Source organism: Podarcis pityusensis (assembly GCF_964106645.2).
Source record: "Podarcis pityusensis genome assembly, chromosome: 9".
In the NCBI taxonomy this organism is placed as follows: domain Eukaryota; kingdom Metazoa; phylum Chordata; class Lepidosauria; order Squamata; family Lacertidae; genus Podarcis; species Podarcis pityusensis.
The window spans coordinates 49,432,852-49,906,859 of NC_138034.1; the positions used below are offsets into that span (position 1 = coordinate 49,432,852).

Genomic DNA, 474,008 nt, shown 5'->3' on the forward strand with positions numbered 1-474,008 from the left:
AGAAAGTGAGGAGGAATTAAAGAACCTTTTAATGAGGGTGAAAGAGGAGAGCACAAAATATGGTCTGAAGCTCAACATAAAAAAAACACAAAGATCATGGCCACTGGGCCCATGACCTCCTGGCAAATAGAAGGGGAAGAAATGGAGGCAGTGAGAGATTTTACTTTCTTGGGCTCCATGATCACTGCAGATGGTGACAGCAGTCACGAAATTAAAAGACGCCTGCTCCTTGGGAGAAAGGCGATGGCAAACCTAGACAGCATCTTAAAAAGCAGAGACATCACCTTGCCAACAAAGGTCCGTATAGTGAAAGCCATGGTTTTCCCAGTAGTGATGTATGGAAGTGAGAGCTGGACCATAAAGAAGGCTGATCGCCGAAGAATTGATGCTTTTGAATTTTCGTGCTGGAGGAGACTCTTGAGAGTCCCATGTGAGGAGAACTTGAGCTTACAGGGTTAAACAGCTCAGTGTGTACGCCCTGCCTACTGTTGGGAGGGAACTTCTACGTCAGTTCCGAGAGACTCAAGTCTTTGTTCTTTTCTCTCTACTTTCGCTTTTGAGGAGAGAGGACGTGTTTTCGCGATGCTGTTCGCTGTGATAGATAATGGATAGTCTGCTGTAAATAAAACTGCTTTCAGCTGCTAAGATCCTGAGTGGACTTTATTTAAGCACACTGAAGAAGGCACTGGAGTTTTTTTGCAGTCTTCCTCTTGCCGCTGTTGAACTCTGCTATGCTCAGAAGTATCGGAATGTGGTCTTTGGAATGCAGAGGCCTGCGATGGGGGAAGCGTGCCGGACGCTTATCTGAGCAATAAATCAATTCTCTGACATCCCATGGACTGCAAGAAGATCAAACGTATCCATTCTTAAGGAAATCAGCCCTGAGTGCTCACTGGAAGGACAGATCGTGAAGCTGAGGCTCCAATACTTTGGCCACCTCATGAAAAGAGAAGACTCCCTGGAAAAGACCCTGATGTTGGGAAAGATTTAGGGCACAAGAAGAAGGGGACGACAGAGGACAAGATGGTTGGACAGTGTTCTCGAAGCTTCAAACGTGAGTCTGACCAAACTGCGGGAGGCAGTGGAAGACAGGAGTGCCTGGCGTGCTCTGGTCCATGGGATCACGAAGAGTCGGACATGACTAAACGACTAAACAACAACAACAATCTGATGTAGGGCTGCCATATTTCAAAAAGTGAAAATCCAGATGCAAAAAATTTATAAGCTTTTTTTGGCAAAGTTTCAGCAAATTCCGTGCATATGGTAATCCCATGATGGGAGATGGGCTTGATGAAGTTATCTTTCCCTCCCCTTGGTGATATCAGTAGCATATTGGGTCCTCTGCCTTCCCTTGAAACACTTCCTTTTCAAGAGCATGAGAGAATTTTGAGGCCAGGAGGACAAGGCAACTCCTGCCACATTATCTCAACCTTGATGGCCAGTTTAGTGAAGACACAAGGAAGCTGTAAGGCCAAATGAGAGAAGTTGGCCATTTGATGAAAGAGTACAAAGGGTACACAAGGGAAAGAAGATACCACCAGCACTACCACCACCACATATTTCTATTCCACTCTTCTCACAATAAGGACAGATTACAAAAGGAGGGGAGGGAGAACCAATAACGCATTACAAAACTGTATCTTTTGTTCTAATGGCCACATCAGGACATTCTGCTCTGCTGGAGGCAGAATCTAACTGGGGAGAGAGAAATAAACATGCTGTTCTGATCACAGCTATCCATTAATGGAAAAACTAAAATGTGAAGAGGGGGAAAAAGAAAGAATGCCAGAAATCACATGCCTGTATGTTGCAGCTTTTAGCTGAGCCCTAAAAGAAATAACTATATTATTAGAGGACATACATTACTATCTGAATGAGTGCTTGTAGGGGTACACCTTTAGAAGAAGGGATCATATTTCCTAGTACTCAAGTATCCTTTTCTAGTTCAGTTGTGTTGTAAGGAGTTCTACAGGATGACAAACCTGCACCATCAGTGCTCCAAGGAGCTCTTCTTCTTCTTTGGTGATCACTCATAGCTGAGTAAGATTGTCTTCCATAAACATGGTTTTAACAATGAGTCTGTAAGTGACTGTGGAGGCCAATTCTGGATCCACACATTCTTCCACAGTGGGGACACTGGTTTCCGGACAGGAGTTGATCATGGTGTGGATTTGCCAAGCGTGCCTTCCTCTTAGCACGTTTCTCCCTTGCGTCCTGAGTTTGAGTGTCTTCAAAACCCATGACACCTTTGGTAAAGGCTGTTCTCCAACTGGAGCGCTCGCAGGCCAGTGTTTCCCAGTTGTCAATGTGTATACTACATTTTTTTAGATTTCCCTTGAGACAGTCTTTAAACCTCTTTTGTTGACCACCAGCATTCCACTTTCCATTTTTAAGTTCAGAATAGAGTAGTTGCTTTGGAAGACAATCATCAGGCATCCGCACAACATGACCAATCCAACAAAGTTGATGTTGAAGAATCATTACTTAAACACTGGTGATCTTTGCTTCTTCCAGTACACTGATATTAGTTCGCCTGTCTTCCCAAGTGATGTGTAAAATTTTTCGGAGACACCGTTGATGGAATCTTTCGAGGAGTTGGAGATGGCGTTTATAAGTGGTCCATGTTTCACAAGCATATAGTAAGGTTGGTAGTACAATAGCTTTGTAAACAAGCATTTTTAAGTTTCCCTGAGAATGTCCCGGTCCACTCTGCACTTCAATCGAGAGAAAGCCACACTTGCAGAGCTCAGGCAATGCTGGATTTCGGCATCAGTGTTGGCCCTTGTGAAAAGATAACTGCCTAGGTAGGAGAAGTGATCGACATTTTCCAACGTTACACCATTGAGTTGGATTTGTGGCACAGGCAGAGTTAAATTGTGGTATTTCTAGACAGGAGCAAGAAACCAGAACCTGGCTTTGGCACAGAAGGAGATCTATACTTTTGCCTGGGCTATTCCTCACCGTGAAGCATGAGGGGCTGAATCCGTATTGTGTTACACACTGGAGTTGCTATGATTTATGGGATTTACTTACCTAAAAGACTGACTATCACCCATTAATCTACAAGGAGTGAAATATAAATATTCTGGCATGATTCTGTATTTTGACAAGCTACATCTGAGCAAAGAACACTGTTGTACTAAAAGAGCTGCAGTTACAGAAAATATCAAAATGACTACTGGACTCCCTAAGAGAGTGTTTTCCTCCAGAAAATAATGATAGCGGGGGGAGGGATGATGATGACTAAAAGGGTATTTATGAGGGCCAAGATTGCTCTCTTACAAATCGACTTTATTGCTTTTTTTACTTTTTCATTATTTTTTTGCAAAGCTGAACTCTTGAATAGTCACTCCCAAGCAACTTGGGCCCAATGTAAGATACCATCTTAACTTTATTACAGTCCCTTATATAAGCATTCTTAGATCAGTAATAGCCTAGGACTGTTGTATAACTAGTACCTTGGTTACTTAGTGTTGACATGGTCTGTTTATATATGTGGGCCAAATTTATCCTTCATCTTTTGCTTTCTTTGCTCTCTGTTGCCCAAAATAACTGGAGTGTGTGTGTGTGTTTTGCTTTTAAAGGATTTTTATTCTTTACAGTGAAAATAGAAATGCCAAACCAGACAAGATATTAGAGAGCCATGACTGAATCTCCCATATCTTTAAATAACTTTTGAACAATATTTGCTGGTGTGTTTGTGTGTGCAAATTGGATCAGCAGTATGGCACCAGGAACAGGGTATTCAGACGCTCTCTGCACACAGTTTTTTTGATGTAAATTGCCTTCCAGAGCTAATAATTGCTGCACCAGAGAAAACACATGGATGTGACTGTTGGTAGGAGGTGTTGATGAGCTCCCCAGTTCTCTCCCCAGTTCCCTGTAGGAACAATGGGCTTATGGTAGTACAGTGGTACCTCGGGTTAAGTACTTAATTCATTCCGGAGGTCCATTCTTAACCTGCAACTGTTCTTAACCTGAAGCACCACTTTAGCTAATGGGGCCTCCTGCTGCCGCTGCGCCACCGGACCACGATTTCTGTTCTCATCCTGAAGCAAAGTTCTTAACCTGAAGCACTATTTTTGGGTTAGCGGAGTCTGTAACCTGTAGCGTATGTAACCTGAAGCATATGTAACCTGAGGTACCACTGTAGTCGTAGTCACGGTAGTGGGGCTTTTTTTCATCTGGAACTCACCGGAACTCAGTTCCGGCACCTCTCAGGTGAGCACCATTGCCATTATAAGAGAACAAGGGAGGCATTCGTGGTGAGTTCTGGCACCTATTTATATAGAAAAATTGCACTGAGTAGTAGTAATAGGAAATGACTGTAGTTTAGTGGTTAAGGGTCTGCTTTGTAAGCATATGGTACCCAATTCAATCCCTAGCATCTCTAGATAGGGTTGGGAATTTTCCTATCTGGAACCCTGAAAGCTATTGTGCCAGTGCAGACATTAGTGTGCTAGATAGGCCAATAAATCTGACTCAGTATAAGTCAGCTGCCTACATGCCTACAAATATTTTTACATTGCATAAATAAATAAAAATAAGCAAAGTAAAAAACATTTTGCTACAGATCAATGAGAACAAAGAAGAATATTTACATTTAAAATACTGAAAACTCATTGTTTGGAAACTGCATATTTCAACCCCTTTTTTGACAGGGAGCCACTTTCAGTGCAATGTTGATTTTTAAAGATTTTTTATTTAGGGATAAAGCTGTTAGTTTATATCATGGATTTTGTTAAACTTTTCCTGGGTGGCCATACTTTATATGGTTATCTTCAAGCAGAAATGATTCACTTTTTTTCTTACATAGTTCTGGAGGCTTTAACTTCCCCCTTTCCCAATAATCACCAGCTAGTCTCTTCAGGAATTTAATAACATATTTTTCTGAAGTGTGTGTGTGTGTGTTTTAAGATATTTAGATTCTCTGGTAATGGCAAGGAACAGCTGCATAAGCTGCATAGTTATACTTTAAATCACTTATCCAGGAACTGCATATTTTTCTGTTGCTACAAGTAAATGTCTGCCTCTCTTATCCACAAGCACCACCTTAATATAGAGAAGCCCATCTCTTTGGTCACAGATGTTTAAAAGGGGTGTCCTCACTACCACAGTAGTGCTTTCAATGCACATTCAACACTTTCAATATTAAGCTAAACAGCAGTTTTCCTATCCAACTCTATGCCTGACCATCTGTATAGGAAGGAGAGACGGTAAGCCAATACGCTGTCAGATGCAGGCTGGCCATCTTCATTTCAAGACTAGCAACAAGATGAACAGATTAGGGGTAGAGTTGCACATTGACAATGGCAACAGTCCTCTATTTTTCTACTTGCCCTGTGACATTGAATCCTTAAATGTTACAATTGCTGTACTTTGGAACTGATTTTCTCTATTTTGAAGTTGAAAGCAAAAATGATTGGTGTGGCGTTTGCCTCCTAGGATGGGTCATAAGGAAAGGGTTAAAATGGGTGTGATGTGATTGGCCAGTGAGAATGCAAGGGGGGAGTAAAAGTTAGAGTGGGAGGTTCCGAAAGTGAGTTGAGGTTTGGGAGTTGAGAGTTGAGGTTTGGGAGTTGAAGAAGGAAGAGGGAGGAATAGGCAGTGTGTTGGTCGATATGTATTGTGAGAGAGTGAGAGGAATTGTTAGGTTGAGTCAGAAAGATAGTTGGAATAATCAGTTTGGAGTTGTTAGGAACTAAGATTAAGAAACTGACAAGAGAAAAATAAACTGAAACCATACGCTTGTTCCTGCATTTAAAAATAAACTTGATTATTTGTTAATGTTAACAACTGTCTGGACTCCGTGTGTCCCCGTGAGAAGCGGGGTGGTGGCAGCGAAGTAAGCAATCATAGTGGTGGCACAGGGTCAATAGACTGTCAAACGTCCGGGGGCCCTGTGCGATCGCCACAATGGGACAGTATATTAAACAAGAGTTGATGGATTTTGACAGATTTGGAGCTCAATCCAATGAGAATTACTCCTGTTGTACAGGATTCATCAAAAAGACTGTGTTCATGAAGTGTTAAATGATGGCTTGGGGAGACCTAGATTCACTAGGATGTGGGAAATTTGTCAATGTCAGTTTCTCTCATTTGCCAACACTTGGTTTGGTTTTCATCATTTCAAAATCAGCTTGCAACTTTTTTATTTTTTTATTTTTAATCCTCAATGAAATTCATCACCATTTTAGTGTGAATTTACCTTAACATGCATGTTTTTGTGTCTGCAATTTTTCCTAATCAGCATATTTTTTGCAAAACCTTTCCCCCTATTTCTCCCCCATGGATATACCATATTTACTCGAATCTAACGCTCACCTTTTTTGGCCAAATTATGTTGTGAAAATTAAGGTGCACATTAGATTCGCTGGCACATTTACATTTACATTACAAAAGCAAATACTTTTTTGGGTTTCAAGGTTCTGAAAATTGAGGTGCGCATTAGACTCGAGTAAATACAGTATACATCTATACGCACACTTTACCTGGACAGAGAAAAGAAATTAGTTCTTCATGCAGCACATTACCTCACTAGCACAGGACGCAGTGATGGCCACCGGCTTGTATGGCTTTAAAAGAGGATTAGAAAAATTAATGGAGGACAAGGCTATGTCTTGCCTCAACGGTCAGAAGAATTATGCCTCTGAATGGCAGCTGCTGGGAACTACAGCTGGGCAGAGTGCTGTTGCACTCATGTCCTGCTTGCAGGCTTACCATAAACATCTGGTTGGCGGCTGTGAGGACGGACTAGATGCTGGACTAGATGGGCCATTGGCCTCATCCAGCAGGCTCATTTTACGTTCTTAGCAAGAGACACATTAAAGCTGACCCCCAAGAATAGCTAGCTTATTAAGGTAAACGAAAATCGGCCTGTTGAGTCAATCTGAAAGTAACCCAAGCCAGTGCTATACCCTGGACTGGAATTTATGCTCCCACCTGCTATCCATCCACAAAATTATGCTAACTGCCTTTGACTTATAGTAACTATCAAGAGTTCTGTTTAGGCTCAAGCGTATTCCTTCATCTTTGCCTTTCAAATCTGATTAGAAATATGATACCACGGCTTTCTGATGTTTCCTGGCTTGCGTTTTTGCACGGGGACTTTTTAAACTGGTGGAATCCAATTCATTTTTTATTTTTAAAACGCGTCACCATAGATGCCCTATAACACTGGAGCAAGGAACAGGGTCACGCTGAGTAGCCCTGCCCCAACGTTGCATGCTTGCCCTCCCCAACTTCTGTGTTTACAGCAGCATGAATATGTGCAGGGAAGAGTGCCTTCCACATATCGTTGTATGTGAAGGTTTCTCTGGTATCTAAAACCCCAAACCCGGGAGAACATTGGCCTGTGCAATTATATGTGTGATGACCCTCTCCCTACAGATGTTCATGCTGTATGCATGGACATAAGTGGTAGGGCTCCTTGCTGTACACCTATGTTGTACACCATAGCTAAAAACACCCAAGTACGGCCGTATTGTATGGCTTTTTTTGATAGTTGCACTTATGGGACAGGAACCAGTGTAGCATAATGTGCTCAGTAGAGAGAACTTGACACGCAGCATTGCTCATTGTTTTCCCTGCAGCAATTCCCTTTGTGAGAGATGATGCCATTCTGTGTGGAAAAAGTGGTCCACCGCATCAGCAAGCAGTGAGTGCTGCAAGGAAAACAAGAAGTACAAGAGTATCACGTAGTTGAACCATGCCCATAATTTCCAGTCATCACTGATCAGGGCTGGCTCCATGATTTTGAGTGTTTGGCACCTGGCTGGGTGGAAGTTCTAGTTGCAGGGCATTATGGTGTTTTTTTAAAAAAACAACAACACATGGCTGTTATCGCAAAAAAGCAGCCCCTATTTATCATGGTGGAGGCCACAGGGGTCTTTTTTTTACCCACAGTGCACAGGAACCAGAACTTCCAGTGCACTGCATTTTGTGGAAATAAAGATGGCAACCACAGCTGATAAAGAGTTTGGAGTGGGGGTGGGCTTAGGCAGCTGTGACCTCTGCTTGATGGTATCACCAGTGGGGTGGCATAGAATCGAGCATTTGCCGAAGCATGCTGTATGGTGGTACTAGAGCTGTGGCTGATCTTTTGAGTTATCCAACCTGCATCATCTCTTAAGAAAACTTTTAAAATGTGGGCTAAGCCAGGAGGTTGTGAACACGGAACTTAATGCATGTCCGACATATACACATTGAAGGAAAAAAAGAGAGGAAACACAACACCCAGGGCACAAGTGTGCAAATAATTAGTATATGCTAAGCTATATGTATGAAGGAACGCGGGTGGCACTGTGGGTTAAACCACAGAGCCTAGGACTTACTGATCAGAAGGTTGGCGGTTCGAATCCCCGTGAAGGGGTGAGCTCCCATTACTCGGTCCCTGTTCCTGCCAACCTAGCACTTCAAAAGTACGTCAAAGTGCAAGTAGATAAATAGGTACCGCTCCGGCGGGAAGGTAAATGGCGTTTCCGTGCGCTGCTCTGGTTCGCCCGGAAGCTGTATGCTGGCTCCCTCGGCCAATAAAGTGAAATGAGTGCCGCAACCCCAGAGTCGGCCATGACTGGACCTAATGGTGAGGGGTCCCTTTACCTTTACCTTAAGCTATATGTATAGATGCAATAAATTACTATAATTGAAGTATACTATAATAAAATATTATAAATACTAATAGACTGCAATAGAAATAAAACATGTCTCACCCAGTGGTGGCTGCTGCCCACTGGGCCTTGGTGGTCTGCTAAGGTCTCCCAAGGGTGTGGCCAATAACAGGTCATGAGGGTGTGGCCAAGTTGTTCTCTGCGTGCTCCTTGATCACAGATACTGAGCCATTGCAGTGCTGCAAGCAGCGAGCCCCTAACCAGACAGAAAAGTATCTTATGGTTCAAAAGAGGTCTTTTCTGCTGGGACAAACAAGTCTTGGAACAGAAATCTCCTTTAAATAAACAACTGTCTTGTAAAACAGGACACACAGCCATACTCATTTGCACATTGCAAGCTGTTTCCTCCTTCACAGGAGACAACAGTATAAATGACACAAGCTGGAAAGTGCCAGGGTGCTCAGTGGAATTTGAACATCCAATTCAAGCATCTCTTTTTTAAAATAACAACGAGACCTTTCAACATTCCTGAATATTTGTAACACTTTAGGGGAAGTTTGAAGCTTTCACTTTCAGCTAGCCCCTGTGGATGCAGGGCTGGTTGCCTCTTGAACAGGCTTTTGTTTTCAACGCCCTCACTTTATTTCATCACTGGATTGGAGCAATGTTGGCTAACTCAGGTGTCCTGGTGAGGGGGTTTGTTTTCCCCTTCTTTATCTTTTCCAGTTAACATAGCTTTAATTAGTGAAGTGACAACTGCTGCAAATAGGATTGTCGTGGTCCACAACAGCAGTGTTTCTGTCAGTGATTGTGCAACTGTTATTACACACCAGCATTTTGGGGCATGCTAGCAATTTGGGTACATAAACCTCAAAGTCCTGCTGACATCCGTGCGAACTGAATATGAGTGGTAGCATGCAGGATTTCAACCCTTGTTGTTGTTTTTTTATGTACCCAGTTCTGGCCAAGCTATACCATAATCTCACTTTTTATTGGGAGAAAAATGTGGGGAGACTTGCCTCTTTAAAATACAATCCCCTTCAAATGTTTCTTGCTTAGTTAGGAGTTGCACAAGGCCACAAACTCAAATAATTTCAGTGGACGATAGACAGAGTGAACAAAAATACCCAAAGCTCTAGTCAATAATTAATTTTAGAAATGGGTCATATTTCTGAACTGAGCAAGGACTTGAGAGGGGAAGCAGTACCACCTCAACTTAGGCACAACCAAAGGACTTATTAAACCTTCCCAGCTCCCAGGAACGAACAACAGAGGCTTTGGCACCATTTTGCCACTTGTTGCATTTGCCTGTATTTTGACTAATGCTTGGGAACCAGCATTTGCAGTGAATAATGAGGTAGAGCTCTTGCAAAGCCTTTCTGGATCTAGCGAGTGGGAATAATAAAGGAAGAGATCTGCCCAAATTCCTCTGCTGCTGTTCACGCTGACTTTGATCTATCTTGTGACATACATTTGCTTTCTTGGAGGGATGGTGTTATTTTGATTAATATTTAAATCTGGATGGATTTCCTTCCCTGTCCCATTAGGCATTAGGTGATGTTTTATTGACCTGAGCTTTCTTCTGTGTTCAAAGGGAAATAGGCCTTTCTAAGGCCACTGCCCTGCAGTCTGTTTTATCATTTATGCTTCTGCAGCCTTCAGCGGTTCTCATGAAGCCAAATAAAATGAAGTGCTGACTGCAGTTTCCCAGCTCCCCCTCCCTCTCCAGTGTTACATAACATCTCACTATTCCTGACAGACATAAAAATGAGAGATGACAGCACAGTCTCTCCATGTTGGGCTAGCCCTCCCTCAACTTACTGACTGAAAACCAAGGTCATCTTACAGAGCATAATCAAAGTTAACTATGTCCAGCGACAGTTTTGGGGAAGGATATTCCAGAACTATGGGACTCATAAGGGCACACAGTACAGTGGTACCTCAGGTTACATACGCTTCAGGTTACATTTGCTTCAGGTTACAGACTCCACTAACCCAGAAATAGTGCTTCAGGTTAAGAACTTTGCTTCAGGATGAGAAGAGAAATCGCGCAGCAGCGGGAGGCCCCATTAGCTAAAGTGGTGCTTCAGGTTAAGAACAGTTTCAGGTTAAGTACGGACCTCCGGAACGAATTAAGTACTTAACCCGAGGTACCACTGTACTCCCAAACTCCACAAATGTACTTACTTATGAGGGTGGTAGAATCACCAACTCATTTTTGGGATGGCTATTCCAAAACTATGGATCTCACAGGTGCACATAGCACCTCACATCTTCACAAATTTATTTATGGGGGTGATGGAGCCACCAGCTTGTAGAAACTGCCCACCAGTATTATCTTCCTTAGCTTCTCAAGTATCAGAAAATTGCAGCAATCATCTTCCCCTTATTGGCATGTGAGGTTCCACTTTCCAGGAGGTCACCTATAAAGCCTACCCTCGGGAAGAGGAGGAAACTGAAGAAACAGTTCCTTTCTTATCATTATCATTTAATTTGTATGTCATATTTCCATACTTAACGCCATGCTCAAGGCAGCATTACAACATGAAAATATTTAAATAATTGCAAATGTTACAAAAGTAGTCACACACAACAAATAAAGCACATTGAAAAGTACACAACCATAATGGAACAATGTGTGTGTGTACACACATACACACACAACAATCCCACCTAAACAATACCCCAACCCAAGGGTCAGTTCAGCAGTCTCAGCTTCTGTAGTCGGAGTCAGTCAGTCAGGGTCAGTCCTCCCAAGCCAGGTGGGAAAAGGCCAGCAAGGCAGGGAGCAGGTCTTCCAGACCTCACAGCCAAGACTTTAAAGGGGGATTGGGCCTATTCAGGAAGAATAGGTCCATCAACGGCTCCTCATCTTAATGTCCGTATACTATACTCCAGGATCAATGGCAGAGTGAATATAAGTCACTAGGCAACAACAAGAGAGGGTCATTGTTTTTATGTTCTTCTTATGGGCTTCCTATTGGTATCCATTTGGTCCTTATGGGAAACAGAATGCTACACCCCATAAGACTCTGGTCTCATCCAGCACAGCTCTTCCTATGATCTTTCAGACACTCAATTAATGCACATGGAGAGAAGGGTGGGAAGGTGGCAGTCTCCACTGCTGACCTGCTACATGCATCCATTCAGAAAGTTTGGAAAGAAACAAGAATTTGAACCTACATGGATGTTTAACATTTTTCTACCATGGTGGCTATATTGAAATCTTAATAGGCTTTTTATATCCAATGATACCCATTCCTTGTAGTATAAAGTAATGATATGCATGTGAATGAATGCATATTAAAATATAAACAGAACATGGTATTTATATCACACTTTACTTTCCTGCTGAAAGCACTTCACATACATTATGTATTCTTTACAACCACTACCCTGAAGGGTATAGCTATCCTCCATCTTGTGATAACTTATGAGACAAATATGATTTTCCTCAAGCCATTTGGTAGATTTACATATGAGCTGAGATGAAAACGTGAACTTCCAGTTTATAGCTCTTGACAACAGCACTGATTCATCTCAACAATTTTCAACAACCAATGACAAATCATCCCATTGGCACAATATTGTAAAAATAAAATTGGAGGCATTTAGAAGCATCCTACAGAACTGTTTCATACTCACTGACACATTTGGTTCGGATTTGGAAAGGATTTTGGTTGGACTGCCAAGCGCTTTGTACAAACAATCATTTTGGGGGATTATTCGCTCCACTAGTGCTATATTTGGACTGGAAAGTGATCCTGGGTGAGGATGGAGAGCCACTGGGAAGCAACAGGACGGTCTCAAACAGATGACAGTATGTGCAAGGAAGGAGCAACTTAAAAGTATCTGGGCAAATTTCCACATTGACTCAACTAACACTTTTTCCCATGACATCACATTCAAAACAATCTCCATATTACAGACCATATGCTGATTAAAGAGAAACCCCCGCGTTGCAGAAGCATAGAAGAGCTTACGAAAGACTGAGTGTACCCCAGCTGCATGACTGACAAACTACGGATGTTAATGCAAACAATAAAAAATCCCAAAGTATGCAGAAGAAGGAGCTGTCTCTGACATCTCAGCAAGATGATGCGAATCAAGAGGTAAGATTAAACACTAAACTGATATGTGTAGGAAGAATCGCTACATGGCAAATGGAATGAACAAAAATAAACAATTTACAAGAAAAGTAGGAAGAGGTCAGAATGGGTGATGCAATTAGCAAACAGGATTATGTTTATGAAGGCATTTGAGTTCCTCATGTAAATAACTAGAAGATGAAGCCATAGTGCTTCGCCCAGTTCAGAAGGTCACAAAAAAGTCTTAAGGAGGATAAACGCAGGAAAAATAAATGATACTGTTTTTGCAAAGAAATCTTCTTTCTTTCTTTCTTTTCCTCTTTAGAAATAAGAAAATCGAATTTAGTTTAGCAGGACTGCATAAGTTTTAATAGTTCACTGTAACAGCCAGCAGCTGACATAGTAATAACAGCATTATGCCTTAAGAGGAGCTGCAGAAGCAGGGAAGTAGACTCTGTACAATTGTCCATTGATGTAGGCCATTATAAGTAAATATGTGGTAGAAATCATTGTCCGTTTATTAATTGGATTCTTAAATATGTTGCTATGAATTGTGTATTTGTCCACGATCCACCCAAAGTTCCATGGGGATGATTTTTCACCCACTCATAAGTTCCCAGGACGGGTTACAGCAATTTATAAATACAATATTAAAATCAGTTTAAAACTACAGTCAAGAGAATAGGGATAGATAGACAAACAGACAGACAGATAATGTCAAAGGCCAGGGTAAAGTATCGACTGTGTGCAAAACACTGACTGTTGCCATCCCTTATTCCAGACACCAGCCCAAGACCTTTCAGAACAGCAGCAGGCAGCTATACCAACCAGCTAATTCCCTGGTCCTGGCATGTGCCCACTTTCTGTGGCATGCAGATCTCCAGGTGTCCCTTATGACTGGGAAAGATGATGGGCAGAGGACAGAAAGACCGAGACAATAAGAAGTGATGGAATCCATTTCATCAGGAGATTTAAATGTCCCTGTGGCAAACCAAGCATAGCCTAAGACACTTGACTTTAGCTGGACTATACCCATAGCCATGAGACTAGAAGCTGCCTTTATGCTGGAAGGGATATTACTTTATGAGAGGGATATTTTCATCTTGATTTTAAATCCACATCTCTGTTATTATGCCTCCTCTGACTTGGCTAAACCCAAGGCCTTGTAGCTATCTTGCAGGAAGTTTTCATCTTCTGCCATCATCTTCTGCCTCCAAAAGTGGTCCCAATAGGTTTGGACTGATGCATTCTCTTTCTTGCCATTAGATTGGCAGATGGTAATGGGATCTGCTGCAGCAATGGCCACTTACTCGACTTCAGGGTGAGCGGCGGTTACGGCTCGCCACAGCACCTCCACAGTGCCACTGTGAGCCGTGCCATTTTCTCTGTGGTAGTTGCTGCTTCCCCAGCCGCTGTGGAGGCTCTCTGGTCCCCACCAGGCCCTATATTCCATCCAGCCATTCCACAGTGGTTGGCAGTCTTCATTCAGGTCCACTCCCTGGCTATTGCCTGCACAAAACAGGAGAATTCCCATCTATTTTTCCAAGAGTTTCCTATTGCTGTGATAGGGGTTAGCTGGCAGAGTAGGAGAGAGATTGGGGGTTGGGGTGTTACTATTTGATCTTTGTATGGAAATCCCAAATAATATACTTGGAAAGACCCTGTAAAATCTTCTATTTTGCTTTGTTTCTACCTTTGTTTTCTTTATGAGTCACAACAACTAGTTTCATATCTCTGCTCCTTCTTGAATTTGCAGTGGTGCAAAGTTGGACATGCTTGTTCCTCTTAAAAATAGTAACCTCTCCACAAGGCTTGGGAATATAAGCTTATCTTGCTCACAGGGAGGCCAACGGAACATTGCCTATTAAAATTGCTAGTCTCAGGTGGAGCATTTAAATATAGTTCTGGCACAACAATAGGAAAAAATTAGATCAAAGTTTTGCGTATCCTCAGAACCAATGAGATCCCATTTAGTCTGCTAGCATAATTTGATAATCAGAAAGATAGTTTTGGTAGTAATCCCATTACAGAAATCTAATATAAATACCGCTAAGAAGTTCTCTCATGTTCAGCTGAAGTCCAGGATGACCACTGTTAAAATAATATGTAGCTGGGCTAGCTGTTTCCAAATCAAAAGCAAAGACAGGTGAGTCATCTTCAACTTTCTGTTAAAGCCTGCTTATATTTTTCACATTTAGCTGTTCAGAGCATGTCTGTTAACTCCTGGTTCTTTCTCAGAATGCTTTACAAATCCTAGAAATATTTGTGCATAAATGATTTATCTTTCAAATACAGATTTTTCATAAACAATGAATTTGTGAAAACACCTTTGAAGGGTCTCACATTTGCTCTGCTCATTAAGATAAGAACAAAACACATAAGATTCAAATCTGTTGGGTCCTTTTGCACACAATTAGCTGTGCGCAGCTGTTCCATTAGTGCCACTCTCCACACACAGGTGGGCTATCAGTTTGCAGGAATGGGCGGTTGTGAGGAGGGAGTCAGCAGCAGAAAACGTCCTCAGGCAATAGGAGGCAGAAGATGAATGGATTGTGCCCACAGACTACAAGTAGAATTGTGAGATATTAAAGTTGCTGATAATAACTTTGATGTAGAACAAATAATTCATATTTCTTTTGTACCGTAACATCTTGTGACATTTTAGTCCCAACTGTGAAGCCTACGCTTTTCGCATACTTTAAGGTGGTTGATGGAAATAAGAGTGAGGGAAATGAAGTCACTGAACTTTAACTTTAGGCCAATTTTAAAGTCCCTTGGTTGTAATCCAGTGTACGCTTCATGGGAAATAAGTCCCATTGAACATAGTTGGAGTAATCATATTGTACATGGTGGCATAGTACATAGTACATAGTTCTATCATTCATGGTACATAGTTCTATCATTTGTACGAACAGCCTTCTAAGGATAAAAGTAAAGCTAGCTATAATGTTCTGGTATTTCTTTGTTAAGAGAGGCAGACAGTGGAGAGGGAGGAAACCTACACGACCCAACTAGGTATTGCTGACCTTTAAAATCATAAATTACTTGCTTTTGTAAAGTGTGTTATGTTGTCGTTTAAGAAACTGCCCGCCTTTCCACTCCTGGAATTAGGGACAGTAGAAGTATTTTGGAAAAACATATCTCTTTTAAAATAATTATCAGGCAGTTTTAACATGCAGTTTTGAAGCTGGGAATGAATCAGTAAAACAAGGAACAACAAGAAACTGATATTGGGAATACCCATAGAGATAATGTCAGTAAGTACTGGGTGCTTCCCACTGTACTTCCATATTTCTCATTACCATTTCTGAACTTTGGACTTCTGAAACTCCTATATTGCAAAGAGCTTTGATGCAAGATGAATCCAAATGCCTCACCTCTACAATAGGTTAAATAAATAAACAGCTGCTGTACCTACTTGTTCATTCAAAGCAACTCTCATACAAGCTTCTGACCTGCTTGGAAGTAGGTAGGGCTTCTGAGGATTTTTGCTAGGCATTCAGCAGTGGAATAGCACACAGAAATGCGGCTTTGCTTGGCACAAAGATGCAATAATGAGGAAAAGGTTTGCCTTTTGGATGTTTGCTTGTCAGGAAACTGCTGAAAGTACAGTAGCCTTGCCAAGACAAAAGAAACATCTACAGCACTGGCAGCCCTAATTGTATTGTATTCGGACACAACCTTTAGACTCTTCTTTCCCAAGGCTTGTGTTTTAGAGCCCTGCTTGGACCCTGTATAGAGCCCTGTTAAACCAACCATGTTTGCTAGCAACCCCTGTGTAAGTTTAATCCTGTAGCCAAAGTTCAGCACAGAGAGCACAGATGATGTTAACACAGCAGTCTTGTGTGTAGAATACTGTAATACCTTCCTAAATCCCAGGTAGACAACCTACAGACAGCCTTGAGGACAACGTTGAACAGAGATTACTGAGGTGGCCTTGGCTTCCCACAATAAATAGACAGAAAGGAAAAGGAATGTGGTAGAGAGCAATATTTGTTTCTTTTCTGCTAGCACACCTGTTAACAGAAAAGGCAAGGCAATAAATGAAAAGATGCAAACTGTCATCCTCATAAGAGTATCTCCAGAATATGTGTGTGAGAGTAAATAAATATTTTAAGAAATGTTCTTTTCATGACTAGGGAATGCCCTCGTAACAGCATTCTCAAACATAGCCATGATGCAGAAGGCAGTGCATGCCTTCCTTAGGCTTAAATTAATGTCTTGTTTGTCGTGTTAAAGAAAATTGATGGAGTTGAGCAGATGCATTAGATGCCCAGCATCTCCAGACTCTTGTCTTTATGGCATGAGTATTATGCTATTTCTGTGTTCCTAATGATTTAACAATCATGATAAGCAGCAAAGGTTGCCAGACAACTGATTTTTACTGGAGTTGATTCCTGACCACTTTCAGTCAATGCATAATCCAAATGTCTGGGCAAAACTGGAAAATGCATTTTTTTCTGGGCATTGTTAAACCACTACAAAGAAGGAGGATGGTTGCCATGAAACAGTACAGATTGAAATTTCTCCATCAAAAGAATTAATTGAAATATAGCCTTCAGTTATCAAAACACTGCCCATGCATGAATGATCCTCCAAGCCCATGGCTCCAAGGCTAGATAAACTGTAGACAAATGCCATAACCACATGCTCTTGCCTCACATCTTGATTTATTTCCCTGGTTTGTTAATCAACATTCAGACCACATCTGCATTGTACTTCTAAAGCTGCATTATATCCATTTAATAGGCATGCCTTCCCCCAAAGAATTATGGGAGCTGTGGTTTGTTAAGGGTGCTGAGAATTGTTAGGAGACCCCTATTCCCATCCCAGAGCTATAAGCTTCACATTCCCTGCGAAGAGGGACTGATTGCTAAGCACTCTGAAAATTGCAGCTCTGGGAGGGTAGTAAGAGCCTCCCAACAAGTCTAAACACCTATAACAAACTGCAACTCCGAGCAGGGCCAGCACAGCCATTAGGTGGGGTGAGGCCTCTGCCTCAGGTGGCAGAAGCCCGAAATCAGCACTGTGCCTGCCCCACTACTGGCAGAGAAGCTTCATTGATTTTGGGCAAATTGCACTGATCTTGCTGGAAATTGGCACAATCATACTGGAAATTGGCACTGATGCCTGCGCCACTTCTCTGCCAGTGGTGGAGGTGATGGGGCGAGCAGCACAGGCGGAGGTATTGCCAGCAGGTCAGGGTGGCACTCTCTGTTTTGCCTTAAACTGTGAAATGGGACATGCTACCCCTGACTCCCAGAATTATTTGGTGGAAGCCCTGAGTGTTGAAATCACGCATGGCCAAACTTGGCCCTCCAGATGTTTTGAGACTACAATTCCCATCATCCCTGACTACTGGTCCTGCTAGCTAGGGATGATGGGAATTGTAGTTCCAAAACATCTGGAGGGCTAAGTTTGGCCATGCCTGGTTTAAAGTTGTATCTTGGGGCTTAAGATGTATTGTATGATTGTGGCCTCATTCTCTGCTGCGCCAGAGAGCAGAACTAAAACCAATGGGTGAAGACTGCAAATAAGCTGTTTTAGGATAAACATTAGGAGAAAATTCTGAAGGCTATGAGCTGTTCAACAGTGGAACAGACTGCCTCCGTAGTTGGTGGGCTCTCATCCTCTGGGGATATTTAAGCAGAGGCTGGATGGGTATCTGTTAGGGGCTGCTGTAGTTGCCTCGTGGTCACATCCTGTATGGTATGTGGCTAGCTTGTCCCATTAATGCAAGGATTTCTGCTTGTTTAATGGAACTTCACTTTTCCCCCTGTGCACCTCCTACATCTTTTCCAAGGGTATCCCACAAAGCAGAATGTTAGAAAGGAACAGGTAATCTGATCATAACCAGTTTGGCCTTCATTCACACATGGAAGGCACCATTTGATGCTGTAGTCATTAAGTAACAAACTGGCATATGTGAGCCAGGACTTCCTCTGGATAATGTATTTAAAGACTGCGGCCTGCAGATGCAAATCTAGCCTATTAAAATTTGCTAAAGTTATGTAATTGACCTCAAGGGCGTTGTTCTTGTTATTCGTGGTAGGCAATTATCTCCCTAAGAGTCCCTTTCTGCAAATTCCTTCTTCCAGATGGTACTGTATGAAATGCAAACTTATTGCATGGACTTAAAAAGCTGTGTGTTGCAATTAATTATCTTTTCCAGAATCTGTGTTATTTACAAGTTGCTAATGAAACCTGCTGTTCTTCCTCATTCAAAAATAATTTCGGACTGCTTCTGTTTACATATAATGCAATGAAGGAGTTAGTTTTTAGCATTGCATTTCTTTTTTGCTTTTGAAGGGTAAAGATAGACAAATCACCTAACAAACCCTGTCAGTTAAAACCTTGTGCAAGGGGGGCTTTACACAGTGTGGCTTTCTCCTCTCCCCCCCCCCAAAAAAAATATTGGCTTGAGCATGGTTGGGGAAAAGCCCAGGACAGCAAGTGGGGGCGGATTATTACATCTAGCAAACTGTCAGAACTTTTGTAATACCACAGTGTCGAATTCCACCCTGTGATTCTAACTTAAGTTGGTTTTTGTTATGTACTGAAGTTCTCACCCTGGACCAGCAGGGGGATACTGTAGATAGTTATGCAAATGAAGGATTGAAAATGACGTTCAGTGATTGGATAGTTTTAGAAAGTTGCAACAGTAACGTTGTACTGGAGCTCTATAGAAGCAGGCTGACTGAGCCCTTCAGCTCAGTTCTGTTCTGGCCTCTGAATAAACAAGAGCTGTTTGAAGAATCACTGTGTTGTCTGATATATTCGCCCACAACTTAACACTTTTCATCATCTAAAGACATGAGAGCAAGAAGTGGGTGGTGGAGCATGTATTTCTATAGAAGTTCTGTAGGCAGTTATATCCAGAAAAAGTGGTCTTTCTTAAAGGCAGCCTTCCTCAAACTGGTGCCCTGCAGGACTACAACCCCAAAGGTTGGACTGAAGAAGTTCTCAACACATTCTTCTTGTGATGTCAGCAATGAAGTAATAACTATGTGACTTAGATAGGGCATTAAAAAACCCCTCCCAAAGTTAAACTCTCTTAATTCCATCCATCTCCCCATAAGAGGAATGTCAAATGCATTCTGTTGAAATCATTGGGAGTTAAATCAGTTCTACCTTAGCTGGCTTGTGCCCATGTTTCTCATGTTCCATGAGCACAGCAGTCTGTGGTATTTACCTTATGCACTAATATTGTTAGTGCAGCATGCATTTTAGTAATCTCAGTATGGTTCAATCTGAGCAGCAATGCACCTGCTTATTGAAACCTCTGCTTATTGCTTTTCATTTCACTTTTTAAATCACCACCATGGCCTGTCAGGAGAAACCATTTTCTATTCAATTTTCATATAATGTAAGGAGAGGAGAAAGTACAATTGTATGCAGTGGACTAGACTTAACAGCAGGAACTTCTCTGCCCAGCCCATCACCTTTTCCAGATGATTTAGTATGCCACTTCAATATCATTTTCTTCTTATTTTACAACTCTTTCCCTCTGCCCCTACAAAATGCTTTCCTTTTTCCAGCACTAGACCTTAACGTCTGAGGTTTTAAAGGAGAAGACAGGCTTCCCCAGCAAAGCTGTTGACCTCATAGCAAGACTCTCGCATCATTACACTATGGTTATAAGTGGCTATGCCAACATACTTTATTACAGCATATTTACTGAAGCAGAAGAGGGGCTACATAGCCAGCTAAGTAGGAGCAGGGAAATCAGTCTGAAATAATTGCATCTGTACACAGCCTGAGTCAGCTTCTAGTTATGAGGAAGTCTCTCAAAATTTAGGCCTTGTTTACCCATTTCATTTTTCTTCCACTTGTATTAAATAGAATAATTCCCCTAATGAGCACAGCCCTTCCTAATTAGCAATTACCAAACCCATTTCCAATAAAATCCGAGTGGTTGGTTATGGGATGCACAGCTCATGGGGTTTGTATGGAAGTGCCTATGAGCCCAGCCTGATACCCTTGGGTTGTCTAGCCACATGTTTTTCTCTCACACACCGTCTGTTGTCACAAATAGGTACTAATGGGGATAGTTCTGTTTACTGCCTCATCAGAAAGCCTCAAGCTTTAAAAATATGTGGAGTACAAGAGAAAAGATTGTTGTTAACAGGCAATCTTGGTTAGTGATTTCAGGGCAGAATAGAAAATTGTAGTGGACCTGAACATTCTACTTTACTGAATCAGAACAATACAGTACAGTATTCCAAATATGAGAACTAAATTGTGAGTAAATGTGATCTTTGGTCTTCCCAGTTAAAAAGTGAACAAACTCTTTTTCATTGAGCCTTGAAGCATTCGATTAATTTTTCTCTGTTCATCTTTCCGTGCTGGGTTGCGTTCCATGGTTGTATTTAGGGCCAAAAGGAAAGTGTTAAGATCTAGTTCCTCTTATATTTCCAGGCAAATAGAAAACAGGCACCATCATAAATTATGCTGTAACTGTTCTTCTGCTATTTTTTTTAGCCTGCAACAGAATCTTGTGGTTCTTATCAAGATGAAGTGTCTGAAACTACATTTGGATAGCTTTTTAAAATGTAGGAGTTATTAAAAAATAATAATCAAAAATCCCCCAAAGAATGTAGCCTTTTTATACAACTGTCTGACCACACACTCTTGAATCTCAATAATGGCTAGACAAAAAGGAAACCATGCTAGTTCATGCATCTGTGGTGTGCAGAAAATGTACGAATCTGCTATGCATTATTAAGGAATGCATATTTTGGAATGTCCATGTGGACTAAAAGACCAGGACCCACTTCTGAGGTGTGATAATAGAGTCTTAATCATTGGCAATTCAAGCTGTACACATGAAGGTCAGTGCCATACATGGTCACAAGAACATGGCTGGAATGTACCACCCTGCTTTCATTTCCATGCCTAAGGGGCCAAATGTGGTAGAAAATATAATATTCAGAGGAACACATTAGAATAAACCTATCCTGTTAAGTCATGGCTTTTGGGTGAAGCATGGCTGAGCTTTAGCCCAATATTCTGAGTGCTGGGGGGGGGGGAATTCCTGAGCACATATTTTCTCTTATCTTCTGTGGGTGCCATGAACTATAAACTCTGGGCAAATGTGTAGCCAAAAGCATAAAGAAGCCAAAAAGACAGGCAGAGAGAGAGGGGCTTGTCCAGCAGCTGCAATCCCCTCACCTCACACATTAACTGAACATGTGAGGGGATGCTGTTACAAGCTCTTCTGTCATCTCCAACCTTAGTTGCATGCAAGTGCTTAATTGTGAAAACTATAGATAAGTTTTATCTGCTACATAATGCATGCAATTAAACTCTGCAAATCAATGGCATTTGTCCTGATCTTGATACATTTGCAGGAAGGAGCCTGGCACAGTCATGTCGTCCACCCAAGCATCTAGGCAACACTTATCGGTCAAATTAGGCTGAAATTGATTTCGATCTCTAGATTCAGATCAGAGAGTGGTATTCTGAGAGCCGGCGTGGGTGGGAGTAGATGAGAAATGAAGGGTTTGACATTTGACAAGTTTTAAAATTTTATTTTGGTTTCAGTTGTGTGTTTAAATTACTGTAACCAGCTTCGAGCCTCTGGGACTCGTGGGATAAACATCCAAATGACTGAATAGCATTCTAAGGAGTCTTCTTAGGGGATCTTTATCTGTTTACAGTTTGGCTGTAACATAAGTGTTTGCAGTTTGTCGTGTACTGAAATGAGTGGGCTGTGACGGAGCTCCCAGGATCACTATAGAGATTTGTGATATTTACTTCTCACACTATAGCAGAAGCAGAGAAAGAACACATTTTCCTTTCATTGTGTGGGATAAACCCACTCTTAGGCTTGCCAGATTTAAGTGTCGAGCTCAACAATACTGTGAGCAATATTTCAATTTCATTGTTCTGCATGGGACAATGACAATAAAGATATCGTATATCGTATATCGTGAGCCCAGGCAATATAGGTAAATGGATACTGTCAGGTTTACGATCGGCTAATACATGCCAGATTCAGATCAATTTCAGATTGTAGGTTTAAGGTGTAATGTTGGATTGTTCTTTGATAGGCAGAGGGCTAGATTCTGTGACTTCAAAGTACATGAACAGCACAAACCGGGATAATTCTACAATGATGCCAAGGGGGGGGGTTACATCTTGGGGAGGGGGAGGGGTGCAGAACCAAAACACCACATGCCAGAATAAAACTTTGACTCTCTTCTAAGTCAAGCGGCATATGGTTATTGAAAGGGCTATGAAGTGATTCTGGAAGCTTCCATGTATTATATAAATGAAGCTGTTTACATTTGGACTGAACCAGAAATTCCCTCAGTGACCTCTAGCAAGTGTCTTGTCCTTACTGTTTCTCAATCAACACAGATGGAAAACTCCACAGAGAAAAACCCCACATTTCAATGAGAACCAGATGCCATTAAAAAGTTCAGATTTTTCTGAGAAATACATTCCAGAATATACTCCTAATGGAAGCAGAGGGGGGGAGCAACTTCCAAGTGGGATTTAAATATGATTTTACAGTTTCATGCATTTAAATCTGGTGATAATGTTTTGATTTCTAAAGACAGTTGATTAGAATATCAGTTTGGCTTAGTGGTTTCAATATAGCTAGAGATTAATATAGCTGATCTCTCTCACACACACACACTTGTGATTCTTAATAATTTTTAGAATTCAGGGTATATGGATCTTCTTGCCATAATAACACGGGAATCCCCAATGTGATCCTTTCCCATTACCACCAGCAGCAGCCTTTGTGTCCCCAAATTTCAGTGGCGCCCTGTGCAATGCTAAAATTGTGCACCAAAAATTCCTCTCCTGCGGACTCCACCCACATCAGCTTCTCACGATGGGCTTTATTAAAGCAAAAGGGCTAGTTGAACAGCGTCTGAAGGACTTAGAGCAACAGAACAATCTGGCCATTATAAAGAAACTCTGTTCTTGGTATGCCTCCCCCCCCCCCCCCCAGTTTGATTTCCTGGCACCATATTTGTATAAATTAACTATCCCAAAATACAGACATGCCTTCACACTGGCCAGATTGGATGTGATGCCCTCTGCCGTACTTGAGCGCAGATGCCAAAAGATTCCAACTGGGAAACGACTGCCCCTGTGGAGATGGCAATCTGGAAACAGTGGCTCATGTTCTCCTGTCCTGTCCCCTTTATAAAGACCTGAGGAATGAGATCATCACCCCACTCCTACTCACCATCCCAGGCCACCCATCTGCAGTTATATTGTTCTTTCTGTTATCAGATCAAAGTGATCAGACAACAGCAAAGGTTGCTAGGTTTATCGAGGGTGCAATGAGATTAAGGGCCACTATCTTGATCATTTGATTGTCCTTTTTATTCATTGTTGTCTTTTTAATTGTATATATTGCTTGTTTTATGTTGCTATGGCCGTTGGCTAAGGCAAATAAAGTTTATCTATCTATCTACAGCACTGTTGTGGTGCCGCCAGCAGCTCAGTGTCTAGTTTTATCCAAAAACTGCCTCTGCTGCCAACCTTTTTCATAGATTGCTTTTAAAACCTCCTAGTAGTATGACAGGTTTAGGTACACTATTGACACCTACACTGGAGACAGAATTAACTGTTAAATAAGGTTGTTTATTAAAATATTTTGTACTGAAATACAAGACTGTCTGGACCAAATAATTTAACACTTTCTTTGTGCTTTCTCTATATTTGAAGTTAAAATCAAAGCACAGATAAATGCAGCTGTATGAAAGGCATTTGCAGTGACTGCTAAATAACCTCTGCAAATGATGAGAAGATGTAAACAGTTGTCCATCTGCATCTCCCCGCTCCCCCTTTTTGCACTAAAAAAAGCAAGCTTCTGGATAATGGATGGCTTTCCACAGATTCTCTCTGAGTGGGAAAAACCTTACAGATTTAATATTTCAGACAAGAGTCTTTGTGTAGAAAATCTGTGATAAAATGCAGCTGTTTAGCTAAAATATTTACAGTGTGTCATCCATCCCCCCCCCAAAAGACTGCAAACTACATATGTCATCCTGTGCATGTTTACTCAGAAGCTAGTCCCATTGTATTCAATGGGTTGGCTCATCAGGAAGTGACCTTTGGATTGGAGCTTTAATCAACTTAATTGGTTCATGGATCAACAAATCTTTAATCACAACAGACTGAAAACCCTCTCCACTTTATTGGTGGTACCAAGATTGGAGGGTACACAACCATGTAGACATCCTTGCTTCTTCTGCTGTGTGTCATGCAGAATGGAAAAAAATAAAATTAAAGATGGCTTTTCTTTCTAATTCATATCTATCCAAAGCTAGCAGGGACAAACACAAAATTAATGATGTCTACTGATACGAACGGGAAATACCAACGCTGTATCACCTATGTAGAATCAAATACATGTACGGGTGGACTGCTCCAGTCTACTTTGAATGGGGGCAAGGTGGAAGCAGGTTAACAGTTAAATGATGCTCAAATGTGGACATCATTTAAACATTCACGATGCTTTGTACAAGTAATAAGAGCACTGAATCACAATGCATACATTGCCTTAGAGATCTGTGCAATGGACCTGTTTGCTAGGCCTGCGTTACCATCCTTGCTCTTCTACTGATGGGAGACAGAGGGACAGTGGGTTGTTTTGAGTTGTGGCCATCTGGCAAGAACATTCATGAGCCGAGATTTCAAATGGGGACAATTTCAACTGGCTCCACACCAGTTCTTAGAAAACAAGTGAGTGACTCAGGGAAAACTGTACTAAGCATTTAGAGGTGTCTTGGGGAAACAATGTTATTCTTTCAAAATATGCTTTTTGTCCCACTAAAAATAATGAGATGCCTTGCTTTGGATAAAATAATTAACTTTATGCATTTGTTCCAGACGGGGAATTTGCCATTTTGGCATAATAAAATAGCTTTTGGCATTGGCCTGAGCATTTCCTGTCTTTGGATAGAGAGGCAGGGGAGATGATTTCAAGGGAGGTTATAGTCTTTTAAATTCAGTGAGATTCAGTCAAGATTGCACTTGGCCTTGTGCATTTGGCCTTTATCTGGTTTTATGAAGGTATCATATTTTATTCAGCTCCATATCACTGAAATAGGATTATGCAAGCATAAAAGGAACAGGAAGCCCTTTCTTATTTCTAATGTACCTGGTAGAAAGAACAAAAAGATGAAAGTAATAACAGCTAATGCAATTTTCTCTTTCAGCCTTAATGCAAATGCTCTTTTAGATGTTGCTTATCATACACAGGCAGTGAAAGAGTACAGAAAGCAGGGTGCACAGCTGTTCTCTTCAGTTCCTCTGTTATGACATGCTCTTATGCTCAGATCACAAGACAATCGATGTGAAGGCACTTTTAATTATCCCTCCTCCAGCCATGTGAATGTGGAAGAGGAGTGAAGCGTGCTATGATACACTGAATGTGCAACACCAAAGACTAAATTAATAGGAACTTCGGCAGTTGTCAACCATTATATCTAAATGAGAACCCTCATTTTTAGTGGCACTATGTGCCTCATTACAAAATGCTAGGGACAAAAGAACAAGAGAGGACTATATCATTTTCCACACTGATCTTTTTAGGGGTGTGTGGCTACCTGCTCTCAGAAAAAAAATGTTGGATGACTAGCTGGAGCCTTAGTCTTAACAACAACAACAACAACAACAACAATAATTTATTTTTTTGTACCCCGCCCATCTGACTGGGTTGCTCCAGCCACTCTGGGTGGCTTCCACCAGGGTATACAAAAACACCACCACCAGAACAACAGAATAAAATACCACATATTAAAAACTTCCTGATACAGGGCTTCCTTCAGATGTCTACAGAAGGTTGTAAAATTTTTTGTGTCTTTGACATCTGATGGGAGGGTGTTCCATCGGGCGGGTGCAACTACCAAGAAGGTCCACTGCCTGGTTCCCTGTAATTTTACTTGTCACAATGAGGGAACTACCAGAAGACCCTGGGAGCTAGACCTGGACTGAACAATGGGGACAGACATGCTTCTTCAGGTATACAGGGTCTTTAAGGCATTCCTATTTTCTAAAGAGCATAGTGAGTAAATATCAATGAAATGGGGCTAAATTCACTGCTAGCTTAACTCTCAGTTGAAATAAATTCTCTTATTTATTTATTTATTTATTTATTTGCCATCTGTTCGTTTAAATTTTATCCAGCATTATTCCTAGAGATCCAGATGAATGACATTATTTTATATTAAGCATGGTCTGATAGTCTACTGCACATAACCTGATGTATTATGTGCAGCTTGTTGGGTGCACATAGTGCAGGTCTAACCTAGAGAAATTCCTCTCCCCTAAAGCAAGTGATCATATATATGAAGGATCCTCAACAGTAAGATATACTCTTCACATGACAGATAGTAACCAATACACTTTATTTAGAACAAACTCAAACACACATTAGGCATGAGAAAAGCTTGACAGAAATCTTATGTTCTCAGCAGCCTCAAGGCCTGGACTGGAAATCCTCCAGACTCTGGTGAATTGGAACACATAAAATGCAGACTGGATTTCCTCCACATTACAGATTTGATCCGTGATTTTTTTAACACTTCCAAATATGAAGATTCTACAACATCTCTAGGCACTTATTCTCTTTACTTAGTGACTTTTCCTTTGGCTTTAACATGTCTAAGAGCTTATCCACACTTCCTCTTGTCCCACTGCTTCCCCCTTGGGGAAAACTGCTCTTTAGCACTCAGTTGGAGCAAACAACAATTCAGGTTTCCCCCAGATTGCCGTTTCTTCTGATCTATCACTAAATAGTGGGTTTTCCCTTGAAAAGGAATGGGGCAAGGGGAAACCGCTCTGAGCCATGCTTTCTAGGCACTGCACACACGGAAGTGTGAGTGCACAAAGTTGACCTGATGACTTGTTCTCTCCTGGAAGTTTAGGGTCTATAATTGCACAGGAGCCTACTCAAGTCCAGCAAGCTTCCCACTTTAGATATTCAGCCCCCAACATGGATGCTGCTGCTGCAGGAATGGCAATGGGGACATTCAGAAGGGAGAAAGGACAGTTAACTCTCCCACACTCTCCCCTTCACATGATGGTAATAACATTGCTTTCTGCACATGCCTGCAAACGTGTTTGCCATCATCACACAATACAATTTTAGGTGTTGGCTTAGATTTATCATGTGACATTTATTGTTGTTGTTTAGTCATTTAGTTGTGTCCGACTCTTTGTGACCCCATGGACCAGAGCACGCCAGGCACTCCTGTCTTCCACGGCCTCCCGCAGTTTGGTCAAACTCATGTTGGTAGCTTCGAGAACACTGTCCAACCATCTCGTCCTCTGTCGTCCCCTTCTCCTTGTTCCCTCAATCTTTCCCAACATTAGGGTCTTTTCCAGGGAGTCTTCTCTTCTCATGAGGTGGCCAAAGTATTGGAGCCTCAGCTTCACAATCTGTCCTTCCAGTGAGCACTCAGGGCTGATTTCCTTAAGAATGGATAGGTTTGATCTTCTTGCAGTCCATGGGACTCTCAAGAGTCTCCTCCTGCAGCATAATTCAAAAGCATCAATTCTTCGGCGATCAGCCTTCTTTATGGTCCAGCTCTCACTTCCATACATCACTACTGGGAAAACCATGGTTTTAACTATACGGACCTTTGTTGGCAAGGTGATGTCTCTGCTTTTTAAGATGCTGTCTAGGTTTGTCATCGCCTTTCTCCCAAGGAGCAGGCGTCTTTTAATTTCGTGATGGCTGTCACCATCTGCAGTGATCATGGAGCCCAAGAAAGTAAAATCTCTCACTGCCTCCATTTCTTCCCCTTCTATTTGCCAGGAGGTGATGGGCCCAGTGGCCATGATCTTCATTTTTTTGATGTTGAGCTTCAGACCATATTTTGCGCTCTCCTCTTTCACCCTCATTAAAAGGTTCTTTAATTCTTCCTCACCTTCTGCCATCAAGGTTGTGCCATCTGCTTATCTGAGGTTGTTGATATTTCTTCCGGCAATCTTAATTCTGGCTTGGGATTCATCCAGCCCAGCCCTTCGCATGATGAATTCTGCATATAAGTTAAATAAGCAGGGAGACAATATACAGCCTTGCCGTACTCCTTTCCCAATTTTGAACCAATCAGTTGTTCCATATCCAGTTCTAACTGTAGCTTCTTGTCCCACATAGAGATTTCTCAGGAGACAGATGAGGTGATCAGGCACTCCCATTTCTTTAAGAACTTGCCATAGTGACATTTATATATATGTGCAGAATCTGTAACAGGGAATGGTAGTGAGTTCTGTCCAACTGGATGTTACCATTAATGTACACTGCACAAGAAGGAAGTAAGGTAGATTTCTTTGTTGGCTACACCTTTTTATGATTAAATGGGCCCCGACTCAGCCTGATAAACATAACAAATCTTCTCCTGCTAAGAAAACATTCACTTAGAAGGCTGTAAAAATGCAAGGTTGTTAGTTCTCCTTGTTTAATGTCATTGTTTCTTTGAAACTACATGAGAACATATTTTGTTGATAGGTTATAAACAAGAGCAAAATAGCTCCATTTAGACTGGAGCTATTAGATTTATAACAGCTGTAAAGCATTAAAGCACATCTCAATGATTCCAAGGAGCATTTATTTTGCAGATGGTAGGAAGATGAACTTCAGGACCAAGATCTTGGCACCCACAGTCATTGTGAAGGGTATATAAAGCAGTGATGGAAGTTTTTGGCTTTTTTGCCATACATCTGAATAATTTAATTAAGTAATGCTACTGAGATTTGGGACATCAGTAAAGGGTGGTATTTAGCTTTTATATGTGTGCCATTATTTCAGTATCCCAGACTAAGAATGTAGTGATGAAATAATACCTTGTGGATATACTTACTCACTATAATATATTCACTGAGCTATTAATCACAGACTTCAACTTCTGTCTTCTTTTATTTATAATAATTTGTTGCAGCTGGCATTGCTATAGCTCATGAACAATAGGATATATTAGCAATGATTAACTCCTGTGTGGCCATTCAGTAGCAAGTTGGTCAGCTCAGGTAATGAACAATTTCACTGGAAGAATTAATCCTTGTCAAACTGTATGTGTGGGACTTTTCAATCTTGATTGAATTGGGTTTGGAACAACAACTGGGCTTGTCCAGGCATTCCTGTGCAGCACCCATTCATTTTAATGGGGTTTCTGCATGTAAACCTCACTTCATTGTGTCCTGGGTCATCTTTGTGTATCTTCCACTCTGGTTAATGACACCAAAATTCTGCCATTGGTGACTTCAACTTCTGCATCCCAGGAGACAATGATACGACATGTACAGTGAGTTAAGTAGATTACAATTATCCTTCTCTTCAAACCACTCATTGCCAAACTGTGCCACTGACTCCTAATCCTTGCTGCAAATTGGCCTTCCACAGCCTCCTCTAGCCCTCTTTGCCTGGGACTTTCTCCCTTCCCCAGCCTCATCCCCTCTTCCGAGGCCACAACACTCACCAGCTCTGTTTCACGCCCTCCTTGGAAGTTTATTTTGCCTGGCTGGAATGTGTATTTGCACACTGATAATGCTTCCTACATGCCTAGATAGAGGATAGACAGGGGTGTGTGGGTACATGTAAAGTTAGTCTACTGTACAAAGGTAAATTTCACATTCATTGCCCTGCCCACTGTTGCCACTGGCATGTGACCTCTTCAAGACTGTCCAGAAGTGAATGTTGCCCTCAGGCTGAAAGAGATTCCTAACCCTTGATACAGGCCCTCATATTGTGTCTATATGCATTCTTCTCCTTGATTAATAATTTCAGGAAGGAAATAGTCACAACAGTGAATAATTTGCACGGGGGGGGGGGTATCATTTTGAGAGGAGAAATATATTTCAGAAGATGTAATATTGTATTAGTTTCATTAATTTTTAGGGGTTGATTATACCCCATCACTGGGGGCAGGCGAATGGAATTCCCAGAGCAGCTTACAAAATTTCAAAACACAATAAAACAAGTAAAAAGCATACAAAAAAATTGCCAAAACTGAGAAATTCGCTTCCCTGCAACCACATGCCAAAGCTCTGGTGTCAGTGGATCCTGGAAGAGGGCCACAGATGAAGATTTTAGCACAACAACAGACACATGTAGAGATAGGCCTTTAAGGATCTCCTATGTAAATAGTTTGGCTCTTATGCTGAGGCCCCTTAAGAGACTAACCAGTCTATGATGGCAGGAATTCCAAAATTATTCTGTTCTGTTTATAGAATTAACCAAAGTAAATTAAGATAAATGGTGTATTTGGATTAAAGATAAAGGCTTCATATTGTCTGAGGGCAAGTGTATTGATGGAAGAATGAGCATACCATGTAGACTCATAGACGCCCTGAAACAAGGGGCTAATTCATTCTAAGAACATGAGGGAACCAGGCTCAAAAGATGTGGGAAAGAGGTATCTGTTGTGCTGTCCTGGGCAAGGAAAATAAGTGCAGCTTTTGGGATATAGAGCGGAATCTCAGTTTTCACTTGGCTCAAGGGGTGTGTGTGAGAGTTTAAGAAATTCTACTACATTCTAAACAGTTCTAGACTCCACCCTCTTGCTTTCTCAAGTGATTTCTTTCTGGAGTTGCTCCTATCTAGTCAGCTGCTAACATTCAAAAGAACTGTCTTTGGTGTTCTCATGTCATCAGGCAAGTAGAGGTGATAATGATGGATACCCTGAAGTTTTGAGTTTTCGGGTTGTTTAAAAAAAGAGTTGTACATACCTCATGAGTTGTACATTTTGATTGCTTTAATTAGCCGACAATGTTGCATTTTGTCAAATGTCTTAAATGTTTGACTTCTGGGTTTGTGGCGTTCGGGAGCCTATTTGTTTGACAACTAAGCCTTTCAAGAACCAAAATATCTCTCTCTCTCGCTGTTTGTGTGTGTGTGTGGGTGGGTGGGTGTAAAAACATTTATACATACAGCCATACAATAAAAGCCATATACAAAATTGAAATCAGCTATTATGGAAAACTGTGTTCTTAATTACCTGTATAAGCCTGAAGGGATCAAAGAGTTTTCAGCAGGCGCATAAAAGTTGAAACAGAAGGTGCCTTTGAAGCCGTGTTACGTAAATCACAAAAAATAGATTGGAACATTATTGATATGTAGAATGGGTTTGTATCCTGCCACTTCCAGTGACTGTCTCTCAGAACTGCTGACAAGTACTTTTTATTTAAAAAATAAAAATCGTAAAATACCCATACTGTCTATATAAGAACAACATAAAGCACAGCACAAACTACTGCCAGCAAAACAAAAATAGTCAGGTTAAAATGATTTATTGAACCAAAAATATAAAAAGCCTGAGTAAAATTGGAAAAGGTATTTGCCTCCCCCCCTCACTGAAGTTGGTGCCAGAGAGTGCATTCCAAAGTTTGGGGCCACCACCAAGAAAGCATTGTTTTGGGTTGCCGCCCACCCACCTCAACTCTGATGCCCAGAACAGGGCCCCTGAGGCAGATCTGTGTAGTGAAGCAGGTTTTTGATGACACAGGTGGTAATTTTGTGTGCCATGTCCAGTACTTTTTTTATGGGGGTATGAGGGTACTCAAGAGTATGCAGTACCAGCACCTTTCTTTCTGGAAGAAAAGCACCGGCAATATCCATTTCACACTTCTTTGCAATCCATTAGTAATTGTGCAGGGCAACAGCGAAAGCTCATAGTGCTGAATAAAAGCACCATTAACTTTTCATAAATTCACTGGTGTGCATTGTGATGAAGGAAATATTAGCTGATATGGCTGATCAATATCTCTAGATTGCAATCTTGCCTGAATTCAGTGTAGCTTGGGTTGGGTGTCTAGCTGAAAGAAGAACTGCAGCCTTACTACAAGAGAAAAAAAATCTTTTCTTTTAAAAATACTTCTGTCTTTATGATCACTTGTCTATATACTGTGTTACACTGTTGTTCTAGGAATTTCTACCTGTGGAGCACATGAAAGGAATTTTTTTTTGGGGGGGAGGGGGGAGATTGCAAAACATCCCACTTAATTTTTTAAAAAAACCTGCCCTATACCTGTTGAATTTGTCTGCAAATTCAACATATTAAATTCATCGTTGAGACTAGTGAAAGACTGCAGCTCTGTGATAGAATGTCTACCTTGCATGCAGAAGGTCTCAGGTTCAATCTGTAGCATCGCCAGGTAAGACTGGGAAATACTTCAGCCTGAAACCCTGGAATGTTTCTGCCTGTCGGTTCAGACATTACTGAGGTAGATGGTGTGACTCTGCATAAGACAGCTTTTTATGATCCTAAGACTATAGAAAGGAAGCATTTTAAAGTATGATAATGAGTCTATTATCAACTTCTAACTTAAAAAGTATTTATACACTTCTTAACAAAGGAGTGTTCTGGGTTTCAGTTAGCGAAATGTATGAAAAAAGCAATCAGTTAATAACTTAAGTTATGACAGATTGAGTAAAAAAAGTGGGCAGTGTAATTTTCCTGTATTTACCAGATGGCCATGTTCCTGATGCTGGCAGATAGGTTGGATTTTCTCTCTCTTTTTCAAATCCTCTATTTATATAGTTCCAAACAAAACACACAAAGTTGATAATTCAATAGGAATGTGAATTTATGTTCAGAAACGGAACCAAAGAGCATCATACCAGTTTGCTAACCCCAGAATTAGTTTTGCCCTCCCAAATAGGTGTGTGTAGTGCAACATGCCTACTCAGAAGTAAGACTCATTTAGTTCAGTAGGACTACCTACATTCCACCAAAATGTATATAGGATTGCAGCCAAAGTTGCTCTAGGGGATCTTCCAGGGCAGGTTGGCAGGGTAAATGTTTTAAATGCAAACTACTGTGAAGAACATCCAAGAAGCAGCACTGGAGAGCCAAAGAAAGAAACATGGGATGCAAGGTGAAAGGAACATGGAAGGAATATGATTTTACCCCCATAAGAGTAGGCAGCTTTGTACATTTATTATTGCTCCTCTTTCCTGCAGAATTTTTCCAGGAACATGTTGATAATAGGTGCTGGATTATCATCTTTTACTAAATCGATTGCTTGCCAATAATCAGTTGATGTTCCCCGAAGAATGGGAGCTTGTAACTGGAAATTCACTTGTGCTACCACCCCCAGCTTTTGGAACGTACTGCTCTTCAATTAGCGGGAGGGACAACTTTCAAAGATTGCTTAGCAATTTGCTCAGTTTTTTGGGGGGCACACCCCAGAATTCATTGGCCACAACCAAGTGGTGGTTAAGAGGTTTCTGGGTATATTCAAGGAAGTACAATAAATTACTGCAGGAGACTGAACCCATATTAAATAACATCTATCTTCCTACCTACAGCTATGCAACTTTGGCTCATATTATCTTTTCATCCTGCCTTACAGCAGATTTCAATAGTAAATCACATAATGATTACAGCATAAAGAGAGTTCTTAAAGTTGTAGAAAATGTGCCTTACATCAAACCACTTTGTGACACATTTCAGACTGCAGCACTGGAAGAAAATGATGATGACACATTTCGTCAATGTTTAGTCCCATCTGCTAGTCCTCCTACTCTACTTCACAAAACTGTAGCAATTTCATATGCCCCACGGATAGACCACTGTCACGAATCTCACAGAACTACCCATCGTGATCTAAGTTATTTGAAGGATATGACGCAGGGGTAGGCAACCTAAGGCCCATGGGCCACAAGTGGCCCACGGAGTCGTTTAACTAGCCCACAAGCTGCCCCCAAATCAAGCCACCCACTCGGAGAGTCCCTGCATGCTGTGCTAAAGTGGCGCAGCACGGCACGGGTACTTGTTTCCGTGGTGCCAGAAATCGCAACTTTGCAGATGCCGGAAATTGTGGTCGCATGAGCTCATGCATGTGAGCGATCTGGCCCATGGAGGGATCTCCCCTGGAGTGAACCGGCCCAGGCAAGGTAAACCTTGCCGACCCCTGATATATTGTAAAAGAAAGATGCCTTTATAGACTAATAGTCCCTTCTCCCTCTCTTTTATTTGTACAGTATTGTTGAACATAGTAGTTGAGGCGAACTCACTTCCGCTCACTGCATGAATTGAAGACTTTGTTAAAGTAGATAATTAAAGTAGTGAAATAAATAAAGTAGATAGATAGATACAGTGGTACCTCAGGTTAAGAATGTAATTTGTTCTGGAGGTCCATTCTTAACCTGAAACTGTTCTTAACCTGAGGTACCACTTTAGCTAATGGGGCCTGCCGCTGCGCCACCGCCACACGATTTGTTCTCATCCTGAAGCAAAGTTCTTAACCCAAGGTACTATTTCTGGGTTAGGGGAGTCTGTAACCTGAAGCATCTGTAACCTGAAGCGTCTGTAACCCGAGGTACCACTGTAGATGGATAGATGATGGATGTCTCCCAGATCTAGTTACAGATGGGTAGCCGTGTTGGTCTGCCATAGTCGAAATAAAAAAATTCCTTCCTGTAGCACCTTAAAGACCAACTAAGTTAGTTCTTGGTATAAGCTTTCGTGTGCATGCACACTTCTTCAGATACACAGATCTAGTTACATAGTTAGCCCAACACACACATGAGAAAACATGCTCAAGCTACTGCATGAGTGGGCTTCTCCAATCAAGTCACAGTAACATTTTTCATTGAAGTCAAAGGGGAACACCTTTCATCAGATCTCCTGTGGGTACAAGGTTCCATACTAGGTCATGCAGGGCAGTACCAGGGACAGCTCCCAGTGCAAATTCCAGGAAGCAATGAACGTTGCTTCCTGATTTTTCTGAGCTAGTTGAATAGTGATGCAACTCCTGCTGGTTCCCCTAGCTCTCCCCAAGACTTTAAAGTGGCAAAACTCTGACTTGGAGATTGGCCCTTAAATGTCTCCTGCTGCACCCTCTGACTTCTTTGTCAGCAGCTTTTAGGGGTGTGATTCCGTTTTATACATCATAAACTACTGTTCCTTTGTAACTTCTGCACATGTCATGGAGTACATCTGACTGCACCTTATCTAAGACTACAATTCCTTAAGGTTATTATAATGAATCACCACATTTAGATTCTTTAAGATGTAACGGGACATGGAACTCAGAATCTGACTGTGCAATTGAGTCTTCACATTAGAATAAGGTATTGAGAGAAATTCCTAAACCATCACAGGATCTGTACTGACTGGTGCAAAATTCTTGCATGTATCTATTGCTTCCTCCACAGCTCTTTTTAAAGCTATTTTCCCCCTCTACTAGTTCAAATTGATTTCACTCAGATATTATGAGAAAAAATTGATCAGAAGTGGCTAAGGAAATTAACTGATTTCACCTTAAAAACCCCTTTTTGGAATTAATTTGGAATTAGCAAATGTAACAACTGGCACAGATCCTTATCTCCCCATCTCTCCCAATTGACATTTTGCTTTGAAGCACCAATGGTCTGGACTTCGAAGTGCAGTGTTGGGCTGTTTGACAGCCCTTTTGCAAACACCCCAACACTGGTCTTTAAACCTCCAGTTTTGAGGCCCACACTGCTCTTTGAATCCTCTGAAAACCCATAGTTTAGAGAGCAGCACAGAGATGTTTATAAAAGGGCTTTCAAATAGCCCTACACTAAACTTCGGCTGTGTGCAGTCAAACCAAGCAGAATTTAGCCACCACCCATTGATTATTAAACATATACAGTAAACAGTCTTAAGTCTGGAAGATACATGACTGCTGCTTCTGATCAATCACCAGCAGGCTTTAAGCAATGTTCAAGAGCAATGCCCGCCTGAACAATGTTTCCTTTTATTTGTACTGACATTTCAGAGTACAAATTCTCCTTCATAATGTAACTTAAACCATATATTTTTAATGCAATATGATTGTGTGTAATCATAATGCCCCAACTTTGACATAAAAAACATAGCAAGCATTCTTCTTTTTCATGACTTTCTACAGTCCACATAGCTCGTAACAGCCTCAGCCCTCTGCTTTTAATTACAGAATGGTCTGCATGTTCTTCTTTTGGCACAAATTATAATCTGTTTTATGTCATAATTTAGCTTGTATAAACCACTGTGCATTTTCAACTTATTTTTGTTACTTTAAAATAAACCAAGCACACTGTACATATTATTATTATTTTTGGACAAGGTGTCTGGTTTTCTCACTGTTTACATTAAATAATCTAATGTGCTTTTTATTTTATTTTAATCCAGTGCTTTTTTAAAAAAAATAAAATATAAGGGAAATGTCTTCACTTTTTAAAAACTCATCATTTTCCAAGAAACAAGGAGGATCCTTAAACCCCTGCTGACATCTTTGTATTTCATTACACAAACAAACACTTTAGTCTGTGGTGGTATGTTCAGTGTTAAGAATGGTTGCCCTGGGTCATAGAGCTTTAAAATATAGAGTGAACAGCATGGAACTCATCTTCCAATGTTAGGTTTAGCCCTCAAGCCAACTGGGGCTGGGAGTGATATTCTTTCCTTGTACTTATCACAGAGCCCTGAGAAGAATTTCTGCCACTAGTTTGTGGTGATGATCTCCTGACAACTCAGCAGAGAGAGGCCTACTCTGAGTGCACAATAATCATGGGGCACTTGAGTCTAACAAGCTGTATTGGAAGGACCTTTGCCAGTTGCCAGAATCACAGCCAGCCAGTTGTAAAGTATGTCTCACGGTTGAAGTCCAACCTTGCAGCTGCTACATTTCATTTTCACGAAGTTCATTTCACAAGCTGTGAGGTTAGCTAGCCAGACAGGGTTGGAGAGCAAACAACTACAAGAAGTCAGCTGTTTAATTAAGTTGAATTGCTCCAATTAATCAGAGGCACTTTCCCCGAGCAATCAAAAACTTTGTAAGCAAGGTGGTATTCTATAACGTACACAGTAGGATGTGCTTAGCTATAATAACACACTAGAATGATCAAGCAGCAGTTGATCAAGTGGCACAAGGGTGCCTCGGATGTCACTGCTGGAAGGACTGTTTGGCTAGCTTTCCCTGGCACTGACATGGGCTACTAACATCAACAAAGGCAGGCAGCCAGGAACTGCTGACTTGCATGTTACTAACCAAAGAGCCCCCTGCCTCCATTGCCACCCCCCTGTGGTACCAGTAAGGGTAGGGTTTTCTCAATCATTCTGCAGCAGTGCACTAATGGTTTCTACTAGTGGAGCCCTGTCATTGGCTGCTGGATCATTTACCTTAAAGGCTGCATTTGCATGTCACAGTAAGCCATGGCTAGTGGCTGATTAGGAAAATGCAGAGTATTCCTCCTTGCTAGTAAATGGAAGCAACAGTGATCCTTGGGTTTTGTTGCAATGGCATTAGAACAGGAATGAAATGTTAAACTTACAGGTAAAGAAGATAAGATGGTCTTCTTTTTTGAAAAAAAAATGCAAATTGAAAAGGAGAAGGCAATAAAATTTGCTCAGGAAGCAGAAGAATCTGTAAAAATTGCAAACAGGGACAAACTCCATTCAAGCTTCATCCATGATTTGTTGTACTACAAACAAACCACGATCAGCAAGTCAATGCTTGTTCTTGACTTACAAATCATGGTTTGTTTGAGTGAAACAAACCATAATTCCAGATTGGGGCAGAATGCCATGCCATGAAACATGATTTGTTGTTTCTGTCTACTAGTGGAAAGAAGCAAATTGAGAGGTATGTATGTATGTGTTCACAGTAAGCTATTGACTGTGGCTTAATGTGATGTGTAAAAGCAAAGTAAAAGAAGGCAGATTTCTTTTCTGAGGGTGGGGTACTAGAATGAATTGCTTTGCACAGTTAAAAAGAGGACACAGTAATAAATAAATCAAAATATTTCTTTTTTATAGTTTAATTTATAAGTCTCTGGGGCCAGGGTTTACATTTTTTATAGAAACATGTTCTAGTTTTAATAGTAAATGTCGGAACTGAGGAGCCTTTTGCCTTCAGCTATAAAGCAAAAGAATTTGTGCTTTTTTTGTAGGTACAGTACAAACTGATCTCAGAGTCTACAGCCATTCCACAATAGGATGAATGAACTCAAGGACATGCTTTCTTAGGGGGTCTCATAAAGGGCAGTTTTCCATGCTGTTAACATCTTACTTTAGCACAGGAAGGGATCCTTTGGCTTTAATACAGGCACGGAACAGTGTTTTTTGTCTGTCAAGTATAGATCATCATGCAAGAGTGATAAAAATGGCATGCACAGAAATTAGTTCCTTTTTAAAAGCTGGTTTGCCTTGTTTTCCTTTGCACATAATCCTAGTAGCATCTGCCTTGCTCATGTTTCCACAGTGGACCTCAGTGCTTGAACAATCTTGCCACCCCCAAAACTAGATCAATGTAGCCCAGAAAAGGTATGGCATGAAGATCCAAGTGTGCCCTAGCTCTTACCCAGGGAAGGGCTACAGCTCAGTTGTAGTGCAAATTATTTTCATGCAAAAAGATCCATGTTCAGTCCCTGGCATATCCAGGTAGGGCTGGAAAAAACCTTTGTCCGCAGCCCTGGGGACTCACTGTGAAACATTGTATAGATAATACTGTGCTACATGGGCCATGCTGTGAATTGGTATTAGGACAGTCAGCTTCCTATGCTTCACCTCTTCAATGAAGGTCAAGATTTCGCATAATAAAACCAGGGCATGGAGCATAAACAGTGGTGGATCGTGGGATGTATGTGACCTCTTCTCTCACAAATATCTGCAGTAGATTGTATGGAAAAACTGTTGCTCTGGAGGATTAGTGTGTGGCTACTGGAGTGTTGATGTCTCAGTATATGGGAATTTTTATTAGCTGCTGAGAACCTATACTTGTCCTGATGTTTATGGCTGCTGATGATTTTGGAAATAATCCCTATTGGGAATCTGACTGGAAATGCACTAAACTGACCCTCCATAGTGGTTTTGGGGAGCTACAGGGGGTGTGCTGAGTAGGAGATGGGGGGCGCCCTATAGGCTTCCACTAGCACACAGAGTCCGTTGAACCTTGGGTTTTTTAAAATGCTTTTGTCCCAAACTGACTTAATGCAGGATGGATTTTTTGTTCACAGATAAGAGTAGTCTTGTAAAAATTTAATGGTGATGCGGTCAGGAATTAAAGGTTTGCGTTCAACAAATCAATAACATTCTGATGGCTTTATCTATGGTTTGATAATCCTGACCAAACATAGGTCTCTGTCTATACCAGGGATGGCCAATATTATACCCTCCAGATGTTGTTACAGTAGAACTACCATCATCGCTGGCCTTGCTAGTTGGAGTCAGTGTGAGATGAAATTCACAGCATCTGAAAGCCGCCACAATGGCTTCCCCTGATATATATTGTGTATCACTGACTGTCACTTAGTTTAAGGTCGAAATAAGCCTGATATGTAAAATATTGTAAGCAGATATTTTACCCCTGTAAAACCTCTGTAGGGTTTATCATACCAGTATTTTCCATTCTTGGAAATGTCAGGCTATTAGAGCTGGTTTTCTTCATTTATGGTGGAGCTGCACAAAATATTGGAAGACCATTTTGGAAGCAATTCAGCTGATTTTTGGCTATACTGTACAAGAACTCAACACATTGACACTTTAAACAGTCAAGGCTTCCTCCAAATAATCCTGGGAACTGCAGTTTGCTAAGAGGGTGTTAGGAGAACCCTATTCCTCTCACAAAGCCACAATTCCCAGCAACCAATACCTCTTACCAGAGAACTCTGGGAACTGTAGCTCTGGGATGGGAATAGGGGTTTCCTAACACCTCTCAGTAATGCCCTTAGCAAACTACAAGTCCCAGGATTCTTTGGGAGAAGAATCCTAGCATGATTTATACTGGCATGATTCTGCTTCAAATGTATAGCACAGATGGGACTTTGCCAACCAACCTAGTCCCCTCTAACCATGCTGACTGGAGCTGATGGAAGCTGTAGTCCAAACTATCTGAAGGGTTTGGGTTGGCAAAGGCTATTATAAGGTTCCCCCCTCCTTCTCTTGAATATACACGCATTTATTGCACATGTGCATTTAGTTCCCCTTGTCATGAGGTTTCTCTATTATGGAAGAGCAACTTCTCTGTTAGTGCTAGCGCTTGTTTGCATCTTTCATTTTTGTCCTTTGGTGGTACAACTATTATGTCTGCTTCTTTACCAAGTTTGTTTTTGCTCCTGCTTACCTGATCTGGATAAACCTCTGAAAGTTGGTTTCCTACAGAGGGAAAAGTAATAGTGGCCCAGGCGACCTAGTTAAAAATCTGCTTATACAAAAAAACACCACCCATGTTGAGAATGAACGGTAGGGGGGAACAGCAAACAAAGGCATTGCTAGTCCCCAGGCAAAAATCAAGGCCCCAAAGTCCAATGAACTTAGAACATTGCAGGCTGCTTCTGCCAAGCATGGGACTCTGAACAGAGCAAGCTACTTCCTTCCAGCACTCAGCACAGCCAGTTCCAAGCTATACCCTTTATTCCCAGCCTCTCTGTCTGATTTCTATGTAAACCGTATTCATTCCATATGGCTGCCCAGTAGTCCCTAGGAGGCTTCCTTGCATCGGAGAAATTGGCACACGATCAACTTAAATTTCCCCAGCACTACTTCTTCACAATCAGTGGGTCATGATTCTGTGATCTAGTGAATCCCTTTTTTGTTGTGAGAGCTTGAGTGAGCACAGAGGGCCCATTCACCAGCAAGGGATTCACATTCACTGGAACAGAGGAGGCTGCTCTGGGTATGCTCAAAGACGATTCCCCATTCAGCTCAATTAGGCACGCTCCCTTGGACTGGGCACATCTTGTATGCGCATCAGGGCACACACAGAAAGCTCTGGATCAGGTGTGCATTGTTCTAGCCTAGGAAGCTGCCACAGCAGGTTTAATTGCCAATCTAGCTCAGTACCATCTTCTCTGAGGCTACTTCCACCCAGCCATTTACTGTGGAATAGCAACGCCTGCTTTGGTTTGCCCACTTTTTACGAAGCAACTTTATGGTGTCATGAACAAGCCACCTGCCAGCTTTTTTTCAAAGCTCAGAAAATCTGACTTTTAGAAATTCGGTGGAATTGTGCTGCTATTCTGGCTGCTTATGTCCTGTACAGATGGCTGTTTCTTAGACTGCTCTAGCCTTTTCCCTCTCTGTGGTCTGTCTCTCCACTCTAGCTTTCAGCCTTGTTACTTTAGCCCTTTCCTTTCCAAATAGTGTGCTTTTATATCTGTCCGCCGCCCCTGCCCCCAATGCAGCAGGGGGAGTTCGTGATTGGGAGTACAACAGAGTATTTAGCCCCTTTCCCTGCATGCAATGGCCCCAATGAATACTGTCCTCCTCCCAAATATTTGAAGCTGAGGAAAGGGAGACTGCCCATGTAGATACTGAGGGTTAGAAGTTTGAAAGCATGAGGTGCTTTCAGGTTAAAGCAGAACAGCAATGATGTGGTTCTACTAAATCATGCATGTCTGGAATAATAATAATAATAATAATAATAATAATAATAATAATAATAATAATAATTTATACCCCGCCCATCTGGCTGAGTTTCCCCAGTCACTCTGGGCAGCTCCCAATCGAGTTAAAAACAATACAGCATTAAATATTAAAAACTTCCTGAAACAGGGCTGCCTTCAGATGTCTTTTAAAAATAGGATAGCTGCTTAGTTCCTTGACATCTGATGGGAGTGCATTCCACAGGGCTGCACCACTACCAAGAAGGCCATCTGTCTGGTTTCCTGTAACCTCACTTCTCGCAATGAGGGAATCGCCAGAAGGCCCTTGGCACTGGATCTCAGTGTCTGGGCTGAACGATGGGGGTGGAGACGCTCCTTCAGGTATACAGGACCGAGGCTGTTTAGGGCTTTAAAGGTAAGCACCAACACTTTGAATTGTGCTTGGAAATGTACTGGGAGCCAATGCAGATCTCTCAGGGCTGGTGTTATGTGGTCTTGGTGGCCACTCCCAGTCCCCAGTCTAGCTGTCGCATTCTGGATTAATCACAGTTTCCGGGTCACCTTCAAGGTAGCCCCACATAGAGTGCATTGCAATAGTCCCAGCAAGAGATAACTAGAGCATGCACCACTCTGGCAAGACAGTCCACGGGCAGGTAGGGTTTCAGCCTGTGTACCAGATGGAGCTGGTGGGCAGCTGCCCTGGACGCAGAATTAACCTGTGCCTCCATGGACAGCTGTGAGTCCAAAATGACTCCAAGGCTGCGCACCTGGTCCTTCAGGGGCACAGTTACCCCATTCAAGACCAGGGAGTCCCCCACAACCACCCGCCCCTGTCCCCCCAAAACAGTACTTCTGTCTTGTCAGGATTCAACCTCAATCTGTCCTGCAGGGTTTCTGACAAAAGTCTTTCCCTGCTACCTGATCCTTTTATCTGGAGATGCCAGAGTCTGCACCCAGGACAGTATTCATGCAAAACATGAGCTTTACTCCAGAGCTTTCATACTTTGTCTGCATTTCCTTTTTACTTGCAGATAACTTTCTTTCCTCCCTTCTTCCCAAATCAGTAGGCCTTGCTTCCCCCAGATAATCTAGTAAAACCACCTGAAACTCTACCATGTGGCAACCACCACTGGAGAGTTTAATGCCACTTTGTTTATTATTGACAAACACTTCCTTCTACATTTCTAATACTTACTGGCAGGTGACAAGATGCCACTTCACAGAGTCACTAATTTCCTACCACTTCAGATTTGTTTGATAGCCAGAAGAGAAACAGCCAGTGTTGCTCCTTCAGTTTGTCATTTCCAGTGTAGTAAATGCTTTTTCAGCTTGTTGTTTCTGGTGAATCTCTTGTCCACAGTCCCGACATGCAGTATTTAGTGCAGGAAGCTAATCAAAACAATTTGTGCAGTCCTTTAAATCTTCAGCATCAAAAGACAGTTGCAGTAAGAGCTTTGCAAAAGGGTGCAAATCAAATCTGAAAGCAAGTTCTTGATGACAAAAAAGGGAGGAATGATGGGGAAAAGGTGCACAATTTCACTGAGATCTCTGATGAAACTGGAGAACCATGATACAATATATGATCCAGAAAGGTGGTATGTTAACTGGGATCATCAAAAAAAGATTTGTGGCTGACATATAGTGGAGGATTTAATGCTAATCTTGTTGGCAATATATTCAAAAAGCTATCTGCATCTAGTCATTGCATAGATCAGGTCACCTGCCACGACTTTTGTTTTTCTGACTGCACTCACCAGCCCAGCTCCAGCTGGAAAGCATGACCATGTATAATTGCAACCACTCTTGCAATGCTTACTACAAAAGCTGAAGTGACCCATTGGCGTACTAATGTTTAGCATGCTGCTTGTCAAATGCCAGCTGTAGTGTTGGCCTGATTTTAGCTAATTGCCTACAGCCGTGGGTACTCAGGATTGTCAGTCTGGCCAGCCTCAGCTTTCATATCCAACCCTATATCTCCCTGATTCTAGTAGCTGTGACCAAAGAGCCCCAGCTCCAGTCACCATGCATCCTAGCTATTGACTGATTTATCAGCCTATTGGCCATTTACAAAATAAAAACAATAAAATCAATCTGATAAGAGTAGTGTCACAGGAAGCACATATTTTTCCTGATCTAACACTCAGTCCAAAACATCTGCTCAGGATTTTTCAACCTTGGGTCCCCAGATTTTGTTGGACTACAACTCCCACCATCTCTAGCTAGCAGGCCCAGTGATCAGAGATGATGTGAGTCCAACAACATCTAGGGACCCAAGGTAGAGAACGGCAGATCACGGGCCACCAGGTCAGAGAAGGCTGCACTCGAGTCTCAGACTCACTCCATCGCATCTTTTCAGAGTCTACCGCATGCGCTTTGATCTGGAAATTCCTCCACGGGGAACTAGGGGAATGAACAACCTGCCTTCATGCCTTGGGGCCAGAGAACCACCACAAGCTGCTTTCTGTCCACAGCTATAGCAACTCAGCAAAGCATAGCGAGCAGCACTACTCCAGCTCTGATTTTCATTGGCATCTGAACCAAGTTCTGTCTCATTCCACAGCACCCCATCTATGAAGTCTATAGGACTTTAAGTGATGTGGGAAAGAACAAAACGTAAGAAGGAATTATGATTAGAATTAGATTTAAAACATACTAACATTTCCGCTCTTCTCTCTCTTTTTAATTAATTAGCCTCCAGCAAAGATTCCCATTCCCATTCCCAGATATAATCCTTGCTATACAATGAAGATGCTAGACCCATGTCTGTGGTGAGAGAATTCCCATTTGGGCTCACTTTGGGGACTGTCACAGAGAATGCTTTCTCCCAGGACACCATATGGGCTCATGCCAAAGGATCTACTAAATATTTCATCCTGGGATGAGCCATTATTAAGAGTCTATTTTAAAACTAGATACAGAGGAAAGGACCAAACAAATCCCTCTTTGAAAACTATCCCATAGTTTAGGTGCCACAACTGGAAAGGCCCTCTCTCCTGTTTGCACCAACTGCACTCCTCTTGGCAAAGGGACAAGGATTGCTTCAGAACCCCAGATCTCAGGCAGGTTCAGAAAGGAGAATCCTGAGATATATTGGTCCAGTTGGGTGCCTGAAAGGTCCATGCTAACTCCTTGCATTGCGTTTGGAAACAAATTGAAATACAATGAATATGACATGACATTGGCTTAATTTGGTCAGTCTTGCTAACCCCAGAAACAAGCTTGGCTGCTCCACTCTAACCCAATGGAAGTTTCCAGACATTCATCAAGTCCCTTATAGACTGTAGTGCTCTTCCCATACTGTGTCCTACCTTTATATTTCCTTATTTCCTGCTTTGTAGACTTCCTTGCGATGGCTGCTTCTTTGCTGTTCTCATATCTCTCTAGAAGCTTTCTTTTAAAACTTTATTTTTGTTTTCCATTTAGGTTTTGCAGTGATTTAGAGGCATCGCAAGCATTACAGCCATTACAGAGGAAGCATTTTTCTACATTTCTCCTCAGAAGTGTTTTCGGTGCCTGCACTGCTGCCAACTCAGTTTCTAAAGTAAGTGTTTGGTTGCAGTTTTCCTCTCTCCTGTAAGACACATTTTGCCATTTAAATTATTATGTGAAGCTGATCCGCCTAAGTTTTGTGCAAGCAAATCAGGATGAATATCAACAAGTTGTCTGATAGTGTAAGCAGTCCTATCCTGAAGAATGGACTGCATCGTGTTGCAGGGTATGAGATGGGAACTTGAGGCCCTCCAGATTTGGTTAGGTTACAGCTCCCATCATCTGTCATGCTGGCTGAGCTGGAGTCCTGCAACATCCATAGGACTAAAGTTTGACTAAAGAAAGTGGAATAACTAGATATGGAGCTCAGTCTGTATTAGGAACAAAATGGTCAGAAAACATGTGGTTTTATTTATTTGTTGCATTTAAAGGTAAAGGGACTCCTGACCATTAGGTCCAGTCGTGGCCGACTCTGAGGCTGCGCTTTATTGGCCCATGTAATATTGGTTAGGCTGAGAGGCAGTGATTGGCCCAAGGTCACACAATGAGTTTCATGGCTGAGTAGGGATTTGAACCCTGGTCTCCCAAGCCCTAGTCCAATACTCTTCCCACTAAACTACACTGGTTACAAGGTCCATATTGGCAGAGGAAAATCTTTCCTCCCAACTACCTCCTTTCGGTGCTCAGCATAATTGGTGATGCATATAGAAGACAAAATCCATTTTGGCGCTTCCAGTTCTTAAATCCTTTTCATTCAATATAAATCAGAGAGGATCAAGTGTTTTCAGGAAGCCTGCAGCAAGCGGCATGCTGTAGTCTCCAGTTCATTGCCCAAAGGCTTCGTAAGCCTGTGATGGTCGATATCTTTGAACTACAAACACAGCTGCTAAGCAACTTCCCTCTTGCTTTGTTCTTCTATGGACTCTGCCCCCTTTGAGCTTTGGTTTATGGGCCCGTGTTCCACTTGCCATATAAATAATGCTATTATTGGTAGCTTCCTGTTTTAAATAATTCAGTAAGCAATTAATCTAACTAATATTCAGCCCCGATCGTCCAGAAAAGGTTCTTCACAAGTCCCTTTGGTGTTCCTCTTACATTTCTGGGTGGCACCATTAGGGCAATGTTTCATACATAATGGCTTGCAGCTAACTTGGCTTAAGGAACAAAGGGCGCTTGCACTGAAAACCTTTACAGCACGAGCCATTCTGGGATAAATGGGAGCTGCGCACCAGCACTAGCACTGCTCTGTGTTTCTTTCCTTAAGACTTATACAAGAAACAGTGGGTTGGAGCCCAACTTTCCAGCATTCCTCTTGTTTCTCAAAAAGAACAGGCTTCTTGTTGGGGTAGACCACAACCACACCATAACATTTAAAGCACCACGATACCACTTGAAACAGTCATAGCTCTTCCTCCAAAGAATTATGGGAGTTGTAGTTTATTAAGATTCGGAGAACTTATTTCCCTTGCAGAGCAGCACTTTCTAGAGCGGTTTAACAATCAAATCTCTCGTCACAGGAAACTCTGGCAACTGTACCTTTGTGAGGGGAATAAGGCTTTCCTAACAACTCTCAACACCCTTAATAAACTACACTTCCAGAGCTTACTGCTTCCCCTCTGTGTTCAAGAATTTAAATAATCCAAACCATTCACCAGAGCCAGTCCAGCTGCTGGACCCAGCTGTGACCCATAAGATGCATTAAGTACACAGGATTGCAGGGTCCTACAGAATAACTCACTTTTTTAAAAAAATGATGCGGGATAGAAACTTGATGAAGCCTCTGCCGATACCCCAGGTACATTGTTCCTAGTGATTAAAATTATAGTGTACTTTGGGCAAAGAATACATTACCCCAAACTTAGTGGAATCACAGAGCTATATGGGACCTCAGAGCTCTCCTAGTCTAACCCAAGCCAATGCAAGAAATTCACATGTTTGGCTTTTGGTCTCTATGAATCCCTAGGTTATGGTTCACCTAAGAGCATGAGCACAGGCAAGTCCAGGATCCTGTTCTCACAGTGGCCAACCAGGTCCCCTTGGGAAGCCTGCAAATAGGACTTGAGAGCAACAGCCCTCTAGCTTCCAGCGGTTTCCAGCAACTGTAATCAGAAGCATCCTTCCTCTGACATCTTTCACACATTCAGCCTATCCTTCATGTTTGAGTTAACTACTCTGCACAACTGCAACACATATGGTAGAGACTGATTTCGACTTCATAAACGGGCCACTTCCTTCTCTCTCTCTGGCTATAGCTTCTCTGCCCAGCTAGGAGTGAAGGAAACAGAATGTAGAGCCAGTGTGGAGGAAACCACTCATCACTCTGTGGCTGCTGAATACAGCCTTTCAGACTTCCTAGGCTAAGTCAACAAAGCCAGGTCTTTAGTAGTATGGTGTGATGGTACCTGAAAGGAATATGAAAGGATTGCCCCAAACTGCTAGGTCATTCTGACACTGAGCAATGCTTGCAGCTAAATCCAAATGTTCACCCTCACATTGGTGGCCCCCTTCTTTCCACCCATGTCTTAAACATCTGTGCAACCACCAGCCACTCCATGCTACAAACAGCAGATCATTCATAATCACAACATGCTGCCTGCATTTGTTCAAAATGTGGGCTCTTCTATTTCAAAACAGCTTCGTTAGTCTTTCCTTTAATCCTGTCAGTACCAATGTTCTGCTTAGATAATCTGAACATTTGTTTGCTTTTGTGATATGGAGCCAAGATGTATGTTTTTTCTTTTCTTTGCACATTCCCTTCTTGGCTGCATCCACCCCATACATTTAAACCACACAGGGTCCTGGGAACTGCAGTACACACCTCACAGAGCTACAATTCCCAGGCACTCTTAACCAATTACAGTTCCCAGAATTGTCAGAGGTGTGCGCTGTAAATGTATGGGATGTTACGTAGCCTTAAACTTGGCTTTTCTTCCTTGTGTTTGCAGAGTTACGCTGATTACAGTTTCAGTAACCTTCCATGTGTATTTGAAGAGATTTCCCATTCATTCAAATTAGTCTTTGGGAAAACAAAAGACCCTCCAAGGGACGCAGGAGTAACTGGGGCATCCCTCCAATTCAGAGAAAAGTAGTAGTTGTGGGGGAAACCACAGAGATGGAGTAGAGCCTTCCTGTCCTGATTCTGGGTCTCCCAAAAAGCATCTGCTTGATCCCTGTGGGAAACAGGATGTTGGATGGGCCTTTGGGTTTGATCTAGCAGGGCTCTTGGTATGTTCTTATTATCCACAGTGCTTTCCTTCCCAAGATGCAGAACACACAGTGCGTGCATACGCAGTCTCTGCCTCACACACAGAGCTCATTTTACCATCGGTCTTTTACATAAACAATAATTGTGTAAGAATAAGTAGGATACCATCAGGATTTTGCCTGGACTAATGTACAAGGTTCAAAAGGGGGGAATGGATGTACACTCAAGTCAACCATCTGAATAACTTCCAAGTGTAAATGTAGAAACTACATGAAGCATGCTTTGTCACAGACTGCATACACATCATACTTAAGCCACACTGCTCTTCCTAAAGAATCCTAAGAACTGTAGTTTTATCTCTCACAGAGCTACAACTCCCAGCACCCTTTACAAACTACAGTTCCCAAGATTCTTTGGGGGAAGTTGGGTGCATACAGCCTCAGGCTTCAGCTGCATGTAAAGCCAAAGGAACCTGCAAAGGTCAGAGGTGGAGGTGGCTATGCCCCCACTTTCCTTTTACGTGCATTCACTGTTAAGTGCTTTCATCCTTCATATTTAAAGCACATTCAGGTAAACACATTTATGCTAACATTAAGAGATGTGCTTCCGAATGGCAGATTCAGCCAAATGGAAGCAGTAAAATGTGGGCTGATTGCCAGTAAATAAGCACAGATTCCTGTTCATCAACACTGATGTATAACCATTTTTAAACTAGTGGTCTACATCTTCTTGCCATGTGGCAAAGAGACTCCAGCTACACCCCTTTTGTTGCCTGGGTGTCTTACAAGATCCAGTAATGTGATAAGGTTTTTCTCACCACACAGCAAGATCACTGGCTTAATTGTACCAACACTAAGTCACTATTTGGCCAGCTGCCCTCTGTATTCACCGCACGGCTGGGCTGACTCAGAGTATGCAGCAAAACAATTGTGTCAAGGCTGGCATCGTAAACAGGAACATAAAGTAGCTGGACAGCAAAGTGAAAATGGGTTGGGATAAACTATCGGGAAAGAATGATGGAACAGACGTTTAATTTCCATTAATGATTAAACTTACATTACTGCCAACAGAGGAGTGAGCTCTGGCAAAATAAGGAACGTGTTTTCTTTTTAATGCCCGCATCTCCTTGAAGTGTAGAATCTAGCACTCTGCTTTGGGGACATTTTCATACAAGAGATTTTTTTGCAGCTTGCCCAGTGTACAACAGCTGTGCCAATGACTGAGAGCCAAGCAAACAATGCGTTTTTCATTATTTTTCTCTCACACTTATAGACTTCAAACTTGACCACAAACTATGTTACAGGGACTCACTTGCGTTCTGGGGGCACTTTCATACAAGACGCTCAATAGTAAGAAGCCACTGTGCCCCCTATTTTATCCTTCTGTCATTTGAAGGGGCACTGCCTGGGTTCAGACCTTCCACACCTACCCCTTCCGTTTCCTGCCCGATGCATTCACACGTGCACACCGCAAGTCAACAAGCGCTCTAGGCGAGCGGCCTATACGGAAAAGCAAAGGCTCTCCGTGCCTGCCTGCACGTGCCATCAGGGGCTGTAGGAGGAAACGTTTGAACCTTCTTTTCTGATCTCCCTGGAAGAGTGACACGCGATCGCGGGAGGCGAAAATGAAGGTCTTGAGGAGAAGGGGCAGAGAGAGAGACAGACTCGCCCTGCAGCATTCAGCGCGGGCTTTTGCGGGCAGCGACAGCCGGAGGAGGAGGAGGAATCCCTCCTTGGGGAGCTGCGGCAGGCGCGGCGCAAGAGGTGGAACCGGCCGCCTGGCACGTCGGGGGCTGGATCGCCGCGGGGGAGGAGGCGTGGCGCTGGCTCGGGTCCGGGTACCGCGGGAAGGCACCTGGGAGCCCTGGGACCAGGAGATAGGCAGGGCTCCCGGGGGCGGGGCAGGGTGGAGACCTCGCGGCTCCGGCGCCGGGATCCGAGCGCGCCTCGGGGATCGCGCCTTTCCAGGACTAGAGGAGAGCCCGGGAGGGCGCGGAGGGGGCGGGCTGCGGGGTCAAGAGGTGAAATCCGCAGCAAGCCGTAAGGAGAGGAGCGGCCGGGCAGGCATTGCGATCGCCTCGCTGCCGTCAGCGGACGATCTCGCCATGGAGGGCAGCTGCCACCCGCGGCTGCTGCAACAGCAGAGCAAGGAGGAAGCGGTGGAAGCCTGGCTGGATGACCACGGGGACTTCACCCGCTCTTACTTCGTCCGGAAAGGGACAAGGTAAGAGCCACGCTGCGAGGGGGACGCCGTCGCGCCAGCAGCGCGGGGTAGGTGGGTCGAGATCTCCCCTCCCCTTTCGCAGGAGCGAAGCCTCGCTGCAAAGCTGGAAGCAACAAACAAACAGGCGCTCTGTGTTGCTGCCCGAACCCTTCCCCGTGCAAATAATTCTCCTGGGTTTCTCTGCGGTGCAATCTGTGCCGTCGCTTGGCAGGCTGTTTCCCAGCTCCAGTTAAGATCTCTCCCCCATCCCTCTTTTTGGCTCGACAGATGGAGCCGTGACCATTCCCTTCAGCGCCTTGTTAGAGCTACGTTCACATAGGGCAGCAGCAATGCTCCTGTCCGGAGACTGAAATAATGCACGCTGCAGGTAACATTCAGGCGTCTGTTGAGAGCGTTTCCGAAGAATGACCCCCGCTAGCAGAGCCACGAAAGAGTTGGGTACAACTTTTGCTAGATGCACGCGAGACTAGATCCCTGCGCGTAAGGCCGAGCTCCCCAGCGCGCAGACCACGAGGGCTGCGCGTTGGGCTTGCTGCTGTGGGGCTAACTTCCGAGTCAAAGTGCATAGGAGCGGCCTGCTGAACGCAGTTCCATGGCTTCACAGCTCCAGTGAAAAATGTTTAGGATGCCGCTCTTTCGGAGTAAACACACCCTGCAGAGCTAGGATGCAGTTCTCGTGCGCTCTTTCTTGGGAAGTCTGGAATAAGCCGCATTCAGCTTTCAATAAAGAAGCACAGGACACGCCTGTCAGTCCACTTTTGCAGCCAACAGGATCTGCAGATCCCTTAAGACGGTGTGTTCGCACATCGGCTTCCAGTTCCAGTGAGGGTTACCGGCTATTTACTTTAAGACCTACCCGGTTGTTTGTTTTTTAACTGGTTCCTTAATAACATCCCCATATAATGCAAAGGACTTTCTTTATTTTAGGACATCCCAGTTACGTGGGATCCTAGTGAAGATTCCAGTGGGTTGCAATCTTCCCTTGGCCCCCCCTTTTTTGGGACAATTTGACAACTGTAAAAGCGAATGGGATTATTTTTTTCTTGTTTGCAAACTCCAGCCATCCACGGGCTGGCGAAAAGCTTTAGAATTCATTGATAGGGAGACATTTATTTGAGTATACTGAAGGTATTGGATGAGAGGATTGTGCTTCAGTTTCACAACCACGAGACAGTAAGGGAGAGTGAGTAGAGCCTGTGAATTGTCATGTAGGTAGGACCTAAGGTCTGGGATGGGGGAACCAGATGTTACTAGACTACAGTTCCCATTATCCATGACCATCCAAATCAAAGGTTATATGCAGCTTTCATGTTTTGAGAATGAAATCCACTTTGTGGTGGTTGTTGTTTAGTCGTTTAGTCATGTCCGACTCTTCATGACCCCATGGACCAGAGCACGCCAGGCACTCCTGTCTTCCACTGCCTCCCGCAGTTTAGTCAAACTCATGCTGGTAGCTTCGAGAACACTGTCCAACCATCTTGTCCTCTGTCGTCCCCTTCTCCTTGTGCCCTCTATCTTTCCCAACATCAGGGTCTTTTCCAGGGAGTCTTCTCTTCTCATGAGGTGGTCAAAGTATTGGAGCCTCAGCTTCAGGATCTGTCCTTCCAGTGAGCACTCAGGGCTGATTTCCTTAAGAATGGATAGATTTGATCTTCTTGCAGTCCATGGAACTCTCAAGAGTCTCCTCCAGCACCATAATTCAAAAGCATTGATTCTTCGGTGATCAGCCTTCTTTATGGTCCAGCTCCCACTTCCGCTTACTTCCTTATGTTTAATACCCTTATGTTTCAACACAAGGTGGCCTAGATGTTGTTTCCTGGCTGCCACTCACCCAAGTACCAGTAACCCTGGGAAGCTGGAGTAGCTTCCGCAGAGTAGCATTCCCAAGTGCCTGCAGACCACACAGGCTTTCCTTGGGGGCTTGGCCACGGAAGCCAAGGTCTTTCTGCTGGGCTAAAATGGGCTTAGATGTGGGGAGGCGGGTTCGTGAGGGCGCAAACCGTGGTGTTTGGCGGAGGCTGGGGAAGCGGTGCCTCCTCGCTTTGCTGCCAAGCGATGGCTGCGATGAGGCGATCCATGGCGAGAAGTTGGTAGCGCAACTCTGCAGAGAAGCCCCTGTCGGCGAACGAGGCGTGGCTCCCGCTCCCCGCCAGGGGGCAGCACTGCGCTACACGCCGCTGTAGTGACTGCCCAGCCAGGACAAGAAGTTTTCCCTGGGAATTTATTCTCCGCGAGGGTGGGTTTTATTTTGCCTTTTTTCTCTCTCCCTTCCCCTTTTTGATGCATGGGGGAAGGACGGGCGGGATGCTGTTCCGCCAAGATTTACTGCCGAGATAGATCAAAGCCGCGCGCCTGGATTCCCTCCTGGCTCCTTTTCTTGTTTGACATGCTGCCTTTCGGAGACAAAACGAGGTATATTTCCTCCCCTTCCCCTGGAGCGCCGAGGACCCGCTGCTCGGCCCGCGGGATCGCGGCTATTTTTAGCAGCGGAGTCAGGTTTCCATTTTGAAGGGTTATAAACAAAAGAGCGGACGGGACGATGCGCAGAGAGAGAGAGAGGTTTCCAGAGCTCCCCGGTGGAGAGGCAGGCGAGCAAGGGAAAAGTCTCCCGGCCTCCCTGCGCTGTCCTTTGGGGCGCCTCGGGGATCGCCTCTTGCATCGAGCTCGCCCTGCGCCCCGCTCTCTCCAGGGCTGCTCTCCAGGGCTTCGCCATCTGCTGCTGCTCCGCCGGCTTCCCGGATCCCTTAAGCGGCGAGGGATGGGCTTTGCCTGACTTGGCCGCGGCGGTGCCTCTCCGCCTGGGATGGTGCGGTAAGGCAAAGAGGCTCCCATCAATTATTGACTCGCAGGTTGCTCGGGTCACTGCCTCCCATCTGCGTCTGGCAAGCTCCTCTTCCTGCTGTTTGCCTTTTCTTTTCATTTTTTTAAGGTTCCCTCAACAGGCAGGCTCTTCTCCTCTATGCCCCCATCAGAGATTTCGAGCCCAAATAAGTAAATAAATCAGAATAGGACTTTAACCTGGGAGCGCGAGGCTGTGATGCTAGCAGAGGTGTCATTGCGCCTGATCTGCAGCGCTTTTACTTGTTTGGAAGTAAGTTACTGCGCTCCTCCTGCGCGCGGTTGGAAGATTTCTTGAAGCCCGCAGCATTTTGGGGAGGGGGAGGGAATGCAGCCTCTTATTCACGCCGCTGATACTTCAGCGGAAGTTACTTCCGTGTAATGTGTTGGGGGTTTATCGCCGCCTGCAAAGGGGAAGTGTGGAAATGGGGTGAAACTGCAGTGGAATAACGCTGATGCTTTGTGGTAAGAACTTTAGACAGGAATGCTCTAATAGATTAAACCCCAAACATAGCAGCTGTGTAATATTTGGCACAGGCTTTCAGAATCCTTACGTGCAGTTTTATGTAGTTATAGGCATAATGCATCTAATGTGTTCCAGGTCATGGGGTCAAGTGATCCCCTTCTGTCTTCCATTCACTTTGGTACATCATGCCACTAATGATACTGGCAACCGTTCTTAAATGCACCCATATATATAGTGAATATGTACTGTGTGAGGCTTACCACATTTGGATGTTCATAAATTCTGCTCTTTATGGTACAGGATATAGTATAATTATTGCGTGCATAATCATTGGAGCAGCATGCTCTGATTTGCGTATCAATCTGTTAAGGTTCTGTTGATTAATAATCGGGAGCTGATTTTGGTTAGTGAAGCTGAGAGGAAAATGCACAGATACACATATTTTAGACTGTTTCGGTTGTGGTGTGTACCTATTACAGGAAATGGAAAAATAATGGTTTTTCTTACTTAACTGTTGGGGGAAAGAAATGGTTAAGTTTTAAATTATCTCCCAATTTGTCAAAATGACATTGATACCTGACCTTTCAGTAATGTGCTAATTTACTTTAATTCTGTTAGTTGATTAATTGACTGAAAGGCAGACAATCAACTAAAACAGCATTAAACTATGCTTTGGTGTATTTTATATGCGGCTGTCTTTATTAGCTGCATTATCTATTGATAGGCATAGACATATTTAATGCATATGTGATCCCAATTATGTATAGTTTAATTGTTCATATTACAGTATTACACGTTTTGCAGCCTAGTGGGATCTCTGTCTAGATATGTATAATGCTAGCATATTATAGGACACCTTTTCTTAATGTCAGACAGGGACCTTTTAAGCTACCCTTGAGAAATACCAGTTTTTCAAGCTAAGATACTTCCTTTATAGGCTGATTATATCAATGTTACCTTTGAAGTAAGTCCTTCAGATTTGATCGTGACTTAATCTGTGCAATCCTATAAATTTGTACCAGAAGCAAGCCCTACCGCATTTAGCATGGCATACCTCTTAGTAAGTGTGTTTAGATTTGTAGCCTTAGAAACTGAAAGTTGTTCCGAATTGATAAAAAATTGTGTTGGCTTGTTGTTTTTAGCCCATGAAGATGGATGAATGGCCATTTTTAAATGCTGGGAATTGTTTTGTGTTGGTCGTAAAGATACATTATTGCTAAAGCTTAAGTAAAATGCTATACCGTATTCCTAACATGATCACAGTCTCCTGTTTTTAACTTTAGGGCTTGTTTGGAAACACCCTGTAAGGCTCTACTGTGAGTTCAGAATTGTTAACAAAAATTGTGTATGTTAAATTTGGTGGAAATCAGTCTTCAAAACTTATTTTATAAACTTACAGCTGGGAAATGTGGAAGGTGGTTCATCTTTTGTATATCTGTTTGAAAGTTAACTGTTTGAAAATAAAAGGGTGTGTTTCCATCTTAAATAATCTTCCAAAAAGATACCTATTTGTGCATTTTATAATGTTGCATACTGAAGTCATGATAATACCATGGGGGAGGCAGTTTGAAAGTTGTGGTCAATGCATCCGATTAAGTCCAAGGTCAAACGCTGCTGGCAAGGTATTCAGATATGTCCAGCGAATGTTCAGCAGCTAGTATAAACATGCTAGATTTTTGCAGCAATTCTGAATTCCATGTTGATTAGCTGGACAGATTGATGGCTTATGGGAGGCAGAGCCTGTCCTTTTCTTCTGATAGCAACATGCTTTCTTATAAATGACAACAGCTTGGTGAGGAGAGTTGTGAGAAGTTAGGAATGTAAATTTTTTAACAACAAATGGGACCTGTGAAAAAAGTGTTGTGACTTGGAATGCTCCTGTTCAAGATACAATACTCCATTCCATTCCCCAACCCTCCTAGTTTTCAGGCATTTTTTAACCCCTGACGGCACTGTGGGTTAAACCACAGAGCCTAGGACTTGCCGATCAGAAGGTCGGCGGTTCGAATCCCCGCCACAGGGTGAGCTCCTGTTGTTCGATCCCTGCTCCTGACAACCTAGCAGTTTGAAAACTCGTCAAAGTGCAAGTAGATAAATAGGTACCGCTCTGGCGGGAAGCTAAACGGCATTTCCGTGCACTGTTCTGGTTCGCCAGAAGCGGCTTAGTCATGCTGGCCACATGACCCGGAAGCTGTACGCCAGCTCCCTCGGCCAATAAAGCAAGATGAGTGCTGCAACTCCAGAGTCGGCCACAACTGGACCTAATGGTCAGGGGTCCCTTTACCTTTACCTTTTACCATCAACATTCTGTGTCCACTGAGCATGCTCAGTTTTTGTTGGACTGTTTTAGGGGTTTCCTCCCACCTTTGTTTCCCCACCACTGCCAAAGGATTGTGTACTACTGCAAGATTTGGGGCTCACCTGAGAATTCAGATACCTTTCTTGTGTGTGAATGCTATTGTTTTTTGACCCTTATTCAGAGAACTGATTGAACCAATTTTACCAAAGAGTTTCATTTTTTCAATTGACCTACAGGTACTTACAAAAAGAGTTCCTTCCATTGCTTACACAACTATGGATTTACAAGTATGGGTCGTCAAATCGGCAGGTGGTCTAGGGGAAAGGAACATTCAGAAGTGATGGTTTCCAAGATTTGCTCATCAGGCGGGCAGGACATTGGAACTCAGACTTGGGGAAAGGCTGCCGTATTGGGGCGTTTCAGTTTAGAGAAAGAAAAGCAAGCAAGGGGAGTAGGGGGTACATGAAAGAGATGCGTGGCCTGCTGTATTGCAGGGGTTTGGACTAGATGATCATCAGGGTCCCTTCCAACTCTACAATTCTATGATACTATGATTCTGGGATGCATGGTATGGGGAAGGTGGATAGGGAGAATTCCTTCCTCCCTCTCTCTCTCGTAACACTAGAGCTCAGAGCCATCCAGCAAAGCTGAATGTTGGAAGATTCAGGGCAGATGAAAGAAAATGCTGCTTCACACAGCACATAGCTAGAACTATGGGTAGCGATCAAGGAGGACGGCATTAAAATAGGTTGGACAAATTCATAAATGGTCAATTGCTACTAATCACAATAGCTATGTTCTTCTTCTGCTTCTGCTCTTGGAAGCATTCTGCCTCCGAATTGCTGTTTCTGGGGCTCACAGGTGGGGAGATTGCTGTTCCGCTCAGGTCCTGCTTGCGGGCTTTCCATGGGGCATCTGTGTGAACAGAACACTGAACAAAATGGGACAGTGGCCTCATCCAGCAGGACCCTTCCAATGTTCTGTTCCTGGGACACATTTTTTTATTTACGTCCTGTTTAGCACGTCTCCTAAAACCTATGTTATTTGTCCCGCTATCTGCTGTGGCTGAAACTGCCTGTTATATAATTTCAATGGAAGGGAAACATCAAAGAATAATGCAGTAAACCATGCAATTATTTACGTAACATTTGCAGACTAAAATATCCACAGCATACTGCTCATATTTGCTTGTGTGATTTCAGTGGCGTACATTTAGGCTTGGTTACAGTCACATGAATGATTGTGAAGACGGAGTCAGGGATAGACGCTCCAAACTACTAACATAGTAATGGTGATTTGTTTATGGGTAAATAAAAAATGCATGAAACCCAGTCCAATCTGGGTTTACTCAACAGTATGTTCCACTGTGTTCATAGGGCTTACTTCCACGTAATGGGTACAACCTCTGTGTTCTTGAGTTCTCAACCTTGGCATGTGCCAGCCTCATTTGTATAGAAAAGCGTCTGCAATCATTTTTGAAACAGTTTTGTCGAGAGTTCGTGTATTCTGATCCCATCCATATTATTCATAGGTAGGCTTAATTATATTCATTGGGGCTTTTCTCCCAAGTGTGTAGATAGGAGTGCAGCTTTGAATTTATAATATCAGAATCCCCACAGTGTACTCTTCAAATGGCATCTTCAGCATCAGAGGGACATCGCCTTCATGTTTTGTTTTAACTTTCTATGTTTCTGCTCACGGTTGTCACTTGCAGTTCATGTTTATCTTGTAATACATTAACTTATTTCACCCTAAGAGAACTAAGAGAGGGCTCCGGCATTGTATTTATAACTGGGCCTACTGAAGTTTAGGCTATATAAACAATTTGGGTGTGATTCTTTCCAGGCTATACATGTGCGGAGTAGGTTGTGTGTTCACAGTAATTTTAAAAAGCCTGCTTGACTGGGGGCGGGGGGGGCGGGTCAGCAGAGGTTTGGGATCACAGCCCCTCCTTCTTTAGTGAACAGACAGTTGTTTGGACTTGGGCTTAAAGTGCAGTGTACATAAGCAGTTCCACACACACAGAACATGGGGAGGATCAAGGCCGATACTTTAAAAAGTATTCAGTGAGCTTTTGGAGGAATTACTTTGTATAAAGATACTCCTTAAAGCAATTATCTTGGAAACCCATTTTATTTTTTCCTTTTTAAAAGGCCATACAACATACGTGAATTAACAGGACTTCATAAGAATCCATGAGATCACACCAGGAGCAGGGCTTGCTTTGGAAACTGGATCTCTGTTCCTGAATGTTTAGCATTCCTCAGTACAAGCTATAAGGCGGGGACTGTTCTTTGGCATGATGACAAGGCAGTTCTTTTACTGAAAGCCCACGAAAATATGCAGGATGCACAGTAGTACAGCTCTGGACCCCCACAGTTCATAGATCTTGCTCAGAAGAAGTTCTTGGTCATTTTGATACAGCGTAGCCCAGGGGTAGGCAACCTAAGGCCCATGGGCCAGATGCGGCCCAATCACCTTCTAAATCCAGCCTGCGGACAGTCCAGGAATCAGCGTGTTTTTACATGAGTAGAATGTGTGCTTTTATTTAAGATGCATCTCTGGGTTATTTGTGGGGCATAGGAATTTGTTCATATTTTTTTTCAAAATATAGTCCGACCCACAACTTGGTCTGAGGGACGGTGGACTGGCCCACAGCTGAAAAAGGTTGCTTACCCCTGGCATAGCCTTTGCCTATCTGGTACCTTCCATATCTTTTGAACTATAGTTCCCAGCCCCAGCCAGCATGGCTGTGTTGGCTGGAGCTGGTGAGAGTTGTAATTCAAAACAGATGATGGGTACTAGGTTGGCAAAGGCTGATCTAGCAGTATGTTCTGGATCTGGGTTTTTAGCATTTTCAGCCAGCAAAAAACTGCCAGCAAAAGTATTGGCTTACCCTTCTTTACCTATAAATTGGAATACTAGGATCTTTCTTAAAGACATCCCTTAAAGATTGCTCAGTGAGATGATGAATGAAAACCATCTCATTTTAATAACAGTTTCATTAGTCATTCAGTATTCCTCACCTTAGGTCCTAAAATAGATGTTCAGCACTGTGTGGAAGTGTAAGGAGGCCACGAATAACTGTACATATTCATTTCTGCAGCAAAAACAGCGCGTCCCTTCCAATAGATAAGCGTCCCTAATATGCTGCTGGAGCTGAAAATATGCTGCTGTTTTCTTCAAGGGTCTGGATTCACTTGGGACTGAGAAGGGAGTGCAATTTCGAAAACCCTTATCTGGGAGGGTACAAACATTCCCTCTGATGCACATGCCCTTGTCTCTGGGTCTGTCATTCTTCTCTGGCTGCCAATCACTTTATTTCAGCTTGCATCTCAGACAGCAGTTGATTCTATTTTCCTGATGTTTCTTTACATGAGGCAGGTGGTTTTAGGGTTTCTCAACAGGTGTAGCTGCACTGGGTATCACACTGCATGGGGCACCACAACTATGCTATAGAATGAAGCACAATTTTAGTGTTGCACAGGGTGCCCCTAATATTTGAGAGCCCAAAGTCCGCCATTGTACTTGATAATTTCTGCATTTTATTTGCTCTTTCACACAACAAAACAGCCACCTCTGCAAATCTAGCAGAATATAATGGAATCTGGCACCCATTTGTTTGTTAATTGTTTTTACAAAAGAATCTGTTTGCAACTGTGTTAAACCAGAAAAATGCAGGAGTAAAACTGACAAAATTTAGGCAGTGTAGCATCATACAGTTTTTCTGCACTTTTCATGGGTGAATCATGTGGGGGAACAGAAGTGCGTAAATGCTGGGGGAGTAGCAACATGTCCAGTGATGTTTATTGTGTCACACCTGGTGTAAAAGAAATTTAGCGGAACATGCAAATGTACAGTATATGTAAAAAAACCCCCATGGTTCCATGTTGTAACAGGTACTGTGGTGTTAAAGGAGTGTTCAAAATTGGGATAGAAGTGCTAGTATTGTTGTTGTTGTTTAGTCGTTTAGTCGTATCCGACTCTTCATGACCCCATGGACCAGAGCACGCCAGGCACTCCTGTCTTCCACTGCCTCCCGCAGTTTGGTCAAACTCATGCTGGTAGCTTCGAGAACACTGTCCAACCATCTCGTCCTCTGTCATCCCCTTCTCCTTGTGTCCTCCATCTTTCCCAACGTAAGGGTCTTTTCCAGGGAGTCTTCTCTTCTCATGAGGTGGCCAAAGTATTGGAGCCTCAGCTTCAGGATCTGTCCTTCCAGTGAGCACTCAGGGCTGATTTCCTTCAGAATGGAGAGGTTTAATCTTTTTGCAGTCCATAGGACTCTCAAGTGTCTCCTCCAGCATCATAATTCAAAAGCATCAATTCTTCAGCGATCAGCCTTCTTTATGGTCCAGCTCTCACTTCCATACATCACTAGTGGGAAAACCATAGCTTTAACTATACGGACCTTTGTTGGCAAGGTGATGTCTCTGCTTTTTAAGATGCTGTCTAGGTTTGTCATTGCTTTTCTCCCAAGGAGCAGGCGTCTTTTAATTTCGTGGCTGCTGTCACCATCTGCAGTGATCATGGAGCCCAAGAAAGTAAGATCTCTCACTGCCTCCATTTCTTCAAAGTAACACAGCCCCGTGTCTGAATGCAGCCTTAGTCTCATTATGAATGAATGTGCTCTATTCACTTGTGTCTGATTTGGATCTGAAGAGCTGTGTGAACAATTGGCGGAAGATATCTGGATATTACTGCCCATCCCTGCAGGAAGGAGAAAATATCTGTAGAAATAGACAGTGCTTTTTTTCTTTAAAAAAATGAAAATGTTTAGGGGTACTCTCATAATGACTCAAGAAAAATCACCATTTTATAGTTCAAATCGGGGGGAAATAAATACAGTAAATGGACAAAAGTACAAAGATTCACAAAATGTTTAGGGGTATGCGTCCCCCTGTGTCCCCCCAGAAAAAAGCACTGGAAATAGGGATGCAGTTTTGCAGTCTTTGAGGGCAAATCCAAATTGAATTCACGCTAGGAGCAGGAATACTGCATATCACATTTTATATTTAGTTAATTGGCACAAAATGTGCCTTTATAGGATCAACACTCTGTATCTGGAATATCACATATATTTGGCATTTCACCCATATTCAAACACGAAATTGGTTCAGCTTTTGGTTGTTGACCATCAGTTACCTTACAACTCAGTTTGCATTCTATGGAAATTACTTTTTCCATTAATTGAAAAAGTTTATTAAGGGCGGGGTAGAATAGACATGCTAATGAATTATCACTTTTGTTTCTTTTGATCAGATTTAGGAATGAGAAATATAGATTTTAGCAAGAAGCAGTGGTTAGTCCTGAATCTGAAGTGCAGGAGTTTGTTATAACTTGAGTCCTAAATTCCAGCAGATTTCATATAGTTTCTGTCTGTCTGTCTGTCTGTCTGTCTGTCTCTCTCTCTCTCACACATACACACACCCCTCCACTGCATCACTGCCACGAAGATGTGTCCCTGTCGGAATTCAATCCCTTTTGTGCCAGAAAGTGTGGTATTCTTTCTCTCAGTACTGAAGATTGTAGCTGGTTTCTATTATGCTAGTCCTGTTATTAATAACTCCCAGCTATGCAGAATCACAAGTTTATCTTTTCCGAAATGTTAGATTAGCATTTTTTGAAAAATGAGATTTGAAATTGCAAAATACTTACTGTATGTACAGTGCAATCCAATGTTTTGGGAGTGTTCCAGTGGTTACAGAGAGCTATGGTGATGGTGCAAGCAGGAGGCCAGTAGATTGATGGCATTTAAAATTGTTTTTAGCTTTGCGCCCTTTGTCACACTGCCATGTTTACAAGTTCTCAGAAACGGTGAGGACTACGAACTTACAAAATTTGCGGATCATAGTAGGATTCCCTAAGATGTTGCTTCTAGGAAGGTCTGATTTTACTAATTTTTGTTTGCACTTGAAAATGCCATTTTAAGATCTCAGTATAAGCAGTTTCAAGAAAACAAATCCTACCCAGAAGTGTCTTCTGGAAGCCCCATCTCACATGACAAATGGCTGTATGTCATAATTGACAGTGGTTTCCTTTTGTATGTTCATGAGCTTTTGTCACATGTAACAAGCAGGTCAAGGAATCACAAAATGCCCTAAACAGAAATTTAATTTTGTGTCAGGTACCTGTAAGATTCCCTGAGAATGGTTTGAAAATATATACAGCTACATTTGTGTTCCTCCCCTCTACTAAGGAGCTGAGAGTTCACGACAACCCTCTGAGGTAGGCTAGGCAGAGAGACAGTGACTTGCCCAAGATGAGATAGAGCTGAAGGGGGATTTGAATTCCTTTTAAAAACAAATTTCAAGACCAGTGCTCCATCCTCTGCATCTTATATCCAAGCATGTGCATCCACAGTTTATAAAACAAGCAAGAAGCTAAACCCATCTCATAGAAGTGGTCATTTTCTTTGCAGGCTATGAAATAACATTTTGGGTTTTGGCTCTGTTCTGCCATCTCCAGAGCTCTAATCAATCTCTGTACCAAGTGCTCTAGCAGGCAGTGACCCATAATTACAATAGATTGGCTCTGTAATATAATAACGTGCCTCTGCCTGCTGTAAACCTTGGATCTGAGATAAAATGCACATGATGAATGGTGTGTGTTTAAAAAAAAAAATATCCTTGGAAGATATAAAAAGGGGAATCCTGCGCTGACCAACTTCTTCCTTGTGCTATGTGAGACTGATGATTATGCAATGGGCACATATGTGATTTTGTTGATAGGTTTCAGAGCAAGTTCCTGTTCTTGCTTTGACTGTTGGCAAAATGTCCTGTGATTTCTCATAAGTCGTAATCAACAGCATATTTTATTCCTGCAAAGTAAGGGCCATGGACTGAACTCTAGGGCATGAAAACCATATACAGTTGTTAGTTGGCTTGTTTGAGTGTGTGCCATTTGAGATTAGTTTATGCTAGGAATTAGTTCAGCCTTCCAAACCTGGTACCTTCCAGATGTTTTTGACTACAATTCCCATCAGCCCCAGTGAGTATGGCTGTGGTCCAAATATATCTGGAGGACATCAGGTATAGGTGACAAATTGTACCTTTTGAGTAGCTATAGTTACCCTTAGAGAAGAAAGAAAAGGGGAAGGGCATTTAACGGTGCTTGAAAGAATCTGCCATAAGAGTTCATTGCCTCTTCTGAGCAAGGTTTTCGTATATTTTGTCTGTTACTCAGATAGTAACTTGGTGCATATCAACCTCAGTGCTTACAGGTGCAATCCAGCAGAGATGGTTCATGTATTCAGTGGGGCTTTCTTGTTGCTTGCTATGGAAAGGAGACGGGAGGGCCAGACTCTGCCCATGCATTCAGGAATCTTGTTCCCACCAAATAGGTGGCAAATGTAATCATTTCCATCTGTGGGCTCCTGGTTTGCAGATATGGTGGAGCCAATCACTTTTTTAACATTGGCTTTCTGGTCAAAGACTGCAATCCTAACCCCACATAACGGGCTGGGAGTAAGTCCTATTGAGTTCAATGAGATGTTTCTGAGCAGATGTGGTTAGCAGTGCCATTTCCCCCATTAGAGACAAATTAAGAGTTCTTCACATGTTAATCCATGAAGAGTGAATGGATGTTGGAGGGTGAGCAGGATTGCACGCAGTGTCCCCGCCTTCAACTGCCATGCATTAACCTGAACAACTGAACACAGCTCACATATAACCAGCTTGTATGAACATAGATTCCATTTATACATTGGGGCTCGCTTCCACACACTCATTCCACATGCAATGTGTTAATAGACTAGAATGATGATCAATCTACTTCCGGTGAACAGAAATGCAAAATATTTTTCTCCATCATTCTTTTTCCCCCCGAAAAGGTATTTTTTGCATCCCTATTCAGCTGAAAAAGGCTGCAAGAGCAGTTTACAGATACAGTTGCAGACTATATTGGGTTACTGGAATTGTTCTCAATATGTTTAAATTGTTTTATTTTTCATGTGTTTGCTACAGTGGATTCCCTTGAGAGAAAGGGTAGGATATACATTTAACAAATAATACACAAATACCGTGCTTTTCCACGTATAACACATGGGGGGACTCAAAATTAAGAAAATGGGGGGGAGAGATTCCCCAAAGTTGTTGAGCTTTTTTGGGGGGGCAAGAGTTGTTGAGCTTTTTAAAGGTAAAAATGCAAAAACAAAAACAAAAAACCGCTCACCCGCCGCTTGCATGCATCACCAGACCAACCTATCCTCTGTCCCATTGTTGAAGAAAGCAGGAAATCGACCGCCCAACCACCGCAGCGACAGCCAATCAACAACAGCCCTTGCAGCAGCCACCAATAACAATATCCAACTCGCGGCAGCAACCTATCCCACGGCCCCACAATGCACTACCCATGTATAGGACGACCCCTAATTTTGAACATGATTTTGGAATTAAAAAATAGTTTTATACATGGAAAATTAAGGTAATACGATAATCCCAGCTTTTAGGCTTACAACCGACTGGTTGTCAGGTGTTTGGGAATTACCGCACAATGGACTTTGATAGGTGTCATTTACCTGATGACACTATGGCATCTGATGATCAACAGGAGATAAGGTCCTGGCCTGTTGGGCTAAAAATGTTCCCTGAGCTAAAAAGACACCAAAGGAAATGTGATAGGGAGGGAGGGAGAAAGAAGAAAGCAGATTTAGGCACCGGTTCTTAGGTCACATCCACCATACATCCTTATTTAAAGCATCCCTTAACAGTCATGGGTTCCCCGAAAGAATCCTGGGAACTGTAGTTTGTTAAAGGTGCTGAGAGTTGTTAGGAGCCCCTCAAGAGGTACAGTTCCCAGGAACTGTAACAAACTATAGCTCCCAGGATTCCTTAGATGGAGCCATGGTTCCCAAGGTGTTAGAGTTATTGTAGTGGAATGGAAAGACTTCAAAGAGAGAAGGAGCCAAAAGCTGCTAGTTTTTCAGCTGAGTCGATGGAGAGGCCATGCAGTCCCATCTCTCCCTCTAGAGGGTACAGGGTTGTTGGTGTAATGCCCCCCCCCCCCAGATTTTGTTGCCTGCTCCTGCGAGAGGGAGGAGCCTGATGAATCTGGTGGTGGAGCGCAGCCAACGGAGAGGCCCTTTCTGAAATATTCCAGTCGGACAACCTTTAAGTCTTGTTTTGCTCCTTTTGGTATTTTGAGCATGGGATCAGAAGGCAACAAAAATAGCAGCGTAAACATATCTGTATGTTTTGTTTGCAGCCTTGACCTTCAATATCTCTGGTTTTACTGTGCTCTCCACATTAACAATGAGAAATCCCTTATAGGGCGAAGCCACAACTCTTGCATTCTAGATAGTTGGAAGCTAAGTTGAGTTGTTAGGGCGCCAGTAATAACAGTTTCGCACGAGGGTACTTTTTTGGTATTCTCACTCTAACAAACTGATCACACTGTTTGCCTTATTTAAAAACAACACCAGCAGCGGGCGAGAATCACATTGTTTGACAATCCTGTAAAAGGAGGCATTTCTGCGTGAACGCTGCCTCTGACTCCGATCTGATTAAAGCAGTCTCCCTGTCTGCCTCCTATGTTCTCAGTGTTGTTTTAAATTAATTTATTTACTTCCTCTTTGGAGTGCCTCTGTAGACATTATCAGACACAATCTTCTGCATAATGCAAGCTTCTGCAGTGTAGCAAGTCAGTCTTGACATTCTCATGTTTCTTGGGCTATAGAGGCTCTCTGGAAGAAGGCAGTGAACAAAGACCAGAAGTCCTCCAGATTACTAGCGTTATACATTTAGCTCCTTAGATTGTGAGCAAAATATGGAAAGCCCAGAGCCTGAACCAAGGTATCTGGTTGCAACAGTAGCGCAGTTGATGCTTCCACACCATGCTTCTAATTAACAAGGCTCCTCCAAAGACTCCTGAGAGCCCTCCTTAATCAACAATTCCCAGCGATTTACAGTTCCCAGGATTCTTTGGGGGTGTGTGCATTAAATATGCTTTAAATTTACAGTGTGGATGTAATGTGTGTCTCTAAAACATGACTGGCCGAGTGGTGTGCTATGTTGCATTGTGTTGCTGTAATGATCATCGCATTACCTCCTGATCCTGCAAGGCTCTGGTACAACTTGTTTGAGGATTCAGAACAAAACAAAAGCAAACACTGTGGCCGTGTTGGCATGTAACGCTAAACCATGGTTTAGGGTTGCACACTTGAGCAAGAAGGAGCCGCCACAGGTCTTGGGTTCACATGCTCCCACTCCCCCCTGGTCTTCCTCCAGAGTTTATGTTCAGCCATGATGACTGATATCTACATAACTACAAGTCAGGTTATTTTATTGCTGAAACTAAACTCTTCCAGGGTCCTCCTTTTGAAGTCCAAGGCTCCTTCCCGTTCATGCACATAGCAGCAAGTTGTGCTTTAGCTTTTTGTATGACTGTGACCATTGGCTACTGACGAGGCACAGGAAGTTCAATTTTATTCCTTCATTCCGCTTAGCCAAGCTGCCATATTCCTAATTCTTAACAGGCATCGAATAGCTGTAAGCATTGCTATGAGAAAGCCAGGCTGAGCTGCTTCAAGAAAGGAAAAGCACGCTGAGATAAAAGGATCCCCTTTACCTCTTAACATATGCTAATTTAAAAGGCAGAGCTAGCTAATGGCATTAATATAAAAACTCCCAGCAGGTGAGCACCCGAGGTTCCAGTACCAGGCAACATCTGCATTCATTCTTCTGTCTTAGTTATTTCAAGAGATATTTATTTTTAATGTTTGATATTTTATTATGTTTTTATATGTGCTGGAAACCACCCTGAGTGGTTGAGGAAACCCAGCCAGATGGGCGTGATATGAATTTATTTATTTGTTTGTTTGTTTATTTGTTTATTTAAAGTTAGAAGAGAGTTTAATTTTTTTAAAAACTCAAAGGCTGTGCGTAGGGGATTCCTGTGTACAGCAGAGCACATTATCCTGAGAACGTTGATGTACAATTTTATTTTATATGCCTAAATAGGGAGACGAAACAATATCACTTCTAAACCACTTAATATTAAAACAATATCACCTTGTAAACCACTTAATATTAAAACATCTCCAAGTGGTCTACAGCAAAAACTTAAAATGTATACTAAAAACCATCGCCATAAACCACCAGAAACAAAACGATCAAGGATCACAACGATACAGCACTATAAATACAAAAAATAAATAAAAATAAAAATACTGCATCCTGCTGTAGCGGTCAGGGAAAGTTTGGGAAAGTAGTAACCCATGAGCCTTCCTCTATGGTTAGGGTGAAGAACATTCCAAAGGACAAGGGCAACAGTGGAAAATACCCCTTTACAGATCTCCACTATACAATGGAGTGTAATGTGTGGTACCACTAACTGGAACTTCCTAGATGACCACAGTGATCTTAGTAGGTCTGTATAGGGTCAGGCAGGCAGTGGCTGCATTATTGCTTCATGGGCAGTGGAACAAAGCATCTCTAGTGAACATCATGCCCCTCATAATTGCTTGCAAAAAACTGGCGCAAGTGAACAAATCCTTGGTCCCTGAAAGCCTCAGTATCATGCAACACTATTCCCTCCACATTAAGTCTTTTAGTTTCCATGGAAGCTTCATTCTAACTATAATCTGGAAAGTTGGCAGTCATTGCTCCACCATCTGTAAAGGATAAAAGTTCTGTAAAAAAATTGGGCCTTGTAACGTTCCTGAGTTACTACGAGCAATTGTTCAGAAGCAGAGAAACTGAATTATACAGCAACAATTAGCTGTACTTTGTTTTGAGGATTATGGCAAGTGAAAGAATTAGCTTTAATGACAGTACCTGGTGTACATAACCCACATATAAAAACACAGTTTTTATATCTACAAATTTTTTTCTCCCTGTTTAATTGACTTCTGATTCTACACTCCACTGGCATTGGCTCTCCAGAGCTTCAGGCAACATTTGCAGCCTTAACTTGAGATGCTGAGACTGGAACCCAGGAACAAACATGCAGCCGTACCACAGAGCATCACAAAAGTTGTATTGTTTCTTGAAACTGAAGGCAACAGTCAGTGTATGAGCATAGTGTAGCCTGCTGACAGCTCAGAAGCTGAGTGTGAAGAAGGCACAGAGCATAATTTGCAGTAGTTAAAGGGCAGGATTTCAGAGGTCATCTCCACAACTAGCAGAAGCAAAGCAAATGTATGTAAAAGAAATCAGCACACACTTAATTTGAGTAATTTACATAGATTGGAGAATTGACGTAGAACTGGTGTTGCTTCAGCATTTTAAGCTTTTTAGTGTTTGCTTTTTAAACATGTCAGATTTACATTTGTCTGTCTTGCATGTTGGCCATTATTTTCTTTCTAAATCTGCAATCCTTCAGAGTTCTGAGCCATTAGGAATAGGAAGGGTAAGTATTGTGGAACTTCTGATGCTGGCTTTTGATGAGGGAATGCATCCTTTTTATGAGACGCAAGATGTTAAGTGCTCAAGTCAGCCTCTGTGTTGGCTTGAAACGGAGAACATTCAGCAAAGGACAAGCATGTGGCTGTACAACGTGTACATCTTTTTTTAAAAAATGCCATGTTTAGAAGGCATGGGTAGTAGACTACTCTTTGGGGATCTGCCTTCCTTAAACATTTATTCCTTTTTTTTATGGAAGTCATTATTTATTGCACTTCTCTTCTTTTGCAGAGAGATGGTCAATGCATGGTTTTCTGAGAGAGTTCATCCCATACCAGTGTGCAAAGAGGGGGCCAAGCAGCACGGTGACGCCTGTTCTTGTCCCAGCCACCAGGCCGCACGGGCAGAGAGCACTAATCCCACACCCCCAACCAGGAAGATCTCTGCTTCTGAGTTTGACAGGCCCCTTAGGCCTATTGTTGTCAAGGATTGTGTTGGAACCGTGAGTTTCTTGTCGGACTCCGAAAAGAAGGAGCAGATGCCTCTCCAACCTCGGACGCTTGGGAGCGATGCAGGGGATCAGTGCTCAAGGCTCTTAGAATTGGTGAAGGACATTTCTAGTCACTTGGATGTCACAGCCCTTTGCCACAAAATTTTCTTGCATATTCATGAACTCATTGCCGCCGATCGCTACTCCCTCTTTTTGGTGTGTGAAGACAGTTCCAATGAGAAGTTTCTCATCAGCAGGCTCTTTGACGTTGCCGAAGGTTCCACCTTGGAAGAAGCTTCAAACAATGGCATCCGTCTGGAGTGGAACAAAGGGATAGTGGGACATGTGGCAGCTTTGGGGCAGCCTTTGAACATCAAAGATGCCTATGAGGTAAACAAAGAATAATTGTGCGGTGGGTGCATTTTATCCAGAGAGACCACTCATCTACAGTCAAACCTCTTCTTACGTCCGCCTCTGCTATCGTCCATTTCAGCCAATGTCCGTGGCAAACCTGGAAGTAACTGGTGGGTTTGCCGCTGTTCACGCATGTGCAAGAGCAGCGATCGCCATTCACGCATGCGCAAGAGTAGTGATTGCCATTCGCGCATGCGCACAACAGCTCCTCTCCCAGCGACCCATTTTGACTTCTGGATGGGCCTCTGGAATGGATTGTGGTCGTGAGTAGAGGTTCCACTGTAGCTGAATATTTGCCACACCAAAGATGTCCCATCTTTCCTCCAGAGAGCTCAACCATGGTGTACACGATTCTCCCCTCACCCTCCATTTTACCATCACAACAAAGCTGTGAGGTTGGTTAAGTTTGGAGATGGTGACTGGCCCAAGGCCACTCAGTGACCTTCAATGCTGAGCAGGGATTAGGTCTCCAAGGTCCTAGCTCAACACTCTAACCACTACACACTACTGGCTCTCATTATGGATTTAGAAAATTCTGTGCGAATGTACATGGTGAGGAACGCAACAGTTGGTCTTCTGGTTAGAGAAGGTAATGGAAAGCACATGACATCAGCATGTTACTGAACTGTTAATAGTGTTATAACACAGTTTATGATGCTAGGTGGCTTGGGCCTAATATGCCAAAGCGGTTGCCTTCCCTTAAAATGCCTCACTGCAATCTCTTAAGGTCAATTTAGACCATTGTCTACAATTTGCTCTCTGTAAGAACATAGGAAGCTGCCCATCAAACTCAATATTTCCCAAACTCTGATCTCCAGCTGTTTTTGGACTACAACTCCCACCTAGCTGGCAAGACCAGTGGTCAGGGACATTGGGAATTGTAGTCTGAAAAACAACTGGAGACCCAAGCTTGGGAAACGCTGGTCTACATTGAGTGGTAGAGGCTCTGCAGGGTTGTGGACAGAGTTCACCCCAAGCCTTACCTGGAGATGCCACTGGAGACTGAATCTGGGACTTTCTGCATGCATAGTGGATGCTCTGAGCTGTTGCCCTTTTCCATGCATTACGGATTCAGGGGTTCTTAGTGTCTGTCTCCACAACTGTGGAGCTGGGGATTTGCCAGAATGGACAGGCAACTAGTCACTGGAATTAAGTTAGCCCAAACACTTTTGCTAGTTCTTGGTATATTTTATTTGTGTTGTCATGATTAGTCAACTCTAATGCATTTATAACTGGGATTATTATTTTTCTGGCTGGGCTGTAGGGAGGGGACCTGTGGACCTGTGGATATTACCATCCTATAGCTGGCAGGCATGATATTTTGATTCTGGATATGTTTTGACTTGGATATCTGACATAAACTTTTAGCATGCCCTAGAAATGGAAATAATGTAATTTGCTATACAATTTTTGAGGCTTTAAACTTGAGCAATTCTAGTAACATCTGGTAATGTGAACTTTGCACATATGTCTATGCTCTGAGGTATGTATGGAACTGAGTACAGTCTGAGTAAGAATGGCAAAACTAAACTTTTAACATTCTTTCCTGAAATAGAAGAGCTTAGTCTTTTTCATCACTATGGCTAATTTAGCCATAATTGCACTTTCCTCAGTTTTCTCACTTTTTCCAGGGAGAGAGAGAAAAAAAATCAAAAATTGGTTGTGCTTTGGGTAAACAGCATGTTATGGAATATATTCAATCTGAGGGTGGGAGTGGAGGAGATTCTACAAATTTTTGTAAGCTTGCTAAAACTCTTTGTGACATTTGGGGTTCTTTATCTGCAAATGGTGATGATCCACACAGTGCTTCAGTCATTATTTTATGGAATGGAAATGTCAGGAAAAATAACTTGGGGATGAGTGGGGGACAGAATCTTTTTTGGTAGTGACTCCAAACTTGTAGAATTCGCTACCCTGAGATGTTCACCAGACTCCTTTCTTCACTGTTTCTAAATGATCCCCGAATATATTTTTATTTCATCAGGACTTCTCTGTTATGAGATAAATGGGATTTATACTATTTAAATTTTTTATATTACCTTATTCCCCCCTATTTTAAGTTAACAGAGTGGGGTCTTTTTAAGCTTATATTGTTTATTTTATATTGTCCCCAGACAAAAAGTGAGCAGTAAGACAAAAACCAAACCATGACTATAGCTTGCAGTTAGTTTGGAGTGAAACAAACCATGAACCCGGGTTTAGACATAATACACAGCCAAACCATGACTTAGCTCCAGGTAGTATGGCACAGCAGGACCACAGAAGAGTGAAGTAGCTGTGATTTTATAAGTGCCTGCACACTTGCATGTTCACACTTAGCTATGGTTTGGCTTAGTGTTACGTTCAAACCAGGCCATTGTTTTAAAGTGACTGTGTGCTGCCCTGGGAAAGCTTTGCCCTGCAGTGTTCATGTGCCTTAGAAATTGGTTAACAAGTAAATAATTGAACACTGCTGACAAGAGGAACAGTGAAACAGAACCTATTACAGTGGTACCTCGGGTTACAGGCCCTCCAGGTTACAGACGCTTCAGGTTACAGACTCGGCTAACCCAGAAATAGTACCTCAGGTTAAGAACTCTTCTTCAGGATGAGAACAGAAATTGTGTGGCATGGTGACAGCGGGAGGCCCCATTAACTAAAGTGGTGCTTCGGGTTAAGAACAGTTTCAGGTTAAGAATGGACCTCCAGAACGAATTAAGTTCTTAACCCGGGGTACACATTTTGCAATGTTGTCTCTCTGTTCACTATGCATTTGGACACCTCTTAAGATATCTAAACCAAACTTTGCATGATGATTTCTGGGATCAAGGAGCAGGTTTTCCTCTGTGTTTCAATACAGTTGGATGCCATTTTGAATCAAGATGGCAGACAGGACCTTTCAAAACTGCACTGAAATTTAACCACCTATTACAAACTTGCATTATTTTTTTGGGTTTCTTAGAATTCCCAAGTATCCTATTGGCATATAAACTTAGGAAATAGGTATGGTTTCTGAAAAAATGTGTACATAGTTATCTATTTTCTTCTTTTGACAGGATCCCCGATTTAATGCAGAAGTGGACCAACTCACGGGCTACAGGACGCAGAGCATCCTCTGTATGCCAATAAAGAACCATAGAGAAGAGGTAAGGTCATGCATCTGGCTCTTCTTTGGTTGTAACATTTCCAGCTCCACTAATTCGTTTAACCGTTTTCAGCTTTCAGGCTCTGTCCCAAAGCACAACATGGTTTGTTCTTGGTTTTGCCTTTTTATTATTTAAAGTCTGTCTGCATGTGATTCCACAGAGTTCAGTTTGGACCTGCTCTGTTAACTATGCAGAATTGGTAGACAGCCAGTTTCTTCCCCTCCCCGTGTTGTCATTTAACCAGTAACATTAGCCATTTTGGGCAAAGTCGGCGAATTTTCATTTTCTTCTTGCAAATATGAAACTCCTATTTTCTTGTAAGTTTTATTTTTCACCTTTGTTCAACTGAACCTGCGTTATGAGGAAGTATTGTGTATGTAGAAAATGTATTACTAGAAAGGTCTAAAATACAATGAGCTACGTAAAATCAGGCTTACAGTCTAAAGCATGGGAAACAAAGTAGGGGAAAATGGGACAGAATTTCTTTTTTTGAAAAAAGAAAATTTGTGAAAAAGAGAAACTGCAGAATTAAAAAAGGATGTCTTGCTTTCAGTGTTTGCCCATCAGAGCTATATTGTTTTAAAAAATCCCATTTATTATGATGTCAAATCTAAGGACTCATCTATACTTCCTCCAGGCTTAGAAGGCACAGCACCAAGAGATTTTATGCTTGTCTCATGTTTCCTAAGGAATTCACTTTTTCCAGAAAAACCCACTCTCTACCATTGAATTGGAGAAAACATCAATCCATGGAAAACCTGTTTGGTGTTTGCTCTGTTTTAGCAATAAAGAGCAGGTTTTCCTAGGGGAAAGCAGTGGGACAAGTGGAAGTGTGGATAAGCTCTAAGCATGACATGGGAAATGTTCATTGAAAGGTGGTATAAAAATATTGTGAAAGTAGTGTACCTCCTCCCAAGGTTAAAACATTATGAAAGCCCTGCCTTTGGACTCGTAATCCAGTCTTGCTGAAATTGGTTCCAGCCTCAGATAAAGATTAGCTGGTGCCCGCCAAGTAATAATCATATAAACTGGACCGTAAAGAAGGCTGATCGCCGAAGAATTGATGCTTTTGAATTATGGTGCTGGAGGAGACTCTTGAGAGTCCCATGGACTGCAAGAAGATCAACCTATCCATTCTGAAGGAAATCAGGCCTGAGTGCTCACTGGAAGGACAGATCGTGAAGCTGAGACTCATGAGAAGAGAAGCCACCTCATGAGAAGAGAAGACTCCCTGGAAAAGACCCTGATGTTGGGAAAGATTGAGGGCACAAGGAGAAGGGGACGACAGAGGATGAGATGGTTGAACAGTGTTCTCGAAGCTACCAGCATGAGTTTGACCAAACTGCGGGAGGCAGTGGAAGACAGGAGTGCCTGGTGTGCTCTGGTCCATGGGGTCATGAAGAGTCGGACACGACTAAACAACGACAACAACAATAGTTAAGTGATTCTCCTATTCCTGTGTAGTCAAGATGAACAGGGAAGATGCATCAGCGTCCTTGGGACAACCTGGGGATTACAGAATAGAAAAAGTCTGCTACTTGGGCAGGTGGGGGAGACACAACACTGCTCAAGGAGAACCTCATGTACTTGCTGCGCTTGGAATGCTGACTGTTGTGCGGGGGTGGGGACGGGGGCAAAAGAAACAGAAAACCAAGCAGGATAGGATGTGCAAAAGACGAGATATATTTGCCTAATATGTGCCTCTGATAATCTGAATGGGTAGGTGAAAATTTAGAATTTATGGCTATAAGTGAAATAGAAATGCAATGCATCTCACCATAAGCAGGAAGACGGTGGCCAGGTGACTAGTCTTCCTGCTCAGCGGGCAATTTTAAAGCCCTTGCTCTCCCCTTCCTCTGGTTCTTTCCCTTTAAAATGGACTTGGGCCCCAAAGCCTTTCAAAAAGAGGGTTCCAGTTACAGATAGGTAGCCGTGTTGGTCTGCCATAGTCAAAATAAAAAAAATCCTTCCAGTAGCACCTTTAAGACCAACTAAGTTAGTTCTTGGTATGAGCTTTCGTGTGCAAGCACACTTCTTCAAGAGGGTTGTCATCTGTAAAGTAAGAGGGTTGTCATCTGTAAAGTAAGATCCAGGACGATCCTAGAAGGAAATGGGCCCATCCTCGAAGGAGTCACAGCTGGAACACTGAACAGGAGAACTCTTCGCTGCAATGTTTTGCTGCAGCGCTGCTTGCTGCTATAGATTTTTGTGGAGCCTTTGCTTCCTCTGCCCTTCACTCAATGACCAGCTTGCTTTATGTTTCGAGAATACATATGACAGTAAACTGGCCTCAAGCTGGTCTTTTGTTATAGTGTCCCAGGGCTTATTTTGACTGTATGGAGTTTCTCTTGTCACATAACTTTGGGTTCAAAGGCTAATTTTTGGACCTGAGTTTTTTCAGTTCTTGTTTCCCAGCAGCATTTCAGCTTTTTCCAAAATATACTTACAGTTTCTCGTGTTATATTAACTCATGTTAATCCCAAACGTCATGTTACTTTAAACTTGTTATTCTTTGAGCTGTGGCTAATTTAAACATTAGCTTCATCTCCTTGATCATTTTGGCCATCCGCTGGGATGAGAGGGTTGTTGGTTTTTCGTCTGAATATTCATATCTTTTCTTTCAGACAAGATTTGAGTTTGCGGAAATCTTTTTTCAGCCCTCCAGAGTCTACTTTGGGTTTCATCATCCTCAGTAATTTATTGTCATATGCAAACCTGGCTGCCTCATGGCCTAACCCTGACTTCAGTTTATGGGTGGGCAAATCTGTCAATCCCCCAGAATATAATGCATTTTATATGCTATTTTCACTAGCATATGTATTTTTATGCATTTCTGTACACATTCTGAAAGATAGCTGTGTTTTGATTTACATATTGGACGGAGAAGTTTGAATTAGGTAGTTTCTCATTGAAATACAAATAAAACTAAATTTTCCCCACATCTCTACTTCATTTCCTTTATATCATGAACATTCAGCAAAATAGTTAATAGGTACACCACTAGAATGTCACAAAGATTGTTAACAACACAATCCTATACATGCTTTTGTGGAAATAATTTCCTGTTCAGGATTCAGCCTCCTTATGTGTAAGCAAACACATGAGGAGAAACAGGGACATAATGTCAGGCCCTGCCCCCTCAGGGATGTCATCTACACAGTTTAAATCCTCCCACATATTTGGGGGCAAATGTTTCCAGCAGAGAGTATCTTGGGGTCATGGAGACATAAATAGGGCTTAAATTTCCCTGTGTCCAGTGGAATTTACTCCCCAATAAGTGTGTTTAGCATTTCAACTTAAACTACACTAACATTGCAGGGATGCTTCTCCAATATGCAGGGAAGCATACTGGGGCAGATCTTCAGGACTGTAGTTTTACTTGAAAGTAAGGAAGTAGGTTTACTTGAAACTCATTCACCTAGCAGTAAATAAAGGACTTCCTTCTTTCCTGTCTGCCCATTGCACCATTTTCTGAAGTGTATAGGCTACCACTGCTTGTTGACCTTGCTGTCGGCGCAAGTGCTTGTTTCGACTTGGCAGACTCTGAACCCTGGCCGTAAGTCAACCGACAACCAAGCCGACCACTGCATGTGGGGATGTCTGGCGTCGGAGGTCTGGTGCACAAAGTCCACGGTTTGCTCATGACATGCTTTCTTTAGACAAGCCGGCCAAAACAAAACAAGAATGTGTCAGGAGTTTGGCTCGCAAGCCTCCATTAATCATAAGCTCCAAGGGGCCTTGGGTGTGTTGCTACCATCTAGTCAGCCATCTTTGATCAACGAAGAAATGAAATGCCGTGTTCTTAGATCAAGACACTGCAGGGCTAACAGATTTGTTTAAGGAATTTTTCAGCTTGCCGTTGGTAGCTCCCGAAATGAAATACAATGACTTTGGATAGGTTTACCCTCGTAAACGAAAGCACGACCCCAGCTGAAGCGAAGCATCCCCTTCCCATTACTGATAGATGAAGAAATTGGCGAAGGTTAAAATGAGGGGGAAAGGGAGGGGGCGAAGTGCTACACTCACTTCTAGTCATTTTGAACTGGAGGGACAGAGTTTTGGAATGTTTCCTGGGGAAAGCTGGTTTCTCTTCCCACCCCACCACAACCCTTTCTTTCCTTTTAAACTCTCTTAGCAGAAGGTTTTCATCACTCTCGCCATAATGCCTTACTGACACATTTCTGGAATGAGGCTTGATCCACGGAATCAGACCCTAAATTGCCATCTGCTTTTAGCTGCTTTCCCTACTTTTTGAAAGCCATTAACAACATAAAAACACACTGGCTCCTCGTTCCAAAGAATACGCCCAGAAAACAGACACAGCCATTATCATGAAGATCTATCTAACAGATAAAAGAAGCTGCTTTGGCTCTGAATGTTCACCAATAACAAGCCGGCTTTGCTTTCTGCAAAGCTACTGAAGCCGGGCCTCAGGCACGTGTCAGCCGTGGTACATCACTCCCACCAGTGACATTTCATTGGCTCAGCCATCTGTGCATGTTCTGGGCAGGATGTGCCCCATGCCCTGTGTGTGGATGTCGATTAACACTTTGGGCAGGCAGAAAGGCAGGAGCAGCTCCCAGCCCTCCATTTTGAAAACCAAACTGAAAGCAAGGGTGTGACTTTGGCCACATTAATGTCATAAATTCAAAACACTGTGATGCTATGCACTGTGAAGCCATGGCTTCCCCCAAAGAATTATGGGTGCTGTAGTTTAAGTGTGTTAGGACACCCCTATTCCCCTCACAAAACTACACTTCTTAGAGTTCTCTGTGAAGAGGGATTGATTGTTAATTCACTTTGAGAACTGTAGTTCTCAAAGTGGAAAAGGGATCTCCTAGCTACTCTCGGCAGCCTTAACAAATTACAGCTCCTATAATTAATTCGGGGGAAGCTACGGCTGTTTAAAGTGGCATCATAGTATTTTAAATGTATGGTGTGAATGTGGCCTTGTCTCATGGTGTACTCTCCTCTTGATTGCCACAAGCAGAGCATGGGGTTGAGTAACATGCCTGTAATATACACTGGAAGCCACATTGGGAAAGATGGAGGAGTTATTTTTGTTGTGCCTCACTTTATTCGGTGACAAGAATTTTTGAGGTGTTCTTGTGATAGTCCTACAAACGCAGCTAATCATAGTAACAATGAATGCACCAAATGGACTCACTTTTGCTAGTCATTAGCACCCTGTTTTGCTAGTTTTTATTGTTCTTATTATCTCCATCGCTGTCCTTCTGAGGCCAGTCAGCATTCATAGAGCAACTTACAAAAGAATTACAAAAACAGCACAGGATAAGTATTCCAATCAAGGTTTAAAAACTTTAAAAGCCTGATAAAATAAAGAAAGTTTTTGTCTAGTACGGAAATGATGGCGAACCTCCCTGGAGGGGACAGTCCATAGGTTGGGCAACGGTACCTAAAAGGTTCTCCTGGGTTGCTAATCACCCTGCTTCTGATGGGGGGCGGTCACCCAATGAAGAACCCCAAATATAGATCTCAGCACACAGGAGGAGTCTTGATACGGGAGAAGATGGTCCAAGGAATACCATGTGGGGCTTTAAAGTTAAGCTCAAGAGCTTTGAACTGAGCTCAGAATCAAACAGAGATGCAATGCAGCTGTTTCAAAACAACTGTGATGTGATCCCACCTCCTGGTCCTTGTCAGCAGTTTTGTAGCCCCACTGCAGACTAACTGGACCTTCCGGACCATCTTCAAAGGCAGCCCCATGTAGACTGCATTGCAGTGATCAAAGATTACTCTCTGAATGCTAAAAATCTATGATAGCCCCCAAAGTAAAAACACAGCCTCAAGGAACAGCAGGAGCCTGCATGCAACTAATAGAAAAGTAACGTGCATTTATAATACAAGAAAGTGGGCACGTGGAAAATGTGATGGTAGTGCATCTATTTTTATACTTATATTTTAGTTTGAGAATCACCAGAAACTATATACTTAGAAATAGACTCGCATCCTTCTTTCCATGAAAGGGGAAGGCATGAGAAATGTCATTGTTTTGTGGCTTTTTGTGTGTGTGTGTGTGTATACTTATTCTTGCAGGAGGAAAGCTAAGACAAGAAGCTGCAGGAAACCTCAGAGATGCCCATTAGATGTTGGGGCCAGTGAAGTAAAGAAGATGATTTGGGTTGAGTACACACCATAAATTTGAAGCACATGGCTGCCCCCAAAGCACCATGGGAACTGTAGTTTCCCCCTCATAGCCACAATTCCCAGCAGCCTTAACAAACTATAGTTGTAGGATTCTTTGCAGGGAGTCCTGTGCATACATGTGCTTTAAATGTTTAGTGCGCATGCCCTCAGCCCTTCTCTTCAGAGCACATTTCTGGGAAGTCTATCTCACAGACTTTGAATGGAAAGAATACCTGCAGCTTAAGAGCAGAAGAAAGCAGTTTTAGAGCTGAGTCTACTTTAAATCACAGAAGAAAAAGAGCTGCTCAGGGAGAAATTTAAACTGTAAAGTTCAGATCTGCGGGGGTGGGGGGATGTTTTCGTTAAAGGAAAATGATTGGAAGAAATGGGGAGGGGATCACCATCCTTCAGCAGGAACATGATGACCCTTCTTGAATTTGACAGTGTCTTCTGAACCAATAGTATTGGGCGGGATTCCTAATTTATCCAGAAAACTTCCTGACAAACATAACGCCAGGTTGTTTCAATATTCCTAAAGTGTTTGCAGCAGGCAGGAAGGAAAAAAACGGCAATTCTGTTGGAACAGATGTAATAACAAGGTTCCTCCCCCTCTGAATAGATTCATCATGTAGGGATGGTGAACCTGTGGCTTCCAGAGGTTGTTGGACTTCAACAACCATCAGCCTTAGCTAGTCTGGGCACTTGTCAGGGGTGATGGTTCTGGGAGTCCCACAACATCTAGAGGGCACATGTTCCCCGTTCATGATGCAAGGGGTCAGGAATGTGAGTAGAAGAAATCAAGGCTGTGGAAGTCTAGTGAGAAGGTGTTGCGGGAGGGTGCAGGCAGATGATTTAGAGGGCAAGAACATCAGAGAAGAGCCTAGGCTGTGACTATGAGGTCACATCCATTCCATACTTTTAAAGTGTTCCTATACCACTTTAAGGGACGCGGGTGGTGCTGTGGGTTAAACCACAGAGCCTAGGACTTGCCGATCAGGTTGGCGGTTCGAGTCCCTGCGATGGGGTGAGCTCCCGTTGCTCGGTCCCTGCTCCTGCCAATCTAGCAGTTCGAAAGCACGTCAAAGTGCAAGTAGATAAATAGGTACCGCTCCGGTGGGAAAGTAAACGGCGTTTCCATGTGCTGCTCTGGTTCGCCAAAAGCGGCTTAGTCATGCTGGCCACATGACCCGGAAGCTGTGCGCCGGCTCTCTTGGCCTATAGAGCGAGATGAGCGCTGCAACCCCAGAGTCGGCCACGACTGGACCTAATGGTCAGGGGTCCCTCTACCTTTACCTATACCACTTTAACAGTAAGAACCTTCTTCCAAAGAATCCTGGGAAATGGAGTTTGTTAAGGGTGTTGGGTATTGTAGCTCTCTGAGCAGTCTCCCAACAACTCTCAACTTCCTTAAGAAAGTGCAGTTCCCAGGATTCTTTGGGGGGCAGCCATGACTGTTAAAGTGGCATTAGGACACTTTAAATGTGTGGTGTGGCTGTGACTGATAATGCAGGCAAATAGGCAGGTGGAAAGGAGCAGCTGAACAAGGGATGCCCAAGTGGGGTTGGATGGTTTGAGGGGGAGAAGTAGGAAATATGTTTATCAATTCAGTGGAAGGGGGAGGGGAATGGGCTGAGGGAATGATTGAGTGTGACTGAGTATCCTTGATTTGGGCAAAGAGCAGGAGCAGCTTACTGAATAAAACATAGATTTACATGTTTGCCACATTCTGTAGGACAAATGGGAAAAGAACCCCACGAACGGCTTGAAAATGTAGTGGTTTACTGGAGTGGTCTAATGATAAAGGGAGCCACCAGTTTTAAAGGCCAGCATAGGTAGAACGGCTAACTGGTATCAATTGTTTAGTTTTCTGGCTGAGAAGGAAGTTCATCTCCATAGGGGTAAAAACAGCCGGAGTATGCCTAAATAAATAAATATATCATGCAATCCACATCTAAAATAATTATAATGCAATCCGCAGCTGAATGTGAACAGGGCCCCTTTGCTCTAAAAGAGACAAATATATATTTCCGGACCCTCTGTGCATTCTTTGGTTTAGTGGATAATTTTTCTTTAGTGTTGTCTTTACTGAATCTTATAATCATCACAGGAAGCTTTAAAAAAAGTGTTTAGCTTAGGAATAACAATGAAAAAAAAGCAACGGCACATTCTCCCTTTGGGGTTTGAAGTAGCTTTCAGAGAATTAAATCTAAGATCTGAATGTACAAGAATGCAGCGAGAAGCATCCAGATAAAATAAAACGCTGAACGCAGCTAGCGATGCTACAGAAATGCCTGTGGCCTAGGGAGAAAAGCCTGCAGGGAACCAGGAAGGGCAAAGTCGTTTTTAAGGCTAAAAGTCAGCATGTCTATTTTAGGCCAAAAGAATCAAAAACAATAGTGTGCATTAAATTCCACGGCAGTTGATATGACCGTAGAAGCTTTTCCTTTTCACACAAATGAAACATCCGAAATGGAGCAGCGATAAACATTGTGCTCCGGAAGATTAGAAAGACAACTAGCTGTCATGGGAGGCTTCTAGCAAGGGTAGCCAACGTTGTGCCCTCCACATGGTTGGCCAACAGCTGCCACCATGCCTGACCATTGGCCATGCTGTTGGAGGCTGACTGGAGTCCAGCAACATCTGGAAGCCACTATGTTGGCCCCTCCTGGTGTGGAGGATGCACCAGTCAGGAAACTACGGCAATAAGTTTACTGTCTCATTCCAACAAGAGCAAAACGGGAAAGTCCTGGCTGCACCCAGGTTCAACCAAGTCCAGTGCCACCTAGTGGCTAAACTGTATAACAACACTGTCCGCACAACAGACAGCGGCAAAGTGTTAGCAGAAGGGAACTGCAGTTGTATTGGCAATGAAAAGACATGCTTAGAGAGAGCAGCAACAGGGGGGAAATGAGGGTAAAATACAATTAAGGCTGCCAAATCACAGGCGTTACAGCTTTGACTTTAAGTCTTCCCCATGAGTATGTGATACAGTGTGCAATTCAACCAGTGTGGTATAGTGGTTAAGAGCAGTGGACTCGTAATCTGGTGAACTGGATTCGCGTCCCCGCTCCTCCACATGCAGCTGCTGGGTGACCTTGGGCTAGTCACATTTCTCTGAAGTCTCTCAGCCCCACTCACCTCACAGAGTGTTTGTTGTGGGGGAGGAAGGGAAAGGAGATTGTGAGCCGCTTTGAGACTCCTTCGGGTAGTGATAAAGCGGGATATCAAATCCAAACTCTTCTTCTTCTTCAAACCAAGGTGGGATTTCTGCCTAAAGTGTGTAAAGTTATACCAACCCATATTGTGATGGGCTTGCCATTATTATTTCCCTTTTAAAATAAAAATAAAAATTATTGGGTGTTTTTTTCTCCCCCAAAGGGAACATGAGAACATAACTCCCTTTAACAAACATTTTCTGCCTCCTCCAAGTCACATAATTCTATGGGACAATGTTATTCCAAAGTTTCAGATGTGAGTCCGGTGGATACTCAACAGAACATCATTTCCCCATATGAATCTCTGAGAATGGCACAGACTGTATCACTTGCTCAACATTCAAAATGGGTTGCTGGATTGGCTTTCGTCCTGTACAGTGGTACCTCAGGTTACATATGCTTCAGGTTACATACGCTTCAGGTTACAGACTCCGCTAACCCAGAAATAGTACCTCGGGTTAAGAACTTTGCTTCAGGATGAGAACAGAAATCGTGCTCCGGCGGCGCAGCGGCAGCAGGAGGCCCCATTAGCTGAAGTGGTCTTCAGGTTAAGAACATTTTCAGGTTAAGAACAGACCTCCGGAACGAATTAAGTACTTAACCCGAGGTACCACTGTATATCCGTTAGTCATTGCTTAGATTAAGCTGAATTTGCATGAATAGGTTTCCCTATCCAAGAATGACCGGCCGGCCAGAGAATCAGTATTTGGTGGAATTAAGTACCAGGCTGCTGAGGCGAAGACATCAGAGTCTGGATCTGGTCTGCAGAACTCATGTCTATTTCTGTGTGCAAAGAAGCTTAAATCTGTTTACAGTTTCAAACTTCTATGTATATTTCAGCTATTTCTAAACTCCTACTCTAACACGGAGAGCCCAGGACTTTGTTGAAATACATACACTGTGTTTGTTAATTGTGTAAACCTCGGCCTGCCCCGCTCACCCCTGTAGGCTTGAAGAAATTCTCTCGAGTTGCATGTGTCATTTATTAATTGCCTGTCTTTAGGAAACTAGAGGCTGAATACATATCAGACATTTAAAGCAAGTTTTCCCCCACCCACCCAAGAATTCTTGGAACTGTAGCATGCAAAGGGTGTTGGGAATTGCAGCTGTTACTGGTAAACTACAGTTCCCAAGCTTCTTTGGAGCCATGGACAGGATGTGCTGTAAATGTTATTTAAATGCCCAGTGTGTGCACAGCGTTTATCATGGACCAGGCTTATTAGTGCAAGGCAAATACTTGGCATTTACTTGGAGTTGCACCAGTTCAAATGAGTTCAGAATCTGTTCTGGCTGGCTATAGAAAATAATTTCCTTTCATGGCCCAGCCAATCAAGGATGTTAACATTCCTTTAAACTAAAATAATGCCGAGGCTTATCACCCAAGAGAGTCCTCAGCATGTGCCTGTTTCTTTCCATTTTTCACAATCCCACATATAACAAGTCTAGGGTCCTGCAGCTGGATCCAAAGAATAAAGGCGCCCGCATATGGTTCACATGCTTTCCATAGTAAAAGAGAAACCTGCAGGGCTAATAAGAAGCAGCTGAATGGTCTTTTTAGGCTATATTAACACAGTCCTTTTTTTTACTGTTTCCTCACAGCTCTTTAAGAACCACAAGCTTCCCTTTCATGGCAGGAAGCTGTTTACACAGGGCGAAAGTGTTCTCCTTTTGGATTCTTCAGCGCCTGCGATACCATTGAAATGGATTCAGCTTTCTGTGGTTCAAAGCTAATAAAAATAAAAAGGCCAGTGTTGTGAGGCAACACCTGCATGTCAGCTGTGCACCTGTGGACTGGTGTCAGAGCACACTGGGAAGCTTAGAGAGTTTACTCACATTCTCAGTGTGAGCTGCCATGTGCTTAATACTGAAATCTCTTCGCTCTGGAATCCTTACACAAGGGCCGGTGGTGACTGGACAATAGTAGACAAAACAGCATGCATTGAAGAGTACAATAAATAACCCTCCTTAAAGCATGCTGTAGCATTTGTGGCACTGACAGGGAGAATTAACGTGGCAAAGAGCCTGGGCTATTAGGTTTGGACCTGGAAAAAACCAGATGCAAATCCCTCCTTACTGGTGGACAGCCAATATGCTGTCTCTTAGCCTAACTTACCTCATAGAATTCCTGTGAGGCACTTATAGCACAATCCTGTACATGTATTCCCATAGAGTTCAATAGGGCTTATTCCCCAGAAAGTGGGTACAGTGGTACCTCGGGTTAAGTACTTAATTCATTCCGGAGGTCCGTACTTAACCTGAAAATGTTCTTAACCTGAAGCACCACTTTAGCTAATGGGGCCTCCTGTTGCTGCTGCGCCGCTGGAGCACGGTTTCTGTTCTCAACCTGAAGCAAAGTTCTTAACCCGAGGTAATATTTCTGGGTTAGTGGAGTCTGTAACCTGAAGCGTATGTAACCTGAAGCGTATGTAATCAGAGGTACCACTGTATAGGATTTCATCCTAAAACACTGCTCTGAGGTGGTGTAGATAAGGGCAGGAGAAGAATGAACCAAGGGCCATGACTAAGACTGTTTCACTATCCCTCTTGATTTATCTTCTGCGCCAAGTCAAGCAGAAATGCATCAGGTGCAGCCACTAGTTGGATTTCAGCTTCTTGTGAAACTGCTTAGAGACACAGAACCGGGGGCGAAAGGCAAGCATATTTTGGGTGGAGTTGTTGAGGCAGCCACTTACACGTTGAACTTGTTGAGAAGAATTGATTCCATTAGCATGCAGACCTTCACCAAGAGAGAATTTAGTATGCGATGTCATCCTCCTGGGGGATTGCCGAGCTGCCTAAAAGCAGGCCTATTTACGAAAGCCATGGTTGCAGTAGATGTTGGTGAGAGCTGGAGATTTGCTTGCCTTGGGGGATGATCCAGAGAAAATGGATGAAACTGCCAGTGTAAGGGGGAGCTGTGAGGCACTTAGTTAGGAATTTATAGTAACATGAGTTTTGTGGGTGGCTGTGGGGTGTTCTTTTCGGTGAAACTGCCATGTTATCTGTTCCTTGTGGTATCTGTTGTATGCAGATAAAAAAGAACTTGACTCAGGGCGATCTGGACTGTCTGTTCTTTGAGGTATGATATTTTAAAATAAGGACACTTCCGTTAAATTAAAAGATGCCTTGGGAATTGGAGAGCAGCTGTGTGATGGTATAAGATGTCTAAAATGATGGCAGCCTTTGTACGTCGATTTTGTGTGTGTGTTTGGCTATAGTGTGGGGCGGGTGAGAGGTTTGCATTACTGTTGCCCAGACTTTTTTATGTTTTGTTTTGGAAGACTTCTTTAAAGTGTGGGACTTGTATGATGATGCCAAGAGTAGTTTACCATTAACTTTAAAAGAGCAAAGTTGGATTTTATGCAGTGCGCCTGACAATACAACCTTTATTTAAAACAAGCATTTTGAGACCATGCTTGCTAATGGCTAACTTCGCAGCACAATGATCCCACTTGTGTTGCTAGTAGCTTGGAGAGCTTGGTGTGAGAGTGAGTGAAGAAGCCTATAAATCACCATCTAACCCACTGAGATATTGAAAGTGTTTTTCCACCCAGTCTTGCAACTTGGCTATAAGAACTTTGGTGCTTAGTGGGTGAGCACACTTTTCCATATGTGTGCTTTGCAAAAGATCTTCTGTTGAGGTCTGCATTAATAGCCAGAGGCATCATTTCCTGTTTCGTATCCCTTCCAAACAGCGGTGGTCACAAATAATTCTATTTCTGGTGGACTCCAGGCAGCAGCCCCTTGCTACCAATGTGCTAAAGCTGCTAAACTGAATTATAGCCTTCTTTATCTTGTACATCTTTGGTTTCCTGAGGGTGCAAAAAGCTCACGAGAGGCAACAGATAAACAAATAAAACTTTCCTCTCTCCTACTGGGATGTGGTTAGAAGATCTGAGTTGCTGGGGTGGGAATTCCAGATATTGAGAGCCTCCAGACAGGCCTCAGTGGGAAGTGAAAGCTTGCTCAAGGTTCTGGGTTACTCTCAGACCTTTTTTTCTTTATATATTTAAAAAAAAAAACCACTTTAAAACCAAGCTCCCCCACCCTTCCCCTCTATTTTGTGCAGTGGTGTAGCTGGACTGGACTTTTGTGCTGAACTCCAGGGCTCCAAATGGCCTCCCAGAGGGTGCCATATGATGGTACCAGTGACAAACAGGTCTGGAATCAGCACCTGGGCTGGGATCAGCATGCCAAAGCCCCCTGGGGTTGATGCAGGTCATAATAGCTTCCTCCTTCCCCTCTCCCCACATTTTAGGTTGGGTTAGTTTTAATATGTACAGCCCGTTTTTCTATTAAAACAACACTCAAAAGTGGCTTACAACGTAACGCAGCAAAAATACAATGTGAAATGCAGTAGGTAAAGCTACATATTCAATATCAAGAGTGATAATTTATTCCAGCTGCTGATCAACTTGTGTCCTCAGCAGAGCAGACCTCTCCCCAAAATACCACCCCAAATTACTGTCATCCCCCACCCCCAACATCTACTCAAAGGAATCCACCCCAAGATACCAGCCCTTCCCATCTGTAGTCTTGCTTGGGCCACTTTGGACCTTGCCTGGCCTGACCGTCAGTCTGGTTCCCCTCCATCCTACACCCTATCAGCATCCTCTCCTCCAGCATCTCACGCGTCAACATTTCTTAGTTTGGGCACAGCTGGCCAGGCACATATCTGGTTACGGGTGATCATTTATTATTATTTTTACTTTTAAATGGATGTATTACCCCTTTTCTACAACAAAAGGGTGCTTATTTCTAAGTTAAATGCATTTTCCATCAGAGAAGTAGAAGCAAACCCCATATTGTTCTCATTGGCAAGATGGTGCCATGACATAAGTTACTTTAAACCTGCTACTTGGTCATTCCAGAATGGTAGCAGACAATGTATTTCCATATAACATGTCATGGTGTATTGTTTCTATCTGTTATTCCCCATCTCTTCCAAATACAGATTTGCCTTATATTTTCTCTATCTTCATGTTAGTATGGTATATCTACACTAAAATTAATTCAAAATATTAATTAAAACTGCAAAACTGCACATGCTTAGAGTATTGGGGGGGAAACAACCGAGGTCAACAAATTTTTTTGTTATATTGCTCTAACACACTATGAATATTAATGGGGGGAGAGAAAAGTTTGTTTTGCAGCTTGCAACTGAAGTAGTACAGACAACCTCTAAGGGGCGGGGTGGGGAAGTAAGAGCATAAGTTGAAGAGTAAATGTTTATTACTTGTCCAGTAATGTTGTTTGGAATGATGAGTTTAACTCTGTTCCAGTTTGTAGTGCACTCTTGGGGTATGCATGGAAGGTTTGTATGAAGGATTTTGGTTAGCCTTAAATGTTGGTTCAATTCATCTACTTAATTAAGGAATGTGTTCCTAGGTTCATTTCCCACAGTCTGGTCTTGTTCTTACTCATGGTGGTATTATTTGGTCAGTTTTAGGAGAGAATAAAAATCTTACTTATGTAAGATGATGCTCCATCAGCCTAAATTATGCATGTTTAGATTTTTCTCACTTTGCTGAATGTTTTTCACAATTTCTCCAGGACAAGAAAGCATAGATATATCTGCAGATAACTATCTGGAATTGGTGCTATATTTTACATGCATTTCTTACCTGACTTTCAATCTGGTGAGCCCAATACTGCACCACCATCGCACCAGTGTCCCAATCTGGGAAGGTAGCAAATCTAGAAGGAAGGAAGGAAGGAAGGAAGGAAAAGAGAAAGAAAGAAAGAAAGAGAAAGAAAGAAAGAAAGAAAGAAAGAAAGAAAGAAAGAAAGAAAGAATAAGAAAACTCTGATCCCAAACCTGCACTGCCTTGTTGCTATACTCATTTGTAAGAAAGGCTTTGGGAGTAAACCCTATGGAAAAATCAGTACCCATTGCCTTTCTTTGGGAGAAGAAAAGGCTAAGGAGTAAACCCTACACAAATCTGGAGTGGAGTCCCTAAGACGGTTGGGTGGTGCCTTGTACATCTATTTCCAGCAACTCCTGCAGCCAAGCTGGTTCCAAATGTATTGATCTGCTTTCCTTTGGACCACACCAGCAAGGTCGAGGGGTGTGTGTGTGTGTCTTGTTGTCTGGGCAGCCCAGGACCTCCATCCACACTGTCCAGGCTTGCACCCCAGAGTGGTCACTTTGGTGCTGCTAATGCAGCAAAAACAATGTGGGAGTCAGCAGTTGCGAGTTACCGGTCTCTGCATCCACAGCAGGCGCTGTGATTCTACAGAAGTTTGACTTCACCCCCGGAGGCGCACTCCATTGTCTTTCGAGACAGATGGATGCCGCCAACAACAACAGATATCCCTTCCTCCTCACCACCACCCTTCCTCTTCAGAAATTGTTTTCTTCTGTGCCAAACTTTGAAAGGAGGTTAAAAGAGGCAGGAAAATAAGTGAGGTGGGATTGGTCTAATGGTTGCAGAGCTATTTCCCTTTGGAAGAAAGCACTTCAGATTCTGCGTGCAGATAAACCTTTTTTAAAAAAGCATCTTGCTATTTTCACTTGCTCTGGATGACAAGTGATACATCAAAAGTTGCTCATCTGACTCAATTACCTCTCTGCAGGAGGTCCCAAGAAGATCAGATACAAGTGTATTAATGGAGCACTCCCTTTGAAACTTTCCATTAATGCTCATGGAATTGTGGCTGTTAACATCAGGAAGCTCTGGAATCCAGCAGAGCTATTGTATGTACACAAAAAGCAGCTAGGCATTTCAAGTCACTTGAAATTAAACAGTTACTTAGAAACTCCAAAGACAACACACTCAGAGAGAAAAAGCACGCTTTCTCCATCTGAACTAAATGAACTTAAGGAGCTTTGAACATGAACTCCTCTTTTCACCATCTGAATCAAGGAGAATACGCTACGTATGTCACTGGCAAGCTGTAGGCAAGCCCTTAACTTGTGAGGATGTGGTATGCAAAAAGAATAGCATTGCTTTTATTGTAAATTCTGCCTCTTTGTCTGTGTCTTATTTTATTTATTCTATGTTATATCATATCATATTGTGTCTATTATTAGTCTATTATTATCATTATATATTCTATTAGAACTTTGTATTAATTTTATGTAAAGTGCCTTGCATAATTTTGTTTAAAGGTTTGATATAAATAAATAATAACATTTAAAACCAGGTTCTAGGGAATCTGAAGCTTGGAGGAGCCACAATGTTTAATGCCTGTTGCGCAGCCCCACCCCACCCCCAAAGATTGCCTACAAGCTGGAAAAGATCCTTCCATCTACATAGTAGGGTCGTGCATCCTGAACAGAATGTGGCCTATTCAACATTTAACCAGAACAAGTTCAGATGCAGGGCAGGTTCAGATGCAGGGCATCACTGAAGATGCAGAGATGAGCAGAAAAGTAAATTCTTTATTCAGGAAAACAGTATACAAGCAAGAGGTCTCAGGCAGAATAATGGAGCATCTATCCCCTCCTTCTTTGCTTCATCAGCTGAGTCTGAGCTGCTTTCCGCACCTGGCTCCTCTTGCTCACTAAAGCCTGTTGCTTCTTCAACATCCAACCTTTCCTACCCTCCCATCCCCCTCTGATCTGTCCATGTCTCACCACCACTCCTCTGGCTCTCAGGCTTCCCTAGGGGGGATCCCAGGCTGGTGCCTCCCACCACTCCTCCTCATCCAGCCAGTTCTTGACATCAGGCAGCCCCTGGTTCACTGGGGTGTGGCCCACCTGGAGTGATCCGGGGCTGTCAAAAAGGGGCTGTCACTTGGTAGGGGCAGGAGCAGAAAACAGTGAAGGCTGAGATTCCTGCCTTCCTTGTTTTCTTCTCTACCACCCTCATCTCATTGCCATTGACAACATGTGGTACATAGCGTTGGATTTGGAGAATTAAAATACATTTTGGGGTCTTCTTGCCATCTGTTTTGTCAAAGTTTCTGACATGGAGAAATCATAGTACCAATCAAGTTGAGATGTTAAATACACATTTTCATTTAAAACGTACATTTATTTAAAAAGAAGAAGAAGAAGAAGTTAGTACATAGCAGCTACTTGATATCTAATGTTCACTTCTACATGACTTGCAGTCAAAACCCTATGGAATTAACTAATATTTCTATATTTTATTTTCATCAGGTGGTTGGTGTGGCACAAGCAATCAACAAGAAGTCTGGTGGTGGAGGAATATTCACTGAGCAAGATGAGAAGGTATAAATGATTAGCTTCTCTTCACTTTCCATGACAGCAAAGCTACTTCAAGTGCCTCCACCATCTGAGGTGGGGCGGGCAGCTTCTAGGGAAAGGGCCAGCTAGGTGGTGGCACCCTGCCTGTGGAGTGCTTCCCCCAGGGAGGCTCACCTGGTGCCTGCTTTAGTGTCATTTAAGCACCATGCTGAAAAGAGTTGGTTTTGGAAAATTCTGCTAGCCATTAGTACCACCTGGATTCTTTTGACTTACCTGCTGTCAGACTAAGTGGCTCCTAGTTTATTCTGAATTTTGTAATTTGGTTGTCTTTTTATTTTTGCACATTTCTTTGCTATTAAGGATGAAAAGCAGTACATAAATGTTTTTCTTTAAAACAGTTTTCTTGTAATATTAATATTCTGTAAGCTACTTGGAAACTTGTTAGAAAGCGGAGAATCACCTAATGAAACAATAAATAAATAGAGTAACATGAACTAATTAATATTTCTTTCTATGACCATGTGAACAGCACAAAAGTAAACCACTTTTCTACTGACAACAGTGTGGGAGTAAATTAATGCAGTTTGGAAGCATTCAGACATTTGGAAATTATATTCAAAAGAAGTACACCACTCATATATATTCTAATGTGAGTGGTCTATACATTAAAACAAAATAAATAAGCATTCTGTGTAACAGAGCTTAGAAATTCAACAATTTCATTCAAATATAGACTCATAGAAGTTGTTGGTATACACAGATAATTTAATTTCCTCTCTGTTTACATGAGTTTATTCTGGATTGTTTAGTCTGCTTGAATATAGTACTAGAGCCTCAGAGTATTGGGATTCATCCAATGAAGACAAAAGTCAGTGTTTCTTCACATGTTGCATAGTTAAAACTCTAGAATACGCTTCCCCAAAATGTAGTGATGGCCGTCAGCCCAGATAATGTTAAAGGGGGATAAGACAAATTCATGAAGGATAAAGGCTGTCAGTAGCTTTATTATACATCCTGGATCAGAGGCAGCATGCCTCTGAAAACCCATTGCTTGGAAACAACAGCAGGAGTACAGGCGGCGACCATTTTGCACATGTCCAATTGATGCACGACCGCCGCCACGTAGGTCCTTTTGGACCGGGAAGAGAGCTGAATGGGGGCGTAACAGAGCAAATTATGTCCACTCCACTGATGTGCATGGGGCAAGGAACAGAACTCCCCCCAAAATGGCTGCTTCCCGTTATGCTATTGCTCTCATGTCCTGCTTGTGGGCTTCCCAGAAGCATCTGGTTGGTTGGTCAGTGTGAGGAAACAAGATGCTAAGCTAGATAGGCCTTCGTCTAATCCAGGAGTAGTCAACTTTTTATACCTACCTAATGCATCCTTCTTGATGGTAAAATTTCCTTGTTCCGTAGAACCCCCTACCACCCATCTAGAATCCTGAAATGCCCACTAGTGAGCACTAGGGACCAGGTTGACAACCCCTGCTCTAATCCATCAGGGCTCTTTTTATGTTCTTAATAGAAATCACTCATTTATGAGCTTCTTATTCTTCTTATTTATTGAATTTGTATTCATTTGTAAATCTCAGGGCAGTTTCTATGATGAACTATGATTGTACCATCATTATATCTATTCACTGTTAAATCCTCCAATACTTCCCCAATCCAACTCCCCCAGATGCAGTTGGACTACAACTTCCATCATCCCAAGTGCTGGCTGGAGCTGTTGGAAGTTGTAGTCCATAATATTGAGAGAGGACCAGTTTGGGAAAAGTTGCTCTATGCTACTAGCTGACAAACATTGGCAATAGCAGGATAAGAATTCATTCATCCTGTCTAAATGGAATGTGTGACGAACATCTGCAGGACATCAGAAGTAATATATTTCCTAAACAAAAATGGCTCACAAGTTTGCTATGTAAGCAAAATTTGATTCCTACTTTTAAAACACATAATTAATGTATGATAGGTGGCTATACCATGTGTTCAGTATTTAAGGCTGACGTAACTTTTGGTGTGTGTGGTTCCCCAGAACTACTTATTATGGAATACTTTTATCATGAGAAAATAGAGATAAATATTGCATGGGTTGTGCTCAAGAATGCACTTATTCATGAATAAATACCTTGATGTCACTGATACTTCTTAAGTAAGCTGTGGTTAGAAGCGAGACACATGTTTCCAAAACAAATGCAGAACTCCTGGCAACTGCTGACTAGCAGAACAATTTTATGTATAATTGTCAAAAAATCTGAGACACTCTTTGATAGCATCTGTAGATTGTTTTTATTATTGCTCAGGGAAGGAGACTCTTTATTTTATTTGCTTTGGACCAAGTTGATGAGGGTCTCTGTAAGACATTGTGCACTTAATATTGCAAATAAGACATTCCATTGTCCAACTCTGGTTTTGTGTTTGCAAGAATTGACCACAAATCTTTACCACTGGGGATATGGTCACAGGTAGAATTGGGTATTTTCGGACAGTATATAAACAACACTCATTGCTACTAAAGCAGGTTTCTTGGGAACAGAAAATAACAACTCTTCATGCCATATCCAAGTAATTGGAGTGCTGTTAGAAACAAGAAAACACAAGAGCATTTCAAAATGTAAATAACTGTTTGGGGAATCTGATATATAGGCCTGTACATGTTGTCCCTTCTTTGGGATTGTTGGCAGATACTGAAGACAAATGGCAAAGAGCAGAGAAGTAATCTCACACTGGTTAGGATTGCCAATGTGTTTTATGCAAATGGTAAGAGTCAATATAAACCAATAGAGAGGAAAGCACCTAGAGCAAGCGAGACAATTTTCTGTCCAATTTGAAACCTCCCCTCTCTGCTTTTGTGTTAGTAGAATTTAGCCCAATACTTTCTGGTCCTTATCTGTATTGTGCTTTTACAGCGATTAGTTGACTATCTCCCAGCCATCTCAATGCTCAGCCCACCAATTCAATTAACTTAGTATTATCTGGTTTTTAGGATTTTGCTGCATACCTGGCTTTTTGTGGAATTGTTCTTCACAATGCTCAGCTGTATGAGACGTCCCTGCTGGAAAACAGACGCAACCAGGTGAGCCTAAAAACTCATTATCCCATAATGTATGGCTTGGAGTTGTGGGCAGAATCAGTGTGGGAGCCTGTCCATGTGGCCTTGATTTGGCTCGCATAGTCTTGGGCTTTCCAAGGCCTCTATTTGCTTTATATCCCATCTTTTCTTCCATAGAGCACAAGGTGGCATACATGGGTCTCCAGCTCCCCATTCAATCCCCACAACAACCCTGTGTGTTAGGTTGGGCTGAAAGGTAGTGACTGGCCTAAGGTGAACTTCATGGCTTCATGGGGATTTGATCCCTGGTCTCCCAGGTCCGTGTCTGACACTGACCACTCTACCAAACTGGCTCCCTGCTACTTCAGATAGCTGGGGACATTAGGATTGAACCTGGGATTTTGTGCATGCAGAGCATGTGCTCCCCCCACTGAGCCACAGGCCTTATATGAACATGTAGATTGTACCTAGCATACAAATACCTCGATGGGCAGTGGTGAGATGTAACTAAAGAAACAGAGAGTTGAGAGGTTTCAAATGCTTGGAGGGAAAGTAGAAAAGAAAGGAAGGTAAATTCAGAGCATCTGCCCACCCCCCCAATTTTCCTGACGTTGGAGTGAGTTGGAGCCTGAACAAGCCCTGATCCTGCGTCTTCTGTAAACTCACTCAGACTCTGAGGCTCCTCCACATGTATTAATAGGGTGTTTACTGTATCTGCTGAATCAGAGTTGGTCTCTCTCAGTATGTTTCTAAGGGTGTGTCCTCTAGCCATGTGCTTTGTTGGAGGGTTATTTATATTCCACCACTGTTTACGGAGGGAAGTATCTAGGCCCACCTCTGGCAGTGCGGAAAAAAAATCAGTATGAATAAAATAGGCAGACAGTGCTCCTAAGCTTGCCAGTGGGATGGGATTTCAAAATTGCTTGGAAAAGGGGTGTAAACGTCTCAGCCCAGCCCCGCTCCATAATGCGACACTGCATGGTTGATGTTTTTTCAAACAGGGTCCTAGTTTGCCAAATTGAGAATTCCACTCCACATACACACCCACCCACGGCAAAGCTTACAGTGGGGCATTGTGGGAGAAATCAAGGTTGTGTTGACACGATGAGCCAAAACATCCAAAGACACGAGTCCCCACTGGGTTAAGAATGTACCCGACCCAAAATTTCTATTGCAGAAGATGGATGAATGATGTCTCTGTCTTGAGTAGACAGGAAGTAGAAAGCATGGGTAGCCAAGTAGCTAATTTGAAAACTTTTTTAATGTTAAATATTTGTCGGTTTAACCAAAGGATATCACCAAAAGAAAAGGCAGGGGAAACTGTAAAAGAAGTAAAAAAAAAAAATCTGTGGGATGAAACATTTCCTCAGTTATGCTCCATTATTATTATGTGGTTCTGTTATGGCTTGGGTTCTGCTATGATTGTCTTCCAGCAAGGTTCCTGATAAGGGGTTTTGTGTGAATGAAAAATGCTTATGATTCTTCAATTTAAAAATATATAAAAATAGATGATCGGCATCATGTGTTGTTTGGTCCTGAGACTTTCATCTCCATGGAAAGAAGGGGGGGGGTGGAATCTCACTGCATAATTATTAAATTTGTATCTGCCTTGCTTTCCATCAAAAATGTGCCAACATTAATATATCTTTCTTTTCTTTTTCCTTGTAGGTTCTCCTTGATCTTGCCAGCTTAATATTTGAAGAGCAGCAATCTTTAGAAGTGATTTTGAAGAAGATAGCTGCCACCATAATCACCTTTATGCAGGTGCAGAAGTGCACCATTTTCATAGTGGACGAAGACAGCTCGGTAAGTACAGAACCTGACTGCTTTTTGAGGAAAGAAGATTCTCAGGCATCCCTTAGATGCCTTAGAGCCAGCACTCTGCTTCCCATAATCAACACTGGAAGCCCATCTTTTGCAATTGCGTTCAGTGACCATATACATACAAGGAACAACAATGGACTAGACCCCTGGATTGCAGCCGCTGAAAGAGCAGAGTGCAGTGGTTGTTGTGCACCCTGCACTGATGTCCTGCCTTGCATTTTTAAATTTTTTGATCTGTCTCTCATAGTGACTGAGAACAAAAATAACAACAACAATAGTATACATACAATAAATCGCTAAAACATAAAATCAGCACAACATATTTAAAGAAGGAACAGATTAAAAGGCCTGCAAACATAAAAAGGGTGTTTGCTTAATGCTGAAATGGCATCAAGGGTGCAGGCGCCTGAAGAGAGCATTCCATGGTTGGGGTGCCACCTAGCTCATCTCACCTGCTGAGGACACCTGGAGAAGGGACTCAGAAGATGCTCTTTGGGTGTAGAGAAGAGCATATGGTCCCAGATTACAACCCATGAAGAAATTTAAGGCAGTCACATAAGAAAATGGCTATATTATCTTCAGTATTTGAGACAGTATGCCTCTGAATATCAGTTGCTGGAAGCCTGTTGCCTTCCCATAGACATCTGGTTGGCCACTGTGAGAACAGAATGCTGGACTAGATGAGCCTTTGGTCTGATCCAACTGGGCTTTTATGCTCTTATGCCTAGCAACACGGTACCATGAGACAGAAGCAACTTGCTGCTGTCCTTGAATAAATTAATTAATTGAGTTCTATGAAATTCCATTTATACATACTAACTAAGCTGAAACTCTGTTCTCATTTTTAGGATCCATTTTCCAGCGTTTTTCACATGGAATCTGAGGAATTAGAAAATTCAAGCGAGACTCACAAAAGGTAAAAATGGATCTCAAATTACCATTGCCTCAGATGCATGGGCAAGACAGAAAATGCAGTGCTTTCTGCTTTCATACCGCCAGAAACATTAGCTGCACAAAGCTGCAGATATGAAATAATGCACAAGGATACACCTCTTGTGCATTCTGCTAATTTAAGAGGAGCTTGTGCAGAAGAGATCCCCTGAGGGTTGCACTCCTCTTTGCTCAGAGATTCAGCACTACCAGACAGAACGGCTGTACATGTTCAGTACACTTTTCTTTTTAAAAGCTCCTTTGTTGCTTTACAAAAGGGACTGGAAATTAGTGGTTCGATTCTACTTCTGGTGGGCGCATAGACAAAGTCCACAATGAGGAGAGTGGGACAGAGGAGATATGAAAGAGGATACTTGCCTTCATGAGTGAGCAAGAGGAGAAGAGATGTCAAGATGTCAAGATGAAGATGGTTCATCATTTTGTTGGCTTATCTTCCCCTCTTAGGGCTGCAGTGTATTTGCCATGCAAGTTCCCCACCATTGGTTGCATGATATAGTGCTAAACTAGATGCAGAGATGGTGAATTGCAAACAACATGTAGAAGGGATTTCCTGCAACAGTCACTCCCAAAACAGTTATTTAGACCAGGGTTGGCTAACCTGTGGCCCTCTAGAAGTTGTTGGACTACAACGTGTATGATCCCTGACTACTGACCATGCTGGCTGGGGCAAACACGAATTGGAGTTCAACATTTAGAGGGCTTTAAGTTACTCAGCCAGCCCTGGTGAAAGCTCATGCTGATGCTGCTGGTGCTCAGACTGTGCTTGGACTAATGGGGATTGTCTGTGTGCCACTTCTGAGGGTCAGGTGGGTCAAATCTACACATTGAGTGTCCTCATAATGTCAGCCTGGAAGCAATACAACAGGCATGTCTAACAGGTAGATCGCAGGAGTGTCCGAGGTAGATCATGGCATGAAGTTTAATGATCGCCTTTGGCCAAACCTCCCCCCCCAAAAAACCTCAACAACTTTGGCCAACCCTCCCCTAGAAAACCTCAACAGCTTCTGGCATTCTGGCAGAGTGACAGTGGGTAGATCACAGCCAGTCTTTTTATACTGTGAGTAGATCGCAGTCTCTTGGGAGTTGGACGTGCCTGCAATACAAGAAACAACAGACATATGGAAAGACACAAGGAACATTTTGAAAGTTTAATTCAACTCAGCCTTTATTAAAAGCTTTTATCCAACCCATGTGGTCAAAATGTTGACCTATTTTCACTACTGAAATTGATTTAATTCTGCTGATGTTCATGGGACTTGGGCTGCTATTCCAAGCATCCTTCCCTTGGCAATTTCATTCAAAATCAATGGGCCTGTCACTTAATTCTGTAGATTAGAACGAAGATGTGTGCCAGCTAGATTGAGTTGTATGTGACATAGAAATTCATCTTACAGAGAGGGTTACAGACCACAGCTTTCTAGAAGGGCATAATATCCAAGTCATCACATTTGCCTAATAAAATACATGCAGAGCTCTTAACTAGGAATCTTGGCACAGAGTCTTTGCAGATGCTGCACTAAACAAGGTGGTCCAAGCGGAAAACAGCCCCTAACGCCAGGCTTTTGAAGAACAAGGCATAGTCTCTGGCAAGTTTGTTCGGAGATGTTTTGAAACTGTTTGTAAACAGGTTTTCAAATGTATCTACTTAACCACAAAGGACCCCCAAAAGCTTCACTTCTAGAGCACATGGGGCTCTTTCCACTCACCCACTGTACAGCATTAGGCATGGCTCTTTAGATTGCATGAATTTAAAACAGAAGGTGATCAGGTCATTTCAAAAGTCTTCTGAGTATGTACAGAAAAAGACTGAGTCTTCAGCAAAGAGAGTGGCAACAGTGGGAGGGGAGGGAATATAATATAATTACTACTTGGGAAATATTTATTTTGTGTCTGATTGGAAGAAGGAAATGTTATATCACAGTACAGCAAATGCAATGCAAGACATGTGCCTTCAGCTCTGAAAAGCATCTTTTAACACGAACTTTCAAAAGTGTTGAGAACATTCATAAGGGTTCCATCTGCTCTGTGTTATTTGTGAAGCAAATTTGTTTTTGTTTTACAAACATGCCAAAATTCCAAGTGCAAATGATTAAATCTGATTTTAGAAACACCTCTCTCTTCTTGCATGCTTTTCATTCTTCAACATTAGTTCCCTTATATTTTTTACCTTTGATGTACATTATGTTTGATGTTTTTCTATTTTTTACAAAACCTTTAGCACCTTACTACTCATTATCTTTCCATTGCATTCCTTTGAACATCCTTCATTGTTTGCTCAAGACCTGCCATCCACTGTCCATTCTGTAGCTCTTCTTTTTCTTTTGAAACACAGACTACATGGGTAATCTCTTTTTGACATTGCTGTTAGCATAGAGCAGCCTTCCCTAAAGTAGTTTTTTTACTCTAGCTTCCAGCAGCCCCAACGAGCCTGGCCAGTAGTCAAAGGTGACAGAAGCTGTAGTCTAGCAACACCTTGAGGGCAGACATCTTGTGGAAGTCTAGGGAAGTATTAGAGAATTAAATGGTGAATGGTTGTAATAGGTGAATGGATGTAATGATAGCCCCAGAATAGTTTGGAGAAGCAGATATATGGAGAGCTCCAGTTGCTATTATCTGGATGTGTGATTCCCAGGTACAACAATAAAAAAAAAAAAATCTGCCCTGAGGGGAAAAGCAGTTTATCTAAGGCATGTATGCATTGCTTTGCTAGTGCCATTTATTGTGTATAAGTTTTGAGCTTTTTAGTGGACATGCAGTTCCACTATGAATTTGCACTGTGTATTTAATAAATTAAATATAATGAAAATAAGCCATTCTAAAATAAAATGTAGCCAATATTGGCTTTTAATTCAGTTGTCAATATGAAAAAATGAAAAAGCAGAAGAGGTTTAAGCAGCACATCTGAAAGCAGCTGCTCCCTCACACTCTGCTCATGTGCACTTTGTTTACATGGTTCGGTTCGGGTTAACAATAGGCTTTTCTTGAACTAAAGCCCAAGAGCCACAGTCTTTAGGGTCAATGGAAAGACAATACCTGGATCCTTTGGCAGGGAGATTTATTTGAAGTACAGTATTCAGAGATGGATTAACAGTGGGACTGAAAGACAAATAAAAACCCCCAGATAAATCCAGCTCTGGTTGGATGCCTTTTTATTGACAATCCAGCATGTTACTTAAGCAAATTACTGGAAAAAGGCACGTTGAGAGTGTGCTGGAGAAAGCGTTATGCCTACAAAAAAATCTCAGATTTCAAGTGTGGTATTTGAGTGTCCAAAGCTGCCTTGGGAACTTAACTTCATCTCTAGTGTACAAAAGCATGCATTAAACTTGCTTTGTTGAACATTAACGTTGATCATTAGATGCCATGATTGACAAAGTCCCTAGTGAGGTTTTCAATGCCCCATCAACTGAGTTTCAGTTTTTGCAGGTTGATGACATTGATGGGGTGCTTGTATGTGCCCAACAATGTGCCCTTCAGATCCTTTCCCTATGTGGCTGATTAAAGCTGTTGTGGGGGAGGGATGATTGGGTGGGTTCAGGTTGTGGTGAACAAATCTCTGTGGGCAGGGAGGTGCTGGCCACCTGAAAGAGGCAATAGTATGGCCACTTCTGAAAAAACCCATACTGGACCCAATAGTATTTAACAACTACCACCCTGTTGCAAATACCCTCTTTTGGGGCATAGTACATGAGAGGGTCATGGTCAAGCAGCTACTGGTGTTCCTGGAGGAAACTGATTATTCAAAGCCATTCCAATCTGGTTCAGACCTGAATTTACAAACAAGTGGTACATAAATTATATGAAAAAAAATAAAACAATTCGGAGTTTTTGAGCAAGGTGTCATCAGTATTCTGATGATACCTAAGTCTGGTTCTCTGTAACATCTGGTTGGCCTAGTGTCTGAATGCAGTGGTAGGCTAAAAAAGGTAAAGATACCCCTGACTGTTAGGTCCAGTTACGGACGACTCTGGGGTGGCGGCGCTCATCTCGCTCTATAGGCTGAGGGAGCCAGCGTTTGTTTGCAGACAGCTTCCAGGTCATGTGGCCAGACCGAACAATGGGAGCTCACCCCATCGTGGGGATTCGAAGCGCCAACCTTCTGATAGGCAAGCTCTAGGCTCTGTGGTTTAGACTACAGAGCCACCTACATCCCTTAGTGGTAGGCTAGATATGGCCTAAAAAAACTAAGCCTGAATTCTTCCAATGCGGAGGGTCTGTGGGTGACTGGTTCCTAAGTCTGGGAAGTGGGTAAGCTGCCTGCCCTGGATGCATTCACACTCTCCTTGAAGAAGCATGTGTGCAGTTGGGGGATGCTCCTGGATCCAGCTCTGTCACTGGAGGTTCAGGTGTCTTTGGTGACTAGGAGTGCCTTTTACTGACTTCACTTGATAAGACAGCTGTGGCCACTCCTGAACTGCGATAGCTTGACCACAATTGTCCATGCATTGGTAACCTCACAGTTGGATTACTGCAATGCACTCTATGTAGGGCTTCCCTTGGGGTTTGTCTGGAAGCTGCCGCTAGTGCAGAATGTGACAGCTAGGTTGCTTGTGGGGGCAAACTACTGCCAGAATGGAACATCTTGCTTGCTTGCACTGGCTGCCATCTGTTACCAGGCCAGCTCCAATGTGTTGGTACTAACATATAAGGCCATATACAGCTCAGAACCAGATTACTTGAGAAACTGCCTTATTCCTTATATACCCTGCAGTCTGTGAGAGTTCATTCTGCAGTAACTGGAAGCAGGGCTTTTAGTACTGTGCTGCTCCTGTTCTGTGGAGTAACACCCTTGTTGAAATAATGACAGGCACCCACTTTCCGGAAACAAACGAAGACATTTTTGTTCCAACACATTTTCCCAGCTGGATAAATGGATCTTTGCCAGTAGTATCTATTTTGTATTGTTTTAGTTTTGCTTCAAACGTATCAGTTGGGTTTTTTTGTTGTTTTTGGCTGTTTTTATTGTACATCGCCTTGAGATGATTATGTAGATGTTGACCAATAACTGAATAATAACAACGAGGAGGGGGGTGCAGAAAAATTACTCTGTTTCTTCTTGCTCCAACAGAAACTATGATACAAACCAAATTAATTATATGTATGCTCAATACGTGAAGAATACCATGGAGCCTCTTAACATTTCAGATATTCGCCAAGATAAAAGATTTCCTTGGACAGTAAGTAAATGTAAATCTAGATTTTGACCTTACCAGTGGAAAATGCAGGGCTTTTTGTACATGCAGTTCAATTATGGAAGATCTTGTGCGATGCCCCTCTAGGGTTATTCTTGCATTAAGAGGCCTTGAATAGTTTCAAGAGGCATAATCACATTAGCCCTCAACACCTGCTTCACTTCCCACTCTGGAGATGTCTACGTCTTTCATGGGACCATACCTGTCTAGCCTGATGGCAATTGCTCTCTGTCTGGCCCATTTTCTACCATTTTGTACCTGGTCCATGAAGGCAAAGTTCTGATATGATTTCAGTTATAAAGACTACTGCTCACTAATGAGTTCAGGACAGATCAGTTATGCACTGATTTGCTGTGTGGTGGATCATGGACTAGACTTTTTGATAGCTATCCTTTGAATTGTTTAATGAATTGTTGTTTTTCAATAGATTGGAATTCTGTGTTTTTGCCTTACAATTAATTGTTTATTGCATTGCACTGATTAGTACTGTGTTGTGGATTTGTTGTTTTTGCTGCCCCCCCCCATTACTGTTACATTTTAACAGTTTTCATGTAAACTGCCTCAAATATTTTATGTGGAATGTCAGGATATGAGAGAACCAATGTGGTTAGGGTGTGGGATCACTACCTGGGAAGGTAAAGGTAAAGGGACCCCTGACCATTAGGTCCAGTTGTGACCGACTCTGGGGTTGTGGTGCTCATCTCGCTTTATTGGCCGAGGGAGCCAGCATACAGCTTCAGGGTCGTGTGGCCAGTATGACTAAGCCACTTCTAGCGAACCAGAGCAGTGCATGGAAACGCCGTTTACCTTCCCGCCGGAGCGGTGCCTATTTATCTACTTGCACTTTGACGTGCTTTCGAACTGCTAGGTGGGCAGGAGCTGGGACTGAGCAACGGGAGCTTACTCCATCGTGGGGATTCGAGTCCTACGTTCTGTGGTTTAACCCACAGCACCACCCGCGTCCCAAGTACCTGGGAAACCCAGGTTCAAATCCCCACATCCCCACTCCCCTTTGTAAGTCACTGGGTGACCTTGGGCCAATCACTATCTCTCAACTTAATGCAGCTCATCGATAAAATGGTGGTGGAAAGAACCACATGCATCACCATGAATAGCATGAGAATGTTAGTATATAAATGTAGGGAAGAGACAGGTGTAATTGACACTGGCAACTATTGACTAGTTTTGGTTTATCTTCTGTATCCTCCCCTTTCACTTTTACTGGGCTCTACAAATCTTTACAGCTGTTGGTCTCCCAAAACTGAGAGAGGCCCTACCCTTACCAGTTAGCCATTTGAATATCTAGGGCTCTGTGTTTTGATTTTGATTTTTTTTTTAAAGCATTAGCAATTTTCTACTTAGAATCTATTTGTGTAGATTATGCTGTTTAAAAAACCAACAGTATGTTACCTTGTGAAGGGGATAATTATAGGCCAGGTTTCCACCAGCTCCAGATGTTTTGGATTAAATACCCCTTCATCCCTGACCACTTACTCTGCTGGCTGGGCCTGGTATAAGTTGTAGTCCAAAACCTCTGAGGGACACCATTCTGGAGATGACTATTTTAGGGTCTGTTGCTGTTTTTAAAGTTAGTTGCAAAATTGGTAAGTATTCTCATACAGTTCTTCTGAAAATTGTAATGTTGTGAATATTTGGGCATAAAGGTATCTATTATATAAGTACAGTTTATTACTGCAGAGAAAGCCTGACAGCAGCTGTCAAAAGTGCAAACGTGTTCGAATACTAAATCATGGAGGAAATCTCAATGAAAATTTCACAGTTGTGTTGATTTAGAATGTTGCTACTACTGTAATTTCCCCAACCAAAATCTGAGAGAAGTATGATCCGGCATGTTCATAAATGATCATGCTTGTACAATTTAAATATTACATGATTAATCTATAACATTGGTGTCGACTGATAAAGTCAGTAAGGTTTGTTTCTTTTATTAACAGAATGAAAATGCAGATAGTAAAAACCAGAATATAGAAAGTTTGCTATGCACGCCAATTAAAAACGGAAAGAAGAATAAAGTAATAGGTACAATATTTTTATTTTTTGTCTTTCATTTCATTCACTCTGCATGATGTTTTGTGAGACTTGTGGTTCAGCAGGAGATAAAATATCCTCTTGGAAGTCAATGATAGTTAACTTTCTAAGATGGATGCTAAATTCTTCTTTGCCCCTAAATTGTCCCTAAATTCACTTATACTTCATAAAATGAATGCATGTCATGGTAGAATATTTGTACCCTGATCTGGAACACTTGTTCTTGGAAATAAGTTCTATTATATTATTCAATGCACTTTACTCCCAGATAAGATGCTTTGCATGAGAGTGTTTGTGACAACGCATGTGTTTCCATGATTTCTGTAAGATAGCAAAACGAAAAAGCACTGGGTTGTATCTTCTGGCCTTGTTTGCAAAGCTCTTCCTTTTTCAAATTGCAGTAAGTATTTCCTAAAAGGGATTTGGCCTTTAATATATTTGGACGGACCTTCCACTGCATCATGGAAAAGTTTTGGAAAACATTCTATTTAGAGAACGTTTCTTGAAAATATATAGTGAAGCATTCCTACTGTAATTCTCACACTCCATTACTCACAGAAGTTTTAAATGTCATTGGTTGGAGCCATATGGGGAAGGGATCTTGTGTTTAAGGAAGTGCTGTTTTATGCTTCATGTTGCATGAGAAAAATAAAGCAAACCCAGAGATATATAATTCCACTTGCTCAAGAGCTTACATTACCTTCAGCATAAGAGAAACTACTACTGTGTATCGTGCTTTTTATTTATTTATTTATTTTATTGCATTTATATCTTACCCTTCATCAAGTTCATGACCCAAGGGCTGGTAACATAAGATTCTCAATAAAATTGCAGCCAACAAAAAACAGCTTAATTAAAATAACTCACACCTGTTGTTAAAATACAACAGCAGACAACACGAAGGTATACCAAGTTCCACTTCTTGCAAATCCACGCGGAACTGGTGTATTTCTAGACAATATTGGTGACAGGCAGAATTCCACAATCAAGATGCCACCACATAGGCAGTCCTTTCTCAGGTTCCTGCATAATGAGCTTACATAAGAAGAAGGGCCTCTCCTACAGATCTCAGTGTGCAGGCAGGCTGATATATGAAGAGGCACTCCTTCACATATCTGGGTCCTCAGTCATTGAGGGCTTTATAGGTCAAGAGCAACACACTGAATTTGGCAAGGTAGCATGTAATAAGCAGCCAGTGCAAACTCTTCAGAATTGGTGTCATATGTGCTCACCCCATACAACCTCTTGGGGTCCCGGCAACGTCATTCTATACGAGCTGCAGCTTCTGGGCTGTGTTCAAAGGTGGCCCCACAAAGAGACCACTGTGATGAGGTTATCACAGTCTAGAAATGGACATAGCTGGTTTTGTGTGGTTATCAGTGATGATCTGGGCAGTTGGGGGGGGGGTCACATTTGAATCTTAAAAGCTTCCTGAAAGTGGAGAGTTAAATTAGGAATTATTCAGTGACTTGTGCTGGATCATTATAAAATGACCTGACGTTAGTTTCCTTCAGTTTCAGCTGCACCCTTATCTGTACAGGGAAAGCCTAACTCTTGTTGTCTATGCTTTGGTAACCTCTAGGTTAGATCACTGCAACATGTTATGTGTGGAGCTGCCTCTGAAGACGATTCAGGAACTTCAGCTGGTTCAGGGTCCAGGTTGCTCACTGGTGCAAGATGGTTTGAGGATAGAACACCAATTCTGGCCCAACTAGTCTGCAATCTGGGCCCAATTCAAAGTGTGGGTGTTGACCTATAAAGCCTTAAATGGCTCAGGATTGCAATACTTCAAGGACCAACTCTCCCCATATGAACGAACCTGGACCCTGCAATCATCATTTGAGGCCCTTCTTTGTGTGCCTCCTCCATGAGAGGGCTGGAGAGTGGCAAAACAAGAATGGGCCTTTTCTGCGGTGACTCCCCACTTGTGGAATGTTCTCTCTAGGGAGGCTCACCTGGAGCCTTCATTACATATCTTTAGTTGTCAGGGAAAACATTTCTTTTCTCCTGTGATGCTCTGATGAAGGGGTGTGGGTGTGGGTGTAAGCAAGCAAGCAAGCTGTTTGAATGGTTGAATTCCTTGTGAGGCTGAATCTACAGCAGAGATCGAAAACCTACAGTCACCCAGAAGTTGATTGGCTACAACTCCCATAATCTCTTATCATTGACCATATTGGCTGGGGGTAGATGGCAGTTGGAGTCAAACAGCTTCTGGAGGGCCAAAGCTTCCCCAGCTGTTATCAACATTTCCCTGCATTGGTCATCAGCACAGATTATTCTCTTGTAGAACCTCCCAGCTAGGCTGCTCTTTGGGCAAAGGGGTTATATCTGAACCATTATTAAGAAACAAAGCCTTGAGACCTACTCGAATGCAGCATGTGGTCTGAGGACTCATGAACCCCCTATGTTGTCTTTGTAGTTAATTTGATAAACAATCTGGTCCTTTTTCTCGTAAGAAAGGGCAAGCTCTGTCTGTGTACCAGTAACCTGACATTCATTACAGTTCTCTTGGCATGCTTACAAAAATCTAATTAGTTTGTAAAGGACGAGTTGTCTTTAGGGATTACATCAAACTCAAGGACTATTAATAATAGAAGTTAAGAGGAAAATTGAGATGAAAACTTGGGGAGGATAGAAAGGAATATATGCGGTTCCAGGGATGGGGAAGAACAAGCCCCGTCACCTTGCTACCACCAGTGCCAGTTCCCCATGAGACCAGAATCCATTCCTTCAGTCCCCAGTGGGTTTTGTTGACTGTGCTGCACTTCTGTGAAAAACCTACTGAATATTCTGGATCTAAATCTGCATTCGTGGAACTCAAAATCTGAGTTCAGAATATGTAAGGACCGGTGGGTGAAGGGTAGGACACACAGCCTCAGTTCACATAATCAAATCTGGCTTCATAAAACCAGGATATTGATTAGCTTCAGACACTTTCACACAGCCCCTTTGTCCATTGTGTGGGGAAACAAATAAACCACAGTAAATCACAGTTTCCCTTTTTGCACAAGCTGGAAACCACGGTTAATGGCTTCCATAAGCCAAGATTTGGAAGCCAACTTTACAACATTTCAAACTTGACTTCTGAGTACTGGCTTGCTCATAGTTCCTGGTTCTCATGTAATGGGAGGCCGAGGTTAACTGCAGCTTTCTCATTTGTTTCCCTTCTCATATGAAAGGAGATGTGAAACAGGAGCTGTTTGGGGGTGGATAAAGTTCATGTGTCGCCTGATTATATGGATGCAACCATATTTTCTGGGTTAATAATAGTAATAATAATAATAATGTTGAAACACTGGACTAGAAAGTTAAAATTGCCAGACCTCTGTTTCTATGGATAAAGAAAGCTTGTTAGTTTTCCTTTCTATCAATTGAAATATGGTTAATTTTTGCACATATATATAAAGATTAGTTAACATTTCCTTTTTCTAAATGATCTAGGAGTCTGTCAACTTGCAAATAAGATGGAAGAAAATTCAGGCAAAATAAAGGCTTTCAACAGAAATGACGAGCAGTTTCTGGAAGCTTTTGTCATCTTCTGCGGCTTGGGTATCCAGAACACACAGATGTATGAAACTGTGGAAAGAGCTATGGCAAAGCAGATGGTGACATTAGAGGTGAGGCTCAATCAAGGCAGCCTTTATGTAACTCACAGCTGCTTCTTTACTCAAACTCCCTTGCCGAGTTTAAGGCAAGCCAAACTTGGCTCAGTACTCAGTGCAGGGTCGCTCTCCTTTTAACTTAATGTTTGCTTCTGCATTTCCACGTGCTTGTTGATTTAAAGCAGAGTCCCGTGCCCAGCGGAAGGATGAGGAGTACGTGCTGCATACTCTAAATTGCTTTATTTATAGTTCAAAGCTGTTATATTACAGAAAGACATCTTGCCTCTGCCGGAGCAGAAAAATGCATCCTCTCTCCTCAACAGCTCGGAGAGAATCACAAAGTGAAAAACAGGAAACCAGTGTACGTCACATCCAGTCTCCCTTTCCCGTGAGAAACTCCAACAGTACAGACTGTGGAATGTAAACACCTGTCTCGTGACAAGCCCTTTCGCTGCACAGTGAAGGAAAGCAGAAACCAACATCCTCCCCCTTTCTGTGAACATCACTGGGCAGCGTGTTTGTACAATATCAGTACAAACCCAACTTCTGCACATAGGTACAGTGTTGATCCCTTGATACAATCTTGGACAATACATCAGCAGGAATTTCATTACCTGGCATATAGGACACCGTTACGAGTCCCTTCTGAATACATTCCCTAGCATGCTGCAACTTTAATTGCAAGTGCTTCGTGCTTTGCTTACAACCTTCAGACTTCAGCAAAGCCAAACATGCTTTGTTGTCCTGGTAAACCTGGATTGGACATTTGACAGGAATTTTCATATCTTTGCACAATTGTACTAACCATTCACAATCCTTAAGTGAATACGATAGTGCATTCAGTTCGGCTTCACAAGTACTTAAGCTAACTGTTGTTTGCTTCTTGCATGACCAATCAAACAGACTCTGATTGTACATGTAGCAAACTCCAGACGTACTTTTCCTGTCTGTAGTGTCACTTCCAAAACTTGCATCTGCAAATATCTCAAGACCACCAGACTTCTGATTGTTAAATCTCAGTCTGTAATGCATAGTGCCTTTCAAATACCGCGCTATGCGTTTCAGAGCTTTCCAATCCTTGACACTAGGATTGTTGACTTGTCTGCTTAGCAAATTACAGCTAACAGCAATGTCTGGTCTTGAACATCTGGCAATGAAGTTTAGCTTGCCTAGCACACTTCTGTACAGTGTAGTGTCAGAAAATGCTTCTTCAGTGTCATCTACCTGATAACCTGTTGTCATCGGTGTGTCTACAGGGTTAGCATCCATCAGATTTAGTTTGCTTAACACATCAGCAATTTTCCGTGACTGGTGTACTAGAATGTTACCATCTTGATCTCTCTCTATTTCCAGAGATAGGTAGTTGTTTACCTCACCAAGATCTTTCATGTCAAAGTGCTCTTTCAGTTGAGCTAGGGCGTTATTGTACATTGCGACATCTTTCCAAAAGAATAATAAATCATCAACATAAAACAAACAGTACAGTTTCTTTTGCCCCTCCTCTTTGACAAATACACATGGATCAGCTTTCCCTTGCTGAAAACCTAGAGAAAACAATACTTCAGTGAGTTTTGTGTGCCAACACCGTGCACTTTGTTTGAGACCATAAAGGGATTTCTTCAGAGCACAAACAAATCCCTGTTTTACCTGTACGCCATCAGGTGGAAGCATATAAAGTGATTCATCCAGAGATCCGTACAGAAAAGCTGTGTTAATATCATGGTGACTAATGTGTAGATTTTCCTCTGCAGCTAGCTTGAGCATAAGCCTAATGCTTTCATATCTCACTGTGGGTGAATAGGTCTCGTGATAGTCTTCACCTGGTACCTGTGCAAAACCTCTGGCTACCAATCTGGCTTTGTGTCTGACTATCTTGCCATTTTGATCTGTCTTCGCTTTGAAGACCCATTTGCTTCCAAGCAGTTTCATTCCTGGAACTACTGGAACTAGCTCCCATGTTTTGTTCCTTTCTAAGGAATCAAGCTCAGCCTTCATGGCATTTAACCATGGCTCAGCTTCCTTTGAATCCAAACCCTGGATGTCTTGGAAACTTGAAGGTTCAAATACCTTCTTGGAGCTTTTAACAGCTGTTACTGCTATCGTAGCAAACTCATCAGCAAATCTCTTTGGAGGTCTGCCTTTTGTGGCTCTCTGTGACCTACGAATTAGCCTTAAGTCTTCAACACTCTCCTCTTCCTTCTTAGGAGAAAAACGACCTACTGTGAACAATGGTTCCTCCAATTCTTGATCAGAGCTTTCAGAGGGTCGCATAGAGGCTTTCGCACTCTTGAAATCCTCTGAATCACCCGATTCAGTTTCAGATTCAGACCCAGAACTTTCATTAGTGGGTGTGGGTTGTTGTGGTTGCTCTTGACTATCCTCAGTCTCATCACCGTCATCAGGATAACATTGGAAAATTCCCACATTCTCCCCCCACTTTGCATTGTACTCAACACTTCTCGTGAGCTTAATTGTCTTAGAGTCAGTCATCATTATTCTGTAAGACCCTTTCTGATAACCTAGAAAGATACCATGCAATCCACGCTTGTCTAACTTGGAATTTTGTGGTGAGTGAACCCACATGTCAGAACCAAAAATCTTCATGTGTTTGATGTATGGCTTCTTGCCAAACATCTTCTCATAGGGGGTACAACCAATCGCTGAAGATAACCTGCGATTGTAACTGTAAACAAAACACGAGAGAGATTCGGCCCAATAACTCTCTGGAAGATTGGCATCATGCAGCAAGGTTTTTAACCCTTGAAGCAATGTCTGATTTGCCCGTTCCGCAAGTCCATTCTGCCATGGCGAGCGAGGACTAGACAAATCGTGTTGAATTCCTTTATCAGTCAGAAAAGCTTCAAACTGCTGAGAAGTGAATTCCCCCCCGCGATCAGTGAAAAGAGTCTTTATCTTCTTACCGTGCACATTTTCCAACCAAGCACAGAATTCCTTGAACCTAGGAAAAGCCTCTGATTTGTGCTTGAGATTGTACACAAAAATATATCTAGAAAATGCATCAATGAGAACCATGAAGTATCTATTTCCACCCAAAGAGGGCGCTAGTGGTCCAACCAAATCAGCATGAACAACCTGGTATGGTTCTGTAGCTTGCCTACTAGACACCTTACCTTTCGCAGCCATTTTCACCTTGTTTGCTGCGCATGCTTTGCACTTCATGTGGTACCTGCAGGGTTTAATAGTCATACCTTCAACCAAGGCAGGCATTTTAGATACTGCCTCAAAATGCAAATGACCAAATTTTCGGTGAAAATCATGAATACATTCTGCATGCAAACTTTTGTTAGAACCTGCAATGCAACAAGTGTCATCCTTTTCAACATCATCATAATACAAAACAAACAAACGATCAACATATTCAGCATGCAATACATAATCATTTTTCTTTGTGATGATGCACTTCTTGTTCTTGAAGGAAACGTCAATGTTCCGCTCATTCAGCTGTCCAACGCTGAGCAGATTATGTTTGGCGTCTGGCACGTAAAGCACATTCTGTATCGATAAGTCCAAACTGTGAAGAACAACAGTTCCGTAGCCTTTACTGGGAATAGTGTGGTCATCCGCCTGGTGAATCGCACCTTCCTGCGGTGTAAAAGACACAAACAGTCTCTTATCGTTGCACATGTGGTGGGTCGCCGCTGAATCAACAACGAAGAAAGATCTAGACATCTTCTGGACCTCTGCAACCTTTGGAGTGAAGCGTGAAACCATAGCCTTGTGCTGCGTTGTCCTAGACACCGGACCTTTGCCTTTGCCTCGGCCTTTTCCGCGCGATGAGCTTTCGCTGCGCTGCTCTGTCTTGGCCCTGGGATATCTGCATTCCCTCTTCATATGGCCTAGACGTCCACACGAGTAGCATTTCACTGCCTTCAAAGCTTTGGCGCCATCTGGTGGTTCCACTGCACTATGGGATGACGTCTGTGAAGACTCCCCCTTGCCCATGCAGCTAGCACCCCGGCGATCTGCTTCATTTAAAATCACGGCAGTTACATAGTCCACTGTTAGCTGAGCAGTTGGCTGCACAGCAATCTGGGTTGCAACAGACTCCCAACCTGAACCCAAAGATTGTAGTATCATGAAAGAATACACAGCCTCTGGAAAGTTGAGTCCTCTCTGTTGCAGCTCATGTCTCAGATTTTGCATCTCCATCAGATGTAAACGCACATCTCCACCTTCAGCAAGAGCCATATTATGCAGCTTGTTAAAGTAAAACATAGTGGACCCAGCTTCTGTCCTTAAGTGAGCTTCTCTCAAAGCGTCCCAAATTTCTCTGGCTGAGGTCTTATCACGCAATAGACAGAGCTCTTCTGGGGATACTATCAATGTAAGAGTTCCCCTTGCTTTGGAATCCTTAGCTTCCCATGCATCTGTAACTGGAGCTGGGGGGGGTTTCTGTAATCACCTCAAACAAACCCTCTTTCCGCAGAATTGCCTCTGCATACAGAACCCAGTCCGCGTAATTTTTCTTGTTGAGCTTAGGAATCCCACAAGCATCCTGAAGGGCCATCATGACTCTGGCATTAGCCTTCAGCGTCATATATGCTGCTTTAAATCTTGCTGCGTCACTGCTGCAGCTGCCTTATTCCAAAAGCGCACTTAAAAGTTACTTTCGATTTCCCCAGCATAGTAACTTGTGCCTGGGAGCCTTTTGCCTATTCCCAGCAAAACGGCTTTAAAAGTTCAAAGTCCAGCCATAAAGCCATTAACTAGAAGCTGGCAGGCTGCCCGGAGCAGTAGCACATACCTCATCAATCACCTTTACGCGCAGAGCAGATTCTGTTCCGATCTGTCCCTCTGCATTCCGATGCTTTGCCGGCACTCCGATTCGACTTCTGGAGCCCATAACCACGTGTTGATTTAAAGCAGAGTCCCGTGCCCAGCGGAAGGATGAGGAGTACGTGCTGCATACTCTAAATTGCTTTATTTATAGTTCAAAGCTGTTATATTACAGAAAGACATCTTGCCTCTGCCGGAGCAGAAAAATGCATCCTCTCTCCTCAACAGCTCGGAGAGAATCACAAAGTGAAAAACAGGAAACCAGTGTACGTCACATCCAGTCTCCCTTTCCCGTGAGAAACTCCAACAGTACAGACTGTGGAATGTAAACACCTGTCTCGTGACAAGCCCTTTCGCTGCACAGTGAAGGAAAGCAGAAACCAACAGTGCTTGCATGACACGTGGCAGATGATTGCATATTAAGTGCTAACCTGGGATTTAGCAGTGGACACAAACATAGCCTTCCGTGAACATATTGCATGCTGGTAACTGACGTTGATGGTTTATCATATTGCATAGAAAAAGGACATGGCTATGGGCACTAGGACGTCCTCTTCTTCTTCTCTGAGGTTTTCTTTGATGACTTTGGCTGAGCCCTTCAAACAAACCAATAGTTGGAGCAACAGCAAGATTACTGTAGGCTTCCTCTAACTTCATCAAACCATATCAAATATGAACGTCATCTAGTCCTAGCCTTTGAATTGGTTACTGTTAGTTTTAATTGCCGTGGCATGAAAGGAGAGCCCAGTAGCAGATCCAGGTTCACAGTTATCTTCTTCCAAAGTAACCTAGGAAGTCAGATGTTGTAGACTTTGGATCCACTTGCATCCACAGAGTAAACAGAGTCTCTGCAATATTTCTAAAATGCAGATTCTGCCATCAATTCCGTTCTGAAGGGAAAGCTCTCATGCAAATCTTTGTTTAGGTGCACTGCTTGCATTAACTTGTAGCAGCGCTCTCTTGATTAAAGCGCTTCGTGCAAATTAGTCTGGACAGCTATGTGTGTTGCACATTACAAACCCAGGTAACATAACCTTTTAAGGGAGAAAGAAAGATTCTCATGGGCAAATTGCTATAGGCTGAGGTTATAATTCTAATTGCACATGAGTTAAACATGAGTCCAAAGCAAACACTAAGGTTCTTCTCTCCTTCCCTCACACTCCTGAATAATAAGTTTGAATTTGTTCATTAAATGAAAAATATTTTCTCCTAGGCTGACAAAACTTCTGCCAAGATTTTCCTGAAACAGAATTTCTTTTATGCCTGTGTTACAAACCCGTTGGCGGGGGAGCGGATTTATTATGACAACCTTGTCGAGTTTATAATTATAGCCATGTTGTAAGCTATTTGTCTTTCATATAGGGGCAGGGAAGCTTTTCAAATCTCTCCCCTCCCCTTTTATAAAAGAAAAGAGTTCTTTGCTCACTTAAGGCCAACAACCTGATATTTTTTTTTCATGCCTTGCTGCCCTCAGGAGTCCTCCATGCTGGGCAGAACTGGTAAACCGCTCATACCAGGCTCCATCCTGCATGGATGTGCCAGGAAACAAAGTACGAAAGCTATTTATGTTAAAGTTCAGAAGGGATGAATCCTAACCCCCTGATCTGTACTCCTAGAAATGGATATGGATTGGGCAGAGGTGTTCCTCAGCCTAGCTCTGCTGGTAGGCAACTCTGCTGCCATAGAAGCATTCTCCATAAATTCTGGCACTTAGGCAGCTACTGCACTAGGCTGCATACTGTGGTAGCTAGTGGTAGGCAGCATAAGACAGTGGATTCTGGCAGTGGATTCAGTGGCTCCTCTCCTGTGCTGGTCATCCTGGATCCAGGTGGATTAGTGCTGCCTGGTGCTCAGAGGCCAAAACTTCCTTTCCTTTTTAACTGGTGGTGTTCCCAAATATGCCAGCGAACATCTCTGCCACCATGAAAGCCATCTACCAAAAAGCACTGGCACTTGGGCAGCTACTGCAGTAGCCGGCATACAGTAGCCAGCGATAGCCAGCGTAAGCCCCCGAATGAAGAGGAAGAGTAGGACTGGCAATGGATCCACTGGATCCTAAGCTATCTGCATGAATGTTACTAGGGGAGCAATCCCAACCTCTTGATTTACACTCCTGGAGGAGGGTTAGGCTTGAGCAGAGCCTCTGTTTGGCTCTGGTGGCAGGCAGTTCTACTGCCATGCATCTGCCGGAAGCACTGGCAATTGGGACAGCTACTGCAGTAGTTGGCGTACTGCGTAGCCAGCATAAGCCCCCCAAACAGGGGGAAGAGGAGAACAGGCAAGGGATTCAGTAGATCCTAAGACCACATATTGCCAGCTGAGAATCCCAGTTCTCTCAGTTGTACCAGCCTGGAGTTGCTGCAGCAAACAAAGGAGAGAAAAACTGCCTCCCTCTGGCCCTTCTGTCTTGGCCAGTGGAAGCGGTAGGGTTTCACATGCGGAATTAGCTCTGCCGCTCTGTTCAATCCTGCTGCTCCTGACCAGGAGGCAGGTTTCTTCTTCCCAGCAATGTTAAGAGTTTGGGTGTTTTAGCAATAGAAATTTAGGAAACCTGGCTGCATAATTCGTGGAGGCCGAAAATACAACCATTTCCCAATTCCTGCTAATAGTGAAGCATTATTTAAATTTTCAGACTGCTTTAACTTGCTTTAAAATCCTGCTTATGAAGGAACCTAGTTGGTAGAGATGTCATGCTAAATCATAGATGAGACAAGCAGTGGAAGGGAGGGAGCAGAAGGATGGTACGTTCCCAAAGCTGGCTCTCAGACCTCCAATCATGGTTTGCTGGGTTCCAGCAGATATCTGCACTGCAGTAATCCTCTGCAGTAATTCAGAGGCCCCCAGGAATGTGTACACAGTAGCCCATTACTTTGCTTTTATTGGTAAATCACTAATGGAAATCGCAAATCACTATATTAACGCTGCCAGTTTAGCTATTGCTGGGAGATTTTGCAGAGCATTCTGGATGCCAGAGGAAAGAGTGTTTTGAGAATTTAAATAGCTAATTTATTAGTATAGATTTTTGCTTGCTTTTTATTAGTGTATGTGTGCATTTGTTGTTTAGTCGTGTCCGATTCTTCGTGACCCCATGGACCAGAGCATGCCAGGCACTCCTGTCTTCCACTGCCTTTGTCCATGGAGTTTTCTTGGCAGGGATGCTGGAGTGGGTTGCCGGTTCCTGCTCCGGGTGTGTGTGTGCATATGTACCTATATATAGAGCATTTTATATGTGCTTCATTTCTTTTTCCTAAAGGTCCTTTCTTATCATGCTTCAGCTGCTGAAGAAGAAACAAGGGAACTTCAGGTAACAGCGGTAATGTCATTTTCCATTCTATTATATATGTGGTGATGATATGGGATTGCAAAGGCTGGTAGAACTTCAGGATCCAGAATCATGAAGGCTATTAGAAGACAGAAATGTGTCATTTTCTACCACCTTGGCCTATAGCATGAGATATGCAGATCTTCTAGAGGGATGGTAAAAGAGAAAGCTAGAATTAAGCTCCAGTTCTGCTTGGGAGCTGGCAAAACACATCTCATCTTTCTGCCCTTTCTAGGTTTAGCTAGGAGTGGCTGAATTTCAGGCTAGCCTGTTTTCTCATTTTTGAAATCTTAAAATCAGTCCTCCACATTTCCACATTGGTTTGTGATTTATTCATTTTTTAATGCCATCAAATTGATCTTCCCTTTAGTGCAAATTTCTCCTAATAAGCACACATTCGTACACAGTTTTGCCAATTATACACGTTTCCCAAGCAATTTCTACTAATGTAATGTATTTTTGTATGCTATTTCCAGTAATATTAATTGTTTTCTGCATATGTTGCCCCAGAAATTTTATAAACTTTGCTTGGCTGGAGAACTGCATTGCCAAATTTGAATAATTTTTGAAGGGTAGCTGTGTTTTCAGTTCTCGTTTCAAAAAGTGTGGATTAGATAGGTTCACCTTTAAATGTGACCTGAAATGAATTAATACTTCCTACCCCAGTCTTCTGCACTAGTGTCTAAGCCTCAAACACAGCAAGATTGCTGCTTATGCCACACTCCTTCTATTAATCAGCACCAGTTTGTGGATGAAAATCTGGCTGTAGAAACATTTGGCAAGAATTTTCTTGGGAGTACAAAATAGTCGTACCTTTGAGTTTCATGTTAGAATATCTAATTCATGCTTACAGGTCTATCAAATTGTTGTTCACTTCTGTAGGATAAACATTTTCCAACTGAAATGTGATATTTCCAAAGGAGCACTGTAAATCAGTGGCAGGGCCAGAAACACAGGCCTGGTCTGTTTATTTCCCACTCTGCTGCTTTGTTCACGGTGGAGCCATCGACTGGGCAAAGGATCTGCCTTGAATTCCATGAGAAATAATTCTATTAATCTGACATTAACTTGGACTCCGACTCTGCCTTTAGTCTACTGCATAGCAACTGCATGTGGGAGAGATGCAAAGTGTTACATAACCAAATGTCTTCGGTTCATGCGCAATCATTAAAACCAGTCTTGCTGCTTTTATGGGCATTTTTAGGTGTAGAGATTACAGTGTCTGGATTATTATTTTTTATCTTAAATTCCGCACAAATGGACACAGTTTCAATGCTAGCTTATTGTGATCTTTATGAGACAAACATAAGCCAGAAGCCAGATATTTTATTTTTTTTACCAGCAAGCCATTTCATAGCCTAAATAAGAAAAAGAAACCCACAAAATTATGGATCTTTTCCTGCAAAATGGCTTTACAGTACATTGGGAGGAGCAGGGTAGAGCCATAGATATGTTCTCCAGACCAGTGGCGTAGCGTGGGTTGTCAGCACCCGGGGCAAGGCAAGTAATTTGCGCCCCCTAACCCTAAGTGAGCCAGGTAGGGGCAGAGAGCTGTGAGTGTGAGCGCCCCCCCATGTTGCGCCCAGTGCGGCCGCCCCCCCCGTACCCCCCACACTACGCCACTGCTCCAGACACCCACATTGCTTCAGCTTACCTGGGGCAAGGTGGTTGTGAGGTTCACATGCACACCAGCAGAGCCAGTCCAGCAGCCCCAAGGCACCCAGACCTCAATGATGCTCTGCCCTGATCATTAGTAAAGCAAGATTTCTTCCACAGAACTATAAACAGGTTTGTTTTTTTGACAGTTTAAATTGTAATTTTCTAAACCAAACTGTATTTGTGTTTGCAAAGGTGGTTTTTTCCCTCATATATATGTGTGTGCATGTGTGTGTGTGTGTGTGAATATCTATATATATATAGATATATATGCACGCACACACACATATACATACACACACACACACACACACACACAAAATATACAATATATATACTACACACAAAAGCCTGTGTTTCTACCTACTGTTGTCTGGCCAAGGTATTTGGAAGTCATGTAGTTATCAAGTTCACAAAGTTCATTTCTCAGCTGAAAACAAGAGATTCTAGCACAAGGTTTTCCCATGCTAGTGCTTGGTTATATTGGGTAACAAATATTTGCTTTTTAGGCACATCAGGACTTTGACTCAGACCGTAGATTTTCAACTAGCGTGTTTCAGATGTATACCTTAAGCTCAGATTTAGTAACAAACATTAGTCATCCAGTTTATAAAAAGAACAGCAGTGTGTTTGCTTTTTTACCAAGGCTTCCATGCATACAAACAAGATAGCGTGCCCTCCCCTTCTGAAACATATACTTTCCTGCAGTTAGAATTATACGTGTGTTGAGTGTTGCACTGAATATAGGAACTTCATATTTTGCTCTGTAGGATCAAATTATGATACAGTAAAATTTACTCTTATACACCTTTTTTCAGTCCAGAAGTGTGCACAACGTATGAATACTTATATATATGTTCATAAGCATTAAGAAGCGATAAAGGATATAAAGATTGCTCACCTCAGATGCTGCCAGTCCTAATTATTTCCCCTCTGTTATCAAAGGCTTTTGCAGGCCTTGCTCATATCGAGTTGTGTAAGTGGAAGGCTGCTCATTCAGTGGGATTGTACCTAGCCACGGCCCCTGTGAAAAACAACTCTAAAAGCTCAGCAACTGTGAGCTGTTTTTGTCTTAAAAACAAATTTCTGGGCACAGCATGTGCTCAGAGGCAGCCTGCTTGCTTTCTAATTCTCAGAATACCAGAGTGTATTCTGGAATCCTCCTGCACCTGCTATATACTAAGCCTGTGTTCCAGCAACACTTTATTCTATCTCTCTAATGTTCCTTACCTCTTAATTTTCACGTTTTATGTGATCTTTCACCCAATGGTCACTTTGGCCATGCAGGCTGCGGCAGATGGAAGGTCACAAATTTCCCATTCCTGCTTTAACTAGAGACTTTTGCTTCTGAACATGTTGCTCTTCTCTTACTAAGGTTGCGCCAGAGGGAAATGGCTTATTATTGTACAGAACAGAACTACAGATAATTGGAACATGGTGCAACATTTTGCAAACTGGTGTTGGGGATGTCATCAGTGTCTTGGGCAATGGACAACAACCCTGCATTTTATTGCACGTGGAGGATTACAGCCTCATATTGTCCTTTATTTATTATTATTATTATTACTACTACTACTACTACTACTACTACTACTACTACTATCGTATTGAAAGAAGCTTTAATTCCATGTTACTTTATTGTTCTCTCCATTTTCCTCTTCTGTTTCATTTCAGGCTGCTGTTGTGCCATCTGCGCAATCTCTCAAGCTCACCGACTTCTACTTCAGTGACTTTGAGCTGTCAGATATGGAAACCTCCCTGTGTACAATTCGGATGTTCACTGATCTTAACCTTGTGCAGAATTTCCAAATGAAACATGAGGTGAGAACCTTGTGGTGCATGGAGCATGGCCATTTATGGATCACACATTTTCTACATCATAACATTCTTCAATGTAAACATGCACGCAAAAGATTGGGTATATAATTTGAATAATAAGTTTTAAAGCATCTGTTGGAAAATATCATCATGACTAAGGTGGCATTGGTCCAGTTTTCAGTAGATTGGTCTTACATCCCCACATTTGGTGACAGCAGTTGAGTAGGAATATTTGCTCTTAATCATACCTTAAGTTCACCAGAATAGCTGCATACAACTGCTTGTACCTGTGTGCTATAGATGCCTTTCTGTTGATGAATTCCTATTCCTTTCTGTTGACGGATTCCTATCTGTTGATAGGTGATGACACCATGACCAAATGCAAAATATGTTTATCTTTCCGAAGATTACACAGATAAATGCAGAGACTGAGCAGTACAGGTTATACCTGCGAAACATGGTTTTACAACCTGTTCCAAAACTCTAGGAATTTTAACTGCATTCAGTCTTGAACAAAGTGTTTATTATTTGTTTGGTTCTGTAATAGCTTGCCCTTCCTCCCAAAGGAGCCCAGGGCAGCAAACACATCTGTGATGATGAATACAATTAAAAATAAAATGAAAACATATATAAAAACTATTGAAAGCCTCTAAGCACAGTAAAACTCTTAAAACAAATTTAAAAACAGATGGAACCTAACCATGTATCTCGAGAGGCCTTCAGCAAGCTGCAATAGAGTGTCTTCAATACAACCTTCAAGTTATCAACCATGTAAAATGTCTTCCACAAGGGTTGAAAATAGATCGCTGCTTGCTGCACCACTGCTGCTTAAGAATGGTTCTCATGGTAATTAGAACCATGTAAGGAATCAGAGACTTTCAGCACCTGGCTAGCCCAGTCTTGCCTGTCCTCACCACCATTTTCATCCTTGGGTAACAACGTATGTTTTAAAAGACTTTTGATTTTACTTTGCAACTCCCTTCAGAGAGCCCCGGAGTTCAAGTGATGAAATATGTTCCCAAGACAACAAAAATTGTATAATCCTCTCTCCACCCCCACCCTGCTTCTCTTGTTCTTTTGGGTTAAAATATATCTGTTTCCAATTCAGTTCTATCAAGCCTGTAAGGAAGCCAGATGGGAAATGTGCTGGAGTGCTGATAAATGAAATTTTGTGCTTTTGTCAGTGAAAACAGTGGAATATACTGTACCTTTAAATGAATTTTGTGTGTGGGGTTGTTTTTTTTTAAGGTCCTTTGCAGATGGATTTTGAGTGTGAGGAAAAATTACCGGAAAAACGTTGCGTATCATAATTGGAGGCATGCTTTCAACACTGCCCAGTGCATGTTTGCTGCTTTGAAGTCAGGGAAAATCCAGGTATGCTTGGATTTATTTGCATGGAATATATATATATGTATATAAATATAAATTGCAACAAGTATATATTATGCTCATAAATCCTATTCCTTTCTACCAAAATTAGTGTGTCAGTCTTGGGCCCCATATGCATTCAAATAATCCACATTCAGGTTTTGCTTCCAGCAGGGCTCTTCTCATGTAAAGGAAATGGGGTCTCTCTCTCTCTGTGTGTGTGTGTGTGTAATTGTATTGTGTTGTTATGTTATTATTATTGGAGAGTTCCCAGAAGGTGCGGGAAACCCTGGATAGCTCAGTTGGTAAGACCATGGTGCTGATAACACCAAGGTTGCAGGTTTGATCCCTGTATGGACCAGCTGCATGTTCCTTCATTGCAGGGGGTTGGACTAGATGATCCTCAGGGTCCCTTCCAACTCTACAGTTCTATGATTCTAGGGTACACGTATAATGCATTGCCAAATCCAGGGTCTTTTAGCAAACGTAGAAATATATTCTCCTGCATTTCATGTTGCCTTCAGAGCAAGCTGACGGACGTTGAGGTGCTTTCTCTACTGATCGCAGCACTGAGCCATGACCTGGACCACAGAGGTGTGAACAACTCTTACATACAGAGGTGAGTAAAGGGGGGTTTAAAAGAGAGGAGATTGGGTTTTTAAAGGGTTGTTTATTTGAAGCATTTTTTATCATGTTCTTCAGCCAAAAAAAAGTCTCCGAGAGCAGTTTACAAATGACATTGATAGTACAGTCCTTGCCCCCACATGCAATCTTACAATCTTAAAGACATGACACTAAAGGAAAAGCAAGGAGGAGGGAGGAGGAAGAATGAAAAATTGGTCACTACTTCTAGGTTCCAGTGTTTTTCCAGCTGGAATATAGGCAGCGCAGTGGTTTCCCCGTAGTTTGTGTACATAACTGCTGCATTTGGAACTTTCTCTCAAAAGATGTTGTATGGTGGTAGGAATAATGTCCCATATTTAACTAACCTGGCCCACTAGTGGAAGCCAGTTGCAAAGGCTCTTGCTAGTACAATGGTGGTGTCTTCACTCTTCCTGCCACACACCTCCCCCAAATCCACTCTGGTAGGTCAGGAGAATCCTCAAAACAGTGTGCAGGATAGGAGAGGGGGGACTGGTCTGTCTGGCAAGCAGACATGCTTGCTCTGATGGAACAGTCAGAAAAGAGAAACATTGAATTCTTTCACAAACTTCCATTCAAATTAGTTCCTAGAATGTAGGTGAAATTCAGCTCTTTGTTCTGTTCTCTCTTTCCCATTTCTATTCTCTTTTCACAAACATCCAGCAACCTACAGATTTGCAGTGGCTTGAACCAGTTGGCTATTTTTTACTTTATTTGTTTAAGAATGTTTCCTGGGGGGGGGGGGGAGACCTCTGGAGATGCATCATCCCCATTCCAAAAAACGTCCTGGGAAAGTGTTGCTGACAATGAAGCCTGATGTTCATGAACACCACAAAACAAGAGAGCATTACGTTTCCATAACATTCCCTTTTCAGACTAAAAATGGTTCTAGGGGTTTTTTTTTTAATCCCTCAGGCTAGTGAAGGATAGATTAAAATGGGGATTAATGTTGTTCTTTGTGTGTAGTTGGAAGCAGGGAGACTTGGGACACTTGACTTGAGATTATTTTCTTGGAAGTGGGTTGTGCTTTTCTTATAATAAAATAACCAGAAAGCTGTTAAGCAAAAGTTATATGAAATGCACTTCCCCTCCAATATCTGTTAGGAGCATGGGAAACTGCCTTATACCATGCCCAATCATTGGTCCATCTCACTCAGTATTGTCCTCACTGATTGGCGGAAGCTGTCCAGGGTTTCAAATAGGGTGTCTTTTCCAGCCCTATCTCAATATGCAGGGCGACTGAAGCTGGAACCCTCTGCATGCAAAGCAGAGGCTTTACCACTGAACTACAACCTTCCCAAAGGTCCAGACTCCAATGCAGTGGAGATTCATGCTGGTGGGTGGGGAGAATGATTTTTGCTAATGCTACCTTTACTCTTGGGGACGCGGATGGCGCTGTGGGTTAAACCACAGAGCATAGGACTTGCCGATCAGAAGGTCGGCGGTTCGAATCCCTGCGACGGGGTGAGCTCCGTTGTTTGTCCCAGCTCCTGCCAACCTAGCAGTTTGAAAGCACGTCAAAGTGCAAGTAGATAAATAGGTATCGCTTCAGCGGGAAGGTAAACAGCATTTCTGTGCACTGCTCTGGTTCGCCAGAAGCGGCTTAGTCATGCTGGCCACATGACCGGCTCCCTCGGCCAGTAAAGCGAGATGAGCGCCGCAACCCCAGAGTCGGCCACGACTGGACCTAATGGTCAGGGATCCCTTTACCTTTACCCTACAGGCTCCAGTGCCACTTCCCACACAGTTTCCCCCCACCCCAATCATCTGGAGAAGATTTTTTAGGGCTGTGGAAACCCAGTCCACATGTTCACTTGAATGCATGTAGGCAAGAAATGGGAAGCAAGAGCACAAATGCGGTACCCACTCTCAGTATACCTGCGCATAGCAGCTCCACTCGAGGGAGAGGGCTGTGACTCAGTGGCAGAGTACCTGATCTGCATGGACAAGTTTCCAGGTTCAATCCCCATTATTATTGGAGAGTTCCCAGAAGGTGCGGGAAACCCTGGATAGCTCAGTTGGTAAGACCATGGTTCAATATCCAGGAAGGGATAGGAAAGTCCACTACCTGAAACCACTGCCAGCCAAGGCTGAGCTAGATGGACCAATGGTCTGATAGGTGCCTTCCTATGTTCAGGCCTTGCTGCATTGAGAAAGATGGTCTGAAGGGAGGTTCTAAGCGTGCTTATTCTAAGCACGCACACCTGAACAAAGCTACTGGGAAGGGAGAATCAGTGAAGACTGCCTTATCTGCTTCTCCCCAGATGCCCCTGCTGGATTGCAGCCATAAAGCTTCCCTTCCCCTCTTCCCCCAGAAAGTATATATAGGAAACATACGAAGAACTGTGCTTATTGCAACAGGTCCATCGAACCCAACATTCTTTTTACAGGAAGGGACAGGCAGATGCCCCATAGAAGCTCCCAATAAGGGTGTGGTTGATACATAGCCATGTGTCAGCCATAGCATGTAAGGGAACGGCCTCTTAGATAACAAGGGAACCTCCATGTGTTATCGTAGCTAATCCATTTTTGGTAGGTATGTCCTCTGTGGGAATAACATTTCAGTGGCTGTCACAATCACATTTTGTAGCAATGAATTCTGCATATTGCTTGTTGGACCCAAGACTCCCGGCAGAGGGACAGGGTCCTCGCAGTCTCAAATTTCTGAGGACAGACAAAATTTGTGGACCTCATGAGTGAGTAGGTTTTTGTATTCTTTCAAAAACCTGCAAACCTGTTTGACCACTGCAGACCAGTCATGGGAGTGGGGAATAAATATATATCTCCCATAGACCTTTCCAAAACCCTATTCTACCTTCATAAAAAATACTATCTTTGCCCAGTCACTGTCGCATGTGCCAGTTAAATATGATGTGTGCCCTCTGCCTCCCTTTTCAGAAGTGAACACCCCCTTGCCCAGCTGTATTGCCACTCAATCATGGAGCATCACCATTTTGATCAGTGCCTGATGATCCTGAATACCCCGGTAAATGATTTTCTTGTCATGTGTGCACTGGAGGGAAACCTTGCCCAATTCACTTTTATTTTTAGTTTTGGATGGGTTCCCAGCATTATGCATTCTTAAGTATTTTTTATTCCTTTTTGGGACAAGAACAAAAAGGCAGCCCTTCTAAGAGCCACCAAGCTTTTCTCGATAAGCTTATATAAGCGCCATTGCTCATGTCAGTTTCAGTACCTATTGCCTTGGCATCAAAGCAAAAGGGGTATTTCATGCTCATTAATCTAGTTAATATTTCTGTGGAGCGAGCACTGCTGTTATAGCATCAAGTTCTGTTGGAAGGTGCACAGAGTAATTCCAAGAGGGATGCCCATCAGATAATGCTTCCTCCAGTGGTACATACCCACGGGATGTTACTTCCTCCAATGGTCTTCAAAAAGTATTGCAAAACCAAAAAAACTCTTGAAGTTTAAACTTAGCCTGTGCATCACCTGAACAAATAAGCAATTATCTTTTAACTGGCAGTGTAAATCCTGCTCTTCAAGGTATTTTATGTATATTTTCTTAGATGTGTAAAGTATATCCTAAATCTGAAGCAAAAGAGCACTGCTAACTGCCTCAGCCAGTGGTCTGCATTACACACTGTTCATTTATTTCATATTATTATTATTATTATTATTATTATTATTATTATTACTACTACTACTACTACTACTACTACTACTCCTTCTGCTACTACCCTGCCCAATAGGCCACTGAATGTCAACTAGTATCTAGCAACACTTTGTAGGCTGCCAAGGGATCAGATTGGCTGTTCTTTTTCATTTTAGGTGTGTGTTGTTTCTTGTAGATAAGAAACAAGTTTTTTTGTTTTTTGTTTGCAAAGCCAAGAAAATAGACAGATTTCTGAATGAAGAAACCATGTTTTCTTCTTAGAGTCTAATGGGGATCTCCTTCCATGTCACTTTTCCAGGGTAAGTTTGAAGGCACATGAGGCCTTCAGATACTGAAGCTGAGGTGGTCTGGCTCTGGTCAGCTGCCTGTATGGGACATCTTATGGAAGCCACATGTATGCTACTTTGGGTTCCATGATGGGAAGAAAAGTGGGGTATAAATCTTAGAAAAGCAATTAATTAATTAAAACCCTGTTGAGGTGGAGTTTTGGAGGGAGGGTAACCTTTCCATGTGCTACCTTGCTCGCAAGAAAATATAACAGTGTGTCAAATCTACAGAACAAAAGAGAACAGGGCCCAGTTCTCATTGGTGCAAGACTTTTTAATGCACCTCTATGTGTTTCAGAGTGGAGCAACTTGGGGGGGTTGGGGAAGTTTGCCATTTTTTAAAATCTGGACAACAAAATTGTGGAGACTGACAAATTAGTGAAATGTTCTATGTGTAATCACAAGCATTGGTTTGTTGTTGTTTCTTTTTGTGTGTGTGAAGGGTAACCAGATTCTCAGCGGCCTTTCTGTTGAGGAATACAAGGCTACCGTGAAAATGATCAAACAAGCTATTCTGGCCACAGATCTTGCACTGTACATTAAGTAAGTTGCTCTAGCGTTATTGCAAGCAGCTGCTGTTCTTGGAAAAGTCACAGTTCACCTGTGGAACATTTTCTTTCTCTGTTTCTTTCCTTTAGATTACCCTTTTAATGTAAAAGCGTAGAATGTCTTTCTTTTAAGGTCGTTTATAAACAATAATTATCTTATAATGCTTTCAGGAGAAGAGGAGAGTTTTTTGACCTTCTGAGAAAGAAACAGTTTAACCTGGAAGACCCTTATCAAAAGGAGCTATTTTTGTAAGTGAGCAAATATAGTATCCAGCTTCTGTATGATTTTGTTGTGTTAGCCTAGGCCAGCTATCATAGAACTTTAGTTTCATTGAATGTTTGGGTTGGGCTACAAGAGAACAGAAAGAACTTTCTTGATGAATGGTGGTGAGCAACTGGTTTCTAATGGTTATGTAAACCTTCCATGCAATTTCCAAACAGGGTAAAACAGCCTTGACAGAATACCATATTGTTCCTTTGCAATGCAGGCATTGTCCTGAAGCACTGAACTGTTAAAAGTCAGTACTCCTAAGGTTATTTATTCTGCATAAGAGAGGTCAGGCTAAAGTTGTAGTAGCTCTGCCTGCAATAATGGAGTCATCACCAGTGTCATGTAACCCTGCCTTGATGGGACTGCATGTAAAAGGAGGAAACAATTCTGCATGTGACCAAATCATGTGACATCTTTGCCACTTGCTCAGCTCACCTGATCAGAGTACAGTGAGTTCTGTAAACTTTTCAACTTGTTTTGCTGCTTGTTAATACTCAAGTGAATTGAAGAGCATAGCCATTTATGGCCAAGCTGAATAAAAATTTGTCCAGTCTGCACCTGGCCACATGCAGAGGTTGTGTGAAATGCATAGATTTAGTTTCAAAACATTGATACAGTGGTACCTCGGGTTACAGATGCTTCAGGTTACAGACGCTTCAGGTTACAGACTCCGCTAAGCCAGAAATAGTACCTCAGGTTAAGAACTTTGCTTCAGGATGAGAACAGAAATCACACGGCGGTGACATGGCAGCAGCCATTAGCTAAAGTGGTACCTCAGGTTAAGAACAGTTTCAGGTTAAGAACGGACCTCCAGAACGAATTAAGTTCTTAACCCGAGGTACCACTATACTCCATAAAACTCCTTAAGGCCTTTGCATTCTCAGTGAGACAGGGATTTAAAACAGCTCATCGTCAGCAGCACTGGGGTTATTTAGGAACTGGAAAGTGATTGGAATATCCTGTTCTAGTGATAAAGCCAAAACAAAGATTGGATTTTGGGTTGGCAATCCTAGTCTAGAATTACATCGGGGGGGGGGGGAAGTATCTAATCATATATATTAATAGTTACCTCAGGTGTTGAATTATGAATGGTATGTAAAAAAAATCTTTAAAATCCCAAGAGGGAGACATCAGCATGTTTGTGGGAACCTCAAGGTTTGCAGAAGTAGAAAAATCTAACCCCCCCACCAAACCAGCATAGGGCAATGGTGACTGGACAAGTTCAGTGGCCACAGAATGCTAAGTGTCTGTTGGCAAGGAGGAGGAATGGAATGGAGTATCTGATAAAAGGCTGGTTGGCTGGCTGGAACACTGAACAGGAACACTCCATATTACATTTTTAATAATAATAGTAATTCAAAGTCCTATTTGTTACTAGCTGATTTTAATTACTTGCAACAATGTTATGGTTCCTTTGCCATTTATTAAAAACAGATTGGGCTTTGTTTTAGCGTTTATTTTACATGATTTTGCATACCATACCCACTTTTATTCTGCTGCCAAGATGCAATGCTTTTTATAATGCATAAAATCTTGGCTTCATGGTTTCTACAGGGCAATGCTGATGACTGCGTGTGATTTGTCAGCAATAACAAAGCCGTGGCCTGTTCAGCAACGGGTAAGTAACTGCCAAAGGCCTGTCCAAATCTACAAAAAGGCAGCCCACAGTTTCCTTGAGCATTTGGTCCCACCAAACTTCCTCCCGTTTTAACGCATTGCCTCTTGTATCAACTTAAAACAAAACAAAGATGAAATTTGTAATACCAAGGAAGATCAGCAGCCTCTTGTTTCTTGCACAAATATTGATTGCCAGTGATTGAAAGCTTCAAAAGAAGGATTACTATGGGAAACCTGGCAAAGGAGTGATACCATACAAACAGACATTGCAAAAGAGATTGCAAAAGAATCCTTGGAAAACTGGCATCCTTTGGGGGACGGGTATTGAATTCTGCATAAACCAGATGAGAATGTTAAGCAAGAAGTTCTAAATATTTCATTGATTTTATTTGTTTGCTTATGAGTAGCAGAGCAATCTGAACCCCCTCACGCTGAACTGAACTCCCTCTTGCCAGCTGCCACCAACAGAGTGCCAACGTCCCCCTTATGTGTTGGAGGCCCTCTGACAGTATCCCGCTGGCAACACCCCTGCCTGCGAGGGACATTGGAAAGAGGGCTTGATCCCAAGCTAGGCTTACTGTCAGTGTGTGATGGCATCAGAGTTGACTCACCCATTAGGCAGGGTGAATCAGTTGCCTTAGGTGATGGAAGTTCAAGAAGCGAGGCCCTGCCCACCCCACTGCTGCCTCCGCAGCCAGAATGCCCCCTATCTCTGAGTTTGGGTGAGAAGGGCGTGTTTCGGCAGTCGTGGAAGTGGTGGGGTAGACAGGAGGCAATACATTCCCCTTTCATTTCAGGTGGTGAAATGGGCTGAGCTGCCAATCACTCTTCTAGCATGGAGCTGGTGTAGAGATCAGGTTAAATTATTCTTGCCTTCCCTTCCACGGTTGGCAAGTGGTGAGGGTTTTGGTTGCACCCTTAGTTATTGTATAAATTGTTATTTGAACTTCTTTGGATATAAATGTATTTTTGATTTCTGGACACTGTTGATGTCTTTCTTGGCCATTTCTGACAGAATAATTGCATACTTGTTGCATCTGCTTATATATTAGTATTATAAAATATTGTTGAAACACACTCTGAGATCTTTGTCTTTTAACTTGCAGATAGCTGAACTTGTAGCTACAGAATTCTTTGACCAAGGTGATAAGGAGAGAAAAGAACTCAATATAGAACCAACAGTAAGTAGAAGAACCATCTTTAAACAACATGGTTGTTGTTTTTTTACCGAAAATTCAGTTTAGATGGTGTTTTCACACATGAAGTATCAAAATTTACACCTCCTCTAGCATCTGAAAATCATATTCACTTAGGCCTGTATCCAATGAACTAATCTCATTAGTACAAGACTTCAGCCTGTGCAACCCACCCCCCACCAACATGCTAATTGGGGGAAAAACTTTTGGGGAACACACATGGGGAGTCGACATGGGGGGGGGGGGAAGTCCTTGCACTAACAGGATGACTTTTTGGGATACAACCCCTGTATTGTATACCAATTATAGCTGAGTAGTTAATGTTTTTGGCAAAGAAGTAGACATTTTCTGCTAATAGTATGGGAAGTAGCATTAATGGAGAAGCAAAGTATTTTGCAGCTATTTCCATCTACATACTTACAGTTGCATCAGCTTTCTCTCTGTCTAGAGGTCTGTTCATGAGACCTGGAAGTGGTCATTTCAAGCTCAGAGGCCTCACTTTCAGTGTTATTCTGAACTGTTGTATCCTCACCAGAAACTTAGGAGGCAGATTGTTGCAATTCCCATTTTACAGATAGAAGAACTGAAGCTGAGAGAAAGTAACTTTCCTAAGGCTACTTAGGGAAAGTTGGACTGAGATGGGATTTGAACCCAGGACAACCTCTTTGAGGCCAGCACTGACTATAATGATGGCTTATTAGCATGCCTTGTGATGTATGTATGCATGTATGTTTGTTTGTTTGTTGAATTTTTATATATCTATGCAGTGTACAAATTACAAAACATTGCTGAATTGAGCCACATTTTGGCAAGTGTACTTGCTTCATTCAAAGTGAACTTCGTTTGATTTTTCAGGATTTAATGAACCGTGAAAAGAAAAACAAAATCCCCAGCATGCAAGTTGGATTCATTGATGCCATCTGCTTGCAGCTCTATGAGGTACCATATATGGAGCGGCCTGTACAATGAGAGTGTTTGCGTCTGTGTCATCTGCCAACGTTGTCTTCAAAACTGCGCTTTCTCTTCAAAAGCATTCTATGCAGATCTGGCTGTGGGAAGTGGGGTTGCACAATCAAGTTTCACATCCTTTAATGGGATTTCTTTGGCTTTCCTACAAAGGAAATACAGCCGAGCAGGGACCCTTACACCATAAAATAATCAAGCAAGATCTCTGAAATATTGTAGTGGGATTTCTCTCTATTTACTGCTCATGGGTCTGTTCGTATGATTTTGCCTGAAGTGGGTGGGTATCCAAAATGTGACCAAAGAACCTTATGTTCTTTTATTTCAGGGATGATGAATCTTTGGTCCTCCAGGTGATATTGGGAGTACAACTCCCATCATGCATGACCATTGGCTATGCTGGCCGATGGGAGCTGGAGTCCAGCAACCCACTAGTGACACAGGTTCCCAGATCTGTGGATATATCCTTGAAAGGTGCAGTTCCTGTGTAGGAATGATGTGGCACTAATGCAGGCCATGGGATAAGCCTGGCTTGCTTCCTGCAGACCGTTTGAGGCAGCCTTGTGGCATGCAGAGAGGGGGAATCTGCCTTCCTCCAGATCCACTGCCATTTGCGGACTGCACCTCTCAGCCAGGAGCATGCTGGGAAGCTGCTTCTTGGATGTTTGCTGTGTGTTCAGTTCCCAGTATATTCTGTGAAACTGCTAAACTCTAAGGTAGAGAAGTCCCCTTCCCCTTTCTTAGGTTTTGATGGGTCCAATTTGCTTTTCCATTTGCAGGCGATGACACACGTCTCAGAAGCGTGCTATCCTTTGCTGGAAGGCTGCAGAAAGAACAGGCAGAAATGGCAGGCATTAGCCGAACAGCAAGAAACAAACCTGATCAATGGAGAAAGCAATCAGCCCAAACGGAACTGAGAGAGCACTTCATTAGGAATGCTGGTTTACAAAGAAGCTATTTATATATAGTGATTTGGAGATACTTAAATGTTTTGCTAGACACTGTACGAAATAGGTGTATAATTTGCCACTGCTGTATTTTAAAAGAACAAGGAGACATATATTTTTGCACAGCATTTGGAAGCGTAACATAAACGTTTTTGTGTATGATGTATCATAGTTGTATATTTCCAATATTCCATTTATTTGAGGGAGAACGAGGTCTGCACTTAGCAGGTCCAGTTTGCTCTTCTCAGCTTTATAAGACGGTACAGAAGAGGAGAGTTTCTAGGACTGCTGTTCTCAGTTGTACATAGTTGTTTAGTTTCAGTCAATGGCCAGTACTTTAAAACGATTACCATATTTAGCACCTTTTTCATCCTTTTGTGTTGTCTGTTTCTGTAAGTGTAAATAATGAGAGCGCAGTTTTGCCTTTGGGAGCCTGAGAAACATGGAGGAGCTTAGTGGTCAGTGTTCACTATGGGAGCTGCTGAATCCAATATCTCTTTATTCCAAAGAAAGTCAGGGCTGAAGCACAGTATCTTGAGAGAATATATTGCTCCTGTGCCTTTTCCTGCTGTGAGAGTGCTTCACCTTAAATGAACTTGAGCTGTTAATTACCCAGCAGTCCCAGGCTGCTGGTAAAGATCTATAGATGGAACTGCCTGACATTTCTTAAAGCATGGTAGCTCAAAAGTGCAGTTGTCTGAAGAAGACATCAAAGTCAAGAGAAATGGGGAATGGAGACAGACGGAAGAGGGACTGTGTAGACACTGCGGCTACTTTCAATGAGATGGGATCATCCCACAGCAAACTAGCTTCAATGCCATCCTGCCTACTGAAATCGTGGAATGGGGAATGGCCTGAAGCTGGCAGCAATGTGAGTGAGTGAAGAAAACTAGGCCTGGTCCAGAACTTGAGAATTGCTCTGGATATTGTAAAACTGAATCAAATTAAAGAGATCAGAGCTGAGAAATAGCCAAGGCTACTTAAAAACAACTGCTCATAATTGCAAAGAGGTTTTTATGAGTGAATTTTGGAAAGAAGAATGCTTTTGGTTTTTCATAAGACTTGGAACAAGCATAACCGCAGAGTATTGAAGCAGAAAGCAGAAATGGAAACAGCTGAGAATACTTTAGGGAGCTTACAATGATAACTTTAAAGAAGTCAACGAGTATTAGTTCGACGTAGACAAAACAAATCTTAAAATACCATCTCACTGCCTGCAACCAATAATGTTACCATGTCAAAAATGAGATTTTTGTCTGGTAGTGTTTATTTGTGGATACAACTTTAGCCGTACCCAGATGTTTGTAAAGATGATTTTCACATGTGTAATACTTTTTTAGGACAAACTAGCAGCAAGCAAGCACACCTATCAAATATGTTGCATTGATTTTTGCGCAGTTATCTGAAAAGTTGCACTTTTGGGATTGGGGTTTGTCACGGAGGGTACAACTGCCATCATAGCTCTCAAAGTAGGAACAAGGCTTTCTGCCAAAGGATCCAGAACATTCCTCAACATCCAAATGATTAGGAGCTGCTTTTACCTCTATTTTAGGAATAGCTGGGAGAGTCACTAACCTGTGTGATGTTTGACTGCAATCTAAAAATGCAGGCCCAAAACCACTTCCATCTGTCCCATGAATGGGACTGTTGGCCTCACAATTGGGGCTTTCAAATGCAGTCAAAAGAGGTCAAGAAATCTGACAATGGAAACAGGTTTCTCCATTGTTAGTGGCATTGTTTTGCCACTTCTTTTTTTATGAACTGGGAGATACTCTTCAGTTGTGTGGTATTCATGGTAATTTTGGGACATGGAGCATGTGTATATGCTCACACAGGTACAAAAATGTGCCACTTACTGAAGCTGTAATGTTTGTTCATTAAAAGTATTATCTGGCCGACTTCATATATTTTCCATATCCAAGATTTAAAGGCCTGCTGCATGTTCAGAAGAATCATGTGTTCCAGTCCTTCTGTAATTGTGCCACTTTTCTATAGGATATATTATGTGGCCGACCATATATAAAAAACCCAACTCCCTGCGTATAGACAACTGGCACATCAGGAGGGAGAGTAGGCCTGAAATGTTCTCCTTGACATGCTAGATTTTCCATGTGCAGGGGTTTTTTTTTTATGGGAGTGCATTCAAACATTCAGCCTCGAACACTCCAGGAAGGGCTGAATTTTCTGCTTTGTCTCATGCTGTTTCTGTACATTTGGATTGTACATAAGGCAGGTTCAACTACTCCACCAAAACAGTTGTCATTTAAGGCAGTAACCTTAGGATCTGAAGTACCAGCAAAGCAGACTCAACATCCTTATTCAACATTATCCCCAGAGGATCAATCAATTGCAATCTTTTGACCACTGTGTATAGCTTGTGCGTATAAGGAGATGAAGACCACATTCAGGCTCCTTTCCTCAAGACTAGATCCTCCACACATCATCATGGAGATCAATCTGTTTTTCCAGAGCACTATAAGTACAGGACAGACGCAAGCAGGATACATTGTTCCAAAGTGGGCTGCATTGTTGATTAGACATATTGAAAAATTCGCTTTGCCTGGTCATCCCAAGGCCAGGAGCAGAAATCACACAAGCAAATAAGTGGTATTCCCTGTCTCTGTTTTCTTAGTCTGCAAATGTCACATTAATAATTATATTATTTTCTGTGTTGTTTTTGACATTTATATACCATTGCAGTGTGTTGAAATTAATTACATAATTAATCATGTAGGTTTTGGCCCTGGCAGATAGCAAGATGAATATCTTAGGTTTTAGTGGAAGGCAGACTGAAGTGGAATGGAAACAGCACTGATTGTAATGAGCCCAGGATGGGATGGAAATTTCTGTTTCCTTCCATCACTTCTGTCGAAAGCGCCAGATTACTCAGGTCAAGCAAAACACACTTGGCAACTCAGTGTGAAGATGATAAGAAAAACAGGAGCAACCTATATGGCAGAGATCTTACCAATGGCTGTAGCATCATAGAATTGTATATGCGTTGGTAAGCTGGCAGAAAGAAACCTATGTGGAGTATTGTGTTTTTTAAAAAGCATTACTCTAAAATAATTTGTAGTAATTTGGTATATAAACCAACAGTCATATGAATGCAACCACGCAAACAATAAAATATCACGATAGGCTCACCAATACAATATCCCTAATGATGCAAACAGCACCCATCAATATAAAGGCCTAATTTCCATGCGTGTGGACTTTTAGTAGTTCACCTGAATCTTTTCTTACTGAGAATCACATAGAGAGGGGGGAAAGCTTGATAGAGCTGGATGACTGAATATCTAGCAGCAAATTGTAGGTTTATTGCTGGCAGGGATCTGAACCCAATTCACTTTTGCGCAGGGTAGAGTTAATAATTTCAGTTGGGCTGTGTGTATGCAGCCATGTGCAATAAAAACAAACAAACCTGAAATGTTAGTTTAAGTGTGGGTGGTCAAGACGTGCCTTTCTGCAAATTAGCAAGTTGGCTGAAGTAGGCGAGTGTGTTGCAGCATTTAGTGGATGCAACGTTTTATAGCTATGAGTTGGTTCAGCAAAAGACTTCCTTTCTGCTTTGTTTCGATAACCACTGAAGTTCAGCAAAAGACTTCCTTTCTGCTTTGTTTCGATAACCACTGAAAAAATGATATGCATGCTCACACATGCACAGACGATAAAAATAGGAAGAAACCACATGCTTGACCTTTTTAATAACTGCCTGTTTGTACTGTTGATGATCAATATAATCTCATCAGCCCTGAGTGCCCAGGAGCACTTTGAAGTTAAGTAGGTCGCCCCATGCTGCTGGCAGATCAGGGCAGAGAGAGGACGGCTGAATAGCAGTGTACATTTCCCCAGAGTGGAAGATTTTAATATTGCCTGATGGCTTTATTTGACATAGTAGTCAATGCTTTTATATTCAAGCTTAGTTACTCTTTGTTCCATATGTTACACATGTCCCTTCTGAACTACTATGTCAAATACAGTCCTCTAAAATGGGTCTGTCTCTCTCTCTCTCTCTGATAGATTTGCATGGAGAATTCCCTGTACAGTGGTACCTTAGAAGTCGAACGGAATCCGTTCTGGAAGTCCGTTTGACTTCTAAAACTTTCGGAAACCAAGGCACAGCTTCCGATTGGCTGCAGGAAGCTTCTGCAGCCAATCGGAAGCCACAGAAGTCTTGTCAGATGTTCAGGTTCCAAAGAACGTTCAAAAACCGGAACAATCACTTCTGGTTTTCGATCGTTTGGGAGCCAAAACGTTCGACTCCCAAGGCACTTGAAAACCAAGGTACAACAGTACAGTGGTACCTCAGGATGCGAATGGGATCCCTTCTAGAGCCCCATTCACATCCTGAAGCGAACGCAACCTGCGACTGCATGGGTCGCGATTCACCGCTTCCGCACATGCACATGACGTCATTTTGACTATCTGTGCATGCGCGGGCGGCGAAACCCAGAAGTAACCCGTTCTGTTACTTCCGGGTCGCCACAGAGCGCAACCCGAAAGCGCTCAACCTGAAGCAACTTCAGCCCGAGGTATAACTGTACTAAATAGTTATGAAAATAATTTGCTATACATACCTACTCAGAAGTTAGCCTCATTGAATTCAATAGGACTTATCCTCAGGTAATAACAATACTTTTATTATTTGTATCCTGCCCATCTGTCTGAGTGGCCCCAGCCGCTCTGGGTGACTTCTAGCTGATAAAAAACATAATAAAGCTATAGAGATTAAAAACTACCCTATACAGGGCTGCCTTCAGATGTCTCCTAAAAATTATATAGTTATTGTATAGTTATTTATCTCCTTGACATCTGATAGGAGGGCATTTCACAGGGCGGGTGCCACTACCGAGAAGGCCCTCTGCCTGGTTCCCTGTAACCTCACTTCTGGCAGTGAGGGAACAACCAGAAGGCCCTCAGAGCTGGACCTCTGTGTCCAGGCTGCACAATGGGGGTGGAGACATTTCTTCAGATATATGAGGCCAATGCCATTTAAGTAAGTGTGTATTGGTTTTTATTCTTAACTGGGTAATCCTGGACACATGTTGGCACTTAGTTTATATAATCAGAGTGGTTAAAGAACAGTAAGTGGATATTTTCCTATCTACAACAGCTCTTCATGGAAATAAATTCCCACAGTGCTGATATAAGCATTGCTTTTCATCTAGTTAACAATCTCAGTAATCCTAATGATCACTAACATGGATTAGGTACTACACCACTGTTTAAATATTGTTCTGAAGAGTGGTAAGAGGGCTTTGATCTCCCTGATCCTGTGTTCAACAACATTGTTCAGGCTTTGCAGGGTAACAATTCCCAATTTAGTTATTCTGTGAGTGTTCCTCACAGTTATGGAAAACAGTTTATATGTAACCACAGATGATGCAGAATGGAAATATTGACTTTAGAGGCCCATTGAAGCATGCCCGTAGTATTTGCTCTTGTGCATAGCATCAGAGCCCATGTATATGTTGTTATAAGTGGATCTTAAATCTATTTCTGGTTCTGAAAAGCTGCCATTGATTCAGGAATAATTTGTCCCCAGGACAAATGGTGAAGAAAAACTAAAGTAATTTAATTACATGTTGGTCTCAAAATTCTATAGAATCTCCTCGCTCTATGTACTGTAGGCTTATTTTTTAAATGACTTGCAAAGAAAGCAGAAATCACTTGGAAATGTAATATGTTCATACCTAAGAAATACGTTGATTTTTTTCAGAACTCAACTCAAAGGCAAAATTGGCATTCTGTAAGTTTCTGTTGACAGGGAGGAACTGATTGCACCTCTAGATTTGTGAGGTGTAAATATGTATATGAAACTGTGGGTAGGGATGATCCCAAAGACAATACCCAATGTTCTGGGTATGTTCCAGACAGGCACTAGTGTTTCATTGTGAACATAACCATTTGCTTATGGGTGTTTACTGCCAAAACTTTCCTTAAAAGAGGTCTATTGCAGATGACTTGTATGAGTACCATGGCTTAAAAATAATTGTTAGAAAGCAATTCAGCTGAATAGCTGGATCCAATTAACTGAATACAATGAGCTGTTTTATTTGATGATATAAGGTTTGTCACATTTCTTGCTTGTACATAAGGTCTTACGATTCCCATTACAAACTCTGGACCAAATCCTTGACTGCAGTAAAATTCACCCAACTGTTTTGATATAGTCACTCTGCCCTTCCACTCCTCCAGTGGAATTGTAAACGAAGTTAGAATTTAACTTCTCTGTAGATACACAGGACACAGACCATGTAAGTGTTTCTTAAGAATGTAGTGAAAACACTGTACATAGTTTTGAAATATATTACTTTTATAGTTTAACTCTGTAGAAATTCCTAACACGTTGTCACTCGGTGTGTTGATAATCTTCTGCCTTTTTGAAACATTTGAACAAATATATATAGTTTCTGAGCACAGTATTTTTGTACTAGGCCAAGTCATGGATTATGTATTTGGTGTTTTCTTTTAAAGTCATATTTAACTCTGGAGGGGTCCTGGGTCCTTGGTTCTGTTATCTTAGAGTCACAAACACTCTTTATTTAAACCAGTTAAGAGACTTATCCCTTCCCCACCCCCACCCCCTAAAAATGTACTATACAGTCTGGAAGAGAAAATACATATTTAAGTAACTTACTCTCCAACTGCTACTCCAGTAACTTTTTGCTTTTTATTGTACCATTTTCCATGCTTTCTACAATAAATGCAAGAAGAGAACTGTTTCACTTGGATCATTGTAAACACTCAAAAAGCAACTTCCATTTATTGGCCATCTTTCATCTAATGGAACACAGTTGACCTAGAATGTGTCCTACTTATCGTCTGGTTTATCTTTGGGTATGTAAGATCCTAGATAAGTAGAGGTTCAGACAACTAGTACAGAGGGTATTTCAAATTCCTAGCAAGGAGAGAGTATCTTCATTTTTTTGGAAACTGGAGTACCAAGTTTTAAATGGCAGGTATTTGACTATACTGAAGGTTACACTGATTATTGCTGAATAGTGGGTAATCTTGGTACAGTACTTTGTTTCACAATAGTCTCTTGTTAAATGAGAAATGCTTGCAGGGTGTTTCTTAAAAGTTGGTGACCACGAGAGGGCACTAAAGCTGCATCTACAAGTACAAAGCTCATTTACAGATGACATCTGCAAGATTTGCAATTATATCTTACATTACAAGTTTATGAGTAGAAATCTAGACAAGCAAATTCAAATTCCATGCCCACCAAAACAAAACAAAAATCGAACGCATATATAAAACAAAATTAAGTGACTTAACGAGACAGAGAAAAATGCTCTACTTTAAAATTTGTTGAGTTGCAGGAGCATCAATAAGTAGAGGGTGGCACTGTGGGTTAAACCACAGAGCCTAGGGCTTGCTGATCAGAAGGTCGGCGGTTCGAATCCCCACAACGGGGTGAGTTCCCGTTGCTCGGTCCCTGCTCCTGCCAACCTAGCAGTTCGAAAGCACGTCAAAGTGTAAGTAGATAAATAGGTACCGCTCCAGCAGGAAGGTAAACGGCGTTTCCATGTGTTGCTCTGGTTCGCCAGAAGTGGCTTAGTCATGCTAGCCACATGACCCAGAAGCTGTATGCCGGCTCCCTCGACCAACAAAGCGAGATGAGCACCGCAACCCCAGAGTCGTTCGTGACTGGACCTAATGGTCAGGGGTCCCGTTACCTTTACCTTTTACCCTGCACTTTCCTCAGAGCTCTAGTCCCCCCACCCCACAACTCAAATCAAGCTCAGGGAAAGAAAGGGTTTTTGCATGTTTGCAGCAGCTATGGACAGAGGTGATTGGCTGAAACTGGTTATGTCACTGACCTATGAAAAACAGGGATGATAGGCCTAAATATTCCTGATCTAACGATGGGGAAACTCTCTGTCTGACCCATGAGATTCTTCCTCAGGCCACCCACTTTGCCAGCCCTGCTTTCCACCATCAAATGTGTTTGTCTGACTGGAACTTCCATCAAAACCTTTTTCCTAGGGTTTCAATTTGCTTCCAGTGCCCTTTCTTGTTACCACCTCCCAGTTATGTAACACTTCATTGCAGGTCCCACTTGCAGATGATAAATAAATTCAGATATAATAAAGTACAGAATTCATGAACGTGGCAGTAAAACGAAGATGATATTGGTTAAAGCCAAGATAACCTTCCTATTGCCACACTTACAAAGAGGCACTTCCATGAGCATTCACCTCTGGCAACCCTGAAAATGAATCTAATCTTAACACCACAGAAGAAATGAATAAAACCTGTCTCGACCAATCCCAGGTTTCCCCAATGCACTTCCTTTACTCCCCTTTGTTTTTGTACTCTTTTCCTTTCTTCGCCCCCACTGCAATGAATAGCAGTGCCCAAACAACAGGGGGAGTCACCCCCTGACCTTTTGTGATGCCCCTTTTCCTACTTTCTTAGAAGGCCAGGAGTCTTACCAGAACAGTTAGACCCTGTGACCCCATTTACCACACCCTAACAACCTCCTAGCTGCCCTACCAGGTCTTGTGGGCAGCAGCCACCACTGCCCATGACAGGCTGTGAGTTGGCCTCTCTATGACACACAGTAATGTAGTGGCAAATTCAAAATGGCAGGGTCCCTTCGTGATAGTCACAATACAATTGAATTGTGCATATGTCCCCTGTGTTGCCTTTCAGCCAGATCTATTTTCTGTGTCCACACACACACACACACACACATACACGGGCAAATGATTTGGAGTGCTCCAATATCTTCTTTCAGAGCAACTTAAGTTGTGTTTTCCATGAAGTTCCATGCACATAACCAAACTTGCACATCTTTCTCTTGAAATTGAAGCACCTTGCATTTTCTCTGTTCCTAATTGCCTATACAGTGGCTAAAAAGCTCCCCTTTCATGATAACTGGGCGGCTTTAAGATTTGTTATCCTACATCCTGCAGTAAGATTTGATATCCTACATCCTGCAGTAACAAAAACGTCTTCACTCCCTATGAAAGCTGATGAGAAAAAAGGATTTTATTATAAGGCTTGTTTAGCAAAACGTTCTGATTCAAGTGATAAGGGCATATCCTCCATGAGCTAAATCACATAGCTAAATCACTTCATAGAACAGTCCAAATATGCATTTAATGTCTTGTGCCAAAAGACAGCATCATGCGTTGTTTTCTTTTTAATGATCAAATGTAGACTCCCAAAGATTGATCAGTGGTGATTCTGAAGCTGTCATCTTGCCAATCAATCTAGATAATTATGAAAAAGTATATATTTATGAAGATAACAATGTTCAGTGAGCGGTAAATATCAGGCATGTCTAGACCACAAATTTGTATCAGTTTCATGCCATTTTAAAGGCTTGTATCCAAAGAATCTCAAGAAACATAGTATGGTGGATGTGATTTGCTACTTTAAAAGCAACTACTTATGGAGAGATGCTACCATCATGAGGTGTTATCCTACACACCAACAGAGAACTAAGTTTGCTAAGGCTGTGAACGCACTATAAAGCCTCTCTAAAGCACACAACTTGCACACATTCAGCTTTACGAATGTGGCAAAAAAAATAAACCTAAAATAGAAAGCGATCAGGGTTGTGGGGAAAATGACTTGGTCAATCTCACCTGCCATGGAGTCCAGTGTGTTTTGACTATACATGATTTTGGCTTTAGGTGCAAGGTACGACTGTAGTCAGGTTCTTGGTTCACTCCGCAACGTGTAAACGCTACCTGCACTGGGTCATTAAATCGGCTCCATTCAATTAATTAGTACACCTTGTTTAGGTGTGAAGAACCTTTCTCCAGGCACCAGCCATTTCCAACAATCCATGGGTCCAAAATGCAAATCATCCGACTACAAAGAAATAGATCTCAGTCCAGCTCACCATTTCCTCTATTCTTCATTGTCTGCATTATTCTGCTCCTTCTTCTTCTTCTGACCTTTCTTCTTCTGACCTTTCTTCTTCTTATTCTCGTCTCTCTTCTGCTCTTTGCTCTGCTGACTTTGGTCTTCATTCAATATTTTCTGAAAATGCAGTGTTAATGTGTGTTTATACACACCCACACACCACTTTCAAGATCTTCAGATCATTCTGACGCTGTCCCTCAAGTTCAGCAACATGTTATTCTAGTTTATGTTTATTGCTTTGAGAGGTATATGTCCAAAAGACAGTTTTAGCACAGGGATTCCATGACCTTTTATAAGCTCTGTGCTAAATATCCACATACCATTTTTTAAAGCATTGGAGAGAACTATTTGCGCCGGCAAAGATTGCTTTGAACATGGTGGGTACAGAATTTTCTCAATAGAGAAATAAATATTGCAGGGTCCAACAAGGGGGCTTGCATTTACTTTTTGAGCATGACAAGGTGGTGAAGGGTCTTCCTTAACCCCCAAAACATTGAGGGTAAAGCCTACACTCTCTCACAGATTACCCTTAATGCTTTGGATATTAAGGAAGACTCTATGCCCACTCCACCCAGCCAGCTCATTAAGCTGAAATGATAATGGAAGAGGCTTGTTTTCTCCTGCTCCAGAATAAGACCCGAAACAATGGATTCAAGTTACAAGAAAAGAGATTCCCATGCAACATCAGGAATAACTTTATGATAGTAAGAACTGCAAGATAGTGGAATGGACTCCTTTGGAAGGCGATGGCCTCCCCTTCTTAGAGGTTTTTAAGCAGAGGTTGGGTGGTCATATGTCATGGGTGCTTTAGAGGACATTCCTGCATGGCAGGGGATTAGATGGCTGTCAGGGTCCCTCCCAAATCTATGCTTCTATGATAGGGTTGCCATACGGCTGGAATTTCCTGGACATAGAAGGAAAACGGTAGTTGGAAACAGCATCCAAGTGGAAATCGCTGAAATGTCTGGGAAAATGCAAACATATGGCAAGCCATGTCGGAAGTCTAGATTTTGCCAAATTTCCTTAACAATAGCTCAAAAAGTCAATTTTAAGATTTTGCACAACTACTTTGGGCAAAACTAAAAAAAAAAAAAAAAAAAAAGCTCAAAGCTCAACAACTTTTGTGTCTGACTTTTTACTTTTCAGCAACCCTATATTCTATGATAAATAGAATTGCCCTGTTCTCCCTTCCCTAGGTCCATGAATTAGCTTTCTTTTATATACTGGGAAAGCTCATTTGCTCCTCACGATTGTATGGGAGAATATACAGTGGTACCTCCGGTTAAGTACTTAATTCGTTCCGGAGGTCCGTACTTAACCTGAAACTGTTCTTAAACTGAAGCACTACTTTAGCTAATGGGGCCTCCTGCTGCTGCCGCACCGCCGGAGCACGATTTATGTTCTCAACCTGAAGTAAAGTTCTTAACCCGAAGTACTATTTCTGGGTTAGCGGAGTCTGTAACCTGAAGCGTATGTAACCTGAGGTACCACTGTAAAGGCAAAACGTAGGAAAGTGATGGTCAGACATATAAGAGTATTGTTGCTCCCTGGACAATATGACAAGTGAATAAGGGCAAGGATCAGAATGACTCTTTCCTTAGAGTGCAGAAAGAATGTATTTGCTGTGGCCACCGGAATTCATGACAATCTCTTCCCTTTCGCATGCCCGCTAACATTGAATCTACACTTTGGGCTTCTCATGAGATGCATTTGGGTACCTTAATATCTTTAGACAGATACTCACATTTTTGTCTTTATCATCTTGCCCAGTTTTCTGTAAAGCAAAGCAAAGGGTTACTTCTAAACACCAGCATTTCAAAGAAAAACAGAGAGCACTGCAGCAGAACAGGTCATGGGTGGAATTCAACACCATGCTCTTCCAATCATTCTGTATCTGCAAGCATTTCTTTCAACTTGCCAAGTGGAATATTCCCCCTTTCCTCTGTCTGCACACTGTTCTGGGAGATATCCCAACCCCCCAAAGCCAATTTCAGAGGATGTGTGGGGCACAGGAGAGAAGCCTTGTTGTACAAGTGGGAGTCGTTGTGCAAGGGTGAATCTAACTCAAAGTGCATAGTGTTGTAAACAAAATCTGCCCTTTTTCCCTTATGGGGTATCCAAGAGTCCTTACGTGGGTTCCCTATTGGTAGGAGAAAATAACAGAGGCCAACCAGAGAATATTGAGAAGCAATGCAGCTAGTAAGCCTGATCTTTATTGATCTGTTGCAACAGGGTGCTGCCCTCATACGCAGGAGGACGGAGGAGGACCCAGAACAAAGGTGTGCCTGCCCTTATATAGACATTTTAAATTCCCTGCCCTGGAGTTCAAGACCACCCCTTCATACATCATACATACATCACAGAAGGGGTGTAACCCAAGACCACCCCCCACAAACATCATACCTACATCACAGAAAAGGCGGTCTACAACAGAAATTTGAGTGTTGTTTTTCCTGTCTGCCAGGTTATCTGATAATGCCTTATCTGATTGCCTTTCCTGGTAGCCTGCCCATTCCTTTGAAATGGTGATTACTAAATTCCTGTAACAAGTAAGGTTTTTTTCACCTCCTCCCTCCTTGCAGAGAAACATTTGGTCAGCTTGGGAGTTAAAATGGTTTCAGGACTGTCTTCCTGTGCTGCTTCAGACATGTGGTTTATGTACGTGTTTGCTTGGTACATTTATGAACATTTATTATATATCTAAGACCTTAAAATTCTTATTACAATAGCAGAAGGATACTTTACAGCGCTGAACTCTGAACCATTTTAAGATACCTTGCCCTGTCTAGGTGGAGGCAAAACAACATTCCCACCCACCCAATTTTATGGAATTGGTATAAGGAGAGGAAAATCACATTAAAATGAAATCTAGGAGGATGCCAGAAATCTCAAAGGAGCTGGGTTTGTCATTTAGATCCCTCCAGGGTTCTGCAAAATCCAATATTTTGTTAAGGAAAATCAGTTCTGTAATGAAAGACAATGGCATGGAATAAATAACTGAAAGCAGGGGAGGGCTAATGAGACTTACCACTCCAATATTGAAATTTATACCTGCCTGGAAGAAGAGAGACAAGGGTTAATGTATATATGTTTCTTTGGCTGGCCTACATTTCATGAGACAAAAATGATCTTCCAATCTGGGTTATTAGATGTATGATTCTTTGTATGACAGCAGCTGTTACATTTCTTTCACTCCATTCCACTCTTTCTCTGCATCACCCCCTAGGATGATGTTTACAATCCCTAGGAACTGTTTCTAATAAGTGTATGTTAATGCTGGGTAGCGATACAGTGGTACCTCGCAAGACGAATGCCTCTCAAGACGAAAAACTCGCAAGACGAAAGAGTTTTTGCTTTTTTGAGTTGCTTCGCGAGACGAATTTCCCTATGGGCTTGCTTCGCAAGATGGAAACGTCTTGCAAGTTTGTTTCCTTTTTCTTAAAACCGTTACAGTAATACAGGGTGCACTGCTTGAAGAGGTGCAGTTGCGACTTGACTTCGGGGAACAACTCATAGCACGCGGTGTCGTAGCCTTTTTTGAGGTTTTTGAAGATTTTTTTTGAAAAAACTGAAACCGTGCTTCGCAAGACGAAAAAACTCGCAGAACGAATTAATTTCGTCTTGCGAGGCACCACTGTATTAAGCTGCCTTATTACCATTGCTCTGTAGCTCAGTGTCAGGGCTGCCAACTCCAAATAGTAGCTTCTTTCTAGGATCTTAGGTAGGGATGGCCAAATCTGTCAGTAGGTCTGTTTCTTGTTTTTTCTAATCAAATCAGTTTTTCTAATCTAATCAGTTCACCACATTTCTGTATCAGTATGCGATTATTATTTCTTAAAAAAGAATCCTAATGGAAATCTATCAGCATTTGAGTGCACCTTTTTTCTAATAGACATACTTTAATGCAATATTTTTGCAATAAATTTTTCCTAATATAATGCATTGGGTTTTTGTTTTTTAAAAAAATGAATACTCTTTTTTGATACACTTTCCCTTAAAGTTCACATTTTTTTTTGTTCGGAGAACGTTGTTGCAAAATTTAAAAATGTGTTTTGGTTCTTTTATTACTTTGGAAAATTTCCCCCTCTCTCTATCTTAAGCATTGAACCTTTTACAGGCCTGCTACAAGATTTCCTTTTAACTGGGGCTACCAACGAATGTAATCTTCTTCTTCTTCATCATCATCATCTATACATACATCACATTCCCCAACACATAACTCACCATAAGTAGAAGTCTCAAGCAAATGGACCCTTGGACTGGCTGAAATCCTGGAATTTCACATCCTTTATTCACTTCTACAATCTATAGTTAAAACCGTAATTGAAATGATTCAGAATAATGTAACAAATATTTCAGATTTCCCATTTATCCCCATTTACTAGAAATTTAGCATCATGGCACAACTTGCTACATCTTCCCAGGGAGGGAGGTATTCTTTTATGCCAATCGTTCTTTTATGCCAAAGTATTCTCTTTGCAGTTGTCCAAGCTGACATGGCTTTATTCCAAGTAGAACAGCCACACATTGTTAAAAAGGAGGAAATGCACCAGCCAAAAAAGAAGACAAAGGGGGACACAGATTTTCATAAAATTTGTGCATCCTCATTTATATGTGTAAATCCAAATTTAGTAATACTTGCTGTAATTTAAAGAGAAACGTGAGGTTTCCAGGACCTAGCTGTTGATGGCAACTTAAAGACTTCTGTCCCGTATTAGGGTTCTTTAACTTTAAACCAAGTTTCAGCTGGACAAAGTGACGACTGTCCTCTGGTAGCCCTTCAAACAGGGAATGGTCCTCTGTAAAGTAGGGCACACGGCTGCCCTAATTCCAAGATGGCCTGTGGGTGAGCTGATTACTTTGGTGTCATCTGGCTGAAATAAATTTGAGTCAGGATGAAAATTAACCTGAATGCTTTTGGGGTGGGGTGAGGGGGAGGAGACCGGCCTATTTATATTCCACGACAATTGTGGTCAGCAATGGTGAGTATCACATTGCAGAAATGAATTGACACCCATTTCCTCCCTGGAAACATCAGTTGTCATTTCTTCTAACTTCTAAGGTGGCACTCAGCTAAGTTAAACTCAGAAATGAATGGACCTGAGCCAGCTCAGCCCAGTGGTTCCATCAACCAAAGCATTGCTTAGATCCCCTAATCTCTTCCAGCGGTTTGAGACCCGCGGGTGCTGCCTGGCTTTGAAAAAAGAAAAAAAGAAAAAGAAATTAATGGGCCTAACTTGGTTGTATTCATTAATTCCAATGGGTCTACTCTGAGTAAAAGTTGAATACAATCCCTATGTTCAGAGTTCGTTTTTCCTGGTGCATTGACTGTGATCTAAGATTTCAGAAGCTGATGTTCTCGCCATATTTTAAACTTTATAGTAACAATTTCATGGGGCCAGCCCCCACCTTTTAACTGCTGCTTATTTTTTAAAAGGCTGAAGCAAAAAGAAAACAGGGCCTTCCATATATTACAGCAGAAATAATTACATTTTAAAAATATGTCTTGATGCACTACTATCAAAACTGAAACAAATAATAACTACTATAAATGTAAGTTGTGGATCTTACTGCACTCCAGATTTCTCATTATAATGGCAGGATACAGTTCAGCCTATTCAGCCTTAACTAGATGGACACATCTGTGGCCCTATAATGCATGTAAATGCATACTTTGGTTAACAGGATAGCAAAATTGTATCCAGGTAACTACTTCCACTTTTTGTTCTTTTTTCTTGGTCTTCCTAGATGTTTGTTTTGTTTTTTTAAAAGAAAAAAAAAAAGAAAAAGTGATTATTTTGCTTCCACAGTGGAATTTTAAGTACAAGAAGAACATAAAAAGTTCATGGAAAACCACAGGCCATATTCTTATAACAGAAATCAAGTTCAGGAAAATGTCTCCCATTTGTGGACAAACTATGCCAGAACACACCTAGATCATTCACACACACCTAGAACTGTCCTAGTCAACCCTTTGAAACAGGGTTGGAAGCTCCCATAACAATAATCCTGTAAGTTCCCATCTAAAGTCACCCATCAGCCTAACCTTTTTCGTTACTGGAACTGCCTTGGACATCCCCAGTGCCAGAAAACAGATGAAAAGCACACCAGCCAGGAATGGCAGCCTCATTGTGTCCAGATCTAGCCTCTTCACAGCAGGTTTTGGGTTATCGAGAATGCACTGTTAGGTTACCCAGTTCTGATTTCTATTTGTCTTTATATCCTATACAGAGCCACACAGGCTGGAAAGGCAGCCCAACAGATCCTTCTCTTATGATAGCCCTCCTCTTTCCCTGTCCTATATGACTGTCTTGCCCCCCGCCCACCTCAGTTCCTCGTGGCTTTCAAAGTTCTCCGTCTTTCATTCTTCTCCTTATCTCTCCTGGCATTCACGATGCCTTAAGCAATACCATTTAGGAAAAGGACTCTTGCATACATGGCTGTCTAAAAGTCTGTCAAAGGTCTCTGAACTCAGTTGCGCAAGAGGCAAGAAGTCCTGAGGTGGGCCTCAAGTGTATTAAAATGGCTGATCAAGAGTGGCGGTTGGGGACTTGAATGAAAGATCTTCCATAAGCACCGAAGTTCTTCCATGAGCTTCGACAAGGCCCCTGGCAACTCCTAGGCGCGTCCCATATTACCCATGGCACCATGGATTGTAGATAGATACAAATAAGCACGTGTTGATGACAGGAATGCCATATTGACTTCATGGACCTCGTGCACCCACTGTTCCACATACAACGCATGTCTTCTCCTCAGAAAGAGCCATGGCATATCCCCCATCAGAGCTGCTTCACCGCCTCACATGTGGGTCACAGCCTTCCTACAGGAACCGGGGCATTCTTCTGAAACCAAAGTTTTCACACAGCAAATGCAGAACCCTGCAGCTAATAATACTTCTTTAAAATCTGAATAAGTGTAACGAAAGCATTTCACAAGGGAGGGAAACACGGAGCCACATGGGCAAGGATAGTCACTACAATAGCCAGGTCTCAAGCAGCAACGCTAAGAGTTATCCTCATTGCTCAGATCCGTATGAGCAGCAGCAGATGTGTATTTTATTCCCAATCCTCCGTAATGCAGATTCTACCATCTGCGTTTCCTGATGGCAACAATAATTTTGAAAGTCTTCTAGCGTGCCTGCTTCACCAAGAATGCTAATAAGTTGTTAGAATGAATGAAGTTGTTAGAATGAAACTTCTTTATTTGCTGTTGTTTTTTGAGGAAGCTTTGAAATGTAATCTATTACCCCCATTAAAAAAGGACAGTTTAGATTAGCCTTTGCCAACCTGGTATCCTCCAGATGTTCTGGACTAAAACTCCCATGGCTGATGGGAGTTGTAGTCTGGAGGACACCAGGTTGGCAAAAGCTGGTTTAGATGGCAGGTTGTTTGGAGCAGCAATTTTTAAAACAAACAGATCTTTTAGTCTACTACAGTAAAATATTTTGTTACCCTATCTAGTTAACAGCTGTTGGTGGGATGATTGGTAAGGCCACAACAACTTCTTTTAAACTCTCATTTCTTTTCATTTCATCATTACCAACAGATATAGAGTGGTAGGAAACAAAAAGAGAATGATGATGTTTTAGAAGGACTTGTGTGAATTTACTCGACAGGGCTGATATTAAATTGAATTGTACATACAGTACTAGAATGGGAAATTCTGGACTTATGGCAACACCAGTATTCAGAAGATCTTGGGCAAGTACGCTTGGCAGTTAATAACAGAAGTATTTTGGGTGTCATCCTAGGTACACTCACTTGGGAAAAAGTTCAATTGAAATCAGTGGGGTTTACTTTTGAGTAGATGCACACAGCACCGGGTTGCCGAGTGGATCTTCTGTATGGTCAGAAAGACAAGCAAAGAGTGGAAAAAGAGCTTTGCTAGATTTTATAAGGTAATTTTTTAAGAGCCTCGTGAATAAGACAGGAGTTTATGATATGAGAAAGAATGTTCTGAATGCTGTCATAAATGTGTATTCAAGACCTAAATTTATTACTCAGTTAGACATTGGCTTGGATCCTGAGATAAGTTAACAAGGAAGTTGGTGGAAGGAGAGTTTCCCATCCCTTACTCCCCAAGCAACTACATGAAGGGCCACGGGGCACCTCTTTAATAATTTGGGGTGGCGTGTGAGAGGCTGCTGGGAAGGAAGGAATCATTCCAAAATTGGAGACGCCTCCAATCTCCCCTGCTCCCAGTATGGACTTAAAGATTTCTTCCAGTTTATTTTTCCATGCATTCTTTTAAAAATCTTGACCTTTTTAATGGGTTGTTAGGTCCTGCAATATTTATGCATAAAAATGTCACTTTAGTATTTTTTGGGGTTAATATATAAACATGAAACCATTCTATCCCAAAATTAGCATTTTTAGATCTTGTATCTGTTTCCCATGTATTTTATGCTGTAAGTCACTTGGGCACACCTTTCATATGTGCGAAGAATAAATATAATATATAATAATAAAACCAAAAGAACCATCAGAAAAGAACAAAAGAAGTGAAGATAACAGGAGATATCCTATCTAGAAATAGTACAATTTAATCTGATGGATTTTATACATATATCAAATTCCTCTTCTTGGAAATCTTGTACCCATGTCTTCTTCCTTCAACATACCTGCTTCAACCTCATCAGAATGTCAACAATTCCATACATTTCTTAGATTCAGTAGATCTTTTGGTCGGTGTTTTGCTTTTAAGCTTAATAGTAACTTAAAAGGGAAACAGCATGTATATTCTTTCAGATTCTATATTGCCACCTTTTGAAATTAATCGAATACAGCACTCTTTCAGCCCCTAATATTGAAATTTAGAACATATTAATGAGCTCTCCAACAAAATATGGCAGTCGAGAGTGCTCATAGAATCATAGAATCATAGAGTTGGAAGAGACCACAAGGGCCATCGAGTCCAACCCCCTGCCAAGCAGGAAACACCATCAGAGCGCTCCTGACATATGGTTGTCAAGCCTCTGCTTCAAGACCTCCAAAGAAGGAGACTCCACCACACTCCTTGGCAGCAAATTCCACTGTCGAACAGCTCTTACTGTCAGGAAGTTCTTCCTAATGTTTAGGTGGAATCTTCTTTCTTGTAGTTTGGATCCATTGCTCCGTGTCCGCTTCTCTGGAGCAGCAGAAAACAACCTTTCTCCCTCCTCTATGTGACATCCTTTTATATATTTGAACATGGCTATCATATCACCCCTTAACCTCCTCTTCTCCAGGCTAAACATGCCCAGCTCCCTTAGCCGTTCCTCATAAGGCATCGTTTCCAGGCCTTTGACCATTTTGGTTGCCCTCCTCTGGACACGTTCCAGTTTGTCAGTGTCCTTCTTGAACTGTGGTGCCCAGAACTGGACACAGTACTCCAGGTGAGGTCCAGGTGCTCTTCTTCTTTGTTCCGAGTCCCCTTTTTCAAACATAAATTCTTGCCCTATGCCACCATACTTGTGTTTTTAAACTGCTTACAGTTTTATGTTCAGGCTGCAACTGCTGTTCCAAACCATTTCTCATTTCCACAAAAGCCCCACAGGAAGCTGGGATCCAGCATTGACTGTAAGTATGTGGAAATGGCTACGTCAGAAAGAAGCAGACCTGAACATCTGTGATATAAAAAGTTATGGGGTTTTAGCAGGAAACTATGAGACATGCACTGATTGCAGTCAGAGCAATATTACCGGTCCATAACATTTAAAGGTTTACGTCGGGAGCACAAATGTTCACGAATGCCCAATAAAATGGACATCTGGAAAGTCCCTCAGTCAACATCTCATGGCCATTGAGCATGCTCAGTCCATGTTGAACAAAAAATGACAGATTCATCAATCCTTATCCCAGGATTAACACATTACAGTTGAGTAACCTGAATGCTTATCATAGCATCAGTCACTGAAGCCAGGCTGTCTCTGATTTTGCTTTGCTATTTGCAGGGGAGTAAAGACCTATTTATTTTTGTTCCACCAGTTCTGTTTGTGCTATTCTTTTTCCTCTGATGTATTTATTTATTTACTGTAATTGCTAATTATAGTTTTAAATTGTTAAATTGTTATTGTTTTTAAATCGTGTCTTCATTGTTACTGTGAAACACTTTGAGAATCATCATGACTGAAATGTGGCACACCAGTATTGTAAATAAAAACGTATAGATAAGTAAATGTTCACAGCTTTCTTCATAAGGCTACAGGGTCTAAGTCTCTCAATAATGCTGCCCATATGCAAACTTTGCACTAGATGAAATGAACTGTGTAAACTACTCTCTCTGGAAAAATACATTTTATACTGTGGACCAGAAGAGGGTGTTAGAGTTATAACTACCAGGAAAAGAGAGGCGTTATTATTCACTACAGTGAGGGAGCTGGCAAGTAAGTAGATCTCAAAAAAACCAAGTGATTGTTTTCTTCCACGTATAAAGTGGCATTAAAGAATTGTAACCCAATGATTTTTCATACATGGACGGACAGAACTTCCAATAATAAATGTTCTCCTAATTGTGCAATTCGATGCCTAATTCCTTGTGATTAAGTCCCACTGAACTCAGTAATTTTCTGAGTAAATAATAAATAATAAAAAGTGCTGTAAAACGTGTACAGTAATTTTCATTATCATTGCCTAGGGGCTCCTGTTAAGGTCTCTGTTATTGGTTTTATTGCACCAACTATTTAAAATGTTCTGTTTTAATCTGTGGAGTTTCAAATTTTGGTGATTTTCTTTTTATTTAAAAGGGCATAGGATGTGCCTGGGAAGAGAGGGGAGGGGAGGGGAAGGCAGGGGGCTAATGACAGTGGTTTTTGGTAGGTGGCAGGCAGTATGGGGGGTGCAGAACAGGTAAGGGACACACAGCACAGGCACTTGGTGACTGTGCCGTGCGCCAGCCCCTCCTGCAGCCTGTGGAATTGTGGCTGTCCTATCAGCCAACCCTCAAGTCTGTGGCTACTGTTGCTGAATAACAGGTCGGCTCGGAGTAAGACCTCCCTCATCCATGATCTGAATAGGAATGAGGAGACCTGGTCTGTATCATTATCACTGAGACTTAGGTGGGTGAACAGGGTGGAGTTGGGACTCAGCTATACAGCTGCAAATACAATGTATTAAGTGTGTTTTAAGTGCATTATACAAATGTGGCACTAGATGATGATGGTGAGTGAATTCAATATATTTTTCAAAACGCTTTTTAAAAAAGCATTTTCATAGCGTTTTTTATATGTGTCTAGAGTCCACCTCATTCAGCTGTGCCCACCTGGGTACTTAGTGCAGCATCAGGGCAGGTTTGATGGTCAAAGAGGAGGAGATGCTGTGGTCTCTAGAAATTCTGTCTTTTCTCCAGGCGCGCGCTCTCTCTCTCTCTCTCTCTCTCGTGTGTGTGTGTGTGTGACATTGGGCATTTGGGTTGGATATGGGACCCTGCTGGCTTACTGCTCAGTGGTCTCCATGCCTGAGCTGGTCTCAGAGGCGGTGTTGGGGACTGCTAGACTGCTTGCTGGTTTTGTGGGACTTTCATGCCAGCGAGACTGGCTCTGGGATAGTTCAGGATTTCATGGTTGCCATGACGATGGGGCTGTTCCAACATGTCATTGGCCTAATGCATGTGGAAGGCCACATTCTGGACCTTCTTTCTCTCAACTAGGCAGGAAAAGAAGGATCTGAAAGTGGGGGGGGGGGTATTGATATTAGCCCCTTTTCATGGTCAGATCACTTCCTGTTGAGATTTAGGCCCCAGCACTTTTCCCCCTCTGCAGCAGAGGGGGACCTATTAGGGTGGCCTGGTCTCAGAAGCTAATGGATCTTACTGGTTTCCTGGCGACTCTGTAGGATTTTCCAGCTGAGATGAGTGGTACTCCTGTCAAAGCCCTGGCTGACCTGTGGAACATCTTAAATGACTTGGGCCACATGAGCGCCTCTGAGCTCCCTCTCCCGCTTTGTGGTGTCTAATGGGCTCCCTGGTATTCTCCAGAGCTTAGGGCGAGGAAACTAATGACTTAAAACCAGGTACACATTCAAACTGAGCTTCTTCAGTTGAGGCACAGGTTTAGTCATGCCAGCCCAGGTCTCTTTTTCTGCAGCAACTGATAATGCTGTCAGACCTTGAAAGAGAACCTGACCTCTGATCTTTGTAATTCTGCTCAATTCTTGTGAGGCAACTTTATCCTATATGCTCTTCATTATCAGTGATGGGTTGATTAGATGTTTTTGTTAGTTAATGATTTCTTCCAATGGGCCTAAATTAGCAGGCACCAGCTGGCACTGTAGGAAAACCTTTCACCAGGAAAAGATTCTTGGGCAATTGAGGTCACGCAACAACTTATCCCAACAGACTTGCTCTCAATAGATGCCTTTAGATAGAATTCATTGACCTCAGACAAAAAAATGCCCTGGGAGCTAAAACGTATAGTCAAGAGAACCACATGGAACATCTCCTATGGGGCTGAAACATTTCAGATTGAAGATTGAGAGACATGGGTCTCAGTGGTCCCCTCTGTGCATGGGCACCCCACCCAGAAAAGAAAACATACCAGAGGAAATGGTTGTAGCCTGATTTTCTAAAAGAGGTGCTAGTTTCTTAAGTAAAGCTTGTTTCTATGTGCAGAGCATGCAGACATGTGTTTTCTCACTTCCCCTCTTTGTGGTTGTTGTTGTTTAGTCGTCTTAGTCATGTTTGACTCTCCATGACCCCATGAACCAGAGCATGCCTTGGAAACTCTCACTTTCTTCTCAAAGCTTCTCCTTTTTTATGTCCATGGAGTTTTCCTGGCAAAATACTGGAGTGGTTTGCCAGTTCCTTCTCCAGGTGGATCACATTTAGTCTAAACTCTCAGCTATGACCGGTCCGTCTTGGGTGGCCTTGCGCGGCATAGCTTAGGGCTTCTCTGAGTTATTCAAGCCCCTTTGCCATGACAAGGCAGTGATCCATGAAGGGGCTCTTTGTGGTAGAGTCCAATAAAAGCTTCCCCATATGATTCTCCTGACTGCTTCAGCTCCAAGTGGCAGCATTTACAAGGTCCCCCATGCAGTTGTAAACCACTCACTCCCTATGCACCTTTCCAACCACAATGGTACTTTTCTGGTCCCCTGCTATTGCCAATTCTGCTGTGTGTGCGCTGTATACCCATGTTTAAATGAAGCCATGTTGATCAGAGGGAGGGGATGCAGGAAGGCGAAGGAAAGGCTGACAAACTCAAGGGGCAATGAAGCAGTTGGTCACGCACAGACATCAGCTTACACCTCTCCATTCTGGGCACCTTGGTGTGTATCTAGTTCATCCCTGTCTTTGATCTCCAGCAGCAGAAGCAAGGCATGGGCATTGAGGGTCAACTCCAGTTGGCTGGAGTGTGGTGCTGATAATGCCAAGGTTGCAGGTTCAATCCCTTGTATGGGACAGCTGCATATTCCTGCATTGCAGGGGGTTGGACTAGATGATCACCAAGGTCCCTTCCAACTCTACGATTCTATGATCGCACACTTTGGATTTCTTTTGGGGGGGGCACCCACCTGATACTAAGATCCCCAGGCTGAGTAACTTGCAAACAACAAATCCTCTGTCTCTGCACAATCTCTTCTCCTGGCTTCTCATTTTGCCGCTTACAGAACTGAATGGAGGAGTTCCTATTGGGAGCCATTTGTGAAATTATCGTCTGATATATTGCATGGTTGAAAATCATTGTTGATAACAAGAATGTCACAGTTCAGGTGCCAAGACCTGTTTCTTAACTGCAGCAATGAAATCGATAGGATGTGCCAAGAGTATGACTGATCCTCATTTAGCTAGCTGGCTAAAACATAGGGAAGTGCTTATCTTATCTCTCAGAATATCGTTTGAGAATTGCAGCTGAAATGTACCTGACAAAGTCCAGCCTGGCATCCTGCCTGCTAAATGGTTCCAGTCAACATTCATCCAATCAACTTAATATAGCAACTCCCTCCCCTGACTAGTAGAGTAATTTTGATCTCACAGATGGGATAGAAATATGAATGGGAATAGTGGGGCTCTTGGCTGCAAATATACACTTATAGCTCCAACTTCCCCAGTGGTGCTGTATCCAAAATTTCAGCTGCAAATTATATACACACTATTCTTTTAAAGCACGTTCAAAGCACAGTTTTCTCCTCAAAACATTCTGGACACTGTAGTTTGTCAAGGGTATTGGGAATTTGAACTCTGTGAGGGATAAACTACAGTGCCCAGATTGCTTTGAGGAGGGGAAATATGCTTTGAATGTGGTTTAAGGGCACAGAATAGGCCTTCACCGTGTTGGCGCCCCACTTCTGGAATGCTGTCCCAAGGAAGGCACCATTATTACTTAACTTTTCTACTCTGCTCCTACTTCCCCCACAATCACCTTGCCTCCAAAGTGGATATTCATCACTGGTGATAGTTGTTACACCAACCAAAGCATCACAAAGCAGTGTGCAAGCTCCAGAACTCTTCATCAAGCTGAACAGTAAACAGAGTAATGGGTGGGTGGGGAGAAGAATCTTTTTTGGCTGATGTTGTAGCCAAACAATATTAAGATGAATGGGAAATGAGACAGTAAATATTCAAATAAAGCTCTTTATGTGCTGTGCAGGTATTAGGTTCCACCTGCTGGGAACAAAAAGCAGAACAATGACTAACTCCTCATTTCTGAAAATGTAACAAAATTGTTTAACCATTTAACCACCTGACAAAATGTTATGGAGAACTCAGAAGCTTGCCACACCAATTTTGTATATTTTGGTTGCTTTAATATTTTGGTATTGTCCTAAAACAAACTTTGGAATTCTACTCATATGTGATGCTTCTTCAAAAATTTAATCCAAGGGCTTCTTCAAATATTTAATCCAAGCACCCAGCCTACAGACAAGTGGAGTGGGACTTTTTTTAATTAAAAAAAATATAATCATCAATATTTGTTAAGTGTTTTAAATCAGTGGGCATTTAGAGAGTGCTGGAGAGGAGGAAAGCGTTAAGAAAGTATGTGTGGGACTTCAAACGTAGTCTAGAACTGACTGAAGCCAAAAGTAGGTTGCTGAAGAGCTATTATCATGCATGTTTGAATTGCTGGCAGCACACATTTCAAGTTCCTGATAGGTTCACAGAGATGTAAGAGTTGTTGTTCCTCAGAAAGTCAGTGTTGACTTTTTACTAGGCTTAGAGTGCTATACAGTGGTACCTCGGGTTAAGAACTTAACTCATTCTGGAGGTCCGTTCTTAACCTGAAACTGTTCTTAACCTGAGGTACCACGTTAGCTAATGGGGCCTCCTGCTGCCGCTGCGCTGCCAGAGCATGATTTCTGTTCTCATCCTGAAGCAAAGTTCTTAACCTGGGGTACTATTTCTGGGTTAGTGGAGTCTGTAACCTGAAGCGTCTGTAACCTGAAGCGTCTGTAACCCGAGGTACCACTGTACTTGCTACTCATGTGTAAGCTTCACTGAGTTTAGTGGGGCTGTATATAGAGTTGAGAGTACAGGATTCTCACCCCTGTTTAAAATACTTCGCCACCAATTTAGAAAATGCACATGCTAAGATGTTGTTCTCAAACGAGTCCTGTGTCGAACAGGCATGTCAACGCTCTCTCTTTTTTGCACTATGGAGACACAGACATCCTCAGCAGGAGAGGTAATTTAGTACAGTCTGATCTTGTTTGCCTTGGCTGACCTGCCAAATTCAAACCAATTAGCTGCCCTATACTTAGATTCTCAGAATTTGAATTGGCAAAGCACCTAAGGCAAAATGGACAACAATGGTCAGGGTCCAGATTGAATGCTCTGCACTTGTCTTTCCCGCCCTTATTATACAGAGTGGAACAGCTTCCAAACACCACCTGGGGTTGGTTGCAACAAGGCAGTAGGAAGAAGCTTTGTGCTCTCTTTCCTTGGGTCAATATTTAATTTCTCTCAGCAGTAAGACACCGCAAAGAGGATTGATAAAAGATTGCTAGTTCAAATAAGGACTTTCAATTAAACTAAACCCGCACCCTGATTCCTTTTCTCTCTGTGTTTTCTCTCTCTCTTTAAATCAACAGTCACAGTTTAATATGTTATTCAAAGCTGTACCTCAAAGAACTGTGGACTTGGGAACACTTACTCACTTCAGCTGGGTTTTCACAGGCACCCTTTGCAACAGGGTAAATAATCAGTTTTAGAAGCTAAATCTTATAGGGCCATGTGACTAAATTGCACTTTAGTCAGCCACACCAGTGTGTGAATTGCTTTCAAGATAAGTGAAGGCATAAATCCCCCCCAGGGAACTAAGGAATACCTCAGGTTGAGCAGAAATCACCTCTGTGTTAAGCTCCCCTCTTACAGCAGATAAGCATGGCATTTGATGGCACCTGGAAGGTGGAGAAGAGTGAAAACTATGAGAAGTTCATGGAGGCGATGGGTAAGATCTGGATCCCCTTTGCCTCCTATGACAATGTTTGTTATCACTGCTGTTTGAAAGCTTGGTGGAGATGCTGCCCTTCTTTTCATGGTCTCCTTAGCCAATGATGTTCTGTTGCATTGTCTGCTACCTACTAAATCTCAGCTCTTCTATCCTTTAGAGGGAGCTTCCTGGAAAAAAATATAGCTTGCCAGTAAATGAATCTTGCACAACCATTAGGGTTGCCTCTCCTCTTCCTCCTCCTATTCGTCCAACACGGGAGATGTAGTGATGTTGAAATGTTTTGCTAGGTTTTTTCCCTGCCTGCAGAGGGAAAAAATATATTTAGCACTGCTGGCATGTTGCAATAAAGAATTCACTGGTCTTTATTTTTTCCCCTGCGCTTTTCTTGAAGCAGCTCAGCGTGGTGTGCGTAATTTATGCCCTTGCCACCACTGTTTTATCTTCACAAGCACCCCTGTGAGGTGGGATGGCTGATAAAGCACATTTGAAACACGTTCTTTCCTTCAGAGAGTTCTGGGCAATGTAGTTTATCCCTCAGTCACAATTCCCAGTATCCCTTAACAAACTACAGTGCCTATAAATATGTGTATATATACATTGGTGGGGAAGAATGTGCTTCCTATGTGCTTTAAAGTTATAGTGTGTATGCAGCCAGTCACCCGGTGAGCTTCATGGCTAAGCAGATATTTCAGCTCAGATTTTCAAGCTCTTCGTTTCACACACACACTAGCTCTTATCTTAGAAAGTTTACCTTTCCTCTTAATCGTGCTTGCAAAACTCAAGGCAATGATTTCCTGCTCTCATACTTTTCTAAGACTTAACATTTGGAATATGCCATATGCTCACTATACAGCATTTGCAGCCCTCAAGCTACTGTTGGGAGTCCATTTTTTTTAAAAAAATAAATTTATATACCGCCCCATATCCACAGGTCTCAGGGCAGTTCACAGGATTAAATCTCATCAACCCCAGCCCTCTTCAGCCCACACATTCGCCACATAGGCCAGCCACGTAAATGCAGCTTTCTTCAGTTGACTCTCACCCTCTCCCCAAAAAACTTTCCTGCCCAATATTTGGTGCTTCCAAGTAAGGGCTTAATACTGCAAATGCGTCATTGAGATATTCCAAATGGGTGGTTGATAGGAAAGAAATTCAATTCAGTTCACATTTGGTGGCAAACTTATCTAATCTACACTTTCTGAAACACTGTATTTTACTCTGCAAACCACCTTGAAATCTTGCGATGAAGGGCAGTATATAAATCTAAATCTAAATAATAATAATAATAATAATAATAATAATAATACCCCCATTAAAAAAGAAGTCACGTTTTTCTTAATTTTGCAATGCAATCCTCTAGTCAAGTAATGTGTGTGCAAAAGTGCACACGCTAGGGTAAAGTGTGCATATAAAAATGAATATGTTAGTGAAAATAGCAAAGAAAAATGCTTTATAGTAGGGAAAGTTGCTTTGCAAACATGACCAATAATTGCATACCCAAAACGTTGGTGAATGTTTGTGAAGGTAGCTTTTAATAGTTGCAAACTGATTTAAAAATGCGGAGAACTGAAGACTGGAAAAATGAAAAACAAATTATTTGGGACAGGTTCTCTTAGCGCATTTTCCAGGGAAAGGGAAAATCCAGATTAAATGAGAACAAATGCAGGTTTTGATACTGACTATATCAGGTACACACTGCAAAAAACTTGCATGCATGAGGAATGTATATTCCACAACGAACATCTGGAAGCAGCCCTACATAGCTGTTTCACGTTGAGCAGCATCAACTTATGCCACCCCCAAGGTGTTTTGCAATGATACCTTCCTTCCCCCTGGCTCAGAAGAATATATAGAGCTACATATATCAATTTCTGAATGGATTTACACTAATGAAGGCTCTTTCTTTTCAAAGAGAGCAGAATAGAAGGAGAGAAAATTATCTACGTACTCGGGGTCATTGAGGTAACAAACATTAAAGAGAAATGTCAAGGACCCAGCATTAGTTTGTCCGATGTGCTTTCCAAGCCTTTGTCTATGGCATATTGCAGATCACATATGGTTCACACACTGCCTTAAAAGCCAATAGCATGGGGATATGCAGAAAGGATATCTAGATTGCGTGTGTTAGCACTGAACACCATAGAAAACTATTTCAGAGGTCAAAAAGAAGACTTGCTCAGTGCTAGCCTTCTATTACTGTAGTCAATGTGCTTCCTTTTTTTTTTTTAAGAACATTCCTACTGGGTGTTTAACTTGCTACCCTCTTCGCTTCTCAGGTATTAATTTAGTAAAGAGAAAACTAGGGGCCCACGACAACCTGAAGATCATTATTCAACAAGACGGAAACAAATTCACCATCAAAGAATCCAGCAATTTCCGCACAATAGAGATAGTATTCAACCTGAAAGAGAATTTTGACTACAGCTTGGCTGACGGAACAGAACTCCACGTAAGACACCTGTTCTCCTGTGGTGGTTTTTGTTCCTGTGGGGCGAGTCTGCAGAGAGCAGTACACACCTGATTTGGTTTGGGGTTGTTTCTAGGAACGTTTAAGCTGAACCATATTTTAAAATGTCCATGTCTTTCTTTATGGTGTAGGGCAATTGGGACCTGAAAGGCAGCCAACTTGTAGGCACATTCAACCGGAAAGATAACGGGAAGGAACTTAAGGCACTGAGAGAAATCGAAGGAGATGAAATGATTCAGGTAAGTTCAGCAGGAATAGCTAACAGATCTTCTTAAGTTTTATTTTCCTTTGCTAACAATAACAAAAATCATTTAGGTTCTTGACAAGGAACAAAGGAGATGTTCTTAAATTTTGACCCTAAGCCAATTTACTTGAAAGTACAATTTACTTTCTGTTTAAAGGAAACAGGAAGAAGATACCTGTTTTTCCTCGGTGAATTGAAAAGGTTAGGATTACAACCTTAGGGAGACATTTCTTCTTGGCCGTAAAAGTTCAGAACTTGGGATACCTCAACCTGTTGTTTTTTTTTAAAAAAGTATTATAACAAGTGGGAGCTGCCACAGTGCTCCTGTTCAGCGTGTCAGCCAGCCACTCACTCGATCAGACTTCTGCATATCACCCCCAAATTCTTATTTTTCTGTGTCTTCACAATAAGCTTACTTATTGGGATGATTCTGGTAATTCTGGAAACCTTTGGGTTTCCCCAAACCTACTGATACTGCCCCCTTGTGTTTCCAGTGCCATTTTGGCTAACCAACTTCTACTTTCTAAAATAATGCCTAAATGGAAGCACAACCATCCTTTGAAATTCTCACTTCTCTAAATTTTGTAGGGCCTTTCTCTAGCCAAGTAATGTCTATGAAACAACAGCTACTAGCATAAAAATGCATATATTTCTGAAAATGCCATACAAAAATGCATTACTAGCCAGTTGAGGGAGAGGGGAGTCCACCCATTTGCTGTCTTGCACAGGTTCACTTCCTTTGTTCCCCTTAATGGCCCTCTAAATATGCATTGGGTGTGCTTAAATATAGGGTGTGGATCTGCTCAGTAACTGACAACATTTTTCTCTCCTCTCCTTCCTCTTCACTCCAATAAGTAACATTCTGATTCTCTCTCTTTTGTACTATTTCAGACTTACGTCTATGAAGGAGTTACAGCAAAGAGAATCTTCAAGAGAGGTTGAACAGCCCAGAATTGAAATCTGAAATAAAACTGTACTTTATTTATGGCAACTGTAATTTCCCCACCGAGCACAAGAGTAATGGAGTTCTGATATGCTTGCCAACATACTATAACTGAAATGCAACTAATGTATGTTTATCTATAATACCCATGTCTGTTTAGATAAATCAGTCTTAGCAATACCATTTATCTACCTTTTATAAATAATGATGGTGGTGTTGGTGGAAATAAACATTACTTCTACTCTGCTTTTTGGAAGCCGCATTTGTCTTTCATTATTGCACATGAATGTTGTTTTCTTTTTTTAAAAAAACCAATTAGATCACTCCATTTACATAATGCAAACAATATGAGGGCACAACCCAGCACTTACCTAAGTCCGTTTACTTGATCTGTCCACCCCATTCCCTTGATGAACAGATTTACAAGTGATATTAATATTACCAGTTTAAAAGCAGTTTAAAAGATTTTAAAATAATTAAAAATTATTAGTAAAAGAGGTGAAAACATCAGCACCTATGTGTCTGGATAGGCTTGCCTAAGCAAAAAAATGTTTTAACCAGGCACCGAAAAGAGGACAGCAAAGGCAGCCGCTACACTAAAGTATCAATTTCTTACAACCACAGAGCAAATAATATTGCAGATCACCTATTCAGTACTTGGATTTTCCCTTTGACACTTCTGCCCCTGACGGAAAGAATGAAAAGAAAAGTCTATTGAAACAGGACAAAAACGTTTTCCGACTCTTCTTCTTCCTTTGACTATCTCTATGTCCTCTATGACGCAGTCACGCACGAGGCAATGAGATAGGAAACTTATAGAGTCGCACCTCACAAGCACATCCTGTCTGCAGGTGAGCCCCTACGTCCGCTCGCTCCCGCTTTAACCTTATGGGCGAAAAGTATAGAAAGCTTCCGCGAGGTGATTCTGCGGCTCCAAGGGCCGGATTTCCGTGTTCCGCCGGAAGTCTCTGTCCGGGTGCGCGCGTGTCTCTCTCTACTTTTCCGCCGTTGAATCTCTACGGGCGCAGGCTGCGGACGTGAGCCGGGCGTCGTCTTGCCGGCCGGACCTTCTTCCCGCGTGGGCGAGCCGCGTCCTCACTCCGCCGCGCCCTGACCGGCTTGCTCACTTTCCGGCGCAGGGGCGATGGAGCTGGCGAACGGAGTGGAGCTGCGAGAGCGGCGCCCGGCGGAGCGGGAGCCGGGGCTGGCGGGGGCCGCAGGGGCTGGGTCCCGCGGGCCGCCTCTCTCGGGGACGTCCTACTGGCTGGACTTGTGGCTCATGGCCGCCTTCAACCTGGCGCTCTTCGTCTTCGTCTACCTGCTGCCGTGACGGTAAGAGAAAGGAGACCCTCCCCTCCCCCAAAACCCTGCATTTCGCATCAAAACTTTTCCTCCAAGAGGCTCGAGGCGACTTGCGTCTCCCCGCTGCCCTCCAACGTATCCTCAACAACAGCCCTGCGAGGTAGGATAGGCTGGCCCGAGGGCGAGGTGGGGATTCGAACTCGGGTCCTCCCTAGTCGAAGGCTCCCTGCTACGCCAAATGGCCTGAGGGTCCTTTTTCTAGGGCTCTTCCTCAGGCTGGAGGTTAAAACAAAGAGGAGAAGGGGAGCTTGATGCTTAAAGGCAAAGCTTTCCGGTGTAGGAGGAGCGTAGGAGGAGACAGCAAGCTCCTTGATCGGGTTCTGCTAGCCTAGCAAGGGTGTGCAGGTAACAGACGGTGCTGGGAGGAGGAAATACTTACCTGTGACAAAAGAGGGAGACAGATGTCCAAGGGGGGGAATAGGGGTGAGCTCGTGTTTTTAAGTTCCTTCTCCAAAATGCCACCCGGCCGTGGTCATAAGGGTTGTGAAAGTTACCTGGGTGAGAGGCAGCTTGCCTGTGGTTGACCCCCTGTTTCAGTTGGGAATTATTGGCATGCTTCAAATAGCTTTAAAACTCTTTTGGTTGCTAGATTCTTTAGGCAAGAATTTGGACTCTTAGAAAATAAGAAATCTTCGCGGTGCTGCTACCTTTTACAGTCATACCTCATGTTGCGTTTGCTACAGGTTGAGCGCTTTCAGGTTGCGTCCCGCAGCAGCCCAGAAGTAACGGAACTGGTTATTTCTGGGTTTTGCCGCTCTTGCGTGTGCAGACGCTCAAAATGACGTCATGCGCAGAAGCGGCGAATCGCGACCCGCGCAGACGCAGGTTGCATTCAGCTCATGTCTCCAGAGACAATGGAGTGTGCCTCCAGAGGGTGAAGTTGAACCTCTGCATTAGCAGCACCAAAGTGACCTTCCCAGGGTGCAAGCCTAGGAGGTGGGCTGTATGGAGGTCCTGGGCTGCCCAGATGGCAAGACTCCTTGATCTCATTGATATGATCCAAAGGAAATCAGAGCAACATGTTTGGCACCAGCTTGGCCATCCAACTGCTTTAAGGGACTCCATTCTGGATTTGAGTAGGTTTACTTCCCCAGCCTTTTCTTCTCCCCAAGATCTCCTGCAAAGTAGCAGAAGTTTAGGATAGGTTTTCCTTCTTTCGAAGTTGAGCCCATCTCCCTCTACAACTCCTGCCGAAACCACTTTCTAGTTCAGGGGTCAGCAACCATTTTCAGCCGTGGGCCGGTCCACTGTCCCTCAGACCATGTAGTGGGCCGGACTATATTTTGAAGAAAAAATGCCCCACAAATAACCCAGAGATGCACTTCAAATAAAAGCACACATTCTATTCATGTAAAAACACCAGGCAGGCCCCACAAATAACCCAGAGTTGCATTTAAATAAAAGGACACATTCTATTCATGTAAAAACACACTGATTCCCAGACCGTCTGCGGGCTGGATTGAGAAGGCGATTGGGCCACATCTGGCCCACGGGCCTTAGGTTGCCTACCCCTGTTCTAGTATAACCAGCCAGTTGAAGCAGTTTCCCAGGGTGTGGCCACTGTTGCATAATAGGTGCCATAGGTGAGAGCTGAGTGCAGTGTGGGGACCAAAAGTGGACATACTACCGCTGAAGGAGCACAGTGTGTCCCCCACCAGCGGTACTACCTCTCCCCGAACACCCCATACACCCCACCTTTATACATAGAGTCAAAAATCAAGATATTAGTTTATTCTAATAACCCTTTACCAGAACAATATAAAGCAAAGCATTAAAACAGTTGGAAACAAATTACACTCACAACTAGAGTGAGGCCTAAATTGCAACGTAACCATTCCTTTGGTGTGTATGTATAATCGGTTTAAAAAGTGGAAGAGGGGGAGCTGAAAATATATAAAATGCTGGTTGGGACCATAAGATTCACACATTTTGGCCAATTACAGCTCAAGAGAATTCAAAATGACTGGATAAGATCCATAATATTTTGCTTAAAAATTTTTGGGAGCGTCATTGAAAAGATGTGGAGAATGTCTTACCCTTTAGGTTTTGCTTAAAAATAGAAGTGTCCATAGAGGCGTCATCTGTCTTCTACGTGTTATTCACCAAAATTTTATGACTATAGGAAAGTTATTAACCACTAGTGGGAAGTGCCCAGGAATTTTCAGAATCCAGAAAATATTGAGATTTTTAAATGGATAGTGTCATTTGTGAATTTTGCTCCGTCATGCTGAAGATCAGGTGAAATAATGCTGAAGTCACATTTTGGTCAGCCTCCTTGACTCAAAATGGAACCTGGCATCCAGACGTTTGTGAGGGCCCCCTCCCCCATTTGGGGGGGCTCTCATGCCAGCCTTAGGGACAATACCTCAAGAGGCAGCCAAACCCATAGAAAACAAACAGATCATTTCCCAAAATACATAGCAGATGATGGTTGTTGGTAATGAATAGCTTTCACTATTATAAGGCAGCCCACTCGTGTATCTAACTAGGTGACAGCAAGCAACTCTCCAGGGTTTTATGCAGGAGTCTTTTTCCAGCCCTATCTGGAGATACCAAGGATTGAACCTAGAACCTTCTTCAAGTTGAGCATGTCCTTTACCACTGAACTCCCTGTTAGTTTCTGTTTTGCCATTGAGCAGCTGCGTGGAGTCACAGGACTCTGTTTACATTCCTGGGATTCCATACTATTGGAAGTCTCACAGGAGAGGAGACGGGATGTGACGTTTGTGGTTTCCTGTTTCCTTGTTCAGTTGCTCTCTGCTTTCATAGAGAGAGGATGTCTTTTCTGTCTGCGTAGCTTAGAAATACAACTCTTTGCAATGTAGCCATAAATCTCATCACTTCCGCATGCTGCTGGAAACTCTGCTTAATGGAATGTGCCTGAGGCCTCATCAAAGGCTCAGGTCGTTAATTATTCGTCGGAGGCGATTCTGAAGGCTCGGCCGGAGGAAAATGAGGCTTTATCAGCTTGGCCAAGTGGAAATTCCAATTATAAGGCAGCCCACTCATCTATCTAATTAGGTGACAGCAAGCAACTCTCCAGGGTTTTATGCAAGAGTCTTTTTCCAGCCCTGTCTGGAGATACCAAGGCTTGAACCTGGAACCTTCTTCAAGTAGAGCATGTCCTTTATCACTGAACTCCCGCCCCCTTTTTTTTGCAGTTGTGTAAAAAAAAAAAGAAAAAGAAAGAAAGTCCAAAGTCTGTACTACTCAAACGTTCTCACAAGGTGAGAAAGCAGCTTGGCAAATGCAACATTTTTGATGTGAAATATAAGTGAAGAGGGGGAAAGAAAGAAAGATAACTCAAATCCAGAGTGGGTACTTTTTATTATTCCAGCGTGTTGCTATCATGCCTGCATCGACAAGTCCAAAAAACATAAAAGTTGAAGTGCAAAATTTTCTCAAACATTTTAACTGTTCGTAAAACCTAGTTATTATCTTCCTCAAGGACAGCTTGGTTGTTGCAATACATATGTAGAGGCCAAATATTGTTTCTATTGTATCGGTTGGACATGGTTGTCCGGCATGCTGTCAGTTGGACTGGGCTCAACATCAACATGGGAGGTGATACCCAACTTTGTCCAGCATCACATTAGTATCGTCCTATAATTGATGCTGCTGTGGTGTCCTATCAGTGGATGCTAAAGGTGTAAGAATAGCCTGAAAGCACGCACGACCATTTAGAGATACATTACTATGGTTGGAGGAGTTTCACATATGTGTTCTATTAAGTACTGCAGTCAAACATTTTACTGATGCTGAGATTAGATTGGATCTGGAGCTTTTGCAATAAATGCAATAATGGAATACTGACAATGCAATAGAGTCGACTTGGTAAGTGATTTTGCTGGTTGTGGCAAATGTACAGGCATGTCCAGAATTTCATGTAATGTTGTCAAGACCTGGAGAAACGGCATACAATGGAACTCTTGCAACATCTTGAAGTTGTTGTTTTTTAATACGTCACCTGTGATTTTGAGAACACAGAGGTAGTCAAAACACGTGCAGCAGAATTGTATCAACTGCCACCTTGCCAAAACTAACTTCAGCAGTTTATTAATGTGCCAATTACCAAACCTGGGCTTGGAAAAACTGCTTGTTCCCATTTGTACGTGTTCACATCAGTGTTAAGAAACCCCACAGGCGCCAGTCACATTATGTGACCGGTCCAATTGTGCCCATGTGGAAATCTCTGGATGCCAAGTTGGCAACTGACATCTCTATCTAGCTGACTCCTGTGCCTTTCTTAAGCAGATAAACAGAGCAGCTCATTTATTGCATTTATATCCCACCTTGTTCTCCAAGGAGTACATGGTTCACCCCCCAACTCAGTTAATCCCTACAACGATCTGTGAGGTATGGTTAAGGCAGGCATGGCCAAACTTGGCCCTCCAGCTGTTTTGGGATTACAACTCCCATTATCCCTGACCACTGGTCCTGTTAGCTAGGGATGATGGGAGTTGTAGTCCCAAAACAGCTGGAGGGCCAAGTTTGGCCATGCCTGGGCTAAGATGCTGTGACTGGCTCAAGGTCGCCCAGTGAGCTTCAGGACTGAGCTTTGATTTGAACTTTGAACTGCCAGGTCCTAGACCGACACTCTAACCACTATACCACACCAGATTCCTAGAGTTCTTCGGTTATTGGACCCCTATATAAATTTATTAGGTAAATGAATATGGGGAAAGCAGAATGTCACTTAGAGAAGGATCTGAAGTATTTTCCTTGAAGCTTCAATTTGCTTTCTTCTGCATTGTTTTATTTGATGTTTTAATGTGTTGCATTGGGGTTTGTTCTTTAAAATCTAAAGTGGTATAGAAATGAAATGAATAATAAGAATTTTCATGGGGTGGAAATGCCACCTAGACACCCCATTGTGCAGACCATAAACTAGGTTTAAGGTGCCGTTTGGCATTAACTTATACAGTGGTACCTCGGGTTAAGTACTTAATTCGTTCCGGAGGTCTGTTCTTAACCTGAAGTACCACTTTAGCTAATGGGGCCTCCTGCTGCCGCCACACCGCCGGAGCACGGTGTTGAGAATTTCTGTTCTCATCCTGAAGCAAAGTTCTTAACCCAAGGTACTATTTCGGGGTTAGCGGAGTCTGTAACCTGAAGCGTATGTAACCCGAGGTACCACTGTATACCTGTGTTTCTAACACTAATTCAGTCTTGATGGTTATGGATGGAAAACAATACAGTCGTACCTTGGAAGTCGAACGGAATCTGTTTCGGAAGTCCGTTCAACTTCCATAACTTCCAGAAACCTAAGAACCGATTTAAGGGGTGTGCATGGTGAGAAAATCTTTATGCTGGTTGAACTTTCACCTTAGTGCTACATGGACTGCAACCTATGGTGGGTGTGGGTGTTTTTTGTGTGATTAAAAATGCTTTTATGTCCTGCTGGCAGGCTTCGCAGAGGCATCTGCTTAGCTACAGTGGGAAACAGGGTTCTGGCCTGCTTAGATCTTTGGTCTGGTCCATTGGGTCTGCTTACATATTCAGTTTGTAGCGGGCACACTGACATACTATGTCCTAACTTCAGTTTTCTTCATCCAGCAGGACAACCTGATTCCATGGTAGAAAAGCTGTTGTTGCCATTCCTCCAGCAGCATGTCTGTTCGGAACAGAGAGACGTTTGGGAAACTGTTACAGACTGTTCTCTCGAGAAGTGATGCCTGCGACAACTGCATTTGAACTGTTAGCACTCTTTGTTGAGCCTGCCAGACGTGTGGTTTGACCTTCTACTTTTCAACCTGAAATGGATGGAAGTTGTGCCTTATGACAAATGTTACGCTGCTGTTGATGGTTTTCCACTATATTAAAATGGTTCATTTTATCTATGCATTCACACTTTAAAGAGTAATTTGGAATAGATTGGAAGGCAGATATAACTGTTGATGTGCAGAAGAGTTTAAAAGTCTGTTCTGCAGATGGTTAAGGGTAAGCAGATATCCCTTTTATTGGGCATTATGGCCAATTCCAACAGCCAAACTGAATTAGATAGGACAGCTGTGTTTGTCCTTTGCAGTGACTGGCCTGTGTGGGTTCAGAGTTTCAGAATATAACATGTGCATGCCTGAAGGTAAGCACAGTGCCTTCCTAGCCTCTTATCACACACATTGAGCAGTTTCTCTTTAAAAACACTTTGTTCTCAGCGTTCCCTAAGAGCTGTCACATGGAAGAGGGAGCACTCTTGTTTTCTCCTGCTCTGGAGGGTAGGTCTCGAACCAATGGCTTCAAGTTGCAAGGAAACGAGATTCCGACTGAACATTCAGAAAAACTTTCTGACAGTAAGAGCTGTTCAGCAGTGGAACAGACTCCCACAAGAGGTGGTGGTGCTGGACTCTGCTTCCTTAGAGGTTTTTAAACAGAGGTTGGATGGCCATCTGTCATGGATACATTAGCTGAGATTCTTGCATTACAGGGGGGTTGGACTAGATGACCCTTGGGTCCCCTCCCAACTCCTAAGATTCTATGATTCTATGCTATGAAAGGAGTGGTTGAGAAGGAGGAAAAAACCATTCAAAAATGGAGGGGTGGGCAGGGAATGAAGGTGTGTCTTCATTGCCATACAATATGAACAGGGTATGAACTAACATTGCTGCCACCAATGTGGGCCCCAGTATCACTGTGCATGGTAGTTACAGTATATGCTTATACAGTCAAATCCATTCTGCAAGTCCGTTTGGCTTCCAAAAATAGTTCGCAAACCAGAACAGTCACTTCCAAGTTTGCAGCGTTCAGGAGCCAAAATGTTTGGGAACTAAGCTATTCCAAAACTAAGGTACGACTGTACGCATTGAAAATCTGAAACTAGAGCACATAAGAACAAAGATCAATCACTTTTATGCTAGTCTGGTTATAGTCCCACAGCTCTTGTTCCACTTAAGTGTGTACAGAGCTGCAGCCTTAACAAAGAGGAGACCACACTAAATGAGTTTGGACTTAAGCCTGAACTTGACCCATGTCAAATATGTTTCACATCAGGGAATTAATTTCATTTCAGCCTTTGTACAGCACAGGCAGCTGCACCCTTCCAGATTTTGTTAAATTCCCAATTCCCAGCAGCAGCTGGAGGACCACAGGTTAGCCACCTGTTTGCAGGAACACAAGTCTCACAAAACCCTGCAAGGTTAAAACTTAGATGCAATGAAAAATGCAATAGAGCAGAAGGAAGTCACGAAAACCGATTTTCTACCAGCTAGCTTGCTCATTTGACACAAAGGTTAACAATCCCAGTGTGAGAAGTCTTTCAGTGCTAAGCAACATTATATCCCTTTTCTTGAAAATAACATTTATCAACAGTAAAACACAAACCTCGCTAGGAACAAACACACATACAAGTGAAGTAGATAAACACTCTGTAGGGTAACTCCATTTTTATCTGACAGTTGAATGGGCAGAAAAATGCAATTTTGGATTAAAATTTTCTAGACAATGAAAATATTTTTACAAGACATGTTAAATGCATTTAACATTACAAAAGTCATACAAATCTATAATCTGAAGGGAACAATTATAAAAATAGGCACCCTGGAGAAGTCAAAAATCAATGTATGCACATTTGCTAGCAAATATTCATCTACTAAGAGTGCACGGTCAGTTAAAATTGACCATCTGTTATGACAGAAGCATTATCTGGTAGCCACAGATCTGTACAAAAGTTTGTCTACAAAGACTGAAAACGAAGAAACATCTAAGTTTCTTTAAAGGACATGTACACTTCAGAAAGTATGACACTACTCAACTTTCTTACAAACAGAATACATTTGTTGACTGTGCCCACAAGGACGTTAGAAACAAATTTACAAATTAACATTTCTCATTTGTAAAGTGACACTTTGCTATGCACATTTTTAAAATGTAGTAACGCTCTTACAGTAGGTCATTCACATTTGTTAGTCTTTACATAAATACTGCAAATTCAAATACATTTCAGTAAGAGCTTTCAACTGTACACTTAAGATTCCAGTACTTGTCACAATGCCACTTCTGCCCATGAAGGCTTTACAACAACATTGCATGTTATTTGTGTACAAGGAATGAGAGAGAAAAGTTTATTTACTTATTTTAAAAACCCTCAAGTACTGGATTAGAAACAGGAACTTTACACGACTGCTTTTAGATGAAATTCCTTCTGTCCTAAATGAAGGGAAAAGGTTTGGTTTCACTTGCAGTTCTATGTGTTGTAAGTGCGTGTTATATGTACAAGCTTGCAGCAGCACTACTGATAGAAGCAGCAGAGGAGGCAAGAAGATGTGGAGCAACTGCTGAAGGATATTTGGTCTGGTGCATACATACTGGTAAGCAACAAATCTTAGGTTATGTTTATGGTTAAGACACTTAACGTAAACGTAAGAGGTCTGTTCAGACATTACATGGCCTCCAAATCTAGACTGGGCATGACTGAAGATCCCAGATTCAAATAAATGTGAAATCTCACAATGCAGACATTACTTTATGCCAACAATGATGAAGCATGCAAGTCCTCAAACAAAGCAATGTCTTGAATAGACCCAAAGTCTTGGGCAGCTATGCTATGATTGTCACAATTTGGTTAAAAGCACAAACATATTCTGGATTTAATCCCAAGTACAGTGCAAGCATTATGGAGTGTTTGAAAAATATATTAACTATCACTACGATTAAAGCTAAAAGGCATTTACATTTTCTCTCCCAGCAATCATCTTGAAGGCCTTATTTATTCAAAACACTTATAAAAAGTGAATTAAAGGGTTTTATCCAGTAAAGCTGTCCTGTCCATGCAAGGACTTATGCTTAAGCATCTTGAGACAGTTGAGGAACCCCCAGAACATATTTAGGGGGCAGCTGAGAGTGGGAGGGGAAGCTCCATAATACAAGTGGAAGTCCTTTCACAAACAGGATCACTTTGCAGGATGCAACCCACAGTCTCTTGCCATAACATTTCCCCTCCTCAAAGATCTGACTGATTCCATGATAGCTCCTGAGGAATATTTTGTTTTGTGCCCCTGCTTGTAGTTTTAAATAAAATGTTTGGAAAGCCAAACAGTATTTTCCATACATGCAGAGATATATAAATAATGTTTTCCAGAGCAAGTTTCAATATAAAAATATATTTATACAATTCATGATATGAAAATCTTTCCTGCAGCACAAAGACAGTCCCAACCAACCCCTAGTACATCCAACTGCTATGCAGAATTTGCAATATTTAAAGTAGGCTGTGTGGAACACCAGCTATTGCTATTTGAAATTCTAGCTACTATTTTATATATTAAAATAAACTCAAAGTCACTTATTAAGGCATCATTTCAAATACTAAACATTTGATGGACTGACTTTGTTACAAGATATCCAGGGCAACGGAAATAATTCACTCAAGGAATTCAACATACTTTCTGCACAATTTTTCAGATTATATGTACCATTCTGTGCATAGTTCTGATATCAGGATATCCTCCAGCATTTGTAAGATTGCAGTCTAAACTAAAATAGTTTTAAAGTGAGCCTACAACAGCAAAAAAAAATCTTACCAATGTGGCAAGGCGACAGTAGTATTAGAACTACTGTAACTTTTTAGTTAACAGTACCTGAATATAAAGGGAAAGTCAAGACAACACTCCCATTAAATGCACTTTTCACAATCTTGCAAGGGGTTCCAGGTAAGATTCTTAGGTCGGGCCACTACTTTATAAAGCATCTGCAAAAATACTTATTCTCTGTTTGCTCAGAACTCCTTAACAAGGGTCTGTCTCCATAGAAAAGCTCATCTCCTTACACTGATAACCACCTATAGACAAGGTGCCACATACGGCCTGCAAAGGTTCTTATCCTGGAAATGATCAATCTACAGGCAGGTAGCTAAATATTGATATCACAAAGCTATGTAGGCCTGGGGGAAAAGGTCAGATGCAGCACGCAACCCATATATTGTCTACCCCTGAACTAACAAAATTCCCTTGGTTTATGTACACTAAGGACAGACCAGTGGCAGAGCTTCATGCTCCGGCACTGGGGGGCGTAAAGCAGGCGGGGGTAGGGCGCGCGTCCTGGGGGCGTGGTGTGCCACCCGTAGGGGTGGCGCCCAGCGCGGGCGGGGGGGCAGCCGCAATGGCACCCCGCCAGGATCGTGCTGCCAGGGGTGGTACACTCTGCCCGCACACTTCTTCCTCCGTCAGTGGGACAGAATCAATATGCCATATTGAGGTAGTACAGTTCCCAAAGGTCTATCACTTCAGTTTTAACATGAGCTGGTCTGAAAGTGGCTCCATGGCAAAATAAACTTCCCATACAAACACACAAATCATTCCTTATTGTGAAAACTTTACATAACCAGGGAGCAAAATATTCCAATTGAAACCCAAGGTGACAGAAACCCCTAGGAGACTGTACTTCTTTGTTACTGCATGTATCCTTTGGCGAAGTTTGTAAGTATAAACACCAAATAAATAATACAACACTGTAGCCATAATTCATTAAGCCAGAATAGTAACCGTCATGGGATGGACTTCCCTACCCACAACCCACCATTCCAAAACCACGAAAGGCTATTCTACATTAGAGATCTTGAACAATTATGCATAAGCATTTCCTGCCTGGAGAAGGGCCTTGGCTCAGTGACAGAGCACATGCTTTGCATGCAAAAGGTCCCAGGTTCAATCCCCAGGTAGGGCTGGGAGAAATTCCTGTCTAAAGCCATAGTGAGCCCCTGGCAGTCAGTGCAGACACTACTGAGCTAGATGGACCAATGATCTGACTTGGTGTAAGGCAGCATCCTATCTTTCTATGACTGATAAAATGGTGGTTGGTGATTAAAAGATGCATGATTTACATTATGTAATATAAAGGAAGTGCCCTGAAATAGAGATGAGTAACTAATATTAAACACTTGTGAGATCGGAACCCGAAGGAGGTATTTCATGATGACTTCTACTAGTTAGTATGAAAATATGTTCTAAACCAAGTCATGTTAAAAAGGTGCAGCATTCATTAGTTGCAAAAAGCAAACTATTCCTATTTATCAAATGAATGCCAGTTTCAAGGGGATTTCTTGTAGATTCTAATTTTAAAAGTGTAACAATGCTGGCTGAATAATTCTGCATTAGCCTATAATGAGTGCAAATCTTGTTAAAGCACGAAAGTAACAGGTCCAAAAGTCTTTGTATCTCTCTTAAACACGCATGCATGTGCAAAACCATCATTCAATAGCTGTAACTTCTAAATGAAGTATAAGTGAGGTACAGAAACCTAAACATTGCAACATGTTGGGGTGCCAAGCATTTATGCTCAATGGTTGCATATTCTACCTATTGCAATATATATTTCCAATGCTGGGTTTATGTCTCTGATCAGTTGTAGGATAATTTGATTCGGAATTACTGTGGTATGAAGTGTTCATCTGTATTCCACTTGGTGGCAAAGGTGTCTCTTTGTTTAACACGCCAGTGTCTGCAAAATACAGCTTGGGTCTCTGGTGGTATTTCATCCTGTATGTATCAGTCATACAGTTGTCAACTGAAAAGTAAGTAGTAAGAGATACAATATCATTAGCATTTGCATCCAGGGAGCTAGCACCTTGTCCTGTGAGGCAAGCTCCCTTATGTATAGGATTATTGGATACAGCCTGCAGATCGTTTACTGATAAACTTGATGGAAAATTCATCTTGGAAGACTCATTCCCATGAAATGATTTAAGTCTTTCTTCATGTGTAAATGGACTTGCTTCAGGCACAGTCTTTGAAGTTACTCTTGCAACATGCCTTTCAGCATTGGAAGGATTTGTGCCCGGTACTTCTGTTGGTTTTAAATCCACAGCAGATTCATATTCTAATCCATGCAAACCAGTGAGAGCATATTTCTTTGGTGGTAAAGGAGGAGGAAGATTTTGGTAAATCGCTTCTTGCGTGTCATCATCAGTCCTACTACTATACAAATGAAGTTTACGTTCAGCAGGTGCAGCAGATTCAGTATAGGAAGGTTTGGATATATTCTGTTGTAAGAAAAATGCAAGCGCTGGCCTGGGTCTAACTGTCCTTGTATGAGGCAACTGCAAATGGGAAGAGAAAGACTCACTGTTCTGAACCTTTTCAGACATGGTTAAGTTCTCGCCATTGTAAGAAGCTGAATTATCAGCACTGTGTACTGCTATGTTTGTTTCATCAAGTATCTCTTCAGTAGGCCACTGTGCAGAGCTTTGCTCACGTAGTGCATTGTTCTTCATTTCTCTCTCAGAGTGGTCTTTTAAAGCCGTCTGTAGTGTTAACGAAGGAAAAAGCTTCTTATTGCCATCAGGTATGTCAGTCCTAGAAAACAAAGCATTAAAGAATGAAAACCACCAAACGCTTAAAACTGCAACCCAATTCTAGTTAAGTCAACAAAAGAAGTTTCATGTTATTTCAATTATTCTGGTTGAGCTGCATATTTTGAAGGTTAGGCTAAGCCAGTTTCAACACTACCCAGCATTCAGAATGGACTGCTGATTAAGAGGCAGGACTATATAGTTATCAGTATGGTTGATTCTTTATGGCTGAGTCATTAGGGCAGAGTGTGTATTTAAGAAACCCTAGCCCAATTCAGCCCTCTTTCTTATCAAACATATGAAAAATTGTCACAACACACTACATCTCAGGAGAATACTGTAGAGTAAGGGCAAATCTTGTCCTACACTACTGATGGTGAGTGGCCTGATCCTCCCCAACAGGGAAGCTGTGGAGAGCACAGTATTTTGCATTATACGGTCTTCACACCACCACATAATGACCACAGACATTTTGCTAATTTTCAAATAATTCAACATCCAGTTGTTTTTCAAGATCTCAGGAAAAAAGTAAACAATTTTTATTGCACTGTTTTCTATGCATCTGAAGTGACCAACACCAGTTAACAGCTACAGGTATCATATGAAGATAACAAAATTCAAGTTAAAACACAGAAATAAAAAGGATTAACAAAACACCTTCCTCCAACGCTCATCAGAACAATACTGATTTTACCTGGCATCACAAAGAAAGGACGCCACAATTTCTCAGGAAGGCAGTTCCAAACCCTGGGAATCACAAAGCTTATCTGGGTTGCCACCTACTACATCTTAAAGCAGGCACACAGAGCAAAGCTTAAACTAATTATCACAGCATATTACTAGATTGGCATTAGAAAAGGAAAGAGATCTTAAAGGCAGTTCCACATAGTATCCCTTACACTAATTTAACCTACACATTTACAAAAGAACAATGGTGCAAGATTGTCTTTAAGATTTTCAAACAGGGATGGTTATTCCAGTTGTTGTTGGATTGCAACTATTATCATCTCTGACTTGACATCTGAAGGTCATGACATCTGAAGGAGTGACAGGGCCCTTAAAACAGTCTCGCATTGTTCTTTATGCTCTGAAATCTCAAAAATTTAATTTCAAGGCAATATTCAGGGATTAGTCTAAGCCTTCAACAACTGGCCAAAATAACTAACAAACCTGAAAACCCAATAGTTTGCTATACAATGGCTGTGTTGGCACTGCAATGCTAAGCCATCCTGTGCACACAGCCCAAGTACTCCCACTTCACCTTCTTTCAGATGTGTGGGTAAGCAAACCATGACAACTAGGTTACTGGGATGTCCAAATCCCGGACTGTGGTTTGTTTTGCCTTAACAAACCATGACTGCAAGGTTAACAAGCCATGGTTTAGGCTGACATAGTCATTGTGAGGGGTGGCGTGAAGTCGGAGTGCTTGGACTGTGTACACAAGCATGTAGCTCATGCACAGTATGACTTACCAAAGCACATTTTATGATTTGGTGCTACATGAGAACACTGCCAATTTGTAGAAATGAGGATCTTGGATATCAGCAAAAATTCTTTTAAAAATATGAAAGTTCTAAATCCAAATTTAAAACATTTTTTACAAAATAATAAACTTTTTTTTCTACAATAGCTGCTTTAGACTACATAATTGCATAGTTAAAGGTTACCTTTGCATATGATGAGATGTTGAAGGTAGGTTATGAGATCTATAGTTCATATGAGTATTAACCTGGTCTTTCTTCAAGGCTGCAAAACAGTGTTGTTGTTTACCTTAAGCACATTATGATGTATTTTTTTTTAATATGCACAGGAAATATCAGCAATACCAGTAATGAGCAAAACATCTTGTGAACTTAAGATTTGCCATGGTAAACGTAAATAAAGCATGAGGTATGCCTAGGATTCTTTTTAAGTACAAGGAGAATCAGCCAAATGTAATACCTTAATGCCCCCCTTCTACCATAATGCCTGAAAAGGACGGCAGTCTAATATTTCAGCTGGAGATATTAAAGCAGGAGCTTGCAGTTGCCATCAATGCATAAAAATTCTATCATCTGTAACTGGACATCTGCCCTTGGATATCGGTGCACTGTATACTTTCAGGCAGCAGGCCAACACATGATTTGAATATATGTTTTATAGAAGTACATAATTTTCTTGCTGATCATTTGCTTTTTTCTGCTTTTTAACCGTTGTTTTTATTTTGAGCATTAGCTACCCTCAGGACAAGGTTTGGTTTGAAGGTGTGGGATACAAATACTTTTATAAATAAATCTGCAATACCCTGAGAAATTTACAAGATATAAAACTTACCAATAGAATATAGAAGCCATACTGACAACCTTATTTTAAGATTTGATGTATTCACAAGTTAACAGAGAGAGGCATGTTACCAGTTTTTTTGGGCAGTCAAGCATAATGCTGTACCGGTACCAAAGATAGATACACCTGAACAAATTATTAAGGTGCCAAATACAATTAAGTCATCCTGAAGCATAATGTTTTGAAAACATTTTCTACATATATTTCCATGTGAATATATTTAAGCTTCCAATAATGCACTGCTGACAAATTCGCTACAAACATAAATGGTTAAGTTGTCCATGCAAAATCTTTTGAAGTTTCAGAGTTACTTTACTAGATTGCTCTTTGTTACCATGCAGTTGCCTGTACTGTACGTAAGATGGCAGCAAATGCTTACAAGAGAGGACTCCTATATAATATCACTATGGCAAGTGTTCAATCAAAGCTGCTCACTGACACCCAGAGGCTTGTGCCTTCAGAATTCCAGCTAATTTAAAAATAGATGTGTTATTTTTCTCTTCTGCTGACATGAAGATCCATGCATGGTTAAAACCAGAGACAGTCCGGTAGGAATTTTGGCTCTAGGTTCTAGTCAAACTAAATATGGCAGATGTTAGGCTCACATAGCAGAGGTTTCACCATTATCAATGAAGCACAAATAGTTTAACAGTAATAGAAGGAATTCTGACTTTTGTAATTATAGAACTTATTTGGAGAATTGTTACATAGCAGGAACACTTTTAAAGCTTTCTTGGACTGGGTCAAATAAGCTGCCTCTCCATCAAAGTAGTGAGCTCTCTTTTCAGAAAACAGTTCCGAATACAAATGACTAAGGTGGACAGTGATATAAGAAATTAGGGAGCAACAAAGCACAATGTGATGAGGTAGAAACTTAATTTTTTAGTGTTAGATAAATTTGTTTTATAAACTTAGAAACCTTTAAGAGTTGAATACACTTAAACTGAGAACAACTGAGTTCTTACCATCTGAAGAGTTTTTGTTCAGCTGGGAGGTAGACTGCAAGATACACCCAGAATATCTGATTAACTGGTCACTGTGAAAAAAGATTAAGTAAAAACCGTAAGATTCAGATTCTTCCAAGATTTCATTAAACCTAAAGTATCAAACAATATTTCACAGAAATATTTACTGATATTTACAACATCAGAAGTTCAAAATTCAAAATGGAACTCCACTGTACAAGATGACTTATTTGGAAATATCTTTTAATCCAAATTTCTCCCTCTCTCCCACCTTCCAATCTTGCAAGAGATTATATTTTGTCACACTATTTGTCCACCTTTCAATAGCATATGCACAGCCAATGCAGAAGCACCATTATAATGTGCCTGACCAAGCAGAAGGTATATTGGAAAATACAAGCACAGAACTTTACAAGGTCACAGACTTCTTATTCTGCATACATACCCTTCTGCCATATTCTGCCTCAGCTTTAATGGAAAAATAAATCTATTTTTGCTTGTGCATCTTTCAAGTATTTGCCAGCGCAAGTAGCTCAATCAATGTCAAATATGAATTACTACAAATACAATGCAGTAAGGACAGATGAGTTCTCATTCTCACAAATGTAGATAACAATATCTGTGCTGAGTAGCAGCTTAATGAAACTGTACTTAAACACTAAATTCCCTTTCCAGCCTGCAAATCTTAAAGGCAGACCCAAGGTTTGAGTAGCAGTCCAAAGTTTTGAGTTGCTTCAGAGAAGCTCTGTTTTGTCTCAGACAATGTCCAAATCACTCCAAAGCAGTCTGCTTTGGTTATGGATTCAGGCTTCATCCAAACTGGATCCCCACTCCTAATTACACATACTTTCACAAGACAACTTTCATGTTTATTACCTGCAGGAAACAGATTCCTTAACTGTGGTAGTATCTACTGGGCTGGTTCCTTCAATGACAGGTGAATCCAGATTAGCAGATGCATTGCTTATATGATCACTGCTTTCATAACCAGATTCAGTCCTTTGTATCTGCCAACTATCAGTATGAGTTTTCCTCTCTGTAAATCCTACACTTTTTTCTGCATTTCCTTTCCCTTCTGAATCCAACGAACTCCGGCTCCCTTTCTGTTTTGCTTCATCTTCATAGATAGTCATCAAGCCTTTTTGACTTCGAGTTTCTTTCGGCCAGTTGTTTGAACTCTGCTCCTTTTCATGTTTAGGTTTATTGCTTGCATTTAATTTGGGCTTTGAACTGTGTTCTTTTTTCTCAGATTCACTAAAGATGCTATCCACATTTAGTGTCTCCCTCATTGGCTTCCAACCTCTGCTTCGACTTTTGCTGCTACTGATGCTTCCCTTGTCTTTGGAGTCTTGGCTACTGTCTGTATCGTAACCAGTGGTGCTATCAGTCTTTACACGGCTCATCTTCTCTCCATCAGAAAAGCCATCTGTTTTGTTTGAGCCCAACACTTGTGCAGTGGGTCTGATTTGGTTATGTACTTTTTCATGTCTGTAAGGTCCTTTTCCCTGACTGCCATACACACGTTCATTAGAATGCTGCTTAAATCCATTCCCAGAAGGTGGCGATCCTGGCTTAAAATTGGTGCGGACCTCTCCAGATAGATCTATGGGGGGAAAACACCACAACATCACATTTTAAATATTCTATCGCATTAAAGCAACCTCTTTTAAGCTTTAAGGGCAATTTATTATTCTTGTTAATACAATCAAATTTCAGAAAAAATAATAAATAGCACTTTTAAGACAGGGGGTTCTTTAATCATAGTAGGTGAAAGTTAGTCATTGGAAGTGCTCTCCTCGAAGTAGGTTCTGTTACCTCTCTGTTTTCCAGATTCTCTCTTTGATCCTCTGTCAGTGTCTTTTCGTAGGGAGGATGAGAAGCTTTTCATCTCAGCTACCTTCTGAGCGCACTCTCTGGAAAGATCCTTTGCCTTTTCCCTATGTTCACTATGCCCTAATTTAGCTGAAAAAATAGAAATGAATATGCATTAAAGGTTCACAGTCATAGAAACAACCAAAAGGCCAAATAGTCCACCCCCTGCCATCAGACAAAACCATCTATCTCAGAGCCACCAGACCAATATGGCAGATTTCAGCATGCTACCAGCAGACCAGCCAAGCACTAGAAGTATAAATAGCTGCAGATGCTGCATATATGTAAACCAAAACATTCTACGGGGAGGCCCTAATGGTCAGAAATTTCAAAACAGCCAAAATGATATATCTGAAATAATGTAATGTTACATTACTGTTCAGTTCAAATGTGCTACCCACTAAAACTATTACACATTCAATTCAACAATACCAGTGCATAATAAACACTGTAAGTAAGCATTACTATAATGTTTAAGATATATACCTGATCCTCTGACACCACCAGACTGAACATGGTTTCGACTAAAAGTTGAGTCATCTGGCTGATATTTTTTAGTGCTCTTCTGAGTAACTGTTTCTCCAAACCCATTCTCTTTCGGACGATCTGACTTAGAAAAAGTAGACTTTTCAAATCCTAGGGAAAGGAATGTTAAACTATGTTAATATATTTGAGGCTAAAAAACTCCAACAATCATCTCTAGCACTAGAATTAAGGCCTAAGCTCTGTATGTGTCATCAAGCATGTGTTTAAGTGAGCATACGTAAACCTGACTGCCTTTTCTCACTGGAGTACCACACAGGTTTTCTGCTGAAAATCACCTTCTACCTGATGCTATTTGCTCCTGACAATGCTGTTTACGGTAAGCAACACTTTCAGTCAGAAATTGTTCCCATGAGGGAACTATTTTCAGCAATGCCCACCCCTCAGGCAGAATGATTCCTTGGTCTGATTTGGAGGTATTTTCTGGATCACACCATGCACCTGCTTTCTCTTCAAATGAAAAGCAGTCAAATTAAATGGCAGCTTGTTGAAATATGTCATTAATGTCACTGGTAGTTAAGCCCTTACTTTTCTTACCAGACTTGTTTGAAGTCCATGCAGTACAGTGGAAAAAAATGTCAGCATAAATGTGATAACATTCAAACAGTTCTATAGCTAGATGCTGAATGTAGAAAATCAAAAAACCCTACAATACTAATTGAACTCCCCACACTGAAAAACTAAAATACCTAATATTTCAAACTATATTTCCAAAGGACCTCCTTCCTATGCTACCTTACTCCAACAGAAACACTGCAACTGTTCTAAGCCCATTCCTCCTTAATATGGGTGGTAGGTCCATTATATTGCCTCAGCTGAAATATTAATAGTACCCAGACCCTTCAATCTCCTCCACACCCACCGCCCCCAGCTTCCCTGACACATTAAGAACTTATCTAACTACTTTCACCACAGGGATACTAATTTCCATGATGTTTCCCACTCTCAGATTGTATCATGAGAACCATCAAGTAGTCAGTTTCACTGCACAGCAACTGACATTAAACATAGATCATTAGGAATGGGAAACTCAGCATATACAATGGCTAGTTCATACTACCCAAGACTAGAGTAGAGGACTGGCTGCTTCCTTCTTTCCAGCTACTAACTCAGGACACACCAATAGATCATGTATATGTAGACTGTGTACACAGTTAAGCACTTAGTAAATTATTTTTTAATAATATGAAGAAAGAGCCAAGTGTATTACCAAGTTCTTCTCCATTTCCTGCACAGGCTTTATAATGAGACCAGTGAATTGTCTGCCTTGGTGCATCTTCTGTTGATACAGGTGTACCATCTGGATTTGCATAAAACAGCAGCAATGGCTGATAGTGACACCGAATGCATTTGGACACCACATCTTTCCATTTTGTTCCAACCTAAAAAGTTATGTTTTCATGAGATATATAAGTAATTTAATTTAGTTAAGTAATAGTTGTAATTCAATGATGATAAAATAGATATAATCTATATTCAATTGACTCTTAACTTCTCAGAGAGATTATTCTGACTTCTTAAGAGAAAAGAGCTACTTTCATGTCAGTGTTTGATCTCTTTTCTAACAGTGAAAACTTAGTGGAGTAACAAATTTCCTTTCATTTAAGTGCCACCTTGTCAGAAAGTATGTGTGCTTTAGAAGAATTCAGGTAATTTGTTTGACATCAAGGCTGTCAGAACTACATATAAGTATTGCATTTTACTTTTGAACACATCTAGACAGTTATGTAGAAAGATCACCAAATCAGAACAGCTAAACGTACCTCTTTCACATTAGCATCATCAAACAGCACCCATTTGCAACTCTTGGTATGAAAGGCAAAGGCACAATAATGTTTGCTTGCGTAGCAAATCATCCCCACGAGATAAAGCTCACTATTTTTGGCATTTTCATCTGTAACTCTATAGAACAGCTGCAAAAATGATTCATCAGTCAAAAAGTGTGGCAGAGCTAAAAAGCATGAAAACTATGTAACAAAGCTGAAAAATTGGATATATATAAAAACAGTATAAAAACAAACTGTAGACAAAATAATTGATGTCAAGAATTGGTCATTATATGATAATTAGTCACCTTTCCCAGCACTGTAATTTACTACACATAACTGTGTATGTAGTTGCTATTGATGACATGTTCCTAATTACAGCATGACTGGACCACAACAGGGCAAACTCCTTCAGGCAATCTCAAAAATGATTCAGTCAATTTTTTTGCTCTGAATCAGGATTTCCCATCTCCTTAAACTGCTCTAAAATTTGTTTGTGTCCTACAATCTTTAGTCAGAGAACTGAAAAAGATTAAGAATTGTTGGGTTTTTTATTGAATTGTTACTGTTTTTAAAAAGTTATTTATACTAGTTTAGCTATACTATAACCCACTGCACTAAAGTTTTGGTTTGTTTTGTAGAGGTATAAATACCTTAAATTTTAAAAACTTGTTTACTTGTACACATCTATAAGTAAGCATGCACCATCTTGTAAGGTGGCATCTTTGTCAACAGAAATGACTATTTGTCCACACAATACAATATTGTCAATACAACACAAAATTTACAAATAGATGTAGCATTACATGTAATGAAAAGTATTAGGGACTTAACAAAGATATGCTGTCCATTTAATTTGGAGTGCCTTATTAATCAAAATATTTTAAGTCTATTGACAATTAATCGGCCAATGCCCTGATTGTGGAATCCACTTGGCACTTCCTTTCGGTGCCAGGTGAGCACCAGGTGAGCACATTATTTTCCAGGGCTTTTAAGTAAGCTTGTTCCCTGATGAAATTAAACATTATTGTTTGCTTTATCTTTTGTTAGTTGATGACCAAGGAGATCAGGTACCACTGTTAAACACACTATCTGTGAAATACCCTCCCCGGACAGGCTTACCAAGAGTCAACTATGATGTTATTTTGACACTAGGCAAACATACTGTGCTACATTCAGCTAACTATTATTCAGAGTAGACCCACCAAAATTAATGGATCTAAGTTAAGTTTTGTCTACTCTGAGTAAAAGTTAGTTGCATACAACCTTTTTTATATGCCTGGCCATGTCATAGTGTAATGTAAGCTAGTCCTGATTAAAGTTTTGATTGTTCTGCTGGATTTATAGAACCTTTATAATTGCTGTTTCTGCAGCTTTATTTTACAGGATTTCATACATTTATTTTACTGCATGCCACCTGGAGACCTTACTAACCACCACCAATGAATTTTTCAAAATAAATGTATTAAAAAATTGTAATAGAATAGTGGGTGGAAACTCTAAAACAGTTTAAAGCAACATAAATTCTGTAGCTGTACTGCAGCATTTTATGGTAACTGAAAAGAAGACATTTCAAATATTAAGGTATTTTTTAAAAGAGACTTTTCCTCCTTTCATCTTGCAATCCTATGCACATTTACCTAAGATAACGTCTCACTGAACTCAGTGGGGCTTCTGAGTAGATATGCATAGGATGGCACTATGAGACAGGAATGAATGAGCACCTCTTTGGCACACAAAGCTCTCAAAAGAACACAGAAGTTTTTAAATGGTGAGGATGACCCAAAACAATTATATTAAATGCTGTTGCTCAAATACCCCTGGAAGATAAAGTTGTGTTGCCAAATTCCGGATGACATCTTCTGTAAGGTCAGAATGTTCTGAATCCCAGACTAAGCCAATTGTGACAATTTCAGGACAATTCATGAGAACACGTCGGATTTTTATTTTTTGGCCACAGTTACTCTAGAAAAAGGAGAAAATATAAAAACTAATTAGTTTAAATCCTCAGGGTTTATCTATTTCTCATTGAATTCAGAATAAATGTTACAATATATGTCTCACAATTACTTAACAGCATGTTACTTTAGCAACTTATTATTTAGATCTAAAATAAACACCAAACTAATCATAATTATGCCCTATTCAGCTGAGTTTCTTACTACTACTTTCTACAATAAATTTCAGAAGTCAGAGAGATAGATTACTGTTATTTAGTCCTCAGATCACTGCTCTTTGACAGACTTGGATATTTCTGCAACACATCCAGATACTGACAGAATGAGGGGGGAAGTAATTGAAGGCAAAATATTATTTTTGTTTAGTAAGTCATGCCACTTAAGGGACAGGCTACACCACTGTGTTTTATAAAGCATTATATTTTACTCTGACTTCTTAAGCCCTTTACTACCACATAATTTACATCTGAAAGGTCTAAATCACAACAGTTATTTTCAGGTCAAATGATCTGAAATGACCATTCCTATACTTCTAAGTTTGAGTGTATGCAGAGTAATAAATTTTATGAATATATATTAATTTAGCCGTGTACACAACTGTATGCACTCTAAACAATAAGCACACTGTCCTGCCCCATATATAGAACCCAATAAGGTACACCAATTTTAAAAAATAGATGCCCAAAGCGACTTGCTTCATTTGAGAGCCAGAGGAAAATAAGCAGTGGTCCTCATTCACACATCCAAGAGGCAGTTTTCTATCTTCCTGAGGACCTTGTCCATGCCCTACTTGCCTCCTACACTCAAGCCTTCTTTAGATATTTATAGACACATGGCAGTAACCCCATGAAAGAGAAGAGCATGGCAGTATGTGCTCATGGTGACCAATCTCAAAAACTGTCTGTGGATTAAGAGCATGTGTGCAGCTGAGTGGCCTACTGAATGCATGTGGGGTGTCCCTGTGAGCTGGAACTCCAAGCAGGCTATGTGTGTTTGGTACAGTGAGCTGCTGCAGACATGCCCCCAACCCAAAGAGAACCTTTGGGAAGAATCTGCACAAGTGGAGGGCAAATGTGTGCGTTCCCATTCTCCTCCTTCATGGGATTATCAGCACATGTTTTTTAACATCTAAAGAAGGCTTCAGAATGTGGTAATCCAAGGCAGTTTTACAATATTAGTCTAAATTAAAAATAAATCAATGAGAAAGAAACAGACCAAATTCCCTTTCCAGTTATGGAATGTTCAGCTTCATCACTTTTATGAATATAGCTCAAACAGAAACATTTTTTGTTTACTCACAGGACAGCTCCTGAAGTCATCAGTAGTATTTGCAGTCTGAAGCAGTTCGGCAAACATTTCAGGCTTGAGCCGCTCATGTCTTTCCAACATTCTATCAACTTCATTGCTGTGGAGAAGAAGCAGTAAATTTTAAACTTAGCATATAATACTATAGTAGCAAAAAGCTATTTTCCGCTATTTGGCCCATGTACTATACAACAAATATGGGTGTTTTAGAATTTTAAAATCTTAATCTATGCAGAGAATGAAGAATCAGACAGAGGTACTATGTCTGAAAAGGAATAAGGGAATTATATAACCATTACTATTTTGCACCCTAATTTCTTTTGAAGGATTTCAAAAATCAATAATATTTGAGAAATGCATTCCAGAGTAATACCAGAGTAAGACAACTCAAATACACTGCAGGTTATGGACACATTAATAAATAGTTTAAATCCGTATGTTATGCATTCAGTATTGGTATGCATCACTGTAAACCAGCCATTTTATTTCTGGAAGGGGCCATTTATGACATAGTCTAAAAACTCATAAATGTGATGAAGTGTATGGATAAAAGATTATGCTTTAAAAACATAATCATATGTTTTGTAATATTCCCCTGGTTAAAAATATTTTGATAGCTTCTTGCCTCCATTCTACATAGAAGCAGAACTACAGCCTAAACTGACTGGAAGTTACTCTACCTGGTAGGGCAAGAGCCAGGACTGAAATTGAACATTTGGTCCCAAGAGAGGGGGTTCCTTTGTTGCCTGCTCACCAAGTGCTAAAACCGTCCAGGGCACTCACCTCCCGATCCTGCTTTACTCAGCAAGGTGTGAGACTGGGTGAGAGAAAGGCAAATAAACTGTCCCTAGTGTTAATTTAAAAGAAGGGGGGGGGGACCTAGCAGGAGTTAAGTAAGAACTTCTTTCTTCAGAGGCAGGAAACAGTCGTGTCTTTAAGTAGCTCCTGCCATGGAACATATGTCAATTCCAATCTTGCTTCCTGTCTTCCCAGTGGGATTCAATTCCTATCAGTCCAAATTGATGCCCTGCTCTTGAGGGTGAAAGACAAGAGCTGATTCAATGGCCTGGTTCCTACAGAACACTGAGCCATAGTTTAGGGCTACATGAACTTCCCTGCAGAAGTCTTGTGGTCAAGCATGCTGCTTCCCCTCTCCTCCTCTAGCAAGTGCCAGAAGGAAGAGATCAAAAGCATCTGCTACCTGATTTAAACTTATAATCTGTTGCTATGTCCAAACTAGGTTAAGAACTATGTTTTATTAGAATGAGCCAGAATCAGATAGATGGTGTGAAATGTTACTGCAGAGGATGTAAGATATGTTGAATATGTGTATTTTCAAACATGACCCAATTCCACTACTTCCTCAAATGTCATTGAATCCTTAACTCTTGCAGAACAGTCTTCTCTCTTGTTTCTCTGTTTTATTGTGTTACGATGTATTTAGGATATTTCAAATAAATAAATAAACCAGTGATTTAACTTTTGGTACAACACAGGAAAAAGGACAATACAGCCTGTAACCATAACAGTGTCCTAGGAAGGCTAGCTACATACGTGTTTGATCCTCATGTAACAGGTGTTATGGAAATCTGTACAAAAAATGTGTATCCCTGGGAGTTAGTGAATTTTTAAAGCATTATTCAGTTTATCAACAAGGTATTGAACACACCCACCTCCATTCTATTCTCCACTATTCCTTGGAATTCCCAGTTCTCATACTATGAGAATCTGGAAATAAAAAGAACAAAATGGAAGAGGTCTGGGGAAGAATAAAGAGAAAACAAGGTCTCTTACCATAGAGCTGTTGTTGAAATGTAACGCACAAATTCTGTGAAAGGCAAAGGATCTGAAGATGCCCCACAACTGCGACATACACACTACAAATAAAAAAAGTTTTAATTTTGTAACTATGGAAACTTTAAGAGCACTAAATTCAACAACAAACACAAAACTTACCTGTTCATATAATGTCATAGCAAACTTCTGATGGGAAATGCAGGATTTAGACGTACACATATCTGTTTCACTGCTTGGCACTATGTGATAGTGAATTCTCTCAAGGATGTTTTCCTAAACAAAGGAATGCATTGATTCATTTAATAGATTTATATCCTGCTTTCCCACCATTTAGACTCCCTATAATGCTATGCCAGACTCCCATGCTGAAGGTCCAGTTCCCTCCCAGTCACCCTCATACCACATGATGGTGAAGCAAAGCACAAGGCACATTGTTTCTTCACTTGTTATGAATTACAGTTCCACTTAACTCCAGGTAATGGACAGTAAACAATGTCTCCAACAATAATTGTATTAAATATATACCATAATTATTCTTCTCAAATCCGCCTTTTTAAAAAAGGCTATAGAACTTTAGTGTCCAAAATATTTAGATTCCTTTTAATTTATTCTCATCCTAAACCCCCGTGACACCAAAAACCTAAAGGTTAAGATGCTTCAGTGAGAGATGTGAATATGGCTCTTGTATCCAAACTAACCACATCACTGCCACAAAGTATCAAAGACAAATTTTAAAGAAAAGCATAATATCAAGCTCTTACAAAACATTCTGCTGCATCATCCATGAAACCAAGTTGAAATCGCTGTTCATCTTTAAAGCTTTCAGCCAAGGCATGCCTCATATTATTTGATGGGAGCGCTTTTTCTCGACTGTGCTGGAACTGTGCAAATATAGTCTGAAAGTCAACAGTACCATTAATTAATACTTCTAAATAGCCAGTTTTTAAATAGGCTAGCATACTCCAATGGTTTCTTCATCTAGGAGACAATTCAGTGAAGTCTGATGTATTGAACACAGTGCAATACCAAATACTTCTTCTTCTAGTAGAGAAAAAACTTACTACCTGCCCTCTCTATTGGGCCATGTTTCCCATTTTCTGTACAACTACACCTTGAAGAAAATAAATGGGATTTGCAATGAGACATTGCCCTAGGGCGGTAGAAACCCTTGCACTGGTGAAGGGAATGTAAGCACCCTCTGAATCAGAAACTATCAATCTAATCTAACAACCTGCTTCCCTCTATGTCTAATCAGTAATCTCCAGAAAACCCAAACGCAGTGCATGAGGACATTAACCCAATTCCACAGTTGCTCCCCAGCAGCTGGTATACTGAGCATGCAAGTTCCATGCAACAATGACAAGTGGGACCGGCAACACAATATTTCAGTATATCCTCAAAGAAGCGTTCATGCTCGGATTTCTAGCACTCCCTGCTCTCCCTCTCAAGGATATGTTATTAGGGATTTAAAGAGACTCCTCTGTCCCCTCTTTCCCAGTTTTCTAATCCATATTCCATTGCTGTAATTACAACAGTATACAAAATACTTAAGTGGCAGCAATTATAGCTGTTAACAAATGCTCCTTTACAAAAACAAGTTTTGAATCATGTTTCCCTTGAATAAGAATTTCAAAATCTCTTTATGAACTGGATACTGTGATTCTAAACTTACCTTTAAAGCACAGAATATGCAGGCATCACCCTGACAAACATGTCCTGATAGACCTCTTAAACTTCGCCGAAATATGTCAAGTTGCCATAAAACCTGAGGAGGCAGAAAATAAAAGCTTCAATTTCTTCAATAACATATTTGTCCACATATATAGTTGAAGGCCTACAATAAACTGATCTTTCATTACAGTACTGATACACTATGACAACATGGAGTACTAGACCCCAGATCCTGCGATCGTCATCTGAGTCCCTTCTTTATCTGCTTCCTCTGTGGGAGGTTCAGAGGGTTGCAACACAAGAATGGGCCTTTTCTGCGGTGACTCCCCTCTTGTGGAATGCTCTCCCCAGGGAATTTCACCTGGCACCTTCATTACATATCTTTAGCCATAAGGCAAAACATTGCTCTTCTCCCAGGTCTTTGGCTAATTAAACAATCTATGGCCTTTTAAACTGTGGGAAGTATGGTATTGTTTTTGTTTGTTATTATAGTATGTATTTTTGTAAACCAGCCTGTGATCTTTGTATGATAGACAGTAAAATGAATGAATGATGGTTCAGAGCAGGGATGGGGAGAACCTGTAGTCCTCCAGATGTTGCTGGACTACAATTCCCATCATTCATGACCACTGATCATGCTGCCAAGGGATGCTGGGAGTTGTAGGCTCATCATGTCTGGTTTAGAAATAGGATCCTTTTAGTTGTGCCATTAGATTCACTGGAAAAAAATTAAGTTATGCATATGCAAATTCAAACTACTACATGTTAGAAGGGAGAATAATTGGAAGATCAAAAACTAAGAAGTATTAGAATTTTCACTGAAATACTGTAGCTACTTTCCCCCATGATAGCTGAAAGGTTATCACACACAGAGCTGTTTTCAGTGGCTGAGATGACCAGCTTTGGTTCAATTTAAACAGTGGTTTGTCTCTAATACAACAATTCTAACTGCTGAAAACATCAAATCAAGCTTTGTCTGCACATGTAATTCTCTCCATGAACAAATCCCAAATCCTTCTATCCTATCTTACTCTTTTTGAACAAATACTAGAAAGAAGGGATACAATGTCAAAGTGCAAAGACATTCAAAGTAGGACTATGAAGAAAACCTAATGCCAGCATGGCCCTATTTAAATGCATATATAGCAGTGCATATTCACTCCAAACACATCAGTTACAAGTTATCCTTTAACTTCATTTAATGTGCATTCTAAAATGCTTTCAATTTACTTCTGATGGTAATTTATCTTCACATATTCTTGACTCTTTTGTAACTGTGTGTGTGGCATTAATAGGTTAGTAAAAGAAACCTATTAAAGGCTTCTCAAAGGAATTATTTTCTTCCTACTTAAGCAAAGCTTGATAACACCCATGTTGAAATGCTGATCAATTAAAGGGAAAGTTTTCCAATTATGAGTGATGTATTCAAGTCTGCAGTCCTACTTTGATTAAGTGGTACCTCTTGGCCAAGGAAGATAACCACTACTTCATCAACCTCTGAAAACACAGTGTCAAATTTGTTTAAATACATGTGGGTAAGCTCCCGTTGCTCTGTCCCCAGCTTCTGCCAACCAAGCAGTTCGAAACCACACCAGTGCAAGTACACAAATAGGTACCGCTGTGGTGGGAAGGTAAACGGCATTTCCATGTCTTCTACCAAAAATGATTAAATGACATACATTGATAATATGTGCATACTAAAGCAAAATGTAATTTAGCACAACTAAGATAAAATTCAGTTGCAGCTTAACATGTATTTTCTATGGAATACAAATGACCACAATATTATGAAGTTCTACAAATTCAGCATAAGTAGAATAAGAGCCTATTCATACAAACACGCAGCAATTATCAGACATGCTAGCCACCATACAAGGGAAAATGGCAGCCCTTTCTGGAAAATACACCAGCTCAATAATGGGAAGCCACTGTGGTCATTTGCTAGCCTTGTGGGTGTTTTTTTTTTAAAGTTTCAAATTACATGAAAGTTATTTGTTGGCCTGAATTGCTTAGCAAATATATTGGGAGACTCAAGGTTAGGAACAGTTAGATTAGCATATATATGCTTCATAGAAACATTGGTTTCAAGAGTCTATAAATTATATACAGTAGACTTCAATTTGCTGCTGGCTGTTGGGTTCTTGTGGACTCACCTCCTCACCACAGTCACTATTGCCAATTCACTTGCATCCCCTCCTTCTGGAACCAAACTGTACAAAAGGCAAGGCAAGGCAAGGAAAATGGAGGCTGTTGCTCCTTCTCATTCTTGTCACCATGTACAATCTTGAAAGATACATAGTGAATGGCGGCGGGGGTGGGGAGAATGCATTTTAAATATATTAATAGCCAGCTTTCAATATAACTTATGAAGCTTGTAGGCTTAATCTGATTGGACACTACGTGAAATACGATGCTGGACTAAATAGGTCTTTGAGCTGTGTTTTATTGCATTAAATATGAGGAGTTCCTTACCTGTACAGCACTATTAAGAAAGCAACTGTTTTGTCCTGGTTCATTTAGCAAGCCCTTGGTAGGCGCCAAAGACATCACACTTCCAGGCTGATATACTTTTCCAAGGTTTCCTCCAGGTTTCCTCAAGAACTTTACCCATGCCATTATTTAGGAAACAGTGTTTATAAAATAAGTCTGAAGGATTCCAAGCAAAGCAAACCTAGTCCTGGCAATTGCCTTTAAGTTACGGCATTGTGTTCAGAAGTCCAAGTCTTCAGATTGCATTAAGTCAATATCGCATCTGCTCTTTTTATTTTAAAAAATAAAGATAAAATAAAATGTGAAAAATTTTGTTCTGATGAGTAGATCATGTAATATTATGATAAGCCATACAAATACTTATGGACAATCTTTATAGCATTTCACCTTTTCTTCTTCTTTAATATTAGTGCAAATGACTCTTTGGAAGATAATTTTTAAATACTATGGCAGCTTTATATTGAAAAAAACCAGGAATTCTTAGCTAGTTTTAGCTATAATCAGTCTTTTTGCAGGTTGGTTCTTTCTCTTCGTTTTAAGAAATAAATCACATTTCTTCCTGTGGTTTGCAAAAGTAGTTCCACCGTGTATCTGTCTTCTTTCAAAATCTGTAAGGAGAAAGGGAGAGGGAATCTGAAATTAGCAAAAGAGTTGAAGTACACAGCTGACAGCAGCAAAGACAGAACATAGATGGATACACAGGGCTTCTCTCTATTCCAGCTATTTAGTTGGGATGAAGAGATGGGTTGTAAGAGCTGAAGAGAGAGATGGTAAGTGGATTTAATAACTTCAATTTCCAAGACCATTTCACCATTTGGAATGAGTGATCCCAGGAATCTGTCAGAAGAACATACAGATGATGCAACATGCATTTCACCTAAACATTTGCCAATGGAACCTTGGTATAAAGCATCTACCAAGTATAATACATCTACCAACTGATTAAAAAACTTCCTAAAATCATCACCTCACATTTAACTACTGTCAACCACTACAAAAAAAGAGTGTTAGCTAATCAAGGCATTTCTTAAGCTGACCATGTTGAACTCAATCATAGAAAAGTAGAATTGGAAGGGTCATCTACTCCAACCCCCTGCAGTGTAGGAATCATTCACCCAACATGGGTCTCAATGTGGGGAATGTAGTTATGATAATGGAACAGAAAGCTTTCTTTCTATGGACCCTTGAATTTACTTATCTTAAGATCCAGCTGTTAGCTTTCCTTTCCAATTCTAGGCTTCTATATATTGATAGCATAACATATGAAGTCCTTGGGGCACAAATACCTGTTGGCAGCCAACTCAATGTGCTTTTGGATGAAACTCATTACCTAGACTCATTTAGCATCTATATCAGAGATGGAGAATCTGTGGCCCTCAAAATATTGCTGGATTACAACTTCCAACATCTCTGACCACTTGCCATGCTGGCTGGGATTGATGGGAGCTGGAGTCCAATATCTAGAGGACCACAGGTTCCCATCTCTGATGTATATGAAGCCACTGACTGGGTGGTGGCATTAGGAGAATTTGAGTGAGGCACCATCAATAAGATAATAATATTCAGCTCTACTTCTCTTGCCAATGAATCAGGTGAGACTGACCAATGTTTGGACTTGGTATTGGGCTGGATGAGGATCAAGAAACTGAGGCTAAATCCCTGTAAGTCTGGTGCCACATGCACCAGGGTTCTTGTGTTCAGACTCTGGGAGTGCAGACTGTTCTAGATGAAGCTGTACTCAACAAAGCAGATGTACTGCGTAGCAATGTCCCTTGATCAAGCTCTGTCATTTGAGGCCCACGTGGCCTTTTTCCAGCTTTAGCTGGTTCAGCAGCTATGACTGCTCTTGGATGGGGATGGTCTGCCCATGATCATCCATGCTCTTGAAATATCCCGACTGGATTACTATTAATATTATTCTGACAGTTACTCAGTGCTGCTCAGTTAGCTGTCTTTTTAGAGCTACAATACAATCAAAAGGATACACAGGTAATGAGTAAATCCAGAAGACAAAATAAAAACATTAGATAGTTGACTTCTGAGAAAAGATATTTGTAGTACTGAATGAGTGTAACTACAGATAAAGACTTTACAAAAAGAGAATAACATTACTTTGAACCAAGCCAACATTTTATGTATTTTTCTACCAGTTGTACAGAACTCTTTGTACTCAATGGTATCATTTAAACTGCACTTCTTGTAGCAACTTGTTATTTCAGTTCCAGAGGTACTAGCACTAAATTTTAACAGCTAAGGTATGCTCAAAACAAGAGCCTATATACATTTCCACATAAATTGGAATACATCTACATACCCAAAATGTCAGATGAATGAAACATCCGAAGCAACTTGGTAGAAGCCCAGCATTACAATATATTTCCAAACACTAAATCCACCTTATGTGAGTAACACATTAGGTTTATCTCCCTATCCAACCTTTTACACATTTTCTGAACCACTCCACATTTTTTGTGCTTCTAGACCCAGGTTCAAACAACAGACTGACAATTTTTCTTTGTGTGTGAGGTTATTGAAATAATATGTTTATGGTATTAACCAAAATTAGAGAAAACAAACATGAAAATATTCATTTAATCATTTGATGCTAGGCACTGTGGGTGGTCTAAAAACAAAACACTGTCTGTTCTCAGACAACCAATAATTATTACAAAAATGCTGACAAATGTATGCAGGCTAGTCTCAAAAGAACTTTCTTTTTGGCTGACTTAAAATACTGTTAGGAGTGGTAGCAAATACGAGATACCTTTATCAACACAAAGCTGTAAGGAATATTAACCCATGTGCAACATTCAGCAGAGGTCCAGAATAATTTGTCCTATGAACAGAAACTGCAAGTGGCTTTTTAACACCCAGAATCCCCACGTCAAAAAGGGTATCAGAGCTGTGAAAGTTGGCAACTCCAATGATCAAGGGGCTAAGATACTTTCCCTAACAACCGAAAGGCTAGGGCTTTTTAGTTCAGAAGAGGGAACATCATGATAGAAGTTAAGAATGTTGTAGAGAAAGCAAAGAAATGCTTCTCCTTTTCTCATACTATTGACACTCAGGCAAATTAAATATGCTAGATTCACAATAGTCAAAAGGAAGTAGTACTTCACACATGATGCATAAACTTATGGAATTTCCTGCCACAAAATATAAATGATAGTCACATGCTTAGACACATTAATGGAAGGTTTGTTTATCAACAGTTTGTTTATCAACCATAAATATCCATGATCAGTGGCCACACACCTTGGCTGTGGGAGAACTGTTGTTATCATGCCCTTTTTGTGCACTTTCAGGAAACTCCAGGGTGACCACTTTGGAAAATAGGATGCCAGACTAGACAGGCCTTTGGTCTGATCCAGTACAGGTCTTATGTACTTAGCTAACAGTGGCAGGCCATTTGTAATACCTGCTGATTTAAACAGAGTTCCTGACATCATCCCCACTGTATCAGCCATTACCACTGCTATTCTTCCATGATAAAGCAGCCACAACATGCAGCATTGTCTGGCTCACTTCTCCCAGCAAGAACAATAAAAAGTACAGCAACTTCCATTTAATGAAGTTAAAATATGACCATATTTAATAAATATATTTATTGACATAGTGCGCTTTTTAGTTTGAAGGAGAGCTATCTCCTCCCCAAAACCCTTTAGATTTCATAGGACCTAGGATAAGACAGGGCCCTTCCTGTTGAACCTCCAGCATCTACTGAATATGTTCTTATTCCAGCAGGTATTTTAAGTAATTTCTGATTTTATAGTTTAACTGATTTAATATTTATTGTATTCAGTCTGATCCACAAAGCTCGGAGACAATTGTGATTTTAAATAAACACATACTCAGAAATTGCTTCTGACCCCCAAGAATTTACCTTTAGTGGAACTCTACTCTTGTTTCAACCTTGGGGGGGGGGGGCTATGATTTTAGTTCTTCCTCCTTCTAGATAAACAGTCCCTTATGCAAATGGAACGAGCTCCCCCCCACCACAGAAAATATACTTTTTTGAGTGGTGCACATTGTTTAAATATTCAGTTTTGCACAACTGTGCTAAACTAGTGCTAGTGCATCCCTCTTGCAACTAATGATCTAGAGTTATTTCGTTTTATAGCTGAAGGTCCTATGTTATACCTAAAAGGCAAAAAAATTAAAATATTTTTACCCATTTTAAAATTTCAACCCTCTACTCTCCAGAAAGCCAGTTGAAATAAAAACAAGTTCTACACTGCTTCCTTAATATGCTCATATTTCCATTCTGAGAAGTTTCCTTGGAAAGAGTATTTCATAGTTTCATATTGCAAAATGGTATACTTTAACACTATAAGCCCACTCCCCTAGCACAGGCATAAGCAAACTCGGCCCTCTATATGTTTTGGGACTACAACTCTCATCATCCCTAGCTAACAGGACCAGTGGTCAGGGATGATGGGAGTTGTAGTCCCAAAACATCTGGAGGGCCGAGTTTGCCTATGCATGCTCTAGCAAACTAAATCTTAGAAGACTTAGAAAGAACTTCTATGTCTCGAGACTTGTGAATTTAACATCAAGATTCCAGTAATAATCTTTTCATACAATGCGCAGGGGTGGAACCATGTCCTGAATACATGAAGTCAGTTTTCAGGAAGGTGGAAATATTTACAAAAATAAATAAACAGGAAAGTTTTGAAAACATCAAATAACTATGGCTTGAGAGTTTCCACTTCTTACTCTGCAAGGCATTTGACAGATTACTGAAACAATGCCTGAAGCTGATGTTTTGAATCTAGTTTGAAACGCTTCCAAGATTTATAGCCGTTTAACATTACTGGCAAATACTGCAATCTGATCTGCTTTATTCAGTTCAAAGTATGAATTATATTCACTTAAGACAATTGCTACAATATTTTTTTACTATTTGATTTTTCAATGGGTTTCTTCAGAAATGCTGTCTCCCTCAGCCTGCAAGCAAAGACGAGTGCCGCACCCCACAGTCGAATTTGACTGGACTTAACCGTCCAGGGGTCCTTTACCTTTATTACCTTTACTGCATTAAAAGAATCAACACATTGGGTATTGAAGCTCGGAGGAGCAAATACTACTGTGCTCAATTGGACCTGTTTTCAGAAAGGTACTTCTGTTCACTCAAGGGTGAAGGGCTCCAATTTCTGTTAATTCTCCCCACCCCCACTGCAGCCACCTGTGCTGCACTACTTGCTTCTATGAAGCGTGGCTTTGGGCAAGAAATATATCCCACCCAACAAACAAGCTAATACTGTACTATCCATTCAATGCATACTGCAATTATTTATTCATCCAATTATTACCAAAGTTCCCTGGGTGGCTCTTTCACAAAAGCATGAATATGGTATCTGAAAAACTTCACAGAAAACAAAGTATCAGTTCTACCGCTCAGTGAAGAAAACTGTAAATACCTAATAGTTATGTCACCCTTTCATTTCATAAGCACTACAGCAAGCCACACATAAACTGCCTATAAACTTCAAGAGCAGTTTCCTTACTTAATGCCAATCACTGAGCATGTGTGTAACATCCAGGTTAAAAATTAACACTTATGTTAACACTTTTGAAGCTAGCCACATTAACAAAATGAAGTTTCATTGATTTAGCATGTTCGTGAACATAAATACTCAGAATTAGGGTATCCCAAGATTTTTATGCAAACCAGAAAAATATTTTTTAAAAAGAATATAGCATGTCATTTGCGGGTCTTTTTCATGCAAGAAGATCAACAAACTCAAATTAGAGAAGACACAGGATTAAAACAGCGCCAAAAATCTGCTGGAAACTGACTAACACATACCCAAGAATGGGAAATCAGATACTGTACTGGATACTATGCAGATCCTATTCACACAGGTTTCAATGATCTGGAAAGGTTAAATTTAGCAAAACCTTGTCTGATGCAACGGCAGTCAAAACAATGGCCCAGTGCGTGGGCCAGTCTCTCAACCCCGGACCATTCCTCGCCCTAAACACGCTTTGCAGTCACAAGCATTCTGATTACTTGCCTCTTCATTCGATGTAATAATATTTGCTGAAATTAACCATGGAGGGGGCTTTTGGGAGGAGAGGAGAGGGGGGGAAAAGTCAGAAACCGTACTGCACGCTGTGGGTGAGCGGCAGCATGTAAACACTTAAGGAAGGCTCCGGATTAAAGAGCAAGGTATGGGCGGAGAGTTGTCATAAGCCCAGCCATTTCAACAGCCAATAAACAGATACGGAGCAGCGACGGCTGGAGCAGAAAGCGTGAAGTAGTAAACAAGGAGGAAGAGAGTTTTATTATTATTTTTTAAAGGGTTAAAAAAAAAGAACGGCTCGAAGGGCTCGACAAACAGAAGGAAAAATATACAGCGGGGAGGAGAGGAACAGGTTCTTCTTGTTGTTTTAAAGGCGATGGTGGACGAGAAAGAAAGGCTTTTCACCAAGGAGACCCTACCCTCAACTCTCCCACCCACCCCGCGAAGGGCCCTGGAAGGATGCGTGAGAATGCGAGGGGTGGCAGCAGCAGAGGCGTGTCGTGTTTGGGGGGGTTCCCCCCCCCCGCATAAGAAGCCGACCAGCTCGACCACCAGACATGCTGGGCCAAATCCGAGGGGGCAGCAACGAGCTGGCCCGTGAGGGGGCAAACTCAGCTCACACCCGCCGCCGCCTCAGGCACCTGCCGCCGGAGGAAAAACTTTCCGTGCCAGGAAGTTCCAGGCTGGAGGGAGGAGGGTGAGGGTGTGTGTGGACGTGGAAGGGAGAGAAGCTGGCCAAGGGCCCCGCTCCCTACCGCCCCCCCCCCAGTTCTCAACCGACCGGCTTTTCGAAAGGCCAGCCGTTGGCCACCTCGCTTCCCTTCCCCTCCTCCTCCCCAGTCGTGCCTCTTCGGCCGGCGCTCGTCGCTCGCTCGCTCTCCCCGCGTCTGAGGCGCCACTTCCCCCTCATGGGAGCCCCCCACACCCCACTCCACGGCCACCTCAGCAGCACCGCCGCGTCCCCTGAGGGACCTCACCTCCTCCGGTGCGACGCCGCCGCCACGCCAGTCGCTTCTCCCCATCCCGAGCGCGGGCTCCTCCGTCCGGCAGGCGAGCAGACTATGCTGCAGGCAGGGCTCCTTCCCCCGCCCACCACCGCCACCAGTACCAGGCGGTGGCCCCGCCCCCTCGCTCCCTCTTCGCTCCCCCCCTCCCCGCTGAGTAACTTTCTTCTTTCCCGCTTGGAGCGGCGACGCTAGAGCGCCCTCGCTGAGAGAGGGGCGGGGGGGGGAGAGAGAGAGGAACAGAACCTGAGGAGGCGGGAGGAGGAAAGAGAAGCGGCGGGGCGGGAGTTCTCGCGGGAGGCGCGCTCGCGCACGGCCAGGCCGGGCGCGCGCCGCAGTAGCAGCAGCAGCTGACTGGCGTGGGCGGGGCAAGTAGTCGGGGCAGTCTGGAGCGAGTTCCTGCTCATTCCGATGACTTCAGACGCTGAGGGAGAAGTGGGAAAGGGGAGGGGGAGAGAGAGAGAGAGCGAGCGCGCGGGGGAAATGCTGGCTTCCGATTGGGCAAAGGAAAGGGAGGCCGTAGGGAAACGAAGGCTAGGAGTGATTGGAAGTGCGAGGGCGTGACGTCACCCCAGGAGCATCCAACCCAAGCTCAGGGTTTTGCCCACTCCCCCTCCTTTAATCAATCAATCAATCAATCAATCAACCCCAGAGCCTGGGACGGCGGTGGCGAGGGAGGTTGGACGCGCGCGGGATTCCGGTTCAGTTCATCCTGCGGGCTGCGCGACCCAGAGTGCTGATGAAGGATGCCGGGAAGAAGCCGAAGGTAGAGCTGTCAGCAAGCTGCGGAACTGAAACTGGCAGCCTGCTGGATCATTATTTACCCACACTTCACTCTTAAGGTCTCAGCATCCTGTTTTCACAGTGGCCAACCAGGTGCCTGTACAAACCCTGCAAGCTGGACCTGAGCTGAACAGAACAGCACTCTGTGCCCACTCACAGTTCCCGATAACTAGTATTGAGGCACATAATTTCCCTGATAGTGGAGGTATAACATAGCCATGGTGACAAGTGCCCATTGATAAGGGGCAGGGCATTTGCCATCAAGCAGCTCCGCTTTTCTTTCTTGCAGAAATCTAATGGATGGAACAACACTGAAAACATGCAAATAACCCCATAAAAGACCCTGATGTTGGGAAAGATTGAGGGCACAAGGAGAAGGGGACGACAGAGGACGTGATGGTTGGACAGTGTTCTCAAAGCTACCAGCATGAGTTTGACTAAACTGTGGGAGGCAGTGGAAGACAGGAGTGCCTGGCGTGCTCTGGTCCATGGGGTCATGAAGAGTCAGACACGACTAAATGACTAAACAAAAACATACCCTTATTATTTTTATTCCGTCACACACACCGCGTTCATATCCTACTCTAGGGCTGGCAGCAGAGGCTGGTATTGGTGAGTAGCTTAGGCACCAGTACTTTGGAAAGGTCCGCTGGTACCCACCCCTGACAAGCTGCCACCACCACTGTCAGGGGGATCCCCAGAGAAGTGTGAATCCTGCTTGGATGTTGTGACAAGACATGTCACAGTGGCAGCAGTAGCTCCTAACACCCATGCAGGGAAGCAGGCAACTGTCCAAAGAAGTGGCTTTTCTGTCTGCAGTCAGTAGCAATAGGAAATAGGCTGGGCACTGCTGCTTAGAAGGAGTGAGCAGGCAAGGTGAGACTGATCTTTGGGCAAGTGATGGAGGTTAAGAGCAGCCATTGCCTCCACTTCATCACCATCTCCCTCTGGGCAGCACAGAGGACGGGGCTTTGCTTCTAGCATTTCTACTGTCAGGTATCCTCAAGGAGCAGCTTCATAGGGTCCCTCTGGGAAGGCTAGGTCTGTTTCACCCAGTTCCAGTGGCCATGCCATCTAGCACAATGCTCCTCAACCTTGGGTCTCCAGGTGTTGGACTAGAATTCCCATCATGTCCAGCCAGCTTGCCCAGTGGTCGGGGATGATGGGAACTGCAGTCTAACAACATTTGGAGACCCATTATTGAAGAACACTCAGACAGAAAAAGTGAAGGTAGCACCAGATGCTTCTTGCCTGCTCAGGTCAGCAAGCTGTGGAGGTAGTTGCAAGGAGCAGTAGCTGCTGATTTGGTCATCTCCCTCTGGGCGGTGTGTTGGGAGGATTAGACCTCTCCAGGGAAGCTAGGAGAAGTGTCCACCAGGGGATTATTGCTGAGAGCTTCCCAAACCATGGAACCTGCTTTGCCTTGTCTTGTGCTTGGTCCCCTCTTCTTACCTTACCTAGTATCCCTTTGTCTTCCCCTGCCTAGCATATTTACCATCTCTCTTCCACTTGTCTCCCTATGTGCTCTCCATCTCCCCTCCTTTTCTTGTCCTTTTCTGTGACGCTGGGAGCAAGTCCGCCCAGGAGAGTCATTTTCCATGAATCCTGGCCCCTGGTTGAGGTTTGTGTAACTCAGTGATGAAGAAAATATATGCTCATCTTCATATCCTGCTGCAACAACATGGAATGTTCATAAGCATTACAGTGGCTAAGGGAATGAAACTGTGAGCTGTTCATGTGAAAAAGATCATAGGCCCAAGGGGAAGGAAGTGTTGTGGAAGAGATCCAAGGAGAGGAGGATTCCAGGCATAAGGAACCCAGACATGGAGTTCATTGAGGGAGTGCAGAGTAGCCTAGGGCTATGAGTCAGAAACCGGAGGGAAGAGTAAGTAGAGGAGACAGTGGCCACTGAAAAGACAGGCAAGCAAATTAACCTAGGTATTGAAAGGAGAGATTAATAAGAATGGGAAATCTTGGGGCTTAAGAAAGGTGAGGAAATGTATTCTGTTGCCTGAAGTATGATGTGGGATGGGGGCGGGGGATGGGGATGGGACAGAAGGGTTGAAAAAGCATGGAGGAGGACTATGAACCAATGGCTGATGCAAGCAGTCATGACTGATGTGAGACTGGGCCACGAGACAGGGAATTGAGGGAAAGGAATGGCCAGCATGAATCTGGAAAAAGGAGAGACAAAGGTCTGATGCAAGATTTCACAAAGGGCTTAAGAACTGGAGGGACTAAATATTATTGGAAGGAAGGACATGGACAAACAAGGAAGGTATGGAGGCTCAGGAACTGTGGGGCCATATCATTGCCATGAAAACTCTTGTTATGTTTGGGTTTTCCTGACATTGGAAAGAGATGACATTGTGCAGTACTACACTTGATCTTAGCCAAAAGGCCGAGAAGCGATTGGAATTTGTTGGGAGCAATGTGATGGCGATGGCAGAAACTTCAGATTGGGTGGGGCGATTAGGCAGTCACAATTTTGTTGTTTTACTACACTGCTTTGACCTTTCAGCAATAGCAGAAAACAAGTTTATTCCGTGTTCCATTTTGTCACTGTTCTCATCATCATGTGGACAAAGCATGTGGGCAAGTTGCATGGAGAAGCTGCATGGCAGTTGTATGGGTCATATTTGGGGAACAGTCTCTTCTGCAGCTGTTAAAATGCCCTCTCTCACTTCTGGATTCCTAGATCCACTTTGAGGCTTGTTGGTTCATTTGAATTTGTAGCCTGCCGTTCACTATAAGGTCTCAGGGCAGGTTATGGACATCTCCAGAACACAATTTAAGTACCGGTAATTAAAAATAAGTTCAAAACAGTATTTTAAAAGAGTTTATAAAACAGAAGTGGGTACTCCATATCACTAAGCTGTATCCAAAGGTTTGGGCAAAAAGGTGCATCTTGACCTGTCAATGGAATTGTACAGTGACAGGGCCAGGTGCATCTTGGACAATAGAGCTGTTCATTCACTGAGGGCCACCACCAAAAAGGCCCTTGCTTATGCTGCCGCCCTTTAAACCTCAGAGGTTGGTGATAGTACCAGGAGGACCCCACCTACAGATCTTTACAACTGGGCAGGTCTATGTGGTAGGACAGGGTCTTTCAGATATCTGGGTTAGACTCAATACTCATGTTGTTCCTGCAGTTTTTTTCTAGCGTATACTGCTACCACGCTACCACAAGTAGCTCCAGACCACATGGGAGGAGTTCGCAATGTTGTTATTCTGCATTTCGGCATCATCCTTTGGGCTACTGGCATGGGCTCCTCCTGAGTGGTCCTGGGTTTCTTGTGCTACCTGCAAGCACAGTAGGGAGCAGCACTGCTGTGATTTCACACTCCTACTACAACATAAATAGTGTGCCTTAGATCAGACTACAGCTCCCATCATCTCTCACCACTGGGCATACTGGCTGGGCTGATGGAGTCCAACAACATCTAGGAGGCCACAAGTTCCCAATCTCTGCTTTAAATGGATAAATGACTCCTGGCTGACGTAGCTTGCAAGAAAAAGGCTAGATAAAAAAAACATGTTTGAAAAATAGATATGTTGAAAAGGGTTAGACAGAAGTGTGGGGAAATAGAGATTAGTAGTGTGAGGCACCTTTAATGCCTAAAATGTAACTTTCCTCAAGATATCAGATTAGAAAAGCATAATTTTGTAAAAATAAGAACAAGGTTTGAGAAGCAATACAAAGGACAGTGTGCATCTTATAACCATACCTACCTACATTCTTAGATTTTAAAATTAATGACAGATTTTATTTTGAATGGAAGGTCATTTTTTAAAATGAATTTACATTTTATTCAATCCAGCCATTGGGAATTGTTTAGTTGTACTACTCACCAGACAGTTTTCTTAAATTCAGTGGAAGAATATGCGCTTAATTTTTTAAAATTTCTGATTTCCTGTTGTTTTCTCTTTGAGATGCCTAATAATGTTGCAGATAAATTGACTATGCAATCTATGTTGGTTCAGTTCTAACTTAGTTGGCCTAAGCAGAATAGCATCTTCACGAAGACATGAACTCTCCAAGGCAATGTTTTCTGGCCTTTTCATTTTTTCTTGCTTGGTAGCCAATATCCTAAGAGAAATAGCTGGAGCATGTCAGCAAATTTGTAAGGATGACGCAAGCAACGAAAAGATCAGTTACTTACCCTTTAACACTGATTATGTTTTGTTAGGAACACACTTTTCATAATACAGTGTCCAGTTCTAGCATTGCTATGTCATGTGGTAAGATTATTGCAGTTTTCACAGTAGGGAACATTAGGAAGTTTACAAACAAGTGCTCCCTAAATTGTGGGAGGCTTATTTGTGTCACTGAATTAGAAACTGGATTACCGAGGAAATGAGACGGCTTTTTACAAGGCACATACAACTCTATTCCCACCTTTGTTCTTGTTTGTATTAATTCGTGTCTGCCTTCCCCTCTGTTGCTCCAAGCCCAGTATTAACATTAGTCATGATAAATAAAAGAAAGGCACCCTGTTTCATTGGATAGCGAATAGATTTTTTTGCTCTGGCAGGTATGTGCTAGGGATTTTCACAGAACTTACAAAAGAGAACAAATTTGCTTGAGGCAAGTTAAGGGTGAAGGCAATGTGGTTGAAATAAACAAAGCAGCAGCAGCAGCAGCAAGGTTTATTACGTGACTTCTCTGGCTACTGGGAAATGCACAGGAAGGAAAAACCCCAAGAGCGACTGTTTAAAGTATTTACAAGTGTGCCTGAAGCTAAGCTTGTAAGAACTGGAGGATACACACGGGGGGGGGGGGGAGTGTTCTGAAGAAATGTACAAAGTGAGCTGGGAGGCAAAATTTCAGGCTCTGTCATGATGGGTCATACAGCAAGATGATGGCACCCAGTCAGAAAAGATAGAAAAAGAATAAAATCAATAATAGGCACAATACAGCGTGGAATTTATTAAATGGATAGGAAACTCAGCATCTTTCAGCCTGAGGAAGGTTCCAAGTTAGAGGAGAAAATCAGTTCAGAAGACTGGTTCAGGCATAATAACCTTGGACTTATAAACCATGGCTGATCATCAACCCAAGAACAAGCTATATATAGTACCCCTGCGTATTCTTTTCTCCCCCTGACCCCCTCCCCCTGAGGGGGTGAGATCTGAGACCATGACTTGTTTAAATCACATTTTTCTATTACATCCAAGCCAGGAAACTGCTTGAGTCCCAGCTTATGAACCAGGATATGAATCTGGGATTTGATCTTTGTTTCATATCCTGAGTACAGTACTAAAAAGGGATTGAGCCACAGTTTCCCAATTTAGATTTAAAGGTCAACCATGGTTTAAACAAGCCACCGTCTCAGCACCAACACTTCAGGTAGCCTGTAGAAATTTGATATAACTAGGGTAAACTGCCTATAAACTGCTTTTCTTGTGAACTGCTTAGAGGTTTAATTACAATCAAGCAGTACATAAATTTTGCTAAATAAATAAAATCTAAGTCATGGGCATTAATCTGATTCATCTGCAACTAAAAATAGAATCCTAGACTTGTGTACCCAGAAATAAAGTCCTTCTTTCTTCAGGGGAGCTTACTTGCAGGTAAGTTGGTACAGGATTACAGCCTAAAATCCTTATTTAGAATTAAGGCTTTATAAGTCATGTAGAAAGCTCCCTCTATTATTGCTTCCTCAGGCCTCAGCCCTAAATGATGACTGATTTTTGTGAGCCACTCAGATATTTTTTTAACTAAAGGCCAGAATATAAATGCCATAAATAAATAACTTCAATTTCTCCTGTGTTGTGAATGATTTTTTGTCTGTGGTAGAGCAAACAACTGGGCTTTTTCTGGGGGCAAAATCTGGGTTTCTGAATGGGACAGATTTAGGAAGTAGCCCATTAAGGAGTGGACAATCCCAAATATCTCATTGACACAACTTCTCCCTTTTAGAGGAGGAAGTGCCAATGTCTCTCTGCTTTTGTTACTCCCATATTCGGACTATGTCCTATTAAGGCATATTTGAATGACATAAAGCACACATTGTATGGAAAGCATTTTTTGTTTATTTTCATAACCACAAATCATAGATTGTAAATAATTGGGACATGAGAAAAGTGCACCCATAATTAGGATTACACTGGTTTACATGTTTAATATGGAAAACTCCAGCGAATAACACATTATGCAAGGATTACATAGTATCAGTCCTGCCTTTTCACCCACCTGTGGGAAACTGCATTACCATAGATTAGGAATGGTATTGATAGCCACCTTTTTGTGCAATTATCCAGGTAATATTTTGCTTCTTTTGCTTGGAGGGTAAGAGGATCCAGTTCCCATTAAATTAAGGTCCCCTTGCATTGGGTAACATCCACACCATATACAGTATTTAAAGCATGTGGCTTTCCCCAGAGAATCCTGGGAACTAATTGGTTAAGGGTGCTGTGAATTGTAACTCTATGAGAAGTAAACTATAGTTCCCAGGATTCCTTCAGGGAAGCCATGGGCTTTAAATGCGCTTAAAGTGTATGGCATGAGTGACTTTCGGAGGGCTTGCTAATACAATGGCTGCCTATTCCCTGTTGATCCACGTTCAAAGTTTTGTTGTTGACATTTAAAACCCCTAAACAACTTGGGATCAGGATACCTAGTAAACCATCTCCCCTGCTAGAAAGCAATCTAATCATTAAGATATTCCAAGGAAATCCACCAGCAGATTATCACAGGTGACAACACAGAAGCAAGCCTTGGTGGACAGCACCCATCTACTAAAATGCCCTCCCATGAGTAATTCGTGAAGCAGAGGCAGTAATGACCCCCCTCTCTATATATATATGTTTACCCTGGCTTTCTGGACGCTTGATTTTTGTTTTATTTTGTACCCTGTGCTATTTGTGATGTGCAGCTACATTTTGTCTTTATCTGCTTTAAGGAAATGTTATCGAATGTTGCTGTTTATTTATACATTTCTTACATTTCTATCCCACCCTTCCTTCCAAAGGACCTGGGTGGCGGGGGGCAAACATCAGAAAGTTGAAACAATGCAATGATGATGATGATGATTAAATTAAGTAGTGTAAAACTTTCTAAGTAAATAAATAGGCCCATGGAATCTCTGTGAGTCTTACTTCTGGGTAAACACGCACAGGATTGAACTCCATAGTCAGTTCAGTTCACTCTTGAAAACTCCACAAACGAGCTTGTTTGCCAGCATGCAGTTGCATCACGGATAGCATGTGTACAATATCAAAGACATGAGAAACTCAGTGCGAGAGCAGGATTAGGATGGTCATAGTCCTGCCTTAAAGAGGGCGGTGAAGGTGACCTATATGAGGAAGACGGTCTGGTCCCAAATGTGATTTGAAAATAATCCTAAGAAGGGAGACTAGGGAAGCCTGGAAGTTGCCCTTCGAAGAAGAAGAAGAAGAAGAAGAAGAAGAAGAAGAAGAAGAAGAAGTTTATTTATACCCTGCCCATCTAGCTGGGTTTCCTGGGGAACAGACTGGACACACACACAGCTCACCTGGCCACAGTCTTGTTCAGCTCTATGGTGAGATGCATTTCTTTTTAAGTTATAGCAATTATTTTGTATCTATGCATATACATTAACTCATGCAAATTACATACAAATTGGTGCCATCCTTCAGTCTCTTTTTTGTTGGTGATGCATTTCCTCTATTTTGGCGAAAAATAACTGGCCACCTGAAGCATTATCTAGGCACTGCTTTATTATTATTATTATTATTATTATTATTATTAGCCGCCCATCCTACTGGGTTGACCCAGCCACACTGAACAATCTAGAATATGTTTGCGATGATTGTGGTTTAAACCAAGATGTGGCGAAAAAATATCCCAATCATGGTGAATGCTAGAAGGAAATGAGTCGTTTGCATGCAACTGAAGCAAAAAGCAAATCAGGAACCAGGCTGGAGTACAGTTGGAGGCGTCTTGGTCCAGAGAAGCAGAAGCAAGGGACAAATCAAGGCTAGAGGACATGTAGGAGGCCTGAGCAGCAAGTAGGAGCGAGTGGCTTGTTGCCTAGAGAAGGGATCGAAGGATGAGCTGGGAACCAACAGAGAGGCTCTGCTCCTCCCTTTGCAATCAGGAGTTGTTATGAGCTAATAGTGCTGGGACTCTCCTCCCATCTGTGGACATGTTTTCATTCCCCAATGGCTTAAGAGCTCTTACAAATTGGTGCCTTCTTTATTTTCCAGAGCAGTGTTGGTTCCTGGTTCTCCTTCACAATAAAATTAGAAGTTGAATTTACAGACCATATTTTGTAGCGCAAAGGTTCAAATGTGACCTGTGCATGCATCCTCTGTAAAAGCAGGGGAAAAGGCGCATCCCATTCATTACTTTTATGGTGTATTCTCATTTGTTATCCATTGATTCAACATTCTTCCTCCTTCACAAGTTTCACATTCTCTGTTTCACACGTTTCACGTAGGTGACCACGTCATTCACCTGATGAAGTGGGCTCCTGACCATGAGCAAGCTTACATCACAGTAAAGTTGCTCGCCTTTCAGGTGCCGCAAGACTTTGTTGTTACTCTTATTATGTCACCTCTATTGCATCTGGTCCTTATTTCACTATTGACGCAGCAGCATGCATCACTATCACAGCAAAACTGGTTTTGAAAACACAAGTCTACTAAAGCATTTCATTTACTTAATCAATGCTTAACTTACAGATGATGTCATTTTTATAAGGCCTGTCACATGTAGATATTACTTGTGCAACTGCATAACTCTGCCAACTGCTGGGGATCCCAGCCATGTGCAGATCCATACACAAATAAGATCTGCATGATGCTATGATGCAAACGACGTCTTTCCTGACACATGGGACCTCAGCGTCTGCAAGCATCTGCAAGAGTATAATGTGAGCATCAACCTGAAGGCTGATGGCAAATTTTGTTTTAAAGTGCACTTTCAAAATTGATCTTACGTACACAAAAAGTTATTAAAGCTGCAAACATTCACAATTGGCTTAATCAAATTAAACTTATATTAAAATGCAACTTTACAATGATTTGGAAACAACATGCAAAGGTTTTATTGTCTCTAATATACATTTTTAAAAGATTCAATTGCCGTATTTTTTGCTCTATAAGACTCACTTTTTCCCTCCTAAAAAGTAAGGAGAAATGTGTGTGCGTCTTATGAAGTGAATGCAGGCTGTGCAGCTATCACAGAAGCCAGAACTGCAAGAGGGATTGCTGCTTTCACTGCGCAGCGATCCCTCTTGCTGTTCTGGCTTCTGAGATTCATAATATTTTTTTTCTTGTTTTCCTTCTCCAAAAACTAGGTGCATCTTGTAGTCTGGTGCGTCTTATAGAGCGAAAAATACTGTAACTATTCCTTCATGCAAAATATGTTACTTTCTGAATAAGGAATTAGCATTGTTCTTTGATATATATTCCCTTATTTTACTTTAAACATGATCTAGTGCTTTTTTGGTAAAATTTCAGTCCATTCTTGTATCATTCACAGCAACATTTTATGCTAATCCTATGCTGTTAAACTGCTGTATGTATCGGTCAAACAAACATATGCGTTTACACTGGGAGAGTTTCTCAAGCATTTAATCTTCTATTTTGTTTTATTTACACATATTGTTTTTACTCCTGTTTATATAGACACACCTTGTTCAGAATAACACTCAGTAATAAATTGATTTTCACAGAGGATGGCAGAAGACCACATTTCCTTCATAGAATCAATAGCCAAATATTTTTCTTTAACAGTTCTGCCAGTATCTCTGTAAGCAAGTCTGCCCAAAACAGAATTGACAAATAAACTAGTAACATGAAAGTATAATTTTTATCACTTCCCCTTTTAATAGGAAAATGCAACAGTGTAAAATCAAGCCAGATAATAAACAGAAAGAGCAAAGAGGAGCTAGAGAAATAAAAGAGAGAGAGGCAAAACTAGTTTTTCAAAGGTAATGGGCAAGTTATTTTATTTGTGTTAGTAGAACAAACTTAACTTCAGAAACTGTTAACAGCATCAGATGGTATTACATTTTAGCTGCATAAGAAAATGATGTAGCACATGTTGAAAGATCAGAGTATCACCAGACTGATTCTGATGTGTGTGGAGTGCTCCACTCTCTCTTCACAGATCATCTGTTTCTGGAACGCCATTTACCTCTGTAGGGTGTATAGTTATCATTATGGGAATATTCTCAGAGGTCCATCCTTTAGGAGTCCTGTTGAAAGACCGCCTGGTAGAAAGAGGATTGGCAAGGACCATAAATCGTGGATCATTTAGCAGGAGGAAGTTGAAATCTGGTACCTTGAACTTAACCAGTTTCGATGCTCTCTCAAAACCACCAAAAGGAGTGGCAACTCTGGATGACGGGGACAAGAGTAAAGGAAAGGTGAATCAAAACATATACTCACTCTGCTTTGAACCTACAATTAAAAGGGGTATTTCAGAACATTCATATGGTTTTTCTTTTGAAGCACTTGTTACTGGTTTCCTCCGTAGTACTTTTTAGTTGGTAGGTAGGTGTTATCTCACTAATCCTCATGGCAACCTTTTGAAGTAGGGCACTAGCATCCCCATTTTACACCTGGGGTGGAACTGTGGTAGAAGGAGTGCGAGCAGACCAAGGTGATGCAGATATCTCATCAAGTCTAGCAACACAGGAACAAACCACTTCATTGAGAGAAGGCAGCAAGAGTTCAGTGTGTATCAGACAATAAACCACTGCAAGAACTGTAGCTGTAAGGGATTTACTATTCCGTTCTCTCTAATAATGATGATTTGAATGGAAATAAGCATGCTACCTTACAGAAAAACCTTGAACAATTCAGCTGAATTGCTTTAGAGAAGTTAATACTGTAGTTGAAACTCATTGGTGCAAAGGTGTGTGTAACTACAGTGGTACCTTGGGTTAAGTACTTCATTCGTTCCGGAGGTCCGTTCTTAACCTGAAACTGTTCTTAACCTGAAGCACCACTTTAGCTAATGGGGCCTCCCGCTGCTGCCATGCCGCCAGAGCACGATTTCTGTTCTCATCCTGAAGCAAAGTTCTTAACCCAAGGTACTATTTCTGGGTTAGCGGAGTCTGTAACCTGAAGCATATGTAACCTGAGGTACCACTGTAATCTCTTACTAGAAATGGTCAGAGACAACAGTCCTAGTCTAGATGGAGCAATGCTTTGACTCATTTTAAGACAGCTTCATATGTAAGTTCTATTTCATAACATATTGTCATTGTTTCCTAATGGCATTGCCAAAAATATACACATGAGCTGTCTGGTTCCTCGTAACCTTCAGTCTTGGATATTACAGGCAGATTTCTGAAAGGTCAGGAAATAGCTTTCTAATGTTAAAAGAAGTACCTTCTTAAAAACAAAATGTGTTACAACTAGATCAAATGTTCAGAATACACGTTTTCTGGATAGGGATCAACATAAAGAAGAGCAGAGTAATTAATTAGTTAAAGTTCAAGAGTAAATCTTCTGAAGCAATCATTTGGATGATGTCAAGGAGTTGTAATGCCCTACATTTTATGAAAGCAAAACATGTAATTTGAATCTGACTCATTGTATACAATCAAAACCCAGCATAATAAAGCTTGTTGATTGTAATAGAGAAGTGCAGTCTTTTACACAGCAAAAAATTAGCCTGAGCTTAGGTTCATTTCCCAGTTTTGTGACTTGCGAAAGCAGGTGACCATACATATGCAATGCAGTTACACAACAACCAGGAATGATTAATCACATATAATTGTAGGTTAGAACACAAACATTGTTGTGTGTTTCATGAAATGCAGTTCAGTTCCTGTGTTTCAAATCTAGCCCAGAGAGCCCCAGTGTTGGTCTTTGTGAACTGATAAAACATTTGAAGGAGGTGGTATCCAGTTTTAACTTTTTTCTTCTAATAGAAACATGGGAAGCTGGCTGATACAGTGGTACCTCAGATTAAGTACTTAATTCGTTCCGGAGGTCCGCACTTAACCTGAAACTGTTCTTAACCTGAAGCACCACTTTAGCTAATGGGGCCTCCTGCTGCTGCTGCACCGTTGGAGCACGATTTCTGTTCTCATCCTGAAGCAAAGTGCTTAACCTGAAGCACTATTTCTGGGTTAACAGAGTCTGTAACCTGAAGTGTATGTAACCTGAAGCACATGTAACCCGAGGTACCACTGTACTGGATTAGATCATGGATCCATTTAGCTCAGCGATGTCGACAATGACTGGCAGTGGGTCTCCAAGATTTCAGACAGGGATCTCTCCCAGCCTTGCATAGAGATGGTAGAGATTGAACCTGGAAGCTTTCACATGCAAAGCACATGCTCTACCACTGAACTACAGCCCTTCCTCAACACCACTATGAAATATACTCAGAGTCGCAAAGTGATTTCATGCTCTTTATTCAGCTCATAGTGGTGAGGAGGAATGAATAAATGTCCCCTCACAGTATCTGCTTTATATACATTATTTACACAATGGGCTGCACATGATTGGCTAATTCTGGAATTCTACTGTAAGCCAATCAGGTTGTGGATTCACTTCTATCTGGAGCAGGATTGGGTGGTTCCTGCCAACCAATCATACTGCTGCATTGTTCTAGGACCAATCAGACTGCTGCATTCTGAATCCTATTGTTCTAGGACCAATCAGACTGCTGCCTTTTGGATCCTATTGTTCTAGGACCAATCAGACTGCTACAGTTTGGATCCTATTCAACTCAGTACATAACACCCCTCCCCTCTAAGTTCCAGTCCTGCCCGGGAGGTCGCATTCATAGTCCTCAAGGTATGCCGGCGGCCTACGTGTGCGTTGTGGCCTGGGGTGTTCCCTGGTCCGGGCTCCGGGTTCTGGCTCGTGTTCCAAGGATGCTGGCTGTGATGCGGCTGTTTGGTCTGGTGCAACCGGCTCGCTCAGTCGTGGTTCTGGTTCCGGTGTCCTTTCGGCCTCACGGGTCCTCTCTGTATTTACTGATTCTGCCTCTCCTGCTGGCCCCTCCTGCTCTATGGGCCTCACTGCCCCGCTGTTCCCTTGGGACTCCTCTGACCTGTCCTCCTCCTGGTTTTCTCCCGGGAATCGTCGCCGTATCTGGTCGCAGTGGCGGCGCCAGCATTGCCCCCCATCCGTTAGCACCTCGTACGACACGGGGCCAGTGACCCTGGTGATTGTGGCGGGTACCCATGCTGGGCCTGCCCCAAAATTCTTTGCGTACACTGGGTCCTGGGCCTCGAAGGTCCGGGGGTTCCTGCCTTCCCCCACCACTACCTCATCCTGAGCTCTATCGGGGTGAAGGCGGTCCAATCTGATTGCAAGGCGCCGACCCATTAGTAGTTCAGCGGGGCTCCGGCCAGTCGTTGAGCTGGGGGTGCTGTGCTGTGCTAGAAGGAATGTGGCAAGGCGGTACTCCCAGTCCCCTTGCGTCATGCGGCGAAGGGTGTCCTTGGTGGTCCGCACCATGCGTTCTGCTTGGCCATTGGTGGCAGGGTGGAACGGCGCCGAACGGATGTGGCGGATGGCGTTCTGCGCTGTGAAGGTTTGGAATTCTCCTGACGTAAATGCAGTCCCGTTGTCTGAGACGAGAGTGTCAGGGAGCCCGTGGGTTGCAAACAGCCTGCGTAGTACCCGGATGGCTGCGGACGTGGAAGTGGACGGTACCAGTGCGACTTCCAGCCATTTGGTGTAGGAGTCCACCACTATGAAGAATGTTTTCCCCTGAAAGGGGCCAGCGAAATCCACATGCAGGCGTGACCATGGTGCTCGGGCGGACTCCCAGGACTGGACTGGGGCCCTTGGGGGATCTGGGCGGGATTCTTGGCAGGCCTGGCAGTGTTTGACCCAGGCCTCTATCTCTCCATCGATCCCCGGCCACCACACATAACTCCTGGCAAGGGCCTTCATTCTTACTACCCCTGGATGTGTCTCGTGTAGGGCTGTGAGGACCCTTTTGCAGAGGGGCTGGGGAACAACGACTCTGCTTCCCCATAACAGGCACCCCTTGTGGGCCGACAGTTCATGTTTGCGGGTTGTGTAGCCGGCGAATTCTGGCCCGGGGCTGCTGCTGGGCCATCCCCTCCACACCCAGTCCAGGACCCGGGAGATGACCCTATCTTTCTTGGAATGGTGTGCAACTTCTTGTGCCTGAATGGGGCGGTCGGGAAGCAGCTCCAGGCTCATAACCTCTTGTGCAGGTGCTGGGTCAGGGCCTGTTTCCGGTAGTGGTAGCCTGCTGAGGGCGTCCGCATGGCCCATCGCCTTCCCAGGTCGGTGAATCAGTGCATACTGGTAGCTGGCAAGGAAAATTGACCACCTGAGGACGCGAGGAGACAGCACTTGGGGGTCTGCTTTTCGGGGGCAAACAAGCCAAGCAACGGCTTGTGGTCAGTCACCACGGTGAAGGGCCGCCCGTACAAGAAATCATGGAATTTTTTTACTCCCTTTACGATTGCCAGACCCTCCTTGTCGATTTGCGAGTAGTTCCGCTCGGTTGTGTTGAGTGTCTGGGAAAAGTACGCCACCGGTACCTCTCTTCCATCCGGGAGTTGGTGCCCCAGGACAGCTCCAATGCCATAGGGTGAGGCGTCGCATGCTAGCACCACCGGCAGCCTCTCGTCGAAGTGTGCCAAGACCGAGTTTGAGACAAGCAAGTCCTTGACTGCCTGGAATGCGGCCTCCTGGCGCTGGCCCCACACCCAAGGGGCCCGCTTGTCCAGGAGTCTGTGTAGGGGCTCCGCTACCGCCGCCTTGTGGGGAAGGAAGGAATGGTAAAAGTTCAATAGTCCCAAGAAGGCCTGAAGTTCAGTCTTGCTCTTGGGCGCTGGGGCATCACAAATGGCCCGTACCTTGTCCCCAGTCGGGTGGACCCCTTCTGCGTCCACCATAAATCCCAGAAAGTCCACCTGAGGCACTCCTAGTAGACATTTTTCCCGCTTCACCTTGAGACCCGCCGTCTGGAAACGGTGCAGAACGGTGCGGAGGCGGTCCTCAAACTCCTCTGGTGTGGGGCCGGCAATCAACACATCATCGAAGAAGGGGGTGACGCCAGGAATCCCTTTAAGGAGAGAGTCCATTATATTCTGGAATATGCCTGGTGCCACGCTGACACCGAATTGCAGCCGCTTTACCCTGAACGCTCCTCTGTGCGTCACAATCGTCTGTGCCTCTGCTGTGGCCTCATCTACTGGCAGCTGTTGATATGCTTGGGCCAAGTCCAGCTTGCCAAAAATTTTCGACCCAGCCAGGGTGGCAAGGACATGGCTGACCACTGGCACTGGGTATGCGTGGGCCGTGAGGGCCTTGTTTATGGTACATTTGTAGTCTGCGCAGATGCGGACCGAACCATTAGGCTTGACGGGTGTGACGATTGGGGTTTCCCAGGGAGCATTAGGCACCGGCTCCAGCACTCCTTGCTCTACGAGTCGGTCCAATTCCTCGTCTATACGGGGTTTCAAGGCGAACGGGACCCGGCGGGCCTTGAGCCTGACCGGTCGTACTGCGGGGTCAAGCTGTAGCGCAATGGGGGGGCCCGTATACTGTCCCAATTTCCCATCGAAAACCCCTGGAAATTCCTTGCATATGGCGTCCACGTCCACTTGTAAGCTAGTGTGGTTCACCCCGGTGACAGCTAGCCCCAGTGGTCCAAACCATGCCAATCCCAGTAAGCTAATGTAGGGGCCCTTGACCACAAGCAAGTCCAGTCGCCGCGTCCGCCCTCGGTATTGCACCCTGAAGGTCCCCACCCCCATTGTGGGGACCTTACGTTTCTGGAAGTCCCGGAGGGTGAATGGGGCCGGCCTGAGTTTGGGACCCCCAGTGGGACACAGTTTCCTTAAGGTCCTTGCCGAGATTATGGATAGAGTTGAACCCGTGTCAAGCTCCATGCGGCATGGGGCCCCCTCTATCTGTACCTCTACATAAATTTTCTCTACGTTGGGGTGGGGCAACTGGTATACCTGGAAGTCCGTGAGCTCCGTCGAGTTGCCTTGGTGCGTTGGGCCCCGGGACCTGGGGCTCTTGGATTGGTCATCTGATGCCTGGTGTCGGGTGGGCCGAGCCCGACACACCCGGGCGATGTGTCCCGATTTTCTGCACTGCCTGCACTCTGCGTTGCGGAAACGGCAGGTCCTCCTCTCGTGACTCTCCCCGCAGCTTGCGCAGTTCCCTCCTTCTCGTCGAGGCAGCTGTGGTCTGTGCGCTGCTTGAGTGCGCTGCTGTACTCGGTGCACCTCCTCCCTGTCGGATCCTGAGTCGTCGGTGAGGTCTTCATGGTGGACCCTCGGTTGGGATGGCAGGCTCGGCCGTGCCTCTTGGGTCGACCTCTCGGCAGCTTCTGTTGCCAGGGCCTCCTCCAGAGCGACCTGGAACGTTAGGTCCTTCTTAGCGTAGAGGCGCCGTTGCAGCTTCTCATCCTTCAGGCCACCGACGAGGCGGTCACGAAGCATGTTCTCCAGCTCTGAGAAGTTGCAGAACCGGGCGGCTTGGCGGAGAGAGGTCACAAACCCAGTTATGGTTTCCCCAGGGGCTTGCCGCTTTGCGTAGAAGGCATTTCGACGAGCCACCACTGAGGGCTGCGGCGAAAAGTGCCCCTTCAGCTGTTCCATTATTGTTTTGTATGGAACAGTAGCGACGTCTTCAGGCGCAAGGAGAGCCCGGGCGATTTCAAACGTCTCCTCTCCGCAGACGCTGAAGAATATCGCCCTCTTCTTGGCGTCTTCTTCGTCGGTGACCCCTTTGGCTTCTAGGAGGAAGGTGAAACGGGAGGCGTACGCTTCCCAGTCTCCAGATGCTGGGTTGAATGGCGAGAAGCTGCTGTTGGCTGCCATTCTGAGTTCCTTGTGCCCCGGAGCTGAAGCCTGGATACACGGTGCGAGGCAGCGGTGCGGCAGTTGGCGGTGCTGCGGTGCTGTGTGTGGCAGTCAGCTCAGCGGGATCCCACCTTCGTCGCCAGTGAAATATACTCAGAGTCGCAAAGTGATTTCATGCTCTTTATTCAGCTCATAGTGGTGAGGAGGAATGAATAAATGTCCCCTCACAGTATCTGCTTTATATACATTATTTACACAATGGGCTGCACATGATTGGCTAATTCTGGAATTCTACTGTAAGCCAATCAGGTTGTGGATTCACTTCTATCTGGAGCAGGATTGGGTGGTTCCTGCCAACCAATCATACTGCTGCATTGTTCTAGGACCAATCAGACTGCTGCATTCTGAATCCTATTGTTCTAGGACCAATCAGACTGCTGCCTTTTGGATCCTATTGTTCTAGGACCAATCAGACTGCTACAGTTTGGATCCTATTCAACTCAGTACATAACACACTATATTTCTTGTACCTTATTTCTGCCCCCCCCCCATCATTTTCCCCCTTCTTGGTATGGTCAACAACAGTGTCTAGCGGTTCTTGCAAAAAGCAATGGCTACCAAACAATCAGTGTGGGAAAAGCAACTTTACATTGCAATAGAAGAAAAGGATGCAGATTTGGATAAATTACTATTGTGGAATCAGTGGCTTAAAAGCTTGTGGCACATATGTAGTACATGGCAACCTGCTGGAGATGGTTTTGCAGCTTGAGGAGTTGGGCTGCTGCGTTCAGTGCAGTAACACAGAACGACATCCAGATGGACTGGATTCCTTCTAGTGCTTTGAAAACAATCCATTTCAGGAGGGGAACTTTGCTTCACTGACAAGGGAGGGAGGCATAACCGGTCAAGCCTGCTTCTTGTTACATCCAGGCATTCTGTGGTGCCTCACTTCTCACCAAGAGTTCTTCTTTTGGATAGTTTTCCTTCTTGGGAAAAATGATAATAAAGGTGGAGGAAATTTCCTCCCCAATTCATTGCATAATTAAAAACAATGAGTCAAAAGAGTTTTGAGGTGCCTTAAGTCAAGGATAACACAGGTTTCCTATTAGGGAAAAGGCAGGGTAGTAGTAGTAGTAGTAGTAGTAATAATAATAAATAATAATAATGGCCAACATGATGCCTGTTCCCTCTGTCTGGGCCAAACTAGGCATCTATTAATTGTGTGAATGTCATTAACAAGTATTTTTGTTGTTATGTAAATAGCAGCAGTGGAGACAGGTGGGCAGCCTTCAGTCCATGGGGATGAAGAGTTTAACCCTTATCTTTTCCTGCCGCAGTCTCAACATCTTGTCTCTGATGCTGCTGTTTGGATTTCAAGGGAAGCTCCCACTGGCACCAGTGGGGGTTTCCCTTGACATACAAATATCAGAAAAGTAACTTTTGTCAGAACCATAGCACAGAGAGCGCTGAACTTGCCCGCCACATTCCACACAGTTCTGAGGTGATCAAGCTCTGCCAAAATTACTGCTGATGTAACAAAGGTGTGTACTAATTGTATTCTCATCATTAATGTAACATCTTTTTTCTCTCTCAGAGAGGATGGGTCAAATTCAGTGTCCATATGCTGGAACACTTGTCCCACAAATATCCACTTGAATTTTTATTTCTTTTTGCTGCCAAGTGAATAATCTTCTCACTTCTTGTTTTGTTTTGTTTGTTTTGTTTTGTAAGTTGTTTCCAGGCCTTTGAGTTGCTTGGTCTGCAATCCTATACCCACCTAAGTGGAAGTCCCATTGAATTCAGTAAGACATTTCTAAACAAACATTTAGGATTACATAGTTTATTTACTTTTTTCTGCTGATGCTGCTTATCGGGTTTAGATAATCTTGACCTTATTTCAGCAACTGCTTTGTATGTTTTGACTGCTTTATAGTTTTAGTGTGTTTTATGCTGCCTTTTATGGCTTTTGTTGTTTGAGGTGCTGTGCATTGGTTTGGGTCCTATTGTGGCAGAGACTGTGACTCATACGTTTTTTCAAAAATAAATAAATGAAGTAATAATAAATAACATTTTCCTCCTAGGTCTCTTGGATCCTTTTAGCTGTCTTCTGAATCCATTCCAGGTTTGTTATGAATTCTCACAGCTGGATGTGAACACTACACCAATATGGTAGTGCCTGATAACTGAGGGGATGTTGCAGCTGAATTCAGTCTTTTTATCTGAGCCCATTCTATTAAAGTCAATAATAGCAGCTGATTAGAAACACACATTGCTTTCCTGGTGTAAAGCTTTTTTTTTTTTTTTTAACAGGTTCAGAAGTGGGAGTTGGCCTTCACAGTTCGATGATCAGGAATGAGTCTGTGTCTGATGTGAAAAACCCAGAATTACAATTCCTGGAAATATTTCTTCCTGCAGTGACACAATGCCAGCAGAAGGGCCTGACTCACTGAAAGAGTGGTGTCACTATTATATCACTGGGGTCTCTTGAAGGTGATGTCATTTTCTGCATTTTCCCCGAAACAGTAATCAGATTAATTACTTATAATGACTGGAGAGTATAGAGCCTAAAAATAGGCATTTGGTTGTTGGACTCTTATATTCAGCCGAGTAGAAATCCGACAGAAAGAAATATATGCGAGGAGTTGTGGGTTTTTGCTTTTGTTTAAAATACTTGCCCTGTTCTCACCCCACCCCAATCATTGCTTTCAGTTTCCCACAATTTCAGCTGGGTTGCCTTAACTGTATGCTTGGTATGTTCCCCTCACTGCCCCAAATTTGCTCTGAGTGTCTTTTTGGGCTTCTTTACTCCCACCATTTCCATGATTTCAAAGTAGGCTCTTGCACAGAAAGACTCAGGTTATCAGTAAAATAATATCAGAGGAGTTGGGGTCTTGAGAACAACTAGGCTTATTGACGTATTAGCCTGAATATAAGCTGCACCCGAACATAAGCTGCACCTTTAAAATTGGAGAGGGGGGAGAAAAAAGACCCCGATATAAGCTGCTTAATTCCTTGCTGCTCCTAACTGCATGCTGGCCGGGGGCGGGGAGGAGGCATGCTGTGTTGCTGGCGGCCTTTCCCCTTCCTCACTCTCTTCCTTCCCGGCCTTGGGGGAGAGGACGGGGGACTACATGTGGGGTGGGTGCTACTTCGCCACGCTCCTGTTGCAGTTTGCCCCCGCGCTCCTGGCTACATACTGTAAGGTCACGAATATAAGCTGCACTTTAACTTTCCACAGTTGGAATTTGGGGGGAAAGTGTGGCTTATATTCAGGCCAAATCTTAGTGGCTTCAGTGAGGCCATCTGTGGTCAGGTTCGCAGCCTTGCAGCACAACACAGTCGAGTTACACACTTTTCACTCCAGCTTGGACCCTATGGGAGATAGACGGGCATGCTCAACATTAGCTGTACTGTACCCTTTGCCTTTAAGTGTCACAGGACACTCAGCTGTAGCAAACCATGGTTTGTTCTTGTGAGAGTGTGTCAGGGTAAGCCTCAGGCTTGCTTGCTCCCCACTGCGCTTCTTTGTTTGTGTGGGGAAGGGGGGTACGTGAGCTCAAGGTTCACCCCCAGCCTGGTCTTGTAACAACAACAAGCCGTATCGTTTTGTTACATCTGAATGGGGCCTTTGTCTTGATTCATAGCTTATGCAATTATGAGATCACTTCCATCAGCATCTGTTGCATCATTTTATGAAGAGACCATATCCTCGGGAGGAACAGCCAGTACCATGTTTTGCCATATATGGCATCTTCCTCTCCCCCTTCCTCATCCTACTGCATGGCTCCAAGGTGGCAAGAAACAGCTACCCAACTTTACGCTACCCATGTGTACGCTACCCCCACTGCATAGCCTTCTGAATGAGGGTGGATCTTGGCAGTCTATGAGAGAAGTTGGTGGCAGCTGCAGGAGGAATCAGAGGCTCCCTGTTGATAATGGCGGACCAGATTGTGGTTATCTCTATGCCAGGTACAGTGTGGTAGGGCTCCAGTTGCCAGCCACCTCACTCCTTACTTTGAGACATTTGCTTCCTTTGATTCTGCAGAATGGAAATACTAGTCTTGACCAGCTGCTAAAGGCATGCAGTGCCTGCTTCCTGTTTTCTGTAGCAATGGACTGCTACCTTTTGGCTTTCTGAAAGGATTTTTTGTGTTGTGTTAGTCACTTGGAATTAAATGCAAGCTATTCATTAAAGGGAAAAAAACACACACACCACACGCACTGTTTCAATAAATGAAATTACTGTATCAAGTTTGAATAAGCATGCGCCACAGCCTGGGTGTTTTGTAAAAATGTTCCCAAAATACTTCCAGTCAATGTCAACACGTCTAGAGCTTCTGCTAAAAGCCAAAGGACACCATTTGAAACGTAAACATTTTCTTTCTCTGTTTATCTCTTGCCGTTAGTACACTCGGCTCTTTGTATGCAATACTGTACCTAGATTTTATTTTCACAAGAATTTCACCAGCTTTTTGCTGGTTTTTAAAAGTCTGAAAATGTGGTTGTTTTTTTTTAAAAAAAGGTATAAACAAGCGCAGAAATTCAGCTTCTTGTTGACTAAAGATTATCTAGTGACGTTGTGAGCTCTCAGACTCCTTAAGGGACAGAGAGGAACATGTGTGGCAACTGCGCCTGCCTCAGATCTTTGTGGGATTAGATCCCAACTCCCAAACCACAATTTGCATATCTATAAACCAAGAGATAGAGGGAGGATATAATGCTTATAAAAATATGTGTGCCAATATCTTAACCGGTCTTACTCATTGGCCTCATGGCAGACAAAATGGTGGTTGTGGCACCTCTAGTGTAGGGGAATCTCAGCATGTGATACAGCCTATTCTGTTTATTCTAAGTCTGATAATGCACACATACGTGTTAGTTCCTGAATTTAGTGCAATCCTGGATCAAAGGGTGAGGGGCTTGATACATTAATGGAATTAAATATACAGAAGAAAAGTTTTCAGTTCTCCCAGAAGCTTCTCTGGAGGCTTAGGGCCCCCCCTTGAACTATGTGTGATGGGTGCAGTGTGAGGGGGGAGGCAAACTTTCTTCCTGCAAACTTTCTTCCATTCTTTTGTCTTAGGCTCCAAGCCACAGTTTCCACACAAATCCATCTCTTATAAAACTTGGCATTTTTGTATTTATTTATTGGTCAAAATTACCTGTTAAAGCTCTTAAAGTCAGGCAGCTCTGGCTTTGCTTCAGGCTTAAACAGTTTGGGGTATAAGGCCTCCAACAGCTCTGGGTCATTGCTGATGGCTTCAATCCAAGGTGATTGATAGTACTTTGGCACAGATGTGGTGTTGAACCTCTCAGGAGGAATTGTCTTCAGTGGTCCAGAATATCCTTCAAGAGGAAAATTATACACCGTGTTTGGATTTTGCAGTAGCAACCTCCCAACTGTCTCACGCAACATTCCAACTCATTCTCACCATGTCCCCCTGGCACCGCATAAGAGGTTCTACATTAATTGTCACTTAAAGATAATTTGATTAAGATTGTGGTTTCAGCCACACTCCTCAATGCTACTCTTCTAAATTCTGTTGTAAACAATGGATTAACTCTGGCAAGAAAAGTCTAAGGATTTAATAGAATTTCAGCTGTGGCAGTATTAGACAAATATATCTTGGGTGATGGAGAGAAAGGTAGAAGACTGTGAGTGGAAAACTCTCATCTCATGTGCTCAAACTTTTTTTTATACAACACTGGCATATTTAACACATATTCAAAATACACTGTAAAACCTGGAGATTTACCTGCAGTGATCTCGCTTTGTAACACACAGGGGCAAAGCAAACTACAAAACACATCAAGTAATCAGTTTAAGTTTTTTTAAAAGCTTTAAAAAGCCCACTCAAATGGCTTTTAATTGATGTCTTTTATGGGCCATGCTGTTGTTTTATTGCTGCGGCTCTGGAAAAGACTGGATTATATTTTATTGTACTGTTGGTTGGTGTAGCTTCTGGGATTTAAAAAGTTTTTATTATAATATGTTTGTATTTTTATGGTTGTATTTTGTTCTCCACTTTGGGTGGACTTGTTAGGGACACGTGGCTTACAGATATTTACATAAGGAAATAAATAAGTGTATGTACAGACACATGCAACTAGTGTGGCCAAACTGTTGTGGAACCGCATTCAAATCACATTGCTCAGATGTAAAATCTGCCCTGTAAGATCCAGACCAGGAGAAACAGGTTTGGCTAGTTTCCAGCAGAAACCAGCTACAGTTTGCACATAGCTGATTGGCTGGCTCCTGTGATGTCATGAAGCCACTGGCTCTTCATGTCCCAGAGCAGTTTTTAAAGTTTTTTTAAAAAACAACTTGAGGGTTTTTTGAGGGTTTTAAAATAATAATAAGGTGCGAAACAAATGTCTAATCATATCAACTTGGAAGATATTTGAAAAATAAAATTTAAAAGACAGGCAGCCTGCCTGAAGCATAGGGAAAGAAATGGAGAGAGAGAGGAAATCATTGTGGGATTCAGAAGAAAATAAGTGTGCAGTATGTGATGAGTAGCCGATATTCCTGCATAGTGGGGGGTGGGGGTGGACTAGATGTCCCTTGGGTCCCTTCCAGCTCTAAGATTCTATAAGTAAAGACAACTAGGGAAGGAAGCCAAGACAACATTTTTTAAAAAAATGCACTGACACCTTTTTATCTACATATCCTTGCAAGGCATGCATGCATCTATAAGAGAGGGGAAAGCCCATTTCAACATGAGCCGATCAAATTTTCAAAACGTTTATGATGACATGTAGCCTCCAGCTATTTAAGCATGTGTTTGGCCAGTTAACATTAAGCTTCCAAGAGGGCATGTAATTGGTACAATGTACACATCATAACAGCAGGTTCTTATGTGTGCTTTCTTGTGTGTAAGTTTCACTGTGCACAGTTTACTTTCAGGGAAGTTTGTGTAGGATTCCAGCCTTAATTAAACAAATCTATACATAAATATGGTGCTGAATCCATTATGCGGCAGTCGCACAAGTGGCGAAAAGGCTGTGATCAGTTTACAAATTATGCCCCAATAAATCTCTCTGTTCTTGTTTTGAAAAGGGCAGACAAAGAAAAGACTTCTTTGTCGCTCAGTGCCTCTAGATAAAGGAAACACGTGTCCTTGCTACTGTATAAAATGTTCTTGCTACAAGAGAGCCAAATTTTCCTCCTATTTACTCTTGTATAAGGGTTTTCTTTCAAACATTCTTTCACGCTAAATATTGTATAATTGGTCAAGTCTGCATCCGCTGAAAGATTTCCCCTAACAACCAAAACAGACAGATAGATTTGCAGAGCTTTGTTGTGCATAAGATAACTCTGTTTGTGTGACCTCCCCTGACCTTTTTAATAAGATCTATTCATTTATGATTGGTTTCAAATAAAGAAGCTACACATTTAGTAGATCCAGGCCGAAGAACTTTGTGCCAACATTCTACAGATAGTAACTCAAAGATATAATCTCACTGAATTGGGGGCCTTCACAGGTTTTAGCACAATAAATGCAGAAGAATAAACCAAACCTCCTGCTTCAAGCTTGAACTTTTGTACCAGAGCATTTATATTTCCATAACAAGTGCTGTAGATTGTATAGAGGTAAATCCTATTCTAACCTCAACCAGTAACTGCTGCTATTATGATGGCAACATGGAACATGATTTATTTTAATGCCATTTATTTTATGAATTGCTTTTCATGTATCAATTGCTTTTCATTTCAAGGTGATTTAAAATCATACAGTAAAAAGGGCTGAAAAGAATTGCAGATACAAATGACTTATTTTGCACTCTGGACTATGAATGAAAGGGTTGGGGAGAATAACCCTCATGCAAGACCAAAAAAAATCAACCTTGATTCACATGGGACTACTTCATATTGTGCTGCTGATATGCCATCAAGTTTAATGGCAGATTTATGTGTTGCAAAACAGTGAAGGTAGAGTTATCATGTGGTAACTTTTGTACCTTTTTGGCTTGGCCATCTCACAGAGGTCATAGGGGACTCATCTATGCTTCCACTAAAGATACCACACAGTAGGTCTCCTCTATGGAAGAATTTTGATTGTTTTTACTTTGCCCGGAAAATAAGAGGTTTGTCTGGCTGGGATATTCCACAGTGGCTTACCTGGGGCAAGGGTTTCGGGGTTCGGTGGACTCCGTGGATCAGGGGTATTAGGAGGTGTTGTTGGCGCATGCTCTTGAGCTGCCTCCATGCTGCTAGCATCCAACTGAATGCACTGTATGACCTCGCTGCGCTGCATTTGAATGATAAGAAATAGCACAGCTATCAGGTTCATAACAGAGACGCCAAAGAACTGCTGAAAACAGTGTCCTGGTTCCTTGGCGTTTCTTAACTGGCAAACTGATACACTAAATGCTTTGTTCAAGCATCTTCTTTTTTCCTGACCACTTTTTTTTTTTTTTTGGCCTTCGTATCCTGCTGTCTGAGCACCACATACTCACAAGCACCCCGTTGAACTGCTGAAGTGTTATTCTTGCTTTAGACTTGTGGGATGAAGATGCCACAGAGATTAATTGGCTTTCTAAAGCTGGAATAGAAAGTATCTGGCAAGTTGGGAATGATAGGCCTCTTGTGCTCTAGGGAAACAAGTTATCTCTTAAAATATCCTTTTTCCTGAAGCAAAGGCTGTCAGATGGTGCCCTAATTTTAAAATGATGTACTCACTGCCCCCAACAAAACAAACAGACCTTATTCCAGAAACTTCACTACTTCAAGTGCCCTGATTCAGTTTGGATCCAGGTACAAAATGGGGGAGGGGAAGGGGTTATAACCTTCCTTCCTTGACACCATGACCCTGATTCATACACACACACACTCCACCCCACAAAGTTGCTATTAACTTTGGAGGGGGAAGTATTCTCGAATGGCCCCTTCTCCCCAAGTGCAGCAGTCCTGACCCAAATTGCCCTTCCTTGTTTGTCTTAGCAAAAGAAAAAAATACGTTGGGAGATGCGTTAGCACATTTCCTGCAACACCTTTGTGATGTCAGAGAGTTCTCTAAGAAGGCCTTGAATTTAATAAAACATCTAGTCACAAAGCTGTCTAATAGCTCCAGCAATTGAGAGGGCTCTGATGGTTTCTGCCAAGTAGGACTCACACATAGAACAAATGACGTTTCTGAGTGATGAAAGAAAATTGGGGATAAGTAACTGCTGTAATATTTAGGATGGAAATATCCCTCCAAGATGGAATTTGCCTGTTGGCTTGATTGGCAGCTTCCCCTCTCTCCCCACGCAGCTGAAATTCCCCATCTGTTAAAGAATTCTATCTTCCTTTGTGTTTAGTCATGCTTACCTCACTTGGACACCTAAATATTGGCTTTATCCCTAAGCAGTATCCATAAAGAATTCCCGCAATGACACCTCAATTTGTAATCATAATAATAACCTTAGTGCAGGCCACTTCACAAAGATTAATGACAGGCTGGAGTGAGCCATTCTTTCTGCTGGGTCATTAGTTCCATGGCTCCATCCGAAGCCTTAATCATTGTTTCTTTAACATAGAATTAGAGCGCTCTAAAAAGTCAGAACCTTATTTTAGCCATGACATTGAAATGAAAAGGTTTGTAAGTATAGGCTGCCTTTGAGGACAATTTTCTGTAGGTATGGGGGGGGGGGGGAGAGAGAAATACAAACAAGGCTTTAAAACAAGAGTCCTCGACTGAGAAATTCAAACAGATTTTGTCCACCCATAGGAGCCTTGACATAGCACAAGATTTACAATGCAGTTGTTTCCATGTTTACTCAAAATAGTGTGTTTTAATGTAATTTACCCCCTAGTTACCCAGCAGGGCAACATCTGCACCATACATTTAAAGCCTTTGTCTTTAACACTTTAACAGTCATGGCTTCCTCAAAGGGATCTGGGAACTGTAGTTTGTGAAGAGTTGATTGTTAAACCACAATGGGAACTGTAGCTCTGTGAGGGAAACAGGAGTGTCCTATTTTTATTTTTTTAAAAAAATATTTATATACCATAGCATCATAGAAATGTGGTCTGAATAGCCCTAGAGGTTCATCTAGTGCAGCCCCTTTCAATGCATCTACTGCAAAGGAAACCATTAAAAAAATCGTAACAACTCTCAGCACCCTTAGCAAACTACAGTTCCCATTTCTTTGTGGGGAAGCCATGGTGACTGAATGTCGCATAATACTTGTACTGCTTTAAATGTATGGTATGGATGTGGCTTAAGTATACTGTGGATTCCAGCTTTAGAATCCCTAGGCTAGTGCATGTAGTTATGATATGGGTTTTGGAGGTAAAACAATAAGGACTGGGGGGGGGGGGAAATATAGCAGTTTATGCATAGAGTGTTAAGCTAGTTTTCTAAAATAGCTTCCACCTAAAAAAGGCAGCAAAGCAACCCCTTTGTCTCTCTGGAATGCAGAGATGTTTTTACTGGCGTTTGTTTGAACTGACCTGAATAACTTGGTGCTTTGCCACTTGTGAGTGATGATCGTTTCCCATATATCTGGCAACGAGAACTGTAAGCTACACCACGTCAGTGCATTTCAACTGACAGCAAAAGATTGAGCCCATCTTCTCGAGTCCTGGTATCGTGTCCTTTCCAGTTCTTAGATTGCCTCTGTAGCCCCCTAAGTCTAAGGGTGCATTCAGACATGGGGAAACATTGTGCTTGCTTCCCTCGTTATGATATTAGCACTTTTGTCCCATTTTCTAAGGTTCTTTTCACAATACAATACCCATTGTGTTGTGGAATTGTGGCTTTTGGACAGATAAACCAGCGTGTCAGTTTTACTTCTTGTTTCAATTGATACTGTACGGACCCTGTTTAATACCCTTATACTGTCTAGATTTGATCATTATAATGCTCTCTGGCATAAGATAATAATCTTCAGTCACTTTCCTTTCCTCCTATTTTAGGTTCCACAACACATTTAGTTTGTCTTGTACCCTAAGTTTACCCATTCTTCTCTTCTTCTTTCTGCTCTTCCATTTTCTTATAAGACCCAATCTAATCTTCCTTTAGTAGTTTATAAATATCTCAAAACTCCTGCTTCTTATCTTTCTGATTGCATAGCTCTAGTCCTCATTCTTTATGTCCTAGTAGTACTTTGCTTCTTGTCAACCGCAAAATCTTATCTCTTATTTGTACCCCTTTCCTCTTTTTGTTCCTTATCTCTGGAATGCCCTGCCTCCTGATGTCAGAACACCTCCATCATTTTTTTTCCATTTTAAACTACACCTGAATATTTGTTGTTTTCTCTGGTTTTTGCTTATTATCTCATTTCAGTTCCGGTTCCTTTCCTATTATACCCCTTCCTTTCACAATCTTACTTTGCCTTTTGGACTGCAAACTGGGTGCAGGACCTGGCTGCAATCTAATTTTTTTGTATGAGGCTTTGCTTGGTAGCCTTTCAACAATAATAAAAATTTGTCATATTTTTGACGTATCCATTGCTATTTCTTCCTATCTGTATGGTTCCTATCTCTTGCCCTTGCTTCTATATTATTATTATTATTATTATTATTATTATTATTATTATTATTTTAATTTATACCCTGCCTTCTTCCCAAAGGACCAAGGGCAGCATATGCTTGTTTATTTTTTTGTGATTTAGTGTTCTCACCTTTTATTCTAGTCTACTTCCTTCTGCCCTTTGCTATCAGAGTTTCTGGGCTCTTAACTGTTCTCTGCTACCTCTTATCCTGTCTTTCCATGCTGAAATCAGATTGCTTTATCCCTTGTCTGCAGTGGCTTATGATAGTAGTATCTTGTTTTACATCTAATATTCAGGACTGTAGTACTTCTAGCTATTAAACAGAATGAACGGCAGACAGACCTTTTTAAGCCCCTTGAGATTCTTGTTCTTGCCCCTTGAGATTCACTTTGATGAGTTACTAATTGTGCAGGCCAGACATGCACAAAAAAGTGATAGAGTGTAAAATACTCACATTTCTTGGCTTGCTGGATAAAAAGTGAAGATTTTCATATGTGTATTTGTCAGATCTCCGTTGGCGCATCTTGAATAGCCGTGCTCCTCTGTTACTTAACAATGACAACTCTTCCAACATGATGTCCCTGGGGATACTGACCTTTTTTCCAAGGTCTATTCCAGGTGATTCTGCAAAATAATATAAGTACACATTTCTTAGAAAAATTCTTCCAGGTAATTGGTATGATTCAGCTAAAGTTAAGCTCTAGTAAATTCTGTTGATTTCAGTGGGAGGGAGGGTTCAACAGAGGCAAAGCAAAGCTGGGTGTGATCCCTTAAGCAAGAGACCATCAGCGGACTTTTTCACCCATAGACATCATGAGAACGTGCAAAGGGTTTTTACTTGCCACAGAAACCCAATGGGGATTTGGGAGAGAAAAGGCTGTTACTTCCATACAGCAACTCTCACTTCATAAATTCATGAAACCAACATATGTAGTCTAGATTAAACCAAAGATTCATGTTGATAGGATGCATGGGATGCTAGGATACACAGCCCACACATGCAAACCATGAGGGGAAAATGGCAGGGACTGAGTCACTCAGTGGTCTCTGGGCTCCAGAAAAGTATCAGTGGTGCACTGATGACAACTGGACACCTTCGTGTGGCATTGGTCCATAGAATCTCCATGTTCAGAGGCAGGATAATAGAATTGTAGCGTGGGAAGGGACCCTGAGGGTCATCTAGTCCAACCACCTGCAATGCAGGTATTTCAACTAAATAATACATGACAGGTGGCCATCCAACCTCTGCTTAAAAACCACCAAAGAAACTGTCCACCACCTCTCGTGGAAGTTTGTTACATGGTCAAACAGCTCTTACTATAGAATAATATAGATCTCACTGAATTCCAGTTACCACAAAGCAACAGTTAGGGTGGGGAGCTATTGCCTTCATGCTATGACAATAATAAAGATTTGGATTGGATTGACTTGTGGGTTTTCTGGAGTCATTTGGGTGGCCAATGAGGAGCACTCAATGGATTTTTTGTTTATCTGAATATCTCAGTCCACTGCTGACATTAATTGTGTCCACTGATATGTATGAGTCCTCAAAGCACTTAACTTTGACTGGATGATACTTGAACTGGGACATCCAGTTTCTACACTGTTATGGGAGGCCCAGAAGGCCTTGGCAGGTTGCAAGCGGGTGTCTCTGAGGGTACCCACTGGTGCCATATTGGGGACGCCAGATCTAGAAAATATGGACTGAGTTTTCCCACCTCCCAGTCAAAGAATGCAATCAGAGCTCTATCGGAGAAAAGCTCTTTTATGTACCACCTCTCAGCTACATAAAACTATGGGACCAGGGTCTCTGCCATTTTATTTTATAGGAGGAAATACTATTTTTCCACAGACAAATCCTCTTTATTTTTAAATTTCTGTCTCATGAATCTTGAATTATCCCCAAATGTTTTTCCCTGGCCAGCCAGCCAGTTGGTATTTTCCACAGGAAAGTGGGAGAAACTCAAAATGAATCTTCCAGAAAGTAAGTGTGGTTTTAGTCTGGCAGTCCTCTTTCAAATGTAAATAGCGATGAACAAAAACTCAGAAAATGTGTTTTGAGTTGGGTAAGTTCAGACCTCAAAAACAACAGCAGGACATCCTGTGTAGCATGAAGAAGGTTAATAAGCTGTGTTAATTAATGTGGTGTTATGAAACTTGCAGGGAGCAATTCTCAGAGTGCTGAAACAACAATGAAGGGTAATGTATTGTCTCTGCTGCCTAACAGTGCAAAAGCTCAACATTTAACTACATTCTGTATGCAGGGTGCAAGTGAGTGACTTTTGCTTCCCTTGCAGACCATACAGCATATGTTGCTCTCTAGATGGACTGATTTATTTATTTATTTATAGCCTTTATATCCCACCTTTTTCTCCAAGGATCTTAAAGTGGTGTACACAGTTCTCCCCTCATTTACCGTATTTTTCTGTGTATAAGACTAGGTTTCCCCCCCTAAAAAAAATAATGTCAAAAATTAGGGGGTGTCATACACAGATACATCTTCCCCCCATTTTCTTAAATCTGAGTCCCCCAAAATAGGGGGAAATCTTATACATGGGAGCGTCTTATAGACGGGAAAATACAGTAATCCCCAGATCAGCTTTCAGGCAAGTGAAACCAGAACCAGAGCCAATCTCCTTACCCATCCTGACTGCCTAACAGTTGACCAGTATTGTAAGAGCTAAGAATGCTGATCACAGATTTAGAAATAAGTTCAGAGAAGTCAGTAGCTCATAAAACATTTTACTAGCTTGTCTGCCTATACATACCAACACAAGTCATTTGTGGCATATCCACAGTCCTCCCTCATTCCTCAAATGACTGATTTCTCATAGAAAGAAATTTCCCTGCCTGACCACCTGGAGAAAATTCTTACTTGTCACTGACAAAGAGCTGGGTGATAAGATGGCATATGGAACTGGGAAAATGCATGTGCAAGTGTTGTTACATCAACAGCAATCCCTGACTTTCTGGGTTGGAGTTGGTGATTGAAGCCACTATGAATAAGAACCAAGCATTCATTCAAACAGCTTGACTATAGTTGGAAAACTAAATTGAACCATCTTATTTGTTAAAAAATGCTGCAGTCCTATGTGTGTTTATTTGTCAGTATATCCCACTGAACTCAGTAGGATTTACTTCCGTGTAGATGTGCACAGGGTTGAGGACAAGAGATTTCAAAAGAACTGGTAGCAGTCAGTTGCAGATTTGTTTTTCTTTAAGAATCTGTGCTTATGCTAGCCTTAAGCATAAGAATTTACATTTACACTTTCAAAATAACTAACAAATAAAATCCTACAGCAAAATTCCCCAAGGTTATTTGTAACATCATAGCATAAGATTACAGCCAATAAAGCATTGGCACATTAGAATTCATCTGCTAAACCAGGAGAGATACATACATGAGAGATATGTATACTTCTGGATAATATTCTCTTTCTGTACCATAATCAACTTATTCCAACTGAAAATCAAAAATACTTTCAGATTTCAAAATGGCATTTTGATTTAGGTCTGGGCTCACTGCTTTAGGCTGTAATCCTAAACACACTTACTAGGGATTAAAGTGCCTACTGAACTTTGTGGTTGTGTACCCTGGAATAAACATGCTTGAGATTGCACTGCACAACTTCTCTTGTCTTAATAAAACAGGGTTTGCTGGCTTTTGCAGACTGACCTCTTGTACATCGCTTGCTAGTGAATGTTATATATTTGAACTTGATTAATCCCTCAAACACATGCTTCTCTCAGCCTTTCTGCTCCAGAACTTTCATTAGTCATCTCATGTTTCAAGTGAGGATTTAAACCACTTTGTGTGTCTAGGCAGCTTCCCAGAAATGTTAAGTGTAAGATTAATTTGAGCCTTCTGTCAATTAAAACATAATTCTGCAGTCTGTTTCAATTAAGCTGTGCATAGATCTTGTCTGATGTTAGCTAAGTGCAAAGAGGATGAGGAGAAGAAAAGAAAAGAAAAGAAAAGAAAAGGTGGAGACAAGAGGAAGCCAATCTCATATAGGAAATTCACATGAAAACCCAAAATACAAGGACTCCTACCGACTTCTATCAGCCATGGAGCAGTAGACCCAGTCAAATCAATGGACTTGTTCAATTTAATTGGCAGTTCTAGGCACACATACCTGGGACTTACTCCCAGGTAAGAATGGGTGGATTTGTCCATTTTCGTTTCTCTACATTTCTAATTTTTCCAATAGAAACTTCAGCCCTCTACATTTCCACAACATTTTGTGGGTGGTGGGGGGCAGGGATGTTATGTCGTCATGGAAATTTATCAGCATTTTATTTTGAATTTATTCTAAAATACACATTTTTCTATGCAATTTTCCTTAGTATTTTAATTTTTGCATTTATATACAGTAATACATTTTATGTGATTTTTCTTTTTACTATTGTACACATTTTTATGCACACTTTACCCTAGTATATGCATTTTTATTTTTATTTTACACATTACTTCGCTGGGGAATTGCATTACAAAATTCAGAGAAGTGAAGATTTTGAAGGTTAGTTGTGTTCCGGTTCCCATATTGTTCTGGAAGGTGTAAATTAAGGAAGTTCATCTTTAAAAGCAAACTGCATCAAATTTCTTCCCCATCCCTACTCCCAGGAAAGTCCTTTTGAACTCAAACAGGCTCATTTCTGAGTAGACTTATACAGAATTGTACAGTTAATTAAGCAATTCTTCTGGTCTAATGCAGTTTACACTGCCATAAACGTCACACTATGTTGATGTTGTTTATGAACACAAATTTTTATGATGGGGGAAAGATGAAGTTTATGGTGGGAAATGCAGATTCTTCCAGAGAGGGGATGAATTTATCTTTCTCTGGAGAGATTACAGCACTTCCTATGTGAAACAAAATGATTTAGTGGATATAAAGGAAATAATACAACAAAAAGGAAATAATATAAAGGAAAAAGCCAGTCAACAGATACCAGAAAATGTGGCTTTCTGGGCTTATTATAATATTTTACATCTGGCTCCTAAACACAACGCATGGATTTACTGAAACACATTGGACAGGGTGATTTGATTGGTGAAATTACTTAATTAAAAAAAGAAAGTTTCACATTAAAAATGTTTAAGATGTCCTTTTCCCTGTTATTTTTTTAAAAATCATGTTTTCTCCATTATTAAATAATAAAACCAAATTTCCACCATTATTATTATTATTATTATTATTATTATTATTAAACCTGCTCATCAGATTAAAGGGACAGAACTAGGGTATTATTTATGGTTGAATTATAGCTCAGTCAGTAGAGCATGAGGCTCTGAATCTCAAAGTTGTGGGTTTGGGCCCCCATGTTGGGCAAAAAAGTTCCTGCATTGCAGAGGTTTGGACTAGATGAACTCTCATAGTCCCTTCCAACCCTACAATTCTATGATTATGTGATCTGAAGAAATTTCAACGTGTTCTGCCTTTCATTACAAAATTATGGCTTGTATCGCTTCCTTTCACTGATGACTCCTTCCACTAGAGAAAGGGAAGCTTTTGAATTTGGACCTATGTGTTTTGCAGCACCAGAGAGCAACAACGCTTTAAAAGTATCCCCCACCCCATGTAGAAATAGATGTGTTGTCATAGCCTTTCTGAAAATAAAATTCTTATGTGAGCTAATAAGGGGCTGTAATAACTCTTAGGCACTATGATCCCTTTTCAAGTTTAGTATTTAATAATTAAAATAATTAACACCGTGTAACTAGCTGCACATGCATTTGCTGTGGTCACAGCAAACCTCTTGATGGCCTAATTGTTTTGATCCATGGATGCATGAAATGGCCGACTGTCCATAGGCATAGCTGTCAACTTTCCCCCCTTTTTAAGGGAAATTCCCTTATTCTGAATAGGATTCCTCACAAGAAAAGGGAACAGTTGACAGCTATGTCCATAGGATGCCAGGTTAAATGGTGGCAGCCCTAGTATGAGGGAGAAAAATTATGCAATGGGAGTCTCTATGAAGTATGTGTCTATCTGCCTTCAGTTTGCAGATTCAAAGGTAACTTCAGAGCTGTGTTTTACAATTTCTGGATTCATGTCATTACTAGTTTTAGGTTCTGTTTCCAGTCCACAGACAGTGCAAGCGAGGATCTGAGCATATGGTATTCAAATGGCCACTTTCCCTTGTGCATATCCTATCTGGGCTGAATGGAAATACATTCAGAAATGGGGCCATATGGCACTGCCCTAACATACGATGAAACCAGGAAATAAATTAACCACAGAACACTTGAAGTCTTTGGAAAACTTTTGCAAAATCCATCTCCCTGCCAGCTTACACTGGTATGAGGGAAGGAACAATCTGAAAACAGACCTTGAGATAGAAACAGGCCTTGGCTGAGTCTCCTGAAAAGGCAGGTCACTGGATTTTCTCCTGCTCTCTAACAGGGCTTATGATATCACAAACAAGCCAGTGGGGGAATGCCTAGTCAAGCAGATTTTTGTAATATTAACTTCAAAATGCAGCATTCTTGACCATTTCAGGAAACACTTTTTTCACATTTAGCTGACATGTGATTATTAAAGTTTACGATCACACATCATCTTACTCCAAAAAACTAATAGTGACATTTCTAATAATAATAATAATAATAATAAAATTAAAAAAAAAATCAGGGTGTACTAGAAGAACTGGGAGCCATAGAGCTATGGGTGTATATGCCCTGGTTTCTAATAGAGAAACGTCAGACAGCAAACCCATCCAACAAAATGACAGACAAGTGACATTTCTGGAAGAGGCAGGGGAAAATCTTATCTAGCCACTAGATAAGAACAGCCTGGTTTTGCATGTGAGTGAATATGTGTGCATAAACTGACTGAAGAATGTTTGGGTGTTTAGATGTGAGATTCAGCATTTGGGGTTGGTGAAGAGAAGAGGGTGATATGATCTGGGGGCCTACCCTCAGTAGTGGTCTTCAGATGAAGGCTGTTTAGTTCCACTGGTTTGGTCATCTCTATAGTAAGCCATATTTCCTACTGCTTCTTGTGGAAATGTAGATCAGTCAAACAAGCCTGTCAGAATTCTCCTCCAAAGATGGCAAAAAACCCTAATGCAAAACATTTCTTAACAGAGATTAGTTGGGAACTGCGCCTTGAATGGTTGGATAAGACTACAGACAGCTTTGAGTGGGTGGAGGCGGAAATTGAAACACAGCGTATATTACAAATATCCTTGTGGGGGGTTTTTGTTGTTGCAATTTTTGAAAATACAAAAGACAGCTCTAAAACTGAGGAGAGATACATCTTCCCTGCGTGAATAGTTCTGTAATAGGGAATCCAGACATATTAACCCCCCTCCCCAAATAATATTCCGAAAGTCAATCCCAGGCAGAATGTACATCAGCTGTTAGATTACTTCATTCCTCCACAACAGTTGTTCATCTGAAAATAGCTTTCAAATGAAAAGAGGCAACTACAAAAGGATTAGTTACCATAGGCAGCATGATAGCCCCATGAGATTATTTATGGCAGCACACCCAGAGGCAAAGCCGTAAGAAAGTTAATGCTATAAGATTAAAAAGAAAGGTTAGAGAGTGACAAGGGACATACAGTCATAACAGGGATTTAACGCTATACCATTTCTCTGGATTTCTTTCATGATGGCGGATGCTTGCTGCCTCCTCTCTTTGACCATGTCAGAATGTGAGAGCATTGTAATAGTCCGGTGCGATTTTCTTACTAGAAGGAGAAGGGAAAGAGACATTTTGATGCTATTCAGTAATGGCCTCAGGAGCTGAATAATATTCTGCGTTTTTCACTTCAGCTATCAGGAACTGTTTCTTGCACACAGAGGAAAGGATGCATGTTGTGCTAACACTGCATATGAAGCCCCAATGAGTCAACTGTTTCTTGAATGTACAAAGTGAACTATGTGACACAGTGACACGGGCCTTCTTACCTCTTCGCATGCCTGCTTATCTTCACAAGGATGGGCAAGCCTCCTTCAGCTTCCATATTGTATATACAGTGGTACCTTGGGTTAAGTACTTAATTTGTTTCAGAGGTCCGTTCTTAACCTGAAACTGTTCTTAACCTGAAACACCACTTTAGCTAATGGGGCCTCCTGCTGCCGGAGCACGATTTCTGTTCTCACTCTGAAGCAAAGTTCTTAACCCGAGGTACTATTTCTGGGTTAACGGAGTCTGTAACCTGAAGCGTATGTAACCTGAGGTACCACTGTATAGTTATATACCCATCCATGAATGACTTCAGTGTTATTTTCCTACCTGCAGCCTCTGAAACACCACATCTTTTACAAACCCTCCAAAAATTGATGAAATAGTCAAATCTTTGAGCTAGCGCATGTTATTCAGCAACCATCTAGAGAAATAAGCATTGCAAAACAAGTGCAAGAAATTGTATGTTGTCCATTTACTGTTCGTAAGTTTAGAAGTGGCCGGCTCATAGGACAACCAATGTCAGATTATTTCAGGAAACAATACACTTACCTTATTGTTCTGGAGAACAGTGATCCTGATGCTTGGGGTGAAGTTTATGGAGTTTGTGATGAATGGGGATGACCTATCCGGTCCCGAGTGATTTCTATGCTTGTTCTTGGGTCTGCATGATGCCTTGTACCAAGACAAACTGGGGACTGACCCTCTCCAAAAAGATTGGCATCTAACTGACATAAAGTAACTATTTATAGAAGCAAACACTCCAGCCACTCATATCTTCCTGGCGAAAGAAGAGAACAGAAAGGATTCTGCCGCACGCACCACAACAGTGTGTGTATCTCTTCCACAGCTTGTTGAAATATTTGATAGAACACTTCTTCATAGTTGTACAGCTTGTCCCACCATCACGTTTGAGAATGATAATCTCCACATTATAATTTAGAAGAAAGATATTTTTAAAATACGGTCAATTAAATATATGGATGGCAAAGACTATATTTGATGGGACTGGAATGGACTAATCCTTTGCTGAAAGATAAAACCATGCTTGTATACTTCCTAATAGCTGAAGTTAGTGTTGAACAAAGACTGCACATAAGATTCTGCAGAGTTGTCTGCACTGAAAAAACAATTTTCACTTTGGGTGGGGGGTGAGGATAAAGTCCTATATCACAGTCGCATGATTTTTAATGCAGATTGCTAGAAATGACAGTCCTAAATTTCCATTTTACACACTGCTTCTGTCCATGCTCAGGCTAAAGGAACACATGATTATTTGCATACAGCTAGTTTTACCATGTTAAAGTGGTTATGCTTGCTTTTTCGTAGCTATTGTTGCTTGATAAGACAGCATACTCCATACTTGACATCTCATAGTGAGTTGTTCCAGAGGAATGAAATGGGAAGTAGTTTCTCAGATATCCCAAGCAAGCTGTACCCAGTTATCATGCAGCTATAGTTCTGGAGATGAACAAATCAGCCTCTGTCTGTCTTTATTCTTTAAAAACGGTCAGTTCTAGAGTGATAGCTTAATGACTGAAAGCCTATCCTACTGATAAACACAAAACAATTATATAACGAAATCTACTTAGTGTTCCTCTACACTTTCCTAGAGCAACTGACCTGTGAAGTACCCTCTCGTGTTGAATAAAGATGAAATGCTTTTAGACATCACACGATTGACCCTTGGCCTTTACCTTCAGATAGATCACCAGTTAATGCCTTACCACTGAAAGCTTCTTATACCATTACTCCAGTGTCTACTTCAGCTTTTGGTGTGTATAATTCCATATAATTCCAAGTTGTTGTGTTGACCGATAAAGCTCTGAAGCCCTTAAAGGCAGCTTGCATCCTTGTATTTTGATTCAGCCCTTTAAGCTTAACAAAGAACTCACTTTAATTGTATAATTCGTGTGTTGAATTTGATCAGCAACGTCACATGAAGGTCACACACACACCATCCATTTAGAGCATATTTAAAGGACATATCCTCCCCACCAAATAACCCTGGGAACTGTAGTTTGCCCCTCACAAAGCCATGATTCCCTGTACTCTTAATGAACTACAGTTCCCAGGATTTTGAGGGCTTTGAAATTATGGTCTTCTTGAGGACTGCCCCTCGACTATGGTCTCTTAACTGATATTCTTTACAAGGTGATAATTACCCTGGGGGTGGTGTTGAGGAAATTTACAGTAGGCAGCTTTGGTGTTATTTGAGCTTATTTTGAGTATATGTTTGTTATATTACACTGGGCTTTTTTAAAACAATAGAACTCTCACTATACTCTATTGAGGGAATGGGTTAAGAATTTTTAAAAATCTGTTTTGACCATCTGTACCTCTTGTTATCAAGGTCTTAATGGTCCCTTTCCCAGAAAAATTCCTTAGACAAATTTTATTATGTTTAATGTAGAACTATACAATTAGTAGAGCAAATAAATTATATGCTGTATAATAGACGTTCAATTCTTAGCTGTTGTGGGATACTCCAGGGGTCTTCCTCCTAGTAAGCCCTTCTTTGGAATGCTGCATCCAAAGTGGTGTAATGTTTATTAAACAGCTGGAATTTTAAAATAGGGAGGGAAATCATTAGCAATTGTTCTAGCTGCAAAAAGGAAACCAGTAATTAACTCATTGATTAATGTATGGCCACTTCAGGAATGCCAATGCCATAAGAGTGAACAGGAAGAAACTAATTTAATGGGCAGAAGCCAAAATAGATAAGCAGGAAACTATGAATTAAGTGACCAATTGAAGAGAGAAAAGCCGCAACAGCTCTTTAAGAGGACACACTTGACAAGCAAGTGTTACAATTGCTTTTTATGGAAGCGGGTGGTATTGTGGTCTAAACCACTGAGCCTCTTGGGTTTGCTGATTGGAATGTCAGCGGTTCGAATCCCCGTGACGGGGTGAGCTCCCTTTACTCTGTCCCAGCTCCTGCCAACCTAGCAGTTCGAAAGCACGCCAGTGCAAGTAGATAAATAGGTACCGCTGCAGTGGGAAGGTAAACAGCATTTCCGTGCGCTCTGGCTTCCATCACAGTGTTGCACCAGAAGCGGTTTAGTCATGCTGGCCACACGACCCGGAAAGCTATCTGTGGACAAATGTGGCACCATCAGCCTGAAGCGAGATGAACGCCACAATCCCATAGTCACCGTTGACTGGAGTCCTTTACCTTACCTTTTACCTTACCTTTACAATTGCCTTTTGAAATTAATTTTTAAAAATATTTTTTTACCACAAATCAGGTGTGAAAAAGGATGGGAGCAACTCAGACACAGCAGATTGCAATAGTTTGTTAGGAATGACCTCCAGGTTCTCCATAAAACCTGAGAGAATGAGTTACCGGTATGTACATTCCAAAGAAAACAGTTAGTGTAGAAACAATCTACAACTCTCTGGAGTGTGTTCATTTTTGAACATCTCAGGTCAGCTATGTGTTATTTTTGAGACTCCTAGTGGAGTCTGGAACACAACAAATGGTTCTTCAAATATCTCTTGTGTCAACCGGATAATGTCCAAAACATTTTTAGCAATGGGCAACATCTCCATGACTGCACCATTTTATAAATGTTTTTAAAGGATTAATTTTTTTCTTCCCCCCTTTAGGAAATAACAATATACCACTTCTCTCCAATGAGGAGTGCGTTCTTCCTCCTCCAAACAGATTATTTGCCATGACTGCAACAGCATCCCCCCGCTGCAGCAAAGATACACTTGATTCATTTTGTGAGGTCAGGATAATGCACTTACTAATGCTGGCAGGGTTACTGCTACTGAACTAAAATCTATTTTTTCCGGTCATCTGAAAAGACCATAAGAAGCCATCTGCTGCTATGACTCAGCAGTAATGCCGCTGCCTTTTCGTAGAACAGTGCAGCACCTGATAAGAGGATGAAATTAAGCTAGCGCAAAAGAAAAAGTTGCTGTATAAGACAAAATATTCTGTCCATGCAGCTAAACACAAGGACCAATTGGAAAGTGCAATGCAGCCTTATAACATAAAAAAGAATTTGATTCCAAAGTGTACAATACTGGTTGTTCTTTATTTTAAATAAAATGTGGTATTTTTTTAAAAAAAATGTAAGAGAATCTTTCTTTTCTTAAGCAAGCAGACCAGTTTTTGCAAGATCTGTTTCACAAAGCCAAATTATTTACATGAAGTTTGATATTTTAGCCAGCCAGCTATGATAAATGATGCAATTTATCTTTGCGCAGTCATTTGGCATTAAATATCAGAGCTGTTCAAATCAAAGAAAGGAAGAAAATGACCTAAGTGATTTTGAATAAGCACACCATGAATGACAGGGCAGGTTCACACCATACATTAAAAACATACAGTATTCTATGCACGTTCAAACCACGTGAATTCTCTCAAAGTGCAGGGCAGCACTTCCCCTACACAGCCCCTGACTAGACACAATGTCACATAGATATGCCAGCAGAGTTCTCCTGAGCAAGGCTTGAAGATCTCTGGGGGCTCACAGAGCCAAGTTCAAAAGAAGTGAGTTTTACAAGTGATACAAAGAAGCAATAGATTCATATCTGGTCATATAAAACTATCTCGCCTGGCTCACCAGTCTGCACAACTTACTGAGATGCAACATTATCTTCCCGATTACCTGTGGAACCATCAGCAGGCCTTCAGATCACCAACCTTGACATTAGCTTGTGTCAAGCTAATATGGTATCATCCACATATTGGACTGCAGTTTCCATAATCCCTGACCATTGGCCATGCTGGCTGGAGCTGGTGGGAGTTGCCTCTGGAAACAGTATTGACTATCTCTGACTTGTGCTGTCATAAAAGCCACCTGACATTGCAATGCTTTGGTACAGAATTTTGGTCCTCATTTTTTTTCAAGCAGTAGCACAGACCTACTTTCTTCATCTGAATTTTCAGTTGTGAATGTTGTGGATATCTTTGTTTTTCCCCCTATAAAAGCAACATCTGACTACTGCAGCTCCTTCAAGACATTTGTTCCAGTTTCATCACTGCTAAGAAGTTGGTAGTGTAGATTTGTTGGGTATCCCTGTGTTGGCTTGGGCTAGACACTTCCTACTGCCACACTGCTTCATGCGATACTATTGGACCTAGATCTTCAACTGCATAAAAAGTGGGTGCCCAAAGCCATATTTTAAAAGGTGCAACATGAAGGAAACAAACACATATTTTTGCAAATGCAGTGATTTGCTCAATATGACCCCATTTCATGAACTTCAATGGAGGAACAAAAGGGCCTTGGTGGAGTAGAATATTTGCGTTGCAGATGGGGAGCTATTTTTTGAATGCTCTCCTATATAAAAAAACAAGCAGGTGATCACTACAATTAAATCAGACTAGTCTTTTCAGGGAGAAAAGTGCTATCCCAACCCTCTCTTTGCTGTATTTGTTTTCTTATTGCAGTGACTTTTTTTATTAGGATAAGGAACCATTCACAAGTATTACGCTAGCTGTGTGCAGTCTTAAGTGGTACAGTCCATTCTACCACCTCATTCTTCAGCAGGTGTCTATATGAGGTAAAAAAATCAACATCTAGCAGAGTTGAGAAAATGTTTTGATTAGGTTTTATTGGAATCATAAAAACTACAGCAGAAAGTCTGAAGGCCTTTCACCAGAGATTATTTAATGATAACCATTTATACGTCAAGTCTGCTGGTGAACGTTCTGTACTCAAGCTTTATGCTGCTCCAGTCTTAAGTTTTAGCAATTCACTTAAAGGCCTGGTTCACGTGGCACACTAAACCAGGGGTTATGTCCCTGGCAGGCCAGGGTTTCTTCATTGGACTAGCACAGTCTCTCACAGCTCACAGCTCTGGTGGCAGATGCAGGAGATTTCAGGTGAAGGCTTCCCCTAGTCTCCAGATGTTTCAGCTGCCACTCTGCAGCTGAATATCCTTGCCTGGATGTTAGTTCCTCACAGGCTAGGGTTTCTTCTCACAACACAGTAAGCCAAACCATGGTTTACTGGACTTTACTAACGTGGGGACTCTTGGAAAGGAGCTTGCATCCCCTTTACTCCTCCACTGCCCCCTTTGCTACTGTGCCATGGTAAGCTAAGGTCTGGCTTAGCATTCCATTCAGACCAGGACTTATGGTTCAAGTCTCTCCTCACTAACAATGAGCTGTAGCCATGGTCTTGCTGAGCACTATGAAAGAGACAAGGGAGAAGGGATTGCTTCATCTTTCTCTTGCTGGTTGCTTTTTGTAAAAAACAAACATACTCTCAAATTCTTTCCCACTTCTGCCAGTGTTCCAGACTCACGTTTAACTCCCAAACATACTGTGGAATGATAAAAGCAGGTAGGGCAGAGAGTTCAGGCAGGAGAAGGGTTAAGTGCTTCTTTCTCTGCTGTCCCTTCTCTGAGGCAAATCCCCTCTTTTTGAGAAAAGAGGCCATCATGATCTGGTTAGACATGGCTGCTGCAGTGAAACACCGCCCCCCCCTTCCCAAAGCTACCATTCTTTGCCACAGCAGAACACAACCATAAACCAACTGGATTACAGTGAAAGGAAATATTTTTGAACGAATGGCAGACATTTGGTTACCCAGAGGCCAGGGCAATACTGACCTCAGTTCTTCCTCTAGCAGTTATGGGCTGAGTGAGCCAATGCTTTCCATGTTTGTTCTTATTCCTCATGGGATCGTTCATTTTAATCACGCAGTTTCCTCTAGTTTGCACAGCTGACCAGAACGGAAGAGCAAACTCAAAGATGGAGCTGGAGCGGCGGGGTGGAACCAAGTCATATAATCCAGTTTTCTCCATTAATGCAATTTCCAGATTTATTTTTCAGCCATGTCATAGGAACACGTTCAGCTTTCACAGCAGAATATAAATACATTTTAAACCCCTGGATGCATCTGCTCAGCAAGACTTTAAGCTTGTCCTTTAGTTCTTTCATAACTCATGGGAGGAGGGAACCTTTGAGGGTGACTTTTATTTTTTAATTTTTTTGCCTCATTAGGATTTGTCTCTTTTTTGTGGCACTAAGCACAATGTTCAGATTGCAGGGCAAATTAGGCAGCGTCTCAGCAAACACATGTTCCCAATCCAAAATGATGACATTTTTATGGTTTCTATCAGCAGAAGGAGGAGTCCTTAACTCTTTTCTCCCCACCACATTTTCACTGTCTCCCTCTCTGCCCGTGGAGAATCCTAGATAGGGCCGGTCCTACTCTTAGACAAAACTGCCTCAGACAGCAGATCCTGGTGTGCGTGGAGAAGATCAATTACTGGCAAGTTGTTAGAGGACAGAGCTGTGTGTGTCACATGGTCTGCTGATTGCCCCTTAAGCTAGCCTATTGCCCTAAGGCAGGGGTCAGCAAACTTTTTCAGCAGGGGGCTGGTCCACTGTCCCTCAGACCTTGTGGAGGGCCGGACTATATTTTTTGGAGGGAAATGAATGAATTCCTATGCCCCACAAATAAAAGCACACATTCTACTCATGTAAAAACACCAGGCGGGCCCCACAAATAACCCAGAGATGCATTTTAAATAAAAAGACACATTCTACTCATGTTAAAACACGTTGATTCCTAGACCATCCGTGGGCTGGATTTAGAAGGCGATTGGGCTGGATCCGGCCCTTGGGCCTTAGTTTGCCTACCCATGCCCGAAGGGGTAGTGGAGAATGGTGTCCTGTCCCCAGTGTTATGGTAAGATTCAATATCTTTTATACATGGAATGGGAGGATGGGCACCATCTTTCCCTCTGCCCCAGGCACCAAAAATGTCTTGGTTTGGCCTTGATCCCAGACATGTGCTTCCCTTAACAAGCATGCATCTGGAAGTACCCGCGAGTGATTTGTGACAGAAACCTGGCAGTGCAGGGAAGTGTTATGCAGTCTCAGCCGCATCTCTGCATCAGATCACCACACCTCCCACCTCAGTTTCTTTTCCCTAAGAGAAGCGGCTGTCAGCGTTCTGTTACATGCATTTCCATGTACTGGGCAGTTCTCATCCATTGTTTAAACAAATCCACTTAGACACAAAATAGACGGTTTTGAAAGAATTTTAAAACACAAATTCTGTAAGGAGTCGTAAGTGAAATTTATGTTTCATCTGACAACAAAAAATGCCTATGTATGTAGTTCTTGCCAGTGCATCCTCTCAGCAGCGTACTATTAAATTTAAGACACCAAAAACGAAAATGTTCCTATGCCTGCTGCCCACACCAACTCCACTACTGGCATGCCTTCATTGCCCCAAAGCCACATATTGCATTCATAAAAAGAAAAGAAACTATGTTCTGTAGAGAGACCCGAAGAATGTTGTAGGCCACGTATTAAGAAATGAGCTGTCAGCCTGTAAAGTGAAATTATTTTGCCCCAGTAGCTGCTCTGTTTCTGATTATTTTAATTTTTTAGAATTGCCCTTGGATATTTTTTTAAAATAATATTTATTACTTTTCCAACAATTTATACACACAAAAAAAACAAAAAGAAAAAAAAATACAATATCATACAAGAACACTACATAACACATTAAACTAACAGAACAAAACAAAAACAATTTAAAAAACATCGAACAATTTCCATATCTTATCTTTCATTCACTTATTTCAGTGACCTCCTCACACCTCCCTTTTTTTATTCCACTTCTGTTGATTGTTTCAGCAATTCCTTTCCATCTTCCTCTGCTTTCTATCCTTTAATTATCTTAACAGATTCTAACCTTATTCTTCCCTTTAATACTCTATTAATCTATTTGTACTTAATTCCTTATAACATTTCTACTAAAGCCATATAACTTCATTCCAACATTTTTCTAACATTCATTAATTTTACAATATTTCTGTAAATAGTCTTTAAACTTTTTCCAGTCTTCTTCCACCGACTCTTCTCCCTGGTCTCGGATTCTGCCAGTCATTTCCGCCAATTCCATATAGTCCATCAACTTCATCTGCCATTCTTCCCGGGTGGGTAAATCTTGTGTCTTCCAATACTTCGCGATGAGTATTCTTGCTGCTGTTGTTGCATACATAAAAAAAGTTCTATCCTTCTTTGGCACCAATTGGCTGACCATGCCCAGGAGAAAGGCCTCTGGTTTCTTCAGAAAGGTATATTTAAATACCTTTTTCATTTCATTATAGATCATCTCCCAGAATGTCTTAATCTTTGGGCATGTCCACCAAAGGTGAAAAAATGTACCTTCAGTCTCATTACATTTCAGAATTGCCCTTGGATTAGAGCAAAGTATATATGTGTTATGAGTCAGGGCATAGCTTTATTTTTTTAATTAATCAATATAAATATATATTAATTCAAAAAAACTCATTCTTGCATGGTATAGCTACCCTCAACAGTCATGCCTACATTGCTCATATTTATCAGCCCCTGAGTCTTGGTGGGTTGATTCAAAGAGAGGCTAATGCATACATATTTCAGTATTCAAACCAATAATAATTAGGTAATAAAAAGACAATTCTAATAGGGTAAGCAGCCATACCCGTACCTGCTTCATTGTAGCACGTTGAAGATGAAGGTGTCAGTTACAGAGGCTTTCACAGTTTTTTCCATCTCCTTTTTGTTCTCAGATCTCTTAAATCATTTTCTTTAACAATTACTTTGGCTGTTAGAATATCTGCAAGCTTTCCTGGCACAAATTTAGCATGACCTAGATGTATTAAGTTTGGTTTTCTCAACATGAAAGGCACTAAGATTTTCATTTTCCTCTTTAAAGGGATTCAAAGTGGATAGACTGGCACCACTGTTTTCGTTTTCCTTGCAGGAGCTTACAAGAACAGTCTTTTCAAAACAAACTTCTCATTGTTATTGGGCAATGGTAGGATGTCAAAGTTAAATGGAGCTGTGTCACTTAAGGACTGTTGGTTTTTATGGTCCAGTAGAAAAAATCCTGGGCAGATTTTGGATGCCTGGAATAACAGAATCATAGAGCTGTAGAGCTGGAAGGGACTCCAAGAGCCATCTGGTTCAGCCCCCAGCAATGCAGGAATCTGTTTAAAAACTTTCAGTGAAGGAGAGTAGTCTATTCCACGGTCAAACAGCTCTTACCATCAGAAAAGTGAGCTTTTTTTTTTTTTTTGCTTTTTTTTTTTTTAGGAAGACCCCAAAATCCAGATGTATGGCAGCCCTATCCTAATGTTTAGTTGGAATGCATCTTGATCCATCTTCCATGTGACAGCCCTTCAGATATGTGGAGATTGGATGCAATAGATTGCCTTGGGTAAATCAATATGCGGCTTTCAGTGATCTGCCTCATGCCAGGGTAAACGTGACAGATATTCAGGCTACTTCAGTGCTGTATAAGACTGTATATAACACATAAAACAGGAATCTTACCTTATCTGTACTCCAATGTTTGTTTAGTCTCACTTGCACTAACTCCAGGGAAACAGGTTCCACAACTTTTCCTTTAACCCGATCATGCTTATGGTCATGGTGATTTGCTAATCTCAGTCTGCCACCCTGATAGCGTGGCTCTGTTCAAGGCTGGTTGCCCTTTCCCTTCATGCATGCCAATAAGACCATTTACTCTTCTTGGCAACCTTTTGGTAATTGTCAATATTCCCATTTCTATTGCAGTCAACAGTTATTGACATTTTACCATAGGCTCCATATACATAAATGTCGAGATCCTTCTTATCTTTGTTACTGCCATATTATTTACACACTATTTTGCATTTCTGCATTTGGATTTACCTCCTTTTAAAATGTGCCCCTTAATATAAAAATGTTGTGCACGCTACTCTTAAATTTCATTGCTTTTGGTGTGGTATGCTAATTCCCACCTTGTCTTTCATTATTCTTTCCCCTCTCACTTTTTGAGTAATCAGAATATTTTATTAATACGTATTTTCCCATATTTCTTCTGTGTATTATATTTGTTTGCTTTATTTGTACCATTAATAAATGTTGTAATATAAGAATTTCCTGGTTTTGGGATTTTTGATCCATTGAATATCCTGGCAAAGAGTGTTAATCTTCACAAAAACATACAAGGAATCACAGGGCAATTAAGGACATGTGTGCATTATTAGCTAGCCCTTGCTGTACTCATAATGTCCTGCAATCACAACATGCTTAGGTGATGGAGTGTTGCTTGGTACTTAAAAGACTCAGGGTACAAGCTCATGATGCACATTTGCATACGATTTACACATGCTAATTTATAATGTACAGATGCAAATTTAGGCCTCTGAGCAAATTAGAATGGTACATAGCTGGGGTTTCACTAGCATTGTGAAGAAGAAGAAGAAGAAGAAGAAGAAGAAGAGTTTGGATTTGATACCCCGCCTTTCACTCCCCTTCAGGAGTCTCAAAGCAGCTAACATTCTCCTTTCCCTTCCTCCCCGACAACAAACACTCTGTGAGGTGAGTGGGGCTGAGAGACTTCAAAGAAGTGTGACTGGCCCAAGGTCACCCAGCAGCTGCATGTGGAGGAGCGGGGAAGCGAACCCGGTTCCCCAGATTACGAGACTACCGCTCTTAACCACTACACCACACTGACTCTGTGTCATACTGCATGGAGAGAGAGAGCCACCCTGTTTGCAAAGTAAACTTTTACTGGTTTTACAATTTTTCCTACCGTAATGCATTTTTGTATGTTATTTTCTTGAACACGTGCATTTCTTTGTGCACTCTGGAACATTGTATGCATTTTTATACACATTGCTTGGTTGGAGAACAGCTTTGAAACTCAGCAAAGTGCAAATTTGGAAGGATAGCTGTGTTATGGTTCTTGTATCACTTTGGAAAGCATGCGTTAGGAAAGTTTGCCATTAAATGCGAACACAATAAAATGTCTCACCCATCCCTACCCCTGAGTCACCACCTAACAACAGCACTCTTAGATCATATCACTGGGTCACTCTCGACAAAATGAATTGTGTTGTTACCTGTTACAAATGTGTCTGAGCTTGCTTTGAACTTTAAAAAAATACGTTTGGAACCTAAATTTTACAGAATTTCCATGTTGCATTTAGGACTCTGTGCCACCAATGGAAGTGAAATAATTACTGTATAACAAAAAGGCCCAAATATGAGGGTTTTGTGACTTCCCTTGGCTGTCACATAGTATGGCCCAGCTGCATCCAATGGTGACCACTAATGAAAAGCACTTGCATAAGATGTGGCAGTCAGTTTTTGCCAGTCCTGCTATCCACTGCAGCCCTCCCTTATACAGCTTGAATTGGATAGCCTTCTGCAATGGCATTTGATATGCTCCTTAGGGCTCCTATAGATTGGCAAAAATTGTGTGCCTTTGCTTGTGCGAGCACTTAACTTTTCCGCTCACATAAACACACCATTGGGTATGAACCTAGGTTTTGAAATTAGTATGCTTAATGCTCTATTTAACATTGCGCTTCTGTCACACTATCCCCAGTAAAAATAAAGGAAGGTAGCTCTGAAGGAGTCAAATACCTGTTTAATATGCACCAGCTTTAGATATTCGGTTTTCTTGTAGCATTTTTTTGTTGCGAAGAAATATTTCCGTTTCATGTTAGTTTTTCCGTTCCCTCATTCCCCGAGGGATGCATAAGTTCAAAGTAAAGTTTCTCAGATTCAACATGTTCTGCCAAGACTTCGTGCTTCTCTTTGGCAGGAACAGCCAAATAACTCAGCTTGCAGTGACTGTGTATGCAAACTCTCTTCTGAGGTGCTGTGGAAGTTAAAGGTCACAGGGAGAGATTGTGTGAGAGACATGCTATTGTATTGAGGGCACCACAGACTGTAGGTTGTTATGAAACCCTTGGAGAGTTTGTTGAGGAGGAAATGGGATGAAACAGGTATGTGGAGGATGAAACTAGAATCATGAGAGAAGTATGCTTACATGTCGTATTTCTTTTGGGATATTTACAGGTATTGAAAAATCTGCCTCTTAAGAAGAGCCATGCTGAATCAGACCAAAGTCCTATCTGCTCCAGCGTTCTGTTCTCACAGTGGCAAGCTGCAAGGAGGGATTTTTGCCCAGCTCAGGGCTGATTGATCTCACCTTCGCTTGGCCCTTAAATATATTTATGAAAAAATGCATAATTATCAATGGTTAATTAATGAGTAACTCCATTGCCAGCTGAACGAAACAGACATGCTTCTACTTTATTAATCTTCCAACTCCCTCCTCTCATTATATAATTTTGGAAGGGCAATTTGGGAGCAAAAACACTTCTATTGTTCAAACAGATATTGTTTAGCTCTACTCCCTTTTACTTGGCAAAGGAAGTTCCTGTACTCTTTTATATTCCAGTGTCCCCAACATGGACAAGGTACACATTGCACCAGCAAGAAGCGAGCAATAAATGCCTTCCTCCTTTTAGAAACAGCCACATAGTTGTTGGGTGTGTGGTTTTTAGAAAAACACATGCATTAATCATCCTGGCTTCTCCACCGCCCCCTTTCCCTTGTGAATAATTTACTCTGTACTCTTCCCAAGTGAGAAAACACTTTATGGAAAGCAAATACAATGGTCGGTCCAGGGAGGGACAATTTGAAGAATAGGAATGGTGAGGTTGGGTTGGTGTGGGAAGATGAAAACAAAGTGTATTTGTGTGTGCATCCTGGGCTGCAGTACTGCAAGAATGAGTAAACCATATGCATTTCAAGACAGAGGCTGAAAAAGAAGATCCAGTTCTCATTAAACTAAGGTCCCCTTGTATCATGTAATACCCACAGCATACATTTAAACCATATCCCCCCCCCTAAGAATCATGGGAACTGTTGTTTGTGAAGGATGCTGGGAACTGCAGCTCTGAAAGGGGTAGATGACAGTTCACAGGAATTCTTTTGGGGGGAGAAATATGCTTTAAATGCATGGTGTTTACACAGCCTTATTTTCCAGCTGGTGCCTGTGAACAATTTCTCTTATAATTGCACTATAGGCAAAGAAGTGAGCAGCATGTTGACCATACCATTAACTTGTGCCTCTTACCACACTGAACAAATGACAGTTCCCAGAATTCTTTGGGGGAACTCATGACTCATATGAGTGCTTTGAATGTATGGTGTGCCTGTGACCTTGGTTACTTATAAGCTGCCTTGGAAGGATTTTATTTCAAAAGGCGGGGTATAAATAATGGTAATAAATAGTATATAATTAATTTCCCAGCCAAAAACTGAATATGGATAGAATACCCAGCCTGTCTTCTGTGAGCAGCTCTCTCTCACACCCCTTTCCCCTTCATTTGCTGCAAAAGTCAAATTAATACACCTAATACAGCAGCTGAAACAATAATCATCTATAATGCCACACCAGAAGACCCTTTCCTGAAAGGTAAAACATAACATATCTGCTTAGCTTTTTGTTACTGGCTGTAAACATAATAGATCTGTGAATTCATTTCCTTCCACTTTTGTATGAGCTGCAAACGGAAAAGTAGGTACTTGGGGAATTTAGATGAGCCCTGTAATGAACAGCCCTTTCACAATCACACACTTTCTGGGGCAACGGGGCCAGCACTGATAATATTCTCCCAGCAACACTCAGATTCCTCTGGATGGAACGTCTTCTAGGTTTGGCTCTGATACAATTACTGAAGAAAACGTATCCAGGTAGGTGCCTCGTTTGTAACAAGAGATAAAGAAAAAGAAAAGAAAGAAAGAGGGAGAGAAAGAAAGAGCAGTAATATGCCAAGCATCACATTATCTCTTCCATTGCTTCTTTCTCTGTATAGAAAAATAAAGTGAACCAACAGCTTTCTGCTAGTGTCTGAGGTGCATTTTCCTGAATGGCTAGTGGCTTAACACACCCTAATGCAATTTGTTCCATAAATTCATTTCTGCTTTCTATTTTTCCAGATTTTTTGTGGTATGGAATATGGCCCTTCTCCCTTCTCCCTTCTTAATCTGCTTATTTTTTGTGTTTGTTTCTCTCCCCCACCCCTTTTTCCTCCATAGAAAAGACCTGGTGAAATCAGTTTAGAGAGACTTCACTATTCACAGCCATGTCCTTTTTAGATGATTAACAGAAAACAACCCTCCAACTAGCACATGCTTTCCACTTTACATCAATCCAGGCATGCCACAAATATCTTCCATACCAAACTGCAGTTCTCTACAGTTGTGGAATTAAACCAGCTTCAAGAACTTTGAAGTTCATGCCAGTTATTAGAGTGTGCAGTTTCATAAAAACCTGAGACTATCCTGTGTCAAAAATGCATAAGGCAATAGTATTTGTTCCTAAGTCATTTTGAACTGGTCACATGGTGAAGTAGCCCTTTGAACTAGTGCCGTCACAAAGTTCTGATCTTGCACTGGATCTGGCATCTGCACTACGGATTTAGGAGGTATACTTTCAACACCACAGCTGCACCAGTGCAACTGCACTGTACAAGGAATTCCATGTTTTGATACTGAGCAGCAACAGGCCATGGGATGTAATGGACTTTGGACTGATAATGTTAGTCAAACTATGGTGTACCAATTGTTTAATCAACATATTTATTTATAACATTTCAATGCTGCTTTTTGTTAGATGGCCTAAAGATGGAGGAGAAATGTTTCCTCTGGAAGAGAGAATATAGCTTTCTACCCAGCAACAGAAGTTTGGGTCAACTCCCTTTCCTTACCGATGGGCAGAAAACCATTTGAATTGGTGCCAGTTCATCATCAAGCAAGGACAGTGCCCCAAATTACATAGGATCCACATGAAGTGCAGAATGTCAAATTGACATTTCAACAAAGGCTTGCTTGTACATTTATAGCCTTAAAATATGATGATTATGTCTACTCACACAAAGAGGCTTTGGGTCATGCAGGGAAAAAAGGACATACATTACGACATGGCTTGTTATGAGATTAGCTGTGCAGCTATATTTACTGTGCAATTAGAAATGAAATGAAAACATTGAGATAGCATCAGAGTCATTATCTGGACTGGAAATGAAATGTAATTAAGCTGACATACATTTGCGGCAGGAATATGGGGCACATTCTTATCTGCCATTAGCTGTGGTGTTCTCTTCAGCTTGCTATCTTCTTTCTCATTAGCCACGTCATGGACTTCTTTCTCTCTTCTCTTGCACATCGACATAAAAGCTGTCAGTCAGATAGATTTTGTTCCAACTAGTGTAAGGGTAAGTCCTTCATCAATCTATTCAAGGGTTATATGATGCAAATGGGGCCTGTAACAAAATGGTTCACTGCGGTGTGCTCCTGTAGACCAGCCTTTGCCAACCTGGTGCCCTCTGGATGTTGTGGAACATCATCCCCTGCCAGCACGGCACAAGTGGAGTTCTGGTCCAACAACATCTAAGGGGCACCAGGTTGGTAAAGGATAATGTTAAGAGTAAAGTCATCCATGCCATTTTCCAGTAGACTTCATACCGTTCCCCCACAAGTAGCTATGGATGAACTTGTCAGTTTCACTTCTCCCCCCTTTCTATTTTTTCTAGCCTTGAATTCTCCACATTTCTCAAGCAATTTGCAATTTAAAAAGCCTAACCTCATGAAAATTCATCATCAGCTCAGTGCAAATTTCTCCAAATAAACACATTTGTATGCAAATTTTGTCTAATGTAAACATTTTTTTTTTTTTTTTGCAAAGCAACTTCCTCTAGTAAAAAGCATTTTTTGCTAATATACCAGTTTTTGCATGGTACTTTCACCAATATTTGTGGGTTTTTTTGCACACATTGCTTGTCTGGAGAATTGCATTGCAAAATTTGGAGAAGTGCAAGTTTCAATGGATGTTCACATACTGTTCAGGAAATTTAGGAGGTTTGCTTCTAAATGTAAACTGAACAAAATCTCTCCCCCCCATCCCGGGCCACATCTTGATTTTCTGTTTCTCTCCCCTCAGATAAATTCAGGTGAAACTGGGATTTGACTGGAGATGGTTGAAAGAGCCCTGGTCAGATTTGGTCTACACGGCACAATCTGGGGCTGTCAAAGGGGGAGGGCAAACATTCTGATGGTGAAGATAACAGGGGAGAAGAGACCTATGCATCTCTGTCTCCTAACTGCATGTTTAATTAGGGCCCCTCCCAATGCTACAATTCTATGGTTTTTAATCCTAATTAAGCACTTTGCAATCCACCCATCCCGATCAGTTCAGGGCTTGGATCTGGGCTGGCAACTTCCCTGAGACCTACAGACGATGGGCAGTATACAAATTTGATGATGATGATGATGATGATGATGATGAAGCATCCCTGGTCAGATTGCGACCACTTCCAAGCATTGGCTTGGGCCCCAAATTGGAACCACCGGACTGTGGGTGGCTCTAATATATACTGGGCAACTAGAAATCTGTTAGATGTTGACAGTGAGGGAGAAGAGCTTTGAATCGACCCATTTGTGACCATGTGGTGGTGACAGTTTTGATATTTCTTCTCCCATTTTCACGAAGCCACTGACCATTTTCCATTTAGTCAGAGGAAATGTGACCTCTGCACCTGATCATTCTCTCCATATGCCCATGGATGGACTGCTGTGGTTTACAGAACATATGAACATGCCTGTTGAGTTAACAAATACTTTGAGCAGTTTTTTTCCATATCTGAAGTTGACTCTCTGCTGGCACGCTGCTCTATTTTGCTGTTAAGAAAGACTCATTAGGAATGGGTGTGCTTTGCATTCTTTTCCTACTCCCACATATTCTTAGGCCACTCCTTGCCTAAAGCATGTACTATTTTAGTTTATTTCTTGCGTAATTATTTAGGTTTCTGCTCTGAAAGTACAGGGTGCGTCACAGGGTATTTAAAAACCAAAACACAAAAGCAAACCCCAAAATATACCGTACTCAATCGGTCATCTTGGAGGACTCAAGACAGGATTAAATTCTCTGATGCAATCCTGCTCACTAAAAGCCATTGCAAAATGTAATAGATTGGAAGTGAGTTTTGTTGCTAACTCTGTTTTGTTTTTGCTCTTTCAATATTCTGGCCTTAATGGCATTCATTATGCTGCCAAGCGATAAAGATAGGACAGTCTGCAGATAAGAAGCAGTGGAGTTCTGGTGCCAATGCTGAGCTAATTGGGAAAGATTTGGGGTAGAGAAAGGTGGTGGTGAGGTTGGGGCCACTGCCAACCCAGAGCTTGCTCCCCACAGCTTCACCACCACCTTGCCCCACTGTATCCTGGCCCCAATGAGGGATACCACTGTAGCATCATACCCTCCAACACCCTGGCAGCAAAATTTGGGACACTACCATCTGTGACACCAATTTTCTGTTTTTTCTTGAAAAAAAGGCAGCCATTTTGGACATTGTGATTTCACGTGCTTTTGAACTGTGATTCCACACACACAACCCCACACTTTTCGGGTATGGCGCCTAACAATGCACATTTTGGGGTGTCACATGAGATTGCAGTCCCGGGGCTTTTTGCGGTGTGAAATCACACGTGATCACTATGTCCAAAATGGCCGCCTTTCTCTTGCAAGAAAAAATTCGGACGTCCTGGTTTTTCCGGAACACTTGTGGGGTATGCAGTAGGGTGATGCAACATGCTTCAGGTGGCTTAGATTAAGGCAGGAATCAGTCTCTGAATGGTGCAGCAAGACTTTTTTTGTGTGTTGGTCCTGGTGGTGTGGAGGGCATTGGGGAAATTTAGGCAGCAAAAGGTCTTGGCCTAGCACAGTGTGGCCTAGCATCTAAGCATGGGGCTGACTAGATAGGGTGAAGTTTCTGCTCCTTTATAAGCTCTCAGCCTGATGTAAATAATTTCAAATGCTCCCAGCTTCTTTGAAGCTCCAGTTCTCTTGAAGCTCCAAGCTCCAGTGCAAGGCTTTCCAGAAAGACAAATAATTAAGGTAGTCTGTACACATTTGAATAAACTGTAGAAATCTGACATTTTCAGTTGCAAGAATGCCAGTTGTTCAGACCAGACTACTAGGTCATGGACCTGTATGGGTTGAAGGTGCACACAAGCAACAGTAGGTGTGCATTGCTGTTTGAGATACTGCTTTCCATACCCACATCCTAGCACTGGGCTGGCCCAACACATTTTGCTGCCTGAGGCAGAGCACAAGATGGAGTCGCCTGCCAATTTCATATCTACAGCACATGAGGACACCGGCAGGCCACTTGGAACACACCCACCCCTCTCTTCCAACACCTTGTTGCTGCTTCCCATGACCTCTCCTCCAGCACCTGCTGCCTAAAGCAGCTACCTCACTCTGCCTAATGATAGGGCTGGCCTTAAACCGCCAGAAGGTACATTTTCGATTTGTGACAGCACGTTCAGTGTGTCAAGTGATCTGAGGCTCTCATTGACAGGTTGCTGAAGAGGAAACAATTTGTTCCTAGTTCTTGCCTAAACTTATGACTGTGAATTCTGATTCACAGTCACAAGTGTTCTGTGGAATATGTTAGACATGCCTGGATCACCTCCTGCAAAATAACTACTAGCTAAGGAAATCTCCCAGCAGTCTTGCAGCTAGGTCAAGCGATTGCCCAATGCCACACAATGCACCAGTGTCAGAGAAGCCATAGTTCCTGACTCATTGTCGCAGGATCAGTTGATGCTTGCCTCTTTACATGTTGTTAAAGATAAAGGTAAGGGATACGGGTGGCGCTGTGGGTTAAACCACAGAGCCTAGGACTTGCCGATCAGAAGGTTGGTGGTTCGAATCCCCGTGACGGGGTGAGCTCCCGTTGCTCGATCCCTGCTCCTGCCAACCTAGCAGTTCGAAAGCACGTCAAAGTGCAAATAGATAAATAGGTACCGCTCCGGCGGGAAGGTAAACGGCGTTTCCATGTGCTGCTCTGGTTCACCAGAAGCAGCTTAGTCATGCTGGCCACATGACCCGGAAGCTGTACACCGGCTCCCTCGGCCAATAAAGCGAGATGAGCACTGCAACCCCAGAGTCAGCCACAACTGGACCTAATGGTCAGGGGTCCCTTTACCGACTCTGGGGTTGCGGCGCTTCTCAAATAGCTTGTTTTAACATATTCAAAGAGCAACTATAAGAACCTCACCCCCACATTATTAAAATTTACAGCACTAAAGAGCCAAACCACAAACCTCTGTCTAGAGGAGGCTGTTGTGGCCACAGCAGGGATTTCTTCATTTAACTGCCTATATACCATATATTTAAGGCACACCGTTTCCTCCTAAGAATACTGGGAACTGTAATTTGTTTTGTTTATTTATTTTTTAAATTTTCTTTTCTCTCATTACAAATATAACATACAGCTTACATAACATCTCTCCCTCCCCCCTTTTCGACTTCCCTCAACTTCCATTTCTGGTTTGTTAACTTCATTAGTATACTCTACTATTTTCTACTAATATCATATTTTTTCTTTTATTACATTATCTATTCCCTATCCATAAAGTTGTGGATGTTTATTTAAATCCTACCATCAGGCCAATATTCTTTCTTTGTTCCTGCAAATATAATATAAAAGGTTCCCACTCTTTTTCAAAATCCCTATTGTCCGGGAACTTTAATTTGTTAAGAGTGCTGGGAATTGCAGCTATGCAAGGGAAAATGTTGCTTGGTCCCTGCTCCTGCCAACCTAGCAGTTCAAAAGCACGTCAAAGTGCAAGTAGATAAATAGATACCGCTCCAGCGGGAAGATAAACGGCGTTTCCATGCGCTGCTCTGGTTCACCAGAAGCGGCTTAGTCATGCTGGCCACATGACCCGGAAGCTGTACGCCAGCTCCCTTGGCCAATAAAGCGAGATGAGCGCCGCAACCCCAGAGTCGTCCACGACTGGACCTAATGGTCAGTGGGGGAAACTAGAGTTCCTAGGAATATTTTGGGGAAAGGGTGTCTCTCAAATGGATGGTGTGCACACAGCCTTAGACCTGCACTCTGAAAAGTTTCCCAGTAAAAACTCACAAAATTCACTTTGTTTGTTGACATCACTTCTGTGGGCCTCACTACTTTTGTTTTAGTCCTCTAAACACTTTTTAAAAGCATCATTCATTATGGAAAATGAGGCTAGAACAAGAGCTTTAAAGGGAACATATGAATATGCGCATCCCTCTAGATTTTCAGGGACACAATCCCTCAATCAAGCACAGCATCTATTTACTGGCAGTGCATAGCACAACAGCGGAGGTAGCACTCTGTCCCCAAGTTATACTTTTTCCAATAGTCTCCTAGTCTGTAAACAATTTAAACTGTCTCTCTTCCTCACTTCCCAAAGTGGTATAATGATTTTGCTGCAATGTGTGCAGAGGAGTGGGAATATATTGTGGGTGTAATGACCCAGCCAGTAGATTGTCAGGTATCAAAAATGAGTTGGAGGAAATCAAAGACAGGGGGCGGGGGGAGTTGGTGTCATGGGGGAAGAGAGGAAGGATGTGAAAAAGGGGGCAGGCAGTTTTATCAACAACAACAACAACAACAACAACAACAACAATCTTTATTACGGTCCAGAGACCCAACAAATCGTTACAAAGCAATGCACAATTCATACAGCCTACCTCCAGGTTAAACAAGCATTTTGTTCAGAATATAGGGATCATTGGTTCTTGCAACCACCGATAAAAACTTTGCCACTGCTAATGTTCTAGCATTTGTCCGGTCTTCCAATAGGAACCTGACATAGTGAACCTCTGATTTTCCCAGGAAAGGTACCAGCAAGGGTATTATCAGTTCAGCCCTGGCTTGTTGATATTTTGCATAGTGCAACAAAATATGTTTTATGGAATTGATGTCTTGAGCACACAAGCAAAGTCTGTCCTGGTAGGGAACTCCTCTCAACCTGCCATCCAACACTGCAGAAGGAAAGAAGTTTTATCCAATCCTTCATCCATATATTATGCCTGCTGTGCATATATCTCCAGTGGCCACATCAAAGCAGATAAATATGAGAGCTGACACAATTGCGCCTGAATTTGATGTGAGTACAATTGTGCCCTCTTTAGTAGGGACTTTTTAAAACAGTACATACCGGTATGTTAAATGCACCAAATGATCCGTGGGCTTTTGCTACTAGGTCTCTCTGCCCTCTAATGGGCAGAACTAGAATTGCACCACTTTTCTGGCCTGCTGCTTGTTAAATTACTTCTGCATCACACTTTCTCAAGTAGTGTTCTGCATCCATTACAAAATATATTAAAATCCTGTTTGGCACATATAAATATAAATATCGAATGCTCATAAGATTTACAAACACAGTGCCATTTCTGTATAAATTTGGATAAAATAAAATGTGCTTTTGCTCCTATCCAGTTGCCACTGACGTAGGAAAAATAGCTAAAGAAGCTGAAAACCAAGACCAAATAAACCAAATGAAGACAACCTAAGAGATATATGAACCTTTTCCTCAATTTTGCTTTTTAATCTGCTCTCCTTTTAATTTGCTTCTGCTGTTATTCCCCTCTTTCTAATCCCTTCTTTTCTTCCTGTCTAATAAAGCATTTTTCTTTCCTCCCTGCACTGCCTATTAACCCTATTTCCTGAATTTACCCTATCTCTATTTTTGTAATTGTATCCAAGTATTTTTTATAATTGTATCCAAGCATTTCTTTGTAATTATATCCAGGTAATTCTAAATTGTATCTAGGTATTTTTCTTGTAATTGTGTCTTTACTACTTGTAAATGTAAATCCCTACTGTGACCCTTATGCAACTGTTACATTTGGGGTCTTTGCAATGGAAATTGACTCCTTTGTATCCTTGTGCCTTATCAGTGTTTGTTCAACTTCTCAATGATTGTAACTACTTTCAGGAAAATAAGAATTGGAACCCATGTATTCAAATTGCATCGCTTTATTGTAACCATGAAAGTATAAACATTATTTTTAGCCTCAACCTAATCACTTCCACTCAGCTCCCCTTCCTTCTTCTGTAAAGTGCCAGATGACCAGATCAATTTCCTTTGACCCTGCAGGAAGAGGAATTCAACTGTTAGATAAAACTCTCATCCCTATTGTTATTCTAGAAAACCAGTTGCCATCTCTCCCTGGATTTCTAGGTATTACCTTACTCATGTAGATAGGATTTGGACCCCTATCTTTCATCCTTGTATCTTTCATCCAAACCTCCCTTTTGCACCCTGCACACATGTACCTCCCCCTTACCTTGTAAACTGACGAACAAGACCACCTGCAATTTCGATTGTATAAATTTCTGGACTTACCTTTCGGCAGGGTTCCGCATACCTTTGGTTACCTTTGCGTAGGGAACCCGGTTGCAACAGAATAAAAAGCCTCTTCCTTCTTTCTCTCCTTGGTTGGACATTACCCGTCTTCTCCAACCACAGCGGACCCCTTTGGGCCCCCGAACCAAATTCTAAGTTTTTTGCATCACCATCAAGAGATCCATATTTGTACTGGCTTCTCTATTTGTACATCAGTCTTGGGCTGTACTGTACCAGGAGTGCGTCTGCACCTGAGTCTCTCAAGGTCCCCATATATGGAAGCAGTTCCTGGATCAAAGCAGTTGACTTCAACCGTGTGTCGAGATCTCAGGGAATGTCTTTTTAGGGGGTGAAATTTAAATTTTTGCGAATTTATTCAATGAGTGGTCTTAAAAATACATTGTGGGGTGTGAGGAATTTAATTTGGCTATAAGTTTTGTGATTGGACCACATTTAGCTTGGTCAATCTACATTTGATTAAAACACACATAAACTGCTCTTGGAAAACCAAAGAATTTTAATTTTACCTTCTGAAAATGTCAGGTAATGTTATATAAATTTTTGTTTCTCTGCATAAGATATATACTACGAAGCATACAACATTAGAAAGTAATGACATCAGTTAAGAAGAAATGCAAATGACAAGTTTAGCTCCCCTCTTTTTTAGAATTTGAAACCTGAAAAATTCAACACGCCCTATAAGTCACCTAATTTTAGTTTTATGTCAAATCTTTAGTTTTCACATAGCAAAGCTTATTTTTACAACCTAGAAAATTGCTTTGCTTGCAGAATGACAACTTGATCTACTAAATTCCACATTCGAAGCCATCTACTGTGATTGAAAGTGTACCCGACCACAGAGAAAACCAGCATCCCTGCAAATGACACTGTCATTCTGGATTTTAGGTTACATTTAAAACAAAACTTGTGATCCACGGGTCATGATACCAGAAGCATTGTGCATCGTAATTTATATGGTTAAATTATTGGGCCTACAGATATTGCTTCCATCTTTTATCTGTCCCTTGAGACAAAGTGCATTAGAAATGCTTTGGGGATGAGCACATTGGCTTTCTTTCAAATACGATGTTTTCCAGCAAACACAGAGTGATCTGCTCTGATTATACTAAAGCTGGCTATTAATATCAGGAAATAACAGATTAAATCTAAAAGGGATTAGCATCTTATTAACTACATTAAAAACTATACAATTTTTATTGGTTTTGACAGTCCTGTGTGTTTATTGATGGAAGTGAAAGTATGTTACCCTGTGCATTATTGATTAAATTACACTATTTTCTTTTATTTCAGGCCATTTGTATTAATCTTGCTCATGTATGAAGACTGACATGGACTAAGACCACTCTTCTTCTTTCTTTCCTCCCCCCCCCCACTCCTAACTAAAGAAAACTAGGGTACATAAAAAACAAACAAACCCAGCTCAAATAAAGCAATGTTCTGTGGATATTTTGCTGTCTGCAAAACCAAGAAATGTAATTTCCCACTTCACTGGTAATTTACTGTGTGTCTATGCAATCAGCAATGACCAGAAATATGCACCTAGATTATATTAATTAAAGATACGGTAGTTTGCCATATGCAGGACAAGCTTGGATAAGAGAGAATTCTGGTATGTGAATTCCTGTTCAGCTCATTGACATGCAGGCCTAAATTATCTACCTGTAGAGACCTCTTTGGAATTCAGGGGACATTTTTACATGCTTCTGAAAATTTTGGCAGGAGCAGCATGAGTGGGAGTGTAGCAAAGTGATTTTAGCCTGGTGCACCAGTACTCTGAATGCTCACTTTTAAATCATAGCTTAGTTTAATGATGGTTTACAAAGCCACTGTCTACAATGAGCGGCAGCAGGTCTCCAGAATTCCAGGCAGAGGACTAAGGTGGCAGGGATTGAACTGGGGTCCTTCTGCATGCGAAACGTGTGTTCTGCCACTGAGGCATCACCATTTCATAGATGACACGTAGGCATTAAAAATGGAAGCCTGTGTATCTGTGTCAGGGGCTGGTCTGGATCGGAAGATTGGGGAATGCAATTGCAGGAAGATCAGTTCCTAACAGAAGAGGAGGGGAAATATTCACACACACCCCTACTTCCAGTGTTTCCAGAAGCAGAGAGACAGGCAGACACAGAAGCTGCACAGTTGAGAGAGGAGCTACCCAGCTATGAGATAGTAGCTAAGCAACCAGAAGGGAGGGAGCAGCTGGGCGATGCATCAGTTGAGAGTGGGGGAGAACCCCCTCCCTCCCCCTGAACTCAGAGGTCTGAGTGTGTCAGAGAACAAAGGAAACATGGGGGGGGGGGGGAGAGGAACTTCTCACTGGCGCACATCTTGCTGCGGAAGTGGGGAGGAATCAGAGTAGGCAACTGATATCCTTGCGGAGGGTTGCCTGTTTGTGTTTGTAACAGAATGCTGGAATAAAAGGACTATAAATCTACCAAATGCTCATTAATTCTGATTGGTGAGCCACTGGAAGGGAGAGGGAACTCCCATACGTGACAATCTGTGAAGAACAGCTATCCCAACTGTGTATCTATATATCACATGTACACAGTGGAGGGAAATACCAGGGAGTGCAGCCACTAGTGTGATGAGGCTTTCTTACCCCTTTGACATTCCATGGGGCCTTTGGAATGTGTGCAAAGACTGCACATGAAACAATTCTGCAAAAAGTCAGGTGGTGGTTTCAAAAGTGACCCTTAAAACGTTGGCGGGGGAGCAGAAAATAAAAGATGAAAAAGGACTTAATAGTGCTGCAGAAATTGCAATGCTATGTGTTCTCTGTAGTCTGTAGATGAAACCTGTTGTATTGGACATATTACCAGGGAACTTGTGGATATAGGGCGGTATACAAATTTAATAAACAACAGTAATAAAAAGATTTATTTAAGTTTGCAGAACTGGTGTGGTGGTGGTCAGACAGTGTGGCACAGACTGAGGAAGTAAGGTTTTTTTATGAGTCAGATTATGTCTGGGCACACACAAATGGGGAGAAAATAAAGTTAAGTCTTTCATCTGATTGGTAAAATCATTTTTTATTAGATGATACCATTTTACAAGTCTCTCATGCATTCTAACAAAAGTATCATTCCCTGGCAACCTAACAGCTGGTGAAAGTGAAAAAAAACACCTTAAGAATACAAATCTTACCTGTTATGCAAAGGCAGTGGTAATAGGTACTAGCTTGCACTGAAGCAAAACAAAATAATCACAAAAGTAAGATAATCTTTCTTCTAGTATAAACATGGAAAATTCACTTTCAGTCACATATTCAGAGTCTCTGGCATCTTTTATGCAGAAATCTCTGTGATGTAAGAATCTGTTGGAATGTCAGTAACAGCTACTTAATACTGCCAGAGTATTTTCTTCCTTCAGCAGATAGGATCTGTTCCTTTACACACAGGCACAGAAAAAAAAGTAAAGTACTTGAGTGAATGTTCAGAACTCACACAAAACTTGCACATACCTATTTCAATAAAAGAAGTGGGGCTGGAGGAAAGTGTACAGTGCAAGCAAAGCAAATGAATGTGATTTTTCTTACCGCCCATGGTTTGTTAGGGGAAAACAAACCAGGAGTCGGTTTCAGATGTAATGCTAAACCAAACTGTGCACTGCACAACACAAGCTACTTCAGTCCTTCTGATGTTCCACAGTTGTTTCAGTAATAAATGGGATCCTAAGAGTAAGTTCTAGAAAGCTGAGCTTCTATTTACCCATTCAGCAATGCAACAAATGTGCATCAGTTTCCAGCATTTTAAGCAATACCTGTCCAAACTTCCAAAGATTTTCTTTATATTAAGCCTCCTCTGAAACCTTTACTTTCATAGTCTATGACAGTCAAAATTCTTATCAGCCCGTAGTGATTTCAGGGCCACACACATTGGCGTAATGCAGTTGATCACTATATGTATGGTCAGTGAATCACACTGCAAAAATGAGAAGTACACCACCAGTGTTGCCACAAATCACTAAACCCATCGAGTTTTTAAGTGGCATTCATGCCCCATCTGAGTTTGTACTCCCTTTTCTGCTGTCTCATCTGATCTCCTGAAACTTTGCTTTTTGCCCCATCAGTTTAATCTTACAAAGCACAATATCTCTTCTTCCACTGCGGTTTTCTAAACAAAATAATGGCATTTAAGAGAAGCTGAGTTGAATAGATCATAGTGAAGCATGTGGCCATTCCTCGCCAAGTTAGTTACGATAAACCTTGCAAAATCTGAACTCCTAAATCATAAGGCATCCCCTCTGCACATTAATAACATTTTCTTCAAACACCCAAGCAGACATCCCTGCATGTCGAGTGAAATGGCAAATCCAGATTAGGTTTTTCAGAGCAGAATTTAAATTCACTCTCCTTCTATTGTAAAGCACAGCAGTAGGAAGCCGCTTAAGATTTTCGTTTGTAGGCTTAGCATACATTTTTGGAACATCATCTGAATCAATGCACATTTTTAAATATTTACCCTTCTTTTCCATGTCTTACTTTTTTCATGTGTCATGTACTGGAGATAGATGGGATTTAAATTTTCAGAAGAGAGAGAGAAAAAAGAACCATGCAGAAAGAACAAGAAGGTGGCAATTCTGCTAAAGCCAAATGGACTCGATTAGGAACTCGGTGTAAAAATCACACCTGCAATGAATTAGAAAGAGTAATCAGTCATCAATATGAAATAGACAAATTCTTCTTATGGAGCATTACATGTGTGAGTGCAATTTTATACATGTCTACTTGAAGCAAGTCCCATTGGAGTCCCAGAGGAGTTTGCTTAGGTTTACAACCCTAGAGGGATCTAATCACCCATGTTAATGTATCCAGAGAAAGTTAAGCATGCTCAAATTCTACTGAATTCAATGAGACATTAATACCCTTGACTTTCTCTGGTTTGTTTTCATTGAGAAACAACTGGGGTGGAGGAGAAGACACACGGTCCATACCAAACCTCACCCACAACTGAACCTAACTTAAGATGATGTTATCTAGTCCAGCATCATATGGGTATCCTATAAACACGACAATATCACTGCCCTGCTTATGTCCACCTAGTGACTTTGTGCCTGCCTAGTCTGCTGTCCAGGTGCTGCTAACTGCTGAGAGACAACCTCAAAGCACTTGTTTCCCCTTCTTAGGGGTTCTTTGGCTTTAAAACCGAACTTGGACCAGGCAGCCCTTCAAACTAAGGGCTGCCCTTTGTGAAACAGGACATGCAGCCACTTTGTTCATGTATAGTTTAATTCTCTTTTTAAAACCCTCTAAGTTGGTGGTCATCACCAAATCCTCTGGTAGATAATGCCACAGTGTGAACAAGGCCAAAAGAAAAACAGGCTCTTTATAATGCCCTGTTAGTCTGGTTTGACTCAAGAGAAAAAAATTCAAGGGAGGATTTCATGTCATGACCTTGTCTGTCGGCACAACTAGCTTAATGTCTTTGGATATGGTTAATTCTTAAAACCTTTGGACCACGGGAAGCAAAACTCCCATTGAATTCAGTGAGCATGTCGCTTGAAGCCTAAAACCAGAGTGGCTAGAGTCACCCTCACCATGATAGGCAGGGCTAAGGGTTTGTAACATTCCATGTAAGTTCTATCATGTGCTACCTAGCCATACACAATCCCCTGGTTATCTTACAACTTCCCTGTGGTCAGATGTGTCATGATGGGTGCATTGAGGATAATCCTCAGGGTTACAGTTCTCAGGATTCTCAGGGAGCAGAGAATATCCCAGACAGAAAGACGCACGTCCTCTTTACAGTCCTTCTTGTGATGGGAAAATTATTTGAAGGGGCCTCAAGTATCCATGCTCTGATCAGATATGATTTCATGCTTTTATCCGTGCCATATTAGGTTTCGTACAAATATTCAGAAAGAAAACATACATGGTTGTTTTTTCAATACTGAGAAAGGGCAGGGTGTGTGTGTAGCTGCATTTGGCTACATTTATGTTTGGGGGAAGCTAATTAATCATGGTCCAGATAGAAAGGCAAAGCATTTCAATACAGAAACCTGATCCCTTGGGACATATTCTGGCCCCCAATAAGCCAGCACATGAGTCTCAAATCCACAATGTGGAGTTTCATATTGCCTTTTGCCCCAGGCAATAAAATGTCTTGGACTGGCCTTAACTTTGGTTAAGCCAGGGACAGCCAATGTGATACTTTCCAGATGATGTGAACCAAAACCTCCATTGCCTTTAAACAGCATGGCCAATCGTGAGGGATCATGGGAGTTGAAGTTGAACAACACCTGGAGGCCGCCAGGTTGGATATTGTTGAATTGAATTAATGCATGTCTCTATACAGGTTCCCTTAAACTAGGCTCAAACCACTGAACACTTATCAGAAATCTACTTCTATACAAAACTGACTTTCTACATTGTTGATCTATAACAGCCTTTCCCAACCTATTGCATTCCAGATGTTTTAAAAGCTTGTCCAAAATGCCTAGAGGCAACTGGTTGGAGGAAAGCTGCACTATATCTATGTTTTGATATCTTGATAAATCAAAAGTTCCATGACAAATACTCATCTACTAGTGACACAAGAGAATGTGAGCCACTGAAGGGCTGGTAAGGTTCACATGTCACAAACATATGCAATTTCTGAAGTCCCAAAGGAGACATGTGCCTCCAAATCACTCTGAACAAAATCTAAAGCATTACTTCCCACTTACCTTATCTACCCTGTGATTTTGAGGTCATCCTTATCCCTGTGGTGTTCAAATGCTAGGAATAATTTCTTCATGCACCAGACTTTGCCACACGTCTTCAAACAGATGGTCTTGTGAGACCAGCTTACCAAATTTAGCCATGAAACTCACAGGGTTGCTATTCTAAAGATTGGAGGGTTGGGGGATCTATGTGTGTATGCCTGTCTGTCGGTCTGCACATGCACATACTAGGCTATGCACAAGTATGCACATGTTGGCAAAAATACCACACAAAGTTGCATTAGATTTCAGAAATCTGCTTTGCAAAATACATATAGTAAGCAAAAGTGAATACCAAAATGTGTATATAAGGAGAATTATGTACTAAATGCTAGTGGATTTTCAATGTGGTGGGTTTTTCTGCAGTGGGGGGGAGGTTGATATGGCGGAGAACTGAATTTAAGAGTGGAAAAATGAGAAACGGAGAGACATTGAAACTGACAGATTTGCTCATCCCTATTGACAACTGTGCATATATCACAGGGTCTGTTTCAGATCTGAAGAGAATTCTGGGGTACTATTTGTGGCATTGCACACGGCTGAATATGACTGCAGATTTGAAGCACATGCACAATGACATTTCAAGGGATCCTGGCGTACACATTTTGGGTTGTGCTGGGCAATCTCTTGGGACTGCACAGTATAATGGATCAGCTCTCTTAACAACCCACTCCAAAATGGACAGCATCAGAGTTGTCGCATGGCCATTTTAGAACAATTGCTCGGTCAGCCTCTATACCATGTAATAAGATGTTTTTAGAGTGGAGAAATAGGAAACAGAGAGAAATCAAGATGGACACCCACCCCTACCTCTTCCTTTTGCAACACACTTATCTGCTTTCAAATCCTGCATGGCTTTGCACTTCATACCCTATGATTCTTTTCAATTGCTATTTTTGCTAATACTCAGCTTGTATATCTGATAAATGGTTTATTCAGTGTCAATCCTGCTGTTTATTTCACTATAAACTTTGCCCCAGCTGGTGGTGGGGAAGAGGGAGTGACTTTGTAATTGCCACAGGAGCAACCAATCCACATTCTGCAAGCCAGCTTTGGCTGGAAACAGGCGTTTGGTTATTTTAAGAAGGTGGCACAGCTATCGAAAATGCAATGAGCCACAACAGGCTCACTGTCCACAACATGTATGCCTGTAGAGAGACTATTAAATAGTTCTAGAGATCTGGCAGAATACAGAACATTCTGTTTCTTTTCCTTCACCCACCCCATCAAAAACAACCACAACAAAAAACCACCAAACCATTGCCACACTTCTTCAGGCCATCTTATTCCTTTGCCATCTAGTTTGCTAGACTTCGAATGTCTGTGAAAAGTAGTATCACATCTTATTCACCTCTCTGCATTTCAAGCTGAATAACCTTCAAAGAAGGCTATTCCCCAGCATAGCTGCCAATTTTGAACTGGTAAACAGGATGAGGAAGTTTATCAGGATGAATTGCAGGTTTTCAATATTTTGGAGTAGCATCAGACAGCAAGCAGTGTTGCTCTAAGGCAGAGGTGGGGAACCTGCGGTCTTCTAGATGTTGTCTGATTCCAACTTCAATCAGGCCAAAGCAGCATGATGAAGGATGACGGCAGCTGTACTCACCCCTTCTGGAGTCCACTTTCAGAACAGGGGTTGGGGGTGATGATTAAAAATTGTGATTTCCCAGCTTTTTGTTTTTTTAAACATGCCAGTAACATACAGCTTCTGGAACTGTTTGCCTGAGCTTTAACAGGTTTCTTACTCAGGGGAACCTCCCTCCTGTCTCCAGTTTTCAACCTGATTGCCCCGTCATAAAAAAACACACCCTTAGAGGAGCAATTTCCACCCTCCCTCAAAATGCTAAAGTCTGTCCTTGCAACTATCTTCCGGAAATTTGTCACAGTTCATCCCTTTAGAAAGGTCTACTGTACCTGCAATTTGCATGCAAATATGGTTTTGATATTTATAAGTAGGAGCAGAGCTCAACAACAAGTTGTGCATGAATTTAGGAGGCTGCCATATACCATTAGACTATTTGTTCACTTGGTTCAGCATTGTCAACTCTGATTGGCTGGACTACAACTCCTCTTATCCCTGACCATTGGCCATGCTGACGGGAGCTGGAGCCCAACAATATCAAGAGGCTATCCCTCACCTAGGAAATCTTTACTTGCTCCCTTCCCTAATCCATGATTTGCTAGGGAAAACCCCATTTGACTTAGTCAAAACTCCAACCCCTGTGAAACTGTTTTAAGTCAGTGGGGACATTTACACTGAACAGAGACCAGGGAGTTTCTTTAAAACCACAGGCTGGTCTGCAAATAAGAGGTGGACATTTAACCAGCCACAAGCAAGTTAAGATGGAAAACAGACAGACAGCTTTTCAAAAGACCCAAGGATGTGTTCTTGATAAAGGCTCATTGGTTAATTTACAAACATTCAAATCCCACAATTGTTGCACTCTTCCCAGCTGAAGCTTTCACCGTTGAATTTCATTCTTCCACCAATTTGATTGACATGCACCCAAAGACAAAGAAAAGCTTTGAAGCTGGGATCAAAAGCTGTCGTGCTACTGAGAGCCTTATGGATCCACAGCATGGATGCTGTGCTACTTTTTAGGTCACACTTGATCTCTTTTGTCAATATCTTATCAGGCCAGCAAACACCTGTCCCACACACTTCTTCACATTTTCAATTCACCTTCGAATCTAAGACTTGTAGAACTTCAAGAACAGAAGCTAAAACAGGGCCTTCCGCTTTTCATGTTTGGCGCCTCCATCCCTTTGGAAGTGGATTATAGTTGGAGTCAGCTAGTGACAGGTAGTAATCAGACCTGGAATCCATGGAGACCATGTCAGGATCTGTCTGGGCACGTTGGCCATAGTATGCATACTGTAGACGAGAGCTGCAGGGGGCAGTGGAGCTCGGAGCAGACACTGTGCTCTTTGCAGGGAAAAATGCCGCTGACTGGCTCCTTCCAAACGAAGCTAATTTTGCATGGGCACTCAGAGCAGGATGCTCGTAAGCCACTTTTTGTTTCCACTCATCCGGCGGCGCAGGCAGTGTTTTCCGGCGAGCAGCAGACACAACATTTGCAGCGATCGACTCTTGAATGGTCTGTGGGCCGAAGGCATCATCCACCAGCCCAAGAGGGGACTTGGCGGCTGCTTCCCAAGGAGTCAGCCTCTTCCCAGGCTTATCAGCTGCAGGAGGTGGTTTGCTAAAATAATCAGGAGCGGGTTGAAACACCACAGGAGAGACAGGGGACATGGATCGTGAAGTGGCTGAAGGTGGCCATCCAGGGAGTGATAAAGACCGTTCTCCGCCTCTTTCCTAGAAACAACAAAAGCTTAAATATAATGACAATCACTCAATAGCAATGACAGAGATTTCCAAATGAAACAACAGATGGTTGTTTTTGTTTAGTGATCTACTATTGTAATACTGTGCTACTGTATACAGTAAGTAAGTAGCCCCCAATTTTATAAAAAAAGAACAAAGTACGAGCAATAGTATTAGAAAAGAAAAAGATGGAATTTGCTGGAAAATTGTAGGAAAAAGAAATCCTCCAAGTTTCATTACCATTGCCATCTGAGATTTCAGCTATCTTTTCTTAGATCAGGGGTAGACAACCTAAGGCCCAGGGGCCGGATACAGCCCAATCCAATTGCCTTCTCAATCCGGCCTGGAGACGGTCCGGGAATCAGCGTATTTTTACCTGAGTAGAATGTGTCCTTTTATTTAAAATGCATCTCTGGATTATTTGTGGGGCATAGCAATTCATTCATTATTATTTTTTTCAAAATATAGTCCAGCCCCCCACATGGTCTGAGGGACAGTGGACCAGCTCATGGCTGAAAAAGGTTGCTGACCCCTGTCTTAGATATATTGATAAAACATTTTTTTCTCAAGGGAATTTTGAGAATTGTATTGCACACAAGAAAGTTCTAGGAACATAGGAGATCAATTAGCAGCAATCACCAGCCCAACCTGTTTGCAGGCCTGCAGTAGGTGATCAGGTCTGGAGAGGGATTGCGACACAGCAGGTTCATGGCCAGGAATACCAGAGCAAACAGTTAAGGGGGTGATCAAATCAAGCACATCTATGGTGGACTTCATGGAAAGGAACAGAATCAAGGAGAAAGATATGAAAGGGCAAACAGTGAGAAGAAATCATAGTTCTCAAAGAGTCAAGGAAGACAAATACAAGGAAACAGAATTTTGTGTGACTTTTCAGTTCCTTGGGTGGAATGATCCTTGACCAGACTAGCCAAACTCAATCCACATGTGATACATTCAGGTAGCTTGTGCAGGCCACAGAAGTCAGTCCCAACCCTAAGCTTTTAAGCTTCTCGCTTTTGATTGACATATTTGACAGTGAGGGAGAGAGGATGAATTAGATAGCATTAGAGAGATAACTGTCAAGAAATTAACTCATTGAGCAGTATAGGGATGAGGCAACTGTCTCAATCCAGATTTTGTTGGACTACAGTTCCCATCATTCTTGTCCACCGATCATGCCAACAGGGGCTGATTTGAGGTGAAGTCCAACAACATCTGGAGGGCCACAGGTTCCCCATCTGTTATTTCTTCTTAACTTAAAATCTCAAGCATGCTCTTCTATGAAGGACAGTTCCAACCCACCAACCATTGCTGCTGCGTACCCCTTGTTCCTTTCAGGGAGCCTGTGCTGGCAGTTCCTGAGGGTGGCCCTTATTTGGAATTGAAAGAGAAAATGTGAGCGGATGACCTGTGTACCCTTCAGAGTACTGTACCTCCTCTGTCAACCTGTGCTACTATGTTTTAGCTATTTAGTATCAAATATTATATTCAAGAGAATGATTATGCTTGTCACTCATTCTAACAGCCTTATATCCCTCTCCCTCCCAATGATTACGTTCAATATGGCTAGGAAGGCCAAAATTAAAATCAAAGCATCTGACTGAACCTAATTGCAAATGTTTGTATCCCACCATTATGATACTCTACTTAACCCTGCTCCTTTAAAATAAAAATAAAGCTTTGCCCTGATAATTTCAGAACACTCTGACCCATTTATAGGAGCAATCCATTCATAGTTCACAAATCCTAATCTGCTTAGGTAATGAGCGCTTTCATTCATAAATCCAGTGCACCGCCACCGCAATCTTCTTTCATATACAACATGCCCTTACTCTACAAACACAGCCTATTAGGCTATTCAGCTGTACAAAGAGGACTTGTTAGGCTGCACAAAGACAAAAGGTTTTGGGACACATGGGTGGAATGCGATGAAAATTGAAACAAATATTTCCTAAATTTGTGAGTTATACTACCATATGTACATACTGGTGGCCTCAGGTCTGTTCAAACCACTGGCATTTACTTCCAGGTACCGTATTGGCCTGAATATAAGCCACACACGCAAATAAGCCGCACTTTTAAAATTCAAGGCGTGGTGGAGAAAAAAAAGACAATACCCAAATATAAGCTGCTCCCTTAAAATTCCGCAGGCACTCACACCCATAAATGGCTAACACAGAAGAAAATCCTACAGCAGTATCGTAAAAGCCAATTTCTGTAAGGTTGCAAATTTAAGCTGCGCTTTAACTTTTCACAGTTGGAATTTGGGGGTGGGGGGAGTGCGGCATAAATTTGGGCCAATACGATATGTAGCTTGGATCCAAAGGTGCTGTTGCATAAACAGAAGGCATTGCTTTTCATGTGAAATTGCAACAGTTTTAGGGGGGATGTAGGGGCACAATGGGGGAAGAAGTGGGTGAGGAAGTTACACTGTGCAGCTAAAAGCTGTTGTGCCAAACTGTCTAGTTGAATACTGCCCAACATGAATATTCTGAGTATGGAAGTAAATTGCAGATAGTTTATGGTCTGCATTTGTGCTATCTTCCCACCACTATTTGGAGGGAATGAGTAATGCAAACAGGTCTTCTAAATAATTGTGCCTTTACATAGAACATCCGCTTTACACCAAGTGTTTTCTGCATAGTGGAGAAGAGAAGAAATGGGCTTTCTCATGTAATGGCTGTATCAGTCTTGGCAACCTTAGAAACTGGAAGGTTTCTAGCTACCTACTACACACATCCTAAATAACCATACCCTTTATCTAGAAAAGTCAATGCAGGAAGTTAACTGCCATCTGCATTTTGACCTACAACATTACACAGTCATAGCTTTGTGTTGGTGCAATGCTTCTGCTGAAACATAATGCAAGGTTACTGTGTCACACTGACCTTGTGCTACATTCCTCCTGTTACACTGACACAAAACTACGATTGTGCAACGTTCTAAGTACTTCGCTCTCCACAACTTGGCATTTCAAGCAATGTGGTTTTGCTTCCTCAGGAAGGTTTTCCTTCCTCTTTCCTTCTGACTGTCTAGTCAGGTTACATCATTCTCTTCTTCCTACTTTGTTGCTGGGGTTTGTGGCTTTCCTTTTTCCTTTGTATTTGCTTATTTCTTAAATAGACTTCTACAGCTCGTTCTGACTTCCTAGAATGCAACAGCCAAACAGTGTTGTTCAGTCTCACATACTCAGGCAAGTTTTTTTTTTTTTTTTTTTAAGAAACACCCCAAATTTGCATGGCCATTCTACCTGCCACTGAACACACGCACAAGAAGACAACATTTTCCATTCACGTTACACTAAAATAGTGTTGGGAATAGTTCAACCCATCACAGAAGCCTTACCCATCATGGTTAATTTCCTAAAAGTAGAAAAGCTGAAAACCTGGGCTATAGACAAATGTCCCTGCATTTCCCTGTTGCCGAGCCCATCTGTCCCAAGGAGTAAATGAAGTAAAAAGAAGTTGAAACACCATATCCTATCATAATAAATACTATCAATCCTTACAATCTGGAGATATAGATGGATTAGATAGAATAAAGATCCTCAAAAAGTCCTTACCTACCAAGGATAATAGGGACGCGGGTGGTGCTGTGGGTTAAACCACAGAGCCTAGGACTTGTCGATCAGAAGGTCGGCGGTTCGAATCCCCGTGATGGGATGAGCTCCCGTTGTTCAGTCCCTGCTCCTGCCAACCTAGCAGTTTGAAAGCACATCAAAGTGCAAGTAGATAAATAGGTAGCGCTCCAGCGGGAAGGTAAGCGGCGTTTCCGTGTGCTGCTCTGGTTCGCCAGAAGCAGCTTAGTCATGCTGGCCACATGACCTGGAAGCTGTAAGCCGGCTCCCTCGGCCAATAAAGCGAGATGAGCGCCGCAACCCCAGAGTCGGTCACAACTGGACCTAATGGTCAGGTGTTCCTTTACCTTTACCTTTTACCAAGGACAATAACTATTTTCTTATACTTGTCCCCAGTAAATCCTTGCCCTTATTTTGCCTCTGTCTTTTGAGGATGCTTTAAAACACCACCACCTTTCCTTCTACAATGTTAGTAAACCAAGCATCAAAAAGAAGCAGACACGATCTGTTTACTAACATACCCTGCTTTGGAAGTCCTGTGAGCTATTCTAAATCTTGCTTGCAGTCACATACCAAGATTCATATCTTCATTGCTGACCTGGTTCTTCATAACTGTGGAAATTTCTCTGAACGGAGACTGTCTAGATGAAGCAGTGTTGTTTTAAATGGGTAGAGGAGCAACTCTAGTAATTGGAGTTATTGGAATGAGGTGTCATCCAAGGATCAGAGGCAAGAGAAGAGTGAGTGAATACCCACAGTGAGGTACGCCAACTTTTCAACTCATTTTTGTAGCTCTGCCTTTAACAGCAACATGTCCTGCAGCAATTAGTAGATGATAACATTCTTCTCCATGCCAGGACAAGTCAACAGCTAAAGGCAATGCGACAAAGTTAAAAAGTTGACAGCATTATCTACAGGATGCAGAGATGCACTTCAGTGCTTTGAAACAGTAGGAAGGAGGTGAGCAAATGGTTCATGATGTGAATATTATCAGTGTTTGCCCCCCTTTTTATCTGACAGTACACCCAAATATATGAACAGTCTGCTTCCTTGCTTTGACTACTTTGTGGTCTCAATCGGATGTAGCATTAAATTAAACTATGGTTTAGCATTATGTGAATAGGTCTTGGGGTTTTCAGCTTCTCTTTCCCTACTCCACTATATTCACAGGGAGAAAACTGGAAGCTTTCACTTCCATTTTTAACTAACCACAATTTATCATTATGTACAAACCTGGACAAATCTTAGGAAAACAAGTCAACTTCAAACCATGGTTTACAATCCAGGCTTGTTTCTCTAAACCATAGTTATGCACAGTTTGGGGATTTGGATGTGACAATAAATTGCAGATAAATCAAAATGGAAGTAGAAGTTTCTAATCTCCTCATATCTATGCCCAAAGATGACTGGGTAGTGATGAAGACACAACACCACGGCCCATTCACGTAACAGTAAACCACACTGTACTGCACTCATTGCCAGCTTAAAGTGATTGCTTTGATTTTGTCTGTCGTTTGGTTCCTACAAGTTTTTGAGTTGTCATAATGAATACACTTCGTGCTAAGTCAGTACAGCTCACTTCAGTTTCACATCTCCTTAAAAAACAACAATGAATAGCTTATTTCATGTACTAAGAAGGCATTCACTACTGCCACCTTCTGGATATCAACAGTAAAATCACACATGGTTGATTACTAGAGCACGATACTAAGGACATTTATTAACAGGTGCAGTGTATGAGCCTGTCATTACTTCAGAGTTTGGCTAAAAATCAATTGGCCATTTAAGTCTGTTAATACTTGCATGCAGAACTGTATAATTACAGTCATACCTCGTGTTGTGTTAGGTTCATGTTGCGTCTTTTCAGCTTGCAAACGCTTGCGAATGCGGCAAACCCGGAAGTGTATACTTCTGGGTTTCGCCGCGTGTGCGTGCGCAGAAGCGTTCTGCGTGCCTCGCACATGCACAGAAGTGCTTGCGCAGAAGGGCCGCTCTAGTTGCAGACTTTGGGGGGGGGGGCGAATAGCACCCCAGAATGGATTGTGTCCACAACTAGAGGTACCACTGTATTAAGCTTATATATAAATGTGTACAATATGCAATTATAAATTAAACTACAACAGGGAAATAATACAATATATTCTGGGACACCAAACACTCAGAATTCACAGAACCTGCAACATCAGAGTCAGAACCGGTCCTGGCACTTGCCAGGTTCACATGTAATGCTAAACCATAGTTTATGTCCATACACCTAAGGTTTCTGAGCTCCCACCTTCTTTCTCAGCTGTGAGGAAATCATAAGTGTTTTTCCAGCTTTATTTCTATAGTGGGAAAATGTTGGTTTCATAAACTCATTAGTAACAATGAATGGCGGGAATTGTAAGTATAATATTAGGGAAGCTTGGCTGTTTCAAAGTTGCAACTGATGTTCCTCAGGGGGTTATCCCTAGCAGGTATGTGAATTAGATGCACAGTCTTCTGGGATGCTAAATTGTATTTGTCAGCAGTTTTCAGTACCTCTTCCAGCGGGAAGGTAAAAGGCGTTTCCGTGTGCTGCTCGGGTTTGCCAGAAGTGGTTTAGTCATGCTGGCCACATGACCCAGAAGCTGGACGCCGACTCCCTCGGCCAATAAAGCAAGATGAGTGCCGCAACCCCAGAGTCATTCGCAACTGGACCTAATGGTCAGGGGTCCCTTTACCTTTACCTTTATTCTGACAAACATTGGGCAGCATACCATGGTTTTAGCATCATGTGTGAACCCAGCCACAGAACAAATACTCATAAATACATGCATATATTCATCAATATTTTCCAAATCCAACAATTCATCTTCCAGAGTCTAAAGCCTGTCCTCTCAAAACACACACATACAGTTCCATCCTTTCCCAATGACATTTAAAATTTATTTTTAACGCAATGCTCCACCGACCACACTTACTGCCAGCTCTCTGCAGAATTCAAATCCCTACCTGACTTTTGAAAAATAAATTCAGCACCACACTGAATTTAATGGGGTTCAGTTATTTTTAATGCAGGAAGTAGGCTTTTGAGGGATGTAAAAACCTAGCTAGCTAGCTTCCCCGCCCCCACCTTTGCATTTCTCCACACTACTGTGGAGCCCTCATAAGCAATGTTATTTTAAGGCTTCTTTCTTCACTGCATGGTCCTAGACATTTACAGACCATGTAGTGAATATGTTATGGCACTATGCAGCGAATCTGACTTGACTATTTCACCTCACTTTTGCCCATGTACACCAACATTCTTCAATATTTTCATGACAACTTTATAATGAGCAATTTTCATCCCTGAATTGTAGCTTTAAAAAGTAAAGAAGGTAAAGGAGCCCTGGACAGTTAAGTCCAGTCAAACGCGACTGTGGGGTTGTGGTGCTCATCTAGCTTCAGGCCAAGGGAGCTGGTGTTTTTCTGCAGACCGCTTCTGGCGCAACAGAACACCATGACGGAAGCTAGAGTGCATGGAAACACCATTTACCTTCCCGCCACAGTGGTACCTATTTATCTACTCACACTGGTGTGCTTTTGAACTGCTAAGTTGGCAGAAGCTGGGACCAAGCAACAGGAGCTCACTCCGTCATGCGGATTCGAACTACCGACCTTCCGATCGGCAAGGCCAAGAGGCTCAGTGGTTTAGACCACAACGCCATCCACTCCCTTAAAAAAACACTTATTACAAACTTTCAAACACATATGACAAACTTGCATCCAATGAATCAGTCCATTGTGTAAAATAAATACATGCACCTGTAGGCCCTAGAGGGTCTGTGGTGGTGTTCATTGGATAGAAGATGGAACAGCTCCTAAGAATAATCACATCTTATCTCAGCCCTTGAATTACAGTGCTACTTTAGTCATAAATTATCTTAGTGCCTCATCTATCTCACATTACTGTTGAGAATCAATGAAGACTTCAATGCACTTTGAATAATAACTACAGTATAGTGCTCTGTAAATAATAATGGAAACATTCCATAGGCTTGGTGACACATCCTGACCTACTAACTACGTGCATAACTCATCAACGCCAGTAGGGACTACAGAATGGAATCCTGTGCAAAGGAACACTAAACTTGGAAACAGAAGTTCATTGGGGGGCAGAGGGGGGCATTGTTATGTAGGCATGTAATTTCCCCCTACTGTCCTCTAAGCTATTTACAGAGGGAGGGGGGCTGTTAAGAGTGACACTGGCAGCTCTTATTGCATCCAGTGAATCATAGGAAGACCTTGGGATTCTGGAGCTGTTGTCAGACTATAACATTCATGGTTCCTCTGTGTGCATTTCAAATGCTATATTGGGCCACAATTGTTTTTTCCCAGCTCAAGGAAGCAAACTTCTTTTATGGAAAGTTGTTGTCACATATGCCTCTTGAGTAAATAACAACTCCACCCCTGTGAATTTGGGGCTGGGGTAAGAGGTAACATCATACATGTTTGCACACTGCCAGGTTATGAATTCATATTAGAGGCTGTATAAACGAAGCATGAAATGCTACATTGGGGTTTGTTCTGCTATACAAAGTAAAGTTAGATAGTTGATTGGCAAAGTCCTCAAACACTGTAGAAGGAAAAAAAATATTGAATCCTGGGAGTCCCTAACCCAAAGCCAAGATCTGTTGGTATGAGCAAGTTATGATCCAGCACATCTCTAGCTCAGCCTACTGATTCCTGGTGCAGCCATGCTGAGATGGCATAAGCCCCACATCTTAGCTCAGCTAGAGACAGCATGGCATAACTCCTTCATTCTGGCTCAACCAGTGTTCAGCCAGCTGAGCTGAGAATGGTGGATCTTACACCACTGTAATTGCTAAAAAGCAGGTATTCCAGGGGAGTGATATGTTGGGATTGAGTGGGGGTTGGATTTACCACTGGATCCTAACTCCATTCATCTTAGTCACATGACCAGATAAGCCAGAGTAACATACTCTGGTAAAATGGATAGCATAAGTCAAACTCTATTTTAAAGCTTAGCTCTCCCTCTCTCAGGCTTAGGACAGCTGAACCAGCGGGATCTCTGCTTCTGAACAAAGTCTGTAGTACCACACTGGCTTAATTTAACTTCCGTCAGCTTCCTAATACTTAAGATTGCTCTGTAAAGCAGAAGCCGTCAATATGGTGTCTTCCAAAAGTTGTTGGATTGCATTGCAATTTGGAGTTGACTATCATTGGCCTAAAGGGGAAAAAATACATTGTTGCAGATATCTGCTTAAGATCAACAAGCCTTTCTGCTTATCTATACTGATAACAGTAGGATCAGAGACTGACTTTGATAATATGGCACCCTGAGTGAGAACAAAATTTTGCCACCCCCCTCCAAATATTTATTTTCACAATAGCTCTTTCCTTTGTTATTTATTATTATTTTGCGCCCCATAGCTTGGCACCTTGTGCAGAGTTGGTAGGATCATCTGTCCCTAGAGTTATGCCACTGCAAGAAAAATATTGAAACACATGAAGGAAAATGATCTTCCAATGTTGCTACCAGAATCAGCCCCATTGTCTCATACCCTGGCACTCACACCTTTTCAGAACTTACAGGGAGATTCCTCACTGAAAGGCTGGAGCAGCTGAGCATCCCTGTAATCTGGAGCGCGCGCTCAGGCAAAGGGCTGGATACCGTGTGTAAGCCAGGCTTGCTCTTACAGGGCTCTGCTTCCCCACTTCTGCAAGGGGCCCTGATTCTGTTCTTTCTTGCTTAGAGATTGTCACTCGTGCATCTTCAAGAACAGTCTTCTTGGTGGAGACTTTCCCAAACAACATGAGCATGTCTCTCTCACCAGGCAGAGGAGCTACCTCTTTGGAACCTATTGCACTTGCAAAGGCAGCATGATTCCTCATTTATAGCCATTTAAACTCACCAAGTACTTGTTTTATAACTGGCTTTATTTTGTCTTCACCATTGCTAGAAATCTTGTCAGCTATATTTGTGCATTTGTAATTTTGCAAGGTATGGGACCTGGCAGCTACATCAACAATTTTTTGCATGGTCTGTGATATTTTAAATATATATTTGCTGCTATTGGGGGGGGGATCTTCTGGCTGTTCCCTCACTGCAAGAAGTGAAATTCTCCTTGTGGAAAGCCCTCCCATCAGATGTCAAGAAGATAAAGAAGTAGACAACATTTAGAAGACATTTGAAGGCAGCCCTGTATAGGGAAAGTTTTAATGTTTGATGTTTTATTATGTTTTTATATGTGCTGGAAGCCGTCCATAGTGGCTGGGAAAACCCAGCCAGATGGGAGGGGTATAAATAATAAAATTATCATTATCATTATGTTATATATGACTTGCATGTTAATTGAATTGTTTGGTTTTTGTTATAATCTTCACTAGGACTTTGGATTGACTTGTTATAGCATGTGGGTTTTGTTATATTATTTTGTCATTTCTATGAGTTGTGATTGTGAGCCACAATTTGAAAAAGTTTATGTACAAATTAAAAATCAAAACAGAATAGAGTAAGATGTGCATCAAGTGCTTTGTGGAAGGAAAGGATACTGTGCCTTCTTATCCTGAAGACAATGTACTAACACCATGTTCTAACACCATGATAAAAAACCCCAACAGAATATCAAAGCTCAAACCTGGCAACAAAAACCCAATTCTGTACTAGTACATTTAGCAAAATCCATAAAAAATTGAAGAATGAGCTATATAAAGAGGCAATGAATCCATGCTTCCAGGATTAGGGTGCCACAGGATAGATGCCACAATAAAAATTAGCATGCTCCACACTCTCACACTGACAGACTGTAGAGCAAAGATCAAGGAGACACACATGGAAGGAAGTGTTCCATAAGGGGTCTGTGGCTTGGCTTTTGAAAAATAGGGGGTCCTCGGTAATAGGTAATAGGTAATTGGGAACCACTGATCCAGAAAAATGGAGCATCACCTATGCCTTCATGAGAGCAACACAAATTTGGGCTCAAAGCCTGTCACTGTACTTCCAGAGAAGCTACCTTTGTTAAATGCTTTGAAGACCTGAGCTTACTGGAGTCTCAGAAGGCATATACATTCCATGTCCTGGGTCACTGGTGCACATAGAGTTCTTGAAACCTGCAAGTATCTCAGCCCTGGTCTAAAGTGGCCTCCACAACATTGTAAATTTCCTGTATGTGAACTCTGTCAGTGTTATGGGCATTGTGAGGTTGGCCACTGAATGGTGTCATGAAGGCTTACTACAAAACACTTGGGTCTCTTGGGATGAGGGGCTTCAAGGGGACCACACTGTAGAGGCACCTCACTAGCAAATTCCATCTGACTCATTGTCTAAGCTGGATTTCACTAGAATATTAATGAGTGGAAAAAGCAAAGACCCTGCTTTCAAAGACATGAACTCACTTCTCAGGGAAGAGCCATTAGCAGTGCCCAACCTTTTGTATTACCAGTGAAAGAGTGCTCCCACTCTGCCCCAAATAGAATTGTCCATTACATGGGCAAACATGTTTTCCACATCTTACATTTACAAGATAACATGATGGGGGCGGGGTTGGGACACCTGCAGGTCAGGTGAGGGTACATAATCCTTAATCACCTGCTGCTTTCCCTTTGCTGTTGCTCTTCCCTGATCATGTCCCCCAGCTGAGCTTCTTTCTTGTTTCTGAAACCTGGCTGGGAGCAAAAGCAGGGAAAGCAATTGGGGCAAAGGAGGCACTGCAGTGGGGGAAAGGGTGGGCAGTGAAGGATTAAGTACACACGGCTTCTCCCCTACAGATTCCTCTTCACCATGTACATTCATGTAATTCAGCAAACATGGGACAGGGAAGCTGCCTTTGCCTGAATGACATGAAACTCCCGCCTGGTGAGTTGCCTTAACCAACCTCATTGTGGCTTTTATTAGAAGGGGATGACGCATAGGGCACATGTGTGTAGGTTTACTATGGAAGTTGGAATCCAGAGAACATTAGCTTCTGTCTGTAGAAAAACACATTTCTAACCCACCAACAAAAGCTTAGTAACTGGCAATTTCGGAAAACTTTAAATACCTTCCACAGCTCTCCATAGTTGTCTATCCCCTGCCTGTTTCATACCGCTGCAGCCTCTGCCTAAGCAATCTTTGCCACAAAATTCCAAAGAATTTGAAAACACGAGTGCTTGAAAAAACATTGCATTCCCTTGACAGATAATTCAGATTTCTGGGTGTGTGCTGTGCAGCCATGAGTGTAGACTGATCTTCACATCTGCTCACATCTTTCTTTCTGAGTCTTCCAATAAGAATGCCAGTTAATGCTTCTTTGGGTTGTGGTTGGGTGTGAGGCAAATCACTCTGCTTAAACTGGACTGAGAGTCACCATCCACTGATGTCACTCAGACGACTCAGCAGCTGGGCATGGCTTTCAGTCATTCCTGCCCTAGGCCATATTTGAACAAGAGGTGAGAGGCGCTGTATTCTATTACCAGTCCCCTTTGCAACCCATTCCCTGTGGAGTTAAAAATGAAAAGCATCTAAAACTTTAGTCTCAACTCAGGAAGAGGGCAGGCTTTCCCCGTGTCATTGCAATAGTTAGGTGCAGCAATAAAATTCTCAGAAATATCCTTTCAGAGCAAACATGGGAATAGCACATTGCATTAATCTATGAGCCCTCTTCCTAAAAAGCCAAATTGGGCGGCTATTTTGATAGGCGCATTTTTTTAATCCAGTAACTGCAAGTCTAATGTTCTCATTCAGGATACTGTTTTGTGGATTCAAACACCTAACACATTTATTTGTCTCTGATTCAAACAAATATTTTTAATTAGTCAACACATATTTACTCTTGTGGGTGCCCAGAGGGTGGATCATGTTTGTGAAATGCTTCAGCACATATCCAAATTGCAACTCACTGTGTCTTAGTTCAAACTTAGATTTTGAAGCAGTCACAAGTCTACTCACCACTGAAAAGGCAACTCATGTTGACTCAACACATTTAAAATAGTTGGGGAAACCAGACTGGAATAATTTATTCCTGTACAAACTTCTAGCAGAATGGTTATAGGACCCTGGGCCTCTCAACCCAATTTATAATCCAGTTCTGACAGATATGATGAGGTCTACTCACCTTACCCGAAGCAGGATTCCCAAAAGGCAGACCCTGAGAAGCAGACAGCAACTTTGAAATGCCAAAATGTGGCCAACAGTAGCCACCCTTTGAGGGCCTGACCAGAGAAGAATGATAGCACATTTCTCAGATCGTCTCAAATTCACGGGGCAGCAGCATTGATTATTTTCTCTATTCACAATTTAGGAAAGTGAGCAACAAGCAGAAGGGAGAAGGAAGGCATAAGAGACGAAAACTGTAGGGGCTGTGCAATGAAGTTTTAATTTAATCTTCCCCTTCATGAGATGGTTCAGTATGAGCCTGGTGAGGGATTAGAGAAAGACATCACCAGGCTTCTCTCACTTTCCTCCCTCTGATAGTTACAGCAAAGACCAACATATATGTCTGCAGAGTCATTAGCTGTAGAATCACCCTCATAACCATCTTGGCACCAATTCTGCACAACAAATTTATGACACTTCAGTTCTAGTGATGTCCTACTCAATTCACACCCTATTCAGATTTAAGCGCTTGGATTTAATTGAGTTGTTGATCAGACTGAATTCATTCCACCAGAAACTGAATGGCATTTTGAGCAATTTTGGCAGAAGGAAGGAGAGAAAGGAAAAGAAGGAAAGAAGGACCTTGAAACTCTTTTTCAACTGCAGATAAAAACATGTGAAATCAAAGAAAAAGCAAAAAATACAGATAAAGAAGAAAGGAACAATTTTAATGGTAGAGGAAAAAATACAGCAGATTGTAATTGGAAAATGAACAGAAAGAAGATCCCAAGAGGATTAAAATATTGGTACCGCATAATCTTAAATATGTTGTGTTGCAAAAGAATCCTTTGTGTACATATTTCTATGTAACATGGGCTGTTTAATTAAAATTGATACAGCCACATTTGACTTCCAGTATAGACTACTTCAGCTAACAAAGCCTACCCTAAATATGTTGAGCTTTGGACAAGAACCCCACTGTAGTCAAAAGGACTTCTTATGACTAAATATGTTCTAGCTAGTCAAAAAGAGTTATTCCATTTGCTCTATGGACTTTGGATAAGTCCTACATGTTAGGGAATGCTCCTTTTATGTGTGAAGTATGAAATATATGCCTCAAATGTTTCCTAAGTGTGGCACATTTCACACTTTTTCATTTTTGGATGGTGATTGGTCTACTTATATAGTACATGGCTGTTCTTTCAATATTATAGTCAAAATGCCTTCCACATGACTGCAGAAAAGCTGTTCTCAATTGCCTGCCCACCGAACGTAATCACATGGGGCGGTATCCATCAGCACAAAAGTTTCCATCTACACAATGGAACTGGCTCCCTCTCCCATCTCCTGTGTGCCCCCATTCCCCCTCCAAAGCTGCTCCAGAAGTTTGGAAGAAACCTCAGAGCAGATTTAGGGGTTCCATAGAAGGCAAACATAAAGAAGAGAGGGAGGGGAAGTTCTGTTGTGCGCTCCAATATCCTTGTGCTAATGGAACTACTTTAATGTATATCACCAAGGGAGGTGGTAGCAACAAGGGAGGCTTGTTCACTGTGTGACCTAGTCTGTTCACACAGATAGGTATGGCTTCCTTACATAAATTTCTGTAATTGTGACATCAAGCCACAATAGTGGAAACTGGAACCAAGAAACTACCCATTGGTATATCCCCACAGCCCTGAAGGCAGCGCATGGTGTTCTCTATGGAATGCATCTTCAAAGGCAGTCAAGACATATTAAATTAAAGTAATTTTGACTGCTTGCAACATTATTTTAGTGGTATAGGAAGTGTTGCAGCATGTGCCCTTCACGCATTGCTGAAACCTTGGAAATTCAAGTAGTAGCTGTTTGTGTGAATTGGACTGTAGGCACAGCTCTGTTTCAGAGGGATTCAGTGATGTGAAGGTGAGCATCAATTTCAGCACTAGACAATGGGGCAACTTCTCCCATGAACACCACCAGCCTTGGCAATGCACCATTCAGGCAATGCAAATGGGAATGAAATGGCATTATGGCCAAAGTAGGTTTTTGAGGGCCTCCAGAACTTAGTATGCTACAATGGAGAGGGACTGTAACTCTGTAGATCACATGATTTGCATGTAGAAGGTCCCAAGTTCAATCCCTGGCATCTCCTGGTAAAAGGAGTAGATAACAAGAAATGGGGGTGGGGGACTCTGCTTTAGACTCCAAAGAGCAAGTGCTAGTCAGACTAGATAACACTGGGCTATATGGGCCACACAGAAGCTTTGTATGTTCATTTATATAAATTCAAACAATTTTCAGACCAGACTTGGTTGGATCTGTTAATCAGCAGTCAGTACATTCACATGAACTGTTCCTACTCAGGCACTTTCCCATTATGGCTGTATGTCCAAAATCCATCTAAATAATTTCACCAAACCTAAATTAATTATTGTCATTCATTTTGTGGTATTGGTTTAGCTAGAAGAGTGGGGAAAGTCTATCCCTTAACCTCTTTTTTAATCACCTCAGTGTGTGCACTCAAACGGTATTCAATGGAATTCAGTCTCAAGCATTACTGGAGATGTCAAATATTGTTCTTTTGTATCACAACCATAAATAAAATTGACAGAACCTAACCCTGGATATTCAACCCAGCAAACATGGTGTGGTAACAGTGTCTTGATCCTCCTGGTCCACAGTGTATTATTACTCGAGAGTAGGGTGAAAGCACAAGAGCAGAGTGAAAAGAAACACCAGTGGAAGAAGCAGGACTGGAAAGCCCAAGGTGAAAACAAGAATGTGCCTCAGCGATCTGCAGAAATATGAGGTCAGGAATCATGGCATGTCATTAGACAAGTATTTATAAGGCACATACTGCTCTGGTTGCAAAACTGGTATTCAAGGACGTGTCCCTTCAGTTTATAGTCACTATGCTTTCACGTGAACATATTGCACCACTTCCACAGCTGTAGGACCCAGCTCATCCTCCTGGCTCCTGTAATTTTCTACTTGTCAAAAACAGAACAAAATGCTAGGCCTGAGGAGGTCAACATTTCCCCCCAAAATGGGAAAACTTTGAATAGCCTCTCCAGCCTATGGCTTTCTTCTTCCAAATCTAGTAATATTATTTACCCTTAACCAGGGGAAGGGGGAAATTGAAGAGGTAATTCATGATTGCGGATCACCAGTTTACTCTCTAATGACCCAAGCCTGCAATTGAACCTCCAGTGAATGAAACTGACCAGTGCTGATTTGTATAAATCATTTCCCTGTAGTTATGGGGTCACGGGATCAGGTGTAACACAGCCACGTTATTATAGTGCTTATGTGAGCTAAGCCGTCACGGATCCGTCGTGGTGGTGTGTCGCCTTAAGCTGAGAATCAAAGAAATGCTGCTCGCGAATACACCACTTTGCATGCCCAGTGGCTATACAAAAAGGAATTCATTCATTCCCCCCCCCCACCATATGGTTGCTGTGATAGTAGGAACGGGGCTCTGAAGATGCCTCATAATAGGGATTAAACTGCAGAGTTGGGCCAAGACTCTATACCTATTTTTATACACAACATTCATAAGAGACATAACATTTGAAGGCACTTTTCAGAAATAAATCTAATATCATTGTTATTTTGATTGTGCTCAGACCCTTTGGCCGCCAGTCTCCCCCACCCCCCACCCCAAAAACCTTCTGTGAAACCTATGTTCTAACAGATGAATTACAGGAACAGGGTTCCCTGTGTATTTGTGTACTGAAGCACTAACACCTAGCGTCCTGCTTACTTAATATGAAGTGGCACATGCCCATCTTAGGACACTGTGCATGCATAGCCATGAAAGAGGACTGCATACATAAATGTGTGTCATTGCAAATTAATATTCATTTTGATTCATTTAAAAATCGTTCACTGTGCCATCCTATGCATGTTTACTCAGAAAAAATGCCTCACCATTTTCAGTGGGACTTACTCCTAGGTAAGTATGCATAGGATTTCAGCCTGAAGCCTTTTTTTTTTTTTTTTTTGGACCCAGATTTCATGTGATATATCTGAAAAAAAATATTAAGTAAGCCAAGGATCACTTGAGTGCCAGATTACCACCGCAAACAATTCATTGCGAGCTGAGTGGATACTGAGTTGTATCTATGCTTTACTCTTCAATGGCTGAGGGTTTCCACACCTGTGCTGAGACACCAACTTTCTTGGCTGAGAACTTTGGCCTGGGAGCAGTAAACATAGAGGATGCTGCTGGTTCTTGCTTCGAAAAAGATGGGTAGCCTGTCGACGCACAGGACTCAATGACAGGGCTAGAGGCATTCGACTGGAAGAAAGGTTGTGAAGTGTAGGCTGGTACAGAGTACACTGAAGATTCCCGGACATTAGAAGGAGAACCAGCGTTGAGCGATCTTGAAGGTAGAGCTTGCTTTGAGGCAGACGCTGAGTCAAACTTCGCAGGCTGCTTAGGAAGTGCACTTTCCTTATTATCAGAGGGAGGTTGGAAAGTAAATAAGGATGAATTAAGCTGGTATGGTTGGTGCTTCATAACTTCCAAAGAACTAAGTGCTTTCTTAGGCTTTTTCTTGGTAGTTTTGGCAGCAGCAGGGGACTTTGACTGTGGCTTGGTAGCAGCAAGAGGATAAGATGGAGTGTAGATGGGGTTATAGCCCACAGGTGGTGGTGCTCGAACATTCGAAGAATATTTCCAAGATGCTGGTAAAGACGGAGTTGGTGATCCGGCCCGCGCCATATTGGCCTGCACGGTTTCTGAGTCTACCACATATTTTTCCATCCGCGACTGCCTTTTGGCAAAGAGCTGGGCTCCTTTCCCACTCAAAGCTGGGGGCATCTCAAAAGCTGGCCCTACCCCTCCAGCAAGCACAGCATTTCCTACTGGGGTGGTGGGTGTTGTTTTGGGTGTATAATTTTGGTGTGGCGCTGCTGTTTGAGGCCCTTTAAAAGGACTGGCTAGCTTAAGAGTACTTGGGGGCTGTGGAGGGGAATAAGCAGGTTGGGGAGGAGGGTAAGCAGGTTGTGCTATGTTGACAGGTTGGGGAGGGGGATAAGCAGGTTGTACTATGTTGACAGTTTGGGGAGGGGGGTAAGCAGGTTGTGCTGTTTTGACAGGTGCTGGAGCTGCCATTTCAGGTGAGTTTGGAGCTGGAAAGATAGGAGGCTGAGTAACAGCCACAGCTGGAGGTGACCAGACTGGTGAAGCAGGCGTTGCGGCAGTGGGAGAAACCTTTAACGAGGGTTTGGGAGCAACTGGAGGTGGGACCTTTTGCTTGGCTGCCTGGATTTGCATGAAATTGCAGGCCTCTGCTCCCAAGCTGAGGTAGTCTTCTTCAGGCCCCGATTCAAAGCCTGCAGCACCACCTTTTTTGCCTTCTGTATTCTGTACAAGGGACAGAAGGGCAGGGTTAGGGCTCAGCTTGGGGGTGTCTTTGAAAGTAAACATTGGCTTTGCGGTGCTTCTTCTCTTTGCCTCTTGCAATATTCCAGTTCTTTTGGCAGGCACCGCGATCCTTTCATCCCTGGATGCGATCTGTTCTGTTGACTCTGTTGGAGACCAGATCGCCGGCTGCGCTGGACTGGCGGCAACTGGAGACAAAACAGTTCTGTATAAGGTTTCAGGGGGTGGGCTGACCGAAGTGTAAGGCGGTGGTGCAGGGAGATCTGACAGAGGGCTCGTCATGCTTCTGGTGGGAGAAAACGGAGCCGCTGCTCTGTTTTGTACACCAGGGAAAGGCTTGGCTGTTCTGTTGGAAGCAGCAGTTTTAAGGGCTTCTGAGGATGGGTACATCAGGTTTGCTTCGGGAGTGATCCCGATGCCATTTTGCTGAATTGCTGCACCATGACTGTGGCTCACTTCTATGTAGCTTTTGCTGACATGGCTTTTCACCCTGGAAGATTCTTCCTGTTTTGCCTGATATGAGGAGGAGCTCATTTTGTAGGTGCTCTCGCTTGTCGTGGCTGCCTGGTGTTCCTCAGAGGAGCTGTGCCCTGCCTGCATCCTCATTGCCTCTTGCTCAGCCGTGATCTGGTCCAACCGTTGACGCCTTTTGGCAAACATGACTGCCCCCTTGCCCTTGCTTTCTGGAAGCAGCTGAGACATCTCGTCCCCACTTTTTGGTTTCTTTTCAACCTCAAGCAGTCCAGTATCCCAGTCAAATGTCACAATCCGGTCTTCTTTGTCAATGTCGGAGAAGAAATCTTCATCGATTTCCGACTCGCTTGTGCCTAGCAAGGTAATTTCAAAAGCGTTCTCTTTCTCACCTTCTTCACCTTCGTCTTCTTCTCCCTCGTCCTCGTAACGCTCTAGCTCCCCAGTCCCGTAGCTGACCAACGTATATTTCCTAGCTCTTTGGCGACGCTTCTTGAACATCAACACCCCCTTGGAATTGGGATTTGGAGCTGCTGTCAGCAAGAGGGCAATGCTCTTACATTTAGACTTGGCTTCTTTCACCTGCTTCTCTGACTGACTCTCGCTCCGTCTGAGCCCTGCAGAAAAGGATTAAAGAACACATCTCAGGCAACAGCGTAACATGAGAGCCATTTTAACCATAAGCTGCACAATAGCTATTTGGGGTGCAAGAGTGCAGTCCTAATCTTTCTTTCTCTAGAGCTGGAATCTTCCCCCTTATGTAAAGATGCATAGGAAAGGCATTAAGATTAATCTTTTCCCACAGTTCCAGCCATGATAAAAATTCCATAGCAATCATTCCTCCCTGGCTGACATTCTTTGCACAATTTTTTTTCTTATGGATTTGCTAGCTCCACTTTCAAGAGCTTTTGATGTCACATATTTGCTGGGGTCTGTGTACATATATATAAGCCAGTATAATATAGAAGATAAATCAGAAGTGTCAGATAGACGTACACATACTATGGATGCTGAGTTAGGCACACATGCTCCTGGAAAAGTTTGAAGAATATGTTTATTAACTTAAAACAAGATCAATTCCTCTGAAATAGTTAAATGGTTTAACTTGTTCAGAGATCTCCCTCTCCCCACATGTCTGAAAGTTATGGTTTAAGGAATAGGAGTTTGAATCAAACCAGGAATATTTTATATATACACACACACAGTCCTACTGTATTTCTCTATCCTGAGCGGCATAGAAAACCATGGTTGCAATGTAGTAGGCTTTTATAAGCAGATTATATGATAAGGCATGGATAGCCTTCTGTTCAAAGGAGAGGAGAGTAAAAGAAAAAGAAAAGGATCCCACTGGAGGTGTCTAAGCTATCATGCCCAAAGTAGCTATTGGGAACTCTCCCAACAGTGCCATATCTGGTCCTACGGAAGGCAGCCCAATTTTGCTGCTGAATTACAGGGCAAGACAAATCACAAGTTCTTCTACAAACAGAAAAAGACAATACTTGAGGTGTGATAATCCAGGATTTATAGCCACAGGAAAATAAGTTTTATTCCCTGTACCCTGAAAACCATTTTGAATGTGAATCATTGTAACCATGGTATTGAATCATGCTATTCAGAATTGGATTTTTTTAAACAATATGAAATAAATACTTTAATTAAATGTAACCAGACTGTTAATAGGGAAAGTACTTCCTCTGGGGAATGAAAAAAATAAAGCAGACTCCGTAAGCAGACCTAAATCAGTGGTATTAATTTACATTTATTTTTATTTTTTTTAAGACATGTTATAACTCTACTTTAATAACTAATTTCTGTTAATGTCTCTAGTTTTTATTAAAAAAGAAGCTCTGGAGGATATAAACTTTTCACCTTGAATGAACTGCTATTGAATGCTCACATTTTGCTATCCTGAGATAAACGACATTTCCTTCTATTCATATTTCATCTCATATTTCATTTTTTACACATGTAGGTCTGCGCCTAAGTGTAAGGATTGCAATGCAAAAAATGCTTCCACCAGTATCACGGGAATCCTATGCACGCTTATTTGAGAGTAAGCCCCATCAATCAGAGGAGGACATACTTCTGAATAAATAGGCATAGGGTTGGGTTGCCCACTTCCAGAGGCATGTATTGGGCAAAAAGGGGAAAGAGACAGTTGTATAAGACATGAGATCTTAAACATCGGCAGGCACATGCTACATGATAAGCAGGCTGTAGTGTGAGTACTAAAGCATAGAACAGAATTCCCAACCTGGTGCCTTCCAAATGTTTTAGACCATAAATCCCATTATCCCTGACATTTTACATCACTGCCTAGGAATGGTGGGAGAGAAGAGTCCAGCAACCTCAGGAGAGTACTTGGTTGGGGAAGATTGGCATAGATTAGAATATATTGATCTTATAATATGGAGCCCTATTGCTTTACAGGCTAGCTTATCTTTCAATGTCGGATATACTACCCCATTTTCCTTTTGATGCATCACAAACAGCATCAATTTTAACACAACAATGTTACATAATATTTTAGGCTGTAGATAGCCTAATCCAGGGAACATGGTTTTCATGGAGACTTCCATAGTAGATACTTGTTGGGACCCAAAGAGCCCTGGAACTAGAGATGCACACCCCAGAAGACTTTAGATTTGGGTGTTATCAAACAGAAATCTCCCATATCTCATGGTAAAACACATTTGAAGCTGTTTCTAAAGCAGTTTATGATATGACATGAGTGTGGGAGCCTACTATTCAAAGAGCGGGGGAGACAAAAATCATATTGGGTGCACGTTAGCCCTTGTGTATATGGTACCTAAGCCTATAGTGACTCTTTTGATACCAGCCTATGTTTATGTGTTTAGAAATGAATGTATTTTCTTCTTTAAGAAAGGAAATACGACTCCCTGATTTGTATTCGTTGCAATGGTACTTGAAGCATGCAAAACATTCCTATCTTGAATGGCTTAATTATGGGTATTTAGTCAAACCCCTTTCTAACTAAACCGATGGTGTAATCTGACAAGCACAACCCCACAGTTGCTGCTGGCTTCACTGCCAAAATGCAAAGCATGCATGCTGTTCTTTTATACTCTGTTAAATATGACATAAATATGTGGATTACAGCTGGGCACTTTAAGCATAAGCAACAGCTTAATTTACACACTGATGCAAACGGCTATAATTCTAAAAATATGCTTGCAGGGGAATTCGTAATGGGTTATCATGCTCAGCCTGTGCAAGACAGCTCAATGCTACAGTATAGCATCAAGCCTTTGTCATTTTGCAATGAAAAATCCCTTGACGGAATTCTTGAAATAGTCCACAATGAATGCACAACTGCCAGGAACAGAACTGAATCAATAAATGGATGCTTTGAGAAAAGCTGCATCTGAGTTAGTCTTTTTTAGCTGTCGTACTATTGGTCAACTAGTTTACTTCCAATTAAAGACCTTGTGTAGATTTTGCACTGACCTCTAGGTATGGGAGGCAGAAGGAATAGTAAGTTCACTTTACAGTGTAGAGAAGCCTTGCAAAACTGAAAGGGATCATATAACTGGCCAAAAATACACATGCTGGTGTCTGTCAAAGCGACTTTCTGCAAGCATCATCAAGCTTCACTACTTCACTACTTTTCCTTTTTAAAAAAAAATCCTTCTCGATTTTTAATAGAAGTAGCATCGTAAGTATGCCAATTCTAGACAAAACACAGCCTTTCTTTGTACATGGTGAAACCTACAAGCAAGAAACGGTATGCCTGACAACATTTCTCTCTTCTGGGACAATCTCTGTCAAATTGCCTTTTACGTCTTTGTTAAGAAGCCCCACAGGCTGTCTGTACCAGCAAGTATTTTTAGCAGTAGAAAGTTAGCAGTCCTAGATAATGTTTCAAAGCGAGCTTTCTAGTCAGTGCTATGAAGAACATTCAATTCCTACTGATTTTTTTTAAAATTATTACTACAGGGCTTACAAAAACTACATATCAAAACAACAGAAACTGAATGGCATTTAGAAAAGTGAGGGGGGATATTAAGAAACCCCCTTTTAAAGTTTATATTAATCCTAAGCACATGGAGGCAATTGTACTTTGAAATGTTCTACGTTGCAAAATGCAAGTCTCAAGCAAAGCCACCCTCTAAGCGATAACATACTCACTGGCGTGCCTTGCCCTGTGTTTGTGAGGTCTGCTATGTTCCCTTTCAGAGTGCTGGTCGTCTTCTCCCTGCTCCGTGCCTTCTGACGAGATGCCGAAGGAGACTACAGAAGGAGGTGCTTCTGACTGCCCTCCTTCCACTTGAGAATCCACACACCCCTTTTCGGCCAGAGACCCAAACTCTTCCTTTGCCCTGTCAGAGCAGTCTAGGATCACCTCTACCTTGGTGAGAGACGGCTCCTTTGTCTCAGCTCTGAGGGCTGCTTTGACCTCTTTGCCGCCAGCAGCCTGGAATGTTCTGCTTGACCACTGGACAGCGTGGTCTTTTTCAGCCGTGGGACCTGCAGTCAGCCAGCTAGTCCCATCTTGCGGTAGGCTGGCTCCCGCTTCTGAGGACTTGTGCTGTTCAGCTCCTAGGACAGTCAGGCTGGGAACACTGCTGCCTTTGTGTTTGCCATGCAAGAGGGACAACTGGAGCTCAACTGTTGGTCCTGGCTTTTTCCCGGTGAGAGCAGGCACCTCTATGAAGTGTGTTTTAGGGGCTTCTATCACTTTGGGAGGGATTTTGTGAGAAGGGGTGATATCTCTTTCGGCATCGCTTTGCTGCTCTTTCTGGAGTGTTTCATGGGTTGCCCCTATGATCTGCAGTTGTTGGTGAGGTCTGGGGGCTGCTGTTCTGATTTGCAGGGTAGTGCTCTCTTTATATTCCTCATTTTTAATGTCACTGCCATTTTCTGTTTCAGGACTGAAGGACTCATTTACTCCACTGGAAGATCTGCGGAGACACAAATTGCAAATCTGAGTTGTAAATCTAATTGTGTATCAAGCTACTTTTTAAAAAGTTCACATCGTCAATACAGTGCATTGCACAAGTAGTCAATGTGTTGCCCTCCAGACTTTTGGAGTACAACTACCATCAGCCCCAGCTAGCATGCTCAATGGTCAGGGATGATGGGAGTTGTAGTCCAACAACAGCACACCACAGCTATCCCTGGTGTATGCAGTGTTGGACTTAAGCTGGGGAGAACCAAGAGTTTACAAATGAATCTCAGAATGGAGTTTGGCCAAGCAAGAAATCCTCTGGATCCCAAGTCAACCCTGCTGCTGTTGTGTGATGTCAACAAGCATCATTCAGGCCTTTTCACTGCACCAGTCTAGGAGCTGGCAAAGCAAACAATCAGTTTCAACCTTCTGCCCGGGCCAGCATCAGTGGCAGGGCTGTGGATGTGGCACTGGGTATCCTGCTTCATTAAGTTCCACTGCTGCCAGCCATATGTGAGGTGGTTTCCTAGTTCCTTCCTAGTTAGTATCTAAATCTGTCACATAATTTGCTTTGTAGGACAAAACTAGTAAAGTTTTTGGGTTTTTTTTTACTAACAGTAAGAAACGTAGACACCTGAACAAGTGTTGACATTGATGCCAATGCATCTTTCTATCCTGGTCTTCCAGTATATTGATGAGCCTCAAACATATTTCCATGTATTTCCATGTATTATGAAGGAGAACATGTTAAAGATGGCATTCTTTTCACTAGATCAAACCATAGCTTAGTGTGCATGTTCAAATGTGCAGATTATTGGAGAGGGTTGTGGCTGCCACACAACTCCTGTGGTTCTGCTGCCATACTAACTGGGAATAAGCCATAGTTTGGCTTCGTGTATCATCAACACCCACGCTCATGGTTTGTCTCACTCTGGACATACAGTGAGCTGTCACCAAGGTTTGTTCTTCATTTAGCGTATATGCCACACAACTGAGTGGAACTATTCTAAAGAACATGGTTGGAGGATTTTAGCCTTTAGCACTGAAACTGGAGATGGGGTGAGTCTTTGAGGGAAGACCAAGCTCTGCCCTGCTACCCTAAGATTTTGCTCCAATTTCCCTGAGAAAAGTACCTTTACCTTTGAGGAATGATGGCATAATACATGGGGGAAAGCTGACTTCAAAACAAGACAGGCTTCACAAGGTCTGTCCTTAATTGCAAATGGCAATCCCCTTGGTCCCCAGCAGGATCAGGCCACATGTGACTTCCAGCTAAGGGAATGCTTTGTGGTATCAAGGTTCGCTGTCTGCCATTGGATACCCTATCCCTTCTCAAAGGCGAGATCTTTTACTGTGAGAATGTGGGGAAAATTGGCAATGAATGTGTGAACCAATCCTTTGGGTTTTTGAGCATTCAAAGCCCAGTTGATTTTTAGGGCAAGCCCAATGTGTCCCACATTTTAAACAAGCTTTTCAAAAGCATCTAAAAATGACTTTTTTCTCTTTTCTTGGCTCCTAGAAGCCAGATTCTACAATATGAAAGTCATAGTATTGTCATCAGAGAACTATTCACCCCTTTGTTACTGCCTAGAGGCAGCAATGGACTATATATGAAAAGGCAAAACAGAGGTGCTCCTGGTCAGGAGAGATGACAAGTCATTTTTTGTTTCTGGGATGGTGAGAGTCTAATTAATGATTCCCTCTAATTCTTCTATTAGTTAAATAATATTGTACTTCACAGAATGGCTGTTTAATGGGAAGTTACTCACAAATTCCACAGGCAGGATCAATAAGAAGCAGTAAAATGTATTGAATTTGTGAGTAGTACATTTCTATTTGAAGTCATTGGGGGCTTTTGCTGAATGGAACTTACTTGTGGGTCTTATTGATAACCCACTTGGCCATTGGGAAAGGGCACTGCTAGTTAATATAGCTGTTAATATCAATGCCACCTCTTTGGGACAAAGGGTGAAATATAAAGTTAACAAATAAAAACATACAGTATTGTGCCATATGAAGATCTCTCTTTTAATTCTGCTTCCAGCAAATTGCAGAGTGGTGTCTCAGTAGCACTAAAGGGGTCTAATATGGACCCAAGACTGTCACATCTTAAAGGAAAGGGGGGAAATGTAAGTCCTTGGTTCTCTCAGACCCCACAACCATACAGTGGTACCTCAGGTTACATACGCTTCAGATTACATACGCTTCAGGTTACAGACTCCGCTAACCCAGAAATAGTGCTTCAGGTTAAGAACTTTGCTTCAGGATGAGAACAGAAATCGTGCTCCGGTGGTGCAGCGGCAGCAGGAGGCCACATTAGCTAAAGTGGTGCTTCAGGTTAAGAACAGTTTCAGGTTAAGAATGGACCTCCGGAACGAATTAAGTACTTAACCCGAGGTACCACTGTACATCCAAGTGATATACCATGAATTTTCTATCTGGCTTTGAGGAAGCAAAAGTTCAGTATACTCAATAAAAAGCATGAATAAATTATGCAGGATCTGGCACTGTTGGCTGAAGATTTTAGGGGAAACTGGTAAATTAAAAGACATGCTTAAAAATCCATCTGTTCTGGCAAATCTCAGTCCCACTCTGTCTCTGTCTTGCACATCTGTATCAGTTGCTGGAAACAGTACCTGGACACAGGGCTGGTCCATAATATCTATCAAACCATGGACGGAGCTCCCAAAAGGTCAAGCATCTTAATTTATGCAGCCCTGTGGATGTAGCTGGTTTCCATCATGTTGTGTTATTTGGACAATCAATTGTGGTGCTTAATAAACTATGAATCTGTAAACATTTCCTTGTAGGAAGGAAGACTGGGAGTGAGCCAGATAAATGTTAGCCTTTATTGGTAGCTTAGTGTGTCTGGATTTCTGTTTATGTGAGGACAGGAGGGAGGGAGGGAATGAGGGAGGGAGGGAATGAGGGAGAGACAGAAACAGAGCCACAAAGAATTCCCCCCTTAAAAGGCTCTCTGCCTATGGATATACTTGAATTCTTTATACACCATCTCCTGTCCCCAACAGTACATGTTTGCCATTTGCTGTGCAGGATTAAACATCTTTCTTTAAAGTCTGATGATGATTACAACTAACCAAGTTGCACTTCTGTTGTGGGGAGACTGACCACAAGATACAAAGCGCATTGTTCCCTCTAGGACTTAAATTTCAGTATTTGTATCTGGTCTGTGGGATTTAATCTTCACTCTTATTGGGCAAATGCATTTTCTATTATATAAATGATAAGTGGTACAACTCCTATCACACCACTGTATGAACTTCAACAGGCTGATGCTGTTTAAAAGTGAACACTACTCTGATCCCTCTGAAAGTTTAGATAATTTTATGTTATGACTGTCAGAATGATCCTATACCTACTTCCATGGGAATTAATCCTTAGTAAATTGTTCAGGGTCAATGGCTCAGTTTTCCAATGAAATAATTTAATTATCCATGTAATTAATTTGCACTTTCTTGATGCAATTAGGAAGTGCAAAGAACCAGGCATTGTGAAAATAAGTGTTCTTAAAATGGTATATTAAAAATTGTGTAAAGTGGCACAGAAAGTGCAAAGTTGGTTCCTAAAATCCCCATGGGACTATAACATGGACCTTATCAGTATAAGTAGCCAAGCTGAGTTTCGTTTACCTCTTGATAAGCATCTGGAGAGTGTCAGCCAAGCCTTCCATCAGGGCGATAACTTCAGAATAGGTCAAGTTGTCACAAGGGTTGCCATTGATAGATATCACCTCATCCCCTTCACACAGCCCAGCCTTGGATGCTTTGCTTTTACTGCGAATCTGAAACAAATAAAAAGTAAAGCATCTATTCAGATAGTGGCAGGAAAAAAGTTCATTTCATTCGTATGGAGCAACAAATTGCCATAAGAAAGCTGTATTTATCCATTGTTTTGATTCATGAAAGACTGCAATGATTGCTGTAATTTATCAAATTCTTCTACATTTCATCTACTTACATTTTCATTTTCTCTCTCTCTCTTATTGCTGACCACATATCACCAGCTCATGCCCCTTGATTTCAATCAAATTGGGTGCCCCGGAAGGCTAGAATATGCAGATGACCAGAGTGATGGTTTGTAGAATGAAAAAAGGACACTCACTAAAACTCCTCTGCCACCTCAGAAGCAGGCTAGCTGCAACAAAAAACCCTTGATAATTTTCTTGATTGATAGAGAATGGTTGAAAAACATAATAAAGTAGGTTGGACAGATGTATCAGAACAAAAACAAAAACCAGGCACCTTAGAATGTATTTCTACAGTGGGATGTGGCTAGCTTCTTCCACTTTCAAAATGCCAATGATGTACCACTTGAATACTCAATCATTTCCCTTGCTCTTTTACAGGGTCATTCACATTTCAATGGTTATTTTTATAACTCAGCATTTATTTTGTTCCGTGGTTTTTTAAATATTGAAAACCTGCTCTAGAGAATAGGAGTAGACTCAATCCGGCTAATGGATTGAGGTTGAATCCTGAAAAGATAGAAGTACTGTTTTGGGGGACAGGAGGCAGGCAGGTGTGGAGGACTGCCTGGTCCCGAATGGGGTAACTGTGCCCCTCAAGGACCAGGTGCGCAGCCTTGGAGTCATTTTGGACTCACAGCTGTCCATGGAGGCACAGGTAAATTCTGTGTCCAGGGCAGCTGTCCACCAGCTCCATCTGGTACACAGGCTGAGACCCTATCTACCTGCAGACTGTCTCGCCAGAGTGGTGCATGCTCTAGTTATTTCCCGCTTGGACTACTGCAATGTGCTCTACGTGGGATTACCTTTGAAGGTGACTTGGAAACTACAACTAATCCAGAATGTGGCAGCTAGACTGGTGACTGGGAGTGGCTGCTGAGACCATATAACACTTGTCCTGAAACACCTACATTGGCTCCCAGTACGTTTCTAAGTACAATTCAAAGTGTTGGTGCTGATCTTTAAGGCCCTAAATGACCTTGGCCCAGTATACCTGAAGGAACATCTCCATCCCCATCATTCAGCCTGGACACTGAGGTCCAGCTCCGAGGTCCTTCTGGCGGTTCCCTCACTGCGAGAAGTGAGGGCCTTCTTGGTAGTGGTGCCAGCTCTGTGGAATGCCCTCCCATCAGATGTCAAGGAAATAAACAACTATCTTACTTTTAGAAGACATCTGTATTAGGATATTTTTAATGTTTGGTGTTTTACAATTTTTATATGTGCTGTAAGCTGCCCAGAGTGGCTGGGGAAACTCAGCCAGATATGTGGGATATAAATAATAAAATTATTATTATTATTATTATTATTATTATTATTATTACTACTACTACTACTACTACTTGACACATCACAAGGATCCAGGCAGTCAGTGCTACATACAGCTGTCTTCAGCTGCAAACAGGAAGAATGAAATTCCATTGAACTCAGTTCTTAAGACAGGAATCTGTTGCATCTGCTTCTACAGCCGGTTTAGATCCTCCAAGTCTCTCTGTTTTCCAGGGACAGTCTGAGAGTCACAGGTTTCTGATTTGATCCCAGAAATGTCCCACTTTTCTTTAGGACGTCCTGATTTTCATCAGAAAATTATTGGAAGGTATGGAATAGGATGTCCCTATTTTCATCAGAAAAAAGTTGGATGGTATGCAAGTTTACTGCTGAAATTGCTGAAGTCTTGATACACTATCACAGAGTTTCTTTTTCTGCATATCTATAATCTAGATTTGAAACGAGAATAAGTGAATGGAATAGATGCAAAGCAATGGGAAGCAGACTCAACAGTGCCTCAACAGAACACAGATACATGAACATTACAGCTCCTTGCACAGTGGTTTGAGCTGGTAACTCACTGGTTGGGCACCTGTGGCCTGGGGTTGTAATTAGGCCTGCAAGGACCCAGGGGCTGGCCCACCAGGCTATTTTGGATGAACCATGCCCACTTTTCACACGCCTAACGATGTGGCTGCAAAAAAGGAAGAACCAGGAACCTACTCCTGCACACTAACAGAAAGAAGGCATCAAATTAAAAAAAGTGCTCAATTTTGGTTGCAAGAAAAGAATTGGGAGCACACTCTTGAGTTTTCCTTTGCAAGCATGGCTTGAATTCAAACCAGGGCTGAAAATGATGAATCTTGAAACTTCGGTGACATAATGTCACATGACGACAAGTGACAGACAGATGGGTGGCCCCTGACAGTTGTCAAAGTGGCCCATGGAGGGGTTGCCACTTCTGGATTTAGCCCTCTGACTGGATCCAATTCCTCACACTTGCTGTAGGCTAGCTACTCCCCATCTGAGTTGTCTCTGAGTTGTCCATCTCATGGTTTGAGATGGTCCTGGAAGTCACCTGCTGCCAGCCACCAACCACTCAGCTGAGACAGGGTTTGTTTTCTATACACTAAGTTGCACATGTGCTGCTCCTATGCAAAAACCTATCTCAGAAAAAAAACTTGCATAACAAAAGTAACAACATGAAAAATCATAATCATCCCCATAATTAAAAAAACGTGGTTGCAGTGGGCTTAGATGGTCAAGGGAATCAATATTTAAACTGATTCACATAAACTGGCCAGTCACATTCTCTTTTTTGGTTTGGTCGACTCATGGAGCAGAATGAAGTATTATGAGGTGGCAGGATGACCAGAATTGTTTCAGGTTGCAAGCTGGTGGGGAGGGGCACATTTTGAAAATTATTCCCTATGTAGAAAGCTCGTCACATATAGCACATGCTTAATACTAGGAACCGTGGCATCATGGTATTCAGTTGGATTAAGTAAATAGAAAGCTCTGTCAAAACATTTTCCTTCTAAACAAAAATCTGAAGTGACTATCCTAGAGGATTTTTTCAATAAAATGGATTTGGAATTGAAGCATGGTGACTTTAGGGTGCACCTGTTAGTAGATCCCAAGTCAAGTCCATACCTGGAGAGGACTGATAATTTTTGGTGACTTTTTCCACTTGGATTATGCCGGAGCCTTACTTCTATATGTGAATTTGTAAGAAACAAAATTACAAAATGCGTAATTTATAATTGTGCAAGTTGATTGAGATATTCCTTAGTCTGAAAACTATTTCAAACAGATCAGTTCTATGCAGGGATGAATGAACACAACGGAAAAATGAGTCCTCATTTTTATCCTCAGATGTGAAGTGTGGCCCTTGTGTTTTTAGTCCAAACACAACTGTTCCATGAATTAAAGCAAGTCTGCATTCCTTGGATTATCTCAAATTGCATGGGTAGAAGAAACAGGTCTGGGATATCTATGACTCAAGTCACGTAAAGCACCAGAGGCCATAAATAGAATCTTACATTGTTGGAACTGGCAGCTAATACTTGGAAGTACTAGCAAGACAAATTGTTAGTATTTTATGAGTTCCAGGACTAACATAAGATATCTACTTTCTGTTATGGTTCGCATGGACTATGAAATAATATAATATTCTGAGATGTGCAGTGACATTAACCAGGTGGGCATCTAAGAACTCAATTATATTAGCCAATGCAACAGCAAATAAGGACATCTCTGCAAAGAGAAGGGGAAATGGGCTCAGAAGTGCCCAGCAGTACACCCAAGCACTCTTGTTTATAGAATTCTTGGCACTGCACAGATCTATGGATAAAAGAGATGCCTGAAATGGGGAATGGCAAGGATGAAACATGCTAATGAAGCTGAGTTCATATTCTCTGTTGAATAGAATGCTAGTCTTGTGCCCTTTCCAGTAAATGGCTTTTATTATTAGCAATCAGTGAATATCTGGATCTAATCCATGACAACAAAGCACTACAGTACGGTACATCACAATCTTCAAATATGCTTTTGGTGTCAGAGAACAGGGCAGGAGAACCAAAAAGCCAGATGCCAATTCAAAGTGGATCAATAATCTCTGCATCATTTGACCTCCTCAAATAAGGTTCCTGCCAGAGGTCTTGTATATATTTGCTGTCTCTGCTCTAACAAATGCATCTTCCTTATGGTGAATTTTGTGGCATTACATTAAAGCTTCTTACAACTTCTTATTGGATACAAACAATAATTCCTAGTGCACCCTCACTCAGAGCAGAGTATACTTGGCTCAACATTTTCCCTTAATGCTTCTCATTTGGGCCTGTCATCTGAAGAAACTAACTGACAGAATGTTTTGAAGATAACCATCAGTAGGGTAATCCTAGGCATAGCCGTGGACATCTTCACTGTTGAGAATACTTGGCACTCATTTGAACAATATCAAAGCACACCCTCCATAGCCTAATTGCTCCTTGTAGAGATGATAAACATTTACAAATATGGTGTGGTATGCTGTGCACATCTTTCCCTTGAAGGAATATATAAACACCCTTGCAAGTTTGGAAGAACCCCGGTCTCGAACCTTTGGGATGCCCCTCTAACAATTAAATGCCTTGTTTTTGCTTGCAATACAGAATCAAGGGCTTTCCCATTATTATTATTATTATTATTATTATTATTATTTTCAGTAACCCTTGGTGCTAATATTTGGTAGCGTATGGGAGCCTGCATTCTTACAACAAAGAACAATGCATATTCCAGGGAAATATTTGGTTGCTGAAAATAAAAGTTGTCAGTGATGTCAAGGGAAAATACAGGAGTTTCCAATTTCAATCTGGCTGAAGCTGTTAGTCATTATTGGTGGAAGTTGGGTTTTAAATATAGAGGAAACAAACTATCTAGTCACCATTAGGGCATTTAATCCACTGCTCCTGCCACACAGGAGGTTAATGAAGACTGTCTTTAGCTTCTTTGACTCTAAGATACAGTAGTTGTTAAAACTGCTTGGTTTAAATATGCCATCCGTTCTCCAACAGCAGAAATCCATTCTGGCCTTCTGCAGTCATTTTCTACAGCCTTGAACTACCTTATGTTGAATATGTCTAGACAACAGCTGCCTTACTGGAACATTCAAAAGTCTCCCTTTCCTTCCCCCTGGTGCAGAGCATTGCTCCTGTTGAAAGATGTGTTCCATAATATACAGCTCTCCCTCTAAGGTAAGTTCAATAGTGTGCCACCTGCTGGTTGAAACTGCACACAGGAAGAAAACACAATCAAAACGCAAATCTGAATTTTTCATAGTATCAAGTTGACACTATGAGAAATTCAGATTTGCATTTTGATTGTGTTAAAAGCATGTTTCCTGAATTTAGTGATTTAGTAATATAGGTCCACATGCACCCCAAACCTGAACTTAAATTGGAGGGCTTAACCTTACTGACCCCAACACTATATTACAAATCACTGAATATAAACTGATAGCTGCAAAAGTTTAAAACAGACATAGCAGAAGAAGAACTGCAGAATTCACTCCATGCCAGCCAGAGCGATTTCTGGAGTCTGCTTTTGGATTATTCCAAATGTGATTTCTCTCCACTGATTCCAATGTCATTTCTGGGCACAATTTAAAGCACGAGTTCTTACATAGAAAGCCCTTATTTGTTTAGGGTGAGGTAGCTGAATGGCTGCCTTCTCCCATATGCTTCTGCTGACACACTGCACTCAACATCAGATACTTTGTCCCAACATCCTTGAAGGCTTCCTTGATTTCATGCCTTTCATGTTTTTTTTCGTTTTGACACCCAAGTTGTGGAACTCCCTTGTTTTGCCCAGTTTTCAGCTGGTTTTGAATTTTTCTCTCTCCGCTGTGGAATAAGCTAGTTTTATTCTCCTCTAGATTTCATTGCATTTCAATTGTAGAAACAGAATGGCTGGTGTTCTGTACAAGGTACCCTGACTAGTTTGGAGAAAACAAAGGCAAGAGAACAGAGTTGAGCAGCATGAAACAGATACTGGCTAAAGAAAAAGAGAATCTGGATCCCACAGTGAACCACAGGCTTGGAGCATCTTGAAAAGAGGAGCATGGAACAGTATTCTGGACACACCCCAAAAGCTGGGCTTGGGGATGCAAGAGAGGTTTAGCTGTAGGGAAGGAGCTTATCAGCAAGCACTAACCTAAGTTTTTAAGGTGGTCTCCTTAATGTCTGCGATGTACATAGGTGACATTAAACAAAAAAGGCTACAGGTTGTGAGATTTCATAAGTTGTCATGAGTTATTACAAGTTTCCCATACCAGAGTGGGGACACAGACACACATATGTCTCAACCAATCAGATAATGTTTCAGTGGGTGTGGAGCATATGCCCATTAGAGCTGCAGATATGCATAAAGTTCACATTTTTTGTATTTTTGGCAGCAAGCCTTTGTAAGAAAGGTATGAGGGTGAAGCTAGTGGAGAGGTCTTTAACATTGTTGCGTGTGACTGTTTTGGGTATGAGTGCTTGGTTGGTATCAGGGACGAGGGAGAAATCTGATTTAGTTTGCATTTAGGGTAAACATTCCCAAACAATGTGTTAATCCTTTGAAATTTTCACTTTTCTGAATTTTGCCATGCACTTCTAGTAATGCTAAAAAAATGCATATTCTATGGTAAAGTTTACATTAAAATGCATGTATTAGTGAAAATAACAAACAAAATGCATTGTTGTAAGGGAAATCTCTTTGCAAAAATGTTAGCCAACATTGAATAAAAAATGTATATGTTATACATATATATTTAAGGAGAAATTGCACTATAATGTGAATTAATTTTCATGATTAATTTAAAAACAAACAAACAGCAAAAAGACCTGGAAATGTGGGGGGTTGACATTAAGATTAAGATTAAGATTAAGATGTTGTTGTTGTTGCTGCTGCTGTTAAAACAACTGGGAGACAGGAAACCCTAGTGGTTCTGCCAGCCAGTTCTGATCTTTCTTCTGCCCCCCCCCCCCGGAGAGTTTGTTCTGTACTGAAGTCCACCAATTTTCCTGTGCTCCAGAATAAGCTCTCCTCCCCAGTCATGCTATATACTGCATATGAAGTTTGTCTCCTCCACACATCCACCCAGTCCAAAACACTGACATCAGTGGAGCTTGTTTAGATACACAGATTTCAAATATAGAGTCGAATAAATGCCACCTTTGAGGGTACATTTCAGTTTCGTTACCCACAATAAATGAATGGCTGCAAGAGACGGACCATTCCACCACATAGAGCAAAGGCCCCTCTTGCTGTCTGCATCCAAATAACCAGTTGAGTTCAGTGGAAGGAAAAGCTTGCTTGGGTTTCCAAAGCAGTACCTAAAGGGGCTAGTCTTATCATTGTGCTAATGGACTGCCTTTCCCTCCTCCACCCCCTGGCCAAAGTCCAAGGTGAGCAACCGAAGCAGGGGTGAGGTAACGCTCACCAAAATGTTAACCTGGCAAGCTGACGACACAGCACATTTTCAAAGAGTGAGCCCCGTGCATCACATTGGAGCTCCACGTTCCATCAGAGAATATTGTGCAAGTCTCCATTTCCCCCGGCAACACAGCATTTTGTCTGAGCTCTCAAACTTCTCGTCTTACGGAACTGGCTCTTATGTCACTTTCCCTGCTAATGCTTGTTTTAGCTTAAAGTATGTGTGGCTGGGGAAAGAATAAGGCAGGGAGATGGAACCTCCAGATATTGTTGGACTACAACTCCCATTATCCCTGACTGTGAGTCTATGGGAGGGTGAAAGAGGAGTAGCACTCTTTACTTCCATGGAGATGGGAAATGTAGTAAGAGAAGAGATGCTGTTGAAAGCTGGGAGGAATGATGCTATGAAGGAGATATGTAACTCCCCTCCAATCTGTGCATGTTAATTATGGTAATTCTTGATAACTGGGATCTTTTTCACCTTGCTTGCTACCATTTTTATTTCATTTTAATCTCTTAAATCAGGTTAGTTTATTTGTATGGCTTTGTGCAATGTTGTATGAATTGGTTTTGTGAAAAATGTATTTACTTATTGACGCTTTGATTATTTGCATAGGCTCTTACATTCTTTTGATGTTTATTTGATGTGTTGTGAGTCATGCTGGGCACAGTCTTGTGGGAAAATGTCAAATGAATGAATGAATGAATGAACCATACTAACTGGGAGCTAGAGTTCAAAAAACAGCTAGAGAAGCACAGTTCCTCCATCCCTGGAATAACAGAAAGGGGCAAATAATTGTTTAGAGTGGTATCAATACCTATTCTCTTCCATGTGCACTGAAGTTCCTTTACTTCTTACTGGCACCAGAATCTGTCATCTGCTTTGCCTTTAATTCCTCCTGAAATCCTGTTGCTGTTTTTAACTGACACAGTAGTGCAAGACTGCTTCCAACTTTGCAGATGGGATTCAGAGAATCATAGAGTTGGGAGAGGCCCTAAGGGTCATCTAGTCTAACTCTCTGCAGTGCAGGAATCCTGCCCACAGATGTCCCTGGATGGCCTTCTGGTTAACAGCCAGATGCATGGATCCATTGCATCACAGATGGATTCAGCAGCATGCTGGCAAACTCAGGGTGCAGTTATTATTATCATTATTATCGATTAAATTTGTACACCACCCTTCCACACAGTTCAGTTAAAGTGGATCTGACATTCTTGTGCGACAAGCCTGCTTCCAAAGAAACAAAACTAAGAGAGGGCTTTTTCTTCAGTAAATAATGAGGAAATGCACTGGAAAGTTTGGGATAACCTATGACCTCCCCACAAGCAAATCAGAATGAAAGCTCAATAAGCAGCAGATGGTGTAAAATCTCCCCACATTTTTTCTGCAAACAAATCAGAACTGAATGCTCATTAAAAATGTCTTCTGGAAGTGACTTAAGTTTTCAGCCATTTTCTCCCAGCTTTTCTGTCCACACAGATCTTAAGGATGCAATAACAAGAAGCAACATCAAAATATGACCTGGCAGCCGGAATAGAACCAGGGAATGTTTATAGATTCCAGTGAACATCTTTTCAAAGGAGGAAAATGATGTCCTTGTATGTCTGCTAGAGGGCTTCTTGCTCCATACACCTTATGCAAAGTTTGTGGTGTCTGTTTCCACCTAATCACAGTTTTCTTGTCTATCCCCAAGTAAGGATGTACTTCACTACACAGCAAATGACATCCGCATCCCGTTCGCTCCCATCTGTGCTTAGAATAAAGTTTTACTTTCTCTCCAGATTTTCCTGATAGAGAACAATGCCCATTACAAGTCATCTTTGGCCATAACCCTAGCAAAAGCAAGCCTCATAGCAGCTACAGCAGCTAATTGCCCTTTTATTGCCTGTATCTGTTTCTTCCAACTGGTCTAGTTTATTGCTTTCCTGCACTCGATGACATAAATAAATGAGGAAGGCATGTGTGACTCTGCCCAGCAGGAATACTGGAAGCAGCACGAAAAGAATCAGGGGTGTTTTATAGGCCTCTTTTCCACCCAGCATGCAATTATCACTCTCGGTGATGTCACTGGGTAATATTGAAATGTAATATATTTTTTGCTACTTGACTCATTGCTTGGGCAGCCTACCAGTCAACACCAACAGCCACAAAGCATATAGAAGGGCAGCTTCTCCTCAGCCCTGAAAGTAAGGCAACTGTAGCTGGAGTTAAAACGATGCTCAAATTACCAAGGGTGACGGGAGGGATAGGTCTTTGGCTCCTTACCTTTTGTGACAGTTCCTTTAGATTCTGTTTTTAGAAGGCTGCATGGTAGGCAGGATTCAAACAGAATTGCAGAGGGTAATGGCTAGAGTTTTGGGGTCCCTTTAAGGGCCTCCCATTACTTTCCTCTCATCATCTGAATGCTTAGTTTAAAACAAAACAAAAAAACTGGTTAGATTTACAATTGTGCTATTAAATTCACTGAGAATACTCTAGACCAGGGGTCTGCAACCTTTAAGACAAAAAGAGCCACTTGGACCCGTTTCCGAAGAAAAAAAAACTGGGAGCCGCAAAATTCGTCATTATAAAAATAACTTTTTTGTCACTTTTTTATTATTTCTTTGTTTGACCCCTCAGAATTACTCCTCCTCATATAAATAAACGTTAAATTAACAAGTTACCTTTTTGTGTGTGTGTGTTCTTCACTCCCCTTCAAAACAGTGACCAGCGTACATGCCCCTTACAATGTAGCGGGCGGGCGGGCGGGAAGGTGACGTCGGGACGGTGCGTGACTAATGCACGCACCGCCCCCATGCGACGTCACAGCCAGTACAGCGCCCGCCACAGTGGGGAGAAAGAAAAACTAATCATACTTGGTTTGCATGCTGTGTGGGGTAGGGTGGGTCTCCTGTCAAGAACAGTCCTGCTTCTCCTTTGGAATGCTGGTTTACATGAAGCTACTCTGCTTTGGTCTCAAGGACTATCCCCTATAAAAGGAAGCTGGAGAGGCTGCTGGCATGTTGCTCAACCACTCTGGTTAGAGCTCATTGGTCAGTGCTTTCTTTGGCTGCCTTTGTCTTGCTCTGCCTTGTGTCTCCCTGGATCTCACCTGCTTTGATTGCTCTCAGTTTGTTTGCCCTGACTTGTACATGGCTGGCCACAGGCTTGAAACCAGCATGCACAGATTTTCACGTGGTTTTCTTATAGCTATTACATTCCCAACCGTTGAATGAATTTTGACTCCCTTTGACTCCCCTGTGCTATTATAGAGGTGCTTGTGCTGCAGTTTATAAAGCCACCTTTGCAACCTGCAGGAAGATTTTGTATTCTACACCAGCACTGAGTTGCAACAGCAGGGCACTGAGTTTGATAATACCAGCATCCTGCGTCACTGCACTGTGTTCGGAGGCATGCAGCCTGATCCTAAACATGTTTGGGTTTAGGCACAAGTGTTCCAAGCATATCCTTTAAAATCAGTTGCACCTTCCCCACCAACCACCAGATAATATGGGTGACACCCTAAGACAAGACGTAAGTCTCCAAAAGTGTAACTTGAGCTGCATCAAACCAAGTGCATTCTATATCTTATTATTCCTACAAAAAAAATTAAAAAAATAAAAAATCCTTCTGCTTGCAGTGTCCCATTTTCATAGAGCTTGGTGGGTCAGTTCATGTATTTTACAGTGCTGCCAGACAATTAAAGGGCTGTTGGATCCATTTTCCAAAATGTTGGCTCAAAATATAACAGTTTCCATATTGCCTGGCACCTCAAAGTCAAAGAGAACACTATTTTTAGAGGGACGTTCCATTCAACCATCTATATAAGGCTGTGCTGGAGAGGTTGCTGCTTTTGTATAATACATCAAAGTGGCAGTTATTCCAAGAAGAAGAAAAGGACTGATTCTGTTCTCAGGAAAATTAATGTAGATTAGAAGAAATGCTACTGATACCAGTGTGAAATAAGCACAAATGAGATCATTGCACTCTCAGTGCTTTAATATCTACATGCTACATGTTCTTTCTCTCAAATGCACACATCCCATCCTCCCCATCATTTTCCCATCCTCTGCCAAGGTATGACTTCTCTGAAACAGCAACTATTTCATTTTAATAAATGTGAGAAAGAGATTGGGACAGAACAAAATAATTACTTCTAATACAAGCATACCAGCCACTTGTACCCGGTGATGTAGTGGTAAATGTTGAAGTTCAGGAGCTTTTCATGAAGCTCCCATGGCCATTATCTCCAAATAGAGTCCATAGCCAAACCCTTGAGGATAGCTCAGAAATGCAGGCAGCTGTGCTGATCCAACAGCCTCCAAGTTTTTGCACTGACTTGGTGCAAAGGAAGGAGAAGAGGGTTTCTCAGAAGAAGGGCTTATCATCAGTAGCAGCAATTGCACATCAATTCATCCTAAGACATTTTTGTTTTGCTGATGTTGCTGTGAGTGGCAGCATCAGCAAATGTGTGGGCAACCTGACCACCATTTTGTATTATTATTACACAAAAATCATTAATTGCCTTCTAAACCACTGTCTCAAGGCAATTTACAAACAGTTAAAAACAGAAAAAACAGCAAATACATTTGAAGAAAAAGACTAAAACCCTAACAAGTTTTACTTTCATGTTAAATGACCCATTTATTCAACTGGAAAAGCCAGTCAGAAGAAAAATGTCTTCAACTTTTTCCAGAAAGTACAAGCAGTGGATGCCTATTGTATCTCAACAGGACTTCTGTTCCACAGAACCAGTGGCAGACCTTGTGGTCTCAAATTTCAGTGATGCCAAAATTTGGTGCCCACCACAGAGCCTAGGACTTGCCAATCAGAAGGTTGGTGGTTCGAATCCCCGCAATGGGGTGAGCTCCCGTTGCTCGGTCCCTTCTCCTGCCAACCTAGCAGTTCGAAAGCACATCAAAGTGCAAGTAGATAAATAGGTACCGCTCTGATGGGAAGGTAAACAGCATTTCTGTGTGCTGCTCTTGTTTGCCAGAAGCGGCTTAGTCATGCTGGCCACATGACTTGGAAGCTGTCTGCGGACAAATGCCAGCTCCCTCGGCCAATAAAGCGAGATGAGCGCCGCAACCCCAGAGTCAGTCACGACTCGATCTAATGGTCAGGGGTCCCTTTACCTTTACTAGCTCTTTCCTTTCAGTGCACTTCATAGTTGCGACACCCCCTGCAGCGCACCCAAGGCTCCGTTCCCAGTGCAACTGAACCGTTTGAGCTCCCCGAAAAACGCCTCTGACAGAACAGGGGCAGCCCCACTAAAAGCCCCACTCCAACTAATCTTCTAGAATGCTGTTCGCCTATGTTCAGTCCAGCACATTGCAGGGTAGATGTGGTAGCTACCGCAAAAAAAGACAGCGAAAACTATCTGGAGGAAATTCTGCAAAATGCCTTCTGAGCAATTTTGGCTCAGCTCTAGTACCTATGTAAAAACTTCACAAGAGGAAGGGGCATGCTAAGCACTAGCAGCTGCTACTGCTGCAAAACACAATGTTCACACAGCAGACTTTCAGAAGGCCACTGTGGCCTTCAACTGTCAGGGTTAGATGAGATATCAAGGCTAAATTAAGGACACCAAGTCCATGCCTCGCACAGAAGTTATATCAGGAGCTGCTTCAGGGTTGCTGAGAGTGGGAAAAGGAACAATTTGAGGCCCAGTGGCATTATTGGGGCTGCTGAAAGTTACCAGCCTGAAGGAGTCAGAAAAACATGAGTTTTTGGGTTCAAAGCCTTGATATTAAATACAACTGAATCTGTACTTAGCTAGATTAAACATTTTCCCTATTTATTTTATTCTCACTGAACCAGAAGCGCCATGTTTTGCAAAGATGTGTGACCTGAATTCAACATCATATTTGAATATCTACTGGTGTGTTACTAACAGCATATATGTAATATTTTTATCATTCCATCTCTATTAGTAGATATTATTCTGCTGGGCATGTTGGAACCGATAGTTGGAACAGATGTGAAGTATATTCTGCCATAATAAGAAAATAAGCTTAGGAATCATTCATAATATATGGATACATAATGAAACTGAGAGGCTTTTAAAACCTCAGAATTACTTTTGAATCCCAGGACCTAGTAGATCCATCCAACTCCTGAGCACACCTCCAGAGAAATCATCACCCCCTGGGACTGAATGTGCCTTTTCCAACCATCACAAGCAGGAGGTGCTATAGCCGGAGAGGTAGAGCATTCCAGAGTGTGAGAATGAAGGTTCATCTACTTCCTGGGCACAGCTCCAGAGAAACTATCACCACCATAACTGCTCCTTGACCAGCCAGTTCAAATCTTCAGCAACTCTTTAACAAATACACATAAGAGGTGGCTGCCTGCAGGAAACACTGTCCTTTGGACTGGTTGGTTATGATGCATTAGTAGGGATTGTTTTCTATTTACAATGTCAGTTTTATTTTACTTGGCCTCTCCCAAGGATAAGCTTTATGACAAGGATATAATGTCCATCTTTAAAAATCATCATCATCGTCATCCCACATGAAGAGAACTATCAACTTTTAAAACAACTGCTATGTGCTTCTCTGAGAGTAGGATGAACGGATAGCCAGATCCAATGTTATTTTTTTCCTAATTAATATCAATAGCTTCAATAGGTAGAGGTTTTTAAATGAAAATATGGTCAGCCTGCATGATTCAGCTGAGTTTTGGTCTTGCGTTATGGAGAGTAAGGCTACAATCCTGTACAACACTTGCCAGGAAGACAGTCTCAGCGAATACAATAGGACTTAATTCTGAGTAGATACACAAATGATTGCATGGTAGGGGTCATTTTATGGCCATTGGCTTTTACAGCTTCAGCTGTAAAATGGAAATAATAATGAGCTAACTTATAGACTGGAAATGGAAATAATAATGAGCTAACTTATAGACTGCTGAGTGATCCCAAGCATCAAAGGCTAGAAAGCATTGTACAAATCATATATAGAAAGAGCAAATGGCTACCAGTCACTTATAGGCCTGTCAGCTGCCCTTGCATGTGTTGTGTGAATGGGGAGAAAATTGTGTGGAACTGAAATTCTGACAGTAAAACTGTGATCTCACAGAAAATTCACACTCACCACTGATGCTGTTGAAAGTCCATTCATCCTAGTGGAAGATCATAACTAAACTTGCTATTGCTCAAGCATATATGGCCAGATATGCCTGAACTGGGAAGCTCATTTGTTTTGGAAAGTTGGAAAGGGATATCATAAATGGCTTTTTTAAAGTCATGTGATTTGAAGATATAATGTCCCCCTCTCCAGGTTTTGTGCAAGTAGACTAAGGTTACCAGACGTCCCCGTTTCCTGGGGACAGCCTCCAGATTTACAAATCACTCCCCATACAAAATCCATTGAAGTTGAAAAGTGTCCCTGGATTCATTGAAAAAAAATCTGGTAACCTTAATTAGTAGACAGAATGTGAACAGTTTGCAATTCAGTTTACTAGCTAGGGGTGGGAAAGAGAGAAGAGCCTGTAAGGTTAATGCAGCCTTCAGCACCACACTGCATACAAGTTCGCAAGCATACAAGGCAAGGCAGAGAAATGCTTGGAATTACATTCATTCAGTTCTGGAAAAAAAACAACAACCTCAAAATAAGACAATGCTGCCCTCTCGTGGCAAAGTCACCAGATTCAAATTCAATAGACTTTCTGCTGCCTGGCATGAAGAAGCCTTGGAGTCTGGGAGGTTATTATGCCCTGAGCACTATGGAGATTCTTCAGAGTCCCCCCTGCAAACATTGTGATCACACTGCTTCTTGGTCCACTGGAATGTCACAGGAACACTGGAAGCTGCGCTATGCTGACTCAGGCCATTGGTCCCTCCAGCTCAGGGGATCTCTCCCAGCCTTAACTGAAGATGCTGGGGACTGAACGCAGGAACTTCTACTGTACGTGCAAAACAGATGCTCTACCACTGAGCTACAGACCTTCCCCATGCCCACGACTGGACACTAGGCTCAGTTACTATCAGAGGCTGCCACAAGCATAATAGACTTTGTTGTTCAGTACAGAGACCTATTCTACCCCCACCTCCCTAACTTGGCTTTGGAATCCAGACATTAACTTATAAAGGAAGTACCCCTTCTTAAAAGCAGTCATCTGGTTTCAACAATAATTTCAACAGACCCTTGATGATTGAGCAGACAGAGGTTAAATCAGCAGAACAAAAATTATCCTAAATTGTTGAAAGCAGCTGCAGATAGTTATACAAGAAACTGAATTTAATTAAGGATCAGAATTGGGAACAATTTATAAATATGCGGATCGTTATTTTCAGTTGATGGGGAGCCAAGCGACTCTGTTCTTATAGAAAACATGCTAATGTGGACTAACCTCAGGTGATTGCAGGAAGCCCCCCAGCAATGTTATAACAGCAATGTTATGCAAAAGGTTAGCTGCCCATTTTTAGACAACTGAATACTCTTGCAATGAGTCATTCAGATATCTCTTCAGCTGCAGTTACACAAAGGATAGGTGATACCACAAATTTTATGAATCTCTGTGAAATGTAATGATTTCCTACACATGAAATAATGTAGCTGGATTGGATTGCTCAATATACAGACCTAGTCTATCTCCACCTCCCTAACTTGGCTTTGGAATGTAGATTTAAGCTTTATGACAAGGATATAATGTCCATCTTGTGCACAGGGCTTAGAACAGAATACCAGCATAGGACTTCTGGTTTTTTAAAAATAAATAAATAGCTGGTGTGGAATTCAGTTCGCTATTAGAATGGTCATTTACACATCACCAGAAAAAAGAGGAGAAAAGAGAGCATAAATTTGCACCATTTTTGCATATGTTCATTTATAAATATAGATGCAAATTTGGGGGAAATATTTTAATTAGAAATACATCTCACCATAGTGGAGAAGAAGACTACAACCAAGTGACCAGTGTTCTTCTCAGTCTGATGCCCAGGTGCTCAACTGTTCTTGGGCAACTTCAAGGCCCCTTTCTTATGGTTCATTATGCTTAAAATAAACTAGACTTGGATTGGACAGCCCTTCAAAGAGAGAATACCTTAAAACAGAGGCCGGTCCTATCATATCACTTTGAATAGATGTCCTCTGCAAAGTAGGATATGCGATCACACTAGTCATTGAGGGGGTGGGGAATAAAATAAAAGCAATGTAGACATTGGGTAGTTTAGTTTCTCTTATATTTTCCTCAAAGGCCAACCTTCTCAACCAGCAGTTCCATATTTTCTGTAGTCTTCTCCTTCCCTGACAAGTATTTGTAGAAGCTTTTACAACTTTAACTTTGGTGGTGCATGGATTTCACACTCTTGCGTTGGATCCTGCACATCTCTTTGAAACAGTGCCCAGACAGAGCACCCCAGTCCCCTGATTCAACAAGTTGCAGGAACATGCCTTGCCCTCTCTGCTCTGCCAGTCTGGAACTGCTGCAGGAAAAAACTGTAATTTTGCTCCTTGCCTTTCTGTCCTGGCTGACATGAGCAGCCACACTCCAGATATGGCAGCGACTCCAGTGCTCCATTAAGTTCTGCTGGTGCCCACCAGGGGGTTGGGTTGTCCACTTTTGCTGTCTGAAGTGGTGCCAAAGTGCCCTCCCTAACTCTGTTCTCCTGCCAAGGGTCAACTCTTCAACAAATCTTGCTCTACCACGCACCAATTCCTGCCTTCATCTCCTCCTCCTCACTGTGCTGTTTGAAGAGGGTCACTTTCCCTTACATGGTGGCAGCAGTTGTGTCTCTTTACACAGCTGTGTCTCTTACATAGCTGAGGGATGTCTAGAATGAAGCCTGTGACAGCACTATGCCTGAAGGCTCCTCCTCCTGCTATCTCCCTTTCCTGTTGGAAACATGGGCAAACTCAGTATTGTTGCATGCCACTCCAATCTGTGCAAGATCCCAGAAGTTCCAGCTGCTTACCCAGGGTACGGTTTCCTTGGAATCAGGGACAGTGAAGACTGTGTTTTTATGATATATGGTTTATTTACACATATATACAACCTTATGGAGTTTGACCAAACTGCGGGAGGCAGTGGAAGACAGGAGTGTCTGGCATGCTCTGGTCCATGGAGTCACGAAGAGTCGGACACGACTAAACGACTAAACAACAATAATATGCAACCTTAGCCTATGATGGAGGGGCTCACAGCATTAGCACCCCAAGAAGGTCTTGCCTCTTCCATAGCCACAGGCTTGGATCCCAGCAGAAATCAGGCATGGCTCTGGCTCTCAGCTGCCCAACTTGCTTCCTCTCAGCTGCCCAACTTGCTTCTAGGACACACACCTCAACTCTGGCTTCTAACTATCAGACAATGTGGGGGGCACCCATTTGCTCCCTGGCACAGAGCCACTTCCTTTGTTTCCTCAATGACTTATACTTAGGGGGAATTACCAAGAAGCTGACCTGGCTATCCCAGCAATTGAATCCTCCATTAGATTTTAACCTTTGCTGGATCCAAGAATTAGAAGGGACTCGGGCATATAGCCTACCCCGCTCCCCAACTCACAACAGGATTTTACACAGGGTTGCTTCTTCCCCATATTGTAAAGTTTCCAATCCTCTGCTTTGTGGGTAAATTCCATTCAAGATGAAAGATAGTAAGGCCCGATCACATATTTAGGTTTTCAGCCTGTGTGACCATTCCTGGCCTGAAGGGAGCATCTTTAAGGAAGGTTCATTGTCCATGCCCATCCAGTTTTTGGCCTATTGCCTGCCTGTGTTTCTAATTAAATGCTTGTTTTCATGGTGATATGAACATCTTTTTCCTTAGAACTGGAATGAAGCCACTGACATAGGTCATTGGAGAGCTCCCAAGGATTTTGTTTTTAAATCATGTTTTCTGGCAAAACTCTACAGGCCCTTTTGATCAGCTTTTCTTCAAAGAGTATTCATGTGGCTTACTATCTCTGTGTTTTACAGAAACACAAGGGCAGCGTTTACATGTTGGACCCCAAATCAGCCTAACACAATGGATATTGGAGCCTGTTTTGTAATGGGTAAAATAAGTTTTTCCTTAGAACGCAATAAGGAACTGCATGGAGGGGGCTTTTACAGGTTATTTTTCCAGAAGAGTTGTCCATCTCTATTCACTGACAGAAATGCAGTTCCTCTTGGTTTATTGTTTGGCAAATGCCAGCTTTTGTCAGACACTACAAAGTAACAAAGAATATTCGCATATAAACATTTTTGCATAATAATAATAATAATAATAGAACAACAACAGTGAGAGCTGGACCATAAAGAAGGCTGATCGCCGAAGAATTGATGCTTTTGAATTATGGTGCTGGAGGAGACTCTTGAGAGTCCCATGGACTGCAAGAAGATCAAATGCATCCATTCTTAAGGAAATCAGCCCTGAGTGCTCACTGGAAGGACAGATCGTGAAGCTGAGGCTCCAATACTTTGGCCACCTCATGAGAAGAGAAAAGACTCCCTGGGAAAGACCCTGATGTTGGGAAAGATGGAGGGCACAAGGAGAAGGGGACGACAGAGGACGAGGTGGTTGGACAGTGTTTCCAAAGCCACCAACATGAGTTTGACCAAACTGCAGGAGGCAGTGGAAGACAGGAGTGCCTGGCTTGCTCTGGTCCATGGGGTCATGAGGAGTCAGACACGACTAAACGACTAAACAACAACATAAAGAACAACAACAACAGTAGTAGTAGTAGTAGTATTTTATTACCGGTAGTTATACCCCAGCCATCTATCTGGATTTCCCCAGCCAACATGTGAAGGTATGTGTCATAAGTTTTGAAACTTTCACTAAACAGGAATGAGATATGTGCTCACAGCCTCTTCCACCTCCATGTGTATGTAGTTTTGTGGAGTTGTGACTCTCCTGACTTCAGTTGGTTGCTGCCATTTATGGCCAATACATTTTTTTTTTTATTTTGCAGAAACTATATTAGCATCTTTTTCATAATCCCTCCATTCTCTTAGCAACTCATTTTTCCTGATTTGAGACCCACTTTGGGAACAAATGGAAGATATTTATCCTGTTACTTCATAGAAAGTAGCTCTCGAATGGTATCAGAGAACCTGTGCAGAAAATAAAAGACCTGATTTCAGAATCTTAGTTCAAAGTTTGCATAATATAAACATCTTAAAGTGCAGCATATGATATTCATTTCTTATTGTGAAAGTATAAGTTATCTTTAAATATGTCTCACAGCAAGGTATTTCCAGGGGATTAATAATTCACTTTAAGTAGTGTCCGCTGTTTTCCCCTCAGCCAACAATTTGCCTTGGTTACTCATTAAAAGCTTCAGGAAGTTGTTGGATTTCAGTCACTAGTGCTTGAATAACTGTGCCAGCACTGTTTGAAGTCAATTTTATATGGTTTCCTCAACAGCTTAATGGATTTGAGTAACAACAAGATGGCATTATGGCAGAGCTGACAGAGAAGCAACAAAATATGCTTTAATGAGGCCAACCTGTGCCCAATACATTTAATAACCACATGGAAATTGTGTCTTGGGGTGTTAATTAGATGAGGAAAGGGTGGCATTAGGAATCACAAAAATCTATCATTCATTATACGTAGAGCTCTGGTAACTTTGGTGATGAGAAGCAGGAGGAACGAGCCCTTTATTCACCTAAAACAGGCATAGGCAAACTCAGCCCTTCAGATGTTTTGGAACTACAACTCCCATCATCCCTAGCTAACAGGACCAGTGGTCAGGGATGATGAGGATTGTAGTCCCAAAACATCTGGAGGGCCAAGTTTGGCCATGCCTGACCTAAAAGGATCACTCTGTGCAAGCAGATTTTCTCCAGAACATTCCTAAGGATGCATTGCTAAGATGTCTCTTCCATGAACTCCAACAGGTACTTGACCTTGGTAGAGACACCCAACAGCAACTCCTACTCCATACTGGTGACTCCTGCACCAAAAAAGCAAGTCAAGGGAGCAACTATGCTACAAAGCAGAACTTCTGCAGCTAACTGAACCCCTTCACCATATGCAAACGTTGTGTCTTGTCTGAACTGCCTTTGTCAGTAGCTAGGACAAGTGTGGAGACTGCTGATGTGCTCAGGCCCAGCTTCCCATAGGCATCTGGTTGGGCCCCCTGAAAAAAAAAGATGCTACCAGCATGTATGAAGTGGTCAGTTGTGGGAAAAGCAGGAGAGGGAGGGATTAATGGGAGGGATGATGAGGCTGGCCTATTGGGGGGAAACTAGGCAGGGGATTGGTCAAATTGTTTGCCAGGGAATGAGTGGGCCAAAAGGATTGGCTGACCTGTGTAAGAGCCAGGCAATTGATCCATGCAGCGCTTCTCTTTATTGACTTGCTGTTTCTGAGGATGGGGGAACTGTGGTGAAAACCGCAAGTGCAGACAAACCTTCAGCATTAACATGAACCACAAATCTACTTTTCTAGAATGTCACTAGGTGCATGCTTGTTGAACACAGTATAAACAAACACAAGCAGTTTTTATGAAAGAATACCCAAAGGTCATCAGTGAAATATCTCCCTGGTAATTTTAAATGAAAGCTCCTTTCATGCCACAGGGGCCTTTTCTGTTAACAAAAAAATTGCTAGATTTATCGCTGGTTATTTCTCTGTGACAATGTGTCCAGGTCAGATAATGTTTCACTTGGCAGTTCAACAATAACAGGCCTTCCTAAATTGATATTGTTAACCGTTTTCTCTGAAATCAACAGATTCTGTGTGTTCATTGTTCTTGGCAGCAGGGGGCACTGAACTCTCTGAAGAGGGGAAAAATATGATTCGCTGGAGGAAATTATACTGCTATGCTGGAATGATAGCAAAAGTGTAGTTAAGGCTTGACTTGAATTTCACATTTGACAGGCAAAATATTATTTTACAGGTTTTCATTATACTAAATACACTCCCCAAGTTTCCCATATAAGTTGAATAGCTACTTTAATTATCACTATTCAAATACCACTTTAAAAGCTAAAGCATATATGCCTGGAAATGAGAAAGTACTTTTTGTATTAATGCCTGGGTTTCTTGTTGAAATAGAAAAAAATATTTTCAGTTATTTGAGTTAAGGAGGTATTGGAGATATTGACGACAACAGTCGTCATCACCATCATTCTTCTATTTCTGATGTACCAGTAGTAAGCGCTGATGCTTGTGTAGTCTAATATTCAAGAGGGAGATATCAGCAGGCTTGGAGGAATGCTCCACTTTGCAGAAGTATAACAAAATATTCATGAGGGAAAGCCTTCATGGGGGGGAACCCACCCAAAACAGTCCAATAAGGCCTGAATATCGTAAGTGGCCATGGAATGATGACTGACTGTGGTGACTGGAACAGGGAGTGCTGGGGATTATTTGAAATGAGATATCTCTCTCTCTCTCTCTCTCTCTCTCTCTCTCAATTCACAAGATGCCAACACCCCTCTCCCAATGCTTTTGGGAGCCAGGAAAAAAAGAATGAACAAAGACAGTAAAGAAGAAAGGAAGGAGAATGGAAAGGATGAGGAAATGAGGGAGAAAGAAAAAGAGAGGAGACAAGGGGGAGTGACAGACTACCCAAAAGCTACTTGGGGATGAGATCATCTGCATTCCCCATAGATGGGTACTGAGACTGCTATCTCCAAGCATAACTGAACTGTGTCCCCTACCCTAGTTATAATTGTGGTAACTAGGATTTGCGCTCTGTATCAAAATAATACCCCCCTGAAAAATATGTATAAGGTACTGTTTATAATTCCTATTTTGATATACAGCGGTACCTCTAGTTACGAACTTAATTCGTTCCAGAGGTCCCTTCTTAACCTGAAATTGTTCTTAACTAGAGGTGTGATTTTGCTAATGGGGCCTCTTGCTGCTGCTGCACCGCTGGCACACGATTTCCATTCTCATCCTGGGGCAAAGTTCTCAACTCGAGGTAACTCTTCCAGGTTAGCGGAGTTTGTAACCTGAAGCGTTTGTAACCTGAGGCGTTTGTAACTCGAGGTACCACTGTACTAGGGTTAATGGCAGCTCTTTGCAAAATTGTGGCTCAAAAACTACATAGTTGTTGCTTGTATTAATTTATACCAGTCTTGAACTAGATCCAGGACACAAACTTAATTATGTATATATCTGACTGTTCTTCAGTTTGTTGGAAGCCTTTTGCCTCTTCACAGACCTATTTCAGTTTGTGAAGCCTCACTGTCTGTTGAGGCTTGCTAAGGCCTTTATTCAGTCTGGAAGTCTCCCTGATCTTTTGCCTCATGAAGAGCCCATATCGAACTAAACCTTGCACAAGTCTAGTCAAGTGGATATGAGTCTTCTACAAGGATCAGATCTCTAGGATAATTGATAAACTTGCAGAAGAAGGTTGATGCCTTCTGGTAACCTCAACCTTACCAACAGCACACATTGAATAGGATTCAAAAAACTGTCAGAGAAACAAAGGAGTCTGAAGAAAACTCTGAGCCAGAGAATATACCTCAAGAGAAAACATAGCTCTTCCTAGCAGAACCAGATGGAGTGACTATTGAAGTTGCCTGCAATGCCCACAATGTAAAGCCATCCCGGGGCATTATGGGACTTGTAATGGCAGGACACTTTTTCAAAGGGCAGGCATCATTGCTGATTCCCACTGGAGCAATCCTGGCAACTGCTCAAGCATGCCAGGAGCTGAAACTGGGCTCTATCCTTTTAAATACTGGAAAGATACCAGTTATATTTCCCTGCAACTTGATATATAGAGTGGAACAGGGCTATTAGTTCCTGACTCTTAGACTGCATTAGCATAAGGACTGCATCCAACATGTCATTGGCTTTTTGTGCTGAAGTACCACATTGTTGATTCATGTTCAATTCATTGGCCATAATAACTTCACAAGACTTCCCAGAAATGCTACTGCCTGGCCAGATAACCTTCATATGCTTGTGTATGCTTGGCTCCCATCCCCTCTTGTGTAACATTTTCAATTCACCCTCTTCTGAAGATGAGTTGTGCTCTCCAGTTTTGTGAGTTCTCCCAGAGATGGGGTAAGAATGCAGTCCCCCTCTCCCCACCTTCAACTCAATACTGGAAGAATATTTAGACAATGATGGATCATTGTAGCTTGCTCAGATATGTGAATAAGTAGACAAGACCCCCCAATGCAACATCCAGTTGATATTTTTTGGCAGAGCTACTCTCCCCGTATGCCTCTATCTCCTTTCTCACAGTTGATATGAAATCATACCACTGGCTCCCAAGCCAACACTTCGAAGAAGAAACAGATGATCTGCTCAGTACTTGGAAGGTGTCTTGATTAGAAAGGAGAATCTTTAGCAAGAGGCCTTGTTCTCCTGAAGGAAATATGCCAATTTGATTCAGGCTGCAGGAATGAAAAGATTCTCTGGTTTGAATCAAATAGCTGCTTCAAAATAATGAATGTGCACAAAGAGCAATGTTTATTACATATATTTATGATATCCTTTAATATGCGGTTGGCGGCACTCACGTCTTTTCTTTCTCACGCCTGAGAAACCTGGCTGGATCTCACTAAAATTCATCTGCCTCGACATCCTGCTGGGGAAACCCGCAATCAGGAAATGACAGCCACAGCTCTCCCTGATATGTGCCCTCTGCCAGCAAGTGGAACTGAGAGGCACACTGGTATGAACATGGAGTTGCCATGAACGCATTATGGAGCAAGTGGGCTTATACCCCAAGTGTTTGTCCAATCCACTTGTGAAATCACCTAAACTAATGGCCATTGTTGCCACATCTTACGACTGTGCTCTGCATAAATTCATGAAAAGTTGTGTAAAGAAGTACAGGTGTCTCCACACTTACATGCAGGTTATGTTCCTGAGTACTGTGTGTATACGTGAAATTGAGTATAGTGGGGAATACCATCTAAAAAGGCCTGTAAATCCACTCTCCACTAAACTCTGCCAAAAATCCACAAAAAATTGCCAAGCTCCACCACAATCGCTCCCTCCAAACCTCCTTTCTCAAACTCCAACTTTCCATGGGCCTCAAAGGTTGGTGCAAAGGCTGCTGGGATTGCAAACTGTTTCCCCACTCTTTTCATGCCATTTTTGCAGTTTAAATCAATGCATTTATTTATTTCACTGCACTGCATGTATATGCTGTTGCACACAAGTCAAATGTGGGAAGATGCCTGTACTTTCTTGAGAAAGGTTCTGTGCATGTTGGATTTGTTTCCATTCCTCCTGTCATAGCTGTCGCATCTCATGGGGTTTTGCCAACTATGGAGAAGATGGCTAAGGAACACCTATCTTGCTTTGCCCCTCCCAAAAACCTCTCTTCAAATAGTCAGCTGAAAATATGTTCTGAGTCATACTATTCTTACAACAAATAATTCCAATGCGTGTGCCTTATGGCCAATGTAGCTACATCAACATAGTGTATCCTTGGCCCTATTTTTATCGAGGTAGCCTGCTTTGACTTTGATGGGGAGAATTCATTCAATTGATTCACATTTAAAGGTGAACCAACCTAATTCAGACTTTCCAAAACAATGCAAGAATCAAAGCGCAGTCATCCCTCAAAATTTGCACTTTGAATGCTGTAATACAGTTCTTGAGCCAAGTAATTTTTTTAAAAAACAACAACACATATTTGGAGTATAGTGTCCATCAAAATGCATATATTAGTGAAAATAACATACAAAAATGCATTAGTTTAAGGAAAACTGCATTGCAAATATATGTCTATTGCACAAAATTGAATACAAATGTGAAATTTGTACTTGGAGAAATTCTCATCCAAATGCTGATGAATTTGTGTGTGTGTGTATTTGTGTGTTTGTTTGTGTGTAAACTGATGTGGACATATGGACAACTGAATCTAAGATTGGAAAAATGAGAAACTTAAAGAAGTTGAAATTGACAGATTTTGACTCACTACTGGTATGTTTATGGGTGGAGCCAGTTCTGGCACACTATCAGCATTGCACTTGCATGTAGAATTAATGTCCCTCTCTATTTCTTTCTTGCATCTGTAAATGAATGGTTGACATCAGCAGGCAGTTAAGGAGTAGAAAGTGCTAGGTACATCTGTCCTCCCCCAATTCTTTCACTACCTTACACACATATCAATTCCATTCAACCCAAGGGGGAACCCCCCACATCTTTCTCCACATTTGGATTTATATAGCAGATAGATTTCTCCCTCTCTTCTCCCGAGCCAGAAAATGCTTTAAAATGCACTGCAGATAACAACATTATAATAATTCTTAACAACGTGAGGAAGAGAAACTTTGGCAACAGCCACACTCTTATCACCACAGAATCTTTATAGCTTCCATTTAGCAAAACAGAATATCAGGTTTTTAAGGTGTGATGTGAAGGCCCTTTTAGGGCCAGATGCAAAGCTGGCATCGGAGGTCAGCATGATCAGGCATTTGCCAAGACTTTTGCAGGACCCCTACAGAGGGCCCACTGATCCTAGTACTAATGCTGCTGCTTCTCTTTCCTGTCACTGTTTACTTGCCCTCTCTGAGAATTTAAGTGCATGGGTGATGAGATCAGCACTGAACCAAGGCGTTGTCCTACCTCAAGCAAAGGACAAGATGGCACCCCATTCTATTTAATGTAGCTGAATGTACTGACCATTCAGTCTTACTATCCTGGTGATAGAGGAATGTCCTCTACCAAATCCAAGGCAGCAGAACAGATTAGAGGGTTGAGGAGGAGCTATGTGACAACTAAGGGGAATTAATGGCCCTCTCAACACCTGTCACCTGAGGTGGCTGCCTCACTCTGCCTAATGATAGGAATGTGTTTGGATGTGTTGGAGCCTATCATTCACTTGCCCTGCTCTTTTCCTCTGGGGACATCAACAGATTGGGCCCAGGGAGAGAAGCAAGTGAATGAGCAATGGTGACACTGGATAGGAGAAAATGGACACACTAACAGAGGCAGCTCCCTGGATAATCTGGCCTAAGGAACATTCAAGATTGTGCTCAAATCAATCACATAAATTTCAGAGTGCAATCCTGTAAAAATCAGTTCCATTGAGTTCAGTAGGGCTTACTCCCAGGAAAAGGGGAGTAAAGGTGCAGTAGAAGTCCATTCACGAAGTTATCAATCAAATCCATGTAAATTTGCATATGAGAAAAATAGTTCAAAAGAAAGAATATTTTATTTTCGATGATGATATGAGTGTGGATGTGTCACAACATGGAAGTATTTATATTTAAAATAATTTGCCCAAAAGACTATCCACGGGCACTTTTTAGTCAATCAAGATAGATTTCATTGCTTCATCTAGCCAGTTCATCATCAACAGAGGAAATCTGTACATGTTTACTCAGAAGTAAGTCCAATGGGGCTTACTGCCAGGCAAGTAAGTAGGTGTAGGATTGCATGAAGCAGAATCTATCTAGGGCAGGGGTGGAGAACCTGTAACCCTCCAGATGTTGAAAGACTATAAGTCCCATCACCCCTGACTATTGGCCATGCTGGTCAGTGCAGATAGGAGTCGAAGTCCAACAGCATTGTTAAATTATGGAACTTGCTCCCATAGGAGGCCGTGATGACCACCAACTTGGATGGGTTTAAAAGACGATAGGAAGGATTCATGGAGGAGAAGGCTTTCAATGGCTACCAGCCATGATGACTGTCCTCTGCCTCCATGGTCAGAGGCAACAACGCTTCTGAATATAAATTGCTGGAAACTACAAGAAGGGAAGAGTGTTCTTGTACTCGGGTCCTACTTGCAGGTTTCCCACAGGGATCTGGCTGGCCATTGTGAGAACAGGATGCTGGACCAGATGGGCCATTGGCCTGATCCAGCAGGCTCTTCTTATGTTCTTAACATCTGGAGGGTCACAGATTCTCCATCCCTCATCCTTGAAATACCACAGCAGGTGAATTTAGGTGAGGTAAATTAGCTCAGAAAGTCTGTCTTTCCCTGGTGGGCACCAGTTCTCAACAAACCACAGATTAGTACTTTGTACAGAAGGAATTGTTTTAACTTGCTTTGTTCATGAAACTCCATGTCAGGTCAGAAGGACACGCTGTCCTCCTATGAGCTGCATTTCCCATCCTTTACCTTAAAGGGAACTGACTAAATCCTCTCTCGCTCCCTCCCTCCCTCCCTCCCTCTCCTTCTTTTGCTATCACTCAGAAGATAATATTTTAAACTATCAGCACAGGGACATCTGCCTTAATTCCCATTCTTTAGTTGCTTTGCCACAAAAAACTAATAATCTAAAATGGGCTCATATTTCTTCAACACTACAACTTGGGGCAGCATCCCACAGGCATTCCTAGGTTCTCTCTCTGTCTCTCTCTGTTCGGTGCTCCCCACCAGAGATACATGTATGAAAGGGGATACTGCGGCCTTTTTTTATGAATTCCTGTTTTTTAGAATTCCTCGCTTTTTCACAGGCTTATTACGCAGACGGGAAACAGAAACAAAATCCTGCTCTCTTTTCTTTGCATGCACTTCTCCCTGTGTGGGTGTGAAGGATCCCTCCCTTGCCCCAATGAAGAGGAAAGGCCCTAGAAGCACATGCAAACTTGCCACATAGCAATCCACTTCTTTGCTTTTGAGAAAGTAAAGTCTGAATGTAGTGGTGACTCTCACACTTTATGTTCACTGGGAAAGTGCATGTATGGGCCAGGACCAGCCTATGATGGCAGCAGTGCTCCTAAAATGCTCTCTCAGTGGTTACCTATACTGTATACCAATCTGAGAAAGGGTCCTTCCTTGAATGAGGCATTGTGGGCAGTATTTTGCCGTGGCAAATGATGTTCAATGATCCCCATGAGTCCACATGATTACGAACCCTGCCTCAGCCAGCGTTTCTGATTGTACAAGCAGAGCCCGCAGGCTCACGCTTTCTTTGCATGTAGACTCCGTGCATAAGAGGCAAAGCAGACAGGGCGGTCAGTGGAGGAGCCTGCCACCACAACCCTTCTTGCTCACCCTCAAAATATTTAGTATATTGGTCACATCAACCAGGCTCCTGTGTCATTTCAGAGATTGCTGTGGACAGTTGGGAATTGGGTGATCTTTCCTTTGTTGATGTGTGGGTAGACTCCGAAGTCCAAATGAAGCCTGTTGCTAAACAAATCTTCATTCATTACATTTATGTCTCAACTTTTCCCCAAAAAGCTCAAGGTAGCTTCTCCTCACTTTTGTCCTGCTATTAGCCTCACAATATTCTTGTGAGGTAGGCTAGGCTGAGAGATAGTGACTAGCCCAAGGTTGCCTAATGAACTGCAGGGCTGAGTGGAGATTTGAACTCTAGTCTCCCAGGTCCTAATCCAACACTCTAACCACTGCACAACACTGTCTTTGTAGATTTAAAAAAATCAAATCGCATGAGTTGCAAGTGGGAATATAACCCTTTCCTCCCCTGCTGCAGGCCTTAGGGAAAAATCCTTTTCTGAAGCTGGTAGTTTTCATTGGCACCAATAGGGGATTCCCTTGTAACCAAAAGGTGGGGTTGTCCACAGTGGGGGAGAAAAATGTGAAATTTCCCCTGCACACCTGCAGCAATTCTGATCATTATAATGCCCCCGCAACCTGATGCTGCTTGCATTTTTAAGAAACCGCAGGTTAAATGTAACGATGCATGTAATATCACGTGTCTTTCTTCCCTTGGGGACACAGGTGCTACTTTGGCCAGTTTCACTGTTGATTTTATTATTGCTCCAAGCATGAGCCAAGAGTTGCCCCAGTTCCAATAAACTTCTCACCTTCCTTCACTGAGCGTCTGTGCAATTATTACAGCTTGGAAGCTAGCATTTCCCCACCCACCATCAACACTGATGTGATAACTTCCTTGTAGTCCCCTTGCCCTCCACAACTGCCCCCCCCATCTCAACCATGTACCTCAAATTTGAGTCTTCATGCCACTTGAAAGGGGGAGAGATACATATTTAGCCCCAAATCTGCTTAGCTGTAAAGCCAACCATATGTCAGTCAAAGTAGCAATATGCAACAGCACCCCTATTTTTCACATTCTAGCATGGTGGGCACAGAGGAGTGGGGGGGGGGGAGCCCTAGAAACCATTCTGCATGTGCAACTGGCTTTCTTCAAGTTTGGATCCTTGGGGGTAGACACCTACAGTTCAGGCAAGGAGCCCTGTGGAGGAAAAGACTTGCCTTTTATGACAAAACAAAACAGTAACCCTATACTCCTCTCCCGCTCAGTTTCATTTCAGAGGCCACACAGCTCTCAAGGCACCTGAAAATGATTTAGCAAATTCCTTAGATATTACAACAAAGTTCTAAGTTACATTAAGGATTCAAGCTGTGACTGCTTTGCAGAATGAAGGGGCCTCAGTTTGTCGGCTGCGTAGAGGACTGTAGCAATTGTCATCACTGGCACAGAAAAGGATACTAAGAACATGCCCTCAGATGACTAGGCAAAGTTGATCCATTTGTGCGAATGGATTTATTTCTCCAACTATACCTTGGCTTCTGCAGATGCCCCAATCTCACCCTGAGCTGAACAATGTAACTAATCACTGACAATGTCATAGGCAACAAAGAGAAGGGCATCTAAGAGTTTGTGAACCATTTAGAAACTGGTTTAGGATTAATTAGCTTGAAGAACAGGACCCTGATCACTATGTACTTACTTAGGCTGGAAATACAGATGGCTTATGTTGCTTATGAGTTACAGATGCTGCTTTTTATACTTATTTTGGAACAATATTTGATACGCACAAGGAAGTATGTATCCTACTGAGTCATTCTAGATAGGCTTGGGTGATAGGTGGAAGGATTGCTGTGAGTTGTAATTTAATTTTTCATAGAATACTAAGACAGCTATTTCTGGTCACACATTCCTTCTTTGTCATAGCTGGATGTTCCATAAATAACCCTTCATATTGTTTTTCTCTCCATTTTCTTCTATTTCATTTATTCATTTATTTTCTCAGAATACAGCTCTGCTGTTCCTGTGTGTTTCATTGGGGTATGCTTGCTATAGAATTGCAGTGGGATTCCAGTTGAACAGGAGCTCCTGTAGACTTCTAGGAGCCTGTGTCTCTATTGTTTCAGACCCTATTTGGAAAAAATATGGCCTAGGTTACAGTCTTATGCCAATTTAAACTGAGAGAAAGTCCCATTGATCTTAGTGTGACATACTTTCAAGTTAACACGTGTAGGATATCCCTGTTCTTTTGTTGCATGGAGAGAATCCAAAAGCAAAGAGCTCTTGGCCCCTTCCAGCTTCATGATTTTCTGCAGATGTTTAAAGCTCCATATCTGTTTGTTTGTTTGTTTTTTGTTCTATCATTGCATTGCAAAAGAAGATAGTCCCAGTTTAGGGTGGAAACAGCATCGATGTTGTCTCTGCTTGAGTCTCCCAAGTGTCCCTGAGGATGTGTTTTTGTTTCTTAGCCCCTGAAATCATAAGAATTCCCCCTCCCCAGATTGGCAGCTGTATCTGTTGAGAGGTCAGTTTATACAAGACCATCCCAGTATGGATCCATCCTTAGTGCACATGTGGAAACTCAGCCGTATGAAGTGGCCTATAGGAGGCATTCTCTGTAGTGGGGGAAGGATTCTACATTGTGGATTTCAGGTGTGAGATGATTGTTTTCCTCTGTGTCTATGTACTGCCTGAGAAGATAATACCGTTTATTAAACTTCCTGCCTGTCTTCAGTTGATTTTGGAATCTTAGTCCTCCACCCTGTCTGCTCGAGGACCCAACCACAGCACAAGACACTTAAGCTGGTGCTTAAGTGATTTCATGCATATATCTTGTTTCTTAACTATATTCCCTAGGAGGGACTGTTGCAATGGAGAACAGGTTTTTGCTGACTTTTATGTCTTATTGAGGGTTTTTCCAACACAGCAGCAACAAAATTCCTTATCCCTCCCACCTAAGCTAAGGCACATAATAGTGAGCTATTTAACCAACATGGCAAAGCCACGCACACAAAAGAACAAAAGGAAGCGGGGGGGGGGGGAGAGGAGAGGCAAACCACTGTCTTCAAAGCAAAGGAGATTTCATCAGTTTGCTTGTAGAGGTAAGAAAAGCTGCGCTTCTTGAAATCACCTCAGCGCACATCCATAAGAAACACAGGACCTTCCTTTGCATCTGGTAATTCCTTTATTCTCACTATGTGGGGTGTGTGTGTGTTAGAGCTGCATAACAGCAAAGACCAATTATATTTTTTCTTACACTTATATTCCACATTTCCACCAAGGAGCTCAAGGTGGTATTTGATGTTCTCCAACTCTCCATATTATCCTCACAAAACCTATGAGGTAGATTAGCCTAAAAGCTGACGACTGGCCCATGGCAACCTAGGGAGCTCCATGGCTGAGTGGGGATTTGAACCCTGGTCTCCCAGGCCCTAGTCTCACAACTAGTGTACCACACTGTTGGTGCCACTAGTGCATCCCACCCAAGTTCAGGAGGGCAGGATTCACTTATCGGCCCTTACCTACCAGCTGAAGGCTAGAACCCCAAACAATTTAATCCAGTCCTTCTAGCAATTGGCATTATTGTAGAGTGGCTGACTGAGGGGGACAGAGCCTTGGGGTTTTCCTAGTGGTGTCTGGATCTATTGACCATCTCCTCCCTTTCCTTAATTTTATTTAAACTGCCTACTGGGCAACTGAGGCAGTGCAAAGTGCAGAACTGGTGAAAACTCAGCTACCCGCCATCTTAATTATTCCAGAGGCATCTATACATGTAAATGAACCACACTGGTATTTCTGCTTAAAATAAAAGGTGCATAAAACCACACTGGTATTTCTGCTTAAAATAAAAGCTGCTTAAAATAAAAGGGGCAGTTGAGGCTTGCACCCCTGAGAGGTCACTTGGGTGCTGCTAATGCAACAAAAACAACACAGGAGGCAGCAGTTGGTCTCTGCAGCCACAGCAGGCGCTGTGATTCTCCAGCACACTGACTTCACCTCCGGCAGCACACTCCATTGTCTATCAAGACAGACAGGTGCCAGTAATAGCCACAAATGAACATATGTAAATTCACATTTGCATATTTATGTGCTGGTTCAGTGCCCCAAGTCCTTGTGAGTACATAGCAAGGCCCCTGCTTCTAACCCCATCTAACATGTAGCTTGCTAAGTGGCGGTTATCTGGATGTGTAAGTTTAATCACTGATTGATTTCTTGCAATGAAATTAGTTTATTTGTGGGTTTTTTGGTATTACATTTTAGTGCAGTTATCTGGGGAGCTGAAACAAGAAAATAGCATTCAGCATTATTCATATGAAGGGAAATGCCAGAAACAACAACTGTAAGAGATTAGCCTTCCCAGGCCCATTGGAGGATCGATTAAGCACTTCTTCAGCCATTTTACACTTTCTTTGTTTTCATCTTGGAAAATGCACGTTCTAGCATGGAAAACTGTGTGTTGAAGGTATGTTTATTTTCTGAAGAAGAAGGGGGGAAAAACCCTGCTGGAAATACTTAATTCCTTTATCTGTTCAAAGTTGGAGCTAATAGTACCGTTTTCTCAGGAGATGAGGGGGGGCTTCAAAATGTGGGTTAAAAAAAAAATATTAATCGAGTTGTCCAAGTGTTCAGTTTGATTAATTTCCCACCAGTGGGAGTCCAGAATGTGTAATTCACACGGCATCTGTAGTGTCAGAATTTCTTACAAAGCGTCCAAATTATAGACCAAAGGGAGACGCTTCTACCAAAAATGATAAAACAAGGGTCATTAAAATACTTTGTGATTAAGATTGACAAAAGAGACCCTGAAGCGGGGAACGGATAGGGATGAAAATTGTTCTTGTCTCTAGTTTCAAAATCAAAATGAAAAACAAGCAGTGCCTGTAGGTGATGAAAGAGGGTCCAAGCAGCATTTTATGTCATAGGACTTAATTCTGCAGTCCTTCTAAAACAACATTCATGTTACTAGAGTTACATGCCCTCTGCATTCAGCAGCTCCATTATTCTTATATCTTGTCCTTTTCCTAAATTGGTAAGAACTACAGAATGTCCTCCTGCTACAGATCTGTTATGGTTGCTAGTGCTGTTTCCATTGCTGTTGGTAGGAACGTAGTTCACTAGTTGTGCTGTGCTAAATAAATATATGTCAGTCCTTTCATATTCACACAGGCAGTTTTTTCTTATACAGTGGTACCTCGGGTTAAGTACTTAATTCATTCCAGAGGTCCGTTCTTAACATGAAACTGTTCTTAACCTGAAGCACCACTTTAGCTAATGAGGCCTCCTGCTGCTACTGTGCTGCCGGAGCACAATTTCTGTTCTCATCCTGAAGCAAAGTTCTTAACCTGAAGCACTATTTCTGGGTTAGCGGAGTCTGTAACCTGAAGCATATGTAAGCTGAAGCGTATGTAACCCAAGGTACCACTGTATGTGCTTTCTCACTCTTACCAAAAAGCAAAGGTAGCTGTTTTTACCCTTAAGAAAAAGTTCCAAAAGTCACATTACTAAAATGTGGGCTCTCTCCAGTTCTTACTTTCCCAATCTTAAATTCAGTTATCCAGGTTTCTGCAGCAATTTGAGAATTTTTTTAAAAAAAACAAGAACACGAAAATGTTTCAGTGTTTTAGTGCAGATTTATCCTAATGAACATATTTTTGTCTGCAGTTTTGACTGATGTACACATTTTTACTGGAAGGGTCACCAAAGGCTAGAAACCAGGTGGGTTTGAGTCATACTTTACAGTTGACTGTCCCTTGTTTGAAGGAGCTGTCCAAATGTCATCTGTTTGAAGGTCCTTGAACTGGAAGGGCTGTCCAGTGGAAGTCTGGTTTAAAGAATGTTAACAAGAGCATCAGGGGCTCTGAAGATGCCCATCAAACATTAGCACCTGGGCAGTAGTATGAGCAGGCACACAAGTCACCTGGTCGCAGACTTCCCCATTATGGTGAGATGGTAAATGTTTTCTATTTCTGTTTAAAGTACAGTAAGCACGCAACTTAACTCACATTTAATTTGTGGGCATTCAGCTTTACATGCTTGGCATTTTAAAAAACAATTAAAAGGGGAGAGACATCCAGAAAAAAAGACTTTGGCAGCACCACCTGCCATTGCACCCTATGTGTTTTGACCAGGCATCCCTAAACTTGGCCCTCCAGAGGTTTTTGGGACTACAATTCCCATCATCCCTGACCACTGGTCGTTAGCCAGGGATGATGGGAGTTGTAGTCCCAAAACATCTGGAGGGCCAAGTTTGGGGGTGCCTGGTTTTGACTATACACAATTTGGGCTTTAGGCATGATACCTGCAACGTAACCCCCACATCAGTTGAGGGCTTACTGTATAGTGATCAGAAAAACCCTTACTATTTGTGGACGTTCATACACTCATAATTTCAGCCCTGTGGTCTGGGGACAACAGATAGATAACAAAAGTTGATCCAGTGAGCCCTTAGGGGTGGCAAAGAGATTTATATTGCAAGGCTGGACAGACAAACACCATCCACTACTCATCAGTCTGAAGATCTTTCTTACATTTGAATGCATGGTTCCCCACCCCACTCTAAATCAAAGTTTTAAAAGTGGTCCACAGTTGAAATAAATTTACTTTCTTCGATATATTATTGTGGGCCACTAATAATACTCTTACCATTTATTTATTTATTTATTTGTTTGTTATAATGAGTAGATCAAACATTACAACCTTCTAGAATCACATACATGTTAACTGCCCCATAAAAAATGGGGCATTCCATTTCTCCACCCCCAGAGCACAAGAGCCATTTTGGGCGCATTTGGGGGTCATGATTTAATGTGGCACTCCAAAACACATATTTTGGTGTGCCATGCCTGAAAAAGCGCTTTGTCTGGGTCCGCAGTCTCATGCAGGTCACATGACTCGCATGGGAGTGCAGACCCGAAAGATGGTGTTCTATGATTTGAGCTGCCTTACATTGGAGGGTATGGAATCAGTCCAGTGAGAAAGACTGTCTATAGAATGCTTCCTTCCACTTCTGCAGCCTCATGCGGCTTAGACTATTGGTGACCACAGAATCTGTGGCTACTGTGACTCTGCAAGGATCTATTTCCATTACATGCAGACAGGAAAAGATTATCCATTTGGACCCAAGTTTAATGTGCTACAGAGGTTATATTCCTCTTCTATAAAGCCTTCGTCTGCTGTTGGTTTAAAGTGCCTGAGACATTTTAAACACTTTTAGTATATTCTTATAAAGTTGGTTAATGGCTCCGTGAGACAAGTGTGAAGTAATACAGGATGAAGTAATGCTAAATGTGGTCTAACGAGTAACAGAAGAAATCAGATGTGGTGCTCTTAATCCAAACGTCTTCTTTTTAAGTGCTGTTGCCAAAATGAAATTGTGATAGAGAAGTCCCGACGACAAATTTTAACACATGGTAGGGAATATTCAAAAAAGTAAAAGACTATCATCATTCTAAACTTTGTTGTCTCTGAATGTTCTCCATAGCTCATTATTTTAGTAACAACTTTTTTGGGGGGTGCTGTTTTACGATGTTCCTATGAAAAGTGCCACGTACAGTGAATTGAGTGCTATTTTTCTAGAAAAAGAGGTGCCAGATCTCACCATGAGCACCTACCTTGCTCTCTTAGAATGGCAATGGTGCCATAACCCACGTGATAGGTGCTGGAAATGAGTTCTGGCGAGTTCTGGCTGAAACAGAGCCCTGAGTGAATGTATAATATAAATTAAGGATGAGATGAAATATTCCTCATGATACCTGAAGCAAATGAAAGAGGGCTTCTGAGGCCCATTTCTCTGCTCAAATTATCAGCCTCTTAGAGCTGTTTTTCATTAAAATAAATAAATCCAGAGACTGTTCCACATGTCTAATGGGTAACACGCAATTTGGCCCTTGGTATCAGAATGAAGATGCTATGCAGAAATCTGAAGCTGTCTTCTTAAATTCCTATCAATGCATCGCATGCAAAAGAATCAGAGATTTAAGACAAAACCTAGCCAGCCCTTGCTGTCTTGAACATCGTTGCCAACGGTCAGACAATTTGACCCTAGACCAATTGCCAAGGGCTATCTTTGAGACCATTTCGCTTCTCCATTTAGAATGAATAAATCTTGTTGCCATTTTTTATCACCACGTTGCTAGCGACATTGTGAGTTCACATCCAAATGAAGCACAAAAACCAACACAATGATTTCCTAAATAGGGCAAGAGCATTGCCATAGCATCAGACCAGCTGTGCCTGTGAATACACAGAACTTTTGTTTTCTCTGGGCTTTGCCAACCCCACATGGATACCCGAACATACCATAATTGGGTTACTGACAATGTGGTGTGCGTGGGTGGGTGGGTGGGTGCATGATGCACTCTTGGAAAAACTAAACTATTTTTTAAATGGTATGACCTGAGCTGAGAATGAGTGACTGCAGAGTTCATTAGCATTATGTCAGGGAACTGACATCGGAGCAAGAGGCGGAGGGAAGGCTCTCAAATGATGCTGGAGAAGGGCCCAGCAGGGAGAGAGGCAGCTCAGCAGATGGGGAAGCAAATCAGCGCAACACCAGGAATAAAGGGGGGCAGATGGGGGAATAGGCGAGAGGGCTCCCAGACTCTTCACCGGACACCAGCGGGGAGAGCACGGGTCCTCCGCTACCCACGCCCTCCCTGCGCAGAAGACTTCCACGCAGAGAGAGTAGGAGGAGACTGGGTGTCAAACAACTTTTATGTTGGAAAAGGTTTAAGAAACGCCCACTGACGGATCCTGCTAGCGACTGAGGCAGCCACGAAGTGAAGGGCTGTCCAGACTGAAAGGTTTAACAAGGCAACAAAGCCAGGAGAGGCGGCAACTTACGCACGAGCAACCCATACTCCTTACACATTATTATTACAGAAAGGTTGTTCAGATACTGCAAATGAGACATTGGCAACAGTGTTCTTAATTGTTGCTGTTGCTGTTTTTAACTTACTGCATTTCCCCCAGAAAGGGTAAATTTGGTTTAAACAGGGGAAAATATGGGCTGTTACTTTGAGGCCAGAGTGAGCTGGTTTATTTCATGAAAAAGATGCATGCACAAGGAGCATCAGTTCCACAATACAGTGGTACCTCGGGTTAAGTACTTAATTCGTTTGGGAGGTCCATTCTTAACCTGAAACTGTTCTTAACCTGAAGCACCACTTTAGCTAATGGGGCCTCCTGCTGCTGCCGCGCCGCCGGAGCAAGATTTCTGTTCTCATCCTGAAGCAAAGTTCTTAACCTGAAGCACTATTTCTGGGTTAGCGGAGTCTGTAACCTGAAGCGTATGTAACCTGAAGCGTATGTAACCTGAAGCGTATGTAATCCGAGGTACCACTGTAAACTTAAACTCCCACTTGGAAGCACCTTGAGATGAATGTTTTTATTCTTTGAAGATAGAAATCTTAGGGGTTTGGAGTCAAATCTCCCGACTTCAGTCTGTGTATTGTATGGCTTGAAACTCTCTTCAGTAGATGATGCTATGAATGACTGTCAGCTGTGGGCCCATTCTGATATTACCTGGGTGGTACTGGAGCTGTTGCACTGGACTAGGATGCATGGAATGAGTCTGTGGCAGACTTTCTTCCCTTGCCAACTTCACCCCAGATTCAGGAGTCACAAAGTTTGGTTGGAGAAGAAAGAAGACCCATTAAAATAAATGCACTTAAGTGACTTAAATCCATTGATTCCGATGGCTCTACTATGTGTATGACTAATGTTGGATATCACCTAGTACCTGGAATTACATCCTAAGCCATTGCAATTCAGGGCTGAAACCTTAGTGTTTTACAGGAATCAAAACAGGCGTATTTTTACCATGGAAGCTGTCCAGGAGGCAATTTAGAGTTGTTCACTGCTAGGAGCTAGCAGAGTTTTCTCCAAATAATTGCTTTCAGTATATATAAAAAAGTAGTAACAACCGGTCATAAAAGATGCAGGGCCAAGTCCTGTGTTCTTCGACCCAGTTCTTCCTCAGCATACATCTGTCTTAAAAACCAACAGGAACTATGCAATGGGTTTTAACAAGTACAACATAATACCCTAAGGGGACAATGTTTTCCATGGGATGAACTCATTCTGCTCTCACGGAAATAATGAGATACTGACCATATTATAGAACTGACACTAGGCAGGCCAACAGCTGGAGTAACAGAAGGGAGTGCACATCAATTTGTCTTGCTCACAAGAATAAGTCTGCGGTATCTACCTATTAATGTTAGCATGGACCTATGAACATTTATGGCTGAAAAAGTCACCACATGAGGATTTTCCCTCCCACTTTCCTGTGGTGATACTTCTTTTGAACTTGCCACCAGGATTCCTATTTAAATATCATCTGACAGCAGCTTCTCGCCGTTCAACCCAGCATCTGGCGACTGGGAAGCGTACGCCTCCCGTTTCACCTTCCTCCTAGAAGCCAAAGGGGTCACCGATGAAGAAGACGCCAAGAAGAGGGCGATATTCTTCAGCGTCTGTGGAGAGGAGACGTTTGAAATCACCTGGGCTCTCCTTGCGCCTGAAGACGTCGCTACTGTTCCATACAAAACAATAATGGAACAGTTGAAGAGGCACTTTTCGCCGCAGCCCTCAGTGGTGGCTCGTCGAAATGCCTTCTACGCAAAGCGGCAAGCCCCTGGGGAAACCATAACTGGGTTTGTGACCTCTCTCCGCCAAGCCGCCCAGTTCTGCAACTTCTCAGAGCTGGAGAACATGCTTTGGGACCGCCTCGTCGGTGGCCTGAAGGATGAGAAGCTGCAACGACGCCCCTACGCTAAGAAGGACCTAACGTTCCAGGTCGCTCTGGAGGAGGCCCTGGCAACGGAAGCTGCCAAGAGGTTGACGCAAGAGGCACGGCCGAGCCTGCCATCCCAACCGAGGGTCCACCACGAAGACCTTACCGACGACTCAGGATCTGACAGGGAGGAGGTGCACCGAGTACAGCAGCGCACTCAAGCAGCCCACATACCACAGCTGCCTCGACGAGAAGGAGGGAACTGCGCAAGCTGCGGGGAAAGTCACGAGAGGAGGACCTGCCATTTCTGCAATGCAGAGTGCAGGAAGTGCAGAAAATCGGGACACATCACCCGGGTGTGTCGAGCTCGGCCCACCCGACGCCAGGCATCAGATGACCAATCCAAGAGCCCCAGGTCCCGGGGCCCAACGCACCAAGGCAACTCGACGGAGCTCACGGGCTTCCAGGTATACCAATTGCCCCACCCCAACGTAGAGAAAATTTATGTAGAGGTACAGATAGAAGGGGCCCCATGCCGCATGGAGCTTGACACGGGTTCAACTCTATCCATAATCTCGGCAAGGACCTTAAGGAAACTGTGTCCTACTGGGGGTCCCAAACTCAGGCCGGCCCCATTCAGGCACAAGAAGTTGCACACCATTCCAAGAAAGATAGGGTCATCTCCCGGGTCCTGGACTGGGTGTGGAGGGGATGGCCCAGCAGCAGCCCTGGGCCAGAATTCGCTGGCTATACAACCCGCAAACATGAACTGTCAGCCCACAAGGGGTGCCTGTTATGGGGAAGCAGGGTCGTTGTTCCCCAGCCCCTCCGCAAAAGGGTCCTCACAGCCCTACATGAGACACACCCAGGGGTAGTAAGAATGAAGACCCTGGCCAGGAGTTATGTGTGGTGGCCGGGGATCGACAGAGAGATAGAGGCCTGGGTCAAACACTGCCAGGCCTGCCAAGAATCCCGCCCAGATTCCCCAAGGGCTGCAGTCCAGTCCTGGGAGTCCGCCCGAGCACCATGGTCACGCCTGCATGTGGACTTCGCTGGCCCCTTTCAGGGGAAAACATTCTTCATAGTGGTGGACTCCTACACCAAATGGCTGGAAGTCGCACTGGTACCGTCCACTTCTACATCCGCAGCCATCCGGGTACTACGCAGGCTGTTTGCAACCCACGGGCTCCCTGACACTCTCATCTCAGACAACGGGACTGCATTTACGTCAGGAGAATTCCAAACCTTCACAGCGCAGAACGCCATCCGCCACATCCGTTCGGCACCATTCCACTCTGCCACCAATGGCCAAGCAGAACGCATGGTGCGGACCACCAAGGACACCCTTCGCCGCATGACGCAAGGGGATTGGGAGTACCACCTTGCCACATTCCTCCTAGCACAGCACAGCACCCCCAGCTCAACGACTGGCCAGAGCCCCGCTGAACTACTAATGGGTCGGCGCCTTGCAATCAGATTGGACCGCCTTCACCCCGATAGAGCTCAGGATGAGGTAGTTGTGGGGGAAGGCAAGAAACCCTGGACCTTCGAGGCCCAGGACCCAGTGTACACAAAGAATTTTGGGGCAGGCCCAGCATGGGTACCCGCCACAGTCACCAGGGTCACTGGCCCCGTGTCATACGAGGTGCTAACGGATGGGGGGCAATGCTGGCGCCCCCACTGCGACCAGATACGGTGACGATTCCCGGGAGAAAACCAGGAGGAGGAAAGGTCAGAGGAGTCCCAAGGGAACAGAGGGGCAGTGAGGCCCATAGAGCAGGAGGGGCCAGCAGGAGAGGCAGAATCAGTAAATACAAAGAGGACCCGCAAGGCCGAAAGGACACCGGAACCAGAACCATGACTGAGTGAGTCGGTTGCGCCAGACCAAACAGGCCCATCACAGCCAGCATCCTTGGAACACGAGCCAGAACCTGAACACCACAAGCCGCAACGCACACGTAGGCCGCCGGCGTACCTCGAGGACTATGAATGCGACCTCCCGGGCAGGACTGGAACTTAGAGGGGAGGGGTGTTATGTACTGAGTTGAATAGGATCCAAACTGCAGCAGTCTGATTGGTCCTAGAACAATAGGATCCAAATTGCAGCAGTCTGATTGGTCCTAGAACAATGCAGCAGTATGATTGGTTGGCAGGAACCACCCAATCATGCTCCAGATATAAGTGAATCCACAACCTGATTGGCTTACAGTAGAATTCCAGAATTAGCCAATCATGTGCAGCCCATTGTGTAAATAATGTATATAAAGCAGATACTTTGAGGGGACTTTCATTCATTCCTCCTCACCACTATGAGCTGAATAAGGAGCATGAAATCACTTTGCGACTCTGAGTATATTTCAGCAACGTAGTTATCATATGGCCCTAAATGTATGCTTTTGCCAGCCTAAGCTATGAATGTGGGGATGATAGGAGTTAAAAAGTGCAGGTCACGATACTGATCCTTGGGGGAATCCACTTTCTACATCTCTTCATTCCGAGAACTGTCCATTTATTCGTACTCTCTGCTTTGTGCTATTTAAAACTGATTCCTGATTCACAAGAGGGCATCTCTTATTGCACAACTGCTCAGTGGCCATAGAGGTCAGCTAAGAATTGGCATGGATTAAAGGCACATAAGAAGACTGGAAGAAGGGCATCGTAAAAAGACTGCTGCTGAGAATGATACTCTAAACACCTGAAAATTTGGGATTCTTGCCAGGTGTGTTTAATCTACGTGCTGTATTACCTAAAGATTCTCTGGCATTTTTATAATCTCATATGGTACAGCACAGCTTGTTGGGAGTCCGCTCATCATACAGAGGCCTTGTGTCTTGGTTTCTAATCTTCACACTACAAATCAGAAACAATATGAAGAGCAAGTATTTTAAGAAGTTTAACAGGAAATCCCAGAATGGCCACTTACCCTGATCCAGAGTGAGCAGCAGTTGTAGCTCCTCATGGCTACCTGCCATACTCCAGGAAGTGAAATCCTTTTTTCTTGGCTGGTCATTAGATCATTCCCCAGCTAGCCACAGTGGATGGAAGGATAGCCTACCAAAACCCATAAATTCAAACTACCCAATCAGGGGCAAGCTGCTAGGTGGAGCCAGGGTGGCAGACCGTGGTGCAGAAGTCTTCACTCTGGTCCACTGCCTGCACATCAAAACCAGCTGCACTAGTTGAACACAACACAGCTGGGTGAAAAGTAACCCTCCCATTATGTTATGCATGCATGTTTATTGTGAACAAGAAAGGGATGTAATCCTCACAAAGTTAGAAAGCAAATGATGCTTTAGGAAACTAGTGAATCAGAGCCACTGAGGGTGCAGTGGTTAGAGTGTCAGACTACCTGGGAGACCAGGGTTCCAATCCCTACTCAGCCATGAAGCTTACTGGGTGACCTTGGGTCAGTCACTGCCACTTAAGTCTAACCTACTTCACAGAGTTGTTGTGGGAATTAAATTGGAATAGAGACCTTGTGCTCTGTAGAGTAAAGGGTGGGGTATAAATGCAAATCCTCATCATCATCATCACAAATGATGGAGAGTAATTTGACAATAACCAAAACATCTAACCAGTTCAAAAGAACTGTGAAGAATGGATTGACACACATCAGGAACATACCAGAAATAAAACAGCATTTGGCCCTTGTTCCTGTGTTGCCAGGGTAGTAGCACTGAGGTTTCCACGAACTGCTTCCCATGCTGCTCTGGCAATGTATGCAATAGACATAAGGATGGATGGTGTGTTTACTTCCCATGCCAGTGCTGTCAGCCTCCAGTACAGCTTTGGAAGAGGAGATTATAGGTCAGGAAAAGGTCACAGCAGAAACAGTTCAACATCCCCCTGCTATCCCAATCAATAGATGTTCATGGCCACCTTAAAGTTGTTGTTGTTGTTGTTTAAAATCCTTATAGAGCTGATCACAATTTCCTGATGAAAATCCCCACCCCAGCTCTCATAAGCATGCTCACCCAGAGCATATGTAGTTTGGCCAATGTGAACCTCCCCAAATATAGAAAAGAAAGGAAAAGTGAAAAACCTAAGGCCACCCTTCAGATAAATGGATTCTGAAACTACAACCCCAAATACAAACACCAGAGATAGAGTGGAATGCATAGCAAAAAGCATGCCCAGTTATGTCCCATATATCTCTCTGATTTTGCTTTGCAAGCTCTTTATTTAAAGTGCTTTTTTTCCAGTATACTATATTTCTTTCCAGATGACTACTCCCAAGATGTTGGCAGTTATACTCTCAACATTAGTGTCTGTTGCTCCTCCAATCTCATACAGTTTAAACAAAACAGAGCAAAAGTATCCAAGGTTTTTGGAAATTATTAAGCTTAGCAGATATTTAACTAGGATGTTTCTTACAATAAACACAGTATCCCACCCAAGTGCATGTGAATCAATAGCAAGCACAAGCCATAGGCACAATCCTTTTCCCATGGGAGCCCCACTGAAATGGAAAGGTGATGTACACAAGTACATTTACTCTCCTTTTTAATTCAATGGGATTCCCAATGTATTGTGCCTAAGATTTCCTGAATGGCAAGCTGATCTAAGAAAGTAACATGCAGGGTGGGGACTATTATGGTAGAGCAAAAATGGGAAGCCCATCACCCTCTGTATATTGTTGGACCATAATTCCCATCAACCCAGCAAGCATGACCAATGGTCATGGATGATGGGTATTGTAGTCCAACAACACCTGGAAGACAACAGGTACTTTTAAAATAATTTACCAGCAGGAATACTTTAGCAGGCATTCACAGAATAATAATGAGTGCAAGTGAGATGCAATTGTTGCTTTCTGGGAACAGATTCTTATGATTCTAAAGGAAGCCTTGGTCTCTCATTAAGGATGTACCAATCATTACAGATCAGTCAGACACCTCAATATTTTGACTTGCTTTCACTACATACATAAAATCCATCACACAGAGATACAATTTCAGATTTTCTGTGTGGGTGGGGAAGAGGTGCAATGTCCAAATGCATTATAAATTAAAATTCTGGGGGAAACCCATGTACTTTCAGGATATGAGTTGTGATTATTTTCTTTATATCTCATAGTAACAATAACCAGTTCAAGCAGTTATGCACTCATTTTAAAAACAACAACAAAGTATCAGTTTCTTTACTTAACGAAACCACCCCTGTCTCATCTGGATTAAATCTCACTTTATTAGACCACATCCAGCCATCACATACTTCGGACACTAGTTCAGGGTCTCTACTGCATCCCTGGAGTTGGATGGAAAGGAGCGGAAGAGTTCAGTATCGCAAGCATACTGAAGAATTGTACTCCAAATCTCTGAACAAACACCCCCAGCAGTTTCATGTAGATGTTAAACGGCACGGAAAACAAGATAAAACCCTGTGGGAACTCATAAGCTAATAGCCATGGGACTGAATTGTAGCCCTCCAACACCCCTACCAAAGCCAGTTGGGTAATGCTTTCCCTGTCTAGCCTCAGAACAAGTTGTCCACCAGGCTGGTCAAGATAATGCCATCCCTAAAGCCAGGCTCAAAGATAGTTTATTAAGGATCAAGAAAATCAGTATCATCCAGATATATCTGGAGCTGATTACTGCCATATGCTTAACAACCACTTTGCCCAAAAATTGTATGTTAGACACAGGTCAGTAATTCTCCAGGAGCTAAAGAAGGCTTCTTTGAGAGAATTCCTTAACAAGCTTCCTTGTATCTTGGTTTTCTCTGCGGAAGCATTCATAATCTCCTCTACCCATCCAGCTATTCTGTCTCTGATTACTTCAATAAACCAGAATGACCAAGAGTTAAGAAAACAGGTGGTCACCTTCACAACTCCAGGGATCTTTTCAACAAGCTAAAGATGAAAGATAACCATAGGAAGAAGATGGACAGAAGAGACCACATACCGCCTGATGGTGGGGAGTAATGGTTGTGGTCCACCGTGGCCACAGCAGGTTGAAACATCCTCCTGGCTTTGGTGTGGCTAGTGGAGGATATTGCTTCCTCCTCCACTGGCTGAACTGATTGCTGGGGCTCACCTGTAGTTGTAGCCCATCACGGGTGAGCGATGGGGCGTGTTTGGGTCCAGTCTCTGGATGTAAAAGCCAGCCACACCCAGGCCTTGGCCTCAGCCATTGTTGGATTCCCCCCCCCCCACACACACACACTCTTTATACACTCTTTATAGTGGGCAGGACTTTGCCAAATCAACCAGTAGTTGGGTTGGTTGACTGATGCACACCCAATGCCCAAAGCACTGTTTTGTGGGTGTGACAGCCACCATTTCCCCTCCATAATTCTCTTGAGCAATGCTGATTCTGGAACATTGTGGAGAATGCAAAAGGTTGGCCATGTTGCCAGCAAACCTATTCCCCACCTTAGGAAGGAAAAAAGAAGTTGTGCTGTTGCAGCTATTACTGCTAATGGTAAGCCCCAACTCTGAGAAAACATCCCTCTATGGAAATTCATTGGGATGGCCCATTCTGTTTCTCTGCCTACAAGTATGTGAAGAATTTCAAGACACCATTTGTGCATGGGTCTAGTTTGTTTGGGCTGGTCCTGAGATTTCTTCCTCTGTCAGTTTTATCCCAACTGTTTTATCACCACCAGAAAACACAGAAGCTTTTACAAGTGTGAGAGGTTGTTTAAGAGTAACTGTGTCAGCTGCCTGAGTCTGGAACGTTTCCCCATTCCTGAGATTAAGCAGGGTTTTGAGGGAAGCGCAAGTCATGGCAACAGGAAACTCCACCAAAGCCACCTGGGATCTAGTTGGATTTATCTAGCTAAGGTTGTTACTGTATTAGAAGATAACATAGTCTGAGGTGGGGAATTGTATCCAGCTGGTGGCATGGGCCCAGAACTGGCCTGCCCTCAATGACCCACTTTTGACAAGTCATATAATGTCAGGGGACAAAACATTAAAGGAAGAACTGAGCATACATGCTAGGTGTGCTCCCAATCTTTCCTTTGCAGTCCCAGCTTTAAGTCAGGACTTCAAAGGAAGCTTATTTTTTTGCAGTTGCAGCTTGAATTCAATTTGCAGCTGCAAAGATTCCTGCTAGAATTGGGGCTTGCGTACAGAACTGAATGCATGTCTTCCTTCCACCTCAAAAAGGAGCTCTAGAGTGGACCCAATCCCTGCAGGTCTTGCATTTAACACTGAATTTAAACATAAGATGAACCTCAGGCCAATGGCTTGTCTAGTCCAGCATCCTGTTCTCACACAAGTTGCCTCTGAGAAGCCAACAAGCACAAGAAACACTCTCCCCTCCCTTAGTTCCCAGAAACTGGTATTCAGAAGCTTTGTTGACTCTAGCTATGGAGGTAAAACATAGCCATTGTGGCTAGTAATAGCCGTCTCCTCCCCAAATTTGCCTAAGCCTCTTTTAAAGCCACAGTTTAACAATTCAACTATGCACCTAACCCACAAACTATTATCTGTTACTTGCATGTAGGGCATTGCCATGTTTAGTCCAGGTGGGCTGCTCCATCACCCCTTCTTTGTCCTCCAACGTATACATGTTGCACATGTTTGTTTGCAATGAATCCCAAAGGCACGAGCTGCTGCTCAGTACAGAGGTAAGTCACGTGATTTGGAAATTCCTGGGTGTCCCAATTGCATGGTATGCCTAATTTGCATTACATGAATAATGTGTGGCTAGGATGCTTATCTTTCCTCATATGCAACAGAAACATACGTTGCGTGATTGAAATTCTGATTCTATGCCTTTATTCTGCACTCCTCATGAGGACAACTGGCTCTTCGGAAGATGCATCACACATCTTACTGTACAGTTTTATAAACAGAGTGCATTAGCATGACGTAAATATATTATCACGGGTGGGAATCAAATGCAGAACATGACATGTAGTGTTTTACATTGAGGATCTAAGGAAGCCACGGGGCGAGGGCAGATGCATGCTGCAATATCTTAGCTCAGCTGGATGTGTAACCGTAAACATTGTGTGCTTATTTGCTGCTCTCTGTAGTTTTACACGCCTGGGCTTCTAAAAGCTTGTCTCACCCCCTGGATCAGCAGAGCTGTAAAAAACAATAAAAATGAATGCAGGATTTCATTTGAGAAGGAGCAGAATTTTCTCCAGCACAGCTAAGACCGGTATCTGGAACATTTACTCCACCTTGGCTGTTGCTGCTACAGAGAAGTTCATATTACCATGTTGCCTTAAAACAGTTTGAGATTTTCCTCCTTGGAGAAAGAGCTGCATTTCAGTAATCTGGGGTCTGTTTTATTAAAATCCTATCTGAACTCTGTGCAGCTATGGTCCTCAAATGAGTCATACAATAACAATTCCCAGTTTGTAGCCAGTTCTCCAGAGAGGCAGAAGAAAAACGAAGCTGTTTCCTTTTAAGGGAATCAGATCTGTTTGCTGTGATAAACTTCTCTCCAGTCCTATTTGAAGACATTCTCCATAGCCCAAGAGCTGATAGTTACAAAACCACCAACCTCCTTTTATTTGGAAGATAAACACGCATTAAGAGCAGAGAGCTTTGCTGAACATGCTACGCTACCATGTACATCTATGCAATGACCGATACAAGAGTGCTACATATTATATAGCATTATAGAAATTAGGACATAACGTGGAAAGTTTGTTTTAGCCACTTGAAAACTTTAAAAAGCGAATAACGTTCCAAGTTCACACAAGCACATGATGTTGTCTGCAGCACAAGAGTCCTGTTCATGCATTACTAGTGTGTAGGGCCTAATTATGTGGACCATGGAGTGAGGCTCCACTTCTAGCTTTCCCCCAATATCATGGCTTCATCATTCAGCAGCAAGTGCTATCCCAGCTTTCCTGGCATCAGCATGTAGCATAGCAAGGCAAATGCCAGGAACCATAAGCTTGATAGTGTCCATCTCTGTTGATTCCAGCTTACTTGGTTTTTAAAGACTTAAAAAAATAGAATCCTGAAGAGAAGCTTCTGACAAGGCAGCAGCCATCATCTGCCTTACCTACACCTCAGCTGGTATCAGGCATAGAGTCCTCAGATGATGAATCAGACACCGCACAGCTCCAGGGCCCTCTGAATGTTGAGGATTCCCTTGAGGGGTAAGGTTGCCAGACCTTCAGGGGTGACCTGGAGTCTCCAGAAGGCAAGTAGAGGATTGAGAGTATTCTTCTCATGAGTATGGGGCCTACTTGTGAGCAATGATAGTTCACTGCCAACAGCTGTAATTTTGGAGGCCAGAGTATATGAGGTGTCCAGACCCTTCAAGTGTCCCTATTTTCCAGGGACTGTCCCAGATTTACAGAAGCTGTCCCGGTTTCTGATTTGATCCCAGAAAGTCCTGCTTTTTCTTAGGATGTCCCTATTTTTATCGGAGAATTCTTTGAGGGTATGGGAGTCTAGTTTTGCTACCCTGCTACCTTGCAACCTACTTGAATCTCTGTGACATTGACCTTGAACTGTTGCCTGATTTTGTCTTTGAATCATATTTGGACCTAGACTGATGCTTTCTGCTTGACCCTTGGTTTCTTTGGGCTGCGATCGCCTTGGTGAGTATTTAGGTGAAGTACTCCTGCAACTGGGACTCTTGCTTCTGAGGGCATCTCCCAGAGTGTGGCATCATCATAGTTTCCCATAATGCCTCTGAGTCCCAATTGAGGGACCAAGGGAATTCTGGTGAAACTAATATGACGGTGGCTTCAGCTTCCTCACACCAGTGCTTCTCTTTGGCATGCAGGCCACTGTCCATCCCTGCTGTTGCTCACTACTGCTGCCAACCCTACTGTCCCTTGCAAACTTGCAGGGAACTCAATAGGATGGTGTAGCCCAGGGCATCCTCATACCTGGCACCACTGTTGGCACATAGCTTCATTGTTTAAAACAGAATCTCCCTGGAGCTGTATAAATATTTGTGGCTCCCCCTCCCCCATGTGACATGACTGGTGGAAAATTTCTTGAGTTCACTTCTAGTTGTCACAAGGAGATGGACAACTACTATGGAACGTCCTTCTCTCCTTGGCCTGGTTCCATTAAAAATAATGAACCTGCTTTCACACCCAGGAAAGTCAGTGTTCCACTGCTGGAAACCAGGACACTGCAGAGTCACAAAATGAACAGTGATTGCTTCCTTCAGCACCAAATTTAATATTTATTATATTGGAATGTTGCTGTTTTTTTAGAGTTACAATCATTAAATATGTAAAATGATTTGAAACAGCCTAAGGTACTTAGTTTTTTCTTTTTCTTTTTAGCTATTTTTCTGCTTTGGCAAATAACTAAATTCTTGCACACCAACCTGCAGCATGCTAATTAATTAGTCAACGTTGCTTAATCTCCCTGCAAACAACTAAAAATGGATAAAAAGTTTGTCTGAAAGTAATTTTGCTGAGTGAAGAGTGCATCTCTCTCTCCATTGGTGTGTTATTGCGTGCCATCATCATTACTTGCATCTCAAGTTAACTCTGGTGAAGGTAGTCATGAATATTTCCTTTGTGCCAGATCATCAAGATTAAGGATGAACAAAACAAGCTGAAAGCTTGCTTCATTTTCAGAACTGCTAAAACACAGACCTCTACAAGGCATTTCACTGACAGAGATTAAGGAAATAGCAGCTATAAAAACAAAACAAAACAAAATCCCTTGTAGTATTTCCCTTTAGATCTGAGCTCCACAGGGCACACCAACCCCCAGGAGGAGGTCAAATACATCAGAACGGAATTGAACAGGAAATGGATTTGGCTACATCTTCTCCCTGTCATATACACAGGGCTACCCCACAATATACTTGGTGAAAAAGAAAAATAATCCAGAGAAAAAGGCCGACATTGACACAAGGTATTTGTCTTGGGAATAATGTCTGACACTGGCTAGTCAGAGTTAGTTTTTCAAAAACAAAAAAGTTTGCTTTTTATTTAATACAACAAAATAGGAATAACTATGAAGAAAATTAAAAGGAAAAGAGGAGAACTGGCATCAAACTTCACTGAAGCAGGTAAATCAAACAGGTCTGTGGTCATTGGATATGAATATGGGAATCATTGGTTCAAATCCTGCTAATTCATGACAATTATTATGTGGCTTTTGACAAGTCACATAAGCCCCTTTGGGATGTACTGGAGGGACAACTGTGTTTTCAATGAATGCATGTAGGCCATGATGGAGGAATTGTTTGGCGGGATCTGTTCCCTACGCAGCATGCATCTCTTCACAACTCTGCAATAGACCTACATGTAAATGCCCTTCTCCTTGTACACCAGGTTTCCTAATCCCACTAATATGCGTATGGGCAAATTTAGGGGTGGGGGAGAAATTAGAGTCAGTTTGCATTTAAAGGCAAACCTACCTAGTTTGCACTTTCTGAAGCAATATGTACAGCTATCTTTTGACACAAACATTCACCTGAATTTTGCAGTGGGATTTTTTTCAGCCATGTAATGTGTACAAAATACATAAACTAATGTAAAGTGAGCATATCAATGCATATGTTTCTGAAAGTCGTGTAGAAAAATCTATTCAATTCAATAAAATATGTTTCGCACGCAAAAGTGTGTGTATTAAGAGAAATTTGCATTAAAATACTGACAAATTTTCATGAGGACTTAGTTTTTTTATACATCACTAGCTGATGTGGAAATATGAAGAACTGAAGTTAATATGGGGGAAAGGAGAAACTGAGATTGACAGATTCGCTCACCCCTAGGCATATTGCAAATGCAATTTAAAAACCAGTGATAAAGCCACTTTGCTGGTCTAAAAAATAATAATAATGTGCAGTGCAGTGCATGGGAGACAGATCTTGCCAGTCTATCCCTATATATTGTCAGTCTCCAACTCCAAATATCTGAAGGAGCTTAACTCACGCTACATGCAGACTTCAGTTTAAAGCTGCAACCCTGTGCATGTTACCTGTGAATAAGTCCCATTGCACTCAAAGGGACTTACAGTTTTTCTGAGTAGACATGTGTAGCTTTGCACTGTAATACCTACTTTCTAGGAAGACTGGAGGTGCTAGTCCTGCGGGGAGAGTTGGTGGCAAAGGATTTCTAACACACAATTCTCAATACTTTACCAAACTATTGACCCCAGAATCAACTTATTTGGTGGGCACCATGGCAGTTAAATTGACATAAATCTAGGTGTGAGGAGATCCTACACAAAGTTTTCTTTAGTGGGGTTCATCCTCCACCCATGGGTCCACGTAGGCTTAATATGGTGGCACTGGTGGGCTAGGATAGTTTAAAATCCATGCGTTCAAATCCCTAAGCCACAATTTTGGGCATTATTTCTTTGCGGGGCAGTCCTAAGCACATTTACGCAGAGGTATGTCTTACTTAGTTCAATGGGACTTGCACCCTAGAACTTCAAATTGCAGCCTAAGTTTAGATTTCTTTATAGATGTGTTTGTTTTTCCTTCCCTTTTAACACAGCCACAGCATTATCAGATATATTAGACTGAGGACATTCATCTAGTATATTACAATCTTGCACCATCTTTATGCAGGGCCAGGGTGAGTACCTGGGATTCTTCGCCATGACCCATTGCTGAAGTTTGTCCTGGCCCTTCTATACATTTCCGCCGCTAGTCCAGGCTTCCTCAACCTCAGCCCTCCAGATGTTTTTGGCCTACAACTCCTATGATCCCTAGCTAGCAGGACCAGTGGTCAGGGATGATGGGAACTGTAGTCTCAAAACATCTGGAGGGCCGAGGTTAAGGAAGCCTGCTCTAGTCAAACACTCCAATCGGTACCAGGCAGCTGGATTAAGCTTTCATTTTAATGTCTCACAATGCCCGAACATGGGGTTGTACTGAGGCTACCATGGGAATTTAAAGTGGTAGCTAGACCCATATTTTAGAATCCAAATAGAACTTAGAGCATATGAACAATTCATAAAACATTTCAACACACACTGGAAAATTTCTGAATAAGTCATAAATTTATGAGAGCAATGTCAATAGAACCAGGCAATGAACAATAGGCAACAAACATATTTAAAGCCATAAAGTAGTATCCTAAAGTTAAAATGTATTTATCAGTCAAAGTTACGTTTCATTTTATTAATGATTTTCACAAAAACTGGTCTGATGACAGCAACCATTAGCCTTGCTGTTGTGTTCAAAGTATCAAATTTCTAAGTAGGAATCTAACATATGGTGTCACTTTTTGTCTCCAGATTACCAGTCATGTATGCTTTCATAAATGGCCTCAACTGTTGTGGCATTATCTTCATTAATGTAATTCTGAGGAACAGTCCATTCCAACACTCTCAGCTGTAAAAACTACAAAAGTCAGCTCAGCTTTCTCCAGGAAACAGACTTTAAAGGACTGGATAGCCTTTAAACAGATGTCAGAAGTAATTACCATTGTAAATGAAAATAAAGTTAAGATGTGTGCCGTTTCCTGTTCCTTTTATTATTTTGACCTGAAACTTACCTTTCCCTTATAGAGCTGCATAGAATCATTAATAAAATATTTGTGTTCAACAAGGGAATTCTTTTCCAAAAGTTTATGTGCCGCCAATGTATAATAATTAATCTTCTATAGCTCCGTTCTTATGAACTTTCTGCTTCTTTATGTGTAGTTGTCTGAGACTCAGGGCTGCTAATTCTAGTGTTACTCTGCTTGATGGCATACAAGGAAATGGATGGAAAATGGCTGGTTTATGATTCTTGTAACCTAAGAACTGTCAGGTGTTCCAACCAGTTAGGTGACCTTCCCAAATGGGCACTCCACCAGTCTCTCACTAAAGCCAATGGCAAAATCCCCACGGGTCTGAATGGCACTGTTCCAAATTGTGCTGACTGTTGCTCCTGTCCTGAGGTAGCTATCCTGGAGTTTGCTATCAGGGCTGTAGATTCTAGCTAGTGTACATGAATAAACAGGCTCCATGGTTGTCCTGTTTCCCATGATCACATGCACCAATCAGATAGGCACTAGCTCAGCAACAACCAGCGTGATCAAGGAGTCACTCTCCTAATGATGGAGTCACTGTGGAGTCACTCTCCTAATTGCTGCAGTTTACCAGGATGGGCCTAAGGCATGGCTGGCAGTGACAAGGTCATGGCTGCGTGGGTATACTTATCTTATTGGAACCCCAAAACTATTGGTATGGTCCATTAGCATTTTATACAGTACACAAAACATGTGACCATTGCTCAAGAAGGACCACGTAAATGTTCTGCATTTATAAGAAATTGTGTCCTTTTTAGTATTGCAGCCCCCATACTTTGGAACTCCCTATTGACATCAGGCAGGTGCTTTCACTATCTCTTTTTGGTGCCGTCTAGAAACATCTTTGTCTATCCAAGCATGTTGAATGCTGGCATGTGTTTTAATCTGGTTTTTAGCTTGTCATTTGTTTCATTCATTCATTCATCATCCAACCCATCTGGCTGGGATGCCCCAGCCACTTTTAAATAGTTGGGTTTCTTACTGATTTTTATTATTATTACTCTTTTTGTAAACTGGGTTTGAGGTTTCATTACAATCAAGCAGTAAATAAACAAACAAATAATATGTGAAATGAAGGGGATTTATTGTGATATTGTGATATTACTTCAAAACTATTGGTTAAAGTTTAAAAATCGCTACAGGTTTATTTCTTATTTTATTAATCCCCCTTTTTTATCTGGCTCTTCATAGGACCATGCACCCATCTATCCAATTTTATTCTTCCTTCAACAAACCCGTAAGGTAGGGAATGCTTTCTTTGCTATCTTCTACTATAATTTATAGGACATATTATGCCCAAAGGCTCTATAGATATGTATATGCCTAGGACTGGGATTTGGCAATTGTGTTTGTGTAGTTTTCAAGTTCAACAAAGACTTCACCTAAAAGTCCCAAATTCAGCTGAATTCTGCCACAATTTCCATCTACAGAAGAGTCCTCTGTCTCTGATCATACGACCTAACCGAGCAACAATGGCGAAAGCCAAGTGTTTGATCTGATTTAAGCAGTCGGCTGATGTTTTATTTTTAGTGTCACCTAGTGGTACCAACTGTATGTTTTTGTTAATTGTGTTCAAGAGGGCTTTTTTCTAGGCCAGCTATGCAAATCAAAATCTGATGAAAACAGCAAGTGAGGGGCAAACAAGAGATGCATGCAATATGTCTTTGTTCTCAGTTACTATTTCAATGCCTTGTTTGTTCAAATAAAGGACAAGGATTAGTGTCTCCCCCAAACCTCAAACTAATTATTGCACTGTGCCCGGTTCTTTCTAAAGATTTCACCACGTCACTTCTCATTAGATTATTTTATAATGCACCCAAGTTGGTTTTAACAATGGCCACAATAGAGGAAGGTCTGTTACGCTTTCCCCACTGAAGAGTAATGTAGGTCTGAATTTCAAACCACTCTTTTAGCCAAAATTGTTCCCATGAGACACTGAAAACCGCAAGAGCCACTCAGCAGCCAATCCATCCAAAGTTCTTTTCCTATTCTTAATATTATTTACAGCAGCCTTCCCTGGCCGGATACTCTTCAGATAGTTTGGACTACAGCTCCCAGAATCTCCAGCTATTGGCCACAGTAGCTGAAGCTGATGGGAGTTGGGAGTCCAAAGCATCTGAAGGGCACCAGATTAGGTAATGCTGTTTGACCATTAAAAACTGAAACTGCAAGCAAACATTCATTCAATCAATCACAAGTATTACTACTTCAGTACTCATACTTCAGTACTCAGTCTGCTTGAGTATTCCATCCTTAAATTCCATCTGTAATGCTAACAGGGAAGTTATTCCAGGAGTTATTAAATGTGGACTTGAGATATCCAACCCTCAGTTAAGGGTGTACACTTGGTTGGATTAAAACATTATGTTGATCCATGGTTCTATTTATTTATGCCCCACTATTTTCCCTGAAAGGAACTCACCCTTCCTACAAGTAGCTGGGGAGAGAATTTAAAGAGCCTTTGCTTTCACATCTAGCAGTTAACAGCATCATCTGATTAACACCAACTTTACCTTTGGACAAATAAAATAACTGGCTAATTTCAAGCAAGTTTTCGTCAAACAGTAGTTTCCAAAGCTGGCTTGCTGAAACTATAGTTAGTGCTAACCACAGTTCTCAGTTCAGACTACACAGTTAACTAAAAGTGGAAACGCAGCATTCCAAACTCTCTTGGCTACATGGGAAGGGATGAAGGGAAGGTGGAGCTCTCATGCCCAGGAGAAGGCTTGGTTTCTTTATGTTGCCCTAAACCATGTGACTTCCAAATGTGGTCTTTATATTGTAGTGTAGGGGTGGCTAAACATTATACTGTGGGTTCCATGGCCAATGGTCAAGGATGAGAGGAACAGTAGTCTAACAACATTTGGAAGGCCATCGGTTCACTAGCCTTGTTGTAGTGAAACCAGAGCTAACTACAGAAGGAATTGACCTATATTGCAACTTACAGTATATTTTCATGTCTTCACATTCAAAACCTTAATCACAAGGCATATGATCCATCCCCAAAAGATGAATGAATGAAGAAGCAGTCCATCAGGATGGACACAATAGAATAGAACTCTGCTGGGCACTTTGCCGACCAACATTCCCAAGCATGTGGTCTCATGAATCATGGAGATGAATCATGACCCAGGTGTTTTCAGAAGTTACTTTACCCTTGCTTCTGCATAAGATACAGACTTCAAATTACAGCTTGTTCATTGCATTTGTTCTTATGTAATAGCAAGCTAAAATGTACACTCGTATACTGATCTAGTGCCATCTTTTTACTACTGTCCTAGAAGACAGCTAAATTATTATTATTTTCTTGCCTGGGACTTGATTTCCCTCCTAGTTTCATTAGCCATGAAATTATTCTTGCCTTCCAGATTATTTCCATATGCTTTTAAAACCCGGGCCAATTAAATTTGGCAGCTAGCCTTTGAAGCAAGTGATATAAAAGTGAATGTCATGCAGAAAAAAGAACCCAACAAATGTAATGACGAACATGAATCATTTCAGTTACCCAAAATTTGGACTGTAAATCTTCCATCCTGGTTCAGAATAATAGACTGGCCTAACCAGAAAGGTTTATTCCAATCTAGTCCATGCACAGTAAACTAGAATGAATGGATTTAATCCACATTTACCCCATTGATTTAGTGACCTCAGCTGGCCCAAATATTGTGGAGTCTGAATACTTTGGATTTACTCCATTATGGACTGGGATGTTTGAATGCAAAGATCTCTCAAGGTGGTAGTAGGACAATATTCATTTAGAAAGGCCAGTAATTGCTGCCATCTTGACACTATGCCTCAGTTTGGACAGCTCTCACAACAAGCCTGAGAGGAAAGGTAGGGTGTGAGAGGATGCCTGGTCAAAGGTCACTCAGTAAGCTTCATGGCTATTTCGACTCTAGTCCTGTTCCTAACTAGGTACATTTACTACACATATTGAATAGATTTGGCCCTATTAAGACTCTATCTTTGATTGCTATGTGCACCTTTTAAAAAGTTTATATATCCTTTATTTTATTTCTTCACACTCTCACATGTCTGTTTGGATACAAATACGTTTCCATTGGCTGCCGCACAGTTAACTAGCATTGCATTAGCATGATTTCTTATTTGGTACAATGCCCAAAAGACAGATGAGTTTACACGAGAAGAAGAAAAACTGCTCATTGTTAAGGGTAACACAAAGATTAGATAATGGCTGTCAAAAAAACAACAACCCTCAATATGATATGCACAACTGTCATAGGAACACTACTGTTCATATAAAACTGCTCTTTCATTTATTTATCTTTTATTCTTACATGGCTTGGAATTTTTTCAAATAAACATTTTAACACCTTCAGAGTAGGTACAACCCAGAGGAATATTATTTAGACCTGTGAGTTAGAACTTTGCTACACTCTTGCCTCCTTTCCATACATACTACCGCCAGAGTGGAAGCCACTTTCCCATGATTTAACCTCATCACAGGAGGGCACCTGTGTATATTCTAGCCACAGAGCTGGGTTGGATCATGTGGGTCTTCCCCATGTGATCAGTTTAATGGTCTATCAGGTTCTGACCATTATCCATGATGGCTGGGAGGGGATCAACATTTGAAAGGCCACAGCTTCCCAAACCCTGATCTAAATCAAATGCTTGGGTCCTTATCCCAGTGTGCATATATCCAGGAAGACAGAAGAGGGGAGAGAAAAACAGATTGAAGCACTTCAAGAAGTTTTCAGTGCCGGGCAGGCCTGGGACCCTATAATTCCATACAACAGCCTAGATGTTAGAACAGGATACTTAAAAGGTTTGCTGAGTCACTAGTTCTCTTGGGAAATCTCAATATCAGAACATACTGGAAGTTTGGCAGTCTTCCCTCTCCCTCATAGGCAAATAGTATGCTGGGAAAGATTAGAACCCAAGAGAGTCCCATGACTATCATGGATTTTTGTCTGTGAGAGGGTTGCTTCAAACAAGCCCCCTTTTCCCAAGCTTGCTATTTTTCAAACAAGAAATTAAAAGCATTTCATCTCATTTGTTTTATATTACAGCCTATGGCTCAGGCCAATAGTGTTTAGATCAGTCGACAAAAAGAGGACAGCAAAGTGAAGCACTGAACTGGAGTGGAGCTGGGAATCACTTGAGGAGATTCTAATATTCTATCACGGGCCTATCAAAATGCTATTCTCCCTTTTTTCTTGCTTTTATTTCTTTGTTTGCATGCAGCCAAAAATGACAAAGGGTTGGATCCAGAGTTGCGCTTTTGGTGGAGTTATCTTTTAGTGGAGGCTCTTTTTGTGTGTGTCAATTTCTTCTTCCCTCCGTACCCCTCTGGAAAAGTTTTCCAGAGGGCCGGGAGGTGCTCTAGAGCAGGTCTGGGACTCTGTAGAGGGAAGGGGAGATTGCAATTTATTTACTGTATTTATAACAAACTTTTAAATCTAAGGAACTCAAGGTGGAATACATGGTTCTGACCCACCACATTTGATCGCCACAACAATCCTGTGAAGTAGGTTAGGATAAGATGAGAAGCAGTGACTGGCCCAAGGTCACCCAGTGAGCTTCATGGGCAAGTGGGGAGTTGAAGAGGTCCTAGTCCAAAGCCTTAACCACCATACTACACTGGCTCACATTAGGAAGAAGCACCTCCCTACTCCCTTCTTCCAGTGAGTAGCCTCTGCTAGATCTCAGTGCCTTCAGATCAGCAGCCATTTTGGACTAGAGTGGATGAACCTATCAATTTTCTGTTCTCTCTTTTTTTTTTCATTTTCCCAATCTTAAATTTTAAAAAATCTTATTTAAATTCTTCAGCATTTTAGTGTGGATTTCTCCTAGTAAATACACTTGTATGTGGCTTTTAACAAATATGCAGTTTTGCAAGCAATTTTCCATAATGCTTTGCATTTCTGCATGTTATTTTCACTAATATGTGCATTTTTGTACATTTTCTTGGCTGGAGATTGCCAAATTGGGGAGATCGTAACTTTCGAGTGATGGCTGTATTTCAGTTCGCTTAGTGTTTCAGAAAGTGCAGATTTGCTAAATTCACCTGTGAATGTGAAATGCATCTTATTTCTCCATCAACACTAGTTTGAGCCCAATCCAAAATTGAATGCACCTTGAAGACTAAGACGTTTATTATGGTCTAAGCTTTAGTGTGCTATAGTTTATTTCACTCAACTGTTGATTCCACAGGTTTCAATGAAATGATACCACCAAGTACAATTGCTGAGTAGCCTCCCATTCATTTCAGAGTGTTTTCTCCAAATATACTTTTGAAACACTTTTTCATGCAATAGGTACATGATTCTATGGAATTCACTGCCACAATTTGTGGTCAGCTAAGACATTAGCTTAGATTACTATTTAAATATTTTATTTTTTGGGATTTGGTGTACATATGAAGAATCGTCCTTGAAAAGACTATGAGGTGTGCTCACTAAGAAACACGTCCATGTAAAGAAGCAGTATTGCCTCCAAAATCCAGAAAGCAAAGGGAAAGAACAGAGAGTGGCTACCTTGTGAGTTCCCACAAGGCTGCTATCAGAAAATAAATGCTGGTCTAAATGGATAATGGTTTGATCCAGAATGGCAATTGTTACATCCCTAGTGATAGGAATAATAGAACACAAAATTACCAGTTATGCTTGATTTGGATAAAATTGAATGTATGCAACTGCCTACCTCATGATGAAGTCCCAAGGATGCAATATCTTTGTTTCTTATCCCTCAGATCTGATTATCCCTTTGCATAGATTCTTGTTTCACTTTTAGACTGTGGTCCCCCACCACAATCTATTTTATTTAAATAGTTTCTATTGCTTTCTCTCACGAAAGTTTCACTAGGTGGCAGGATTCTGCTATCTCTTGCAAAGCAGCAGCTACATTCAAGACATGGGAAGCTTTTCTCTCTCAGAAAGAAATCTACTAGTATGTTGCCAGAATGTTTAATAATCAAATATCATGATACATGCATATGATATTTGTACATATGAACTGCCTAGAACCACTGTTTAAGAAAAAGCTAGTGTCTTTTTTCATATAGAGTGAGGCAATGTTCTTTACAAACAGAGGATAACTTTTAAAACATATTTGTAATTTTATACTTCCAAGTTATTTTGCTTAACTATTTGAAAAAACAAACTGGCCTAACAGGGCTGAACAAAGTTGTCTTGAGCATCGCATTCATTTTAAACAGGCATCATATTCTTAGTTACCTGTTTAGAAGAACTAGAAGACAATGAAAGTTCCTCATTCTCTTTTCCTTTCTTATTGAAACATAATCTTATGCATGTTTACTCAGAAGTAAATTTGATTGAATTAAATAATGCTTGATCCTAAGTGAAGTCATGCAATATATTTGTCTCACTGAATTCACTCAACTTGCTCCAAAATTAGTTTAGATAGCATTGTCATTTCCTTCTAAGTAAATATGCATAGGATAGGGCTGCCTCAGCCTACCTATTTCTTCAAGTTAAGATGTTCTGATTTATAGTAAGTAATCCAAAATTAAACCTAAAACTTACTCTCTCAAGCATTATGGACATAGAAGTGTCGTATTCAATGGTAAACACAAGTTGCTCCCCAAACACAATAAAATGGCACCCTAATTAATTCTCAGATTCTTTTTTTTAAAGAGTTCTAAAACATGATTCCCACCCCCCCCCATACAAAACTCCTGAAAATGCAGAAGATTTCAGAGTAACTTCTCACATGATCCATAATGCAGATCACAAATCTCCTACAAATTATTAAATATACATCAGGACATAAGAAACATCTCATAAAAGCAATTCAGGCTGGTGTGAGGCTGATAAATATTAAGCAACAGTTTCATCAACATGCTTTCCAAGATTCCTCAAAACGGTAAGCACATTTTCTCTCTCGCAGCCATGCATTAGTTCCTTTGCCAAGAAGACTAGAAGGAAAGTGTCACAAATCTCTCATCAAAGGAGGGCTTGCTAGTTGAAGTCCCAGAGTCCTAACTGTACAGAGTTCTTTCAACACCATTCAGCAAGTTCAACAGGAGCTAAAAGCCATCAGCATCTCATAGGACTTGAGTATTTTTCTGCAAGGCAGGAGGAAACCTTTGTACTTTGATCGACATAAGAAACTTTCAGAAATGTTAGCTTTTTAAAATTAAACTCAACTACTTAAGAATACACTTGAGAATTCCATTAACCCAAACCTAAATCTGGAGCCGGAATATAACCTTCATCAGGATTTCTCAACTAGACATACTAACCCCTCTCCCAAGGAAACAAAACATCCTGCAGATACTTTCCTTTTCACAAAACATTGATAAAGACTTTCTCACCATCCTACCTTGGCAATCTGCAAAGGCTGCTTTTCTTCCTTGCCACCTTGAAGTCTAAAGCCCCAGGGTGCTCCTCCAGTCATGGTGATGCAGATATAATCCCCAGTACCCATTTTTTTTCCTTGGGGAGGTTAGGCAGTATTCATTTGCAGAAGTAATTTGAGGTGGGGGGAAAGAGAGAGAAATCCTAGATGCTGTGGATGTTCACTGAACTTGAAGCTTGCTTTCCCGTTTGGTGTTAGAAAGGGAGAGAGAGAAAGAGGCGCAAGCTCACTCCTGCTGACACTGCCTGCACACTGCACTCTGTAGCATAGTCATTGACTGAGAGCGAGGGAGTTTTCCCGGATCAAGGGAACAGCCCACTCTTTCGTCAGTTGGCTCTGCTCAGCCCACCTTCATGGCAAAGCAAAATGATGTCAAGGAAGCACAAACGAAAGGGACTATTTGACCATGAGGCAGAAAAGGCTATATTTAAACCCAAGAGCATTTGCCCATGACAACTAAATCAAAACAGCAGAGACGAGGACTTGTAAATCTCCCCCAGACAGAGAGTTTACTTTTGTAAATGTTACCAGACTTGTTAAGTTACAATTGCAGCACGTTTTGTATTCTCCTAATCCAAACAAAGTGTGTATATATATTGGGAAGAGATGGGTTCACCCCCACTGCCCTCTTCTCTTATATACACTATATTGAAATGTCCCACCGAGAATGGATTAGCAACAATGCTATTCACATTCATGGGGTTATTGCAATGATTAAGCAGCACCCTAGTCTTCCGAAGGTTTTAGCACATGTGGCCTTCTCTCTCCATTAAAGACTTTACAGGATTTCTAACCAGAAAACATCTAAGGTTGCCATAATGGCTTTTCTCCTACCGAAGAAGGGTACCAAATGCATTTTGCTCCGTGATGAATGCTCTCCAAGCAGGCAGGTCATAAACACTGGGTTTGCTTGGCATGTGACATCAGGGTTTCAGAAGAGGTGGTGATGAACCAATTGGGAGGAGGATCTCACAGTGGAAGGGAGGGACGGGAAATCCCACACACAAAGGTGTCATACTAATATGTAACCTTGGTGGGTGTTCAGGGGATCTAAGGGCAAGATGAGCACAGACAGGGGAAGTGTCGCCTCAGTCAGTTTCATGCACTGAATAAGTTTCATGCATAAGCCATGGTGACCCACACAAATCCTCAGAGCCCAGACAGAAAAAATATCTCAAATGCATTATTTTAAAATTCTCATGTTTTGAAGGCAATTGTAAAATTTAAACACCTATCCTTTTGTGCAAGTGTATCAGACTCAGGGGATACCTAGGACTGTAACAGAAACTGGGCCTACAAAGGGATGTAGTGAAATGGCATTTACAGGAGCAGGATTTGACGGATGACTATCTGACCATGTACAGTGGTACCTCTAGTTACGAACTTACCGTACTTGGTTCCAGAGGTCCATTCTTAACCTGAAACTGTTCTTAACTAGAAGGGTGCTTTTGCTAAGCGCTCCAGCACATGGTTTCCGTTCTCATCCTGGGGCAAAGTTCTCAACTCGAGGTTACTCTTCCAGGTTACTGGAGTTTTTAACCTAAAATGTTTGTAACCTGAGGCATTTGTAACTCGAGGTACCACTGTATTGGCCTGTTATCAAAGTGGTCCTTTAGCAAAATGAGTTGCTGATGCAAGTAGGAAGAAAGGGAGATTGGAGTGCAAGGAGTCTTGATTTTTTTTTTTTTTAATGCTTTGTGCGTCTGTGTCTAATCTTGCCACTTTCTAAAATGTATTAATTGCTGTGTGTGTTTTCTCTTTTCGTAAATCTACTAAATAATAAAATAAATTTAAATCAGGGTTAAGGGGTTTTCTCAGGACAGTGTAGAACATGTGTGCTGTGTCTCATTTGTGGCACTCACCCTCCTCCTGATAGGAAATGCTCCGGTTGGGGGGGGGGGATGCGACAAAACGATGATGGGTCAAAGAGGTTTAGTTGGGGAGAGTGAGAAAAATCCTGAGGAATGTTGGAAGGTATGACAATGTCTGAATAGGGCTTATGTTTGTGAGAGAAGGAGTGCTATGGCTGCTTCTGGGTTTCCTTGTGCACTGGGGCCCTATATGGCTGCTTAAGCATTGCTTTTCTGATAAACTGCTCCTTACTACTGATGAATTGTTCCTTAATTGTCCTGTTATTAACCAACTCCTGCCAGGAGGAGTGTGCGTTAATTACTGATTTCTTTTCACTTTTTAAAAATATTTTTTGTGGGAAAGTACTATTTTACTATAAAAATAAGGCAAAGGGAGGAAATTTTACTACTACTACTACTACTACTACTACTAATAATAATTTTATTCTTTGTACCCCGCCCATCTGACTGGGTTTCCCCAGCCACTCTGGGCAGTTGACACAATATATTAAAACATAGTAAAACATTAAACCTTAAAAAGCTTCCCTATACAGGGCTGCCTTCAGATGTCTCCTAAAGGTTATATAATCACTCATATGCTTGAGTGGGCACATAGTGTGTTAATACTTAGTAGCTAATGTAAAATAGAATCAATGTGAAATTGTGCTATTTTACTATAAAGATAAGGAAAAAGGCAAAGTGAAATGAAACCAGTAGTTTAACACTGTGAGGAACAAGAAAATGGGAACCTTAAGGGGAAATTCAGCAGTTACTTATTAGAAATGCTAGCTGTGCTGGAGGAGGCAATAAGAAAAAGAGAACGCTATGCCTTCCAGAAAGGAAACTTCTAATTAAATGCACAGAAGCACTTTAAAGCATCAACACAAATTCACCATTTTACATTGGACAGGCTTGTGCCTACAATTGCATATTTTTTGGTGGGGAGGGTGGCAGCTACAAACTATATCTTGGGACTGGGGGAATAAGAGAGCAACACAGACAATTCTAGACTAGACTAGTGATGACATTGCCTTTCATCCAGACTAAGTTAATTTATTTTAATTCCGATCAAAATCAATGGGTAAAATTAGTCATGACTAAAATTTCATTTATTTCAAAAGGGAACTATGCAATTAATTCATTCTGGATCCAAACCATTGTCTGGTTAGTATAAAAAGTGAGTTTTAAAAGATGGCAATTCCAGGCTACACAGCACTCTCCCATTTCTTTTCCAAATTACTAAATCCATGCCTAGTGACCCCAACACAGGGATTTCTGAGATTCAGCATGGAGATTGGTGTATCAAACCCATGCACTTCATCAAAATGTGAGGCCATTTGTCACATAAGGACACAACTTGCAGAGAAATATTCATTCTAAGAATGTGAGTCCCACAAGAGGGGTTTAAAAAGTAGTTCTCATAGCCTTATTATCTCTACGAATTACTTCTTATTGAGCATCCATAATTCCAGTTACCATATATGACTATCTAAATTTTTTATTTATTGGTATATCTTGCTTTTAATGCTATCTTTATCTCTTTCCACATTCTTTGCAGGATTCTTTTGGGATTTATGCATTACTGTACATAAATCGGAAAATGCTTCATTGCAAAAGCATCAACAGCTGTCTTCCTGTAAAAGCTAAAACAGAGATCAAAATGTATGTTAAACAAATTACTGAGGAAATACAGTATTTCAGTGACTTGTGCGATAGAAAAGAGGCTCTTCTACCAGTTAAGAAACAGAGATTAAGATTCTCAAGAAACAAAATTCTGCTGCTTTTTACCTTTTATACCAGAATGGGAAACTTTTTTCAGTCTGAAGGCCTCATTCCCCAATGAGCAACTTTCCAGGAGGTACATGCTAGTCGTGGGAAGGGCCAGAAGCAAAAAGTGAGGAGACTAATTGATGTAGATCTACCTTTGTACACAGTGTTATATTCCAGCAGCCAGCCATGCACAAGTCTAGAGATTTTTATGCACCCAAACAAGAGGCATTACCTTTTCACAGTTCAAGGACACATTCCAGCCAGGTGGAAGCACCTGAGGACATGCAGCAAGGCCACTGGGAGAACCCACAGGGCCAAACAAAGGAGGTTGGAGGTCCATATTTGAACCCCAAGTCTGAAGATCCCTACTCTTGGCTAGATAATCCTCTGGGTCTCTTCCAACTCTATGATTCTATGTGTCGTAATCATCCATCCAGAGACCTGTGAGGGACTGTTTCAATGACTGTTTCAACTTTCTAGAGTTTAAAGTCATAAACTGACTCTTCAAAGATAAACTGAATTGCTTTTAAAAACACACACATCACAAAATCTCTTTAAAATTTATAATGTGTGATGCTTTTTGTTTTGATTATGATTCAGGCCCTTTATCCACACACTTGAGTTTGTTTTCCGAATCTTGTCATGTGCTCTGAGAAACTGAAGTTTGAGGCAAGTATCTGCAATTAATTTTCGCTGCAATCTTGGCCTGCAATTTAGGCTTATGAGATCTGAGCAGGGATCTGTGCTGAATGAGACACCAGAAAGCTGGTTAACTCATTGCATGAGTGGATTTCTGGTCGATATATTAAATAAGAATTGGCCTCTTTTGTGACTCTCTCAAGGCACACACTCCTTGGCTAACTAGTCAGAGCAGGAGGGGTGGGAGCTATAGCAAAACGGTGCTGTCCCTCACAGTGGAGAACAGAAAGGCTGCTTGGAAACTGCAGCTGATCCATTCCTACCTGGCATGCAAAGACCCCAGAGGCTGCCACTCCTTGTCCTGGAGTCCCATTATAGTCTGGTGACAGTTTCTGATTGTGCAAAAGCAGAGGTCAATGCACACACAAACACAGTGTGTGTGTGTGTGTGTGTGGCTGCCATGTGAAGGAGGATGCATCACCACTGTGAGCAAGCAAACAGGAGATAGAGAAGCAGGAAAAGCCCCCCAAGCCAAATCTGCTGTCCCTTCCAGAGTGCTGCTTGGTAGCTTTGGCCCTGGGCTGAGAGAAGTCGGGGGGTTGAGGGTTGGGGGGGGAGTCATAAGTGGCAGAAGGGCTTGTGTCTGCTTCTTGCCAGCTTTTTCTCTGCTTAGTGTCACATATTTGTCTCTCACATGCACTTTATGGGCATTTGGTGGCACACTGTAAAAAGGTGGTTCGGCCACTGTTCATTCCCCACCACCATGGAAGTGCATCTGACACCTTCATTGTATAGTTTTTTGTCATGAGTTGTGGATTTCCCTCCCCATCTAGCTTTTAAATTATACCGCTTTTAGCAAATGTTGAAGACTCACTTCTTTACCCTGGCCTTTGAAACCTGAGATGTGTGTTTTGAGGACTTCCCCTATTTTTGTGATTGTAATCTGTTTTAACTGTTTTTAATTCTTAATTTGAAATGGTTATAAGCCACCCTGGGACCAGCTGGTGGAAGGCAAGTAATAAATGCAAATAATAATAGGTTGAATATATGCCTCTTTCCATTCTTAAGGAAATGAGCCCTGAATGCTCACTGGAAGGACAGATCCTAAAGCTGAGGCTCCAATACTTTGGCCACCTCATGAGAAGAGAAGACTCCCTGGAAAAAACCCCGATGTTGGGAAAGATGGAGGGCACAAGGAGAAGGGGATGACAGAGGACGAGATGGTTGGACAGTGTTCTTAAACCTACCAGCATGATTCCAGTTACAGATGGGTAGCCGTGTTGGTCTGCCATAGTCGAAATAGAAAAATTCCTTCCTGTAGCACCTTAAAGACCAACTAAGTTAGTTCTTGGTATAAGCTTTCGTGTGCAAGCACACTTCTTCAGATACACTGAAACAGAAGTTACCAGATCCTTCTATATATATATATAGAAGGATCTGGTAACTTCTGTTTCAGTGTATCTGAAGAAGTGTGCTTGCACACGAAAGCTTATACCAAGAACTAACTTAGTTGGTCTTTAAGGTGCTACAGGAAGGAATTTTTCTATTTCTACCAGCATGAGTTTGACTAAACTGCGGGAGGCAGTGGATGACAGGAGTGCCTGGCGTGCTCTGGTCCATGGGGTCATGAAGAGTCGGACACAACTCAATGACTAAACAACAACAATGCCTCTTTACCCTGACCTGGGATAGCTCAGTTGGTGGAGCAGGACGCTCTTAATCTCAGGGGCCTGGGTTTGAGTCCCATGTTCGGCAAAAGATTCCTGCATTACAGGGGGTTGGACTAGATGACCCTCGTGGTCTCTTCCAACTCTACAGTTCTATGATTCTCTCTCTCTCTCTCTCTCTCTCTCTCTCTCTCTGTGTGTGTGTGTGTGTCTGTTTTAAACTGGTTCTTCTGAAATTTAGCTCAGTTGCAGCATTAAGGGGCAGTCTTGCCCACATACCTGCATTTCAAATCACATGTGACTTTACCTCCTAAATCTGTGGATATTGTGGAGTATAAAACATAACCACAAAAATGCTCTTAAAATGAACTGCTTATATCAAAGAACAGGCCTCGGAACCTCGGTACGCATCTTTCCTTCCCTCACTAAAATCTCTCCCCCTTCCCCCCACAACATGAAACAACTCCCCTAATTCAGCTTCACATGTGGAACACCTGTGGAACACACCTTTAATCCTTAGAGCAATTACTTAAATAGCTTGCATTCCTCTTCTGTGTTGTCAATTGGGAATAACTGTAGGATAAAACCTTAACAGATGTGGTATTATCAGCAGACCGTGTCACTTTTCTTTTATGTTATCTCCCGTAAACTAGCATATCGGCTTGACAGTTGTGCTTAGCTACAAAAGAAGAAAAGAGTAAAATATGTAATCCGGAATAGCCAGAAGAGAATTTAAAACATTCTGTCTGTACAGATAGAAAGCTTTCCAAAGCAGACTATGAACCTGTTGGAAACTGGTGCCTATTACATCACTGTTTACATGGCATAATTTTGTAATGGTTTTGCAAAGCAAGCGTTCAGCTTAACCTTCAAGGATCTTCAACATTTTTGTTAAATAACTTAATTACTGTGATTATAAATTTATATCATCAAATATATACCACGATGGGAAAATTGTTTCCAGCTGCCCACTCCTTGCGTTTGGAAACCTTATAATGGGTGTGGGAACCTTTGGCCTTCCAGATGTTGATGAACTACAACTCCCATCAGGCTTGGCCAGACTTACTAGGGCAGATGGGAGCCGTAGTTCAACAACATCTGGAAGGTGAAAGGTTCCCCATAAGAAGATTCAGTAGGAGAGGGACTGTGAGTTACCGCATGACTTCAGCAGCTGCCTGAATGGCAAAGTGAAAGGGGTAGTGATACTTTGTGGAAGCTGAGGCCTAGATACAGTATTTGATCAGACTAACTTGATTCTTGGCTAATTTGTAGCAAGCAAAGCAGCAGTAACAGAAACATCAAGGACAAAATCTTTAAACTCAATTGTTTTGCTACTGCCTGGAGGCGTAATGTTGCTATATTTATAGTACTGAAAAGTTGTGGGGTGGGGATTGTTCGCTGTCACATTTGTTACATACTGTATTGCTGTTGTTATGAAATTACTCCTGTAATTGTTGATTTTGTGTGTTCTAATTGTTTGCTGCTTTGACGATATGTTGCCTGTGGACAAGCAGCGTGCAAATAATGGGGTGGTGAGGATGGTGATAATATATACTGCTACGATTAGAGAGAGAAATCCAAACATGATATCAGACAGAATGAAGGGGATATAGGCAGATCTCCACCTGAGCTGAAGTTCCCCATTCTGGCTCAGCCAGAGAGACATCAGTGTAAATCCTCCATCTCAAAAATGGCTCAACTAGTGTTTGCTTTTTTAAAAACAGTTTATAGGTTCTATTTACAATCAAGTAGTATGCAAAGTTTGTTAAATAAAATAACTATGGATTGTCTACTTTCCCTTTAGCTCTCTTTCTCGCCTATCAAAGAACCTGTATGTTTTACTTCAGGATGCAGACACACCTGGTTAACAGTATTTCCAGAGATGAGGAATCAGCAACTGCATATTTATTTATTTAGCCAGTGCAGGAAAGGGGATGCATGACAAGATAGCCCAGCCTTCATGTGCCTGCTGCCCTCCAGATGTTTTGAACTACAACTCCCATCAGCCCCATGATGGGAGGCTAACAAGCAGGATTTGAGGGGAAAGTACTCTCCCTCCTGTGGTTCCCAGCAACTGGTATTCAGTAGCATTGCTTCCTCCAACTATGGCTGGCAGAGCATAGCCATCATGGCAAGCAGCCATCCATAGCTCTCTCCCCCATGAATTTGTCCAACCCTCTTTTGAAGCCATCCACTTGGTGGACATCACTGCCTCCTGTGGGAACAAGTTCCATAGTTTAAGCTATGTAAAAAAAGTACTTCCTCTTTCTGTGTTCTGAATCCTCCAAGAATTCACCTTCATTGGATGCCCACAAGTACTAGCATTAGAGAGTGGATACTTTCTTCATGCATAATTTTATAAACTTCTGTCGTGCCACCTCTTCTCTGAACTAAAACGTCCTGAACGCTGCAAACTTTCTCTATAGGTAGAGTGCAAAACAAGCACTGTTAAAAGTCACAACAGCAGACATTGGTGACAACAGTAATCCTTGAGAAGCCATGAGCTTCTCTTATTTTTGGCTGGGGCAACCCAGCCACATGGGTGGGGAATAATAATAATAATAATAGTTGCATGTGGGTAGCCGTGTTGGTCTGCCGTAGTTGAAACAAAATAAAAAAAAATTCCTTCCAGTAGCACCTTAGAGACCAACTAAGTTTGTAATTGGTATGAGCTTTCGTGTGCATGCATGCTATCTGAAGAAGTGTGCTTGCACATGAAAGCTCATACCCAGAACAAACTTAGTTGGTCTCTAAGGTGCTACTGGAAGGAATTTTTTTTATTTTGTTTCAATAATAATAGCTGCTGCTGTGCTACCCTTCAGGCATGTATTGTCCCTCAAGGAAAGCTTTCTAATAAAGCTTACTGTGACAATAGTCTGCTCTGCCTCTCCTTTTTTTTTGGTAAATGTTTTGTGCCACGGGGGAAGCAGTAACTCTGTACTGTTATGTTATGGATGTTTGTATGTGATGCCAATAAAAGGTTTGATGATGATGAATGAAGCTTATGCGATTCTTCCATTCCGTCCCCGCTTCCTTAAGAACCCCGATCCTCCCCTTTAGCAGTTCTGCCTTCCCCCGTTCATCAATTCTTCCTTCCCCTTTGGGAGCAACGACTGGAAGAGCACGCCGGGGCAAAAGGCTTCGCCAGAGGTACCGCGCATGCTCGACTCTTCTCCCACTTTCGCCAATGATGCGCCGCTTCTCTGACGCTTGTCGGCGGCGGCGCGCGCTCTCCTCCGGGCCAGCTGGGGCCTCGCCGCGCGCTCCCGCGAGCACTGTTAGACGTGGCAGTTCACTGAGCGCTCCCGGGCGGGGAGAGCGAGCGAGCGAGCGAGCGGGAGAGGCGGGAGCCTGGAGCCGGCTGCCACGCTCTCCCTCCCTCTGACAAGCGCCTGCTGGACCCGCTTGGAACGGCGCGACCCGCGGAGCCTCCGCGCGGCGAGAAGGGCGGACGGGAGCGCGGGAAACTGGCCAGGTGAGGGGGCCACCTGTGCCCAGGTGGGGAGGGGGGAGAGGCGAGCGTCCTGCGATGGGGGGGGGGCGCATCCTGGATGTTTTGCTCAGTGAGTGGAGCTCCTGTCCTCCAGGGAGCAGGAGGGAGGGGAGCATCCCAAAAGAAGGAGCAGCACAACGGCTGGAAGGATCCCAGGATGAGCCACGAATTTTGTAGATTTGGCATAGGGGGAGTTCTATGGGGAGGAGGAGAGGGGTGTCCCAGCACGAGAGGGGACTGGGGAGAGTTTATCCTTCTCCCACAGCAAGTTGGGTGCAGTTGTGGGGGGTGGTCGCCAGGATCTGAGCAGCACCAAGGAGGCACCTCCAGCCTTCTAGGGACTGGCATAAGTCGATGTAAATGGCAGGAGTGTCCAGCTCTTCTTTGAGATTCGGGAAGGTTTTGGTTTAGGGATTTGCTGTATCCTTACAGACAGTTTTAAATTTGTTTAACTTTTTTTTTTTTTTTTTTAGAAAGTTGCCTCCATTAGTACAATGGTAAGGTGCTTAAAAAATACACACACCATCACCTGTCTAACTAGCACCTAATTTTGCAAAGCTTCTGTGGTTTTTCTAGATTGTATAGGCATTGAAATTTTGACAGAATGCATCTGGGCTGTTTAGGTGGGCACAGGATTTTCTGTGTGTGATGAGTCAAAAGTGTGATGTTGGCACCTTGGCATATTGGGAGACTGTTCTTGCCATGCACATCAGGGTTGGGCAAATCAGCCTAATCACCATAAAAGTTGCATGCTTCTTCCCTTCCTTTTTATAATCTTGGGTTGCCCACTGACACTCTTTTTGATGGGTTGTGTAGTCTTTTGGTAAGCATCTTAAATACTGGGGGCGCTGGAAAGAGATTGCACAACTGCTTCACCTTCACCATGCGTCAATCATTGTAGAATACAACACAACCACAAAACATCTCACCTGTTGATCATGGGAAACTGATGTTAATTTCAGAAACTGCCACTGTCCCCAACAATCTCCTTCTGATTTACTTCTAGTATAGCCTTTGGATTAATTCTTCTGGCATAAGAAGAAAAGGAGACTCATAGAGTTGGAAGGGACCACAAGGGTCATCTAGTCCAACCCCAGGCAATGCAAGAATCTTTTGCTCAACATGGGACTTGAACTCACAACCCTGAGATAAAGAGTCTTATGCTCTACCTACGGAGCTATCCCAAACAGTTGTAGCATTTATTATTTATTATTATTCCTTATTACGTTTATTTGCCACCTTAATTTTTCAAGGATCTCAAGGTGGTGCACGTGGTTCTCCTCCTTTCCATTTCATCCTCACAACAACCCTGTGAGGTAGGCTAGACTAAGAGATGGTGACTGGCCCAAGGTCACCCAGGGAGCTTCATGGCCGAGTGGTTTGTTGATTTAACCTGATTTAATCATTTTTGTTGATTTTTAGATCTTCCTTCCTCCTTGCTCACCATTCCAGCCTATACGACATGTGTGATATGCTTATGAATGAAGGCTCTTCCTAGTGTTTTTGTGGAAAATCATGACATGGGTCAGACGTCACTGCTAAACCAAAGATCTGTCACCTGGGCCATGCCTTGGACTCACAAAGCCCCACTCTATCCTTTACTTCCTGGTTGGCAGTACTTATAGTTTGCTGTGATGTCCAAATCAGCCAAAGTAGTTACTGCAAGCTATAGTTTACCACAATACCAGAATTGCCACAAAACCATGGCTTGAACTGGGCTTCTAAAACAGTTTTGTGAACATCTGTTTTTGGCAGTTATCATATTTTGCTTGATTTGGATGTGGAAGAAAATGAGGAGTAGGCGAGGGAACTGGGGTGCACAAGGAGAGGAAGATGGAAGTATCCAAGCTCCAGGTATGGGCCAGATCACAAGGTGATTTAGCTGTGATAGCTAAACCTGGCCTAAGCATGACTAGTTCCTTCAATGTTTTGCAGTCAATCACCTCTTTCAGCATGACTTTGGGAAGTCTACCTGAGTCCAATCATTCGACCGCACTGGTAGGACTAGAATCCCTAATAACTTTAGACATATCCTGGAGGTAGATGAAATGGCAAAGAGTACTTCCGGTTGGCCCAACAAATTATATAGGTGTAGAAAGAGTTTGTGACACATGTTTTTGGACACCTTGGAATAGGGAACTTCTGTCTCTTTGGGGAAGGGCAGTAACTCGATGGTGGAGCATCTGCTTTGCGTGCAGAAGCTCCCAAGTTCAATCACTGCTACTTCCAGTTAGGGTAGGGAATGTCCCCCGTCTGAAACCCTTGGAGAGCCACTGCCAGTCAGTGTAGACATTACTAAGCCAATGGCCCACTCCACATAAGGCAGCTTCCTATCTCAAGTGGCCAAAACCAAATACATGGTTTTAGTACTGTTTTGTGTGCCCTTTGTGATTATGAGGAATGGGTTAATTATACTGAAATCTGATGTACTTTGCAAAATAGGGTTTTACTTGTACTTTGTATCGTATTTGTTTTGGGGGAAAGGGTGTGGTTTATTAAACCACCTATGTTATCTGTAATGTGTTTGGAAGTGGATATAGGCCACTAAGTCAGCAGTACTATGTTTGTATTTCTAAGAGTTTAGAGTCTATTTAGTTGTGCATAGGAAGTCTGACGTGGCACACTGTCTTTCCCTCCTACTGAACTGTGCAGGAAGTTGTTTCCTTTAGATACTATCAAAGCTAAGAGCATTACCTAGTCCTACAACAATTGCCCTGAACTTCATTCTTTATACTGACAATGAAAATGTAGTGTAGGTGCTTTCATGCTGGCTGCTAACTAAACTTGCTGAAGTGACCGGGTTTTAGACTGCCACGTTTCAGTCTAACCAGAAGGAGGGAAAACACCTTGGCACTGGGAGAAACCTGATGTGCCTATGTGCTTTCTTTCCTATTTCGTTTTCTAAATCTTGTAGATTAAAAAGATTCCAAGAAAGGATTTGCAATTTTATATATGCATGAAACTTGAGAGGCTTGGGAATTTTTTAAACTGGAATTTGTTCAGTTAATAGAAACATTCAGTATAGATAAAACAAAACAAATATTTCAACAAGGGGGGGAAGTAGTGTACATTGCAGACCAGACATTAGCATCCATAATCCAGAATGATAACATTGATAAATTAACACTCTCGCTGTGCGTCCTATATTAATATTCAGTGAGATATCTCCATTGAATTTGGTAAAGATTTGTTGATACCTTTCCTTATGCACACCTGAAAGTTAGCAGCATAAGCATATATACACACACTATCCACAGAAGAGTTAGTTTTTTTAAAAGCAGAGCAGATATAAAGCATTTTTTAATGCGTTTTCACCCTAACACTTTTTACTAGTGGTGTTTCTGCATATATATAATATAGGTAATATTTCTTCCAAAAAAGTTGATATACTCTTTCAGTACATTGAATTATTACAAGCCGTGTGCACCCGGAATACACCCATGTTGATTTCACACACAGAGAGACACTCAATCCCGCCAAATGGCAATTGAATATGGTAGCTAGGCCTGCGTGATCTTTGCTACCTTAATTTTTATCTTGGCTAAGTTGGAAGTAGATAATGGCTGTAGTTATAGGGACTGAAAGTGATAATTGCAACCCTGGTACAGTTTTTTCTAATGCCACGTCATCATACTTACTTTTTTATTTGGAATTTCCCCTCTGTACTTCTAGTTTCGCTCTGAAGAGCTAAAATGTTAAGTAGGAGATGTTATTGGGCAGGTGATTTCTTTGCCTGCAGTTCTTCTGTACATGCATTTTTGGGAGTTAGCCTCATTGAAATCTGTGGGACTTGCTTCTGAGTAAACTTGCATAGGCTTGAACCATTAGGTCACATTTGTCATCTTTACTGCCTTCCGTCACTGTAACCACCATTGTAATGTACTCTGTCATGTTTACTGAGTCACACAGCATGACCCCATCTGCATTTACTCAATATGCTGTATACACACCATACCTTTAAAGCACCTTCTTTCCCTCAAATAATTGTTTGTTAGCATTGTTTGTTAAGGGTTGCCAGGAACTGTAGCTCTGTGAGGGATGAACTTCAGTGCCCAGAATCTTTTGAAGGAACAAATGTGCTTCTAATGTGCTTTAAAGGCATCGTGTACGCGGTCAAAAGTAAGCCTTGTCATGCTCAGTGGGGCTTAACTGAGAGCCAGTGTGAGTAGTGGTTAGAGTGCTGGACTAGGACTTGGGAGACCAGGGTTCAAATCCTCACTCAGACATGAAACTCACTTGGTGAATTTGGGCCAGTCACACAGTCTCAGCCTAGCCTACCTCACAGGGTTGTTGAGAAGATAAAATGGAGATGGGAAGTGTGTGTATGCCGCCTTAGGCTCGTGGGAGAAAAGGTGGGAAATAAATGCAATAAATAAAGAGTAAAGGGGCAAACCATTGCAACCCTCAAGAAGAAGTGGAAGAAGAGTTTGGATTTGATATCCCGTTTTATCACTACCCGAAGGAGTCTCAAAGCGGCTAACATTCTCCTTTCCCTTCCTCCCCCACAACAAACACTCTGTGAGGTGAGTGGGGCTGAGAGACTTCAGAGAAGTGTGACTGGCCCAAGGTCACCCAGCAGCTGCATGTGGAGGAGCGGAGACGCGAACCCGGTTCCCCAGATAACGAGACTACCGCTCTTAACCACTGCACCACACTGGCCTGAGTTACTGCCTGAGTTACACAACTGGAAAAACATGTCTGGATTACACTTGCAGGACTATATAACTCCTGATATGGTTGAGTTTTTTGTGTTTTGACTGGAAGTTGGAGACTAGATTGTGGTATACTCAGTATACATAATAAGTATTGGCTGCCACGGTGCCCAGTTATGGGCCAGGTCTCATGGCTGTTGGTGTGTGGCTCTTGGACTCTGTCTCGTGTGTGTGTGTGTGTGTGTGTGTGTGTGTGTTGGTTACCTACCGATGACCACTTAGTTGTGTGAAGCAACTGCCATGGATGGGATCATGCCTTTTGAATCTTGTGGTGGCAACTGTTTGAAAAGACAGATTTTGCAGCAGTGTGCAAATGGGCAGGAAAAATGACCTGAATGAGGAATATCAGGGGCTTCTGTGTGCTCAGTGACTATGGAAACTGGCCTTACTTTAGAGCAAATATTTAGAAAAATCAGTGAGCACTGCAGTGTGTGCCCATGCACATGTGTTGCAAATTCCAACAAAATGTAAGCACGGCTGGATCCACTTCATAAAGTGCTCCTGGCAAGGTCAATCACTAGATTTTGAATTCTGTTGTTCCCTGGTGTAATACAGGTGACAAGGATAGCTTTGGGTTCAGAATGTGCAATGGAAAGACCCAAAAGTGCAAAATAGGGGAAGCTTGGTGTTCCTACTGTGAGTAGAGGGTGGCCCATTAGTGTGGATGGGGCAATGCCCCACCAACCTGTCTTCTTACATACAACCAGTCATGAGGAGTCTCCACCTGTCCTTGGTTTTGGCTCCACCATCTCTTAGGCTCTCTTGTCTTCTGCCCTTTCAGCCCTAATGGGCATTGTCCACCACTGCCTACTGGTATCTGATTTCCTGTTTGCATTTTCCATGGAGCTGGAAAGGCAATGGCCCTTTCTACCCAATGGTTGGATCTTTCTGGAAAGTCATCTGTATAATATTTTCAGGTACTAAAGATAATATTATCGTGTCAAAACCGTATGGGTTGTCAAAATATGTTTGGAATCATCCGTAGACATACCTACTTTTTTCCTACATTGTGCCACAAATCAGGAAATTTGGCCATCCTACCAGATAACCACTGGGGGCAAAACCTGGTTGTTTTCACAACAAGTAACAGTGGTTCAGTCTGTGATTAATGTTATCTACCTATTCTAGCAGATTTATATTTTTTTTAAAAAAGTGTTTGTATCAGTGCCTTTGCTACAAGAGAACGTCTGTGCGTTTTGTCCAGATCAAATAAATAATCTGGTAGCCATTATGCAAGAGAGCTAATAAGTGGGATGCTGTCCTCTTGCCTTGTAACATTGCTTTTGGGTCATAAAGCTCATTCTGTGCTTTACCTGCACTATGTATCAGTGAAGTATTGCTGATTTTATTACTTCTTCTAATTTCTATGACAGGTTTTCCATCAGAAATAAATCGCTGCTAAAATGAATCAGCAAGGATATGTTGCAACACCTCCATATTCTCAGCCCCAGCCAGGAATGGGGGGATTCTCTGCTGGTTTGGGGCAACCTGCTTCTTCACATATGTATGGACACTATGGTGACGTAAACTCATCTTCTTCTGCATCTCAATCAGGTAAAGTAACATCAAGGCATTGGCCATATAGCGGTTGATGTCTCCACTATATTAGTGCATGTCATTATCCATATCATTACATTACTGTTCAGTGGTACCTTGGTTGTCGAACTTAATCCGTTCCAGGAGCCTGTTTGACTCCTGGAACCATTCAAAAACCAAGACGCAGCTTCCGACTGGCTGCAGGAGCTTCCTGCACTCAATCGGAAGCTGCAGAAGCCGCATCAGACGTTCAGCTTCCAAAAAACGTTCACAAACTGGAACGCTCACTTTCAGGTTTGCAGCGTTCGGGAGCTGATTTGTTTGGGAGCCAAGCCATTCAAGAACCAAGGTACCACTGTACTTGTTTATATTTATTTTGCACTATTAGTGAAAAGAAAAGCTCCTGGTTTAATCAGGTATTACAATGGGAAGACCTTGAGCAAAGAAAGGTGCTTGGTCTTGGTATTATGTAGACTGTGCATATTCTGTGAGTGATCTGCCATCTAGAATTTACAGTAAATACTAGAGCATAATATAACTTCCTGAGCATTTAGACTTCCTTTTTATGAAGTGCATAAGTAAATTCCATACTTATTTTGCTTTAGCTGTTGGTAATGTGTACCTCATTTATGCAGTGATTTTCTATTGTTATCCACTATGTTCATGCCTGTGTTTTACTTTAGCTATGTTGAAACCTAATGTGCCTTTCGGGTCTGCTGCTCCCATTGGTTCACCATCTCCTAGTGCTCACCAGTTTAACCAAACCAATATCCAGAATGGGCCCAGCGCTACAGCACAACAATCACAGAGGTGATATTTATTTTTTAAAAAACAAAACAATAAATGTGTTTATGCTTAGAATTTCTGTTTATCTGCTCAAATATCTACTACACATACCATTGAAAGCAGTTTTAAACTTGTCCACAGCTTTTTTGCCATAGCACTAATCCATACCAAAAATGAGTAAAATAATATTCTGGCTCCATTAGCAGAACTCAGGTAGTGGCTAGCACTTATCTCAATTATTTCTTCCCATCAAATACAGTATATGGTGTACAGAATAGTCTCTGTCTCTATTTGGGCATCTTACGCCTGTAAGATGTGTGGAGAGAGCAATTAGACAGCTCTAGCTCCAGCTTTCATATTCATTCTGATTGCTTTTCATGAGTTGGAGGGATAACTTCTGCATTGGGGAGTATTTCCTATTCACATAGGTTCCCTGTAACATGTAGGTTTTGCCATTGCATGTGGAATGTACATGAGTAGAAAAGGCTCCCATTGCAGAAGCTGTTCCTCCAACAGATGGATGATAATGGTTATCGGTGATGTGGCAGTGGAGCTATCATGTGCATCATTGCTCTCCCTCTTCACATGAAACACAGAAGAAGGATGCCTGCACAAGGCTAGACTATAACCATATCCTACATTCCCAGATATATGCTGAAGGGGCACATGGCAAGCCAAAGCCAGTTTGGTGTAGTGGTTAGTGTCAGACTAGGATTAGGATCTGGGGTACCAGGATTCAAATCCACACTCAGCCATGAAGCTCACTGGGTGACCCTGGGCCAGTCACTGCCTTTCAGCCTAACCTACCTCACAGGTTCTAGTTACAGGTAGGTAGCCGTGTTGGTCTGCCATAGTCGAAACAAAATAAAAAAATTCCTTCCAGTAGCACCTTAGAGACCAACTAAGTTTGTTATTGGTATGAGCTTTCGTGTGCATGCATGGTATCTGAAGAAGTGTGCATGCACATGAAAGCTCATACCCAGAACAAACTTAGTTGGTCTCTAAGGTGCTACTGGAAGGAATTTTTTTTATTTTGTTTCGACTGCCTCACAGGGTTGTTGTGGGGATTAAATGAGATGGGGGGCGGGAAAGAACTATGTATGTCTCCTTGAGCTCCTTGGAGAAAATAAATTATAAATAATAACTATTGTACATTTCTACTCAGAAGTGCCACTGAGTTCCATTAGATTTACTCCCAGATATGTGTGTGTGTAGCAAAAGCATCCCATTCCTGGAGCACTAAGGTCTATTGCCAGTTTGGTTTGTGCTGTTGATGAGGCCACAGTCCTTTGCACTCAAATCCTAACTTCATTACTGCGCATCCTGTAGAGTCCTCTCATTCCTTAAACATTTGTGTAGGTGACATACTCTAAGGATAGAACTTAGTGCTTCCTTTCAAACAAATAAAGCACTACCTTTAAGTGCTGTTCACTGGAATGCTTATTAAGAAACGTCTGTATAAATCAGATTAATCAAGGGGAAAAGCCCGACTCTTTCTTCCTGGATCAAGCAGTTATTTAGATTAGAGTCCAGAGCCTAATTTGATCCATATGTTTAGTGCAGTTACAATATGGAGTGTATTCTATGGGCAGAGAATAGCCTTTGACCTCCATGCCTGATTTTAAAAGATCAAAGCAGAAGGTCCATGAGCCATAAGACGAGGTTTAGTCCTATTTCAATTCTCTTTGTTTCTTCTACCCTACCATCTGAATGTGCCGGGCAAGAATTAGTAATGCTACATTTTATCAAAATCACAGGTTATTAATGCAAGCCCTAAGGTTTGTCTGCATGTTAATCATTTTTGAGTTGGTGTTGTTTTCTATCTCTGAACAAATTCAAATGTGTGTGTGTGTGTGTGTAAGGTGATTTAATAATAATAATAATAATTACAAATGAAAATATACCATAATTAATTATGCATTTTGTCTGGTCTGGAAAACACAAAACTGGATAGTGAAGGAGTGAAGTAAACATTTCTGAACTCCTTGTGGCTGCTCTGGAGAAGTACAGTAGAGGGAAAGGAGGAGTATCCTGTGATCCTGAGGCTTACCTGGGTTTTCTTCCATAGGTTTACAAACCATGTTGTTTAGACTTTGAATTCTAGGAGTTGTTTGTGGAGTGGATATTACATTGTCAGCTGTTTGGTGTTTTTTTGGTAACACTTCTTTTTCTCTTCAGGTTTCCACCTTCTGCACCTTCCTTCCCCCCGTACAGCCATCCATCCCCGTCCTCCTATCCAAACAGTCCACCCCCTTCTTCTGCACAGCTGGCCAATCAACTTGGCAACATGCAAATAAATAATTATGGTAAGGACTACATAGTCTTCCATAAAAGCTTCTGAGAGATCACATGCATTTTTATTTTAGCTTGGGTTGGTTCCAGAGAAAACAAATGCTCACAATTTCAAGAGGTCTAAATCTACTGGAAGATTTTGATAAGAAAGATTGAAGTCTAATGGGACTGTTCTAAATCTTGTTAGAGTTCTCCAGGTTTTAGCATGTTAACCATAGTACTGGGATATAAAAGGATCATGACTTTGAACATCATGTTTATGCTTTTAAACTGGCAGCTCTTTAAAAAATGTATTTTTTAAAAAAAAGCTTTGTAGACTGGCTGTTTTACTAAAATAATAATAACTGAAGAGTTCAGCATTTGTAAACTTTCTGTATGTTTCAGCTGGAAAAGATGCTTCCTTTTTCAAGTATATTTTCCAACATGGTCTCTTGGAAGAGGGATAGGGAACTTTTCCTGGCTAGTGGCCAGATCCTTATTTTTCCCCTCACTTGTCAGTCATTTGATGTCAGGTGATGCTGCAATTTGAAGCCCTGACTGTTGGGTCTTCAAAATGCAGCACAAAGCAATAGGGACTTTCAAACAACCCTGCACTGCCCTTTGTCCCCAGCAAGGGAACATGTGTGCATGGACAAATCGAGCAGGAAGTGAACTGCCACACACAGGAAAACTTAGCAGCTGCTGAGTGGGGGTTAAATTCTGCATGGACTAGTTCCCAGCAGGGGAGCTGCCATACTTCTATCCCGCCCCACCGATCAGCTGACATTGCCCCACATAGAAATGATGTGAGTTGATTTGCAGGTGGATGTGGTTTTTAAATAATGACCTCATGGGCCAAATTTGATGCCTTGGCAGGTCAAAGATTCACATAAACACACCCCAGTCCAGAGGTTCCCCTGAATATTATAAAAGCCACAGTGCACACATGGGTCAGGCTTTTCTATTTATTTCCACAAAGATCATAATTCAACTCATGTGTTTATATTTGCTCTATTTTTGAATGGGATGGAAAAACCTTTGATATTAGGGAGCTCCTGGTGGTTCTTGTATATTCAAAGGAAAGACTCTCCTCCTGCAAGAGAGGGAGTAGTTGTGGGCGGGAGCCGGTATTTGCCTCAAGCAGGGGGCGTTAGCCCCCTGCCTCCCACTCACCTGGCTGGCGCCCACGCCCACGGGCAGGCACCCAACCAGGTGCCTTCGAGGGGGCATGTACAGCAGCCTAAATTGCTGCGGCGCCAGCTTTGCGGCCTCACTCTTCGTCGTCCTGTCGCGAGTCACCCACCCTCCACTCCCTTAGAGCTCAGGGTCTCATTTTCTTTTGGCCTTGCTATAGACCTTAGGTTGGTCGCCCTGGTTGTCCGGGGGGGCTGGTAGGAATTTTTCCATTTGGCATTAGGCTTTTTGGTTTTTTCGCCTACCTCGTAGCAATCGTCACAACTTTCGTGGTATTGGTGGGTAGGTTAGGCATTGGAATAATGTGCTGTGGTGTCAAAGGGCTAGGTGTGGCCATCGCCTACACCTTCAATTTTTGGGTATTCTGTTAAAGGAATCCGGCGGTCGTGTATTCTGTCCGATGTCTGCGTGGTGGGAGGCCATGGCACGACCCTTGGTGACATCAGGGGAGAGCTTATAGTTGGATTAGCATCAACAGGCTCCACCTACTGGTGAATAAACCCCCTTGTTTTAGACTCACCCCTCTCTGAGAGGGTGGAGTCAGCTGACGTAATCCAATGCCTAAGCCAATACCTTTTCACTTGCTGTAATCAATAAAGTTGTGGCCTTTTCTTGCCCATTAACCTTATATCACGTGTCCTTGTGTTTTCATTCCACTATGCGGGGATCAGGTCCTCGAACCACAATCATAGGCTCCAGCATGAGTGCATATATAATTCACCTTTCACACAACTATTTTTAAAAGAAATTATCTAGCAAAATTTATATACTACTTGATTGTGAGAAAACCTGTCAAGCAGTTTACAAAAGATAAAAGAAAGCAGTAAAATTCTCAATAAAATCAACTATTTAAAAGCATTCAAAAATTATTAAAATCAACAGTAGCCAAAAAGAGCTACAGGTAATTGTTACATGGTGGGATAGGTTTGCCTAAGCAAAAATGTTTTAACCAAGCACCTAAAATAATACAGCAAAGGTGCATGCCTGATGTCAATAGGTACTGCAACACTAAAATATGGATTTCTTACAATATGTATTACAATGTATTACAATGTTTATTGTGTGGCACCCGTAACAGTGCCAGTTCCACAGATTGAAGTGTCCAGGCGGACATATATAGGATATATATATAGGACATATATAAGATCCAGCAAATAAATTGGTCCCAATAATAAAATGTTTCTGTTTTAAAGGAGGGGAGGAGAAACTCCTCCTTAAACTGTTTTAACAAAATGCCAAACAGTTTACAATATACTTTGTACTGGCAGTAAAATAGATGCTTGATACATTTGCAGCCTTCACAATCCATTGTTCTCATAAGATTTAAGCACCCAAATGAAGACTTGTTTTTAGTATAGAACAGATTCAGTTGTGAAAGTATTACAGTGAATATTTAAAGTTAATATTTCTGATATTCAAAGTTATTTCTATAATTATGTTTCAATTTTAAGATTTTAGAGAAGAGCAATTGGTTTGATATGAATATCATTTATATTATTTAATTCCATTTAAAATGAATGTAAAGATCTACAACAGCAGGTGTCTTAAGACATACCTGCATTCCACTGTGATTATTATTCTAAAGGGTTTTTTCAAATGAATGCATAATGGTGATACTCTTGTTCAGGTCCAAACACACCTCCTTGCATGCCTTCTGGCCTCCCATCACCTTTGCAAGCTCCACCACCTCGACCACATCAAATGGCCTTGTCGTCTGGTCTTCAGATTTCTTCTTCACCAGCAAATAATTTGACTGGTCACTGCACTCCACCTTCAATGGCCAGACAGGAGGGGATCCCTGGCTCAAACCCACCGAACACCAATTTGCCACCACAACTCACAAGCCAACCCACAGGCCCTGGGTTTCCTCCCCAGTATGGTAAGTGCAGCTACCTAGTTTACATAAGACTGCCAGGTTGCAACATCTGCTTTGAATCCAGAGGGATGGGAGTGGAGAGAGAAGGAACTAGAAGCATGATTTGCCACTATTTTCAGGTGGGATTCAATTCTAATTCAGGTTGCACAGTTGAAGTTCTTGTGCAAAAAACCCAATGCCTCAGAAGATCAGACTTTTGGAAGAAGGAAAGAGATGGGGGCAATACAATGGAAAGTGTGGGGCTGTGCTTGCTTTGATGTAATGTCATCTAACCTCCCTGCAAGCAAATCAGAACGAATGCTCAGCAATCAGGGTATGTGGAAGTGCCCAAAGTGTTGCTTCAGTTGGATTAAGAACTGAAGAAAGGATGAGCGGTGAGCACCCTGGAAGTGCCCTAAGTGCAGTTTTCCTGCACTTCAACATTAAATTCCAAACTTCACCTTCTGACGGCAGCTCTTTCGACCACACATGTCTGTGGAGCAAATTGGAGAGGAACATTTTTGAGAGGAAAATTGCAGGCAGGAATGCACTTAAGTAGTCCCCCCGCCCCGTTCTTTCTCCACTCCTAATTCTATTCTCCAGTGATGGCTTTTTTCTTTAAGATAGAAAAGTTAGGGTCAAATTACATTGAACTGTGTGTAACATGTAGGTTGCCCCTGTGGCTTGCGGGGTTACTATGGCAGTGTTATACCTTGAACCACTTTGGAACATTGCAGGAATCCTAGACCAAAATCGCTTGCCAAGTTTTCAAAGCTCTCTGTGTATTGCTAGTTCTATTTCTTGATCATTGTGAAAGAACAAGGCATCCCTGTATAGGGAGATTTTTCTCTGCCACGTTAATGTGCCCTTGATTAATAACAAACACCTGTTTGTTCTTTTGTGTCTTGCGGCTTATCCCAATAGTTAACCAGGGCAGGTTTGAAGAAGAAGCTAAAAGCTGATAGCACACAACTGCTTGGGCAGAAATAGCAAATGAATCCAATACGAACATATGAACCTTTTTCTTTCTTCCTTTACAACATAATGCCTAGAAAGAAACAGGAAGAAGTGTGAAGAGAATGCTAGGCTCTGACCAGCCGAAATGCTCTTGCTTGGGGCATAATATTGCCCAAGGCTGATAGGCTGCATATGTTATACTAAATAGTACACACGAAGAATCCAGCATCCACAATATCAAAATAGCAATGAGAGCTAATGTAGTGGCTGAGTGTCAGACTGAGACCAAGGTGACCTCAGGTTCAAATCCCTGCTCAGCTATAATTTTGCAGCCAAACCCCACCTCAGAGGGTTATTGTGAAGATGTCTTGGGCAGTGGTGAACCATGTGGGCCGCCATGAGTTCCTTGGAGGAAAGATAATATGAAAATGTAATACAGCACAATAGGGTTGTGTATTTATAGGTTGGAATTAAGTTTGTCCTTAAAAAAAATCCAGAGCAGCGTGTCCAGTTTGACATCCAACTCTAATCTCACTGCTGCATCAACAATTGCCTGTGAGCTTCAACGAGGTCAGTTAACAAGTATTCTCAACACAGTAATGGTGGAAAGTGTTAGGTGTGAAAGCAGCGTCCCCTCTCTCTTTTACATCTGGCCCCCTGAAACTCTCCTGCTGGGCCCCTGTTCATATGTGTACTCCATTTATATAAAGAAGACAATGCACAGGCCTTGGTTGGAGTAGATATTTCAAACTGGCAGTGTTGAACTAGCCAGCAAAAGACTCCTTCAATAAATAGAACTTGGACAAGTATCACTTAGGAAGTAAAGCTTCTGGCAGGATATATTAAACAACACCCTCCCCCACAAACTTTAATTTGGCTGATTGTTTTATTTTATTTTATTTCTTTTCCAGGAAATTTTGGTCCTCCAATGGCAGGTGCACAGTTGTCTTATCCAGGGGGGCTCCAATCAGGTCCAGCACAGTTGGCTGGACCACAGCAGAAGAAACTAGATCCTGATTCCATTCCAAGCCCGGTGAGTAAGAGCTTCTTGTAGGAAATGTGGCTAAAACAACAGCATGAGAGGAAAAATGGGGAGCTTTCAAGCAATTCCACATTATAGTAAGGCATAACAGAATATTGGGTGGTATCCAATGAAGTGCTTCTGCTAGCTCTAGGACTTTGGGCTGTGAAATGAAGTTCCCCTCCCTCTCCTCTGCCCATGCGCCCTTGAAATTGGTTCTGGGATTCCTACAACCTTCTGGAGTTTGAGGGGAGTGGGAGTGGGCAGAGGGAGAGGAGAGGGAAGAGAAATTCCATTGCACAAGCATCCTTCCAACAAAATGGAAGCATTTTGTTGGATACTTTCCACTGTGGTTAATCTAGTGCTTAAAGATGTAGCTTTGAAATGTGAAACTTTTCGTGGCTAAGCCAGTTCCTCAGGCTAAGGTTCAAGTTCAAGTTGTATGTTTTCTCAATGGATTTTAGCAGTACAAAGCAACCAAATGTCCATAAATAATTTATATTTTACCTCTGTAAATGAAAAGGGCTCAGTAAAAACCCAGAAATGTAGGTTCCTCCAAAGAACAATGAAGTCTTTAGACACTATAACAAATAACAAAATTGTTGCAGATCAAAGTCTGTTTCAGAAAGGATCCACATGATCATTTCTAATTGAGACAGTTTATAATCTACAATCTTATGCATATCCCCCACCCCATTTTTTAATATGCAAACGGTGTGATGAAATGATGAAATAGTGTAATCGAGACCATAGCACAATTTCTCAAATAGGAGGAAAACAAAACAATAGTTATTTTAGTTTTACCCATTCAGTTTCCTCCTAGAAAAATTCTGAGGCACTCCTCTGGAATGCAGCTGAATCCTTTCGCTCCAAGTTTTGATCCAGAAATCTTTCCAGAAGAACCAAGCTGCAAAATCTGAGGGAGAATCCAGTTAAGGCACATCCTGTTACCATTCCAAACAAGTTTAATTGTGTATGGTTTTTCAGTTTTGGTCCACACACAGAGTTCCGGTACATCCTCAAATCTCTTGAGAAGTGTGGAGCTCTGAGCAAAGCACCCCCAATATATTTCAGTAGACAAGGGTGTGGCTCCTGGGATTCCTATCTCTTATATCAGAAGCAGGGAACTACTTACCCTCCAGATGTTCCTGAACTCCATCTCCTATCAATCTTAGCAAGCATGACCAATAGCCAGAGATTATGGGAGTTAGTTCAGCAACACCTGGAGGGCCAAAGGTTCCTCATCTATGTCCATAAATGCTGGATATAGAAATTGTCCTGTATACATAGAAGACCTTATTCTTGAACCACTATAAAGCTCACATTTCTTACAATTTTAAACATTTTATCCATAAGATCCAGGTTATCGAAAATGACAAAGTGTCCCGGGGAGGTCAAATCTATGCTACCAACATCAGGGGTCAAGTTCCTCCTCTAGTTACTACAGATTGTGTGATCCAAGATCAAGGTAAATAGGAAACCATTTTTGGCTTCATTTCCTATGAGAAATTGAATCCCCCCCCCCCCCAATTTCTCTTTCTCTTTTGATAGGAATGTTCATGTTTAATTTCTATGATGCCTTTTTAAATTGGCCAGGAAGATATTTTGGCGGGTTGCCTCTGTTTGTCAAGTGGACAGGGCAACAATACAGTGGTACCCCAGGTTACATACGCTTCAGGTTACATACGCTTCAGATTACAGACTCCGTTAACCCATAAATAGTGCTTCAGGTTAAGAACTTTGCTTCAGGATGAGAACAGAAATCGTGCTCCAGTGGCGCAGCGGCATCAGAAGGCCCCATTAGCTAAAGTGGTGCTACAGGTTAAGAACAGTTTCAGGTTAAGAGTGGACCTCCAGAACGAATTAAGTACTTAACCTGAGGTACCACTGTATATAGAAATGGGTTCTTGGTGAATGGTCACAATTGTGGAATTCATTTTCCTTGACAAGGCTGACTTTAAGCATCGTCTGACTACAGGCAGCCCCCCCCACTTATGTAAAGGTTACGTTCCAGGCCCCTCTGTGCATAAGTGACATATTGTAAAGTGGGGAGTACCCCACTGTAATACGGAGGGTGTGTGGGAAGGAAAGAGAGATTGGGGGGCACACCCTGGAAATCACTCGGGGCCACTGCCTGGCCTATTTTGAGCCTGCCTGCCTACAGCGAGCACAGGGCTGAAGAGGCTGGCCACAGAGGGCAAGGGGTGAGAAGGGTACCCAGCAATACTGGCATCAGGATGAGGGTGAAAAGATGTGGTGGAGGGGGGAGAAGGCGCCTCTTGCCCCATACCACTGGTTGATTGAAGGCTACATTCCCTTGTCTGGGCAGCAGCCCCGAACAAGGGGAGGCCAATCTATTTATGTATTTAATACATGTAAAGGCGTCATGCATGAGTGGGATGCATGTAAGGGGGGTGCTGTATAAACCTCTTTGCTTGAAATTACTTTTAGTGACTGGGTTTGTGTTGGTTCTTTGTTTAGGATTGACTGGGATTTTCTTTGTTTAGGATTGACTGGAATTTGATGATACTGTTGTGTTTACTGTTTGATCATTAAACTTGACAATGCTTTGAGCTGTTAAATCGTAACCAATCCTGATTTTCTTTTTCATAGAACGTAATGAAAATCAAAAGGTTTATAAGAAATTACTAAGGAGTTCAGTGGAAGGAGCAAGATGTTGTATTTAAGTAGTGCTAAGCCTCAATCTCTATACTTATTGTGAGATGTGAATTTCTGAAGGTTATTGATGGTGATGCAAGTGATGCAAACTTGCCAGCAGCTGTGACTGTACACCTTTTTTGATCCACAAGTTTTCCAGAGAGAGCAGGATGCCTTGCCCCCTCTCTGATTTGGCTTCCTGACAACACAAAGTGATGACATGGCTTTGGCATGAAGCCAAGGCCAAGTGACCATAATGCTTCCTGCTCTCACTCTGGAAACTTGTGGATTTAAAACATCAGCCAGGGAGCATGGAGTGCAGTTATTACAGCTCAGACCACAAAACAAGTGGCATTGGTGGAAAAAGTTGAGGAAGCAGTTTTGAGAAACTTTCCCACTCTGCAATCTCTCCTTTTCCTGCTCTAAAATGTTATGTGATGAACTTCTGTCTCATTATAAGAATTATAAGTTGCTTTTAATTAGCCCTAAACATGCTATTTTAATTTTTTTTACTTCATCAAATCTTCTCATTGTTTTGATTGTCCTAGGTAATGCCAGCCCTCGCTTCATTCGATGTACCACATACTGCTTTCCTTCATCTTCAGATCTGGCGAAACAGGCTCAAATTCCGTTAGCTGCTATCATCAAACCGTTTGCCAATGTTCCATCAAATGAGGTAAAAGAATAAAACTGAAGCTCTGAGAGGAAATGTTTTTGTTCACAAGTTAAGGTTTCCAATGGCTTTGAATTCAGCTGGGATTGACCCTTGGTCTGGGGGAATGATCATCCTTTGACAGGAAAGAACAATCTGTGTGGAGAAAGTATCTATGAAACTGGGCTTCTTGTTTTACAAATTTTAAGTTCATGGTATCATCAAGGAGGATCTGTTGAATTCTCGTAACCTATTATCACAATAAATGTCTTGAGATGCAATTGTCAAGGAGAGCCATCTTTGAACTTTAACAGGATCTTATTTATTTATACTTATTCAAAGATAAAAAAATGCATACCCATTACAATGTGTCTTTTTATAATATACTAAGATGAAACAACTACTTAGTCTATAAGAGAACAAAGTCAGAAGGAAGAAAAGATGAGGAAAATAGAAAACTTAAAAAAAGGTTCTATGGCCTTAATGTTTAGATATAATAGGGAGAATACTTTCAAACTGCATGAACGAAGCTACATGGACAGTTTTATCCTGACTTGTTCTTGCTAAACCATAGTTTTTATCTCTAACCACTGGTCATGTTGACTGTAGCTTATGATGATTGTAGTCCAACAACATCTGGAGGGCACCATGTTGGGGAAACCTGATTTAAATAAACCTCAGTTTCCTAAGTTTAGTCTTCTTGATGAAATTATGGTTTCCTGCTACGTCAATGAGCCTGCATGAGCCTTGGGTTCCCTCCTCTTCTCATTTACAAACCACAAGAGAAGATTAAAAGCATCTACTTCTGATCTTTAACGTGAGGGGTTTGGCAAGTGTGAAGAGCTGTTTCAGATGCTATCAGTTTTCTATATAGTCCATGTACATGAATTTTCCACATGTGAACCATTAAGAGACTTTGATCTGTAATTCCTTGGCTCTTCACACACAAATTCTAAAAGTTGTTTTTTTTTCTTAATTGAATGATGTATTGATGAATATTTAGATAAAGACGTCCACACAGAACACTTGTGGATCCAGGCTGTTCTGTTCATTTCAAATAAAGTGATTTGGGGTTCAACTGAAATAAACATTACAGCTCTCCATGTTTATCAGAACTCCATACAAAAAACAACAGCATTGGATTGTGGCAACCATCTTATGGATCCAATTTTGGGTGTACAAGGATGTGTTGGGTGTGAAGAATTCTTTGAAGAAATAATTTCTACTCAAACACTTACAACTATATTGCTGTCTGTAGTTCTGTATTTCAGAACCTTGTCTATACAGATTCCTTCTATATTCATCAGCAGAATTTCTTTTCGTTTTCCTCGCTCCAATAGGGATGACCTATCAGGGGTATTTATAGGGTATTTCTTTGAGAATACGATATCATTGTTTGACAGAATATATTTTTAGCCGACCACTGCTTTAGCAACAGACTATAAAAATAAAAGCCAGCAGCTATCATGCTAGGCCAGGCATTCTGCAAGTTTGTTTTGGAGATGTATGACTATTTGCCAAGCCTGGATAAACCAGATGATCTTTGTTTAACATTTTATGTTACTTGCCACTAATATTATCTTGGCTAGAGGTAACATTCTACAAATTCAAAAATCTTATTCCAATTCCAGATAATATATGTATGTTTGTTTAAAATGTCTAAAAAGAGCTTGGATTGCTAGCAAATGATTCCCCCCCCCCCCCGTGATCTTATTACAATTGGTAAAATGTACTTTGGCAGGAGACACTGGTAAGTTGAAAGTTAAGTGGGTATTGTTATTGGTTTTCATGTTTATTATGTGTACCACCTGGGACATTTAGGGTGTGGATTACATATAAGTAACATAAATATATTCCTATAGATTAGATTTCATTATTTGTGTAAGATTTCTCTAATAGAGGATGAAATTTCAAAAGTGGGAAGTAAATAGAATAAGAGAAGGTCTTGGAACTTAAGTGGTTCATAGTGTAAATTGTCATAAGCCCCAGTACCTGTTACATACTGCAGGTTTCACTAGCATAATACCAGAGTTTGAAGAGACATAGCATTCTGTAGCTGAGGCTGGTCTGAACAGTGCAGTGATCTTTGAAGGCACCCCATTTCGTAGGATTTTCCATTCCTAGTCTGACCTTTACTCCCATACCTATTAGCATTTAGTAGTCCAGACCTTTCAGATTACTGATGGCAGAGAATCAAGACTCTTGGCTGTAGTTTGTCTGTTTTTCAGACACTGTATTTTCATAGGTTTCTTTGAAAACATGGGTGATTGCCTATCTGAGTTTTCCCAAAGCTAACTCCTTTTTTCTCTCTTGATGATGGAGAAATCATTTTGTGTGATTGCAGAATCAGAACTAAAAAGAAAGCTGCTGCCATCTTTTATTATTTCCAAGTTCATCTAGAAATTGCTTGATAGAGGCAGAATGTGAGTGGCATGGAATTGCACCAAATATGGTTTTCTTTTGCAATGGGTCACAGAAATATGTCTATGCTTTGGATGTACTTTGAGTGGTAAGAATCTAGACTCAACCTGCACAAGTTTAACTCCTAGATGTAGACTCCAGTTAAAAGTTTCATCCAATATGTGGACCAGGATGAGTCAGGATGTGGTAGAGGAAGCAGTTGCTGCCATCATCATCATCATTATTATTATTATTATTATTATTATTATTACACAGGTGGCGCTGTGGTCTAAACCACTGAGCCTAGGGCTTGCCGATCGGAAGGTTGGCGGTTCAAATCCCTGGCTCGGGGTGAACTACCGTTGCTCTGTCCCAGCTCCTGCCAATCTAGCAGTTCGGAAGCACATCAAAGTGCAAGTAGATAAATAGGTACCGCTCCCGCGAGAAGGTTAATGGCATTTCCGTGCGCTGCTCTGGTTCGCCAGATGTGGTTCTGGCCACATGACCCGGAAAAACTGTCTGTGGACAAACATTGTCTCCCTCGTTGTGTTTACAGACCTTCACTCGATGGTCTTTGCTCATATACAGAGCTGCTAAACTTGCAACAGGAAGGAAATTTTGTGGTGGAAAGTTGATCATATTAGTGACAAACCTCAGTGTTTATTTTGTGGTGGTTGTCCTGTGTGCCAGGACTTTCTACAGTGCACATGCTCTCTGTTTCTAGTGCACTGTGGCACATCTGAATTGCCTAGGTCGATTGATGGTTGGAAGGCCTTGCATCTGAGTTCTGAACTAAATAGCACTTTGGAAATCCTGGTTCTGTTATCTTGGAGCTGGTCAAGATCTTGTTTCATGTCTGAATCTAAAGAAAGTAAATGCATGCAGGCCAGGTTTTAGCCCTCTTTGGGGTAAAATGAGTAGGTAAGGGCTGTGGTCTTAGTCACAAGGACAGGCTTTACCATTGGGCAGAATGAGCTAGTCGTATTAGGCAGTGGATGCTGGGGCACAGAGTGGCAGTGTGGTGTTGGACAACAGAACTGTCCGCTGTGCAACCTGCTCTACATTCCCTAACCTAATCACTAAAGTGGGGGGGGGGGAGCACCTTGCTGCTGCTCCACCCTATCCTGGTAAGTTGCAGACACTACCAGTGACAGGAAGACAGCTCTGCCCCACCACTGGCTGCATCAAATGTGTACAGTATTCAGTATTTCAATTCAGCTGTACAGTTCTATTTAAGGACTCATTGAATGGCCAAGTGTCAATGTGTCACCCTTCAAAACTAACCTAAAGGTAGCAATTGCAATTCTGCGCCAGGGGAAAGCTAGTTGACAAAAGGTCTTGCTTCCCACTCAGCAAATACAGAACAGGCCCTGTGCTTTTCATTTGTTTGTTTTTTGCTCTGGCAATTATATGACAATGTTTTTGTGGGGTTTTTTTTGTCCTTTATTTTAGTGGGCTCGTCTGCACCTCCATTTGCCCTACCTCTTTTCCCCAGGAAAACCCGAAGTTTGCATCTGGATTGGAACATACGGCAGTCAGGTTTTCTGAGGATTGCTGTTTGTTCCAGTTCAGTGGTAAACAGCATATTTTCCAGGGGAAATCTGTGTGGCTAACACAAAACCTCTTGGACCTGTGCCTAGGAAGCAAGAGACAAGCAGAAAACCACTTAGATCCCTGCTTTATAGGCACAGGACAAGGAGAAGTATGGACGAGTCCATATTCTGAAATGGAAACTGTGTTCCGCTCTTTTGCTGCCAAAATGGATCATAAGAGCAGTCATAAATTAAAGAGTGTAAACCCTGCTCCAAGCCTTGAGGGACCTTGCACATTTTACAAAGCTGAATCGGAGGAAGATTTAAGGCACTGGTTTTCAAGAAATTATACAAAGTTTAATGGAGTTTACATGTGCAAAGGAAATATCTCCTTAACTGACTTTACATAAGCACATTTCTATTTCAAACGCCCTACTTCTCAGCATTTTGAGGGTGATGTTTCATTTAAAGATTAATTTCCATGGAACTGAAGGAGCCTTCCTGGGAAATAACTAGATAGTTGTCTGGGTTGCTGTTGTTGTTTTTATTCAGGCCCAAATGATTCTCTCCTTCCCACTGGTTAATGTTGAACATAATTCACCAGTCCTGCTCTGCATAGGCTTCTGCTTCTTAATTTTGATTTATTTATGATAAAATATGAAGTTGACACTTTAGATCTGCAAAGTGATCAACACGTCCTGTTGCGTGTTGAGGTTCCCATGCCACCCCCCAAAATAATTCACACATCACACATAAATTTTTGTTTAAGGTTTTTTGGCATAATTTTGGCCACAACGTTATTCAAAATACAAAAATGTGAGTGGTTGCTTAGGCATTGGTTATGACTATCTGTCCTTGCCCCAGGAACAGAACTGACTTCCGGATTCCAGCGGAAGCCAGTGTGGGAAACAATTATTGGGTGAGAAATGAAGCTGGGCCTCAGTCCCTCACTTCTCACCCGCATGTTCCTGTGGGGCTTGCACAGCCCAAGTCCGATGCCAGGGACAAGGACGAAAAGAATGGCAAGCCCCTGGATTCCTTTAACGGAATTCCCTTTCCACAACACCATTGGAGGGGTAGGCACTTACCCCTCCACCAACCAATTTTAACCAATGCCTACCCGCCAACCTTACAAGTTGTGACGATTTGCTACGCAGTAGGCAAAAAGCAAATGGCACCAGCCAATCAGCCAGATGGCAAAATTCCTACCAGGCCCCTGCACCAAGGCAGATGACCCCATGACAGGCATAGCAAGGTCAAGCAAACGAAACCCCCCCCCCCCATTACAGGGAGGGTGGGCGGGTGATCCGGTGCAAACAGCCAAGAGGACGCCCAAAGTTGGGCGTCCAGCATTTAAAACCTCTGACCCCACCTCCAAATTTGGCAACATTCAATTCTCCCCAGCAACCAAATTAACCATTTCGCTGCCTGGGTTCTTCGCCAAAATCCGCCCAGCAACAATGGGGTGGCTTGTATCCCCAACCGCAACACATGCTCTCTCCTATGGAGAACATGCTTTCTCAGATACTTTCCTGTATATCTAGTCACTAATCCTGTTTTCCTAATGGGAGAAGAGAGAATGAGTTTGTTATATGATAGAACAGAATTTTGAATCTATGAACCCCACTTTCAGTATGAAAATACTATTTTGGGGACCATATATGCAGGGCTGGTGCTATCATTAGGCCAACTAGGCAGCTGCCTATGGCCCAGACCTCAGAGGGAGCACTACTAACCTTTGAGAGGCACAGATTTATACAGATAAGTTTTGTTATATCTTATAAATTTCTGATAATATTTTACTTATATTTTTTCTACAAGACATCTGTTTTTGAAAACTGAAGTTAGCAATTTGGGGTGTGTGTAATTAGTTAGCCTTACTGCATGTATGTCCCATTATAGGCATAGGAATTATTTCCTGAATGTGTTTAAAGCATCAAGAAAACCAAATTAATTTTGGGCTCTTTTGCTGGGCAGGCTTGAAGGATGCAAAGAATGAAGGGTACAGAATAAACTTTTAGTTAACAGAAAATATCCTTTATTTTATGCCAGTGGGAAACAAACAGTGATGGTGCTTGGAGCAGAAATTAGAAACTTGCAGATTTTCTCAGAACCCTTGTGTAATGGTTTGTACAAAATCACAGATACATGGTATTTTGTTAGTTCTATATGGACGGCTGCAAATATCAGTAATCCAACCACATCAGTTCAGCCCTGAGTGAAAGCCATGGAAGGCAAAGGCTTGGTATGGAAGCAGAGGCTTTGTTGTAAATTGTTGTCATGACCTTCTGATAACAAAGTTAAAACTATAACTCTCTTATTAAAGTAGCAATTACCCATCAGTTATGCATACAAGCTTTGTTCAGTTTCTTTCCTTTCAGTTCCTGCATTCTGATTGCTTCTGTTCACTGACATTTTGGAGACATGTTGTCTAAGTACAGTTTCTTGATTATCATCACGCATTCCATTTCATGTTTCTGCTTCCATCATTGGTTAATCCTGACTACTGACCTTCCCTTGATAAACAGTGTGGCCTATCATCCAAATAACAGTTCAGCACTTCAAAGCTGAGAAGTAGTTGCATGTACTTTGTCTTGTTAATTCAGGCACTCGCCCCTTGGACTCCACAATCACTAGAATTTGTGGTATTCTACTCTGCTGTCAATACCAAGCACATCATACATTTGTAAGAATGTGTGTGTGTGTGTGTGTGTGTGTGTGTGTGTGAGAGAGAGAGAGAGAGAGAGAGAGAGAGAGAGAACTACACAGAATTACAAAAATAAAAACGTCGCCTTGTGAAGATGTACACATATAAGATATTGTGGAAAGCAGAGGACATGGCCTGTTTTAATTCTTTTTTGAAAATGGACTTTGTATTTGTTAATCATGCATTGTACAATGCATTTGCAATATCTACTTAAAGAAAAGTTGTAATACTAGAATATTGTTAATGACTTTATTACATGTATTCCCTGCTGTGTCATAGTACAACCAATTGTTGGTTCAATGCATTGTCTCATCCCATTAGCTAAAAATAGCCAGATCCAGATGATTTTGAAGGTTGTAGTTGCATGGATCTTAAAAAATGACAAATTTTGCATAATTACATAGCCGTGCAACTTCTAAAAAAAAATACTGAAGGTCACTCACATCTGGCTTATGGCGCCAATTCTATAGATGCCACAATCCCAATTAAAATGGTGTCTTTGACAATGGAATGTGATAATAAATCTTCAGTTTCATGCATTGGCCAATGTTGTCTTGGTTCCCTTGGCTTTGTTCGGTGGATTTAATGTAAAAGGGTTTTATTTGCCTTTTTGATTTCATGCGATGCCGGTGACATAGAAAGTGACATTATCACTTGACATCTGTGAACATGTTGACCGCCCAGGCATGCCTCTGTTACTTCTTACCTCAAATGATGGATGTGAGGAAAATTTGTGTTGGCTGTTCTTCGGATGGGGTCATCTTTGTCTTAACAGCATTCACACATTATTAAGTTGCAACATACAATAAGAAAATCTTTGACCACTAAGGCAGTTTTCACCAGAATCACTTCATCTAATTTATAAATGTCACATGTATGATGATGTCACTCTGACCAATGCTACCATATTCTAAGAACATAAGAGCCTGCTGGATCAGTCCAATGGCCTATCTAGTTCAGGATCCTATTCTCTCAGTGGCCACACACATGCCCATGGGAAGCCCGTAAGCAGAAGTCAAACGCAAAAGTACTATCCCCTCCTGCAGTTTCTAGCAGCTGGTATTCAAAACCACACAGTCTCCAATGAGAAGCCAGAGCAATAGCCATCATGGCTAGTAGCCATTGATAGCCTTTATCTCTATGAATATATCTAAACTTCTTCTAGTCATCCAAGTTGTTGGCTTCAGTTCCTTTTCTTAATGGAATTTGCCTTTCTCACAGCTGCTGAGCACTGGGTTGACATCTTCATCAAGCTAGCTACTTTGATCCCTATGTTTTGTTCCTCGTTCAGACCCCACTGTGTGTATATGTGAAATTAAGGGGAGTTTGCCACAATATGCTACTGCTGCTACTACTGTTTTAATAGCCCTGAACAATTTAGAAACACCAGCAAGCCTCCACACCTTACTGCTTACTCCTAACCCTAGATCATTTATGAATACGTTAAAAAACATGGGTCTCAATATCAACCCTTGGGGACTCCGCTTTCTATATTCCTTCATTGAGAGAACTAGCCATTTATTCCTTTGTTTTGCATCCTGTTAAGTAACCAGTTTCTGATCCATGAAAGGACCTTTCCTTTTATCCTATGACTCCTAAGCTTACTCAAGAGTCTTTGGTGAGGTACTTTTTTCAAAGCTCTTTGAAAGTCCAAGTACACTGTGCCAACAAGTTCACCTCTATCTATATGGTTGTTAACACTTTCAAATAACTAAAATAGCTTAGTCAGACTGGAATTACTCTTGAGGAAGCCATGCTGGTTCTGCTTCAGCCAGGCTTGTTCTTCTATGCTTCATTATTTTATCTTTAACAACACTTTCCACGAGTTTTCCTGGAACTGACATTAAACTAACTGGACTGTAATTTCTATAATCCCTCCTGGATTTCTTTTTTAAAATTGGTGTTACTTTGGCCACTTTATAGTCTTCATATAAGAAGGCTGCTCTGAGGGACAAGTTACATACTTTAGTTAGAGAGCCTCAATTTCACATTTGAATTTGTTGAGAAATTTCAGGTGAATATAATCCAGACCTGGCGATTTGCCGGTTTTTATTTTGCCTATTAGGCCTAGAATTTCCTCTCGTCACCACCATTTGCCTCAGATTTCTAAGGCAGAAGAGGCTGCGAATCCAAGTTTGATGGCCTTCTTCTTATATGATACATGTAGGAACATTGCCACACAAATTGTTAACCAGAGCCATATATGCCTCATTCCTCCAGAGAATCCTGGAAACTCTAATTTGTGAAGGATTCTTCAAATTGTAGCATTGCAAGGGATTATATGGTGGAAGCAATGTACTTTAAATGTATGGTGTGTCTGGAACCATAATTTGTTTTTAATGTTAATTAGATACAAAATTGTGTAAATAGCATCAGTTGTAAATGCACTTTAACTGTTCTAGGATAAGCATTTGCATACAATATAAATATGAGAAAAATTAGCAATACATGTCTAGCATTTACCAATCTGATTAGGAAAAAAGTATCCTACTTTACTCTGGGGGCACTACGAATTTTACTGGTTGCTTAAGATTTAACAATAAGCACAAGCCCTCAATATCTCCTAGTACACAGTGCCACCTACAGAGAGTATGGTGGATTAAAAAGTGTGTGTTCCAAAATCTACACATCACTTTTATTCTCATAGGAGAATGAAATTATCTCCTCACCCCACCCCACCCCAGTATGAGTACAATGTGTGTACCGCATTTTAGTCAATTCAATAAGATATGTGCGCATTGTTATCAATTTACTAGGATGAGTGAAATGATAAACTTGCATACAAAATTGTTGCCTTGTTACTATAGGCTTAAAATTAATTTTAAATCTCATATGTAATCATCAAAAAAGAAGCTGCTGGCCATAGATCTGAATTTGTAGAAAACATTTTTTACAGGTTGTTGATTTTGTATTACTTGTGTTATCATTGGAAATATTGAAGCAAAAAGCCTTAGTTTAAAATCCAGAAGGGGGTGACTTCAAGGAACCATAAAACTCAACCAAAATAATTGCTTCTAACAACCATGATGGCAATCTCACGTTGAGGAGTGTAGATTTAAAATGAATAGGACATTACTAGAGTAAGTGGTTTCCTAAAAACATGAAAGTTGAACGGTACTATTTTGGGGGTAACTAGATAATTCCTGCAATGAGTGGCATTTTAATCTTATTGCAGAGCAGCTTGCATGTATTTACACATTTAACCTAGTTTAAATGGGTGATGCTGTGGCAGCTCTGATTATATGATAGCACTCCCACTCACAAAAAAACCCCCTATTGCTTCTAGTTGTACTCTGGTTGCACTATAGAAAGACAGTGTGGGTGTTTCCTTTGAATGCCTGTATTCTAATTTAGTACTGCTGACATCTAAAAAAGGAAGAAACTGAATACAAAACTATTTAAAAACACACAGTGCTAATTTTGCCTCCTTAGGGACACAGCAAGAAAGGAAAGTGGGCCAACCCACTCCAAATATGATGATAAAAACTAAGCTGATTTGTTTTCTTTTTACTAAACCTGTCTGTAGTAATAAATTGGATACAGGCAAGGAAAAAAAATATATGTCTGCACGTTCCTAACCTTAACCAACGACTTTTATGAGCATTCTTATTTGTATGTTGAGCCTTCTGGTTTCTGGAGACACTTTTAAGATGATGTGTTTATTACAGTTTCCCTTTTCACCTTTTTCAAGTTCACTGAGGTTCATTGTCCATTGCAAAGCAGTATCCCACCAAGAAAATATGTATGGAAAAATACATATTTGCATGTATACGGAAATTAATGAAACAACCCTCATCACCTCTAACCAAACTATTTGCATTTTGGACACAATCCAGCACAAAATAAATTCTTAACCCTGTCCAATACTGTCATACCAATGAGAAGTAAGGCTTGCTGAGTTTAGCGGAGCTTGTTCATAAGTAATTGTATGTAGGATTATAGACATAGGGTGAAATCTGTGTTCATATGCCAGTGGAACAGACATAGTTGGTGGATTGGATGCCCCTCCCCTGCTTGCAGTCCCCTGTGCTCCCATAAAATCTTCTCTGGAACATTGGGGGTGGGGGCTACTAAATATTGCTGTTGCAAACCTCTGCTCCATTCATTTCAAATTATTTATATCCTTATTAACTTCTGTTTCCATTCTGCCACTGAAATATATGAAGGCTATCCATCACGAATGATTAATTCCTTGTGCAATGGTTCAGAGACATAATATGTGTGACTCCCAATGCTGAAAAGGCAAACTTTCGTCAGTTTAAAAGAGGCTTGTTTTTTCAGCTTCAAAGAGAGATCCATATATACTATCTAATCTGGATTGTAGCATTGGTCTGGAAAAATTGCTCTTTGACATTTTATATCAAAGCCCAGAAATTTGTCTTTTGCCGACAGAAGTTTTACTGCTAAATTCGCATAACATGATCAAAACATTTCAATAGCCATTCTTCATCTCCCACCCCAGAATGTATCTTTTACATAACAAAGTGTTAAGCATACTTTTTGTTGGATTGTTCAATTTGGTTTACTGGTAACAGGTTTTGTTTTCAAAAATGAAGAAATATTCATTGTAGTGTGACATTCTTGGTGAATTGTAATATCGAAGTAGCATTTTAAAACAGGGGTAGCCAACATGTTCTCTGGATGATGGACTATAATTCCCATCATTATTGATCTTGGCTGTGCTCTCTGGAGCCAATGAGAGTTGGAGCCCAACAACATATGAAAGGAAGCTCTTCTGTTTTAAAACTTTGTTAGAGGAGATAGTATTTAGCACACATGCAATCATATTTTGCAGAAAGTTTTTTGGGAAGACTGAAAACTAATACTGGGAGAAATATTTATTGAAATGAATAACAAACTTGTACACAGTGTGAACTAGCAAAAATAAATTAGGCAAAGCATTCTCAACAGTAAAAGAGAGCAAATTAATTTTAAAAAACATACATTTTGTGTGGGCCATGCACATTTCTTAGAAGAGACCCTATAATCAATGGAACTTACTTCCAAGTATATATTATCACTCTTATCCTACACAATTATGTGGGGTTAGTGGCTTAAATGTTTGTTTACAGTAGGTATGATCCAGCCAAAGTTAGGCATTTTTAAATCCCACTTGTTTCAGTGGGAGAGATTTGTGTTTAATGCTGCCATTAAAATAAGGTAACCTTGAGTCGCACATGCTTAGCTAACTGTGTTGTTCCCTAGTAATGCTTCAGTAAACTTGATTAGTAATCTAGAACTTCTCCATTGTAAAGAGTTGGCATGCAGTGATCTTAGATTTCCTTTCACTTGCTTCTGTTAAGTAACAGGAAAAAGATAAGCATGGTTGGTGAATTAGTGAAAACACCATTTTCTTCACACAGTCAGGATGTGAAGATGTATTGATGAATCAACACTCTGGCTTGGCTCTAACATAAAAATCCTTTTTGAGAATGATCCATGTGCTCCTTTACCATTTCCCTTTCATACTCTCATTGCGCAGCAGGTTTTGGCAAAGAAATCCTGGTTTCTCAAACCACAGTTTCCCAGGAGATCCAAACTGAGGACTCCGCTACACAGCTGCAATGATAATGTTACAAGTGCATTATAAAAATGTGACACCAGATGACCCTGTGGAGCTCAACGGCAAATTGCTTTATATATTTTATAGCAGGGCTTTTTGTAGCATTTTCAAATCGTTTTTTTTATATCTGTGTAGATCCAGCCTAAGAAACTGTGGTTTAAGGGCTACCTCCAAACAAGAATATGAAACCAGCAACAATTCCAAATTGATTGGTGCTTTGGTAGTTTAGTGATCTTGTTTAATCTGCAGCTAAGTGGTTTTTTTAATTCTCCATAGACACCCCTTTATGTGGTAAATCATGGTGAAACAGGACCTATTCGATGCAACAGGTGCAAGGCTTATATGTGCCCCTTCATGCAGTTCATTGAGGGTGGAAGACGATATCAGTGTGGATTTTGCAACTGTGTGAATGATGGTAAGTAGTACTTTCTTATTTTGAAATAATGGAAGCCATTTTCTAAGCAAATGTGAAACTACTTAGGTCATTATTTTTATTTTTTAAAGTAGGTTTTTGAAGACTTTGTTTCATTTTCAGGCCAATCTGCATTGACTTGAAAGTCACATTAATTTAGATACCTAAGAAAGTAAGTGAGCCCAAGGTTGCATTCCAAAGTAAGGATCTGTATCTTCCTGAAACTATGTGATGGATTTTTAAAATATATATACTAAATGCTTAACTTCGTGTGAACCTGAATTGCTGAATGACTCGTACATCAGAATTTTTATATGTGGTCTTCATGCTCTTTTAGACCTAATTTTGCTATGGACTTTCCTTGTGTCATCCTGGATATCAGAATGGAATTACTTAACCATTTGATCCAGGAAAATGGATGTCACTGGGAAGAGCACAAAACAAAGCTCTTGTTTTCTCTAGCCTTAAAGCTGAGAGCAGTTAGAAATTCTTGCATTAAGAAAATGCTCCTTCCAGGATGCAATCATCTGGAATGGGAAAGGCATAGGCATTTTGGCATGCAGAATAAACTTTAAGAGCAAAACCTGTGTTGAGCTTTTCACTGGCTTTCCCTATGGAATGCATATGTATGCACTCAACAAGGATGATCAAACTGTTCTGAGAAAATGTACCTGAATCCTTTGTTCTGAAAAGTTCTGTAAACTAATATGGCTGCTGTAATGATTTACGCCTTGTCTGCAATTTCATTAGATTGAATAGGCATGCAGAGGAGGTTATGCCATTATATGAGATTATTTTCTGAGCAGGCTGAAAATGTGTTTCAAAGGGGGAAACATATTTTAACTGCCCAGAAAAGAGCAAATGTTTAGGTTGTTGCCTCCCTTTATGACAGAGGATTTTAATGGTTAAATCATCCATTAATTTTCCCATGATGGGAGTTGCTTTGAACACAAGATGCCATGCCATATTTGTCCAAGTGCAGTTGCATGTGACTCATAAGTACGAGTTCCTGAGCTTTTGGCTGGTTCCCAAGACTTTGCCAGAATGAGTCTTTCGAGACGTTTGTATCTAGTTGGATTTCCTCAGCTGGATCAAAGTGGCAGCAGAGAGCTTTCCCTAATACAGTAATCTTTTCAACTCTGAAACATGAACCTCGAAAGACTTATGCCAACTCTTGTTTGTCTCAGACCTTAATCTGCAGAATGAAATAGAGAGAGAGGGCTGTTAACTCAGCATGAAGTTCTCACAAATGCCTACTATTTGCATAGCAATAAACTACCAAATTATTATTTAAACTGATATTGCAGTAAAAATAGAATCATTTGCACTTTTGCAGGGCCTTTTCATCTGTATCCTTTCATGCACTGTAATTAAAGCTTCAAGTACGCATCATAAGCAGAGGGATTAAGAGAAAATTGTCCAGTCTTGCTGAATAGGTGACTGGCAACAGTGAGACACTAGTGAGTTGTTTTGCATCGGGGACTATGAGTGAAAATTGTAATGCAAACTTTTGTTTCCACGTTGGAGAAGGAAGGGCACTGGGAGTCTTAAAAGAGCCACCAAATAAGACTCATGTTTATCCTATTTATACCTGCCCTGGGATTGCAGAAGTATGAAAAAAGACACCAGGCTTTGCCCCAGGCTTGCGGAGCAAGGGCCCCAGGGTGTGTGTTTTATTGCTGCAATCTATTCTAAACTGCCTTGGAGAACATTCAGTTGAAAGGGGGTGCATAAATATTTGAAGTAAATAAGCAACAAGCACCCTAACAGCTGAGCAAGGGCTTATCCACACAGTCACCCAAAATGTTTCCAACTTTTTTTAAAGAATTTTGTCATTTTCTTGTTCAGTAGTACTATGTCTTCCCTGAACTATCATGATATTCGTAATAGGCAGGGGAGTGGAGAAGGAGGTTGAGCCTAATGCTATTTTCCATTCCTTGCCATCCACTTTTATAAACTTAAACAAGATAAGTGCTTTGTTGAAAAGTCTGAATTAGCAAATTTCTAGCTCATACTGCATTTGAAGCTGCCTTATATGGGGCCAGATTATGCATTCACATGGTAGTTTATTCCACTTTCATGATGTTACCCTACCTCTTAATTTCCACAATATATTTGAGCTTTTCCATGATGTAAAAGCCACTGCCAGAACTATAGTGGGATATAGCACACACCCAGAGCCATCTGTGTGTTTAGCAAAAGGGGAGAAATCAGCTTCCTGTTTTTGTTTTTCTTTAGTTCCTCCATTCTATTTTCAACATCTGGATCACATTGGCAGAAGAATAGACCACTACGAAAGGCCAGAGTTATCTCTAGGATCATATGAATACATTGCGACTTTGGATTATTGCAAGGTAAGTCTGTTCAGCCTGGAAAACAGTTTGTAAACTTTGTGCTAAATTAAGGAGAACCCATTACATTTGTAAAACACACACACACACACAAATGAAAGAAGGAAAAGAAAGAAGAGAGAGACTCACTTGCATGGATTATAGAGGGAGGAAAGAGCTCTGCAGATACTTAGTAACTATTTGTTGAGGAATTAGGTGCCCTTTGATCAGTGAGGCTTACTACCAGGTAAGTGTCCTTAGGGCTGCAGCCTTAATGTATACCCTCCAACATTTCTCCGAGAAAATAGGGACGTCCTAAGGAAAACTGGGACATTCCAGGTTCAAATAAGAAACCAGGACTGCTTCTGTAAATCTGGGACTGTTCCTGGGAAATAGGAAAACTTTGAGGGTCTGTTACTGGTTTAAGCGTAGTCTCTAGTTTTAGTCTGCACCAAAGTCAAGGTGATTATGTTGTTGTTTAGTCGTTTAGTCGTGTCCGACTCTTCTTGATCCCATGGACCAGAGCACGCCAGGCACTCCTGTCTTCCACTGCCTCCCGCAGTGATTAAACCCAGTTCTAAATGCATTAGGTGAAATCTGAATAAAGTTAAATGTCACATAAGTTCACATTGATTTTAATGTGGGTACTCACAGGCGTCTGCTTGGCTATTGTGAGAATAGAATGCTGGACTAGATGAGCCTCTGACCTGATTTAAGTGTGACATAGAGTTGTTTACTGTTGCAAAAACTGTTATGTGTGCACAGTGCATACACTGTAAGAGCATTTCCATTAATTTCAGTAAAGGCACTCTGTCCATACCCTTTCCTTTTGCAATTACAGAATGTGCCCCTCAGTTAAACTGACTGGACATCCTGTACATGTCAAGGCAACTATTTGTACACGTACAAAATTGCACAGACCTCTCAGTCAGGTTGTATGGGGTTAAGCTATTTTCATTTTACACAAGGTTTTAATTTTAACTGTTGACAGTCCCTTTTTACTGTTGACGCTCCACATTGTAAAGTCTTTCACTAGAATGGTACATTCATGATTTGGGGATAGTGTATCGAATACAACAAAAGCATAATGATGTATTTCCCTCCTACATTGAAGGAAAACCACAATTTTTCTTTGCCTTATTGAATAACAGTGAGGATGAACAGCTAGAAAAACATTAACAAATAACAGCTGTTGAGTAGTGTTGCAATTCTTTGGAATGGATTTAGTAAATGCAAATTTTTTGCTTTTTCAATAAATGTCTCACAAGAGTGCCAACTTAGCCCTGCGACCAGGGGTGCCTGGAGCTGTGGGTGCCATGCAGTGTGAATAGCCCTGGCACCGAAATTTCTGGGTGCCTGGCCCCTTCATGGGGATTTTTGTGGGTGCTTGGGCACTCAGGGAGTTGGTACCTGTGATGTGTCATGAATCTCTCCAAGGTCTTTTGCTATAGAATTTACATAAGGTATGAGAATGTTTGTCAGCCTGCTGCAAATGCAGAAACTGGAACAGCTTTTGAAAACCTAAGATCTCCACTTACATTGCTGTAGCTCACATATTTTACTGCCGGGTGTTGCTTTGGAGTCACTTGGAAATGAATGAAAGGAAAATAAGGGTTGTTATGGCTAGCCTTTAAGTATGCTGACAAAAATCCTGCGCTCGTTATCACCTTTGTTGCTGATATGTACTTCCATCTTACCATATCCATTATTAACCTGTGAATGTTTCGATGAACTTTAACAAGTAAATTATAGGCCAGGAAGTGACTTTCACAAAACACTTAACACGTGCAAGTGCTCAGGCTGATTGTTTGTTTGATAATGGAAATGTTAGGGGAGCCTCTTGTGTGTACATTCTGAAACCAGGAGTCTGCAGTGCTGGGGTTGGGATGGAAAGTATGTTGTTTATCATCTTTACGTTTTTGGAGCAAAGGTGAGACTGCAACTGATTGTAACGGATACCTGATATCTCAGTTGACTCTCATAAATTGCCTTGGCGCTGCGGCTTTCTTTAAAAGAGCTCTGAGACACATTTGTGTCTGTTTCTTTGAGTATTTGCTTATACTTTACATTTCTAAAGTAATTAGTCTTCCAAAAATTGCTGAGCGTTGAGTATAAATAGTGGAGGTATCAATGTATTTGATTCAAATTTGGGGGGGGTGTATGTTATATGACGCTTCACAAAAGAAGCAGCAGCATGCAGAAATCTGTAGGTTTCTGCAGTAGTTGTGCCTCTTGGTTACATATATGACACTTGTTAAAGGATAAAAACTACCTGTTGAGGACCAGCCACATGTTGCATTAAATGGGTGCATGCATTTAATGTGCCTCATCTTACCATTACAAATAACAGGCAGATCAGAACCATAGTGCACGGAGACATAGCCCTTTTTCTTTTTGCCATGGTCCCAGTGAGCATCTTCCCCACGTTCACCAGCACTCTGAAGCTGCTTTTTCATCTGGGAAGCTGTCTCTTAGGGTGAAATTCTGTGTGTGTGTGTGTGTGTGTGTGTGTGTGTGTGAGAGAGAGAGAGAGAGAGAGAGAGAGAGAGAGAGATTTCAGTGGCACCACAGTGCATGGGGGCCACCTATGTGTGCCGAGATTTCAGTGGCTCCACAGTGCATGGGGGCCACCTATGTGTGCTGATCCCAGTGTCTCTTTCTCCCTGCCAACTTTGGTTTTTTAAAAAATAAAAACAAGATACACGAAATTACACGCATTTAACCTATTGTCTTCTTGGGGTTGTTTATCAGTAAATGCTGAAAATCTGAACTCTGTTTTCTCATTGCTACAGTCATCTGAAGGTATATATTTTTGAAGCTTTTAAATTGGATAAATAAAAGCTTCAGAAAGAAAGAAAGAAAGAAAGAAAGAAAGAAAGAAAGAATAGAAGATGAAAAATAAAAATGGTGAAGCTACTTGTTAAACACCTAGGTATAAATATTGTGTGAGGGGAAAAATATTTGTCCAATTCTTAACAGCTTTACTGAAACACGACTTTTGTCAGTAAAAAACATTATCCTACGGCAGTGACTTACCTGTGCAAATAAATAAGCAAAATGATTGCCCAACAATTATTAGGGTAGTCTGTGGAAATATCTGAGTGGATTATGAATCTTTGGTAAGTATTTTATTTTTCCTGGTTTTTGTGGTTGAATTCTTTTCTTTCTTTCTTTCTTTTTTTTTTTTGTAGAACAACAAGCCTCCACAGCCGCCAGCCTATATCTTCATGATTGATGTTTCCTACAATAACATAAAGAGTGGCCTTGTTAAACTTATCTGTGAGGAACTGAAGACTGTATTGGATAGACTTCCAAGGTAAAGACAACAGTAAACTTCTAGTATATTTCGCATCCTTGGTGAAGATGTAGTAACTGCCAGGTAAAAATTCTTTGGTGTTTGCATAGAATTTGCTCCATGCTCTTTTTTTCCTTCTGGATATCACTTTCTTGGGGTTCCCAGTTTTGTTGTTTTGAAAGATTCTGCTCCTCATCAAGCACTGCAGCCATGACATGAATGGCACGGAATGTCTTGGTTTGCTCCCTCCTCCTCCATGTTGTGACTGCAGACTCCATATGTACTCCATCCACTGGTTTTGCTGTGCTGTAGGAAGGTCAAACTCCTTTAGTTCTGTTCAGCTTGTTCAAATAATTAATGCCTTCCTGTGTCCCTCAAGAAGGCAAGCATTCCAATACTGTTTGAGGTGCATGCTCTGTAGCATGTTTCAACAATGGCACGTGAGACAAGGGAGCCACAGTTAACCAGTGCATATTGACGTACCAGTGTCTACACTTCTCCCTTGTTGTGAGTGGGAAAACAAGCCGACTTTAAACCATGGCTTCAAACGTTGGCTTGATTTGAAGCCACTAACCCTGGTTTCTGGGTTTTCTATGATTACATGTTGAATCTTTTGCCATTTGCGCGTATCATTGGCTTATAGAACTAAATCAGGGTTTTTGGCTCCATGTTGTCTTCAAACGCTAGTGTTTAATTTGTATACATTGGGCTACAGTCGTACCTTGGGTTACGAACGCTGTGGGTTGCGCATTTTTGGGTTGCAGACCGTGGCGAACCCAGAAGTACCAGAATGGGTTACTTCCAGGTTTCTGTGCTCGCACATGCGCAGAAGCGCAAAATAATGTCATGTGCATGCGCAGAAGTGCTGAATCGCGTCACGCGTGTGCACAGACGTGGTCTGCGGGTTGCAAACGTACCTCCCACACGGATCACGTTCGCAACCCGAGGTTCTTACATACTGGATAGGAACTGGTACAGGGCTGTGGTGGTGGTTGGCAGAAGTGAGATTTGCTTTTCGCTCCCTTTACTCATCTGATTATTCTGGATGTATTTCCTCTTTCTCTTCACTCCCGCCCCCTAAAGCTTCAAACAGGCATTTAGCTTAAAATAAAATAGTAACACTTCAGGCTCCTGGTAGTGTACGTTCATCTGTTTAAATGTTTACCTGGCTTTTCCCCAACCCCCCAGTTTGAAATTCAGTAGTACTTCAGAGGGCAGAGTGGGAGCAGGGGCGCCACGCAGCATTTTCCTGCTTGAGGCAAAGTGGGATGTGCCACCCCACTCTGCTGCTCTGCTGTGCCATCTTTGCCTCAGCTCTGCCCACCTATACCAGCAGCAGCACCACGCCACCTCCGCTGCTGACAGAGAAGTCGAGCCGCCATCAGCGCTGATTTCTGGTGAGATCTTGCCGAAATCTTGCAAAATCTCTCTCACACTGTGAAATCTTGCGAGATCTTGCAAGATCTCACAGGAAATTGGCACCAGTTCCAGCGGTGGAGGTGATAGAGCACCCACAGTAGCACAACCTTGGGGGCTTCCGCTGCCTGAGGTAGCTGCTTCACCCTGCCTCATGGATGGGCAGAAAGGACTGACTTTAGGACTGTCACAAGGACAGCTCAGCAACACCCTTCACATCTGGGTTTTGCTGAAGCCATGGGGGGGGGGGACAGCTGCCCTTGTGCTATTTTCTGAAAGAAATATGGCCAAGAAAAGTGTGAGTACAAATTCATGGTGGGCTCACTAGTAACACTAAGGCTGCATGCACACCATACATTTAAAGCACAGATCTTCCCCCAAATAATCTTAGGAACTGTGGTTTACCCCTCACAGAGCTACAGTTCTCTGCACACTTAAACTACAGTTCCCAAGATACGTGTGTTCGTATCCTATTGATGTTCAGATGTGGCCTTTCATTCACTTTGTCTCAGGCTAAATCTAGGTCTTTCGTAAAGATTGTTTCTTGTTGTACAGTTTAGACACTCGTGAGATGACAATTAATATTAACGTCGTAATTAATAAAGCTCTCTTTCCCCCCTCCTCCATGCAAAATAATGCTTTTGAAATTTAACCTGCATCTGTGTTTTCTAAAACCATTTCTCTTCCAGGGAGGAGCAAGAGGAGGCTTCAACTATTCGGGTTGGATTTGTCACCTACAACAAAGTCCTCCATTTCTTCAATGTGAAACGCAATCTTGGCCAGCCTCAGATGATGGTGGTCACTGATGTCAGTGAAGTGTTTGTCCCTTTACTGGATGGTTTCCTCGTCAACTTTCAGGAGTCAAAAGCTGTCATAAACAAGTAAACATATAAATTATGCTTTTTATGCTCAGGTGTGAATATCTTCAATAGCAATTACCTTGGGTGATTTCATCAATTTTCATCAATTTTCCACCTACAAAAATTGACAACCACATATTTAAAGACCATGGTTATGACCTAGAGAGATATGCATGTAAAACCTGATTGTATGTGTGCTCCCATAGGTGCATAATGTCTGTAGACCAAGCTTCCCTAATCATGAGTCCCTCAGTGTTGTTGGACTACAACTCCCATCACCCCTGACCTGATGTCTGGAGCTGATGGGAGTTATTACAACAATACGAAAGCCGATGCAAGTAAAGACAAGAACTTTAAACAGTAGGCCCACAACCTACGTGGGGGTTACCTTCCAGGCACTGTGCCTAAAGCATTTATTCACAACACACTGGATGCAATAGCGGGTGGGGTTGCCAAAGTCTTTTTTCCAGGATGCCGACCCGTTTTCTACTTCCATATATATATATATATATATATATATATATATATTCCAAGTTTGTAAAGCTCAATGCACAGAACTTAAATGCACTTAAGTTGCCAGCTTTCTGTATGCAAATAAATAATATGACTAAGATTGCACTGCTAAAAATACACTATTTATAGAGTGCATACACAAGAGCCGTAATTTATTTTGGTATATCGGTGCAGTCAAACGAAAGTTGCCTTACAGCATTACAAATTTGCCTTTTGATTGAGGAATTAATGTTTTTGTGCAGTATTCAACAAATGGCTTATAATTTACTTGAAAAGTATTTTGTAGCTTTTAAAATCTTTTTACTGCATTCAAAACTTCTAAATAAATTAGAAAGCAGTTTCTTCTGCAAAACAGGGAACTGTGCATAGTCTTGTAGAGGCTAATGCACCAGCAACATTTCTTTTCTTTTTTTAATGCAGAGTTTAAATCTTTCAGCAAAGGGGCCTGGTGTCTATATGATTTATTTTCTTTGAAGGATTATCCTGTCCATTCCAACCTGTTGAAACACTGGTCTTTTCCCCCTGTCATAGCTTGCTGGACCAGATTCCAGAGATGTTTACAGACACTAATGAGAGTGAGACTGTCTTTGCTCCTGTTATCCAGGCTGGCATGGAAGCGCTAAAGGTTAGAATGTTCTTTTCTGTGCAACAAAGTCTTTATTAGGACTGACTTTATAAGCCACGAAAGCTCTTCTGGAGGAAGGCTAGTCTTTCCCACAGGTCACAGCAGGAAGCAAAAGGAAACACCAACCATAGTACTTTGTAATATAACTCAGAATCCAAGCATACTGCACACAGGTGCAAAACAGTAAATCCTTCAAATTATACAGATTATAAATTGAAGTCATCTACTTCATAGCACACACACAACACTGGGAACCAGCTGTCAATCTTAACTTTCCAGTGTATGCAAAACAGATATGGACAGTACTCTGTTGTTGTTGTTTTAAGTCATATTTGTTAAATATATAAAACAGTACGTGATTCCCCTGCCCATTTACAAAGGCCCTATATACCTGAAGGAGTGTCTCCACTCCCATCGTTCAGCCCTGACACTGAGATCCAGCTCTGAGGGCCTTCTAGTGGTTCCCTCACTGTGAGAAGTGAGGGTACAGGGAACTGAGCAGAAGGCAGAGGGCCTTCTCGGTAGTTGCGCCCGCCCTGTGGAACGCTCTCCCATCAGATGTCATGGAGATAAAAACTACACAATTTTTAGAAGACATCTGAAGGCAGCCCTGTAAAGGGAATTTTTTAATGTTTTACTGTGGTTTTATGATTTGTTGGAAGGTTCCCCAAGTGGCTGAGGTTATATTGTGTCCGCTGCGGTGCTAGTCTAGAGTCCAAAACATAGAAAGAATCGGTGTTCAAATTACAGTGGTAGGAGAGGAAAGGAAGTGAGGTGGCACATATCACAGAATTTAGCTTTTCTTCACACAGGAGTCAATCTGGAAGGCCTGTAGCTCAGTGGCTGAAAGGCTTTGGGAACGGCTCCAGGTTCAGTCCTTAATATCACCCACTAGGACTGGGAATGACTCTTGTCTCAAACCCTCAATAGCCACTGCCACTCAGTGTGTATTGCCACTTGGTGGCACATTTGGACATCTAAGAAACCACATGCCAAAGACCAGGCAAAGTTCCTACTACTACTGCATGACAAACAAAAGCAGACAACCCCGCCTCCAAAAACAAGCAGTCCCCTCCCCAAACCACGTTAGAAAAAGTCAGTCTTTAAAAAGAGGCCTTGGTAGGTGTTGTGGGGTATTGTGGTGCCCACGGGAACCACATTGGGGAGCCCAGTAAAGTTTGATGGATCAGTGGTCTGACTCAGTATTGGTTATAGGTTTGGTTCTTACCACAGTTTTTAAAATAATTATAGGTAGGTACCAATAACAAACTTAGTTGGTCTCTAAGGTGCTACTGGAAGGAATTTTTTTATTTTAAAAAAATAATTGTGTGGCTTATTTGCTGAGTTGTCATGATGTAATCCTGTTTTGATGCCAGGCATTAACAATTTTGGTGTCATTCTCAGAGAAAAGCAATATAGCTGGTGCCTTGGCTCTTTTTGTATTAAATATCGGCATGTTTCTGGAGAGGGTAAGAAAGCTGAAGCACATTTCAGTTTTCAGGAAAATGTATTTATTTTTTATAAATTTATATAAATGCCAAATGGCATCTGTCATGAATGAAAGAAATAAACAAATGTGCTGGAAGCAGACACACAGGGAAATTAAAACCAAAACCCATAAAATGAATACATGACAACTTCAAAGAGGGCAATCTGAGTCCATCTGGAATATTTTTTGTGTATATTTACCATGAAAGTGATCTCGGTGGCCGTGCAGACTTCTCGTCTCTGCATTTATTTTCCTTTGTTTCTTTTCCGCATGATGCCAACTGTGAGCAAATACAGTCAAACATCTTATGCTACAGCATAAATCAAATCTTCTCAGTATTTTTCCTTTCTTTCACCATCTTCCTGGGAAAAGGAAATTGGTGATCGGGTAAAATGGGTGCTATTTGAAAACTTTAAATACACATATTGGGGAGTTTTGGGGGGAAATGTACTAAACCTTGGGTAGGTCAGTAATGGCACATAAGCAAACTGCTAAGGCTCCAGTGTGTGGGCTGTACATTAAACTCACTCCTTGTGTGAATTGATGGTCAAGACCAGTATGAGAGCCAATGTGGTGCAGTGGTTAGTGTCGGACTAGGACCCGGGCAACCAGGGTTCTAATCCCTACTTGGCCATGAAGCTCACTGGGTGACATTGGACCAGTCTCTGCCTCTCAGTCTAGCATAAGAACATAAGAATAGCCTGCTGGATTAGGCCAATGGCCCATCTAGTCCAGCTTTCTGTTTTCACAGTGGCCAGTCAGATGCCTCTGGGAAATCAGTGAGCAGGGTTGTTGTGGAGATGAAATGAGGAGGGGGAGAACCATGTACACTTCCTTGATCTCATTGGAGAAATAGGTGGGATATAAAGGCAACAAATAGGACATATTCCGTTTCTGGATCCCAAACTACCCTCATGCCTACTCCCCACCCTCACCCCCTGTAACGACTATATTCTGTTTCTGGGTGCTACCAGAGGTGTGTTTATTCTGGCACTGATGATGCTGATGCATGTTAGCATCAAAATACCAGCCCGCCCATCCCCAATTTAAACCAGATTTACCCTTTCCAGATTAAATGGGGAGGAATGTAAATGGCATTTTGATGCCAACAGTTCTGTGAGGGTGCTGCAAAAAATAGTAACAATAAATATATGAGGAGCATGATTGCAATATCTCAGTGACCAGCTTGGTAATTCAGTCCCCATCTCTAAGCCCCCTCAAGTGATAGCTATGAGCCTTATGATCTCTGACATATAAAAGTACAATTTCCACTGTTTCTTTTCCTCTTTTCCTTGATTTATACTGGGAATACACGTGGATAACTGTTCTGAGAATTATTTGAGCAACTGCATCATTTTAGGCATCTCTGAAGCAATTACAAAAAATTATGGAATTTGTCTTTTGAAGATGCTCAGAGTTCTTGCTAACTGTCTCAAAGCAGTGAACAGAATATTGGCTTCAGCTGGTTTCCCATCTCTGCTCAGCTGAAAAACTTGCCAGATGAATATCATGCCATTTATTTGATCTACATGGTGCTGTGCTTGAAGATGATTCAGAAACCTTCAACTGGTCCAAAATGCACGCACCAGATTTCTGGTCGGAGTTTCATTTGGAGTTCAAACATCCCTTTTTTAAAAACAGCTGCAGTGGCTATTCTGTTAGACTGGGATAGTAAACATACACATACCAGAGTCTTGTTGTGGCTTAAATACTAGCAGATTTATTGTAGCATAAATAGATGGTGATTCTGAGAGTAAAGTGTTAGAAGTAAAGTGTCCAGAAGTCTAACTCAATTCTGCCAATTCCCCATCAGCTGAGGGATTTGATGCAAAGCCATCAATCTTTGTGTTTCATCCCAGATCCACAGCAGACATTTTCCTACTGGAAAAGTTTCAGGTTGCCTAAAAGCAAACACTCCCCCATGCCCAAGCTATTTTTATTGTGGGTAAAATTGGAGGACAAAGTAAAATTGGATTGTCTGTCATTGGTAGGGGAGTGTTTGTGATGTACCTGTGCCTTTTGGCCAAAGTAAAAGTTGGGAAAACCTCTTCTGCTGCTATGTTTCATCCCTCTGTGGTGGTAAAAAGCACAAACAGTGGCAGGTCAGCATTTTCCGTATTATAAGTGTTTTTGTACTGCATCTAACAGACTTTGCTGGTAACCCTTATCTAGAATGCAAACCTTCTGGTATTTGCTTTCATCCTTAAGTCATCCTTTAAACCCTAGATTATTGAGTTTGGGGAGTGTTCCCATCACAGGTGTCTTTTGAAGCTGATTCACTGTTTTTTTAGACTAGATCAACAGACAGCTTGAATAGCACAGTATAGCAGTCCAAGAGCATCATACAAATACATGCCTGCCTACCTCTGCCCTGGTCTAGTCCTGAAGTCACTCACCTAGGAATAGCAAAACAGAAAGCTGCACAGGCTACAGTATTGTGTACTCTGCCAAGGTAGGCATGCACCAGAGCGCAGCATCAGAGGATCCATGACCATTCCGGCCCAAGCTGTATCCTGTACTGAACTCACAGCACCCTTCCCTAATTGCATTGCCAATTTGTTGGTCATGGCAATGCAATTAGGGAATAGCAAGAATAGTATCATTCTTCCTCTTGCATTTGAGCCTCATGAGCAGGTTAGTGCTGGCACACACCTGCGCTTAGAATCTGGCATATTGTTTCCATCCCCCTAAGTATAATGTGCTTGTTTTGGTTGATCCCTAAAGGTCAGTCCAAGAACTACATGTTGTGGAGTAGGGCCCAGTTTGATTACGCATTGCAAGTGGACAATTTATTGATTTTTCTAATGCACTGAAATGTGTTTTAATTCGTTTTGTGCCATTTAATAATTCCTGGCATACTGTTAGCATGAACTGCCCATAGCACTAGTTTTCTCATTTATATGTGTATATTAGCACTGATATATTGAGGTGTTTGTAGTAGATTATTTGTGGTTATTTAAAATTCTGAACTTCCCAGTTATTTTTTTCAAGGTGTCACCAAAAGTTCAAATGCTAAAGAAACGCACTATTTAGTTTCCAAAGTTTCCAAAGTAGTTTATGCTGGCATTTGAGACTCGGCTGAAATTGTATGGAGATCTGGCTCAAATATTTATAATGCCAGCTTGAAAAAAGGTCATTTCTTGTGTCTTTGCAACAGGCAGCAGAGTGTGCTGGAAAGCTGTTTATCTTCCATTCTTCCCTGCCGACTGCAGAAGCACCAGGGAAGCTGAAAAGCAGAGATGATAGAAAATTGGTCAATACAGAAAAAGAAAAGGTATTTCAGTGTGTGTTTGTTTTTTGCATGCAACTTAGTACAAAAATATATGTTACTCTCAATGGGTAACGTGAAGCTATATGTCTGTTTTTTACTTCAATTAATTTCGGATTCAGGGGGATTGTTATTGGGAATGCAGTGTTCTGGGAAAAGTGTTCCTCGGGACTAAAATAGCATCACCCTGAATCACTACAAGGGTCATAAAAAAAGTTCCAATTGGTGCCTGTAGGAACCTTTTAAAAAAACTTCTCTACCTGTGCTGGGGACTACACTGATTTTAGCTCTTTTTGCAGCTGGAGGCATGGAGATAACACTTTACTTATTCTTCATTTTACCGTAAGAGCCCAAACTACATGCTATGCTTAATGTACAGTGTGAAGGTATGCGATCAGGATTGGAGGTTTATTAAGCATAGCATGTAGTTTGGCTCTTATGGTAAAATGATTAATAAGTAAAGTGTTATGCTTAGTAGATATTTAATACAGCAACAATCATATCTCTAAACTGAATATCAGTTTTTGTTAATCATCTTTCCCACCCAGTAATTCTTTTGGTGATTCTTGTCGTTGTTTAAGGAATGCATCACAGGAGTGCCTTTATACTAAACATTTATTGCATAAGTTACTGCTGCCATTTTCCTTGAGTTTTGCTGTTAACTATTGCATTTAATGTATTGGGTTTATTTAAACTGATTCTTTCTATTGTTAACCAGAGTGTATGTTTAAATTATTGCTACTTATGAAATAGTATATTTGTAATTAATGTAAACAACCTTGGGAAGATAATAGTCTTTGAAAATGGGTTAGAAATATGTGAGATGAAGTAAAATAAAATATGCATTTGCCCTTGGAGTTGACATGCTATGTTAACATTAGCAGCCTCATACGCAGTGGTCCCATTTTGAAAGCTTCTTTATACATCTTAATTCAAAACTGCATCCAAACATAGACTAAAATGGGCTCCTTTGATCTCTGTAAGCACCATGCAAAATTTAGTTACAATATCTTAAGAGGTTTCCAAATGCATGGTGAACAAACAACTCTATGAAATATATCATATATGGGTATAGTAGACCTTTTAAATGTTTTCGCTGTGTTTGCTTTCCTATTTTTTCTGCTAATTCATATTGAATTATGTCAGGTTGTTTTCATGAATGGTGTTTTGTTTGTGTATTGCTCAGTACTTTCCTTTAAACTCTCCAGACACTGTTTCAACCCCAGACAAATATTTATGAGACCCTGGCCAGAGACTGTGTCGCTAGTGGCTGCTGCGTGGATCTGTTCCTTTTCCCAAACCAGTATGTTGATGTAGCCTCCATGGGCCTTGTAACAATGCACACTGGAGGAACCCTGTACAAATACAACAATTTTCAGGTAAATGTCAGAAGGTTCTCTTTCTGTCCACTTGGGTACATGGAATTTGACGTGCATAATATGCTGCTGTTTCACCTGCAAACGAAATAGTAAGGATCTAATGGTGTCCTCTAATGGACCAAATGTAGATTTGGAAATAAGTCACAGCATGTCTAGGTTAGATACTTACTGTTGTATCCGGAGTTTGTGAAAAAGCATTGCTTATTTATACAATATGAACTAGAGCAGAGCTGATACTACAACTCTAATCTTAAAAGGTAAGTGTTGAGGGAAAAGTGCAAATGCGTACTAATCTTCTACTGAACTGAGTTCTCGCAAACCCCTGAATCTTTTTAATGAAATATCTACTACTCTACATCAGTGTTAAAAATAAAGCCATTGGCACAACATTGAAGCAGTGAATGTGGTTAAAAGCAAGCTCTGTCTCGATCAAGAAAAAGAATTTCTGAAAAAAGAATTTCAGATCTTTTCAGCTTTAAAATGTATGCTTGCTCCAGTTATTAATTTAGAAAACAGGCATTTCGTTTGTTAAACATCCATTATTGATTCTTGGATTCATTTGAAAGATGTGGGCTTTTGTCACTAGTATTATGTCTGAGAAGTTAACAAGCAGGGTGAGCTGCTTTTTTATATATATAAAAAGTCTGCTGGAACATTGGTGAGTCTGAGAGCCCTATGAAAGTTTTTTCACTGTACTTATTAAAAGGAAAGTTGAATACTGAATTTCTTAAGAGCATGCAATTCTGTTCAAGTCCAGGAACTACTTTCAGTATGTTGCTGCCATCCAGTGGCAGGTCTATAATTTGCTTAAGAGATCTCTCCTTTTATGTTTTCATTTAGGTCCATTCTGACAGCCCCCAATTTCTGAATGATCTCAGGAAGAGTATAGAAAAAAGGATGGGATTTGATGCTATCATGAGGGTTCGTACTAGCACAGGTAACAACAAGAAATTACAAGTGGCCCCTGCAGTAGAAATTGCAATGTGCTGTACTCAGTTCAGTTCTCCAATCCCTCCAACAGTTAGTCAACATTTTGTAGTCATTAAGAACACTCATTCCTCAGTTAGCTTTTTGGGGGTTCCCTCTACATTCCTTCCACTTTTTTGTACCTCGGGGTTCCCTTAAGGTTTCTGATAGGTCCCTGATGCTGGTGCTGTTGTAACTGCATAATCGATTGCCTGAACCAGAGACAGAGAGGGGAGGTTTTTTTCTGGCCCAACTACTATTCAGCTTTCTTAGTTGCAGTTCTCCACACTTTTAGTGGAACAGTCTTAGTGTGTCATTGGGAATCCAGCAAAAGCAGAGGAACAGGGTTAGGTCCATAGCTGTCAACTTACAGATTTGAAAATAAGGGACCAGCAGCCAAAATAAGGGACCTGCAGCCTCACCTGTTCCAGGCACTCCAGTCTTCCTGTCCTCCTGCAGTCTGGTCAAACTCATACTGGGTAGCTTCGAGAACACTGTCCAACCAACTTTGTAACCAGAGGTTCAACTGAATAGAATCTGAATCACATGTACCACAAGGCCTATGCAGCCTCAACTTAAGATGGCTCCCCGGCCTGGCTTTGCACTGCAAAGTTTGCAGCAGCACATGCAACAAAATGGCGCCCAGCATTCAAAAAACCCCTCAGCTTGCATTAACTAGCCACACACAAGGCATGCAAGCTCCACCCCCGAGTCATTCTTAGACTTCTTATTGGGTGAGCAACACAGCCAAGCAACACAGTTAGAGCCTCCCTCCTCCCTGGCCGGCAGGGAGGGAGGGAGAGGAGCTGCTTCCTTTGAAATTTAGGGGACATCATTTAAGGGACATTTAAGGGACATCCATCAATAAGGGACAGCAGCGGGACATGGCGCTAGAATAAGGGACTGTCCCTTCAAATAAGGGACACTTGACAGCTATGGTTAGGTCATATGTAAACATGTGAACAAGCCATGCATGCTTTCCAAATGAGAAACTGCCAGTGTCCCAGGATTTAATAAGTCTTTGAATCCCATAGTTCAGAATACATTAGCAACTGCTGGCAGCTTCCCAAATCTAGTAGTCATGGATAATCTGGGCTGATGTTATGGTTGGCCCCATTCATCTCTAGCAATAGTGTGTTTCTGAAGGTCAATTAACACATTGCTTCTCGAGTTGAAAATACCATCACACAGTGATTTAATCTTTTTGTCAGATTCATTTTAACATTTCGTATGAATGTTCTGCAGCATAGTGTCATGGCATTCATCGCACAAGGGCAAAGGTTTGAGAACTAACATAATAAATACCAACTGTTGCCACACAGAGCAATTTTCGAGTGAAATGTTAGCCATGTAAAACTGACAAGATAACAGAAATCTGTGGTTGCCCTTCCACATCAAGTAACTTGCACATCAGTCTTGAGGATGGAAGGAGGGCAGAGGAGGAATGCCACCTCTGACAGTCTTTCAGCTCTGGTGCTGATGCTGCTGATAGCCGGCAGTCCATACATGAGATTATTTTGCAATCTGCTCTAGGTTTCAGGGCTACAGACTTTTTGGGAGCTGTTTACATGAACAACACCACGGATGTCGAAATGGCAGCAGTAGATTGCGACAAAGCAGTGACAGTGGAGTTCAAGCATGATGACAAGTTGAATGAAGACAATGGAGCTTTAATCCAGGTAACAAGCTATATAGGTTCATGTGCTTGGTCTGTTCAGGGTCTCTCTCTGTGATTGATAAATGTGTACAGCATTCCAGACATTTCCCCCTAAAGTAAGTCTTGTATTATAAGAGTTTTCCAGCATTCCAGACACTGATATTTTTCCACTAGGGAAATAAGATCCTTTTGCCCTAGTTACTGCAAATGTGGAATGGGAAGGCACGATCTTGTCATTTGCCTCAGGCAGCAAAATGGGCCCTTTCCTTTCTCCATCATGTGAGCTAGCAACCATCCTGAGGGCACTAAATAAAAGGAAATATCCACAAAGTTGAAGCAGCAACTGTAAGGAAACCTTGCTCTTCTAGTGAGAAATAGGTTTGAATCTGGATGGAAGCTCCTCCCAGCATAAGCATAACATTACACAGATTTATCTTTCTGTTCATGAGAGGGTCGATTTATTCCAAGGATGGTTTCTACACCATAAGAAAGACAATGCTGGAAGGAGGAAAGCAGGCAGTTGGGTCACTTGTCACTAGCAACATCAAGCATCCAATGGTTGTCCATGACACCTGCAAAGCCACATTCTACATTCCATCTTGGACTTCCACATTGGCAATGGGATAGTGACCTCCCATACGCTTGAGGGCAGCTGGCTAGCTTTAGGTTGTACAGGGGGAACAGAGGACTGCTGAATAGTCCCCCAGCACCTGCCACCTGAAGTAGCTGCCTCACTATGCCTAATGGTAGGGCCAGCCCTGAAGGCACTCTCTCTTACTGATCATATTGGCAAGCACGATCCAGTGCTCCTCTCATAGCAGGACGAGAGGACAGAATTGCAAGGAGACGTGTGGATTGTTATTAGAACAGAATGGATGCAAATCTACAGCAGTTTTGCTTCCCAGTGTCCTATTAGAGAGATTTGAAAAGCTGAGTATTCCCCCGCCCCCGGCTTTTCTGCCTCAATAGAGTTGATGCAGCAATTCTTTAAAACCTAGATGTGCTATAAACTTCCACATGAGGTGAAGACTTTTTATTTTGTCATGACTGCTTCCTCTCTCTCTCTCTCTCTCTCTCTCTCTCTCTCTCTCTCTCTCTCTTTTGGTGCAGGTTGCAAATCTAGTTCTCAAAATGACCTAAACCCTTTACTTTTAGTACAGTTAGTCATCCGTCTGAAATATAGTCCATGAGTCAGCCACAAATCCTTGTTGTAAATGTGGTACAATAAAATATAATGAGCCTTGGCAAGGATGAAGGTGTTCCTTAGGAAAACACATCTCTGCCCTAAGCCCTTGTATATCAAAGGGAAGTGGAGGGTGTCTGTCTTGGTACCACAAGAGCTGAATCAGAACCATATGGTAGTATTGCTCAACCTGAGGATCCCTTTAAGATGGGATAGAATATCACCAGGGTTTTTTTTGGGGGGGGGTGTCACAAGACCCACTGTAGTTGTGATTGAAATTTTTTATGCTGTTTTTAATGTGGTATTTCACATAGTTGTGACTGCCCCTGGGACCTTGTAATAAATATATGAATACCGATAGTAAGAGATGAAATTATGGTTTCTGAAAAGTGAATTTCACTTTTATGTTAATTGCAGTGTGCAGTTCTCTACACATCGATGAGTGGTCAAAGACGACTTCGTGTACATAATATTGGCCTTAACTGCAGCTCCCAGTTAGCTGAGGTATACAAGAGCTGTGAGACCGATGCGCTTATAAATTTCTTTGTTAAAACAGGTAAGCTTTGGATGTATGCTTTGGGAAAGGGAATTTGAGGGTGGCTGTGGAGCCTAACTTCTTGAGTAATGCCAAGTATTATAAATCAGAGATGGCACATCAGAGACACATTAACTTATTGGATGCATGAATAAAATGTCCTAGGTGTTGCATGTAGCTGGTCATCCTCCTAAGTCAACTTCTTATGTATTTGCTAGGTTCTTACACAAATCACAATCTCATAGTTTAATTCCACAAATTGTAAGAATATTGGCATATTTACATCACATCCCAGGGGCATGCTGATTATAAGCCACGTTGTGTCTTGGACGTATGATAGAAACCCATTCTGAGTACTGTTTTCACTTTCATATGATTCACATTTTAAACCAAGAAGATAGCTCTCTGGGCAGGTGCAATTTATTGTACTTGGATCTGCTTTAAAGAGGTCTGAAATGTGTTTTTAAGAAGTTGATCAAATAAAACTCTGGTTAGTAGTTGACTTCTTCTTAATTCAGTAAATAAAAGGATGTTGCTTTACTCAGCCATCTGTGAAAAGGTGGAATGGCGGAGCGAAAGAAACAACTTGAGTTTCATCTCACTTTCATACCATTATAGCTTACAAAGCCATTATCAGCCAGCCATTGAAGACTGTCCGTGAGATCCTGGTGAACCAGACAGCTCGTATGTTGGCATGCTACAGAAAGAACTGTGCTAGCCCATCTGCAGTGAGCCAGGTATTTTATATTTTCAGCTCCAAATGTTTGAGTTTTGTGCAATGTTGGCTGTTGGGGTTTAGCTCTGAAATCCCAGTTTGGAACATGGGAGTTTGACAGAAAGCTGTACCTTCTAAGGAAATATTGGCCCTCCATGTTTTTTAATACGCAGTTTTGATTTCCACCACGTCATCTAACGAGTTTTCCCATTGCAGCCTAGATTGTAAGGCCAACAGATGGCAACTCCCCCCCCCCAAAAAAAAATCCCATGCCAGTGTAAATGCCAGTACTGGTCCTTCATAAGTAAGTGTGGAATCCTTTCTCACTCGGTTACTTTTTTAGCACTGGGGGTTAAGCATGACGTAATGAAGAATATCACTTTGCTCACTGCCTAATTAATCAGTAAAAGAAACATTGTACATTTTTCACCAGTTACATCATCACCTTAAAACCATGGGAGGTAAGCACCACCTGCTATCTTGGCATAAAAAACACCAAAGCAAAACTTTGACAAAGTTAATTCCCTTTGTGGACTTTTTCAGCCAAAGATATTTTCAGCTTTAATTATCGTTTTCATGACCAGTATTGCCGCCACCAGGTTGTTCTAGGCAAATCTTTATTTTTGTGCTATGTGTGTCCACTGTATATAAAAGAAAAGGGCAAGGTATGTGGTGAATTTTTGGTGCAGTTTCCACTGGATATTGTGTCACAACACAAACCACTTTCCTGCTTAATCATCATATTGGCATGTACTTACTTTATATGTTTACCACAAAATCAGCCCTTACGTCACCTAAAATGTGGACAGTCAAAGGCAATTTTCAGCTACAGGCAACCCCTGATTTGTACCGGCAGCAGAGTGTGCACAAGTCTGTTCTGCACCATGCGCCGTTGTGCACATATCAAATGCATGTAAACAGTGGTGTAGCTAGCTGCTCGGGTGCCCGGGGTGGCGCACCCTGAACCCAGGAGCAGGGCAAGCTGCCCATGGGGTGGAGCAAGCCACCCATGGGACGGGGTGAGCCGGGGCAGGACTCACTGCAGGGCTTCCAAGGAGTCCGCCCGCTGCCTCCCCATCAGCTCTAGGGCGAAAGAACAAAGAGTAAAGGTGCTCCCAATTAATGTTTACACCCACTCCCCCCCCCCCGAGTCACCCTCATCACTTCGTTGTCTTGCAACCCGATCTTACAACCACTTTGCTTTCTGTGCTGCCAGATTATCTGCTCATTGTGACTTTGGGCTGGGCGGATGTAGGCTTCCCAGTGAGAGTCTATTAACTCTCTCTCTTCCAGTTCTTCATCTCCTAGCTGTTCACCACCCAGTTCTTCCCAACTTTTGACTTCTGAAGTATGTCCCTCTGCAAACCACTGTTCCAAATCTATACTGCCCCACTGCTCCTGGGAAGATTCAGGATCCTGATCAGGAGCAGAGAGAGGGGGAGGCTCCCACCATTTCTCATCTGTGCAGCCCTCCTCAGCACAGTCCCTGACATGCTGCCATTTCAGGCAGTGCAGAGCCTGCAGGTGCCCGAGCCACCGTGTCACTCCCAGGAGAGACGTGTGGCTGCAGGCCCCTTGGTAACGCCCCCCCCCCGTGTGGCGCCCAGTGCACCCCGTCCCCCCGTGTAAATCAGCCGTTGCTTGTATGTGAAAATAGTGACTGAACAAACAATAAACGTCAGCCTTTGGTTTGTTTCCTTTGGCACATGTCTGGTGAAATGCTCATTTAAAAACTAAACTTTCAATGCTGAATAAACAAATGGTGCAGTAGTTTGACTTTACCTACTTTCTTGTCTTCCAGCTTATCCTTCCGGATGCAATGAAGGTGCTCCCAGTCTACATGAACTGTCTTCTGAAAAGCTGCGTGCTGATAGGCAAACCCGAGATTCCCACGGATGAAAGAACTTTTCACCGACAACTGGTCATGTCAATGGACGTTGCTGGCACCCAACTTCTATTCTATCCACAGCTTCTGCCAATTGTAAGTTGTTGAGAGAGGAGCGGTACAACAGCAGGTATCAGGGCTGGCGCCATCACAGGCATCCTCTGGGAAGTGCTAGGGTGCTGGGAAGGCCTTACTCCATCACCTGACTGCTGATTTTGCTACCAGACAGTGACCACCACATTGAAGCCACCCAGAGGAACAGAGTTCCATGCTCACACACCAAAACAGACAGCATAATTTTACATACACCAGCCCAAATAAGGCTGGTAACTCAGAGAGGCATACAGGCCCAGCCCTCTGCTGGGTGGACAGACTGCCTGTCCGTTTGCCCACAGCAGCAGCCCAGTAGCAGAGCTGAGCCAACAGCTAGGCATATCCCACTGGACTTAAGTTGCCATCACCGCCATTTTTAGGTACACCACTGGTAGGGCCAGTGTAAGTAAGACATTGGTTCTGGTGAGTGCATGTGCACAGACCTGGACACTGTACCCAAAACCACTTTCTTGCAACCTCCCCCAACACACACAACCCCTCAGCCACCTCTGAGGGCAGATGAGTGGCCCACAGCAGTTGCAGGAGGCAGCCTGGCAACAGCAGACTCTGGAGATGGGCACTGAGGGCAGTTTACTCAGAGCCACGCAAAAGGAGGAGTTGCTCTTGGTAGGTACGTTTTCATACATGAGTCCAATAGGAAACATTTTTGTGCCCCTCAGTGTCCATCTTTGAGTCCCTTATTCTGCCTGCCTATTTCTGTACTTGCAATAACTTTGTACCATTTTGGTGGTGCCAGTATAGTAATACCACAATCCACTGTTGTGGCAATGTGACAAACCCTGGTCATTCCTCAACCTGGGAACATGGAAAACAGCCTTGCACCAAGTGGACTATGGATCTATCTAGCTCATTATTGTCTGCAATCACTGGCAGTGACTTCCACAGTTTTAAGATGGATCTTCTTCAACCCTATCCAGAGATGCTGGAGATTGAATCCAGGATCATCTGCATGGAAAAGATTTTCCTGTCTTTCCCAACTGGTTACAGAACCACTTGCAAGGCTGCAATACTGCAACATTGGGATGTTCTGCAGCCACTTCTTTTGCAATCTGTCCTGAACTCACATGTGCTGATACATTTGCTTTATAAAGTCAGAAAATGACCCCATAATAAAAGGATTGAATTTAGTCTCTCCAGTGTTACTGGGGGCAAGTGGAAGGAGATGTCAGTTCAACAGCCTACAGCTGGTGTGGCAGATGGAAAATAAAATTGTTTAGATTCAAAAAATATTTGGAAAGGTGCATGATAAGCAACTAGAACAGCTTCCTACCATTTTATTCATCTAGCAACAATATTTGCACTATTTACTTGCAGTGAACATACTATAAAGAAAAGGACTATGTGCTAAACAATCTAACATTATCATTACAGCACTCTATGGATGTAAAAAGCGACGTGTTCCCCTCTGCTGTTCGCTGCTCCGAAGAACGTCTGTCTGAAGGAGGGCTATTCTTACTGGCAAATGGGGTACACATGTTCTTGTGGCTGGGAGTCAGTGCCCCACCAGAGCTTATCCAGGGGATATTTAATGTGCCCTCCTTTGCACATGTCAGCACAGAGGCTGTGAGTACACATGGTGGTGTAAGATGGGGGTGGGGAGAGGTGTTGCGTGCTTGCCTTGAAATGCAATCTCCAGTTTTAACGTCTGTTTAATGATAAAATGTCCACTGGCAAGTACACCTTTAAGATCATCACCACCCCCCCTTACTAGTCAAGGGGGCTGAAAGTACAAACACTCTGCCAGTTCACAAGCAGGCAGTGGTAAAGAACCAGGGGTGGGTTTCTGCAGCTGAGGGTTATTCTAGATGAAAGGAAAATACTAAGTTTCTCAATACGTATATTAACGCCCCTCCTCATCTGCTCAGGATAATGGATACCCAGCTGTTGTTCTCTGGCTGCATTAGAACCGCACCCCAGCAGAGAGTAACATGTGGGTCAGCGTTCTTTAATTCAAGGGAAGCCCAACCCTTTACAGTTTAAAGAGCTATAGTATAAATTGGATGTGCAAACAGATTTTCTTTCTGTCCTACCCCCAGCCCATTCCTGGGCTTGAAATGTCCCAAATTAAAAAAACACACACAATTCTGCACACCTCCAGAGACTTCAGTATACAGTGGTACCTTGGGTTACAGGCGCTTCAGGTTACAGACGCTTCAGGTTACAAACTCCGCTAACCCAGAAATAGTACCTCGGGTTAAGAACTTTGCTTCAGGATTAGTACAGAAATTGTGTGGCGACAGCACAGCGGAAGCGGGAGGCCCCATTAGCTAAAGTGGTACCTCAGGTTGAGAAAGTTTCAGGTTAAGAACAGACCTCCCGAATGAATTAAGTTCTTAACCTGAGCTACCACTGTACCTGAAGGAGCATCTCCACCCCTGTCGTTCAACACTGAGGTCCAGCTCCGAGGGCCTTCTTGTGGTTCCCTCACTGCAGGAAGTGAGGTTACAGGGAACCAGGCAGAGGGCCTTCTTGGTCGTGGTGCCCGCCCTGTGGAACACCTTCCCATCAGATGTCGAGGAAATAAACATCTATCTGACTTTTAGAAGACATCTGAAGGCAGCCCTGTTTAGGGAAGTTTTTTATGTCTGATGTTTTATTGCTTTATCATCATCATCATCAATTCTGTTGGGAGCCACCCAGAGTGGCTAGGGAAACCAAACCAGGTGGGTGGGAATGAATGAATGAGTTAAACATTATTGAAATCCTCTTTAAAACTCTAGTATTTTCTGCAACTTTGGAAAGGAAGTAAGTTAACATAACATGGGAAGCAGAAAGGAAACACGCAAGATGCTAAATGCAATTGAAAAGCAAAATGTCATTTATAGAAGAAAATCAGAATTCGCATGGTGTTAAGTTGCAGCAGTAGCCCCAACTTATGGGTATTGTTGTGGTGCATGTATTTAACTGGGTTTTCATGTTACAGAGAGCTAAGTTGCAGCTGTTGGCATAGCAGCCTATATAAAATTTTTGTAGTATCTAAGTTGCAACTTAATATGGGTGATTAAGACCCATATTAAGAGAATGGATTTAACACTTTATTCCTTCTATAGTCCCAGTCTGGACCACACGCACATACACCCCACTACTATTTGCTCCAGAAGAAAGTTACAATTGACACCAAATACTAGCCACTTACTGTAGAAGATCTGGATTGGGAATATGGGTGGGGACAAAGGTTTTAATCCCCTGCCACCCCAGAATCTGAAAAAGAAAATGAGGCTGGCCAAAGTAAGTAGTCAGGGCTGCTTACTGCAACAAATACGATGTCAAAACCCATGAACAATTATAATCAAAATAAATCCACAGTTGCAAATAATAGTAATCCAGATTAAAATCCAATGCAATTTGGTCACACCATAGAAGCCCCCCATCTCCCACAATATGTAAATAAGCCCGTCTTTTGACCCAAATAAATTCTTTTATACATTAATTTTCTGTGCGTTTTTATCATGCAGACACTTCTTCCTGAAGTGGACAATCCCTACTCTAAGAAACTGAGATCAATGATTGATCATCTGCAGAGCAAAACACCTTATTCCATGAAGGTAACAGATTAAATTTCCCTTGTAATGCTATTTTTAAAATGCTTGCTGAACTGTGCAGTTTTGACATGGGGATAGCAAACAGAACTTCTTTCAAACCCTTTCTGCTTTGTGTTCAGTGAAGTTTGTTGAAAGGTACAACAGACTCAAGGCAGTATTTTTGAATTCTTACCACCTGGATCACAACTTTTCTTTTCAGATCCTGATTGTGAAGCAAAGGGAGCAAGCAGAAATGGCTTTCAAACAATTCCTGGTTGAAGACAAGAGTATTTATGGAGGAGCTTCTTACGTGGATTTCTTGTGTTGTGTTCACAAAGAGATCTGTCAGCTGCTCAACTAATGGATGCTTGAATATTAATTCTCTTTGCATTTTGTCAAAAGGGACTATTCTTAAGTGACCAACCACCAGAAGGTGCTTTTTAACGCTACTTTTTTTGTACAGTTTCTAATTTCATACACTAGTGCCCCTTTTCATAATAATGTAGCATAGGCAAGTCTGTGCTCAGGTATAACTCCTATGGGAGAGCATTTATTGTTCTTTAAAAGGAAAAATATTTCTTATGGCAAGATCTGGAATCCTGGAATCTTTCAATGCTTAAAGCGTGTGGTTTTCATTTCATAAACTTTCAATAAATTGCAAAGCATTATAAAGTTGTTACCTTTGATTTTTAGTGCTCATGAACTGATCGTTTTGTTCTCAGCCCTGTTATGTTTTGGTCTATTTACAGTTTCGAGTTGATATACATTTAAGTAACTGTTCTTTTCATTTTGTGTGCTGTGATGCACCATGGTAACCAAAATATCAAGGAGTTGGAGCACTTTCCTTAGGATGAAAGACTTAAAAACAGGGGTAACAGACGGTGTTTTCCAGACATTGTAATTCCCATCCCTGACCATGTTGGCCGAGACTGATGGTAGTTGTAGGCCAACATCTGGAGACCATACTGCCTGCTCCTGTTGCTTAAAGCATTTGTGGCGGATAAAACAGAAAGTGGGCAAAAGCTTTTCTCCCTCTTGTAACGTTAGAACTTTTAGTAACTCAAGGAATGGCTGCTGTAACTAGGTAGGTCTTTTAGTCTGAACCAGTAGTGTGCTACTTATGCACTAAACCAGTGGTTCCCAATTAGCTAAGTATTGCAGTCCTCTTGTTTTTCCGAAGCCAAGCTATGGGCCTCCTACTTTTGAAAAATGTTTATGTATATCTGGAGTAGTTTTTGCTTTGTGAATGGTGCCACGTTACCCTCCAACATGTCCCACTGCAAAACTGGGATGCCATCTTCTGTGCTGCACTCCCACATGAATCACGTTACCCACACGAAAGCACAGCCGCCCAAAAAATGTGTGGTTTTGGGTGCCGCAATCTGATGTGTTTGGGGGCGAAAGCACAGCCCCCAAAAGCAGGCTGTGCCGGACAATTGACAGGTATGTGCCATGGACTCACTGGGTGGGTTATGTGGACCCCCAATTGGGAACCACTACATTAAACTGTTAGTTTGTTAAACAAGCTAGGACACTTTTTCTTAACAGCTTGATACATTTTCCATCTTCATCTCGGTCTATCCTGTGTTCTGTTGCATCGTAACAGAAACAGTATTTCATAGTCTTTTATTACAAGAAGCCACTATCGCTATACTACACTGTTCTTGCAAAAGGACCCTACCTGACCAGACTTAAGTGTCCATGATGTAGTCCACCTTCGTGTTTCCATAAGTGCCTCTAGGAAGTGCATAAAGGACATTAAGCCATCTCCTGGTGTTCATCCCAAGCTTCTGGTGTTTGAAAGTATATTGTCTCTGATTATGAGTTTTCGTTCAGCTGTTGATGGATGTATATGAATGTCTGATTCTTTTAAAAAGCCATCTAAATTTGTAGAACATAATATTCTTCAGAAGCTGGAAATTACTACCTTGAGAAATAAACTATTACTTTAGTCCTACAGTAGCTTTTATCTTTACTTAACTAAGACCATTTTAAAAGCATATTTTACATCCCCAATTTTCTTGGAGTCGGTATTATACAGGATACAATCAATCTCATCCAGTGGTGCCTTCTCTCATGTAGGATGTGGAAATACACTGGTCTTCAAAAAAAATCATAGGTTGCACAATAAACTGACTTTAGAATTTCGTTCCCATTCCACTAGGTGGCAACTCTACCTAATCAAACCAAAAAGGTTAACCCGAGTCACACATTTGTCTTGGATACTGCATAAACAGCTTCACAGCTGAGTTCTCTTTTACAGACTTGCATAAAATCACAGTTCTATGGAAAAATGTATTACTACAGTAAATTAGGATTTAAACCTGCAAAGCTGAACGTGAAAACTGACAAGAACCCGCTAATGAAAATAAATATATAAAATAAAGGCAAGCATCCACTAAAATAATTATACATTTATCAAAAATAGTAGAAATACATTCCATCACTTAAAAAGACATTTAAAAGCTGGCTTTCAGGAACCAAAGTACAAGAATTTTTGAGTCCTTACAACTTCTAGTCTGGAGGATTCCTGACAAGATGAGCTCAGATTTCATCATACACAACCAATCCATAACATCAGGGTTTTTTTTAAAAAAAAGCACCAAAAATTCAAATAATCATTGGGGGGGGGGGGGAGAAAGGGAGTACAGCCTGTAGCCCCCACTCTGTTGTTTATGTGGATCAAAGCACCTGGCTGCAATAAAAGAGCAAATGAATTCATATTTACAAGCAGTATTTTAGAAGTAATTTCCTATCATTTTGGTATTATACATATTTACAGCACAATCCAGCCTGGCACCTTCTGAAGTCCCAACAGCTTCAACAGGAAATTCAGCATACCTGAATTTCTTGCACTAAATTGCTTCAGTTTAGTTGGACCATATTCTTAAAGTGTTTCGAGCCTTCTGCAAGTAAATCTTAACTTTAATTTTTCAGCCAATGAATATGCTAAATTGTTATAGGTATTATCAAGATTTTAACTTTAAAAAAGGCAGCCATCACCACCACTCTGTGATTACACACATATATGGACTATGTGCTGACATACAGATATGAGGTATCAACAGAATACTGATAATAGGTTCTCTGCGCTTCCTATCAATCATTAGTCTCAAAGTCAATCACCACTTAAAAGAAAAATTAACATATTTGACTCAAGTTGTTAATTAAAATGCCAAATATAATAGTTTCTGTTTACATCAGCACCAATTTTTTAGTACTGCAATGGGAACTAGAGTTGCATTTCATTAGCCTGAGAATAAATAGTGTTTAGAGGGGGCAAACAAGGATTTTTGTTCGGTTCATGAGTCAAGATTAACAGTAAATAAAATGATTTGCAAATCAGGAAGATCGAGAGTTGATGAAAGCTCTTGAAACCACAACTGAAACCACTGGGAGGTGTTTCTGCTTTGATTTCAACTTTTGTGAATGAGATCTGTCACAAGCACTGGATGTTACTCATCAAAGAAGCTGATGTGCTGTAAATGGGCTGGCTCAAGCAGCATGTATATAAAAAAGAAAGAATACAGTCGGTACTAAAATTCTGGACTCAGTCACTAATAAGTACAACCTCAGCAGAACGAAGACTTCAAACAAAGGAAAAGCAGTGGTATTAAGGCAGGGAAAGATTGAGACTTTGATACGTTCAACGAGGAGGAAAGCCGCCCCGGTGGGTACCACCCCGTCCTCCCCGGAACCCTCCCCTTTCCCCCCGAAAATTTGTTCTGTTTCTCTCTCTGCCCCTTTCTCCTCGGCCAGCTGAAGTCCCGCCTCTTCCTCCACCCCTTGGTGCACCACCACCTCGGTCTTTTGGCGGCGGCGATTTAGGTCTGAGTCTCTCAATCTCTTCTGTACAGCCAGTTAGGTTGGAATTTGGAGCTGTGAAATAGGATGTATATGTTTCTGCATTGAAGTTGCTGTTTGTGAGCGTGGGTCCCACGGTTAGCCAGCCTAAGAGGAGAAAGAAAAGCAGCAAGCTGTGAGATGCAGAGTTCAGTGCCTTGGGTACCACCAGACTGGATTACTGTAACACTACATAAAGTTAGAGATATTGTAGGAATGGAAGCAAACCATTGTTACACACACACACAAACCCTACTAGGCTTGGTAATCAGATGCTAAAAGCAGAATCTGAACTCCCATTGCTGAAGTGCTGCTAGGGAGGTTCATAGACGAAGGTCAGATTACCTGCTCGGTGGAAAGAGAAGAGAGGCAGGAAAATACACCACCACATTTGCAGAAGAAACTTTTGGGATTGATTAGTTTCTAAGGTGGTCAAGAAAAAAGCAATAACTGGCCAGTATTCTTACACTTCCTTTCCTTTGTTTTTAGAATCCTTTCATCAGTTCTGCTTAGAAAGTGAGCTCTCAAGGAGTATGCATTTATCATTGTTAGAAAATGCATGATCCATGACTTGAGAGAGGAGAGCCTATAAATCCAACATTCTAGTGCCAGAACGAGACTCTCTACAATGCGGTAACCAAACAAGATATACTATGCTCAAATCTTTATCCGTACATGCCTCTTTTTATTCACCAGCTAGCATTGGGGAGATCCTCCACTCACTCCAGCACTTAAGTGGAGAAATTCTTCACATAAAAGTAGCATGATCTCTTTGTAAAAGGAATTCAAGTTTGGCTCAGTTCCAGATGACATCAGTAGCTCTGGTTATTGCCCTCCCTCTCTTGTTTTATCCCCACTTAACTGGTGTATATCTCAACAAAGGGTAGAAATGGGGAGCCCTAACCTATTTGTCTGCACAATATGGCAAACATGACAGTCTGCTGATATCAAAGGAGATGCATTTATTCTGATGCAAATGTTTAGGATCAGGGTAGGAGTATAAGGGCTAATAAGTTCCTCTTGTGGGAGAACATGTTTTCTCAAACTCAAACAACTAAACAGCTGGAATGAACCAGAATACCATCTAGTCACTGCCCTCTGCACCAAGACAGAATACACCACATCTTAACTCTTCTAAGATCAACCCAGCTATACATGAAAACAGTGGACCATTTCGCTGAATGTTGTTTTCTCTCTGACCTTAGGCTTTGAAAAAAAATGTTCAAAAGGGAGTTAGAATAATAATCTGCATAACAATTATCTTTCCTTCATTAATAACAGGAATTACTTAGCATTTGTGCATTGAAGATCCCATCACAAATAATTCTTCAATTCACATCTTACACTGCAGATAGCAGAACTTAGGTTCCTGCATTCTCATTCTCATTTCCTCCCCACCCCCAAGTGCCTTAACTCTGAAATATTTATGTTCCCATCATGTTCTCAGTCCACTTTATTGAAAAAAATAGTCTCTTGCCTATGAAAGCTCATGCCCTAATGAATCAGTTAGTCTAGGAGTATAAGTAGATTTTGTATTTGGCTGCAACAGATTAATGTAACTACTCTCTAAAGAGTTTCTTTCTCCCACTCATGCACACCATTAATCTTTATAAAAGGTCCACCTCTCCTGGAAAAACTTTGAAATAATGATTAAGTATCAGAATCAGACCAACACTAACCTGGTCGGATTGTGCTATCCCGGCCAAAGAGGTGAAGGCGTCGTCTTCCAAGGCAAAAATGTTCAATGATGTGAAATATTTCCACTGGTTTCTCTATATTGCCAATTTCGGGCTCTTCTGTGATAATTAAATCTATGTCGACATTAGCATGGATAAAGTCTCCATCTGTACTACGACGGACTGTTCCTTTAATGCCCATAAGGCAGTGTTCCTAGGTAGAACAAAACCAAAGAGAAAGTTTTTGAAAGTATATCAGACGCACACAAGAAAATACCAACCCTGCAAATCCGCATGTCACATATATACAACTGATTATGGGAGACAGAACACAGCATGCCACTTCTTTTGAAGATCCATCTAACTAGCCAAAGACCAAGACAATGAATGGAAAAATTCTACTTTCTCAGCCGCAGATATCTTTTAAAAATTAAGCATTAAAAGCATGAAAATCATTATTCTAAAGAATGTGACCAAGTCCTCAGAAAGTGTTTCTAAAGTGGAAGTGATTGTTATAAAAGTGTGCAAAGTGCACAACAGAGATACGTTATGAATAGCAAGGTTAAATCTGCCCCACATTATGGAAGATAAAAGATTGAGCAACTGAAGAAGCATATTTTATAAACCCTCCTGAAGTGGTTACCAAAGCTGCCATCTTTCCCAGCACCTCTTATCACTAGTTAGTGCTCAGAGGATGGCTCTGTCCTCCACCTGAACTGACCTGCCTCTTCCAGTCCAAACCAAATGAAGTAGACAGGCACTATACAAAGAGCAGAGATGGCTTGTGTTCTGGGCACTGACTGGTGGTGCAAAGAAGAGCTGCAGGTGACCTGTATGCTCAGCACATGTTTGCCTTACGCTGAATTTTAATGCTGCTCTCAAGTGCGATTTAACAGCTGTGTTTTTATTGACCATATAGATTGGTTGTGTTAGTATTATATAGGTCCTGTTGGCTGAAGAGCACAGAAAACATATCTAAAATAAGGAAGTACTGGCACTGGAAAGGTACAGGACAGGGATGTCAACTTGGATAAAGTATCGGGGTCCAGGTAAGCCCTGCCCAGCGCAATCAACCACAAGATGCAGTGCACACACACCATTTCAATGGCAATGACCATCAACTTTGGGAGTCCTAGCCCCCTCAAACATTTTATGGGAGGGGCAAAGGGACCTTGGGCCCGAGGAGTTGGCTCCTATGCTACAGGATGAGAAAGGAGGAGGTAGCTGTGGTGATGAGAGCCGCAGATGGGCAGATGGAGGAAGCGGCAGAAGCTCAGCTCAGGCAGAGTGTAGAGCAGGCATAGGCAAACTCAGCCCTCCAGATGTTTTGGGACTACAACTCCCATCATCCCTGACCACTGGTCCTGTTAGCTAGGGATGATGGGAGTTGTAGTTCCATCTGGAGGGCTGAGTTTGCCTATGCCTGGTGTAGAGGTTGGGGATCTTCTATATGAATCTGCATCTCTCCCAAGCATGTGTCCCAACAGAGATATTCTCTGGAGTTCGCAGAAGGGATGGGGGATTTTCCCATTTGTCCACAGTTAAGTATAACATCCCTCTGAAACAAACTGAAGTTTTGGCTGACTGCCTAATAAGGTGAACTATGTGGGTCTTCAGATTTGCTCCTCTTTGATTAACCCCTGTCCTCCTAGTGTTGAGGCTGTGAATTTAATCAACAATGTGCCCATTAATTCTGTACTCTACACAGTTACTTATTTTTATGCAGTGGTATTTGCAATTATAGACAAAAATAAATAATTTCCAAAAAACCCAAAACTAAACAGTGTCAGTTTTATGCAGCTTCTTTCCACAAATTCAAATGTTCAATAGAAGTTAATTGCAGTATGCTATGGAATCAGTACTAATTGACTTAGATAACCCCAAGAACTGCCCTGTGTCAATTAAATGGACGGTGACACTCAATGTCTACTCTATTCTAATGTTAAAGATGAATGCAAGTGGCTGTTCACACAGAGGTAGTCTACATAACTGATGTAAGATTACTTGCAGGTTCTGCAGATTAATCTGGTTTTGAAGACCACCACCCAAATGGGCAATTTCCCCCAGATCATAAAATGCTGATTTACTGAAGTCACCAGATGGTTTTCACAAAATTGCAGACATGAATGAATAATCATTTCCAGATCTCTGGCGCAAGCTGTAGGGGTTCACATTTTGAAAAAGCAGAGAAAGAAAAATGACCACTTGGACATGTACTGCAATTCTCAAAACTTTAGTCTCTGGTAAAACAGCCCTGAGGTTCAAACAGATGAGGAACTTTTCTAAACTAGTCTTAGTGCTTCTACCTCAGTACTGAAAGCAACAAAGCAATACTAAAGGCACCCAAAGACATTAAAGCCGCTAATCAGGGACATTGCATAAAAGCAGCATATAGGTAAATCTTCATTGTAGACATGAATCAACTTCTCATACTTTCAACGTGTATTTCTCATGAGTATTTCAAGACTTGTAAGTGACCACAGAATTTAAGACACACACAGGGATAACAAAAACTGTTTTAAGCTAAATATACAATTAAATATGACAAATTCAAGAAGCTTACTTTGTAAGATGCCATATAAGGTCTATAATAACAACAACCAGTCACCAGGTATCCTTTAGCAAGTCACCCCACCATACTCTCCAGCTTGGCGTAACATCTAGCCTGATGAAGAGTTCTGGATAACTTAAAAGCTTGTTCAAAGTTTTGTGCTTTTCGTTTAGCCACAAGAAACATATTTCTGACTGTGGACTTCATAGTTTTTTCTTAAGAATCAACATGTTTGTGGTCCTCTCCCCCTCATCGCCACAGTATGTAATGTATAACATGAAGAGTTAGGCTCCGTTCTCCTCCCACCCACCATTTCAGATTGAACTAGACAAGTGAGGAAATGCTGGTAGGATCGTTTTTGGAGAAACTTGTGTTATACAATTAAACAAATCTCTTCGCTGCTGCTGTAAATAACCTTAGTCATTCATCACAAAGAAATACAGTTGTTTGAGAAAGTACTACAAATACTTTCAAGTCCTTAATAGATTGCACCCATATGCAAATGAATGCATTCAATCACTTCTTTTCCTTCAGTCCTTCTCCAAGCCGCTGTATCATCTTTACAGACCGCAAACTCACCACAGTAGTGAGCCCAGCTCAATTTACATAAAGTATTGTGTGTAGCAATAATGCTCTGCAAATATTGAGTTCGACACAGCCCTTAAAATGTGTTTGGTAACAGTTTCCTTGATGCTGCTATCATTAGGGAAACTAACAGAACAAATGTCATAGAGTAAACTACATACATATGCAACCAATTCCTGATACTGCTTGCTTCAGGAAAAGCAGCAATCTCAAGAAAAGGCAATTTGAGAGGAGAGGATATTGAACCACTCTCCAATTGCTGCCACCCAACATTGCTTTTATCTAGGGAAAGCAGCTATCAGGCTTTTGCTAAGCACATCTTAAATTTCTCCAGGTAATCCTACTGACATTTTTCCAAAGGTGGAAAGTCTTAAATAATTTAACTCTACACTAACTTATTTTTTTCGCTCTATCACTTCTCAACGACAACCTATCAAACGCAAAGTAATATCCCAGAAATCTGCTCTAGTAAGAAACACAGTTGTCTTAAGGAACTGGTGTGGCTCCAGTTCTACAATGCATTTAGCATTGTAGGGTAGTGATAGCAATCCCAAACTGCTCTTGAGAAAACCAAAAGAGAACCCCTTGCTACCAATATATTTTATTTACATTTCAATGTAGGAGTCTTAATAGTTGACAAAATGAAAGTCAATCACACTGCATTCCCATCTATAGCAACAGACTAGCACAAAGAAAACTATACAAGGCATTCTACCCCCTCTTCCATCATCTCCTGAAGGGTGACGGAAGGGTAAAGTATTTCTAAGACGCCTTATCCTATCTGATCTGCATTTCAATAAGAATGACTGAATAAGAGCATTCAAAAGTTTCCCAAAAAGAACTTCATGAAGCTGTTAGATGAAGACAAGAGAGGATTTCAATATTTACTCAGATGAAGCTAAGAGTCCACAAATGTTAAAAATTGGTCACCCATTTTCTAAAATCATTATCAGATAAACTTACATTTGAAAGCAAAAGAAGTAAGCTGCTCTGTAACTCCTTTCCTAAAAGTACAACAGCTACCATCAACAACAGAACATCTGGTGGTTTTTGTGGAACTACTAAATTAAGAGGAGATGAAGAAATTCAGACAAAGACGTACCTTTGTTCTTTGAAAGACAGCCTTAGGGTCCAGAGTCTTGGTCTTCCCAGGATTGTTTTTGTTGGTTTTAATCCAACAGATGTCTTCACATCTTCTATAGCCCCATTTACGCAAACACTGAAACATTTCAACAAAAGGGGAATAAAATTAGACAATCACTATGTACAATACACAGAAGTAGAATAAGATATTTCACTTCTGGCATGCCTAAAAGCTTCTTCCTCTCCTGTACATTTTTCAGAATCAGATCAAATTCCAATTGTTAAAGCAAAAGCCACCTTGAAATTTCCACTGTGGTTATTCTAGCAACTCTACTAAATATTTATTTATGCAGCACATCATTTCACGTGAAGGAGTGTATGCTTAAACATTTGCTACCATGGTGGAGATGCATTGGCATGACACTAAGCATACATACAGGGCAATCCTATGCATGGTTGCTTGGAAGCAAGTCCCATTGTGCTTAAAAGGGCATACACCCTTGGAAGCCTGTTCATGATTGCACGCAGATACCTATATTGACAGAGGGAAGTATGGAATGGGAAGATGGCCAAACAAGGTCTCAGATGTAGTGCTGGAAAGCCTTCAGTCAATTGTACTGGGGAATTTCAACATGTATACCAATCTAAGCCAGCTCAGTGCTTCAATGGCTGCCATGACAACTATGAAGCTGTCAATACTTGCATTTGCTTGGCAGTTGATGCCATAGCTGGGATAGAACCTCTAATAGCAGTTTGAAAGATTATCTGGCCAGATGTTGCGGCCCAGGGATGAGAACAAGGCACTTTAGGGGTGTGGCCAACCACATCTCTTGACCCTTGCCATTCTTGGCTAACAACGGCTTGCTAAAAAGGGCTGACTGAGTAGAACCAGTGGGTGACAAATGTCTCACTGTGAGAAGGGGTACTTTTAATATCATCAGTATGCTGATGATATCTAACTCTTCTCTCTATATACTATCTGAATCAGGAAATGCTATGCAGGTGCTGAACCAGTAATGGGCTGGGTGTAAGGGCCAATAAACTGAAGCTGTTGGTGGGTGGTTCACACGTCCTTAGGAGTTCTCCATGCCCTGGTAAGTTCCCAGTTAGTCTACTGTAATGCACTCTACCCTCAAGGATGATTCAGAAGCTGCAGCTGATGCAGAATGTACCTGTAAGAGTCATTATACAATACTCACACTTTGAGAGCCATTATGCAATACTGATTCTTCAGGTGTACCAACTTGACGGTGTACCAACCATCAATTTGCTATAAAAAACCCCTATTCAAGGCAATGTGCAAAGCCTTAAATAACCTGGGACCCAAACTTGGAGAAGAGCATCTCCCTACATCTGCTGGTCTAGGTTTTGACCTCTTCAGGAAAGTCCCTTCTCATAGTGAAGCTTGTTGTGCAGTGACACAAAATACAGCGTTCTCTGTGGTTGCACCCTGCCTGCACAGCTCAATTCCACTGGAGATATGCTTCTCTCCTACAGTAAATGACATTCCAGGGTCAGAGCGAGATGCATTTTTTTTTTTTTTTGCCTTGGCTTTTGGGGTAGGAGTGTAAAGTTCAGTGATCTGTATTTTTATGTCTGGTGCTGATCTGCTAACCTGATTGTATATTTGAATGCTGTTGGTTTTAATGTTGTTTTAGAAATGTTATTGAGTATGGAATAGTTTTGTTTTTGCATACTGCCCTGTGATTCTAAGAAATGAATGGCTGCCTGAAACTGCAATAAATGAAAACAATAACGAGAGACTGTTTTAAAGACCATGCATAAAATTGAACATGCTAGCTCCGTTAGCAAAGGTAGGCAGTGGAGTTGAGAAACATTACGGGTTTAATGAGAAGAATATTTAGGATACCAGTGCCTCCATCGCTCTTTCAATCAAAAGCACAGCAAAACTGTCAGAAGGCACCCTAGTGCTGAAGAATTTAAGAGATACCAAAGCTACAAAGAGAAATATGATCTCTTGAAACAGTGCATGGTATTTTTCACGGGTGCCCATCAGGAAAATAAGGATTAACATTTAATTGATTTCATATCTGCCTCACCACATTATCTAGGGAAATAGAAAGAGAATTATTCTGCATTTAAAGTGACAAGAAACAGAGACAAAGTGATACTATAAGGTCTGAGAAGGTATGTGGCCCAGTGTACTGGAGCAGGATCTTACCATTCTGCCAAGATCAAGGCCCTCTCCAGAACCACACCAAAGAAAGACAAAAGAACGTGGGGAAGCTAGCTCCTCTATATCTAGCTTCATAATCTAAAAAAGACAGAACAAATAACATTTTAAGCAAATAGAGAAATACACACAACAGGCCCATGGATAGCTAAAAATATAACAAGCATTCATCCTGTAAAGGTTTTTCCAAAAAGCAAACTCACTTCATCCCAATTCCAGCACTTCTCATTAGCTGTTATGCCAGTCTCCCTATAGTATTCTTCCAATGGTGGCTCCAAAAGAATCACATCAAACTTGAACTTAAGTTCACGCATATCAAAAGCCTCCAAGTCAGCTTGTAAATACCTATATACACAGACAAAATACAAGGTTGCTTGGATGAATTAGTGCAGGATTTTCCAATTAAGTTGAAAATTTCTCAGCAGTTACTGACAATGATACATATCTCACACAATGTTCACACAATGTTCATGGAATGAACAAAATATGCACAGATGAATGGTATTTCAGAGTAAATATCTATTATTTACACACATGAAAAGTAACACGCACTCTCTGAGAACCCAATTCCTATGGTGAAGCTGCAAAAATTATAATATTCTTGGCTTGAGTGAATCACTTCAAATTTGGAAAACCACAAACAATTGTTGACCACCAGACACCTCATTATATAGAAACTGATGTCTGAAATCAGATCTGGCCGCCATTATTCTATTAAATTTTACAAATGTTGCTACAAAATTGCACTCCTAGGTAGATGAAAAATTAGTCTCAGAGCACTGTGGTTGTTTTTGAATCAGCACAACTTTAATTCTATTTAAAAGACTGATGTCCAACTTTACTCTAAAATTCTCTTCAAAGAATTTTCTAGGGCCTCTTCTTGGATAGTTATTGACCTACAAGCAAGGTAGCTTTTGAAAAAAGCACTGTCAGCAATCATAAAAATGATTACTACTACAGCTGGTTTATAGAGTGTAACAGTCTCCTCTTTGATACAATTTTACTAACCAGTTTCAAACCACGATTGGTTCATAGTGCAAATAGAAGGGAGAATCGGGGATTAGCTTTCATAAGCAACCATAGTCCTGGAGAAAATCTGATTTAAACACATGAATTAAGCCACCAGTTAATACAAAACGGGTAACTGGACAGAATCATATGAGTTGGAAGGAACCTCAGAGGTCATCCTGCCCAACCCCCCTGTCAATGCAGGAAGCCCACTACTACAGCATCCCTGATTGGTGACCTTCCAGCTTGCTTAAAAACCTGTAATAAAGAAGTACTTGCTTCAAGAGGCAGTGTATTCCACTGCATAAATTTCTTCCTAGCAGGTTAGTCTTTTTCATGTAATTTGAACCTGTTGGTTCAAGTCTTACTCCCTGGAGTAACAGATAACAAATGCTTACAGGAAGCCCAAAGGCAGGATCCAAGTGCAACACAACTTTCCCAGCAACTGGTATTCAGATGCATACTGCCATCATGACTAGCAACCTCTGAGAGCTTTATCCACCATACATTTGTCTAATCCTCTTTTCATGTCATTCTACATTGGGGTGGGGGACCTTTGGCTCTGCAGATGCTGCTGAACTACAACTCCCATCAGCCCTAGTAATCTTTGAAATTCACCTTGCTTATTTCATAAATACAACCCAAAAATAGAACATGCAAATCTTAAACAGGTGCTGAAAGGGGTTTAGTTAGCAGTCTAACAATAACCAATGGTAAGCCAGTCTGAAGAACAGAATCCAGCTCATTTAATGTACTTACATAGGGGGAGTGTTCGATTTAGATATTAGCTCATCCTTCAGTCTGATAAGCTCTCGAAGCTTTGGATATTCTTCAAACCTGTCTGCTAAGCCTAAGAGAAAAACATGCCATTTTTATGCTATAGAATTACGTTTTCATAAACAGGTGGTCACAAGTGAAGAAGTTTAATTTGACACAGACTCTCTGGCACAAACCCTTTCATTGAACTTGAGCTAGATACTACAACTTAGTCAAGCATAGAATCACTTTGTGTTACAACCCAAATTTCTACCTGACCTTGCCAAACGCCAGTAGTTTCAGTGCACCGTTGCATGTAATATTCGAATAGATTACAAATGCCATATTTTGGGGCAGAATACCCTGCACTAATCCAGCCTAGAACAGGAGGGAAACACACACACTGCTCTGCTCTGTAAATGCAATATCAGCTACTTTCCCCAACAACTATGTCAACCCTGCCAGTAGCTGTGGAGATGACACTGAGATTTCTCCATGTCAGCCGGACACAGGAGAATCCAACCCATTTACACTAACAGGGATATACTCTGATTTTATGTCCTCCTACTCCCATCCCCCAGGCAACCTGCCAGAAATGTCATTTATTTATATATGAAGTGATAATCCACACTTTCATAATACAGCAGAATACAACATACAAGAATAGAATCAACTAAAATATGCACAAAAAAAGTAATTAAAAACATCAATAAATGCTGAAAAGTCAAATGATGTGACATGTGAACCAGGCTAAGAAGTGTCTAAAGTCTTTTTACAGATGTCTGGTTGAAGCCTGCTATTTTTACTTTTAGGCATGGCTACCTGAAATCTAATTTTTGATTTCTGTGTATTACATACTTAGAGGAATTCAAACTTTTAAAACATATAAAAAATAATAATTTCTGCAAAGGAAATGCCATTGCATTTGGAAGATAGATCACAAATATTTGAGATCGGATTCTTCAGCCAAGACAGGAAAAAGCAGTGATTCCCACCCTCTTCTCCACCCCTGCTCTCTGTACCATAAGTAAACTGGTATACAGCTAAACACCATTTAATAAAGCCTTTCACATAGACCACTAATTTTGCTGACACTGTCAAAGGCAGATCTGGAAACATCTGATATACTGTTTTCTCAGGATAATAGTGAATAAAAACTCCCACAACTCTTGCATGCAGAAACCATATGGCAAACATGAAAAACCACTTCATAAATGCATTCATGTTATTCTGACATACCCACATCTCTGATGAAGTTCTGAGGCCTATGTCCAGTATCCACAAAGTGTTGGCAATAATCGTTATGAGGATTTAAGCTCTGGGTCCCCTATAGGAAGAAAAACACCCAAGAACATAGATTAGCAAAATGATGCACATCAGAGATACACTGGTTTTATCATGCCGTTTGCACATGAAGGAACCCAACACTATGCACAGGGTTTGGCTCGATTATCTTAATATCGCTTGCAGACAAGTGATCCATTATCTCCCCGCTCGCTATTATCTTAACATGCTTCAGTTCTAATGCACAGTGTATCCTGCTCATCCTTTTAATGACATGAGGCATATAGCAAATAGAACAGTATAACCACCATTTTAGGCAACCAACTTTGCCACCTTTCAGCCTTGTCATCATTGTACATAACAGAAGCTTCAATGTTGTGGAATGCTGCAGCTTTAGTGTTTAACGCTGGTCAAAAGTATATCTAGGAGTATGCTTTTGTTAATTCAGTATTATTTATTTACTGAATTTATACACCGCCCTATACCCGCAGGTATAACAATCATAAATTAAAGTCCTAAATTTGTATTTCCAGTTATTTCAGATGCAATTATGATGTAAGATAGGAGAACAATGGCAACACTGAGGTATATGAATTGGTTACCTTAAGAAAAGTACTGGAATCTTTGTAAATTTCCTCTTCATAGGGCAGGTTCTCTTCATCTTGTTGCAATTCTACTTCATCCTTTGGAAGAAAGCACATTTTATACAAATGTAGAGACAGGATGTTTCTCTTCTCATTATCCTTCCACTTCTGGATGAAAGAAGACTGCCTATGAACATTAGCTTCCTGCAACAGCAGATCATGAGTGGTTCCAATGACAGATGTTTTGGGGGGGCAGGGAGAATAAAATCTAATGGTGCCAGAAAGGCCCCTCTCTGTCATTACTGAACCAATTACACCTTACAAGTTACATTACAAACTAAACAATCTCCTATATTACACTATTATGACCTAGCCACTGTGATCCACGCAACGGTCACCTCCAGACTGGATTATTATAACTCGCTCTATGTGGGGCTGCCCTCGAGACAGACCCAGAAACTCCAGTGGGTGCAGAATGCTGCAGCGAGACTCCTTACGGGGTCCTCGCTGCGAGATCACATTCACCCGGTGCCATACCAGCTGCACTGGCTCCCGGTGGAGTACAGGATCAGGTTTAAGGTGCTGGTTTTAACCTTTAAAGCCCTATAGGGCCTAGGACCCTCGTACCTACGAGACCACCTCTCCTGGTATGTCCCACAGAGAAACTTACGGTCTTCAAATAAAAACATCTTGAAGGTCCCAGGCCACAGAGAGGTTAGGCTGGCCTCAACTAGAGCCAGGGCTTTTTTGGCTGTGGCTCCGATCTGGTGGAACACTCTGTCACAAGAGACTAGGGCCCTGCGGGACTTGACATCTTTCCTCAGGGCCTGCAAGACAGAGTTGTTCCACCAGACCTTTGGCCAGGGCACAGCCTGATTCCCTCCTTCGGCAATCTTCGTGGAGCTCTGGCCCAATGGTTGCCATTGGTTTGATTTGAATTAATTTTATAATGAATGATTTTAGAGTGTTGTGTTGTGTTGTACTGTTTTATTGTTATTAGCCGCCCTGAGCCCGGCTTCGGCTGGGGAGGGCGGGATATAAATAAAATTTATTATTATTGTTGTTGTTGTTGTTGTTATTTCACTAAAGAGGAAAGATAAACTTTTTGATATTGACTGGCTATATGTATATCATCATAGTAGTATGCTGTTTAAGGCTCCAAAATGGTTTCTCCATTGAGATAGCTATCAAACTATTTGTGCAATAGTATTAAAACAGGAACAGATCCAAAGACAATTCTTCAAGTCTTAAAAACCACTAAATTATAAATTGTGGCCTTAATTATTAAAATATGTAATGTCGAGGTGCTTTGAAAAAGCAAACCTTATTATATTAACGTCTTGCAAAGTAATGTTTCAGACCTCTGCATTTCATATAACTCCATTAGAAAGAATGACAGACATATGCTGCTATTATAAGAAGAGGGATTACTGCAACACACTTTAACCTTATATTCTTCTATTTCTTCTTCATCAGCTTCTCCCTCATCTGGATATCTGCGTTTGGCATTTGGTGCAGATGTATCATAAGCGGCCCTGCAAATGTGAAAGAAAACAGTCTAGAACACATTTAATTAACTTGATTTCACTTATTTCTGGTTCTCATCTCATTGAATAGGGCACCATCTTTACTTCTATGGCAAATCAGGACTCTCCCAATTTAAAGCTTACTGGAGAAACAATGGCATAGATTTAAAGATTAATTCACTTAAGGAAGTTCATGAAATAAACGTTCCCCAACCTCCACTCTGCAGGCCAGGAAAAGCCTCTCTAGAAGTGGGGAAGGCTCCTGAATAAGCTTATTTTCATATTATGTTGGACATCAGAAGTGCAAAGAAATTCCTGCTTGACTAAAGTCATACCCCAGATAAACTGTAAATTCAGGCACTATTATAGAGCTTACTAGAGACAATATATACATTTACAAATAAGACCACAGTGATTAATATACTACTATTTGCCAAACTCTTTTGTCCCTTACAATGAAATGCGTTTCCAGCTTTTTGCTGACAAACTGAACAGTCTGAATTAGTCAAGATCAAAACGAACTCAAGCTCCTTAGTGACACAGCAGTTAACAGGATCTCCTTTCTCCCTCTGAACTGCTTACGGTATGAGAAATGCAACCAACCTCTTTTAGTACAAACCTGCATGCTTCCCTTGTTTCAGCAATTTCCCTCTGCTCATCCTTGCTATTCAATACTGCACCAATGCTATCAGCACTTTCAGCCCCAAGCTGGAAGAAAAGCAAAAAACGAAGAACGCCGTAAACAGCACACTTAGTACCCAACGAAGAAGCCAGAGATGAAAGGTTTGATATAAACATAACATACTTTACCATTTGTAGTGGCTTTGTTTGAATAATTAAACCCCACTGAATTCACCCCCTGAATAGTTTGTGCTGAGTATGTAATGGAGCCAAGGGCACCTGAGTAAGCTTTATACCCGAGTAGGGTTTTTAACCAGTGTCTCCCATAAAGTCCTGCCTTCCCCAGCCTGGCTGCAACCCAAAACACCTGGAGAGCTCTGGGCTGGGGGGGCCTGTCTCTCAACACAGGCTCTCTCAATGTACAGTGGTACCTCGGGTTAAGTACTTAATTCGTTCCGGAGGTCCGTTCTTAACCTGAAACTGTTCTTAACCTGAGGCACCACTTTAGCTAATGGAGCCACCTGCTGCTGCCGCGCCGCCGAAGCACGATTTCTGTTCTCATCCTGAAACAAAGTTCTTAACCCGAGGTACTATTTTCCCAGTAGTGATGTATGGAAGTGACAGCTGGACCATAAAGAAGGCTGATCGCCGAAGAATTGATGCTTTTGAATTATGGTGCTGGAGGAGACTCTTGAGAGTCCCATGGACTGCAAGAAGATCAAACCTCTCCATTCTGAAGGAAATCAGCCCTGAGTGCTCACTGGAAGGACAAATCCTGAAGCTGAGACTCCAATACTTTGGCCACCTCATGAGAAGAGAAGACTCCCTGGAAAAGACCCTGATGTTGGGAAAGATGGAGGGCACAAGAAGAAGGGGACGACAGAGGATGAGATGGTTGGACAGTGTTGTCGAAGCTACTACCATGAGTTTGACCAAACTGCGGGAGGCAGTGGAAGACAGGAGTGCCTGGCGTGCTCTGGTCCATGGGGTCACGAAGAGTCAGACACGACTAAACGACTAAACAACAACAAAACTATTTCTGGGTTAGTGGAGTCTGTAACCTGAAGCATATGTAACCCGAGGTACCACTGTATTGTATTATCACTTGAAAAAGAGCCCTGGAAAGCACACTGTTAACAGAAACTCTGAATTACTTGCTCCTTTAAAGGCAATAAAAACACCGCCGTCATTCATCATTATTATTTATAAATAACACCACCAAACAGATGTACCAGGAAACACACCACCCCTCCAAAGGTCCCAGAGACAGGAGGCTGAACTATTCCTATACAGCCCCCTCGACCTCCCATCCTCGTCTCCATGGCGACGGCAACCCCCTCCCTCCCCACTAGGGGAGACTCGGGCTTTACGTCACAGCAGTGCGCTAATTATGAGATTTATTAGGAGACGGGAGACAAGCCACTCTGCCCCCACCCCACCCCGGGGAACACCCACGCGCCGTCGTCGCTTCCCGAAAGACAGCTGCCGCCTAGAGATAATCGACTCGGGTGTCCAAGCCGCCTCTACCTGCTGAGCCAGGAGCTGCCGGCGCAATTTTTGCCGCTCTCTGATCTCCTGCAGGCGGCTGTTCATCCTCGTCCGACGGATTCGCGGGCGAAAGAACTGTCGTCGCCTACCTGGCGCCTACCTAAAACGACACTTCCGCCTTCCTCTATAGCCGGTACCATCGACGGTAAGGAGTTTTGCCAGTACTTTTGTAGGAATGAATGGAACATAATGTACAGAAGTGAATGGAACCTGTGCGACCGCTCTCGTTCCGGTAGCTGTGAGCGGCCATTTTTGTTGAGGGCAAGCGGAAACTGGCTTGGCTGCTTTAGTGTGGGGTTTGCTTTGGTTTGCCTTTTAATTAACCGTTTCAATGAAAGTTGCTAAAAGGCTCATTAGAAATATGCCACATAAACGAATCGATGCAAATTGTTGTTTCATTATTGAAAAATCAGCAATTTATTTTTCCAGGCAAGTATCTACATTGTTGACATAAACATGTGGGTCAGCTGATGTGTAACTCACAAAAGCAGGTTCATTGTCATTCTTAATTTGTTTTTATTTTATTTTTTAAATATCAAACACCTCATTTAATAGGGTCCACATTGTTGCAAATACGTTGGCTCCATCTGTGTGTAGTTGGCATATAGATGTTGTTGGCGTCTACCGCTTTCACCTTATTTTTGTATTTTTTTGTGTGGTGTGCCTTTCACTACCTTGAATACAGCATCCATATGATGCTGCAGCTGTGACACATCTTCCCCTGGCTTAATTGGAGTGTACTGTACAGAAGTCTTCCGCCTTTTCAGACCTGGGACTTGCCTTTAACCCAAACATGGATTTGAGGATTCATTTCTTAAATTTTCACCATGGTGATAGTACTGCTATTGTGACCTTGGACCAGGTTGTGACTTAGTGGTGGGTCCAGGCCCACCAGTTGAAGATCCCTACATACTACAGTGGTGCCTCGCAAGACAAAATTAATCCGTTCCGCGAGAGTCTTCGTCTAGCGGTTTTTTCGTCTTGCGAAGCAACCCTATTAGCGGCTTAACGGATTAGCGCTATTAGCGGTTTAGCGGCTATTAAAGGCTTAAAGGCTTAGCGGATTAGCTGCTAAAAGGCTATTAAAGGCTATTAAAGGCTTAGCAGATTAGATAAAGGGGGCGAAAAGCGGAAAAAAAATCTCAAGACTTGCAAGACATTTTCGTCTTGCGAAGCAAGCCCATAGGGAAATTCGTCCTGCGAAGCAACTCAAAAACGGAAAACCCTTTCGTCTAGCGGGTTTTCCGTCTTGCGAGGCATTCGTCTTGCGGGGCACCACTGTAGTTCACAGGGTTCTTTTGGGGAACTCATGTGCTTTAGATGTATGGTGTGTGCACAGCCAAATATACCATTATGAGGCAGGGTTGTTTCAAAAACCTTTGCTGCGCAGGTATAAGCAGGTTGACAGTATTTGGAAATAAGCTCCACTATGTTCATTGTTGTCATTCCCAGTGCTGTTTTTCTAGAAAAAGAGGTGCCAGAATAATGGCAATAGTGCCCACCTGAGAGGTGAGTTCCGGCTGGAAAAAAGCTCTGGTTATTCCTATGTAAATTTGAAAAGTATTGTGTTGTTAAATTCTTCATGGTTTTCCCCAAGGGGAACCCTGGACATGATACAGCTTATAACCCCACATCACTAATGTTTTAAGATTTGTCATTATTTATAAGAATACCTATAAATAATAATGGAAGTGAAACAAAATAATTAAAATTAAAATTAGGACTTTTAAAAACAGGCATCTGGCATTATTTATTTAATGTATTTTTTATTGACAATGATATAATAATCAAATAGTAAAAGGTAAAGGTACCCCTGCCCGTACGGGCCAGTCGTGTCCGACTCTAGGGTTGTGCGCCCATCTCACTTAAGAGGCCGAGGGCCAGCGCTGTCCGGAGACACTTCCGGGTCACGTGGCCAGCATGACAAAGCTGCTCTGGTGAGCTGGCACCAGCGCAGGATACAGAAACACCGTTTACCTTCCCGCTATAAAGCGGTACCTATTTATCTACTTGCACTTAAGGGTGCTTTCGAACTGCTAGGTGGGCAGGAGCTGGGACCGAAAGACAGGAGCTCACCCCGCCGTGGGGATTCGAACCGCTGACCATGCGATCGGCAAGCCCTAGGCGCTGAGGTTTTACCCACAGCGCCACCTGCGTCCCTATACTTGTGCCCTATGCAGCTCTGTGTGTGATCGAGTCAATTCAATAATGCATCTTGAATAAATAACAGCAATTGAATTAGTCTGCTGTTAACTGTCACTGTAACTTTGAAGCACATCAGATCATATGAGCAGACCATTGTAAGAATGTGATTAGGGTCGATGGAAAAAGTTCATTTATACACAATATGCTCTCAAGCAGGTTCTCCGTCTCTCACGTTGGAAATAATATAGAAATTAGGAACCAGCATTTCGCTAGCTGTGAACCTCAAGAAGATAAAAATTAAATCATTCTGGGTCATGTGATGGAGCTCTCTCTGGTAGAGCTGCTGAGAACCTCATTCAAAAACACACTTGTGGGCTTCATGGCACAAGTGGGGTACATTCATCCCTTGTAGTAACAAAATATTAATAGGGAAATGGAATTTGAACAGCTGTGCATCCCCTAATACATTTTAACCCACCTCAAATCATAGAACCAGACCACCAGGAGACTGCTCCCTGTGAGCAGCTGCATACTACTGCACATTCCAAAAGTGGTCTGTGTGGGTATCCTCATACCTCACCTTGGAAACATAAATGCAAAGAAGGAATTAGTTTCACCACTTCTGCATCCAAAAATAGACTTTGTATCCCCCCAAACTATTATCCGGACCACTCAGAAATTGCCCTCTATGAGCTTTTATATTCCAGTTCTCAATATTTGATGTGGTTTTATAGATTTCTGTTATATCAAATAACTGCCTGGAGAACAAATGCATTCTACTTCATTTTGTCAGTCTCCCCCAACTCAAGCACGTGGAGCTACATAAATACAATTTGGCAGTATTCAGCAAAAATGAAGCGTTTTATGTCCATTTGATTTCAGTGGAACGGATGATCATGTTCATTATTAATATTAATATCTAGAACAGCTTTTTGCAAAGGTTTAACACAAACAAGGATATTTGTTGATCGTTGCTAAGCTGTATGAATATGTGATTTTCTTTTACTAAACTGGATCTCCCACCCTTAACATTGAAAAAATAATGCTTTAGTGAACTGCCAAACTGTCCCAGTCATATAGCTACTACAATATCAGTTCCCGAAACTGCACAACTCTGTTTTGAAGTGAACGGTGCTTAACTATTAATATCATTTTACATGGAAAGATTAGGAACAGTTTTTCTTAGGAAAAATGCATTTTTAAGTTCTGGAAAACATGAGCTGGCTAAAAAGTAAAATAAAGTATCAAATAACAAACCTAATTTTGAAATAGATATGCACAGTCATATCAGGGAGCAGCTAGACACATTAGCACAGGGTATTTGGTTACTTTTCTAGTAGGAAATGCTATTTTGTCACTTGATCCACATTATAAGGAAGTAGTCAGGACATTCCTGCTGTGTGTGAGGCTAAGCTTCCTCCTTGGTTTTATCCCCCTGCCTGCCTGCTCCCCCCCCCCCCAAGAGTTAGGCTCATCAGAATGCATTTGACTACTGGAAGACAGATAGGGGAAATTTATTTCAAGGGTCACTACAGAAAGTTGAGATGCTACATCGCTTTGAATGAACAGAATAATGGCACTTCCAAACCACTTTCTTATAGATCGCATGATTAGCACAAGTAGCTCAAGTAGCAAAATGATATCTTTGATTGAACAGAAACGCAAACCAAACAGCTTTAGTTATCTCCTCAATAAGATTGTGGCTGATACCTCATCATAGCAATTATCCATGTGTTGTGTGAAGCACAGATCAATCTCTTTCTTCAAACTTGGGTTAATAGTTTTGTGACATTTAATTTTTTTTCATATTTCAGAAGTTCAGCATTCCTTCCTTGTACAATTTCTGCACTGGAAAACTTAGCCTGTCCGGTAGAGAACTTAATCGAAAATACCCATTCTGCTGCACCATTGCTAACAATTTCGTTAATGTTTGCTTTGAAATTGCTTTTTATTTCATTCTTAGAAGACTGTGCACTCCTACTGATACTTCTTTTTTTGAAAAAGGTGGGAAACTGAAATACGGCTATCTTCCAGTAGCAAGTTTATTCTTTCTCCATCACATTTGAACCGGATATCGTGCTATTGGCATTGAGTAACACACCATGGGACAAAGGCTAAGCAGATTTGGCCTGCCTAGAACCTGGATTAGAGCCTGTCAGGGAATAACAACAACAACAACATACATGAGATCCAATGTAGATTTGTACATAAAATCAAGTGCTCCTGGCAACTAATTTGGGGTGCATGTGTTCACTCACTAAATAAAAAGGTATGCATTACTGATTTATAATGTTAACAACATAATGGATATCTTTTGTTGTTCTTTTTTTTAATGCCATTTTGTGATTTAGTACTTCCTGCGTTACCAGCTTACTACTTTTACCACCCTGTAGATGGAAACTTCATAGAGAAACTTCATCTCAAACTACATCTCTCTTGTACCGTTAGCTGTAATGAATATGGTGGAAGTCCCTACGCAGTAACTGAATCACTTCCTCTTGGATATTCAGACTTCCCAAATATATATATCCACTGAAATGATGAACAGAGATTTGTGTGCGGGAGTATTCTATTTTTAGGACTGTCTCGTAAGACAAGGTAATTTTATAACACTCTCAGTGCTGGCTGTGGCACAGTGGAGGATCACACTGCATCTGAGTGAAAAATATTAAGTTATTGGAGTTTTCAAAAGTATATACCTTATAGGAAATCTGCACTGCATTATTTTTTGATTTAAATAAATGCTGAGCTGAACTTTGTCCATGTCCAGTCAGCTAGAGTTGCCCTTATTCACATTTTAATTGGAGAGAGAGAGGGAACCCAGGCACAGCTGAATACTCTGAGGCTCAGATTATTTAAGCGGGAAACTTGAGCTCCTGCTTAACCCTCTCTCCTTTTGAAATTCATGGGATGTAATTTCTTGTCCAACAGTAGGGCATACTTAGAGCACAATAGCCAGTTAAATAACCATAAGTAGGGGCGAAACTAGGCTTTATTTCACCTGGGTCAAAGACCCAGCTTGGCACTCCCTTCCTCCCCTAGCTAGGGCACTGCTTTAAGAGACTTAAGTTGCAAGCCAAGCTCCTCACCCACCATGCTAGGGTGGGGGGTTGGATGGGGTGGAAGTCTCCCTCTCCTACCCCATCCAGTCTCCCACTCTAGCATGGTGAAGTCTCCTTCTCCAAGCCCAAAGCAGCTCAGCTGACATCACTCTGGAACAGATCTTCCCAGCACAAATCAGCTGAGCATTATGATCACACCACTCATCTAAAGGTGTATAATAGGCTCAGTTCACAGCTTTGAGTGAAGGTGCTACCCCACTCCTCTCCTTCCATGTGCTCATTTGTACTCAAATTAACACGCAAATTGTCCTATTATCACCTGCTAATGTCTACACATCAAGCTGCTGCTAAAGACACAACTGCACTGGCCTATTGACAGACCTGTTAATTGCTCACCGGTGATTTGCGCTTGGATTTTCTCCTTCCTGCCTTGTGGAACAATGCTTTGGAAACCCCCCTAGCTTTCAAGAGCAACCTGTGATACGGTGGTAGGAAGGTTCAGGCCAAGGTGCTGCTGGGTTCAGGACCCCAATACTTGACACCTTGCCAGGACCTCCTCAAAGTTGGAGCCAGCCCTAAGGAAAGGTTGCCGTATGTACTTCGCATAACTCTTCTATGCTGTACTTTTTGTGAGGTTTTAATTATAAGCTGACCCAACATGAGCCGAAAAATGAGTGAAATATAAACGTAAGAAAAAAATGAATAAAATAACTAACATAATTTGCAGCTGCACTATGAATGTGCTGCATATTTGAGACTCGTGTCGTACTCCACAATTTCACATGTAGATGAATGAAAATTTAAGCAAACGCATGGCTTGATTTACTTTCTCCATGTGACTCAATGAGGAAAGCATTGCAGCCAGGCGAATTCCATGGGTATGTTAGAGGTTGGAGGAATCTGAGTGGCAGAGGACACGCTTTGCATGGAAAAAAGTAGAGCTGGCAGAGACTTCTGTCTGAAACCCTGGAGAGCAGCTATCAGCACTGTAGGCCATACAGTGGTACCTCAGGTTAAGTACTTAATTCGTTCTGGAGGTCCGTTCTTAACCTGAAACTGTTCTTAACCTGAAGCACCACTTTAGCTAATGGGGCCTCCTGCTGCCGCCTCGCCGCTGGAGCATGAGTTCTGTTCTCATCCTGAAGCAAAGTTCTTAACCCAAGGTACTATTTCTGGGTTAGCGGAGTCTGTAACCTGAAGCGTATGTAACCTGAGGTACCACTGTACTGGGGTAGATGTTTTTTATACATCTACCTAGTCTACACACTCATTATATTATTCCCCTGAAAAATGCTTCTCGGTGAACTGGTTTCATTCTGAAGGTAAAAGCCCACTGCAGATTGTTTCTGCATTACCTGAGAATGTGTCGATCTGAAAACAGATATCGGTGGTCGCAGCAATGAGGGGTCTCTCCATGCCTGCCCAATGACGTTGTGGTATACCAAGATTGCAAGGGGAGGGTTTTCAAATGTGTAATCCGATCAAGGGGAGAGTTTTCAAACACATACCAAGTAACCACACCCACGAATCTGGATGGTGGAGCTACAGTCTGTCTAGTTGAAAGCAGCATGTTGAGGATGAGCATGAATCCAGGTTGTGAAAAACGTTTTGACACCACAAACAGGCAAGTGTATACGGAGCCTAAGGCAGCTTCTTGTGTACCTGCAAAGCCAGGTGGTTGAGCAGTGTCTAGGCAACCTAGGAGCTTTAGTTTCCCTCAAATTTCACAGCAGTATTTTATACCTACCGGGCACTCTGCATATTAAAAATAATTGCAAAAACATGTACGCCAGACCTAAATGAAACCAAATGTGTTGGCTTTACAGTACATGGTAAAAGATCTGTCAGGGCTGTCAGCCCTTCTTTTTGCAAGTATAATTTTCCACTGAAACCACCAGTGTAGAGAAAATCGCATATTTTCATCCAAATCGCACAGCAATCTTCTGGTTAGGTTCAACTGCAGGACAAGCAGTCAGGACAATCTCCAGTACCTTTCAGGCTTCACAATGATCTTGCATTAGAACATTTGCTAGATAATCTTGTGCCATGCTTTGCTGGCAATTTTACCTTTTAATCATGTGACAGTTGCTATAATATATGTGCACTAATACTAATGCTAATACTGTGGGAACACTTCAATGAAAGAAACAGAAGTGGAAGGACATATGATTGAAAACCTAAGATGTTTATGCCACTAATGGTAATCACTTGTTTTTGGAATCTGTCTGTCTTGGGAAGCAATGGAGGAATGCGCCTTTGGGTTTGAAGTCAAACCACTGGAGAGTTACAGCGCCTGCTGTGGCTGTAGAGCCCAAAATGGGAGGTACGTGTTTTGTTCCAGCTGGGGCAAGTGAAGGCATCTGTTTCTGCTGCTGCAAATGCATCATGGTGTTGCTTCTCTCTGCACTCCTCCTGGTGGTCATTCCTCCTCTGGTAACTGCTGTGGATACACAACCTGATGGTCTGTCTCCAGGCACTGCAGTCTTCTGCAATGGATTCTCACATGGCAGGGTTGTTGCTACCAGCCTTCATGTATTGTTTGCAGACATTTTTGTAATGCAGAGTTGGTCTGCCAATGGGCCTGAAGCTATCAGCATGCGGGGGTCGATCGGCCAGCTGGCTAGCCCCCAGCTGGGTCGTCTCCTTCCAGTTGTTCCACTGTGAAGATCCATCGAGCTCTGCTTTGACATAAATCAGCAACCCAAGCCTCCCAGACTTGGGCACACTATACTTAGTGTAAACTGCACAGCAGATGAGACTGAGGCTGTGAATACATACTACGAACTACGGATTTCTTAAAGATAAATCAAGACAAAGAAACATGTTGTCTCTCCTGTCGTCTCCTCGGAGAGAGAGTCAAAAGCAAAAGCAATACAGTGGAAGTTCCGCTTACGCCAGCAAACAGTGCATTGAGTTCAGCGTCACAATAATGTGACAAATAATAATCCTATGTCTGTAACTAAAGGTGGAATGGAAATTTCCCAACAACCTCCCCCTTTCCATGTAACCTGTGATGCAGTATTTCAACCCAACTGCAACCACTGTACGTAAACCTTAACAACTTTAGACAACAGATCTGCAGGAATTTCGTTTCCTGGCATGTAGGACACCTGAATGAGTCCTTTCCGAAGACACTCCCTTGCACGATGTAACTTTATCTGCAAGTACTTGGTTCTTTGCTTGCGATTCTCTGAAGCTAGCAAAGTCAAACAGGACCTGTTGTCTTGATACACCTGTATAGGACATTTCACATTAACCCTGACATCCTGAAACAGTTGCAACAACCATTCACAATCCATAAGTGAATATGACAGTGCATTGAGTTCAGCTTCACAATAATCCCATGTCTGCAACTAAAGGTGGAATGGAAATTTCCCAACAGAAGCTTCCCGCTTCCCACAGAGCATGCCCTTGGGGATCCTGCCATCTTCCATTCTGTGGACATGACCAAGCCAATGTAGACATTGCTGAGACAAGAGTGCAAACATGCTGGGAATGTGGAGTTGGGAAAGCACATCGTTTGAGACACTGTCCTGCTACATAATACCCAAAATCTTTCTGACACAACGCATGTGGAAGGCGTTGAGATGTTGCTCCTGGCAATTGTAAGTTGCCTATGACTCACTTCCATAGAGCAGCGTGCTCAACACACAAGCCTGGTAAGCCTTCATCTTGGCACTGGTCATTAGCATCACATTCTCCCATACCCTTTTGGAGAGGTGAGCCATTGCCGTAGCTGCCTTGCCAATACGCTTGTCCAGCTCAGCGTCAATGAAGACGTTGCTTGTAATGGTGGAATTCAGATAGACAACATTGTCTACCACATCAAACAGGTGGTCACGAATGCTGATGCGTGGAGTGCTGGTGACATCCTGACCCAGAATGTTGGTCTTCTTCAGGCTGATGGCAAGGCTGAACTCCCTGCAGGCTGGGGCAAAATGGTTGATGGGTCCCTGTAGGGAGAAAAATATGCCAGGGAGAAAAATATGCCAAAGATAATTGAGGTGAGAACATTGTCCTGTTTCATACCACTCTTTATTGGAAAGGTGCCTGAGGGTGACCTGTCATCCTCATTGGTGCTGTGCGTGTTCTCGTGGAAGGGACACTAACATCTTGTGAAGCTTAGGAAGACATCTTATCTTGCTGAGTAATCAATTTCCCATAATATAATGCATTTTTGTACACATTGTTTGGTTGGAGAATTGCATTGAAAAATTAGGAGAACATGTTTCAGACATATTTTGTTGACTTTGTGTTCTTTGGCCAAATTTCCTTTCTAATTATAAAGTTGTACATCTCAAAAAACAAACCTATATAGATTTTGCAAGAGTTACTCCATATGTAAACAACTGATACTGAGACCAGACTTTTATCTTCTCTCAAGGGCAATTCAAACATAATAACATCACATCTGCTGCCTATATTATTTTGATTTGAAGCGATTATAATTGCATAGACTGCATGCTATAATTCAGAGTTATCTCCTTGCACAAGGCAACTGGAAAGTCATTTTATTGTTTTATTTTTGTGTGCCTATCTTTGTCATATGCAACCCTGTTTAGTTTACAGCAGTCATGCAACTTAATGCCATGTTTTCCCTCTACACTTCCAGCATGAGCCAAAGTATTTTACTCACAAGTAAATCATACCGAGTTCAGTGGCATTTATTCCTAAAGCAAGTGTGCCTAGGATGACAATCCTGCACTACAATCTTATACACGTTGATTCAGAAAGACATCTATCTCTATCACATTTTGACTGTTAGTCTTCCAGGGCTCAGCAAACTTTTTCAGCAGGGGGCCAGTCCACTGCCCCTCAGACCTTTTGGGGGGCCTGACTATATTTGGGGGGAGGGGAATGAACGAATTCCTATGCCCCACAAATAACCCAGAGATGCATTTTAAATAAAAGGACACATTCTACTCTTGTAAAAACACGCTGATTCCCGGACAGTCTTTGGGTCGGATTTAGAAGGTGATTGGGCCAGATCTGGCCCCTGGGCCTTAGTTTGCCTACCCATGGTCTTCCCCATGCAATTAGAGAAGGGACAAGCTTGTTAACTCAACTATCTCTGTGGAGTCACAGTGCTGGAGAGCAGGAGCCAGCTGTGCTCTTGCATGATCATTTGAGGTTCTGAATCAACGGTGAGGAACCAGTGGCCCACCAGATGCAGTTGGACCAGAACTCCAAACATTCCTGACCATTGGCTTTGTTGCTGGGGATGATGGGAATGGTAGTTTAGCAACATCTGAAGGGCCACAAGTTCCCCATCCCTATTCTAAATCATGCTGGGGAGGTCTACATGAGTACAGCAGGCTCCCTGCTGTAGACATTTGTCCTCCAACCATCCCATGGAGAGTGGTGGAGACAGACATGCTGATGCTGCAAAAGAGGCTAAGCTAGCATACTCACCCTGCTGTCCTTATCTTGTGAGGAGCATAACCCCCGAAGAGGGCCTGTGTTCAATGTGGATTTCTCCTAAGCAAGCAAACACTTGGTATCACTCTAGAGTCCTATACACCGTTATTCCAAGATAAGTCTCATTGAGGTTCACCTGTAAATGCTAACTGGATCAAATTTCTCCTCAATCCCCAGGTCTGAGTACACATCCATTGGACTGTACTTCTAGGCTGCAGTTGACACAAGAGACTACGTATTAAGAATCCAGCAATCCAGGCATGAAGGCAGATAAACTGTAAGCCACAGCCTGATTGCAAAATGATAGTGTTTCCCAGTCCGAGGCTCACTTTTATTATTACTATTATTGAATGTATACCCCACCCTTCCTCCCAAAGTGGCCCATATATAGCTCCATTAGGCACAGCCACAATCTTCAGACTTCATCAATCACAGTTTTTCCTGTCGGGTTTGAAGATACCAGAAAGCTAGCGTAAGGATGACACAACCAAACCCCACCATTCAGTAACAGGGTGCCTCTGAACACATGAGATTTTTCTTCAATAGTCTACTCCTGATTAGCAAAAGTTCTGTTTCAGTAACTTTGATTAAGAAGAAAAGGGGGCTTTGTTGCTGCTGCTGCCAAGAGCTAAGGAACTGAGAGTTGGAAACCCTTACTGATCTATGGCAAATCGTCCAGAGATTTAGCAGTAGATCTGGACCTTCCTCCGGCCCCTGTCCTACTTCTGCAGCATGCCCAATTAAGCCCTGCACCTGCAAGTGCATCTTTGTACTCTACTTTCAGAGTTTACAGCTAGCAGAAATTTGAACTCAGCCAGGCATCCAATCCAGTCTATAGGACACTGTGATGGAGATCTCCTTTTATCTCTTGTCTGCTGTTGAAGGTCTGGAAGGATGAGCTCACACAACCCGTTGGCATTGCTGCTATCATTTGTCAAGCTTTAGAGCAGTGAACTTCCCTCAGTGGTTTGTAGATGAATAGAAAATGATCTATTCATAATAGCAGACACTTGTTGGGGCTTTGAAATGACCATGGAATATCTGAAATCATATGAAAAACTTAATTGTGTGAAATGAATTTACTCCATAGATTACAGGCTTGAACAGAAGCGGGATGACCATAAGATGTGCATTGTGTTCACTGACATTGGTAGGATCCAGAATTGTATTGAAGCAGCAGTCATCATGTTAGCCAGCGAAAAGAGAGATTATTCAGAAAACCAGAAAGATTTAAGAACTACTATGTCTCACACTTAGGGCAATGGTAGTAAATCTTCCTCTGTTTTTGTTTTTTACCCGCTGACTCTTGGCTTTTCAAAGAACCCCAATGAGCATTTAAAGTTTTCTGTGGTAATGCATCTGGCAAAATGCCAGTATTGTTTCAGCTCCAAAAGGCTGGCTCAACAGTGAACTTTCTTCCCCTCCAACCCAGATAATAACCTCAGCACATTAATTTCAACACTGTTGTTTCATTTAGGAATTTCAATACACACACTGAACAGAACACCAAGCGCAGGAAAGTGCCTTGAGTGGACCCTTAAGCAGAACATTTTATAGCAGAGCTCCCAAAGGAAATTGTTTACCTGTTCATTCATGCATCCTTGGAAACAAACTTGGAAAAGCATATCTGTATTGCAGATTCAGAAGTACAGCTTTGTGTGCATTCTTGACTTTTGTAACGTCTATAGTACTTTAATGCTCGGAGCAGCTTTATCAGTTCTTGAGAATGCTGTAGAAGTGAAGATTAGTACTCAGGCATATGAAACATTATATTAAAATGCAAGTGTAAAGCCAGGACATTCTTATGCTTGCAGACATGGTTTTCTGAGGGAGGGGTGGGAAATGTCCTTGTTTAAATGAATACAGGAGTGGGGGGTAATTTCAGAATGGAGATTGATGTGTTTGAGGGGGAATTAAACACATACAATACTTCCCGCACACCCAGTTGTTCCCAGAAAACATATCCCCAATTGGTTTGACCCCTACATGTGGGTTTTTCTTGTCTCCGAAATTAGCTATATTTACACTACATTTTGCCAAACAAAAGATCTCAGCAAATTATAATCTATACTAATGCTTCCAATTTTTAAAATTATAATTGGCCCAATTTTAAAACTTCTTTTGCAGTAGTATCTTTTATGGGCCTGTTAAAGACATTCCTCTCTCACCAAGCTTTCGAAATAGAGATCTTCATCCCTGTTGGTATATGAATTCAGTTTGAATTGATTTAATGTATGTGCTGTTTAAATTGTTTTACTATATGCAATTGTTTTAATTGTTTTGATATATGTAACACTTTTATTTATGTTTTTATTGTAATAAAACCCACTTTGGGATGCCTCATAGGAAGTGGCTCATAAATGAAATAAATAATAATGCAATCTGAGAAATATTTTTATTTTTATTACTACTTCTACTACTACTATTTAGTATTGATTGCCTTTAGGAACCATCCTTCCTCATACAGGACCAGGTGGCTGTACAACAAAATTAGAACAAATATGAATATATTCACAAAGTACCCATCATTAAAAGCACAATCCACACATTGCTGTTCAATGCAAACATTGTCATATCAGACTGAAAAAGCCTAGGCAAACAGAAGTGTCTTTGCTGACATCTAAATCCCAACAAAGAGACAGATGTAACTCCAGGGGGAGATCATTCCAGAGTCGCAGCAGCCCCACTTGGGAGAAGGCCCTTCTATGAGTCCCCTCACTACAAATTGTCTTGGAAGCTGTGAAAAGAGGCCCAACCCTGCCATTCTTAAGAGCTGCAGTTGGCTGCTGTCACCCACCTAGAGATCCAAGCCATTGGATGGGGAGCCAACCTGGAGGCTTTAGGTCATTTCTGGGAGTCTGGCAACACTAATAAAAGGAGAAACTGGGGCAGCTTCCTCAAGAACATTATGGGCACTATGACACCTGCAGGCCTATCTATCTATATCTAGTTTGTGGCTACCCAAAAATGGGGTATGTGTAAGTGCCGGTGGGTTGTATGTGTACTTGTATTGAAAACAGCAGCATACAGACACTAAGAAAACTGAACAGAGGAGAAGGTTAGGATCCTAGTTTCACATTTAAAAAACTAAAAAGCTTTAGGGTACTTGAATCAGGGTCGGTAGGCAGTGGAGTGCTTTAAGAGGCAATGTTACATTCTCCTAACTTGCTGCCTCCATTCAGAACATGGCAGATTAATTCTTCACTAGCTCCAGCTCCAAGGTAGCTCCACGTAGAGCGCATACCAATAATCCAAATGCGAAGTCACCAGAGCGTGAGCTACTGATATCAAAGTATCTCAGGCTAGGAAATGCTACAGCAAGTGAGTATATAAAAAGAATTTCCAGCTCCAGGTGTAGCAACTGATAATATGTGTCAGACCAGATAAGTTGGAACCCACATGGATGATAAAGTTAGAGCACCATTCTCAACACCATCTTCACCAGCTCAGTCAGGGAGATTGTTGGGCAGTACACAAAAATCCCTGCTCTTCCTCTCCGACCCAGCTGCAATCCCTCCCATTCTATAATAAACACCAGGGTATCTTCCTCATTCATGAGGTGTTCCCTAAAAGCAGTATCATGAATTTGAGAGGTTTTACTATACACAGACCTGGTGTTTAGCAACAGCATCACAAAGTGGGAGGGCAAGTTGGTTATCACAACCCAAGATCTCTTGGTTGAGGGATAGTCCAGAAGGAGTCATAGCTTGTAGGCATCTGCTACCCCTTCTCCTATGGTTTCTTAGAAAATGCCACAGATGGCCCTGCAAGAAATAAAAAGGCAAGTCTATATAGTGAAGCTGAGGCTCCAATACTTTGGCCACCTCATGAGAAGAGAAGACTACCTGGAAAAGACCCTGATGTTGGGAAAGATTGAGGGCACAAGGAGAAGGGGACGACAGAGGACGAGATGGTTGGACAGTATTCTCAAAGTTACAAACATGAGTCTGACCAAACTGCAGGAGGCAGTGGAAGACAGGAGTGCCTGGCGTGCTCTGGTCCATGGGGTCACGAAGAGTCGGACACAACTAAGCGACTAAACAACAACAATATAGTTACTTCTAAATACTAAAAGTTGTTCATATATTTTGTCTGCTGTTTGAGATGAATTTTAATTGTTATAGTTTTTGGTAACAGCTTTGAAAACTGTAAACGAAAGATATATGAGGAAGGGGCAATAGCCCCTAAGAGAAAGCGATTCAAATAGTTTTAAGGTTCTCCTCAAATAGAAAACTGCAAATATCCACTCCATACATTCAAAGCACGTGGTTTCCTGCAAAGAATCCTGGGAAATGTAGTTTATACCTCTCAGGGCTACAGTTCCCAGGATTCCTTGGGGAACACAATGTCCTTTCAATGTGGTTTTAAGACAATGGGATCTGTCAACACCATTGCTAACGCTTATAGAATGCAGCTGCCATAACCCTTTCCTTAAAAATCTATAAATATGCTTTTCATTAAGCCTCATTTTCCTTGCATTCCCATTTGCAGCCAGCAAGTTCAAATTGCCATGTTTCATAAAAATCTTTTGAGTTATTTGTCAATGCAGGATCTGTAGTTTCGATACTCAGTATTTAATCTGGAGAAACATTAAGCACTCATTTGACTTAGCTGACATAGCTCAAATCAGTCAGAGCAAGATGGTTCCCCCCTCCACATCACAGTTTTTAATGTATCTGTAATTTCAGGATACCTTCAAGGATGGTCTATGTAAGGAGATTCTTCTTCTTGATAAACAATCCTTAAACAGCAGAAACATGGAACAGCAGATCCACCAGCCTGCAGCTGATGCGCTGACAGTTTGAACAAGCCAGGTTGGAAAGTGAGAGGCTGTTTTATTTTTTATTTTTATTGCCTTGCCAGCTTCAGGCATAATACAGTGGTACCCCGCAAGACGAACGCCTCGCAAGACGGAAAACCCGCTAGACGAAAGGGTTTTCCGTTTTGGAGGCGCTTCGCAAAACGAATTTCCCTATGGGCTTGCTTCGCAAGACGACAGCCCATAGGGAAATCTCCGGGACAGCGGGGAAGCGCAGCGCGTCTTCCCCACTGTCCTCGGACCTCCTCCCGCCGCCCGGCTTCGGAACGAATCTCCGATGCCGGGCGGGGGGGAACGCCTCCTCCCGCCGCCCGGCATCGGAACGAAGCTCCGATGCCGGGGGGGGAACGCCTCCTCCCGCCGCCCGGCATCGGAACGAAGCTCCGATGCCGGGCGGGGGGGGAACGCCTCCTCCCGCCGCCCGGCATCGGAACGAAGCTCCGATGCCGGGCGGGGGGGGACGCCTCCTCCCGCCGCCCGGCATCGGAACGAAGCTCCGATGCCGGGCGGGGGGGACGCCTCCTCCCGCCGCCCGGCATCGGAACGAAGCTCCGATGCCGGGCGGGGGGGGACGCCTCCTCCCGCCGCCCGGCATCGGAACGAAGCTCCGATGCCGGGCGGGGGGGGAACGCCTCCTCCCGCCGCCCGGCATCGGAACGAAGCTCCGATGCCGGGCGGGGGGGGACGCCTCCTCCCGCCGCCCGGCATCGGAACGAAGCTCCGATGCCGGGCGGGGGGGGATGCCTCCTCCCGCCGCCCGGCATTGGAACGAAGCTCCGATGCCGGGCGGGGGGGGAACGCCTCCTCCCGCCGCCCGGCATCGGAACGAAGCTCCGATGCCGGGCGGGGGGGGGACACCTTCTCCCGCCGCCCAGCTTCGGATGGCTTTCCTGAAGACTTGGGGTGGGAGGAGGGTTTTCCTTCCCACCGCCAACATTCAGAATGCTGTTCTGAATGTTGGCGGTGGGGAGGAAAAACCCTCCTCCCACGCAAGCCCCGGGAACAGAGGGAAAGCGCTGCGCGCCTTCCCCTCTGTTCCCGTACCTGTCCTGAAGGCTTGCGGTGGGGAGAAAAGCCCTTCTCCGCACCGCCAGCCTGGCAAGCGGTTTCCCTAGGAACGCATTAATTGATTTTCAATGCATTCCTATGGGAAACCGTGCTTCGCAAGACGAAAAACTCGCAAGAAGAAAAAACTTGCGGAACGAATTAATTTCGTCTTGCGAGGCACCACTGTAACTGTTTTTAAAAATAATTTTTAAAAACCCTCACATTTAACATGAGATGACACCTTTATGTTTTCCCTTGAGTTCAGGCCCACTACTCATTTGAAGTAGAAGCAACTTTCCTGAAAAGATTGCCCTGTACTCAGATGTTTTGAGTTCAGGCCCTGCCCTTACCACCTCCTCAGGTATGGACATAACATATATATCCAACACATATATCCAACACAGGTGCTGATGAAACAATGCAGAGGTTCCCAGCTCCATTTGCACTTTCAAAGTCCTCTTCTGCCTCCAAAGGACTTGAAGTGTGTTCCTACATATCAGGCAATAACAAGGCATTTAATTCAGCAGAATGTATTAGCCATAGTGAATCAGATACAGTATTTAACAAAATTCGTTCTTTTCACAGTTCATTTAGGACACACATTTATGTCTCTTGTCTGAGCTTGGATAGAAATATTTTCCACATTGCTCTTTGTTATTACTTATTAATATATACGATCTTGTTTGCCCACTACTGATTTGTATTGACTTACTTATGTTACGGCTCACAGGAAAGAGACTGTGTTTCAAATAGTTGCACCTGAATACTCAAATACATATTTTGGAACCAATGTATAGTCTTTCTTGACCTCGGTAATATAGTAACTTGACAAAACCATGATTAATAGAATATCCGAGAAGCCGTTTCATATCCAGGCACAGATTACTGCTAAATTAATTCTTATATTCCTCCGGGCCGTTGCAGTGCCCTGGGAGATATTTAATCCCCCTTTTACATTTTGTATCTGAATTGCTATCGGGTTTCCTAAAAGATGCCTTAAAAATTGCTGCAGGAAATATCAGAAATGCCTTAGTATCACTATTACTAACAAGGAGTTGGTATTTCATTAAAAAAAAAAAAAAATACCAGGGGTGAAAAAGGTTCCAGTTATTCATTTATTCATTTAAGTATTTCTACACTGGTAGAGAAATACCAAAATGCTACATACAGTAATAAAACATAATGAATCTAACAACACCACCAACAATAATAATAATAATAAATTCACTAAAACTATCACAGTGGCTGGTAATAATAATAAAGGTCAGGGCAAGCCTGGGGGAACAAGTATGTCTTCATTTGGTAGCAAAAACACCCTTGAGTTTGTGCTTGCCTAATCTCAGCATAGGGACGTGGGTGGCGCTGTGGTCTAAACCACTGAACCTAGGGCTTGCTGATCAAAAGGTCAGCGGTTTGAATCCCCGCGACAGGGTGAGCTCCTGTTATTCGGTCCCTGCTCCTGCCAACCTAGCAGTTCGAAAGCACGTCAAAGTGCAAGTAGATAATAGGTACCTCCGGCGCGAAGGTAAACGGCATTTCTGTGTGCTGCTCTGGTTTCACCAGAAGCAGCTTAGTCATGCTGGCCACATGACCCGGAAGCTGTCTGCGGACAAACGCCGGCTCCCTCATCCAGTAAAGTGAGATGAGCGCCACAACCCCAGAGTCGTTTACGACTGAACTTAACTGTCAGGGGTCCTTTACCGTTACCTTTTTATTATCAGTATTCTACATGGCAGACACCACAATGGAGAGGACTAGGTGAGCCCCATCTCCAGACTGCAGCAGTTCCCATCATTTTTTTCTAGCAAAAAGGGGTATTGGTAGGGATCCATGCCATATACCGGTATTTAAAGTACACTTAAAGCATAAGGCTTCCCCCAAAGACTCCTGGGAACTGTAGTTTACTCCTCACAGAGTTATATTTCCAAGCACCCTTAACAAACTACAGTTCCCAGGATCCTTTGTGGGAAGCCTTGTGCTTTAAATGCATGGTGCAGGTGTGATTGAACGAATGAGTCAGTGTGAACCCTTTGAATCCAAGGGCTGCTTCCAGACTGTTCTGGGTGGGATTCAGTTGCACACTGGCAAATATACATTGCTCAATAAAAGTGGATTTCGTGCTCTGGAGCAACAAACCTGTTTCTTCAAAAACATAGGACTATCTGCAGTTAGGAAAGTGACAGGGAAATGCACTGGAAAGTGTGAGATAACAATTGCATGAGGGAATGACATCCTTCCCTGCAGACAAATCAGAATGAGCACTCAGTAAACAGATAATCTGGGAATGAGCTGTTGCCTTCGTGCCATTTTCAGCGTGCTTTCTTTTTACATAACTGCATCTGTGTCAGAGCTGAACCACAGGCAGACATCAGACAGGAGTGGGAACCACGTCTGAAGGTCAGAGCCAGAGAATAGGACAAGACCAGATTATTATTGCCCAGGCAAAATCCCAACGTGAATATAGTATAGCTTCTCAGTCAGAAGATCTGAAGTATAGGCTTGCACTATTTGCTGAATATGTGGATTTCACTGGTATCTGTGGGAGACAGAGCTACTTGAATACTACTCAAATCTATTATTCTTAGTAGAGTTTCTTTGTCTTGGTTCTTAAAAAGCAAATCTTTTGTCTTCATGCATTGTTGCAATCCTTATTGAACACCAAATTATATTCTTGGTGAGCGACAAATTACATTCTTGACGTTCTGGAATGTTGCCCAGAATATATAATTAGCAGATCTTTTCAGCAATTATTTTCTAATGTGTCTATTACTTACTCTAAATTTCTCGTTAATAAAAGAATTGTCAATGTGTTTCAATGCATGGTAAAGTCTTCAAATATCCTTTTAGCTTAGACTCAGTAATGTAATGAAGCAAACAGTGGTTTTCTTTATTCTACGTAAAAGAACATTTCAATTATAAAAGAACTGAACTTTACATTAGAGGAAACTGCTATTTGCAGTGCCCCGAGAGACCCCACCATGCTTAGCTCTAATATAAAGTTCTTTTGTGAGGGGATCATGCCAATCTGTGTTTAATAAAATATTTTTTAAAAGTTTCCCAAATAAATAATTTACTGAAAAGCTTTTAATACTTGCTCTTGCTAATGTTATGATCATGTTACTTTCCATCATTCACATGGACTGCAATTCTATGAATGTTTACTTGGAAGTAAGTCCCACTGTATTCCATGAGATTTGCTCACTAGTGTGGGCAACCTGTCCAAATGAGTGGCTGTTGTCCAACTCCATTTTCTCTTGGATGTCCTTAATTATCTAGATCAGGGGAAGCTAACATGGTACCCTCTAGATATTTTGGACTTGAACCTGCAACGCCACAACCAGCATGGCCATTGGTCCAGAATTATGGGAGTTGTCCATGACGTCTGGGAGACACCTTGTTGGATACCCCTAATTCAGATGCAAGATCCATTTCAATCTGATGTAGCCTTGATTGTTCTGAGGGATGACCTCTGTTGAAAGAGAGGTAGGTGGAATGTAACCCTTTTGATCCTGCATGGTTCAATCCTTTCTGCCCCACTCATGTTTTTTAACATATTTATCAAGGTTGAAGAACCCATGGCCCAAGCAGGCTGCATCTAGTTTGCTGGTGGCCCACCAGTCTGTGACAAAATCAGGCACCTCTTCTCCACTTTACAAGGGGCACCTTAGAAAAGTAGGACCCATTGCAGCACTAGGAATTTGCTCAGCTCAGCATTGAGATGGAGAAATCCATTGCCTCTGTGTGAGTGTGGTGTATGCCTACATGTTTATGTGTATTTATGTGTGTATGACACATTAGCTTTATTATAAATATACAAATATTTCCCAGAAAAGAGAAGAGTGCTGCCTGACCCAAGTTTAATTTTAGCCTGTTTATACAAAGGATTTAAAAAACAACAACTCCTAAAATGAACACGCTAAATTCATATGATCCTGTGATGGAAATGATGGGACAAGAACCACAGGGATACTTTCTGCATAGTCACACACACAACTCTATTTATTTCCAAGCTAGATGCATCAAGCAAGAAGCTAGAGGCCTGCAAGTTGTAGGTTTTTTTTCCACAGCGGTGCTTCTGCAGAATATTTTAGGTTTTTCTTTTCAGATGAAACCTTGGTCAATGGTGCTATCAGGGCAGAGGTCCAGGGGTCCATTCAGAGAAATGAACAAGAAAGCCACAAAACTCAGCACATTTTGAATTAATATACATGACCATCTAAGAAGGAGAACACCTGTAGGACCACTGAGTTCAGAGAAACTAAGGTTACCTAGCTGCACCATTAACCTTGGAAGGAAAGCAGTAACTGTTGGCTGCTTGCAGTTTATCTCCATTATAAACAGTGATGGCATATGGCCAGGTCAAATGAAACTAAAAATTGCTGGCCTGTGAATCTGGGTTCTCCACCAATCTGGATATGTTTATGGGAAACAAATTTGCACAAAGCTGAATATTGTTGTACACCCTATAATTTTGGGGGGCTGAAGCAATTTAGTTAGTTGCAGTGGGATACTTTTAAAAGTTCATTTGTAAGGCATGTTGGTACTAAAAAATTCAAATCAGCTCTAGAGGCAAGGAAAACAATTGATACATTCATACTCAAAATTTGAAAAAGTCATGACTCTAGTTTAAATTCAGTATACAATTACCAGGGAGTATGCCCCATTGAACAAAGTGGCACTTACTTTTAAGTAAACATGTATAGGCTTCTGCTGTAAGGCTGCAATCCTATGCATGCACTACTTTGGAGCATGTGCCATTTAACATAAATGATTGTGCTGCAAATCCCACTGAAACAACTAACATTCAATTGATTTCAATAGGATTTAGTCATAGACAGTAATTGGGTTGAAGCCACTTCCTATGAAGGAACAGAAGCCAGCTGTGAAAGCTTAATGTGAATGCCTACTTTATAAAGCAGTTAAAAATGGCACATTTAAAGCTTCTCTAAGATAGTAAACGGAGATGAGCACATGGTAAAGTTGTCCTGGATCCAGGCATCGTCAGGCATTGTGGAATCTGAAGTAAGAATCTTAGAATGTGGGGAACACACCCATAGATGAAACAGAATGGCATAAAAACAACAGGGCAATTGAAAACTAGGCAAGCATCTGGAATTGCCTCTGAAAAAAGGGAGAGAGAAACTGAATGACATAGGTATGAATAGGAATGAATTACATTACAAAGACAAACCATGAAACTGCTTTGTATGGTGTAATCGTATTAACTCCAGTGGGTCTTTGTTTATTTACTGTGGAGCAAGTGGCTTGGGGGACTAAAACTTTTTATGCTGTGATCCTAAATACATTACAGTTTCTGCCGACACCAATGGATTTCCCATCTAATGTGTCTAATGGTATGATCAGGGGTGGAATTATAACCCAAGTAGAAGACAGACACCTCATCATACCCCTTATTTGAGCTGCTGAACATTATACATAAAATTGTGGCTCTGCATAAACCACCATTCAGCTTTCAGTACTCAGGATATGAGGTGAACCAAACTTACAGGTGCATGTACTGTATATGTATGTTTGCATATGTACATACGTGGTAGGTGTTTTGGAACCTGCTGTAGTCTGTGAATCTGTCCATCTATAATCATTTGATAGAAAATAAATGTTCTGGGAATTTTTATTTCTAACTATTTCAGTTGGTTTTCTGGTGAATTTAATGAAAGTTAGTCTACAAAATTAAAAGACACCTGCTTCTTGGGAGAAAAGCAATGACAAACCTAGACAGCATCTTTAAAAGCATAGACATCACCTTACCAACAAAGGTCCGTATAGTTAAAGCTATGGTTTTCCCAGTAGTGATGTATGGAAGTGAGAGCTGGACCATAGAGAAGGCTGATGGTCGAAGAATTGATGAAGGGAAGTTTTCTTTCTGCAGTTCTCTTACTGCACATAACTGTGGCATTGTGGGAAGTCTTGCTATGAAATCTTGCTATGAGAACTCTTGCTTCTTTTCTCTTGCATTCTGGGAAGTCTCGCTTCTGCTTCTGCACATACTGTTCCGAACACACCAAGCCAAACACACCAAGACATTCTCTCACTCTTCAGTTCATTTCAAGTTCATGAAGAAAACAACATGGTCTGTTCTTAATGCATAGCTGACCACATCTACGGAACTTCATTATTATATTCTTTCATGTTATGATCAATCATTAGTAATTGTTTTAGTCATGTTATATTAATCTTTAGTTATAATTTAATTAGGAGGATTCATGCCTGTCTAGTTCCAGCTCCATTTCTCATCCTTTGATCTATCAGTAATAAATGGTTGTATGTAATTCCCGCCTTGTACCTATGTTAACCAATCAGCAACAAGATGCTTTGTGTTTGTATCAACCAATCAGCCACAAGCACACCTGTGGCAATGTTTGTAATATTCAATAAAAGAGAGTTCCCGGGGCTCGCCCCGGCAGACGCCTCTCATATGACACCTACCACTCGTCTGTCGTGATTTTCAACCCAACAAATTGATGCTTTTGAATTCTGGTGCTGGAGGAGACTCTTGAGAGTCCCATGGACTGCAAGAAGATCAAACCTATCCATTCTTAAGGAAATCAGCCCTCAGTGTTCGCTGGAAGGACAGATCCTGAAGCTGAGGCTCCAATACTTTGGCCACCTCATGAGAAGAGAAGACTCCCTGGAAAAGACCCTGATGTTGGGAAAGATGGAGGGCACAAGGAGAAGGGGACGGCAGAGGATGAGATGTTTGGATAGTGTTCTTGAAGCTACCAGCATGAGTTTGACTAAACTGCGGGAGGCAGTGGAAGACAGGAGTGCCTGGCGTGCTCTGGTCCATGGGGTCATGAAGAGTCAGACACGACTAAACGACTAAACAACAACAACAAGTCTAAATAATAACTAGGGAGGCTGGCCCTCTCTTACTAGACAGCCCCTCCGATTCCTTTGTGGTCCTAAGAGTGGTCAGCAGTTTTCAGTGGTGTGGTCCCATAGACTTGGTCAGGACACCCTCCTAGCGTGGCCAGGCCGTTCTTCAACAAGCTCAAGAGAGCGTCACTGGGAAACTGGCACATCTCTGGGAACTGGCACGAGGCACAGAAAGGGAAAGGCCAAGCAGACACTCCCCCTCCCCTGGCTAAACCGACTTGGCTCCCGGGATGTTTTGTTCAGGACGCGCAGGCGCGCGCCAGGATTCCCGCATTCCAAAGCAGGACAGGAGGTAACGGAGCGCGCGTCACGTGCGCCGGTTTAGCGGACTTGGGCGTAGAGGCCGGTTGGTTTTGCGCAAAAGGATAGAAAGAAAAGCTGCTGCAGAAAGGAAACCGGCGGCCCTACCTACCGCCTCCCCTAATAATTTTCCCCAGTTTCTCTCAATTCTGGTCCACGGGGGGGGGGGGGGGGGGGGGCTCCTGTTTGCCTTATCCTGCCCAACTTTTCCCCGCATAAGGATGACGCGACTGCCAACAGATGCCTCTCGCCTCGCTCTTCTTTCTGGTTGGTGTCGATGCTTTTGCGTCGGATCGCAGCGGGCCATGGTGCGCCCCGATTCCTTGGCAGGCTCGCGGAAATCTCTCCGGGTGGCCGAGATCTCCCCTCCACCTCCAACCCGACTTTGGGTGCTTTGTCCCAGATGGAGACTGTGAGCTTCTCCGCTGTTCTCCAGCTCTGCCCGCAGCCTGAGTTTGCCCTTCTCATCTCTTTGCGCTTCCGGGTCTCTGCGCCCTGGTGATTTTTCAGGGTTCAGCTGGAACCAGAAGAGCCTCGAGGGCTTAGTTTCCCTCGCCCGGCAACATCAGGGCTCTCCGAATACAGTCCTGTACTCCGTCTCTTGTGCACGTGCAAAGCGCTTGCCCTCCTTCAGTAATCATCACAGCCCCCTTCTCCATATGTGCCTGACTTTTTTGGGAAGACGATCCATCTCCGAAGATGGGCTTGTCAACTCGCCCTGTCTCCAGAAAGGATCCTGAATAGTTCCCGGACAGGCAGAGATGCAAATGGTGCAGCTTTCCTGCCAACATAGGAGGGGAAAACGCTTGACCAGTGGCATTTCTGCAGATGCTGGTATAGCTGCGAAAGGTATATGTGAATCTTCCAAACTGGGACTGGGAAGGGGCGTCGTCGTGGGCGGCAAAGAACATTCCCGTGGGGGGAAAGAGTTGCAACTCCTAAGCGCACTTTACCAGGGAGCGCATTCCCTTGGACTCAGTGGCGCTGACGTTTGAGTAAACACGCCGAGAGTCGCGCTGTGACGAGCCAGGGCTGAGCCGCAGCTCGCACGTTACACAGATGGCGATGCGAATGGCTTGGATCGAGCCTTCGTCATTCTCAGAGGAGACCCCCCTGGAAATCAATGGGTTTGTTATGACTTGCTTAAGCCCCATTGATTTCCGCGGATTTACCCCGAGTATGACGGAAGGCTGGATTCAAAATATGAACAACGATGGCGAGACGATGGTTGGATCCAGACTTGAAGGAGACCCCCTTGAAGCCAGCTGGGATAATTGAACCCTGACCAGCAAGTCCTATTGATTCCCGTGGGTTCCCTCTATGACTACGTTTGGATGCCAATGGGAAGATACAGATGATGATGATGATGGGTTGGATCCAGACTTAATCATGCACAGAGGAGAACCCCTGAAATCAAGTTAGTCACGACTAACTTAAGTCTCACTGCTTTCCGTGGGTTTACTCCGACTATGTCTAAATCGAATACCTTAAAAAGCAACTAATTATTATTATTATTATTAACCACGTCGTCGTCCGTGTCCTTGGGTGGACGACGGCAGCTTGCTCTGAGGCAGCTCCGTGGGCGCGAGCCGGGCCGGGGCGCCGGGAGCGTGTGGGGCGGGGGGAAGGAGTCGCGCGCTCCCCCGCCGGGGGGTGGGGGAGGATTAGTGGGACGCCGCGCGGCCCCGCCCCTCCTTCCCCTCAGCCAGGGCGCGAGAGCCGAGGGGCGATGGACCAAAGCGAGCGCGACTGGCACCATGACATTCGCGCGCCTCTTCCTGGCGGCGGCAGTGGCGGCTCTGGGGACGCTCGCTGAGCCGGGCGCTTCGGAGCCGGCTCGCTCGCCTCTCCCTTTCGCCCCGCGGGGCTCTGCCCGCCAGCCGCCTCAGGCGCGCTCCCCGCCGCCGCCGCCGCCTCTGCCGCTCCAGCACCACCAGCCCGCCGGCGGCTGCCCGCGAGGCGGCGGGCGCTTCGTCAACGTCACCGAGTCCGGCGCCGAGTGCCTGCCCTGGGCGGACGTGCCCACCTTCCTGGAGAAGACGCCTCAGGGCAGAGGGCTGCGAGGGCAGCGCAACTTCTGCAGGAACCCCGACGGCAGGAGCAGGCCCTGGTGCTTCTTCAGGAACAGCCGCGGCAGGGTCGACTGGGGCTACTGTGACTGCAGGCAAGGTGAGGAAGAGGAAGGCGGGGGGGGGGGGCAGGTGACAGGAGGGAGAGCGAGAAGGGACCCTCCAACAAAGGACCTATTTGCTTTTGTATTCTGCTACCTCTCCCTGCGTCTATTTTTCTCCCCTCGCCCGTTTTTGGAGTGTATGATGATGATGATGATGATGATTAAATACAGGTATGTACTTCAAGGAGCTCCAGGTAGTATACATGATTCTCCCCCTCCTCCTCACAACATTCCTGGGAGATAAGTTAGGCTGAGAAAGTGTTACTGTCCCAAGCTGTCCCAATGACAACGGGGATTCAAACCCAGATTTCTGGGGTCCTTATCTGGCACTAACCCCTACGCCACACTGCCTCTGTTTTCCCTATAACCAGACAGTCAAGTGGCTCCTTCTGTTTCATACAATAACTGCAACTGTATCTTCCTTGTTTCCAGGGCCAAACTAGATAGTAAATGATGGAGGGGAAGGATTGAGGTGTAGAAGGGCACTCAACAGCAGGCAAGGAAGTAGCCAGAGTGAGGAGGGGGAAGAGAAACCCACCTTCCTTCAAAGCTAATATTTGAATTGGGGTGGGGTGGGGATTCCCATTGGCACCAATGTGGGATTCCCCCTCCCAAGCCAGGGTGGGGATCCTGCAGGCCTCTAGATGTTTCTGGACTGCAGTTGTCATCATCCCTGACCAATGGCAATCTTGACTGGCACAAATGGATGTTGGGCTCCAGAAACAGCTGGAGAGGTCCCTCACCCCTGGCCCAAAGCAAATTGCAGACTCAGAGCAGTGGTTTTTCTCCCAAGGACATCAGTGGGGGAATAGGTAGATTTCCTCTCTATACATCTGCCCCAATCTCAATAGTTAGGAGAACAACAATGCAAAAGCATCACAGCTGCTGCTATTTAAATTGTTCAAAACCTGCATAGTGAAGCCATAAAGTGTGGGGTAGTAAACTTTTGTGTGATAATCTTTGGTGTGAGAATAGGGTTGTTATAAGTCTACAAGACTACCCCTTTTTTCATCCCTGTGGAACTTTGGAAGTTTGTGAGTCTGTTGTGGCGGATGCTCTCTGGCTACCAAGCATAGCCCTGCATCCTTCAGGCTATGAGAACAATTGTTCAGGTGGGCACTGCTGAGCTGGTATTCGTTAGCTTGCTCTAATGGGACAAGGTTAATTCTGGAAGAAGGGCTGAGGCAAGTTGATTGCTTGGATGCTGAGGTCTCTGTGTGCTTGTTGCCCTGGTTAGTTGTTGGGAAATACGTGTTGGTTGATTTTTGAAACTGTTTATATTCCAGCATGTACTGTGTAGTGTTGTGTATGTGTGTCAGCTGTTGCGATTTATGTATGAGAGAGAGATGCTAAAGACGAATGCTGAAAGTCTATTAGAATGCATTGTTTCTTTCTGAATGATATGTGGATTTCTAAATGGCTGGTGAAATGCATTCAGATGAATAGATTCCAATGTATATTGTTTTTAAAAATTATGTCTGGAGACTGAAAGTTCCTGTATTTTGGGGGACATGGATTTGTGTTGTGAGGGTTGTGTGTATGGCCCGCAGTATGCATTTATTTAAACATTTATATCCCACCTTTGAATTAAAAAAAGAACCTTTAAGGCAGCTTGCAGATAATTCAAATTGTGACTGCTGGATGTAGGCATATTGGTTGCCCCAGGGCTGGGAGGATACCCGCCCTGGTGTTTTGTGCATTGGCCACTGGAATTTATGTGTCCTCTGATGACGTGCTTTAAGTTTGGCTCATGTACATGTCGCCTGTACTAATTGATGTGTACTGGCTGTTGGATTGTGTGACTTCATTTACGACTTTTCATTACAGTATTAAACTTATTAATCGCCTAATATTAATAGTCTCTATGTGATTTACAATACTGCTTTGAAGATGCCATTTGTTATACAATACCCTAGTGGTATGTTTACTGTTGACTACTTCTTATGCTTGTTTCAATATCTTGCTTAAGCTCTCATCTGTGAAGTATGTGTTAGCTAGTGAGTTTTTGGAAAGAAAGAAAAAAGCACCAAACCCTATAACTGGATTGCATTACTGTATTTTATATTGACTGATTGTTAGTTGTGATCATCTGTGCGGGGGCAGTATATTGTGTAATGTGTGAAATATGGGTGTTGGTTGGTATTCTTTTCTACAGTACAATTCCACAAGTTTATGTGGAAGTGTCCAATGGGACTTAAGCCAATGTAAGTGTGAATAGGGTTTCAATCTTAGTTACTTGTGTTTATGCAAACGGACTGCTACCAGCTATCCCCTTCAGTTTTACACGGGTTATTATTTCATTTATAACTCACCTTTCCATTGTGGAACTCAAGCTGATGCAAATAGGGTTCCCAGGTGATCTCCCACTGAGACACTGACCAGAGCCAGATTTGGTTAGGCTGCTGCATCGTGTCCCTTCAGACAATGCCATGCAGTGATGCCCTGTAAGTACTGTAAAGCCGGGAGAGGGGGAAGGCTGGACAGCAGTCTTGCATACTGAGGAGAATTTGCCAAAAGGTTTGGATAAATTAACCCTCCTCCTGCCTGTTCTCCAAACCCAGGTGGACACAGTGAAGGCTGCTTATGCACATTCAACTTAAGTTGTTAGGGAACAAGGGGTCTGCCTGATTCCACAGGGCAAGCACTCTCTGACTCCAATGTCCCCCCAGGAATCAGATCATGTAAACTTCAAGTGTATGACAGATTGTCTCCTGTTGTTTAAAGTTCCAGTGGAAAGGCGATCTGAGTGTTTTCCAAGCCAATTTCTTCCAGAATTATTTAAACTGGAAGGCTGACTCCAACCTTGCAGTTTGTATGCCTGAAAAGTGGGAAGGAATTTACACCCAACAGGCCAGGTTTTCTTCCTCTGCATTGACAACCAGTTTGAGCTCCTCTGCTCAAGCAGGAATCTTTTCGTTCATCTGCACAACATTGCTTTCAATGGGGTGTGCACTCTAGACGCACATCCAAATGTACACCCTTATGTGGAATCACTCTTGGACCACATCCAAATGCTCATCCCAGTTGTAAGCACCACTTACAGCTCTAACATGCATCCATTTTAACCCTGCGGATCTTGAACCAAAAAAGATTCAGCATAGGGAAATATGCAGGCTGGGGAAAAAATAAAAGGATAAATAAAAAGGTTCTTCTGTTAGCGCTGCCTTTCTTCTCTCTTTCTCCACTCCCTTTAATTGTTTTATGGGTCCACACTAAAGAGGGTGTAACAACACGTAAGTACATAAGAAAGACCTGCTACAGCAGGCCAGTGGCCTATCTAGACTGGCATCCTGTTCCCATAGGCATCTAGCTGGCCCCGTGAGAAGTCTGCAAACAGAACCCAAGCACAAGAGAACTCTTCCCTCCAATGGTTTCTGACAGTTGGCATTGAGGACAGCATAATTACGGTACCTGGCAAGGGACAAATCATGATCACAAATGTGGCTTTCCCAAGGTGAGGCTCATCCACTGCACTCTAAGGGCTTATCCAAACTAACCTTTCCTCCACCCTTTCTGGGCAGGGTCCATGCTTTAAGGCTGCATGTCCAAGCAGCCTCCCTCCCCCCCTTTTTTTTTGCTGTGGAGCATTCCCCATGAAAACTTGCTCTTTAAAGCTCAATGGACCAAACTGCAATCCACGGAAAACCTGAATTGATGCTTGTTCCGATTGAGTGCTAAAGGGTAGGTTTTCATGGGGAAAGCTCCAGGGCAATGAAATGAAATGCTTGGACACAGGCCTTTTAAGTGTGCCTGGAAAGAGGGGGGCAAAGGTAAGTGTAGATAACTCCTTAAATTTGTTAATCCCAGTGATTTCTCCAAATGTGGGAAACTCAGCTGCATAATTTGTGATCCAGCAGGGTTATTCATCTGTATCACATACAGGAGCTATGATGTCTTCCATATATACAGGTGTACCTTCATTTTTCAAAATACGTATGAGACAATGTCTAAATTTATCCATTTTTAACGAAAATGTAATTTTTGTAGTGAAGTATATTAATACATACAAATCCTTTGGATGTATAATGTATTGACTGCAGTAAATGTCAAACTAAGTTGGATCTCATTTTCAATAAGTCTCCCAGGTAGTTTCATAAGCAGGCGATGGGGTGAAAAATTATATTAATAAAAAGAATCTATCAGAATAGTGCAACAGATGTACTGATATATGTGGTTTCATCACCACTAAGGTTAAACTGTTATCATTTTAGTAATAATATACTGTTCATATATCTGACAGATGCCATGCCATTTGAAGTTCTCCTTGCCTTTCTTTAGCATAATCATTTACAAAGTTTTTGAGATACTAAAGATGAGAGAGATTTGTTGATACGGCTGGGCAATTTAGCTTGCAGTCACCAGCAACTACATTTCCATGCTACAGTTTACTTTAGAGCAGAGGTGGCCAATCTCTTGCACTCCACAAGTAAAATCCAAGGTAAGATTTACAGCCCTGCCCTCATACCTTGGTTTGACTTTGATGTTGACAGTGCAGTACAGAAAGGTGGGGAAGGTGTGTTGGCCAGGCTCATATTTTGCAGCCAAATCTCCTGAACCTGTCTAGGAATGTTCCCTCACTTGCCTTCACAGTCAGAGGCAGTATCATTCTATATACCAGTTCCTGGAAACTGCTCAAGAGGAGAGTGTTGTTGTATTCAGGAATGGCTTGTGGGCTTTCCATGCGCATGTGGTTTGTCACTGTGAGAACAAGATGCTGTACTAGATAGGCTACTGGCCTGATCCAGTAGTGCTGTTCTTATATATCACTTGCAGCACCCACTGCATACTCTTGTTTTGCTAGATCAAGCCCCATTTTACACAGAAACCCACGAATGAAGCTCCGTTTAGTTAATAAGAAGCTTCTGAGTGACTGTTGTAGCTAGTAGTTCTGCTAGCTAGGCTCACTCATCTTTCCTCTCGCAGCACCCGGTTTCTTTTTGGACTTAGAGCATCAGAGAAGAACAAGGACATAGCTGCTTGCTGAGACTTGCTTGTTGCTTCTTATCCAAAAAGATGCCTGTTGATGTCAGAGGGAGGATCTCAGTGGGAGACACTGAGAGAGGGTTGGAAATGAGTTCTTTTACATTACAGTGTTCCTTGGTAGCTACTGGAACAAATAACTGCTACAGTCATCTTGAGGCTTATTTCCATATGGAGCCTTTTTCATCGGCTTCTCTGTGAGCCAGTTCTTCAAGACTATTCAGAGTCCATCAGGAGCAAACCAGCTGTGTGTTTCGTCAGTCTGGCTGTGTTCCATGGCATTACATTTATTTGTGGTAAGCACTGTCACGCTAGGTGTAAACATTTCCTTCCACAACAGACTTGTAGCATGAAGCATGAAGCACTTCTCCATATGCATCTTGATATAAACATGTGGATAGATCCATGTTCGAACATATTCTTGAAGAGTAACATGGTATTTCTCAGGGTACTTTAGGAAGCAAGAATGTGGTTTTGAATTGGAACATATTCTATATTATTTATTTAGTTATTATTTAATTTCATTTATGAACCTCTTCCTGTGAGTCATCTTAAAGTGATGTACAATACAACAAAAACAAACACAAAACAATTATACAGTGGTAGCTTGGTTTACAAACTTAATTCGTTCTGGAAGTCTGATCTTAAACCAATGCGTTCTTAAACCAAGGCGTGCTTTCCCATAGCAGCGGGGGACTCAGTTTACAAATGGAACACACTCAACAGGAAGCGAAACACGTTCTTATTCCAAGGCAAAGTTCACAAACCAAAACACCTACTTCTGGGTTTGCAGCGTTCTTAATCCAAGTTGTTCATAAACTAAGCGGGTCTTAAACCAAGGTAAAAAGGTAAAGGGACGCCTGACCATTAGGTCCAGTCGTGACCGACTCTGGGGTTGCGGTGCTCAACTCGCTTTATTGGCTGAGGGAGCCGGCGTACATCTTCCGGGTCATGTGGCCAGCATGACTAAGCCACTTCTGGTGAACCAGAGTAGCGCACGGAAACGCTGTTTACCTTCCCGCCGGAGCGGTACCTATTTATCTACTTGCACTTTGATGTGCTTTCCAACTGCTAGGTTGGCAGCAGCAGGGACCGAGCAACGGGAGCTCACCCTGTCACGGGGATTCAAACCACTGACCTTCTGATTGGCACGTCCTAGGCTCTGTGGTTTAATCCACAGCACCACCCGCGTCCCTTAAACCAAGGTACCACTGTGTAAATAAAATGGTTAAAGCAATTACATATAAAACAATTATGCAACAACTATCGCATAAATAAGATAAATTTCAAATCCAATACAGATACTGACTAGGACAACAATCTCTACTTAGAAGGCTTGTTGAAAGAGGAAAGTCTTCAATAAACACCTAAAGTGGCATACAGATGATGCTTTTCTGATATACAACGGGCGGGAGTTCCAATGGGTAGGTGCTGCTACACTAAACGTCTGATTTTGACATAGTGGGAAATGGACCCATTCATAAGATGGCATCTGTAGGATTGGATGAATATATTGGAGATGAGTTGATCTTTTAGGTAAGCTGGTCCCAAGCAGTTTAGGGCTTTAAGCACCATTTCTAGCACCTTCAACTTAGCCCAGTAGCTAGTTGGCAGCTGTGATGGGTATATCTTTGCTACAGATATGCATATACTACAGATTAATAATCTATGGTAAACTAGTAAAGATTTGTCAGAAACAAGGCTAGAGGTCATACCTTTTACCTCCGCTCTTGGAGAAATGGATTGCAACACATTTACTATTAAGGGAGAACACTGTTCCTTAGAATGCTTGGGAGATAATAGCCTGGTCCACACATCACATGAAAAATAAACTATGGTTTAAAGCATGGGTGGCTAGCCCTCAGTTTAGGGGCCCGATTCAGCCCCACAAGCAAATTTTTCTGAATGCTCTGCCTACCCCCAGGCACCACCAATTTTGGTGGGAGCAAAAAGGAAAGAAAATAATGTGAACACAGTACTGGGGTGAGTGGAGGCCAGTGCCCTGATGGAGATATCAGTTTCTCCCTACCTCATCGTCAATTTGATTATTTGATGAGTGGAGAGAGAGCAGTAATCCTTCCTGCTCAGTTGATCAGCACAGGACAGCTCATGGGTCGTGTGTGACTGTGTCTGCTTGTGTTTATCTTGTATAAATGTGAGAGCTACGAGTGTGAAGCGGGCACGGCCATTGGTACATTATGGTGAAGGATGGGTGACAGATGATGATGTTGATGATGCAGCCCTGGAGGTTGACCAAAGGCCCAAAAAGTTAGCCACTCCTGGCTTAATGAGCTGCATGCTAGTACATGTGGCTCAAAGGTCACCTCTTATGTTCTGCTTCACTCTAGAATGCTATGGCGTTGCAGGGTGGAAGCAACCCAGAGGATGACTTCACATTATGTGTCAACATTATGGTTGTGGTTTGTTCGCCACTCATGATATGTGTGAAGGAAACAAACTACGGTATGATTGCTGATTTACATGTAATATGAAACCATCTTCTTGTTTGTTTCCTCTGTCTTGCACCAAAGCAAGGAGCAAAGCAGGGACTTTTCAGCAGCATGCACGAGTATGCTGCTTGTTTGTATTTAACCATAGTTTATTTTTAATTATGGTCTAATGTGTCATGCAAACTGGCCAGGGCAGAATAAGAAAGAATAACCCCTGCAGCCTGGAATTTTCACCTTCATGTATTTACCGTGCAGCACATAACAATAGAATGTAAGTGTTTTTCCACTTGAGATCATCTAGGAATGTCAATGCATGTAATTTTAGATCTGTTACAAAATGGATTCTGGAATATAGTGTCATTCAAGCTAGAAGTTGCTGGATGAATGATAGATGACTCTTTCTGGAGGAATAATTCTGTTTATTTATCTGCAATTATGTAACTTTCCGATCTCATATTGAAGTTTTGGTAATGAAAGTGGCTAACATTAGCCTGTTAAAAATAACAATAAAATGTACAGATTCTTTATAACAAAATAATAGAACAACAGGAATATGCTCATCGTGAAAGCAAGAGCAGTATCTAAAACTATTTCTAGGCTCTCAGTGGTCTGGTCTCAAAGGCCTGTCAAACAAACCTTTGCTGATCTTCTAAAAACCTAACAAAGTAGAATTTTTTTTCCTATTCTTTCTCTAATCCAGAAATCGTTGAACAAATTTAAAAGAGTACAG

General features: G+C 42.1%; 10 protein-coding genes and 2 long non-coding RNA genes across 30 annotated transcripts in view; 6 read left to right on the top strand and 6 right to left on the bottom strand.

Annotated features, from left to right (window-relative positions):
* Window positions 1–12,441: 12,441 nt before the first annotated feature.
* PDE5A (phosphodiesterase 5A) lies at window positions 12,442–136,903 on the top strand. 8 transcript variants are annotated; one of them, XM_081021909.1, is made up of 22 exons: window positions 12,442–12,721; window positions 45,423–45,540; window positions 69,152–69,740; window positions 72,800–72,889; window positions 90,359–90,430; window positions 93,392–93,481; window positions 95,126–95,263; window positions 96,130–96,197; window positions 101,301–101,409; window positions 103,380–103,464; window positions 106,915–107,090; window positions 115,126–115,185; window positions 118,525–118,671; window positions 119,917–120,042; window positions 120,561–120,655; window positions 123,577–123,664; window positions 125,081–125,181; window positions 125,358–125,435; window positions 127,012–127,075; window positions 128,181–128,255; window positions 129,126–129,209; window positions 130,013–136,903. In XM_081021909.1, exons 3-22 carry the CDS (start codon window positions 69,156–69,158, stop codon window positions 130,148–130,150), a joined length of 2,469 nt encoding a protein of 822 aa, XP_080878035.1. In that variant the 5' UTR covers window positions 12,442–12,721; window positions 45,423–45,540; window positions 69,152–69,155; the 3' UTR covers window positions 130,151–136,903. The 8 variants fall into 8 exon arrangements, with proteins under 8 accessions (XP_080878035.1, XP_080878031.1, XP_080878030.1 ...); XM_081021905.1 differs by lacking the exons at window positions 12,442–12,721; window positions 45,423–45,540 and adding an exon at window positions 50,247–50,916 and having other exon boundaries at window positions 115,126–115,176; XM_081021904.1 differs by lacking the exons at window positions 12,442–12,721; window positions 45,423–45,540 and adding an exon at window positions 50,248–50,916.
* A 2,262-nt stretch (window positions 136,904–139,165) lies between these two features.
* Window positions 139,166–160,806, bottom strand: LOC308485875 (uncharacterized protein). 6 transcript variants are annotated; one of them, XR_013990787.1, is made up of 6 exons: window positions 160,735–160,806; window positions 144,293–144,373; window positions 143,097–143,123; window positions 141,813–141,842; window positions 140,046–140,185; window positions 139,166–139,407 (listed from the first exon to the last, which is right to left on the bottom strand). XR_013990787.1 is itself a non-coding variant. In XM_081022120.1 (6 exons), exons 1-5 carry the CDS (start codon window positions 154,428–154,430, stop codon window positions 140,054–140,056), a joined length of 294 nt encoding a protein of 97 aa, XP_080878246.1. In that variant the 5' UTR covers window positions 154,431–156,134; the 3' UTR covers window positions 139,166–139,407; window positions 140,046–140,053. The 6 variants fall into 6 exon arrangements, 2 of the variants coding, with proteins under 2 accessions (XP_080878246.1, XP_080878245.1); XR_013990788.1 differs by lacking the exon at window positions 160,735–160,806 and adding an exon at window positions 160,460–160,725; XR_013990789.1 differs by lacking the exon at window positions 160,735–160,806 and adding an exon at window positions 159,321–160,030.
* FABP2 (fatty acid binding protein 2) lies at window positions 156,268–160,334 on the top strand. The gene is made up of 4 exons (XM_081022117.1): window positions 156,268–156,431; window positions 158,711–158,883; window positions 159,033–159,140; window positions 160,037–160,334. The coding sequence occupies exons 1-4, from the start codon at window positions 156,365–156,367 to the stop codon at window positions 160,085–160,087; spliced, it is 399 nt and encodes a 132-aa protein (XP_080878243.1). The 5' UTR covers window positions 156,268–156,364; the 3' UTR covers window positions 160,088–160,334.
* A 347-nt stretch (window positions 160,807–161,153) lies between the features above and the next one.
* Window positions 161,154–167,286, top strand: LOC308485886. Its single transcript, XR_013990806.1, has 2 exons — window positions 161,154–161,420; window positions 167,007–167,286. It is a non-coding gene; the product is annotated as an uncharacterized lncRNA (long non-coding RNA).
* Window positions 167,287–168,799: 1,513 nt separating this feature from the next.
* Window positions 168,800–197,564, bottom strand: USP53 (ubiquitin specific peptidase 53). Its single transcript, XM_081021872.1, has 16 exons — window positions 197,423–197,564; window positions 190,402–191,027; window positions 187,931–188,023; window positions 187,020–187,154; window positions 186,418–186,531; window positions 186,256–186,338; window positions 184,456–184,561; window positions 183,017–183,163; window positions 181,196–181,345; window positions 180,643–180,814; window positions 179,376–179,525; window positions 178,833–178,979; window positions 177,894–178,620; window positions 177,018–177,088; window positions 175,398–175,476; window positions 168,800–173,734 (listed from the first exon to the last, which is right to left on the bottom strand). The coding sequence occupies exons 2-16, from the start codon at window positions 190,543–190,545 to the stop codon at window positions 172,735–172,737; spliced, it is 3,318 nt and encodes a 1,105-aa protein (XP_080877998.1). The 5' UTR covers window positions 190,546–191,027; window positions 197,423–197,564; the 3' UTR covers window positions 168,800–172,734.
* A 97-nt stretch (window positions 197,565–197,661) lies between these two features.
* Window positions 197,662–219,209, top strand: LOC308485911. Its single transcript, XR_013990852.1, has 2 exons — window positions 197,662–198,215; window positions 217,303–219,209. It is a non-coding gene; the product is annotated as an uncharacterized lncRNA (long non-coding RNA).
* Window positions 208,140–235,106, bottom strand: MYOZ2 (myozenin 2). Of its 3 annotated transcripts, none has more exons than XM_081022093.1 (6): window positions 234,941–235,106; window positions 234,069–234,170; window positions 226,928–227,097; window positions 223,115–223,244; window positions 220,155–220,338; window positions 208,140–208,560 (listed from the first exon to the last, which is right to left on the bottom strand). In XM_081022093.1, exons 2-6 carry the CDS (start codon window positions 234,142–234,144, stop codon window positions 208,326–208,328), a joined length of 795 nt encoding a protein of 264 aa, XP_080878219.1. In that variant the 5' UTR covers window positions 234,145–234,170; window positions 234,941–235,106; the 3' UTR covers window positions 208,140–208,325. The 3 variants fall into 3 exon arrangements, with proteins under 3 accessions (XP_080878219.1, XP_080878220.1, XP_080878221.1); XM_081022094.1 differs by lacking the exon at window positions 234,941–235,106 and adding an exon at window positions 233,393–233,539 and having other exon boundaries at window positions 234,069–234,144; XM_081022095.1 differs by lacking the exon at window positions 234,941–235,106 and having other exon boundaries at window positions 234,042–234,148.
* A 25,154-nt stretch (window positions 235,107–260,260) lies between these two features.
* On the bottom strand, window positions 260,261–280,669 carry LOC308485863 (synaptopodin-2-like). The gene is made up of 2 exons (XM_081022098.1): window positions 280,072–280,669; window positions 260,261–267,426 (listed from the first exon to the last, which is right to left on the bottom strand). Exons 1-2 carry the CDS (start codon window positions 280,192–280,194, stop codon window positions 266,854–266,856), a joined length of 696 nt encoding a protein of 231 aa, XP_080878224.1. The 5' UTR covers window positions 280,195–280,669; the 3' UTR covers window positions 260,261–266,853.
* A 90-nt stretch (window positions 280,670–280,759) lies between these two features.
* LOC308485797 (synaptopodin-2-like) lies at window positions 280,760–355,552 on the bottom strand. Its single transcript, XM_081021863.1, has 4 exons — window positions 355,267–355,552; window positions 294,451–294,602; window positions 290,041–290,813; window positions 280,760–286,508 (listed from the first exon to the last, which is right to left on the bottom strand). The coding sequence occupies exons 1-4, from the start codon at window positions 355,369–355,371 to the stop codon at window positions 284,161–284,163; spliced, it is 3,378 nt and encodes a 1,125-aa protein (XP_080877989.1). The 5' UTR covers window positions 355,372–355,552; the 3' UTR covers window positions 280,760–284,160.
* Window positions 355,553–364,508: 8,956 nt separating this feature from the next.
* SEC24D (SEC24 homolog D, COPII coat complex component) lies at window positions 364,509–422,687 on the top strand. The gene is made up of 23 exons (XM_081021903.1): window positions 364,509–364,703; window positions 370,807–370,987; window positions 371,653–371,779; window positions 373,934–374,061; window positions 376,848–377,099; window positions 378,944–379,065; window positions 380,410–380,521; window positions 382,260–382,387; window positions 394,842–394,980; window positions 397,216–397,331; window positions 400,499–400,623; window positions 402,708–402,899; window positions 403,923–404,016; window positions 408,663–408,779; window positions 409,982–410,152; window positions 410,993–411,089; window positions 412,652–412,797; window positions 414,376–414,514; window positions 415,112–415,230; window positions 417,010–417,189; window positions 418,579–418,770; window positions 420,663–420,752; window positions 420,949–422,687. Exons 2-23 carry the CDS (start codon window positions 370,837–370,839, stop codon window positions 421,087–421,089), a joined length of 3,078 nt encoding a protein of 1,025 aa, XP_080878029.1. The 5' UTR covers window positions 364,509–364,703; window positions 370,807–370,836; the 3' UTR covers window positions 421,090–422,687.
* Window positions 422,688–423,127: 440 nt separating this feature from the next.
* On the bottom strand, window positions 423,128–440,128 carry METTL14 (methyltransferase 14, N6-adenosine-methyltransferase non-catalytic subunit). Of its 4 annotated transcripts, none has more exons than XM_081022007.1 (11): window positions 439,967–440,128; window positions 438,438–438,526; window positions 437,740–437,827; window positions 436,311–436,391; window positions 435,664–435,751; window positions 434,428–434,518; window positions 432,864–433,005; window positions 432,649–432,741; window positions 430,486–430,602; window positions 426,251–426,461; window positions 423,128–424,679 (listed from the first exon to the last, which is right to left on the bottom strand). In XM_081022007.1, the coding sequence occupies exons 1-11, from the start codon at window positions 440,030–440,032 to the stop codon at window positions 424,375–424,377; spliced, it is 1,371 nt and encodes a 456-aa protein (XP_080878133.1). In that variant the 5' UTR covers window positions 440,033–440,128; the 3' UTR covers window positions 423,128–424,374. The 4 variants fall into 4 exon arrangements, with proteins under 4 accessions (XP_080878133.1, XP_080878132.1, XP_080878131.1 ...); XM_081022006.1 differs by having other exon boundaries at window positions 437,734–437,827; XM_081022005.1 differs by lacking the exon at window positions 439,967–440,128 and adding an exon at window positions 439,672–439,776.
* A 24,626-nt stretch (window positions 440,129–464,754) lies between these two features.
* PRSS12 (serine protease 12) overlaps window positions 464,755–474,008 on the top strand; it is a 46,466-nt gene continuing 37,212 nt past the window's right edge. Inside the window, exon 1 of one of the 2 annotated variants that reach the window (XM_081021939.1) lies at window positions 464,755–465,092. In XM_081021939.1, the coding sequence (XP_080878065.1) occupies window positions 464,996–465,092 (97 nt within the window). In that variant the 5' untranslated portion in view covers window positions 464,755–464,995. Of the gene's footprint in view, window positions 465,093–465,399; window positions 465,845–474,008 lie in introns of those variants that run through there. The other variant, XM_081021940.1, reaches the window with a different exon arrangement.

Excerpts from the sequence above, each read along its gene's own strand:
- LOC308485875 (XM_081022119.1), bottom strand. The coding sequence starts at position 151,961 with ATGTGGCCCAAGTCATTTAAGATGTTCCACAGGTCAGCCAGGGCTTTG. Across the intron at positions 143,124-144,292 it reads GCTTGAGACTTCTACTTATG|GCAGGTATAAATTTCAATAT; the intron begins GTGAGTTATGTG and ends CTCTTCTTCCAG. Across the intron at positions 141,843-143,096 it reads TAAATTTCAATATTGGAGTG|AAAACTGGGCAAGATGATAA; the intron begins GTAAGTCTCATT and ends TTTGCTTTACAG.
- FABP2 (XM_081022117.1), top strand. The coding sequence starts at position 156,365 with ATGGCATTTGATGGCACCTGGAAGGTGGAGAAGAGTGAAAACTATGAG. Across the intron at positions 158,884-159,032 it reads CTGACGGAACAGAACTCCAC|GGCAATTGGGACCTGAAAGG; the intron begins GTAAGACACCTG and ends TTTATGGTGTAG. Across the intron at positions 159,141-160,036 it reads AAGGAGATGAAATGATTCAG|ACTTACGTCTATGAAGGAGT; the intron begins GTAAGTTCAGCA and ends GTACTATTTCAG.
- LOC308485863 (XM_081022098.1), bottom strand. The coding sequence starts at position 280,194 with ATGTGCTATCATTCTTCTCTGGTCAGGCCCTCAAAGGGTGGCTACTGT. Across the intron at positions 267,427-280,071 it reads GGAATCCTGCTTCGGGTAAG|GAAAGAGGCGGAGAACGGTC; the intron begins GTGAGTAGACCT and ends TGTTGTTTCTAG.
- MYOZ2 (XM_081022093.1), bottom strand. The coding sequence starts at position 234,144 with ATGCTCTCACATTCTGACATGGTCAAAGAGAGGAGGCAGCAAGCATCC. Across the intron at positions 227,098-234,068 it reads GAAAGAAATCCAGAGAAATG|AATCACCTGGAATAGACCTT; the intron begins GTATAGCGTTAA and ends ATTATTTTGCAG. Across the intron at positions 223,245-226,927 it reads TATCCAGCAAGCCAAGAAAT|CGCAGCGAGGTCATACAGTG; the intron begins GTGAGTATTTTA and ends ATTCAAATGCAG.
- METTL14 (XM_081022004.1), bottom strand. The coding sequence starts at position 439,761 with ATGGAGACGAGGATGGGAGGTCGAGGGGGCTGTATAGGAATAGTTCAG. Across the intron at positions 433,006-434,427 it reads AAATCGAACACTCCCCCTAT|GTATTTACAAGCTGACTTGG; the intron begins GTAAGTACATTA and ends CTGTGTATATAG. Across the intron at positions 432,742-432,863 it reads AGTGCTGGAATTGGGATGAA|ATTATGAAGCTAGATATAGA; the intron begins GTGAGTTTGCTT and ends TGTCTTTTTTAG.
- SEC24D (XM_081021903.1), top strand. The coding sequence starts at position 370,837 with ATGAATCAGCAAGGATATGTTGCAACACCTCCATATTCTCAGCCCCAG. Across the intron at positions 379,066-380,409 it reads CTGATTCCATTCCAAGCCCG|ATCCAGGTTATCGAAAATGA; the intron begins GTGAGTAAGAGC and ends TTTATCCATAAG. Across the intron at positions 380,522-382,259 it reads TTGTGTGATCCAAGATCAAG|GTAATGCCAGCCCTCGCTTC; the intron begins GTAAATAGGAAA and ends TGATTGTCCTAG.
- LOC308485797 (XM_081021863.1), bottom strand. The coding sequence starts at position 355,371 with ATGGGTACTGGGGATTATATCTGCATCACCATGACTGGAGGAGCACCC. Across the intron at positions 290,814-294,450 it reads CTCCAGATGCTTATCAAGAG|ATCTTCCAGTGGAGTAAATG; the intron begins GTAAACGAAACT and ends GTGTCTCCGCAG. Across the intron at positions 286,509-290,040 it reads ACACAGGGCAAGGCACGCCA|GGCTCAGACGGAGCGAGAGT; the intron begins GTGAGTATGTTA and ends CCTTTTCTGCAG.
- PDE5A (XM_081021904.1), top strand. The coding sequence starts at position 50,318 with ATGAAGGTCTTGAGGAGAAGGGGCAGAGAGAGAGACAGACTCGCCCTG. Across the intron at positions 90,431-93,391 it reads TCACTGAGCAAGATGAGAAG|GATTTTGCTGCATACCTGGC; the intron begins GTATAAATGATT and ends TCTGGTTTTTAG. Across the intron at positions 115,186-118,524 it reads GGGAACTTCAGGTAACAGCG|GCTGCTGTTGTGCCATCTGC; the intron begins GTAATGTCATTT and ends GTTTCATTTCAG.
- USP53 (XM_081021872.1), bottom strand. The coding sequence starts at position 190,545 with ATGGCATGGGTAAAGTTCTTGAGGAAACCTGGAGGAAACCTTGGAAAA. Across the intron at positions 188,024-190,401 it reads TTCTTAATAGTGCTGTACAG|GTTTTATGGCAACTTGACAT; the intron begins GTAAGGAACTCC and ends CTGCCTCCTCAG. Across the intron at positions 179,526-180,642 it reads AGGAAATGGAGAAGAACTTG|GATTTGAAAAGTCTACTTTT; the intron begins GTAATACACTTG and ends TCCTTTCCCTAG.